This window comes from Pongo abelii, chromosome 9 (genome assembly GCF_028885655.2).
Source record: "Pongo abelii isolate AG06213 chromosome 9, NHGRI_mPonAbe1-v2.0_pri, whole genome shotgun sequence".
Taxonomy (NCBI): Eukaryota; Metazoa; Chordata; class Mammalia; order Primates; family Hominidae; genus Pongo; species Pongo abelii.
In genome coordinates, this window is record NC_071994.2 from 99,866,263 (window position 1) to 100,395,000 (window position 528,738).

Consider the following 528,738-nt stretch of genomic DNA (forward strand, 5'->3'; position numbering starts at 1 on the left):
TATTAATAAAACTGCTGTGAGCCTTCTTGTGCCTGTGTTTTTGTAGGCAGAAAACCTCATTTATATTAATTAAAATTCCTGGGCCCTGGTATAGTCTTTTGGGAAGATTTTTAGCTTTAGCTTCAATTTTTTAAAAAATATATAAAATATGTCTTATTTTTATGTCTTAACTCAATTTTGACAAGTTAAATTTTTATAGAGATGTATAGATTTAGTCAGTATTCAGCTTCACAAAGACCTTGACTTTCTTATCCAGGGTATTATAAGGGGAAAATAAAATATCTTTCTACTTTTGTTTGGGGTGCATAATGTTCTGTTAGCATCTGTTTCACTAGGGTCTTTTATCCAGATTCTATTTTAAATTAGATACCAAGTTTATATTTATTTAAATAAAATAATCAAATGAATCAACCAATCTATAATAACAAAAAATTATCATGTGTTTTTCCTGGTGCTTACAACTTAAAAGAAGTAATTACAGATATTTAAAACTATAAATCTCATTATAAGATAAAAGTTTTGATTTCCAAAAAATATTTTTATTCTTACCTCAGTCAGTTCTCAATTTCTTCCTACACCAGAATTGTTTCCTATATCGGCAATTAAATAGGATCCTGACCATTAGTGTCCTAAAATTTCTTCTGATAGAAAGATTTGGCTGTGTTCTTTCAAAGCAGACATAAATTGTGCTGAACAAAATATCCACAAAGTACATATTAGTGATAGAATTTTTATAGCTATCCAAGTGGCTCAATCTAGTTCCTGCCAAATAGCACATCCAACCCACCTTCAGGAATATCTAGTCGAAGGACAAACCAACTTATTTGTGTATGGAAAGACAGGAGTATGAAAAATCAAAAGGAATTTATTGCATCTTATATTCTTCTTTCTGTATATATCTTTTAGCACAGTGTTTGTCACAAGTACTCAGTAATTCTTGAAACAAAAATAAATTTAAACAGTTGGAAAAAGGCATAGAAGAAAGAGCATTTTCTCTTATTTCAACTTCTCAGTAAGTTTGGCATGAAGAATAGATCTAGCAGAATAATTTAGTTACATATGCCCTTTTTTAATGCTATGAAAGCTTTCTGATGACATAGAAGTTTAGGAAACATCACCATCTTGAGTTGCATCAAATTAACTATGTTTGGGGGATCCCAGGGTACATGTCTTTCAGAAGCAAAATTGTGGTTTGATTTGAAAATATAGTGTTTATGAGACAAAGCCCAAATGTTGGGAGAATTGAACTTAAAACAAAAATTTTATTCTACACATTTGCGTTCCATAATGATTCTTGTGAAAAGAAAGCTGAACTTTGGCATGATTAGATCCAAATGACCATATTGGAAAAAATGTTGTATAGATGTTTAATAACATAACTTCCCAGATAATAAAGTGGCGTTAGAGTTTTAAAGTGCTCAGTAATTAGTCTGTAGTACAATCAGTTAGAAATGACATCTCAATGTTGCCAATTTCCATTTAAACAAAATTCCACTATGTATTTTTTTAAAAAGAACAACAAAAAACTTTACTTGGGAATAGGCAGAGGATAACCATTTTCTTCTTTAAGGATGTGAAAACTTTTAAACACTTTTTATTTAAATGCAGAGATAAAAATTGTTTGGTTAAGAAGGTCCATCTGTCAGATGAACAAGGTGACCTCCTGACATTAAAAGGTACTAAGGCTAAAGCTGTTATATAGATAATTTTGTACAAGCCATGAATGATACAAGGCTTTCATTTTACCCTATGTCATCAAAACAAGGATTTAATTGTCTACAGTGTAGTTCAATTGATTCTAGTAAAAAGTATCATTGATTATAATCTCTACGGAACTGGAAGGGCAACGATTTTTTATTTTACTGGCAGGCAAAATTGTGTTTTCTTCGTCTCAGGTCACTTACCACCCAAATGAGCAATCGTTAATAGAACCAGATCATTAGTTTTTGCTGTACTGATTCTTGTGTCACTGCCTGAGCGCACATTTCAATGGATAGAGGATATTCCAGGATGGCCTCTTGTACATGAGCAAGAAGTCTGGTGAGTTTTGATAAATGGCTCCATTTAGAGCACGAAGAATTACCTAACTGAAAATGCTGACCACTGAATTGGGAAGGCTAATGACCGAGAATAAAAAGTCTGGTTCATATCTATCAAATAAATAGAAGAAAAACTAAATTATTCAAGATAAGACAAATAATAATAATGTTAATGATAAAATAGTAATAATAATCACACAACAAAGAGTTACCAATTGAGAACCTACTCTGTTCTGAGCCATATGTTACATGATTTGCAAACATGAGTGTGATTAACCCTCACAATAACATAATAAAGAAAATGTTATAATTTCAAATTTAATGATGAAGAAACTGAGGCTTTGAGGCAATAATACAGTTAAAAATATTACATGTGGAGAGCACAAAGCCCAAACCCCTTCTGACTGCTCAGGATGCCAAATTGCTGTTGACTAGTAATGCATAGAAATGTTTTCTTCTCTGTTACTATGTATGCATGTGTTTTGTTTGTTTGCTGTTATTGTTCATGGAAGTAATTCTATTCATTACCCATATCTCTTGCTTAGATTGTAAGGTAGTTTAACAATTAATTAGGTTGTAGTAGAGAATCAATTTTGTTTTAAAGAGAATGGCTGAATAAATGAACAAATGTATGACCTATGGTTTTCAGCAAGAATATAAACATTGGTTGACATTACCAAGATCTCAAATAAATCAGGTAGAATCTCACCCCCCCCCCCCTCCAAATATTACATCTTCGGATTTGTTTTCTCTCTTATTACTTCCTGGGTATCCATATATTGTGTTGTTACCTTAAATATACTTTGACTTTTCAGGAAAACATGAAAGTTTAAAGTGTACTTCAAACCCATGTTGTTCAGGGATCAACTGTACTTTGTTATTAGCTTTTGAAACTCAAAGCCTTAAGGTAAATGGCTGCAAATACACTTTCAAGTAGACCAATTTACTTCTAGATCATTTTGTAGAGGTGTAACCATCATAGTGGAGGGTTAAATGCTTCTGCGTGGAAAGGGAAATGGAAAGAATGGAACAAATAATACAGAAAAACCACTCAGTCTTATTATATAAGCAGCTTTTTAAAAAAATTCATAATATACCTGGCCATAGATAGTGCTCCAGCAAAGGTATAATCTCTTCCAAGTACAGAACATAAAATTAAAACGCACATACACACATATACTACAAAACAGAATATATATGTTTTATATACTTAATTAAAAATTAAAAACATATGCTTAATTTGACAAACTGTTCAACACTGTGTTCCTTCAAAGCATTGATTATATGTCTATTTTATTTTAAACTTGCCTCAGGCAAATTCATTATCTCTTGACACCGCCTCTCTCTCTCCGCCTCACTATCTTATGTCCTAGCAAATATTCTACAAAAGGAGCTTTTCTGCCCAAGGCCTTGTGTTCGTTTTTTGATAACACTCTCTCTGCTTCCATCTTCATTCATAGCCAAATAGACATCAAACTGCAGTGCAGGAACAGGCACTAGGGCCCCATGGGCCATCAAAGTGGGTGGCTGAGTGTGAGTAGATCAAAGATGTCATCTCAAATGAATGAATGTAGCATAGGAAGTACAATAACCAGAGAAAAGGTATACTGAATACCACCAGCGGCATGAAAATGAAAAGATCCTTTAGGTAGCTACAGAAAACAATTTGTGCACAAATAGTGTGTGTAATGGAACAGAAACCTTATCAGGAGGAACTATTACAGTTAAGAGGATATCTGCTAGGAGGTATTTTTTGTTGACTCCCCACAGTAGTGAACCAGATGTCCCTGAGGTACACAAGCTTTTGTTCCTATTTTTCAGGAATATGTTGGATGTGGTAGCTGTGGAGTAGTGTCCATTCATTGCTTTAGTAAGTGTTTACTGAATATTTAATGTGGATTCAGTAAAATATGTAAAATGTGGTCTTTGACTTCAAGGTAACCCTCAGGGTAATTGAAAAACGAAGGCATGCACGCACCAAAATAAAACATTCATTTAAGACCATGTGTCATGTAGTTTTCAATTGTTGGCTTTGGAAATGGACCTCAGAGGTTCTCCAGTCCAGTGGTTTTCCTCCTATATTCTCAAGATCTGGAGTTCTGTAGAAGTAGTTCAAGGATTAAACAGTGCTCACAAGGGAAAGGCCAAGCTCATCGAAATGCACTCATCCTTCCATGTAACAGAGAAGTTGAGATGACATTAGTATCCCAAGGACACTTGCTAGTAATCAGCAGATTTGAGATCAGAAATAATTAAGTTCCAATATGTGGTAAAGGTAATATGTGCTGCTTGGTTTTAGAGGGGAGAGGCATTTGATTAATACATACACAGTCTCAAAGCATTTTCTTTTCTTTTCCTTTTTTTTTTTTTTTTTGAGATGGAGTCTCGCTCTGTCGCCCAGGCTGGAGTGCAGTGGCGCGATCTCGGCTCACTGCAAGCTCCGCCTCCCAGGTTCACTCCATTCTCCTGCCTCAGCCTCCTGAGTAGCGGGGACTACAGGAGCCTGCCTCCACGCCCAGCTAATTTTTTGTATGTTTAGTAGAGACAGCGTTTCACCGTGTTAGCCAGGATGGTCTCGATCTCCTGACCTCGTGATCCGCCCGCCTCGGCCTCCCAAAGTACTGGGATTACAGGCATGAGCCACTGTGCCCAGCTGCCTCAAAGCATTTTCTAATCACTCTTGGAGGCTAGGATCTAAATCTCTCAGTTATCTACAAGTAGTATACCCTGTAAAGGATTGTATGCTGAAGATGTTTAATTTTAGAATGAACAATAAGGACTGAATTTGCCTTTCTATTTTTCTATCATGAAGAACATAAAATAAAGTTATTCCAGGGTATAATATTTCAGTATTAGCATAAGTAATATATAGCCTAAGTAATGTGTTATTAGGAAAGTAAACTTGTCATATAAAAGTCATATGATTAACTTAAAAGCTGCAAACAAATGACTTTTGGATGGTGTATTTTTTTCATAGTTTATTTCCATTAGCAAGAATTATTAAATATTAGCCTTTTTTCATTTTCATTGCATGTTCAAAATTACTCTTTATAAAGCTAATTGATTCAAAGTGGATATACAGGCAGAATGACTAAACAGAATTGTATGTCCTAAAACCATCTTTATATGAAGTTTATTAACTTATTTATTTAAAGAGATAGTTGAGAAAATAATTTAATATAGTGGTTTGACTCACAATTAATAAAACAAGTTGCTTAATTCTAATTATTCTTAACTCTTTAGTTACCTTTTATACTATATACATGAAGATATATAAGAATTTTAGATATATGATTATATAGGAATTATATAGTCATTCAAATATATGGTAATATGTATAGGGTTACAGTGGTATTGCTCTTTCAATACTTTATAAGGTTAAACTTACATGTTTAAAGTACTTAGCACAGTTTCAAAGATTTACTTAGTAAACACTGAAGAGATGATAGCACCACTATGCACCACTTACCTGGAAGACACTGTGCTAGGCATTGTAGATGAACTAAAAACTCTCAGAATAATGGAAGAAGATATGTATATTAAATGATTACTCAAGAAATATAAGCATAGGAAAAGTGAGTATACATAAACTTACTTCTACGTAATGGTGGTGGGAACCATAAGGAAAAATTTACTTTGAAATGAAAAGATTCAATATATTTGCCCCAGAATAATGGTTCAATGAAATATTACAATTGCCTGGAAGAAATACCATAGATAGAAAGATGACCCTTTACAATAGTAAAAAATTCAGGCTTTTTATCTATCCCTACGTTAAATTTTTGGAAAGAAGAAAAAGAGAGAAATGATGTAATAAGTAAATACTTATTTTTGTATTTTCTAGTATTTTTCAAATGATTAAATGAAAATGTGATGTTGTAGACCAGGTACCATGAGAACAAGGTAAATAGGTAGGTTGCTGTGTTCTGGAAATCTCAATTTATACAGATCTGGAGAGTGTTTTCTGATTGAGGTTTCCTGTGTGTTCTCTGATTCTCCCTAGAACTTGGATATAGGTCAATTGAAGACTGTGGGAGGACTCTCAGAGTCCCAATGTTGAAAAACATGAAAACCTATTCCTAATATTACTCAGTTTTCTTATGCTAAGTCAGATATAGACTCCTTTTTATTTTCTCATAGGTTGCCTTGGACTTTTTCAATTGTTAGGTATGTCTACATGGAATAATCTCCGAAACTAAGAATTACACACATCTGAATTGCTTTTCATAGCCGCACACAATTGAGTTTAATTTACCATGAGTTTTTTTTTTTGTATGTACAGAATGACCCTTGTTATGTTACAAATTTTCAAAATGAATAGAAGAAAGTGGACAGGAAATTCACAATGAGTTCTCAGTGGGTACCTGTGGACCTGAGGATGATGGTGATTTTTGTTTTCCTCTATTAACTTTTTCTTTTGCATTTTTAAGTTTACAACAATGCAAATATGTATTTGTAAATATCAAAACAACTTAATTTTCTAAAAAGTGGACTAGATGCTGTAGTTATCGGCAGAGCCAAAATCAGAGTGAGGAAGGACATGGTGACCGTGAGCCCTGAATATAAGCTGCCCAATAGCATTGCCAGACCTGCACGTCAACCTGGGGTTTAAAATATGCACCGTGAGCTTTTTAAAAGCAATCACTCTGTCTTGTTCCTAGGTTTACTTCTATTGTTTAGTGGAATGCTTGACAAAGGAAGGTATTAATAAATATCTCTGGAATTAAATTCAGTTGTTTTATTTAACAAATACTTTTTGAGTGTCTGCATGATGGGCACTGTGAAAGTCACTAAAGGTAAAAACAGGGAGATAGTACAATTTCTGCTCTCAAGTAGCTTATAACTGAACATGGAGAAAGACATATATTAATAATATATGTGAGACAGAATGGAATAAATGCTTCAATAATGGTAAATCACAGGAAAAAGTAGAAAATACACATCTATTAGTCTATATTAGAAAGTATTTCCCAAAGAAAAATTGAGATATGGCTTAAAGAATGGATTAAATTTGAGTGTAAAATGTGAAGAGTATGTATTTATCTTTTTCTATTGCTAGGTAACTGATTTGCTTTTTTTTTTTTTTTTTTTTTTGAGACAGAGTCTCCTTCTGGGTTCAAGCAATTCTCCTGCCTCAGCCTCCTGAGTAGCTGGGGCTACAGGAGCACACCGCCATGCCTGGCTATTTTTTTTTTTTTTTTGTATTTTAGTAGAGATGGGGTTTCACCATGTTGCCCAGGCTGGTCTCAAACTCCTAAGCTCAGGCCATCTGCCCACCTGAGACTCCCGAAGTGCTAGGATTACAGGCATGAGCCACCATGCCCAGCCCTGATTTGCATTTTTATAAGTCCAAATACTACTTTATCTTCTGCTTTGTTAATTAAGTTAAAAATATAAGTGAAAATATGAGACTTAGACTAGGTAGATGAGAATTTAAAAGTCTGATTAAGGAATGTCTACTGCCTCAGATATGATTGTACATGAGCATGAAATTCCCTTTGAACTCTAGTTAGCCTCTCTCTTACATAGCATTCTCAAGTTGAACTCTCACCCATTGTATCTCTATCTCCTTGGCATATTGCTATCCTGTGCTGTGAAAAGATAGGCACTTCAAAAGAAAGCACATTTGTTAAGCATCAGTTGCAACTTAACGGGCCAAGGTATTTGAATGATCCTCTGCAATGGCATTATAAATCTTTTCTTTAGACTGTTGGGGGAATATGCTACACCTCACTGAAAATCTCTGATGTGACTTTGATGTTAATAATTCTTTCATAGAGGAATCAATTGAATAGAGAGATATATTTTGAGAACAAATAATCCAGAATGGAAGCAAAAATAGAATAATGTAATGGGCTCAATATTGGAGTAAACATAATCTGTTGTGGAAAAGATATGACTTAGATGGAAAGAGGGAAGGGGAGAAAGAATGAGCATTAATATGAACACATGAATCACAAATGCTGTGTTATTTTTCTGTCTTCTTTATTAGATGCTCACATCATTCCATCTTCAATCAAGTGAATAGCAGGTGGCATTTTTATGTGGCTGAAAGAGAAGACTAAATCACCCAAGTGAGTAATAGCTAGCTGTAAGCCTGGCCAGTTTTACTCAGCTATGAAAAAACTGTGACTGCATAACTGGGTTTAAATATGATGCACTCACCCCATTTTTCTCTCAATTGTGTTATACAAGGTACCAATGTTAGCAAGTGCACCAGGACTGGCAGAAGAGATGATTCAAAAAGGGACAGTGTAAGACTGTAAATTTAAGAGTACAGAAAAGAAGCACTAACATTCATCTATCACCTGATGCCTCTTTATGATGGTACACACTCTTGAAATGCATACGTGACATTAGGCATTTAACAGAAAAGTGTTATGAAAATAGGAATTGAATAACTAAAATTCCTAATGAGATATTAGTGATTAGTAGAAAATGTTTTATAAAATAAGTAATTGCTTATAGGATGCAGAAAGGGAAGATAAAAGAGCTTGGAATGTCTGAAGGAGGCAAAAGTGCTTGACTTTTTTTTTTTTTTTTTACTTCTTTTGATTTGTATTCATTTATTCAACACATTAATTTAGCATCTACTGATTACCAGGCACTAAGCCAGGCACTGGAGATTCAGCAGCAAACAACAGATTAAAATTTTTATACTCAAAGAAATTTACATTCTAGTGAAGTCTTTGGGTGGGGGGAAAGAAAGAGGATTCAAGAAGATATTTTAAAAAGTAATTAAAATATAAAACATGTTAGATGAGTCAAAGCACTATGGAGAAAAACAGTGGAGGGAAAGGAAAGGTAATAATGGAGACAGGCCTGAAATTTAAATTACGGTGTTTGGGGTAGCTTCACTGAAAAGGGGACATTTGAGCAAAGACCAAGAGTAGGCAAGAGAATGAGCCATGTGGACATCTAGGAAAATCGCATTTTAGGCATAGGGAGAAACATATGCAAAGCCCTGAGGCAAAAGTGGGCTTGATGTATTTGAGGAGCAGTAAGGACGGTGTGGCTGGAGCAGTGAACAGTAGGGAGGGGAGTAAGAAATGAGATCAGAGAACCAAGGGGAAGGGATACACTTCCTAGGACTGTGTGGGCTGCTGTAAGGAATTTGCTTTTATTTTGCATGACACAGGAAGTTGTACTTCTGTGTTGAAGACAGATTGTAGGGGACAAGAACAGGAGCAGGGAGATAAGTCAGGAAGTTGTTGATTAATCCAGATGAGAGACAATGGTAGAAGTGGAGACCTGTGGTCAGATCCTGGATGTGTTTGGAACAAGGATGTGGATGAATTAGATATGGTATATAAGAGAAAATTTATACTTTAAAAAAATAACTATTGGAATGATGGTGTTGCCATTTACCTAGAAAGGGAAAAGTATAGTAGAAGAAAGTTTTGATAGGGAGATCAAGACTACAATTTTGAATGTGTGAATTCGAGAAGCCTACTGGACCCACAAATGGGACATCAACATTATTTTTACTTGTACGTCTTTATATATAAATGTGGAGATCAGAAAGAAATCTGACCTGAATATTATCATTAGATGCTATTCAAAACTGTAATATTGGGTAAGATTGACAAGGGAGTAAGTATAGAAAGAGAAGAGAAATCGTACAAGTGCTGAGACCTGAAGCATCTTATATTAAAAGTTGAGGAAAGTGAGAAAGAACAAGCAAGAGTCTTATTGGAAGTAGCCAATAAGGTAGGAAAAATAATCAGGAGAGTGTAGAATTAGGAAGCTGAGAAGAGAAAGTTTTGTCTTATTTTCTGTCCCATGAGAAGGAGTAATCAGTGGTGTACAATGCCACTAATAAGCCAAATGAAATGAAAATAGATTTAACCATTGGAATAAGCAAATCATAAATTATTTTCTACCTTGAACAGGAGTTACAGTGAAGTAGTAGAAAGAAAACGAGTGGGTTGGAGAAAAAACAAGAGGTGCTAAGTTGGAAGAAAATAAGTACACATAAATCTTTCAAAGGATTTTGTTGTATGAAGTCACAAAAATATAGAGTTAGCTAGAGGAGAAATGGAATCGAAAGAGCATTTTTTTTTTAATGAAGAGAAAGAAGCAGAAATTACAATGTGCTGTGTGAAGATGGAACTGATGATGTAGGAGAACGAGGAAAAAGTGTGTGGGCAGTGTCCTTAAATAGGGGAGAAGAGATGGGATGGAACTGAAAAGTGAAAGTAGTGGTCTTACTTGGCATCTGGATCATTTACAAAAGCATGGGGCAAGCTGGCGGGAAGGCAGATTATGTGGGCACGAATGTAAAGAAGGTTGGGTAGATGTGGTGTTAAGACTGGGTAGAAGTGAAATTGAAAATAAAATCATTAGAGTGACTATGAGGAGAAGGTTCTGGAGATATATGAAGAAAGAGTATGAAATATGGTAATTGTCTAGGAACTGGGAGAGTAGCTTAGAGAAATGTAGCACAATTGCTTGACAGCAATATAATGCAGGCATGTGTCACTTAACAGTGGGGATAAGTTCTGAGAAATTTGTCAATAGGCAATTTCATCATTGTACAATCATCACAGAGTGGTCTTACACAAACTTAGATGATATAGCCTCTCACACACCTAGGCTATGTGGCTTAGCCTATTGTTCCTAGGCTACAAACCTGTACAGCATGCTACTGCGATGAATACTGTAGGCAATTGTAAGACAATGATATTTGTATTTGTAAGTATAGAAAAGTTACAGTAAAAACAATATAGGATAAAAGGTTAACAAAGGTACAGCAAAAACCAATACAGTATAAAAGATAAAAAGTGATATACCTTTGTAAGGCACTTACCATGAATGGAGTTTGCATGACTGGAAGTTGCTCTGGGTGAGTCAGTGAGTGAATGAATGGTGAATGAATGTGAAGGCTGAGGACATTACTGTGCACTACTGTAGACTTCATAAATGCTGTAAACTTAAGCTGAACTAAATTTATAAAACAAATTCTTTTATCAGTAATAAATTTACCTTACTGTAGTTTTTTCATTTTATAAACTTTTTAATTTTTTAAAACTTTTTTACTCTTTTGTAATAACAGTTTAAAACACAAATACATTGTGGGGAGGTGGAACAAAATGGCCAAGTAGATGCCTCTAGCTACTTTCCTCCTGGCAGAAACACCAAATTGAACAACTTTCTACACAAAGAGTCACCTTCATAAGAACCAAAAATCAAGTGAATTATCACAGTGCCTGCTTTTAACATCATATCAAGGCAAGAGGCACTGAAGAGAGTAGGAAAGAAGGTCTTGAATCACCTACACTAATCCTCCCTCATCCCTCAGCAGAAACCTGAGTTTTGACAAGACCTTCCATGGCGGGCTAAAGTGTTCTGGGGTTCAAAATAAACTTGACAGGCAGTCTAGGCCACGAGGACTACAATTCCTGGGGAAGTTCTGGTGCTGTGCTAGTCTCAGAACCAGTGGACTTGTGGTGCATACAACCTAGTGGGACACCAGGTGAGGCATCCAAGGGAGTGCTCGCATTACCCCTACCCCAACCACAGCCCTGGGAGACTACTTCTCGCTGCTTGAGGAGAGAAGAGTAAAGAGAATTTTGTCTTGCAACTTGGAGACCAGCTCAGCCACAATAGAACAGGGCACCAGGCAGAGCCCGGAGGCCCCCTTTCTATGCCTTAGCTCCTCCATGAGATTTCTAAGCACATGCTGGGCCAGAATGGAACCCACTTTCTTCAAGGGAAGAACGCAGTCCTGACAGGATTTATCACCTACTGAATAAAGAGCCCTTGGGCTCTGAAAAATCATTATTGGTAGCCAGGCAGTACTTGTTGTGAGCACTGGGTGAAATTCAGAGGCCTTCTGGCTTCAAGTGTGACCCAGCACATTCTCAGCTGTAGTGGCTATGGGGATAAACCCCTTCTGCCTGAGGAAAGGAGAGGAAAGAGTAAAGGGAACTTAGTTTTGTGGCTTGGGCACTAACTCGGCCACAGTCGGGTAGAGCACCAAGCAGGCTCCTAGGGTCACTGATTCTAGGCCTTGGCTCCTAGACAGCATTGCTAGACCTTCCGTGGGCCAGGGGAGTGCCCACTGCCCTGAAGGGAGAGACTCAGGACTGGCAGCATCCACCAGAAGCTCACTGAAGAGCCCTTAGGCCTTGGATGAACACAGGCAGTAGACAGGCAGTGGTCACTGTGGGCTTTAGGTGAGACCCAGTGCTTTACTTGCTTCAGGTCGGACCCAGCACAGTCCCAGTGGCTGTGGCCAAGGGCATGCTTGCATCACCCATCCCCAACACCAGGCAGCTAAGCACAGAGAGAGAGAGACTCTTTCTTTGGAGGAATATAACGAAAGGAGAACAAAGGTCTACCTGGTAATCCAGGGAGTTCTTTCAGAGCTTACTAAGACCACCAAGGTGGTATATCTATGAGTCTGCTAGAGCTGGCAAATTACTGGGCTTGGGATGCCCCCTAAAGCAAATGAAGCTGGAGTGTTCAAAGACTTACATCACAATACCCAAGTTTCTTCAAATATCTAGAGAGCCATCCTAAAAAAAGGATAGGTACAAACAAGCCCAGAGTATGAAGACTAACATAAATACCTGACTCTTTGGGTAAGTCTGTTCTTGCATTGCTATAAAGAAATACCCGAGACTGGGTAATTATTTTTTCAAAAAGAGGTTTAGTTGGCTCATGATTCTTCAGGCTGTACAGGAAGCATGATGCCAGCATCTGCTTGGCCTCTGGAGAGGTGTCAAGAAACTTCCAATCATGGTGTAAGGCAAAAGGGGAGCAGACACATCACATGGCCAGAGAAGGAGCAAAGTAGGGAGAGGTTCTACATACTTTTAAACAACCAGATTTCGTAAGAACTCACTCACTATCTTGAGGAAGGCACCAACAGGATGGCACTAAACCATTCCTGAGAAATCTCTACTATGATTCAATCACCTTCCACCAGGCCCCACCTCCAACACTGGGGATCACAATTTTACATGAGATTTGGGCAGGGACACAGATCTAATTCACATTATTCTGCCCCTGGCCCCTTCTCATGTCCACAGATCCAAACCACATTATTCTGCTGCTGGCTTCCTTCACAGATCCAAACCACATTACTCTGCCCTGGCCCCAAATCTCATGTCCTTCTCACATTTCCAAATGCAATCATGCCTTCCCAACAGTCCCCCCAAAGTCTTAACTCATTCTAGCATTATTTCAAAAGTCCAAAGTCCAAAGTCTCATGTGAAACAAGGCTAGTCCCTTCTGCCTGTGAGCCTGTAAAATAAAAAACAACCTAGTTATTTCCAAGGTACAATGGAGATATAAGCATTGGGTAAATACTCCTGTTCCAAAAGGGATAAATTGGCTGAAAGAAAGGAGCTACAGGCCCCATGCAAGTTAGAAACACAGAAGGTCAGTCATTAAATCTTAAAGCTCCAAAATAATCTCCTTTGACTCCATGTCCCACATACAGGACACATTGGTGTGAGTCACCCCAACTAAAATGGCTTTTGTCCAGAGACAGACAATAGCAAATTATGGTGAGGATGTGAAGAAAAGAGAACACCTGTACACTGTTGGTAGGAATGCAAATTTGTACAACCACTATATAGAACACGTTGGAGATTCTTCAAAATACTAAAAATAGAACTACCATATGATCCAGCAATCCAGCTGCTAGGTATATGTTCCCCCAAAAGGAAAACAGTTTATTGAAAAGATGTCTGCATTCCCATGTTTATTGTAGCACTATTTGCAATAATCAATATTTGTAAGCAATCTAAATATCTACCAACAAACAAATGCATAAAGAAAATGGTATACATACATATAATGGAGCCATAATAAGAATGAGATCCTGTCATTTGCAACATGTATGTTAAGTGAAGTAATCCAAGCACAGAAAGACAAACTTCACATGTTCTCACTCATTTGAGGCAGCTAAAAATATTGAAACAATTGAACTAATGGAGATAGGGAGGAGAATGATAGTTCCCAGAGGCTAGGAGGGGTAGTAGGGTAGGAAGAAATGGGGATAATTAACAGGCACAAAAATATAGTTAGATAGACTGAATAAGATCTAGTATTTGATAACACAACAGTGTCACTACAGTCAACAGTAATTTATTGTACAGTTTAAAATAACTAAAAGAGTATAGTTGGATTGTTTGTAACACAAAGAAAGGATAAATTATTGAGGTGATGGATACTTTATTTACTCTGATGTGATTATTATGTATTATATGCCTGTATCAAAATATATCTTGTACTCCATAAATATATATACCTATGTGTCCACAAAAATTAAACCACAAAAAACATTGTAGAGCTACAAAAATAATTTCTTTATATTTTTATTCTACATAATTTTTCTATGTTTAAAATTTATTATTATTTTACTTTTTAAACTCTGGTACAAACTAGGACCCAAGCCCACACATTAGCGTAGGTCTACACAAAGTTGGAATTATCAGTATTGTTGTCTTCCACCTCTACCTCTTGTTCCATGGAAAGGTATTGAAGGACAATAATGTGCATGGATCTGTCATCTCCTATGATAACAATGTGTTCTTCTGCAACACATCCTGAAGGACCTGCCTGAGGCTGTTTTACAGTTAGCTTTTTTTCACCCACAAGTAAGAATAAGTGCCCTTTAAAATAATCATTAAAAAGTATAATATAATATAGTAAATACATGAGCTATTAACATAGTTATTTATTATTGTTATCGAGTATTAAATACTGTACATAGTTGTATGTGCTGTACTTTTATATGACTGGCAGTGCAGTAGGTTTGTTTACAGTAGTACCACCACAAACATGTGAATAATGCATTGTGCTGTGATGTTATGAAGGCAACAACCGATGTCACTAGGCAATAGGAAATTTTTGACTTCATTACAATCTTATGTGATCATTGTTGTATATCAAGTTTATCGTTGACTGAAATGTTATTTGGCACATGACTGTAGTGGTCTTCAGAATAAGATCAGGATCATGAATGCAAAGAGATATTAGTGTGTGGTTGTGTTTTCTACCAACTATGTTCAGCTGAGGAGGTACAGTTGTGTAGTGTGGATCAATAGATGTATCTGCAGTATGGATTTTTCTCAAGCGACTAAGGAGTAAAAGAAAAGTGAAGAAGTTCATGGTATATATAAGGAAGTAATTTTAACGATGAACAATGAAATTTAAGGGGATTAAAATAAGAAGTGAATGTAGAATGAGGTTTAGGGACAGAAAAAAAATATTGGGATCAATGGATAGCAGATTCTAGAAGGCTGGTATAAGACAAAGTGCCAGTCAATCAGGATCTAGAAGCTTATAGGCACAAGGAGGTGAGAACCTGGGGCTTATAGATGTCAATTGAATAAAGATGAGGTTCATAGATTTGGAAAGGTGAGCTTTATTTCTCATAAAGGCTTATAGCCTGCAGAGTGGCCATTCTGACGGGCTGGAAAGTGTAGCCTCTGTGCAGAAGCCAGAGACAAACATTTGGAGGAATTTATGCTGAGCTGGGTGGCTGAACATACATATTCAGTAAACTATAGGAGGAATCATGAATATTTATTAAAGGTGAAATGTGCACATGCACAATTGGGCTTTACGTTCCTTCATGGCCCTAAGGTACAAAAAAAATGGCAGCATTAGCATGATCCAAGGGTGCAGTTTTCAGCCTTCTAACATCAAACAGTGAAGCAGAGTACATGAAAACCCTTATTGCACATTGTCCATAATCTGGCCAGAACGACTCTACGGTTGGTGGTCTCTTATCAGGGAAAAAAGGAGGTGCAGTTTCAGAAAGTTGGTTGATATTGGTTGTGGACTCTTTTGAAAGGACTTCTTTCTGTTCAGGAAGAAAGACTAGTAGTGGTTAGCAAGGGAGGGACTGTAAGAGGGCGTGTCTGACCTCCTAACCCCTTTCAGGGCTGACCAAGCTTATTCCATGGTCCCTATGGCCAAGAGATGACCCATTCAGCCAGTTGGAGGGCTTAGAATTTTCACTTTTATTTCTCACAGATAAGTATGGTAAAAAGGAGTAAAGCTTGTTATGGCCTTATGGAATAAGATTCAAAGTTTGTGGGATTTTAAGAAGGATAGTTTGAAACTGACAATGAAGATCACGGGACACATCTGTCTCCCATGTAGAGCAGAGGAGTATAGACTTTCCCCACTTGAAAAGACTGACAAGGAAAAAAAGTGCTCTAAGAAAAACTGGTTTCTATAAAAGCCAGAAAATATTCAGAGTAGAGGTTAAAGGTATACAGGATTTTTTCTGATGAATGATAATGGGTTTCATTGGATATAGTGAGGGGATTTTTGGAAGTAGAGAGTGATGGGAGATAAGCTTTAAAAAAAAGTACTATAATAACCTATGATAGGATTAGAATGTGGTCATAAGGTCTGCTTTGGGAGATAAAGGGTTTTTGTTGTTGTTTTTTGGTTTTAAAGTGACTCATGAAACTAAGGACAAAGGCGTGGTATAATTGATGTTAATCATCTCAAAGCAAAGGTATGAATGCCAGGCCAGGGTATTGAAGGGGAGCAGAAAAGAAGATCTCTCCAGGACAACATAGAATTACAGAGCTCATATTTGACTTCTGCTAAAGCAAGATGTGATGCTGTGGGCATGGGGTACTGTCTTACTCTGATTTCACATAGTTCCAGCGGTCCCTCTTGAATATTGTTCTGATATAGATTCATATGCATTTATAACTAGTCCACTACTCAAGCATGTTATTGATAGTTTCCTATCCACTTGTTTGCCTTAATAAATTCTAAATATTAAGACGTAGATACATGATATCTCTACTAAATATTCAGTGGGACAAAATTGTTGATGTTTTCATATATCTGAAATCTAGGGCATAGTTTTAAAAGAATGGGATCAAAATGATCAGTTTTCACCAAATGGTGACATGCAAGGATATATTTGTGTCTGATGTGGCCATTTATGCTAACACAAGAGAAACCTCCACCAGTAATCTGCTACTGGTTACCATACATGAGTAACCAGTCAGAAGAAAGTTATTATTTGGAGATGAAAGACCAATAAGAAGGAGATGCATAGGGCAAAGAAATAGAAAGTAAAAAGAAAGCCACTAAAATAGAGAGGAATTCTCAAATTTTAGCTAACAAGAGGCATGTCTCACAACTTGTATGGCACAGCTGAGACAGAGGGTTTTGAAACACATTGAAGACTGTTTTAACTTTTTAGAGCCTTGTTCACTTTTGGACTTGGAGAATCCCATGGCTTTAAATGTTCATTTTATCTTTAGAGATTAATCAGTAGGGAGGAATAATGCATGCTGGCAGATCATGTCTGTCTGACATGTACTATCAAAACTTTGAACTTGGTAGTTGGCAGCAAAGTAATGTCATAAAATGCCGTCAGGATAAAGAACTCAACTCCCACACTAAATATTGGGGGAATCTAATGACTATCATTTTTACAGTTAGATAGTGAAACTGCTTTTTATAGTAGATGGTAATTTACAGAAAAGCAAATAAATTGGGTCTTTTTCATTATTGTATTCTTAAAGATTAGCACAGAGTCAAACAAAAGAAAAAAAGATAGTGAATATGATATATCTATGCAATTCACAATATAAAGGTAGAGCTGCATGGTGCTATTCACATTGACTTCAATATGAATAATGCCCCCTAAAGTTTTACAAATTGGTTCATCTATGCTTTTCTTTGCTGAATGAATTATATACCCTCTAATATTTATTACGTTCCTATTGTGTGCTAGGCATGTGCTAACTACTTTACATATAAGATCCTACTTAGTCCTTATAAGAAAGACAGTGAAGCAAATAACACTTGTGTGTTTGCCCAGAATTATGTAGCTGGTAAGTGAGAAGCCAAGACTTGCAGATCAGTGTGTTAGCTGGTTTAGGTATCTACAGGTTCCTTTATTACTGTTATCAGAGGTATGATATGACACTGATGCATTCATTCTCAAAGTATTTGTGTTCCAGCTGGGGGACAATTTAAACAATGAAAGAAAGATACAAGCCAAGGTTCCCAAAGATATCAGTGCAAAAAAGAGGAAGACAGCCCTTTTTGGGATAGAGTAATTGGATTTGTAATTTCCAGAGAAAGATAACATGAATTTGGTTCTGGATGATACCTGTGGTTTGGGGAGACAAAAGGGGTCCTAAAGGGTCTCCATGTAGAAGGAACAGCTTAAGCAAAGGCAGAGTGGAGAATAAGAGAGGGCCTTCATCAGATTAGAGAACAGTGTAGAAATTATGTCACAGGACATTTTTCTTAACATTTTGGTGGCTTTTAGGTTATTTTTATTTAGGCAGAGGTAGCAGTCAGCTTCTCCACTTTTCTTGTGGCCTTTGTAACTTTTGAATGGCTATACCACCAGATATTCCCATCTGGTTCTCCTCTCTATCTTAATTGGGAAAATGCAGGATAATCAGTTTTCAAGGGTAATGGGCTTGCAAAAATAAAAATTGTGAAAGCCATAGATAACTGTTTTTTAAAAATTGGAACGTTAATCGAGAAGGCCAAGCTTTCTTTGAAAATGCCTACAGTGTATCTTGTATCTCTTCTTTCCAGGTCCCAGACAAGACATGGCTATATTTTTCACAGAGCTTCTTTCTGTAAGAGTATCAAAGAGAAAACATTACATATTCTTAGTTTCCTTCTGAGGGACTGATCCATCGGGTGTCTAATTGCATCTGGGGGCTATTTTTTTTGTTCCATATGAATAATTGAACATTTCTGAGGCTTGGAATAAGTATGGGTTCTTGTGTCTCTCTTTAAATAGAAAAGTTAAAATAGAAAATATTTAGAAAAATGTTACTTTCCTTCTTCTCACCCCAGTTCCATTCATTGCAGTTCTTTTCTTAGAGTTTTACATTTTCCTTTCAGATGTATAGTGGACGGTTTTAATTTGAACCCCTGAGTTTCTTTAGTGTTATAATTTAAACTAATAATAGCTAACACCTCCCTTTGAGTTTCTATAGAAGCTATTACAATGGTACCTACTGTTATTAATATTTAAGAAGGAACCATTAAAATCTGAGGTATAAGACAAATTGAAAATGTTAGCATTAATTGAACACTATTGTTAATGACACCTTTGCTAATTCATGGTGAAGCCAACTTGTATTGCTTCATTAGAGACAGAAACCTAAAAGTACAGTGGTGGGAATAATTTCAATGGGCAACAGTCTGTCAAGTGCAGCAATGTAACAAATTATATTTCACTCTCAGCTTAAAATCCTGAAAACATTCAGACATATGAATATTGTTTAAATTAAACCCTACAACCTCCAGACATCTGAATATTGTATAAAAATTGCCAGTCTAGTAGTTTAAGAAGCTGAAAGGAAATGCTTAATCTATCAGTATAGCTACTCCTCTAGTAAGCACATCTTTGAACAAGTACATAGAAAGGAAAGGCCTCATATGCATAGATATTCTTTAAAACAATAACATTCAAAATTTTCTGCTTTTTGTAGAAAAATGTGTTACAAGTCTAGTTTGGTATATTTCAAGGTTTTTATAACGTCTTTCTAATATCCTTTGTGTTCATAAAATTTATATGTTTTGCTTCTTCAAGATCGGTTGATACTATTGTTGTTGGCTTGGAAAGACACTCCACGTATATGAAACAAAGGAGTTGGGTTTTACACATTTATAGGAAAGTGGATAAAAGAATATTTGTGGGATTATCAGGGAAAGGCCTATCAAAACCACAAAGAGATATCATGTTACCCCAGTTAGAATGGTTATTTTCAAAAAGACAAAAAGTATCAAATGCTGGTGAGGATGTAGAGAAAATGGAACTCTTATATAGTAAGTCTTGACTTAATGGTGTCCATTAAGTTCTTAGAAACTATGACTTTAAGCAAAATGATGTATAATGAAACATTTTTACCATCTGTGGGGAGAATGTGCAAACTCCACAGGGACAATGGCCCGGCCAGGAATCAACTTGTTTTTATCCCATCAATGTTATAATGAAGCGACCTTGAACAACATAACATTATTTAAGGACCTGGTGTACACCATTGGTGGGAATGTAAATTAGTATAGCCATTATGAAAAACATGGAGGTTTCTCAAAAAAACAAAAAGTGGAACTACCATATGATCCAGCAATCCCACTACTTGGCATTTATCCAAATGAAGAGAAATTAATGTATTGCAGGGGTATCTCCACCCCCCATACCTACTGAAGCACTATTCACAATAGCCAAGATATGGAATCAACCTAGGTATCTAACAACAGATGAATGGATAAAGAAAATGTGATATATATACACCACGGAATACTATTCAGCCGTAAAAAGATGAAATCCTGTAATCTGTGGAAACATGGATACGCCTGGAGCACATTATGTTAAGTGAAATAAGTTAGGCACAGAAAATAAATACTGCAGGTTCTCACTCATATGTGGAAGCTAAAAAATTAGTTCAGCTCATAGAAGTAGGAAACAGGGCTGGGCGTAATGGCTCACATCTGTAATCCCAGCACTTTGGGAGGCTGAGGTGGGTGTATCAGTTGAGGTCAGGAGTTTGAGACCAGCCTGGTCAGCATGGTGAAACCCTATCTCTACTAAAAATACAAAATTAGCAGGGCGTGGTGGCGGATGCCTGTAGTCCCAGCTACCTGGGAGGCTAAGGTAAGAGAATGGCTTGAACCCTGGAGGCAGAGGTTGCAGTGAGCCAAGATCGCACCATTGCACTCCAGCCTGGGTGACAGAGCAAGACTCCATCTAAAAAAAAAAAAAAAAGTAGGGAACAGAATTGTGGTTGTTAAAGATTGGGAAGAGGAAAGGGGAGGGAAGGATGGAGAGAGGTTGGTTAATGAATACAAAATTACAGCTAGATAGAAGAAATAAATTCTAGTATTTTACAGCACTGTAGGGTGAATATAGTTAACAATAATTTGTTGTATATGTTCAAAAACCTAGAAGACTGAATCTTGAATGTTTCCAACACAAAGAAATGATAAATGTTTGAGGTGATGAATATGCTAACTACCCTGATTTGATCATTAAACATTGTATACATGTATTGAAATATCATTCTGCATCCTATAAATATATACAATCATTTTGTCTCAACTAAAAATAAAAGAAAAAAACTCTGACAATAAACAAACAAAAAATAATATTTGTAGGAAAAATGACAGCAAAGAGATTCAGAATTCATTGGGTGGTTATTCTGGTGAACTTGGAATTTCTACAGTCTTCCTGGGAGCACATTTGAGTGTCAGAAAAATTTTACTTTAGACTCCAGCCATCTGCCCATTTCTTCCATTTTATATTGGCCTCCAGTTTTGTCCTCTTTCTGGAGACACAAAGCTGAATTTCTCCAAGTCTATTGGACATCTCCAAATTACCTCTATGCTTAATATGCTCTACACAGAAATCCAACTTTTCCCCAAATCCCTGCTTCTTTCTTTTGCCCTTAACCTTGTTAATCACCATTCTCTCAGCTGATTAGTGTTGAGTATCCTCCTTACTCAATTAAATTCATATCATGAATATTCTCTGAATTCTTACTCAGACTATTGGATTGGAACACTAATCATGATGTGAAGATGAATTTAACAAAAAAGATTTTATTTAAAAAATTAAATGCATTTTATGACAGAACAAAAGAGTGATTATTAAAATTACACAGCACAGCACTTTAAGAATAAATTTTCAACATTGTAGGGAACACTGAAGAACGTCCAGAGAGAAAAAGCAAATGGGCATAAAAAGTTAACCCCAAATTAATTATTTTTGAAAATAACTAAAACTCATAAAAAAGAATTGGATAGCATATGTCTTTAACCATTATATCAAAGGCAGGGGTGTGGTATCTGTATGGGCCACATTTAAAAGTGGAAGAAATGAAGATGATTAAACTTTAAAATTTTTTTGAGAGAGATTTATTCTAAGCAATAGCACTTTATATAAGAATAAGATAAAGTTCTTTGTTTCTAGGAAATATTAGGGAGTGTCTCCTTTCTGCATTAAATTGGCACTGCCCATGTATTAAAGGCATTAAATTTGGATGCAAACAGGTGTCCCTTTGGATGCAACTTTGTCCCTTACTAACTCTGTGACCTTAGGTAATTTACTAACCTTCTCTAATCCTCATTATCTTCATCAGCAAACTAGCAATTATAGTAACACCCACCTTATCAGATTTTTCTGAGGATTACATTAGATAATGTGTATAAAATGTTGAACATAGTAAATGATTAAGAGTAAATACAAAATAAATGTCATCTAGTTTTATTAAACCCAAATTTGGTAAAAAATGTATAATGATAATGTAATACTTGATGAATACTTTATCGCAGGTATCAATTTAAAACATAAACACATTTCTTGATTTTTCTCTAACTTATGTTACTTAATGTCTAGAATTTATTCCGTGAGTGGTAAAACCAACAAAAGCTAAAACCAAAACCAAAAAACAACTCCAGTAATACAGGATCATTCTCTATGTTCTTAGAGGTACATTTACCTTCTGGGGAGATTTATATATGTCATGGTATCTGCCTAGAGGATGGTTGCTTGGTCACCCACTCTACCCAACCCCACCTTTTAAATGTATGGGCTCACAATAAAAGCAGCATTTTTTTTTTGCCTAGATACCTTTGCAATTCTGCACATGGGTAATTTTACGTCTTTTGTTCCATACCAGGAAGTGGGGAAACTGCCCAAATGGATCATACAACCATGTCTATGATCTTCCTGCTTCTCTGGGATTCTGATATGAGGTATGTTTCTCCACTTTTCTCTTTTATGGAAAATTAGACATTTCTATAAAATTTCTATGGAAACTGTATTTTCCATTAAATTAGGAGCCTCAGTCATCCTTTGCCCCACTGAAGCTTTGCAGGAGGGAGCCCCAGTCGTAGGTGGGCCTCAGACTCCTTCCTCAGCCATAGTCACTTCAATGATCTCTTTATTCCCTTCCAGCTCTCCCCCACCCCTCAACAAGAAAATATTTTCTGGTGTTTCGCAGTGGTCCTTGCTTTTTTCCATCTATTTTTCTATATTATTTTACTTGAAAGCCAGAAATTTTGACATATTTTTATTTTCTTTGTTCTGTTTCCTTGTATCAGTAGGCATGCAATTCTATGGTGAACTGAAGAGCAAGGGATAAAATAACCGAAACTGATGCATAAATAATAAAAAATAGGCATTTTCATGGTATAATAAATTTGACTTTTTTACCTATAGAGTTCAGATAAATTTTTAGGCAAATATTGTTACCCATTGTTAATATTTTGAACTCAGTTTTCAAGTATCATGATGGAGTTTACCCATGTTAGAGGAGTTAATCTATTAATTATCAGTGGGACTCTAATTGAGTCCTTTATTTAATTTTTCATCACATCATTGTTAGGAGATGGTTCAGAGTGGAACCTTAAAAAACAGTTGCAATTTTTCAAAATTAGTCCTCTACAAAAGGTTAAAATTATTTGACTTTTGGAGGATAAAGCAAACAGTTTTTGGAACAATCAGCTATTGATATGCTTTTCTAGAGTATTTTGAATGAGAGATACTGGGAAGAAACAAAAGTATTAACTAAAATGTGCCCTGAGGTATCTAGGTTAAACATAAGAGGCATTTTGTTTTATAGATGGGAGATACTGGAAAGTCTCATGTGACATTTTACTTTTCAGGGACTCTCCATGACAAATAAACATTACAAAATATCATTGATCAACAACTTTTAGTCCTGCATAATTTGTTCTTTATCCTCTAACATTTCAACATAGTACTCATACAATCACTCCCAGATTATAAAAGCATGAAATTTCAGGATTCTTTTTATACAGCTCAAGGATCACAGTCTTTAATATTTGTTTGTTCTTGTCTGTGAGTCAGGTCTTAGAATGAATGCATGCTTCCTAAATTGTTGCTGCACTTGGTAATGTATAGATATTGTCTGTCAAAATAGAAATATTTTTCTGTCTGACTCATAAGAACTTCTTTAGAGTTTCACATGAAACTTTTTCATGTGAGAAAGAATTGGGAAATTATTTTAAAGAGTGCATAGTTAATGACAAAATATAAATAGATTAGCTTGAAATTTAGAGCAGTCTCAGGAGTGCTATAGGACTATTTAAATCTGATTTTTTTTTCTGCCTCTCAAACAACATATCTATTGGCTCAAATGAGGTGAAAGAGAAAAAGAGTGAGTAGCAAAGAGGAATAATTTGACACTCCACTAAATAGTGATTTAGTATTGAAGGTAGTGATAGAGACACTAGGAGATACAGCAGACAATAGTTTGGGGTTATAGAAGAGAAACAGTGGAAACATCTCCTCCTCCTCTTGTTTGTTTCTGTTCTGGTTCTTAAAAATTATGGTGGTGGAGAAAGTTTTCTCAGAATATGAAGTTGTGATGTATTTTTACAGGTGTACAACTGATTTAATGTGGTTATCATTAAATCATCATTTGATTTCTTCTCATTGATATGACTGTCTTGTACGTTGAATAATTTAAAAACAGCTAAAGTTCAGATAATGTTTAAAGAAACATTCTAAGACTCTTTTTGAATCTAATAAAAAGCATGGCAATGCAAAGGAGGCAACATGTTGTAGTCAAAAGCTCATTTGATTTTGAAGCAAACAGATTTGGATTTAAAGTTGAGTTTTGATAGTTATTGGTAACATGATTTAGGTTGAATATTATCTTACCTATCTTTGAGTCTTTAATTCCTTGTGTATAAACTTAGGACTTGTATCTTATTGTGGATAACAAAATGATAAAGTGTAAAACATCTGGGAGATTAGTCGGGGCTTAATGGGTAGAAATTGAGAAAAAGCAGAATGGGGTGAAACTAAGAAGTGTCTTCCCATTTCTGTTAAGTGAATAAATATTTTTACAGTGGTTCTTAGTGCTACTTGATAAATAAAAGGTGAAATTTGATTGAAATATATAAATTTGGAGAAAAGGGTTTTTAAAAATTTTAATTTTTTTTAAATATTATGAGTTTAAACATAGTATAATTTTTTAAATGTTTTGGAAAAATTAAAAAACTCAAAATGTTTCTAACAATGCTTCTAATAATGTTTTCAATGTTTTACAGTATGATTTAAGTGTCTCAAAATAGTCCTTTAGTTTATCTGATAAAGAAACTACATACCACAAGCTATAATAATAGGGAAATAATAGAAGAAATCTATCTATATCTATCTATCTATATCTATCTATCTATCTATCTGTCTGTCTGTCTGTCTATCTATCTCCTTAGTCATATTTTTGTGAAGGTTCTTAGAAGCCAGACAGTCGAGTTATGTTTTAATGAAAATAATTGATATTTTAAGCTGTGCTACAAAAAAGCCCATAACTAGCAAAGGATCCCACCTTCCCTTTTTCCCAATAGAAACGCAAATTTACTTTCTTCTTTTACCATTTCTCTCTTACATTTGATGCTGTAACAGCGTACACATTTTTGTAATTTCAGCAAAAACCACACTTTCTTTGTTCAGCCATTTCTCCATGCTTTCCTGAGGTTTGTGCTCTCTTTCCCCATCCCTCTCACTTTCCTCATTCCTATGCCTCATCAGTTCTCTCTTAGACGCAATAACTCTTACTCATTCTGAAAGACCATGCCACAATCTGTACCTCCAGAGAAATCTGCCTTATCCTCTAATATTAAGATGACCACATAATTTATCATGCAAACTTGAACCCTTTTGAGAATAAAAAGGAACACAATGCATAATTACACTGGGAAAACAGGTGTAAACTAGGAAAATCCTGGCAAATACAAATACATGTCATCTTGCCTAAAATAGATTAGGTATTTTTAGAGAGAAAAAATTATTCCTTCCCACTCTAACATCCAAGAGAACTGTAGTAAGTTATTTTGGCCTCTTTCATCTCTCCACTTATTCCACTCCAGGAAGGTGACATATTTTTGCCTGATAATTTTTCTAAGAATGAGCTAGGCATGTGAGGTCCACTTTTCTCTTTCTTCTCTAAGGTCCAGCATGCCAGCTGAGAGTTTGCAATCATCACTGCTCTGGGCCATTTCACAAGTAGAGTATTAAAACCCCCTTCCCTTGGGATGGCCCACAGTTCTTAGGACTGGTTACTTCTGTTTCATCATAGGAGTTGGTAAATCCATTTTGCCCTCCTGTTGAACTATGTACCACATCCCCACAATTTATCAGTATTAGAAGGTATATTTTTCACTTCTAGTTATTTGATTCATTGTCATAATTCAAGAGACAAGTAGAAAAAAGCAGTGCTATTTACCCTTCAAGGCTCCAACATTTACTAGCTCTTTGTGTTTTCAAATTACTCTAATAACTCTATTATTACATCTATTTGATTATTTTTGATGATTTGATAATTATCTGATTATGTATCTGTCTACAGGTTACCAAAAATTATTATGTACAGGATAAATAAGTGTTGGTTTCTTCATATGTGCCTAGGCTCAATATGTCATGGGTTTATGTCATAAAGAACCAAGAATATATATAAGCTTCATATATGGAAAATATCTGGCATAAGGTAGTCTAAATGTAAGGCATTTTTACTATAATCTATCATTTAATTTAAATAATAATACTGCAAAATAGCTCTTACTGTTCTTAGTCTATGAATAAAGAAAGTAGATTTAGAGAGTAACTGAACTACCCTAAAGTTATACAGCTGAGAAGTAGTGGGCATGAATTCAGTTCAGGACTGTCCGCCTTCAAAGCTTGCAGATTTTTTTTTTTTCTATGCCACCCTGCTATGACGATGTCTCTTCTCAGGTACAGGCATAATAATTCCCATTATACTTTTGCATACAAATCAATATGAGATTCCCCATTAATGTTGAAGTGAAACTTTTTCACTATATTGATGGAAAAAGATGTTACATGGGGGGCCCAGGTGCCTTATTATTTCCAGAAGAGCATTCTGAAATGAGGAATACGAGAGCCAAAGATTGCACTGGAGAATTTCTGATATTTAAACACATAGAAAGTGTCATTTCCCGGTTTTCTGGTTTGAAAAAGTGCAATATGAAGAGACGATGCTGGATTATCTCAAGGGAGTAGCAGTGAGCCATCTTGATTAACCTTGAGGAGTCCATAGTATCATGTTTTTATCTGATATGAAACAGTAAAAAAAAGTTGACGCCTGGGTATAGCCACATATGGTTGTTTTTCTATATCATCATTGTGCTATCTCCCATTTCATAAATTCCTAAATATAACTTTGTATAGTTCAATTTAATTTAACCTATTTTTGGCTTTCTTTTTGTATTCATATTACTGTGCTAGGCAACAGAGTATAACGAGATAACTTCTAATAACACTTACAAAGATATTTAAACTCAACAAATAATACTAATGTTGAGTCAAACTAATGCTTAAAAGAGACCTAAGACATTGCTCTAAAGATTTAGAGGAAGAAATGTCACATTTTGAATGGGGAATGGGGAGAGACATCACAGAGGATGTAAAATTTTGAGTTCAGTTAAAGGATGGGTAAAGACTGTTACTGAATGTAGGAAAGGAATCGTGTCATAAAAACGTATGTCGCACTTAGGATTTAAGAATGAACCTGTGTGGCTGGATCAGTATTTTTCTGCAAGCAGTGAGTAGGTGACAAGTCTATAAAAGTGATTTGGAGTCATAATAGAGCCTCGATGTCATGCTAGCTTGATGTCATGAATAGCATGGCAATTTCATGGAAAGCATTCAATAGAACAATCTTTTCCCAGACTAAGGGCTAATGAACTGATCTGCTGAGATTTTAATATCTGCTGAATGAGTTGAACTATGTTATATTAACAAATGTTAAACAATCTCTTTACTATAGAACTTCTCACAACCTTTAATGTTGTTATGTCTGTTGGGAATCTATAAGAGAAGCCTATAATATGCTTTGTTTCCCTATCTTATACTCATATGTGTTGTTTCTCAGTCTTATTAACTATGGGGCATGATACAAGAATAGTATTCCATGGAGCATGTTGGAAAACATTTATTTAAAAAGCAAAGTCAAAGAGTTCATATTTTAGTAAAGCAGTTGAGGACCCCCTTCTTGTTGTTGTCATCTTTATGAGGCCTTTCTTCAATCTACATATATGTATATGCCTGTGCTCACACACTTACATACTAAGTGAGTGACAGGGTATATCTTTAGCAAGATTCCTTTGGGTAGGACCCTTGCAGCCTCTAATCCTATTATGGTGATTTACTCCATTTTATTTCATGACTAGCCCTTGTAATCTAGCTTTTAGGGCTCGACTTTTTTTTTTTTTTTTTTTTTTTTGAGACAGAGTCTCACTCTGTTGCCGAGGCTGGAGTGCAGTGGTGCAGTCTTGGCTCACTACAGCCTCAGTCTCCCGGGTTCAAGTGATTCTCCTGCCTCAGTTTCCTGAGTAGCTGGGATTACAGGTGTGTGCCACCATGTCTGGCTAATTTTTGTATTTTTAGTAGAGATGGGGTTTCACCATGTTGGCCACACTGGTCTCAAACTGCTGGCCTCAAGTGACCTGTCTGCCTCAGCCTCCCAAAGTGCTGGGATTACAGGCATGAGCCACCACACCCTGCAGGGCTCTACTCTCTGTTATGACTTCAGGCCACAGGTTTCTGATTCAGATTAAACCCAAGGTTCGCTATTTTTTTTAATTTTTATTTTATTTATTGATTTTTGTCTCCCAGTGATTTCACTCCCAGACTGAGGCCTATGATAGCTCAGGTGATTTCCTGTTTCTAAACCAGACATATCCCTGTACTTGGGCTCCGTGCTCCAGGTCTGCCAGGTTGACTGATAATGCTTTCCTTGGTGTGCATGCCTCCAGGCACCGCACCTGAATTAGGGCCCTGCTGAAGCACAAACTGTCAGAATCCAGGGGAAATAACGCTGTGCAAAAATCTGTTGAAAAGGATTCATAGGGGTCATTATGACATTGGGCAATATCACAGAATATGACCCTCTTGTAACAACTCTCCCAGGAAAAAAAAGATGGTATAGAGAATCTATGCTTCACTTGTTCAGTATAAAAATTATAGTTGATTCTTAAGGAAAGTTATAGTAATATTTTGTGAAAATGACATTAGTCATACTCCTTCTATGAAATAATGGAAAAACAACTCAAAAGCAAACAATAGCAACAATCATAATAATATTAAAGAAAGAAAAAGCTGTTTATCTGCTTATATTCCTAGGAAGGTGAAGTTATCACCTGTTTGGGTGATTTAACTGTGTTGTCAAGACTCTCTCTCTCTCTTTTCCTTCCTTCCTTCCTTCCTTCCTTCCTTCCTTCCTTCCTTCCTTCCTGTCTTTCTGTCTTTCTATCTTTCTGTCTTTTCCTCTATCTGGTTTCTCTCTGAAAAAGGCTCTGCCTATGTGGTAGGCAAATGACTAGCTGTAGTCTCAGATGCATATTCTGTAAGTAAAGCAATCACTACGTAGTCTTTTCTCAAAGCCCAGAATTTGTGGTGACACTAAGATGACATCTGTACACCCCAAACTATATGCAATAGGTTTCCCACCAAAAAAGATTATGTTAACAGAAAGAATAGGAAAGTGACACTAGAAAATGCTGACAAATAAATATTGTCCCCATGCCCCATCTGCATTCATTTTCTTACAAATTATTTTAAGTGTGTTTCCTCTTAATATAGACATCTGTTCTAATAATCTTCATCATAACTGCAACTCATGTGCTGCATTCAGCTCCAGATCCCAGGATCAATGGGTGGTAAACATTCTAATCAGTCTTGTCTAAATGTGGCTTCACACAGTCCATAGTCTATGCCTAAATGATTAAGTTAAACAAATTCTCAGACCTTCCATAAAGTATGGAATAAAAAAAAGGGCTAACCACAGTAATAATACTTATTTAGAAATGTAAAACAATAAAAGAAAGTGGTAACTTGTGTTCCACTGATCTATTGCTGCTTACAAAACCAACCAAAACATAGTGGCTTAAAACAACCACTTTATTATCTTTCACGGCTCTGTGGGCCTGACTTGTTTTTTCCCTTGTGGTTGCAGTGTGATGGCAGCTGGGGCTGGCCAGCATCATCTGGAGCTACACTGGTATGCTGGGCTCCCTCTATTTCCATGGAGCAGGTCTTCTCTTTATTTGTGTGGTCTCTCCACATAGACTGTCTTGATGTGGTCCCTCCAGTCGGGTAGATAGACATTTTACATGGCGGTTCAGGGGTCTCTAGAAGGTTCTTCTAGGCCTTCTTAAAGTTTAGGCTCTGAGCTATCATAGCTGCACTTCCACTGCATTATCATAGTTAAAGCTAGTCACAAGGAAAAGCCCAAGTTAACTATGGAAGGGACCACACAAGAGGATGGATGTTAGTGGTTCACTATGGGACAGTTGTGAAGCTTGGATAAAACAAAATAGCACCATTCTATAGCATATTTCAAAATTTTTTGGACCAGAATAACAGGGACTAATTTTTCTCCAGTGGAGTTAGCCCCTGGTCTTCCACTGCTTGCTCCAAGTCCTGCCTCCTAGGAGAATATCTGTTTTCATTCATCCTCCATCACCTTACTTTAGTGGGGCTAGATATGTATTTCTTATTTTAGGAATTCTATCCATTAAAAGCCCACTTCATATTAGTAAAAATTATGGGGATCTAGGGATTGACATGTTTTGTGAACAACTAAAGATTCAATGTTTTGCTGGGATTTACCATAATTACTAGTTGGCTAATTCAATTTCTGGTAATAGTTTGGTCTAGAAACCAAGCCAGATATCTTATAGAGGAGGGGTCACTAAAACTGCATCTGCTCTTACAGCTTCTATCTTTTAATGGCAGGCCTCAGAGCTCTACTCATTCCTCAGTCTAAAATGATGAAATAGAACAAATCAGCCCCCACTAACAGGCTACATCCTAGATGATGGAGGAAATTACTTTTTTGGGGCAGTAAAGTATTTGAGAAATGCCTAGCAAGTCAGACTCATTTCTTTCGGGCCTCCTTGATCCAGTTTTCATTCTTGTTTCTTGCCTCCTGGATTTTGTGAGCACTAGCTTTATCATCAGACAAATAATTTTGACTTCGCAGTTCTGCAAAATTTATGATGATCAGGTGATCAGTATTCTTGGATTTCTGGCTGTAGGCAAAAAATGTTTTATTATAGTTCTATTTTTTTCTATGTTAAGTCAGGCAAGCAGTTTGTCTCTTTCTTACAGAACTTATACAATAAGTGGCCAAGCATGTTGAACATGACATATATTTCTAGCAAGTTGTTTTTAAGTTATAGCTTTTCCAGGTACATGTTTTGATGTGGCATATTAACCAGATATTCTCAGTCTCACAATGAAGATTATCAATTACAATTACTTGGCATGTGTAATTATAAGGAATTCATACGAATCTGTACCAACTTGTGAAACATTCAATATGTTATGCTCTTATCATTTGTCATCCACTGAGCAGGATGACATATTAATTATTCAAGACAGATGGACAGTCAGGAAGAATGGAGTCTCTTACCTCTATCAGTAAACTTCCTTTCAAATGTGGAAACCTAAATCCCTCCTGCTGTATTTCAAAGTCCATTCCAGTCCTGTCATGACCTCAGGGAAGGTAGCAGCCTCATTTTAGTCAATTGTTATTCCTCCCTGCCCTATACACATTTGAAAGCCCATTTTGGTCATTTTTTTAGCTCCTTCTTTTCCAGAGAAAATGATCAATCCTGTCTGTGAAAAGAATGGACAAGTAAGATATCCTCTGGAGGCCCAGAGACTAATTTATTTTAGATATCAAATTCTTCTATTTCTTCTTAACAAGCATACTCCAGAGCAGTAAATCTTTACAAGGAGCAGCAATAGCAATAGTAGCTGCATCATGCTGAGAGACTTATTTCAGAACAATTTTTTATGTTTGGGCACATGACATGAGCACTATCAAAACAACAGTTGGCACATCCCAACCATCAACACATCATTGCAGAACATTATCTTCAAAGCCAGGCCACCAATAAAAAAAAAAAAAGATGAACTTCAGAAGGAAAATATGTTTTGGCTTTAGTGCTTTTATTTTTTATTTATTTTTATTTTTATTTTTGGCAGAGGGTGCAGTGTATTGAACATAGTACCTGCCTTCTCTAATAGCAAGGAGAAAGTAAGTTCTTTAATTCTTTATTCACTTTCTCATTTCAAATTTATCTTCTGAGTTTGAGTTAAAATTTTGTGATGTCATTTGTAAATGTCTACTGTAAAAATTTTCTCTGGCCAACAATCTTCATTAAATACTAATGAGAGTTTATGTTTGGGGAGAGTGGTGGCAAAGAAATTGGTTTTTTTTTTTTTTTTTTTTTCATTCACCTCCTTTATTCAAAGCTATCCTGATCTTTTAGATCAGGAACAATGTCTTCTTTGATTTTCAACCTCTTATGCTTAGCACAGTACTAGCACAGAAAGCATAAACTCCTTTAGCCAATTTTTGCTTTTTTAATATAATAAGGGCATACAAAACGAAAATTTAAAGAAAAAATAAGCATTTCATTTTAACTTGTGAATGTATTTTCTAGACATTAAACATAGAAATGTAATGAGAGCTATTTTATATTACATAATTACTAATAGACTAACATTGAAATTCATGAGGTAGAGGCCAGTTGTGCCTACGGTTCCCAGTATTGTAAAGTGGCAAGACACAAAAATCTTCAAGAGGGGAAGCTACAGAAATGGATTTTCATTATTTCCAGATAGTTTTTTTCAGACTAGAAGTTTTATAAATCAATTTGTTATTGTCTCTGTTGAAAAAGAAATCCAAAAGATTGTGATTTATTAAAATAAAAGTAGTCTTCAATCTTGCTTCAATATCTGTTGTATAGGGAAAAGGCATCATTGGTGATCTTAGTAAATTTCTGTAGACATTATCAAGGTAATATGTGCAGATATGAAAATCTGAGGCTGGGAAATGTTTATTAATTTTGCTTATTAACATTGTATAGAAATAACCATACCCTTGTATTGTGAGAATTCACCATCTGACTTCTTTCTTTCATACAGAGTTCTTTACAGTGTAATGCTAAATATCTTGTTGCGGTTACACAGAAGAGCTCTTTTGGTTATGTGTAGGGACCCTGTAGGGTGAGGCAAATGGGCCCATGCTAAGTATATGTTCAATAGGATGTCACATAATCTTATAAAAATCTTGTAAATCAACAAACAAAACTTATAAAATGGCAAATGTTCAAACTCCATGTGATTAAATTGGGTGAATCAAAATAACAGATGCTATTTTCATCTTCTGCAGTGCTGAGAGTTTGTTATTGTTATGGACACAACAGCTGCAAAGATAATTTTTATGTTCATTATATTTACTATGTTACTGGGAGAATTAGAAGCCTCTGAAGTACTTCTTAAAATATTTTATTACTCTATAAAAAACTCTGTCACTTTAAACTCCATTAGTTGAGCTCTTTGGATTAGTAATGACATTCTTAGGAGGAGGCACTGGGAAGTTGGGTTTAGGAGTCTCAGTTTAGCCCTTCACAGGCAAGTGATGTATGTTGGCCCATCCTCAGGGAGAAGGGTTTATATAAAAAAGTCGATGAAGTTGTTGGGTAATAACAGAGTGGGGTTTGTTTTAATTCCTCTTTTCACGCCAATGTAATTCATATTCCCTACTTATGAGTTTCCAACCACTTTATTTTATTTGTTTATTTTAAAACCCATGAAAGAACTGAGTTTACAGCAATTTTAAATATTGATAAAATATCGTTTAAATCAGTAGTGGACCAATCCTTTTACTTCATGTCAACAAACCTATCATATGTTTAAAGCATGGTAAGAGGTCAGGGGAATACCCAAGCACTATACATTTTCTTCATTCGAGGAGCTTAACTACTAGATGGGGAGCAAGAGTACTCATGGAATAGTCAAATATGACAACTTAATACTTTTGATTGAACATAAAAACTATTTCTTATATGAATTCTGTAGGAGCATTTTATAGATATGAATAATATTTACCATCAGTTGACTTTAAATAAAAGATGGACCTCATTTATCTTAGCCTCATACAATAAGTAATACAGTAATAGATATTGCAACTAGTAGTCAATTAAGTAGTCAGAGAAAGTCACATGAAAGTCTTGACCCAGGAGATATGTGGACTGATTTTCTCCATTATATAAAATTGCTTTTTCACTATGTACCCAGTTTACAGAACAGGCAGGATTGGTGTCTATAATACAGATTTCTACTCAAGGGAGTATACTCTTGGACAAACATAGCTTCATCATTATATTGATTGCCTGTTGTGTCTATCACGATACTTGGCATACATTTGATACTGTGACAGTCAGTCCCTATGTGTCAACTTGGTTAGGTTATAATCTCTAGTTTTTCAATCAGACCCCAAAAGTGGCAATGTGAAGGCATTTTATAGATATGACTAATATTTGCAATCAGTCGACTTTAAATAAAAAGTGGGCCTCATTTATATAAGTGAGCCTGATATAATAGGTTGGAAAGTCTTAAAAGCAGAAGTAAGGTTTTCATGAGGAAGATGAAATTTCACTTACCAGCTGCAGCTTCAGCTCCTGCCCAAGAATTTCTAGCTTAGACTTCTTCATGGCCTTTCCTGTGTGTTTCAGACTTGGCTGGCTAGATCCCATAATCAAGTAAACAACTCCATGCAAGAAATCTCTCCTTCCCTCTCTCTCTAACACTAGTCCTGTTTTTGTAGTGAAAACATGACTTATTTGAGCACCAAAAGTGGATTTAGAATCTTGACAATGTGTTTTCTGAATTGGTTTTGGGTTTCCTAGAATAGATTCTCTAATATGGTTACATTTAGTGGCACTAATGACTCTATTTCTAGTGGTAAAGAAGGCACTGGTAGTCCATGGCATGATGTGACAATAGAAATACACAAAATATAACCATTGGATACTCTTAATGAAATAATTATAAAAGTCCAGGTTTTGACTTTTATAATTATTATACATAAATATACATATAATTATTATACTATACATAGGTGACCATGTATTTGATACCACAGAACATTTACGTTAAACTTAGGACTGTTAAGATATTGACTGGTTGCCCCTAAATGTGCTAGAGAAAGGCAGGAAAGAAAATAATGCGATCAAGGTTTCAAATTTCCAATTCAAGCTCTACCTAAATAACCGGTAAGCACCTGTGTCTGACCTGAAAGCAACTTTTATTTCCTATAGCTGCAGGGCTGAGATTTCTAAAAACAAAACCCAGAAAACTCAGAGTTTCATCTAGAGAGTGGTTAAATTATAACATAAATAGAATGACCAATCTTGTATGGTGTCTGCTGTTAAAGTGAGTGACGGCATATACTGAGAAGGAATTGAATCCAGACCATGGGAATGGGGACAAATGAAAAGACCCTGATGAAGCTGAGGATATCAAAACCCTAAATTCTGCTGAGTCTTTTGTGCAAGTAGAAGCAGGCCTCCCACCCCAGTCTGCAAAGGTTAACCCTGAAGAACCTTGCCTGAAGAACATGTAATAGTCTCACTTAATGAAATTGGCTTAATAGCTACTGCTAATACTACTGCCACCTCTCTTTGCTTTTAGACCTAACACTAGACGTAAGTCCCAGTAGTTCCCAAAGGGTAAGGTACCAAGTGTGATCCATGAAGAGGTGTGATACTCACCTAAAGAGTTTTATGAATTTCCAGTTTATACAGAGAAACCTGGGGAATATATGTAAGAGTAAATATTAAGGGTGTAGGATAACAATGAGAGGATATAAAGTTGGATCAAACTGAGTTTATTGATACAGGTCCAGTTAGCAGAGATTCTTCATTCAATCTTATAGCTTGATGTGTGAGAAAGGGCTCTAACAATTTATATGGTTGGATGAAATACAGACCTAAAGACGGCCTACACTATATGCCAGAACTTCTTTGGCATACTGTAGAGGAAGTCATCCAAAGGCTTAGAGAGATTGAAATTTTTGAGTAGATGTAATCATGTCAGATCTACTCACCCAACCTAAGAGGGTTCATAGGACACACTTTTCAACACAACTGTGAGAAGTAGGTTTGTGAGAGGAGTCTAAGCATCATTGAAGAACTCTTTGGTCACTTTTCTCAGTGGATCAGAAACTATAGTGAGAGCTGCTGCCATGGAACTGGCATATCTAAATGCAATGGGGGTAGTTGGGTCTTGAACATTGGTCCTGAACTAGTGCTAAACCTAAAACACTCACAGTGTCACTGTGGTCCAACAGTCAAACCAATCAAGAGTAGAGGCTTATGGAGTATGTGTGATTGTGTTAGGGTTCTCCAGAAAAACAGAACCAATGTGGGTGGGGGAAGGGAGAGATGGATAGATAGATATAGATTTATTTTTTTTAATTAGCACGTGATTGGGGAGGCTGGTAAGTCCAAAATCTGCAGAGTAGGTCAGCCGCTTGAAGCTCGGGGAAGAATTAGTATTGTAGTCAGAAGATAATCTTCAGTAAGAAGACAGTCTGCTGGCTGAATTCCCTTTTTTCAGAAGAGCTCAGTATTTTTTCACTTGAAGCTTTCAACAGATTGGATGAGGACTGCCCATATTATGCAGGATAATTTGCTTTAATCAGAGTCTACCGATTTAAACGTTAATTTTCTCTAAAAAAATGCATTCGTAGAAACATCTAAGTGTTTGGCCAAATATGTGGGTACCATGGCCTAGCCAAGGTGATACACTGAATTAACTATCAAAGTGATCAATGTAACTTTAGGTTCTGGTTCATCTCACAGGGGTCCAGTGGGTTGCAGAATCCTTGTGTTTATTTCCCCAGTTCCAGAGTATGCAATTGGAATAGACATAACCTGTCAACTGACAAAATCCACACATATGCTCCTTGACCTGTGGAGTGAGGCTTATTATGGAAGGAAACGGCCAAGTGGATGTCATTCCTGGAACTAGTAAACTAGAAGCCACTCCTACATTCCTGAAAGGACTGCAGTTAATGTCGTCATCAAGGACTTGAAAGAGTCAGGGACAGCGATTCCCACAATATCTTCATGCAACTTGCCTATTTAGCCTGTGAAAAAAACAGATGGATCAGGGAGAATAACCATGGATTATCAAAAATTTAACAATATTATGACTCCATGTGCAGTTGCTCTTTTAGATGCAATTTTGTTGCTTGAGCAAACTGACACACCCTTTGGTATCTAGTACGCAGCTATTGATCTGGCAAATTCTTTTTTCTCTTTACCTGTTTGTAAAAATCACTAAAAGCAGTTTACTTTCAGCAAGGCCAACAATACACCTTGATTCTCCCACCTCTGGGGTATATCATGTTTCCATTCCATAAAACATTGCACTGGTCTATTATGTTGACGATATTATGTTGATCAGGTATAGTGAGAAAGAAATAGCAACTGCTGTATACATATTGGTAATAATTTTGTGTGATAGAGGGTGGAAAATAAATCCAGCAAAAATTTAGGTGCCTTCTACTTCAGTGAAATTTCTAGGGGTACAGTGGTGTTGAACATGTAAAGATATCCCTTCTAAGATGAAGGATGAGTTGCTACATCTTGGTCTTCCTAACCCCAACATGGACACAGTCCTTAGTGGGCCCCTTTAGATTTTGGAGGCAAAATATTCTGCGTTTGGGTGTGCTATCTAGCCCTTTTACTGAGTAACCCAAGACACTTTTGGTTTTGAGTGGGGCTCAGAATAAGAGAAAACACTGCAATAAGTTTAGGCTTTCCTGCAAGCTGGTTTCCCACTTGGTCTGTATAAGCCAGCAAATCTGATGTTGCTCCAAGTGTCAGTGGTAGATAAGATGCTGTTTATAGCCTTTTACAGCCCTCATTATGTGAATTACAACACAGACCCTTAGCATTTTGGAGCAGAGCACTTTCATCTACTGTGGATAATTACTCTCTTTGAGAAACTGCTGTGGCTTGATGCTTCAGCTTAGAAGAGGCTAAAAAATGCTTAACTGTGGACCAGCAAGTTACCAGAAACTTGAACTGCCCATCATGAACTTGGGGGTTATCTGACCCATCAAGCCATAAAGTTTCAGGAACGCACAGTATAGGGATACATTATCAAATAGTAGTATATACGAGCTTAGATTTGAGCAAGCCCTGAAGGCATAAATAAGCTAAATGAGGAAACTGTATAAATGCCATGGTCCCTACTTCACTATATTACCTACTGTCTCCCAGCCCATACCTATGGCCTTATGAGGAGTTCTCTACAATCAGTTGATTGGGGAAGATAAAACTCGGGCCTAATTTACAAATGGTCTTGCATGATATGCAGGAACCACTTGAAAATGGAATACAGCTGCAGAACTGAGACATCTCTGAAAGGGAGTAGTTTAAAAAATCCAACCAATGGGCAACACTTTTAGCGGTGCACCTGGTTTTCCATTTTGTTTAAAGAGAGAAATGGGCCTGGAGCGGTGGCTCATGCCTGTAATCCCAGCACTTTGGGAGGCCGAGGAGGGCAGATCACACGGTCAGGAGTTCGAGACCATCCTGGCTAACGCGGTGAAAACCCGTATCTACTAAAAATACAAAAAAATTAGCCGGGCGTAGTGGCAGGCGCCTGTAGTCCTAGCTACTCGGGAGGCTGAGGCAGGAGAATGGCGTGAACCTGGGAGGCGGAGCTTGCAGTGAGCCGAGATTGCGCCACTGTACTCCAGCCTGGGCGACAGAGCGAGACTCCATCTGAAAAAAAAAAAAAAAAAAGAAATGGTTAGCGATAATGTGTTTATATCAATAGGCTGTGGTCAAGGGTTTGGCTTGGAGGAAATATAATTGGAAAATTGATGATAAGGAAGTCTGAGTATGTGAGGTAAAGTATGTGGATAGATCTCTCTGCATGGGTTAAGAACTTGAAGTTATTTTTGCCCCATGTCAATGTTCACCAAAAAGTTATTTCAGCAGAGAGGGATGTTAATAATTAAGTGATTAGGACAACTCATTCTGTGGACACCAGTGAGCCTCTTTCCCTAGGCAGTCCTGTCATGCCTGATGGGCTCATGAACAAAAAGTACCTGTGGTGGCAGGGATGGAGGCTATGCATGAAACACAGTGTGGATTTCTGCTTACCAAGGCCAATCTTTCCACTGCTGAGTGCCCTTTCTGCCAATAGTAGAGACCAACACTGATTCCCCAATATGGTATAATTCCTGGGTGTGATAGAGAGCTATTTTGTGGAAGGTTGATTGCATTCAACCACTTCCACCATGGAAGGTGCAGTGCTTTGTTCTAATTGGTATAGCAATTTACTTTGGATATGTATTTGCCTTTGCTGTACAAAATGCTTCTGCCAAAATGACCATCTGTGGACTTAAAGAATAATGTATCCACTGTCATGGCATTCTTCATAGCCTTCTTCTGATCAAGGAAATCATTTCACACCAAATGCAATGTAGCAGTAGGCCTAGCTCATGGAATTCACTGATCTCACCATATGTTCCATCATTCAGAAGCAGCTGGCTGGATAGAATGGTGGAATGGGCATTTGAAGACTCAATCATAGCACTAGCCAGGCAGCAGTACCTTGCAGGGCCGGGGCAATGTCCTCCAAAAGGCTCTATCTTCTCTATGTAAGCATTCAATATATGGTGCTGTTTTATCTCCATAGCCAGGATCCAGAGGTCCAGGAATCAACAGGTGGATGTGGGAGTGATACTGCCCACTATTACCACTAGTGAGGCTTTAGAAATATTTTGCTTCTCATCCCCTTGACATTCTTCTCTTCTTATATAGAGGTCTTACTTCCAAAAGGACAAGTGTTTCTACCAGAAATGATTATTTCCAACTGAAAGTTAAGGGTGTCATCTGGTCACTTTAGGCTCCTCATTCCTCTGAATCAACAGGAAAAGTAGAGAGTTATTGTACTGGCTGGGTGATTATAATCCACTTTACTCTTGGCTTAGCCAGGGTAGTCCCTTAATTATCAAGGGATTGTCACTATGTAATAGAGGTCAGGAAGATTACGTGGACTACAAGAGATCATTCAAGGTATATCTTAGTACTATCATGCCGTATGATGATTAAAGTCCATAGAAAACTACAACTTAATTTAGACAAGAGTGTTAATGGCATAGTCCTTTCAGGAATGACAGTTTGGTTAACTCAGTTGGGCAAAGAACCATGACTGTGTGTCTGTGGAGTTGTCATACCAAAATACTACAGGCTTGGTGGCTTGAACAACAGAAATTTATTTTCTCACACTTCTGGTGGCTGGAAGCTCAAGGTCAAGGTGTTAGCAGGTTTGGTTTCTCCCGAGACCTCTCTCCCTCCTTGCAGATAGCTGCCCTTTTGCTGTGTTCTTATGCAGCCATTCCTCTGTCCATATGCATTCCTGATATATCTTCCTCTTCTTATAAGCTAGACTTATTAGATTAGGGTCTCATCTTCATAATCTCATTTGACGTTATCCCATTAAAGACCTTCTTTTCAAATACAGTCACATTGGAAGTTAGGGCTTCAATATATTAATTTGGTGGGACACAATTCAATCTATAATACCAACTAAAGTGCTTTTTGAGGGTAAAGGCAACATAAAATGGCAATGTAAGAAGGTAGTTATAAATACCAGCTATAACCCCATGGCCAGTTGCAGAATGAGGATTGAAATCATCAAGCATATTTCTCTTATTTTGATATGAGTATGTTTGTATGTGTTTATCAATTTTTTTCTTCCCTCTCTTATTTACTTATTAACTAACAAAAGATGTATTAATCATAATTAACTTTATATCACTATTTAAGTTACAGGATATCAAGTAAAAGACTTAACATCACCCAAATATTTGAATTATCTTCTAGGGAAAGGATTAATGCATTTTTAGTGGTATGCAGAATAGGTACCGTGTTAGGTGGAAGTATGACCTGGCTATTGTCGTCATTTGAAAATTAAATATGGATTAAGGAGATGTATATGAGTACCACGTTGACAAGAGTAAACTATGATGATCAGTTTTGTATATCAGCTTGGCTAGGCTATAGTCTCCAGTTATTCTGTCAAACACTAGGTGTTACTATGAAGGAATTTTGTAGATATGATTGATATTTACAATCAGTTGACTTTGAGGGCATTATTGTCATTAATCTAGGTGGGTCTAATTCAATCAGTTGATAAGCTTTAAGAGAAGGACTGAGATTTTCATAAGGAAGAAGAAATTCTGACTGTGGATTGCAGTTTCAGATCCTCCCCGAGTTTCCAACCTGTTCTTTTGATGGCCTGCCTGCATATTTTAGACTTGCTTAGCTAGTCTCCACAATCACATAAGCCAATTCATTGTAATTAATGTATATTTTTATATATATAAATGAACATATATGTATATATATTCTAATATCTCCAATTACTATTCATAATTCTATTTCTATGGTAGAACCCTGACTGATACTTATACTTTCCAAATATTCAATGAATGGATGTTTACATAGATGAATGAAGGAATGAGTTAAAACATAAATCAATAAATAATTGTTTGTATTATTATTCGTTGATGGTTATGACTATATATAAAAGGGAAAGCTAAAAGGTTTTTAAAATTGATTAGTGAAAGGAGGGGCAAAGAAGCTTAACAACGCAGTAATATGTAAATTCAGCAGAAAATGACTAAAGAATGGTTTAGTAGAGAGCTTGCACAGACTCAAACATCTTACAGAGGAAGCTCTTAGGTTAATGAATTAGCTTCCTCATTTATAATCCAGAATTAAACATTCTCATAATTTTCAATTTAGGAGTTAGGGAAGGACTATGCCTTTATTCAGTTGGTGAGGAAGGTAAGAATACAGTCCTGATTCTGTCATGCAGAGAAACACTTGTCATTAAATTAAATTGTCTGCCTTATGGTCCTGATTCCTTGGTTTGTTTTCTCTCAGGGAGACTAATCACAAATTTATCCGGTACCAGAAGAGTTTTCTTCCTCATTTCATTTCAATTCTACCCACACTAAAATGTATCCAAGTCTAGAATATTAACTGACATGTTAGATTTTTGAAAATAAAAACATTTTTTACATGTTTACCTATACAAATAAGAAAAATAATGATGATTTTGTTTTAAATCTACCAGATATCTAGTAAGACCTCTTCTATGCTACTTTGCATTATCTTAACTTCATGATAATGACTATGTTTGTTTTTCCCCAGGTATGTACATGCCCAAACTTCCCCTCTTCCTAATAGACGCCATAAATCATAATTTTGTACTTCACAAGATACAAAATAAATTATGATCTTGTGCTTTACTTCACATTACAATATATATATTTCAAAAAATAACACTCAAATCCTTTTTGCTAATGATATTACTCCTGTGAAAAGAAACCACTCAGTTTAATAAAAAAGATTATTTTACCATGGTTCAGTGTGTCTGAGTGACTTACAGTCAGTTTTTTCTCCAGTTAGGATACAATATTCATTGAATATTAGACCTGTATGCTTCATCACTCAATGTATGAATCTGTTTTTTAAAGAAAAACTTCTGTCTTTACTAGTTATACATAGAATTCAACATGTTTTTATTTTGAACAGGTTTAGGTCTATAAAGCTCCAGTCCTATTTTACTGAACATCTCAAGTCTTTTTTCTATATTGAATATATTTAAGGTAAGAGAGTATTTGAAGAATTTGCAGAATATTCTGTACTTGGCATATTTCACAATTCTGAAATATAAAAGATAAATAGGAAATTTTGTAGCATGTTTTGGTCTTAAAAACTCCTTGAATGTAGTGTTAGGAAGGAAACTAGAAAAACACACCCAATTCCATGGAAACAGTTGACTGTCATGATTCAGCACTGTAAGCCATCATCATTGATATAGTTTAATACTGGTAGTTTAAACATAATCCTAAATGACATTTCATAGATTGCTTTTTGTAAAAGAGTTTGCTGCCATTGTTAGGAGTAAAAGTTAGCAGAAATGCTTTTCTAGAAGGAAAAAACATAATCTTAGGGAAAATAGGTAGATTTTCTCTGAATTTAGCTAAATAGTTTCTGCATTAAAGAATCCATACCTCTTCCACATTATTTATTCACAAGCAAGTCTTTGGAAGAACCAGGTTACTTCTAAAAGATAAAATAGGAAACTTTAAGGGTATTGCAGTAGGCAGCAATCAAAAATGGCTTCCAATATTCTTGCACCCTGTTGGAGATGCCCTGAATAATCCTCAACCCTTGAGTGTGGACTGTGATTATAGTATAGTACAGAAGATTCTATATTAACATAATTGAGTGTCATTGCTCTATTGCTCTACTTTTTTTTTTTTTTTTTTTTTTTGAGATGGAGTCTTGCTTTGTCACCCAGGCTGGAGTGCAATGATGCAATCTCAGCTCACTGCAACCTCTGCCTCCCAGGCTCAAGCGATTCTCCTGCCTCAGCCTCCCAAGTAGCTGGGATTAGAGTCATGTGCCGTCATGCCCAGCTGACTTTTGTATTTTTAGTAGAGACGGGTTTCACCATGTTGGCCAAGATGGTCTGGATCTCCTGACTTCGTGATCCGCCCACCTTGGACTCCCAAAGTGCTGGGATTGCAGGTGTGAGCCACTGGACCCTGCCCGCTCTGCTGGTTTTGAAGAGGTAAGCTACCATGTTGTAAGAAGTTTGAATGGCAAAATCCTGAGGTAGCCTTTAGGAGCTGAGAATGATCTCTGACAGACAGCCTACAAGAAAATGGGGACCTCAGCCCTGCACTCATAAAATACTGAATCCTGCTAACAAGATGAATGAGCTTTGACGAGGACTCAGAGTCTCATGTGAGATTGCAGCCCTGGGTAGCACCTTCATTTCAGCCCCATGAAACCCAGCTAGCCAGTACTTCACCTTTGGTTCTTGGAAACTGTCAGATAATAAATATATGTTGGCTAAAGCTGTTAAGTTTGTGGCACTATTTTGCACAGCAATAGAAAACCAATATAGGTGGTTTCCATAAAGTTTGCTCACAAATTCTGGGGTTTAAACCATCGCTCAGGTATATTATTTATGGGCTTCAGCCAATAAATAAATGGTTTTCCATCCAACAGTTTCAGAAAACAAATGACTACATGCCAAGTTCTATTCAGGAACAGTGAAAACTGTACAAAGTAGGGCTGATTCCTCCAAATGACAGTCATAGTTTGGGTATCACTGACAATCAACTAATGTTGACCTGTATTATTATTATCATTATTCCTCCCTCCCTCTCCCCTTCTTTCCTTCCTTCCTCTTTCCTTTCTTCCTTCTTCCTTCCTTCCCTCCCTCCTGCCTTTCAAACTTGCTCAAATGTTCACTTTATCACTCTTTCTGTTTTTCTTTTCTCTTTTCTCCTCAATTGTTTGTTGTAATGCTAATGTGTTGGGGGATATTGGCTATTGGCTATTGTATGACTTACATTTCAGGTCATTATCAGCATTAACATCTTTGATGCCTTCAATCATCTATTTGAACTTTGAATGAATGGGACACAGAGTATGATAGGTATGTGTATAGGGAGTAGAGATGTAGAGCAACAGGAATTTCAATAGGAACTGGAGACTTAATGGGATATGAAAGTAAGATGAACTGAATATCAATCCAAGTTATTAAGGCAATGGGATAGATTTAAAAAATAAAACAAGATAAAAAATGTCATATGTTTACTGCTGTGTTTAGGGGTAGCAATAACTTTGTAAGATATTTTTATCTGGTTCTTTACCATATACTCAGTGTCTAGAATCATCCCTGTCATCTATAATATGATATAATACTTATCATATATACTATTTATATCATAAATATTTATATCTGATATATGATATATATCATTTATATCATATATAATATTTGTAACATTTATTGAAAGAAGGAAAGTTATGTTAAAGAAACTTGATGTTTACATAGCATCTGAACTTTTGATTCTAACCTTTATGGAGGGAAGTACACAGATTTTGGAGGTAGAGAGATTTCGCACAATTGTTATATTAACTTAATATTTATCAGACACATTTAAGATAAAGGGACATAAGATAACAATAGTACGTGGATTTAAATTTGTATACGTGTATTTAGAAAGGATTTTAACATTGCCTGGTCCTATGGGATACTAAATTATTATACAACAGGTTAATATTGGGTATTTGTTGGCTAGTACAACCTAAAGGGGACACTTAAGTGGAATGAAAGTTACTAAAGATGGGCTTTTGGTTTGTAATTTGTTTTTGTTTCTGAAAATAAACTTTTGAATTTAATAAAGAAATGCCAATAATTGGTACATACATTAATTCAAAATATTTTCACTAAGTACCACGTAGACTATTTCCCAATTTTTTCACAGAGAACCACATTGAAAGAATGCCTCAAACTTATCGGTTTATCAAGAAATCTAAAGCTGTCAATCAGAGTTCCTAATTACTATGAGATGACGAGTTTTAAAATCTTGAGGTCCAATAGTATGAGCTTTCAAAAGCTTTGTTGAATGTATATATTCCAACTGAGGGAATTTCTTGGCCTCAGACTGGTAGTCACAAGTCCATGTGCCAGATACCATACACATGCAATCAAAACTGAGTAATAAGTATCATGTGTAAAAGATAATATATGGTCCCTGTATATTTAAGGAGAATAATGTCTAATTCCCATGGGTGTAAAATTAGTGAGGGGCAGAGACACAGATCCAAATTACTAACCACAAGGAAGAACCAAGCAATAGAAGAGATAAAAGTCCTGTGCCCTGGGGATGCAGCAGAAAGGGCTCTGGGAGATTTCAGAGACCAGGCGGCATCCAGGTCTGACCAAGAACATGAGTGGACATTAATGCGTGTGGGAAAGGGTTCTCGAGGCTGAAGAAAACAAAACGAGAGAAGACATAGGGGCCCCGGAGTACTAGCTGTTCAGAAGACAGTAAAGCATTTGTTATGGGTAAAGGGATGCGATTTGATAAGAGACATAAAACTCAGGAAAACCCGACCCAACAAGAGGCAAACACAATGCCGGTCTGTATTTCTTAACAGCAATTCAACAGAGAATCCGAAGTGGCCTGAGAAACTAACAAGACAGCAAAATATCTTCCGAAAGGCAGAGGCACCACATGCCCCTGGTGGAGGTCCCTTAGAATCAAATCCACTAGCAATAATTTTCCTTAATGTAAAATGTTTTCCTTCCCCAAATGTAAAACAAAAACAGTGTAAGTGAACAAAATTCCAAACAAAAAGAGACCATCAGTGCAAACTTTAGCCCCTCATAGCCCACCTATGCCCCAACTGTCATGCTACTGGGGACAAGGTCTGCTCCATTAGGTTAAAATGACTCATGACTGTAGAAAGCAACAAAATTTAGCATATCACTGCTTTTATTACATCCCACCCCATCAAAAGTAAATAAACACCACACAAAATATAATTTTACCCCAAATAAAAGTCAGCATCAACCTAAATATCCTACTGTAATATCGCTACACTCACCCAGGATATTTTAATCCTCTTCCAACCTGTTTACAAAAAAAATCCTCATTCTGAGAGCTCTGGAAGCATTGCAAATATTGCTCCATTAGATTCCACTTTTTGAGGAAGTTAGGTCTTGAAACAGAAAATTTACATATTTTTCTACACTACCACTGAAGGTCATTATTATAAAAGGCCTGCAACCAAAATCCTCATCCCCTGATTCTCAGGCTATTTTAATTTTTTTCTTCAGCTCAAACAAACAATGAGAGACACACATAAAAAGACGAAAAGTTATCCAAAAACTTAAAAAAACAAACAACAAAAAACCGCATAAAGTAGAATCTGTGTCATCACATTAACAGTCTAAACTTTGCTAAAGACAAAAAAATATTTTTTTACTTGATTTACCCAAGCTATAGGCATTTTATAATGTGCTCACGAAATTAACAGTTTATAAAAATAATGGAAATATTTTGAGGTGGAGGCATTAAACTAAAATCACTTCATTCTCTGGCAAAGAGTTCTTCCAAAATGTTAAGATCACAAGGGATGTGTGGCAAATCGCCTGCACAGGGCTGCATCACACTAACCCACATTCAGTCTGCCAGCCTTCGCCCTTCTGCTCAAGTCAGCTTCAGAGGTTCAGGGATATTGGCAGACACCTGCTCAAGGTAGGCCAAGGAGCCTGAGGGATGTCGGCTGGCTTTTGTACTACACCTTAATGTCCTGCAGCATCTGCTGCCAATGCCTCAGTTTTGTCAATTACTTCTGGACCAGCACATCTTTTCCTGTAATTCATTCCTTGGTTCTGAGACATCCTCTTTTTGCTCTGGTTTCTGGACAGATAATTGCAATATTTTTTCTGTATGAAAATATATTCCATTCGTGTTACAATACCCAGAAGCTTCTGAATACTCTGATCAATACCAGTTTGAATTCTTCCTGGTTGGTGCCATTGACATAGTCCTAACTCACCAGAGAAGCAAAGCAAGCACTGAAAGATGAGGCTGGGTGCCCCAGCAGGGGTGGTGCTGCCCCAGTGGCTGCCCAGAGAACATACCGCCTAGTGGAGCAGCTATGTCTGGAATCTACTTCTTATTTTATAATTTATTCAGTGGTTGGCCTTATTTATTCCACCACAAGGATGGCCTTAGTATCAGATCATAGGAAAAATGCTATTACAGAAATTATATGATAAACAGTATGCTGATTTGAAGAGGAATGAGGGATATTACATCTGATAAAGTTGCTTAACATATTACCCAAACTAATTAGCTTCAGCTGGAAGCAACCAGCATTTCAAACTGTGTGTTAAATATTAGAAACTGAAAATGACCAGAAGTTAGTTAGTGACTCATGGGCTTATTATAATGACAAAAATGTAGTATCTGGAGGAAAGCTCTGCATTTGCTACTTTGGCTGGCTCATGGTGATCCTGAAGCTGTGGTTTTTGGTTTCCTGGGGAAAGAGGAAAACAGCCTATTACCATGTTATATTAAAATTACCGCTCAAAGTGAGAAGTTAATGAAACACTTTTGTCTTTTTTTGACATTAATATAAATGTATCCATTAAAATAGGTTTCTGATCCTGAATGCAATTCATACACTAAAATGTACCATTTGTGTTGCAACAATACCACCTCAATAGTGCTTGTCTCCATTATGAATCAGTGATAAATATTTGATAAACTTAAGGAAATAAATAGTAAGTATCATGCATCTTATTATGTAAATGGAACATAATGTGTACGTTACTGTACTAGGCACTTTGAATAAAATGATGAGCAAGTTTACATGCTTTTCTGCTGTGGGGGATACTACCTTCTACTGAGAGAGACAGAAAAATAAACAAATGAGCAAAAACAAGGGCAATTGATAAGAGAAATATGTGGAGTTGCACAGAAAGAGTACCCAAGAAAGTTTAAGGGATACTCAAAGAACTCTACCTAGATGAAGGAGTATATAAATCATTGTGAAGGAACTAGTGGGATTTAGCCAGGTTTTGGGGTGGAAGGTTCTAGCATAGTTAGCCAACAAATTTTATGGCACTTTAAATATAATGAACTACATTTGAAAAAATATCAAAATGTTTATTAATGCCAAAAAATAAAATAATCCAAATGCAGCTGAAAAGTCCTAGTGTAATAATAAATATAATTTAAATCTGTTATTTAGTATAAGAATTTAACTTTAGAAATGGCATCCATCATCTTTATTTAATAATTTTGTTTGCAAAAAATGTTACTCTCTTTTTATTAAAATATAAAAATTGACAAAAAATGTAGGAAATTTATTCCCAAAATTAAACATATAGGTCAGCAAAGAAGTCATACAATGGCCCTCTATAGAACTACTTAATAAATTATCTGATCATAATTATGAAAAAATGGATCAATAAAAAGCCATATTAAACTTCATAGTATATTATTTCTGAAGGCACAGAATTAGATGATGCCTTTTCGGTAGTTTTTATTCTAAAAGAAATAGAACAAAATTGTAATGTATAGATGATAGACAAATCAGATCATTAGAAATACTTATATACACCTCATGTTACAGCCTTGTCAGTTTATTACATTTAACTCAATTGACTACTACAAACCCTCTCATAATAGACTTTGCAATTTAGACTGGCCTTGAAGAGTTGAAAGCATTTCTTACAAAGAATGATAAGGACAAGGCATTCCAGAAAACGTATTACCCATTCACCTTTTGTATTCTTAGTGATAAGAAACAGATATATTGAAGCTAAATATGCAGTAATTATGATTTAATTTTAAAAACTCACTTCTATTCAACATTTCATTAAATAGTTTTACAAATCCCACTTCATTTGATACCTAAAACCTTTAGTTATTTCTATTTGTCCTCTTTAACTGGCCTAGATAATGATAGTATTAATATAACTATTATTTATTAAGGACTTACTTATTTTGAGCATTTAAATTTGTAGAACCTTTAATGCTTATAACGACCTATGTAACAGATATTATCATTTTCTTTTCTTTTCTCTTTTTTTTTTTTTTTTTTTGAGATGGAGTCTTGCTCTGTATCCCAGGCTAGAGTGCGTGGTGCAATCTCTGCTCACTGCAAGCTCCACCTCCCAGGTTCACGCCATTCTTCTGCCTCAGCCTCCCGAGTAGCTGAGACTACAGGTGCCCGCCACCACGCCCAGCTAATTTTTTTTTTTTTTTGTATTTTTAGTAGAGACGGGGTTTCACCATGTTAGCCAGGATGGTCTAGATCTCCTGACCTCGTGATCTGCCCACTTTGGCCTCCTAAAGTGCTGAGATTACAGGCATGAGCCACCTGAGCCACCGCACCCGGCTGATATTATCATTTTCTTTTGGCACATTATGAAGATAATATATGACACTCCTAATTTATATGTCAGAATTGAGAATCCATTGAGATGTAGACACTGGAGAGATAGTTGGAGATATAATATTTAACCACTGATAATTTTTAGGCAATGTACCTTAGATGTATTGGTAAAGGTGTGGTTATCACTTGACCCTGGATTAGGCACCCCAGGATTATTCATCCAGCTAGTAACACAGCTTCCTGCCTCCCCAGGAACCATTTTACAGATAGCGCCATGCATACTCTCAGTACCCCACCAGAGTCCTATGGGAATATAGAAGGAGATGAGCCATATGTGCTCATTTATGTCTTTCAAGTTCAGTAAAACTTGAACTCTGGGAGGTCAAAAAGAGACCAAGAAGCTTACTAAATGGAACTTCTTTTTCATGATAACATGATGTTGGGGGTAAACAAAAGGTGTCTGTAGTATCCAAAATATGATCCTCCAAAGATGACCACATTCTAACCCCTGGAGCCTATGAATGTGTTATGTTACATTGAAAGGGGGAATTAAGGTGAAGATGAAATTAAATTTGCTTATCAGCTGACTGTGAAATGGAAAGATTATCCTGGATTATCTGGATAGTCCCAATATAATCACAGGGATCCTTATAAGTAATAGAGGTGGAGAGTTAGCATCAGAGTGACACAAAGTGAGAAAACCTGGAATGACTATTGCTGGCCTTGAGGAAGGAATGGGGACGTAGCCAAGGTCTGCGGCAGCCTCTAGACACTGGAAAAACTAAGAAAGTAATTTTTCCTCTAGGGGCTTAAAAAGGGAGTGCAGCCAGTGGATGACTTAATTTCAGCCCAGTGAGGCCCATTTCAGACTTCTGTCCTCCAGAACTGTAAGATAATAAATGAGTTTTGTTTGAATCTGCTAAATTTGTGGTAATTTGTTCATAGTAGCAATTCAGTACCCATCAAGGTTTAGTACAATAACAGAACCCTGTATTGTTGTGTTTTTAAGCAGGTAGAAATTTAATACAAGATTTAGGTAATTGCAAAAGTGTTGTAAGGATGAAAAGAATGGAATAAGGTGATATAATTGGACTTTGTATTGTCCAGGTTGGTCTCAAACTGCTAGGCTCAAGGGATCTTCCCACCTCAGCTTCCTGAGTAGCTGAGACTGCAGGTACCTGTCACCCTGGATGGATATATATATATATATATATATATTTTTAGAGATGAGGATCTTGCTTTGTTGCCCAGGCTGATCTCAAACTCCTGGCCTCAAGCAATCCTCCTGGCTTAGCTTCCTGAGTAGTCGGGATTACAGGCATGAGCCATCGTGCCAGCTATCCTTGGACTCTGATTTAAAATCACATAATGTCAACTCCCAACATTACCAACATCCCTGCTCTCCAGTACTGAGGAAGCTGGTGAGTAATAGTTGTGTAATATTAAGTCAATCGTTTTTTACTTTGGATGGTTACCTCAACATCCCCAGATCTCTGTCCAACCTTAAGATAGCACCCTGAGTTTTTGTGATGTTCACCTCCCATTCTCCAGCATACACACACACACACACACACACACATCCCTACATGTATGTACACACACACACACATCTATATGTATGTATAGGCATTTACAACATTTCTGCTCACCAAATTCAGTCAACACAATGTTATCAATGCAGTGGACCCGTCTAATATCCTGTAGAATAGTGAGATAATCAAGATTTTTGGGGCCAGTTTATGCAGAGAACAAGAGGTGAACTAGCAAAGGTGTACTTCTGACCTGAAGCTAAACTGGATCTGCTTATTAAGATGGGGGAAGTAAAAGAATTTGCACTTTCAAAACTGCTTACCAGTTTTCAGCAGAATGTTGATTTGCTAGAATAAAGCTATCACAGGAGGAACAGCAGCCCAATTGCATTTAATTCCCTGATCAAGCTTAAAATAATTCACTCTCTTTATCCAAGACCAATCCATCTTCTCTTCACAACAGCAATCTATCTTCTGCTACTTAAATTGAGACATGAGAGAAATCACCACCTGGGCATCCTTCAAGACTTACAGTGGCACTAGTATTTGTGGTTCACCAGGGATGCAAGATCGAATTTGGTTGATCATTTTGGTGGAGTGGGGACATTCAAGGACTTTTACCTAGGCCTTATAAGCAAAATAGTCCCCATTCTATGAGTGAGGGGGGATCAGTGTGGAAATTCATCTAGCTGCCAATTATGTAATTATGTAATCCAATTCCAATTATGCAATCAAAAATGATAGAAATAAACAGAGAGTTGTTTTATAGGCCTGCTGTAAGAGCTGAACTCAAGCTAAACTCTGTATTATTTGCTTTATATACACTCTTATTCTGACTCGTACAGGTCAGTAACATAGGAGAATCCAAGTGTTATTGCTAACTGGGAGCCATTGTATGGTAATCCTTGAAAAACCAAGGTTCCTTTCTTTTCTTTGTGTAAAATGTAGACCCATCTTGGTAAATGGCTGCAAATCCCTTTAGGAAGCCTAGAATAATATATATTTAGTGACCCTACAGTGTGATATAGATGAGAGTGGGTAAATAGGTAATAAAAAATGTACTCCAGAACTCCTATCTCCTTAAGTTGTTGGATTTCTTCCATCATATTATAAAAATAGTTTTTAAAAACTTGATTTAATTTAGGCAACTGATGTATCCAACATTCATTTAAACATCCGACAATTCAAGTCACTTTTAGCTGCCTGTATCTCTTATTTGTTAACACTCTTATAGTACTTAACTATGTTCCAGATACTTCTCTAAACAGATACATATATAAATTAATTTAATCTTTGCAATAGTCTCATGGGGCCAATATAATTATTTTACTCATTTTATAGGTGTGAGAAATTAGGCAAAGAACAATTAATCATCTTGTCCAGGGTCACAAAGTTTGTTAGTGCTGGAGATGGACTTGAATCCAAAATTTTGTGTATGTGCATCTTTAATCATAAATTCACGTTCTCTAATATGTTCATTCTTCCCTTGTCAGAAGCCACAGAATCCATTATTATACATATTCCCTAAGTTTGTGACTGTATAAATCAGGAAAACCTTGCAGCTATTTCTTTCTGATATGTGCACCATCTCCTCTCAAGTCAGATTTTACATTTGTCCTCCTGAGGCTTGTTAGGATGTAAGTCTAGTTATGAGTTTGAAAGCCACAAGGGGTGGCAGCAACAGGGCATGAGGATAATCTACAAGTCCTTTGAAGTAATGGCCTAAGGTAATGTGACAGTTACTAAGGGACTGTCAGCTTCCAACCTACCCTTCTGTACTCATGATCCTGGAGCTGGGTCTCTGCAAATACATTGCTGGTTGGCCACCGGGCTCTGTGCTAGGATCTGCAATAAAGGGGCACTAGAAAGAGACTGCACGTCTAGAGGAAAGAGAAGCTTCTTTCTTCTTCCAGTTTCCTCCACGTGAATTTACTGTTTGCTTCTTCTGGTTCCTGTAAAAGTAACCCCAGCAACGGTTCTCCATCCGGGAAGTGGAAGTTTCTTCCAGTGGAGTCAGCTGTATCCATTGTGTAATTTTTCCAACATTAGTATAACCAACTTTACGATGCACCCACTTTAACTCACCAGCCTTAGCAGGCCGACATCCCCTCTTCAAAGGTCTGGGTCCCAGCGTCTCAGGCTTACTTCCTGTAAGTTTCTAAGTTTTAATAATGCCCACCATTCCCTTTGTTCCCTCAGACTTAGGGACAAAAGCTGTCTTCTGCAGCCCCAGCTTTATAATACCTCATAGTTCTCATTTTATCCTCTCAGTTACCTGGCTACTATTTTTCTACTTAGCAATTTTTTATATTAAATTCTCTGTCTGTTCAAGTAATTGGTATGGTTTCTGTCTTTTTTCTGGACCCTGGCTGATGTAGGTAAGATCATTTCAGTGTCTTCAAGCAAGGCATGATTTTCTTTGACAAAATGGTAAAGAGCAGCTACTTCTATAGGCAAGGAAACATCAATGGGATATGGAGTTTATAAGACTTATTTTTATTATAATTCACCCAAATATTTTCTTATGATTCTGAGAGGCTCAGTCTTTCCCAGTCAGTGCCCTGACTTTCATACAAGAGACCTGGCAAGGTCAGGGATTCAAATTACTGTGTAATTCTGTAACTCCTTGAATTGGTTTGTGTGTCTGATTTATTGTTATCTCAGTCAGTGGCTATGGGAGATAAGAGATTCTTTTAAAAGACTCAAATAAGACTAAACCTATTGGCACAGGTGAGTTTGAGAAGCAGAATAAAGCCAAGTGTTTACAGCCCTGAGCTATAATTTTCTCTCTTCATGCTACCCAGTTCAAGCAGAAGAAGGCCAGCTCACCTCAGTCTCTGTATTTCTCATTGCCAGCATAGTGCTCACTTGCAGCAGCCACTTGAACTCTCAGTCCTACTCACTGATAAGAAACTATGTGCTATGAACAACTACATGTCATGGGTCACCTACAATTCATTTTTCCCTAGTGATGAGGTAATCACTCCCTTCAAACCAGGTCACATAATCCATCCAACATATCCAGCTTTAGGGCCTTTTCCTGGAACTTTTCCAGCTCTCTGTATTTTATTAAAGTTTCGTGTGAGAAACAAAAACTGCTTTAGATATTTCAAGTACAAAGTGACTTAATATCAATATTTTTATTCAAGATCTAGGAATTTATTTATGTCTACACATGGATGTCCTTTACTTAGGGACTCTAAAAAAGCATCAATATTCTATAATTGCTAAATGATTTTTCCTACTGCTATTGGCCCAACATATGCATTATAAATTCCAACAACAGACAATTATTGTATCATGTTATAACTTAAAAACTCTTCATGTTTTCAGTTTTTATGTTTGCGTGGTCTTGTCTTCTTTTTCTGGATATTTGTTTTCCATGGGGGGTATATATATATGGGTGAATCATTTCTTTGCCCTCTTCCATTTGATCATAGAACTTAAGGACATCATTCTGAAGTCAGACATAGATGGATATGAATAACATATATTAGCTGTGTGATACTAGAAAATTATTTACCCTTCTTGAGCACTGAAACTTCTCATTATAATGGCTATAATTGGTATCTATTTACGAGGTTGCTATGAAGATTAAATAAGGCACTTTAGCATATTTTGGCATAAAAATGTGTTATTAAATGAAAAATTATTTTTGTATGTTTTTTCAGATGCATTATCATAGGCTGTTAAGCTTATTGCTTTGAATATACTATCCTTCTGAGAAAAGGTAGGAAAGACAGGAAAAGGGGTTAGGCAAGTCTCACATCAGTGTTCTTGCTTTTCATCCTACCTCACTACCCTCATGAGAAGCCAGCTTTCCATAGGAGAGCTCCTGAGAGGCTGAAATCCTGTATGAGAAGATACTCACTTGTCTCAGAGCCAGTCTGACCATAAGAGAAGAGATTAGATTGATTTGTGAGTGAATATTGGGGAAGAGGCTGGACTGATGAGCCTAAGACAGGGATCCTGGCTCCCCTTAGCCTACTGGAGAATGCAGAGGACCCAAAAGTTTCTTCATGTTCCTGTGGAAAACCAAAGATATGCTAGATTAATATACTTTAGCTGGAGCTGAGAATGAGGAGATTGCAGTGTACAGAGATTTTTATGACCAAAAGGAGAAAAGTTGGGAATTCATCATCAGATACCAGCTTAATGCTAATTAGTACTGGAAGCATCTCAAGATATATTAATTCAGGGACCACAAAAATGATGAGACCTGGCTGCATAAACAATCTGCTTGGGAAGGTAGAGTAAGGACTTACCTGTAAGAACATCAAGTCTTCTTTGGCCTCTCTGCCATCTTCCTTCTTCACCCTCCATAAGGTCTATTACAATTCCCACCCTAGACATGCAGAGGTCATCTTGAGGGGCCATGTGGATAGGAAATTTAAATCTGAAATTCTGAGCATTTATCCGAAATCTTCAATGAATTAAGGGAGTATTTAAAACTAAAAGAAATTAAGAATATTAAATGGAAAGTTTGAGTTTTTAAATCGAAATTTTATTTATTACTATGCAGTAGGTTGTTTATACAGATCATTAGATCAGTTATAGAAAATTAAAGAAGTTATGCTTCTCTGTACAACTGAGTTGTAGTGTACTCATATGTGAATCTGATATAATACCAGATATATTATTTCACTGAAATCAAAGGACTTTTTTTTACTGCCATTTGCATGAACTAAAAGCATGTGTAGGAAGACAATGTTTCTACAGAAGTAGAGAGAATAGGCCCCAAAGTACAGGGATGCACATATATAGTTTAAAGAATATATCACGTATATATTTTTTAAAATAACTACAAATATTCTATATAGGAAATAAAACCAAATAGAACCAATCATGCATTTACTATAATAAATTGACTGAATCATTCCCTAGAGGCATAATATTTTGCAGAGCATTTTTGAAAAATCCAAGTTTTCTAAGAGAAACCAGAATTCTCTTTTATTCAATAACGTCTCATTGTACCCCCTCTACAACCTTCAACTTTATTTTATTCATGTTTGCTCTTTTTTGGGTCTTAAAATAGGCTTTGGTTAAGCCAGCTGTTCATAAAACTGAGAGGAGAGAAAAAAAAGCAAGCTCAGGAAAGCACAGTGTCTGGCTTAGATTTTGCATAGTTGCTATACTAATCAATATCACAGTAATTAAAATCATCCATGATTAATGGGCTGGCATTTTTATAGGGCATTGTTGTATGCAAAAGCATTTCACAATCTATTTTGTCTAACTGCCCAGTAGGAGCGAGCCCCAAATCACCTGGCTACCTTTTGTCCTTTTTTTCCATCTGAACTACTCCTGTCTTTGGAATACCTTGCCGTAGGATGCAATTGTGGATTTCTCCTTTTTCTGTGTGAGAAAATCCTTTTCTCTCACAGGCAAAGACTGCTGCTGGAATTTAAAGATTGCCACTTATTTTGCCAACTATTCATTGAATTTACCTTCTCTGTATACAAAAAAACCCCTGAGATACCAGGACTTTGAGAGGCCAACGTATAATTTTGTGACCCTAAGGCTATACCTATTTGCATTATTTCTCTCTGGAAGACAGAGTAGTCAATACTATAATTCTTCTCTTGTCTAATCGACTCTAGACTGAGACTCTAAATTTTGAGTTCTAATCCTGGCACTGAGATTAATGTAATCACGGAAAATTGACATTTTAACCACACACCAAAAAATAAGCTTAAGCTTTAGGAAGGCAATTCCCTTAAGGAGGTAGTAAGACAAGCCATTGCTTGCAGTTACTTAAATGAACCAAAATGCTTAAAGTAAATATTCCTTGGATACTAGATTGTGTTTGTGATACCCCCTTATCTTGCATTAATTTCAACAAGGATTTTTTGCACTTACAGCTGCTGAGAAAAATAAAAGACTGCACAAAAGCCTTTGAGGGCTTTTGAGGATTGACTTTCTATACTTCATTAGAAAACAGTTCATAAAGAATCTAAATTTGTAATCCTGGATACAGTGCTTTTCATCAAGTATCAATGAGTAGTCAAATTGGTCAATTTAAATTTCATTCTTTGTCTGCAAATGATTTGCACATTTCTTTTCAGACCATACCCACTTCTTTCTTCAGAAATCTTTAAAATATTCTTTAAGAAGACAACAGAAATCATGTGGAAATCATATAGCCTTAAGAGTTTTATTAACATGATTCTTGGTAATTTGCTACATTATTTTTATAGCTTAACTACAGTACTACAAAATGTGATCTATTCAAAATCTGAATGAACCTACAATCCATTCATAAATCATTTCAACAAGTATATGCACAAACTCCAAGTTAGAATCAGAGTAGTTAAACTCTCTCTGGCTGCACAAAAATCCAACAAAACCACCTCTTCAGGCAAAGCTTGTAAGGGAGCTCACTACCTTGACAGAGTCTTAGTAGTGAGAGGTGAAACCAGCTGGACTTCCTGGGTCCAGTGGGGACTTGAGAACTTTTCTAACTAAACGATTGTAAACACACCAATCAGCGATCTGTGTCTAGCTAAAGGTTTGTAAACGCACCGATCAGCACTCTGTAAAAAGGGACCAATCAGCATTCTGTAAAATGGACCAATCAGTGCTCTGTAAAATGGACCAATCAGCAGGATGTGGGCGGGGCCAAATAAGGGAATAAAAGCCAGCCACTTGCGCCAGCAGCGGCAACCTGCTTGGGTCCCCTTCCACGTTCTGGAAGCTTTGCTTTTTTGCTCTTCAAAATAAATCTTGCTGCTGCTCACTTTTTGGGTCCATACTATTTTTATGAGCTGTAACACTCACTGTGAAGGTCTGTGGCTTCACTCCTGAAGTCAGCAAGACCATGAACCTACCGGGAGGAACAAACAACTCTGGAGGCGCCACCTTTAAGAGCTGTAACACTCACTGGGAAGGTCTGTGGCTTCACTCCTGAAGTCAAGCAAGACCATGAACCCACCGCAAGGAAGAAACTCTGGATACATCTGGACATCTGAAGGAACAAACTCCGGACACACCATATTTAAGAACTGTAGCACTCACTGCGAGGGTCCGTGGCTTCATTCTTGAAGTCAGCTAGAACGAGAACCCAACGGAAGGAACCAATTCCAGACGCAGTAGCATCTGTAAGTAGAGAGGGCAGAAGCAGACGAGATTTAAGGTTTTAGAGCCTGGTTTTAGGTGGATCTTTTGAAGCAGGGGCTTCATTAAGATAAGGTCCATGATTTAATAGTTGAGGATTGACGGACACAGTAAGGTAAGAATTTTAACTTGAGAATATAAAAATCTTGAAATCCTAGGTAGCAAACAGTTCTTTGACATTGTCTGTTTAGAAGGTGAATAATTTGATATTCATTAAATGATTTCATGGGAACTTCCTAAAATGAACAACAAAGTTATTTACAGTTTTATTTTCCTGGACAAGAATTCTCTAGAGTAGAAAAAACATGTTAGTGAGATTAGTTAAATTGTTAAATCATATCACTTTGACTGTAAGCTACATGTTTATAGAGGCCAAAAAACAAAAACTAAATTATGCATATACGTAATGTAGAAAACAGAATAAACAATATTAAAAATAAAGAGTAAGAAATAGAACAATTGGATTGTTTAAATAGTGTAAAGGACATTATAGCTTCTATGTAGAAATTTGAAGTGCTTTCAATCAATCTTTACTTGTAACACTTTCTCGATAAAGCTAGAAAAGTAAACATTTAAACTCCATTTAGCCTCATTCTACATTTTGAATTGTGTCTACATTTCCATTCTATTAAAACATATTTTAGGCACCACTTTCAACACAGCTTCTTAGCCTCTGGTTCCCGTGCTGCTTATGAATTTAAAATGTGGGAAATCTGTGGGAAATGTGGCATAAAATATGGGGCCTACTTCAATGCATTTGCCTTCTCTCTGGGATCCTGGAGAAACAGAAATAGTAATCAACTCTCAAAATAGGTTTTTCTGTCTCCTAGTCTCACCAACCTGATCTGCATGAAAGCCAAAGACACTGTCTAATCATTTAGTGCAATATCCCCAGTGCCCAGTATAGTGTCCAGCTTATGGACAGTGGCCATTAAACATTTGTTGAATGAATGAATCCACTATTCTGTCTAACTTCTGCTTTCTAATTCCAGAAATAGGGCCTGGAGTTTCCTTCACTTTTTTCTACTCTTTTTATGTATTTCATGTTACTTGTGATGCAGCAAATCGATTGAGAACAAATCAATGTATTAATTGGGCAACTGTGGCTGGTTCAGGGATAAACATAGAGTCTGATTTGGGCATGTGGCATCCCCAAAATCTTGGTTCTAAGTTGCGCTTTTTTTTTTTTAATCACATGATGAGACTGCAGGATGGTAGGCAGGATCTGCTGCAGTGATCATGCTACCCTGAAAGGAAACACCCTTCTGAAAATGAAGGCAACCCATGGAAGAGCGCAGCTAGCTGATCAATACACCTAAATGCTGTTTTGTTAGACTCTGAATCTAAGCCATGCCTGAAAGACTTTTCAATTATGCAATCCAATATATTCATTGAATGCTTAAGCTAGTTTTGATGGAATATTTATGAGGATAAAATTAAATAATATAACTAAGAATACCTTAACAAGTACATAATAAAAACTATAGGGCACAATAAATATATGTCTTTTAAAAATTTCTTTCTTCATGCCTTCTTTCATTATACTTCTAGAACACTGATATCTCTTTAATATTAACTTAGAGCATTGAAATTATTACACTAGATCACACAACATTTTGTATCTGTAGGGAATTATTTAAGAGCAACTTGAAATCCATTTTCCCCAGATCTCTTACTTACCAATAGAGAAACTGAATATCCGAAAATAACTTGATAATAGACATAAAAATAGTTAAGAATGACCTGGAAATTGCATCTCAGTCTTTTACCTCGTTAATTACAGGCCCTTTTCACTATATCACACCAGTTCTAGTTCTCAGTTTACTATATGTTTTGCATTTCACATGTTTTGGCACATATAGTGATACATTTTGATAAAATGTTATTTGTTTTCCAGAGCCTTTTTAAACAATCATCTCCCAAATCCTCACCATGGACAAAGATTTAAGTATAATCTCATTTTCTAATAGCCTATCACCAATGATTTATTAATCATCTATTGCGAGGCCTGTACTGTGTCAGTCCTGGATGATGAATTTAAAATATTCCACATTAAACTATGGAGGTAATACTTATAGGAAACCTAACACATAACAACAACAGCAACAACAATAATAATAAAAAAAATACATTATGAGGTAAATCTGGGCAGTTGTAATCATAATACTTTTTGCCTCCAAGCCTGTATCCTTTTGAGTTCCCACCTTAAAATGCCTGGTAAACTGATGTGACCGTACTGGTACAAAGTAATCCCAGCTTCTTTATTCACAGTGGATTGAACTGATAGTGTGCAAGCTGGGCCAATCATATTCCCTGTCTTTCAGGAGATCAAGCTCAGAGACACTAAGAGACTGAAGCATTTAAACATAAGGAACTGATCTCCAAAGTCATGTGTTATTGAGGAGGGACAAATTAGATCAGGAGAGTTTGTCGTTCTTATTGCTCACAGCGTTGACATATCCACTTTTCAATGAGACTGTCTTTGGATCTTAGTTGGGCATTCAAACAGCTATAATACCCTTTGATTTAAAATTTGCGACATATGAACTGGACTAATGAGCCTTTTCCTTTGTGATTAACTAAACCAAAAGTTTTGGTTTGTTCACTATTTGATTGATGAGAAAATTATTACACTTTGCTAAATTGAGCACTTGGAAGTATATAGTTTGTACGTAAACAGGTTTGTTGGGGAGCAGGACTTTATATCCCATGGTTAGAAGGTTCAGATTTAGAACCAATACTGTTAATACATTTATTAATATAAAAATGCTTCATACTGTCATATAAAAGTATTGATTTTAGATTATATTGTGTGTTTTTAATGGGCTGAATACACTAATTTTCATCTGGAAAGCAATGAAATGTTGCTTTCATTTTCAGAACACTAAGGGATAAAAATGGACCCACAAGATATGCAGGGAAAATCTTTGTATTAGATGTTGAACCTTTGAGAAGAGGATGCAGAAAACACTGTTTGCCACTTAAAAGTTCCTCTAAGCAAGAAAATAATTCTTTACTTAGTCTAAATCCACTGATTGGTCAAAATTGAGCAAAATATTATCAGTGGTCAATGAGGTTTGCCTGTGCAGTTGAAAAGATGGGAAGTAGGCTCTGGCAGTCGTTATGCCTCAACAAAAGAGATTAAAATATTCCAAAGGTGGCTATCAAGCTAAGGGCTCATGTAAACCAAAGTTATGGGAGAGTAAAGTAGCAATATACAGGCAGAAGTATCAGACCTGAAAAGAGAAGTATGAGTATTCTGACACCAACTGGTGTACTGCAGTTCAGTGCTGGCTCTAACCTACTGGAGTTACTGCAGACACCATGAGTTAAGGGCTCAGTTCTCCACAAGATGACTCTCACTTCAGATACCTGCTGCACTTCAGGTATCCCCAGGCAACCAGTACTTCTGACCAACTGGCTACAAATTTGGAGGTTCCCACTAACAACTGCGTCAAGTTCAATAATTTACTAGAATGACTCACAGGACTCAGAAAAGCACTAAATTTGTGGTGGCATTTTTATTATAAAGGATTCAAGTCAGGACCAGCCAAATGAAGAGACACACAGGGCAAGGTCTGAGAGGGTTCAGAATACAGAGCTTCAGTGTCTTTTCCCCATGGAATAAGGGTTAATTACCCTCCCAGCATATCATGTCTTCCCTAACCAGGAAGCTCTACTGAGCTCAGTGTCTAGAGTTTTTGTTGGGGCTTCATTATGTAGGCATTATTGATTGAATCCTTGACCATGTGATTCAACTCACCCTTTAGCCCTTCTATTCTCCCAGCAGTTGGGAGGTTAGGCTGATACCAAGTAGCTAGAAGCTGTAACCCTCTAATCACATGATTCATCTTTCTGGCCCTATCCTGAGTCATCTCCTCAGCACAGACTCAGGTATGATCTAAGGACTAACCATGAACAACAAAGATACTCGTATTATTTGGTAAATTCCAAGAATTTAGAGGTTATCTCTCAGGAACTAGGGACAAATATCAGACATATGCTTTATTATACAATAAAGAGACTGAATAGATTTTCAAAGATAAGCAGAGAAGATTTCAAAGAAAAACAAGAAAAGGAAGGGGTAGTTTGAATACTTAACCTTGGGTTTGAATCCTTTATAAAGTTTTCTTTATTTTGGGGCATTATACATCCATGAGGTAAAAACAACTACTTTCATTGGTTTCCATTCTGTTAATCAAATCATCTTTCTTATTTAATAGAAGCTCATGAAAACAAACCAAAAAAGCAAGACTGAGCTAATCCTCAAATAATTTACAGGGCTTTGATTGGTACTGAAGAGTCCTAGTAATATTCCACATGGGAAAAAAGCATGAGGAAACATAATAAGTTTCAGCATACATGAAATGTGTAAGTGTCTGTGATTACTTTTATGGTAATAGCATCTCTTCGGAGTTCTGTAGATACTTAAAAATAATAAAAAGAAGAACTAGTCTGGCTCAGGAAATTTAGGAGATTTCTTGAAGCTCTTTTGGATACTATGGGAACTGGAGCTGTTGATGTCTCCATACTAGCTCCGAAGTAAGATAGTAAGACCAAAGTTTAAGCGTTCTTCTAAGGCAAGCTTTCACAATATTTTCCTAAACTTAACTGCATTGTAACATGGTAACATCTTACATTTTCTGATCACAATTATAGAAATCATTATTGGAAAAAATGGGAGAATTAGGCTTATCCTTTAAAATTTTTATCTTTAACTTTCAAACGTTTGTCCTGGAACACCCCGTCCTTTTGAGCACCTGTCTTCTTGTGACATTTAGCTCAACTTCTTGACACTCAAGTAATTTCCTGTCCATACGACAATACAGCATCAATATTTCAGTTGAATATGTAAATTATATTGATCCTCCACAGCAGTGACAAAAAGTAAGGTAAAGATTCTTGACAAATGACATATCTAGTTATTCCGGGTCACTCTATTCAAAAGATAAGAAATAGTAAAATGACATGATAACACTGTAACTTAAGAGCACAATAGTGAACTGATTTGACATTAGATTCCTAAGTAGAGGATCCAGAATATTCCTCCACTATACTTGAAGATGTCTTGTTAGAATTTGGTAACTACATTTAGCACATAGGCTTGAGTAGAACAGTGGGAAGAACTCATTTCAGGGAATATTAAAAAATACAGATGAAAATATTGGATAGAACAAACTGTTAAGGACTTTGAAAGCAAACTAGATGGCTTAAACTTCGTATGATTGATATTTTAAATATTTTTTCCCCTGGAGTAACTAAAGAGAGCAATTTAAGATCAATCTGGAAAGAATATATAGGAAAAATTAGGAGGGAAGACAGGATAGCAAGTTAAATGGTTGTGGGAAGTTGATGAAAATTGTGAAAATATATTCAAAGAAGACACAGGAAATGATGTTCAGAGCATAAGAAAAGGAGGTGATTTTAATGAAGGATATCTTTTTCTCTGAGTAGTAATTATTATTATTAGTAACAGTTATTTCCCCATAAATCTAGCTTTGTCTAGATACTTCAGCCTGCTGAGACTCCTCTGGTTCTTTATTGCTTCTTCTCAAGGAAAAATAATTTATGCAGTAGCTAAAAGCCTTTTTCAGCATGTCCAGGTTATAAGGCAAGTATATGCAGTCTGTGAAGGCAGTTAGGCATGATGAACATATTCCAATACATTTTTCTTCAATCCTCTGCCTAATGAGATGACAATCTTGTTTTCTTTCTGTGCCTCTCCTTTTTGCTCTCCATTTTCTTTTGGGAGAAACTCGGTTGAGTTTGAATTTCAAAGTTGTTTGAATTATATTCTTTAAGATACACATGATAACATAGATGCACCAAAAAGGGAAAGCCAGATTATTATTTACTCGAAGACCCCAAGAGTTTTTATGGACACTTTTCAATGTAGTATGACTGCCCAAATAAGTTTTTGAATTATTATTATAATTGTTAAGAGAAGAACTGATCCAAATGGCTACAATTTTGAGTCCAAGGGAGGTCAACTATTGCAACTCACTTTGCAAATATGGTATAATAAGAAAAGCAGTTCATTCTCTAAATTCATTTTGACCGTTTCCCTCTCTGTTAATTGTTATACTCTCTGCATCTTTGTCCATAATGTTAGAATGTCATTATGTTCTAATTGACACTCTTCTTGGCTGCTATCTGAAATTTTTAGAAATGAATTATATAATTCTAAGTATATATGAAAGTATAATAATCAGACCAGTAAATAGAACTTGAGATTCCATTTTCGATTTACAAAGTAACATGCATCTACTTAGTGATATATAGCATTTTGGTAGCTCTTATGTTATTATACTAGTCCCATACTTTTCCCAACACTCTTCTCCCCTATGTGTACGTGTGTATGTGTTGAATGGGAATATGTGTGTGTGTGTTTGAGTCTTTCGAGGGTGCCCTTGGAATGTAACTGGAAAATGTGGGATATTTAATCATGAAACATAAGCATGTCCCCACTTCATTAACTAAAGATTAATTTGCCTATACTAATAGTTCTTGGTTGGGTTGTATCATAACCAAGAGATATTTTGGAAATTTCAAGGAAGCAGGTTGGAAATTTCTGATGAGAGAATTTTGTGTGTCCTAATGATTGGGAGAGGTTGTTACTGGCATTAGTGTTTGAGTCAGGAGAATCATTAATGTTGACAGAATCACAAAATTAAGAATATTATAAAGTTGCTCATGACTTTCAAATATCCCTCTAGATATTCTAAAGGTGAAAGCCTTGTTTATCATTCAGTGCTAGAACCTGACTCTGGTTTAGTCACAAGCACCTTTTTTTACATAGTTTTAATGTAGACTGAATTTCTGAAAATGTAATTACTGTGGCACTTGAAGAAAGAGTGCCTTTTTTAATTCAGAATTTTCACAAGATTTATTGGTTTTAGAAAAATTATGTTAATGAAAGGAGCAATGGTTATGGGATTTGAACCTCCACATAATCGTCCTGTGTTCCCCTACATTCATAGTAATTCATAATTATGGATGTTGTCACATTCACAGTAATTCTGTGAATGGGTTCGAATGTCTGAATATTTTATTTGTTGATTTATATACTGAATGTATTGTTTAATGAAAAATATTTTCCCACAGTGGATGCTGCACTACTCATCTTCCCCTTAATAGCCTATACCCCTATACCCTCATACCCTAGCTGCTATGGAAGTTGACTGCTAACCATTTAAAAAATCATTTCAGGGGATGGAGCAAAGTGGCCTATCCTGTGCAAAAATACCTTATTTTAACAACTAGTTACACACAGAAAGCATCATCAATAGAACCAAAAATCAGGTGAGCACTCACAGTACCTTGCTTAAACTTCATATTGCTAAAAGAGGCACTGAAAAGGGGTAGAAGAGACAATCTTGAATCACAAAAGTCAACCCTCCCCTATCCCCCAGCAGCAGCCACTGGGCACAGAGAATCTGTGCACATGGGACAGGAAAAGCACAGATACTAGGGGACTTTAACTCAGTGCTGCCCTGTCACAGCAGAAAGCAGAACCGGTTGTACCCAGCTAATGCCCACCCATAGAGGGAGCATTTGAACCTGCCCTAGCCAGAAGAGAATTGCCCATCCCAGCAGTCAGACCCTGAGTTCTGGCAAGTCTTGCAACCACAGGCTAATGTACTCTGAGGCCCTAAGGAACTTGAGTAACAGTCTAGGCCACAAGGAATGCAATTCCTAGGCAAGTGCTAGTGCTGAACTGGGTTCAGAGCCAGTGGACTGGGGGTGGCACATGACCTACTGAGATACCAGATGAGACAGCTAAGGAAGTGCTTATGTCACTTTGTCCCCGTAGCCTAGCAGTGGCCACATGGCATGGAGAAATCTGCTTGGGAGAGGGAGAGCACAGAGATTGTGAGACTTTAAATTGAACTCAATGCTGCCCTGTTAGAGTGGAGAGCAAAGTCATGCTGGGCTTAGCCAGCACTTGCACACAGAGAGAACATTTGCACCAGACCTATCCAGAGGGGAATCACCCATCACACGTCCCAGTGGCTGGAAATTGCGTTGCAATCAGTTGGCAGGCCTCACCAACATAAGCTAAAGTGCTCTAGGGTTCTAGGTAAGCTCAAAAGGCAGTCTAGGACATAAGGACTGCAATTCTTAGTTAACTTCTAGTGGTGGACTGGATTTAGAGATCATGGACTATGGTGGCACATGACCTAAAGAGACATCACCTGGCATGGATAAAGGAGTGTTTGTGCCATCTCTTTTCCAGCCCCAGGCAGTACAGCTTGCAGTAACAAAAATGACTCATTCTTTCTGCTTAAGGAGAGCAGAGTGAAGAGTAAAGAGGACTCCATCTTGTGTTTTGGATACAAGCTCAGCTACAGTATGTTAGGGTACCAGGCAGAGTCATAAATCCTCCCATGCCAGGTCCCAGCTCATGGATGACATTTCTAGACAAACCCTTGTCCAAAGGGGAACTCATTGCCTTAAAGGGAAGGACCCAGTCCTGGCAGGATTCATCACCTGCTGACTAAAGAGCCCTTGGGCTTTGAATAACCAACAACAATACCCAGGTAATATGCCATGGGCCTTGGGCTCTGAGATATACTGGCTTCAGATGTGGCCCAGCATATTCCAAGATGTGGTGGCTATGGTGAAAGACTCCTTCTGTTTGAGAAAAGCAGGGAGAAAAGTAAAGGGGACTCTGTCTTACACCTTACGTACTAGCTGGGACACAGTGAGGTACAGCACCAAGGAGGCTCTTGGGGTCTCTGAGTCCAGGAATAGGCTCTTGATCAGGATTTCTGGACATTCACTGGGACATAGGATAACCCACTTCCTAAAAGGGTGAGTCCCAGGCCTGGCAGCATTCACCACAAGCTGACTGAAGGACCCGTGGACTTTAAGTCAACATTGGTGATGGCCTGGTAGAACCCCTCATAGGCTGGTGGTGGTGATGGCCAAAGGGGTAGCCTCTTCTGCCTGTAGAAAGGAGAGGGAAAAGTGAGAAGGACTTTGTCTTGTGGTTTGATTGCCAGCTTAGCCACAGTAGAATAGAACATTAGGTAAATTTCTAAGGGTTTTGACTGTAATACCTGATTCCTGAACAGCATCTCTGAACCTACCTGAGATCTGAGGTAACTCACCTGGCTGGCTTCCCCACCTACTGATCAGAGAGCCCCAGAGCCTTGAGTGAACATGGGTGGTAGACAGGTACTGGTTACAGTGGGCCTTGGGTGAGACCCAGTGCTCTGCTGGCTTCAGGTGTAACTCAGTGCAGTCCCAGTGGTGGCCACAGGGATGATCATGTCCCCTTACTCCCAGGTCCAGGTAGCACAGCACAGAGAGATTCTGTTTGTTTGGGAGAAAGTAAGAGATAAGAACAAGAGTCTCTGCCTGGCAGTCTAGAAAATTCTTCCAGATCTTATCTAAGACCACCAAGTTAGTACCTCTACAAGTCTGCCAGAATCAAAACATTATTGAGTTTGGGGCCCAATTCCCCTTTAATCCTTGGGAAGCCTTCCCAAGAAGGATGGGCACAAACAAGTCCAGGCTGCAAAAGCTACAATAAAGCCTACCTCTTCAATGGTTAGACATTAATGAACATCGACAAGCATCAGTACTATCCAGGAAAACATGACCTCACCAAATGAACTGAATAAATCTCCAGGGACTAATCCTGGAGAAACAGCAATATGTGACCTTTAAGGCAGATAATTCAAATTATCTGTGCTGAGGAAATTCAAAGAAATTAAAGAGAACACAGATAAATAATTCAGAATTCTATCAGATAAATTTAACAAAGAGATTGAAATTATTGGAAACAAGCAGAAATTCTAGAGTTGAAAAATGCAATTGACATATTAAACAATGTATGAGTCTCTTAATAGCAGAATTGATCAAGCAGAAGAAAGAATTAGTGAGCTTCAAGACACGCTATTTGAAAATACACAGTCACAGGAACCAAAGGAAAAAAGAATAAAAAGAATGAATCATGCATACAAGATTTAGAAAATAGCCTCAAAAGGACAAATCTAGGAGTTATTGGCCTTAAAGAGAAGTAGAGTGAGAAATTGAGGTAGAAAGTTTATTCACAGATATAATATCAGAGAACTTTCCAAACCTAGAGAAAGATATCCATATGCAAGTACAAGTAGGTTACAGAACACCAAGCAGATTTAATCCAAAGAATACTACCTTAGGCATTTAATAATCAAACTCCCAAAAGTCAAAAATAAAGAAAGAATCCTAAAAGCAACAAGGGAAAAAAAAAGCAAATAACATTCAATGGAGCTGCAATGTATCTGGCAGCAGACTTTTCAGTGGAAACATTGCAGACCCAAGAGAGAGTGGCATGACATATTTAAAGTGCTTAAGGAAAAATAAAAAAGCACCTTTTTACAGTAGAATAATATATCTGGCAAAAATATCCTTCAAGTATGAAGGAGAAATAAAGACTTCCCCAGACAAACAAAAGCTGAGGGATTTCAGTAACACCAGACCTCTCCTACAAAAAATGCTAAAGGGAGTCCTTCAATCTTAAAGAAAAGGACGTTAATGAATAATAAGAGATCATCTGAAGGTATACAATTCACTAGTAATGCCACATAGAAAAACACAGACTATTATAACACTGTAACTGTGGTGTATAAACTACTGTTATTTTAAGTAGAAAGAGTAAATGATGATCTAATCAAAAATAATAACTGCAACAACTTTTCAAAATTTTCTTAAAAGAAGGCATTAATCTGAGGGCCTGAGAGCCACTTTGCTACAAACATAAATGTGAGTTTATATGTTTACATTTTTATTTTGATGTATTTTATCTTCAGAGCATATCAATCAGGACATTTTTGATATTCAGTAAATATAAATATTATTACTATATAAATATATAATTGCTAGCAATAGTACTTTGCAATGGTCAGAGTCATTAAATGCAGAATAGCGCTGCTGACCATCATTGAGCAATTGGACCACAGATTAATTCAATAAAAAATCAGGAGTCAGCATTGTTTTAATCTCCCTCCATTAACAAGCTCTGAGAATCAAATTGTGGCAATAGTTTATGTGGCATTTCATATGTATATAACTGAAAAGGGGATTTTTTCATTGTTGGTAATTATACCTATCACAAAACGCCTATGAACAGAAGAGAACAATAAAAGGGCATATAGATACTTTGGAGAAGATTATGAGAAAACATAAAGCTGAGCCATATGGGAAAAAGGTGGAATCACCTCTAACTTGCACCAGAACAGCCCTAGCGTTAGAGGAGATCTGTCTGTTACTTCTTGAATGCATTTATTTATAATCATTTGCTTGTATTCTCACGTATCGTAAGTAAAAAGTACGGGCACAGTAGAGTGAACAAAAGTTTTGAAAACAGTTAATTATCTAAACTTTTTTGAACCTCACCCTTATATTTAAAAGGAGATAATAATAGCTGTTATACTGGGTTGTTGTGTGTAAATTAAATGTGACAGTTTATATTAAATTATATCTACACTGTTATCTAGATAATTCACTAGAAGGATAATGTGAGCAAAGTGAGTACCTGGGCTTTTAGGATAATAGGCTCTACCAACAAGGCTAAAGACTAATCATCTGGCAAAATTTCTGAAGTCTTTGCAAGTTTCTGTAAGTCTCAGAGAGTGGAAGACCTTGAGAAATAAAATAGGTTGACATGGCTTTTAAAAAGAACATAATGGGAAAAGAAAATCTTGCAAGTCAACTTGATCTGCTGACTCCACAAAGTTCTTTGAGGTGCTCAGGAGGGGAATGGCTCTAAGGAAACAGAAGGCTTTGCTCAGAGATGTGCTTGATGAGAGAGTGGTGCAATGATTGACGCTGTATTGAAGTCGATGGTTAGAAGCTGATGAGGGCCATTTGCCTGAAAGTGTTGACTCAGAAACAGTCAATTTATGGAAGCTAATGACCATCACAACTAGTAACCTCCTCCATTTAATAACAAAATTGACACTTAATTGAACTAGTCTGTGATGTGCATGAAAATATAGTACCTCTGAGCTCATCTTAGCTTGCCTATGAGTTATGCCATCACAGTCAAGAAAGCTGCCTGGCTTTTCTATAAGTGTGAATTCAGGAGCAACCATTTGGCCACTGCCAGAAGAGGCTGTGCCAACAGAGCATTTTGTAACTGATGGGTTGCTACATATGTGGTCATGATGTGCAGCCACACAGGCAGGCGAGGCATTCTCAGTCAGCATGGCACATTTGCCACTTGGCTGTTGGAATGCGTTGAGGACGTCAAGGGGCATGTGCAGTTCTAAACTGTGTAAATTCTACAAATAAGAGAAAATGTTCTGGGTTGGGTTTTTATTTACATTTTATTGAAAGTTTCATGGTAAAACACAATTGGATAAAATCTTTTAGCACTCAACATAGAAAAATTTTCACCAATGACTGCTCAGGAAACTCCACTGTTTCCTGTTCTGTTCTTTGACTGTTATTTTTACCCCTAAGTTACAGAGATTGGTAAGAAAATTCCTTTTATGTTGCCAATATTTTCACAGCTGAAAAGTATTTATTTTTAACATAATATTCTGCAGGGTTTTTAGTAAGTAACAATTTTGCATATCTGTCATATTTCTATAGCCAATAAAGAGTGTCATTATTAAATTACTGTAGACTGGAAAGGTCTATATTTGCGTTCGTCTATGTTAGCATTTGTAATTTGTTTCTTTTTTTATGCATTTCCAACTTGTATTTTAAGTTTATGGGTACAAATGCAGGATGTGCAGGTTTGTTACATAGGTAAACATGTGCCATCGTGGTTTGCTGCACAGACCATCCCATCATCTATGTATTAAGCCCAGCATCCATGAGCTCTCCCTCTCCCAGTATCACATCTCACAGGCCCCAGTGTGTGTTGTTCCCTACTGTGTGTCAATGTGTTCTCATCACTTGGCTCCTACTTTTTTTTTTTTTAGATGGAGTTTCACCTTGTTGCCCGGCTGGAGTGCAATGGCACGATCTTGGCTCACGGCAACCTCCATCTCCCAGGTACAAGCAATTCTCCTGCCTCAGCGTCCTGAGTAGCTGGGATTACAGGCACGCGCCACCATGCCCGTCTAATTTTGTATTTTTAGTAGAGACTGGGTTTCTCCATATTGGTCAGGCTGGTCTTGAACTCCTGACCTCAGGCGATCCACCTGCCTCAGCCTCCCAAAGTGCTGGGGATTACAGGCGTAAGCCACTGTGCCCAGCCCTTAGCTCCTACTTTTAAGTAAGAACGTGGCATTTGGTTTTCTGACCCTGCATTAGTTTGCTAAGCATAATGGCCTCCAGCTCCATTTATGTCCCTGCAAAGGACATGATCTTGTTTGTTTGTATGGCTGCATAGTATTCCATGGTGTATATGTACCACATTTTCTTTATCCAGTCTGTCATTGAGGAGCATTTGGGTTGATTTCATGTTTTTGCTATTGTGAATAGTGCTGCAATGAACATACCTGTGCACGTGACTTTATAATAGAATAATTTATATTCCTTTGGATATATGCCCAGTAATGGGATTACTGAGTTGCATGGTATTTCTGCTTCTAGGTCTTTGAGGAATCATCACACTGTCTTCCACAATGATTGAACTAATTTACACTCCCACCCACAGTGTAAAAGTGTTCCTTTTTCTCCACAACCTCGCCAGAATCTGTTGTTTTTCGACTTTTTAGTAATAGCCATTCTGATAATTAGATGTTTTGAAAAGACTGTGTTAAATCCCTTGTATATATTATCTCATTTAATCCTCATGACAGCTCTGCTCTACAAAGAAGTGCAGAGTACTGATTGGGAGCAGTGAGACTGCATGGCTTCAAATTTTTGCAGTTCTTCGTTTGCTTCTCCCAACATCCAAAGGACTTCCTCCCTCCCATCTTTAGATTACCACTCAAACATAAACCAGTGTGGGCTTCCTTGATTACCCTGCACAGAATAGCACCCTTTAGACTCTCCTCGTCTGCTTCATTTTTATCCATAGCATCTGTATATATAGCACCTTAATATACTTTATTTTTTATATGTTTATTTGACCGTAGTCTATCTCCTTCCAATACACTATGCAGTCCATAAGAGCAAAGACTTTGTTTTAATAATTGCTATATCTTTAGTACCTAAAATTTTGCTTGACTCATAGTAGACAAAATAATTTTGAAAATAATAAATGAATAAATTAATTAGTTTTCTCCAGCACTAACCAAATGGAATAACCATATGGAATTATCTCCTTCTGTTACTCTATCATAGTAAATATTTAGAGTGTTGATTCAATTGGATCTATAGGCATACATGATTTAACAAAAATACACCTCTCTATAAAACAATAAAGTTGTTTTCTTGCACTTGAATCAACAGGCATTACATGAAGTGGTGTCATTCTGATTTTTATCTTGTGATCCTTCTCTTATCAGCAGAGACCCACTGATCTTCTTTTGTTCACAGGTGTTTGGGTTAGTGTTTTATTTTTAATCTTGGTTCTCATGTTTTTGTATTTTAGTTGCAAGGAATTTGCAAACATCCATTTGCTAAATAATTATTTTAATGAAAAAGCATCTCTGCTGTATTTGAAAAACATTTCCTGATTCTTCCTGCTACAGTATTGTTCTCTCCAATGCACCGACTGAACTATGTATTTACTTTCTTCCCTTTCAACCTTGAACCTTTATGAACCATATTCTACAGTTCCAGAATCACTTTTTTTCATGTGTTTACAGTTTGGAATTCAGTGTCAGGTACCTCATCTTCAATAAAATAATATTTTTCAGGGCATACTGAAAGTCTCGAACAATATTATAGGAACAATAGGAAAGAAACTTGTACAAGGCACATGGTAAAGTTCGTGTATCTTTTAGAAGTATAAGCACATGAAGAAGTGAAACAACAGCCTGATCTAAAGTGTATTATGGGAAAATATTAGGAGGAATGATTAATTAATTATGCCCACATATAGTAGTGAAAGAAGGTGTCACAACATACAAGATTACAAAACTTGAGAGGTTGTAACGTGATCTTCCTTTAAAGTTTAGATAGTGGCATATGTGCATGAGAGAGCGAGGTGGCAGCAAGAGTAAATAAAGAGTAAAAAAAAGTAAATAAAGTACTTATACTTTGCATGAGCAAAGTATGTTTATTGATTGTAGATAGTGTTTGCAAAGCAGCCAATGCAATGTCTGGCACATAGTAATACTAGAAATGTTATTACTTTTATTATTTTTATGAACATACAGTGTATACGAAGAGCTGGAATTCTAACTCAGAACATGAGTTCAGGATCTGGTCTGACTTTAGAGCCTGTGTTTTTAAATACCATGCAATATTACACCCTTCCGCCAACCATACATATGTTTATTAACATCCTTTTCCTTCTAACATCTTAATGCATTTGTCAAGATCCTAACTGAAACTCGCTTTAATATGTTTGCCTAATAATGTTTAAAGGGGTTAGCTTAGGACTTTATAATGCAAAGGGTTTTTGAGCATGATCGATAATATAATTGACACACAGGTTTGATGATAATATTTTAAAAAGGCATTTCTCTGATATGAGCAATTGTTGCTTGTTCTTTCATTTGGCATGGTGGTGCCTTGAGTGACAGAAAGAACATGTTAATCCCTTCTGTTGGGAAAAATAACTTCCTGTTTGAGGTCTCTGTTAGCGACTGATTCCTTATCTAGAGAATGGCACCTTCTCTATAAGACATTTCATATTTCATTAATGGCTCAGAGGTATTAATTCATGTTTCAAGTTGTGTTCTCACATCTGTGCAAATTTAGGGGAATATCCCAAACTAATACCATTCAGTCCTGCGCAAGTATAAGGTTAACTATTCATGGATCTAATCTTTGTCACAGAGAACTTAATCACCGATAAAGGAGAAAGTTGTTTCCAAGGGAGTAATTTTGTCAGGGTAAAGTAAAGTTTCAGGTCATAGATCGATTTTAGTCTTTCTGGACAAATAAAGCAGTGATGCATTGATTTTCATAGGAAGTATTCACGGACAGAAACAAGAAAGATGGTTAGTAAAAACCTCTTCCAGCTCGCGTGCAGCCCTCACTCGAGTGTCTGAATGGTCTCTAGGTGCTGTGTGGCTCTCTGCAGCTCTCTATTGAGATGCATAGTGTTTACTAACATGGAATTGGACAGTCTAGCAAAGCTGCCTCCACCCCTGTAACCTGACCTTTTCGGGTTTGCATTCCACTGACCTTTCTCTTTTTAAGGCCTGATGTTACCTCTCTTCCTTAGACTGCAGGAACTCCAAAATCAAAATCAGCAATTTTATTAACATAGTTAATATTGCACCATTGAGATAGGTAAGGGAAGGAACAGCAATTTACTTTTTTTTCTAGAAGATATACAAGTCCATAATTCTCTACCTTCTGATTATTTTTTGTGGTCTTCAAACTATAAAAGAACCATATTAGTTTATTCTCCATATAAATACAGATCCAGTTAAAAACATATTTTTCTTATATTACTCAAGTATATTGGTTTTCTCTTTTCTGGCCTGAACAAGTTATGAAGCCAGCTGAAGGGGAGAACTGGGAGACAAATTAAGGGTGATCAGGTAAAAGTAATGGAGCAGTATCTTCCGCAAGCTAGAGATGGTGGGGAAAGAAGAAACTTTAAAAGTGCATTTTCCTTTATTGTCCTTTCAGATATTGTTTATCTACTTGCTTTTACTTTCTTTAATTTTTACCTATATCAAAAGTTCTTCTTCAGTTGCTTTTGCAAAAGTCTCATGTTTCTTTATATCAAGGAGTAAAATATACTGATAATCTTTTACTAATTTCTGCTCAATATATGCGTGCAACTATGGTTTGAAGATGCCTGTAGATAGGAGATTTAATAGCCTAAAAAAGAACAGAAGGCTGAGAAAAAGAAACTTTTTTTAATGCACTTGCTGAGATGCAACTAAAATTTAATTCCAATAAAAATAAAGTAACACATTCTGAAAAACTCCAATAGAAAAAATAAATTCTGCAGCAAGCTACAGAAATCCATTAGCTATATTAGCTTGGAAATCAAGAATTCCAAATAAAGTTGGGAGTTATTATAAAACTGTTCCCCATGGCTTAAAATCTACTACGATTCTTTATTGAAAGAGGCAAGTAAGATTCTAGAGAAATATAGTATAAATCAAAGAGATGGTCTTATTGTATATAAAGTAGTTAGATTTTACCTGAAGTACTATAAAATATAGTTCACAGGATGCCTGAAGACAGGTGTAATTGTCTGTAAAGGTATAAAACAAGGTAGATGGCAGGGTCCTAAAGATCCTCTGTGAGGAACATGGGAGTATTTACAATGGTCAGGGGAGAAAGTGTGCTGATACACAGGACATATTTCAATTTTATTCAGGAATTAATTGAATTGAGTCCAACTAGCCATGTTTCATTCTTGATATGGAAGCTAATTTCTAAAAACTTGAGGAATTTTTTTCCCTTTCCTCATCTTTATATTTTTATGTCAGTAATAAAAAAAAGTTTGATTTGGAACCTCCCACCAAAACTTTTTTTTTCTTCTTCTTCTTTTTTTTAAAGTGCCTACCTTTGTTTGTATCGGCCTTTCAGCCCTTTTGGCTGATTTTTGGTTGTGTCTATCTCCAACTTGTTCTATGAATCATCCTATTATCTTGCATATCCTTCTATAATCTGCCCACTGTAATCAAACTCTAATCCAAAAAGGCCTCATGAGCATACAAAGAAATGTTTTCAGTGAGTTGCAAGGGTGTTCATACTGAACAGCTCTATTAAATAATAAAATAAGTTGATAATGAAATAGAACCCACTGCAATAAATCTGATATTTAAAAGGCAGTAATTTGTCTTGATTTTGTTAAGCCATTTTACCTGATGTAAATACAACAAAGTAATTTACGTGTTGATTCCTCTCCCCGTTACTGGATTCTTTCTTATGGATAACTTCAATTAACTCTGGTCAATAATATTTTGGTGTTACAAATATTTTCAGAAATGGCTAATTCTTTAATATCATTTAATGGCTTTGGGGAATTTTTTGACTGCTTTCATCCTTTTCATTATCCTTCATTTCATAGACTTACAGTTTTTTTTTTTTTTAAAGCTAAGGTAGAGATTGAAAAGGAAACTTTTGACTTCCAACTTGCTGTAGCAGTCTGAGTGGCAGTGGCCATTTTTATCTTGCGTCATGAAGTACTCAGTCTTGTGGAGTGGTGGCATTTATTCTTGTAGATGCTTTTGAAGGCAAGGTTCCACAAAGAATCTTGGGAATCAAGCTTTGAGAGTTAATCAGGATAGCACAAGCAAAGCATGTGCCAAAGCCCTAGGCAGAAACATACTTTATTCTTAATAGGTATAGGGCAATAAAGCAGAGTCCATGGCTTAGCCTCAGCTGGGATTAAAGAGCTTACCATGAAGAACAAGGGAGAACATGCTGAAGCTTCCTGGAACATTTGTTCATACTTCTGTCTCCTAGAGGATGGTACACCAATCTCAATATTGCCTGGAAAGCAGAATTACCTCTTATGGTATGCTGAATAATGCCCAATGTCACCCCAAACATGGTCACATCTTTATTCTTGAAGCCCCATAATTTGTTAATTTACATGGCAAAGGGAAATGTAATGAAGTTTGCATATGAAATTATGATTGCCAATCAGCTGGCCTTAAAATAGGGAGACTACTCTGGATTGTAAATGGGGACCCATGTAATCACAAAGGTCCTTAAAAGTGGAAGAGGGACTTGAAGGGAGGGTCAGTGAGATGGCAGAGTGAGGACTTGGGTCAATGTTGCTGGTTTTGAAGATTGAGTAAGGGGCCATGAGTCAAGGGAAGCAGTGGACCTTTAGAAGCTACAGAAGTCAAGAACATGAATTCTTCTCTAAAGCTCCCAGAAAAGATTGCAGCCCTACTGACAAATTATTGTAGCCGGTTGAGATCCATGTTGGATTTCTGCATACAGAATTGTAAAATAATAAATTTGTATTGTTTTAAGGCAATACATTTGTGATGAATTTTTACAGCAGTGATAGAAAACTAATACACGCCATCCAACCCCCACTTTCTCTTTGGCCACATTATCCCTTTCAACTGAAATTAACATGAATCCACTTGGTATATGAGTCATGCACTTACATTTTAGCTGCAGGGTCTTTTTGGAATTTTCTTTTATTTCTCCAAAACCTAATCTAACAAAAATGTCTCAGCAACATAACCAATTGTTGTAAGGTTAATTACTGATTTTCCTAAATATGTCGAATTCCTAAAATTCTAATTATTACTATTTTGCCAAGATGTCGATAGTTCTTCCTAGCTTCCTTTGTGCAAGATCCTTCTCAAAGTCCTCTAATAGATTAGCTTACATAATTGATTTAAGCTCTCTTTCCTTTCAGCTTTCCTAATTTCATCATCAGAATTAATTATGTATTCTCCTGTTACTTTACTTATTTGCTTGTATTTCTAATAAAATACAATGATGCTGCAAAGAGCCACATTGTTTCAAGGCCTCTGGAGTTAGACTGCTGTTTATTTGAATGTGTAATATGAAGATACCAAAAATGGGGCTTCACTTATACACAGCTTTGAAGTTTGGTTCTTTTTACTTACTTAACTGTCATGGAATTGTGAATGTCCAGAGAGTAAAAAAAAGAATCAAAACTACAATTAGTGAATAATATGAAATAAAAATGACAAAATAAATCCTATTATAGCAATAATTATACGTCGGAAGTTTTTTTAAAAAAGAAAAAGATATTGACTCTCATTATGAATACTTAAGTAGCCAGCAACTTATATGAGATATAGAAAAAGGAAAAATATACAGAAAAATGGAAAATAAAACACGTGAAAAGAAATATCAAGAAAATATGAAGCAAATGTCAATAAAATAAAAAGTTGAAATCACAAAATTCCAAAATAACACAGGCATTATAGAAACAATTAGTTTTCTGGTTTGGGTGGGGAATTAGAAAACAAAAGCAGAGGGTGGAGAATAAATATCTATCTGTGCCCAAAAGGATTAACATGTTAACAACTATTAGAATCCAACATGTTGGGCATACCTCGCTTCTAAATCCCTGGTTATTGAGACTATGTTCTAAACTTGATTTTCAAGAATTATATACATATTTAGATTTATTTATTTCAGTGTTACTTCATATTATACTTGAAGAAAATAGTGGAAAATTGTTATGTTTTAATCATATACAAGAAGGATGAAATGGGGAGATAAGAATTTGAATTTATTATTGGGGTATGGAGGTTTATCTATAATATAGGTGACTAATATCAGAACATTGTGTTATAATATTCAATGTATCCAAATAGTACTTTCTTCAAGGTAATTCTCCATTTTCTGCATTTAGAGGAAGCATGGAAAATAATTTTTTTTAGGGTGTATTACTTGTTTAGAGTATAGCATTCTGAGGAGAATATATGTTTCTTGTGGTTTAAACATTTCTAAATATTTCCTTGCATCTCAAAGAAATGAAATCAGCTCACACTTTCTTTTATCATAAAAATGTTTTATTTTTATATAAAGACTGACTTCTATCAAAGTAATGCAGATACAAAGCAGAAAGACCTTGATGCTTTTCAATTACATTGATTCTCAAATAGCTTTCCGAGAACACTGTTGAACTCAACAAGGATGATCTGAAGTCTATGCTTAGAGTTTACTTTTCTTTCAGGTCTTTGCGGAGGTCTCTTCATGACTGCTTGCTCACAAAGATTTACAAAAATACCAGTGAAATGAAATTTAGAACAAGAAATAGTCTTGGCTTACTCACAGTGGCAATGAAATAAACAATTCATTGTGAGGCATTCGAAGGAAAAGATAATAAATAGAAGACAGACTAGCCGTAGCCCTTTCGTCCTGTCAGAGTCTTTTTATTTTGAGCTGCAAATTTTTCACATGACAGAATTTAAATAAGAGTGTGCAAGAGGTTGTGTGTGTGTGTGTGTGTGTGTGTTACTGAAACAAACAGCAGAAAGCAGCTGGGTTGTATAATTTTAAGAAAAAGAATTTTATAATGTGTGAAGTTAAGAATGCTAACCTATTCTTTTAGTTTTTAATATTTTTCAGTCACTTTCAACCCACTATCTCCCTAAATTCAGTGTCTTCACTTGTGAAAGGGAGGAAACAGAAGACCCTAACTGAAACGGTTATTATTATAATTAATTAAAAGAACACTATTTATGTACTTAGTGTGTTATATAGCAAATACTCAATAATGTTAATTGTTGCTATTTTTTATAACTGAATATAGTTGAAAAGTATTTCAGCCATACAGGAAAAGTTCAGGAATAAGAACAGTACAAAGAACACCATCTTTTTATAGATTAAATTACTGTAAACATTTTACATTATTTTAATAAGTAAACTACAGCCCTTTACTACCAGATAGTTCTGTATATTTCCTAGGAATACTATATTACTTACCATATATAATCATAGAACAGTCAAAAACTGTAACAGTAATTTAATAGTGTTGTGTAATCTACGGACTGTATTTCAGTGTTTTCACTTGAGTAGTCTCCTTTATTGCATTAATTTTGTACCAGTGAAGAATGCAGGTCTTGTATTAAGTTATCTTGTCTGTTTATTTAGTATTTTTAATTTTAAAACATTACCATAGCCTTTTTTTTTTTTTTGGTCTTTATGACATTGTATATATACACCATGGAATACTACATAACCATTAAAAAACCTTAAAAAAAAAAAAAACTATAAAATCGTGTCCTTTGCAGCAACATTGATGCAGCTGGGGGCTGTTATCCTAAGCAAACTAAGGCAGAAGTAGAAAACCAAATATTGCACATTCTCACTTACAAGCAAGAGCTAAATCTTGGGTTCACAAGGACATAAAGTTGGAAACAATAGACACTGGGGACTCCAAAAGGAGGAAGCAAGGGGGAGGGCAAGGGTTGAAAATCTTCCTATTGGGTACTATGTTCACTATCTGAGGGACACAATCAAAAGAAGCCCAAACCTTAGTACCACACAATATATCCTTGTAAGGAAACCTTCACGTGTGCCTCCTGACTCTAAAATTAAAATGGGGAAAATATAACAAAATAAAAATACATTATCTACTGCTTGTATTCTATAAATGATTCCTCAACCTGAGCTTTCTTGATGTTTCCTCATCATTAGATTCACATTATTTATTTCTTGCTGGAATAATACTTAGGTGAAGTCGTGCACTTCTCAGAAAATCACATTTGAGGGCACATGGCATTCATTTGCTTCACTGGTTGTATCAGTTTTCAATACCCCGACAAGGGGATGTCTGATTTCTCTACTGTATAATTTACTACATTTTCCTTTGCAAATAATAAGCAATATGTGAGAAACACTTTTAAGGCATGAAAATATTCTGTGCTCACTGGCTCACTGAAATTTCCCCCAAAGCTTATCATCCATTGATGATTCTTAAATTAATAAAATTTTACTATATGTTTGAAAAATGATAATTTTCCCATTATAGCATGTGCGTCACATTTATTAGCTGGAACTTAACCACCTCCCATTTGTACATTTTTTTATGTATTTGTGTATGTATGTACATACATATTTAACTGTTAATGATTGGTTTGGGTGCATGGATTTCTATTTTTTCAATTGTTTTTAATTATTATACTTAATAATCTTGGTGTTCAGAGTTTTCCAGATCTAAACAGTGGATCCCCTTTAAGCTAGTACTTGTGTCCCTGTTACATGTCCTCATCATTTTTTTTGAGAGCTCCTTAATTATAACATAGTAGCCCTGAAAATGTTTTTCCTTTAAGTGGGGAATATGATTTAAAAAATCAAGATCTCTGAGTTGCTGGATATGTGTATTGTTAATGAATATATCTGTTTATAGACCCCTGCAGTGGTCAGAGATAGGGAATACATGCATACGTGTGTATGACCATATATTTATATATCTATATCTACATCTATACACATATGTATGCATATATATGTATGTGTACATATATACACATATGTACATGTAAATACACACTCAAATACATACATTTGAAACCATGAGCTTACACCAGTATCTCTAAATTTAATTCCTTTCCACAAGGTTCTTTCTTCCCCTATTTTATATTTTTATTTCCCTCCTTCAACCCTTGCTCCCAACATCAATACATTTACTTATTTTCTCAATTCTATAATATATCTGAAATGATTTCAAAATTGCTTTGCTCATATGACTAAAAAATAAAATAGTGGCCCAGGGTTTGTTTGTAGTAGTCCCCTCCCTTCACTAACCCATACTGCCCAAGATTGATAATAATCACCCAGCCAAAGAATGCCCTTATAAATTACTTGAGTTCAGTTTTTTTCCTTTTTTTCTTCAGTGTGTTTATGATACTTCTATGAAAAGAATTCTTTGAATTAGATTAATTTGTAGACTTAACATTTTTAATGTACAATCTTTTCAAAAAGACCCTCATGATCATGCAAAAAAGGTATATTCAGATAAATGTCTTTCCTTTCCATATCCATTCCACTGTTTCTCCTGCACCCTTGAATGTAATAAATTTCATTGTTTTTTGGTTTACCTTTTCTGTATTTCTTTTTGGAAAGATAAGCAAATGTATACATTTTTCTTTTCTTTTTTTTTTTTTTTTTAGACAGAGTCTTGCTTTGTCACCCAGGCTGGAGTGCAGTGGAGCGATCTCAGCTCGCTGTAACCTCTGCCTCCCGAGTTCAAGCGATTCTCCAGACTCAGCCTCCTGAGTGACTAGGATTACAGATGCCCGCCACCACACCTGGCTAATTTTTGTGTTTTTAGTAGAGATGAGGTTTCAGCATGTTGGTCAGGCTGGTCTCAAACTTCTGACCTCAAGCAATCCACCCACCTCGGCATCCCAGAGTACTGGGATTACAGGCATGAGCCACTGTGCGTGGCTCTATATTTTCTTTTCTTTCTCTTTCTCCATCACCCTCCTCTTTTTTCTTTTTTTTTTTTCTTGAGCCAGGGTCTCACCGTGTTGCCCAGGCTGGAGTCCAGTGACGTGATCACAGCTCACTGCAGCCCTGAACTCCCAGGCTCAAGCAGTCCTCCTGCCTCAGCCTCCTGAGTAGCTGGAACTACAAGCACATGCCACCGTGCCTGGTAAGGCTAGTGTATTAATATAAATCACTTCATACTTTACTTTTTAAATTTTACAATGTCTCTTGGAAATCCCTTCATAGTTGTTCATAGAATTGTTCCTCATTTTATTTTTTAAAAGGCTTTATAGTATCACTTTGCTTGTAGGTACCGTAGTTCATGCAGTGGATCTTCTATGCTGGAATATTTAGCTGTTTTCCAGCATTTTGCAATGATCAATTATACAGAATGACTAACTTTGTGCATATGTATTTTTCTATTTTTGGAGGTGTTCCTAGTATATTCTTAGAATTGGGATTTCTGAGTCAAAAGATACATGTGTATGCAGTTTAGTAAAAGATTGCCAAACTCCTCTCCATATGGGTTGTATCAATTTGCAATCCCACCAGCACTGTATGAGAGTTCATGTTTCCCTTTGTTTGCACCAACAGTGTACTATCAAGCTTTTGAATCATTGCCAACTTGGTGAGTTATGATATTATATTTACAGAAAACTTATGAAGTAAGCATTATTATATTTGTAACGCAGATAAGGAATAATATCACATAATGTGCTAACAGATTATGTAATGTTCTAAGGCTCCATAGTAAGTAACTTGTAAAAATTAAATTTAGCCCTTCATCAGTCTTCCAAGCCTTTATTTTATTGAAAGGAAACTAGAGATTTAGTCTTTTTCACAATTTCAAAGAAGTGTTGGTCAACATAGAATTGCATGGTAGTAGTTCATGTCAACTGAAAAATAAAGACACTAGTTTCCAAGAAAAAAAAGGAAGTCATTCTTAATATGTCAAAGATTATAAAAATTGGTAATATGAAAGGGGATGAAGCAGAGGCTTAGTGATGATAATAGAAACATAAAAATAATAAAAGTAGATTGGCCATATAATTAATTGTTCGTCCATGATCGCTTTGAGAGTAAAGGAGGACTAATAGAATCTTTAAAATGATACTCATATAGTTCTAATATTTTGAAATATTTATTGACTAACATATTTATATGTCAATGGACATATAAAATAATTCTATTTAACAAGTACTTTCAAAAATAAAATTATTTCTAAAATATAAGAATAGCATAAATCCAAGCATTTTATAGTGAGTAAAAAGGTTTTCTATTGATTATCTGAACATTAAAAGTAACAGAAGCAGTATAGTTAATTTTTGATGTATATTTACATATTTTATAAGTATATTAACTTAAGAAATGTCTCTAATGCTATGTTACATGTTTTTTTCTAAAGACTGTATTTATCAACCTGATATTTTAATTTTATTTTGTTGGCGCAAAAGTAATTGCTGTTTTTGCCATTACTTTTAGTGGCAAAAACCACAATTACTTTTGCAACAGCCTAATACATTTAACAAAATTGCCTGCATTATTTTTATGCAAAAAGCAGTTAATAAATACATTTGAAATTGTTGATACCGTCAACTGACCACTGTCTGTCTATGTTAATATTTCAAAGTGAGGAAACACAATGTATTCAGTAATCTCAGAACAAATTCTGCCAGATAAAAAAATTCTTAATTGTAATGTTTTAAATTGAAAGGTGTAAATATAGTGGTTCAAACATTTCTAAAATCCTATTGATTAAGGACAGTAAGTAAAAGTACTTTTTAAAATTTATATTCAATTCCTTGATGATCATCAAAATTTTGTAGTTGTTTTGGTATATGTAAAATTTATCAACTATAGCATCTATTTAGTTGGATAGGCTGTCAGAGCTTGTTTGGATGTAACACTGAATTAGGTATATTTTACAAAGACTTCAAAATGTATTTCTGTCACATAGGTTTGTTAATTTAGACAAAACATTGGATTCACCGTGATGCTATATTCCACCAATATTTATATTTGCATTATACTATTTAAAGTATTTTTATCTTCAATATTGATAATTTAAACTTAATTTACAATAGCACTTACTGGCATAAAAACAGAAATATAGACCAATGGAACAGAATAGAGAACCTACTAATAATCCACATATCTATAGACAAATTATTTTGATAAAAGCATCAAGAACATACACTGGAGAAATGACAGTCCCTTCAAAAAATGGTACTTGGAACACTGTATATTCATATGTATAAGAAGGAAACTAGATCCCAACATCTTACCTTTGACAAAACTCAATTGAAAATAGATGAAAGACCTAAATGTAAGACCCAAAACTATAAATCTCCTAGAAGAAAACATAGGGGAAATTCTTTAGGACCTTGATTTGGGAAGAGATTTTATGAATAAGACCTCAAAAGCACAGGCAACAAAAATAAAAATAAACCAATGGGATTATATCAAACACAAAGCTTCTGCAGAGCAAAGGAAACAATAACAGAGTGAAATGAAAACCTACATAATGGAAGAAAACATTCACAAACCATTCACCTGACGGGAGATTAATATCCAGAATATACAGGGAATTCAAATATCTCAACAGCAAAAAATAAGAGAGTCAAATTAAAAAATTGACCAATGATCTGAGCAGACATTTCTCGAAAGAATACATGGAAGTGGCCAGAAATATATGAAAAAATGCTATCATCACTAATCATCAGGAAAACGCAAATCAAAAACAAAATGAGGTGTCATCTTACTCCAGTTAGGATGGCTATTATTTAAAAAAATAACAACTACTGGAGAGGATGTAAAGAAAGGAGAACTCTTATACACTGTTGGTGGAAATGTAAAATACTATAACCATTATGAAGAACTCTATGGAAGTTTCTCAAAAATCTACAAATAGATTTACCATATTATCCAGCAATCCCACTACTGGACATGTATCCAAAGGACAGAAAATCAGTACGTTGAAGAGACATCTGCACACCCATGTTTACTGCAGCACCATTCAAATAGCCAAGGTCCAGAATCAACCTAGGTTTCTAACAACAGATGGATAAAGAAAATTTAATGTATTTATACAATGGAATACTATTCAGCCACACAAAGGAATAAAATCCTGTCATTCATAGCAATTTTAATGGAACTGGAGGACGTTATATTAAGTGCAACAAGGCAGGAACAGAAAGTTAAACATCACATGTTCTCACTTATATGTGAAAGCTAAAAATAGTGTGGCTAGAAGTACAAAGAGGATACTAGAGGGTGGAAATGTTAGCGGGGAGGAGGGATAGAAAGAGATTTGTTAAATGAGATAAAATTGAAGCTACATGGGAGGAGTAAGTTCTACTGTTCTATATAGCACTGTAGTATGACTACAGTTAGCAGTAGTATATTATACATGTTCTAAGAGCTAGAAGGAGGCTATTGAATGTTCCATAACAAAGAAATGATAAATATTTCTGAAATGATGGATATGTTAATTACCTTGAAATGATCACTATACATCACGTATATTGCAACATCACTCTGTAATCCATAAGTATGTACAATTATTAAATGCCAGTTACAAAATTTGTTTAAGCTGAAAGAAAATATATCAGTTTGAATAAGCTTTCAAAAGCCTTATTTTGATTTTTTGATGTGCATGAAAATATTGAACATTTATTGTCATAATTTATACTCTCATTTCAAGCATTTGTTAACACTAAAATACTAACACTGGCATCACCCACCTATCTTGAAAATTCTCCTTCTGCTAAAGGAGCCAGTGCGTTAAGAGCTATCACTTTGTTTTTCAAACATACACAAAAATACTTGGAATAAATAAAATAGTAAAATCAATTTCTATCAAATAAAAAATGCTTCACCAAATAATATATAAATACCTTCTGCACATGCCCATGTGATTTATCTTTTTCACATCCTTCTTATAATACTAACCTTTGAACATAATACTGATACCTTTTCAGCAGAATTATGTCTTCTCATAGCCGTATGTCAGTGATTTTGCTGCAGTCTCCACGGCAGACAGTAAATTTCAATGTTTTTGAATTTTATACCTTTATTGTCAGGTTCCTTGAGAAATTGAAATTTAGTTCATTTCTAAACGGAGTTTTAATTCAAATAAAAATTTAGTTCATTCCTGCCATTAGAGTTGCCTGTAAAATAAAAACAGGTATTTAAAATACTAAGACATATAGTTAAATATTTCAATGAATCCAGGAGGTGGTTTTTTGAAAAGATCAACAAAATTGATAGACCGCTAGCAAGACTAATAAAGAAGAAAAGAGAGAAGAATCAAAGAGACGCAATAAAAAATGATAAAGGGGATATCACCACCGATCCCACAGAAATACAAACTACCATCAGAGAATACTATAAACACCTCTATGCAAATAAACTAGAAAATCTAGAAGAAATGGATAAATTCCTCGACACATACACCCTCCCAAGACTAAACCAGGAAGAAGTTGAATCTCTGAATAGACCAATAACAGGATCTGAAATTGAGGCAATAATTAATGGCTTACCAACGAAAAAAAGTCCAGGACCAGATGGATTCACAGCCGAATTCTACCAGAGGGACAAGGAGGAGCTGGTACCATTCCTTCTGAAACTATTCGCATCAATAGAAAAAGAGGGAATCCTCCCTAACTCATTTTATGAGGCCAGCATCATCCTGATACCAAAGCCTGGCAGAGACACAACAAAAAAACAGAATTTTAGACCAATATCCCTAATGAAAATCAATGCAAAAATCCTCAATAAAATATGGCAAACTGAATCCAGCAGCATATCAAAAAGCTTATCCACCATGATTAAGTGGGCTTCATCCCTGAGATGCAAGGCTGGTTCAACATACGCAAATCAATAAATGTAATCCAGCATATAAACAGAACCAACGACAAAAACCACATGATTATCTCAACAGATGCAGAAAAGGCCTATGACAAAATTCAACAATGCTTCATGCTAAAAACTCTCAATAAATTAGGTATTGATGGGACGTATCTCAAAATAATAAGAGCTATCTATGACAAACCCACAGCCAATATCATACTGAATGGGCAAAAAATGGAAGCATTCCCTTTGAAAATGGCAAAAGACAGGGATGCCCTCTCTCAGCACTCCTATTCAACATAGTGTTGGAAGTTCTGGCCAGGGCAATCAGGCAGGAGAAGGAAATAAAGGGTATTCAATTAGGAAAAAAGGAAGTCAAATTGTCCCTGTTTGCAGATGACATGGTAGTATATCTAGAAAAGCCCATCGTCTCAGCCCAAAATGTCCTTAAGCTGATAGGCAACTTCAGCAAAGTCTCAGGATACAAAATCAGTGTGCAAAAATCACAAGCATGCTTACACCAATAACACACAGTAACACACAAACAGAGCCAAATCATGAGTGAACTCCCATTCACAATTGCTTCAAAGAGAATAAAATACCTAGAAATCCAACTTAAAAGGGATGTGAAGGACCTCTTCAAGGAGAACTACAAACCACTGCTCAATGAAATAAAAGAGGATACAAACAAATGGAAGAACATTTCATGCTCATGGGTAGGAAGTAGCAATATCGTGAAAATGGCCATACTGCCCAAGGTAATTTATAGATTCAATGCCATCCCCATCAAGCTACCAATGACTTTCTTCACAGAATTGGAAAAAACTACTTTAAAGTTCATATGGATCCAAAAAGGAGCCCACATTGCTGAGTTAATCCTAAGCCAAAAGAACAAAGCTGGAGGCATCGTGCTACCTGACTTCAAACTATACTACAAGGCTACAGTAACCAAAACAGCATGGTACTGGTACCAAAACAGACATATGGACCAATGGAACAGAACAGAGCCCTCAGAAATAGTGCCGCATATCTACAACTATCTGATCTTTGACAAACCTAACAAAAACAAGAAATGGGGAAAGGATTTCCTATTTAATAAATGGTGCTGGGAAAACTGGCTAGCAATATGGAGAAAGCTGAAACTGGATCCCTTCCTTACACCTTACACAAAAGTTAATTCAAGATGGATTAAAGACTTAAATGTTAGACCTAAAACCATAAAAACCCTAGAAGAAAACCTAGGCATTACCATTCAGGACATAGGCATGAGCAAGGACTTCATGTTTAAAACAGCAAAAGCAATGGCAACAAAAGCCCAAACTGACAAATGGGATCTAATTAAACTAAAGAGCTTGTGCACAACAAAAGAAACTGCCATCAGGGTGAACAGGCAACCTACAGACTGGGAGAAAATTTTTGCAATCTACTCATCTGACAAAGGGCTAATATCCACAATCTACAAAGAACTCAAACAAATTTACAAGAAAAAAAAAAACAACCCCATCAAAAAGTGGGTGAAGGATATTAACAGACACTTCTCAAAAGAAGACATTTGTGCAGCCAACAGACACATGAAAAAATGCTCAGCATCACTGGCCATCAGAGAAATGCAAATCAAAACCACAATGAGATACCATCTCATACCAGTTAGAATGGCAGTCATTAAAAAGTCAGGAAACAACAGGTGCTGGAGAGGATGTGGAGAAATAGGAACACTTTTACACCATTGGTGGGACTGTAAACTAGTTCAACCATTGTGGAAGTCAGTGTGGTGATTCCTCAAGGATCTAGAACTAGAAATACCATTTGACCCAGCCATCCCATTACTGGGTGTATAGCCAAAGGATTATAAATCATGCTGCTATAAAGACACATGCACACGTATGTTTATTGCAGCACTATTCACAATAGCAAAGACTTGGAACCAACCCAAATGTCCAACAATGATAGACTGGATTAAGAAAATGTGGCACATATACACCATGGAATACTATGCAGCCATAAAAAATGATGAGTTCATGTCCTTTGTAGGGACATGGATGAAGTTGGAAACCATCATTCTCAGCAAACTATCGCAAACAGAAAAAACCAAACACCACATGTTCTCACTCATAGGTGGAAATTGAACAATGGGAACACATGGACACAGGAAGGGGAACATCACACACCGGGGCCTGTTGTGGGGTGGGGACAGGGGGGAGGGATAGCATTAGGAGATATACCTAATGTTAAATGACGAGTTAATGGGTGCAGCACACCAACATGTACTGTGTACATGTACAACATGTATGTGTGTACATATGTAACAAACCTGCACGTTGTGCACATGTACCCTAAAACTTAAAGTATAATAAATAAAAAAATAAAGTAAAATACAATATATGGCAAGAACACATATAGCCAAAATGTTCAGACTATTCTTCCTACACAATCTAAATACTGAATATCTTTTTCCTTCTCATATTTCACTTATAAATAGCTGACAATTTACTACAGTGTTCACTAAAAGAGCCATCTTGTGGCTTTGCGATATTGCACAGAACATGGCACAACTGATTATTAATGAAGTAACTGGCAGGTGCAACAGCATTGAATATTTTTTCCACTACTGCCAGAAACTAGGTGAAGTCAGCTATTCGTAGTTATTCCTGCTTGAGGATATTTTGCTTCACTCCGTAGGACTCTCCATTTGTCCTCCAATTGAAGTATTGGTTATGTTGTATCTGTTACAGTTGTCTAAGGCATCTTTGATGTTTCAAATGTGTTGAAGAGATAATTTTCTTAATTACAGGTTTCTGAAAGTAAAGAGACCAAACAATCCCAATTTATGTTAATGGTTGATAGCAATCATTCACTTAAAGGAAAACTCCAGAACAATTATTGAGTGGCATGAGATGCTGGAACAACTGGTATTAATTGAATCGGTCCCTGGCAAATTAGGATGTATGGTCACTATAAATGTAAACATCAATATAAATACCACCTCTCTCTTGCCTTCTAGTGACTATAAGGAGTATATAAAAAATAAATCCACAAGTACACTATATACAGATTAATATTAATTCATCAATCCATTCATTTATTCAAAATTCACAAGGCATGATGATACAATTATATGGATATTAATGAGATATTATTCTTGTGGTTGTTTTAAAATGTATTCACAAATTATTCATTCATTGCTCTTTTTTTCAATGGGTAGAGTCTAATCTTCCTCCACTTGACTTTGGGCTATACTTAATAACTCATTTCTAACAAAGAACAAATGGCAGAATTGATGATATATGACTTCTGGGGCTTGGTAATAAAAGCATTTTAGCTTCCTTCCTTCTTGCTCTCTCCCTCTTGGGTCACTCATTCTGAGGGAAGCTACCTGTCATATTGAAGAGCACTCAAGCAGCTTAATAAGTAACTGAGCACTATCCCTAACAACCAATGAGGAGCTGGAACCTCCTGTCCATGGCCATGTACATGAGCCAAGTTGAAGACGGATCCTGATGACTGCAGCTGTGGTCAAATTTTGACTAAAACCTTCATAAAAAAAACCAAGTCAAAGCATATAGCTAAGCTACTCCCTAATTCCTGACCAACAGATGTTTATTGCCTTAAGATACTAAATTTTAGGGTAATTTATTATACAGCAATAAATAACTAATAATGTTTTCAACTTAGAGGAACTTAAAAGCTGGTAGGAGCAATTGTATATAAACATAAATGACTAAAATGTAACACAAAGTGTAAACAAAAGGCTACAACTTTAGAGAAAAAAGGGAAATGTATTCTCAATAGCAGATCAGGGAACGCTTTATGGAAAAAGTTTGAGTTGAAGTTGAAAGTTAGGATGTTGAGAGGAAGAAGTATCAGTAGGGATTATTATTGGTGATGCAAAGATCTAAGCAAAGTCAGAGGCAGGAAAGTGTAGGACTAGATTTAGGTAATTATGACTATTTTACTTTGATTGAAATTTAGAATATATGTAGTAAAAGATAACATTATTGATAGAGGTTGAAGTCAGCTTCTATAAAGCTATGACTGTAAAGACATTTGAATATTATTTAATCTTCATTTTATGCATTTCAGGGAATAATCATTACAGATAAAGCAGTTTGTGCAAAATAAGTTCTTGAAATTAGAGTTACTTAACTCCAAATCTCTAATCTCTTAAGTGTTTTCCCAACAGCCTTTATCAGATTAGCACAGTTTAGCAGGCTGTGGCAGCATTAGGAATTATTAATCTTGTGGAGTAACCTCAGATGTGAATCTAGGACTTAGTACATCTGTCCATCTGAGTAGCATATATAAAAAGACATATTTCCCAGGAAAAAATAGCATTACTTGGGTGCTAATCAGGATAACATCTAAGAAAAAATATGCCAAATCATCTTGGCACAAAGAAACACATATTACCAGGGAGGGGAGCAAATAAAAAATAACATTTATATAAAACCTGTTACATACCAGACAATGTCTAGTACCAGGAGATAAAAAAATCTTTAAAATTATTGGGAGTAAGGCATGTAATTAAAAATAACGATTAATGAAATGTATAGATATTCTGAGAAGTACAATATAGATAGAGACTAATCAAATTAATTTAAAAAATAATAATCGAATTAATCATAATTAAGTAGAGAAATAAAAATAGCCAAGAAAAAATGTATCTTTGAAGAGGTCTTTAGAAGATGATGGGTGGACTTGTCAGCTGTGTTATTTTTCCTAGTATTAGTTTTCCATGATAATATTGATTTTGGGGAGAATAATTGAGACTTGTTATTTGCACCTAGCAATTCCTTATGTATTTTATCCCTATTGTAGGTACTATTAAGTCTTGATTAGCTGCTATGAAATCTAAAATTAGAAAAAAAATACCAGTTATTACAGGTTAAAGAGTTTCTATGTTCTAGCTTAATGTTCTATTTTATTACCTCTGAGATAAAATATTTTATAGAAAGTTGTATTGGATGTAATCAGGTAGGACAAAGATATTCTGGGATAAAGTTAAGGCAAAAAAGACTCCCTAACTTCACCCCTCTCAAATTGTATGTAAAAAATACTGATTTAGGAAAAGAAATACCAATTATATGTTCATTTTTTAATAGAATGAAGTAGTTTTGGGTATCTCAACATTCCTGCTGAGATCAATTTAAGGACTCCGAGTTAATGGAAAATCATATAATGGAAGGAATCAGAGAGCTGGAAAATCATTCAAAGTTAGAAAAACTTAGACTTTCAAGAAAGGAGTATCTCATAGTAGATAGCTAATATTCGCAATCAACTTTTTATTTGGAAACATTTTATAATTTGGGGTATGACTAAGAAGCTTAAAATATAGATTTATCATGGGAGAGGCCCACTGCTGGGGGAACATTTCAGCCATACTTTTGTTATTCAATATTAGAGTGACAAAAATTGAAGGCTTGTGTTTCCTCAAACACATAGCTATTTCACTCAAGCCATTTGCTGAATTAGGAATCTATATGTGTGAGGGATGCTAGAAACTAAGGGAAAAACGTGAAGAGCAGAGCATCTTCCAATTCAGATAAATATATGTTGGGGGAAGAGCCCATGGTTAAGAGACAAGATTCTCAGTTAAAAATTCTGAAGTGCTAGCTTTAGGAACAGGGGTAAACCAGAGGTAGATTAATTTTTAATACACTTTGATGTGAGCATCCTAGAATTTCAACTCAGTATTCCTAATTGGATTAAGATGATTAATTTCCTATTGTATAAGCATAGGAAAAAATGTAAATATTCTCTCACAGATGATATCATCATCTCAAGCCTTTGAATGATTTATACAACATTATCTAGAAAATAATTTAAAAATTACAAGACATGTCAATAGAAAAGATCATATGATTGGACAGTAAAAAGAAACATAAAAACAGATCTTAGGAATAGGTACATAAATGATCTGAATAATAGAGATCACTGATGATAGTATTAAATAATTATTATTAGTAATTCCATGAATATAGAGAGACAGAAAATTTGAAAGTAAAGAAAATACTAAAATTCTAACTAAATATAGCTGGTTATTATATTTATTTTATAAACATGTTTATATAACATGTGTCTTATAATTATAATGGTTCTTACACTTATATTTAAATTAATCAATTTTATATAAGTAAAACTTTAGCTTCTCCATTTAATTAGCCACATTTCAAGTTCTCAATAGCCACCTGTGACTATTGGCTACCATATTTGACTGCACAGATATAAAATATTTCAAAAAAGGACAATAAAGAATAGCAGCCTGCTTTGCCAAGATTGGCTGGGAGCCAGGAATTTACTTCCCAAAATGGGGAAAGGGTAAGTGAGAGACTTCCAGTGGCCCACACCACCACTGTGGAATCCAGGCCATGGGAAAGCCCCTTGACCTTCTCAAGCCCTGAACCTATCACAGGGAGTTTCCTAGAGGGAGATCATGTTGGGTCCCATACCTTTTCTGAGACTTTGGTGGCTACAGCAAGGTGCCATTTTTAAACCTAGCTTTTGACAGACTGCACACTGTCATGGGGCCTAGCAGCATTGGGTTTGAGGCATTAGGGATGCTCCGGCTCTCACTGCTAGGACTGTGGTAGAAGCCGGGATTGCTCCCACAGCTGGGGCTGAGAAGCAAGCAAACATATAGCTGCTGGTTCTGGAAAGCAAGCACTGCCAGAACTCAATCTAGTATGTGAGTGGGGTGCAAGCTGCAGTGGGAACTTAGTCACAAACTGAGCAAGGACTTCTACAGCTAGAATTGGAGGTGTGAGCCTCACCAGGACAGGGTGATGAGAGACAGGCATATTCTCTGCCTCTTGGCTCAGTCTGTGGCCACTGAAGCAGGCCCAGCCCTTTCCAGTGGCAAAGCCTCAGTGCAGCTATAACTGCCGCTCACCCAAACACTCTGCCTGTGGCCTGGATTGCCCTGTTCCCACCCACTATAGCTGGTGCCTGCTCTCACCATTGGGAAGGATGACCACAAGACCTCTCTGCCCAACTTTGCCCCTGCCTAAGAGAGAGCACATAGTCTGGGGCACTGGGGGTTTCCCAATTCAATCTACCACACTGGGAACCTGAGCACTCCTCCCAGGAGGCTGAGGTTGAGCCTATGTCTCCAATCCCTACTACCTCAGCTGGCACCAACCTGCAAGAGTTACCTTCAGGCCTGGAGACTGGCTCACCCAGCCCAGTTCATGGTAGCCACAACCAACATCAACGCACACTGCTCGAAATGCAGATAATTGTCTTGCCACTGCTACTGCCATCACCCACAACATGCTGGCTGCCCAGGGGCCTGAAAAACCCATATAGTCACCCAGCCTACTATTGCCACTACCAGTATCTGAGCAAGCCACCTGGAAGTCCAAAAATTGGCCTACCAGTAACTGTCAACACTGCTGCCAGTGTAAATCCCCCTGGGACACAAGAATAGTCACTTGCAGCTCACCACTGTCCCCACTCGAGTCTGAAGACTGGAACACCTGGCACTCTAGTCACCAGTACAATTTCACTACAGCCTCCAATAATAACTGTACCCTAAACCATTGCGAAAAGTCACAGAAGCATTAATGCATTTTACAGCCAAATAAACCATACAGAGAATACACTACTGTATGCATCTGCAATCAAAGCCAAAGTGCCCCACCCAGTGAAAACCATAGATACATCTTCAGAAAAATTCCTTCGCTATGAGAATACATTCAAAAATAGGAAGAAGAGATTGTTTATACAAGACGTGCAGATGTCAACATAAGGAAACAGGAAACATGATAAAATAAGGAAATATAACACCTCCAAAGGAACACAATAATTCTTCAGTAATAGATCTTAACGAAATAGAAATTTTTGAAATCCCAGGTAAATAATTCAAAATACTGATTTTTAAAGAAGCTCAGTGAAATAGAATTCTGAAAACAATACAAACAAATAAGAAAACAATTCAGGATATTAATGAGAAATTTACCAAAAAGATAGATTTTTTTTTAAGAAAGAACTACATAGAAAATATGGGACAGAACAATTTATTAAATGAAATACAAAATATATTTGAGAGCTTCAACAATAGACTAGCAGAAGAAAGAATCTCAAAATTTGAAGCAGAAGAAAGAATCTCGGAATTTGAAGATGGCCTTTTGAAATAATCCAGTCAGACAAAAATGTAGAAAAAATGGCTAAAAGAGAATTAGCAAAGAATTTGTGACATTTAGGACAACATAACATGATCAAATATCCAAGTTATTGGTATTCACAAGGGTGAAGACAAAATAAGAGGATTTGAAAAGTCTGTTTAATGAAATAATAGATGAAAACTCTCCAAGTCTACCACAAAATCTAGGCATTCAGATACAGGAGTCTCAGGGATCCCCAGGCAGATTGTGTTAGTTTATTTCCATTGCTATAAAGGAATGCCTGAGACTGGGCAATTTATAAAGAAAAGATGTTTATTTTGGCTCATGGTTCTGCAGGCTGTACCGAATGCATGGCTCTAGCATCTGCTCTTGATGGTAGCTTCCAATCATGGCAGAAGGCATTGGAGAAGCCAGTGTATCATGTGGTGAGGGGGGACAAAGAAAGATAAAAGGAGCCAGTGCCACACTCTTTGAAACAACCAAATTTTGTGTGAATTCAGAGCAAGAATTACTCACTACTCCATGAGGTCAGCACCAAGCCATTCATGAAGGACATGCCTCTATGATCTGAACATCTCCCACAAGGCTCACAACCAGCATTGGAAGTCACATTTCAACATGAGATTTGGAGGGAATGGAGAGAACATCCAAACCATATCACAAATACAATGCAAAACGAGTTTTTCTGTGGCATGTTATAGTCAGATTACCTAAAGGCAAACTTAAAGAATGAATTCTAAACACAGCAAGAGAAAAGCATCTGCTCACCAATGAAAAAAACTGCATTAGACTAATAGTGGATTTCTCAGCAGAAACCGTACAGGTCAGAAGTGGTATATTCAAAGTGCTAAAATGAAAAAGAAAACTTCTCAGCAAACAGTACTATATCAAACAAAATTATCCTTCATAAATGAAGGAGAAATATAAAGTCTATTCTAGAAAAGCAAATGCTGTCAAAATTTATTACGACTTGACTGGCCCTACAAGAAACTCAACAGGGCCCAAAACTTAAAAGCAAAAGAAGGATATTTACCATTATAAAACACCCAAAAGTATAAAACTCACTGGTAAAGCAGTCATATGAAGAGGAAAAGAAGGGACTCAAATGGTACCACTATAGAAATCCACCAAACCACAATGACAAAAAAAAAAGAGAAAAAGAACAAAGAATATACAAAACCAACAGAAAATAACTAACAATATGACAGAGCAAAGCCCACATATCAATAATAAGTTTGAACATAAACATATTTAATGCCCCATGTAAAAGATATAAATCGACTGAATGGATAAAAAAATCCAATTATATGCTGCTTATAATAAAATTACATTATCAGTAAATATACATATAGACTGAAAGTAAAGGGATAGGAAAAAAATTTTGCATAAAAGCAAACCTAAATCAAGTAGTTGTAGCTAAATTTGCATCAGATAAAACAGACTTTAAGTTAAAAACAGTAAAAAATAAAAAACAAAGAAGGCCATTATATAATTATAAAGAGAAATCCAGATATAGGATTAATCAATTCTAAATATATATGCAACCAACACGGACACACCCAGATTCATAAAAAATATTACTAGATATAAAGAGAGAGTGACAGATTGAATACAATAACAGTGGGGAATCCTGCTCTCAGTATTAGATTAACTAGATAGAAATTCACCAAAGAAACATTGGATTTAAACTGGACTTTAGACCAAATGGACTTAACAGACCTTTACAGAACATTCTATTTCACAACTGTAGACTATACATACTTGGCATAAGCTCTTGGATCATTCTCCAGGATAGACCATATGTTAGGCTACATGCAAATCAGGTGTCATAAAATTTAAAAAATTGAAATATATCAAGTATCTTGTCAGACTAAGGAAATAAAGATAGAAATCAATACTAAGAGGAACATTGAACAATATACAAATACATGAAAATGAAACAGCACGCTTCTCAATGACCATAAGGTCAATGAAGAAATTAAGAAGAAAATCAAAAAGTTTCCTGAAACAAATGAAAATGAAGAGGCAACATACCAAAACCTCTGGGATGGAGCAAAAGCAATGTGAAAAGGAAAGTTTGCTGCATTAAATGTCTACATCAAAAAAGTAGAAAGATCACAAATTAACAACTGAATTTTGCACCTCAAAGAATTAGAAAAACAAGAACAAACCAAACCCCAAGTAAGCAGAAGAAAAGAAATATCACAGATCAGAGCATAGTTAAATGAGAGGCCAAAAAACAATATAAAAGATCAACAAAATAAAAAGTTGGTTATTCAAAAAGACAAATAAAATTAATAATCCACTAGCTAAACTAAGAAGAGAGAAGATCCAATAAATACAATCAGAAATACAAAAGGAGACGTTACAACTAATACTACAGAAATACAAAAGATTAACAGATTATTATGAACAATGATATGCTCACAAACCAGAAAACTGAGAGGAAATGGGGGAATTCCTGGAAAAACACAACCTCCCAAGATTCAATTTGGAAGAGATTGATCTCCTGAACAAACCCATAATGAGTAGCAAGATTGAGTTAGTAATAAAAATCCTTCTAACAAAGAAAATCCCCAGACAGGTTGTATTCCCAGCTGAACTCTAACAAATGTACAAAGAAGAACTAATATCAATTCTCCTGAAACTATTTTTAAAAATCAAAGAGGAGAAAATTTTTCCTAACTCATTCAACAAGGCTAGCATCACCCTGATACCTTGATACCAAAACCAGACAAGGACACAACAAAAAAATCCAGAAAACTGTAGGTCAATATCATGATAAACAGATGCAAAAACCTTTAAGAAAATAATAGCAAACTGAATCCAACTTCACGTCAAAAAGATAGTATACTATCATTAAGTAGGATTTATACAAGGGATATAAGATGGTTCACCATATGTAAATAAATATATGTGATGCATCACATCAACAGAATAAAGGACAAAAGCCATATCTTCTCAACAGATGAAGAAAAAGTGCTTGATAAAATTGCTTTTTTCATAGTAAACTAGGGATAGAAGGAGGCTACCTCAACATAACAAACGTCGTATATGACAAACCCACAGCTAATATCATACTGAATGGGGAAAAGTTGAAAGTCTTTTCTCTCAGAACTATAACAAGACAAATGTGCTCACTTTCACCTCTCCTATTTCAACATAGCACTGGAATTCCTAGCCAGAGAATTAAGTCAAAAGAAAGAAAAAAAAGACTTCCAAACAGGAAAAGAGGAAGTCAAATTGTTCCTCTTTGCTGATGATATGATCTTATATCTAGAAAAATCTAAAGATTCCACCAAGAGAGTCTCAGTTTTGACACATGAATTCAGTAAGTTTGTATGTACAAAATCAATGTACAAAAATTCAGTAGCATTTCTATATATCAATAATGATCTAGCCAAAAAAATTTGCATGCCATTTACGATAGCTACAAAAATAAAATACATAGGAATAAATTTACTCAAGAAGGTGAAAGACTTCTACAGGAAAACTACAAAACATTCATTGAAAAAACTGGAGATGACTCAAATAGAAAAACATTTCATTCTCATGAATTAGAATAATTATTATCATTAAAATGACCATATTGTCCTAAGCAATCTGAAGATTCAGTGCAACTCCTATCAAAATACAAATGTGATTCTTCACACAATTAGAAAAAAAATCCTAAAAATTATGTTAAACCAAATAAAGCCATAGTAACCAAAGAAATCCTGAGCAAAAAGAACAAAACTGAAGGCATCACATTATTTGACTTCAAAACATATTCTAAGGCTATTGCATCTAAAACAGCATTGTATTGTTATAAAAATAGACATACAGACCAATGGAACAGAACAGAGAACCCAGAAATAATGCCACATATTTACAGTCGCCTGATCTCTGACAAAACTAACAAGAAATTATACTGGGTAAAGGACACCCTCTTGCATAAATGGTGGTGGAAAATTGTATAGCCATATGCAGAAGAGTGAAACTGGACCCCTATCTCTCACCATATATAAAAATCAACTTAAAAGGGATTAAATACTTAAATGTAACACCTGAAGATATAAAGGTACTAGAAGAAACTCTAAACAAAACTCCCCCAGATATGATCCAGATAAAGAATTTATGACTAAGACCTCAAAAGCACAGGCGACAAAAGCAAAAATAAACCAATGGGATTTAACTAACCTGAAAAGCTTCTGCACAGCCAGAGAAGTAAACAAAAGACTGAAGAGACAACCTGTTGAATAGGAGAAAATACTTGCAAACTATTCATCCAACAGGGGACAAATATCTAGAATGTACAAGGAACACAAACAATTGAACATGAAATTAACAATTCCATCAAGAAAGTGGGCAAAGGACATGAATAGACATTTCTCAAAAGAAGACATACAAATGGCCAATAGGTATATGAAGAAATGTTTAATATCTTTAATCTGCAGAAAAATTCAAAAGAAAAACACAATAAGATACCATGTAACTTCAATCAGAATGGCTGTTATTAAAACACCAAAAATAACAGGTAGTGATGATGCTGAGGAAAGGGAGCTCTTACACACTCTTGGTGAGAATGTAAAATAGTACATCCACTATGAAGAACAGTATGGAGATTTTACAAAAAACTAAACATGGAATTACCATTCAATATAACAATCCCACTACTAGCTGCCCAAAGGGAAAAAAAAGCAATGTATCAATGAGATATCTGTACTCTCATGTTTATGGCAGCACTGTTCACAATAGCAAAGATATGAAATCTAAGAATCCATCAGTGAATGCATGTATAGTAAGTATGCACAATGGAATGCTATTTGGCTGTAAGAAGAATGAAATCATGTCATTTGCAGCAACATGGATGGAACTGGAGGTCAGTATATTGAGTGAAATAAGTGAGGCACAAAAAGACAAATATGAGAAGTTCTCATACTTATGTATGGTGGCTAAAACACTTGATCACATGGAGGAAGGGAGTAAAAAGATAGTTAAGACTGGGAACGGTGAGTGGGGAGAGAGGGAGGATGGAGTGAAGTGGGTTAAGGGGTACTAACATACAGTTAGAAGGAATCAATTCAATGTGTGATTGCAGAGTACGGTGACTATAGTTGACAAAAATTTATTGTACTCTGATGATGGAACCCTAAATACTGTGACTTGATCACTACGCATTATATACATGTAACAAAATTTCACATGTATCTCATAACTTTGTACAGTTATTAATTTATGAAAAATAAATTATTTCTATCAAATTGCAAAGCTGAAAATATTTAATACACTCTATCTAAGTGACAGATGTAAAACACTAAACCTAACAACAAATTTCAATTTATTTTTAAGTAAACAATGAAACATTTATGAAAACTGACCATCTGCTAAGGCATAAAAATAATACTCAGTGCAATTCAGAGTTTCTTCTCTTAGTGCAATGGAATTAATAAAGGGATCAAGAACATAAAGATAATTAGAAAGTCCCTAAATTCTTTGAAATTAAACAGTATGCTTTGAATTAGCTCCAGGTGGCAGAAGGACTCAAAATGAGAAAACAGTTTCAAATGATAGATAATGAAGATGTGAGATATCAAAACCAGGGAGATGGAACAACATCAGTACTTTATAAAAATGTGGTGTTTTAAATGTATAAAATATAAAAAGAAAAATGTTGAAAATCATTTAAGTTAAATTCCATCTCCCAAAGGTAGAAATACAATAACAAATCAAAGCCAAATTGCTAAAGTGGAAAATAAGAAAATTAGGAACAGAACTAAAAGAAACTGAAAATAAATATAAACAGAATCTAAAAAATCTCAAATTGGTTCATTAAAAAGATTAATAAGATTGATTGATATTTAGCAAAGCTGATGGACAAAAAAAATTAGAACAACACAAAAATTACCAACACCAGGAATTAAAAAAAAAACCTTCAAAAGAAAGTACAGATATTACACAGATGAGAGAATATTATGAATAATTTTAAGCTAATAGTTTTAAAAATTTTGTTGGAATGGAAAAACTTAGTGAAACACAATGTAGCAGCAATGACACAAGGAGTAAGAGAAAATCTGAATATTTTATATTTATTAAAAACCTCATATTTATTTTTAAAACCTTTCCAAATAGAAAATTCAGATAACATCACCTTAAATGGTAAACTTTTCCAAAGATTTAAGGAACATAAAAATTCTCAAGAGAAAAGAAGAATGAAAAACACTTTCATGTTGGTTTTGGAGATTTTCATAACCTTCATATCAAATTTTGACAAGATTATTAATAGAAAATAAAATTGTATACCACTATTTTCATCAATATTTGTGTTAAATTGTTAAACAAAATGTTAGGATATCAAATCCAATAATGTATGAAAATGATAGCACAACATTTTATGCCTTCAGTTCAAGAAAGCAATTGTCATTTAACATTTGAAAACCTGTATTGTAATTCATGGCAATAATATAAAAAGAACAATTATATATAATATTTTGATATACACTAGAAATGCATTTGATAAGATTCAATGGTCATTTAGGCAAAAACAAAAACAAATTAGTAAACTAGGAGTATAACATACTTTCCTCAATCTGGTATAGAGTATATACAAAAAATCCAATATCAAACATCATATTCAATGGTGAGTTATTGAAAGTTTGTACCTTAGATGGTGAAAAGATGCCTGCCATAAATCTTTTCAAGTCAACATTGTACTAGAGTTCCTACAGTGTACAATAAAATAAATAATAAAATAAAGTTACCAAGGCCTTCATACTCTCTTGTCAGCCCATACTAAGCCTCAGAAATTCATCAAGCATTTTAGCTGAATTATTTTTACAAGTGTCTGTTTTTGCCTGCCCGAGGTAAACAAGTGTTCATACCCTGTGGGCACCTTTCCACAGATTTGAGGTTAATTAGTTGCCTGATACTTCAATTATTTGATTCAATTCTTTGGTTCAAGAAAAGTTTTGTACTTGCATTTTGCCTGGCTTTTTTCTTGCTATAAGTTTGAGAGTGATACTCTTTTCAGCTTTTTAGATTCTCACAGAGAAAGAGAACTTAAAATACCTTTATTGAGACATAGTATTCAATTTTCCAGTAAGTATATATAAAGATACTCTACTTCAGAGGCTTTCAAACATAAACATGCATACAGATCAATGGGGAATCTTTTAAGTTTTTATTATTTTTTTTCCTTCAACTTTTATTTTAAGTTCTAGGACACATATGCAGGATGTGCAAGTTTGTTACATAGGTAAACATACGCCATGGGTTTGCTTCACAGATCATCGCATCACCTAAGAATGAAGCCCAGTATCCCTTAGCTATTCTTCCTGCTGATCCCCTACCCCTAACAGGCCCCAGTATGTGTTGTTCCCCCACCCTCCATGTGGCCATGTGTTCTCATTGTTCGGATCCCCCTTATAACTGAGAACATACAGTGTTTGGTTTTCTCTTCCTGTGTTAGTTTGCTGAGGATAACGGCTTCCAGCTCCATTCATGCTCCTGCAAAAGACATGATCTCATTTCTTTTTATGGCTGTACAGTATTTCATGCTGAATTATGTACCACATTTTCTTTATCTAGTCTATCACTGATGGACATTTGGGTTGATTTCATGTCTTTACTATTGTGAATAGTGCTGCAGTGAACATATATGTGCATGTATCTTTACAATGGAATGATTTATATTCCTTTTGGTATGTATCCAGTAATGGGATTGCTGGGCCAAAAGGTATTTATGCCTCTAGATCTTTGAGGAATCGCCACACTGTCTTCCACAATGGTTGAACTAATTTACACTCCCACTCACAGTATAAAAGGATTATTTTTTTCTCTGCAAACTGGCCAGCATCTGTTTCTGGACTTCATAATAATTGCCATTCTGTCTGGCATGAGATGGTATCTCATTGTGGTTTTGATTTTTATTTCTCTAATGATCAGTGATTTGAGCTTCTTTTTATATGTTTGTTGGCTGCATCAGTGTCTTTTTTTGAGAAGTGTTTCTTCATGTCCTTTGCCCGCTTTTTAATGGGGTTGTTTATTTCCTTGTAAATTTGTTTAAGTTCCTTGTAAACTCTGGATATAAGATCTTTGTCAGATGGACAGATTTCAAAAAATTTCTCCCATTCTATAGGTCATCTGTTCACATCTTTTGCTGTGCAGAAACTCTTTAGATTCCATTTATCAATTTTTGCTTTTGTTGCAATTGCTTTTGATGTTTTCATCATGAAATTTTTGCCTGTGCCTATGTCCTAAATGGAATTGCCTAGATTTTCTTCTAGGGTTTTTATAGTTCTGGGTTTTACATGTAAGTCTTTAATCTATCTTCAGTTAATTTTTGTATAAGATTCAAGGAAGGAGTCCAGTTTCAATTTTCTGCATACAGTTAGACAGTTCTTTCAGCACCATTTATTATATAGAAAATCATTTCCCCATTACTTGCTTTTGTCAGGTTTGTTGAAGATTAGATGATTGTAGGTATGTGGTCTTATTTCTTAGTTCTCTATTCTGTTCCATTGGTCTATGTGTCTGTTTCTGTGCCAGTACCAAGCTCTTTTGGTTATTGTAGCTTTTTATAGTAGTATAGTTTCAAGTCAGGTAACTTGATGCCCCCAGCTTTGTTCTTTTTGCTTACAGTTGTCTTGGCTATCTGGGCTCTTTTTGGATTCCATATGAATTTTAAAATAGTTTCTCCTAATTCTGTGAAGAATGTCAATGGTAGTTTAATGAGAATAGCATTGAATCTATAAATTACTTTAGGCAGTATGGCCATTTTCACAATATTGATTCTTTCTATTCATGAGCATGGAATGTTTCTCCATTTCTTTGTGTTCTCTCTGATTTCCTTGAGCAGTGGTTTGTAGTTCTCCTTGAAGAGGTCCTTCGCTTCCCTTTTCAGTTGTATTCCTAGGTATTTTATTATTTTATTGGCAATTGTGAATGAGAGTTCATTTGTCACTTGGTTCATAGCTTGCCTGTTTTTGGTGTATAGGAATGCTTGGGATTTTTGCACATTGATTTTGTAACCTGAGACTTTGTTGAATTTGCTTATCAGCTTAAGAAGCTTTTGGATTATGACAATGGGATTCTCTAGATATAGGATCATTTTATTTCAAACAAAAATAATTTGACTTCCTCTATCCCTATTTGAATACCTTTATTTTTTCTGTTTCCTGATTTCCCTGGCCAGAACTTCTAATACTGTGTTGAACAGGAATGATAAGAGAAGGCATCCTTGTCTTATGTTGGTTTTCAATAAAAATACTTCCAACTTTTGCTCAATCAGTATCATATTGGCTGTGGGTTTGTCATATATGGCTCTTATTATTTTGAGGTATGTTCCTTCAAAACCAAGTTTATTGAGAGTTTTTAACATGAAGGGATGTTGAATTTTATTGAAGGCCTTTTTTGCATCTATTGAGATAATCATGTGGTTATCATCTTTAGTTCTGCTTATGGGATGAATTACATTTATTGATTTGCATGTGTTGAACCAACCTTGCATCCCGGGGATGAAGCTGACTTGATCATGGTGAATAAGCTTTTTGATGTGCTGCTGGATTCAGTTTGCTAGTATTTTATTGAGGATTTTTGCATCAGTGTTCATCAGGGATATTGGGCTGAAGTTCTTTTGTATTGTTCTATCTCTGCCAGGTTTTTTTTATCAGGATGATCATGGCCTCATAAAATGAGATAGGGAGGAGTCTCTTCTTTTTAATTTTTGGGCTAGTTTCAGTAGAAATGGTACCAGCTCTTCTTTGGATGTCTAGTAAAATTCAGCTGTAAATCCATCTGCTTCTGGGATTTTTTTTTTATTGCTAGGCTATTTATTACTGCCTCAATATCAGAACTTGTCATTGTTCTATTCAGGGATTCACTTTCTTCTTGTTTCCATCTTGGGAGAGTGTATGTTTCCAGAAATTTATTTGTTTCTTCTAGATTTTCTAATTTACGTGCAGAGAGGTGTTTATAGTATTCTCTGACGGTTGTTTGTGTTTCTGTGGGGTCAGTGGTAATATCCCCCTTATCATTTCTGATTGTGACTATTTGATTCTTCTCTCTTTTCTTCTTTATTATTCTAGGTAGTCGTCTGTGTATTTTATTAAGTTTTTTCAAAAAACAAGTTCCTGGATTCTTTGAGTTTTTGAAGGGTTTTTCATGTCTCTTTCTCCTTCAGTTCAGCTCTGATCTTGGTTATTTCATGTCTTCTGCTAGTTTTGGGTTTTGTTTGCTCTTTGTTCTCTAGTTCTTTTAGTTGTGTTCTTAAGTCATTAATTTGAGATCTTTCTAGCTTTTTGATGTGGGCATTTATTTCTATAAATTTCCCCCTTATGACTGCTTTAGATGCATCCCAGAGATTCTGGCATGTTGCCTCTTTGTTCTTATTGGTTTCAAAGAACATCTTGATTTCTGCCTTAATTTCATTATTTACCCATGAGTCATTTGGGAGCAGGTTGTTTAATTTCCAGGTAGTCATGTGGTTTTGAGTGAATTTCTTAGTCTTGAGTACTAATTTGATTGCACTATGGTCTGAGAGACTGCAGGTTATGATTTCAGTTTTTTTTTTTTTTTTTGCATTTGCTGTGGAGTATTTTACTTTCAATTATGTGATCAATTTTAAAGTGCTATGTGGTGAGGAGAAGAATGTATATTCTGTTTTTTTGGGGTCACAGAGTCCTATAGATACCTATCAGGTCTGCTTGATCCAGAGCTGAGTTCAGGTCCTGAATATCTTTGTTCATTTTCTGTCTCAATGAGCCATCTAATATTTTCAGTGGGGTGTTAGAGTCTCCCATTATTTTTGTGTATGAATCTCAGTCTCTTTGTAGGTCTCTAAGAACTTGTTCTATGAATCTGGGTACTCCTGTATTGGGTGCATATATATTTAGGATAGTTAATTATTCTTGTTGAATTGAACCCTTTACCATTATGTAATGCCCTTCTTTGTCTTTTCTGGTCTTTGTTGGCTTAAAGTCTGTTTTATCAGAAACTAGGATTGTGACCCCTGTTGTTTTCTGTTTTTCATTTGCTTGGTAAATTTTCCTCAATCTCTTTATTTTGAGCCTATGTGCTTCTTTGCATGTGAGATAGGTCTCTTGAAGACAGCATACCAATGGGTCTTGACTCTATCCAGCTTGCCATTTTGTTTCTTTTAATTGGGGCATTTAGCCCATTTACATTTAAGGTTAAATTGCTATGTGTGAATTTGATACTTTCATCATGATGTTAGCTTTTTTTTTTTTCAGACTTGTTTATGTGGTTGTTTCATGGCGTCACTGGTATGTGTACTTCAGTGTGTTTTTGTAGTGGCTGGTAATGGTTTTCCATTTCCATATTTATTGCTTTTTTCAAGAGCTCTTGCAAGGCAGGCCTGGTAGTGATAAATTCCCTCAGCATTTGCTTGTCTGAAAAGGTTCTTATTTCTTCTTTGCTTATGAAGCTTAGTTTGGCTGGATATGAAATACTGGGTGAAAATATTTTCTATAACAATGTTGAATATTGGTCCCCAATATTGTCTCGCTTCTAGGGTTTCCACTGAGAGATCTGGTGGGTTTCGCTTTGTAGGTGACCTGGCCTTTCTCTCTGGCTGCTCTTAACATTTTTTCTTTCATTTTGACCTTGGAGAATCTGATGATTCTGTGTCTTGGGGTTTGTCTTCTCATAAAGTATCTTCCTAGGGTTCTCTGGATTTCCTGAATTTGAATATTGGCCTGTCTTGCAAGGTGGGAGAAGTTCTTCTGGATGATATCCTGAAATTTGTTTGCCAACTTGGTTCCATTCTCCTGTCTCTTTCAGGTACCCCAATAAGGTTCAGTCTTTTTAGATAGTCCCATATTTCTTGGAAGTTTTTTTTGTTGTTGTTCTTTTTCATTCTTGTTTCTTTAATCTTGTCTGTCTGTCTTATTTTAGAAAGAGTCTTCAAGCTCTGCGATTCCCCACTTGGTCTGTTCTGCTATTGATACTTGTTATTGCATTATAATTTTCTCATGTTTTGTTTTTCAGCTCCATCAGGTCAGTTACACTCCTCTCTAAACTGGCTATTCTGGTTATCAGCTCCTGTATTGTTTTATGATGATCCTTAGCTTCTTTGCATTGGGTTACAAAATGCTCCTTTAGCTCAGCAAAGTTCATTATTACCCACTTTCTGAAGGCTACTTCTGTCAATCCAGCCAAGTCAGCCTCAGGCTACTTCTGTGCTCTTGCTGGAGAGGTATTGCAGTTATTTGGAGGAAAAGAAGCACTCTGGCTTTTTGAGTTTTCAGTGGTTTTGTGTTCATTCTTTCTCGCCTTTGTGGGCTCATCTATCTTCAATTTTTGCGGTTGCTGACCTTTGAATAGGTTTTATGTGAGATCTTTTTTTTTTGTTAATGTTGTTAATGTTGCCTTCTGTTTGTTTGTTTTAACATCCTTGCCCAGTGAAGAGGGATGGATTGGGGTCCCACTTAAAGAAGCAGTCTGGCCATGATTTGGCATAGCAGCTGGGTTGTTTTGTGGGGGACTCCTCATTATCAGGACTGCCTAGACTCCCCAGAGCTGGCAGGCTAGAATGGTTGAGTCAACCTAACCACAGAAGTCGTGGCCACCCCGCTGCTTATGAACTCATCCGTCTCAGGCAGTCTCCAGCCTGTTGTGCTGACAAGCTGGAATTCTAAGCCAGTGGGTCTTATATTGTGAGGTGCCATGGAAGTGGGACCCAGAAGGATGGTGCTTGGTTCTTGTGGATTCAGCCCCCTTCCTAGGGAATGTGCTGAGGGAACTCTCACCTTGTTGGGATTCCTGGGGCTGGAGACTGTAAAACTCCCAGGTCTTTGTGTGAGCCTGAGTGACCACTCTGTTGAGATTCCAAACAGCTCTGTGTATTAGACCCAAGGTGCTGGCAGGATGGGCTCACGAGGGGATCTCCTGATCTGCAGATTGCAAAGATCTGTGGGAGAAGCATATTCCCTGGGTGGGGTCACACAATCACTCACTGCTTCCCTTGGCTGCGGGTGAGGGTTCCTTTGGTTCCATGCCACTCCGGGGTGGGCTATCACCCCACACTGCTTTTCTTTGTTCTCTGTGGGTCAAGTTAATTGCCTAGTGAGTCCCAATGCAAGAACCTGGATATTTCAGTTGAAGATGCTGAGTTTACTCACCGTTTTCCTTCCTCTCCGTGACAGCCAAGGACCACAGATGCTTCTAGTTGGCCATCTTGGCCCCTGCCCCAGGGATCTTTTTAAGGTGCATATTCTGGTTTAGTAAATTTGAGGTGGGGCCTGAGATTCTGCATTTGTAACAAGCTCTCAGGTGACGTAGATGCTGTTACTTAATAGGCCATACTTTGATTAGTGAGGCTCTAAATCATTAGTCATCAAGGAAATGCAAATTAATGCCACAAAGTGATTCCACTCCAAACACAATGGTTAACAATATAAGATGTGATAGTACTACATATATTGGCAAGGATGTGGAGTATCCACATCTTATCCACTGTTGGCAGGAAAAAAAATCACCTTGGAACATGCTTTGCCAATATCCACTAAAGCTAAATATATATATATATATATAAAAATTATCAGCAATTCCTGCCTTAGGTATATACTCCAAAGTAAAAAAGCATAAGAAAGTCCACATGTTTACTAAAAAACAGAATAGACAAGAATAGACAATAATTTTATTAACAGTGCTATTTGAATTATCTCTAACCTGGAACAATACAAATGTCTTTCAGTAGTAGAAAGCATACCTAAATTATGATATACTCACATGATAGACTACTATAATAATGAAACTGGACTATGTACAATTAACCAGAACACAAAAAAAGTCAGATTGAAGATTATATACATATGGTTACAGGTATATACAGTTTAAAAATGGCAAAACTAATTTATGGTGTTAGAAATCAGGATAATGGTGAAAGAGATTGTGCCCACCTTTCCAGATGGTACAAGTTGGACTTATGGGTTACTAAGATGCTTCTAATTGGCTGTCTTGGTCCCTCCCCCAGGGATCTTTTTTAAGTGCATATTCTGATTTAGTAAATTCTCGGCTCACTGCAACCTCTGCCTCCCAGGCTTAAGTGATTCTTCCACCTCAGAGCCCCCAGTAGCTGGGACCACAGGCATGTACCACCATGCTGGGCTAATTTTTGTATTTTTAGTACAGAGATGAGGTTTCACCATGTTGGCCAGGCTGGTCTCAAATTCCTGACCTCAAGTAATCTGCCCACCATGGTCTCCCAAAGTGCCAGGATTACAGTTGTGAGCCACCATGCCTGGCCCTGGTTTTTGTTTTTCAATGTATTAGTAAAGATGCACAAATTTGCTATAGTACAAAATATATTATAATCTGGTAACTGTAGTTCAATATAATTGATTTCTTATGTATTTTATTTTATGAGTTTGAAAACCTTATTCTGAGAGGTTTATAAATTTCACTAGATTGCCAAAAGTGTCCATGGCTCAGAAGAGTACAGTCTGTTTCAGTTTTCCACTGCTGTGCAACAAGCCACCCCAAAATTTCACAGTGTGATGTAGTTTCTCTTTCCTGACAGAGAAACTGCTGGCAGTAGTTTTATGTTTCTTAATCTTGGAGTTGGCTACATGGTTTTTGTTTGTTTTCTTGTTTGCTTTTACTTTATGACAATTTATCTAACTGAAACATTAAGAATTTTGTCTTTCTGTGTAATTAAGTATAATTACATAAACTTTTTACTTAAAATTGTCTAATTAATGCTAGCTTTGACAACTGTTGTAAACTACTCTAAAGAAAAGAGAATGAAGTCCTGAAGAGTAATGTCTTCCCTTCCAGTTTTACTTTAAGTGACTGCATAAAGCAGGATTGGAATAGCTATTTTTCAGTTTTTCTCTCTCCTTTGGAAATGCAGTTTTTCAAAATAGGTAACTTCTTTGATTTACTGCTACATTGTCTCCTGAATTCATAAATTATTTTATTCATGAAATATTTTGATAGCATTATATTAAATTTCTATAGCATTTCATATAACTTGAAGCTTATTCTTGCATATCTTCCTATTTTTATATTTAAACTTTATAACAAATCTGCAGGATTAAAGGGGCACTTATATCAGTTTTACTGGTTTGATATTGTCCTTCCTTCCCCTTGCAGATTAAGATTTTTTATCCAAAGGGGAGAGAGGAGAAGAGGCTGGGCAGAATTCCACACCCTCACTCCTGAAGCTGCTGCTCCCTTCCTGCAGGCCTGAACAGTAAGGGAAACTTACTCAAAGCTCTCTCCTGTTTTCCCTTTGAGAGTGAATTTTGCTTTCATTGTTCTCTAAATTTTGGATCTTATAGCCTCCCAGAAGAGCTCAGAAAAGACTGGAAAACTAGCAAGTAATCATTGCCACTAATAACTTCTATATTTTTATATATTATCTGAATATTATCTTAGAATAATATTTATGAACTTTAAATACACCTACAGAGTTTATGAAGTGCTAAGGGAGTATGGCCCTATATATCCAAGGATAGTCTATATCTGTTTCAGAAAGATAAATATTCTCTCTGTCTCTGAATATACACAGAGGTATTCCTTTCAAAGGCCCGAGGCACACAATCTCTGGGCCACAGCAACCTTTTTAGAAAAGTTTTCTCCTATCTCAAACATCCTTGCTCCTCTCTTTTCCTAGCTAAGTTGTATCCATTCTGTCTTCTCAGTAAACTCCATGGGCAGAGACTTTCCTATCTACCCTCACACAGTATTTCTGGATCCAGCAGTGTCTCATTGCATGGTAAATGTCCAATTAACTTTTTTTGAATGAATGAAAGTAATGACTCATTTTTTAATGAGTTTTCAAGTTTCTATAATATTCTTTTGTTGCAATTTGAATAATTTCCCACAACTCAAATAGACAGAAAATAATATGTCATTAGAAAGTCAAACTTGCCATGGAACTAAAAAAACATTTAAATCATTAACTAGTAAAGGGAGTTTTAGGATGAAAGAAAAGAAGTAAAATCTCTTCAGTGAGGGAAGATAAACTTCAAACTTGATATCTGCTTATGGATTTTGGAGAATAGCATGTCTATCCTGAACACTTAAAAATTATGATATAAAAGTCAAGAACTTAGAAAATGGCTTCATTTATCTTCTTTGTCTGAAATTTTTATAGTCACATTAAGAGGGGTAAAGCGGATTGCGCACGTTTAGCTTAGTTGGTGTCATACAGTACCTGGTAATTTTGTAAGGGATTATTTTCTGTCAGGAAAGAGAATTATTGAAATAAAAATGGGGAGCTCCCCAGTGGGGAGACAATTACTAGCTTCAGCTAACAACTAATATAATTGGCATGCTTACATGTTTTGTTTATTTGGGAATATAATTTTATTAATTAAATATAAGCCATAAAGGTGGCTACCTGGTGCTTTGTAAATGTAAACACCTTGCTGAATAGCAATTTGAAGGCTATTAACTTCTAAGACTGCCAGGCAGAAGTTTCATAATGAGTTTGCAAGATACACTCAAAATGGAAACATCAGCTCATTAATGAAAGAGTTTGAGAGGAGTTGGCTTCACTGTGTTGAAGGTCATACAGAAAGGGTGGAGAGCCCAGCAGTGTTATCCACAAACCACTTTAGTTCACTGTTAAGAGGAAGTGATCAGTGTCAATTAATCTTGCACAGCCAGGAAAAAATGCTCATACACAGCTATCAAAAGAAATGGTCTTAAATCCAAGACATCTTGCCACACATGTTCCAAGTGGGAAGTGTCACTGCTTTAAGGATGTGGATAACTTGCACGAAACATTTCCATTACCAGCATGATTTTATTTTAAAAGATGCTGAAGTTGCTTTTAGAGTATGAATTCATGAATATTAAATTCCTTAAGTTTTTTTTTTATTACTTTTAGAATTTATAAAGCAAAGTCATCATTTTCTCTTCCTTACTCAGTATCATTCCTGCTGCTGAGATTTCAAACTGATGCCCTCTTATACACATTGCCAGAGAGAAAAGTCTTTAAGTGGAACAGCAAAGTTACTGGTGATAAAAGCAATAATATTGGTAACTATTATTTAGTGAGCACTTAAACTGTGTCATGCATTCTTCAAAGCCTTATTTATTATAATATTTAAATCTCTAAACATTCCTATACATGCCATTTCCCAGTCATCCATAAAGCTAGGTGTGGCCTTGTGATAGCTTCTAGCCAATGGAATGTGAGAGGAAGAGATACATGCTATTTCTGGGCCAAAGCCCTTAAAAAGCTGATAGGCATTCTCCTCAATTGCTTTTGCCCTTAGCAGGCTGATATATCAAGAATAAGTCCCTGGGGGGATGACAAATCTACATGTGGGAAGAAACACATTTTCTGATTCACCCTAAGAACTGTGGTTCATAATCGGCATTACTGCTCTGGGTTACTATGTGAGTAAGAAATGAACTTTTATTGTCATTGAACTCTTACACATTGGGTCTATTTTATATGGTATTTTAGACTACTCTAATGAGTACTAAACAACATTATTATTATCCTCATTTTACAGTTGAGGAAAGCGAGGCACAGAGTTTTTAAAGTAAATTCCTAAATTGCTAATTAGTCAAATGAGCTTTTGAATCCCTGCTGTCTGATCCCGGAGACTGTTTTACAACTACATGTCTATGCTTGCTACCACAAATCTGAATGGTATCTGGCTAAATGATAATGCAATGTGCCTGATCCAGAGAGAGTAGCTGGAAGTAGCACAGTTACTACATCACATAGAAACTAGAGGACTGACCTATTGCAACGGCTTGTTGAAGCTACCCCTGTTGACATAGAGAAGTTGTTGATGGATAAAAAGTAGGAATCCTTAGACAATGAGATTGCTCATTAAGGGAAATGTTTCAATATAAATCTGACAAGCAGAACCTTTTTTTTTCTACTTGCCTTTCCTACTTGCCCAATGCATTAGAGGAACTAGCTACTAAGGAGGGTGGGGCAGGTGATGGAGATATTTGCAGGAAGAAGAAGATCTCCAATTCTCCTGAATTTCTGGAGCCACATATAGCTCTACCTAAATTGAGGAATGGAGAATAATTTTGGATTAAGTTTCAGATTAAATATTTTTTAAAGTATTTTTATGGTAATACATTGGCTGACATTTAGAAATTGAACTTAGCCCATTCCATTAACCAAAATGTGAAAGCAAAGCTAATGATGTATTATTAACAGAAAATTTAATATACTATAGATTAATTGAAACGATGTTTAAGAAAATAGCATCCATGACAAACACATTTTTGTTCTTATTCTATTTGGAGTGACCAATTGTCTCAGTTTTCCTGGTACTCTCCCTATTTTAACATTGATGTCCTGTGTCCTGGAAACCCTGAAGTTCCAGATCAACCAGGACAGGTGTTTACTCTGATTCCAGTGGTTAATATTCCTTACCAAACTATTTACATGTTTTTCACCTTCAAAGTTACTGTCATCTTTCTCCAGTTTGCCTTCTCTCCCTACTTGTTCCTTCATGTTTTCCCACTCAGCACTTATGATCCACCAAACTGAAGCCACACATTTACTAAGCATGCTGCTCGTCCATGACCTTATGCCCTTGCACATTTATTTTGGTGCCTCTTTTATCTAGGGGGCACCTAGATAAACATGCTGATGGTCTGTAAATACTCTCGTCTTTCAAAGCTTAGCTTAAAAATCAACTTCTCTATGAACTCTTTCTTGATCGCCCCAACTCTCAATAGAATTGACAGCTCTTTTTTCTATGCTGTATGGACTTTTATTTCAGTAGGTATGACCGATTATTGCCCTTTTAGTTTTGACATGTCTAGATCTCCTTCATAACGTGTATCTCAAATTAGGATCTGTGGTGTAACTCCTGACATCTGCAAATATACTTTAAGTTTTTCTTTGCAAGAAAAAATGTAAATAAGTACTTTTCTGACCTATTAAGAACAAACCTCTCTTTTGCTGTGATAATTTGTAATTGAAATATATTTTCACAGAATAAAATTTTAATTTCTGTATTAGGTTTTTGTAAATTTCAGCTGATGACTTTTTAAATGGTCCTTTGGATTTTTTTTTTTGCTTTAGAAAGAATCTGTATGTCATTATATACACGTAAATTCCAGTGTAATTATCATGGCAATTGTTATGTACTTTCTACTTTTTTTATAGGTTTCATGAAGCTGACATTTTCTGAATTTCTCAAGAATTTGCCTGTTAATAGCAAAATTGATAGTGAATTTTCCCTCAATTTTTGCCATCAAATAGCAGAGATAATCCTGAAATAGTCTATTTGTGAATTGGGCAAATCATTTAAACTCAAGAGAGTCAGCTTCATTACCTTTCATTGAAGGTGCTAGGACAGATGGGCTTTAAAGTTCAATGGAGCTCTAAATAGGTTGCTACAAACAGTGAACCCACAGCCTTTGCTGAATGATATCAAGACTTTGGCCCTGGATCCTGAGGTTGCTGGGGTGAAGATCCCATATATGCTTAACCCCAAGGAAAAGCTTTCATAGATAAAATTATGGTAACATTTAAAACTCTAGAGGGCAGAGGTTGGATTAGTAAAACGAGAGTAAAGAATGTAATTCCAAATAAACTAGCTATGTAATCACTTATGAAGGCTGTAATAATTACTTACAAATATTTGAATAGCATAAATGATATAGGTGATGAGCAATCTATGGGAATACATGCACACAAATATGCACACGTATATAAATTAGATTCAGGGAACATAACAGCTTCTTTATATTCAGAATCACCTTTATAAGAAAGAAGGTAATAGTTTAATGTCATAGGAGATAGATCTTTCAGGGAAAGCCTCATTACTTTCTATCAAAAACAAAAATCACATCTCTTAAATATGTTGAAGAAATTGTATATGGATTTGAAAATTATAATTGTCTTTTGAATTATAAATATGCCTACCATTTGCCTAAAGTTAAATTGGAAGCTTCCTATTTAGTTTGCTTTTTTTTTTTTTTAATTTGTAAAGCTTCTTTAATGAATTGAACAGGATGTAGAAAATAAAGTGGAAAAGAAATATTTTCTACTATATGCAAATACTGTGTGAATAGTCCTGAGCAATGATTACTTTCTAGTGAGTTATTAATTATAATATTTAGCAGTAAGACTATAACATCAGAAGTCAGTACAAAATAAATACTTTCCCTAGACTAGTGACTTGTTTTTTAAAATGACCTTAGCTTCCTTTGTCCGTGAAAGTTTACTCCTCATTATGACCATTCTGTTTTTATAAGGCAACAATTAAGAAGTGTGAAGGGCCTGAGAGTTTACCCTACTTAATAGCTAAGAAATTAGCTTGCCACAAAAATTTTATGGATTCTGGCAGAAGACAAGAAAATTTTTGGATCAAAGAAAAAGGACTCCATTACTTACGGCACAGGATCAACATGGGATTCATATTCATTTCAGATCCTGTTGACTCCCAATTCCCTCATTGGGCCAAAGTAGAGAGGCCCAAGTAGATGCTGCAACATAGCTGAGGAATGTCAAGCTTAGAGAACCAAATCTTTTATTATAATGGGCTGCAAGCAAATTTGTTGAACTTTGTTCTTCAGAGAATTGTCTTTATTATACAGAATAGCTAACAGCAACAGCAAAAACAAAACAAAATGAAACAAACTAGACTATATAATCTGGAACAAAGGCCATTATTGCCAATTCTTTCAAATTGTTCAGAAACGTGGAAAACCATGGGGAGTTGTTTTCCAAAAGCAAAATAAAAGGATAGCTCTACTAATAAAGGTATAATTATTCATTTAGAATTTTTTTTTTTGAAGAAAAAGCTATTTAAAACCACACAAGGCTGGGCACAGTGGCTCACGCCTGTAGTCCCAGCACTTTGGGAGGCTGAGGCAGGCGGACCACGAGGTCAGGAGATTGAGACCATCCTGGCTAACACGGTGAAACTCTGTCTCTACTAAGAATACAAAAAATTAGCTGGGCGTGGTGGCGGGCACCTGTAGTCCCAGCTACTTGGGAGGCTGAGGCAGGAGAATGGCGTGAACCCAGGAGGCAGTGCTTACAGTGAGCCGAGATTGCGCCACTGCATTCCAGCCTGGGCAACAGAGCGAGACTCCGTCTCAAACACACACACACACACACACACACACACAATTCCATTTTATTGCTTTCCAAGATCTAGTGAGGTATTATCTCTTCAAGAGAGAAATACTTCCAGAAAAGACTCTTTTATTTTTTCTTATGCTATAAGAAATACTAGAACTTTGATGCTGGTGACGTTAAACTTGTTATGATAAAATCTGTAGCCCGTGAAATAGAAAGCAATATTGTATACTATAGAGGTATTTCTTTAGCATTCTCCTTTAAAATCTAAAATGTAGATTACCAAAATTGATGGGTATATATTATCACACCCAGATTATGCAATATGGTCATTAAAAGACAAGTTTCCCAATGATATTTAATATTAATATAGGAAAAATGATCATAGAGTATTATTAAAGTAGAATACAAAGCTCAATGTGCTGTATGTACCAATTTTGTACATATAGCCCATACAATTTTATACATGCAAAACATACATACATATAGTACATACATTTTGGAGTACAAATCTGTTCATATTAATATCTGTATGCGCACACGTGCACACACACACACAGTTAGATGGATACACACCAATAATTTAAAAGTGGGTAATTCTAAGATGTTTTGATGAGTAACATTTATTTTATTTTCTATAAGTTAGTTTGTAAATTTTCTACAATTTGTGGATAGATTAATTTCGTAAACATAACACAATAAAATTATTGTAAAATCCAGTTGAAATGGCCCAGAGAGTCTATTTAATTCATTTCTCCTATTTTGTAATTGAGTGAAGTAGTGTGTAGTGGCTTGGTCAAGGTGGCACAGTACATCTAGGCCAGAGATAAACTGATTGTAATTCTCTCGGCTCCAGACCAAGGGATTTTTCAATTAGTACTCTCTCATATCCTTGTACTGTTCTCTGTTTTATTTTATCTATATCTGAGGGACTTTTCATGTCTCTCTTGAGAGTTAACTTTTAGTCATGGCTTGGAAACTCTTTGAAATTTGAGCATTTATAAGTTTGATGGTACACTTGTGGGAGTAAAAGGATGCCTGATGCTGGATTTTGCACAGAATGGCCAAGACGTTTCTGATAGGTAGAGATCAGTCCAGAATGTCTGAATGGAGCTTCCAATGCACCTGAGGAAGCAAGACAGAGAAGAGAAAAAGACAGAATAAAAAACTGCCTTTACAATAGTTAGCAGATGGGACTTTTAAAGGGTGCTGATTCAAGTTGGAAAATTGATAGACTAGAAATAATGGATTTAATTTGAAGTAACATAAAAATCAGTTTAAATAGCAGCAGGGGGGAAACTTTTTAAGAAGTGCTGACTTTAAGAACCACCAAAAAACAGGAATAACTGAGAGCTGTAGAAATAAACAAAAATATTTCAACTCTTGACCAAACCAAAAATTAACAAATAAGATTTAAAATTTAGAGGCACATGAACCATTAAAAACCTGTTGAAAAAATGAAAAAAATAAGCAAACCAATATATATGGTGGAACCACAAGCTAGCCTAAGTCATTTTTATGTATTCTTAAACTACATAGGAGCTAAGTTATTTCCATAAAAACATTACTTTTATTCTTTTAATATATTAACATTTTATATTTAATATATAACATATTATATTTAATATTTAATATATAACATTTAATATATAATATTTAACATATAATATTTAATATATAACATATTATATTTAATATTTTTCAAACATAAAGAGAAAATTAAAGAATAGCACAGTGAACATGTATATTTGCCAAATAGATTTAAGAATTAAATATTAAAAATTATAAATTTTAGATTTAAAATTCTAGATTTAAGAATATAAATGTTCATTCTGTATTTAAAATATAAATATTTCAGCATATTTGTTTTCCTTTTTTTATTCCTGTTTGCAACAACTCTCAGATATCTTGACACTTCACCTACTCTATCATTCATCTGAAGAATATGCAGCTAAGAAATTAAATAATAATATCACTAACCAAATTCATCCTTTCTACTTCTCAGATTTTCTTTTAGTTTTTGTGAATCGAAGCACATTCTGCATTTAGTTAGTCCACAATTAATAAAACCACTTGGTTATAACTACGTTAGAGGAAAGCATGCTACAGTTTCTTCATTCTGCAATAGGTACTTCAGTTCACCTCAGATTATAAATTCTGCCAATAACTTATTCACAGGAATATCAAAGAACCTCTATGTCTGAGAAGCATGTAAGTTCATAACGATGTAATGATCTGCCATGGCCACTGAATGCAACTTTACTGTGAGTTTTATGGGTGTATGACTCTTGTCTTTTTCGTCTTGTGCACATGAAAATAACAGGCCTCTGCAGTCACTCTGGACAATGATGTAGCTTTGCAAGCTTTTATTATAATGAGAACTTACTTCACATCATCATGATTTTTTTCTGGCTACTAAGAGTAGTTTATATACATCTTTGCTTTTTGTATTTTGTCAGTCTCTTAGCTGGTGTCCCAGTTGTTGGACTTCTTAACCACCTTTTCTAGTTAGAAAGCTGTCTGTTAGCTCCTTGCTAGGACATGTACTCAAACAAACTACCACAGAATAGCTTGAAGTTGAACCATAGAGGTTCAACTTATCTGATGGGCCTTGGAAGCTGCAGTTGAGGAGAAGGGAAAGGTACCTGGTCTCCCTGTCTCCTTCCCTGCCCTTCCCTCTTGTCTCCTACCCTCTCCTCTTTTCTTCCTTTTCTCCCTCCCTCTTTCCTTCCCTCTGTCCCTACTTCTCTTCCTTCCTTCCTCTTTCTCTTAGTTTTTATTTAAAAAATCAAAACTAGAAGAAAGCTGAAATAATACTGTAATGAACAACCACATAGCTTCAACAAGGTTCTCAAATATTTACCATTTGCCACATTTGATTTTCTTTGAAACCTATGCACATATGTGTGGATGTGTACTTTTCTTTAAAAGTTTGCTTCGGGCATGCTGAAACTTCATGAATTGGACACTTAATGACCCTTTGTGGCTTCATTATGATTGTATTTACCATATTTGGTTACATATTTCAAAGAAAAACTGCAGAGAAATAATTTTGATGTAACTTTTTTATTTCATGAAGGGCAATCTGTCTTGAATTTCTCAAAAGACAAATTTTTGTCTATATTTATTTAATTATATAATAACAAAAATACTTAATGTACAAAGTCACCAGTGTAACACATCTCAGTGCAGAAGTATAACATGCTCTAAGGCATAAGACAGAACATACAGTTGACAAAATGTCATTTGTAATATTTCCAAATTTACTTGATGATAATGCATTATCTGGTCTTTCCCTTGAGCCAGCACATTACTACCAGGTTAGCTCTCAGGCTCTGACTTGTAGACCATTAATGGCTTCAGAATATTCACTGACCTTACCTCTGACTCATTTTGCTCATTGATCCTATAATGGAGGTTCTGTCTTTCTAGGATAAGACGTCTTCTGAAACTAGACTACCACATCATTTTTCCCTTAGTCTTTGTTTTATGATTGCATGTGAAAGTTTAGTCACTTTCCAAGTCTGCTAGTTGTCTTTAAGGGGAACAAAACTAAAAAGAGTGCTGCTAGAAAATATCAAGGGTGACCTCACTCTTGTGCTTATAAACGAGGAAAGAGGTTTTAGGGAAAGGCAAAATGAGGAATAGAAGAACTAGAAAACAGTAAGAGTTGATCTTGAGTATCCACTTGAGAAATGCTACAGAATCAATTTAAAATAAATAAAACAGTTTAGAACTTAAGGAATAAAGGGCAAAGAGATAAGGAGGAACAGATAACAATAGATGTTTTCCAGAGGACAGGAGCTGATAGGCTGTGTACCCATGAACATTAGACAGTAAAGTGATTCATTGGAAGGAAGAGAGGTAAGAAAGTTTGATTTATATTTGGCATCCAGATCATTACTCTAAAATACAAAATGTTCATGTATACCTTACGTCTGTTAAAACTTGATGTGAGCAGGTTATAATAATAAAAATAATGTCTATCAAATTTTGTAATGTCTCTACATATGAAATAGGGGTGAGATAGGGATGAGAATCTATTCTGTAGACTTGATTAGCTTTCTCAAGCGTTTTATGTCTTCCGTTGCCTCTTGGGTTCCACTATATATGTATGTTGGAAAGATGTTGAAATAAGTGAGAACTGGACATTACAGAAGACAAACTCAATTTATTTGCTTTTGTTTCTGATTTGGCATTTATCTGTAAACTACCTTTCCTTGGGCCTAACTTTTCATTCTCATAAGTCTTGTTTTTTTCAGGATATTAAGCTCCTTTAGTGCAATAATTAAATACTGCACATATTCATTTACCTTTGCATTATACCAATAGTAATTCCTCAATAAGTGTTTTCTGAAAGAATGAGTTACAATATAAAATTAAGAGAAAAAATATTTCCCAAATCCACATAGAGCTAAAAACAAAAACAAAAACAAACAACAACAACAAACAAACAAACAAACGAAAAACCTTGGAACATGGAAATCTGGGGGCATTCCTTTTTGCCTACACAATGCATTTTAAACTTCTTAGTATGACTCTTCACAATCATGCATTATGTCCTAGTACTGTCCACTTCAGCATTCACTCTGTACTTTCAAACACTAAACTATTTGCCATCCTATAATATACTGTGGACTTTCTTGCTTCCCTGATATGTCTTCTGTTTAGGATATTTCAGCACTATAATTTTTCTGCCACCCAAAAGTCTACTTCTCTTTTCACGCCCTCTCAAATGTTCGCCCCTTTGTAAGTCCTTCCTGACCACCACCAGCAAATTCATTTTTCCCTAATCTGTGAAACCATATATATATGGATATTATTGTACATAACATGCAGATATAAATTCATTGTGTAATATATGATTAACCAGGTGGATAACTGATACCGTTTAATGTCCATGTTTTATATGTAATTTTATCTCGTGTATATTTTCATGCTGGACACATAATAGAAATGTCAGTCAAAACCATTAACTCCACTTTTGTCTCACTTTCCTCCAGTGCAACCATATCTTGCACTTGTCCTAGAAAAAAGTAGGAGAAGGCTGCTTCAAAAGGAGAACAGGACTGGATTCTTTCAAATTATTCCCTTGATGGCTTTGATATTGCAGGGGCAATGGAATACAGTTGCAAACTCACCATTTGTTATTTTCAACAAGAGTTCTATGCTCTAATTGAATGTTTTACAACTACATGTGAACTGAAGAGCTAATCTATCACACTTCAAGATCAGCTTAGTTTAAATACCAAATTTAAGGAATGGCACAAAAAGCTTGACCTCCTATACCAGTGACAATTGTGGAAGCCCTAATTGATCTTGAAATCATTATCTAGCTTCATAGACATGGATCTTAATTTTATAACTGTAGTATTAGTTTAGTTATTCTTATTTCAGCCCCCAGTTTTATTGGGGTATACTTGACAAATAAAAATTTTATATACTTAATGTGTACAATGTGATGATTTGATATATGCATACACTGTGAAATTATTACTATCAACTTAATTAACATATTAATTAACATATTTATCACCTCACATAGTTCACATCATTTTGTGTGTGATGAGAACATTTAAGATCTCCCTTAGCAAATTTCAAGTATGCAATACAGTACTATTAACTACAGTCACCATGCTATGATTTGATGCCCAGAACTTGTCCATCTGGTGATTTTGTAACTATATTCCATTGCCCCTGCAATATCAAAGCCATCGAGGGAATAATTTGAAAGAATCCAGTCCTGTTCTCCTTTTGAAGCAGCCTTCTCCTACTTTTTTCTAGGACAAGTGCAAGATATGGTTGCACTGGAGGAAAGTGAAGGTTTGTAACCTTTGGCCATCATTTTCCTATTTCTCACACATACCCAGCCCCTGTACTGTTCTACTCTCTGCCTCTATTAGTTATTTTTATTGATATTTTCTCTTCGACTATGTTAAATCCTATTTGCATATATTTGCATAAAATAAATGCAAATTAATACAGTGTATTTTGAGAAATGTAAGTGGTAAGCATTTTGGAATACTCAGGTGCCCTTTCGACACATACTTTTGCCATTTACACTGCCATTGTGAAAAAACAAATTAAGATTGGAAGGTTTCTTTGTAATTTAACTTAGATCAGACAGATTTTGTACTGTTTCATCAACATTTGGATATCCCAGTGAATTATTTATTATTTTAAGAATATTTTATAATATTTTATTGGATTTCTTTAACCTCTGATTGTCCAACGCTTGGGCTTAGTGGTGAGGATATTAATGCTAAATAAATTAATCATAATAATTGGGCTTCAGACATAATGGCACCAAAAGGTTAATCAAACAGTCTCCATCATGGTGACAAGATAGATTAATGATTTACTTGTTCCTAGGACCCTGATTTTGATTGATTTTTTTCAAACACATACCTTATTTCTATGTTAAAGAGGTAAAGCTTTGCTATTTGTTGCTGTTAGAAAGAAAGATCTGATAATGTTAATAATAGCATTTCTCTATGGAAATGGAAGCGAAGAAGACTTGTCTATGGAAGAAGTTAGCATATTAACAACAATTTGATTTCTTTATTTAGTTGAACTATTTTTTAGGAGTGTATATAGACCAAAAACAAGAACAAACAAAAATTTCAACAACAAATCCAAACAAAAACATGGATTCAACACTATATACTCACCCCTGTATTTTGTGTACTTCCATTCCCTTCACAGCACTATATTTTCCCTTTTGTTTGTCTTACAATGTTGTAGGTTGTATAGGATAAAGCAGGACTCTGAAATTCCATTTTCAATGAACACATGGGAGCTTTTGAATTAGATTTTCTATTGTCTTGTGTCTTGTCACACCCAGTGGGAATTCTCCTGGGTTGTAAATGAGAGAGGGTAATTAGACAATTCTTAATAAAACCTTGTTATAGAGTACATAGAGGTGTGAAAACGTCAAATCCATAAAGGCTATTGGGTAGGGATGATCCTGGAAGGAAAAGCTTCTGAGATGGAAAACACCAGTTTAAATGATTTTGTATCACTTTCATCATTGAATATACACTCCCTCAATCACCACCACCTTAGTCTGGCAGGGGTGTTTAATTATTGTTTTCTCCTCTGTCTCATTTTACTAATGAAGAACTAAGGCCCAGAAAAGTAAACTGACTTTTCAAAAATCATAAGCAGTATGATAAATCTAGGAATAGACTTCTATTACCCTGCTACCTGGATGAGTATTTTTAAAACATCAGTCTATTTCAGAGTTTGCTTCTTGGAGGGTATAGCCTAGGTGCTATTTCTCTGATCATGTTCTTCTGTTTACATCTAAAGTATCTAGGGATGGAAAGGCAGTACATATAATTTAATAACATGGACTCCTTCCAGATTGCCTGGGTTTGAATATTGGCTCTTAGAAAAGTACTTTACATTTATGTTATTAGTTCTCTCTCTATAAAAGAGATAGTAAGAATTTTAACTACCTCATATTTTCATTAGAATTAATTAATGTAAAACATTTGAAATTGAGCTTAGCATCTATTAAATGCTTTATAGGTATTACTTGTTAACATTAGGAAGGCATGGACTTATTTTGACGTTAGTTTGTGCCATCATTATGGACTGAATTCCCTCAAATTCATATGTTGAAGCCTTCATCTCCAATGTAACTCTATTTAGAGATAGGACCTATGAGAAGGTAATACAAGTTCAAAGAGATCAAAAGAGTGGGGCCTTAATCCAATAGGACTGGTGATCTTATAGTAACAGGAAGAGACACCAAAGATTTCTCCCTTGTCTGAGTGTGCACAGAGGAAAAGCCATGTAAGGACACAGTAGAGATGTCAGTCTTCTACAAGCCAAAAGGAGAGCCCTTACTGACAATCAAACTGGCTGGCACCTTGATCTTGAACTTCTAACCTCCCGAACTGTGAGAAAATTAATTTCTGTTGTTTAAACCACCCAATTTGTGTAATTATGTCAGCCATCATAGGGGATTATTTCACATGGGAAGTTCTGAATCTCTGTCTAATCGACCTAGACCAGGGTCTAGTTGCTACAGTAAATTTTTGCATGCTTCCTTCAGAAACGTGCTTTTCTTTTTAGTTTTCCCTTCATATATGAACTTTCTAAGGTAATCTTTTTCAAGATTGTGATCATGTGGAGAAACACGTTTTGTTCTCAAATTTCTAGGGCTTGGTTTAGGTAGAAATGTCCTCTAGTCCTAATTGTTTTGAGATTCTCAAATTTGGGCGTGGGTTGAATAGTTTCAACATTTCAGCACATTTCTAGAAATTTAGCCCAAAAGCAAATCAGTGAAAAACATTTCTTTTTCTACTGTGTTGTTACAATTAGGAAAACTGCAAATTCCTGTATTACTGGCAGATGGCAGCCCTGTGCTGCTAGTAAGAAAGAATAACATCTGAGTTACAGACCACAGCCTCCTTGATTCTGTACACTGATCAGTGAACAGGTTACTCTAGCAAAAAGTCAAATATGTGACATTTTAGATAGCTTAACAAAATTTATTGTTGAAATAATTACTTATAAAAAGAGGAGACAGTCTACACTAATGTCTAGTTTTCACAAGAAATAGTCCCCAAATGGTAAAGATACAGAGTAAGAAGACATAAGCTTATTACCTGTGTGTTCCATCTAGTAGCTGCAAGTTCTTGAAAGGAGTCACTCTAAGTTAAAACTGACATAATCTGTAAAATGAAGAAAATAAGGAGGTTTTCCACAAGATTATTCATAGAAGCAACTTAGTGATTGCTGGAAAGTATTGCCTTTAATTTTTTCACCACGGGTCCTTATTTTGAAAAGAGGATTAATTCTGATGTGTTAGGCTAGAAAAGTAGCCCAAATAGACAGTACAAAAGTAAAATGCCAATGAAGTCTTCCTGTGTGGTTTTGAAAACAAATTCCTTCTACTCCATAGTGTAACCACAGTTGTGTAAATGTAAAATTAAAGGTTTAGGTGACTTATTAAAAAAACTGCTAGACTTATGTAGTAACATATGAAGTCCTAATACTGTATCTTGTACATAATAGGCATTCAGTAATTAATAGCTCTTTTATTACTATGTATATGCCATAGCCAGGAACTTTACAAGGCTAATGTTTCATCTTCACAATACCCAGTTAAGTTTGTATCATATCTGCAATTTACATTTAAGAAAACAACCCTTGCGATGAGTGATGATAAAAAGCTTGCCCAAGGTCACATAAACTGTAAATGGAGGAGCCAGAATTTGAATTCAAATCTTACTTTCTGTGGCACAAATGAATTGTGATTTAAAGAAAATTGCTTAATGTCTCTGAGCCTGGGGTGATTAATATGTCACTTGGTTGGATTACTTTCCCTGGCTGACTACAAAATGATGCTGCATGTAGAAATTTAGGTAACTAAGACTCACTACGGCCATATAATTACTGTCGAATGATATTGAATAAAAGTTTTCTATTGACTGATGTCCCAAAGCATATAAAAAAAGACAGTAAGTGCCCCCATAATCTGGACAGAGCTAGTAGATTCTTCTTTGTTAGGAGGTGGCCACACTGTTCTTTTTAGCTTCACCAGCAATACCCTTTCAGCCTCCATAAGCAGAGACTACAAATGGGGAAGTTCTAGAAGAGTGGTGCAAAAGCCTAGAAAGTTCTTAGGATTTTTATCCCTCTTTCTCAGACAAATGAGATCATTTGTAGAGATAAGGGGTGCTCATGCAAAAGTAAGACTAAAATCACATTGTCTGAGTAGATGCTTGCAGAGGTACAGGAGCTCACTGGAGTTCAATGAGAGCTCTGAAGAGCTTCAATATGTTGAAAGCACACAGGAACATACGACGTAGGACATACCTAAACACAAAGACTGGTGTCTGTTTATTGCCTGAGGGGTTTTGAAAGTGGAAGCTAGCTGGAATAGTTGGAGCAGACCACGTAGGTCACCATATTTTGAAGTAAAGATTTTTATTGCATTCAGGGAAGATAAAGAGATATTGATGTTTCTGTTTTGTTTTGCTTTTCAGAGAGACATGGGATGATTTAGCTTGAGATCACGGTGGCTACTGCATGAAGATGAGGCTATCAGGTGAAGTAGAAGCAGTGATACCTTCAGAAGATTATTGCAATGAATGGTGAGGTTTGATCTAGAGTTGTAGCAGTTCAGATCTACATTTCTCTCTCTTCCCGCATTTTAATATTTCTTGGAAATTAGATGAAAATAATTAGACATTTTGGATGACAATTATTACTAAAATATGAATAATCAACAGATTTAATGAGCTTGGGATGGGAAAAAGGACTATGTGCTTTTGTTCCTAATGGGTGAGGAGCTTTTGATTTGAGGGACCTTGATAATGCACTTAATTTCCTCATTCTGCCAGTAAAAGGGTAGGCACTTGTCATATTGTTAGCATTCTGTTCTTTCTAGAGGGACAAAAGAAACCTATGGATGTCTTTAGTAGGCTAGTAAATTGCCCCAGCCTGCCCTCCAACTTCAAATACGTAATCATCAAATATTTATTTAACATTTACTAAATGAAAATGTAAGAACAGCGTGAGGAATGGAGGATGAAGAAGATGGCTTTAGTGATAGCACTTAACCTCCTCTCCACCATTTAGGAAAACCAAAGTTGTAGCATTTCAGAATAGTTTTCTTTTCCTTTCTTTTTCTTTTTTTTTTTTGGATAGAGTCTCACTCTGTCACCCAGGATGGAGTGCTCCCTGCAACCTCTACCTCCCAGGTTCAAGCAATTCTCCTGCCTCAGCCTCCTGAGTAGCTGAGACTACAGGCATGTGCCACCACACCCAGTTAGTTTTTGTATTTTTAGTCGAGACAGGGTTTCACCATGTTAGCCAGGCTGGTCTTGAACTCCTGACCTCAAGTGATCCACCTGCCTCGACCTCCCAAACTGCTGGGATTACAGACATGAGCCACCATGCCTGGCCTCAGAATACTTTTAGTAGAAGGAAGAGTAGCCAATACCAATTGTTTTGCAAGCAGGTCACTAATCGGCCTCATCTCCTACCTCAGTTTCCTACTGAAATATGCTTTTGAGACATACGTTTTACTCTGTTCTTACAAATCCTTTTCTGTAATTTGAGAGTACTGGTAATATTTTCAGGATTCTTTTAAGTCAGTGTTCAGAGAACCTGTCTGGTTGTCTTGCTGTTTAATCTGGTTCTTCTAATAGTGTGCTAGTTTTTAGCGATTTGCTTAATACTTTTGTGTTCAAGAAGGATGAACTTCACACCATTTGACTAACTGGTACATATAGACCATGGTGATCAAAAATTTTAATGAGATTGTGGCCATCAGGGAGTCAGCACTTGCAGCATTTTCAAAGGCTGTGCAAAAAATAAAACAGGTCTGAGTTATATTTCATTTTAGCACATTGAGGAATTTCCCAAATGGAACCAAGGTTTCAAGCAGATACTTCATAAAATCCAACATAAAATCAGGAAGAGTAGTATGAAGACAGTAGTTTTGAATGAAGATATCATGTTATTTGATGTTGAGTATGTATTTTATATACAGGATAGTAGGCACATGATATTCAGATAGAAAAATTAGACAATGGGAAACATTTTCCAATTGACCCCTTCCTACACACACACCATTCTCATTTTACACCTGCTGCTAATTTCAAAATCATACAGGTATTAAGGATGCTAAGGAGGGTCTTGCAAATTAGCCTCTATTATATGATCAGAAGAAAAGAGCTGAAGAAAGTAGAGAGATTATTAATCTTAGAATTTGTCTTGAGGTCACCTTTGCTGGAAGTGGGAAGTTTCAGAAACCTCACATTTAGATGTATTAATGCAGAAACTGATGGAACAGGAAATTTTTTCATCATCCATCACTGACTATCTCTATAGTACTGAATTTTATGGTGAAGAAACCTATATTGTACCTTCAACATACCGGGCTTTTAACGACAAAAAAATGTATGTAGCCTTACCCTCTTTTACTCTCTGGCTAAAACAATTCACAGTGCATTTCTAGAAAGAGAGAAATGGAGTAGTGACCAGTACGAGTTTGGAGTCTTTGAATTTGGCAGTGTCCCTGACTTCCTTATTTATTGCTTTGAAAAGTTCTTAACTTTTTCCTCTCCACAGAATTAGGATAATAATACATAATCACATTATTGTTTGGAGGATTAAGTGAGATAATATTTATAAATTGTTCAGCACATTGAGTAATGCTAGCTGTTAGAATCATTAATCAATCAGCCATGAGGTCAAAATTCTGTTTCTCTCTTTTCTAGTTAAGACCAATTGAATATTGTTGTTGTTGTTTTTCCAAAAGGGCAGATTAAAGGCCTTTAGTGTGTCTCAGCCACTTGGAAATAGAAAGATGGTTCATAAAGATTAACTCTGTGAACTGTAATTTAAGAAGGAAAATGAGAATCCACCAGAATCTTGAAGGACACACCTGATCCTGGAGAGGAGAACACTGGCAAACAGCCACTGTAATGGCGTCTGGCTGATAAAAGTGAGTGAAGCCCAGTACATGAGAGAGGCAGTCTTTCTCTGTAATTCACCTTTGCACTGGAGATCCAAGTGACCCATGCCGAGGGAGAGCAGTTTGCTTCTCCCAAGCCCTGAAGTCAACTTGGGGAGAGGCTTGGGGATACTGTGAAAGAAAGATATTAGGAAGAACTGCAAACATTTTCCAAGACCCAGGACTGACAGCAGAATGCCATTTTCAATCTGAGTGCATACAAAGTCAGCCATTCTTTGGCAACCTGACAGCATGGCTGCACACGCATTTTAATCTCAGGCTAGAGATTGGAGCTCCTGCTCTGGTGCACGGTAAGGGTTTCTATGGTCAGAACTGTGGAAAGTGTCTCAGCAGTAGCTGCTGGAATTGTGCTCTCTCCTATTACAAGCCTGGGATGGGAGGAGAGCTTCTACAGCTACAGGTTTTCCCAGGTGGCAAGACTTGCAGCCAGGGCCAGCTTGGCAACTGAGAACTGATCTGCATGAGACATTGCTGTGTGCCCAGATCTGCTCTGCTGAGATTGTGTTTTACTGCCTGGATAAAACAATACATAGTATGTTTCTAGAGAGAAATGCAGTTTGGCCGTCACTACTTCACTCTTAGAGAGAAATCCAGGCATTTGGAACACCTGCTTGCCTAGACCAGCAGCCTGAGCTTCCTAACCTGTTACGAACATTGATTATGGTGCATCAGGACCTCTCCACTCCACACCCAGGCAAATCTCCAGGCATTCAGAGCACCTGCTTACCTGGGTCAGCAGTCTGACCCACCCCACCCTTCCTGTGCAGAGATCCTGGTGCAGGGAGTCCCTCTCAGCTTCATGCCCAGGCAGATCCCCAGACATTTGGAACACCCATTATTCTGGTTTAGTAGCCTGAGCTGCCCTACCCTACCTGGACATAAGTCACGGTGCAGTGCACTTTGCTCTGCACCCAAGCAGAATGTCCAGATATTTAGAGCACCAGCTTGCCTGGATCAGCAGCCTGAGTCACCCCAAAACTCCTGTGCAGAGATCCTGTTGCAGGGGTCCTCTATTCACACCATGCCCACATAGATCTCTGGGCATCTGGAGCACCCACACGCCTAGATTAGGAGTTTAGGCCACCCCCAATCCCTATGCACAGAACTCGGGGCTGAGGAGGTTTCTTAGCTCCACACTTAGGCACACCTCTAGGTGCTTGGCAGCTACCCACTGGTTTCTCCTTGGCACTAGTGTGTCTGCCTGCCATTGAGGGACCTGTAGGTGGAATTGCCCAATCCGGCCCCACACTTTGTGGCCCCCACTGACCTCCTGGGGCTGAGCAGGGAGTTCAGACCACTATGTATTCCACAATGAGACATTTGAGACATTGCTTGAGACAAAAGAGAGCTTCTGCCAGTAAACAAGGATCAAGTATATACACAGCCATATTGGCTGCACCTGGCTCTTACCCACAAACACTGTCTACTGACTTTTAGGAAAAACTGCATAGCCCATTATAAAACCTACAGAAAGAAGTGCATAGGGCTGTGGAAGCAAAGCCAAAAGACCCACTATGGAGGAGTGGAAGTGAAAGGGAAATAATAATAATATAGGGGAAGAAAGAAAAATAAAAAATCCCACTTGCAAGAAAATTATTACAAAAATTATAAGTGCCAGAGTCTTCAGATAAGAAGGAACCAATGCAAGAATTCTTGCACCATAAAAAAAATCTGAATGTAGTGACATCACCAAAGGATTTTACTAACTCTCCAACAATGTTCCCTAACAAAAATGAAAATTAAGAAATGACAGATAAAGCATTCAAAATAAGGATTGCAAGGAAGCTCAATGAGATCCAAGACGAGGTTGAAAATCAACACAAATGTACTTCTGAAGCAACCTAGGAAATGAAGAGATGAACGTCTTAAAAAGGTATCAGTCAGAGCTTCTGGCATTGAAAACTATCTTAAGGAAATTCAAAATACAATTGAAAGCTTTATTAATAAACGGGACCAAGCAAAAGAAAGGATTTCAGAGCTTGAAAACCAGTCTTTTAAACAAATCCAGTCAGACAGAAGTAAATAAATAAGAATTTAAAAAATGAATGAAGTCTTCAAGAAATATAAAATTATGTAAAGTGACCAAACCTACAGATTACTGGCATTCCTGAGAGAAAAGGAGAAAAAGTAAACAACTTGGAAATTATATTTGATGGAATAATTCAAGAAAACTTCACTATTCTTGCCAGAGAGGTAGTCATCCATAGAAAAGCAATCCAAGGAACACCTGTCAGATACCATGCAAAATGAACATTATCAGTGCATATAGTCATCACACTGTCCAAGGTTATGCTAAATTAAAAATATTAAAGGCAGCTGGAGAGAAAGGTCAGCTCACATATAAATGGAATCTTAGGCTAGCAGAGGACTTCTCAGCAGAAACCTGACAAGCCAGGGGAGATTGGGGGCTTATTTTTATCATTCTTAGAGAAGACATATTTCAACCAAGAATTTTATATTTCACCAAGCTAAGCTTTATAAGCGAAGGAGAAATAAAATCATTTTCAGACAGGTAAGTACTAAGGGAATTCCTTACCACTAGACCAGCCATAAAAGAGATCCTTAGGGAGTTCTAAATATGGAAACAAAAGATCAATACCTACAACCACAAAAACATGTAAGTACATAGCCTGGAGACACTATAAAACAACCACACAATAGAAACTACAAAGAAACCAGCTAACAACTTCATGATAAGACCCAAATCGCACATATCAATATTATCCTTGAATGTAAATGGTCTAAATGCCTCACTTAAAAGGCACAGAGTGAAAATTTGCATAGAAATGCAAAACCCAGGCATCTATTGCCTTCGAGAGACCCATGTCACATGTTATTACAACCATAGGCTCAAAATCAAGGATTAGGGAAGACCTATCATACAAATAGAAAACAAACCAAAAAAGCAGGAGTCACCATTCTTATATCAGACAAAAAAGACTTTAAACCAACAACAGTAAAAAAGGACCAAGAAGGGCATTACATAATGATAAAGGGTTCAATTAAACACGAAAGTTTAATGATCTTAAATATATATGCACCCAACATTGGAGTACGCAGATTTATATAACAAGTACTTCTAGACCTACAAAAAGACTTAGACTACCACATAATAATAGTGGAGGATGTCAACATCCCACTGACAGCATTAGACAGATCACCAAGGCAGAAAACTAACAAAGAAATTCCAGACTTTAACTCAACACTTGACCAATTGGACCTAATAGATAGCTATAGAATTCTCTATTCATCAACCATAGAATATACATTCCTCTCATATTTACACATAACATATTTCAAGATGGACCAAATGCTCGGCCAAAAAGCAAGTCTTTTTTTTTTTTTTTTTTTTTTTTTTTTTTGAGACAGAGTCTCGCTCTGTCTCTCAGGCTGGATGGAGTGCAGTGGTGGGATCTTGGCTCACTGAAAGCTCCGCCTCCTGGGTTCATGCCATTCTCCTGCCTCAGCCTCCAGAATAGCTGGGACCACAGGCGCCCACCACTGTGCCTGGCTAATTTTTTTTTTTTTTGTATTTTTAGTAGAGACAGGTTTCACCATATTAGCCAGGACGGCCTTGATCTCTTGAACTCGTGATCTGCCTGCCTCGGCCTCCCAAAGTGCTGGGATTACAGGCATGAGCCACTGCACCCGGCTGAAAGCAAGTCATAATATATCCATATAGGTCAAAATTATAGCAACCATACTCTCAGACCACAGTGGAATAAAAACAGAAATCAATGCCAAGAAAATCTCTAAAACACACACAATTCCATGGAAATTGAACAACCTGTTTTTGAATGACTTTTGGGTAAACAATGAAATAAAGGCAGACATCAAAAAATTCTTTAAAGTAAATGAAAGCAGAGATATAACATACCAAAATCTTGGATGCATCAGAAACAATGTTACAAGGGAAGTTATGAGTGCTAAACACCTACTTCAAAAATGTAGAAACATCTCAAATTAACTATCTCACCTCGCACCTAGAGGAATTAGAAAAACAAGAACAAACTAACCACAGAAGAAAATAAATAATTAAAATAAAAGTGGAACTGAAAAAATTGAGTCCCAAATATCCATACAATCAATGAAACCAAAAGTTAGTTCTTTAAATGCTAAACAAGATCTATAGACCACTAGCTAGATTAACAAAGATAAAAAGAGAGAAGATCCAAATAAGCACCATCAGCAGTGACAAAGGTAACATTACAACTGATCCCACAGAGACTACTTGAATACCTCTATGCACACAAATTTGAGGAAATGATAAATTCCTGGAAACACACAATCTACCCAGATTGAATCAGGAAGAAACTGAAACCCTGAACAGACAGACCAATATCAAATTCCAAAATTGAATCAGTAATAAAAAGAACCTACCAACCAAAAAAAAAACAGACTAGCTGGACTAGATTCACAGCTCAATTGTACCAGATGTACAAAGAGGAACTGATACCAATCCATTAAATCCACTATTCCAAATAATCAAGGAGGAAGACTCATCCCTAACTCTACGAAGCCAGTATCAACCTGATACCAAAACCTGGCAAAGACACTATGAAAAAAGAAAACTACAGGCTAATGTCCCTGATGACCATAGATGCAAAAATCCTCAACAAAATACTAGCAAACCAAATTCAATAGTGAATCAAAAAGTAATTCACCATAATCATATCAGCTTCATTCCTGGAATAGAAGTTTGGTTCAACATATACAAATCAATAAATGTGATTCACCAAATAAATAGAACTAAAAATAAAAACAATACGATCATCTGAATACACATGGAAAAAGCTTTTGATAAATTCCAACATCCCTTTATGATAAAAACCCTTAATAACTAAGCATTGAAAGAACATACCTCTTTTTTTTATTATACTTTATGTTTTAGGGTACATGTGCACAACGTGCAGGTTTGTTACATATGTATACATGTGCCATGTTGGTGTGCTGCACCCATTAACTCGTCATTTAACATTAGGTGTATCTCCTAATGCTATCCCTCCCCACTCCCCCCACCCCATGACAGGCCCCTGTGTGATGTTCCTCTTCCTGTGTCCCTGTGTTCTCATTGTTCAATTCCCACCTATGAGTGAGAACATGCGGTGTTTGGTTTTTTGTCCTTGCAATAGTTTGCTGAGAAGGATGGTTTCCAGCTTCATCCATGTCCCTACAAAGGACATGAACTCATCTTTTTCATGGCTGCATAGTATTCCATGGTGTATATGTACCACATTTTCTTAATCCAGTCTATCATTGTTGGACATTTGGCTTTGTCCCAAGTCTTTGCTATTGTGAATAGTGCCGCAATAAGCATATGTGTGCATGTGTCTTTTTAGCAGCATGACTTATAATCCTTTGGGTATATACTCAGTAATGGGATTGCTGGGTCGAATGGTATTTCTAGTTCTAGATCGCTGAGGAATTGCCACACTGACTTCCACAAGGGTTGAACTAGTTTACAGTCCCACCAACAGTGTAAAAGTGTTCCTGTTTCTCCACATCCTCTCCAGCACCTCTTGTTTCCTGACTTTTTAATGATCGCCATTCTAATTGGTGTGAGATGGTATCTCATTGTGGTTTTGATTTGCATTTCTCTGATGGCCAGTGATGATGAGCATTTTTCATGTGTCTTGTGGCTGCATAAATGTCTTCTTTTGAGAAGTGTCTGTTCTTATCCTTTGCCCACTTTTTGATGGGGTTGTTTGTTTTTTTCTTGTAAATTTGTTGGAGTTCATTGTAGATTCTGGATATTAGTCCTTTGTCAGATGAGTAGATTGCAAAAACTTTCTCCCATTCTGTTGGTTGCCTGTTCACTCTGATGATAGTTTGTTATAATTTCTGTTCTTTTACATTTGCTGAGGAGTGCTTTACTTCCAACTATGTGGTCAATTTTGGAATAAGTATGGTGTGATGCTGAGAAGAAAGTATATTCTGTTGATTTGGGGTGGAGAGTTATGTAGATGTCTATTAGGTCTGCTTGGTGCAGAGCTGAGTTCAATTCCTGGATATCCTTGTTAACTTTCTGTCTCGTGGATCTATCTATTGTTGATTGTGGGGTGTTAAAGTTTCCCATTATTATTGTGTGGGAGTCTAAGTCTCTTTGTAGGTCTCTTAGGACTGGCTTTATAAATCTGGGTGCTCCTGTATTGGGTGCATATGTATTTAGGATAATTAGCTCTTCTTGTTGAATTGATCCCATTACCATTATGTAATGGCCTTCTTTGTCTCTTTTGATCTTTGTTGGTTTAAAGTCTGTTTTACCAGAGACTAGGACTGCAAACCCTGCCTTTTTTGTGTTCCATTTACTATGGCAATGTTGTGGAATGAAATGTGTTTCTCCAAAATTCACATGTTGAAGGCCAACCCCTATATCTCAGAATTTGACTGCAGTTGTTGATAGTGCTTTTAAACAAGTGATTAAGTTAAAATAAGACCTTTTGGGTAGGCCCTAATCCACACTAACTGGTGTCCTTCTATGAGAAGCCATTTGGACACACAAAGAGATATCAGGGGTGCACATGCAGATACAGAATGACGAGATAGAAAACAGTGAGAAGGCAAGCCAACAAGAGAGCCCTCAGAAGAAGCCAAACCTCCTGACACATTGATCTTGGACTTTTGGCCTCCAGAACTGCAAGAAAATAATTTTATTTTAAAAAAAGAACACTTGGAATGATAAAATTCAAGAAGAGAAACTACGTATCCTGGATGTGCCATTTTTTCTTGCATCTTTGCATTATTCAGTCCATCCTTCCAATGCAGTGTTTATCAACCCCTGGTAAACAGTAAAATCATTTGGAGAGATCTTAGAAAATATTGATGTTTGGCCCTATGAAAGTCATAAGAAGTTTGGGAATAATGGAGGTTAATGTAAGTGATATTAAAAGTTAACATATAAAAATTAGATAAATGGGTGAATGACAGAATGAATAGCTTCATGTTTCTGTTGGGGACTTTAGAGTAGATGTTGTTTACCATTAATGACAACAAAGAACTCCAAATTAGGAACTGGATTGAGGAAAATTTGAAGAATTAACTGGGAGGTATCTGAGGAGCAATAACAAGTAAGCTATCATTAGATATTGTTTTTTGTGTTTTGCAAAAGATACGTGATCCAAGTAACTGATATAAATTTCTTATGATTATCCCTCTTCATTAGATATAAAAATACTAAATGGGAATATTCACAGACTGTACTAACCAGACAGTGTCCTCTATTCTATCTGCAGACCCTTTAGTCAAATCATGCTAAGAATTTTCTTTAGATACAAGACTCTAAAGCATGCGTGGCAAATATTTAACATGTAGGCTGTACATGTATATGGAGAATTTCAGTGTAATCTTAAATTATATACATCAATTTGCTAATTACTAACGAGCAAAGATAAGGGCCATTATTCCAGCTTCACATGGTAGTCTTAGCCATGCCACCTCTCCTTTATTGTTAGCTTTGCAGTATTCCTAAAAAAAGGTTAAATTTCTTTCCCCTCCAAAAACTATCCTGGCTTTATCTTTGTCTAGATAGTTCCTTCTTTTGCTTAAGGTTCTATCTCATTATCAGCATAAATTCTATGTTTTGCATTGTTGGAATAAGAAAAAGCCTCATTGAGAGTCATACCAGGACACTGTGATTTCTTATTGGCCTAGCTGATGATGTGATACTCTTGTTTTTCACCTATTCTGGGTAGCAATTTGGAATGAAAAAATAATATTACCGTGGTATAAGTCCCAACAGAAGTATTAAATCTGGCTAGCACTACTTGTTATGACAGACTAAAAGAAATACACTTACATTTCACCTTGGTTACTTTTCTGTAAGAGTAATTTTATAAGTAGAGTTACTCTGCCTTGACAAATACTGAACTGTTGGGTAAAAAATGTATATGCTAACATGAATCATGCATATGAGTGTGCTTAGGTAACAATATATGGTAGAAATAGTGATATTGACTTCATATGGATTTTACATATTGATTATACTGTATCACTGTATATATATTACATTGATTATATATTATCAATGTTATAATAGTTGGAGAAATAATACATACATATCATATATTACATATTATACACATTATCTATCCCGCTAAAAAGTTCTCTTTGAGTGAGAGAGATGTAATTTACAATAATATGACAGCAACTTTCTATATATTTTTTCTATACATTCAAAATTATATTTTTGCTGATGAGTAAAAAAGTTGAGCAACATGGACAATGCTTATAGATTAATTGCATATCTTCTTTAGCTCAGTAGTGGGATTATCGGGATTTAATTAAAAATTCACTCAAAATTCTTTAGAGATGAAAAGCTTTTTTGATGAAAAAATATAAATTTCAGAAGTTTCACTGAGATCAATGATACTTCAGAGTCTTTTTCTTGAAATTTTAGTAAAAAACATTCTTGTCAAATAAATACAGTGTTCTGTAGTCAAGAATAAGCCACCTGTGAATAGCATTGGTACATAATAAGTTTAGTATTTTTATTTTTCCATTGTTTTTAGAGATTCCGTGTTCATATATGAAGCACAGAGCAAAACAGGGGCTGTTTGAAAAAAGCCTCATGCCAGTCCAGAAAGCACCCCATCCAGGAATATTGATATTGCTAAATTAACCATGAATCATGATCTGGTCCTCAGAAACTTGATTTTACTGGTGTACTGTCAATGATTGAGAGTGATTGTGTGACTATGAACATTAACTAAGGAGGACTGAGGAATTTTCACCTTCTTTAACTTATCTTCTTAACCAGGGTACCATAAATGAAATTTAGGGGACCTAATAACCTGTCTAAAACAGTGCATATTTCTGAAGAGATGGTCAAATTCTCAAAGGATTCTGTGAAAAAATAAATTGGTCAGGTTAGAAATAGACAAGCCAAAGAAAAGTCAATATTTCTAAGCAAGACTCTCCCCTTATCCCCCTAGGAAAATGTTTGCTTTTCTCTCTCTCATTTTTATTCTCTATCTCTGTCAGTCTGTCTCTCACATTTTTTCTCAATCTGTTTTTGAAAGTAAAATTCTTATTATCATCTTTTACCTAACAGCATACAATACAAGCAAATTATCACTAAACTGTCACACTCCAGTTATCCAACAGTGATATTATTTTCAAATTACCTTGATGGTTATATTGAGTATCAATGTTATATATATAAAAATGAATTAAAATATACAATATGTATCAATATATCAACTTTCTATTTTGAATGTAAGGATATCCTTGTTTCTTAGTAGTCTTGAAACTGTCATTTGAGGTAAAATTTAATTTTTCCACACAGATGATTTTTCTCCATTTTAACATAAAATGAATTATGATATTATAACAAAATTTATAGCATTTGTACTAACTACAAAGATTAATGTTTTTATACAAAATTACATTTTGGTTTGCCTCTAGATGGGGATGTCATGATTGATTTCTTTATGTTAAACATAAAATCAGGAGAAATGTAAGGAATTACAAAGTATGTCATCTGTAATCTAATTGGGAACTTTTTATTGAGAATTTACAGATGCTGTTTTGAGAACCAGCCATGTTCATGCATTCTGGTTTGATTTATCTTAGGTGGGATAAACCATGTTTGTAATTTATTAATTTTTGATAATTTTCCATCAGTTTTGGAAGCTATACAACCTATTCTGGCAGCACATTTCTATGGCTGAGAACCAGAAGTCAGGTAGAAAAATATGGACAAAATATTCTTATAAAAATTCATGTGAACGTTGATATTTTATAGTTGCAGAGATGAACTAGCAAAATTTCTGGAATGAATATATCAGAGGTAGTTGCAGTTTTAATATTATATTGATCAACAGCAAACCTAGATGGGAATGGGGAAAATCTTTTACCTTATTCTCCCTGAGAATATTATCAGAACATATTGTTTGTACTTACAACATTTATAGCTGTCATCCCCTGTATTTATGTTTTATCTGCCCTTTCTACTAGATCCTGAACTCCTAGATGGCCATGGCAGTGTTTCTGTATCTTCACAGCACTGCACAAAGTGATATTATACAGTTGCTATTCCTTAAATGTGTGTTGAATGTTGTAAAATTGATCACTATATTCATATAGAACTATCCTTTTCAATGCTATAAACAATAGGTGACATTAATAAACTACCTTCAGTTAGAATTTCAGTTTTCTACATTTTGGAGAGAAATATAGAGAAATAGTTAAGAAGCAAGAAACCTAATAAAACACTGCCTCTGACAATCTCATATGACATTGAAAAAATTAGGTAAGCTACCAGAGTTTTCATATCTCTGAAATGGGGATGTTTTAAAATGGGTCACAGCTCATAGGCTGTGACCTTATCTCACTTCCCCTTTGAGATTTTCACCAGCTCAGCATGCTTCAGATGTCCTCAAAGATTCTCTGTCTTACCATCTCGCATAGCTGTTTACTAAGGAGAACTGCAGTCACTTGATGTCACTCATAATTTTCCTCTGAAGTGGGTCAAGAAGATTGCTATAATTTTAAGTAAATGTCACTAATTGACAGACATTTCACAAGGGTTTACAAAGTAAAGTTTGCATTTTAAAGTTTACATATGAAATTCCAGTTCTGTCTTCCCAAGGGAAAAGTCCAGGCAGAAGATCTGTATGAGTCTAATAATGACACAGATCTTTGTCCTTTTAATCAGATCATGGGGAAAATGCATCCTGCAGGTATGTAGCATCTGAACATGTTATCATTTACAACTTATGAAATCTGTGTACATAATCATAAAGATGCATGCGACTTTCACTTTCCCTTTGTTCAAATGTGGTAGTTAATACCTCAGAAGCCTATTTTTAAAATTAAATGAGATATGTGTAAGCCATTCCAACACTCACTGGTACACAGTAAGTGACTGACAATGGTAGCTAATGTGGTTACAGTTCAGAAGATACATAGTAGTAAGAAATATTTCTTGGTGAGAAATTTCACATACCTTTCGCTTGGAATAAACTTAAAAATAGTAGTTAAGATTAGGGCCCTAATTATATGCTATAGGTAGTAAAGAACACTGCATAAGCATTACCACATTTTACAGTTGAACAATTAGAGGCACAGAAAGGTTAAGTACCTTATTCACAATCCCACAGATGATAAGTAGCAGAACCAGAATTTGAATCAAGAAAAGCTGACCTAAGAGCCCACACTGTGTTTCTGCAAAGGGCCAAACAGTAAATACTTTAGGTCTGTGGGCCATATGCTCTCTATTATGACTACTCAACTCTATTACTAGAGCGTGAAAGCAGCTATGAACAATATGTAAACAAATGGGCTTGAATGTGTACCAGTAAAATTTTATTTACAAAACAGGTAGCAGCCCTGATTTGACTCATGGATCATAGTTTGCTGATATGTACCCTAAATCAGCAGCTCTCAAGGTTTTGAAATATCATTAAACATCTTCCACAGAATAAGAGGGAGTCAATTATTTAAAGAATTCCAGACTCTCCTAAAGACTTGTACTCCTTTACTACCTGACATATACCAATTGGCCCAACTCCTTTTTGGTTCTGGGAATGCCAGAACATGAATTGAAAAGACCATCAAGAAGATTGGAAACAGCTAATAAGTAAAATTTACCTTGGCCCAGCATGTAACAATAGTGTTCTTGGTGGCCATCCCTCAAACTTTCTTGCCACAGTTGAATGAACATTGATTCAACTGTATGAATATCAAAAAGATGGATCACTTTCAGAATTTAGGAATTATCTAACTATTAGAGTCATGTGTCAGACCTGAAACTTTCACACCAAGTACTCTGTTTCACATATTTGTAGCTGGGTTAAAACAGAAGTAGCTTTGTTGGAAAACAAAAGAGAAAATATAATAGTAAATCACTACCCTTCAGGAACTACAGCTCTTAGCTGAGCTTTTATAAGAGATTCTATAATAAAAAAGAGATGCTATCCAGAGCAGACCCTTGACAATTTAAAGGCCTAAGAGATAATTCCCATTGCCAGGGACATTAGGTATTGAAAACTAATGAGTACTAAAAAAAATGAAATGAAATAACTGCCCAGCTCTGGCCAGCGGAAAGAACAACCAACATTAAGTGATGTTCATTGGCCTTTGTCCAATGCTACTCTTCAAATATCAACTTATTTTGTAAATATAAAGGCTACCACATCAAATACACTTTCCATGAATTTCCTATTATATCTTCATCTGAGTAAAAATATGTTTCCATGGTGGATATTTTTAAACCTTTCAAGATCTACCTGCCTCCCAACCCTTAACTATCTCACTGCAGATCTTGACATGCTATGTTCTCAGTAATTCAGTACCTAGAATCTGTTAAGGACATATTTACTGTGAAAATGGAATCCTATAACTGGATGTAGTTTTGATGGCCTATGGTTTAGATTTTCTAGAGAAAGCAAACTTAGTTACCTTCTCCTTATTTTTATTTCAATCCCGTTGGCAGAATGTTTCACCACGTTCAAGGTAAAACTTGGGGATCCATAAAAGCCCGTGGGCTCAAAGCTGTGACAGATATTTGATCTGTAGCTCTGGGTAAACTACCTCTATACCATATCCATAGGGAAATAAAATGTGTTCCTTTTCTAGTTTTGCATAAAACATTACCAGAAAGTTAATAGTTTAAACAACACTCATTTATTATCTCATATTTTGCAAGTCAAAAGTTTAGATATTTTCAGCAGGGCCTCTGTTTAGGGCTAACAAGTTCGTAATTATGGTGTTGGATAAGCTGGACACTCATGGAGGTTATGGGAAATAATCTCCTCCCCAAAACATTTGCTTTGTTGGCTGAATTCAGTTACTTGCAATTTTAGGGCAGAGATCCCTGTTTACTTGCTGGTTGTCAGCTGGGATCTGCTTTCAGGGCTTAGAGATTTCTTGAAGTTCCTGGTCACAGGCTTTCTTCATCTCAGCAATGGAAAACTGCCTTGGGTTGAATCCTTCTCATGCTTCGAATCTCTTTGACTTTCTCTCCTACTCCTAACTAGAGAGAACTCTTTAATTTTAAAGAACTCATGTGTTTGAATTGGCAAATCCAAGTAATCATCCCTTTTGCCATATAATTTGAAATAATGACAGGAATGACATTTCATCATATTGTATAAGGTTCTGCCTATTTCAAAGGAGTGGGGATTACACAAGGGTGAGAGTGATTGGGTGCTATTCTTAGAATCCTGCTTGGAGCACCCACAAAGTCCTTCATTCTAAAACAGGAAGAAAGCTATGGACTGTGGGCCAAATCCAGTCAGATGCCTGTTCCTGTAAATAAAGTTTTACTGGAATAGAGCTATACCCATTTCTTTGGATACTGTCATGTCTGCTTTCGTACTATAACAGCAGAGTTGATTAATTGCAACAGACTATGCTCCACAAAGCCTAAAACATTTACTATCTTGCCTTTTATTTAAAAAAAAAAAGTGTTTGCCAACCTGTGGCCTAGAGTGTTATGTCTAATTTAGTGGGGTTAATTATCCATGTCATATGTTTTGCTTGCTAACAATAATAGTTAATAGCCAAGGATATTGCCTAGTTCACTATCGCTAGGAAATTAACTGAATTGTCAACCCTCATTTTCTTATCATTTCATATCCCCATACTGATATTTTCCCCTTTCACATGAAGCTATTTATTTTGCTGTGGTTGACTTAAGCTCAGACTTCTTCGGAAACTCTGTTTACCGTGATAGCCAATATAAGTTTTAACTCAAATGAGAGAATCAGTAGTTACGTCCAAAGACTTCACTTAAACTCTCTCATATTTCCCACAAATATTAAACTAATATCTAAAGAATAAGTCCTGGGCATTTAACCATTACCTGGTATGTTGATGTTTTACTCTTGTATCCAGTTGCTGAAACTAGTCCCTGGGATGGCTCCCTGTTTATACATTAGAAAGCACGTCAGGGCATTAGTAATTGTTAGCAGGCTTATGACATAGCAAGAAAGATATATGCCCCACATATAGATAATACTCTATTTATATTTGACACATTAAAATTCTAGAAGAACCAAATAATGAATCTGAAATTAGTTTAGACAAACTGACCATTCAAAAACACTGTGGGACTGAAACCTTTTGCCCCAGTGCACTCATAATGACTGATTTTAAAGAGGTTTGATTTGTTAGTCAAGTACTCCACACTATTGTTAAAAGAATATCAACCAGACGGATGGTGTCACAGAGATTGTAAATATATACTTTAAGAAGTAGTCAAAAAGACGTCAAGTTATAGTACATAAAAGGAGCAGTAGGCCAGGTGCAGTGGCTCACACTTGTAATCACAGCAGTTTGGGAGGCTGAGTCAGGTGGATCACCTGAGGTCAGGAGTTTGAAACCAGCCTGGCCAACATTGTGAAACCCCATCTCTACTAAAAATACAAAATTACCCGGGTGTGGTGGCACGTGCCTGTAATCCCAGCTACTCAGGAGGCTGAAACAGGAGAATCACTTGAACCCAGGAGGTGGAGGTTGCAGTGAGTCCAGATTGCTCCATTTAACTCCAACCTGGGCAACAAGAGTGAAACTCTGTCTCAAAAAAAAAAAAAAAGAAAAAAACCGCAGTAGATACTATTTAAGCCTACAGATATGGCACCTGTGCAGTCCTCAGCATTTCTGTTCTAGAAATTTGTCCTGGATTTTTAACATCACCAAATGATCTGGAAAACTAGTGAAAAATTTAGAAAATTTTAATGCTACTTGAAAAACTTACCTTAGAAAGGAAGTTAAAAACCTTCTGTCAGGAGTTGGGATCATTCCTCGTGACTAAATCTTAGAATTATCAGAATATGGTTAAGGGAAATTGTACAAGGACTATGAATAATTATTTGTTTGTTTGTCTCCTCATTCCTGTCATCGGTGCCCAGAGTCTTAAATACTGTTTGTATGCTCACTTGACAGACCACTTAGCAAATAATTCTGCCACCTACAGTGTCCAAAACAACACTGCCATAACCCAGTCAGAGACTACAGACACCATGATTTGTAAAAGATTTTGAATAAGGTAGGCCTGGGCATGGAAATAATATAAGAAAGATTTCCTTTTGCCAAATAGGAAGGAGTGCAAAAGGTTTTTGATTTTTTCAATACCTAAGTGCCTTGGGGTTGCTTTTTGCAATCTTTGCATGTAAAAGAATTACAAGTCTTGAGCCCAAACTCCCCATCTTTCTTCCTAAATATTAAAAGCAGAATATGCTTTCTCAGACTTGCTTACCCTTAGGCCATATTATTCTGAAAACTGAGAATGCTTACTTAATTTTAGCAGAACATCTGCCTTATATCTCTCATCACATTCCTATTTTTATACCCTTTTATTGCAACCAACATATAAAATCTCTGCCAACTGCCACAAGCACAGCAGCCTCACTTTCATATTGACCTTCCTGTTACAGAAGCAGAAAACAAAAAAAAAAATGTTTTATTCTCTTACCTCTTTGTTTGGTGGTTGTATTTAGGATTCTAGGAACTTCTCATGGACCCTTTCTCTTTTTAGCAAATGCCTGCAGATTCTTGAAGTGACTGCCCTAAAACTAGCCCCTCTGTGCAGTATTTTCTCAAACTTGTATGAAGTTTGAAACTTCATCCTCATACTTACTGTAGTATTACACACTGCTTCTATATTTTCTCGCTAGATTATAGGCTCAACAAGTAAAGGGAGAGTATCTTATTAATTTTTATTTTTCTGTTACCTACTACAGTGCCTGGCATAAAGTTGACTTTTAATAAACATAGTATGACAATAGTAGGTGAAGGAATGGGGTTTTGAGTCAGTCTGACCTGGGTCCCAGTCCTGGCTTCAAATATATAAGATGTAAAATCATGACCAAGTTTCTTAATCCCTTTAAGCCTCAGTTTTATCAACTGTAAAATGGAGAAAATAGTTGCACCAACCTCAGTAATGGCATTGTTAATAAATGAATTGGTGCACAGAGGGGAATTAGCACCGTGCCTTACATGTGTTAAATACTCAATACATGTTAACTATTAATAACATTTAATAAAAGTAAAAAAATGAATTACAGTTTAGCAAATTATCTACAGTCTATTTCCAAATCAGTTTATGTTCAAACTGTAACACTTTTGTCTTGTCGGGATTAATCATATGTGGAGGCATAAAAAGTTGTCATCCCATATGGCTTGAATACTTCTTTATGATGCATAAGTGGTAGTACCAATATTTCTGAATTTTAATGATATGCAGTAAAACTGTAAAACCATAATACTGCAGAAGCACAGTGATCAAAGCTTTCAGTGGAGTTTAATTTTGTTCTATGCATACGTACTTTCTATTTTAATTCCTTAAAGTCATATTTTTTTTCAATCCATTTTTTTGATCCGGTCTTCCAAAATAGTAAGTTCTCTCAATCTCTGTCCAACTTCTCCCTCCCTCTCTTTCCCCTCCACCTCATTTTTTCCAATGATATATTATGTTGTTGTATTCAATTTAATTTGTACATTGATGAGTATAATCATGTTTATAATGTAAAACTGCATAAGAGAAACTTTGCATATATTATGAAAAGTAGAAGAAGATTAATCTCCTGGTGCTTTCTGACCTCTCCCTGCCAAGGAAGAGTGTCTGGATATATGAGCAGAGAAACTCAGAGGTAACTCAATGCATTGCACACAAAAGGTGAACATCAGGATCCATTTCCAAAGGCTGCAGATTCTACAGCTTGCCTCTCCTCCAGTGGTTAAAGGTGAACAGTCACCTGGTGTCATTATTATTATATGTGTATTTGATGATTCCTTTGGCCATTTCAATTCTCTTGGAGTGTGAAGAGCAATTGTTATTGAATTTTAAGCCCCATGGCAATAGATTTTAGTTTCAGCCATGCATGGAAATATGTGTTAAGCATATTACAGGCTCATAGATGTATATCCTAGATTATATGAAGACAAGGTGAAATATAAGCCTTGCCACTGTGGTCCCAAGACTGTCTTAAGTGCTTATAATATGAGGGCAGAAGATTTATTACAGTTTGAGGTAATAATCTGTTATGGATCATTGTTGATCGTTACAATTCTGAAGTGAAAAATGTATATTGCAATTTAAATGATTTGTTTCCTCTTATATCTCATTTGTAACTCTCCTATTTGTGTTATAGAATTTCAATATATATTTATGATATATGCTGCTACAGATACGCTGCAACACTGAAATGGCACTTTTGGATAAAGTTTTCTTGTTTCCTCTTTAATGAGAGTTTTAAAATATTTATGAGGAGCAATGCATGTAATATACTATTTTAAGGGTGCACCACAGCTGTTCTTCACACTGGGTGCTTATAAATACATACATATTTTTAGTCCATATTCAAACACATTATTATGCCTGTTAAAAATTAAGAAGATAATATGGAAAGTTGCTTTAGAACAGAAAGTGGTATACTGGGTGTGGTCTTGTGTTTAATATGTAACATTTAGTGTTCCCAAATATTTACTCTTATGGTATTCTATGTTAAATAAGCAAGAGTTGCAAATGTTAAGATTACTTCTTGTTTGATGGCTATGTTGCCTACTCATACTTTATATATAATATTATAGACGTTTATGTTTGCAAAATGTTTTCACAGACCTCATATAATCCCCATGATGACCTGAGAAGTAGTCGGTCAGGTATACCTGTAGCAAGTGGCTGAATCAATACTAACGATTTCTGCTCTACCTCTCCCCACAAAATCTTCAAGTCTTTTAATTCCTATTCTAGGATTTCTTGAATTGCAGTAAGCTATACTTAGTGCTATGTATTACCCTAAAAACCTTAACATTATATATTTAATATAGATACAAATTGTATATAATTATATAAATATATAAAGGTTTTCCATAAATACAAAAATGTAAACATAAATAGAAAGTCCCATACATTTATATTTACAAACAAGATAAATTCATAAATTAAGGTAACTTTTAACCGGAGAAGTTACACCTAAATCTTATAAATTATGTATAGGATCTGAGTTCAGGAAACTACAAATCACTGATGAAAGAAATCAAAGATCTATATACAGAGAGAGTTACTCCATAGATGAACATGAGGAATGTTCATGGGTTGGAACACTAAATATTGTAAAGAGGTCAATTCTTTTACATCTGATCTAAAAATTCAATGCAATCCCAACCGAAATTCAAGAAAGCTGTATATAGCTTTCTATATAACAGTAGATTTTGGCAAACAGGTATGAGATAAGACATTGCAAATAAAAATTTTTAAAAAATGAGTGGTTAGTGCTTACTTGGGCAGTATATTTTGTCATAACTCATTCATCCACTTAAACACTTCTTAAATGTCTTTCTATGCCAGGCACTCTACTATGCACTAGGAAATAGTCACAATAAAGCAGAGACACATGCCTTGCTTATATGGAGCACACTTCTAAAAATATTTTTAAATGTTTTATTTTTTTTTTAAGGTGGAGTACTGCTCTATCACCTAGGCTGGAGTGAGGTGGCACTATCTCAGCTCACAGCAACCTCTACCTCCCAGTTCAAGTGATTCTCCTGCCTCAGCCTCCCATGTAACTGGGATTACAGGTGCCCACCGCCACACCCGGCTAATTTTTGTATTTTTAGTAGAGATGGGGTTTCACCAAGTTGGCCAGGCTGGTCTCGAACTCCTGACCTCAGGTGATCTGCCCATTTTGGCCTCCCAAAGTATTGGGATTACAGGCGTAAGCCACAGAGCCCCGCCTACGGAGCATACATTTTTGGTGGCAGAGTGGAACAAATAATAATTAAGTAAATAAGCAAATAATTTTAGAAAATGATAAATGCTTTAGAGAACAACAAAGCAGAGATGGGTGATAAGAAGTTGGGAATTTCTGTTTTATTTATTTTTTAATTTTTAAATTTTCAATTTTTGTGGGTACATAGTAGGTGTATGTATTTATGGAGCATATAAGATATTTTGGTACAGCATGCAATGCAAAATAATTACATCATGGAAAATTGGGTATTCATCTCCTCAAGGATTTATTCTTTATGTTACCAACAATCCAATTATAGTCTTTTAGTTATTGTAAAATGTACAATTAAATAGTTATTGTCTATAGTAGGGGTTTCAATTTTAAAGAGGATAATCAGGGAAGGCCTCACTGACAAGGTAGAATTTGTATAAAGACATCAATGGGGTAAGGAAATGAGCCCTGTGGATATCAGGAGGCAAATAAGTCAAGCAGAGGAAAGAGAAGGTGCAAAGTCTTTGAGGCTGGAGGGTGGATGGTGTGTTTGAGAAATAATGTGGCTGAAGTGGAGAAATGAATTGGGATAGAGCATTAGATGACATCAGAAAGATGACAGTGGTAATAATATGAGAGGGGCAAATCACATAGGGCTTGTGAACTATTGCAAAAAGTTTTGGTTTTACTATTTGTAGGATAAAAAGGGCTATAAGCAGACAAGTAGAAGGGAATGAATTGAAGCAAAAAGACCAGTGGCAAAGCGATTGTAATAACCTAAGCAAGAGACGAGGTGTCTTAAATGAGGATGTGACAGTGGAGGTACTGGAAGTGGTCAGATATAGTGTACATTTTGACTGCAGAGTCAATATGATTTTCTGATGAATTGGACGTGGTGTGTGAGAGAAAGGATGATTTTCAAATTATGGGACTCTGTACCTGAAAGAGTGGAGTTCTCATTAGTTAAGGTTTAGAAGCCTGTAGGTAGAACAGATGGGGGTGGGTTGGAGGTAGATCAGGAGTTGAGTTTTGGACATGCTAAGTTGATGGTGTCTCTTATATACCCAGGTGGAGATTTTTAATAGACAGATGTGTGAATCTGCATTCGAGCAAGTAGACTGAGCTGGAAATAAAGCTTTAGGAATTTTTAGCTTCAGATGAAATTTAAAGTCAGAAGACTGAATGAGATCCTCTCAAGAGCAAGTGCAGATAGATAGGAAAAGAGGTGTAAGAACTAACTCCAGCTTCAAGAGGTGAGGAATGTGATGAGACAATACAAGAAAGACTAACTGAATGAATAAGTAGGTGAAGTATGGAAACCAAACCAGTGTTTCAAAGTGGAGGGAGTAGCCAGCTGTATCAAGTGTAAGGTCAATCAAGAGAAAAATCTAAATTTAACATTAACAATAGTGAAAGTCTTTATGATACCTTCTTTTGTGGTTGTACTGTCAAAGCAATAACAGAGCTGGATAGTAGTTAAAATGGTACAAACAGATTTTATTTAGGACTATTGCAGTAGAGAAAAGGGACCTCAGCATAGAACTGGACTCAATTCTGATACAGGATGAGCAAGTGACAATCTACAGCCAAGGAACAGAGTGGGTATCAGTGCATGGAAAATTACTAAGAGGAAACATTGGGATTCTGGCTAATCCTGACCTAGCAGGATTGTTACTGAAAACAGGACAGGATGATCAGACGTTACTTGGGAGATTGTGGAGAATAAGGAACCTGATCAGATATCCAGGGTGGGGAATTCTTGCTAAACTAACTCAGCAGGATTCTCTGTGAAACAGGGTTTTTATAAGGAAGTACACAGATGGTCCTAGGAGAAGATTCAGGAGCCTGACTGAAGTTTGATCAAGCAAAGATTTATTTGTTAGTACATTACATTACAGTTCATTACAATAGTGTTCTTCTCACTTTCAGCACCCTGGGCTGTTCAAGCCTTGAGGTAGTTATAACTGCTCATATATCCATCACAGATTTTATGTGTGCACCAGTTCATTACAGTACATTACAGTTCACAAATCATTTTAAAACAACTTTTCCCTATTTTATTTTCACAGCAATCCTACACAAAAGATATTCTGAACTTTGTATGCTTTAGCTGAAGAAACTGACAGGAAAGTAAAATTATTTTTCAAACATTTTTCTGCTCTCAAATGGCATAGTCTAGGCTTAAACAATTTTACATGGTTTTAAATCTAGTGAGATAACATCTTTTCTGAGATATTTTATGCCACTTGGTTTGTACTCAATAAATTATTCTTTTTTTCTATTTCTCTTTTTCTTTTAAAGATTATCCTTCTAGCAATATCTATACCAAATGGTGTGAAAACATAAATTATTTAAGTAATATACTCATTTTGTATTAGTCAACTTTTATATGATAATAATTAGGCTTGGTAAAAGGAAAACAAAACTGAGTAAGATATAATCCAACCCTTTGAAGAGATCACACTGTAGTAAGTGAGACAGATATTCATAATATACTGTGCTAAGGATTCTAATGGGGTAGCTGAAAGGGACTAAGGGAATGCCAAGAATAACTAATTCAGCTTGAGTGGTTAGACTAAAGTGATACTTTGTAGGAGAAAGTCAAGATGATTGAAAGCAGAAGGATAAAACATACAGTTCTCACTTGGAGCACACTGGGTTGTTCAAGCCTTGAGGTAGTTATAACTGCTCACATATCCATCAAAGGTTTTATCTGCACACCAGACACACACCAAGGTCAGGACAACAAGAAAACATCACACATCCATGCAAGCATTAACTTTGATGGATGACTTCATTATCTTGGTTCCCTGATGAATAAATAGTGTAACCATTCCCAGAAGATATTTTGTAGTCTCCTAGTTGACAATGACTTAGTTAAGTGGGACATTAAAACCATGATCTGATAAGATAAAAACATTTCAAAAACTACAGAGCTTTTGTGGTTTGCCCTTAGCTAGCTATACTGTGGACTTGACAATGTACTAGTGACATAACAAGATACCCAGCTTATGAATGGATGCCACTGGTATCTGTTTTGGTGTGCTTTGAAAGAAAGACATATTTGTCATCTGCTACAGCACATGTTTTGTTAGACAAGTTCAGCAGAGAGGACTAAATAATTGAATGCTTCCTTTAAAATATACACACATAAATACACACATCATATGCAAACACACATGATTGTAATTAATAGGCAGAGGAAAGTAAAGAAAAACTTCTGTCAGACTGGTTTATCTAAAAATATTCAAAATAGAGAAATGCCAGTAACTTTTCAACAACAGAGCAAATATATTATATAGAGATTCATAAATGCTTCTGCAGTGACTCAGGGAAGAATATGTATTTGGTATCTCTAGGAAATATTTTCATATTCAATTTAAATCACAACTTGTGAGATATTTCCACAGCTGCAATAACTAGCCCTGGATTTTCTTTACTTTTTGTATGGAGCATAAATGGAGATAGAGCTGTGAAATTTCCAAACAAGTATATTTATTTCCAAGAACAGGCTTAGAAAGAATTATTCTGTTGTGAACCTAGAGCTTATAATGAATATTCAGAATTGGTAGGGTCAACAAATTTAGAAAAGCTCATTTTCAAAATATACTTAACTCCAAATAGTCTCCCTCAAGTTCACTCTAACCTTTCATGAATTTGGGAAGCCTCACTTCAACTGAGCCCTGGCCATCAGCCCGAATGTCAGTACCTGAATTGAACTCACTAATGTAGCTTCATATTGTCTCCCCTGATCACATGTAAATTTTGGCTTTACTATAAATCCTAATCCCATTTTACCTTCACTTGCTTTTCTTTTTCTTAGCCTTTCTCTTTTCTTTGTAAGCATCCTAATCCTGTAGACAAATTGGCCAAGTTCAAATCTTTGCTAAGGAACCTATTAGCTCTAATTTTTAATACCCTGTTTAAATCCTGGGGCCTCAGTTTTCTCATCTGAAAAATGGGTTTAATAATAGTGTCTCTCTTACAAACTTCTTGAAAATACTAAGTAAGACAAAATAATAATTAATCCATGTAAACTATTTAGCAAAGTAAGTTGTACATAACCACCAATAGTTATTTTTAGTAGAGTTTATCTTTACTCCCAGTACTATTGTCTTCATGAAGTTTTTTTTCTCTCCTCTGATATATTCTGCCATATACTATACAGTGGTCTCTAGGCTCATGCTTTAAGAAATTAGACATGATTTCAAGAAATATTCATTTCAAAGTACAGATTTGCAAAAAGTAGTAAGAAATAACATAGCCGAAATTTCATTATCCAGAGATAATCACAATTAAAAAGACTGGTATGTTTTTGCAGATTTTTCCCAATGCAATTTTATAAATAAAAGTACAAATAAAATATAAAATACATATATTAATAATAATGAAGCATAAAAACCATATGACTCTCTCAATAGATGCAGGAAAAGCATTTGACAAAATTCAAATTGTTGACAAAATTTTTATCTATTTATGATAAAACTTTTCAACAAATTAGATATACAAGAAATTTTTTGCAATAAAGGCCTGTATTTCAAGCCTGCAGCTAACATCACACTCAATAATAAAAAATTGAAAGCTTTTCCTTTAGAATGAGACACAACAGAAGGATACCTATTCTTGTCACTTCTATTTAACATAGTACTGGAAGTCCTAGACAGAGCAGTAGCAAGAAAAAGAAAAGAAAGGCATAGAAATTGGAAGAAAAGGGAAGCTAGATGGTCTCTATTTCTATTTTATGTATATTTATTTTTCATTCTCTCTCTCTCTGTGTGTGTGTGTGTGTGTGTGTGTGTGTGTGTGTGTGTGTGTAAGGCACTTTGCTTGCCTGACACTACAAGGCATATAAAGACATTTGCAACATAATTCCTGCTTCTTCAAGGCACTTGCATTCTAGCATAAGGATGAAACAAGCATACCAATAACTAAACTCAGAGTAAAAATATAATATGTGTCTTAGAAGTATACAAATTGGCCGGGCGTGGTGGCTCATGCCTGTAATCCCAGCACTTTGGGAGGCCGAGGTGGGCGGATCACGAGGTCAGAAGATCAAGACTATCTTGGCTAACACGGTGAAACCCCATCTCTACTAAAAATACAAAAAATTAGCCGGGCGTGGTGGTGGGCACCTGTAGTCCCAGCACTTTGGGAGGCCAAGGCAGGAGTATCACGAGATCAGGAGACTGAGACCATCCTGGCTCACACGGTGAAACCCCGTCTCTACTAAAAATACAAAAAAAGTAGCCAGGCATGGTGGCGGGCGCCTGTAGTCCCAGCTGCTCAGGAGGCTGAGGCAGGAGAGTGGCGTCAATGCGGGAGGCGGAGCTTGCAGTGAACCGAGATCGCGCCACTGCACTCCAGCCTGGGGGACAGAGCAAGAGTCTGTCTCAAAAAAAAAAAAAAGTATAAAAATCATGTGGTAATTTAAAGGAGGAAAAATTCACCTATGTTTGGAAGGAAGTTAGACAGGGAGGGTTTGAAGAAGGTGACATTTGAGATGGTTTTTAAGAGGTCAAGACTGGAAATGGCAGTAGCTTCTAGGAAAAGGGAATACCAGTGAAACCTCAGGGATCTAGAACTAGAAATACCATTTGACCCAGCCATCCCGTTACTGGGTATATACCCAAAGGACTATAAATCATGCTGCTATAAAGACACATGCACACGTATGTTTATTGTGGCACTATTCACAATAGCAAAGACTTGGAACCAACCCAAATATCCAACAATGATAGACTGGATTAAGAAAATGTGGCACATATACACCATGGAATACTGTGCAGCCATAAAAAATGATGAGTTCATGTCCTTTGTAGGGACATGGATGACATTGGAAATCACCATTCTCAGTAAACTATCGCAAGGACAAAAAACCAAACACCGCATGTTCTCACTCATAGATGGGAATTGAACAATGAGAAAACATGGACACAAGAAGGGAAACATCACACTCCCGGGACTGTTGTGGGGTGGGGGGAGGAGGGAGGGATAGCATTAGGAGATATACCTAATGCTAAATGGCGAGTTAATGGGTGCAGCACACCAGCATGGCACATGTATACATATGTAACTAACCTGCACATTGTGCACATGTACCCTAAAACTTAAAGTATAATAATAAAAAAAAGCAAAAAATAAATAAGTAAATAAATAAATAAATAAAAGAAAATCCTTTTCAAAGGTGAGATGAATGTTCTACAACAGTGAGTAGTTCAATTTGATCAGAATGTAAACATCCTGTAGGGAAGGGAGAAAACAGGAAAATTGAAAGGGAACCTGGGACCAGGTGCCTTAGGGCCTGGGCTGAAGAGTTTGCAGGTAGTACAGAATCATTAACAGTGTTCCTGGAAATAATAATTGGCTCTTATGAACAGTGCTTCAGTGGACATTCTCTTCTGCACCACTGTACTTTTGCCTAATTAAACCTTTAGGTTAACCTTCTAAATGATGAATTCCTGAAAGTTTGTGAGGCCTTTGATACATGTTGCCAAGCTGCATGAAAATGCCTATTTTTCAAGGGGCTCACCAGCAGTAGATGTTATTCTTTTAATCTTTGTCTGTCTTATGAAGGGTAACCAATATGTTACTTTGTTTTTATTTTCATTCCCTTAAATACTAGTGAAATTTAATAAATTAGCTCAGATTTAATCTCTTTTCTTTCTGAAATTCCTAATCATGTTCTTAACCCCTGTATTATTTTCTTTTGCTGCTATAACCAATTACCATGGACTTAGTGGTTTAAACATTAAAATTTGTTTTATAATTCAGTATGTCAAAAGACCCACACAGGTCTCAATGGGCTGATATCAAGATGTTAGCAAGGCTTCCTTCCTTTCTGAAAGCTTCAAGGGAGAATCCATTTTACCATTTCAAGCTTCTATTGGCTGACAGCATTCCTTAACTTGTGTCTTTCTCCCTCTTCAAAACCAGCAGCAGTGGGTCAGTCAAGTCCTAATGTCATATCTCTCTGAAGACCCACTCTTCTGCCTTCCTCGTTCAGTTTTAAGGGCTCATATCTGGGATTATCTAGGTTCATACCCTTAATTGCATCTGCAAAGTCCTTTTTGGCATGTAAAGATATTGTGCCATGAGCATAGCCACAGATTCTGGGGTTATGGCATGGACATCTTTGGGGGGCCCACTATTCTGCCTATCACAACCCATTTTTGTTTTAATGGGAGTTTCGTTTTTCTAAATATACATGCAGTAACTCTCTATATTGTTTTTTCTATGAGCAAATCTCTTTGTTTCTTCTCTGCCACTGACCAAAAATCACTGTTTTATTAGCTGAGGAACATCATGGCATGGAGTCTAAGCATGATGATCATATAGCCAGGTATCCTAAACTCAACTCCCAGCTCCAAGTCTCATGAACTGTGATGCATTGGATGACTGTCACAGTTCACAAAACTGAAATTTTCTCAATTTTAAAATGAGGATATTAATTATAGTACCTACACCATATGATTTTTAACAATCCATGCCAAATACTTGGCATGTTCTAAGTAGTCAATAATATTTGATACCATTAAGAATATTTATTCAATGTATAGAAATATATTTGTGTGGCCATGAAGTGTCATGGATCATTCACAGTAACTAAGATACACCATTGAACAAAATACAGAAAAGTACTATTTCTATTTCTAAGCTTACATTCTAGTTATTGGTGTGGGAGAGACAATAATTAATAAACATTTTAAAAATGAGTTATACAATATTATGGGCTGAATTGTGTCTTCCCCAAAACCCACATGTTGAAGTACTAACCCCTAGACCCTCATGATGTAACCACATTTGGATACAGGGTCTTTAAAGAGGTAATCAAATTAGAATGATGTTATCAGGGTGAAACCTAATACAATATGATCGATGTCTTTCTAAGAAAAGAACATTTGGACACAGACACACACATACAAAGGCAAGATGAAGTGAAAGCATGTGGTAAAGACAATCATTTACAAGTCAAAGAGAGGCCTGGAACAGAAAAAAGCCCTCAGGGGAAAAAAGCAAATCTGTGGACACTTTGATATCGGGATTTTAGCCACTGGAACTGTGAGAAAATAGGTTTCTGTTATTGAAGCCATCCAGGCTGCAGTACTTTGTTACAGCAGCTGTAGTATATGATACATGTGGTAAGTTAGAAATTGATAAATGCTGTGGAAAAAATAAAACTACGTAAGGAGGTTGTAATGCCACTACAGAGGACTTTTAACAGCACATCACTAGTGGGCGTGGCCAATAACTGTTATTATTCCCTACTATTTTCCTTACCTAATTAGTAGTACGTATTTATTATACACACAGTTTCTAACTCATGATGTCTGTTTTTAAACACTTGTTTGTAAGGGCACAGTTTGGAAGACAGAATCAATGGACACTTTATATTTCAATGACTTAACATTCCCTCAACAATCAACAGCATGATTGACCAAATTTGTTTTCCTAATTTCATATCAACCCCTGCGGAGCTCCTAATGGCTAGTTTATTAATAATAAACACCACCCTGTGGTTAAGATAAAACATCTGGCTCTTTATCCCATATTTATCAATAATTTTTGTCAGTGTTGTGATGAATACAAATGATCCTGAGTTCCAGTTTTCTTCTATGGTAATTTATATCAGGTGTCCATGACAAGCATTGTTCCAATATTTCCTAATTTACAAATGCCTGTTTTACTTTTTGTTTGCTTATAAGGTGACTGTTTGAAATAAAAAAAATAGATTTTCACTTGGAAACAAAATTCTATATATTAGATTTTCAGGATAGTTTGAGAAAATATTTACTCATTTGAAGCCTGATTTTTTTTTTTTTTTTTTTTGAGAAAGGGTCCTGCTTTGTCACGTAAGCTGGAGTGCAATGGTGTGATCGTGGTTCACTGCAGCCTTGAACTCCTGGGCTCAAGCTATCCTCTTGCCTCAGCTTCGCAAGTAGCTAGGACTGCAGGCATGTACCACCATACCTGGCTAAATTTTTATTTTTTGTAGAGACAGGGTCTTGTTACATTGCCCAGGCTGGTGTTGAACCCCTGGCCAAGTGATCCTCCCATCTTGGCCTTCCAAAGTGCTGGGATTATAGGCATGAACCAAGGAGCCCAACCTCTAATTTTTACTGATAATATTAACTATAAAAACACTTCTTCTGAATCTTTTTGAGGATTAATTGGAACCTGTTTCTGAACAAACTTTGTAAAAAGAAATATGCATTTGATTATCGTAAATTCTATCTGCAAGACATCTGGTCTATGCACTATAGAAGACAATGTTTTCCTAACTTTTCCTTTTTGGGTAGCTCAAAATGAAGGAAAGAAAGTCTTAGAATCTTTGGGTGGGATGGGATCAATTACCACAAAAACATTTTAATTCTCTTCCTAACAGTTTCTATGAGTGTTCATCTGTGATGACCAATTTCTGAAGAATCCTAATACATCTTCCAACCCCTTATTTAGAAAATTTAATAACAAGAAGGAACACTGTTTAATGTAAGGTAGCTCATTCCATTTATAGACAGCTCTTTTTTTTTCCTTGTGAAGTTTTTTATTGTTTGTTTTTCTATTCAACTTAAATTTTTAGAAAAGTTTTAGATTTACGGAAAAGTTGAGATAATACATAGGGTTCTCATAAATCCTTGGCAAAGACTCTCTCTTTGACCAAACTTTAGTTAGATCTATCTAAGCCCTCTTCTTGACCAAACCTTGACCTTCAGCCTCTGTGCTCATCTTTGCTGAGTCCAGTTTTGCTGAAAATTTATATAAACCTTTGTTTTAATACATTTGTTTATATCAGCATGGACTAATGAATGTTTTTTTTTTTCTATTTTGGGTTATGATCCGGTAATACTTCATTAGATTGTTCACATTGCTTCCAGCTTTTACTCCTGGGAGCTCTTTCATCAATGTTCTTTCTTTGTTTCCTTCCTCCCTCCCTTCCTTCCTTCTCTCCCTGCTTTCTTCCCCTCCCCTCTCCTCTCGTTTCCTTTCTTTTCACACTCCCTTGCTTTCTGGCACTACGAGGTTCTCCAAGCTCATCTTGTGTATAAGCTTTCTCAGTATGAGAATCAACCATTTCTCCAGAATGCACTGGTTCCTTTGATTAGAGAATGGCATTACAAAGCAGAATTTTAGTACTATTTTTCTTATTGCTACTGATATGTCATTTATTTGAGATTATCTTAGCTAACAGAGCCCAGAAATATATGTGTATACTAAACACTTGTACATACATACACATACAAATATTCTATATGTAACAATTTACCTTTATTAAACTAAACAGCATTAAACTGATTAGTATTAAACTAATCAGTATTTATATATTGATTCCTGCAACTCCAATCCCCCACTACTTAGATCTCCTTGCTTATCTGTAAATTCCCACTCTAACAGTGAGAAAACTGGCCTCCATCATACAAAACCATTTACTTAATTGTTCAATTCCAGTATACATGCAAAGTAGTATCCAAATTGTTTACTTGCAACCCTAGGAAACAACTTTATCAAATAGATTACAGTGCTTATGTGCAGCTGCTTTTGTCTTTAGTCTTATAGACTCCACTCATTTCCAAACTTACTTAGGTCAGTACTTTTTCCCTGCTCCACCTTCAGTAAAATTGTTTCAGAAATATGCAATAAAAGTAGATTATTTCATCACATTCTGCATTACGTATCTGTATACCCTTAACCTTCTAAATAATTTCTTTTAAAAATTTCATGAAGTCTTCTCTTTGTGCTGTAAAGTTCTGTGGGTTTTGACAAATGTATGATATTATGTACTTACTAGTATATAGGTTTATTGCACTAAAAATTTTCTGTGCTTTACCTATTCCTCTTTCCTACAGTTGACCCCTAGCAATCATTGATCATTTTATAGTCTCTGTAGTTTGCCTTTCTAGAAAGTCAAATAATTGGAATAATAGAGAATGTAGCCTTTTCAGACTGGCTTCTTTTACTTAGCAATATTAATTTAATATTTATTCATATTTTTGCCTGGCTTGATGGCTCATTCATTTTATTGTTGAATAGTATTTTATTGTATGAATGAACTTCACTTTATCCATTAATCTATTAAAGTCTAATGACAATAATCTCCAGTTTTTGGCTACTATGAATAAGGTTTCAGTAAAAATCTGTGTATAGGTTTTTGTGTGGACAGAAGTTTACAAACCATTTGATATATACCTAGAAGCACAGTTGGTAGATAATAAGACTATTTTTGTAAGAAACTGCCAAACCATCTTCAAAGTGGCTGTACCATTTTGTACTCCTAACAAGAAAAAGAGGAATTCTTTTTCCTCTGTATTCTCAACATCATTTGTCAGCTATTTGGAAATTAGCCATTTTAATAGATGTGTGAAGTTATTTCAATTTTGACTAAATTTACAATTCTCTCATGATCAAAGATGTTGACCAAGCATCTTTACATATACTTATTGACATCTGTTTATATTTTTTGGTGAGACATCTGTTCAAATCTTTTGACTATTTCTTAAGTGGATTTTCGTTTCCTTATTTTTCAGTGTTCTTTGTATATTTTGAGTGCAAGTCTTTTATTAGATGTGTAGCTTGTAAATATTTTCTCCAGCATATAGCTTTTCTTTTGATTTTCTCATGTCTCTACTACAGTAGAATTTTTAAAATTTAATAGTCTAATTTATCAATTTTTTTCTTTCATAGGTTGTGATTTTGCTGTTGTATGTAGTCAATAAATATATAATCAATTAAATTTTCTCCTACATTTTCTTCTAGAAATTTTACACTATTGCCTTTATATTTAGGTCATTGATGAATTTTGATATAATTTTTGTGAAAGGTATAAGGTCTGTTTAGAAATTCATTTTTTGGTACATGTACAACTAAATTTTCTAGCACTATTTAGACTGATTTAACGAATTTTTGATCATAGACTTGTTCATATTATGTCTATATTATTTTCTTAATGTTGATGGTATCAGTAGCATTGACACATCTTTCCTTTCTGCTATTGATGATTTCTGTCTTCTATTTATATGAAGTTGGGAAGTTAGAGGTTTATAACTTTTATTAAACTTTTTAAAGAACCAGCTCTTGGTTTTGTGAGCCTTCTCTATTGCTTTTCTGTTTTCAATTTCACTTCTTTCTGCTTTAATTTTTATTTTTTTAAAATTTTATTTGTTTTAATTTAAAATTTTTCTGTTTAGATTATTGATTTTAGATCTTTCTTCTCTTTCAATATGTGCACTTAATGCTATGAAATTCCTTGTAGGCACTGTTTTCACTGCATCTCACAAATTTTAAGTTGCATTTTCATTTAGTTGAAATATATACATATATATATATATATTTATATATGAACCTATTGAGATGTCTTTGACTCACAGAATTTTTAGAAATGTGTTGTTTAATTCCTCAGGTATTTGTAGATTTCCCAGCTCTCTGTACTGTGTTTCCAGATTAATTGTATTACGACAAATTCTATTATGATCTGTTATGATCATACATACTTTGCATGAATTCTATTCTTTTAAATGTGATCATATGTGTGTTATGACCTACAGTGGTCTATCTTGGTAAATGTTCCATGAGAGTGTGAGAATAATTTTTATTATGCTGTTGCTGAATGAAATATGTTTATAAATGTCAAGTAGATCAGGCTGACTGATGGTGCTATTTAGTTAGTTGTTTCCTTACTGATTTTCTGCCTGTGTGAACTATCAATGGCTGATAAAGGGTGGTAAAGTTTCCAACTATATTTGTCTTCTTCTCTCTGTCTGTTCCTCTATCAGTTTTATCCTCACATTTTCTATTTTGTTTTTAATTGACACAGAATAATCATACACATTTATAGGGCATGGGGTAACATTTTGATACACATATGCATTGGGTAAAAACAAAAGCAGAGTATTTAGTATATCCATCAGCTCATATATTTATCATTTCTTTATGGTGAGAATATTAAAAACCCTCTCCTCTAGCTATTTTGAAATATACAATATAATATTGTTAACCATAGTCATCCTACTGTGCAATAGAATACCAGAACTTATTTCATCTATCCAACTGTAACTGTGTACCCACTGATAAATGTCTCCCAATAACCCACTTCCTGCACCCCTCCCCAGCCTCTGCTAACCACTATTATGCTTTCTAAATCTATGAGATCAATTTATTTAGATTCTACATATAATTTAGATTATGTGGTATTTGCTTTCTGTGCCTGGCTTATTTTACTTAAACAATGTCCTCCAGGTTCATCCATGTTGCTGCACATGGCAGGATTTTATTCTTTCGTATGGCTGAATAGTATTGTTAGGTATATATACCACATTTTCTTTATCCTTTCATCTGTTGATGGATGCTTAGGTTGATTTCATATCTTGGCCATTGTAAATACTGCTGCAGTAAATGTGGGTGTGCAGATATCTCTTTGATATACTGATTTCCTATATTTTGGATATATATACGTAACAGTAGGACTGCTGGATCATAGGTAGTTCTGTTTTTAGTTTTTTGCAGAACCTTTATAGTGATTATTTACATTCCCACAAGTTATGTATAAGTGTTCTCCTTTCTTTATATCTACATCAATATTTGTTATTTTTGTCTTTTTGATAATAATCATTCTAAATTGGGGTTAGGTAATATCTCATTGAAGTTTTGATTTGCATTTCCCTGATAATTAGTGATATTGAACATTTTTTCATATACTTGAACATTCGTATTCTTCTTTTGAGAAATGCCCTACTCACATCTTTTGCCCATTTTTAAACTAAATTATTTATTTATTTTGCAATTGTTTGACTTCCTTATATATTCTGGATATTAAACCCTCATCAGTTGCATAGTTTAAAATATATTTTCCCATTTATAGGTTGTCTTTTAATTTTACTGATTGTTTCCTGTACTGTGCAGGAGATTTTTAGTTTGATGTAGTCTCATTTGTCTATTTTTGCTTTTGTTTCCTGTGCTTTGGGGATCTTATGCAAAAGCTCCTTGTCCAGACCTATGTCATGAGCATTTCCCCTGTTTTTTTTTTTTTCCCCTAGTAATTTTAGCATTTCAGGTCTTACATTTAAGTGTTTTGCTTATTTTGAGTTGATTTTTGTATATTCTGAGAGATAGAGATCTAGTTTCATTTTTCTGTATGTGGATATCAGTTTTCTTAGCATCATTTATTGAAGAGACTGTCCTTTTTGTATTTTTAGTAGTGACGGGGTTTCACTGTGTTAGCCAGGATGGTCTCGATCTCCTGACCTTGTGATCCGCCCTAAAGTTGGATTTAAAGCACTTGGCCTCCTAAAGTGCTGGGATTACAGGCGTGAGCCACCATGCCCAGCTCATTTATATGTCTTCTTTTGAGAAACATTTATTCAGATCTTTTGGCTATTTAAAAATCAGATTATTAGATTTTTCCTATTGAGTTATTTGAACTACTTATATATTCTGAATATTAATCCCTTGTCAAATTGATGGTTTGCAAAATTGTCTCCCATTCTGTAGTTTATCTCTTCGCTTTGTTGATTGTTTCCTTTGCTGTGAAGAAGGTTTTCAACTTGATGAAATCCTATTTGTCCATTTTTTGCTTTGGTTGCCTGTGCTTATAGGGTATTACTCAGGAAATCTTTCCCCAGTCCAATGTCCTGGAGAGTTTCCCCAATGTTTCTTTTAATACTTTCAGAGTTTCAGGACTTAGATCTGTCTTTAATCTATTTTGATTCAATGTCTTATATGGTGATAGATAGGTATCCAGTTTCTTCTGCATATAGATATCCAATTTTCGTAGCTGTATTTATTGAAGAAATTGCCCTTCCCCAATGTATGTTATTGGCAACTTTGTTGAAAATGAGTTCACTCTAGATGTATGGATGTATTTCTGGGTTCTATATTCCGTTCCATTGGTCTATCTGTCTATTTTGTTGCCAGTATCATGCCGTTTTTTTTTTTTTTACTATAGCTCTGTAGTATAATTTGAAGTCAGGTAGTATGATTCCTCCAGTTTTGTTCTTCCTTCTCATGATAGCTTTGTTTATTCTAAGTCTATTGTGGTTCCATACACATTTTAGGATTATTTCTTCTATTTCTGGGAAGAAGGTCATTGGTATATTGATAGGGATTGCATTAAATCTGTAGATTGCTTTGAGTAGTATAGACATTTTATCAATATTGATTCTTCCAATTTATAAACATAAAATATCTTTCCTTTTTTTCTTCCCTCTTCAATTTCTTTCATCAATTTTTTATAGTTTTCATTGTAGAGATCTTTCACTTCTCTGGGTAAGTTTATGCCTAGGTGTTTTGTTTTATTTATAGCTACTGGAAATGCTATTACTTTCTTAATTTTTTTCAGATTATTTTGCTGCTGACATATAGAAAGGCTGCTGATGTTTGCACATTGATTTGGCATCCTACAACTTTGCTGAAGTTGTTTATTTGTTCTAGTAGTTTTGGGGTGGAGTCATTAGGTTTTTCTAAGTATAAGGTCGTATGATCTACAAAGAAGGATAACTTGATTTTCTGTTTATATTTGGATAATTTTTATTTCTTTCTTTAGTCTAATTGCTGTAGCTAGACTTTCAGTACTATGTAGATAAACGTTGATGAGAGTGGACATCCTTGTCTTGTTCCAAATCTTAGAGAAAAGGCCTTCAGTTTTTCCTCATTCGGTATATTGCTAGCTGTGGGCCTGTCATATATGGCTATTATCGTATAGAGGTGTTCTATACCCAGTTTTTAAGGCTTTTTTTAAATCATGGAGGGTTATTTAATTTTATGGAATGCTTTTTCTGCATTAATTAAAATAATCATATGATTTTTGTCATTCATTCTGTTGATATGATTTATCACATTGTTTTGTGTATGTTGAATCATCCTTGCATCCCTGGAATAAATCCCATTTGGCCATGGTGAAATATCTTTTTAATGTGTTGTCCAATTCACTGTGCTAGTATTTTGTTGAGGATCTCTGCGTAATGTCATCAGGTATATTAGCCTGTAGTTTTGTTTTTTTGATGTGTCTTTGTCTGGTTTTTGTATCAGGGTAATACTGGCCTTGTAGAATGAATTTGAAACCATTCCCTCCTCCTCACTTCTTAAAATAATTTGAGTAGGATTAGTGTTATTTCTTCATGTAATGTTTGGTAAAATTCTGCAATGAAGCCATAGGGTCCTGGACTTTGCTTTGATTGAAAATGCTTTATTATGGCTTTGATCGTGTTACTTGTTATTGGTCTATTTAGGTTTTGGATTTTTTGGCAGGTTGTATGTATCTAGAAATTTATTCACGTGTCTGTGTGTGCTAATTTATTGGTATATATTTGCTCATGGTAGTCTCTAATAATCATTTAATTTCTATAATTCAATTGTAATACTTCCTTTTTCATTTCTGATTTTAACTAACAGTCTTCTCTATTTTTTTTCTTTGTCTAAAAGTTCATTAATTTTGTTATTTCTGCTCTGATCTTTATCATCTCCTTTCTTCTACTAATTCAGGGTTTGGTTTGCTCTTGCTTTTCTAGTATTGGTATTTTGATAGGGATTGCATTGAACCTGTATATTGCTTTAAGTAGTGTGGACATTTTAACAATATTGATTCTTCCAATCTATAAACATAAAATATCTTTCCTTTTTTTCTGCCCTCTTCAATTTCTTTCATCAATTTTTTACAGTTTTCATTGTAGAGATCTTTCACTTCTCTGGGTAAGTTTATGCCTAGGTGTTTTGTTTTATTTGTAGCTATTGGAAATGCTCTTACTTTCTTAATTTTTTTCAGATTTTTTTTTGCTGCCGACGTATAGAAATGCTGCTGATTTTTGTACATTGATTTGGCATCCCACAACTTTGTTAAAGTTGTTTATTTGTTCTAGTAGCTTTTGGGTGGAGGCATTAGGTTTTTCTAAATATAAGATCATATCATCTACATATCATTTCTTAATATAATATCATATCATCTACAAAGAAGGATATTTTAAACTTAAGATTATTTTAAACTTATGACAACTTAACTCTGATTGCTAGTTCTTTAAGATGCATCATTAGGTTGATTATTTTATTTTTTTCTACTTTTTCATATAGGCACATATTGCTATAAACGTTTTGTATTGCTTTTGTTACGTCCCATAAGTTTTAGTATGTTGTGTTTCTATTTTTTTGTTTCAATACATTTTTTTACATTTTCTTCTTAATTTATTCATTGACCCACTAGTAATTCAGAAGCATATTGTTTAATTTCCATGTGTCTGTATAGTTTTCAAAATTCCCCTTGTTATAGATTTCTAGTTTTATTCCATTGTGGTCAGAGAAGATACTTGATATTCTTTCAAATATTTTGAATGTTTTAAGACTTGTTTTGTGTACTAACGTATGGTGTCTCCTTGAGAATGACCCATCTGCTGTGGAGAAGAATGTATGTTTTGCAGCTCTTGGATGAAATGTTTCGTAAATATCTATTAGGTCTATTTGGTTTGTAGAGAAGAGTAAGTCCAAAATTTCTTTGTTGATATTCTGTCTGGATCTCTATCTAATGCTGAAAGTGGGATGTTGGTTGTATATATATTTATAATGTTGTTGGGTGTATGCATATTTATAATTGTTAAAGTGTTGGGTGTATATATATTATAATTATCATATCATCTTGCTGATTTGACCACTTTATCATATAATGATCTTCTTTGTCTCTTTTTATAATTTCTTTCTTAAAAATATTTTATCTGATGAAAGAATGGCTACTGCTGGTAATTTTGGGTTTTCATTTGCATCGCATATTCTTTTCTATCCCTTTGTTTTCAGTCTACATATGTCTGAATAGTTGAAATATGTTACTTGGCAGTAGACAGTTAAGTCATTTTTAAAAATCTATTCATCTACTCTATGTCTTTTATTTGAAGAGTTTAGTCCATTTACATTCAATGTTATCATTGATAAGCAAGGCCTTACTCCTGCCATTTGGTTATGTGTTTTCTGGTTGTTTTATGGTCTTATCCTTCTACCTTCCTTCTTGTATTCCTTGCATAAAAGTGACTTTCTCTGGCAATATATTTTAATTTCTTGCTTCTTATTTTTTCTGTATCTGTTGTAGAATTTTTTGACTTGAGGTCAAAAAGACTTGCAAATAATATCTTGTAGCCCATTATTTTAAACTTATGACAACTTAACTCTGATTGCAAAAACAAACAAGCAAAGAGAAAACTCATAAAAACTCTACACACATCTACAACCATCTGATCTTTGACAAACCTGACAAAAACAAGCAATGAGGAAAGGTTTCCCTATTTAATAAATGGTATTGGGAAAACTGGCTAGCCATATGCAGAAAACTGAAACTGGACCCCTTCATTACACCTTATACAAAAAATAACTCAAGATGGATTAAAGACTTAAATATAAGACCTAAAACCATAGGCAATACCATTCAGGACACAGGCATGGGCAAAGACTTCATGACTAAAACACCAAAAGCAATGGCAACAAAAGCCAAATTGACAAATGGTATCTAATTAAACTAAAGAGCTTCTGCACAGCAAAAGAAACTATCATCAGTGTGAACAGGCATCGTACAGAATGGGAGAAAATATTTGCAACCTATCCATCTAACAAAGGGTTAATAACCAGAATCTACAAAGAACATAAACAAATTTACCAGAAAAAAACAAACAACCCCATCAAAAAGCGGGAAAAGGATATGAACAGACAGTTCTCAAAAGAAGACATTATGCAGCCAACAAACATATGAAAAAAAGCTCATCACCACTGGTCATTAGAGAAATGCAAATCAAAACCAAAACTACAATAAGACACCATCTCATACCAGTTAGAATGGCGATCATTAAAAAGTCAGGAAATGACAGATACTGGAGAGGATGTGGAGAAATAGGAACGCTTTTACATTGTTGGTGGGAGTGTAAATTATTTCGACCGTTGTGGAAGACAGTGTGGTGATTCCTCAAGGATCTAGAACCAGAAATACCATTTGACCTAGCAAACCCATGACTGGGTATATACCCAAAGGATTATAAATCATTCTACTATAAAGACACATGCACATGTATGTTTGTTGCAGAACTGTTTACAACAGCAAAGACTTGGAACCAACCCAAATGCCCATCAATGATAGACTGGATAAAGAAAATGTGGCACATATACACCATGGAATACTATGCAGCCACAAAAAAGGATGAGTCCACATCCTTTGCAGGGACATGGATCAAGCTGGAAACCATCATTCTCAGCAAACTAACACAGAAACACAAAACCAAACACTGCATGTTCTCACTCATAAGTGGGAGTTGAACAATGAGAACACATGGACACAAGGAGGTGAACATCACACACCGGGGCCTCTCAGGTGTTGGGGGCTAGGGGAAGGATAGCGTAGGAGAATTACCTAATGTCAGTGATGGGTTGATGGGTGCAGCAAACCACTATGACGCATGTATACCTATGTAACAAACCTGCACTTTCTGCACATGTATCCCAGAACTTAAAGTATAATAATAAAATAAATAAATAAAACTCTACACTTTGACTTCATACCCTCTGCTTTTTAACTTTTTTTGTTGTTTCTATTGATGTCTTATACTGTCTGTCTTATAAAATTGCACTTATTTTTTGATAGGTTTACCCTTTAGTCTTTCTACTCAAGTTATGGGTGGTTTACACACAATAATTACAGTGTTAGGATATTCTGTATTTGTCCATGTACTTACTGTTACTAGTGAGTTTTGTACCTTCATATAATTTTTTATTACAAAATCTCTTCAGCATTTCTTGTAGGACAGCTCCCTCAGCTTATGTTTGTCTGGGAAAATCTTTAGTTATCATTGATTTTTGAATGATATTTTTGCTGGATATACTATTCTAAAATAAAAGGTTCTTTCCTTCAAAACATTGAATACATCATGCTACTCTCTCCTGGGCCTGTAAGGTTTCAGCTGAGAAGTGTGCTGCCAGACATATTAGTTCTTCTTTAAATGTAGTTTCCTTTCTCTCATTGCTTTTGGGGTCTTTTCCTTATTTTTGACCTTTGGAAGTCTGATTATTAATTGTCTTGAAGTAGTCTTATTTGGGTTAAATATGCTTGGTGTTCTACAACCTTCTTGTGCTTGACTTTTTGTATCTTTTCCTAGGGTTTGAAAGTTCTCTGTTATTATCACATCAAATAAATATTCCACCCCAATCTCTGCACCTCCTTGTTAAAGCCAGTAACTTTTAGATTTGCCCTTTTGAAGCTATTTTATAGATCTTATAGGCATGCTTTATTCTTTTTTCTTTTGTCTCCTCTGACTGTGTATTTCTTTTGCTTGATCAGTTCTGCTGTTGAGAGACTCTGATGCATTCTTCTGTAGGTCAATTGAATTTTTCAGCTCCAGAATTCCTGCTTGAATCTTTTTAGTTACTTCCGTCTCTTTGGTAAATTTATCTAATAGGAGTTTGAATTATCTGTCTGAAAGATCACATATCTCTGTAACTCTGGGATTGGTCACTGGTGTCTTATTTAGTTTGTTTGGTGAGGTCACATTTTCCTGGATGGTCCTGATGCTTGTGGATATTCACTGATATCTGGGGATTAAAGAGTTAGTTGTCTGTTCTAATCTTCACAGTCTGACCTTGCTTATAGCCATCTTTCTCCAAAAGGCTTTGCAGGTATTCAAAGGAAATTGAGTATTGTAATCTAAGTCTCCATCACTGCTGCCTTATCTGCTCTAGGGGCATCCCAAATCTAGTAATGCTGTGACTCTTGCAGACTCATAGAGGTACAACCTTGGTATTCCATGGTAACTTCTGGGAGAATTCCCTGGTCTACCAGGCAGAATCTCTTGTTCTCTTACCTTACTTTCCTCTATACAAACAAAGTATCTCTTCAGGCTGAACTGCCTGGATTTGGGTGAAGAGTGATGCAAGCACCCCTCATTCACCAGCACTGGGACTGTGCTGGGTCACAGCTGAAGCCAGCACAGTACTCACCTAAGGCTCCTGGTGACTATTGCCTGGCTACTACTTATGTTAATTCAAGACCCAAGGGCTCTCTAGTCAGCAGATGATGAATCCTGCCAGGCCTGGATCTTTCCCTTCAGGACAACATTTTCCCTTCTGGCCCAGTGTGGGTTTAAAAATGCCATCCAGAAGCTAGGGCCTGGACTTGGGAACTTTAGGGGTCTGCTTGGTGCTTTACTTTACAGTGGCTGAGTTGGTACCCATGTTGCAAGAGGAGGTCCTCTTTACTTTTCTCTATTCTTTTCTCAAGTGGAGGGAGTCTCTCCCGTTGGCTTCTACCACCCCAGGCTTGTGGCACCAATTGCCTGATTACCACTGATGTTTATTTAAGGCCCAAGGGCTCTATAGTCAGCAGGTGGTAAATACTTCATGTCTTTTTGTTCAGGGAAGTGGGTTTCCTTATGGCCTAATGTGGGTCTAGAAATGCCATCCAGAAGCTAGAGCTTAGAGTCAGGGGCTTTAGGAGTCTCCTTGGTGCTTTATTTTACTGAGGCTGAACTGGTACTCAAGTTGCAAGATAAAGTTCTTTTTACTCTTCCCTCTCCTTTCTTCAAACAGAAGCAGTCTCTCTCCATGGCCATCACAGCTGCGAAAGTGCTGGGTCACAACTGAAGGCAGCATGGTACTGGGTCTCACCCAAGGCCTGTTTGTGACTATTGCCTGGCTACAGCCAATATTTATTACTGAAGGTTCAAAGCTCTTTAGTCAGTAGGTAGTAAATTCTGCCAGAGCTGGGTCCTTCCCTTCATGGCAGTGGGTTCTCTTCTCACCCAGAGTGAATCTAGAAATGTCATCATGGAGGCAGGGCCTACAATGGGAGCTTTAAGACTATAATTGATGCTTTATTTCACTGTAGCTGAGCTGATATTCAATTTGCAAGATGAAATATTCTTTACTTCTCTCTCCCCTTTCTGCAAGCAGAAGGAGCCACTGTGAGCTGTACTGCATGCAGTTGGGGAGGGGTGACACCAGCACTCCCTTGGCCAGCACTAGCTGTTGTCTCACTTGGTTGCATGCACCCCAAGCCCACTGGCTCCAAGGCCAATGTAGTACCAGGACCTGCCCAGAAACTCCAGTATTTGTAGCCAAACTGCCTTTCAAATGTATTCAAGACCACAGGGCACTCTAGTTTGTGGTTGTGGTGCTAGCTGGAATTTAAGTTTCTACTGCCGAGGCAGAGGATTCCACTCTGGCTAGGGCTGGATTGAATGCTCCCTCCATGGGTAGTGGCTGAGTTCTGTCCTGTATTGTGTTTTGCTGTGACAGCACAGCACTGAGTACTAATGTAAAGTACTACAATCACTTTAGTCTCCCTCTTCCAAGCACACAGATTATTTCTCTGCAAAATTTGGTGCAGCCAGGAAATGAGAACAGTGTGGTACAGGCAATGCAATACTGACTTTCCTACCCTTTTCAGTGTCTCTTTCCTTGATATGATGTTAAAACCAGATACTGTGATCACTCGCCTGATTTTTGTTTCTTACAGAGGTTCTTTCTTATGTGGACTGTTGTTCAATTTGGTGTTCCTATGGAGGGGACAATTGCAGGAGGTGTATATTTGTCCTTGCTCCATTTTTTCTTCTTATAGGAGAATTTTTATTACTGACTTAGTGTTGTTACTCATATTTAGTCTGTTTATATTTTCTAAGTTTTTATAATTCAATCACTGTAAGTTGTATGTGTCCAGAAATCCATTTTTTCTAGGTGATAAAATTTGTCACTGTATAATTGTTCATAATTCTCTTATGAATCCTTTATATTTCTGTTGTATCTATTGTAATGTCTCTTTTTCCATCTTCATTTTATTTATTTGGGTCTTCTTTCTTATTTCTTAGTTTGGCTAAAGATTTTTTAAATTTCATTTATCTTTTTTTAAAAAGAAAATTAACTATTTCATTTACTTTTTGTAATTTTTCTTATCTGAATTTTATTTATCTCTGATCATTATTATTTCTTTCCTTGTATTAATTTTTGGTTTAGTTTGTCTTTGTTTTTCTAGTACCATGACATGCAATGTGAGGTTGTTCAGTTGAGATTATTCTTCCTTTTTGATGTATGCATTTATTGCTAAAAATGTCACCTTATAACTGCTTTTTGTTTTTTGCTGTGCCCCATAGGATTTAGAATGTTGTGTTTCCATTTTTGTTTGTCTCAAGAAATTTCTAAATTTCTCTTTTCTTCATTTACTTATTGGTTGTTCAGAAGAATGTTGTTTAATTGTTATGTGTTTATAATTTTTTCAAAGTTCCTCCTATTATTGATTTCTAGTTTTATACAATTGTGTTAAGAAAATATGCTTGATATGACTTAAATCTATTTTTATTTAACTTTTATTTTAGGTTTGGGGGTACATGGGAAGGTGTGTTATATAAGTAAAGTTGTATCACAGAGGTTTGTCGTACAGATTATTTCATCAACAAGGTATTAAGCCTAGTACCCAATGGTTATCTTTTCTGTTCCTTTCCCTTGTTCCACTGTCTACTCTAAAGTGGACCCCAGTGTCTGTTGTTTCCATTTTAAAGTTCATAAGTTCTCATTGTTGAACTGCCACTTATGAGTGAAAACATACGGCATTTGGTTTCTTGTTTCTGCATTCGTTTGCTAAGGATAACAGCCTCCAGCTCTATCCATGTCCCTGCTAAGGACATGATCTTGTTCCTTTTTATGGCGGTATAGTATACCACAGTTTATATATACTACATTTTCTTTATCCAGTCTATCATTGATGAACATTTAAGTTGATTCTGTGCTTTGATATTATGAATAGTGCTGAAATGAATATTCACATGCCTGTGACTTTATGGCAGAATGATTTAAACTCCTCTGGGTATATACGCAATAATGAGATTGCTAGGTCAAATGATAGTTCTGCTTTTAGCTCTTTCAGGAATTGCCATACTGCTTTCCACAATGGTTGACTAATTTACACTCCTGCCAATAGTAGAAAAGCGTTCCAATGTTGGATACATACACATTTCTAATTGTTATATTCTCATGCTGAATTGACCCTTATACCAGTGTGAAATGACCATCTTTGTTTCTTTTTCAGTTTTTAATATAAAGTCTATTTTTGTTACATAAGTTTTGCTATTCCTGCACTCTTTTAGTTTCTATTTGCATGGAATGCATTTTTTTTTTATTTTTTCCCTCAGTGTGTGTTATTTCTGGTAGTCTCTTGAAGGCAGCATATAATTGGGTCTTTTTCTGATATATATTCATTTACTATGTGTCTTTTAATTGGAGATTTTAATTCTATTTACAATTAAGGTGATTGTAGAAAGGTGATTAAGGACTTATTGCTGCTACTTTGTTAATTGTTTTCTAGTTGTTTTAAAAATATTTTCTTCCTTTCTTCATCTGTTACTGTTCTGTGTGGTTTAGTTGCTTTGTCTAGTAGTATGTTTGAATTCCTTGCTTCTTATTTTTAGTGTATCTATTATAAGGTTTTGTTTTACTATAAGGCTTATAAAAACATCTTATAACAGTTTATTTTAAGGTGACAACAACTTTAATTTGATTACAATAAAAAGGATGATATATTTTAACTCCACACCCACCATTTTAAATTATTTTAAATTTTTATGTCACAATTTACATCTTTTTATATTGCATATTACTCAAGAAATTAGTATAATTACTGTTATTTTTAATAGTTTTGTATATTAACCTTCAATACTAAATATGAAACTTTGGTGGTTTTTTTTTCTTCCACACTTTGAAGATAACATTCCATTCCTTCCTGGCTTGTTTGATTTTGGTTAAGAAATTTGCTGATAGATGTGCTGGCATTCCTTTGAATGAGATGCATTTCTTATTTCTTGCTGCTTTCCGATTTTTTCCTTTGATATTTGATGGTTTTATTGCATGTCTTGGGGTACTTCTCTTTGGATTGAATTTCACTGGAGAGCTGTTTGCTTTCTGTATGTGTGTTGTCATCTGCCCCAAGATTTGGAATGTTTTCAGTCACTTATTTCATTAAATATGCCTCTGGCCCCTTTTCTCTTTCTTCTTCTGCAAAATATATTATGCAAAAGTTTGGTCTCATGATCATGTCCCATAATTCTCATACTCTTTCTTCATTCTTTTTAATTCTTTTGTCTTTTTGCTTTTCTGAGTGAATAATTTCAAATATTCTGTTACAGCGCATTAATTTTTATTCTGCTTAACCTATTCTGCTGTTGAAACTTTATTTTGAATTTTTCAGTTATTGTATTATTCGTCTCTAAGGTTTCTGTTTTTTTATTCCTCCAAATTTTTTTCTTCTTGCTTTTTTGTGTGTTATTTTCCAAATTTTATTAAATTTTTTATCTGTATATTCTTATGGTCCACTGAAGTTCTCAGTAAGGATTATTGTGAATTATTTGTCATTTTATACATTTCCATTTATTTGCAGTTCATTATTAGAGTTTATTACTTTCTTTTGAAAGTGCCATGATTCCCTGAGTCTTCATAATCCTAATGTCCTTATGTGTTTTTGTTTTGTTTTGTTTGTTTTGTTTCTGTGCATTTGAGGAGACAGCTCCCTCTTCTGGCTTTTACAGGTATTCTTTGGCAGTGATAGAGCTTCATTATTTAGTTTATCCTGTGATTCCGAAAGGGCTAGCTGGTGATGACCCAGGTGGTATGAGTGCCATACCTCCTGTAAACTGGTATAATGCTATTTGAAAGTGGTCTTGAATTAATTGTAAATATATGGTTGTGCGTCTTCTAGTTGGCTGTGCTACCATTTTTTTTTCTTTCTGACGTCAAATGATGCTACTCTGCTCACCTTTGAGACCACTGGCTGGGCTCTGCTCTCAGGTGAAGCTGCTGGCTGAGTACTACAATGACTTCTGGTCAGAAAGTCACATGATTTATTCCCTGACTGGGCAATTCTGCTATTTGGGATCTGAAGTTGGGGAGCATTGCAGGCAGGGATCCAAGGTTAGATGGAGTTGTTGCTTTGGTGGAACTCGAGGATATACTTCCCAGAAATGTGTGATTGTGGATTGCCTACCTGTCTAGGTGGAGCTATAGATTGGGTCTATTGTGAATTGATTGGCTGTTTGACCTCCTGGATCAAGCACTATCCTCTGTGTTTCTCCAAAATACACAGAAGTGGGAGTCTCTTTGCCTGGTTGGATCACTGGGCGGCCATTTTGGCTGTGTGGAGCTGCTGCTTATCTTTCTGGGTCAAGCTAGTGTAGGTCTTTCTCTTCTCTGACATGTGAAGGTAGGACTCTCCCTGCCTTGATAGGGTCACTGGGCAAGCTTTGGGTCTGCAAGGAGCTGTTTCTTGCCTTCTTGGGTCAATCCAGTGTAGCCATGTTGCTGCATTAGGTTCCACAGAGGTGGGAGTCTTCTTGCCTCATTGCCTCTTATATTGTAATAGAATAATGCTGATTGCATATATAATCAAGTTTTTTTTTCTGCGTGGAGAATTGCTCTTTTATCATTATATTATGTCCCCTTTAGCCCTAATAATTTTCCATGTTCTAAAGTGATATTTGTCTGATTAATATAGCCAGTTTGACTTTCTTTTTATTAGTTTCAGCATGGCCTATCAATTTCTATCTCTTTAGTTTTAGCCTATCAAATGAATTATTTCCATTGTGGCTATTTTTAATTTCCAGTATTTTCTTTTGATTATTTCTTAGGGTATCATCTCTATGTTTATATTACCCACTTATTCTTTTATGTTGTCTACTATTTTCATTGGAGCCTTTTTTTTTTATTATACTTTAAGTTTTAGGGTACATGGGCACAACCTGCAGGTTTGTTACATATGTATACATGTGCCATGTTGGTGTGCTGCACCCATTAACTCGTCATTTAACATTAGGTATATCTCCTAATGCTATCCCTCCCCCCTCCCCCCTCCCCCCACCCCAAAACAGGCCTGGGTGTGTGATGTTCCCCTTCCTGTGTCCATGTGTTCTCATTGTTCAGTTCCCACCTATGAGTGAGAACATGCAGTGTTTGGTTTTTTGTCCTTGTGATAGTTTGCTGAGAATGATGGTTTCCAGCTTCATCCATGTCCCTACAAAGGACATGAACTCATCATTTTTTATGGCTGCATAGTATTCCATGGTGTATATGTGCCACATTTTCTTAATCCAGTCTATCATTGTTGGACATTTGGGTTGGTCCCAAGTCTTTGCTATTGTGAATAGTGCCACAATAAACATATGTGTGCATGTGTCTTTATAGCAGCATGATTTATAATCCTTTGGGTATATACCCAGTAATGGGATGGCTGGATCAAATGGCATTTCTAGTTCTAGATCCCTGAGGAATCACCACACTGACTTCCACAATGGTTGAACTAGTTTACAGTCCCACCAACAGTGTAAAAGTGTTCCTATTTCTCCACATCCTCTCTAGCACCTGTTGTTTCCTGACTTTTTAATGATCGCCATTCTAACTGGTGTGAGATGGTATCTCATTGTGGTTTTGATTTGCATTTCTCTGGTGGCTAGTGATGATGAGCATTTTTTCATGTGTCTTTTGGCTGCATAAATGTCTTCTTTGGAGAAGTGTCTGTTCATATCCTTTGCCCACTTGCAAAATTGATAGACTGTTAGCAAGACTAATGGAGCCCTTAACATAGTAACAGTCGTTATTTTTCATTTCCTGTCTGGTAATTCAAAAAAAAAACTGTGCTATATCTGAGTCTGGTTCGGATACTTGCTTTGTCTCTTTTTACTGTGTTTTTTCTTGCCTTTCGACATGTCTTATAATTTCTTGTTGGATGTAGTATGTAATATGGTGAGTAATAGGAACTGAGGTAAATAGGTTTTCAGCATATGGTTGTATACTCTGACAAGTAGATGGTCTATGCTTAATGTTTGCTGTAGTTGTAGATACCAAAGTGTCTTTTTGTTTCTCATGATGTCTTTGAGTTTTCCTAAAATCTTTTCCTTACATAAAGTCTGCCCTCTCTAGACCTTTCAGCTGTAATCCAGTGTTATATAACTGCAGATTTTTTGACATTATGGTAAGAGGCAGTGCAATGAGAAGCATTCTAAATCTTATGATTTACACTTAATCTTTTAGTGACCCATCTCCCTAGGATGTGACCTTTACAAGGGTTTCTCCACTTCCTTTTTTCCCCCTTAGGTGATACAGGAAGATGAGGGAGTGATAGTTGAGCACTTCCCCCTTCTTTCAGGTCACATAAGGCTCTGGTAAAGTCTTCCTCTGTGCTGAGCAGGTTTTAGGAATGGAGAGAATATTCTAGCCATATGCCCTCCAAATATGGATATTATGGCCATATTTCAAAATGTTTACTATCCATCTACTCCTGCCAGAAACAGGAGAAGTTTTTCTTAGCTTTTTACCCTGAAAACTCGGTGAGATTCCTTGATATAAAACCCATGAAATGGTGCTTTGCCTCCACCCAAGGACTGCATTCTCCAAAAGTTTCTCACTTTTGTGTTAGTCCACATTTCACTTCTAGCAATTAATCAAAGCTACCATTTGTATTCCTGCTAATATATTGCTCTAGCATCTTTTGCTCCAGGTAAGCTGATCTCAACTGTAATTCTCTATATTTCCCTGTCTCTTCAGGTTCTGAGGTGATGGTTTGGCCTGTGACCTAAATTTTCTGATAAGTCTAAAAAAACTCATGGAGTTTTAGGTTTTTTCAGCTTTTGTCCTACAGTATGGAGTCACAGCTTCCATGTTCTGTATATGTTATAGCTGAAATCAGAAGCTGCTCTTTTTTTATACTGAGCCAAAATCCATCCAGTAGCTTCTAGATATTGGCCTAACATTGACTTTTAGATCTTCATAAAACAACACCTAACATATTTTTGTTCATAAATTTTAATTGAAGCCTAAAAGAAAAATAATTCAGCGTTGCAATGTACTTAGTAGATCCCCAATACTCTGTTAGAAATTATGTTATTTCTTCATGTCAACTTTTCAAGGTAAATAACTTTTATAGATACGGAAACAGATATTTGAAGAAGTTGAATAACTTACTCAACATAACAGCTAGAAAGTGGCAGAAATAGAATTAGACCCTTGGCCATGTTCTTCCCAAACCCTAGATTCTTCTTATTGCAACATGCTGCCCTCACCTCCAGCAGTTACCTCAATGTTGGGAGGGGAAGAGGCAGAAGATATGACGTAGGATGGCTTACCTGCTATTTCTAAGAGATATGAGAAAGGCACCTTGTTTTAAATGTATCTAGGATTTCACTTTTATTCAGGAATGGCAGGCAAACAGATTAGGAGGCTACTGCCATTGAAAAGATAATTTGTTACTCACAGTTCCCAAGAGAAGAGGGTATACCATGTGATGCCATGCAGAGCCACCTGGGAAACCACCAGAGTTGGTCATGAGGTAAGAGGAGTGAGAGGATGGGCCAGAGCTTTTATTGTATTTTTTTTGTGGGAAGAAGTAGGTGAGGCAGGGTAGGTATGCTGAGCCAGCTTAGAAGGAGATACTTTAATTATTATAGATGATTCTGGGCTTTGGAGGTAGTCCTTAGATGTCTGGTACCTGATCCTGTGGTGATGTAGGAAAGGGGCATACTGTCCCTGACTGCAAAAGCCTGATAAAGGGAGATATAAAGGGAGTATGGACTCACGATTGGTCAGTTTGCATACCAAAAAGATGCTCATGGACACCATGTTTGCCATCTCTAGGAATTGGCTAATTCTAGGAGGGGCAGTCCCTGCCTGGATCTGCAAGACCTCAAGATGTCAAAGTATCATAAAACATTAAAAAAAATAAAGAAGAACCATGATTGATGCATTCCTCCAGCTAGCTCCATGAAAACAAATATATTTCAAATTTTTACTATTATTCTGATTTTGATTTAAATGGTTTATGCTTTATTTCCTGTGATTTAGTCTTCCTAATTCAGCTACATTTGACTCATGGGATTCACCTAATTGCTTATCTTACCTTTTCCTAGACTGGGAGCCGATACAGGCATACCTTCTTTTCCTGTGCTTCACTTTATGTAGATATTGCTTTTAAAAAATTGTTGAATCTGAGGATGCAGTAAGGAGGGCCAACTATACAGTATTTGAATTTGGCTTGATGGAAGCTTGGGTTTGGCTATAGAAAAATATGAAAATAAGAAAAGAGCAGAGTAAGCAAGGCAAGAAATGATAATTATAGAGAAATATACATACTTTTGTGTGTTTAGAGAAATATCTATATAAAATTGGAAAATTGTCATAAAGTCAGGATGTGAAGGGTACTCTGTATTTGTAGCTATTTATATACATGGCTTATGCCCAGTGCTTTGGATATAAGCATTCCTAGCCCATTCATCTCTGTAAACCAAAGCACCTAGAAGTGACTGACATGTCCTAGACAGACACATAGAGCTGGAAGTCTTTTAAAATTTGGAAAACATTGTGACATTGTATAAAGTAATATAATTCTCACATCAGAGGAACTCATAGCATTCTAATTATTTTACTTGCTCATGTATAAAACCAGTATAGTAAGTCCCCCAAGTTTTAGAATTATTTTGGAATTTAAATGGATTAGCTGAGTCACTATTGGTACCTATTTCTATTTGTGGGGGATATCAAAATTGAAATAGAGAGAAGTGAGACTAGTAAAACTAAACTTGTACCTACTATTTACTATTGTCCTCTTTCATCATCTTTATTTTTTTCGAGACAGAGTCTCACTCTGTCACCAGGCTGGAGTGTAGTGGCGTGATCTCGGCTCACTGCAACCTCGGCCTCCCAGGTTCAAGCGATTCTCCTTCCTCAGCCTCCCCAGTAGCTGGGACTACAGGTGCACACCACCACACCCAGCTAATTTTTGCATTTTTAGTAGAGACAGGGTTTCACCATGTTGGCCAGGATGCTCTTGATCTCTTGACCTTGTGATCCACCCACCTCGGCCTCCCAAAGTTCTGGAATTACAAGCATGAGCCACCTCACCTGGCCTTGTCTTCATATCTTTTATTCCCGTTTATGGAATTTTAAAATCTGTGTTTTATTATAGCTGCCTATATTTACTTAATACCTGCCTTGAGTTTGAGACTGTGGAGTGAGGAGTAGTGTTAATGTCACGAGTATGAGATTAAGCTCTTTGCCACTTTATAGCTGTTTAAAATTAGGAAAACGAATTAAAATCTCTATAAAAAAAACTCTGGACCTTCGTTTCCTTGTCTGTTAGTATGGGGACTGCCTAGATAATTGTTTTGCAAATCTGATATATGCTGCCATGCCAAGCATAATTTTTTGGTACATGGTAGGTTCTTATTAAATTTTTCTGTATTAAGCAACACACATGTATTCATGTTCACAATGTTTAAAGCAGCATAAACTGGCTAAAGGAAATCTGGTAGGCAAGTAAGCCTTTCAGTGCCCCTTAAGTGACACCAAAGTAGCTTCCACTAAGTCCTCTGGAGAGTAGGGTGGGCACTATTGCTCTTCCACATGTTGCTGCTCACAGTTCTCTTCCAGACTGGAGAATAGTATAAGGACATGCAAGAGAAGCAAGAGATAGTGAATTACCCTGTGCGTGATTGCTTTTGTCCTTTTGTAATTTTAGTTGCTATCACTCTATAATGAAAAGGCAAACAAAAAACGACTTTTTTCTTTGAAGTACTAATGGCAAAAAGTGGATCACCCAATACCTTTGATAGGGTTTATTATCTCATTATTTGATGCTTGTTAAAAATGTATAAAATGTTGTGTTTGTATTAAAAAATTAATACAGCAAATATATGTGATCATAATAGATTAGGTACCAGGAAAGACTGGAGAACTGAAATAAGTTAACTTTATATATCTCATATAAGGGAAAATTTTTTTATAAAGTAGAGAAGTTTGCAATGGATTTCATTATTTTGATTTTCAAAGGGATGTGTAGAAAAATACTTAAAATTTTCAATACCATGTGTGATCTATAGACTCACTAACTGTTAATGACAGCTGTAAACACTAAAGTTGTGATTGGACAGTATACATCACTGTATATACAGAAAAATGACATAAGCCAGCTGTCAGACCAGATTTGGACCCCTGCACGGTGACATTCGAAGTGTCTTAATAAATCCCAGTTTTTGTAAACTGTTCTATTCAAAGTACATTTCTTTGAAATAAAGTCTTTCTCCTCGCCTTGTTAATATCTCATTTATCCTTCAAAATTTTGTTCTTACCTCCTGAAATACTAGTAAAATGACAGCAAAGATACAAACCTATAATGATCAAAGTAAACTGCAGAGTGGACAAAAGATTTCTAGGAAGATTTGGAGTGCTGATGTGGAAGGAAAAATTGTTAATTCACTTAGGAAAGTCGAAGAAGTTACAACCTATAGTGTCCATGGCCAAAGAATGAAAGCTGGATGGAAAGAAAGATGATTCACCCGAAGATATATGAAAAGTTCACTCCTTGGAGGCACCAGTTGCTATAAAAGATGAGTATGAGGCATGGTGTTTCCAAGAGGGAAGTCCTCAGAAAGTACATTTAAAATAGACAATTAAAAAGAAGATAGCATAGAAGCATTAATACTGATCAACCAATATCCTACCATTAGTAGTTATAGAATAAGGCAATAAAAAAGAAGAAAAAATCATCGACATTCTTGCATTATCAAACAATGTAAGAATGTTTCTCAGACTGAAGGGTAAGACTTTCAGAATTATTCAGGGAACTATGTGGGCCCATTCAATCTGGAGAAAATACACATAATCAAACATATCGATGTGTATGCACATACACATGTGGATACACATACACACACACCCCACACATATGACACTGAGATCCCTAATTATAAAATTTCTTAACATGGAAGATAAATTGATAAAGAGAGGGCCATAAAAACCCAAGAAAGAACAAAACATCTTGTAAAAAATAAGATTGAAAATGTTACAGACTTCCCAGCAGCAAAAGAAAAATAGTTTGAAATTCTGAGAGACAATTATTAACATACCAGTGTTCTTTGCCTACTGAAACTACCCATAGAGTTTGAAGAAAGTATAAAAATGTTTTTCAGCATTTGAAGACTCAAAATAGATCAACCTTTCACCCTGTCCTACAAAGCTATTGGAGATGGACTCCATGAAAAAGAAATACACCAGGAAGAAAGAAAGAAGAGAATCTGGTAGACCCTGTAAGGCCACGTGTGGAGAAGCTGTTGGTTAATTCCCGTGCTGGTCAGGTTATCTCCCTAGCCTCTTGTTACTATAATATCACCCAATTCTGATTTATTAATAGCAAGTTGTAACGCCCCAGGTTTATCATGTAAGCAAGTTGTTAGACTTTATTTTTCAGAATTAATATCTACCTCTTGAAGTGGTTATGTTATCAATCAGTAGTCAATAAACACCTTTTGAATACATGATTCTCACCTATAATTTATCACATGTATTTTATAGGCTGGTGCAAAGTAGTAAATTTTTTGATAGATAATGTTGTTACAGCAACATTAAAGTAGGTGGTAGATCAAAGAGACGATGCACAACATAAATAAATGCCTTTCTGGGACTTTCTAGCTTTGAGATTGTCTAAATAATTAAATAGACTCAAACGCATTCCTAAGAAGGTGAATGAATCCTGTTTTTTATCATAATAAAAAACCACTGATGTGTTCAAGAACATACATGACATATCATTTTGTAAGAATTTCTTCTTATGAGTAATATTATGAGTTCTTATGAATAATATTAATGATGACAACATGCTTTTCAGGTCAAGTGCTTTATGTATTTTTTAAATTTTACTTCCTTCCTACAAAGAAGCATAAATTAATTTTTACAATAATACATTTTCTGATCATGATATAAAGACATCCTTTTCCATTGGATCTCCTTTTTGTTTCTTCCTACATTTAATATTATCACTTTTCTTCTTCCTTAATTGCTTTTCATTCTGTATCTTTGATGTGATTGAAATTACAACTCAGGATTTCTTTTAGCCTCTCCCTAAGTCTCTCTCTCTTTCTCTCTCTCTCTCTCTCTCACACACACACACACACTCCTGATATCTTTGCTTTGCATTCAACATCCTCCCCACATTATGAAGACTGCTACATTAGCAATTTTTATTCATAATAAATTTATATCATGTTGGCATTTATTTTCATTAATATGACAAAAACCTCATTAGCAGAGACTCTTATTAGCATTTTGTCATGGAAAATAGTTTCTTCATTTTATATTAGTGTCGTAATATGGGATAACAAATGACTACTTAAAATCTTTTCAACACTTCCACTTGAGCAGTGGAACATCTCCAGCACAGTGAGTAGGAGGATGCTGGGGATGTTTTCTGCCCTTGTTCCAAGAGATTTGGTAAGTGACAGCAGCAACAGTTACAGCAACAGCAATTAAACAGTACATTTGAGTGCTTGATATTGTATTATATTTTTCCACCATTTTGAAAAGGACTATATTGGACCCTAATAGTTTGTTCCTAGATGTGATAAGGGCAAAACAAAAAAAAATTCATATCTAGACTTGGAAGCTAATTAGATCTTTAGAAATGTTGCATCTGTTCCTGCTGGCACCATTGACAAAAAGGGATAGTGAATGTATTGCAAACAGTCAGTATTGTCTAGACCAGTGTTTTTAGGGAGAAGATCAAAGAAAAAAGAGTTCTGTGTTTAAGAAATAAATATCAATTTCATAAATAAAATTCACCCATTGACTTAAAAAAAGGAACATCTATATGAATTATTTTAATAGTTATCCCATATCTTTAAAAGGCACAACTATATTTATAACTTAAATAAAAACTAAATACGAAGTTCAATTTGAAAACAGAAAAGGTTATAAAAAAGGCATAAATCTAGACAAAGGGAATAAAATATTAAAAGCTTTAGAGGGACTGGCACGATGGCTCACGCCTGTAATCCCAGCACTTTGGGAGGCCAAGGCAGGTGTATCACTGGAGGTCAGGAGTTCAAGACCAGCCTGGCCAATATGGTGAAACGCCATCTGTACTAAAAATACAAAAATTAGCTGGGCATGGTGGCAGGTGTCTTAATCCCAGCTTCTGGGGAGGCTGAGGCAGGAGAATTGCTTAAACTCGGGAGGCAGAGGTTGCAGTAAGCCAAGATTGTGCCATTGCACTCCAGCCTGGGTGTTGCAGCAAGACTCTGTCTAAAACAAGAAAAAAAAAGCTTTAAGGACATATATGACTAGATTCATTTTCTATATTGGCCACTTACCTGCAGCATTGCTGTAGGTCAGTGTATCTTTCTTCATCTAGGAGCAGATAGAATTAACTTTGTTATTGATAGAGTTAAGTGAAATTGTAACACCATGCAAACATTACCTGGTATATAATAAGTTCTAAATAAACAATTTTTTTTAAATCTTTGCAATTGCTAGATCAAAATATTCTAGGGCTGAGGTGGTTCCTAGAGATCATGTAGTCTATCTTCCAGTCTCATTAGACACTTTGTTCCCTTGGTAATTTACTTAGTAGCAGAGTCTACTGGGGAAGACACATTATTTTGATGATTTTTAATGAGTAATTTAGGTTTACACTCATACTACTACTGTATTTAGAAGTACTGCTGTAAAAATGTTTTTCCACAAAATTCTTTGTTTACATAGACACATAAATATAAGGATATATCTTTCCCAAATGCTACTGTTCTTTTCTTTAAAAACATTAAATTCAGGAGCACATGTGCTGGTTGTTATATAGGTAAATTGCATGTCATGGGGTTTGGTGTACAGATTATTTTGTCACCCAGGTGATAAGCATAGTATCTGATAGGTACTTTTTTGATCCTCACCCTCCTCCCTCCCTCCACCATCAAATAGGCCCTGGTGTCTGTTGTTCCCTACTTTGTGTCTATATGTACTCAATGTTTAGCTCCCACTTGTAAGTGGGAGCATGTGGTATTAGGTTTTCTGTTCTAGTGGTAGTTTGCTTAGGATAATGGCCTCCTGCTCCATCCATGTTGCTGCAAAGGACATGACCTTGTTCTTTTTTATGGCTGAGTAGTATTTCATGTTGTGTATGTACCACATTTTCTTTATCCAGTCTACTGCAGATGGTCATTTAGGTTGATTTTATATCTTTACTATCGTGAAAAGTGATGCAGTGAACATATGCGTGCATATATCTTCACTGTTCTTAATTGTACCTCATATTCAAGAAAAATGACATTTTTTTTCTTTCCTTCTTTTTTTGAGATGGAGTCTCACTCTGTCACCAGGCTAGAGTGCAGTGGTGCGATCTTGGCTCACTGCAACCTCCGACTCCCTGGTTCAAGTGATTCTTCTGCCTCAGCCTCCCGAGTAGCTGGGATTACAGGCATGTGCCACCACACCCAGCTAATTTTTGTATTTTTAGTAGAGATGCGGTTTCATCATGTTGGCCAGGATGGTCTCAATCTCCTGACCTCATGATCTGCCCATCTCAGCCTCCCAAAGTGCTGGAATTACAGGAGTGAGTCGCTGTGCCCAGCCAACAATTTTTTAAAATACCATATATAAAAAGAAAGGTGAAGAGTTAGAGGCTGAAGTCATCTCTAGTCAAATAACTTCATACATAAAATCAGCCAACATAGAAACAGATACTCTTTAAAGACATTATGATCAAGACTATAAAATGTTCATTATTTTAAAAAATATTAGACAAAAAAGGACAAAAATATGATCTATTTAGTAGAATAAGGGAAGTGCTTTTTCATATCTTGATAAAATGGTGTTTATATAGAAGTATACATTTATCCAAGCACATCAAATTTTGCAATTAATACCTATAAATTTTACTGCAGAATTTTAGCCCTTTTTTAAAAAAATTAAAGGACCTAAGTTAATGCACGCTTTGTGCCTTGAATAAAAGTCAGATATCTGGCTTAAGCTAGTATTCAAAAGAAAAATAGTAACTAATCTTTATATAGGATAAGCAGGGTTAAAAGTGGATAACTAAAGATAAAGTGTATAGGGGAGGGAAGAATAAAACTGAAAATGCTTTGTTTTAGAGTTACAGAAATTATTCACGCATTGCATCTTGGTCTCTTCAAGAAGAAAACAATGCCTTCTTCAATGTCCATTTTAACCTCTGTTTTTTCAGAATCTCTTTTGGTAGTTGTGGAAAATTATTAAACACACTCTTGCTTATGGTTTCAAAAACTCTAGAATGTTTATACTACAGAAAATTCTGTAATGTCGACAATCCCTTAGAATTCATTTGGGTGGTTAGATGCTATAGTGTATATTCTTTGCCATTTCACCATCTTCTATTTTCATGCTTATCTAAGGGGAAATATTAAATCTGGACTTGACAAGAAGACTCTAAATTTTGTTCTTCACCTCTATTTTATATTGTTATTCTGTGATCTCTTTTCTAGAGATTTATGTAAGATTCCAACTAATGACTTGGCCTAGGGATGGACTGACAGCTAGGAATAACTGAGGCCTGGACTGATGAAGAATGCTATATTGGAGTAAAAGCAAGAATTAGTGAATTGAAAAACTAGGAGAAAAAAAAACTTACTTGTTCAATATAAAGGCTGAGGGCAAATCCTGGGATCAGAAAGGATTTGGTTCATACGGAGGACATAAAATGAAACTGTGAATTCAATACAAGAGCCAAAATAAAATTATGAATTGGATGACTTCTGGATATTAGTTTTGGGAATGAGGTCCTATTCTATTAAAATGTATTAAAGGTTAGAGAAACATGTTGCTTCAGAAAAGTGGATGTGATTTCTCAAAGTGTATTTGGACTATGTCAGAGAGTAAGGCTTATTCTCTTTGGCTAGCTAATACTGATTATGTTTGATTCCTGTGAGGTCCATTTCCCTTCTTACTAGGGATGTACTCTGTGCATAGCACCCAAGTTCATGATTGAGGGGAAGGAAACGGTAATTTCCCTTTTTCATAAATGCAAGAATCTAGAGAAGGACACTTACACTCCTAATCAAGGATAGATGGCAGATGTGAGAATATAAACAAAATGAATTTGAGCTCAGAATTATCTTCATGCAGATCGTCACATACCATCTAAATTAAATATCAGAGCAGTTGGGATAAATCTAAGTGGCGCTTTTAGCTAAATAAGGTATCATTTTAAAGTTATCTAAACACCAGGCTTTGCATCCATTGTGTCTTTTCAAAATATGTTCATTTAAATTACAAAATTCTGCCCAGAATTTGATAATTGTGTTACACAAAACATTTTATAATATTATATGCAAATATAAATGTCATATCGACTCATTAGCCATGTGTGAATCTTTATTACAATAAAACTCAAATTTAATTTGGAGTTTTTACATAATATATTTTAATTCGTGGATGAAAGATCTGCATTGTAATTACAAAACCTAATTTAATTAAGTCATCCATCTGATAAGAACATTTATGCAGATTTAAACATATCCAACTAACATCAAAACTGATGAGACTTTTAAGCTAAATTGTATCCCAGTTTTCAATATTTGAGCTCTTAAAATGTAATTTTGATTTTTAATAGTGGAGATCAATACTGATGCTCTGGTACATGCATTACATAGTTGAGAAAATTCTTCAATCTTTTCTGTTTCTCAAAGTTGTTTAATTTCCCATGTTTCCTGACTTCCTCGGCTGCATTTTAACTCTCCAGTGGAAGACGTGTTTGTCTCGTTAATACCATAAGGAAGTTTCAGATACATGTACTCAATTTAAAAGTGAGGAACTTCCAAAACTGACACTGATATCTCCTGAAAGCACTTAACCGCTATGTTGAGAAGCTAGAATCAAATTGTAGTCTGCACCGATCTTTTTCCTTAAATGCCCAGAGCATGTTCTGTACCACCTACTTTGATTTTTGATGAGACGTTGCCTTAGATTTTCTACAATAATATCCTAACAGCTAAATCACATATACTTCATAGCACAAAAAAGAAATACTGGAAAAATCACCTCTCCATTATCTATTACACTTTGACTCAAATTTAATTGACTATTTACTATCTATGATAAAAAAATTGTAAGCCTTTTACGTACATTTTTACATAAAATCTTTGTAACAGTGTGAAACAGAAACTATATTTTTATCTTGTTTTCCTTCAAATAAAAAAACAAAGACACAAAGAAATTAAGAAAATTTCCTAAGGTTATATAGGCGGTAGAGTCAGGATTCAAGTTACATGATGTGGGGTTGGAATCTGGGATTTAACCACTATAGTAGTGGTGCCTCCATGTAGACTCATTTGCTCAATTTAGGAATTTTTAAAAGAGGGCAAAGTTTAAAATCCACCTAGATTTACCTGTGATATTCAGTATAGTTGAGGGAAAATAAAAATAGGACTTGTAACTTGAAGAGTTTACTAAACATCACAGTGCTTGGTTTCCATGTTGATTTCATAATAACGTGCTTCCTTTCCCATATTGCAGCTTTTGAATAGAATATGCTGTTTTAAAAGTGTTGTTTGTTGATTAAAATGATTTAATAAGAGCAGTGCAAACATATGAATTGTTTCCATCCCAAATCTGAACCTATATAATAGGCTAAAAATAAATTGACAGCAAAAACTGTACTTGACAGTTAATCTGTGTTCTCATTTTTGAGAACAGTATGGAGGTGGGAATTCAATAGAAATAACTGGACAGAATTCCACAAAAGCACTCCGTTATATATCAGAGGCATGAAAGTCAGAGATAAGTGTTTCAAATTTCAAGCCAATTGCTCCAAACCTTGAAAAACGTCAATGTGTGAAAGCAGGTCATTTGCACTGAACCGCTGCCAACATATCAGAGTAAAACATATTTCTTGCTAAAATGTAAATGATTGGACCCTGAACTCTTTCATTATATCTTTGGCACTGAAGGGGCTTTGAGGTTACTGTTTGACCTATGCTAAAAATAAAAACCATGGACACTGGTTGACCTCAGTTTATTGCCTGAAAACCACACTTCTGTGGGAAAGAAAAGGCCTTAGATTTGGAGTCTGAATTTCTAGTTCTAGTCTGCATAGAGTAGAACTAGCCTTGTAAATGTTAAACTGAACATATATATATATATATATATATATACACACACACAATATATATACTATAGTATATATATACACATATATTTACAATAAATATGTATTTAATACATATATTTAGAATAAATATGTATTTAATACATATATTTAGAATAAATATGTATTTAATACATATATTTAGAATAAATATGTATTTAATACACATATTTAGAATAAATATGTATTTAATACACATATTTAGAATAAATATGTATTTAATACATATATTTAGAATAAATATGTATTGAATACACATCTCCATGACAAGGGTATTTTATATAGAAAAGGAAATTTTGTAATATAGATGCAGTTTGCATCAGATCACATATTTTATATTGAATCTGTGCAGATAAATCACTCTAGGTGAATGTTAATTATTTCTACTAAGACCTAGATATTGAAGATTAGGAATATGATTTATATCTTCAAGAAATAAACACATACTTGCAGACATTTAGAAGGGGTTAGTTCTTTCTCTTCCTTCTAAATGTCCTCAACTCCACTTCCATAATTTCCACGAAGAAGTCTGTTCTGATTGGTTTGAGTCTATATGCGGACTTGCTCATATAAACTATTGCACAGTTACTGCATGCTAATATAGTATACATATATACTCTCCTTTCTTTCATACAGTCAGGGTCAAGCGTTTGGTCTGTATAGTAAGAGACACTGTCGTCTTTTTGTTTCCATCTTACTAAGGAATAAAACTGTATGGCTTCTGCAGAAAAGGTAAGCTGATTTGACCATCCTTCCAGTGTTCTATTCCCTCTTTCCATTAAGCCAGTCAGAGAGTAGTAAAATCTCTAAATTCAAGTTTAGAAATAAGGGTAAAAAGAAATCTCATAGGCATATGTAACTTCTCCAATCTTAAAAACCAAATAAAAAGTTGGAATATAAACCTAGATAACATAATGAATTTTTTCTCCTTTGATGATATCTTATGTATTTATTTCTTAATGAAACAAAAGGAACAAGGGTAGCTGGGTCAAGATAGGGCTTGCAGATTTTGAAGCTTGATATTATCTAAAAACTTTACTCCCCCGATTGTTTATAATCTTGTCTACTATCTTGTCTGCTATTAATAGCACACTGCTGAACACTGTGGGAGACGGAAATGTACTCAATTCAGTAGTTTCTGAACTTCATTTTACCTCACTTATGCTCATGTGTGTGACAATGCAATGGTGAGGACCAGATTTCGATATCTGGCTTAGCTTTCTGCAGGGTATATTAACTACAATTTACTGATTCTTACAAGTAAAGACAACCAACTGTTGTGGGACTTTGCAGTAGAAAACTGGTGGATTACAAGACTGGCTCTGACAAGAATAGAACATCTGATCAGGAAAAGCAGTCCAACCAAAACTAGAATCGTTTTATTCATGTAGATAATAATAAAATATTGACATGAACCAACTCTGCAATAAGTAGCCATTTGAACTGTCATCAACCACTTAACCTTTCCAGAGGTTAGTTTATTCATCTGTGTTACCATATTTTTTAGATTAAAAGGTAAGTAGCAGTCTTTGTAGCCCTAATATATGAAAAGCCTAATTTTAAACTCCTTAAGCTGAATAATTTTCATTTCTTCTTCTGAATTATGGTTATCCTAGAATAAGAAGTTAGTGGAAACTCAGAGAAGAGGTAATGAATAATAATAAAAAATGACTCCAAAGAATCTTGGGATCATGGCTGGATAAGAATTCATCTACCTTGCAGGGCATGGTGGCTCACGCCTGTAATCCCAGCACTTTGGGAGGCCAAGGCAGGGGGATCATGAGGTCAGGAGATTGAGACCATCCTGGCTAACACAGTGAAGCCCCATCTCTACTAAAAATACAAAAAAATTAGCCAGGCGTGGTGGCGGGCACCTGTAGTTCCAGTTACTTGGAGGCTGAGGCAGGAGAATGGCGTGAACCCGGGGGTCAGAGCTTGCAGTGAGCTGAGATGGTGCCACTGCACTCCAGCCTGGGTGACAAAGCAAGACTCTGTCTCAAAAAAATAAAATAAAATGAAAAGTTCATCCACCTCAAGTGTTTGGCAAAACCTGGCGTGGGATGCAGTTAAAGAATTAACAGAGCAAAGAATCTCTAGGTAGAACCAAAAAAAAAAAAAAAAATGTGCAAAAAAGATACCTGGAAACACCAAGTTACTATTGTGCATTTCTGCACTATTTCTTTTAATAGCTAAGGCCAGTCTATGCCCTGAATATTACATTAGAAGGTCTTAGCCTTAAGAAACTCAAAGTCTTAGTCTTACTGTGTCTATTCTGTCTTACTTTCTTCCAGGGCATAAGTGAAAAATAAAAAAATGTTTCTTTACCAAAACTCCTTTAAGATGCTAATTGGTACATTTAACATGCTTGAAATTCTACCGAGGTAGTTGATTCCTTTAGCTTGAGATGTTGATTTCTGTAAAGTTGTAATCTCTGGTGGGAGAAGTATGGCTTCAGTTTGAGAATTTTTGATAAAAGGTCTTCGTATGGTGTCACCATGAAGATCAGGAGCCCTCTTAAAAAAGAAATTAAGGCCGGGCGCGGTGGCTCACGCTTGTAATCCCGGCACTTTGGGAGGCCGAGGCGGACGGATCACGAGGTCAGGAGATCGAGACCACGGTGAAACCCCGTCTGTACTAAAAATACAAAAAAAAAAATTAGCCGGGCGTGGTGGCGAGCGCCTGTAGTCCCAGCTACTCGGAGAGGCTGAGGCAGGAGAATGGCGTGAACCCGGGAGGCGGAGCTTGCAGTGAGCCGAGATGGCGCCATTGCACTCCAGCCTGGGTGACAGAGCCAGACTCCGTCTCAAAAAAAAAAATAAATTAAAAGAATAAACAAAGGAGAGCTGTGGGTGAGACTTCCCTGTCAGAAGTCTCTTGTCAGTTACCCATTAAACAAGGGAGGCTGCTGTATGTAAGCATCAGTTTTCCTTATCAAATTCCCTAAAAAGCTTTTAATTTGCTTTACCCCAAAGAAAAAATATAAGCACAGTGTCAGGTCAATAAATGGTATGCATAGCTATAAAGCCATCTTATATGACAAGAATAAATCTTTCAAGCAAAACCTGTTTCCATTCAGGATAGAGTTACAGCTGAAATAACATTTATAGGATTTAAGAGTTGAACTGTGGAAGAAAAAGACTTCTCAAGAGATGCATTTTGGCTCTATATTAGCCCAACCTAAATATATAAAACTCAGTGAGGATTGTGACTTTACCTGTTCATTGCAGTAAGGTTCAAAGAGAGTAAAATGGGACAAGTGGGTTTGAGTTATTAATGTGAAAACCTGTGTGGTAGGTGTTAAGGGGGAAATTACTAAAATCTAAACTATTTAACAAATATATTTTAGGCATAGCACATCCTCCAGTGTATTTATTAGGATCACCCAATGTCAATAGCACAGTTTTTCCCAGCCTTAATTCTGCTATAATCAGATTATGTACTGCCTTAAAGAAAAGACCTATGTTCTATGCAAAATTGAGCATGAACAATGTGTATCTTGACCTCATATGACAAAGTTTCAATACTGTGTGTGGAGAAGCAGTGGTTGAGTACAACTCTCATGGCATACAGTAGAGACTTAATGAATATTTACTGTATCAAAGAATAGATGTATGTCAAGCTTGATACAAGCTGTATCAAAATATCAATAATCTTGTCATTAATTTGGTTAATATAGTTGCTGCCTTGGCATCCATTTCTAGGCCAGACAGGTTTTTAGAAATCTAGTTGTATCCCGTTACCTTTGGCCTAGTTAAAACTTCTCCCTGTGTTATTGTTTGTGATAGGGCTCACTTGTTTCTCATGCCACCCATAGGAAACCCAACACACCCTACAGCTGCTGATGGTGATAAAATGGTCAACACCTGAGTCCTATAAATAAGTTCCCCCATTCACATGTGTTTCCTTTAGACTAGTCAATCCACAACCCCTGTGGAAAAGACTAAGGGATAAAAGCTCATGAACCTTAAGAGAGGCACAATCCAACAGATTCGCTCTCCCACTACCTACTCACCGGCTGAGCTTCCTGTTGCCTACAGCCTTCCTGTCAGCTGCCCATTTGCACGACACCCCTACCTTCTTTGGGCTTTGTAAGTATTAAATTTGCTTTGTTTTATGCATTTTGGTTTCATCTCCTCATTGTGTCTCATGTGACCCACACATGGAATCTAATTTCTTCCCCCAGTCACCACCCCCTCCCTCTGCTGCCCGCCCCAACTCTGAATCAGGGCTTTTGTAAAGAGTGGCTATCTAGGCTTATGGCCACCCTACAGAAAGACTTCAAGACCAAAGAAACAGCAAAAACATAACAATAAAAACGTAACAACAGCTCTCAATGTGTATGCCTTTGTGAGGCAAGCTGATGCAAAAGGAATAATAAAGAAGAGGTTTTCAGTGTAGCTGTGTACGTCAAGGAAGAAAGACTCCTATATGTTTGGACCCTCTGTGCTCAAGGTTGTTTTAATTCATTCTTTCAAAAAAATACCTAAAATAAACTACAACATATACTAGGCATCTGCGGTACAAACATGAATATGGCCTAGCGCTGTCATTAAAAGTTCTCATTGTCTTGGGAGTAATTGTCATGTAAACAAAGAGTTGTTTAGCACATCAGCTCCTTTTCTTTAAAGACATAAGAAAGACTATAGCAGAGTAAACTTAAAATTAGAATATCAGCTCTCTATTATTTAATAACCCCTAAATGAATAGGGACACTGTTACTTCTAAGTTTCTTCCTAGTGCTGTAATCCTATAATCCATTTTAAATATGTGCCAAAGACAAATTGATTTTGAGAATTAAATGCATGTATAAGTTTAATTGTGATTACATGCAAAGATTTTTGAAAATGTTTTACTTCACAATTCTTTGAAAACAACAAAATACAATATAATTTTTACCACAGAATATGCTGCATTCCTTATTCTTTGACAGGTATTTGAAAAAGTGCTGCTGAGAACCAGCTTTCGTGCCCTCACTCAGTAGATGATGTGCTTTTCTGAACTCTAAGTGGCACAACTGTTTTTTTCTCTTGTGTGGGACCCAAGATGAATTTTTGAATGTCAGTGTGGCATTTAACATTTGAAAACCATATCTGATGAGTCTATTAGACCTTTGCAATCCTGTAGGCCTTTCTCAAAGAAAAGCCATATATATTTTGCACTAGGCAAGGGAGAAGCATGATTTCTTGAAAAAGAGGGAGTGGTTAAATTAAAAGCATTAAATTGGATGGGATAAGAAAAGTAATACAGTGAAAATGGCTTATCATGTTAGTAACCTTGTGCAAAGAAGGGCAAGCTCTGTTGGAGTTCATGGTAGAAGCTCCATACAAATCACCAAAATGGAAGAAATCAATACATGTGAGAGATTGGATCTGAAAGCTCATTTTTTTATTGTGCTTCTTCACACACAATTTCCCAAAGTAAGGGGTTAGAAAAGGGAACACAGTATTCCTTCAGTGTGTCTTTTAAGCACCTTTATAGTATGAGTGTTTATTTACAGATAAATAACAAAAGCCTCTGCAAATTCCATTCTTCCTAAATAACCACATTTTCCCTACCATTATTTAAAAAATAGTGAATAGAGTTTTTTCTTAAAAGACTCCTTTATTCCTTCCCATAGAAACCGTCACTTACACCTGTCACATGTGGAGACTCAGAAGATATAAATAAAACAAATAAGGAGGGACTAGAACCTGAATAAGATGCATCCAAGAGGTGGAAAATATGTGGGTGCTGACCTAGCTACAGGTGTGGAGAGTGGTATTTTAGTCTACTTGACAAGCACCATGCTCCAGGATTATTGTATTCTCTGGATATTGTCCAGACAAAATGCTATCAACTTGGAGTTCAGAATGAAATTCTGCTTTATTCTATAGAGATTGGGAACCCAGGGTGCATAATATTAAATGTTGAAGAAGACGGCAGGGGTGGTCTAAGTGATAATAGGGCTCTAGCTATAGTCTGTATCTAGAGACGATGTTCAGGGACAGATTTCAACATCTGCAACCAGAATTGTCAAACTCAGGGTAGAGTCTATGCTTAAGGAGTAGAAATTCAAACTGGTAAACAGAATAGGAAATCAGAAGCAGGGACAAAGACCCTCTTAAAGCAGCAATAGATACACATAAAATGTTTTAAATAATAACAAGGCCCCTAAAAAATTCAAGAGATGTCAGAGCAAAAACATATGGCTAATATCTAAAAGAGGTACATAGATACTGGCTGTAATTGTCTAGGGATCCAGAGAAGTTTGTTTTTACCCACTGTTATAGATGAAGCTATTTGAACTCTAATTTCCCTTTAATCTTTAATTGTAACATAATAGTAGGTGGTATTGTAGAAGCCCAAAGAGGGTCTGTGAAAGGGTAGAGGAATTGTCCAACTCTGTCTGAAATTCAGAGGAGGTAATATCTGTATCTTGAAAAAGAAGAGGTTTATAAAATAAGGAGATATATTCAGGACAAGAAGATAAAGTGTTTAGATACACATTTGTGAATGGGAAGAGGTGTTTGTTTGTAGCTGTATCTACAGTTGACTTCGGTAGGATGGAGCTGTATCTACAGTTGACTTTGGTAGGATGGAAAGGAAGAAGTAAATGGAACAGTTAAAGGCTATATTAAAGAGCATAGCCGGGATTGTGTAAGTACCAGAAACCTAGAAAGATCTTTCAACTGGTAGCAGTCATGATCAGATCACATTAGAAGAACATATTTTTAGTCACAGAGTTTGAGAGCTCCAAAGAAGATGAGTATGCTACTGGAAAAGGTTTATTGAATTAAAAGATATGAAATGTAGAAATGTTTTTAGATCATTGATAAATGAAGGTGGGGACAATGGATGAGAACAGCTTGTTAAGTAGGGCAGATCATGTTATAGAAGAGTGGGCAATAAGGAAAATGCTGTGAGAGTCAAAGTGAAAATGAATGAAATTTCTTTTTAACTTCTATTTATTTCCTTCATGCCAAGCACTATGTTGTGCTCTCTGAGTTTGCTCTCTCATATCATTCACACAGCTACCTGGTTAGGTAAAAAGTATCTCCAATCTTAAAATGAGGAGGCCAATTGAAAGAACACAGGTAAGTCTGAAGTAGTAATCAGTCAAAATATATGTTTGATTTTCCAATTCAGTGTTAGTAATGACTAAATTATTATTACACTCATAGGAGTATACTCTTGTTGCAGGGGTACTATACCTTTTTCTTCTGAGAACATTCTAAGTGAAAGGACAAATGACTCAGGTTATTAAGTACTTTTTCTTTGTTTAGACAGAAGCAATGACAGCTATTATGTTCGAGCCAATTATAAAGTTGTGGAATAGATAAATTTAAGGGAAAGAAAAAGTGGTGGAAACTTGCCCCACTGTTAAGATCATGTGATCAAACTCATCCTCAGATTTATGGGGATGAGATGCAAGTTTGTGAGGTTAGTAAAAAATGGTGAGTAAAAGGAGTGTTTTTCTGGACAATGTTTCTGAACAGCATATTAAATGGGGATGAGGGTAGGAGTAGGCTGGGAGTGGTCCTTCTGCAATCCAGTTTTCTATTTGAGGCTTATATCTATAGAGAATTAGTCATGTGTCCTCAACCTGGTAGGTTCTTGACAAACAGTTGCCTAAATTTTCTGAAATATGTAACTTTAAATGGCACCACCTCAAGCCAGAAATCCAGGAGTCAATCTCAGTATCTATTGAAAATATTCCTAAAGACTACTTAATGAGCAACCACTTTTCCTCTTATCTGTATCATCATAGTATTATCTTTAAGGCAGTAAAGTATAGTGGTTCAGAATACAGGTTTAGCAGCCGAAATGCCTAGGTTTATATCCTACCCTACTGTGGTACTTAACCTTGCTACCTCAGTTTTCTTTTCCATAACATGGGGATTACAATATTAATGACAACTATTTTAGGCTTACATTATTGAATAAAGGAGTTGTTTTAACACATGCAAAATAGTACTAAAAAATATTCTTACTTGTTTGCCCCTTGGCACCTATCATTTGGATCTTTGTGATACTGTCCTCTCTGGTTTCTCTAAGCTTTGAATCTCGATATCTTCTAACGTATTTCCCATATTTATCATAGAAATTATCAGTTTGAAAATCTGACCTTGTAATCTAATTCAATTCTCAGACTTCTATTGTTTAAATGAATTATAAGAACTCTAAATATATTAGAAGATAGGTTAGTCCCTTAAGTCCTTCCTTCCTTGTGCAGCATTGCTTTCCGATGCTACTTATAATTCATCCTCTCCCACTCACTGAAAGTTTCCCAGATAAAACAAGACTTTTGATGCCACCAATGTATTTTGTGCATCATGTTCTTTCTAAAAGTTAGAATCTTTTTTCCTTTCCTTCATTCACTTCTTTTCATATTTCTCTGCCTTAGTTCCTTTTCTTCTGCCAACCTTTTCTCCCTTTCTTCAATTTTTCTGCTTGCTTGTCAAAGCAATAATCTCCATTCATACTGAAACACTTTACTCAGCACCCCGCTTTTTTCCTATAGGTCCCTTTAACTTGCGAGGCTTATAGCCATCATCTTACCATATTAAATGATTTTGTTTGTATGTCTGTGTTTGCAGCAGGTTCTAAACTCCAGTATCATCTCACGGCTAGCCCATTGTCAGACACAAAACAGCCATTAAATAAACGTTTGTTGACTGAATTATTCTGCTCAATATTGATCAATGTGTGAATAAGGACACTGAAGTGCAGAGATTATGTAACAGTTATGTAGTGTAGATATTGGGGCTTTTACTGCAACCTCCAGTTGTAGAATATCTTGTTATCTGTTGTTGTCAAGACCTCACAAATAATAGAGCAATTCTCTAATGCTGTGAAGCCATCCATGACATCTGTACTTTTTTTTTTTTTTTTTCACTGCCTGCACTGGTTTAAAGTCTTAAGGCTTAACATAAATACCACATTATATGTTCAGACTATTTATTATGAAAGTTTAAAGTAGCACAGTGTAACCAGTGACTTAGTAATTAAGATGCATCAAATAGCAATGTTTACATTAACCAAATCATTAAGAATCATGTCAATTCTATGAAATTCCTTTCCTCAACAGTGCCAGAGAGCTGGATTTATTTTGCTGTGTTTTATTTTAATATCCTAGGAGATCTTGGACAAACATTGAACAACTGAGTTCACATTTACATATCGTCAGCATTTGGAAAATTTTCTTATGTTTCAGTGGGGAAAACATCTGAAATTATTTCTACATTTGTATCTGGAAATCCACTTAATAAGATGAAACACCCTGGTCCCTAACCTATATGGCCAGAATTCAGCAGTCACTGCATCAGCGGAGCTAACATTTACAGAATGCTTTCTATTCTCCAGGCTCTCTGTTAAGTGCTTTATATGTACAGATTCCATACTTCTCAGCACTCAGCCAGTCGCCACTCCCAAATCATCACATCTGTAACATATATTCTTCTGACAACCATATGTTCACTTACCTCTAAATAATAATCTTTGCTGCTATAAAAAATGGATTCAGGGAGAAAATAAATACCTTAAATAAAAATACTTGAATAAGTGGATTCACATAAATAAAACTAGAAATACAAAAATATTTATGTTGTAAAGGTAATGTAGAAAAAAATTTTTTAAAGAATAGTGGATACTAAGGAGCCTAAAGCTTAATACTTGGCTATTTATTAAATTTGGAGCAAAATTTTAAATATATCTACAGATATTTAAACATTGAGCTTTACCCCAGATAGATGTTTTTGTCATCAACCAGCCATAGCTTTGTTGCAGAGAGATGAAAGTAATATAGAAGACAAATTAGATTTCCACAGGTACAGAAAAACTAAATTTATAGCTAAAGCTTATATATATATAGGAATATACATTTTCTAATGTAACTTGAATCTCATACTTCCATGATGTAAACTCAAATTATCAGAAAAATATTTTACCATTTGGAATCTCTGCTAGATTATAATTTTAGAAATTATATAACCATTAAAAGCCACTCCAAACATTTTTTTCAAGCAAGACGTCAATATATCCTGAATACTCATTCTAGAAATTGACACTGGTAACATTCAAATTAAGCATCAAGTATTCTCATTTACAAGGCATGAAATCTGTGAGGAGGGATGCAACATCAAAAGTAAAAATGCCGGTAAGAGCTACTAAGCCTCATCTGTTCTGTATTTTTTTTTCTTTCATTGCTGACGATGGCTGCATTTTTTTAAGTGAAATAAATGTAGTAATTCAAATTCTAGATATATCCTATTTTCCTGATACTTGGAATCCTATGTAAAGTCACATGATGTGTGACCATATGAGGTAGAGGAACTAAATTCTTAGTAACTCATCTAACTGGGGAATTTATGGAGCACAAATACTTATAAAGGAAATCAGGATGAGATTCCAATTTTATCCCAAAGGACATGATATACATTTATTCTTTTCTCCTTCTCACAGCCTTACGAGCAAAAACCTGTCTATTATGACCCGTATTACGCTAACTCCTTACCTAAACACTATTCCTTTAATCCATTTTGAAAATAATATTCTCTAATTCCTTATTTAACATCATTCCTTTAATCCATAAAATTTTTTTTCTCCTGATATTAAGGATCATCTGAAAGAACTACTACATGAAGACTGTTTTTTGTCTGTCCTTTTTTTTCCTTAAATTTTCTGTAGACATGCTATTCAAATTAGCAACTTCTTTTACCAGGTGAAAGTCTGAATTCTGTGATACAACACAAAACAAATCAGAATACCATCCTTGTTTTCATTGAGCTTACATTCTAGTAATAATGACAATGATTCTAATAACAAACAACAATCAAGAAGTAAAATATATTGTAAGTCAAATGGTGATAACCATTATAGAAGGAAGGGCTGCCTTGGAAGATTTGTTTTTGATAGTGTGGTCAGCAATGGCTTCACTAAAAAGAAATATCTGAGTAAAGACTAGAGAAAGGTGAGAGAACAAAACACGAATATTTGGAAGAAAATTTCAGGCAGCAGAAAACAAGCACAGAGATCCTGGGCAGACATGGCTGGAGTCCGTGAAACAATGTAGCTGGAGTGGAGTAAGGGATGAGGAGTAGGAGATGAGGTCAAGGAAACAGCAGAAGCCAAGTTCTATAGAGACAGACAGATTACTGTAAGGCTATTGGCTTTTAAGTAAAATGAGAAGTCTTCAGAGATCTGAGCAGTAAGAATAACATGATATTTACTTCCCTTTAGCACAATTATTGTGATTACCGTATTGAGAATAATATGTCGGAGGGCAGCCATGTCCAGTTAGAAGGATGCTAAAACATATTAGATGAGAAATGCCAGGGACTGGCATGGTGGTAACAATACAGGTGGTAGTTGTTAGATTTTGGTTATAGTTTAAAAATAAAGACAATGAGATAAACTGACAAATTCTGTGTGGAATGTGAAAAAAATCGATTTTTTTTTTTTGTCTAAACAACTAGAAGATTAGAATTAGCTTTTAGCAAGATGGGAATAACTGAGGGGAAGAACAGATTTGAAGCAATAATGGGAGTTGGGGCTCAGGGGAGATCAAGTGTTTGGTTTGTATAAATGTTCAGTTTGAGATAGATGCTTGTTAAAATCTAAGTAAAGGTCTTGACGGTGCAGTTGGATATAGGTTCCGGAGTTCAGGGGAGTAGAACAGATTGCGGGGAAAGATCACAAGGAAACTTTGGGAGGGGATGGCTGTGTCTATTACTTTGATTGTGGTGAGGGTATCATGAGTGTTTGTGTATGTCCACACTCATTAAATTGTGCACATAAAATGTGTGCAGTTCCTTGTGTATTATACCTCAATAAAGTTGTTAAAACAGAAATAGACCTTTGAGAATGGATGTTTTTGTAAGCCTCCACTGTCTTCTATACAGCTTAGTCTTTTTTTATCTCTCCTCAGATGTTAGAAATCTTTTATACCTTTTTTGAAAAATGTTAGATGTTTTCATAATGCTCATTTTCAGATTATCTTCATTTTGTTCTTCTAATTTTAATTGAAGAAACAGAATCAAGTCTAATTTAGACAGGCCTAGGACAAGATGTACACAATAATTTAGGAAAAAACATTTTGGGACTTAGAACTGCAGGCCATGTTAAGAAATCTATGTCCAGCCAGGTGCGGTGGCTCACGCCTGTAATCCCAGCATTTTGGGAGGCCAAGGTGGGGGTATCATGAGGTCAGGAGATCTAGACCATCCTTGCCAACACGGTGAAACCCCGTCTCTACTAAAAATACAAAAAATTAGCTGGGTGTGGTGGCACGAGCCTGTAGTCCCAGCTACTCATGAGGATGAGGCAGGAGAATTGCTTGAACCTGGGAGGTGGAGGTTGCAGTGAGCTGAGATCATGCAATTGCATTCCAGCCTGGCCAACACAGTGAAACTCGGACTCAAAAAAATAAAAATAAAAAGAAATCTGAAATCTATGTCCATCTATGAAAAGGGTGATGCCTGACTTAATTTTTCTTCAATCAATGCCATTGTCCTCAGATGTTTGCAAATATAAACAAGGATAAAAGCTGACCAATCTTTCACTTGACTTTCAAATTTTATTTTGTTTTACTTATTTTTGAGACAGTCTCTCTCTCTCATCCAGGCTGGAGTGCAGTGGCGTGATCTCAGCTCACTGCAACCTTTGCCTCACAAGTTCAAGCGATTCTCCTGTCTCAGCCTCCCGAATAGCTGAGACTACAGGCATGCACCATCATGCCCGGCTATTTTTTGTATTTTTCTTAGTAGAGACAGGGTTTTGCCATCTTGGCCAGGCTGGTCTCAAACTTGTGACCTTAGGTGATTAACCCTCCTTGGCCTCCCAAAGTGCTGGGATTACAGGCATGAGCCACCGTGCCCAGCTGACTTTTTTTTCAAGTAAATATTTAATAACTTGCCAGTTTCCAAAAGTGAACATTCCAAAAGGTATTTGGCAGCACACATTGCTGCCTCTAGTTTGTGGGTCTCCAGAAAGATGCATGTATTGCAGGCTCTGTTATATCACTGTTTCTACCAAACTGTTACTTTGTATATTCAGCTTTAAATAAAATTATTTTTTTCCTGCTCAATTTATTAGATTCTTAGAATTTTATACACACCCATATAGCAGTGTGCATGCAGTAGACACTCATGCATATATTTTAGGAAGACTGTCTTCTATGACCAGGAAAATCATCAAGATTCCAATGGAAACATGAACTGCTCTACAAATCTACCACGTCCTTCAAGTAGCACTTTCAGGAAAAGGTGAAGAGAAACTTAACTTTGGAGGTAGGGGTTAGACTGTTACCAAAGATGCTTCAGCTACTGATAGAAAATAACTTTCTAAAAAGTGATAGTCCCATCTAAATGAAAGATAAGTGAATAAAAAGAAGTACGTTTTTTGTGAATAGGCAAACAAAAAGACCATGGTGTGGGAACCAAAGGGGAAAATACAACTTGAGATGATGAGGTGATTTTTTTTTAAGTTAGATAAAGCAGGTGTTTGGAGATGACGTGGAGATGACAGCAAAAAATATATATTAATAAAAGCAGCTAACATTTGCATAGTGTCTTGCGCTTTGCACAAAAGTCACGTAACTTAATTCATTTAATCCTATTATATAATTCTATGAAATGCACATAATTAGGATCTTTTTATGAGGCTGGGAAGCTGCTGTCTAGAGTGGATGATTAGATGACCCAATATGCTACCATCAACAAGAAGTATAGTAAGACTGATATATAAACCTGAGGCAGTATATACATTGCTACTATTGCCTTTGGTTTTTGCACTGAATTGTTTTCTATAAGCACTTTCTGTTATTGGCTATTTCTAACAGCTCACATGTTTACATAATTTCTTCAGCTAGTTTTCACTTGACAAAATCTCAATCAAAACAAGAAAAAGCTTTGTAAAACAGTATCACTTTAGCAAAAGGATTTAGTGAAAAACTAATTTGATTGCTTATTATTCAATGAATTATCCTTAAAATCATTTCCAGAAATTTTTTTAAATTAAAATCTGAGTCTATGCAAGACTGAGGGAAGAGATGTGTGATGCTAACTCTTATTGGAATACTATTAATTTACTGGAACTGGTACTTATTTAAAGGATTACCCTAAACAGCTAAATAATCAGTTTGACAGACCAGAGGCGAGGTTCCAAGCCAGATATCTGGTTCAAAGCTCAGAAAATCCTGTACTTGAATTACTTCTAAAATATCTCCAAGGTCATTTTATCTTTTATGGATAAGATAATGCTTCTTAGAAAACAAAAAGGTTAGATAAAGCTGAGCATATCTTGAGGCACACATTGATGCTGTGACTCTAACATGCTTTTGAGAAACTTAAAACTACTTAGAAGACGTCTTCTCTCTTAAAGTACCAGTAATAATCAATGTCTAGCTTTCATACCCATGATAAATGTACAATTATATAATTTTAGGCTTGTGATTCTTGTGATAGACTTGGGTATATTTACAAAGAAAAGCTATACACATGGATTGGATGGCATTTAATGATCTAATCAATTGTGCACATTCCTCTAAGGTGAGGGAGTCGAGTAAGCTCATTGCATAAATTCTGATGTAAAGGTAAAAGAATGTTGAAGTGCTGATTTAATGAAGTTTTCTGCTTAATGCATAACCATGACTAGCCACAGCATGGGGAAGCTTTCTGTTAATGAGGCAAACTTTCCTTGATACAAGTGAGCAACTAATAATGTCTACCTTTAGGGCAGATGAATCTATTATTTTAGTCCTGGTGAACAAAAAACAGGAGGGCTAGAATAGGAAATGTAATATAATTGTCTCTCTTAAAGGAAAATTCACTCTACTTTGAGATATAGAATTTCTTCTCTGGATTCACAGCAATGCCTTTTTTTTTTTTTTCTTAAATGCAGCTTAAAGCCAGGTGTGCCATAAAGTAAAATCAGCTTGTTCTTTTTAGGTTATATTAACTGAATTATAAGCCAAGTGAGTCCTCTAACGACATCTCATTCTTAATACTAATTATTTCAATTTATAAAAAACCATGCTCATTACCTGGAGTTCCCTTTGTGTGTGTGTGTGTGTGTGATATAATCTGAATACAACAAGGACATAAAATTCTGTTTTCACTGAATTTGGAAAAACAAAAAGATGTAACAAAGTGATGGTTCAATGAGTGGGGTGGTGGAATATTTGGAAGAGATACTCACCCTAAAATATAAGGCACTGTGGGGCAGTGGAAATGAGGGGGTCATAAAGTAGAAAGACCTAGGTTTGAACTCAGCACTCCGCTACTTAATATGTAAATGATGTTAGTTTAGTTTTTTAACCTCCGTGAGCCTAATTTCCCGTTTTTATAAGGAGATAATAATACCTTAGAGCGTTGTTTTAAAGATGAATAGATAATTTCTCTAATGAGCTCCCTTTCCCAGTTCCAGTTCTCCACTCTCCACTTTTACTTCATTGTGTGTGCCTGGCAGTTCTCATCTTGTGTCCTTGGGAAGATAATGCAATCTCACATTTTTAAAGTTGTTCTCCCCACTAATATTGTTGAGCCCTGTAACAGCCTGCCATTGCTGTGCAAAGCATTTGTAAGCACAAGAGAAAATTAACCCAATTTTTAAGCTATTTAAATTTCTATGAACTTATTTATATTCACTTGAGCTAAGGGAAAGCCAAGATTCACCTAAATCCTGGTACCAGCACCCTCTGCTTGTTAATTACTATTTTAGCCTTTGCATATGTCTAGCACTCAATTTGTTACAAGAGCAAATGGAAATTGGGTAGTGTCTGATCTCCACTTAATCCTTGTTCCCACTGAGTAGGACCCTATGATGAGTCTTTACTTAGCTGACCTGATTCCAATATGGAATAGTACCATGTTGGTTTTATTTGGTTATTTTCTCATACTAAATTTTAATTAAAAATAAATGAAACATTAATAGATATAGGAAGGCTCAGCTGCTACAGTCAAAGCCCAATGTAATTCAAATTATAAAGTATAGCAATTTAAAATAACTTGAAAATATTATGAATATTAATGGGCCATAAAACAAGTTAGAAGGGATAAGACTAGAAGTGTATGATAACTACTTCTATGTTAAATCTTGGTAATCTCAGACTTAGGTTCCAAACATGGTAGACCAAACATTTTGGCCTCTTTATTAAGTCATTATACTCAAAAAGTGATCAATGTATCAGCCTTAGGTTATTAATTGATAAGAACTGTGACATGAATTAGTTCAAGATGCAGAATGAAATTTCACTAATGACTGCTTCAAATTTTAACTGGTGGCAACCCTGGTACCATTTAGGCTTCAAGGCAAGGAAACTTCGAATCTGGATCTTGTGCTATATGGTTGTGTTGCATTATGGACTTAGATATAGTACTTCCAGCTGATGGTGCCAGAATAAAGTATAACAAAACCTTAAGGTGTAAGTCCCATAATTGGCTATAAGAAATTACTGTTTTACTGAGTCTCTTCTTTAGGTCTCTAGGAATCCATTAGAGGAGTCTTTGTTTATTTTATAAATGCATTCTGGTTACTTGCTACCTCAGCTAACTGTCCAATAGTGCTCTAGACCATTGATTTCCCTGTTCTTTCTGTGGCCTCCTCCTGCTAACCATACTCTAGGTGAGTCCTCCTTATGCCTTGTTACTTTACAACTTGCAAGGTGTAGAATTTTTCTATATTTTTCCCAGAGCGATGGCTGGTATCAGGCTTGGCCATTTAACAAAGTTTACTTGAAGACTTGAACAAACTGCAGACAATGGAAACGGCAAACGTTAAATTGTTGATAATTAGTCCAGCCCAAGGTGTTTCAGAGGGCTTTGCTCCTGGCCTTTCTTCCTTCTTCCATCCTGTTGCTAAGTTGCAGGAGCCAGTCTATAACCTTATTGCCTCAAGGGAATGGGCCTAAGCTTTCTTTTCCTCCCATAGAATCTAAGCCTCAATTTCTGGTCAGTGGTGGTCATAGGAAGGAAAAAGGGGATTTAGATAATTTTTTCCACAAAAAAAGGAATAGGTGTATATGTGCCATATTTTCTTAATCCATGTACCCTAAAACTTAAAGTATAATAATAATAACAATAAAAAAAAAAAGATAGAATAAGAAAAAAAAGTAATAGGAAAAGCCACTCTACCTATAATGATGTCAAATTTCATTGCTATGCCAAGTTTGGCTCTTTATTGGCTTAAAACTCCATTTCAGAATATAATTTTTTTATCAGTATATAACAAAATCTTATGTAAACAAAAGGCAGATTGCATTTACAGAGACTGAAAAATTTTGGACAAAATTAAGTAGTTTCCTTCCCTTTCTAAACATCAAGACTTGACAAAAATAACTGCTCTAGCATCATCTTGCTCACCCAATCATTTACTGGAAAATTATTCCACATTTGTTTTCATAATATCCACTTGGCATTTCCATGATATTGTCTTTCCTTATCTCTAATAATCAATGTAGTGCCTGGCAAACCTTCAATATTTTGCTGTTATATGGATGAACTAATCGACTTTAAAAAAATATTTAAACAGTTTACAGAATCAGCTTCCTCTTCTGTAAAGTAGAAATAATACCTGTTCTTTCTAATGTGTTGGTTGACTATTTAATCCTAATACCCTCTTAATCCATTTGTGTTGGTGTGGAGTCTTCTAGGTTTGACTTAGGAAGCCCTGGGTTTGATCTGTGGTGCCATTGTTTTAACTTGTATTTCTTCTCTGCATCTCACCTCTCCACACATGCCCCACCACTACCACTCCCATCTCCTGTGGAACTGGCAGATTAAGACTGTATCAGTCTGTTCTCACACTGCTAGTAAAGACCTACTGGAGACTGGATAATTTATAAAGGAAAGAGGTTTAATTGACAAACAGTTCCACATGGCTAGGGAGGCCTCACAATCATGGCAGAAGGCAAATGAACAAAATCACGTCTTACATGGTGGCAGGCAAGAGAGCTTGTGCAGGGGAACTCCTATTTATAAAACCATGGGATCTCATGAGACTTATTCATTACTATGAGAACAGCATGAAAGAAACTGCTCCCATGATTCAATTATCTCCACCTGGCCCCACCCTTGACATGTGTGGATTATTACAATTCAAAGTGAGATTTGGGTAAGGACAGAGCCAAACCATATCAAAGACTATCTGAAATGTCTTTAAACCATAATTTAGTCCATGCTTCACTTAAAGATTCTTCCATTTATCTAAGTGATAATATGATGAGGTCATACTTCTTTATAAAAGTAAAATAATAATCATAGAAATGAGATAGGATTTAAAATTGGATGTGAAAGCCACTGCCAGTTATATTTAGTCAACAGGTTTCAGAGTAAAATAAAAATAATTTTGTTGGCATTTGTTATTTATAAATCTGTAATGTTCTCTTTTGTTAAGTTTGAAAAGGGAAGAAAGTAAAAAAGGTGAATGTTCACAAATGGCATATTTGCATATATATGTATAGCATATGTAATACATAAATATACAAAGTACAAAAAACTCACCAAAAGTAAATCTGATGGACTGTTTATGGTGCAGTAATATAATTCACATTGATAATGATTCTGTTTACAGTAGTTTAACAGTTACATTGATTACATTTGGAATAATAAATTGCTTATGTTAGTAGTAATTGGAATTTGCTTCTTTAAACACCTATCATTACTAATTTCAGTTACGTGATAATGGGAAGTTAAGACTGCACAATTAAACAGATTTTATCAAGCTTTCTTTGGGGAAAAACACACATTTATTTCTGATATAAAAACTATTTTAATGCTGACTTTGTTTTAAGCTAGCAGGTTTATTTTAAATTAAAAGACAGAGTTGTGATTATGAAAAAATGCTTTTAAAGCAGATGTGCCTAGTTCAAGTATGGACCCAGTATTATAGGGACTATTTGCATTTCTCCCCCTAGTAGTTTATGCTTTTTCTAAACTGCTTTGCTTTTATAAACTATTTGTCACAATTATATATGAGATGAGTAAAATATTTCCTATCTCACAGATGAATATATAAGATTATTAATAAGGCAGTTCTTCAAAGTAATAAATGCACACATGCATGATAGCTTTCTATAAACAGGTTAGCACAGTATTTAGTACAGAGAAGGTGACCTCAGAAGATCTTTATAGTGAATACATTTTTGAGATAATGAAATTTGAAGTTGAAGGCTAGTCTTCTAGCATTTCAATGACTAATATTGGTCCTTGTACATCATTGATTTGCATTATGATAAAATCTGTATACTGGCCTAAGCCACTGGTCCTCACATGACTGTACCAGGGACCATATACAGGTCTGTTAAATTGATCTGTGTGATTAGAATATTGTTCTAGCCCTCAGTTTCTTCATCTATAAGATGCAAACTAATAACTTCTCTTGCAGAGTTGTGAGAATTAAATAATGATTAATATAAAATACCTAGTACATTGTCTAGTGTACCTGGAATGCACTCAACAAGTTAGAAGTACTATTAGTCTCAGATTAAACACATGATTTGTAGAGATGAATATTTTTTCACATCTAAAAATCAAACACTAGTTACGATTCTATAGTTATATATTTTATCATTTTTGTCACACTATTTTAAGGCCATGTTTATATACATTTTCTGCTCTTTCCCCTCCATGTCTACATTGTAAGAGATCTGCTTCTAACTATTCTTAAAAATTCCACTACTCTGTAGTTCTCTAACCTATAAATCCAATAATTTATTGTGAACCCAGTATATGTAAAACATCTTGTTATTTTGGGAAAAATATTTCACACAAATATGAAGGCTGATTTCAAGAAACATTAATATCTAGAGGAAACATTAAATAGATAATTATGATGCAAGACAGAATTTGATATACATAAAAGTGGTTACATAAGTGCTATGGGATTTCAGAGACATACTCTATCTATTAGGAAATTTGGCCAGGTAAAGAACATTGTGAAATATGCACAGAATTTCAGAAATCGGCCAACAGCATTTTACAAATTTAGGAATGTTTAATTTTTATTGTTTAAAATGTCCCCCCCGCCACCCAGCTGCTTTGATTAGTCAAGTTTGGAAACCACTGCTCTTAGAATTCCTGGCTTCCTGTCCCTGGGCGGAGGAATTCCAAGGTGCTAGATGAACTAAACAGAAGAAGAAGAGAAGAAAAAAGGTAGAGAGAGGAGTCTTCCAAAAGGGAGAAAAGTAGGTACAGATGTTGCTCAAGAAAAGGTAGTTTGTTACAGTGGAGTCTAATGAGTGCAGCTTATTTATGTGAACTGTCCCTCCAGACACAGTATCCCACATACATATAGTATTAATCTAGGTTCTTCAGATAATTCAGATTCATTGGCTCATGAAGTTATGGAGGCTAAGTTAGCAGTTAGCAAGCTGGAAGACCCAATAAGAGATGATGGCATAGTTCCAGTGTAAGTCTGAATCTAAAAGCAGGAAAAGACTTGAATCCAGTTCAGTCAGGCAGAGAAAGCAAATCCTGTTACTCAGTGTTTGTTGCTATTGTTGCTGCTCAATTTAGGCCTTCAAAAAATTGAATGAGGCCCACCTACATTGGAGAGGGGAATTTAGTCGACTCATTTTACTGAGTCAAATGTGAATCTCAATCAGAAAAATAATTCAAGATGGACTAAAGAATTAAATGTAAAACCCTGAACTATAAAAACCCTGGAAGACAACCTGGGCAATACCATTCTGGATGCAAGAACTGGCAACGATTTCATTATAAGATGCCAAAAGTAATTGCAACAGGAACAAAAATTGAAAAATGGGATCTAAACTAAAGATCATCGCACAGGAAAAGAAACTATCAACAGAGTGAACAGACAACCTAAAGAACAGGAGAAAATATTTGCAAACCGTGCATCTGACAAAAGTCTAATATCTAGCATATATAAGGAACTTACAAGAAAAAAACACGTCCATTAAAAGCTGGGCAAAGGACATGAACAGACACGTCTAAAAGAAGACATATTTGAAGCCAACAACCATATGAAAAAAAGCTTGACATCACTGATTATTAGAGAAATGCAAACACAATCCCAGTGTTGGTGGGAGTGTAAATTAGTTCAACCATTGTGGAAAGCAGTGTGGTGATTCCTTAAAGAGCTAAAAACAGTGCTACCATTTGACACAGCAATCCCATTACTGGGTATACTTGAAGGAATATAATTCTACCATAAAGATACATGCACACGTATGTTCATTGCAGCACTATTTGCAATAGCAAAGACATAGAATCAACCTAAATGCCCATAAATGGTAGACTAGATAAAGAAAATGTGGTACATATACCCCATGGAATACTATGCAGCCGTAAAAAGAATGAGATCATGTCCTTTGAGGCGACATTGATGGAGCTGAAGGCCGTCATCCTTAGCAAACTAACACAGGAACAGAAAACCAAGTGCTGCATGTTTTCACTTAGTGGGAGCTAAGTGATGAGAACGCATGGACACAAAGAAGGGAACAGACACTGGGGCCTACTTGATGGTGGGAGGAGAGAAGAGAAGGGGTTTGAAAAAATAACAATTGGGTACTATACTTAGTACCTGGGTATCTGTACAACAAACCCCTGTGACATGAGGTTACCTATATAACAAACCTGCATGTGTACCCTGAACCTAAAATAATATAAAAATACACCAAGAATGTTTAACCAAATATATGGGCACCTCATTGATCATAAAATTAACTATCACATTTCTCTTCTAAATATATTTTTCAACTTCTATCAAATATGGAATAGTTATCAAACTGTAGGTAATATGAGAGTAAGATACAAAGAATAATATGAAAATGAATATCACTTACCTATTGCATTTGTTTGCTAGGGCTGTCATAATTGTTTAAGCCATATTGTTTGGATGGCTTAAACAATAAAAATTTATCATCTCAGTTTTGGAGGCAAGAAGTATGAGATTAAGGTGTTGGTAGGGTGGGCTTTTTTTTCTGAGGGCTGTGAAGTAAGAATGTGTTCTAGGCCTTTCTCTTTGGATTAGAAATGGCCATCTTCTTTCTGTGTTCACCTTGTTTTCCCTGTGTGTATGTCACCATGACCAAATTTCCTCTTTTTCTAAAGAGGTCAGTCATCTTGGATTAGGGCAGATCCTAATGGCCTCACTTTAACCTGGTCATGTTGGTAAAGACTATCTCCAAATAAGGTTGCATTCTGAAGTACAGGGGGTTAGGACTTCAACATATGAATTTAGCAGGGGTTACAATTCAAATTATAACATCTATCTTTTAGTCTTTCCCAGTTTCTATTTCAGTCTTTCTCTCCAGAGGTAACGATAATACTGAATTTAGTGATCGTCATTATACTTATTTTTCTTACCATTTTACTGACTATGTAGATGCAGCCAAAAAAGGTATTGTTTACATTTTAAAGACAATTAACTTTTTATAAATTGAATCACTAAATAAATTGAATCACTAAATAAATCACTAAATAAATATCAATGTTTCCTAGGATTTTACCATGTTGATTTGGCAGCTATGTTAATTTTCTTCGTTGAAAGCTATGTCATTATTTGTTTTATATTTGATAGGTATTTGGGTTGAATTCAGTCTTATTACAAGTGTGCTGCAATGGAATTCCAAAATGCAAATAGATCCTTTGTGTTTCCTGGTTAACAGGGACAGGAAATACTCCTAAATAGACACTTTGAATTTACAAAATAAAATATATGTATATGTGAGTTTGTATTCAATCAGTATATCAGAACTATATAATGGAATGTATAATTTATCATAGGAATTAATTGTAAAATACAGGAAGTGCTGGAGAAAGAAAACCTAGAAAACATTCAGAGAAATTACTGACTACTCCTAATGTGGCTGAAAAAGTTGAAGCTTGCAGGAAGCTAGGCAAATCCAGCTTCTGGAGGGGAATCACATAGGGGTTTGGCATAAAAATCTATTGAAGTGTCAGAGACAGACGAAAAAGGTATTTTTTTTTGGTTTTTTTTTTCCTCCCTCACAAGATTACTCAACGCAATTCTGTGTGTGTGTGTGTGTGTGTGTGTGTGTGTGTGTGTGTGTGTGTATGTGTATTTCTGCCAAATACCAAGCAACTGGCTTTCATAGACATCAGCTGGTGCCCTACAATTTTAACTTAATTCTGACACTGTCTACTTGGAGATAACAAAGCATTACATCCCACGGGATAAGAGCTATATTGGTCCATTTTCACATGGCTATAAAGGACTACCTGAGACTGGGTAATTTATGAAGAAAAAGTTTAATTGACTCATAGTTCCACATGGCTGGGGAGGCAGCAGGAAACTTACAATCATGGCAGAAGGCAAAGGGGAAGCAACAACCTTCTTCACATGGCAGGAAGAGAAAGCAAGGGAGGAACTACCACTTTTAAACCATCAGATCTTGTGAGAACTCTCTCACTTACATGGGAATAGCATGGGGGAAACTGCCCCCATGATCCTGTCACCTCCCACCAGGTCTCTCAATGTGTCAGGATTACAATTTGAGATGATATTTGGGTGGGGACACAGAGCCAAACCATATCAAAAGCTAGCCCCCCAAGACTGCTCCTGACTTCAGATGTCAATTATAGGTACCAGATTGTGATCTGTGCTTCTGACAAGCTGGCTATACATTGGGGTTCCCATCACGCTCACCTCAGATTTGATTTGCTAGAGCAGCTCACAGATTTCAGGGTAATATTGATGTTTACGTACTTACTATAAAGGATACCACAAAGGACCCAGATGGAAGATATGCATAGAACAAGGCATGCTGGAAGGGGCACCAGGCTTCTGTGCCTCCTCTGCATGCACCACCCTTCAGGAACTTCCACATGTTCAGGAATCTGGAAGCTCTCCTGATTCATTTTTTTGTTTTTTTATGTGGGCTTCATTAAGTAGACATGCTCGATTAAATTATTGGCCATTGGTGACTAACTTAACTTTCTGTCACTCTCACCTCCCAGAAGGTCAGGGGATGGGACTGAGAGTTATAAACTTCTAATCACATGGTTGTTTCCCCTGGCAGCTAGCCCCCATCCCATGGCTAGCCAAAGAGCCGTTAGCCATCAATCATTTCATATTAAAAAACAGTTATTACTTTGGAGATTCCAAGGATTTTGTGTGCCAGGAACCAAGGGCAGAGACCAAATATGTTTATTCTCATCATTGTGATATTCCATTTCACAGGAAGTTGGTTGAGTTTTCATGAACATTGTCTCTGTAGGGTTGCAGAAAAACATTCACCATGGGTAACAGAGCTGGGGTAGATGAAGAGTGAAGTAAAAAGAGAAAATTGGAACCCACTGGCACTATTGATTTTGCTCTTCAAGGACTCTAACCAAATGACATGTAAATTTCTCAAGTTGCAAACTGGAACATGAAACCAGATAAATAAGTGAATTTGGAGATTCACATTTCCACATTGCTTATAATGAAACAGTATAATACATCAATTTAACTAGAAAATTCACATAGTTTTCCAAAGTTGCATCAATATACCTCCTATCAGCAGTATATACATTGATCTTGTTCTGCATTCTTAATAGCACTTGATCTGTCAGGCTTTTCTTTTGCGTATCCAGTATGTGTAAAATAGCATTTCATTTAATAATTTGTATATCCCTCCTCATTGCAGGGGTTGAGCATCTTTCAAATATTTTATACTCAGATTTTCTGCAAAATGTCTTTTAATGGCATTTTCCCATTTTTTTCCTGTTTAGCTGATTCTCTTTCCCTGTAAACTTATGGTAGTTCTTTTTATATTCAGTTATGTTTTACAAAGATTTCTTATTTTAAAAATAGTAATAGTCATATTTATTTCTTTTCTGATTTGTGCTTTTTATGCCTCTCTAAAATTTTTTCAGTTATTCTGATACTTAAAAGACTTAGTCACTTCAAATCACAAAATAGTCTTGCCTTTAGAAATTAATTTTTTTCTCAAGCAACAGTAAAAACTTAAAATTTATTCTCCCACTTTGAGCTTGCTTTATGCTTGAGAAGACTATCATTGGAAAAGGGATTGGCTGGCTTTTCTTCTTTTTGTATTTCTTTACCTGCTGTGAGCCATGGTTTCTGACTGCTCCATTATTTGAGTGTACTGAAGTTGGAGCTAAATAAGGATACTTAAGAACAGTAATTACTTGTCAGATTTTGTCCTGATTTAATATCAGGACTTTCTGGGGTTTGTAGATATTCAATGCTCATTCTCTAGTGTTTTTGTGGCCTTGGACTGTCCTTCCTAAGATGCAGATGATGTTCTTGTTTTTGCTTTTTTCCATCTGGTCATTTATATTTCTTCTCTCTGTCCTTGGGCATCGGGCAGTCTGTCTTCTCTGTCAAGGTCACATCACCTTTACATCACTGCCTTAAGCAGAACTTGAGGGCTTCAGCCTATTCTACAGAATGCCCACTCTGACCCATGAGTAATATTCATGCATTTTTGTCCCCACTATTGGTAGAAATAGGGCTCACTCATACTGTCGTCCTCTCTCCCTTCCTTTCATGCTTTGGGTTGTGATGGGGTTTGGCTGTGTCCCCACACAAATCTCATCTTGAATTGTAGCTCCCATAATTCCCACATGTTGTAGGAGGGAACAGGTGGGACATAATTGAATCATGGGGGCGGTTTCCCCCATACTGTTCTCGTGGTGAATAAGTCTTCATGAGATCTGATGGTTTAATTAGAGGTTTCCCCTTTTACTTGGCTCTCACTCCTCTCTCTATGGTGATGTAAGATGTGGCTTTCACCTTCGGCCATGATTGTGAGGCCTCCCCAGCCACTTGGAACTGTGAATCCATTAAACCTCTTTTTCTTTATAAATTACCCAGTCTCAAGTATGTCTTTATCAGCAGTGTGAGGACAGACTAATACAGGCTGATAGACCCATCCTTTCAACCTTAAATCTCTTAAGACACATCTGTTGATTAACATCATTAGCAGATCCCCCTTTCCCCAAATGCCAAGAAATTTACAGAAAATTCTCAGTAGAGCTCCCTTAAAACGCCTCTAACCTAGATTGTGGTGAGAGGAAAGCCCATTCTGCAAAGGATAGGTAAATTTACAACGCTTTTAAAAGGTAGTCTGTCTCAAATTCCTCAAACTCAACTCATTTATACTCCTGGTTAGGAACTAGAATAAGGGTCTAAAAGCAAAATTTAAGACACTTAAAAAAAATCTCATAAATCTTCCATTTGCAACTTGAGAGGACATGTCACAGATTAGTTTCTTAATGGCATTTTGTATCTTCAATCAAATCTGAGACAAAGTCCAATATTAACCTCCCAATATATATTGCAAATAAAAGTGCCTGTTATCTCATAGACTTTCAGTGAATGAAATACTTTAATTTGTGGTTATAATTACATAGAAAAAATATATTTTGGAGCCAGATTATTCAAGTACATCCACTCAAGTTTAAAAAGATCTGTAGACATTAATTATAACTTCTACCGTTTGGATGATTCAAAAAGCCTTGTCAAGGAGGTAACTTGTAAAAGACTGAGTTTTTCTGTTGATCTCTGACCAACTTTTAGAAGTAGAACAGCAATCGTTTCTTCTATCACCGGATTTTACTGAAACTTTTCTTAACTGCCCCTCTCCATTTTAAAAAGTCAAAAATCAAAAAGCTGAGTTTCTAAGCCTAACATGTATTTTCCCTTTGCAAACCTATCCAGCAGCTAAACTTCCAACTAAATTACTTTTCGTCTCTGAATCTTAGCTTTATTTAAATTGGATCAAAAGTTTTTTCTTATGAAATTGGTGGCTGCATATATAATAGAACTATATTTTCCTAGTTAGGCATTAAAGAGGTAGATCAGTGTAGGAGAGAAACTTTCATTTGTATTTGTATCAGCTTTGAGTCCTAGCTGGATCAAGTATAGAAAAATTCTGGGCAAGTCATAGAGCTTGTCAATTATGTGGTTACCTTGTTTAATCACTGTCACACCCCCCTTCATTGCATTCTCTGCCACTCTTTGCCTTGCTCTAAATCTACTGCATATTGCATCCTCTGGACTCCTTGCAGGCTGGCTTTTGTTTACACCTAACCAGTGGTGCACTGTAGCCAACTCACTAACTTGCAACAGTCAATTTTGTGCATCTCTTCTCAAATCTCATTCCATGCTAAGACATTGGTAGGTTGAAATTAGCCATAGTGAGAGTATTACCCCACAGATACTGACAAACTCTAAAATCAAGCTTTTGTTCTTGTTTTTGTTTTAAAATTTATTTTTTAAAACATTTTGTTTATAAGCCTAGTCCTAGTTTGGCCAACGGGAGATACAGGCAGGAGATCACAGTGCAGGAAAAAAAAAAAGCTTGAGATTCTTCTTCCCTGTTCCCTCCTCGTTTCAGTGCCCCATATATTTGAAAGTACTCCTCAGTTCTTCTCTATAACTCCTATGAAGCCCATCATCTTCCTAGATTCACCTCTCACAGAAGACATGCCAGTGCTATTTCTTCACTCCTTTTTTATCCCTAGAGTTTTCTCTGTTGCTTGTCACTGGTTGCCTTTATACCCTTTAGAGATTCCCCGGGCCTCTCTTGGACCTCGGAGGTAGAGGCTGCAGTGGGCTGAGGTGAGATTGCACTATTGCACTCCAGCCTGGGCAACAGACTGAGAGAGTCACACACAAAAAAAATCCCTTAATAATGCCCATGCCTCTCTAAGTAGTACCTTCATTAAATCTCATTTGAACCATCTGGAATAAATTCTGTTGCCTTCCAGAACACAAACAATAGATGCATCAATTATGACTTTTTTTTTTCCTGAAATGACCCAGATTCAGCATCAGAATTTTGTTAAATATAAAGCCCCTGGCAGCTTCTACAATTGTATGAAATTTGGTGTGCAGGATAAATTGCCTTTAGAATCCATACTCTGGAGTATGGGACGGTGGCCGTTACACTCATCACTAAGCATAAAGGCCTTTTTAAAAGTTATACATTTTCTTTTTCACACTGACTAACTGAAAGTTAAAAAGCCAAATATTTAGCTTTGGGCTACTGGTGATCTTCTTAGGCCAGGTACATGTAACATTGTCTTTTTTTTTTTTTTTCTTCAAATTACAATGTTTTTCACTTTACTTGAGAAACTTTGTAGTTAATACTCTGCTTAATGTGCTGCTAAATAGCTCACCTCCTGACATTTCATTAAGGGCAGGAAAAAGGGGGGGTTATTTTATTTTTAGAAAAATCCAGCTCTAATAAGAAACATAACGAACATTACTGCTGGCTCTCCATTCTACACCAAATTAGTCATTAAAAGCACTTTAGGCAAATAAAATGCAAGATGCAATTCAATTCTCCCCTTTCAGTTTTTAACAGGGCAAAGTTTTAAACAGTAGAAATGTCATCCTTTAGTGTCAGCCTTTTTAAAGGCTGGTTAACTTGGCAGATGTTTAACCATACATAATTTATTTCTGAGATTTAAGAAAATACTTTTTTTTAAACCCGAAGACCATATGTCAAGGGAAATATTTTATATACTGATTTTCTTAGGAAACTCATTTTCTTTCCATTTTTACTGCCAATTTTGATTCTCAGGTCAACATTCATCTATCTGACATGCTAGCCTTTAAAATAGCTCTATGTCTATTATCTTTACGATTAAATACTATGTGAAATCATGGTAATTACTTAACTTCTGGATATGCAGATGTAAAAGGTCCCATTTTTTTACCCCAGGGACTCTGATCACGTACGTAACATCTACCTAGTTCCCACTACTTCATGCTTAGCTGCATGAAGAGAGAGAAATAGAAAATGGGTCTCAGAAATTTAAAGAGCCCAAGTCAAGACTGTACTGTACCTCTGACTTCAGTGTACTACATTGCAAATATATATTCTACCGGTTGTCTTGCTCTGCAGAACCCTAATACTTATCAAACTGAATAGCCTCTATGCTATGAAGCTAAATTACTTTTCAGAAGTAATGGATAGAATGTGCAGTAGAGATACAGCTGCTGCCCTTAAATTTCGAAGGTGGAGATTTTTAGTAACTATAAATAATGTAGAGTTTTGTTTTATAATAACCCCTAACACTGACAATAGGCAGCCTTCTTATGACCATTGATATGCATTTACAAAGTGTTTCTCTAAACAGAAAAGTTAAGTAATTAAGTATTAAATCTTAATATTGTCATAAGAGTAGCTATTTCTGTAAACCTACTTATAAAAGGTAAAACCCACAATTTCAGTAACATTTTTCTCATCAAAAACATCTTTATCACTCTGTTAAAATGATCATAGACACAAGGCTTTTGGAAATACCTTTATGTGATGGTTAATATTAGGTGTCAACTTGATTGGATTGAGGATGCCTAGAAAGCTGGTGAAGTATTGTTTCTGGGTGTGTCTGTGAGGGTGTAGCCAGAGGAGATTAACATGTGAGTCAGTGGACTGGAAGAGGCAGACTCACCCTCAATGTGGGTGGCACCATCCAATCGACTGCCAGCAGGGCTAGAACAAAGCAGGCCAAAGAAACTGGGGTAACTTAGCGAGTCTTTTGGCTTTCATCTTTCTCCCTTGCTGGATGCTTCCTTCAGTTCCTTCCACCCTTGGACATCAGACTCCAGGATCTTCAGCCTTTGGACTCCTGGACCCCAGTGGTTTGCCCAGACCTGTTGGGCCTTCAGTCACAGTCTGAAGGCTGCACCTTAGGCTTCCCTGCTTTTGAGGCTTCTGGACTCAAACTGAGCCAGTACTGGCTTCTTTCTTCCCCAGCTTGCAGATGGCCTATCACGGGACTTTGCTTTGTGATTGTGTGAGTCAGTTCTCATTAATAAACACCCTTTTATATCTACATATATCCCATTAGTTCTGTCCCTCTTGAGAACCCTAATAAACTGTACCTGTAAATTCAAGGTATTAAACCTATGATGATAAAGCAAGAAAACTCAATATCCTGACCGAGTTCGTAAGGTGGCAACTCAGAAATATTTCAGATGAAACAAACATAAACTTTGTAAATTAAAATTGTTTTGTAGGCAATACATTTTTTCTGAAACTAAAAAAAAAATTACTTCCATATTAACAGGAAATTTTATGCTTAGGTATTATAACTAATGGCACCCAGGTAGGATGAAGCAAATTGAAGTAGGTCATGCTTTACAGAAACAAAGTAGAACAGAAAATTAGAATAAAAGCATCAAAGAGGTAAGAAGCAGAAAAGATTGAACTAAAATTTGAGAGGAAGGAAACCTTTCAGAGGTGAACTGAGAATTGGCACACATTTTCTTTTGGAGCCATTTTTAAAAATATTTTTTAGGCTGATTAAGGACTATTAATCAGTGTTGGAAATAGAGGTCTACAACTGGGGAAAAGAATCCAGCAAAGCTTTGAACAGTTGTACATGGTTCAGTGACTTTCAGATATAACCAGTCTCCTAAGACATTGGCTGAATTTTGAGCTATGAGGCTGAATAAAGAGGTTGTCAGAAGTTTCTAGAATTGGGCAAATTTGGCTTTCCCATACAGTAACCACTAGCCACATGTAACCTGTCAGCACTTAAAAATGTGGCTACTCTAGGCCGGGTGTGGTGGCTCACACCTGTAATCCCAGCACTTTTGGAGGCTGAGGTGGGTGGATCACCTCAGATGTGGTGGTACGCATCTGTAATCCCAGTTACTTGGGTGGCTGAGACAGGAGAATTGCTTGAACCTGGGAGGCAGAGGTTGCAGTGAGCTGAGATTGCACCACTGCACTCCAACCTAGGCAACAGAGCAAGACTTCGTCTCAAAAAAAAAAAAAAAAAAGTGGCTACTTTAAACTGAGATGTGCTATAAACAAAATAGACACTAGATTTTTCAAAATTTAGTACAAAGATAAAATCATATGAAATGTTTTAATAACTTATAATAAATGCTGATATGGTAGTATTTTTCATTTAATGGAGTAGATAAAATACATTAAAATTTATATTTCTTAACTTTTCAAAATGTGTTATAAGAAAATTCCAAATTTTATATACAGCTAGCATTATATTTCTATTATTCAGTACTTATCTAGAAGGCAGACTGAAATCTCCAACCATCTCATGATGTTTAGGAAGCAAAGATCCAAAAGGATAAAGAACAAAAAACAACATATAAAAGTTGAAATCATTAGTGGAAGATACAAATAGAATTGCCAGTATACAGGCACATATGTTGGGGGTTATTTACTGATGATTCTAGGTATACCTAGAGGTAGAGGAGCTAGAATTGGAGCTGGTAAGCTAGAAGACACTGGTGGAGGATAAAAACCACCAGATCATTTTCACCAGGGGAGGCTGGGGTCCTAAAAATAAATAAACTTGAACGGCCTCAAACACATAGCAATTTCCCCTTCAGTAGATTTTTAAGTTTTGAACTTGTGTGGGATAAGAGGCTGAAGAGGTAAGCTAAAAACATCTCTAAAAAGCAGAACTCAACCTTTTCTGGTCTCTTAGGGCTGAGGAGGCAGTGACCCACAGCGCTCTCAGTGAAAGCCACGAAGGACCATATCTTAGGAAAGGTACAAATAAGAGGTAGACTAAATATTAACTGAAACTGTAATTCAGGTCTAAACCAACTCAGTCCTTTAGGAGATCGATATAACCAGCAATTTACACTATCCACCTAATGGAGAGGTGAACTCTCCATGGTGGAAACTAAAAAACATTTGTCAATGATTCTTTTGATAAAAGGTTGCGTGACCATTATCCAAAACAAACAACTGAAGTATACTCACATATTATCCAAAGACAGGAATAAACAGATAAGGGTTAAAAATAACTGAGATTATTCAATAAAATGGATGATAAAATGAGAAAAAAAAGCAGATGAAGAAATGGGAATTGGAAAAGAAAATTCATAAAAATAATGAAATGGCAAAAAGTATAGAAAGCTATAGTATCTAAAATTAAGAACTTGGTAGATGGTATTAACAGCAAACTGGACAAAATAAGAATTAGTCATCTAAAAAGTGTAGGCATCACCTCTGGCATTTATCACTTCTTTCTGTTAGAAACATTCCAATTCTACCCTTTTGGTTATTTTGAAATATACAATAAATTACTATTAACTCACAGTAATGGATATCCCAACTTGCCTGATTTGATCATTACACATTGTGTGTGTGTTTGAATCAAAATATCACATGTACCCCATAAATATTTACAACTATTATGTATTCATAATAAAAAAAAAACTTTAAACATAATATCGAGACAGTAGCATAGGAAGATAACAAGCTTACAAAAAATAAGCTTAATAGATCAATAAGCCCTAATGCATTAAAATATGTAATTGTAGTCCAGGAGAGAAGAAGTAATAAGATAGTATGAATGGCAAAAAACAAAAACTGGTTTTCTGCAACAATCAACACAGAAGACTTCTGTGACCAAAAGTGTGGAGCTCTCCCCCCACACACTGAGCAAGAAATCAATTCTGCAGTAGATAGCAGCTAGTTCTCCTTTACTTAATTCTGACACTATTTGCCTGGAGATAGCATCAGATCCTTCCAGTTAAGGGCTCAGTCTTACAAGATTGCCTTCCCTTTACACACCAGTCACAAGTCTGGGTCTCCGAAACTTCTAGCCTACTGGCTTCAAGTTAGGGATCCCATGGTCCCCTCTTTGGGTTAAATTAATTTGCTGAAGTGGCTGACAGAACTAAGGGAAGCACTTGCATTTACTGTTTTATTATAAACAATATTAAAGATACAAATGAAGAGATGTATAGGGCAAGGTATCAGGGAAGGGGTATACAACTTCCATGGCCCCTCAGGCATGACACTCTGCAGAAGTCTACATGTGTTGAGCTATCCCAGAATTCCATCTTCTTGAGCCTTTTCTGGAGATGTCATTGATAGGCATGATTGACAACCATGTAGAAATGTGATTAGACAAAATGGGTATGGTCCAATAATGGTAGACCGAGTTCAGAAACCCAGCAAGGCCTGTCTGTTCAGATTCTTCTTGTCCTCCAAGTAGCATTTCTCTCTCCAGGAATGGGACAGAACCCCTTCTGAAATGGGGATCTTTATGACCTACAATCAAAGTAGATGACAGAAATTTTTCATAGAAAGGTGGGGGAAGATTAGAATTCTGCTTTGGGAAGAAAAAGGAGAGAAGGAGAAGATCAGAAATTTTATTTTCTGAGGTCTGCTTCTGAGGCCTAAAATGCCCCCAACATTATAACAGAAAGACCATAACAAGGGTTATAGGAGTTTTGAGCTAGGAAGCATGGATGAAAACAACATATACATGCATATATACATACATACCATATCACAAGAACAACACTCAAAGGTGTAATGTGTGAGACTTTTCTAAATGTGATTAAAGCAATATTAGTTCATGGTATCTAGCAAGAGACAAAGAGGAAAAGACTATTTGGGTAAAACTGTTGAGATCCAAAGGCAAGTATATACATTTATAAAAGCAGCAAGAGAAAAAGCAAATTTCATTGAAGCAACAACTAGACTTATAGTTGACTTCTCAATAAAGATACTGTAAGCCAGATGATAACAAAACTACATTTAAACTCTAGAAGACACTACTGACAACCTAAATTTTTATACCCAGTGAAAATATCTTGGTTGTTTCTAAGTTTTAACAACTATGAATAAAGCAGCTATAAACATCCATGTTCAAGTGTTTATGTGGACATAAGTTTTTAACTTATGTTATGATTTTTGGGGTCATGTGGTAAGGGTATGTTTGGTTTTCTAAGCCACTGTCAACTGTCTTCCAAAACCGCTGTACCATTTTGCCTTTTCACCAGCAATGCCTGAGAGTTACTGTTGCTCCACATCATCACCAGTATTTGGTGGTGTCAGTATTCTGGATTTTGGACATTCTAATAGGTGTGTAGTTGTATTCCTAGTTTTAATGTGCTTTTCCCTAATGACGTGATGTGGAACATCTATTCATATGTTTGCCTTTTGTATATATTTACTGGTTAGGCATCTGTTCAAGTCTTTTGCCCATTTTTCAATTGGATTGTTCATTTTTTTGAGTTTTAAGAGTTATTCATATATTTTGGAAAACAGTTTATCAAATTTGTCTTTTGCAATTATTTTCTCCCAGTCTGTGGTTTGTCTTCTTCTCTTGATAGTATCTTTCACAGATAAACTAATTTTAAATATCATTTGGAAGGGTTACTTTTTTCAGCTCTCCAGGTATTTAGTGATCTCTTTGAATATTATAAATTGCAAAAAGTTTTTTGAAAATCAATTGTTGGTTACTTTTGTAATATCTCCTAGGTCAATGGGAGAAATCTCACAGTGATCTAGATGCAAAGTTGTTTAGAGTTGTCCTACAATCTTAAACCATTATTTACCCTATTAGTATTTTGCAAAAGGATGTATTGAATGCTGTCTGTGACAACAGTGTTGATTACTAGAAATGCATCATCACTTATTCCTCCCATTCAACTTTGAGTGATTTACTATTATCATGCCTATTTTTCAGAAAACTGACACGTGGGTTAGGAACTTTGCCCAAGGTCCTAGAACTACTAAGTAGCAGAAGCAGGGTGTTGTGACTAAGGCAGTCTGACAACAGAGCTCACTATGTCTATTATCTCATATTTCAATGTCAAGCAGTATCAATCATGCTCAAAAAGGAAAACCCTTATTTACTACAATATTATATGTGTAATATGTTGCTAGAAATGCTTGTCTTTAAAAAATTACTTTTATTAAAATATACACGCAGTTGTTTAGGGAAAATATAAGCACAGATAGACCCATAAAGGGAGTGCAAAGCCATTCAACCCTTAGTTGTACAAAACATAGTGATATTTTTCTTAGTAGAACCAAATGCATTTTGGCAGATTTATCTGTTTTCTGCTAAAATAAATTTATTCCAGTCTAGCCAATTTTTAGATCCCATAAAGTCACCAAATGCAATATTAGTACATAATAATTCCATGGCTTCCTTCGGAAATGGTTTCATGGAATTAAAGTGCAGTACTAGAGCACTGGGTTTTATAGATGGCAAAAAAGGAAAACTGTTTCTGAATGGAAATCAATGGAAGGAATGAGGCTGAAAGGAACTCCAGATTCTGGATTTAAATATTCAATTGCCTATTTGACAACTCTATTTGAATTTTGAATCTGTGTCTCAAATTTACTATGTCCAAAACTGAACTCTTGTTCTCCCTTCCCTACTAAACCTGTCTTCTCTCAATAAATGGCAATTCCAATCCCTCTGTAATTCAAACCAAAACCCCAGCGTTTTTTGAGTCCTTTTTTTGTTGTACCCCATAAAGTCAGCAAATTTGTCATTCAATCTGAACTGAGCAAAATAGAAATATAATTGCTTTTTCTTCAACCATTGCCTTTAAGTATGCTCTGTTGACTATCCCTTTCTAGTCTTTAATGGTATTTTGGGCAGATTTATCTGTTTTCTGCTAAAATAAATTTATTCCAGTCTAGCCAATTTTTAGACCCCAGTCTTATAAGCATGTACATACTTTTCCTGTTCTGTAGCTTATGCTAGGATTGGGACCTGGGAACCTATACTGAGATAGAGGGTAGGTGTGGTCTTTTGCTCTACTTACACCAATTCTTTTCTGCAGCTTACAGATCCCTGTTTCACTTAAGAATGGTATGAACTGAGATAAGTCATGGAAAAAAATTGGAAAGTCTTCTACTTGCTATTTCTACCACATTTTCCCTTATTCATTTGAAGCTGTCTATATGTCTGAGCATCTACATGTTGGCTTTCCCATGGGGGTACTTAGGCCAATTTTTCAAGAAATCTTCCAACAGCCCAGCTCCCTGAGTTAAGAGGTATATTGATTGACTTCCCCTAAACCTCCTCTTTTGTTAAGTTTACTCTTCCCAACTTCTGTGCTAATTTGGCCTGACGATAAGCCCTCTTGGGTAGGATATTGAAAAAGCAGGGCAAATAATCAGGTTGCCTTTCCATTTGCCCTAAGAAGCTAAAGCATCCTTGCTAAATTAAAGAAGTGAAAATACCTCATTGCTGCTCCTCTTCTTCCTTCCGTCTCCAGAATTCCTTTTCTTGTTCGGATAGCCTTGCATATATCACTGCCCTCCAGCCAAAGACCATCAGGAACGTATGGGTAATTGAACAAGTTGTGTTTGTTGCTCATAGCAGCAAAAGAGAATGTACACCACAGGGAACTGTGTGAGTCTAGGTAAGAATGTGTTAGGACTTACAGGATTTGGGCCTGTATTAGGTAATTTTTGTGGAGGGTTATAGAAGCAGAGCTCTTCTCTGTATTATATGCTGTCAGCAAGTAGGAGTAATTCTAAGGTTAGATATCATTATACATTTTATCTAGAAAAAGAGAAAACTAGGACAAGGCTAAAGGTATATTTGGTAAAGAATAAACCATCTCTCATATTAGCTAAGCTGGGAGGATATTTGATCATTATTGTGGCTTGGACAGTGTTCTTCATTTGTCTGTATTCAGAAATGATTATGAAATGGTCTTGTTGCTGTCTTGATCCATCATCACAGAATGGCCTTCTGTGATACTGATGTTCTGTGATATAATTTAGGCTCAACAGAACACCAAGTCTTAGCTGTGGGTGTCAGGCCATCTCCTAGCAACATTAAAACTTCACTGATACTCAAGCCCGGATCCTCTGTGTCCCCAACTGCCTGCTGCTTTTCTCTTTTTCAGAGGACAGATCAGCAAATTCCAAGCTAAAAGCAAATTTCAACCTGACAGTTATTCTTACTGACAGGGTTATGTGCTCTCTATAAGTAAATGTCTTAAAGCTCTTTTAACTTAGCTCATTTTAGGCTATGGTGATTTTCAAATTTCTAACTTTTTATTTACACAGACAAGTAAAAGTGATGTGATGGTAGAGACCACATTCTGCAGCCTTAAAACAAAAACTGCAGGACTGTGTATGGTGACTTTGTTTGGCTGCTCTCTTTGAAAAGGTCAGTTAAATAACATTAACTCTGCTAGCTTTGAGATGATTCTTAAAATTGACATGGTACTAAGGTAATGGAAAAGATCCATTTAACTTCCTATTACATGTAGACGCATACTCAAATATGTATCTTATCAAAACATATCATGTGAAAATATGTATAATCTGTTTTCAATGTAAATACATTGTGCACATCTTTCCTTAAACAAATAAAACATTATCTTCACATATTTGAGGAGTAAATTTCTTAATTTCAGTTGTAAGAGGATAGTCATTTAAATTCACACTATTTTACTACTAGTGCTACCTTATATTTTATCTCACAATAAAATTGTTAGAAAGTGTTCTCAAACACTTGACATGAATTGATCCTGCCAGAATTGTAATTTTTCTGTGTTTTTAGTCAATTGTGTTACCAAATGCAATATTAGCATAAAATAATGTCATCACTTCCTTCAGAAATGGTTTCATGGAATTAAAGTGCAGTACTAGAGCATTGATTTTTATATATGGCAAAGAGGGAAAACTGTTTCTGAATGGAAATTAGTAGAAGGAATGAGGCTGAATGGAATTCCAGATTCTGGATTTAAGTATTCAATTGCCTATTTGACAATGCTATTTGAATTTCAAATCTATGTCTCAAATTTACTGTGTCCAAAACTGAACTCTTGTTCTCCCTTCCCCACTAAACCTATCTTCTCTATGTCAATAAATGGCAATTCCAGTCCCTCTATAATTCAACCCAAAACTCCAGCGTTTTTTGTTTTGTTTTGACTCCTTTTTTATTCTTGTACCCCATAAAGTCAGCAAATCTTCTTGATATTTCTTTAAAACTCTGTTTAGGTTCAGTTCACTACTTGCCATCTCTACTGCTACCATCCTACTCTACTCCACTCTCTATTAACTAGAGTATTCCAAGAGACTTCTAACTGGTTGGTCTTACTATTTTCCTGCCATTTTCAAATCAGCAGCCAGAATGGTCATGTTAAAATATAGATCAGATCTCATTCATCTTTTGTTGAAAACTTTCCAATTGCTCCTATTCTTAGACCAAAAGAATGAACCTGTACAATATCCTTCAATGCTATCCCTTCACTCCCTGGAGGCAGCCATCCCATTCTGCCTCTGAGCACTCAACTCAGCCACACTGGCTTCATTGCTGCTCAACCAACATGCTAGGCATGATCCCACCTCAGCGACTTTGTACTAGTTTCCGGTGCTTTACAGCTTTCTTTTCACATGTCTGCATGACTTGCTGTCTAACAACTATTTACCATTGTGTCAGTGGCCAGTCTATTAAAAATTGTGTCATTCTTCTCTCCACCATCAATAATTTCCTTTTTCTTTTGGGCTTCTGTCACCATCTAAAATGTCTTATATTTTATTTATTTGTAGTGCCATTTTCTGTACATTCAAAAAATATATACATTCTATAAGGGCAGGGAGTATTGCTTGTTTTGTGATTCATGCATTTCTCAGTCTAGCAAAATGCCTGGCATATTGCAGATTGTCCATGATTATTTGTTGAATGAATGAATGAATAAATGAAAGATTCTCCATCAATCTGTAACTTCATTTCTGAAGTTCTTCCCATCTGTTTAAATAGAAATTGTGTTTCTTTTCCTACTTCTAAACAAATAACCAGAATTTCAATTTTGAATGTATTAATTTAGTCTCATGCTTCCTTTGTCAGATTTTTAAAAAGCAAAACAGATTTGAGATTCTGTCTGTGAAATCTGTAAGATACAGATTTTTTATGTTAATTCTATAATAGAATTTACGTAATTCCATTTTATTTTACATTGACTTTATATAGAGAATTAAATAGAATAATTAATGACCAGTTCTTTTTTTTATTTTGAAAGCTTTAGGAGTACAGGTGATTGTTGGTCACATGGATGAATTGTGTAGAAGTGAAGTCTGAGATTTTAGTGCACTCATCACCAGAGTAGTATACATTGTACCCGATATGTAATTTTTTATATCTCACCCACCTCCCACCCACCCTTTTCAGAGTCTACAATGTTTGTTATAACATTCCGTATGCCTTTGCATACCCATAACTTAGCTCCCAATTATAAGTGAGAACAGATGGTATTTGCTTTTCCAATCCTGTGTTACTTCACTTAGAATAGTGGCCTCCAGCTCCATCCAAGTTGCTGCAAAAGACATTATCTTTTTTCTTTTTTATGGCTGAGTAGTATTTCATGGTGTGTGTATATACACACTTTCTTTATCTACTCATCACGTGATAGGCAATAAGGTTGGTTCCATATCTTTGCAATTGTGAATTTTGCTGTAATAAACATACATGTGCAGATGTCTTTTTGATATAACGACTTATTTTCTTTTGGGTAGATACCCAGTAGTGACATTGCTGGATCAAATAGTAGATCTATTTTTAGTTCTTTGAGAAATCTTCACACTATTTTCCACAGAGATTGTACTAATTTTCATTCCCACCAACAGTGTATAAGCATTCCATTTTCATCACATCCATACCAACATATTTTTTAAATTACTTTATTATTTTTAAATTCCAGGGTACATGCGCAGGAGGTGCAGGTTTGTTACATAGGTAAACATGTGCCATGGTGGTTTGCTGTATCTAATAACCGATCACCTAGGTATTAAGCTCAGCATACATCAGCTTTTTCCCTAATGCTCTGCCCTCTCCTGCCCTCCCTGACAGGCCCCAATAAGTGTTATTCCCCTCCATGCATCCACGTGTTCTCATTGTTCAGCTCCCACTTATAAGTAACAACATGTGGTGTTTGATTTTCTGTTTCTGCATTAGTTTGCTGAGGATAATGACTTCCAGCTTCATCCATGTCCCTGCAAAGGACATGATCTCATTCCTTTTTATGGGTGCATAGTATTCCACAGTGTATATGTACCACCTTTTCTTTATCTAGTCTGTCACTGATGGGCATTTGGGTTGGTTCCAAGTCTTTACTATTGTGAATAGTGCTGCAATGAACATACACGTACATGTATCTTTAATACAATGATTTATATTCCTTTGAGTATATACCCAGTAATGGAATTGCTGGGTCAAATAGTATTTCCTGTTCTAAGTCTTTGAGGAATCACCAGACTATCTTCCACAATGGTTGAACTAATTTACATTCCCACCAACAGTGTAAAAGCATTCCTATTTCTCCATAACCTTGCCAGCATCTGTTGTTTCTTGACTTTTTAATAATTGCCATTCTGAGTGGTATGAGATGGTATCTCATTGTGGTTTTGATTTGTATTTCTCTAATAATCATAGATGTTGAGCTTTTTTCATATGTTTGTTAGCAGCATGTATGTCTTTTTTTGAGAAGTGTCTGTTCGTATACTTTGCCCATTTTTTAATGGGGTTATTTTTTTTTCTTGTAAATTTGTTTAAGTTCCTTGTAGATTCTGGATATTAGACCTTTGTCAGATGGATAGATTGCAAAAATTTTCTCCCATTCTATAGCTCATCTGTTCACCCTGATATTTTGTTTCTTTTGCAGAAGGTCTTTAGTTTAATTAGATCCCATTTGTCAATTTTTGCTTTTGTTGCAATTGCTTTTTTGTGGCAATTGTTTTTTGTGATTTCATGACAAAATATTCACCCATGCCTATGTCCTGAATGATATTGCCTAGATTTTCTTCTAGGGTGTTTAAATTTGTGGGTTTTATATTTAAGTTGTTGCCATTGCTTTTGGTGTTTTAGTCATGAAGTCCTTGTCCATGCCTATGTCCTGAATGGTATTGCCTAGGTTTTCTTCTAGGGTTTTTATGGTGTTAGGTCTTACATTTAAGCCTTTAATCCATCTCGAGTTAATTTTTGTATACCGTGTAAGGAAGGGGTCTGGTTTCAGCTTTCTGCATATGGCTAGCCCATTCTCCCAGCACCATTTATTAAATAGGGAGTCCTTTCCCCATTGCTTGTTTTTGTCAGGTTTGCCAAAGATCAGATGGTTGCAGATTTGTGGGGGTATTTCTGAGGCCTCTGTTCTGTTCCATTGGTCTATATATCTGTTTCAGTACCAGTACCATGCTGTTTTGTTTACTCTAGCCTTGTAGAATAGTTTGAAGTCAGGTAGCATGATGCCTCCAGCTTTGTTCTTTTTGCTTAGGATTGTGTTGGCAATGCAGGCTCTTTTTTGGTTCCATATTAAATTTAAAGTAGCTTTTTCCAATTCTGTGAAGAAAGTCATTGGTAGCTTGATGGGGATAGCATTGAATCTATAAGTTACCTTGGGCAGTATGGCCATTTTCACATTGATTCTTCCTATCCATGAGCATGGAATGTTATTTCATTTGTTTGTGTCCTCTTTTATTTCGCTGAGCAGAAGTTTGTAGTTCTCCTTGAAGAGGTCTTTCACATCCCTTCTAAGTTGGATTCCTAAGTATTTTATTCTCTTTGTGAATAGGAGTTCACTTGTGATTTGGCTATTATTGGTGTATAGGAATGCTTGTGATTTTTGCACAATGGCTTTCTATCCTGAGCCTTTGCTGAAGTTACTTAGCATATTAAGGGGATTTTGGACTTTGATGGGGTTTTCTAAATATACAACCATATCATCTGCAAACAGAGACAATTTGACTTCCTCTCTTCCTAATTGAATGCCCTTTATTCCTTTTTCTTGCCTGATTGCCCTAGCCAGAACTTCCAACACTATGTTGAATAAGAGTGATGAGAGAGGGCATCTTTGCCTTGTGTTGGTTTTCAAAGGGAATGCTTCCAGTTTTTGCCCATTCAGTATGATATTGGCTGTGAGTTAGTTATAAATAGCTCTTATTATTTTGAGATACATTCCATCAATACCTAGGATATTGAGAGTTTTTAGCATGACGGGCTGTTGAATTTTGTCAAAGGCCTTTTCTGCATCTATTGAGATAATCATGTGATCTTTTGTCATTGGTTCTGTTTATGTGATGGATTACGTTTATTGATTTGCATATGTTGAAACAGCCTTGCCTCCCAGGGATGAAGCCTACTTGATCATGGTGGATAAGCTTTTTGATGTGCTGCTGGATTCAGTTTGCCAGTATTTTATTGAGGATTTTTGCATCGATGTTCATCAGGGATATTGGCTTAAAATTCTCTTTTTTTGTGTGTCTCTACCAGGCTTTGGTATCAGGATGAAGCTAGCCTCATAAAATGAGTTAGGGAGGATTCCCTTTTTTTCTATTGATTGAAAAAGTTTCAGAAGGAATGGTACCAGCTCCTCTTTGTATCTCTGGTGGAATTCGTCTGTGAATTCCTCCAGTCCTGGACTTTTTTGGTTGGTAGGCTATTAATTATTGCCTCAATTTCAGAACCTGTTATTGGTCTATTCAGAGATTCAACTTCTTCCTGGGTTAGTGTTGGGAGGGTGCATGCGTCCAGGTATTTATCCATTTCTTCTAGATTTTCTAGTGTATTTGCATAGAGGTGTTTATAGTATTCTCTAATGCTGGTTTGTATTTCTGTGGGATCGGTGGTGATATCACCTTTATCAATTTTTATTGCGTCTATTTGATTCTTCTCACTTTTCTTTTTTATTAGTCATGCTAGAGGTTTATCTATTTTGTTGATTTTTCAAAAACCGGCTCCTGGATTCATTGATTTTTTTTTTTTTGAAGGGTTTTTTTGTGTCTCTATCTCCTTCAGTTCTGCTCTGATCTTAGTTATTTCTTGCCTTCTGCTAGCTTTTGAATGTGTTTGCTTTTGCTTCTCTAGTTCTTTTAATGTGATGTTAGGATGTTGAATTTAGATATCTCCTGCTTTCTCTTGTGGGCATTTAGTACTATAAATTTCCCTCTATACACTGCTTTAAATGTTTCCCGGAGATTCTGGTCCACTGTGTCTTTGTTCTCATTGGTTTCAAAGAACATCTTTATTTCTTCCCTCATTTTGTTATTTGCCCAGTAGTCCTTCAGGAGCAGGTTGTTTAGTTTCCATGTAGTTGTGCAGTTTTGAGTGAGTTTCCTACCCCTGAGTTCTAATTTGATTGCATTGTGGTCTGAGAGACAGTTTGTTGTGATTTTTCTTCTTTTATATCTGAGGAGTGTTTTACTACCAATTTTGTGGTCAATTTTAGAATAAATGCGATATGGTGCTGAGAAGAATGTATATTCTCTTGATTTGGGGTGGAGAGTTCTGTAGATGTCTATTATGTCTGCTTGGTCCAGAGCTGAGTTCAAGTCCTGGGTATCCTTGTTAACTTTGTCTCGTTGAGCTGTCTAATATTGACAGTGGGGTGTTAAAGTCTCCCATTATTATTGTGTGGGAGTCTAAGTTTCTTTGTAGGTCTCTAAGGACTTGCTTTATGAATCTGGATGCTCCTGTATTGGGTGCATATATATTTAGGATAGTTAGCTCTTCTTGTTGAATTGAATCCTTTACCATTATGTAATGGCCTCTTTGTCTCTTTTGATCTTTGTTGCTTTAAAGTCTGTTTTATCAGAGACTAGTATTACAACTCCTGCTTTTTTTTGCTTTCCATTTGCTTGGTAAATCTTCCTCCATCCCCTTATTTTGAGCCTATGTGCGTCTTTGCACATGAGATGGATCTCCTGAATACAGCACACTGATGGGTCTTGACTCTTTATCCAATTTGGCAGTCTGTGTATTTTAATTGGGGCATTTAGCCCATTTACATTTAAGGTTAATATTGTTATGTGTGAATTTAATCCTGTCATTGTGTTAGCTGGTTATTTTGCCCGTTAATTGATGCAGTTTCTTCCTATCATCGATGGTCTTTACAATTTGGCGTGTTTTTGCAGTGGCTGGTACTGGTTGTTCCTTTCCATGTTTAGTGCTTCGTATGAGCTCTTGTAAGGCAGGCCTGGTGGTGACAAAATCTCTCAGTGTTTGCTTGTCTATAAGGGATTTTATTTCTCCTTATGAAGTTTAGTTTGGCTGGATATGAGATTCTGGGTTGAAAATTCTTTAAGAATGTTGAATATTGGCCCCCGCTCTCTTCTGACTTATAGAGTTTCTGCAGAGAAATCCGCTGTTAGTCTGATGGGCTTCCCTTTGTGGGTAACCCAACCTTTCTCTCTGGCTGCCCTTAACACTTTTTCCTTCATTTCAACCTTGGTGAATCTGACAATTATGTGTCTTGGGGTTGTTCTTGAGGAGTATCTTTGAAGTGTTCTCTGTATTTCCTGAATTTAAATGTTGGCCTGCCTTGGTAGGTTGCAGAAGTTCTCCTGGATAATATCCTGAAGAGTGTTTTCTAAGTTGGCTCCATTCTCCCCATCACTTTCCAGTATACCAATCAAATGTATATTTGGTCTTTTCACATAGTCCCATATTTTTTGAAGGCTTTGTTCATTTCTTTCTTTTTTCTCTAATCTTGATTTCTCACTTTATTTCATTAATTTGATCTTCAATCACTGATATCCTTTCTTCCACTTGATTGAATTGGCTATTGAAGCTTGTGCATGCGTCATGAAGTTCTCGTGCTGTGGTTTTCAGCTCCATCAGGTCATTTAAGGTCTTCTCTACACTGTTTATTCTAGTTAGCTATTCTTCTAACCTTTTTTCAAGGTTTTTAGCTTCCTTGCCATGGGTCAGAACATGCTCCTTTAGCTTGGAGAAGTTTGTTATTACCGACATTCTGAAGCCTACTTCTGTCAACTCATCAAACTCATTCTCCATCCAGTTTTGTTCCCTTGCTGGTGAGGAGCTGTGGTCCTTTGGAGGAGAAGAGGCGCTCTGTTTTTTGGAATTTTCAGCTTTTCTGCTCCGGTTTCTCCCCAACTTTGTGGTTTTATCTACCTTTGGTCTTTGATGTTGGTGACCTACAGATGGGGTTTTGGTATGGATGTCCTTTTTGTTGATGTTGATGCTATTCCTTTCTGTTTTAGTTTTCCTTCTAACAGACCCCTCAGTGCAGGTCTGTTGGAGTCTGCTGGAGGTCCATTCCAGATCCCGTTTGCCTGAGTATCACCAGTGGAGGCTGCAGAACAGCAAATTTTGCTGCCTGATCCTTCCTCTGGAAGCTTCTTCCCAGAGGGGCACCAGCCTGTTTGAGGTATCTGTCAGCCCCTACTGGGAGGTATTTCCCAGTCAGGCTACACAGGGGTCAGAAACCTGCTCGAGGACGCAGTCTGTCTGTTGTCGAAGCTCGAACGCCATGATGAGAGAACCACTGCTCTCTTCAAAGCTGTCAGACAGGGACGTTTAATTCTGCAGAAGCTGTCTGCTGCCTTTTCAGCTATGCCCTGCCCCCAGAGGTGGAATCTATAGAGGCAGTAGGCTTTGCTGAACTGTGGTGGGCTCTGCCCAGTTCATGCTTCCTGGCCTCTTTGTTTACACTGTGAGCTACTCAAGCCTCATCAATGGCAGACGACCCTCCCACCGCCAAGCTCCAGCATCCCAGGTTGATCTCAGACTGCTGCATTAGCAGTGAGCAAGGCTCAGTGGGCATGGGACCCACTGAGCCAGGCATGGGAGGGTATCTCCTGGTCTGCTGGTTGCTAAGACTGTGGGAAAAGTGAAGTATTTGGTCAGGAGCATACCGTTTCTCCAGGTACAGTCTGTCATGGCTTCCCTTGGCTACTTGGCTAGGAAAGGGAAATCCCCCAACCCCTTGTGCTTCCCGGGTAAGGTGATGCCCCACCCTACTTCATCTCACCCTCCATGGGCTGCACCTACTGTCCAACCAGTCCCAGTGAGATGAACCAGGTATCTGAGTTGGAAATGCAGAAATCACCCGTCTTCCGCGTCGATCTTGCTGGGAGCTGCTGACCAAAGCTGTTCCTATTCGGCCATCTTGGAAGCGACCCCATATCCCAGAGGTTTTGATAACTTGTTTCACTCTTAACATTCATTTCAAAGAAGTTTTAAACTTCCATCATGATTTCATTGTTACCCAAAAGTCATTCAGGAGCAGATTGTTTAATTTTCATGTATTTGTGTATTTTTGGGGTTCCTTTAGGACTTGATGCCTAGTTTTATTCCACTGTGATCTGAGAAGATAATTGATAGGATTTCAGTTTTTAAAAATTTATTGAGACTTTTTCTGGCCCATTATATGGTCTATCTTGGAGAATGTTCTATGTGCTGATGAGAAGAATGTATATTCTGCAGTTCTCTAAGAATGTTCTGTAAATATTTGTTAGGTCCATTTCTTTTAGAGTGTAGTTTAATTTCATTTTCTCTTTGTTGACTGTCTTAATCTGTCTAGTGCAGTTAGTAGAGTTTTGAAGTCCTCCACTATTATGGGTTTGCTGTCTATCTCTTTTCTTAGGTCTAGCAGTAATTGTTTAATGAATCCAGAGTTACTTGCATATATATTTAGGATTGTAATATCTTCTTGCTGGATTGATCATTTTATCATTATATAATGACCTTATTTGTCTTCACTGCTGTTGCTTTAAAGTCTGTTTTATCTGATACAAGAAAAGCTACTTTTGCTTGTTTTGGTTTTCCTTATTTTCTACTTCTTAACTTTGAGTCTATAAGGACCCTTATATGTTAGGTGTGTCTCTTGAAGATGCAGATATTTGATCTGTGATTTTTAAAAAATTCATTCTGTCAATCTGTGTCTTATAAGTGGAGCCTTTAGACCAATTACATTTAAAATTAATATTGAGACATGAGGTACTGTTTCAGTCATGATGTTGATTGCTAACTATTTTGTTTAACTCACTATGTTACTGTTTTATAGAACCAGTGAGTTTTATACTTCCAAGTGGTTCTACTCTGGTGCATATTGATTGTTCGTTTCAAGATTTAGAACTCCTTTAAGCATTTCATCTAGGACTGGTCTGGTACTGGCAAATTCCCTCAGCATTTGCTTGTCTGAAAAATAATTTACTTCTCCTTCATTTATGAAACAGTTTTGCCAGATACAAAATTCTTGGCTGACATTTTTTTTTCTGTTTAAGGATGCTAAAGATAAAGATAGGACCCCAGTCCTTTCTGGATTGTAAGGCTTCTGATGAGAAATCTGCTGCTAGTCTGAAACATTTTCCTTTATAGGTTATCTGGTGCTTTTGTCTCACTTGTCTTAGAATTCTTTCCTTCATGTTAACTTTGGATGCAATGAATACATGCCATGGTGATATCCTTTTTGCAATGAATCTCTCAGGAGTTCTTTGAGCTTCTTGTATTTGAATATCTAGATTTCTAGCAAGGCCAAGGAAGCTTTCCTCAGATAAATTTTCCAAACATTTGCTGTTTCTTTTCACTCAGTTATAGCAATTATTCTTAGGTTTGGCCATTTTACCCAATTGCATATTTTTGGAGACTTTATGTATTTTTTAATTCTTTTTTAAAATTTTTGTTTGGGTTAATTTGAATGCCTTGTCTTTGAGCTCTGAAAGTATTTATTCTATTTGGCCTAATCTATTTTTAAAACTTTCTACTGCATCTAGTAATTACCCAAATGTGTCTTTCATTTCTAGAAGTTCTGATTTTTTTTAATATCTAGCTCTTTGGAAAATTTTTCATTCATATACTGAATTGTTTTGTTAATTTCTTTGTTGGTTTTCACTTGTGAGTAACTTAAAAATCAACCTTTTGAATTCTTTATCTGGTACTTCAAAGATTTCCTCTTGGTTTGGATTCCTTGCTGGAGAGCTAGGGTGATATTTTGGGGGGTGTTACAGAATGTTGTTTCTTTCATATTTCCAGAAATATTTTTCTGATTTCTTCTCATTTGGGTGGACTATTCTAATTATTTTTAATTTTATATTTGGTTCAACTGTACTTTTAAATTTAATTCCTTTTGATGATATGACTTTAATGTTTATAGTTAATTGTAACCTAATTCAGCACTGGGTGCTTTCGGGGTGAAGACTGTGTATGTGTTTTATGGTTATAGAGAGTCTCCTTATAATGACTTTCTTAGATGCTGTTTATTGTTGCAATGTGCTTGGTGTGTATGCAGTTTCAACTGTGTGTCCTGTGGGGTTGGAATGGCAAAGGTCTCATTAAGGTTATCTCTTTCTCCAATGATGTGCACTTTTTTCTTTATTTTTCCTTCAGTATTTTATTCACTAGGTTTAACAGTTTAGACTTCAGTCCAGTAGGAGTGTCCACGGGTAAAAGCCAGCTGTCGCTAAAGCAGGTTGGTAAATGTAATATCCATCAGTGGGTAGATGTCCCAGCCTTGACAGAGGCAGCTGGAGGAATATCAGTGGAAGAGAGGGAGCCACCTCAGCTCACCCTGCCAGATCAGCAGGAAAGCAATTTGCCTCCCAGTCACACTCCTGACTTAGTGTTCTAGCTATTTAGATCAGACAGAAACCTTTTTTCATCTGGAGGAATGCTATTATTTCATTATTAGAGGGATTGTGACTCTACCCTTCATGCAAGCCAGAATTTTGAGAGCACTCCTTCTGTGGGAATGTAGTCACCCTGAAGTGTTCCAGAAAGGCTGTCTACAGGTGCACCTACGCCAAGCTCCCATGGAAGAAGCCCCAGCTTTTTCTGCAGTGGCGGTTGAGGGGAAGAAGTCCCCTTCTCCAAGGCCCTTCACAGAGTGAGGCTGCCTGATAATTGTTGTAAAGCCACATACTTTCCCCACTGAGCTCAGCACTGCACCTGTGCTTCTCAAATTTCCTACGACTGGAACATTCTGGGACTCAAGGCTTGCCATCTGGATTATTTTGTTTCACAGGATGTTTCCTTGATGTGATGTACTCTCCCATCCCCTAGGAGTAGGAGTACCTGAGGGCCGGACTACTGATATTCATGTGCTTTTCTGGGTCTAGCTGCCCAGTAAGGCTGCCACACTCCAGGCTGGTGATGGGAGAATGTCTGTAAGGGATCCAGTGATGTGACCTGTCTTCAAGTTTCCCAGCAGAGGATACCAAGCTTGATAAACCAAGAGGATATCAGAGCTCTGAGCTCTGATAGGGGTGACAGGGAAGTGACACAGACTCTGATATTTACTTTGTTATAAATAGCCTTATTGTGTTGGCTTTCTCAAATGTCATTTGTAGTAGTAATAAACTGGTATAACATGGACAAACTTAGGACCTCCTGTTTAGTCTGGGTGATGCAGACAACGGTAATAGCTGAGGTCATGCACAAGTTTTCTCCTTTCTGGGTGTTGTGTTATTCTGTCTACAGATACTGTAAAGGACTGTATAACTTGGCCTTCAGGCATGAGGTGGTACTTGAAAAAGTTCACCAGCTGCAGTAGTGGCAGTGGGATGTGTGTTTGCCTTATGTTACCCAGGGGAGGTACTCTGGTGTCTTGCACAATGGGCAGGGCCATAGAGCTCCCAAAAGTTTCTGTCCTTTCTGTTAAGCTACTAGTTCAGGTTGGGGGGCAAAGCCAGGTTGGGACTGGGTCAGGCAAGTCTGCGTTCTGGCTCTCCAAATGAGGGGCAAGCAGCAGCCCCAGTGCTAATCAACGGCGGGTTCTTTGGTCACTGGGGTAATGTTCCAGGGAGGAGCACAACGGCTTCTCTTGTACAAAAGAGTCCACAGAGGGCATGGGGAGTAGCAGGTGGCAGCAAGCCCCACTCAGCTGCCACACACTTAGCAAGTCAGATCTCACATCTGCAGTGTTCTACTAGCAGCAGCTAGCTAGGTTCCAGGCAGTCTGCACTCAGAACTTGAAACTGCCCCAGCCCATAAGCCTTTCCTGCTGAGACGGAAACTGCAGCTTTCAGGACACACGCCTCCCTGTCCTAGTGGGAAGTGGACTATAGGGGTTTCCTGTGAGTGTGGCTATAGTGCATTTCTCATTCACCCCTCAGTTGTGACCGAGGGGGTTCATCCCCACTCAAGATTATGTGACGAATCTCAGTTGGGAGCTTGTCTCAACCAGTGACCTCCTGTTTTAGCTGGCAAACTCCCGTAAGGTCACTTGTGAACTAGATTCAAGAATGGCTTCTTGCTATCCCTGCTGTAGTCTGGAAGTGCACACAAAGCATGACTCAATGCTGTTCCTTCTCATATACTCCCCACTGCTCACCAAATTGGCTTCAGTGCTGGGTATGGATAAGGCCTTCCCCCAAGGTTTAGGTCACCAGGTTCCCCAGTGAGAGTGTATATCCCAGAGGCAGTTGCCCTACCCCCACAGTCTGGGAGTTAGTTTTCCACCTTGCTCACAGTGTAGGCTGCAGCCCACTGCTTCTATCAGAGGGTCTGTGGTTTCTTTCGGTTTTCCTGTTAAGTTCCTGGGGTGTTTCTGGAAAAACTTTGACAGCATGAGTGTCTACACACTATTTTGGTTTTTCAAGTGCGAGAGGTATGTTAAAAATGCCCTCAATCTATCATGTTGGTTTAAAAAAAAAAAAAAAATCTGATAATCAGTTCTTCATTTGTTCTTGAAATGAATGTTTGTGTTTTCTGAATAATAGCTCTTAAATTCCTGGCTCCTTAAAAATATTTTTTCTGAAATTATTTAAATGTGAATTATAAATATAACCATCTGCACATGCCCTGAAAATACTTTATCTAAATATTTCCCAGAAACTAACTAGTAATGATTTTACTTGATCACATCAGGCATGTTTAGACAACTATGGTTTAAATCTTCTATTTTATTAATTTTTTTGCTGGAATGAAGTTAACTAAGTTTTAAGAATTATCACAAATGAAAAATAGGATGGTTCTTAAAATGTCTTCCAGATATTTCAAAATCAGATCCTTATTTCTCCAATGGATTCTGTGCAATAGTCATTCTTCCAACATAAAACTCTTCTGTAACACTTGAAAATTTAGCACAGAAATGTCAATATCAAAACAAAAAAGTAGGAGCTTCTGCTGTAACTTCCATTAAATAAATTTAAATGATTTTTTCACAGACTGGTAGCATATGAATCATTGAGGCAGCTGTTGAAGATCCTCCCAGATCCCTTTTTTCGCCCCTAGCCACAGATGTTGGCTGCTAACTTTTTATACGTGCACCATCTTCTCAGACTTGATGGGGCTGATAAGGGCCACCTTGCCTGGAAAGACATAGGGGATATAATGGCTCTGTCCTCTTGCTTGTAAGAGATACAACCTCTGTGGCACAATGCATACACCTAAGCTCTACCCAGTATCAGATGGACACTAGACTTCTCCTAATGGCACGTCTTTGCCTGGCTTTTCCCACAGCCTAAGTCGCTTTCCTTATTTCCTCAACAAATAGCTTATAAAATTATCCCATCTCAGGCTCTGCTTTCAGGGGGTCAGACATAAGACAAAATATAACATGCTGAGATACTATTGTTAACTCCATGTTTCAAACACAGACTCATTGTTTTTATTCTTGTTTTATCATTTTTCCTATGTCTGATAGTTTAAACACATTTGTGATAAAGCAGGATACTTTTTGCACCCAAAGAGTATTTAAAATGAAGTTTATGATTATTTTCTGATCCTATTTCATGCTACTAGATCTATCTGAGGCATTCTTAATCTGAACTGGAAATATATCTCGTAGAGCCAAAAGACTAATTATATCTAGATTCTTTTACATCCCAAAGTGTTTCTGGTTATCTGTAGCATGTTACCTATCCTGTTTAAATCTGTAGTTCTTGAACTATAAAGTGAGACTGTCAGTGCCATTTCTATGTAATTTTTCATAGTTGTTACAAAGATTATATGAAATAATGAATATAAAAACTCTTTCAAATATGGAGTTAAATTATATAAAGAATATTGCCTATTGTCAGTATAAAAGATAGTATATTTGGCAGAGAGGAGCCAAGATGGCCGAATAGGAACAGCTCCGGTCTACAGCTCCCAGCGCGAGCGACGCAGAAGACGGGTGATTTCTGCATTTCCATCTGAGGTACCGTGTTCATCTCACTAGGGAGTGCCAGACAGTGGGCGCAGGTCAGTGGGTGAGCGCACCGTGCGCCAGCCGAAGCAGGGGCGAGGCATTGCCTCACTCGGGAAGCGCAAGGGGTCAGGGAGTTCCCCTTCCAGGGGTGACAGACGGCACCTGGAAAATCGGGCCACTCCCACCCGAATACTGTGCTTTTCCGACGGGCTTAGGAAACGGTGCCCCAGGAGAGTATAGCCCGCACCTGGCTCAGAGGGTCCTACGCCCACGGAGTCTCGCTGATTGCTAGCACAGCAGTCTGAGATCAAACAGCAAGTCGGCAGCGAGGCTGGGGGAGGGGCGCCCGCCATTGCCCAGGCTCGCTTAGGTAAACAAAGCAGCCTGGAAGCTTGAACTGGGTGGAGCCCACCACAGCTCAAGGAGGCCTGCCTGACTCTGTAGGCTCCACCTCTGAGGGCAGGGCACAGACAAACAAAAAGACAGCAGTAACCTCTGCAGACTTAAATGTCCCTGTCTGACAGCTGTGAGGAGAGCAGTGGTTCTCCCAGCACGCAGCTGGAGATCTGAGAACCTGCTGACTGCCTCCTCAAGTGGGTTCCTGACCCCTGACCCCCGAGCAGCCTAACTGGGAGGCATCCCCCAGCAGGGGCAGACTGACACCTCACACGGCCGGCCAGGTACTCCAACAGACCTGCAGCTGAGGGTTCTGTCTGTTAGAAGGAAAACTAACAGAAAGGACATCCACACCAAAAACCCATCGTACATCACCATCATCAAAGACCAAAAGTAGATAAAACCACAAAGATGGGGAAAAAACAGAGCAGAAAAACTGGAAACTCTAAAAACCAGAGTACCTCTCCTCCTCCAAAGGAACGCAGTTCCTCACCAGCAACGGAACAAAGCTGGACGGAGAATGACTTTGACGAGCTGAGAGAAGAAGGCTTCAGACGATCAAATTACTCCGAGCTACGGGAGGATATTCAAACCAAAGGCAAAGAAGTTGAAAACTTTGAAAAAAATTTAGAAGAATGTATAACTAGAATAACCAATACAGAGAAGTGCTTAAAGGAGCTGATGGAGCTGAAAACCAAGGCTCGAGAACTACGTGAAGAATGCAGAAGCCTCAGGAGCCGATGCGACCAAATGGAAGAAAGGGTATCAGCCCTGGAAGATGAAATGAATGAAATGAAGCGAGAAGAGAAGTTTAGAGAAAAAAGAATAAAAAGAAATGAGCAAAGCCTCCAAGAAATGTGGGACTATGTGAAAAGACCAAATCTACGTCTGATTGGTGTACCTGAAAGTGACGGGGAGAATGGAAACAAGTTGGAAAACACTCTGCAGGATATTATCCAGGAGAACTTCCCCAATCTAGCAAGGCAGGCCAACATTCAGATTCAGGAAATACAGAGAACGCCACAAAGATACTCCTCGAGAAGAGCAACTCCAAGACACATAATTGTCAGATTCACCAAAGTTGAAATGAAGGAAAAAATGTTAAGGGCAGCCAGAGAGAAAGGTCGGGTTACCATCAAAGGGAAGCCCATCAGACTAACAGCGGATCTCTCGGCAGAAACCCTACAAGCCAGAAGAGAGTGGGGGCCAATATTCAACATTCTTAAAGAAAAGAATTTTCAACCCAGAATTTCATATCCTGCCAAACTAAGCTTCATAAGTGAAGGAGAAATAAAATACTTTACAGACAAGCAAATGCTGAGAGATTTTGTCACCACCAGGCCTGCCCTAAAAGAGCTCCTGAAGGAAGCGCTAAACATGGAAAGGCACAACCGGTACCAGCCACTGCAAAATCATACCAAAATGTAAAGACCATCGAGACTAGGAAGAGACTGCATCAACTAACGAGAAAAATATCCAGCTAACATCATAATGACAGGATCAAATTCACACATAACAATATTAACTTTAAATGTAAATGGACTAAATGCTCCAATTAAAAGACACAGACTGGCAAATTGGATAAAGACTCAAGACCCATCAGTGTGCTGTATTCAGGAAACCCATCTCACGTGCAGAGACACACATAGGCTCAAAATAAAAGGATGGAGGAAGATCTACCAAGCAAATGGAAAACAAAAAAAGGCAGAGGTTGCAATCCTAGTCTCTGATAAAACAGACTTTAAACCAACAAAGATCAAAAGAGACAAAGAAGGCCATTACATAATGGTAAAGGGATTAATTCAACAAGAAGAGCTAACTATCCTAAATATATATGCACCCAATACAGGAGCACCCAGATTCATAAAGCAAGTCCTGAGTGACCTACAAAGAGACTTAGACTCCCACACATTAATAATGGGAGACTTTAACACCCCACTGTCAACATTAGACAGATCAACGAGACAGAAAGTCAACAAGGATACCCAGGAATTGAACTCAGCTCTGCACCAAGCAGACCTAATAGACATCTACAGAACTCTCCACCCCAAATCAACAGAATATACATTTTTTTCAGCACCACACCACACCTATTCCAAAATTGACCATATACTTGGAAGTAAAGATCTCCTCAATAAATGTAAAAGAACAGAAATTGTAACAAACTGTCTCTCAGATCACAGTGCAATCAAGCTAGAACTCAGGATTAAGAATCTCACTCAAAACCGCTCAACTACGTGGAAACTGAACAACCTGCTCCTGAATGACTACTGGGTACATAACGAAATGAAGGCAGAAATAAAGATGTTCTTTGAAACCAACGAGAACAAAGACACAACATACCAGAATCTCTGGGATGCATTCAAAGCAGTGTGTAGAGGGAAATTTATAGCACTAAATGCCCACAAGAGAAAGCAGGAAAGATCCAAAATTGACACCCTAACATCACAATTAAAAGAACTAGAAAAGCAAGAGCAAACACATTCAAAAGCTAGCAGAAGGCAAGAAATAACTAAAATCAGAGCAGAACTGAAGGAAATAGAGACACAAAAAACCCTTCAAAAAATAAATGAATCCAGGAGCTGGTTTTTTGAAAGGATCAACAAAATTGATAGACCGCTAGCAAGATTAATAAAGAAAAAAAGAGAGAAGAATCAAATAGATGCAATAAAAAATGATAAAGGGGATATCACCACCGATCCCACAGAAATACAAACTACCATCAGAGAATATTACAAACACCTCTATGCAAATAAACTAGAAAATCTAGAAGAAATGGATAAATTCCTCAACACATACACCCTCCCAAGACTAAACCAGGAAGAAGTTGAATCTCTGAATAGACCAATAACAGGAGCTGAAATTGTGGCAATAATCAATAGCTTACCAACCAAAAAAAGTCCAGGACCAGATGGGTTCACAGCCGAATTCTACCAGAGGTACAAGGAGGAGCTGGTACCATTCCTTCTGAAACTATTCCAATCAATAGAAAAAGAGGGAATCCTCCCTAACTCATTTTATGAGGCCAGCATCATCCTGATACCAAAGCCTGGCAGAGACACAACAAAAAAAGAGAATTTTAGACCAATATCCTTGATGAACATTGATGCAAAAATCCTCAATAAGATACTGGCAAACAGAATCCAGCAGCACATCAAAAAGCTTATCCACCATGATCAAGCGGGCTTCATCCCTGGGATGCAAGGCTGGTTCAATATACGCAAATCAATAAATGTAATCCAGCATATAAACAGAACCAAAGACAAAAACCACATGATTATCTCAATAGATGCAGAAAAGGCCTTTGACAAAATTCAACAACCCTTCATGCTAAAAACTCTCAATAAATTAGGAATTGATGGGACGTATCTCAAAATAATAAGAGCTATTTATGACAAACCCACAGCCAATATCGTACTGAATGGGCAAAAACTGGAAGCATTCCCTTTGAAAACTGGCACAAGACAGGGATGCCCTCTCTCGCCACTTCTATTCAACATAGTGTTGGAAGTTCTGGCCAGGGCAATTAGGCAGGAGAAGGAAATCAAGGGTATTCAATTAGGAAAAGAGGAAGTCAAATTGTCCTTGTTTGCAGATGACATGATAGTATATCTAGAAAACCCCATTGTCTCAGCCCAAAATCTCCTTAAGCTGATAAGCAACTTCAGCAAAGTCTCAGGATACAAAATCAATGTGCAAAAATCACAAGCATTCTTATACATCAATAACAGACAAACAGAGAGCCAAATCATGAGTGAACTCCCATTCACAATTGCTTCAAAGAGAATAAAATACCTAGGAATCCAACTTACAAGGGATGTGAAAGACCTCTTCAAGGAGAACTACAAACCACTGCTCAAGGAAATAAAAGAGGATACAAACAAATGGAAGAACATTCCATGCTCATGGGTAGGAAGAATCAATATCATGAAAATGGCCATCCTTCCCAAGGTAATTTACAGATTCAATGCCATCCCCATCAAGCTACCAATGACTTTCTTCACAGAATTGGAAAAAACTACTTTAAAGTTCATATGGAACCAAAAAAGAGCCCGCATCGCCAAGTCAATCCTAAGCCAAAAGAACAAAGCTGGAGGCATCACACTACCTGACTTCAAACTATACTACAAGGCTACAGTAACCAAAACAGCATGGTACTGGTACCAAAACAGAGATATAGATCAATGGAACAGAACAGAGCCGTCAGAAATAACGCCACATATCTACAAGTATCTGATCTTTGACAAACCTGACAAAAACAAGAAATGGGGAAAGGATTCCCTATTTAATAAATGGTGCTGGGAAAACTGGCTAGCCATATGTAGAAAGCTGAAACTGGATCCCTTCCTTACACCTTATACAAAAATCAATTCAAGATGGATTAAAGACTTAAATGTTAGACCTAAAACCATAAAAACCCTAGAAGAAAACCTAGGCATTACCATTCAGGACATAGGCATGGGCAAGGACTTCATGTCTAAAACACCAAAAGCAATGGCAACAAAAGCCAAAATTGACAAATGGGATCTAATTAAACTAAAGAGCTTCTGCACAGCAAAGGAAACTACCATCAGAGTGAACAGGCAACCTACAAAATGGGAGAAAATTTTCGCAACCTACTCATCTGACAAAGGGCTAATATCCAGAATCTACAATGAACTCCAACAAATTTACAAGAAAAAAACAAACAACCCCATCAACAAGTGGGCGAAGGACATGAACAGACACTTCTCAAAAGAAGACATTTATGCAGCCAAAAAACACATGAAAAAATGCTCACCATCACTGGCCATCAGAGAAATGCAAATCAAAACCACAATGAGATACCATCTCACACCAGTTAGAATGGCAATCATGAAAAAGTCAGGAAACAACAGGTGCTGGAGAGGATGTGGAGAAATAGGAACACTTTTACACTGTTGGTGGGACTGTAAACTAGTTCAACCCTTGTGGAAGTCAGTGTGGCGATTCCTCAGGGATCTAGAACTAGAAATTCCATTCGACCCAGCCATCCCATTACTGGGTATATACCCAAAGGACTATAAATCATGCTGCTATAAAGACACATGCACACGTATGTTTATTGCCGCATTATTCACAATAGCAAAGACTTGGAACCAACCCAAATGTGCAACAATGATAGACTGGATTAAGAAAATGTGGCACATATACACCATGGAATACTATGCAGCCATAAAAAATGATGAGTTCACGTCCTTTGTAGGGACATGGATGAAACTGGAAATCATCATTCTCAGTAAACTATCGCAAGAACAAAAAACCAAACACCGCATATTCTCACTCATAGGTGGGAATTGAACAATGAGAACACATGGACACAGGAAGGGGAACATCACACTTTGGGGACTGTTGTGGGGTGGGGGGAGGGGGGAGGGATAGCATTGGGAGATATACCTAATGCTAGATGACAAGTTGGTGGGTGCAGCGCACCAGCATGGCACATGTATACATATGTAACTTACCTGCACATTGCGCACATGTACCATAAAACCTAAAGTATAATAATGATAATAATAATAATAATAATAAAAGAAAAAAAAAAAAAAAAAAAAAGATAGTATATTTATATGAATAATTCGATTCAAATTAAAATATAAAATATCAGTATTAGCAACATCATCTCTACCAATTCCAAAGCTTTAAGGAAGTAGCACAGCTTGGTGTTGTAGAAACAAGTAGGTCTCTAGTATTTAATTAGCTGCTATTCTGTGCAAGATTGTTAGATGCTTTGTGGAGCTGTAAGTCAATAAACGGTGAATCCCATTGGCTTAATTGCTGAAACTGATTCCCTTCAAAGTGTGACTCCCAGATATAATTTCAAGAGTATCCTATCTAATTACTTTAAGGCATTTAGGAACTGACCCTCATATTGGTGCAAAATTTTTCTCACATTGTTTGGTTGTGGTGATGGTTGTCGCTAACCTACTGTGAGACCACTGAGGCATAAACTGCTTCTACCAGCAACCAATCTGGGCTCAGGAAGGTTACTGGATATTACCCAACATCCAAGCATGAATTCCAGACCTTACAACACATGTTTAATGAAAAGCCAAACCTAGAACTGACAGAAAAGGAGTGACAGCGTACGGTCATGCAATGTAGGACAAATGATTTCTATGGGGTATTATACCTGAAAAAATTTGGCCAAAGAGCATTTCAAACTCTAGCCAATTGTATCAACACACTCTTCTTTCTAGAGTAAAATAAAAGGGAAGGGGTGGAGGGATTAAGGACTTTCTTTCCTTGGAGGCCAAGCAACCCCCATTACTTCTGGTAAAAACTTTTCTGCACCAATAATCAGACTGTGTTATCTAAGTTTTCTACATCAGCAGTAGTATGTTTATCAAATGTTTCATTCAGAGGAAAAATCAGTAAATATTTCTTTGCTATATACTAAACATTATTTTTTGAATTAAGAAAAATCAAACTGGAATTGACTTCGAAAAGGGTCTCATGTCCAGATATACATAAGGAGTAACTAAATATAAATTCAGTGTCACCTCAATGCAAATGGAAACTTGGAGCTCGAAATCCTAGCCAAAACAATTGACCAGTAATCACTGATGAGTAATACTGTGGTTCACCCCTTATCCTCAGTTTAATGTTCAAAAGTTTCAGTTACCCACGGTCAACTGCAGTCCAAAAGTATTAAATGGAAAATTCCACAAATATTTCCTAAGTTTTACGTTGCTTGCTGTTCTGAGTAGCATGATAAAATCTTGTGCCATTCTGCCTCATTCTGCCCAGGGCACGAATCACTCTCTTTGTCCAGTGGTGTTTCCATGCTGTCTAGTCTTACCACCCTTTAATCACTTAGTAGCCGTGTGGGTTATCAGATTGACAAGGTCCAAGCCCGTGGCCTGGGAAATTTGTCCCCACAACAGGAGACCCAGCTGGTCTTCAATGTGCTTCTTCAAGTGAAAAAAAAATGAATGGATCCATTGTCTGCCTGACAAAGCCCCAGCCCGGGTGAGCAAACACGGGAGCCACGTGCCTCCTCCGTCCATTCCCTCCGGGGCTCGCTCCCCACGTGCACTGCCCAAGTCCCATGCTCCACCTGCCAAGTCCTCTCTAGAGTCCTTCTGGTGCCCCCAGCCTTGCCACATGCAGCTGGCTGACCTCACAGGCCTTCAGGGTCTCCCTGCCCCTCCTCTTCCTAGCCACCCCCCCAGGGCCACCAGAAGGCACCACCTATAGCAAGCATCAGCCACACCCCACCCCTGCAGAGAGATAAAACAGCAGTAACAGGAACCTGCCTGTGGCGGCCCACTGCCCAGAACCCCCACACCCAGGGGGTGCCTTGCCCAGCCCCTGGCCATCTCACCCGGGCTCACATCAGGCTTCCCGATGTCCTACCTTTATATTTGCTGCAGTGGCATTCATGTTGATATCAATCTCACATGTATTCTTGGCTGTTCCCAGTCAATGACTAGGAGTAGAACCATTAGCTGTTTTCACCCATTGCAGGACCACCCTAACACGCAACATTTGCTTAGGTGTCCTCTCAAAATGGCAGTCAAGGTTATTTCTACCAAATCCTTGCTTCACTTTCTTTTTTCACAGGTGTTAAGACCTGTGTTATGGCCTGAAACTTCTCACCACATAACCCGCCCTTTACCTTTTAGGTGTTTCTTCTCATCTCCCACACATATCCCATCTTGATGTTTGCTTCTCAGGTAATTCAGGTATTTATTTCCTTTGGTAAAAACCTAGGAGTGGAAGTACTTAATCATACGATGTTATGAGTTGAATTATCTGCAATAACGTTTTTGGTATAAAGTTCTTAATCTCTTTTTATCAGACACAGCTTGTAGCTGGATGGGTTATACACTAACCTAACACTAGTTATAGGGTTATACAGGCAGCCAGGAGAAGAGGCTGGGGCAGATTCTGAAGTGTTTGCATTTGCCTTTTGGGTGAAATAATTAGATATTCTCATCATAGACAGCATGCTAATGTAAATAGGCAAGAACAGGCCACTTTTGAAGGTCTAGAAGCTGGAGTAAGTCTGGGGAGTAAATATTTTGAGGTCTTGTATTCAGATATTCCCATCCTCTGTGTCAGCATCCCTGGTTTTCCAAATGAGGGCTCTAACTTTGGAATAACACTTCTACCTTGGCTGAGCAAAGAAGTAATAGGAGGGCCTAGCCGTTTCTGCACAGCCTGAGATTCCTTAATTGAGGATCGTTGATATGGAGCTCCCTGTTGGGCTGGCAGAAATCTTTTCAGATCTGTATTTCTGTCTGTCCCAAACTTGAATGCAGTGCTTGCATTCAAGTAACACTTAATTTACTTAATGATGGCCCCAAAGCACAAGAATAGTGATGCTGCAAATTCGGATATGTCAAAGAGAACCCATAAAATGCTTTCTTTACATGAAAAGGTAAAAGTTCTTGACTTAATCAGGAAAGTAAAAACACCATATGTTGAGGTTGTTAAGATTTATAGTAAGAATGAATCTACTATGTGTAAAATTATGAAGAAAAGAAATTTGTGCTAGTTTTGCTGTCATACCTCAAACTGCAAAAATTATTACCATACTGTACTGCATGATAAATGCTTAGCTGAGATGGAACAGTCACTACATGTAAAGTTGGAAGACATGAACAGAAATGTGTTTCAATTGATGGACATCAGGCTCAGTAGTATTTGTAGTTTCAGACATCCACTGGGTCTCTTAAGAGGGGACAACTGTATAGGTTTGGCCCTCTAATGATATAGTAACTGAAAAATAAAAAATAAAAATAAAGCAGGATTTGTACATCAAAGAAGAAAGGAATGTCAACATTTGGAAACACTTGTTAAAGGTTAACTGTACTGAAATAGAAGTTTTTTTTTTTTTTCTTTTTATTCATGGGCTACAATACCTATAGTGTTACTTACTTGCCTTTTCACCGTAACTAAGAACTAATACACATTATCTTGGTTTATATAAATCACTTGATTCCTATTTACCCTGAAATCCATTTTTAAATTGCGTTCTTGATTTTTTTTTAAATTCCAAGTGTATTGATCTGTATTTTCCTCCTTATTATCATTTATCTTTTGGGTGCTTGCCTTCTTGACGTGTGTATACAAAGGCCCCATTTCTTATGTCCTCAAGACCATTTTAATACTCGATTGTCTTCTTAAATCTATGGCCTTAACTATCTTCAAATCTGCCCTGAAAGCTCATTTTATTTCTATTAAGTTTGTAACTCTCTTTAGTGTATTAAAGAATCCTGTAAATAGCAGATGAAACAGCATTTTAGAAGAGCTGTATTCTGAATTTATTAATGAACAACTTTAAAGGAAAATAGTTTCATCAATTTAGGGTAGGGTATTAATATAATTGAGTAGTATGTCACTTAAATCACAGGGGTGATAATCAAAATGCTAAGTATTTCAGGATATTAGCAGATTTAATTTTCTTTTTTGAACCATACTGAAGACCCGTATGTCAACTGATGTTTGGAAGGATTTTCTGGCTTCCTATTATGCTATCAAAATATGAGACAATAGAGCTGAATGTAAGAGCTTTGAGTTTGCTTTATATTGACTTGGCTCTACCCCACAGGAATTGTGTGATTTCATGTGAGATAACTTATATTGCTTAGTCTCCAATGCTTCACTTATAGAATAATGACATATACTTCAAAAGTTTTATTTTTGTTTGAAGGGTTGGCATGTGGGAACTGTCATCTAGTATCACCCCCATACTTACTGAATTGAATTTGGTTAGTTGAAATAGAAAAATAAGTTGTGTTCCTAATATAGAACTGTTGAAGTAGCCACTTTAAAAAATATACTTTATAGAGATGTAATTTACATACAATAAGACATAATCATTTTTAGAGCTTGATAAATTTACCTAATGTATACATCCATATAATCATGGTATCAGTCATGATTTTGAACATTTCACCACTCCCAAAGGTTCTCTTCTGACCCATTGTAATGAATTCCCCTGCAGTTCCTGCCATGAGCAATTACTGATCAAACATCTACTGCTATAGATCAGTTTTGTATATTCTACAACTTCATGTAAATGGAATTATATAATGCAATTTCTTGTTTCTCTGGCTATATTCATGCAGTGTAAGTGTTGATATTCATCCATATTCTTGCACAGTAGTTTGTCCCAATTTATTTATGGGTAATATTTCGTTGTAAGGATATGCCCTAATGTGTTTAACTATTCACCTGCTGATAAACACTTGAATTGCTTGCTGCTTTGCGTTATGAATAAAACGTCCATGAACATTCGGGTACAATTCTCTGGGTAGTTACACTATTTTTATGGCCATGCAGTTGTATAGCTCAGCTCTCCTTTCAGGACAGAATGCCCCAGGGAGCACAGCTGACTGACAGCTTCCCGATGTCCTACCTTTATATTTGCTGCAGTGGCATTCATGTTGATATCAATCTCACATGTATTCTTGGCTGTTCCCAGTCAATGACTAGGAGTAGAACCATTGGCTGTTTTCACCCATTGCAGGACTACCCTAACACACAACATTTGCTTAGGTGTCCTCTCAAAATGGCAGTCAAGGTTATTTCTACCAAATCTTTGCTTCACTTTCTTTTTTCACAGGTGTAAGATCTATGTTACGGCCTGAAACTTCTCACCACATAACCCGCCCTTTACCTTTTAGGTGTTTCTTCTCATCTCCCACACATATCCCATCTTGATGTTTGCTTCTCAGGTAATTCAGGTATTTATTTTCTTTGGTAAAAACCTAGGAGTGGAAGTACTTAATCATACGATGTTATGAGTTGAATTATCTGCAATAACATTTTTGGTATAAAGTGCTTAATATCTTTTTATCAGACACAGCTTGTAGCTGGATGGGTTATACACTAACCTAACACTAGTTATAGGGTTATACAGGCAGCCAGGAGAGGAGGCGGGGGCAGATTCTGAAGTGTTTGCATTTGCCTTTTGGGTGAAATAATTAGATATTTTCATCATAGACAGCATGCTAATGTAAATGGGCAGAAATGGGCCACTTTTGAAGGTCTAGAAGCTGGAGTAAGTCTGGGGAGTAAATATTTTGAGGTCTTGTATTCAGATATTCCCATCCTCTGTGTCAGCATCCCTGGTTTTCCAAATGAGGGCTCTAACTTTGGAATAACACTTCTACCTTGGCTGAGCAAAGAAGTAATAGGAGGGCCTAGCCGTTTCTGCACAGCCTGAGATTCCTTAATTGAGGATCGTTGATATGGAGCTTCCTGTTGGGCTGGCAGAAATCTTTTTCACATCTGTATTTCTGTCTGTCTTCCCCTACAATCAATTGTCTTGCCCTTCAGTTTTTTTATGCTCAGCCACTACAAGAAATGAAGGCTGGTTTGTAAGCTACAAAAGGAACTATCTGACTCTCATATTCGGTTAACAATTGCTTGTTAATTGTCTTCAGTTTTTATTTATTTGCCTATAAGGCATTAAGGCAACTTGGGAATAATTATCCAGTTCCATTTCCCTTATATTTATCATCACATTCACCAGGGCATGCTCTTTCATCACCATCATCCCAGCTCACAATAGGTGAAAGTTAACAACTGAACTATTATCTTCTGCGAGGAGCTCTCTTTACACCATCTGCCACGAGGAATGGAGTCTTCATTCCCAGCTAGTTGATGGTTAACCTAGCCCCCACTGGGATAGGTTAGGTTTTCCAGGACTCACACACTGGGGAGGTGTTAGGAGTACAAAGTTTTATTGGGGAGTAACACCTACAAAAATGAATAAATGAAGCAGGATTGGGTAGGGGAATATATCCGACAGGAATATAAACCTGAAAGGATCCCTGCCACCCCAATAGAGAGCTCTAGATCAAAACTCCTCAATTAAAGGGCTCCTATTACATCTTTCTTCAGTCTTTGGTTAGGTTCCACACTGAGAAGAGCATGACCTCATCTTGAAAGTTAAGGCAGATTGTTACAGAGCTACAGCTAGAAAATGTCAACTAAACACACTCCTTGCAACTGGGTAATGTGCCTTTTCTTGAAGGGAAATCTCAGATACACATCTCTGTCTGCTACATATAATGTGTATCATTAATTCTATAAGAAATTGCCAAACTTTTTTCCAAAGTGGTTGTAACATTTTGTAATCCCAACAGCAAAGCATGAGAACTACACTTGCTATATACACTTGCCAAAACTCGGTGTGGTCAGTCTTCTAATATTAGCTGTTTTAATGGGAACTAGAGGAATCTCATTTTAGTTTTACTTTAATTTTTTATGATGAATATCATTTTATGTGTTTACTGGACATTTATATATCGTTTGTAGTGTCAGTTCAAATCCTTTATTTCCTTTTGAATTGAGTCACTTATCTTGTTATTCAATCATAAGAATTATTTACATATTCTAGATGCAAATCATTTGCCAGATTGCAAATATTTGTACCCAGTCTGAGGCTTGCATTTCTTTTGTTTAATGGTGACTTTGAAGAGTGGGAAAATTAAGTTTGATAAATTCAACTTGTCATTTTTTTCTCTTATAGTTACTGCTTTTTATGTCCTTTCCAAGTAATCTTTTTTATAGCCTGTTTACAATTGTTTTGTTTTCTTTTAGTTTTATAATTTTAGGTTTATATTTAGGTACATAATCAATTTCTATAATCTTTTGTGTATGATAGGAGAGATTAAGAGTCATTTTTATTTTGATCACATATCCAGCATTTGTTGTTTATAAAGAAAATCTAGTACCATTTGTTGAAGGTTGAATATCTAGAATCATTTGTTGAAAAACCTACCTATTCCCATTGAGTTACTTTTACACTTTGTTGAAGATTCAATTGACCATACATATGTGGGTCTCCTTCTGGATTCTCTGTTCTTTTACACTAATTAATGTGTTGTTTTTACAGCAATACCATACTGTCTTGATTATCATAGCTTTATAATAAGTCTTGAAAATAGTGTCAATCCTCTAACCATTTTCTTTTTCAAAGTTATTTTGCCTTTCCTTTGTTTTTTGCTTGCCTCTACAAATTTACTAATAGCTTATCAATTTTTACAATTGGCTTTCAGTAGAATTTATATGAACTTCTGTGATCTAACTTAGAACTGTCTTCTTAGTAATATTAAGTCTCCCAATCTTTGACCATAGTACATTTCTTCATTTATTTTGGTTGTCTTTAATTTATCTCAGGCATCTTTTGTAGATTTTAGTGTAAAGATCTTACACATATGAAATTCATGCCTAAGTCATGATTTTTAATGCTGCTAATGCATTTTTAACTTAATTCCAATTATTGGTTGTGAGTATATTCAAATACAATTTATATTTTATATTGACCTTGTATCCTGTGATCACGCTAAATTCACTTCTTAATTTTAGCAGGCTTTTTATTATTTTTAAAAATCCATATGAATTACTATTATACTTTAACATTGATACTGGCAAAGAGATTTTACTTTTTCCTTTTCGGTCTGTATTTAAGATTACACTGCTTAGTAAAGTGACATCGTTTGTCTGGGGTAATACCCGAGGTTCATTTTCCCATGGCCACAGAAAACTAGAACGTGACAAACAAGAGTAAGGTTCAGAGTGGAAGTTTAATAGGTGAAAGAAAGAGAAAAGCTCTCTTGCTACAGAGAGGGGTCCTGTAGAAAATGGGTTGCCACTTCTATAGTGAAAGGTAAAAGGTTTTATAGATGAGCTTGAGGAGGCAGTGTCTGATTTACATAGGGCACGAAAGATTCGTCAGACCAGGTGTGTCATTTGCATAATGCTTGAAGAAGCTCACCTCCCCATCCCAGTCTTTTATTGTGCAGATGGGTTGTCTACCTGGCTGGTGCCATGTTGCCTGGTGCTTTACTGCACACACAGTGGCAAAGAAAAGGGAAAATGGAGCCTCTATATTGAACATGCCTCACCCTTAGGTAGCCTTTTTCTATTGCCACAGATGCCGGCATTCACCTGTGCAAGCTTCAAGCTTGCTTATTTATGCTTGGAGCTCGATTTTTCAGGCTGCTCTTTGTTATAAAAGAAATGATTTGGGGGCTGCTTTTTGTTGAAAGGGAAGCCTTGCTGAGGACTTCTTTTACCCTCACTATCTGCCTGAGTATTTTCTTTCTATCTCCTATATCACTAGGACATTATTGCAGTATTGACTTGAACTAACAGTAAATATCCATGAGTAAACCAGATCCTATGGGGAAAGTGCTTAGTCTTATAAATATGATACTGTATGTATGAAAACTTATTGTGAGATTACTGTGTTCTACTTGGATTCTGTCTTTGTATTTAGAGTGGAAAGTGCTTCCAGGTATAAAACTTCTAGGTTAAAGGGCTTACTTTGCTATTTTTTATTTTCTCAGCTCACACTTGAGCACCTCTTGTTGCCCATTGTCTTAAAGCTGTTGTTCCTCCATCACGTCTGTGTTCTTTTTGTTTACAGTGGGATGGCAGGTATAGTACTAGCTATTTATTCATGCCCAAGTGCAGAAAGCATTATTTACTTTTAGCACGAATTATAGAGAGAGAGGTGTACAGGAGATGATCTGGAGGAAAAAAAATTCACTCTGGATATTATTAATGGAGGGTTTGGCAGCAAACCCTTTTGTGAAATACCTAGCAACTGAGAAGTTTTGCCTAAAAGTAGTCAGATTTTACTGTTTTGAACTAATGCAGAATGAAATGATTGCTTCTTCCCCCAACTTAGTCCCACATCATTGTCCTGATCCTTGATATTTTGCCTTCTCAGTGGTGAGAAGCAGCAAGTGAGGATAAACCTGATGGAATGGGAGTGGAATAGAGGGGGGAAACAGCGTTTCTTCTAAAGTCTTGAGCAGAATAGTTGCAACTCAACATTAGGCCATTCTGTGGTAGAAGGATAAAGAATAGGCCGCTTCAGGTATATTTTATTCTTCCAGCAGCATGAAGGTAATTGATTGCAAAGAGTTAACTGACCAGAGACAAGAAAAGAGACATTATGTAATAGGGAATTTAATCTTTTAACCTTTTTGCTCATCACAGCAGAAGTTTTACTTGCTGGACCATGGCCTTAAATCACCCTGTCCTCTGAACTTAGTAACTTGTCATTCCTTTAGGGAAAAAGGAGAGGAAAACTCTGAAATGTTGTAAGAAAACAGACTTTTTATTTATATTTTTATTATTATGGTTCCTTCTTATACTTGTTTAAACTCTATTTACCAAGACCCATGAATTATAAATCCAAAATATTTTCAAATGCATTCTCCTCTCCCCATCCTTACCATCACTATTCTAGTTCAGACCACACTCATTCTTCACCTGGATTACTTCCACAGCCTTGATTCTGTTTCCTGGGATCGTGTATCAGAATGCTCAATATATCCAGTTGCTTTCAAAATTTAAAGTGCCTACAGATTACCTACAAATCCCTTTAGTTGAAGGCTCTGCAACGGTAGGTTTGGGGTGGTCCTATATTGTGCTAATGCTGGTGCTACTGGCCCACAGGCCACCACAGTCTGAGAAGCTGCCCCTTTCAGTAGGCAGCAACAATCTTCAGTTTCTATCAGCACTACTAGAACTCAGCAGTTTTACTGTTTTCTGTTCTGTAGAAATATTGTCTCTATGTGAAGTGAAGGATATGTTAATTAGATTTATTGTGGGTATCATTACAGGAGGTATACATATATCAAAATACTACATTATATACCTTAAATATGTAATTTTTGATTTTTCAATCATAATTCAATAAAGCTTGGGGGGAAATCCTAAAACACAAAAACCCAAGGTAGACAATGGGCCTGTATATTGTTGCTAGAATCTTGGGATTACCTATTTAAATAATAACACACCAAATGAAATAAATCATTTAGAAATTGGTAGTAATAATATTTCTTTGCGACATGGTATTGATTAGATAGTTCACATTGGTATATTTAAAAGTGCCTTAAAAGTGTAGCATGATGTATAAATACAAAATATTAATATTAAAAATAAGTATTGCCAAGCAGTTTAAATGGTGCTACTGAAACACATGAGAATATATGAAGGGAAAAAGAAAAAGCACTCTCATATAATGCTAATGGAAGTGTAAATTAGTATAAGCTTTCTGGAAATCAACTTGACAACATGTATCAAGAGATACCACTTCTAAGAACCTAAACTACAGAAGTAATTCCAAATCAGACACATATTTATGTACCAAAGATATTTCAACATTAGAACAATTAAGTAAATCATGGTATACATATCCTGCAAACAGTTTTAATAATTTATGAAAAAATTTATTGTAAAGTTGTGCTTACAAATGTAGTCTTGGCCTTCTAAATGAGATACCTGGAAGGACGAGATGGAGATACATTTGGGTATTTGTGAAGCTTGACATTTGGTGGTAGAACTGTGAGAAAATTTTTCTCCAAGGTTTAAAATATTTTACTGAACTTTTGAGATAATTACAATAATTAAGTATTGGTTTGATAAATTGAGAAAAATAATAAAGCAATGTTAAACGTTAAAAGTTTGTGTTAAGATATACGTATTTTCAGATTCTCAAGGAAAGCACATCTTTGTTTTAATTATTGGCCAGGTAACCGTGAGACAATGACAACTAAAAATTTTTTTGCAGCAAGTCTCATGTTTAGTGAATTTGCCCATGGGTGTGGATGAGGCAATGTCACTTTTTTTTTTTTTTTAAGAAAACAACATATTCTTACCATGTGATCCAGCAGTTATGCTCCTTGTTATTTACCCAAAATAACTGAAAACAAAACACACAAAACTTGAACATGTCACACAAAAACCTGAACATGGTTGTTTATAGAATGGTTGTTATACTCATTTTTGACACAACTTGGAAGCAACCAAAATGTTGTTGAGTAGGTGAATGGATAAATTGTGGTTCATGCAGACAATGGAGCAGTATTCAGTGCTAAAGCGAAATGAACCATCAAGCCATGAAAAACATGGAGGAATCTTAAATTCAAATTAGTAAGTGAAAGACCAGTCCTGAAAAGCTACATACTATATAATTCCAGCTATATGACATTCTGGGAAAAGGTATAACTATGGTAAAAAAGTAAAAAAGATTAGTAGTTGCCAAGAGTTGGGGGTAGGGAGGAATAGAGCACAGAGGGGTGTTTTTTTGCTTTGTTTTGTTTTTGTTTTTGTTTTTTTCGTTGTTGTTGTTTTTTTTGGATGGAGTCTTGCTCTGTGGCCCAGGCTGGAGTGCAGTGGTGAGATCTCAGCTCACTGCAAGCTCTGCCTCCCGGGTTCATGCCATTCTCCTGCCTCAGCCTCCCGAGTAGCTGGGACTACAGGCACCTGCCACCACGCCCGGCTAATTTTTCGTATTTTCAGTAGAGACGGGGTTTCACCGTGTTAGCCAGGATGGTCTCGATCTCCTGACCTCCTGATCTGCCCACCTCGGCCTCCCAAAGTGCTGGGATTACAGGCCTGAGCCACCTCTCCCAGCCTCACAGATGGTTTTAGAGCAATTGAAATACCCTGTATAATACTATAATAGTGGACACAAGGATACATGTCATTACAGAATACCAAGAGTGAGCCCTAATGTAAACTATGGGGCTCTGGGTGGTAATGATGTGTTAATGTAGGTTCATCAATTGTAGCATGTACCACTGTGGTGAGGGATGTTGATAATGGGAGGCTATGCATAAGTGGGAGTAGAGCATATATGGGAACTCTGTGCTTTCTGCTGAATTGTTCTGTGAACCTAAAACTGCTTTAAAAAATTTTGAAAAGTGTATCTATTTGTACTAAGTGATTTAACACATTTTTAATGTAATATTAATTAGGATTTATTAGGCATTTTACTTATATATTCTATTTATTGTAATCTCTCTTGATTCCCTTTTTATTTCATCAATAATACTTTCTTTGGCTGATTCAGGAATTGGTAATTTTGTTTTTATTTCTTAGGTTGTTGCTGTTAAAAACCTATATTCGTGTTTATTTTTTGCAATTACCTTCTTAAATACATCATTTTCTATATACTTCCCCAACAAGACAAGTACTTTGGTCCTTCCTTATGTCCCCTATTTCACCCCTCCATTTCCAGTCACCGAAAGTTATTTGTATTTAATTTTATTTTGTGTATATATTATCATTTCTGTTTCTTTGATTTTACCTTTATGATGAACAATAATAAATTTTATCAAAACACTTGAATACCCTAAATTCTCACTCCAGCATTTCCTCCTAGAAGTGTTTCATTTTATGGAGCAAATTATTTGTGACTTTCTGTGTGTACAGATATTTTTATTGCAATCCACACTTGATTGAAAATTTGGTTCAAAGTTATTTTTCTTCAGTACAAAAGAGTTTCATTTTTTTTCTTATCAAGGGTCACTAATGAAAGCTTTGATGTCACTCTGATTTTTTTAAACATTTTATTGTGGTATAATGTACGTAAACAGCTACATGTATTTAATGTATACAACTTAATGAGTTTGGGAATAAGTGTACCACCAAGGAATTATCACCACTAAGGCCACAGGCATTTCCATTACCTTTGAAAGTTTCTTCCTTTCCCCCATTATTTTTATTATTACTAGTCTCCTTTCACATTCATTCTTGTTCTATTAGAAGTAACCTGCTTTTTCTCTTTGTATTTATAATTTTCTCATTTTCTTTATTCTTAAAATGTTCCATAATCTAAATTTGAACTTTTCTTTTTTTTCTCCTTAACAGTTCAATCTCGAGGTGTTTTTATTTTAATACTGGCTTTATTTCCATGCTTTAGCTCTTTTCTCATATTTTTAAAATTTTCTCTCCTTTTATTATGCCTACGTAGCATATATACTAACGGTTTCAATTCTACCACATATTAGTTGTCATTATATATATCCGTATCTCTATCTATCTGTATAGATAGAAATAGATTTTTCCCTTCATTCTTTTTTCTGATGTCTTCTAGGATAGAGATTCAATCTAGTCTTTTAATTCACTGTTCCCTGCCCCCTTCAAGCTGGATTTCTGTGCATACTTACCAATGTATTCCTTATTTCAATTAATATATTTTATGGCCAATTTATAGTTTGATTTGTTTTTCTTGCATCATGCCAATATCCTATCTTTTTTGATATTTATTATAAATATTCTAAATGATTCCTCTGTTACATTAGTTCTGTTTTAAATAGTATATGTTATCTAGTTTCCTTTTGAAGTAAGCTAGTCTTCAAATGTATAGGGTGGTGTTATTTAAGCTTCCAAATTCGTGTTTCTCTAGTATATCAGCTGCTCTGTTAGGTTATGTGCGTTGAGGAAGGAGCTATGTAAGGCCAGGTCTAGCTCTGTGTCAATCCTGGTGAATTAAGGTTAAGGCAGAAGACTCATACAAAATCTATTTTGATCACTTCCATTTGCTGTGCTTCGTACAAAAATAATCTGAGAAGGTATTAAAAATTCAAGCTTTGGGCAACAGCTTCATATGAGGAGGCAGCTTGCATAGTTTATAAGAGGATGGGAGAATATGGAGAAATCAGCGCTCAAGGCCAGCTGGTGACCCCATACCTACTTTCACTAGCTCCTCATCCCTACCTGCTTTCATTCTGTCCTTATTCCGAGAACATCTGTGCTGGAAGATTTAGTCTGGCACAGCTGATTCCTGCAATGAAGGGACAAAGACTGTCTCAAGGTAACATGGGATGGCAAGGTAGAATGGGGGATAAGAAAAATGTAAAAGCTTTTCTCCAACCAGTCCTCTTATTGTTACCTTATCCACTCTCTGCCCGTCCTGCTTCCACTTTCCCCTTATTCCCCCTTGACATCCACAATACTTAAACAGCGCCTTTGGACTCCTCAAGACTTGTCAGGGGTTTCTGTTTTTATTTATATTCTTCAACTTATTTCCTGAAATCCATTTTTTCCTCTAATTTCTATAGTTCTTCCACAGTTAATTTTGGAGGGGGTAGCTTGTGGCCTTGCTAGTTCACCATCTTGGTGGTAACCAAGGTGTCTTAAAACATTTCAGGCTGTTTCTGTGTTGATGTCACTGAATACCTGCTAGTTTTTGCTCCTGGGTGTGGCTATTGGCATCTATACCCTGTCCCAACTCCCCAACTCGACCTGTTCCTGACATCAGCTCACATCAATATCACAAGGTCTCCAAGGATAATATTTACAAAATACAATACATCTTAGAGTTTACATAAAAGAAACTGGAGTAGAACTGAGCTATGGTGTGTCATAACCCTCCTCCTATTCATTTGTTAATTCTCCCTTGAGGGAAGAGGAGGGGGAGTGAGAGAAATAATACCAACATTTGTTTCTCATCCACAGTCCATTTCACACTTTTTGTTTGTTCACCATGTGACTATCATGCTGTGTGTTGGGGTCTAGGGTGGGAAGCTTGACGGTCTGTGTTCCAGTTTCTTTCTTTTTACTGTGGACTCAGAAAATAGTTGAACAACTAGCAAAGTCATGGAGAATACTGGCACACAGAAATATTAAGAAGGATCTGGTATCTTTTTCCTGTGGGGATTTGTGGATAGGGAGAATAGTTTGCTTGAGTGTTGGACTGTTAAATCCAAATCAGTTCCTGTGTGCACACAAAAAAGAGTAACAATTGGCAAATGTCTAGCACAGCTGCATTATTGCCTATAAAAAATGGGAATGAAACAAACTCATATCTAGGGTAAATGAGATAGTGAAGCCCTTATACTGCTGCCTCCAAAAATGATTTTTACTCATCAGTAATGAGAAAAACGTCTAAATGGCTGTAAGGGACATTTGAAATTTGTGTGGTTTGACACTTAAAAATTTTAGAAACATCTAAAGCAGCATAAAAATAACCAAACTGTGAGGTTAAAATATACTACACTCCAGCCTATAAATCCATGTCAGGAGTTATTTATTTTTGAGCAACATCTCAAATACAGTGCTAAACTCTATAGTCATTCTTTTTTAAAAAAGAGAAACAAAACAGTAAAAATACCAAGGAAAGAAACAATTGGCACCCTCAAAGTTGAAAATTTACTCAGGAATACATCAGAATCTGCTGTTGGGTATTTGAGTGTGTTAGTTCCTAACCACAAACATGTTTGCATATGGCAACAGGATTTATCTCGAGTGTTACTTTTAATTATGGTTATGTGTTTATAACTTTGTGATAATAACAGTATCTCCTTGTGATTCAATTTCAAGATGAGCTCCCTTTTTTTGTAAGTATTTTACCATCTGTTGCCCAATTTAATAGTGCACCTATAGGTATATGGAATTGTTTTTAAAATGACAGTTCTGAATCAGTTGACAATTACATTGAAATAGTTCTAAATGTGCCAATAATAAAAAAAACTTGCAAAAAATAACTAGTCTTTGTTTATATCTTGTCAGGAATTTCTAACACTTGAAGGCATTTAATTTTATATTACTGAAAACCTAGATAAAAGGATGGCGTGTTTTTTTTCAAAACACATACTTAGAAAAGCAAGGGAAAAAATGTATAAATGAGTTTTGATTTTCCAGAAAACAGTCTTCCAGTTCCACACTGTTTACTAACTGCTGTATTATAACTGGCTTGCCCTTAATTAATTGATATATTGAGCCTGTTTCTTTAAAATTTGAGACATTGTTTAGACATCTTTTCAGCTAGAAATAGACTCTTTACTTGTATTCTAACAACTGTCATAACCAATTTCTCTTCTGCTCAGTAGAGATGCATATTTTAAGGAACATGCAACTTAAGCCCTGCTTTCTTCACCCTCAGAGTTGTGATGAAAGCTACTATAGGGAAAGGGTCGTGTGTATGTGTATTGGGGGTATGGGGGTTGGATATCTGTAGGCTTCTGTTTTTGTAAACATATTGCAAGCACAAGTTCAGAGACTCACGTTTAAAGGCAAGCCCTCCAAAAATGATGCTGGCATTTTGTCTGAGTAAAAGCCAATGTAAATAGAATTATGATTAACTCACTTATTCATTTAACACCTATTTATAGAATACTATTCTATCAATACCTACTGTAAAGATCATGGTCCCTACCTTCAAGGAGTTCCTGGTAAAGTATAAAGCAGATGAAGCAACAGAAGATTGGTAGTCAGGTATCAGTAGAAAATCACTGAGATGTTGGCATTGACTCTCTGTTTGGTTTCTTGAGGATAATATAACAAAGTGTTAAAATTCAAATATTACTCCAGTGAAATAAAGTCTTCTGATATTTTCAGCACTTACTAATTGAATGGCCACAGCATACCCACATATTAAAATGGACTCTTGGCCTGGCACTGTGGCTCATGCCTGTAATCCCAGCACTTTGGGAGGCCAAGGCAGGCAGATCATGAGGGCAAGAGATCAACAGCATCCAGGCCAACGTGGTGAAACCCTGTCTCTACTAAAAATACAAAAAATTAGCTGGGCGTGGTGGCACGTACCTGTAGTCCCAGCTACTTGGGAGGCTGAGGCAGGAGGATCGCTTGAACCAGGGAGGTGGAGGTTTCAGTCAGCTGAGATAATGCTGCTGCACTCCAGCCTGGTGACAGAGCGAGACTCTGTCTCAACAAAACAAAGCAAAACAAAAGGCCAAGTGCCTTGGTTCATACCTATAATCCCAGCACTTTGGGAGGCCAAGGCGGGTGGATCACGAGGTCAGGAGATCAAGAACAACCTGGCTAACAAGGTGAAATCCTGTCTCTACAATAAATACAAAAAATTAGCCAGGCATGGTGGCACGCACCTATAGTCCCAGCTACTCAGGAGGCTGAGGCAGGAGAATGGCATGAACCCGGGAGGACGAGGTTGCAGTAAGCAGGTATTGCACCACTGCACTCCAGCCTGGTGACACAGCGAGACTCTATCTCAAAAAAAAGAACAACAACAACAACAAACAAACAGAAACCTCTTATTTGCAAACCCAACCTTTAACCCCTCTGCATGTTTAATGGATTCATTACTAATATCAACTCCTTACATCTGCTAGTCGTTTAAACTCACTTTTACCCACATATTCTTATTTGATTTCTATAACAGACTTGTATAGGCAACAGGAAGTATAGAAGTTAGTAGAGACACTTACTCTGAAGATAAACTAGTTAAAAATCCCACCTCTACCTTTTGTTATGCAGTTTAACTTGGGTGACGATAATAAGATCTGTGTTTTTTTTTTTAATTGAGGATAGGTAGATGGTAATCATAGTACCTAACATATAAGTTTGCTGTGAGTAGTAAACAAGTTAACATATAAAAGAGTAGTCTCAGTGATGTTCCAGCTATCTAAGACAGTAACACTTACGTGTTCTCTATGTTCCACAGCCAGTTTTGGCTACATTGTAACTATATCATGGCTTTAATCTCTGAGTAATGGTTTACATAGGTCTCAGATTTCACATTAACCCTGCATACCCATTTCTTTTGTAACTGAATGATACTGCTTATCCAGATACCTGTGATCTCTTGACCTATAATGTGTATGCCAGCATTTCATATTCTAACTGGAGATGTCAAATCAATTTTCACCCATATGCTAACTCTTAGCAATTGGTAATGGCTGCCTGGAACTGAGCATCGAGAGGAATTTTGAGACTCAGGAAAAAAAGGTTTACATATATGCTACTGATATCTACTTCAGCCACGGGAGAATGAGTAAGAGCACATTTTCCATCCCTGATGTACTGAATTCACGTCCTTTCTATTTTACACAATATAAATTATTACAGCTTTAAGACTTCCACAAGTAAACATATACAAATGATTACTAAATGCTTTGCTAGAAAAAATAGGCAATGCAGGAGATGGTATGTGCAGGAAGCAGAGTGTTTGGAGTGTGATAACTAGTGTTCATATCTGCCTCAGTTTAGAAAGGTCTTGTAACACAAACTGGCAAACTATAAGTTCTGTGTCCTTATTAGAGGTTTTTTTAAGCAAATCATTAATTTAATATTCAAGAGAAAATAGAGTCAACCTAGAACTATCTTGTTAATTTGTCAAGTTCTACAATGTTAACATCCCCAAGGAGTGCAGTGATTATTAAATAACCAGTAAGTTGAAAATAAAAAATGTCATTGTAGTCTCATTTGCTTGATTTATGATCAAAATAGTAAAGTTTTATTATTTAAATCTGCATTAAGCTTTGAAGTAATTAAGATATGCTATATAAAATTTTATTGTGTGAAATGCTATATAATTGTTAGGGTTTGGAAAGTAAAAGTATGTACCCTGAAAGCATAGTGAGTGTACATAAGTAGGGATGTTACTTTTGTTGTCTTTTGTTTCTTTACCCATAGCTTTATAGTCTACATCTGTTAAATTGTAAATAATAAAACATTTTTATATTTGTAACTTATTGTATATTGTGGCCTCTTAGAAATGATATATTTTAAAAAGTCTCTTTAAGGTTTCTATAGCCATGATGTTCTGAGCTCTGACTTTGTAGTAATCATATTGCGGTTTCTTTATTGATCCTCATTTTGCGCCTTCTTTCCCTTTTCAGATTTTATTGGATTCTTTTTATTTCCTGATTTCTTGTTTACCTTTTACTCATTTGAATTTTGCTTGTTTCTTCAGTGGCATCATATATACCTCTTCATTTTTATTTTTAATATTCCTAATCATCTATTTCCAGATATGTTTCTAATAAGTATCAATCATTCTTATTTGTGATACTTCTTTCTTTTAATTTTTTCCTTATACCAATCTCTATTTCTGGTATCAACCAGACAGTAGCTAGTTTAGTTTTTCAAGAGTCCTGTGGTTTTCTTCCATATTATCACAATGGATTAATTTTAGTAAAGTTGTTTTAAATCCAGTATGTGTTATTTCTTCAGGCTTTATTTGCTAGCAGGATTATATTGACTATAAAGAATGGGCATTGCCTTTTAGGGATAAGCCTTGAATCTTTATTACTGCAAATGGATGCCTTGATACAGAATGTAAAACTTATGGGGTTATCTCAAAAGAAATACAACAGTCTCCTTAAATTGTAGTTTATTCAAATCTCTACTAAACAAAAGTATTCTTTTGAGGATTTTGATTATTGCATGTCACTCGAGACATTATTTGTTATTTATATGTAATTTTTGGCAATACATTTATTTACAAATAAAAACATGGACTTATATCTGTTTCATTCTTTTTTTTCAACTATTCACTCAGAGGTTAATGAAATCCTCTGAAAATATTTACATAAGTACATGCTTAGTTGATAGACCACTTGTGAAAATCATTGGTATTCCATTTTGTAAATGATAATATCCTTTAAAAGTATCATGAAAGACCAGAGAAAAGGCTTTTAATACATTTCATGCAGGGCAAGATGATATGAAGGTTCTTTATGGAGGTCATACCTAAGGAAAATCACAGAGAATAATGGGAATTAGCCAGCTAAATAATGAGTAGGGAGAGGGAAGCATTTCAGAAAGACACATAAGCAAAGGTACTTGGTGGTGCCTATGGGTGTGGTGGTGGTGGTGGTGGTGATGGTTTGGTGATGAGGACTATGAGTGGATAAGTAACTTACAAATGCTGGATTGATTGAATTTGGTGTATTTGTGTGTATTGAGAGGTGGGGAGAGGAGGAGAACACGTATCTGTATTAAGGTTTTTAGAAGAAGATAAATGAAAAGTTTAGTTCTAACATTACGCTTTCCATTAGTGTGTATTATTTAACAATAATCAATATTTATCATGTATGTTACTATTTGCTATTACTATTTATCATGTATGTTACTCATGAAAGTGATCCCACTTTCATGAACCTATTTACTACTGAGGAGAGTCCTATGAGGCTGGGTCTAATATAGTTCACATTTTGCCAGGAGGACATTTATCAAGATCAGTTAACTGAAGTCACAGAATTTGTAGGAAAGAAAAGAGGGATTCATAAGGAGGAAATCTACTTCAAAGCCATCTCTGCCTCTGCCTACGTCAACAGCTGAACCTATATCAATGTCTATACTTATATTCTTAGAATTTATACTAAAATAATGCTTCTTACACTGAGCAAGTGTATTCCTTCCATAATGTAATCTATAAGAGAAAATTGAAACTGCTTTTTTGAGTATGCTAGTTACTTGAGAGTGATCTTGAGCCCTTGGGTGGGAATAGCCAAGACAGGGAATTGATGGAATCATGCAGTTCTAAACATATCGATTGGTGATGGAAACCAAATGCACATTTCCTACTGGATCAGTGGCCATATCTTTTATTCAAGCAGCACATTAATAAGATGAAGGATTGGAGAGAGAGTCAGTACTTGCTGATTATGTCCCTGAAAAACATAACATCCTCAAGAATGGTTCAGTAAGCTGGACTGGAAATGCCCTGTTCAGAGTATTTTTAAAAATAATTTTGTAATATATGCATCTTCCTCTGTATTTGTACACAGTTTTAAAGTCCATCCACTCATATTGAATTATACTTTGAAGCCAGGTGATTTACTCCTGAAGCCAGTTGCCATGTAAAGAATAACTAATTTTAAAAAATAAACTCAGTAAAGTCCCTAACTGCACATGTATAGTTTGTAAATTCTACATGTAAAATTCTAGATATTAATACCACCTATACTCCACTAGTCAGAGGAATACTGTATGAGTGTATTTATTCTTTCCTTGTTTCTTTAAATCTTTTCGTTTTATTTAAAATCACTTGTCCGACAAGTCTCCACTGTTGATTCAGAGAAGACAGCATCAGGGTTTGTTTTGCCTAGAGCTTTGCTTATTCAAGATTATAAACATTCACAAGACAGTATCTTGAATTTCAAACAACAAGAGAAGCAGAAGATTATGTATAAATTATACATATAAACTGCTTGGTTTCTATCTCTGGAATACTAACCTATATAAATATGCAGCAATGAGTGATGCTAGAAATGTACCTGTCATGAAGTGGGAGACAAATGCTTTCACATCTGTCATGGAAAGAGACATTTTATCAAGTATCTCAATAACAATCTGGAGGAGCACCAGAAAGTGATTTTGGCAGGGCTGAAATCCTATATCAACAGAGGCAGCCAGTGACATGAAACAGAAGTTCAAGCAAGACAGAAAAGTGGAACATACCTTGGGAGGCTTTTTTTGAAGTAATGTTGATAGTTAGACAAATTAGGGGTAATGATGGAAAGCTCTTCCCATGCCTGAAGGATAACTAAATTAAAGAGTCATAGATGTTAGATGGAAAAGAGCTCCATTAAGGTCATCTCATTCATTGCCTGCCAGTAGAGGAGTGTTCCCTATAGCATATTCTATAGTACAATGGAATAATGTTTGAAAAAAAGAGACTAAAAAGTTTTGTTTTAGCTTAGGTAATCACTGCAAATCAGAAGCCCTCAAACCACTCATCCTGTACTCTACCGTAGTTAGCAAATTAAAGTGATTAATAGATCTGGAGACTGTAGGTGTAGATAACAAGACACTGTCTTTATCAAAGTCATAGGGAAAAGGCATTGATTTAATGAAAAGGTCTCAACAGGAATGGCATGAATAACAGAAAAGTTACACACAAAGCAGCCCTTTCCCCAGGTGGAGCCGAGGGTTCAGACACCTGTAAGAGCTTACCCTTAGTATTATTTAAGCCACAGTTTGCAGGTCTCTGAAGTTTTGAAACCTTTAGCACAGCATTTTAGATAGAAGAAATTCTTTATTCTCTTGCTTAGATACTGTGAGCCTATAATGAAAAGATCTCCTAAAGGTATCCAGAGCATTAAGACTTGAATAACTGAATGTGGGTCTCATAAAGGGTAATTGCTATGTCCTGATTGAATGCAGAGTATCCTGAGATCAGTGGTTAGGACTGAAATGAAAAGGGCAAAGTACAATGAAATGGGCCAGGGAGTGACATTCAGGAGTACAAGACCTGGCTCTAGCCTCGGTTTGCTTCTCCCAGGCTTTGTTTCCATATTTTCTCATTTTCATAATCTTTCCTTCATAGCTATTAGCATTGTAAGCCACAGAATCTCGAAAGCCAGATTCTTTCTCTAATAAAAAGGCACATGATAAGAGGAGGGAGCAGTGGAAAGTCTTTTCTTACAGAGATTTTTCAAGTCTCCCTAGTTATGAATGTGTTTTGTACTTCAGGCTGTGTGTGAGAATGTGAGCCAGCACAATGTACATTAACTAGGTAATTTCACATCTCTCATCCTCAGTGAGCCAACTGGTTCTCAGGTTGTTAGAAAAGAGCAAAAGAGGGCATGATACGGAATGTTTCAGGATGTGACCTGGTAAATCTCTGTTCCAAAGGATCAGTTTATGGTAGACAGTTTGGTGTGGGGCATAGTTCTGCCTAGGCCCTTGCAGAGCATGAACTGACTGTAGGGAAATGATGAGTGCATGCCCCTTAGTGAGAGATAGTAATCTCCACACATATTATGGTATTGCTGTTACGCTTCTCTTTGCATCAAATGACCAGATCTCACGTCCCAGACTGTCACTGACTCACTGAGGGAAGTCATTCTCGGCTTTAGTTTCCCCTCCAGAAATGGAAATAATTACTAAAATGGCTGTGTATTTCCTCACTGTTTATAAATTTTATAAGCCATAAAATGTTATATTTAAACATATTTTATTTGGAATTATTGTAAATTATGTGCCCCAGCTCATTTCCAATAATTTTGCTAGCAAAAGAGCTACTTTTTCTGTTTGTCAATCTGTTAATCTGGTCATGAATCAACTGTACTTCATTTACCCTGTGTTTATGTTGTGCTCAAAATAGTGCTAAGCGTGGTATGTTGAACTTCAGTTTAAAACGCCCCTTACTTTTATATTCTCCATAAAAACAGTGGACTACATATTTTCCTTTTGTAGGAATGTTTTATTTTTTATTTTAAGTTCTGGGATACATGTGCAGAGCGTGCAGGTTTGTTACATAGGTATACATGTGCCATAGTGGTTTGGTGCACCTATCAACTCGTCATCTAGGTTTGAAGCCCCACATGCATTAGGTATTTGTCCAAATGCTCTCCCTGTCCTTGTCCCTCACCCCCTGACAGGCCCCAGTGTGTGATGTCCCCCTCCCTGTGTCCATATGTTCTCATTGTTCCTTCATCTCTATATTTTGTGGAATTGAGCTAATTTTTGTTTGTTTATTATAGTTTCAGGGGTACATATTCAGGTTTGATACATAAGTACACTGAGTAATGGTAGGGTTTGGGCTTCTAGTAAACACATTGCCCAAATAGTGAACTTAGTACCCAATACACAGTCTTTCAATCCTTGGTCCTCTCCCTGCTTCCCTCCCTCCACCTTTTTGAGTCTGCATTGTCTATTGTTTCTATCTTTATATCCGTGGGTACTCATTGTTGAGCTCCCACTTGGAAGTGAGAATATGCAGTGCTTGATTTTCTGTTTGTGTTATTTCACTTAAGATAATGATCTCTAGCTGCATTCATTAGGTTTTAAATAATGTGATTTTGTTTCTTTTAATGGTTGCATACTATTCCATTAATGTGTGTGTGGATGTGTATAGACAAACCACATTTTCTTTAATCCACCGTTGGAGGCTTAGGTTGTTTCCATGATTTTGGTATTATAAATAGCACTGTGATAAACATCATAGGTGCAGATGACTTTTTGAAAGAATGCTTTTTTTTTTTTTCCTTTGGGTGGATACCCAGTAGTAGGATTGCTGTGTCGAATGGTAGTTACATTTTTAGTTTTGTGAGAAATCTCTGTGCTGTTTTCCATAGGGGTTGAACTAATTTACATTCCCTCCAACAGTGTATAAGCATTCCCTTTTCTCATTTTTGCCATCTGTTGGTATTTTCCTTTTTTTTTTTTGTTAAATAGCCATTCTGAAAGGTGTGAAATATGATTGTGATTTCAATTTGTATTTATTTGATTAATGATATTAAGCATTGTTTGTTAGCTGCTTGAATGTCATCTTTTTTTAATTTTACCTCTTCTTTTTTTTTATTATACTTGTAAGTTCTAGGATATATGTGCACAACGTGCAGGTTTGTTACATGTGTATACATGCACCATGTTGGTGTGCTGCACCCAGTAACTCGTCATTTACGTTAGGTATATCTCCTAATGCTATCCCTCCCCGCTCCCCCCACCCCATGACAGGCCCCGGTGTGTGATGTTCCCCTTCGTCTTTTGAGAAGTATCCATTCATATCTGTTGGCCACTTTTTAATTGTCCATTGACCACTTTGTTTTATTCTTGTTGAATTAAGTTCCTGATAGATTCTGGGTATTAGACCTTTGTCAGATGAAAAGTTTGCAATTATATTCTCCCATTCTGCGTGATTGCCTGTTTACTCTGTTTCTTTCACTATGCACAAGCTCTGTAGTTTAGTTAACTCTCATTTGTCTAATTGTGTTTCTGTTGCATTTGCTTTTGAAGTTTTAATAATAAATTTTTGTTCTAGGCCAATGTCCAGAAGAGTTTTTCCTAGGTTTTCTTCTATGATTTGTAAAGTTTCAGGTCTTACGTTGAAGTCTTGAATCTATCTTGAGTTAATTTTTGTATAAGGTGAGAGGTAGGAGTCCAGTTTCATTTTTCTTCTTATGGCTATCTAGTTTTCTCAATACCACTTATTAAATATGATGTCCTTTCCCCATTGTTTATTTTTGTTGAGAATTGTACTACATCTGAAAAATGTAATGAACCTTCTCTTTGAAGTCTTGTGATGCATATCTTTGGACTCTCCCTTCTCCTTTAAGAAGACACTCATTTTGCTCCTTAATTTTAGAAGGACATTTGACTATCTCTATGTGTCATAATTCTATTAATCTAAGTTAAAATTATCTCATGAAGCTTTATTAGATGAATTTGCAATAAGAACTTAGAATATAAAGTCAGAAGACATAAGTTTGAATATCAAGCTGGGTCTCATTGACAGTACAAATTTGGGCAAGCTGCTTCGACTTTCAAAACCTTTCTCTTAGGAAAATGAGAGTGACAGTAGTAACTACATCATGGACAACATGAGATAATGTATGTTAAAATATTGTGCAATGAGTTGGTTGCCAAATGAGTGCCCAATAATATTATAGTTGTATGAATGTGTTTTCCTCTATAAAGTCAGGGTTTCATATCCATGGGTTCCACATCTGTGGATTCAACCAACAATACATCGAAAATATTCAGAAAAAAATTCCACAAAGTTCCAAAAAGCAAAACTTGAATTTGCTGCACGTGGAGCAATATGTCAAATCCACATGAATAAAGTTATGTACAGGCATTGCATTAGATTTTGTAAGTAATCTAGAGATGATTTAGAGGATACAGGAGGATTACCTAGGTTATGTGCAACTACTATTGACTTTGAATATAGTACTTGACTATAAGACTTGAGCCTCTGCAATTTGGGTATCTGCAGGGGCTGAGGGATAGGAAGGAGGGACCTGAATCCCATCCCTCACAGATATGAGGAATAACTATACTGTATTTCACCACTATTTAATTGTAGCATATATATATATACACATATACATATATGCCTTCTGTCTTATAAATTGAAAAGATGTAAGTATCAACACAGTATTAAAGTCCGGGGAATTATAATATTATCCTGCATTTGCCATATGCTGAACTATGATCTTGGCAATGAATATACTTTATTTTAATGCTTAAGGTTGCCTGATGTGAAATTTCAGCTATGCTAACCATGTCATAGGTACAGAAATTAAAGACAGAGAGATAGACTTTTTATATAAGAAAGTTCTTAAAGATTTGTGCACGTTGAATATGTCCAAACCAAGTAGTAACAATTCCATTTGTAATAATGATCTTTTGAAGCCAGTCTAACATGGAGACAGACAATATTTACCACTTTGATCTATGATGCATGTGTTATTAGTCTTTTGAGATTCACATTAAATGACTATTTTCAGTGGATTGATGATATTTAGCTCTGTAATTGTATAAAAGTGAAGGAGAGAATGAGAAAATAAAAGCCAGATATTAGAAAAATATTCTGCTTTCAGTTGAGCTTGGAAACAGAGAGCTAATGAGATGGAGAATAATAAGAAAGACTATTCCAGACAACAGGAGTTCAGGGGAGACATTCAATTTACCAATATCAGAGTAATTAGTGGAGGGCTGGGATTGAATGAGAGGCAATTATAGATTACAGATTGCATCAGGAAAACAAGAAGTCCCTCTCAAGTTTAAAAACAAGAAAACATATGTTAGGAACAAATGCTTTAGTGAAGAGATAGTGAATAGAATTACCAGAGGAAGAGGGAATGGCTGTTGTGTGTACAGGTGTGGGCGTGCTAGCCTCTGAGATCAGCTTCACGTGGTACATCATGGAATGTGAAAATATGAACCCTGAGAAGCTATTACAAAAGTGAACTGAGTAGTTCAATTGAGCAGCAATAAAGGTATGGATAAGAAGTTAAGCAGAGATGCAACTGCGACACAGTGGTATATATGGACAGATTTGCAGAAGGGGTTTTAATGTGTTTTTAATGTGTTTGTAAAAGCTGTGAAAATCTTGGCATGTTGCCCCAAATCATCAAGGATCCATGAAAGTAGGTCGGAGGGAAGGCTTAAGACAGACAGTTAGATGAACAGCATGGAGCATGCCATCAGCAGCTGAAGGGAAAATAAAGTTTATTAATTAGGGGAATTAATTGGATAGCTGTGATTTTTGCCTTATGTGGTCAAAATAGATTGAGAAAACAGACTGTAAAGTGTATACAATTTAGTAGCTGAGCTTAAAATAGAATCTTGTAACTGAACCAAGGTAATGAGATGGAAAATGGTAAAAACCAGGAGGTATGGATCTCATTCTACACTATCTGTAACTGTCACATTTATAAGGTATTATTAAGAATTCTTGTTTCTTAGAGACTTTAGTTCAAATCAATCCATTAAAAGGATTGGCCAGTTGCTTGGTGGCTGATGTAAATTAAATGCTATTTCAATGTAAAATGGCAGCTCTTAAACAGATCTTATTAAATGTATCTATGATAATGAATTTCTTCTGACCAAATTTAGCAGCCTTTTCTCTCTTAAACTTTTAAAACCTCAGAGTAGTCTCGACAAATATGTTTTTTTTTTTTTAACTGTGATTTACTTCTTGAGTTTTCCTAAGAGTTCTCTGAATCTTTATTTTTTCTAGTGTAAGTTTCTGAAACAAAATCACTTTGAGATCTCTATTTTTGTTTTTCTATCTACTTTCATTTTAAGAGTTTATTATTTTACTTAATTTCTAACTTAGGATGTCCATTCAATTTCTGTTGTACAATCAATAAAGCATCAATTCAAATAATCTTTTCATTAGATTTGAAGTTAAATTGATAATAACTAAAATACCCTGTTATTTTACAGTTAACAAAGCACTTTCTCGTATGTTACATAATACTATAAATCTGTACACTAGATGTAATTCTCACAGATTTGGACTGGGTATGTGACTTGTCTGTCTTAAGATTACTTGGGGAACTTAAGCTTTTGCATTTTGACTGTCAATTCCATATTTTTTCCAAATTCAACATATTAAAGTATTTAAGCTCTTATTCCATGCCAGAAACTATGCTAGCAGCTGAACTATGAAATATTTTGGTCCCAAACTCATTTGAATTTGTGGTCTAATGGGAAGGAATAACAGTTTTGAGTCTGTATGACAAGAGTTTTGCTAGAGTTAAATAGGGAAGCAATGGAATTAAGACAGAGGAGCAACTACAGTCAAGATAAGAATAATGGGAGAGTTTCTATAGGGAGACTTATTCTGCCTGTGTTAGAGAGTGTGAATAAAAGATTAAATTATTTATAGTCATAAGTCATAAGCATATGCAGTGTTGTGGAAGTGTGGAGGGCATATGTGATGGTTAATATATAGTATCAACTTACTTGGATTGAAGGATGCAAAGTATTGTTCCTGGGTGTCTATAAGGGTATTGCCAAAGGAGATTAATATTTGAGTCGGTGGACTGGGAGAGGAAGACCCACCCTCAATCTCGGTGGGCACCAACTAATCAGCTACCACCTGACTAATACGGTACAGAAAGAGGAAATTTAACATGGCTCAGATAAAAACAGGCAGAGGAATGTGGAAGGACTAGACTGGTTGAGTCTTCCAGCCTTCCTCTTTCTTTCATGCTGGATACTTCCTGCACTTGAATATTGGACTCCAAGTACTTCAGCTTTTGGACTCTTGGACTTAAAGCAGTGGTTTCCCAGGGGCTCTCAGGCCTTCGGCCACAGACTGGAGGCTGCAATGTAAACTTCCCTGTGTTTGAGGTTTTGGTATTCGGACTGGCTTCCTTGCTCCTCAGCTTACAGATGGCCTATTGTGGGACTTCACCTTGTGCTTGTGACTCCTTAATAAATGCCCCTTCATATACACATCTATCCTATGAGTCCTATCCCTCTAGAGAACCCTGACCAATACAGTATATAAAGAGGAAATTTTACATATTACAGCATGAATGAAAGCAGATTGCAAGAGAGAAGGAGCAAGACATAAACATGGGAATATATCATGTGTTTAGAGCTTTCAGCCATTGATTTTATGTTAGTATTTGTGTTTTTGCCATTTCCCTTCCGTTGCACAATGTCCTCCTGTGACTTGTTTGCTAATTTGAAAATTTTCATAGCATATACAGGACTTTTTTGCATACTGGGTACTTGGGAATAGTTATCAACTGACAAAGTCAGGTTTTGACTCCTAATCCTTGGACTCAGCTTCTCTGTATATGTAATATGTAGCCATTTGGGTGCAACATTTAAAGAATATCGTAAGTACTTTAATAGCTGCCAATACTAGCTATTAATAATAGGCTAGATTTGCATTTCTTCTTTCTATCCTCTCCTTCTTCAAGTATAGATCTGCTAATCAAGTACAAAACATATTATCTGAGAGAAAATGACTATAAAAGCAGCATTCTGTCCACCTATTATTGGGTGGTGAAAATTCAGAGAGTGGGTCTATGGGCGAATAAGTAACATAAAGCAAATTAACACAATCTCTGCTCTAGAAAAGGAAGGATTTTCATTTTTGGTGAAAAACTATGACAGTGAGTCAAATCTAGATGAATTTAAGGCCACAATTTATTCTAGAGAAATAACATACCTTTTGATTTATCTGAGCCTGCAGAAACTTTTTATAAGGACGTTGATGAAAAATATCATTACCTTGCCAACTTCTCCTCTCAATTTTCCAAATACTAATACTGAGTTAGAAATAAAACTTGTGAATCTCATATATATTTCATTAATATTGAGCCTCTTGGCAAAGATCAGTTTTATACAAAAAGGGTATAGATTAAAAACAGTTTAGGGTCATTTCAAATTCATTTTCATTTAGTAAGTTAGCTTGTATCAAGAGTAATTTTCTGACCCACCAGAAATTTTAATCACTAGTTTTAGACAGGGTCTGGCTGTGTTGCTCAGGCTGGAGTGCAGTGGTGCAATCTCAGCTCATGGCAATCTCCGCCTCCCGGGCTCAAGCCATCCTCCCACATCAGCCACCATGCCCTGATAATTTTTATACTTTTTGTAGAGACAGGGTTTCACCATGTTTCCCAGGCTGGTCTCAAACTCCTGGTTTCAAGCGATTCGCCTGCCTTGGCCTCCCAAAGTGCTTGGATTAGAGATGTGAGCCGCTGCACATGGCAGCACTTTTTTGGGTTATGTTGTAAAGTTCAAATTCCTCAGCTTTATATTCAAGGCTCATGATGTTCTTTCCAAACAGAATTATTGAGAATTAGTCTACTCATAATACTTTATGCATATATATGATCAACCTTCATCTAAAAATGAAGATATTAATACATACTTTCCATATGCCAAATGCTAGTCATACACTGTAACCTCTAAAGAGAGCTCTAGTTATGCCATCCCCCACCCCAATTTCAACCTCCTAACTGAAGAAAAATGAATCACTCAAGTACACCCATTTTTCTACCATTGTACAAAGTGAATATTTAATTAGCAGAAATAAATGACATAAGCGGAATCAAACTAGGGCAAGTGATTCTATTGATTTATCTTTTCTCTGTTTCTATATCACTTGAGAGTTCTCCCAGCCATTAGAAGGACAAGTAAAACCAGAGTGCAGCCCAGAGGAAAGAAAATATTGAGCGGATAAATCAGTGCAGGTCTATAATAGTTAAGAACACTGGCTGTAGGGTTGGATACATCTGGTTGTAAATGGCATTTCTGCTTTTAGTAGTTTTTTGGCTGCGAGCAAGCCTGTCTAAGTTTCTAACCTCTCCAAGCATCAGTTTTACATTTTAAAATAATTTAAAAACTTTGACCAGTATTATGGAAGAAAAGTTATGTGTTTATGTTGGCTGTGTGCCAGGAACTGTAATATGGACTTAATAGTATCCACTTCAATGCTTGCAACAACCCACGGATGTGGGCATCAGAATTGTGTTTGTTTAACATGCATCACAAACTAGCGGGATGAGCCAGTGATGTCCACTCATATGAAATATCAAAATATTCTCCTTTTTGAGGGAAGTAGATACCAGTCATAATGAGATTTTACTTCAAAAAAGTTTAGTAACATACAAGAACAGAAATAGAAACCTAAATGTTTAGAGAATTTTTATTCATTTACTATTTATTCATTTAAATACTCATATGAAACCATAATATTAAAGGAAAAATGAATTGTAGAACCTTGATCCTGTGTAATTATTAATTATAATTTCTCTCACCTGTAAAAGGCTTTACCTAAGTATCTTTATACCCAGTTTTATGGGTAAACACTCTAGTTGAAATAGAAAATATGACTATTTTGGTATATTACTTAGGAATTAGGAAAGACACAGGTATACTCATATATGGTGAAAAGAACAGGATATAAAAGAGAAAGAAGAGTGAGGTTTATGAAAGTAGGTGCAGGAGAATAAGGTCAAGAGGGGAAAAAAGCAGAAAAGTGGAATTAGCATTAGTTAAAAAGGTCTGGAGTCCAGCAAGTAGTATGAGGAGTTAAGCAGCAGTGAAAAAGTGTTTAATTTCAGAGAAAGAACAGAGTGAAAGGGAAATGGCAGAATGAGGGCAAGAGAAAGTAAAGACTCTTATCAAGACACTGATGAGAATTCCTAAAATAAAAAATGTGACCTAGAATCAATTGGTATTTTTAGTTTAATGGTTACCTGAGAAAAATGCTACTGACAATTGTTGAATAAAGGTCACTCAATATTTAATTTGGGAATCCCTTTTAAAATTTATTTTGAATCTGGAATTTTTGAGAAATCTAATATTGATTAAAGCATGACTTGTAATTAGCATCAAGTATTTTGTGAGTTTTAAGTATGCCAATTGATGGTACACATTTAGCATGCTACTCTCAACTTCTCTTAAGTCACTCCTTATTTGAAAACATGCCCATTCACAAAAAAAAATCACAATGCCTTGTTTCCTGGATATTTAAAATTCTAATAATTTTAGAGATCATGTAAAGTAGTCATGGGTAAAAATGAAGCTACAGTAACTATAAAAATGCAAATCCCACTGGTTATTTCCCTATGTGGCTCTTGTAGAATGTCAAATATTTATGAAGGCCTTGGAGGGTGTCTTCCATGTACATGGAAGCATCTTATGTCCTGCAGGTTGCAGCTGCTGCTTCCCTATCTTCCTCTGCAGACCCACTGGAAATCTCCATGTCCTCCTGTCACCTTTTCTCTTGCTACACCATAGGCCATGAAACTTTCAAAATGTTAAAGTTGTACTGTGTTCCAGTATGAGGTAGGCAAAAATTCCTTTCTCATAATTTCTTCCACTTCAGTTAGAGAGCTAATCAATAAGTACTGCTTGTTCCACAATAAATATTGAAGTTTTGGAAAACTTTAGTTTGATTTTTATTTTCACTTCATTTCTGCTTCTGTATTCCTACTTTTCTGCATTTTGTCAGATAAATCTCTTAAGAATCATCAGGCTGTTTTTAGCTTCACCTGGAGGATAGACCTTTATTCCTTGGTCAAACTTACTGAGACTTTATTTTCTCTGATTGATTTTATTCTCAGAAAACTCACTGATATTGCATGAAAATAAACTTCTGGCCAGTTCATTCAGCCAGCTTGCCAGCCCAGCCCAGCAGAGGTTCAAGTTGAGATTTCTGCTATAGTTTAAAGAAAAGTGATGATGGTAATGATGACAAATTTTAACCGAGAGCTTTACCTGTGTCAACAGTGTTTCAAAGATACATATGAGTGCAAAAATTTTAGAGGCAGAAACAATATTTTTTTGATTTTTATGTTTTAAGCAGAAAATAATCTTTATTTTTTCTTGTCTCAAGCCTTTTACTTTTGGCTAGTTTATCCATACACTATGTAAAGGCCAAGTATACAACAACTGTTTAGAAAATTGCCCTGGACCGTTCTCTGTTTTCACCCAATGCATTTCAATGATTCCGACCTCCCTTCCTTTCAAATTTTGGATTCAATTCTTGCTTCGAAATCTGCTTTAAATTTTAACAACAATTTCACTCTTCTACATCTGACTTAATAGTTTTTACCTTCCTACCTGGATTTTGGCTTGCTCTGCTGATTTTGTTATTCCTACATTTTTATGGAAGAAAAAACAAATATTAATAACTCTTTCCTCTTCCATCCTTAGTTCCTCAACTTCACTGCCAGTGGCCTGGAGAAAAAGGGTGAGATAGTAGTTTGCAAAATAAACTGCCTAAATTAGTAGGTAATAAAGTCAGATTCTAGGATGTTTATAGGATTTTTCCAGAGTGTTTAGATGCCAAACTCCATGAAGGTAAAAACTATTGTCACCAATTTTTTGTATCTTCTAATGAGTCAACAGTTTACTCACAGATAAGGTAACCTTATTCAATTTGAAACTGACAGAAATTATTAGTGGTAAAACCAAGACATGAGATTTGGGTGGGGACACATCCAAACTATTATCGGTGAGTAAGGAAAATTTAGGGTTAACTGGCCTCATTTGAGCATGAATCAGTTAAAAATTTTGATAGAGCAGGGACAAGCATATCTGACATCCCATGGCATGTAGGAATGAAATATCTAATTGAGCTGTCACCTCTACTCAGCTGGAATAAAATGCCTGATGAAGGTATCACTTTCAGGGTTTACGTTACTTTTGACATTAGAACAGAATGAAGGCATGAAGAGTACAAAAATTATGCAGTAGAATCCTGTTTTTAATGGCATTAAACAAGTTAGATAAAATCACAAATACAAGAGCCTAAATTCTCAATTTATAGCAGAGACTAAAACCAAAGGATTTTCTATGACTGTACAAGAAAAATATAAGGAAAAAAAGCTCTTACCTGGTTATTACATTGAAAATACACTTTCTGTAAAATTTTAAATTTTAATGTCTGATTCATAAACTCACAGATATTTAAAGTGAAAATATGACACTGACCATAAATGGGTAGATCATTGATAATTATGACAGAAATAAAGATTTCAAAGACTTTCATTTCCCTTTCTAACCAGTATGACCATACGTTATTGGATAAAGCAGTACCTTCTCTCCTATCACATCAGATTCTTACCTCCTTTCTGGCAGATGCTATAATTTCTTTATTTTAGCAAGTTTCTTACAAAAGAGAGTAGATTTTTTCTCATGTTACAGACCTCAAGTCCTCATTTCTCCTAAATTACTTGGGACTCAACATGCTTTATATTTCCATTTACAAAGTCAAACTCTTGCAGAGAATTCTTTTTTTTGGGTGTGTGTGTGTGTGTGTGTGTGTGTGTGTGTTTTAATTAATTAATTAATTATTATTATACTTGAGGTTTTAGGGTACATGTGCGCAATGTGCAGGTTAGTTACATATGTATACATGTGCCATGCTGGTGCGCTGCACCCATTAACTCGTCATCTAGCATTAGGTGTATCTCCCAATGCTGTCCCTCCCCCCTCCCCCCACCCCACAACAGTCCCCAGAGTGTGATGTCCCCTTCCTGTGTCCATGTGTTCTCATTGTTCAATTCCCACCTATGAGTGAGAATATGCGGTGTTTGGTTTTTTGTTCTTGCGATAGTTTACTGAGAATGATGATTTCCAATGTCATCCATGTCCCTACAAAGGACATGAACTCATCATTTTTTATGGCTGCATAGTATTCCATGGTGTATATGTGCCACATTTTCTTAATCCAGTCTATCATTGTTGGACATTTGGGTTGGTTCCAAGTCTTTGCTATTGTGAATAATGCCGCAATAAACATACGTGTGCATGTGTCTTTATAGCAGCATGATTTATAGACCTTTGGGTATATACCCAGTAATGGGATGGCTGGGTCAAATGGTACTTCTAGTTCTAGATCCCTGAGGAATTGCCACACTGACTTCTACAATGGTTGAACTAGTTTACATTCCCACCAACAGTGTAAAAGTGTTCCTATTTCTCCACATCCTCTCCAGCACCTGTTGTTTCCTGACTTTTTAATGATTGCCATTCTAACTGGTGTGAGATGGTATCTCATTGTGGTTTTGATTTGCATTTCTCTGATGGCCAGTGATGGTGAGCATTTTTTCATGTGTTTTTTGGCTGCATAAATGTCTTCTTTTGAGAAGTGTCTGTTCATGTCCTTTGCCCACTTTTTGATGGGGTTGTTTGTTTTTTTCCTGTAAATTTGTTTGAGTTCATTGTAGATTCTGGATATTAACCCTTTGTCAGATGAGTAGGTTGCAAAAATTTTCTCCCATTTTGTAGGTTGCCTGTTCACTCTGATGGTAGTTTCTTTTGCTGTGCGGAAGCTCTTTAGTTTAATTAGATCCCATTTGTCAATTTTGGCTTTTGTTGCCATTGCTTTTGGTGTTTTAGACATGAAGTCCTTGCCCATGCCTATGTCCTGAATGGTAATGCCTAGGTTTTCTTCTAGGGTTTTTATGGTTTTAGGTCTAACGTTTAAGTCTTTAATCCATCTCGAATTGATTTTTGTATAAGGTGTAAGGAAGGGATCCAGTTTCAGCTTTCTCCATATGGATAGCCAGTTTTCCCAGCACCATTTATTAAATAGGGAATCTTTTCCCCATTGCTTGTTTTTCTCAGGTTTGTCAAAGATCAGATAGTTGTAGATATGCAGCATTATTTCTGAGGGCTCTGTTCTGTTCCATTGATCTATATCTCTGTTTTGGTACCAGTACCATGCTGTTTTGGTTACTGTAGCCTTGTAGTACAGTTTGAAGTCAGGTAGTGTGATGCCTCCAGCTTTGTTCTTTTGGCTTAGGATTGACTTGGCGATGCGGGCTCTTTTTTGGTTCCATATGAACTTGAAAGTAGTTTTTTCCAATTCTGTGAAGAAAGTTATTGGTAGCTTGATGGGGATGGCATTGAATCTGTAAATTACCTTGGGCAGTATGGCCATTTTCATGATATTGATTCTTCCTACCCATGAGGATGGAGTGTTCTTCCATTTGTTTGTATCCTCTTTTATTTCCTTGAGCAGTGGTTTGTAGTTCTCCTTGAAAAGGTCCTTCACGTCCCTTGTAAGTTGGATTCCTAGGTATTTTATTCTCTTTGAAGCAATTGTGAATGGGAGTTCAGTCGTGATTTGGCTCTCTGTTTGTCTGTTGTTGGTGTATAAGAATGCTTGGGATTTTTGTACATTGATTTTGTATCCTGAGACTTTCCTGAAGTTGCTTATCAGCTTAAGGAGATTTTGGGCTGAGACAGTGGGGTTTTCTAGATATACAATCATGTCTGCAAACAGGGACAATTTGACTTCCTCTTTTCCTAATTGAATACCCTTTATTTCCTTCTTCTGCCTAATTGCCCTGGCCAGAACTTCCAACACTATGTTGAATAGAAGTGGTGACAGAAGGCATCCCTGTCTTGTGCCAGTTTTCAAAGGTAATGCTTCCAGTTTTTGCCCATTCAGTATGATATTGGCTGTGGGTTTGTCATAGATAGCTCTTATTATTTTGAGATACGTCCCATCAATACCTAATTTATTGAGAGTTTTTAGCATGAAGGGTTGTTGAATTTTTCAAAGGCCTTTTCTGCATCTATTGAGATAATCATGTGGTTTTTGTCTTTGGTTCTGTTTATATTACATTTATTGATTTGCGTATATTGAACCAGCCTTGCATCCCAGGGATGAAGCCCACTTGATCATGGTGGATAAGCTTTTTGATGTGCTGCTGGATTCAGTTTGCCAGTATTTTACTGAGGATTTTTGCATCAATGTTCATCAAGGATATTGGTCTAAAATTCTGTTTTTTGGTTGTGTCTCTGCCCAGCTTTGGTATCAGGATGATGCTGGCCTCATAAAATGAGTTAGGGAGAATTCCCTCTTTTTCTATTGGAATAGTTTCAGAAGGAATGGTACCAGTTCCTCCTTGTACCTCTGGTAGAATTCGGCTGTGAATCCATCTGGTCCTGGACTCTTTTTGGTTGGTAAGCTATTGATTATTGCCACAATTTCAGCTCCTGTTATTGGTCTATTCAGAGATTCAACTTCTTCCTGGTTTAGTCTTGGGAGAGTGTATGTGTCGAGGAATTTATCCATTTCTTCTAGATTTTCTAGTTTATTTGCATAGAGGTGTTTGTAGTATTCTCTGATGGTAGTTTGTATTTCTGTGGGATCGGTGGTGACATCCCCTTTATCATTTTTTATTGCGTCTATTTGATTCTTCTCTCTTTTTTTTCTTTCTTAGTCTTGCTAGCGGTCTATCAGTTTTGGTGATCCTTTCGAAAAACCAGCTCCTGGATTCATTAATGTTTTGAAGGGTTTTTTGTGTCTCTATTTCCTTCAGTTCTGCTCTGATTTTAGTTATTTCTTGCCTTCTGCTAGCTTTTGAATGTGTTTGCTCTTGCTTTTCTAGTTCTTTTAATTGTGATGTTAGGGTGTCAATTTTGGATCTTTCCTGCTTTCTCTTGTGGGCATTTAGTGCTATAAATTTCCCTGTACACAGTGCTTTGAATGCGTCCCAGAGATTCTGGTATGTTGTGTCTTGGTTTTTGTTGGTTTCAAAGAATATCTTTATTTCTGCCTTCATTTCGTTATGTACCCAGTAGTCATGCAGGAGCAGGTTGTTCAGTTTCCATGTAGTTGAGCAGTTTTGAGTGAGTTTCTTAATCCTGAGTTCTAGTTTGATTGCACTGTGGTCTGAGAGACAGTTTGTTATAATTTCTGTTCTTTTACATTTGCTGAGGACAGCTTTACTTCCAAGTATGTGGTCAATTTTGGAATAGGTGTGGTGTGGTGCTGAAAAAAATGTAGATTCTGTTGATTTGGGGTGGAGAGTTCTGTAGATGTCTATTAGGTCTGGTTGGTGCAGAGCTGAGTACAATTCCTGGGTATCCTTGTTAACTTTCCGTCTCATTGATCTGTCTAATGTTGACAGTAGGGTGTTAAAGTCTCCCATTATTATTGTGTGGGAGTCTAAGTCTCTTTGTAGGTCACTCAGGACTTGCTTTATGAATCTGGGTGCTCCTGTATTGGTTGCATGTATATTTAGGATAGTTAGCTCTTCTTGTTGAATTGATCCCTTTACCATTATGTAATAGCCTTTTTGTCTCTTTTGATCTATGTTGGTTTAAAGTCTGTTTTATCAGAGACTAGGATTACAACCCCTGCATTTTTCTGCTTTCCATTTGCTTGGTAGATCTTCCTCCATCCTTTTATTTTGAGCCTATGTGTGTCTCTGCACGTGAGATGGGTTTCCTGAATACAGCACACTGATGGGTCTTGACTCTATCCAATTTGCCAGTCTGTGTCTTTTAATTGGAGCATTTAGTCCATTTACATTTAAAGTTAATATTGTTATGTGTGAATTTGATCCTGTCATTATGATGTTACCTGGTTATTTTGCTCGTTAGTTGATGCAGTCTCTTCCTAGTCTCGATGGTCTTTACATTTTGGCATGATTTTGCAGCGGCTGGTACCGGTTGTTCCTTTCCATGTTTAGCGCTTCCTTCAGGAGCTCTTTTAGGGCAGGCCTGGTGGTGACAAAATCTCTCAGCATTTGCTTGTCTGTAAAGTATTTTATTTCTCCTTCGCTTATGAAGGTTAGTTTGGCAGGATATGAAATTCTGGGTTGAAAATTCTTTTCTTTAAGAATGTTGAATATTGGCCCCCACTCTCTTTTGGCTTGTAGAGTTTCTGCCGAGAGATCTGCTGTTAGTCTGATGGGCTTCCCTTTGAGGGTAACCTAGCCTTTCTCTCTGGCTGCCCTTAACATTTTTTCCTTCATTTCAACTTTGGTGAATCTGACAATTATGTGTCTTGGAGTTGCTCTTCTCGAGGAGTATCTTTATGGTGTTCTCTGTATTTCCTGAATCTGAATGTTGGCCTGCCTTGCTAGATTGGGGAAGTTCTCCTGGATAATATCCTGCAGAGTGTTCTCCAACTTGGTTGCATTCTCCCTGTCACTTTCAGGTACACCACTCAGACGTAGATTTGGTCTCACATAGTCCCATATTTCTTGGAGGCTTTGCTCGTTTCTTTTTATTCTTTTTTCTCTAAACTTCCCTTCTTGCTTCATTTCATTCATTTCGTCTTCCAGGGCTGATACCCTTTCTTCCATTTGATCGCATCGGCTCCTGAGGCTTCTGCATTCTTCACGTAGTTCTGGAGCCTTGGTTTTCAGCTCCATCAGCTCCTTTAAGCACTTCTCTGTATTGGTTATTCTAGTTATACATTCTTCTAAATTTTTTTCAAAGTTTTCAACTTCTTTGCCTTTGGTTTGAATATCCTCCTGTAGCTCCGAGTAATTTGATCATCTGAAGCCTTCTTCTCTCAGCTCGTCAAAGTCATTCTCCGTCCAGCTTTGTTCTGTTGCTGGTGAGGAACTGCATTCCTTTGGAGGAGGAGACGTGCTCTGCTTTTTAGAGTTTCCAGTTTTTCTGCTCTGTTTTTACCCCATCTTTGTGGTTTTATCTACTTTTGGTCTTTGATGATGGTGATGTACAGATGGGTTTTTGGTGTGGATGTCCTTTCTGTTTGTTAGTTTTCCTTCTAACAGACAGGACCCTCAGCTGCAGGTCTGTTGGAGTACCCGGCCGTGTGAGGTGTCAGTCTGCCCCTGCTTGGGGGTGCCTCCCAGTTAGGCTGCTCGGGGGTCAGGGGTCAGGGACCCACTTGAGGAGGCAGTCTGCCCGTTCTCAGATCTCCAGCTGCATGCTGGGAGAACCACTGCTCTCTGCAAAGCTGTCAGACAGGGACATTTAAGTCTGCAGAGGTTACTGCTGTCTTTTTGTTTGTCTGTGCCCTGCCCCCAGAGGTGGAGCCTACAGAGGCAGGCAGGCCTCTTTGAGCTGTGGTGGGCTCCACCCAGTTCAAGCTTGCAGGCTGCTTTGTTTACCTAAGCAAGCCTGGGCAATGGCGGGTGCCCCTTCCCCAGCCTCGCTGCCGCCTTGCAGTTTGATCTCAGACTGCTGTGCTAGCAATCAGCGAGACTCCGTGGGCGTAGGACCCTCTGAGCTAGGTGCGGGATATAATCTCCTAGTGCACCGTTTTTTAAGCCCGTTGGAAAAGCGCAGTATTCGGGTGGGAGTGACCCAATTTTCCAGGTGCTGTCTGTCACCCCTTTCTTTGACTAGGAAAGGAAACTTCCTGACCCCTTGCGCTTCCTGAGTGAGGCAATGCCTCGCCCTTCTTCGGCTCGGGCACAGTGCGCGCACCCACTGACCTGCGCCCACTGTCTGGCACTCCCTAGTGAGATGAACCCGATACCTCAGATGGAAATGCAGAAATCACCCGTCTTCTGCGTCGCTCACGCTAGGAGCTGTAGACCGGAGCTGTTCCTATTCGGCCATCTTGGCTCCTCCTTCGAACTTTCAGAGAATTCTTATACATTAAAATAATTGCCGGACCTTTCCAATTTATATCAGCAGATATCAGAGAAATATCTAGAAATCGATACTGACTTATTTTTCTTGCAAAATAAGAATTTAATTTTAGATTAAGATAATTTGCTATTATGTTCAAGGAGTAATTCTAACTATTCGTTTAATTGGATTGTAGTTTAGATGTAAAGAGACTGTGCTAACTAACGATAAATGACAGAAATATTTCAGTAAAATTAGCAGTGATTTCACAAATTTTAGTGTTCTTCAGAATATCTTTGTTGATAGATATTCTCAGAATCTATTATGGAAAATCTAATTTATTAAGAACAGACTGAGGTTTAGAAATAGGCATTTTAGTGAGCATTTCATAAAATTATGTGGTTAGAGGATCAAACTTTGAAATCAATCAAATGTTTGGTAATAGGAATGTTTACAGAATGTGTTTTACAGGTGATCAACCTTATATATCCCATATTTTTTTCCCTGGGAGTAGCTAGAAGATTTTTTTTTTGAGAAATACAGTGGTGAAAGAGTCTTGAGACGCTTTGAAAATGTCTTGGTCACTTTTCTCTGTATGCTGTAAATTCTGGTTAGAGATGCTTCAGATCTGATTTCATTAGCAATGGGAGGATTCTGTTGTTTCAGACATAAGGGAAGTCCATTCAGTTAGCAAATGTAAAGTGGCATGATTATCTGCATGTATGGCAGGTCCCACACAGACACCAGAATAGTTTCGTCCACAGTGAACATTTCAAGGACCATAGTAGTTAAGAAGTTGACTGAAATTTTACCTCATTTGTATGACACCTGTCCCCTAAACAAAATTGGACTGCTTTGACTCACCATAATAAAAAGTTGCATTGCACCAAAATCCCATATTCTGATTCTCTACAAAAAGGAATATTGAATATTATAGAACCATTAATAACATCATAAATACATTCAGTGAGTCTTCCTCACAGCTCACTTCAGAGAGCGTTATCACTATTTACCAAGGTAAATGTGCTCTAAAGTAGGCTCATTTTAGGAATTTTTCTAATTTATTTTCTCCATCTTGGAACCCAGAATGCTACTGCAGAATTTTAGTATTATGGATGTCTATGGAGTCAGCCAAAACAATAGTGTTTCCAAATATTTGTATGGTTTTTGAAGTGTGTGCTCAAATCAGCACCATGTTAATTATCCCAATATCTGGGTATATGTTTGGAATTGATATCTCAACATCATGCAGAATCTCCATTGTTCCCCCTCCACTACCTACGGGGTAATACCTGTTGTAGTAGGAAGAGCCAAGAGGAAGCCCCTGGAGCTCTCTATACCTAGAAAAACAATAAAGAACACCACACTATACTGGTTGAGTGGCAGATACTAATGTTACCACAAATTGAAAGTTGTAGGCAGATGATGCTTATTCTATTTAAATTTCTGGTTTGACCTGTGTAGACAGCAGGTAGTCACAAGATATGGACTGGGGAAGCTTGAATGCTATAGGAAACATTACTGTTGAAATGGAGAACAGCAGCCAGATCTATTTTTCTAGCATACGTAATGGTGTTCCCTATTACCGTGCACAGCCGCTTTACTCTAGACTTCCTAATAGCCACTTTGTATATCTCTTGGGTGATTATTATCATTGCTGTGTTTTTCTGAGGTAAGATTGTCTTGGAGAATCCTCAATCCAGGGCTGGGTATTTCATGTACCATTCATTGAGGAAAGGTGTAGGGCCTCAGACAAAATCCTGAAACTGAGAAGGAACTGAGAAGAAATTCTTGTCTTTCACTGTAATTTAGGCTTGGTTGTTGAAGAATAAAGTGGTATAGGAAGTACTGGAAATCAGGGGAAAGAAGGACTTGTTCACAGGAGAGGACAAATTGGTAACTTGGAAGGGTGTCTGCCTTACAGAGGACCACATGTTCTAGATGAATAAACTAGATGAATGAACTATACCTGTACACTAGAGGACATGGTATATTCAGTTTCTTTCTGCAAGCTTTTTCATTGTTATTTCTGATTCTTTCAAAGCTGTTTTCATTTTCCATCTGAGGTCTCCCTGACTTCCCACCCATGAGGATAATGCAGTAGCTACCAAATTGTCTACCTAAAAATATCTGGAGGATAACTTAATAATCTAGTAGGAGTGGAAAACAACTCTAGAAATTGATACCCTCAAAATGTGGAGGAAGGGGAGTTAGGGCAGATATTATCAGAATCTAGGATTGCATCTTAGTTTAGTAACTTTTAAAGTAATTTTTATATTCTTTCCACCATCCCCATGTCCCAGAAACTTGCCTCACTGGAGTGGTACAGAAAAGGGAGGCTAATGCTTTCCTACACAAGTCAGAGTGTTAAGCGGCTTGCAAACTTTCTCCTTAAACCAGCAGGATAGTAGCTGATACTTACAAAGTATCCTTATGTCAGCTAGGGTTCAACCACTGAAACAGAACCAGTAAAAAATATACATGTTAAGAGATTTATTACAAAAAAACTGGCTTACATTTGTGAAGGCTGGCAAGGCAACTTGTATTTATTTGTAGACCAACTGAAATTGTAGAGAAGACTGTTAGGGCAGGCTGGAACTCTAAAGCAAGGGCTTGACATACTAGCTATCCTCAAAATCTAATCCTCATAAAAGCCTTGCTTCTGCTCTTAGAGTATTTCAATTGATTGAATTAGGCCTACCAAGATTATTTAGTATAATATTCTTAGAGTAAATTAACTATGGATTTGAATCATATCCACAAATACCTTTACATCAACACCTAGATTAGTGTTTGCTTGAATAACGGGCCTACAGCTTAGACAAATTGACACATAAGGCTGACCCTCACAATCCCTAAATTGAACCTTGGCAACAAGTATTATTCCACATTTCCTTATGTGGAGATTTTCATTGCCAACATTAGCTGAAGAGTTTTGATTGATGAAGATTTAGAGTAAGGGTTTTCTCCCCCCCATACTATATTTTGCTTGTAGGAAAGTATCTATAGTTTGTAACATTTGATTTAGTGCACTTAATTATATTTTGAAGGAAAAGGAAATCTGGCATAAGTGGTCCAGAAGATTTAAATAACAGACCCAGAGCAATTTCCCAGGTAGATGAACCAGATCATTTAATAGCACTGGTTTATATAACTTCCTATAATTTAGTGTATTAAAAAATGCCCACTATAGAAATTCATTAGGGTTGTTTGAACATATAAAGTGGTTGATTCAACGTTTCAGAGTTTTGCTTCCCTGTTTTTCTCAGCATAAAGGGGATCAAGTACTTAAAAAATTCATGGCTTTCTGTGTTATAGGTTTTATGTTGCGTGACTCTGCCATATAATGATATTCTATTAATGTCTAAAAATCTCTTAGCACTAATTTCTTTATAAATTAAGTCATAATCATTTAAATTGAAACTATCTTCTTATACTCTTTCCTTACCTAACTCTTAAAGATGTGACACCGGACTATGGCAATACTAAGGTGTTCAATTTACACCATGCTAATGAAGCTTAGAGGTTTTGTTAGAAAGTTGATGTTCTCAGTGCCGCCAGCCATAGTTCCAAGAACAGGGAAGTGATTCCTGGGCTATGTTCTGTTAAAGGTATAATAATTATTACCTTGTGAACATTAATGTCTAAATATTCTATCTGTAGAAAGTTGATGATCGTAGGGCAGGGTGAAAGAAACCTTAAAAATATTTTTGGAATCCATCCACTTTACTCTGTCTCCACAGCCTTCACCCTTATCAAATCCACATTCATCTCTCAGCTGAACTACTGCCTTCTCCCTCTTCCCTTTGCATCCACTAAAATTTAAATACGATCATGCCAATACTTTCCAGGGTTGTTAGAATAAAGGCCAATATCTTCAACATAAATTTAAAACACTTGCTTGATTTGGCTCCCTTCTCCTTCTGAAGTTTTACCTTGCCAATGCCCATTTAAGATAAGTTGGCCTCTTCTTAGCGATGTACTTTTCTTTATAGTAGAAGTTTGCATACAAAAACTACTAGATCATAAATACCTCAAGGAAAATCATCCAAAATTACAAACAAATATCACATGTATGTTACATTCAGATACATCCTATTGAGTATGTTATTTTCAATTTCATCCTGTGTGGAGGACTGTGCAAAGATTGAATTAATCATACCCTTCAGTTTATGACATACATCTTCATTACTTCTTAAATGTCTTATTTTTCTTGTTTAGTTCTCTCTTCCATTTTTTTGCCCCAATAGAAGACTATTCAATGTGTTGTTATGCATTTTTTCATCTGTCAGTCAATCTATCTAGATCTATCTAGTATCATTGAATCTATAGTAATATGTAGGGCTTTTTTCATGTCTGTATTTTTAAATTTTATAATGATATGATTTAATACTCTTTTGCCTTTTAAGATTTTTCTATTTTTTAATTTTTTAAATCTGCCTATATTTAGGGGGTACAAGTGCAGATTTTTCATAAGCATGTAAATGGGTAGTGGTAGACTTTTAGTGTACTCATCACCCAAATAGTGAACATTGTACTGAACAGGTAATTTTTCGATCCTTATCCCTCTCCTCCAATCCCACCTTTTATGGTCTCAAATGTATATTATTCTATTCTGTATGTTCATGTGTACCCATTACCATCTCCAACTTATAAGTAAGAACACACGGTATTTGACTTCGTTATTTCACTTATGATAATGGCCTCCAGTTTCATCATGTTGCTACAAAAATACATTATTTTATGTTTTATGGCAGAGTAGTATTCCATGGTGTGTGTGTTGGAGGTATGTGTGTATATATGAGAAAATGTGATATATCCAATCATCTATCCAGTGGACATTTAGGTTGATTCTATATCTTTGCTATTGTGAATAGTGGTGTGATAAACATGTCAGTGCAGGTATCTTCTCGATATAATGATTTTTTTTCCCCTTTGGGTATATACCCAGTAGTGGGATTGCTGGGTCAAATTATCGTTCTATTTTAAGTTTTTTGGGAAATCTTCATATTGTTTTTCATAAAGTTGTACTAATTTACATTGCTACCCACACTATATAATCCTTCCCTTTTCTCTTCAACCTCACCAACTCTTATTTTCTGACTTTTAATATAATAGCTATTCTGACTTGTGTGAGACAGTTTATCTTTGTAGTCTTAATTTGCATTTCTTCAATAATTAGTGATGTTGAGTATTTCTTCATGTTGGCCACTTTTATGTCTGAAGTGGTGGACAGTGCCTACTTTTTACTGGGGTTATTTGTTTTTTTGCTTGTTGAGTTCCTTGTAGAATCTAGTTATTAGACCTTTTATGGATATATAATTTGCAAGTATTTTTTCCAATTCTGTGAGTTGTCTGTTTACTCTGTTGATTCTTTTTTACTGTGTTTAATCTCTTTAAGCTCCATTCATCTATTTTTGTTTTTGTTACATTTGCATTTGAGGATTTGGTAATACTCTTTGCCTAGGCCAATGTCCAGGAGATTTTCCTAGATTTTCTTCTAGAAATTTTATAGTTTCAAGTCTTACATTTAGGTTCTTTGGTGTTAATTTTTGCATATAATGAGAAGTATGGGTCTAGTTTTATCGTTCTACATATAGCATATGACTTCGCAATTTTTACAGCACCATTTGTTGAACAAGGTATCCTTTTCCCAGTGCATATTTTTTATGACTTTGTCAAAGGTCACTTGGTTGTAGGTATGTGAATTTTGTTTCTGGGATCTCTGTTCTGTTTCATTGATCTATGTATGTTTCTTGTACAAGTGCCATATGTTTTAATTACTGTAGCCTTGTAATATAATTTGAAGTCAAGTAATGTAAAGACGCCAGCTTTGTTCTTTTTGCTTAGGATTTCTTTTGCTATTCAGGAGCAAGAAATCATATTTGGTTCCATATAAATTTTAGGATTATTTTTTTCTAATTCTGTGAAATGCAACATTAGCAATTTTATAGGGATTGCATTGAATCTGTAGATTGCATTGGGCAATGTGGTCATTTTGCCAATATTGATTCTTCCGATCTATGATCATGGGATATTTTTCCATTTGTTTGTGCCATCTGTGGTTTTCTTCATTGGTGATTTATCGTTCTCCTTATAGGGATCTTTCACTTCCTTGGTTAAACTTATTCCTAGGTATTTTGCCTTTTTGTAGCTATTGTAAATGGGACTGCCTTCTTGATTTGGTCTTCACCTGGATCATTATTTGTGTGTATACATGTTACTGATTTCTGTTCCTTAATTTTTTTTAATCTTTAAACTTTACTGAACTTTACTGAAGTGGTTTTTCTAGATATAAGATCATATAGTCAGTGAACAGGGGTAATTCGACTCCTTCTTTTCCAATTTGGATGCATTTTATTTTCTTCTCTTGCCCAATTGCTCTGGCAAGGTCTTCCAGTAATAAGAGTAGTGAAAGTCAACATACTTGTCTTGTTCCAGTTCTCATTTAACTTTTTTCCAATAGGTATGATGTTTGCTGACAGTTGGTCATATATTGGTCCTCTACTATGTTAAAGTATGTTCCTTCTATACCTAGTTTGTTGAGGATTTTTATCAGGAGGGATGCCAAATTTTATAGAATACTTTTTCTGCATCTATTTAGATGATTATATGATTTTTATCTTTATGTGATATATCACATTTATTCACATATATCAAAGCATGCTTGCATCCCTGGGATAATTCCCACCTGACCATGATGTATTATTTTATGTGCTGATGGATTTGATTTATTAACATTTTGTTGAGAATTTTTGCATCTATGTTTATCAGGGTTATTGGTCTATAGTTTTTTTGTTTTGTTTTGTTTGTTTTTTCTCTTTCTTTGTGGGGGTGTGTCCTTCTCTGGTTTTCGTATCAGGGTAATACTGGCCTCAGATTCAGTTGGGAGAATTCCTTCTTCCTTGATTTAAAAAATACAGTTTTGAGAATATTAGTGTTAGTTCTTTGTATGGCTGGTGGAATTAAGCTGTGAATTCATCTGGTCCTGGATTTGTGTGTGTGTGTTGGGAGATTCTTTTATTACTAATTCAATCTTGCTAATCATTATTGGTCTCTTCAGGAGTTCTATTTCTTTCTGGTTTATTCGCAGGAGTTTGTATGTTTGCAGAATTTATCCATTTCTTCTAGGTTTCCTTGTTTGTGAGCATGTAGTTGTTCATAATCATCGATCTTTTGTATTTCTGTAATATCTATTGTAATGTCTCCTTTTACATTGCTGATTGTATCTAGTGGTTTATCAATTTTGCTTCTTTTTGAAGAACCAACTTTTGGTTTCATTGATCTTTTGTATTATCTTTTTTTTTGGTCTGTATTTCATTTAGTGCTGTTCTGATTTTTGTTATTTCTTTTCTTCTGCTAACTTTAGGTTTGGTTTTTTCTTGTTTTTTCAATTCCTTGAGTCATCACTTTAGGTTAATTTGTGATCTTTAAGATGTTTTGATGTAGGCATCTAATGCTGTAGACTTTTCTGTTAACACTGCTCTTGTATCTCACAGGTTTTCATATGTTGTTTTCATTTATATTTAATTTTTTTAAATTTCCATATTAACCTACTGAGTGATAGTTCAGGAGCATGCTGTTTAATTTCCAAGTATTTGTATAATTGTGAAAATTTCCCTTGGTATTGATTTCTACTTTTATTCCACTGTAGTCCGATAAAATACTTGATATAATTTTGATTTTTTAAAAATTTTATTAAGACTTTTTTTGTGGCTTAACATGTGGTCTATCTTGGAGAATGTTCCACGTGCTGATAAAAAGACTGTGTATTGGCCAGGCGCGGTAGTTCACGCTTGTAATCCCAGCACTTTGGGAGGGCTGAGGCGGGCAGATCACAAGGTTAGGAGATCCAGACCATCCTGACAACATGGTGAAACCCCGTCTCTACTAAAAATAAAAAATTAGCTGGGTATGGTGGTGCACACCTGTAGTCCCAGCTACTTGGGAGGCTGAGGCAGGAGAATTGCTTGAACCTGGGAGATGGAAGTTTCACTGAGCCGAGATCGTGCCACTGCACTCCAGCCTGGCGACAGAGCGAGACTCTGTCTCTCTTTAGGTCTAGTAATATTTGTTTTGTGAACTTGTGTGCTCCAGCGTTGGGTGTACATATATTTAGGACTATTATATCTTTTGCTGAATTGATCCTCTTATCATTAAATAATTACCTTTTTATATTATATTAATGTATTTGATTTAAAGTCTGTTTTATGTGGTATAACTACTATCCTGCTTGATTTTGCTTACCATTTGCATGGAATATCTTTTTTACCCTTTAATTTCAGTCTATGTCTTTACACGTAAGGTGATTTTCTCATATGCAGCATATAGTTGGATGATTTTTTTGATCTATTCTGCCAATCTGTATCTTTTAATGGAACACTTAATCAGTTTACATTCATAATTAATATTGATATCGTTTTCCAGTTTTATAAATTATTAGTTTTAAAGTTGTTTTACATTGTTGCTTTCCAGTTGTTTTATAACCTTTTTCCTTTATTTCCCTCTTTTTGTCTTGATGGATGGATGAAATTCTGACGTATTGCCATTTGATTATTTTCTCTTCCTTTGTGCAGTTGTTTTATACATACTGGGAGTTGTATATTTCTGTGCATTTTTCTGATAATGAATATTGACCTTTTGTTTCCTTAAGACCTCTGACCATTTTCTTTACTGTAATGGTGACAAATTATTTAAGTGTTTGCCTGTGTGGAAAAGATTTCTCCTTTATTTATGACAGTTATTCTTGCAGGATATAAAATTTTTGACTGACAGTTTTTTTCTTTCAGCACTTTGAAAATTTCATTTCATTCTCTTCCGGGGTGTAAGAGTTCTGCTGAAAGGTCTGCTTAGTATGATGGGGTATACTTTATAGATGACTAGTTGCTTTCTCTTGCTAATTTCATTATTTTTTATACTTTGACTTTAGCCATTATGATATAATATGCCATGATGAAGTCCTTTCTGTGATATATTTACCTGGGGATTACGAGCATTCTGTATCTTCATATCTGACACTCTTGATAGATTTGGGATGCTTTCATTGATTATTTCCTTAAATATGTTTTCTACACATTTTGATTGCTCTTTCTTCCTGGAAATATCAATAACGCATAAGTTCTGAGGTTTTATGTAGCCCTATGTGTCTCAAAACCTTTGTTCATTCATTTTTATTCCATTTAAAAAAATATTTTTCTGACTAGATTATTTCAAAATACTTCAAGTTTCGAGATTTTTTCTTCTGCGTGGTCTAGTTTATTACAGAAGCTTCCAAATGTATTTTGTAGGGCTTTCAGATAATTTTTTAGTTTCAGAATTTCTGCTTTTTAAAAAATTTGTAATATATCTGTGTCCTGGGTAAATTTCTCATTCATATTCTGAACTGATTTTCTAATTTCTTTACATTGGTTTTGAAATTTCTCTTGCATCTCATTTCAAGAGTAATTTGAAAACCAATGCAAAGCTTCTTTGAAATCAGTATTTTAAATTCCTTATCTGGCATTTTGAGGAATTCTTTTTGATTGGGATCTGTTGCTGGGCAATTGTTGTGGTCCTTTGGTGGTGTCATATTTCTCTGTTTTTTCTTCAATATCAATGTGTTCTTTCATTGATATATGCTTATCTAGTGTAGCAGTTGCTTTTTCCAATTTTTAAAACTGCTTTTATAAGGGATAATTTTTTTCTGAAAATGTATGTATGCTGTCAGTTGAGTAGGATACTTTGGCTTTGATTTTGGCTTCCTTTGGTAGTGTGATCTTTGTATGATGTCTTTAGCAGTACACAGCAGTACACATTGCAAAAAGGGTCAGTGGTATCTGTGATTTCCCCCATGGCTCAGAATATAGTTATTACTCGAGGTTGCATTGAAGTTTTGTTCAGCAGTTGGACACAAACTGAGCCGGTCTTTAGGCCCCAGTGGTAGCAGCAGTGGGACAAATGTGCCTGATTTTAGGCCTCAGAGCAGTTTACATTGCTCTGATGTTAGTGAGTCCTGGAAGGTTGATGCTTGAACCTCCAGGCAACCTGCTTCAAATACAGCAGTGGGAGTTGGGGGGCAGGTGTTCGGTCAGGTTCTCAGTATCTGGACAGCTAGTATGATGTGGGTGACGGCAGTAGTGGTGGCGGAGCAGCCCATTGGGACTCAAGTGGTTCATGTTCATGTTCCTGGGAGGTGAAATGGATTGGGCAGGCTAGTCCCCATCCCACAGCTACCTGTAGAAGAACAGTGGGTATTGTCCTAAGTGTTCTCAGCTCCCCTGTACCTCCCCTATATGGATGGTACCTGTAGTCACACTACTTAGTACTTGGCTCAAGAGTAAGCACATACCAGAATTAAACTCTCAAAACAGTAACAGCTGTAAGCTTGTCACCAGAGAGGGCCGAGCCTGCCTCAGATGAGCAGCATGGGCAAGCATGTGGGGAATGTGCCTCACTCAAGTCTTGGTCTCACAGTAGCCAGTGGCAGAGCAGTGGATTTTGTCCTACATATGCATAGGAAAGCACGGTTTTGTGTCCCTCTTTGGCCTGGCAGTGGATGCAGCCATATCAACTCGAACTTGACCCAAGGACAGGGTGCAGCTCAGCATTAAAGTCTCAAAATGGTGCCTTGGTCTTATGACCAGGGAGTCTAGGGCCCTTCCCAGGCAGGCAATGTGAGCAGGAAGCTGTGGGGAGTGAAGTCTGTCTCACAGAAGCCCATTGCAGGGAAATGGGTATTGTTCTAAATGTGTATAGGACAGCCTGGTTTCCCGTCTCTCCTTGGGGAGGTGATGTGGCTGCAGCTGCATCATTCTGAACTCAGCCTGAGGGCAGGCGGCAATGCAGCCACAAACTCTCAAAATGGTGCCTTGAGACTGGGACCACAGAGGGCAGGGTCCCTCCCATTTGGCAAGCAGCATGGGCAAGAAGCTGTGTGAATAGTGTGATGCATTCAGGTCTCAGTCTTAACAGCAGGCTGTAGCAGGGTGGTAGGGACCCTCCTGGGGGTGTGTGGGAGCACCCAGTCTCCTTTCTCCTTCCTTGGAGCAGTTTAGCAGCAACAGCCATGTCTGTAGATCTCTGGTATTTAAGCTCCCAAAATGGCATCCCGTTGAGGCTGCTCTAGGCTTGGATGCCTGTGGGCTTCCTTGTGGGTTCCCTTTCTGCAGCAGCATCTCTGTGCAATCTTTAGGCAGTTCTGTATGTCAGGAACAAGGCCTTAGTGAGTGGAGGGTTTCTCTTGTAGCCAAGATTGTAGAAGCCCGTTTTGGATTGTGGAGCCCTGGGGATTTCTCTCTCACTATTTGCCTGTATTCAGAAATCTCTCCTGGCCCTCAGTCAGTCCCTGGACCAGGCAAGCTGCCTCAAGCCCTTTCCTTACTTCTGGTGCTTCCTGTCTTTTCTCTGGTGATCCTGTTGTTCTCTCCTCTCAAGTTTACTTTGTGTACAGGGAAGGGTTGAAGAGGGCAGCTTGAAATTAACTCCAGCTCTTTGGATTACAAGAAACCTAATTCATTTTAACTGCTGAAATCTACATCTGCCAACACTGGGCAAATACAAGAGCTACTTACTCCAGGCTTCAGTTTTAACTTCCCGTTACCATCTAAAATATGTTTTGGTATGTATAAATTTATTCATTTTAAACTAAACTTTTATTTGATAACCTGAAACTTGTATGAGTCTGATCATTGATATATAACTTCCAGAATCCTCCATTACATCTGCTTTCCTTAAGATTGTCACAGTCTTCTATCTGCCTGGAATTTTGGAACAAATCTTCCAGCCCCATAGAACTTTCTTCCCTCCCACATTTCTAAACTTGATTTAATATCTTATGTATCTCTCAGCCTTTAACTCAAAAATCTGCTGCCTAGGAAGTCTTTGGTGCCTCTCAGATCAAATAATGTCTCCCTTATATGTGTTATCACTGATCTACTTTTCCTTGGTCTTTATTTTCACACCATAATTAAGTATTTATGTACGTTTATCTTCAACCTACAATGTAAGCTTCACTGGGGCAAGGTGCACATATTGTTCTTCTTACCCTTAAGGCCTAGTTGTTTTTTTGAGCTCTTAGTATGTGCTTAATAAATAAATGTTGAATGAATTAATGAGAAAGGCACAATTTTATAGAACACAAGAATCACTGTTCAGTTATTTTAAGAAAATGCTTGCCTGAAGGTAGGAAAGTAGACATACCACTAGGGCAGTATTTTCTTCTGAAGTCCTCAATTATGTAAAGTGATGAAAAATAGAAATTTGAAAGGATTGGTGTAATACTTTCCAGAGATGTATATACAAGCAGAGTTAGTCTTAAATTGATTTTCATGTATATAAAGTTTGCTGGGAGTTGTCTAATCACCTCTGTGATCATGGTAATTAGGTGATAGATGGAGTCTTGGTCTATATAAATCTCAGGATAAGCCCAGTGGATCCATGGACCTATCCTATGGTTATTTTCTATGCCCCAGAATGTAGAGTAGGAATAGATACTAAATTACAGAATCTCCAGTTGATTTCTTAATGTATCAGTGGGGTACCATGGTAGGAAGGATCTCTGGAATTGTCACCTGCCATGCCTTAACTGTCATCTTAGCCATATTAAAACCAAAGGCAATAATGCATCCCTGGGGGAATTTCAGAGAATATTCTTACACCAGCAGTGTCAAAACTGCATGGGTAGTGAGATTTTGGCAACTATTATTATTGTTTCAGTTATTTACTTTATTTCATTTTGCTTCTTTTTATTACTTCTCTTTTGCTCCTTTTTTGTTTTTAATAATTTCAACTTTTATTTTAGATATGGGGGTACATGTGCAAATTTGTTACATGGGTATATGGAATGATGCTGAGGTTTGGGGTACAGATCACATCACCCAGGTAATGAGTACAGTATCTAACAGGTAGTTTAGAACCCATGTCCCCCTCTCTCCTTCAGCCGTCTAGTAGTCCATAGTGCATTGCCCCAGTGAAACTTGCAATATCTATTGTTCCCTTCTGGGGCTTATGAGAAAGTCAAATAACTCTTGGAAAATGACTAGGTAATTTTAAATTCATTCAATCAGTTATACTAGTCATAGCTACTATTCCATACTGATATCCACAAAATACTGGTATGTAGCTATTGATCTAAGAAATGATTTATACTCTGTGCAATCAGTAAAGACATCAGAAACAGTTTGCTTTTATCTCTTCAAGAATAACAGTACACTAATACTGTCTTAGCTCAGGGTTATATCAACTGTCATTCTTTCTGTCATGACTTAGTCTGAAGAAGTTTGATCATCTTGTTATCCTTCAGAATGTCCTTTGTCTAATATATTGATGCTTTTATGCAAACTGAACCTGGCGAGTAGGAAACTGAAAACATCCTTGATGCCCTAGAAAACAGAGTACTAGTATTTGTGAGAAATGTCAGGGGCATGCCATATATTTGGAGATTCTAGGGGTCCAGTTTTCTGGGCACATCATAAGATCTCCTTTAAAGTGAAAGACAAGTTGCTGTTTTTTGAGCCACCCATTAGGTTGAAAAGAGAAATGTTAAGATTTTAGAGGGAAAAGGGGTATAATCCTCTAATTCATTTACCAGATAGTCCATAATACTGCCAGTTTCAGCAGCGCCAGAGCAAAAAAAGGATTTGTATCACATCCAGGCTGTGATGCAAGCACCTATACTGCTTGGGTCATGTGTTCCAGCAGCCTAGATTGTGCCTCAGCAGTCTCTACCATAACGAGATATAGTCTGAAGCCTTCAGCAACTCCCAATAGAAGAATCACAGTGAAGACCCATAAATGTGGAAATAAGGTCATGGTATATTCTATATTCTGCTGACAAAAATTTTACATTTAGCAAAATAGTTTCTATCTTGCAATTGGATCAAGATAGAGCCATAGTGCCTGATCATAGAAAATTAAATGAATGTGAAACCCAAGATGCCCAATATTAAATGTGAATTTGATCCACTCAATCAGAAAGTTGGACATAGAAAGATAAACTTTCTATTAAATGAAAGTTGTATATTAGGAATGTACCCAAGGAAGTCTTGAAGGCACAAGAAAGTTGGATACAAATATTGCTCATATTCATATGTTACCTGCTCCCTGCTCTAAACACTTCACTGCTTCTGTTTATACCTAAATATATGGCCTCATGTGGAGTTTCCTATGTTGAGTTAACAGGGGGCCTAGTTAACCATGTCTAGGCTTGGCATATAAATAAGTCTGCATGGCATTTAGCACTGCTGGAAGTATATAGTGCTGCACTACAACCTCACTTACAGGTAACCCTAATAAACAGTATGAAAAGGAAACTTGCCAGTGAGAAGAACTTTGGGCAAAGTATCTGGGTTTCCACCATCTAGAATGAGAGATGGCTTGGAGTGTAGGGATCCTCACAGACTCATGAAAAGTGATTAATGGGTTGCCCAATTTCCCAAGGACTTGGAAAGGACAGCCTGAAGTCTGGTTACAAGGGAGTTTTCCAGACAGGTATTTAGAGAATAGGTAGACTATGACTATATCTGTATTCATGTAAATTCCCACTGAAGATTTTCCAGGGCAGAGAAGCTTATCAACAATCAGGTTAAAAAGCTGACCCGTTCTCTACACGTAAGGAAGCCTCTTTTGGCAGTCTGCAATGGGCTTTCACGGATGACATTCACAGGTTGTTTCCTGGGCTCCATTACTCAAAAGCATATGGATTGTTAGAACTATAGAAAGGTTTGTTGGTATCAATTACAGAGCAAGCTGCAGAGTAACAACTAATTATATTGGCGTGCCTTCTCAAAGGGTATAATGTATGCCTTAAAGCCAGTTTAAGGTGTGACCTTTTGCAAATTTCACAGGGTCCAGAAACATGAAGGTTAAGGTGTGGTGGCTCTTCTCATAATTATACTCAACAATCTACTAAAATTACTTTTCTTCCTATTCCCACAGTCTTGGACTTGGTGTGTTTGGACATAAAAGTGCTCCAGAAAAGCTAATTCCTCTAGAAACATAGTTTGATTATTATCAGTTAGAAGCTGAGAGTGCACCCTGACAATTTTATTCTACTATATTGGCATGCTTCTGAATCATTATACTGGGCAAGATGCTTGATACCCATAATGCAGAGTAAATTAGATTATGGCTGCATGATATAGCATGTAGGACTATGTCTGGAACCTGGAGAATCACTTGGGTGTAGCTCAGTGTTCCCGTTTCAATAATAGTAATTAATAAAAAAAACAGAAGTAGTCTCATGAAGAAAGGTCCTATGGGGACTTAGAAGTTGTAATGATAGACGTTTGAGTTATTCCTCCAGGAAAGAAAAACACAAACAAAAACTTCACAACGGCCAGGCACGGTGGCTCACGCCTGTAATTCCAGCACTTTGGGAGTCCGAGGTGGGTGGATCACGAGGTCAGGAGATCGAGACCATCCTGGCTAACACAGTGAAACCCCGTCTCTACCAAAATACAAAAACATTAGCCAGGCATGGTGGCGGGCGCCTGTAGTCCCAGCTACTCGGGAGGCTGAGGCAGGAGAATGGCTTGAACCCAGGAGGCGGAGCTTGCAGTGAGCCGAGATGGTGCCACTGCACTCCAGCCTGGGTGACAGAGCGAGACTCCGTCTCAAAAAAAAAAAAAAAAAAAATTAAAAAAAAACTTCACAACTATTGGCAGTGGTGGTAGAAGGCAGGAGAAGATAGAATACATAGTATATAAAGCTATGATTACTCATTTGCGGCTTACTACCAGCTACAAAGTGGGGACTGTAGCAGCTCTGTTCAGTGTTCACTACTTTTTTTGCTTTTTATTCTAAAAATGTATAAATAAGTACCAGTTGTAGCTAATTGCTACTGATAAAATCATGCCCTGCTAGTATATGTTGGCTGATTAGACATAACATTTTCCTCCCTGGGGAAATGGGAATTTGTTAACATGAATAAATTACAGGAATGTTGATAGTGATGAATGTTGAGTGGCAAAAGTAGTGGTGTACCCATAAGTTTTATACTGTTATTTTTAGCTTTGTGCCTAGAAAGATTAATCCCTGCAGATTGCAACATGTAAATGCTATAGTCCCTTGATTTCTGGAAAAAGACAAACAGAAGTTGAAAATATGTAAAAGTAAAGAAAGATCAAGGTATGACTCTTCCTTGCTATTTCATGCCTGTCTGTGGTTGGCCACAGTTTGGGCAACTGCTATATTTACTCTACAGTTATGACTCATGTGGGTCAGTCTCTCTTCCTTGGCTCTTACCATTGACAATTCTTCTTTAGTGCCTTGTTCCATAAGGTCAGTGATGATAATGGTAATAATGGCTTCCCATTGTTGATAGTCCTTTGGTACTTCACCATTTATTGTAGATTTCAAACTCTATGAAGTGCCCCTTTATTAAATTCTGCTCATGGAGATCTTTAAGTGTGCCATTGATTTATGTCATTACTGTGACTGATATAACAGGATTTGTAATTTCTTCCAATTCTTATATTTTAAGTTTCTATAGGTCAGAGATAATTCTCATACAGTGTAGATATAAAATATAATGAGATTTTAGAAATTTATGTGGCACAATTTAATTCAATGCCCTACACTATTGATTTTAAAATGCCATTCTTTATAATGCTGCAGATATTTAGCTGCTGTACACATATATAGTATTTAGATTTATTTTATGCTGAGAAATGCAAAGCAATAACCTTATAAAAAGAAAGACTTTTTTTTTTTTTTTGAGATGGAGTCTCACTCTGTCACCAGGCTGGAGTGCAGCAGTGATGTGATCTCGGCTCACTGTAACCTCCGCCTCTGGGATTCAAGCAATTCTCCTGCCTCAGCCTCCCGAGTAGCTGGGACTACAGGTGCATGCCACCATACCCAGCTAATTTTTGTATTTTTAGTAGAGACAGGGTTTCACATTGTTGGCCAGGATGGTCTCGATCTCTTGACCTCATGATCCGCCTGCCTCAGCCTTCCAAAATGCTGTGATATAGGCATGAACCACCGTGCCCAGCCAAGAAATACATTTTTAAAGGAGGAATAATTATAGGAAAATGTTGCCAAGTTGCTGAGGAGAATTTATCATTAGTTAAAAAATAATACCCCAAAGCCTCTAGAAAGTACAAATATGACTTTCATATGCATGAAGTCATGAACACATTATTCTTTTTCCTTTTTATAGTAGCACATCACAGAATCTTATTCAGTCTCCCTTGTGACCTTGCGAAGGAGAGCAAACATGTCCCTTTGTCACCTAAAACATTTTATTAATTTCAAAATGGCCATGACTCTGTGGCTATTTTAAGCTTCCCATTGTTTGTCTAAAATAGATTGTTCTGGCAGAGTGTATGTTCTGAAAATCATTTGCTTGGTGTGCTCGTTACTTCATGTCAACTTTCAGAATGGCAATTTCTAACAATTTCTAAACATTCTTTTCCCAAACAGGTCAAGCGAATGATGCTATTTAAGTGTGTGGTTTGTGGACTATGAACTGTGAGGGAGTAAGGCATTAGCATGGGTAAGGGGTAGGTCTGCCTACTCACAAACCATACCAGTGTCGTAGGATAAACCGAGTTTTATAGAAGTGTAGAGAATGGCAATCAGGTGTAAGGCCAACCAGTTTGCAGTTCTTGCTAAGGTCAGGGCAAATCTGAAATACAAATTATAGGGGGTTAATTGATAGACTGTAAAACAGACTCAGTAGGTCAAAGGACTGGTTTCTGTTTTCCAACTCTTTCCTCACTCTACTTCATCTCTCATTTTTACAGTAGAAATAATATGCTATAGAGAGAATTGAATTATGCTACTAAGTTGCTTAATAGCATCAGTTTTAAATATGCCTTTTTCAGGGCTGCTTATTGCCAGTGCTATCAAACTCAAGCCTCATTTCATCTCCCTCATCTTGCTTTCCAGTAGTCCTTTCCACATAGCTTCTAGATCTGTGGCTTTTCCATCACTACTCTGATAAATTGTAAATATTTCATCATTTTGACAAGCATTAAAATTTTTGTTTCAAACTGCAGGTTGAGCTGAATTGTTTATGCAACATGTACAAATCAGCATTTGGTTTCTAGCATGAAAAATTTAAGTCAAGGAGCCAAAATAAGATCAGAATTTACTGGATTATGTGAGAGTTTGACTGAAAAAGTTATAAACCCCTGCTCTAACCACAGTGAACATACTTTGTGAACAGCACTGCACATGCCTTCACAACGTTTTTACTTCTTCCTCCATTACCTTTGCCTGAAATATGAGTCTAATGCCTACTCCTTACTGTCCATACGAACTCCTTTCACACCATTATAGAGAAGTCTGATTCTCCAGGTAAAGTGTAATTACCTTGTCTGATCTCTGAATTATTTTTTCATGAGCCATTAGCTCAGTTATCTGATTGTTTTAATTCATCTGTTTAAGCTCTAGTAAGTGAACTTCTTCAAAATAGGACTACAATTAGTATCTGTATTCTTAGTCCCTTAAAAAAAATGGCTTACCTCCTTGTGGGGACTCAAAAATATTTAAAAGGTCATTTCAAGCTGGAATCAGGAATCTAAATAGATGTGCACTTTCAGACAAAAGGAACAACTTGCAAATAAACTCAAAATAAAAACCTTTCATTCCAGGTTAGAACCTGGAATAAGACATCTACATACTGATGTCTTTCATAGGTTCTGCCTTGAATTCAGATGTTTCTATAGGAGACAATTTTAATCATAGAGAAGATCAGAGGTTTTGAAGAATGCGTTATTTCTGAAATGAATGAAGAGGGGAAGCTGGAAAGTTAAGGTTTGACTGGAAAGCTAAGGTTTGCATTCCACTTCTGCCATTATCTAACTTGGTGACCATGAAAAGAACAATTGAAAGAGCAACAACAAACTTCCAGTAACAATAATTGAATTCACATTATTAATAATAATTTTAACAGATGGAATGGAATGTGTACCACATGCCTCAAACTGTGTCAAGCACCTAAAGTTATTCAGCTATAAAATGTTAAAATTATATTTATTAAACATCATAAGCAGAATACCCTCAGTTTTTATATGCTTTATCCAAAATCTCTGAGTATAAGGAATTCTTTAAAAGTTATAGACACCTAAAGGAAAAGTTGAAGAGATACAATGGCATTAAAATTTGGGGAAATTAACAGTAGTGGCTACCCAGCGTAGTAGACAAAGCTAAAATCCATCAGTTGGATGAGGCAGAAGACAGTGATAAGTAACCTTATTTATGCTGCAAAACCAGTCTCACGAAGAGGAGACACCAGTTCACTTTAAAGTGGGGATAAGAAATGGGAATTAAAGCAGGGAAGAGTATTTTGAACTGTTTCAAAAGCACTTAGGTTGTTCTTTGGCCAACATACCCACGTTAACCCACACAGCAAGATGACTATCCCTCTTCTAGCTTATCAGGAAAAGAATCTACTCTGAAAAATTAAAGGTAATAAGCTCTAGATTTGTACACATTGAGCAAAATTTAGGGGCCTTGAGGGTCGATGAATATATTAAAACAGGAGGATTAGGTAAATGTCTTCTCACTAAATGCTGAGACATCCTCCTGCTTCTCTCACTCAGCTTCTAGAATCCTGAAAGCCAGGCTTATATTAGCAACTAGGAGGGACATTATGAACCAAAAAATGTATAAATGCTGATATTAATAAAACAGTTTAGTGGCCACCAAACAAGCCAAAGCCATTCATATTTTGGGACTTCTCAAGTACAGATATTCTGATTACCTGTAAAATGAGTCAATCTTACATAGGAATGGCTAGCTTACACATTTGAGGAAATTTATAAAATTTAAAGACAGATGCCAAGCCGTGTGTGTGTGTGTGTGTGTGTGTGTGTGTAAAACAAAACAAAAAGCACTCTGAGGAAATATGGAAAATTTAAAGGGAAGAAAACTTCAAAAACAACAAATACAACATTAACAGCAACTATATTATCAAAACAAGATATGGCATCATAATATAAGAATAAATGCTATTTTGGCCAGATGTGGTGGCTCACACCTGTAATCCTAGCACTTTGGGAGGCAGAGGCGGGCAGATCACTTGAGGGCAGGAGTTGGAGAGCAGCCTGGCCAACATGGTGAAACCCTGTCTGTACTAAAAATACAAAAATTAGCTGGGCATGGTGGCGCATGCCTGTAATCCCAGCTACTTGGGAGGCTGAAGCAGAAGAATCACTTGAACCCAGGAGGGGGAAGTTGCAGTGAGCTGAGGTCATGCCACTGCACTCCAGCCTGGGCGATAGAGCAAGACTCCAACAAACAAACGAAAAGAATAAATGCTAAAACAGAACATTTAAGGAATTAAATAGGTATTGAAAATTTGAAAAAGTACATTTTAGTAGAAACATTTTTTGAAGGCTTATTGGAGAAAGTTGAGGATCTGACTCAAAAGTATAGGAAAAATATAGAAAGAAGAAACGAGGAGTAAAGCCATGTAAATCAGGTTTAAACTGAGAATTTCAAAATATGAGAAAAGGCAAAATAGACTGGAAGATACTATCAAGTATATTATCAAAAATTTAAAATAAACTTTCCCTGAGAAAAAGTGACATGTGATTCCAGATTGACGGAACCAGTCATTGAAGAGTCTGAAATTAATAAGTCACGTGAACCAAGTCAAATTACTATGCAATTTTAGTGCTCTTAAAGAACTTAAACATTCTTAGGGGGACAATATCTATTATAGATCTCTACATGCAGGTAGGTATATATGTATGTGTCCATCCATCTGAGAAAGACGAACAAAATTTCATCAAAGGATTAGGAATCAGAATAATAGTCTTTCTCAGCTTAAAAGTCCACACTCAAACTATTCCAGTGCAGTATAAAACGAAGATAGCTTTAGATGGGTAAAACATGCAAGTTTTTCATATCATGCACATTAATACAGTTTATTGATATATGTTCCTTCCACAAAATCGAGAGTAAATTAAGATAAAGTTATGTAATTCAACAAATGGACTAATACTCATGGGGCTTGAAGGAAAAAATCAGGATAATACTGTGCAGTAGTCTAGGCAGTCCCTGGATCTCTACTTGATATTTCTCTATTTGATAATATCTTCCAGCAAACAGGTAGAAAATTTTAAGAGAGTTACAGTCAAAGGAGAAAAAAAAATACTATAACTGCTTGATCACCTGACCATGTTAAGAGGAAATTTTCAACTCTTTCCAAAGGTTTGGAAAAAGAATAAATGCTAAGTAAACTAAGCATTGACAGTATAAAGCATTTCTGGAGTGCTAAATTGTGCCAGGTAACTGCCCTGAGTTTTTAAATATATTTTATATATAACCTTAGCAACTTTAGAACCTTGGTAATCTGTTATCCTCATTTTATATATGAACAAATTCTAGGAAAAACAAACATAAAAATGCAAACTAAAATATTTAACCAAAAATGTGAAATTGCTAGGCTAGAGGTAGGGCCCAAAGGTGGCAAAATATAAGATTATTTCTAATCTTCTATAGCAGGAACTCAATAGATAATGTCTAAAATTATGAAATCAAGAAACAGCATCACTTTGTTGTTAAACAGAACCTCCCCTAGGGTAGTTGGGACTCAGGATAATACCTTGGTGGGGCATCTGTTTCATAAACAATTTGAATTAAAATTTGTAACAAAATTCATGGGCCCATGTCAAATATAGGGAAGTGTTTTATTGAAGATGTAGAGAAAAGAGACACTCGTATGTTTAGAAGCATCCTACCTTACCTTGAATTCTTCAGACTGTAATCTCTGAATTCCCAGGACATAATCTCATTTGGTGTTGACCACATCTCTGCCTTCTATCCGCCACCACCAGCAGGAAGATCAGTGAGAGGAGATGAGTGAAAAAAGAAGAGTGGGTCCATTCAAGGAAGGATTGTTTGTCTTTTGTCTAGTGCACATGAAGACTGTCCCTGGAACATGATGTTTTTGCATTCCTCGCAGGTGATAAAGAACACTGATTAGAAGGGCTCATTGTCCTGTAGAACAACAGTCTTCAGAACCTTGGAGGAAATGGCACAGCCACTCCTGGAGACTGCCTGACAAGTGGCATGGAGCTACTGAATGGTACTAGTGGCAGGCAGGGTAAAGAATGCCTGCTATCAGCACCACCACACCCTACTGTTGTGTGCTGTAGGCATGCAGTGGTGGGGTAATCAGAACACAGATGGGTAAAATCCATTTCATAGGCCTAGATATGTGGCTTTAGGCCAAGGGTCAGCCGTGGTCCATGGATAGCGCAGGGTCTGAACTCATCCTGGATCTGACACTAATAAGAGAGAATCACTGCAAATCAGCAAGATGGCATCATTTCAACACTTTAATCTTATACAATCTAAAGAGAAATACTTGCATCATCCAGCAGGAGGCAACTTGTAATGAAGCCACTATATTGGAACTAGATTCTTGCTTACCTGGTCTAAGAGTGGTTTTATATCTGAAATCTGGAAGCAAATATAAAAACAGCTAAAATGTTGAAATGTTGTGCTAATTTATTCCAGTAGCAGGGCTAGGGAGGAGGAAGGATAGAGTTGCGGAATTATTGTTTTTCATAATAAGCCTTGTAATAGTGTATTACTTTTTAAGTCCTGTAGATATATTACTTCCAACAATTAAAGAAATAAATATATGAAAGCAGTTTATTTTTAAGTTCTTTTCCCAGCTTCAAGCTGTTAGGGGTATGTGTGTGTGCATATGTATATATACACACACATATATACACATATATATACACACACATATATATATACATATATACACACACGTATATACATATATACATGTATATATGTATATATATGTGTATGAAATGGATTTTAGCCATCTGTGTTCTGATTACCCCACCACTGCATGCCTACAGCACACAACGTTAGGGTGTGGTGGTGCTGATAGCAGGCATTCTTTACCCTGCCTGCCACTAGTACCATTCACTAGTACCATTCACATATACACGCGTGTATATACGAGTGTGTATATATATGTATATTTCTGTATACGCACATGCATACAAGTATATACACACACACGTATATATACGAGTATATACACACACACGTATATATGTGTGTATTGTACAGACATATATATGTATATGTGTATACACATGTGTATATACATGTCTATATACATACATGTATATATGTGTCTACATACATGTATACGTGTCTACATACATGTATATGTGTCTACATGCATGTATAAATGTGTCTACATGTATATATCTATGTCTACATGCATACATGTATATATCTATGTCTACATGCATACATGTATATATCTATGTCTACATGCATAATGTATATATCTATGTCTGCAAGCATACATGTATATATCTCTGTCTGCAAGCATACATGTATACATATCTATGTCTGCATATGTGTATATATCTACGTCTACATACACACATGTGTATCTATGTCTATGTCTACATACCTATACACACAGTTATAGCTTACAGGGAGCTCAATAGACTGTAAAATATTAGAAAAGTTATTTTCCACTTATTTTTAAATTGGTACATTTAAATATATCACAGTTGGTCTCACAGAAACTTCAAGGTCAATGACCAACAAAATGGAACTTTTAACCTAAACCAGTCAAAGGAGATAACAGGAGAAAGCTTAGTATTATTAGAAGTATAGAGTTAGTTGAGGCCAGTGTTGGGCCAAAACTGTGAATCCAAGGTTGCTCATCTGTGGTACCCTGACTTCCAGCCCCCATCTTCCCTCTGGCACCTCTGCTAGCTGTCAATTAAACACCACTAATGAGGACACTGATAACAGCTTAAGAAATGCTTCTGTCCCTTGAGTATTTCATTCCAATAAGGAGTGTCTTATTAGACCAAACTATTTTAAACCCCAAAGAGATAGCCTGAAAAAGAACTAATTTTAGTCAGTGTCATTTGCAATAATGGTGAGATTTTGAGGCCTTATAAACTCTCCAGTATTCTCAAGTTTTGATTTGTAGTTGGCTGCATATTGTGAAGCTGACCCAGGTTATACATAACTATGAAAACAGGACCCGTGTTTTAAGGTAAAAAAAAAAAAAAACATGCCCTGTGGAGTAAAACAAGATCTTTTTATTTGTATTTACTTCTACATAGGCTATAGTGCAAGTATAGATGTGAGAAGTATTTTTATTACACATATATTATCGTTTATTTCAAGAAAGCATACAGGCCCCCGCTGTTTGCATACACACTTGATAATAAACCTCACTGAACAAATCTGGAAGAATTGAGCGTAATTTCTTGTCTGTGTCTAAGTAAACTTAACTGTATAAATGTAGGCATGCACTTTCACGAGATACAAACAGTAACATCTCACTGTCTTTGTAGTGTTAGATAAAGGATCATTCTTTGTATGTGAATTTCAAGAAAATTAAAATTTACCTCATCAGAAATAATTAAAATGTTCTTAAAAACTGCAATCCAAACTTCATCACCATTCTTTTATCTTCTAAAACACTAAATTGAACTTTTGAAATATTTGAATGACACATAATTATTAAAGTACATAAATTGACATAATGTGTTATAGTTCCTGCCTTCTGGTTTTGTTGATTTGGAAATATCCAAACATTTCCCAGAGAACTCTGCTACTTATTTTTGTTTGTTTGTGTTTGTAACTTTCTAGGTTTTTCTTACTGGTAGGCTATCCCATCTCACTCTTCACTTCTGTTAGTATGTTCTTCTAGCTGCTTTTTTAAAAAATTTATTTTTGCATCATTGAGTACATAATAAGTGCTCAATAACTGCTTTGTTGAATTAAACTACATAGTTCTCTGCTCTTTGACAATGTTATTGTAAAGAAGTAATGAACTGTTTTTACTGATCAGAAACCATGCATTCTTCCTCTACTTTTATCATACCAGCTATTTAACATTACCTGATATATTTTCAAAGTAACTCAAGCACTGAAGGTTAAAATACTGGTGATAAAAATTCAGTTAGTTTCTGGTCAGTGTGAGAGTCCAACTAATTATTGATATTTGGCTCTTCTTTCTGTGAATAGGTAAGCATTGTGCAAAGGGCTGAATATTGAGGAGGCTGACAGTATTTCTAAGAGGATTTGAAGCTATCTCTTCATAATCCACAGGATGAGCTCCTACTTTATAATTGCTGTAATCCAAAGAACTTCTGGCTCATAAGGAGCATATGTCTGAAGCCATATGAGTTGGTAGTTAACACTGATCTTTTCAGTTTCTTCTGTCATCACAGCCCCTCCCTGCAAAGTAAATTTTCTTTTGAATGTCTATTTTAATGCTTATTTCCCATCCCCTCGAGGTGGTCATTTAGAAATTAGAAAACTGGAAGGCAGAAGACCATTTTAAAGATTGTTTATTTCATGGTCTCATATTTTAAAGGGCCCTGAAAGTCTCATCTCCAAGCAATCAAGGCAGTCAAGTTTGACTTTATGGTTACTCTAGACATAGCTCTTTGATGGATTAAAAAGTGCTTTTAGCAAATTGACATCTGCTGCTTCAGTGATACAATGTGGACACTTTAGGCTTGCATTTAAAATGGAAATTGGACTTCACTACATTGAAAACAAGGTTCAGGAACATTAATGGCCACATTAATTACTTTGAATAATTTCTAGTTATAGTTCTTGAGTAACAGCACTGGAAATATTTGCTATGAAAACAAATTATTGATTTACCAGTAGGAATGATGGCATTGACCTTAACGCGAATGAATATTTTGAAAGGCTGGTGATATAGAAGGCTTTATGGAAGGGTGAGTTTCATGTGGAAGATCATGTTTCCACATGACTACACACGTCAACCAGGGGAATTCTACATACACATTTACAATGGATATTTCTTTGTCTTAAACTCTTGACTAGAGAGACTGTATTCATATTTTGTCTCCAGAATCCAAGTGGTCCCTGATGATACTGCCCTTTAGTATTTGTTTAACGGAACAGTCGTGTTCTTTTGAATGCTAGGATATTAGTAAAGAAAAATCCAAGTGATTTACTGGACGTACTATTTTAATGTGTCTGTCTGTTCTGCTATAAAAAATTACCTGAGACTAGGTAGTTTAAAAACAAGATAATTTTCTCATAGTTCCGGTGAACAGGAAGTCCAAGATGGTGCCAGCATTTTCAGTTGTTTAATGAGGACTGCACACTCCAGAGGGAAGAAAAGCTGTGTTCTCACATGGCAAAAGGTGGAAGGGCAAGCTGGCTGAACAATGTTCAAAGCCTCTTCATTAGTGCCTTACTTCCGTTCCTGCAAGAGGAGCCTTCATGGCCTAATTACTTCTTAAAGGCCCCACCTCTTAGCATTATCACAATTGGTAACACCTGAATTTTGGAGGGAACACATTCAAACCATAGCAATGAGTTTTTTTCAACTTGTTTTCTTCTGAGTTTTCATTCAATTGACACATGCTTTGTTACATGATTATGCTCTAAATATATCTGGTTCATGAGAGTCAGAGTTTTATGCAGACTCATAAAAATCACATATCAAGCATTACACCAGCAAAAAATGCTGTTGATGAAACTGAAATTCAATCAGAATATTTTCTGTCTGAAATTTGAAAACTAGGTCCAAAGAATGAGGAATAATTAATTTCAATAAGAAGCAAAAAGATACACATGGAAAATAAACAAGAATGCTGTGTCCTCAGGTGAATGTTATCATCGAAAGCATAAGCTAACCTGTATTCTCAGGCTACTTAGTATTCTGAACAAACTTTCAAAAGGCTGAAAGCACTTATAAGTCTCTGGTAAGCTTTTAAAACTTGGAGAGGTCAATTTTGTTACTGTTTCTGGGTCCCCTATGAGATATAGTGTTTGGCTTACCCAATTTCTGATGAGGACAGGAAAAATGACCAAATTTCTGCTTATATTTATATCAAACTTCCTGTAATTCAGAGTACACCAAGAGATTTTATTCCTTGGTTCCAGAAGAATCAAACATGATGCCTGAAGGAAATAATTCACATTTTTTTAGTAATAATTTCATTGGGATGTAATTTATATACAATTAAATTCATATTTAAAATGTACAGTTCTATGGTTTTTAGTCTATTGAAAGTTGTGCAACCATTACCACAATTTTACAACATTTTCATCATCCCCCCAAATCCCACCATTTTACCCTTTAACAATTACATACTATTATCCTCATTCCCTCTATCTCTAGTCAACCACTAATTAACTTTCTCTATTGATTTTCACATCCTGGACATTCCATATAAATTGCATTATATAATATATGATCCTATTTACTGGCTTCTTTTACTTAGAAAAAATGTTTTCAAGGATCATCTATGGTATGGCTTGCCTCAGCACTTTATTTATTGGCAAATAATTTCCCTTATGTGGATATACCACATCTTGTTTATCCATTCATCAATCAGTAGACATTTAGGTTGTTTTCACTTTTTGACTTTTCTGAATGAGGCTGTTATAAATATTCATGAACAAATTTTTGTGTGGATATATGGTTTCATTTATCTTGGGAGTAAGGGTAGCAACTCTACGTTCAAACTTGTGAGGAACTGGCAGACTGTCAATGTGTATGCCTCACTTTACATTCTCACTAGTAGTGTATAAGGGTTTCAGTTTTTCCACATCCTTGTTGCTATTTGTCATTACCTGCATCTTAATGATAGTCAACTTAGTGACTATCACTATATCTAGCGATATAATTATATCGCTAATTATATAAGTCACTATAATTCTGAGTGTGAAGTTGTTCCTCATTGTGACATTTATTTTCATTTTCCTAACAGCTAATATTGTTTAGCATTTTCTCATATGTTTATTGGCCATTTAAACCTTTGTAAAAACATGTATTAATTTAATTGATGACTTTTTGGTTGGATAATTTGTGATATTATTGGGTTGTAAATGTTATTTATGTTGTCTAGTTACAAGTTATGAAAGATATGAGATTTGTAAATATTTTCTTTCACTCTATAGGTTCTTGATAGTGTCCTTTGAAGCATACAAGTTTTGAATTTTGATGAAGTATAATTTACATACTTTTTCTTTGTTGCTTGTGATTTTGATGTCATAACATATTATGACCAGGCAGTCATAATAAATGATTGCCTGGTCCAAGGTGGTGATGATTTACATTTTATTCTAAGACTTTTCTTTCTTTACCACTTGTATTTAGGGCTTTTGATTCACTGAGGTAATTTTTGTAAATTATGTAAAATAGGGGTCCAATTTAATCCTTTGCGTGTAGATATCCAGTGGGACCAGCACCATTTGTTGAAAAGATTTTAGTTGTCACCTTTCTCAAAAATAGACTATAAATGTAAAGGTTTATTTTTAAACTCCCATTTCTATTACATTCATATATATGTGTCTGTGTGTTTCTTTGTGAGTAGTTTAGTATGTGTATGTGTATTTGTGTATGTGTCTGTCTGAGTTTGTTTTACATTAATGTACAGGAATAACTGACACTAGGTAATTTATGAAGAAATAAGTCTATTTGGCTCATGATTCTGCTATGGAAAGTTCAAGATTGGGCTTCCGCATCTGGTGAGGGCTTCAGGGGGTTTCCACTTATGGCAGAAGGTGAAGGGTAGCCAGCATGTGCAGAGATCACATGGCAGGAGAGGAAGCACATGAGAGAGAAGGGAGAGGTGCCAAGTGCTTTTTACCAACTACCTTTTGTGGGAACTAATAGAGTTAGAACTCACTTATCCTCAACAAAGGACATTATTCGTGAGGGATCCACCTCCATGACCCAAATACCTCCCATTAGGCTCCACCTCCAACATAGGGAATCAAATTTCAACATGAGGTTTGGAGGGGGACAAACATCCAAACCATAGCATATGTATACATGTATAGCCTTTAGCCAATACCACACTGTCATGGTTTCTGTAACTTCGTAGTGAGTTTTGAGTTTGGGAAGTGTGCATAATAAAGTCTTGTACTTTATCAAGATTGTTTTGGCAATCTGGATATTTTGAATGTCCATATGAGTGTTTGGGTCAACTTATTAATATCTACAAGTACACAGCTGGAATTTTGACAGAGAATGCACTGAATCTGTAGATTTATATAGGCTTATTACTATCTTAGTGTTAATTGTTAATTAAGTTATCTGATATGGAGTATTAGTTTTGACTTTTTTGTTAACTTTCTAAGCAATTTTTGCTGCTATTATAAATTGTTTTCTTTATTACATGTTTGGATTTTTCCTTGCAAGTGTATAGAAATACAACAGATATTGATATAGCAATCTTATACGCTGCAACCTTGCAGAATTTGTTTTGTGGTGAATGTCTTAGAAGAGTTTTACATGCAAAATCATGCCATCTACAAAGACACATAGTTTTACTTCTTTTTCAACCTAGTGTCTTTTATTTCACTTTCTTGCTATTTTACCCTTATTAGAAACTTCAGTATAATATTGAATAGAAGTGGTAAGAGAAAACATTATTGCCTTGTTCCTGATTTTATGAAGAAAATACAGTTTTTCCACTAAGCATGCAGCTGTCCATTGATTTTTGGTAGATTCCCTAAATCAAATTGAAGAAGTTTGCCTATATTTATAGTTTGTTGAGTATTTTCATAATGGAGAGGTGTTGGATTTTGTTAAATGCTACTTGTGGTTCTATTGCAATAATTTTATTTGTCCTTTATTGCATTAACATATTGCATACATTAATAGATTTTTACATGTTAAATCAGTATTGCATTTGTGGGATAAATTTTACTTTGTTATGATGTCTAATCTCTTATATATGGATGGATCTAGTGAGCTAACTTTTTGTTAAGAAATTTTGCCTCTCTCTAGATAGATAGATAGATAGATAGATAGAGAGATAGAGAGATACAGATACAGTTCTGCAATTTTCTTTTCCTGTTATTTCTTTTTTGGTTTTGTATCAGGGTAATACTGGACTCAGAGAATTGGGAGTATACATTTCTCCTGCTCCATTTTTTTGTAAGAGTCTGTAAAAAGATGGTATTAATTCTTTAAATGTTAAAATTCACCATTGAAGTAATCGGGCCTGAGCTTTTGTATTTTCTCTGTGTGTAGTCTTTTTTTTCTCTAAATATCAATTTGATTACTTTAAACATTGTTAAGTCTATATGAAGCTTCTATTTCCTTATGAGTCAGTGTTGGCAATTTGTTTTTCTAGGATTTTGTTCTTTCATCTAAATTTTCTAATTTATTAGCACATAATTTTCATAGTATTCCCTGGCAGTACTTTATTATTTAAGTCTAGTAGTGTTCTCTTTCATTCCTGATTTTAGTAATTTGAGCACTCTCGCTTCTTTCAGTCTAGCTAAATATAATTATTTTTAAGCTATTCAATAAAACAACTTTTTGATTTGTTTATTCGTTATTGTTTTTATAGTCTGTATTTTATTAATTTCAAAACTATTTGCTTTTTTATCTTTCTTTGCATAGAATTTGATCTTTTTTTCCTAGTGTCTTAAAGTGAAATGTTACATTATTGATTTCAGATCTTTCCCTTTTTAAAATATAGGCACTTACAACTACAGATTTCTAAGTACTTGGTTTAACTGCATCTGATTAGATTTGGTATGTTTTGTCTTCATTTAATTTATGTCAAAGCACTTTCTAATTTCCCTTGTGATTTCTTTTTTGATTATTTGGTTATTTAGGAGTATGTTGTTTAATTTTCATGTATTTGTGAATTTCCCAAATTTCTTTGTGTTATTGACTTCTAATTTTATTCAATTGTGGCTGCAGAATATGCTTTGTAGAATTTCAATTACTTTAATTTATTGAGGCTTATTTTATGGCCTAACACATACTCTACCCTGGAGAATGTTTCATGTGTACTATGCTGTTGTTGGGTGCAGTGTCCTACAGATGTCTGTTACATCTGGTTGGTATATAAGCTTGTCCACATCTTTTATTTCCTTATTGATTCTTCTGAGTCGCAGTAGTTGTTTTCTGTTTAGTGACTGTCTGGAATATTTTAGTGAATTCTATTTGCCCCGAGATATGAAGTTCCTGAAGTCGCTCCTCAGAGGTTATAGCTCTGGACATGTTCACAGTCACCCAGGGATGACAGTAGTTTCAGCAGAGCTATCTTTAACTGTTTCTTACACTGATCACATCAAGTTGCTGATAAGGTACTCTGTTTTCAAAAATTCCATGGGGCATATATTGTTCTATAGACTGTTCCAATTAAATTGAGGACCCTTTGCCCAGATAGTATTTGGGGCCACTAGATGAGGTTTTTATGACTCCAGGATTGCTTTTCTTAGCTGTCTCATTCCCCTCTTGTCTCTCCTAAAGCGGCTTGAGTATGACTGATCTTATTCTTCTCATGAAGTTATTTCCATGTAATTGCTTTTTTAGCACCTTCAATGTTTTGGAAAGCACTGTTAGGTTTGAATTTGCCAGACTCTACTTAAGTGAAGTCAGTTCTTTTCAGTAAAGCTTCAGAGTTCTCTGTTAAGACTTGCCTCTGCCCCTGGACAAAATTTCTGAACCAACTTCCTAGAGCTGTAGTCCAGGACTTTGGACCACTTTTCGCTGAGTTACCCTGCTGGAAAGGCATGTACACCCCTAGTTTTCTAGGCATGCTTCTTTTCTACAGATAAGGTGGGGAAACTCTTCCTTATAAATGAGTTGGTATGAAAGCCATTGGAGCCTGGTATTCTCAGCATGCTGTCCGTAAGCTAAGGCCCCCACCCATGAGTGGGGCTCAGTGGATAAAGCGAGCCACTGACCTCTTGAGTGAACTTGCCTGGAATTTAGCCTCTGCAAAGTAGCTGAAAGGAGTATTAAAAAAAAAAAAAAAATTCCACTGGCTTGCTCCTCCTCAGAAGATATCATACCCTTCCACTAGGGGAATAGTTGTGTTCTTAGCTACATTTGCCTGAGGGAAGTTTCCATCACATGATGCTGAGAGTGCAGAGAGAGAGGTCATGGTTCAAATGCCAGTCTCATTGTACTTACTGAGTTTTAGTAGGTTTTCTTAAATAAATGTGTCTTCTTTTGCTGTATGCCTTTAGAATAATTCCAGAGACATTACTTTTAATTATTATTACCAGTTATGCTCATTTTACTGAGTGGCCCATTCAGCTTCTCATAATACCATTCCAGAAATAGAATTTCCTTATATTTGTTTGATATTCATAAGATATCTGTAAACATGTAATATATTATTTGACCAGGCTAATTTGGAGGATAGTATACATTATGGTATAATAGCCTACTTGCTATCTGAGTTAATGCAAATGTTTTGTTTCTTGGTATATTGTGCAGAAAAATTATGATATCTTGACTGCAGAATTTCAAAGAAAAAGGTAAATTTTTTTTGCAAATTTTGAATGTCTGAGACAGTTGTAGTATGCAAAGTGTAATACACACACTTACAATATTAGACATATACATACATCTATAATCTACCTTTATACAGCATACCCACACACACTCATACACACACACACAAATACACATACATAGTCTTTGAGTTAATATCATTCAACTAAGCACTTTAGGTCAGACCTGTATTGATTCTTTAAGTGGCTAGGTTCTAAAAGATGATACCTTCTTTAGTTTCTGCTTCAACTAACTGAAGTCAGGTTTAATTACTTGGAACCACAGAGTCCTGACTGATTAATATGAGTATGAGTATCAAATGTTCACAAATTATCTAGACTGCAAATATCATTTCCTTGTGATTTACAGATATTAGAAGCCTGAACTCTAACTTCTAATGAATATACTTAAAAAGCTTGTTTATATTTGACCACTTTTTGTTTCTTAATGAATGTTTATGCTTCAAAAATCTATCCTCATTTTCATCTATCACAATGGCCAATACCATCGTTCCAGAGCCTTGCAAAGCATGTCTATGGTCTGGTAGATTCATTTGTCTAATCTACTGCTGCTGATACATTAACATTTCCCCCAACTATGGATAAGTCCTATTCCTTGATTCGTCAAATATATCCAACACCAATATGTAATAAGCCAAATTCTTCTAAAGCCTTGGAGAAACAGAAATAAATTTTCATGAAGCAAGAAAAAGAAAAACCCTGAGAACTCTGTTAATATATTTTATAATTCATAAGCTGCAAAATAAGTAAAACAAATAAAAATATATGGACTATACCTTGAGCATTGCTAGAATTCAGAGAAATACTGCTACCTTCAAATTACCTATAAAGTAGAGAAATAAATACACCTAATTACAACAAAGTGGCCACAACCATTTCAAGCCAATGTGTCTAGAGAGTATAAGAAGGAATATAAGAGTCTAATAAAAAGAGGAGGGGGACATGGAACAATAAGATAAAACCCTTAATGCTTGAAATAAAAATCTAATAGTATAAACCTAATGAGCACACTTTTTATAATTAGTAGGAAATGGTTCAAAATTGAGGGGGAATAGAAGTATTGTTTTTAAGGAGGCGTGAGTTCTGTATATAATCTTGTAAATAGAGTAAGCATGATTAAACTTGGGGACATAGCATTGTAGGGAAATAAGGAAATAAAATAAAAATCAGAATTCTAAAGAGATAAAAGGACAAACTAAAAAGAAAACATACCTAATTCTATCTCCACCAAATATCTTTCATTAAAGAAAATGGTTCCTTTAAGCAAGGGAAGAAGGCACATGTAAGTTAGAAATTCTTTTCACAAATGCTTAAATATAGGAGATACAAATTAAATTAACATTTTACAAAGCTATTGTAAAAATAAAATTTAAAAAATATGAATAGAAATATTACAGCTGGTAATTTTTCTTTAAAAATCAACTATTAGAAAGAGTAACATTTCAAATGAAATTGTATCATGTGATAGAAGCCATTTTAGGTATGAAAAGAAATCTTGAATTAGAAATTCACAAATTAAAATTGTATGGGTAAAAAATATGAAGAAATGTAATAGTTGTTAAACTCAGGAAGAAAATGTTTTCAGCAGAGCAAAATCATATGAGAAGTGAAGATTAAAGTCCAGGATGTCCAAGCAAGTATACATTTGCATGAACATTTAATAAGGAATACAGAAAAGAAGGAAAGTAAACATAAGAATGAAAATAATTCGGCCGGGCGTGGTGGCTCACATCTGTAATCCTAGCACTTTGGGAGGATTACCTTGAGGTCAGGAGTTCGAGACCAGCCTGGCCAACATAGTGAAACCCCATCTCTACTAAAAATACAAAAATTAGGTGGGTGTTGTGGCACATGCCTGTATCCAGCTACTCAGGAGGCTGAGGCAGGAGAATTGCTTTGAGCCCTGGAGGCAAAGGTTGCAGTGAGCCGAGATCGCGCCACTGCACTCCAGCCTGGCCAACAGAGTGAGACTCTGTCTCAAAAATAATAATAATAATAATAATTCAAGAAAGGATTAAAGGGAGTAAGTTGAAATAACAGACATATGAAGGAGATCCAGCATATAAATATTGGAGTGCCTGAATGGAAGAACAAACTAAACAACAATGGGGGAAAAAAAACTGTCCAAAGTGTAATCCAAGGAAGCTTCCTGGAAATAGAAGAAGACAGAAGCTATGCATTGATGGGGCTTGTGGGTACCTCATAATATTGACAAGAGCAATAAATTCTGAGATATACTCCATTAAAACCTAAAATTGGAAGATGGAAAAAAATCCTTAGGGCTTCCAGACAAAAAGATTAAATAACGAATAAGGGAAAAATAATTATTTTTCTCAAATGCACGAAGTAAGGCAATGGTGAAGCAATGTTTTTAAGACGTTTAAAGGAACAAAATAGGAGCCAGGAATTTTAGATCAAGCCAAGCTGTCTTTCAGGTATTAAGAACATAGAAAATCAGTTTGCAATATTCAAGAACACCAGAGTTCACTGTGTTCAAGTGCTATTTCTGAGAATTCTACTGAAGGATGGGTGCCATCTAACCATAAATGCCTAGGGAAACTTTGAAAACATAGGCTACTGGATCATTTATTATTTTCAGTCATAGAACCAACATACAACCAAGACTGGTGACATTAAAAAATATGTAAACATATGATTTGACAAGTAGAAAACATTGCTACTAAAATTGTCAGAAGAGCAAGAGAAAGGGGAAAGACTCAAATTATTCACTACTGGGCAGGTAATTTGTGGGAGTCAAAGAATACCATTTAACATTGATGGATAAAATAATGAAAGATTGAAAAGTGGGAATAAATACAAAAATAACCATGAATACCAATATATGAACTCATGTAAATTGAAAAGAAGTTAAATGTATATCAAATAAAACACACAATTAAAAACTTCAACTTTTTCTTAGGAATTTGTCCTTAAACTGTTTTGTGTTATAGATTGAAAAAAATGAGTAAATGGATTGACAATTTTGGGAGCTGCAGTTTTACAAGCTACATGATATATTATGAAACTCATTACAGTTTGAGAATATCTTTTGAACATAATATAGTTGAAAACACATTTTAAAAATTTTTTTTTAGAAAAGTCATCAAGATGACTGACTAGAAGTACATGGCACTTACGTTCTCCACAAAGAAGAAACAAAACAGCCAGTAGATAATCAAAAATAGAGTAGAGTTTCTAAGGAAGAACACAGGAATTCAGCAGGGAAGTGACAGGAACTCTCTGAGGCATGAAAACTTGAGATGGCAGCATAGAGAGGGACGTGAAGCAGCCAGTGAGGACAGGCTCAGAGCCAGAGAGGACTGTATGGTTATAGGAGAAATGGCAGGTGAGACATTGTCAATAGTCCACCTTTCCACCACATATGTCTGCAATCCTAGTAACAACGGAGCTCCTAAGTCCTTAGAGGCCCTGAGCTTAGTGTAGAAAACTACCTGGAGTCCATGCAACTACATTGTTTCAGAGAGGATATTTCCATTGGGTCTCATCCACACACTGGGACCCAGGATGCTGCAGCACAGTGGCATTTGGAGAGCAGAGGCAACACCATATTACATCCTTCCCTGGAGCCCAATTAACCCTGTATTTTCACATTCTTGGGGCCCAACTGACATTACCTCATGTTCACTCAGTTGACTGCAGCGTTATGACACCAGCTAGACCCAGTGGTGCCATCATGTCTCTGGTACCCAAGTCCATATAGTATCCTATATCCCAGGGAACAGATAATTGAGCATATCCAGGAGGCTGCACCCAGGAAATAGGGAGCCGAAGCATGTGCTCCCTGGATTCTGAGAGCTGCTTGACTGGGGACACAGATATCAATACAATCTTACCCCTCCAGAGCTCAGGCTGCTGTGCATCCATATGTACTACCTGGAGACTGAAAAGCTGGCCTGCTACTGCCACCAGAGTTACCTGTGCATAATGTCCAGGGTCTAAGGACTGGCCTGGCTGGACTGCCACCACTACTGCCTGTGACCACACAACCTGCCACGGGAGCCTGAGGCTATATCCAACCGCCAACATCACTTCTGTCTGTATGAGCCATCAGGGGAACTGAGTACTAGTTTACCCATGGCCCACTACCACCACAACTGGTACCCAAGTATGCCACCCTGGAGCCTAGGGAGAAATCCACCCAGTGCCCTAGTCTCCCGCAAAGCCTTACTACAGCCTCCACACACAACCACAGCCTGAGCCAGTGAGGAACTTACAGATACCACTGATATTTATTAAAGCTGAAGAAATCATATGGAGACTACACTAAGGTACCCACCCAACACCAAAGCTAATATGGTTTATTCAATTGATTGACACTATAGATACATCTGCAGGAAGAAAGTACTCCCAGACAAAAGCTACTCCATAATATGGGAAGAAGTAGGTTTTATTCAAGATGTGTAGATATCAATGTACTGACACAAGAAACATGAAAAAGTAGGGGAACATAAAAGTAGGGAAACGTGACATCTCCAAAGAAATACTGTAACTCCCTAGTAAAAGACTGTGAAGAAAAGAATATCTATGTAATGTCTGAAAAGGAATTCAAAAATAATGATCTTCAGGAAATAAAGGAGAACACACATACATAATACATACAAAAATATCAGGAAAACAATTTACGATCAAATGAATGCGACATTAAATAAGGTGCATAACATAAAAACAAACCAGACAGAAACCTTAGAACTGAAGAATTCAATGGATGAAATAAAAATACAATAGAAAGTAAAGTAAAAATAGAGTACGAAGAAAGTGTATGTAACATGGAACGTCATCAAATAAACAAATATTTGAGTTTTGAGAGTTTCAGAAGAGATAAGGAAAAACCATGAAAAACCAATTTAATAATAGCTTAAAAAATTCTCAAATCTTGGAAGAGAGATACATATACAGGAAGCCAAAAGTTTCCCAAATACGTTCATCCAAAGAGTTTCTCTTCAGGCACATTATACTCAAATTTTCAAAAGACAACAACAAAAAGAATTCTAAGAACAGCAAGAGGAAAGTGCCAAGTCATTCATAAGGAAATTCCTATCAAACTATTAACAGCAGATTTCTTAGGAAAACCCTTACAGGCAAGGAAAAAAATAGAATAATATATGCAAAGTGTATAAAAATGATTACTGTCAGCTAGGAATAATACACACAATGGGAAAGACATTTACTTAAAAGTTGACATAGAAAACCTTACCTTTGTTTAAAGCCCTTTTCCTGACCATCTTACCTTAACCGGGCTTTTACCCATACCATTCTTTGTCTTGGTAAATAATGATGTTTATATCTAAGTTTTGTGCCTTTGAGATATAAATTTTCTTCTTGTTTCACCTAAGAGTTATCCTTTTGGAAGTGTGAATTTAGAGTTGCCTAGTTAACAATTGCTTGGGGCAATGAAACATGTAATTAGAAGTGTAATGATCTGAATGGGGAAAAACAAAAACTAACTAGAAGCTGGCAAATGCAGAAACTTAATGAAAGCTTTAAGATCTGCTTCTGTTTGTATATCTATATGTATATGTGATATTTCATGTGATCTGAAATAATCTTAGGTAAATAAAGCTAGTTTTAAGATTGTTGGTAAAAAAAAAAAAAAAAAATACACACAGTAAAGGTATCCTTCTGAAATGAAGGAGAAATAGTCTTTCCAAGGCAAAGAAAAAATGGAGAGAATTCACCACCCTACACGAAGTGTTTAAAGGAATCATTGATCTGAAAGTGAAAAAATAATATCTACCATCATGAGGGCACACAAAATTATAAAACTCACTGTGAAAGCACATACACAAATAAAAAAAAGGAATCAAGTTATCACCATAGAAAACTACCAAATCACAAAGATAAACAGTAAGAGACCAAGATAAGAAAAAAATAACATATAAGGTAATCAGAAGCCAATTAACAAAATGACTGATGTCCTCACTTATCAATAACAACCTTGAGTGTCAAAGTTTTAAATCCCCCAATGAAGATACAGACAAGCTAAATAGATGTTTTTAAAAGACCCCACTGTATTCTGCCTAAAAAACACTCTAGTCACCTGTAAAGATTCACATAACTGAAAGTGAAGGTTTGAAAACAGATATTCCATATAAATCACTGGCATTCATATACACCAACAACAGTCAATACAAGGACCAAAGCAACAATAAACTCATTAGAATTGCCAAAAAAAGAATAAAATACCTATAGATACAACTAACTATAGAGACGAAAGATCTCTACCAAGAGAACTACAAACCACTGCTCAAAGAAATCAGAGATGACAGAAATGGAAAAACACGCCATGCTCATGGACAGGAAGAATCAATATTGTTAAAATGTCCATACTGCCCAATGCGATTTGTACATCTAATGCTATTTATTACTATTCAACTACCATTGACATTCTTCACAGAACTAGAGAAAAATTCCTTCAAAATTCATATGAAACCAATAAAGAACCTAAATAGCCAAGGCAGTCCTAAGCAAAAACAAAGCTGGAGGCATCACGTTCCCTGAATTCAAACTATACTACAGGGATCCAGTAAGCAAAACAGTAGGTCCTGGTGCAAAAACAGACACATAGATCAATGGGACAAAATAGTGAACCCAGAAATATGACTGTACACCTACAACTCTCTGATCTTCAACAAACCTGACAAAAGCAATGGAGAAAGGATTCCCTGTTCAATCAATGGTGCTGGAAAACTGCTAGCCATATGCAGAAGAATGAAACTGGATTCCTTCCTTACACTATGTACAAAAATTAATTCAAGATGGATTAAAGACTTGAATGTAAAACCCAAAACTGTAAAAATCCTAACAACATAGGCAATACCATTTAGGGCACAGGCAAAGATTTTACAAAGAAGACGCAAAAAGCAATTGCAACAAAAGCAAAAATTGACAAATGGGATATAATGAAACTAAAGACCTTCTGCACAGCAAAAGAAGCTATCCACACAGTAAACAGACAGCCTACAGAATAGGAGAAAATTTTACAAACTGTGCATTTGACAAAGGTCTAATATCCAGCATCTATAAGAAACAAATTTACAATAAAAAACACACACACACAACCCCATAAAAAAGTGGGCAAAGGACATGAACAGACACATTTAAAAAGAAGACATGCATGTAGCCAACAAGTATATAAACAAAAGCTCAACATTACTGATTAGAGAAATGCAAATCAAAACCACAATGAGATACCATCTCAAACCAGTCAGAATGGCTATTATTAAAAAGTCAAAAAATAACAGATTCTGGCAAGGCTGTGGAGAGAAAGCATACACTGCTGGTGGGAGTGGAAATTAGCCCATCCATTGTGGAAGACAGTGTGGCAATTCCTCAAAGACCTAAAACCAGAAATACCATTTGACCCGGCAATCCCATTACAGGGTATGTACTCAAAGAATTATAAATCATTCTATTATAAAGACATATGCACACATATGTTAACTGCAGTACTATTTACAATAGCAAAGACATGCAATCAACCTAAATGTCCATCAATGATAGACTGGATAAAGAAAATGTGGTACATATACACCATGGAATACTATGCAGCCACGAAAAAGAACAATATGCCCTTTGCAGGAACATGGATCGAACTAGAAGCCATTATCCTTACTAAACTAACACAAGAACAGAAAACCAAATACAGTATGTTCTTATAAGTGGAAGCTAAATGATAACATATGGACACATAGAGGGGAACAACATATACTGGGGCCTTTTGGAGGATGGAGGGTGAGAGGAGGGAAAGGATCAGGAAAAACAGTGGGTACTAGGCTTAATACCTGGGTGATGAAATCTGTACAATAAACCCCCATGACATAAGTTTATCTGCGTAACAAACCTGCACTTGTACCCTGAAATTAAAACAAAAGTTAAGTTATACAAACAAAAGCCCCAAATAACTAAAGTCATAAAAAGGAGATAATACAACTGATACCACAGAAATACAAAGGATCACTGGAGATAACTATGAACAGGTATATGCCAACAAATAGAAAACCTATAGGAAATGAATGAATGAAATAGGCATATATTAGGAAGAAATGAAAAAGTTCACCGCACTAATAATAAATAACAAGTTTGAGTCAGTAATAAAAAGTCTCCCAATAAAGCCCAGGACAGGATTGCTTTACTGCTGAATTCTGCCAATCTTTCAAAAAAGAGCAAACACCGATTCTTCTCAAACTGTTCCAGAAATATAGAAGAGAATTCTTCCTAATATATTCTATGAGGCCAGCATTACACTGTTTGAAAACCAAACAAGGATACAACGAAAAAGAAAGCTATAAGCCAATATGTCTAATTAGCATAGATGCAGAAATCATCAATAAAATGGTAGCAAACTGAATCCAAGAGCACATCAAAAAGATAATATACAATTATTTATCCCAGTATGCATGTATGACCTACCCCAGCAATGCAGAGATGTGATTCATCACATCAATCAAATGATGGACAAAAAACATATGCTCATTTTAATAGATGTAGACAGAGCATTTGATAAAGTGCAACTTTTCTGCATGATAAAAAACTTGCAACAAGTTAGGAATAGAAGAAATATACCTAAACATAATAAAGGCCATATATGACAGTCCCACACCTAACACAATAGTGAATGCAGAAAAGGTTATCTCTAAGAACTGGAACAAAATGAAGATGCTGACTTTCACACTCTTCTTCAATATAGTACTGGAGAAATTAGGCAAGAGGAAGAAATAAAGGCCATCCAAATTGGAAAAGTGGAAGCAAAATTGTCCTCCATTGTAGGCAATATGTTATGTAGAGAAATTCCTAAAAACTCCATCAAAATACTCTTAGAACTAATAAATGTAGTAGTTAGAGAATAAAAATTCCATAGTATTTCTAGACACAAGTAATGAACAAGATGAAAATGAAATTAATCACATTTAAAAAGACTACAAAAAAATCGAGGAATTAATTGAGTAAGTAAAAGATTTCTACACTGAAAACCACAAACCACTGAGAAAAATTGAAAAGGATACAAATGGAGGGGCTTTCCGTGTTCGTGAATTAAAAGAATCAATATTGTTAAAATGACCATATTGCACACAGCAATCTACAGGTTTGATACTATCCCTGTTAAAACACCAATGACACTTTTCACAAAAATAGGAAAAAAAAGTAAAGATTTGTATGGAACCACAAAAGATCCCAAAGAGCCAAAGCAATTCTGAACAAAAAGCACAAAACAGGAGGCATCACACTGCCTGAATTCAACATACACTCCAAGGGGTGGAACAAGATGGTGGAATAGAAGCCTACACTGTTCATCCCCCACACTAGAACGCCAAATTTTAACAACTGTCTTCACACAGAAAAACACTGTCGCAAGAATCCAAAATCAGGTGAGCATATTATGTTCATATTGTTGAAAGGAACATTGAGAAGGGTTTGAGAGAGTCTTGAATCTCTGACACCTCCCCTCCCCCATGTCCCTCAGCAGCAGCCCTGCTGTTTGGACTAATAATCTTTGCACTTTGGGGAGGGATAGTGCAGGGATTGGAGGACTTCACATAGAATTTGCACTGGTTTGTCACAGCAGAGAATAAAGCTGAGCTGGGCTCAGCTAGCATCTGCACATGGAAAGAGCATTTGGACCAGCCCTAGCCAGACAGTCACCCATCACAGCAGTTGAAACTTTCTTGGCAAGCCTCACCACTGCAGACTGAAGTGCCCCAAGGTCCTAGGTAAACTTGAATGGTAGTCTAGAACACAAGGTCTGCAATTCCTAGGCAACTCCCAGTGCTAGGCTGGGCTTAGAGCCAGTGGACTAGGGTGGCACATGACCTAGCGAGATACCAGCTGGCATGGCAAAGGGAGGACATGTACCCTCCCTCCCACAGCCCCAGGCAGTATAGCTCCTAGCAACAAATCACCTTCTTCCTTATGCTTAGGAGAGGACAGCAACAAGTAACGAGGACTTCGTCTTGCATCTCGAATATTAGCTCTGCCACAGAAGGATAAGGCACCGGGCAGAGTCATGAAGCCCCCATTCCAAGCCCTAGCTCCTGGATGGCATTCCTAGATACATCCTATGCCAAAAAGGAACATGCTGTGTTGAAGGTAAGGACGCAATCCTGGCAGGACTCATCACCTGCTAACTAAGGAGCCCTTGGGCTCTGGATAACTACCAGTGATACCCAGGGAGTACACTATGGACCTTGGGCTCTGAGATCTGCTGGCTTCAGGGGAGACTCAGCACATTCTCAGCTGTGGTGGCTACAGCGAAAGACTCCTTCTGTTTGAGAAAATCAGAGGGAAAAGCAAAAGGGACATTTTCTTGCACCCTAGGTATCAGCTCGGCCACAGTGGGGTGGAGCAAAAAGCAGGCTTTCTGGGTCCTTGACTCCAGGTGTAGGCTCTTAGATGGCATTTCTTGACCTTCCCTGGGCCACAGGCAAGCCCACTGTCCTGTAGGGTGAGTTTCAGATCTGACAGCCTTCACCAAAAACTGATGGAAGAGCCCTTGGGCTTGAAGCAAACGTTGTCAGTAGCCTCACAGAAGTCCCCATAGACCAGTGGTGGTGCTGGCTAGAGGGAAGGTTCTTCTGCCTCTGTAAAGGGAAGGAAAGATGGGGAAGAACTTTGTACTGAGGTTTAAGTGCCAGCTTAGTCACAGTAGAATAGAACATCAGGAAAATTGCTAAGATGTTTTATTCTAATCCTTGTTTTCCAGACAAGATCACTGGATATGCCCGGGGCCTGGGGTAAATGACCACCCTGAAGGCAAGGGCCTTGGGCAGGGCCTAGTACTACCCAGTTTTCAGTTCTGACCTAGCACTGTCTCATAGTGGTGGCCACAGGGATGCTTGCATCACCAACCTTCTAGTTTCAGGTGTCTCAGTACAGAGAGAGAGAGAGAGAGACTCTGTATGTTTGGGAGAAAATAAGGGATAAGGACAGGAGACTCTGACTGGTAATCCAGAAAATTCTTCTAAATCTTATCCAAGATGACCAAAGAGGTAACTCTGTGAGTCTTCAAAATCCACAATGTTAGTGGGCTTGGGGCCAAGTCCCTTCAAAAACCTAGAAAAACCTTCTCAAGAAAGCCAGGCACAAGCCAGCCCAGGCTGTGAAGACTACAATGAATACCTAACTCTTCAATGCCTAAACATCTAAGAACATCTATAAGTATTAGCACCATCCAGGAAAACGTGACCTCACCAGATGAACTAAATAAGGCCCCAGGGACTATCCTGGAGAAACAGATATGTGACCTTTCAGATAGAGAATACAAAATAGCTGTCTGGAAGAAGCTGAAAGAAATTCAGTATAACACAGAGCAGGAATTCTGAATTTAATCAGATAAAAAGAGATTGAAATAATTAAAAGGAATCAAAGGGAAAATATAGAGTTGAAAAATGCAATTGACATGCCAAAGAATGCATCAGAGTCTGAATAGCAGAATTGATCAAGCAGTAGAAAGAATCAGAGCTTAAAGACAGCCTATTTGAAAATACAGAGAGGAGACAAAAGAAAAACAATTTTAAAAAACCATACCTACAAGATCTAGAAAATAGCATCAAAAGGACAAATCTAAGTTGTTGGCCTTAATAAAGAGGTAGAGAAATAGACAGGGATTGATAGTTGATTCAAAGGGTTAATAACAGAGAACTTCCCAAAACTAGAGAAAAATACCAACCTCCAAATACAAGAAGATTATAGAACACCAAGCATATTTAACCCAAAGAAGACTACCTCAAGGCATATAATAAATTTCCAAAGTCAAGCATTAAAAAAGGGTCTTAAAAGCAGCAAGAGAAAAGAAACAAATAACCTACAATGAAGCTCCAGTATGTCTGGTAGCAGACTTTTCAGTAGAAACCTTACAGGCCAAAAGAGAGTGGCATGATATATTTGAAGTGCTGAAATAAGAAAAAATCTTTTAACCTAGAATAGTATAGCAAAAATATTCTTTAAGCATGAAAGTGAAGTAAAGAACTTCACAGATAAATAAAATCTGTGGGAACTCATCACCAGATCTGTCCTACATGAATTGGTAAAGGGAGATTTTAAATCTGAAATCAACAGAAGGTACAAAACTCACTGGTAATCTTTCAATAAGCAAGAAGAAATCAACTGAAGGTACAAAACTCACTGGTAATAGGAAGCACAGGAAAATATAGAATAGTAAAATGCTATAATTTTAGTGCATAAACTTCTCAATTTAAGTAGAAAGACTAAATGACGAACCAATCAAAAATAACTACAACTTTGCAAGACACAGTACAAAACATAAAAAGGAACAACAAAATGTTAAAAAGTGGAGGACAAAGTTAAAATGTAGAGTTTTGTTTTTCTTTTGTGTGTTTGTTAATATAATCCGTGCTAAGTTGTCATCAATTTAAAATAATGGGTTATGGGATAGTATTTGCAAGCCGCACAGTAACCTCAAACCAAAAAAAAAAAAAAAATATGACAGATATGCAAAAAATAAAAAGCAAGAAATGCAAGCATACTAGCAGAGAGTGTCACCTTCACTAAAGGGAAGACAGAAAGGAAGGGGAAAAGATAAGAACACACAACAACCAGAAAACAAATAACAAAATGGCAGGAGTAAGTTCCTACTTATTAATAATAACATTGAATGTAGGTGTACTAAACTCTCCAATCTGAAGACACAGAGTGGCTGAATGGATGAAAAAACAAGGCCCAGTGATCTTTTGCCTACAAGGTACAAGGAGCATGCTTCACCTATAAAGGTACATAGACTGAAAATAAAAGGATGGAAAAAAATATTCCATGACAATGGAAACCAAAAACAGCAGGAGTAGTTATATCAGAGAAAAGAGATTTTGAGACCAACACTATAAGAAGAGACAGAGAAGGCCATTATATAATGATAAAAAGGTCAATTCAGCAAAAGGGTATAATAGCTATAAATATATATCCACACAACCATGGAACACCAAGGTATATAAAGCAAACATTATTAAAGGTAAAAAGAGAGATAGCTCCCAATACAATAATAGCTGGAGATTTCAGTACCCTACTTTAAACATTGGACAGGTATTCCAGGCAGAAGATCAAGAAATATTGGAAATAATCTGCACTACAGAACCAATGGACCTAATAGATATTCACAGAACATTTCATAAAATGGCTGCAGAATATACATTTTGTTCATTCGCAAAGACTGTATGTTATATTGTAAAACAAGTCATAAAACATTCAAAAAATTGAAATAATATCAAGCATCTTCTCTGATTACAATTGAATAAAGCTACAAATCAATAACAAAGAATTCTGGAAACTATACAAACACATGGAAATTAAACAACATGACCCTGAATGACCAGTGGATTAATGAGGAAATTGAAAAATTTCTTGGAAAAAAATGATAATGGAAACACAACATATTAAAACCTATGGAATACAATGAAAGCAGTCCTAAGAAGAAAATTTATAGCTATAAATGCCTACATCTAAAAAGAATAAAAACTTCAATAACCTAATGATGCATCTTAAAGAACTGGAAAAGTAACACCAAACTGAACAGAAGTTAGTAGAAAAAAGAAATAAGATCAGAGCAGAAACAAATGAAATGAAAACAACACAAAAAGATCAATAAGGCAAAAGTTGTTTTCTGAAAAGATAAACAAAATTACAAACTTGTATCCAGACTGACAAGAAAAAAAAGACCCAAAGAAATAAAACCAGAGGTAAAAAAGGAAACATTAATACTGATGCTGCAGAGATTCAAAGGATCATTAGTGGCTACCATAAGTAAGTATATGCTAATAAATAGGATAATCTAGAAGAAATGGGTCATTCCAATACACTTACAACCTACTAAGATTGAACCAGGAAAATATCCAAAACCGTTCAGACCAAGAACAAGTAAGGAGATCAAAGTCATAATAAAAAGTCTCCCAGCAAAGAAAAGCCCAGGACCCAATAACTTCTCTTCAGAATTCTACCAAACATTTAAAGAAGGCCTAATACCAATCCCATTCAAACTGCCCCCAAAACTAGTGGAAGTGGGAATACTTGCAAACTCATTCTATCTGGCCAGTATTATCCTGATGCCAAAACCAGAGACACATCAAAAAAAAAAAAAGAAAGAAAGAAGAAAAAAGAAAAAAAAAACTAGAGGCCAATATCTCTGATGAATATTGATGCAAAAATACTCAACAAAATAGCAAACCAAATTCAACAATATGTTAGAAAGATTATTCATCACGACCAAGTGAGATTTATCCCAGGGATGCAAGGGTCATTCAACATGCAAATCAGTCAATGTAAAACATATCAACAGAATAAAGGGCAAGAACCATATGATCATTTCAACAGATGCTGAAAAATCACTTGATAAATTTCAACATCCCTTCATGATAAAAACCCTCAGAAACTGGATGTAGAAGGAACATACCTCAAAACTATAAAAGCCACATACGACAGACCAACAGTTAGTATTGTACTGAATAGGGAAAAACTGAAAGTCATTTCTCTCAGAACTGCAGCATGTCAAAGCATTTCTATATGCCAGTAACAAAATCAAAAAGGTAATCCCATTTGCAGCAGCTACAAATAAAATTAAATACCTAAGAATTAACTGAAGAAGTGAAAGATCTCTATAATAAAAACTATAAAACACTGATGAAATAAAGAGGACACCAAAAATTGATAGATTCCATGTTCATAGACTAGAAAAATCAATATTGTTTAAATGTCCATACTACCCAATGCAATATACAGAGTTAATGTAATGTCTATCAAATTACCAATAACATTCTTCACATAAATAGAAAAGTGAATTCCAAAATTTATATGAAACAACAAAAGACCCAGAGTAGATCAAGCTATCGTAAGGAAAAAAAATATGGAGGAATCAATTTACATGACTTCCAATTGTTCTACAGAGTTATAATAACCCAAACAGCATGGTACTGACATAGAAACAGATGAATAGACCAATAAAAGAGAATAGAGAACCCAGAAATAAATCCACACACCTATAGTGAACTCATTTTTGACAAAGGTGCCAAGAACATACCTTGAGGAAAAGACAGTCTCTTAATTGTGCTGGGGATACTGGATTTTTATATGCAGAAGAATGAACTTGATCCCTGTCTCTTGCCTTATACAAAAAAATGAAATCAAAATGGATTAAAGACTTAAATCTAAGACTTCAAAGATATCTGCACTCCTATGTTTTGTTGCAGCACTGTTTACAATAGCCAAGATTGAAAGCAACCTATGGGAAGCAGAATTGTCTTATTCTCAGTATGATTCATTTTGTCTATAGTAATGAAAGTAAGAAAAACTCTAGAAGACTATACAAATCAAATGAAAGAGAGATGGAGGCTGTGGGAATGGTAGTTCTGCCCACCTGGGCACGTGCCTTTAGTGTTAAAGTTTTAGAGTTCCTAATAACTGTTTGAATTAGAGAGTTGACTCGTTGGCTATTGGTAAGGATACATCAGTATTGATAAGTATTTAACCCAAGATAATTTTATTCACAATTAACTTGTTTCTTAAGTTACCTGATCTGTGAAGGATGCTGCACCATGCAGAAATTTTATTTGCACAAGTATTAAAAATTTTAGGCCTTTCTGTGAAGTGTATTTAGTGCAAAGCTTTAGGTTTATTGACTACCTATGACATCTTTTACATAAGGAGCCAAGAGTAAAGCTTTATGAAGTTTATAACCCTAGTGATATTTTAATTGTTTTGAATGATAGTTCATGCTATTGTTTCTAGTACATGTTCTTTTTAACACTGCTTATTTAGTAACTGTTATTATATTTTACAGGTATTGAGCACTCAAATGTGATCACTTTACAGAATAGAATACTTCAGATGATCCTTTATTATTTCATTAAAAATAAACCCTTTAAGAGTAGGTCACCAGCACTCTATTTTTACATCCAGAGTCCTTTAATTACGTAAGAATTTTAGTAACTTTAATTTTTCTGTGATAACTTTTAGTAAAAACATAGAGATCCAAAATTAAGAAGATAAATATGGTTTGAAAATACAGATAGCATTAAGAAATCAATTTTTTTAAAAAAGGTTGTATAGTGTAGAATAATAGATTACATATTTGTAGTCAAATGGTCAGTGTTGGAATATTGACTTTTTATGAGATTGGCCAAACTTATTCTCTAAGTGCCATGCTTTTCACATAATGCTTCTGATTTGTTAAGAGAAACACATGAAGTTCTGTGAAAGAAATTTTGCAAGTGCTAAATAATTATAAAATGTTATTAAGATTACCATATTACTCAGGATCTAAAATGTCTTTGTCATAAGGTGTGAATATAGTTAAGGGTTCTAGAGTTTTTAAAAACATAGATAAGACAACAAGTTGTGTAGGGAGACAGAGTAAAAGGAAACTGAACCAAACAATGCCAATAACACATAAAATACATAAAAAGTCTTCTTGTTAAAAAAAAAAACACACTCAATGTGTTCTAGAATGTTGAATATATCATAAATTTCAAATTTCATTGTAGTGACCAAATTGATAGTTTTCAAAATTAAATATATCACATTTAACATCCTGTAGAATGCTATTCAGGTATATCTTTCAAGTTGGGCCACTTTTCTCCAGACCTTCTGGCCATTTATTCAGCACCTCAGCCTTGCTTCAACTGTTATTGTTAAAGTCACCTTTTTGATCATTATCAGTATTTCTCTCCAAGTTACTATCTTTAAATAAAAATATAAGACTAGCCCTTTTCTTTTTTTCTTCTTTTTTCTTAGTAAACCCTTTCTTTATTGATGGTATCAAAGCACAATGAACAAAAATTCTGAATCATTAATATTTTTGAGTAACACTGGATGATCATGTATCTAGATTAGTTTTTATAATTAAATGAAGCTTAAGAGTTTTTCTGAAACACTGAAGACGATACTGACCTTTACAAATATTTGGCCCCTTTCTTGAAGTTGGTAGTTAAAAATAAGAAAACATATAGAAATTATTTATTAGCCATTTTGGAACAAGGAAAAAAGTTAAACTACACTCAAAAAATTATCCTTTGGATTTCAGGCCCTCTAGGAAAACAAGGTAAGCAAGGCCGAAGAGGAGAATCTGGTAATTCTCTCTTTCAGCTACTCTATGTCACTCATGTTCTGGTGAAGTTCTGGCTTCTGTTCTTCCTAGTTGATGATATTGTCTTGTTGGAGGTTGTGTGTGTGTGTGTGTGTGTTTAAATCTTCTCTGCTAGACCTACTTTTTTTTTTTAATCTTCTTATTTCTATCAAACTGTAAAAGGGAGAAGTTTGCAAAGTAATGTTAATTGCAGTTTAGTAAAAATTGGTACCCATTTTTGGCTTATTTACTGGGTCAAGTTAAGTCTGTCCTTTCTGTATACAACGGAGGGTTTCTCAGCTTCACACAGTGTGATAGCATCACCCTCATTTCCATCTATGTAGGTGGTCAGTAAATGTAGGTCGTTTGCAAAAACACCTGCCTTGGGACACTAGGGTACATGTCTTAGAAAGCTGTATTATTATTTTATCCAATTGGCACAATTTTGTCATGCTTTTACTCTCATTCTTTTCAAAATATGGGAATGTTTTATCGTTTTTGTACAACCATGAAATTTTAGTGATGACAGGAGCCTTAGTAGTCAATCCAGAATTTTTATTTTGTAGTTGAGGAAATTGAGTCCCAGAACAGTCAGGTGATTTGGCCAAGGCAGAACTTGAAACAGAACTGATTGTCCTGATTCCTACTTCAGTACATTTTTGCTTTCAGGCCAAATCCTTATATGTAAAGCAAATCACCAGTGTGAAACAGAAAAGTCAAGTAAAATTTCTTTTGAAACTAAGGTGATCTTTATAAATGAGTTCACTTAACTGTTTTACTTTTTTTGGAAATGACACATGAAGTCTTATCAGGCCATTAATTCTTCCATGCAAGATAAAAGTAATTTGAGTTTTGACTGTAGCATGCTGTAAATTGTTATTTTTTAGTATTGTCTATAAGTACTTATCGATATTAAAAATAATCTATTACTAAGTGCTGAAACAGTAGAAGCATTAACCTATCAAGAAGAGCTGACAGCAGATTGATGTGGGGTTTATTTCCATCTCATTTCCTCTTCCATTTTAAGAAAGGTGTAAATGTAAAAAGGGTTTATGAAAAATTATTAATTTGAATAGTGTAGTTGCTTTTTTTTATTTTACTTTAAGTTTTGGGAACATGTGCAGAATGTGCAGGTTTTTTACCTAGGTATACATGTGCCATGGTGGTTTGCTGCCCCTATCAACCTATTATCTAGGTTTTAAGCCCCGCATACATTAGGTATTTGTCCTAATGTTCTCCCTCCCCTTGCTACCCAGCCCCTGACAGGCCCCTGTGTGTGGTGGTCCCCTCCCTGTGTCCATGTGTTCTCATTGTTCAGCTCAAAAGTGGATTAAAGACTTAAACGTAAGACCTAAAACCATAAAAACCCCAGAAGAAAACCTAGGCAATACCATTCAGGACATAGGCATGGGCAAAGACTTTATGACTAAAACACCAAAAGCAATTGCAACAAAAGCCAAAATTGACAAATGGGATCTAATTAAACTAAAGAGCACAGCAAAAGAAACTATCATCAGAGTGAACAGGCAACCTACAGAATGGGAGAAAATTTTGCAATCTACTCATCTGACAAAGGTTTAATATCCAGAATCTACAAGTAACTTAAATTTACAAGAAAAAACAACCCCATCATAAAGTGGGCAAAGGATATGAACAGATACTTCTCAAAAGAAGACATTTGTGCAACCAACAGACATATGAAAAAAGCTCAACATCACTGGTCATTAGAGAAATGCAAATCAAAACCACAATGAGATACCATCTCATGCCAGTTACAATGGCGATTATTAAGTCAGGAAACAGCAGATGCTGGCAAGGCTGTGGAGAAATAGGAACACTTTTACACTGTTGGTGGGAGTGTAAATTAGTTCAATCATTGTGGAATACAGTGTGGCGATTCCTCAAGGATCTAGAACCAGAAATACCATTTGACCCAGTAATCCTATCACTGGGTATATACCCAAAGGATTATAAATCATTCTACTGTAAAGACACATGCACAGGTATGTTTCTTGCAGCACATTTTACGATAGCAAAGACTTGGAACCAACCCATACATCCATCAATGATAGACTGGATAAAGAAAATGTGGCACATATAATACCATGGAATACTATGCAGCCATAAAAAAGGATGAGTTCATGTCCTTTGTAGGGGCATGGATGAAGCTGGAAGCCATAATTCTCAGCAAACTAACACAGGAACAGAAAACCAAACACCGCATGTTCTCATTCGTAAGTGGGAGCTGAACAAGACTAACCTTTTTCTTATTTAAAAAGCTCTCTATAATTACATGTTGCCTATGTTTAAAAAAATTTAAAATATTTATAGCACGGAAAATCCACGCATAAACTCTCTCTCATCAGTGCCTTCTATGCATCTAACTTTTTGCTTAACTTTTACTTTTACATAGCAACATCAGTGTTGTTGTTTTTAATTTGCAACTTTCAGCCCTTTTATATGCTATTATGATTACCTAAAATGTCTTCACTTCTCTTTTTCTCCTGGCAAACTCTTTCTCAGTCTTTAAGACCCAGCTCAAACAGCCCATCCACAGAGAGGCCCCCTCCCACTTCACAACACTTGTTCTGTTTATGTTATTAAATGTGATAGCATTTCCTGAGTTGTGGTGTATCTTTTTTTGAGGGTTTTATTTATCACATTTTATTTTATTTCTCAAATTGTGAGCCTCTTTGTTTAGAGGTAGTGCTTGGCTTGTAATTTATGTTTAATATTTAAATCCTTGTTAATGGGTGGACAAGTGGATGGATGTGTGGATAGAAGAAGAGGAAGATGAAAGCTTAGGACCCCAAAATTAGTCTAATTTTCAGTTCAGGTTTCTGATTTCTTCATCTCCTGTATACCTCCTACCAATATATTCTTTGTCCTGTTCTTCACTGATTAAGGCAACTATCCCTTGTTTAGCTACCATGCAGTAGGAGTAGCTCAATTCATTTATTTTCCATTTTCCTTCAGACAGTACCTAAGTAAGTCTAGGAGCTCTTACAGCAAATGTGTGAGAGTAAACCATGTCGTGTTAGTCATGAACTATTTAAACAGAGATATTATTAGTTGATATTGGAATTAGCTTTTTTCCTCATTTATATCTGATTTTAAAAATCAAGTTCTTATTCACAATTTATGTGTTCTCATTCTTTATTGTCAGCTTAGAAAAAAAATTATCTAGAGTGATTGAAACTTACCTGAATGATTACTAAGCTTCCTATATTACAGCATGGGTGTGCCTACAAATTATACCCCTTGAATCATACTTGCTACCTACAAACCTCTCCTAAAAAGCACTTAATACTTTTAAATTAATAAGAAATAAGTTATATTTGTAAAATTTTTAATGCTCGTTCTGGTTTCTTTTAGTTCCTGGACTTAGGGTCAATTCTTAATTCTGCATATATTTCAGCCTCCTGCAAACAGGACAAATATAGCAACAGAAAAAAGTTTTCTGCCTGCAAGCCAAGCAGTCAAAATGTTAACAAGGATCCCTGATTCCATAAATAAGAGTTTCCTTACCGGCGGTAAAATTTCTAGAAACTCCTGCTGTGTAAGCTAGAAGGCTTCAAGCTGAGCTCTTTTTTTAGTGGCAAGTTGCCCTTAGATAAATTACACTGATGACTAAGTAAAATCAAGGTAATGTGAGACCAGAGTATAGCTAACATTCTTCACGTCATGCACCATTATCAGACTCAATGAAGCAAACCTTTGGAGATCAAAGAATAAACCTTGTCCTCACTGCTTTTTGCTGTGCTGAAAATTTTAACTGCTGGTTAGTCTATTTTTAACTTATTTAAATGGAGCCAACTGCTTACTGGCTCAGAGGGTGCTTAGCTAAGAAACTACTGCCTGGCTTATATGGTCCTATCATCTAAGAACTTGATGCCCTAGATTTCCCAAGGCAGACCCTGTTTTAGGACTTACAGGTTTAAGACCTGATTTGTACTCCCTGGCTCCAGTGAAAAATAACCTGAGACCAACCTAGTTGGAGAGATAATTCATATTAGGTTATACTAGATTGAAAGATTTAAATAACAATTGGAATTTAGACCTTGTTGGGAACAAGCCCCCCAAAAATCTGGCCATAAACTGGCCCCAAAACTGTCCATAAACAAAATCTCTGCAGCACTATGACATGTTCTTGATGGCCATAAAGCCCACGCTGGAAGATTATGGGTTTACAGGAATGAGGGCAAGGAACACCTGGCCCACCCAGGGCAGAAAACCACTTAAAGGCATTCTTAAGCCACAAACAATAGCATAAGCGATCTGTGCCTTTAAGGACATGCTCCTGCTGCAGTTAACTAGACCAACCTATTCCTTTAATTCGGCCCATCCCTTCATTTCCCATAAGGGATACTTTTAGTTAATTTAATATCTATACAAACAATGCTAATGACTGGCTTGCTGTTAATAAATATGTGGGTAAATCTCTGTTTGGGGCTGTCAGCTCTGAAGGCTGTGAGACCCCTGATTTCCCACTTCACAACTCTATATTTCTGTGTGTGTGTCTTTAATTCCTCTAGTGCCACTGGCTTAGGGTCTCCCTGACCGAGCTGGTCTCAGTAAGACCTAATGTGATAGACCATAAACAGCTATAGTAGATTCTTGACTTGAAAGAAACAATAAACAAATTTTTAACAATAGTTAAAAAAAATGATATTGTATATTATCAATTAATTGTGGAGTTATGTTGGAATTAAGATCTTATGTGGCCAAAAGACTGGTTTTCTGCTTTGGCTATTTACACTTCCTTAGAGGGCCTAGACCCTGTGTGTTGGGAAAACTCTCTGTGCTAACCAAGAACTGCTCTTCATAAGCTCAGGCCAAAGAAGGAGGCAGACCATTCAAGGTTGGTAAGTAGTCAAATATTTATTCAGAGGGAATTTATAAGGCAGTCTTGGGTGTCAGTAAGACAGGGCACATCTCTGTGTGTGTAATGGATACCTGTCTAGCCTTTTCCCTATCCTCTTTCTTTTCATGGTATAAAAGAGAAAAAGAGTTGCAAATGTGTTAAGCCATCTGTTTGCATTCTTAATCTATGTACTCTCTACTTAAAGATATTATTTGGATTTCCTGTAATCTGTCCAACATTCCTAAGGTGGGGGAATGTTCTGGGCAGCAGCAATTATCTTGGTGCTTGTGTGTTTCTTCCAGTTGCTGCAACCTACCTCCACTTCGTGGTCACATATGCAGAAAACATTTTCACAACACTGTCTTCCTCATGATCACCCTCCAGTTTTAAATACCTCCTCCCCATGAGAGTCCTTGGGTGTCACTATGGGTTCTATAGTGAGGGTGATAGCCTTATTGGCAACTTGATGCCACATTGCAGGATGATTTCACAGCAACAATAGAGACACATAAGGAAAAAAGGCAAAGCAATGAAGTAAGCAAATAATGATTAGCAACCGTTTTATCAATTTACTAAGATTTTAAAATCAATTTGACAACTACTGATGGGGCAACATCACTTACAGCATTTATCTACGATGCCATGTGTTGCACTAGAGTGGTGATGTTTTATTTGTAACATATAGATAGCATTCTGTTATGATAATGGCACAGATGCTGCCTTGTGCCATAGTCTTTACATGAAAGCTGTTTCTGTGTTGAATTCTAGAATGTCCTGTCTGCTGTCCTTTAGTGCTTGTCTAGTGAGATTAGTTAATATCTTTATATGAGCTATTATATTTCTTATGCTTATTTGAGGACTAAAGAGGGCAGCTATATGACCATATCAGTAGAAGGCAGATGACCCTCCCATCCAGCTCTGAGGTATGGGTGATTGGCAGCAGCAGTCAGTTTATTCCATAACTGTTTCATTGCCCAGCAGAGCTGTAGGGTACAACATCCCATCCATCTGGGGGCAGCCAGGCCTACAGGTTGGAACCACATAGCAACCGTGTTTCATTAGGGGCCACCCCGTGTTTGCCTGGTCATTTTACCCTATCAGTGGCATGCCAATCAGGGTTTAGCAGGGTAACCATGATATTATGGGCGGAAGGAGGCACTACTCCATGTATGGAGTGGTCTTTGGAATCGTGTTTTTGCTGCGATTTTCTTTCAGCAGAGGGACACCTTGACTCAACTTTTCATAGCCTGGGGTTATTTATATAAATTTATTTCAGACCTGTGTACATTTTTTGTTAATACTTACTACTGATTTTTGGGCTATTGGAGACTCTAAAAAAGTTTTATTTTTGTGGCATTACATGAGAATGGGAAGGGGTGTCCCTTGTTTGATAAAGTATCGTTAATGGGCCATTGGATGGGCTCTTAATTAGTAATATCTGCAGTATTTCAAGTACTCACATTTTTCCCCCAAAATGTATGATTGTAATGCAACCCAGAAAGTTTCTGTAAAGAGTTTAGCCTCCATGTCTGAACAGAGATTCCTAACAGCAGCACCTGTCCATAAGCCTAAGAAGCTGATGTATTTATCATTTGGGCACAGGACACAGCCCAATATAAGAACACATTTTTTTAGACTATGTCTTGTAATGTTTACATTCCATATTAGCAACATAAAGCTAGAGGCAGCAAAACAAAATTCTAATACACATTTGTGAAGGCAGATCATCTCCTTCAACAAGGATTATACTGGTGCATTGTACTTGAGTGGTCAAAACGGTAGCTGCTGGGGTGGCTTCCCAAGAGAAACATACCATATGTGCTGTCCAGGGAAAGTAGGAGTGCCTCTCATGAGGATTCTGACTGCAGAGGGGCTTATATGCCAGACCAGGAACCTGATGACTTCTCCCCTCTGCAAAGTGCAAGTGCCTCTCCACTGGTACATTATTACCTCAAGCCCAGTGTCTAGCAGTATGATGAGAGTCCGAGTCAGTAAGGTGTGGTTCTCTGGGCCCTATAAGACGAAGTATCCCACTGAATCTGGTAGGGGATCCCATGCTAATTTTCACTGCACCAGACCATCTCTTGGCTGGATGTTTCAAGGGGTGTGCTTTACCATAATGTACTTAGTAGGGGCCAGCTGAGGCAAGAACGTATCTTGCTGTTTCCCATTCTCTTAAACTTAGTGAGGGCCCATCCAGCTTTCTTTGCCTGGCAAATGGGGTAACAGGGTAGCTTGTGGCAATACTTTCGTCTACCTGGCCAGGTTAGGAGTACCTATAAGTGCTTTTATCTGCTGTTTGAATACCCTGGTTTTTTGCTCCATCAGCCCTGTTGCATGTGGGTTATAAGGTAGATGGAATCTCTACAGGACTTTATTTTGTCATGCCCATTTTTGTATATCATGTCCTTTGAAGTGGATTTTAATCACTACTTTATGGGGCATGTCATTCGTTAACACTTAATTTTTTTTTTAAGTCTCAAATTGTGGCTTGCTGGTTAGCCCTATGACAGGGGAAAGCCAATGTCAGGCCAGTGGCTGTGTCCACACCCACTAGTGTATACTTTGTCCCCTCACTTATGGGTAATGGATCAGTATACTCTATCTGCTGTTACTTGACAGATGTCAACCCTCTATACGTCTTTTCAGATAGCTTAGTCAGGGGCATCTCAAGGAGCAGGCTAGACACTGTTTTATTGTATGTGGTATATTATTGCATTTTACATGCAAATCTTTGTCCTCGGCAGCTTTTTATTTTACCTTTGTTTCTTTATGTCCCTTTGTCTTTGTATCTATAGTGCTACGTCCTCTGCCTGGAAGATTATAGCACACACTTTGTTGAGGGCATTTGCTTCCTGATTGCCCGGTGGTGACCCAAGGGTGTGTGTTGGTACATAGGACACTTGAAAATCAGCATGGAAGTTTTGCAGCCTGTCCCATATGTCTTGCCACATTTCCTGTCCCCAGAAGGGCTTTCCCATGATTGTCCACTCTTCCTTCACTCATTGCCCAATCCAAGAAGTTAAGTTTTTCATGATGGCCCCGTTACTCAGTGCAGAATACTAAAGGCCGAAGTTCATTCTCAAGGACCATCCATGCAGTCTACAACTCTGCCCACTGGTTACTTCAGTTTTTCTCAAATTTAACTTCCCGAATTGTATTTGTCTTGGGATGAAACACTACTGTTGTCCATGAGGAAGAATTGCCTTTGCTGGACTTAACTGTATAGCATGCCTCTACAGGGACAGGCCCATGTTTTTTCCTTACTGTTGGTGGTACTGCCTGAGGAACCCTAGGGTACCATAGATTCCAGGTCTTTCTAGACCACAGACTCCAGTAACATCCACATTTCCTCTGCCCATGTGCTTATAGATAGTGAGCTGTGCTGCTGAAGGTACTCATGCTGCTTTGTAAGCATGGGGGTCTGAGAAGTGGCAAAGCATGGTTTTTCAAACATACTATGCACCCGCCCCTTGATGGAGTAAGTGGTCCTGGGAGTGACTGGGTTGTCTTTGGTTAGGCGATCAGTTTAGATAAGGGCAGTGTATACTGCAAATAGCTGCAGTTTTATTTTAAAGTACTGTTAAGCTCCTCTCCATAACTGTGACCAAAATCCTAAAGAAACTGATCTCTTACCTTGTTATTGCCATAGTATACATCCCATTTTATCTTTGGCAATAGACACACTTAGTCTACAGGGCAACAACATCCTGGCTACCTCTAAAGCCTTAACCTGTTGTACCAGAACTTTTGCCTTTTTAAAAGCCTGTTGTTCTCGTGTCTGATCCCAGACTGTTCCCTTTTAAATTAGCTCATGTAAGGGCCTGAGACACTGGGTAAGGTATGATGTAAGGTTCTCTAAGTACCCTAACAGTCTCACAGAAGCTTGTACTTCCTTCACTGTCGTGAGAACAGGGTAGGCTTGAATCTTGTCTATTACCCGTTTAGGCGCTACCTGGCTTACCAGACCAGAAGACTTTTAAGAGCTTTATGATGGTGCCTGGTTCCTGCATCTTGTTGGGGTTCACTACTCATCCTTGTGAATAGAGATATTTCATCACTGAGGTCAGGGTGATCTATAAGAGGGAAAAATCCTTACAAGTTAATGTGTCATCAATGTAAAATGACCATACAATGCCGGATGGTGATGGGGGGCAGAAAACAGAGTCAAGTCCCAGCCAGAATCCTATGGCAGATTTGTATGGTTGTGAATGTGTCCTTGCAGTAGCACCTGAAAGGCCTATTGCCATCCTTTCCAATAAAAGCAAATTGGTCTTGTGAGTTCATAGTCAGGAAAATACTAAAAAGGCATTAGCCAAATCCAGTATTGCATGGGTAATTTCTTTGGGAAGACACTAAGTGTTCTAGGAAAGAAGTATTATTCAGTACAACAGCATGTATTGGCGACACCATTTTGTTCAATTTTTTTGTAATCCACTGTCATTTATCATGACCCAATTGACTTTCCTACTGTCCATAAAGGGCTACTAAAGGTGCTTTGTGCTGGTCTTACTGTCCCTGGCCTTTGTAACTCCAGAACTCCCACCTTCCCAACCAGCAATGTGCAATGCTTAGTGGTCACTGTCCTCCCTCCAGGATGCAGGAAGGGCGACTGGCTCCTAGCCTACAAGTCCACCTAAGATCAGTTTCATTATCTGTACCCATAGGCAAAATTTTCCCAGGGTGTCCTTTTAAGATGTCAATACCTAACATGTTTCTGGGTTAGGCAAGATATAAAGCAGATACTGTTTGGTGGGACTCCATCCACTTTGCAAAGCAAGAGCTACTTGTTTTACTAAACAGTGCTTCCTTCTATAGCCATTTATAGCACAGATAGGACCCATAAAGCAGCTAAGATTTCAATGTATGAGAGTACATTCTGTCCTGGAATATATTAAAGCCAAGTTTTTTTGCTTATTTAAAGATGACTAATGTGTTGTTACCACAACATGTTGCCTCCAATTGCCTCCCATCATGAGTACTTCAGGGTGACCTTGGCTCTACCCCAGACCCTAGGGGTTAGAAGAACCCAACCGGCATAGGTTTATATTCTGGAAGCCTCCTTGGTTAGGGCAGAGGGATTGACAAAAATCAGGGACACTAAGCAGTCTGAAGAGCTGTTCCAGACTCAAGGCCATTCATAGCCCCAAGAACACAGGTTGGGTTGTGTGTCTATCTTTTCCACTGAGCTCCCAACCTTTACCAAATTTACTCACATTTGCTTTTGTGTCACCCTATGTGGTCCCTGTGTGTGTCCTTTCACTGGAGTAACACCCTTTTTTAGGGGTAGCTACTCTTCTTTGGTAATGTATTTACTTTTTCCTGGAGTCAGTTTTTCCCAGATCAATAACAGTCTGTCCCACTTCATAGAATTTCTGGCCTAGCACAGGGCTAAGCATAGTGATCAGTGTTCCTACAAAGCAAATGGAGCAGATTGCAAATGTTAGGTTGGTGCAAAAGTAACTGCAGTCTTTGCCATTTAAAAGTAATGACAAAAACCGCAGTTACTTTTGCACCAACCTAATACAATGTCTAATTCCTGCAGTAAAAGTAGCCTTGTTTGGGCTCTCAGAGCCTCATATACCATCTGGTGCATTTCAAATTCCTTAGGATTTGCTATAGATTTCCAGTTGAATATGCCGCCCAGCAAGTCCTCCTCATTGTGCCTGCTATGTGACCAGAGCTAATAACCCAATTTAAGAGTAAGTAGGTGCCCAAGATGCTTCTCTCCCCATGGGATGGGTGATTATATCACTCATATTTTCTGGTAGGGTTTTGTTTTGTTTGGTTTTGTTTTTGCCATTGAGAGAGGTGTCATCTCCACCCTTATCCTACAACCTCACTAGCCACACAGAAATGCTCTCTCTAGGTTTCTATTGAAACCGAACTGTAATCTCTGTTCATCTGGGTGTGTACTCCTGCAAACTGCCTGTTACTTGCGTAGGTGGTCTGCCTCCAACCTGTACCTACATCTGATCAGTCTCTAGCTTATGCTTAATAGGAGTTTGGGCCTTGTATGTTTTTTAAAATTATTTGTATTACTACTTTAGTTTTATTGTTTTTATTTTTTAATGGGTTCCATGTCTTTGCATCTCCATCTGCCTATAAGGGCATGGACTTTCACCTTGGGGAATTTTCTTCCCTGTAACTTAGCATACCTACATGCCAGTTTTAAATTTTTTATCCTGATTCTCAACCTTATTGGCTAGTCCTGTGGCCAGCAGGGTAGTAGACATTTGCGTATTCTTTCGTAATTTTAGTTTCTTTCTCAGTTTTCTTACTCTTACTCTTTTTTAGACAGAAATAAAACTTTATTGTCAATGTTCTTATGTAACTAAGATATATGACACGTTACCTAGAGACACTCAATGGACATTATTTCAGATTTCAGATGACATTCCCATACCAGTTCCACCAGCTAGTTAGAAGTGGCCATCACAACAACCTCTGCAGGTGTTACTGACATTTTAGAACTCTTATATTCATACTGAAAGGGACAGAGAGAGATGTCAAAGACCTGGACACATTCTTCTCAAAACCACCCTTTTATATTGTAGAAAATAGATAATATTCATTACCATAGAAAATTAATCTACAGAGTTTTATTGAGTATAATTTTATAATACTGTCTTACAAATTTGTATAACAAGTTCTAATTGTTCACCTTCACACTTAAACATTTTATATTTTTTTAATTGACAAATACAAATTGTATGTATTTATTATGTATGTGTTGAAATATGCATACATTGTGGAATAATTAAATTGAGCAAATTAACATACATTATCTTACATATAATTTTTCAACTTTTAGATTCAGGGGGTACATGTGCAGGCTTGTTATCTGAATATATTGTGTGATGCTGAGGTCTGGGTCTTTCTTTTGTTTCTACTGCTAACTGCCTTTTGGCTTGTGCACTGCGCACAATAGAGGCAGCCCTACTGTGGCCACCACCATCTTCCTTTCTTTTTTACCCCCATGCCCAATTTTTACCTGCTCAAACAGAACTTGGGACATTTTCAGGAAGTCACAATACGCCCAGGGAAACCTACATGTATTAAGTATATGGGCCACTGATCCCTACAAGGAAGCTGCCAGCTAACCTGGGATTTTCCCTTTGGATGCCTCAATCCCCAAGCCCATTTTTTTGGTGGGCTTTTGTCTGGATTGCTGTTTGTTGGGGAAAATCTCTGTGGGAAGCAAGAACTACCATCCATAAGCAAAGACAAGCTCAGACCAAAGAGGCAGACACTCCAGGTTGGTAGGTAGTCAAAACTTTATTCAAGGGGAACTGACCTATGATGAAGTCTTGGGTGGCAGCAAGACAAGGTAGAACCGTGTATTTGTAATGCACTGCCTTTGGAGCCTTTTATGCCAGGAAAAGAAAAAGCAAGGGAAAAAGAGGAAAAAAGTCATGGATAGTGTATTAAGCCATCGTGTTGCATTCTTAATCCAGTTGATCTCCATTTAAAAGGATTGTTTCGATTCCCTACAATGTGAACAACATTCCTACGGGGGAAAAAGGGAGCAAGATGTTCTGAGCAGCAGCATTTATCTCAGGCTGTGTGTTTCCTCTGGCTACTGCATCCTATGCCTCACTTTGTGGTCATGTACCCAAAATATATTTCCTCAAATTGTGTAAGCCATAAGAATTTGGTGGTGATTCAAGACCACAGATTATTTCATTACTTATAATCTCTGTTAAGCATGTTAGATCAGTAGCAGTCTGATGTGTAGTCTCAATAAATATTTGGGAAATGAATTAAAAATGAATGCTTATTTCATGAAGACTAGATCAGGAAGGCAAGATATTAATACAAAACCATCACTAGAGTGCATAGAATACATACGATTGCTCTCAAAACACACCTTAAGTTGGGGAGAGAATCACATATTTATTAAATGGGAATAATTTAATTCAGGATAGTGATGATGGGAGTGCTTGACATTAATTCTCAATTACTCAGTAGTGGTTGAAAATTGTATCTACTGTCTATTATCCCCATGTTACTGTCTTACAATTGCTTAGATGAAATCTCCACTTCTGCCAGATGAACTTACTCATTCCTATAGAATCCTCTGTATCCTTTGCCTTCATCATTGCTCATACTGATCCCTCTACTTGGAATGCCCTTTCACCACCCAGCCATTTTAACCTTATATTCTCTTTAAGAATCAGCCTAACAGTAATCTTGCCCATGAATCATTTTTCTGTCACTTCCAGATCTCACAGGTATTCTGAATTTCAGTATTATTGATCTTAATATTCACGTGGCCCTTCACATGTGTGTGTGTGTGTGTGTACAATCACTGTTTTTGATAGTTCATGCTGCAATAACTTGGACCATATTTGTGTGTATGTTTATTTCATTCCTCCAACAAATATTAATAAGCAGATACTTTCCTAGGCACCGGGACACAAGATTGAACAAAACAGATAAAAACTCCGACCTCATGGAACTTATATTCTGTTTTATTTGTTTATATTGTTGTATTTTAAAATGTTATTCCTCAAGATACTTAATATGATAGCAACATTAAAATACCTATAATGTAATAGATACACATTCCATTGTAGTTTCTACAGACAGCAATCTCTTCAAAAGAGTTTGTGTGGAAAAGGTTAGATTCAGCATTCTGACAGCATTCTAACTGGGATGTGCTCAGGTATAAAATAGGCTCTTAAGGGAATTTAGGGAGCTACTTTTTGAAGGTTATTTTTTCCCCCCAGATGTTTCAGACTCAAATGGCCTCTCAAAAGTTCACCATTCTCCAGTCATATATGTATATAATCTGAATGTTATTTTGTAAATAGGTTCTTTGCAGTTGTGATTAAGTTAAAGATTTGGAGATGGGCAGATTGTCCTGTGTTATCCATGTGGGCCCTCAATACTGTCACAAATGTCCTTATAAAAGAGAGGCAAACTGAGACTTGACAGAGGCCTAAGAAGAGAATGCAGTGTGACCAAGGAGGCAGAGATGGGAGTGATGCAGTCACAAGGCAAAGAAAACCAGTGGCCATGATAAGCTGAAAGAGCTAAGAAACATTGTTCCCTAGAGCACCTGGAGAGAGCATAACCCTGTTGACTTTGTATTTTTAGCCCAGTAATAAACATCGCAAACTTATGGCCTCCAGAACTGCGAGAAAATAAATGTCTACTGTTTTAAGCCACCTAGTTTGTCAGAATTTCTTACAGCAGTCATAGTAAATGAATACATTTCTTAATTCTTATTCCTTCTTCCTATTTAAGATATTGGTGCAACTTCTAATTATATGCCCTTTATAAGGTTAAGACCATAGGGCCTATTGTTAGTATGCTAAGAGTTTTTATAATAAATGGGTGATAAATTAAAATTTTCTGCATTAATGATCCTCTATTAATAACACAAATTATACATACACACATTCACACATGCATTCTTCTAAGAATAATTTTTTTCCTAAGATAAACTCAACTAGAACATGATGCGTTATCTTTTACTAGATGTAGTTTGCCAATAATTAGTTAGAACATTTGTATCTATATTTACTAGTGGGATTGACTCATAATATTCCTTTTTTGTACTGTATCTATTTTGGTTTGGGTATACAAGACATGCTAGCTTCAGACAATTAGTTGAGCATTGCTTTCTTTTTTTCTACCCGTTGGAAGTGTTTGTACACCAATGAATGACCACATCCCAGGCAAGGTTTTTTTTAAATTTATTTTATTTTTTATTGTTTATTTTATTTTTTATTTTATTTACGTAAGGAAGGTGACCTCAATGCCCGAAACACAATTTTGATAGCACTAAATCTAATTGTTTGTGTGTGTTTTGATGATGGTACTAATGGGTAGGTCATACCTTTATTACATTTAACAAAGTAGAGCTAAATGTGAATGTAGCTCCATTACCAAGCTTCAAGGAAAGTTAGATGATTGTGCCTTATCTCCTTGTAACATGATAACTAGACCTCTGAAAAACAGACTATTAATACTTGCTATGGCATCTGAACATAAAAAATTAATGATACTTGTTTGAAGTGTTGTTTTTATAAACTACTATAGTCAACCACAGTTGTGTCTTGGTTAACTTAAGAGTACCGACTTCAAAGTCTGCCTTCCTGGGTTCAGATCTTAGATCTTGATATTTCTGTTTGATGTCGGGCAAATTACTTAGCCTCTCTATAACTTAGTTGCCCCCATCTGGGAAAAGACAGATAATACCTCATATGTTTGTTATGGGGCTTAAGTGAGTGAACATTTGTTGACGCATACAGAATATTTTTTTGTATCTAGGAAGGGTTTTATATGCATTAACTAGTATTTTTATCATGTTCTATACCTTTTATCTTCTAAACATATTAGAACACTTCATATCCATTATCTGGCCCAGCATCAGAACCTTTGTGTATGTGGCAAGAAATTCCCCATTTAATATTTGGAATAGTTGAATGTTGGAGGTTTGTGACTAGATTATAGATAAACCAGCCTGAGAGGGGCAAAGTGCTGACTATAAGCTAGATCCAAGGTGTGTTTTTTATTATTTTACACTTACTTCACTAATTGTATTAAATAAAAGAGTAAGAAAATTTCATTTAATGTGTGATCTGCCTTTTGATCCATATGTTTTCTCAGATTCTGTCTGGCAGTTAATGTACTTGATGAAATCACTGATTAGTACTGTGCTGAATTATTTATCTTTTAGTTTTAAAGGTTTAAGGAGAATAAATTGTAGGTAGCAAAAAATTGAGATTGGATATTATGGATTTCTTATTAGGAAAGTCTTCTCATTTCAGTTCCTTATCTTTGTTTGCTTGTTAAATAAACTCTTATATCAATATGGCCTGGATCTAAGACTGACTTCTATTACTATTGTCAGATAATTTTCTATGAATGTAAATGTGTCTTAACATATAGATAAAATTCCCCATGCTCTATAACTATATATTCAATTTGTCAATTATAGGCAATAATTTTATAACTCTACCCTTCCATGTTGAATAACAATAAGTAGCGACCATTGAAGTATGGGTAAGTATTCCAACAGTTTGAACACAGTCTATCACATTTTCTCCAAATGAAATGTTACTTTTTTGGTCAATCAGGGCACATCTGGCAAAATATTTTTAAGCATGTAAATATCTGTCTCCTCTCATATTAAACTGGCTGATGCTCAACATCTAAAATTGGATATGTACAAACTAACTTGCCAAGCAAGTAGGGAATTTTTTGGAGGTTTTCAAATTATATTTCAAATTATAATTTTTCAAATTATATTTGAAAAATAATAATGTAAATTTTAATGGGATTTTTGTTACATAATTAGTTTAAAAATTAAACAGTGTGCAAATATAATTATGCCAAATAGAATAGAAAAACGTGGCTCAACTGTGATTAAAAATGATCCTGATATAGTGTATATAGTTTTTAGAACTTACTCCAGTAAGTTATTTTGTGAGTAATGAGATGGTGTGAGTTTCTCCCCAAAAGCAAGAAAGAAGAAAAGGAAGAGAAGTATGCAACAAGGGAAAAAATAAAGAAAAAAAAGAGTGACTTTCTATGGCGTTCATTACAGCCAAAATTAAGAAAAAAATACATAAAAGTAGGTAAATCTGTAGTATATTTTGGCTTTCTGTTATACAAATAGAAAATATATACTCAACTGGGCTATATATATATATATTTAACTGGAGTAATAGATATTGGTGTTCATATATAATATATACATTTGTGTCTATATACATTATAGATAATATTAATACATATAATACCGAATGCACCATTTTATAATTATGCCATATATAATATATATAATACCTAATTTCATATTTAGAAATGTGATGTCGGGCAAGTTACTTAGCCTCCCTATGACTTAGTTGCCCCCATCTGGAAAAGAGAGATGATACCTCATATGTTTGTTATGGGGCTTATGTGATTGAGCATTAAGCATCCCTTATTACAAGGATGTCTAGGAGAAATTTTTGTTTATTGTTCCAAGAATGATATATATTTTGAATAATTCTATTTTTATATTTATATATGGCATAGTTATAAAATGGTGCATTAAATAAGATTAGCAAACTAATAGTTATTGAAATATTAAATGAGATAATGTATATAAAGTTCTTAGTATAGTGCTGACACTTTGCAAGTATTAAATGCAGGTGTTATTAATGCTCTATTCTTACTATACTGGTAGTACTAGCAGTAGAAGTAGGGTCTTGAAAGCTTTTATAAAAATGTTTGAAACACCAAAGGCATAATAGTTGGAGGAAGGTTTCCCTAGTGATATGCTGGTTTTTGAGGAAATGCATACCTTTCCTAATCAATCAAAATAACGTTATTAATATTTATCTCTGTAAAGGCTTACAATATATGTTCAAAAACAGATACAGTTATACAGACATGCATAGAAATATTTTAATGAGAAAAAAGTACTGAAAGAATGAAATTCAGAAGACAATAATTGCTACTTCAACTTTTCAGGACTTAAGATAGTATATACTAATTACAATTTTTAAAAAATAGATTAATAACACCTGGAAGAAAAAAAGTTGCCAAAGAAATTAGATTTAGGCTGAATCATGATGGATGACTGGAGTTGATGCTGAAGAAAGGCCATTGTAAATGCAGTTACCAAACTCAACTAAAAATGTTACTGGAAATTAAATATATCAAGTAGATGGGCAGTAATAGATACTTCTGTAACACCACCGGAGGAGGTTAAGGAATAAACAACAAAGGTATGAGTACCAAGTGTAATTAGATGAACAGAAAGCTGGTAATTGGAATGCATCCCGTTGGGCCCCCAAAGAGCTACATATTCTAAACTACACTTTGGTGCAATATTATTAGTCTGATATATTGATCTTTATTTAAATTATCAACTCTAGGTAACTCATTGCTATTTTTTAAGAACAATGTTCAGGGACATTTTTCTTACGTCATACCTAATGCTAGATGACGAGTTGGTGGGTGCAGCGCACCAGCATGGCACATGTATACATATGTAACTTACCTGCACATTGCGCACATGTACCATAAAACCTAAAGTATAATGATAATAATAATAATAATAATAAAAGAAAAAAAATAAAGTAAAAAAAAATAAAAAAATAAAATAAAAAAAAGAAGGATGTCTAGGATAAATTCTTATTATTCCAAGAATGATTCATATTTTGAATATGTATTTCAAATTTTTTATATTTTTATTTTTATATCATAAATTGAATAATTAACGATATCCATGTTGAACATTAGAACTGCATAGCCCAATATAGCTCAGATAAAAATTGCCAGTATATAGTGAAACAGAGGCACAGGTAGTGGAGATGGAGACGGAGTATGTTCTTACAGTGTCTCTGGAATTTTTCAGCCAATGACACAGCAGTGAGACAGAGAGGCATCTCATTATAACAGTCTCCCACACAGTAATAATGGGAGACTTTAATACCCCACTGTCAACATTAGACAAATCAACAAGACAGAAAGTTAAAACGGATATCCAGGAATTGAACTCACCTCTGCACCAAGCAGACCTAATAGATATCTACAGAACTCTCCACCCCAAATCAACAGAATATACATTCTTCTCAGCACCACATTGCATTTATTCCAAAATTGACCACATAGTTGGAAGTAAAGCACTCCTCAGCAAATGTAAAAGAACAGAAATTATAACAAACTGTCTCTCAGACCACAGTGCAATCAAACTAGAACTCAGGATTAAGAAACTCACTAAAAACTGCCCAACTACATGGAAACTGAACAATCTGCTCCTGAATGACTACCGGGTACATAACAAAATGAAGGCAGAAATAAAGATGTTATTTGAAACCAGTGAGAACAAAGACACAACATACCATAATCTCTGGGACACAGGTAAAGCAGTGTGCAGAGGGAAATTTATAGCATTAAATGCCCACAAGAGAAAGCAGGAAAGATCTAAAGTCAACACCCTAACATCACAATTAAAAGAACTAGATAAGCTCTAGATCCCTGAGGAATTGCCACACTGTCTTCCACAATGGTTGTACTAGTTTACAGTCCCACCAACAGTGTAAAAGCCACACTGTCTTCCACAATCGTTGTACTAGTTTACAGTCCCACTAAACAGTGTAAAAGTCCCACCAGCAGTATAAGAGTTCCTATTTCTCCACATCCTCTCCAGCACCTGTTTCCTGACTTTTTTTTTCCTTTTTGTTTTCTTTTTTCTTTCTTTTTTTAATTATACTTTAAGTTTTAGGGTATTTGTGCACAAATCAATAGATGCAGAAAAGGCCTTTGACAAAATTCAACAAGCTTCAAGCTAAAAACTCAATAAATTAGGTATTGATGGGACGTATCTCAAAATAATAAGAGCTATTTCTGACAAACCCACAGCCAATATCATACTGAATGGGCAAAAACTGGAAGCATTCCCTTTGAAAACTGGCACAAGACAGGGGGATGCCCTCTCTCAACACTCCTATTCAACATAGTGTTGGGAGTTCTGGCCAGGGCAATCAGGCAGGAGAAAGAAATGAAGGGTATTCAACTAGGAAAAGAGGAAGTCAAATTGTCTCTGTTTGCAGATGACATGATTGTATATTTAGAAAACCCCATCGTCTCAGCCCAAAATCTCCTTAAGCTGATAGGCAACTTCAGCAAAGTCTCAGGATACAAAAATCAATGTGCAAAAATCACAAGCATTCCTCTATACCAATAACAGACAAACAGAGAGCCAAATCATGAGTGAACTCCCATTCACAATTGCTTCAAAGAGAATAAAATACCTAGGAATCCAACTTACAAGGGCTGTGAAGGACCGCTTCAAGGAGAACTACAAACCACTGCTCAACAAAATAAAAGAGGACACAAACAAATGAAAGAACACTACATGATCATGGATATGAAGAATCAATGTTGTGAAAATGGCCATACTACCCAAGGTAATTTATAGATTCAATGCCATCCCCATGAAGCTACCAATGACTTTCTTCACACAATTGGAAAAAACTACTTTAAAGTTCATATGGAACCAAAAAGTAGCCTGCCTTGCCAAGACAATCCTAAGCCAAAAGAACAGAGCTGGAGGCATCATGCTACCTGACTTCAAACTATACTACAAGGCTACAGTAACCAAAACTGCATGGTACTGGTACCAAAACAGAGATATAGACCAATGGAACAGAACAGAGCCCTCAGAAATAATACCACACATCTACAACCATCTGATCTTTGACAAACCTGACAAAAACAAGAAATGGGGAAAGGATTCCCTATTTCATAAATGATTCTGGGAAAACTGGCTAGCCATATATAGAAAGCTGAAACTGGATCCCTTCCTTACACCTTATACAAAAATTAATTCGAGATGGATTAAAGACTTAAACGTTAGACCTAAAACCATAAAAACCCTAGAAGAAAACCTAGGCAGTACCATTCAGGACATAGGCATGGGCAAGGACTTCATGTCTAAAACACCAAAAGCAATGGCAACAAAAGCCAAAATTGACAAATGGGATCTAACTAAACTAAAGAGCTTCTGCACAGCAAAAGAAACTACCATCAGAGTGAACAGGCAACCTACACAATGGGAGAAAATTTTTGCAATCTACTCATCTGACAAAGGGCTAATATCCAGAATCTACAATGAACTCAAACAAATTTACAAGAAAAAAAAATCCCCATCAAAAAGTGGGTGAAGGATATGAACAGACGAACAGACACTTCTCAAAAGAAGACATTTATGCAGCCAACAGACACATGAAAAAATGCTCATCATCACTGGCCATCAGAGAAATGCAAACCAAAACCACAATGAGATACCATCTCACACCAGTTAGAATGGCAATCATTAAAAAGTCAGGAAACAACAGGTGCTGGAGAGGATGTGGAGAAATAGGAACACTTTTACACTGTTGGTGGGACTGTAAACTAGTTCAACCATTGTGGAAGACAGTGTGGCGATTCCTCAAGGATCTAGAACTAGAAATGCCATTTGACCCAGCCATCCCATTACTGGGTATATACCCAAAGGAATATAAATCATGCTGCTATAAAGACACATGCACACGTATGTTTATTGCGGCATTATTCACAATAGCAAAAACTTGGAACCAACCCAAATGTCCATCAATGATAGACTGGATTAAGAAAATGTGGCACATATACACTATGGAATACTATGCAGCCATAAAAAAGGATGAGTTCATGTCCTTTGTAGGGACATGGATGAAGCTGGAAACCATCATTCTCAGCAAACTATCGCAAGAACAAAAAACCAAACACTGCATGTTCTCACTCATAGGTGGGAATTGAACAATAAGAACACTTGGACACAGGAAGGGGAACATCACACACCAGGGCCTGTCGTAGGGTGGGGGGAGGGGGAAGGGATAGCATTAGGAGATATACCTAATGTAAATGACAAGTTAATGGGTGCAGCACACCAACATGGCACATGTATACATATGTAACAAACCTGCACATTGTGTACATGCACCCTAGAACTTAAAGTATAATAATAACAAAAAAGAATAGTCTCAAGAGATCAAGTAGGAATGAGAATAAAGAGAAAGATTATAGTCATGAAATAATGTAGCGATTATCAGCTCCTTCTGCCCACCTCCCATCTCCTTGGAATATACACACACACATGCACTCACACAATAGAGCCATATGAAATAATTTACTGTGTATGTGGCACAAAATAAGTATTTTATTAATTATTTCCCTGCTTGACTATTTTTCAAGGCTAGTTAGATAGTGATTATGAAAATAAAATAGAGATATGCACAAAATTGAAGAAAGGGGAAAGGGCAGGGAACAAGTGGGGAGAGTAAAAGTTTCATTGGTTCAAGTACAAAGTTAATTTAGAGTAGAATTAAACATTGAGACTAGATAGAATGTTTGCTAGCAGATGTAGAAGTTAGGAACAGATGTAAGGCTCTGACTATAACACAAGAGTTTAATTTTATTCTCTAACTTAATAGAAAACTGTTTTAGACATTTGTGTAGGGCACTAATGTTATAATGTATTATAGGAAGATTAATTTGGTAATGTAACCTCAGTCTAGTCTCCCAATTATTTATAAAGTACCTACCATTTTTAAGATGATATGCTAAGTGCTTTAGGTGGTATAATTTGACTTTATGTTTAAAATTTTGACCAAGATGGGTTTAATAGTTACTGTGTAACAGAGATAGTGCTAGGTGCTCAGAGTCAAACAGGTGGGAATGGGAGAATAAGGAAGACAAGAACACAAATAATAATAAAACATGTTTCATTTAGTTAGGTTCATATAAATAGTGCATAATCAAATGCTATGGAAATTTAAAAGAGGCAGAAATTGCGTTCAATTGGTTATAGAGGACAGCAGCCACTTCATTTTTCAACATAGTTGGTTCTCCCTGTATCAGCACCTTATCTCTTGGTAAACAAAGAAACCTCCTAGCCCTCCTGAAGAATATTGTCAGCTTCTGATATCTTCATCTTTCATAATAAATCCATTTTAGCATACCCACTTCTCTGAGCCTTTATTCTCATCCTTTGAGGTTTACCATGAGAATTTTAGCATCTAATCTAATGAGAGTACTAGCCATTTTCCAAGCTTCCATCAGTCATCTGAAAAGGGCATTAGAACTATCTCCCAGAGTCCTTAAAATGATGTTAAATCTTGTGGCAAGGGAGAGTTCTCCCACACTAAAAAATCTCCCTTCTGCAGCACCCTCAGGATCTATTTGTAGGCACACTCCCATTTTTTCCCCAGTAGTTGTTAACCATAACCTGGCATGACTTGTGGAATATAATTATTCTCCTCCCTTAGCAACTTTGGTGCTTCTTTCTTGGGACTTGCTTGGATTTGACTCAATTTATTTATTTGGTGGCTACAGGACAGTTTTCCAGGTGGCTTAATACTTGGACTGACACAGTTCTCTTCTGTTTCTTGCTCGTAGTTTTCAAGAATAACTAGACTATGCTGGGAATACCACATCCTGAGATTGGGGAGGGACTAGACAGAAGAGCCCAGGGCTGTTTTCCGCTCTCTTAGAAACAGCATGTCCTTCAGTGCATTCACCCAGCATGTCTTGTTTCCCCTGAGGTAAATAACCCGGGTGGGATGCATTTTGGAATTCCTCAGTAGTGTTGCAAGTAGAGTATACAGAGTAGGGACACCCTGGGCAGTTTACCTGAGCCTGGGGGACCAGCTCACAAGAATCTTATGCTTCCATTGTTTCTTGTTGCCTATCTATAAATAATAAATCCAGTTTATATAACTTATTGCATAAATAGATGTTCTGTGTCACTGATATCAGATAAGTTAGTAACCAGTGCACTGTTAGCCAGTTTGATAGTGGCCAATAGAAGAGAGAGATGTCGATTATAAGGGAGAAAAGCATTGCCTGTAAGGTACCTGTCTAGTCTTCAATCAAAACAGGGGCTACTATCATCTAACAAAGAGAGCAGGAAACTTCTGAAAACCCAGGAAATTTAGTGTAATCAGAGCTTTCAGTGTTCTTGAGACTACTCATTTAAATCAATTTTAATATCAGGGCAAACACTGGCTGAAAACCTAGCCTCCTGTTAATTCAGCCATTCTTGCAATTAATTATGCACCCCAAATTCAGCTCATCCTGCCATCTGGTTCCAGGAAATAAGAATCTCTTCAAATGTTATCAAAGAATATTATATAGGACAACAGTTCATCTGAGTCAGGTAGTTTCTCTATGGAAAGCATTTATGATGCTCAGCAGTAGGCACAGCCTTTAACCTCCTCTGCTTCTCAAGTGCCTGAGCTATAGCATCAAACTGTGCATCCCCTTCCAGTTCACTAAATGTGAACATTTTAGCAACTGTACTTTGTCATGCCAAGGATCATCAGAATTTTACCTTTCACCAGTAATGGGGTCCTCATTTTTATATGGCCAGAGAGTGAGTCAACTCTAGGATCCTGTTCTTAGAGTTTGTTTCTTAGGATCCTTTGTGTTACTGTTTTAGTTCAGAGCCCGAATAAGCAGAGCCTGAGATGAGAATATCATGCGATAGATTTCTGGAATGTTTGCTCTTAATGCAGAATATGTAAAGGAATGAGAGTATGTCAAAGAAGGAAGCTAGGCAAAGATGTGTGTTTAGCTTAAGTCTAGCCTTAGCCTGACTCCATAAGGAACTCCATGGTACCATAAAATTGTCTCACTTGGAAGAAATGAGGCTGGACTTCTGAACCCCATTTCATTCAGTCATTGGTGAGGGGACAGTCCAAGAATAGAGCATAGCCTTCCAGGCATTTCTGGGCAAAACAACTTTTAACAAGAATGAAACATTAAAAAATGAATTCAGTCTCTTCATTACGTATACCAACAGCAACTACTAGAGAAGGCCACTCTAACTTTTACCTCTTAATTTAAAAACCTATGAATCCTGGCTATTGAGAACATAGTACCACACATTAGCTGGTATTTCAGCATATTTAACATGCCTTGAAGAATAAAACCCTAACTCTGAAACATTGCTGTCTTCAAGCTGACACCCTAAATGAACTTTAACAGACCATTGTGGCATATCATTAGTCCTGTTTCTTAAATATAAAGTATACGATCAAATACTTGGGCCTATTGAAATATTTTCTTTGCTGTGAAATTGTCCTTTGGGCTGAGGCAGCATTGCATGGGATAACATATCAACAGATGAATTATTATAAAAAGCCACATGTTAGTGCTGCTAATGGAAGGAAAACTCATTTTGCAGTAAGTAGCACTTCTGAGTGAGAGTGAATTGCTACACCCTCCATGTTGGAAGGGATCTGATGAGTCACATCTTCAAGTAGTTAACAAGTCTTCTCAAATTGTGCCACGTCTAGGGCTCAATCTTTGTTTCAAATGCTGGCAGCAACAATAGCTAGGTCAGCCTTGATAAGATGGAACTCAGGCTGTTAAACTAATGTGTAGATTCCCCTCTGCTACAATGACATATATGTTCATTGCCCTATTGAGCCAACACTTGTATGGCCAAGAAGAGAGGCTAACTGGCATCCACAGAACCAATGATTCTATCTATCTAGCTTTGGGGAATTCCCTCTGAAGTGGGTGCTCTCTGAGGACATTAATGCTAGACAAGACTATTTGTATGATTTCTGTTCAATTTCATTATTCCAGCCACGTAATTCTTACCCACATGTTCTTGTCTTTTATCCTCTAGATCGGTCTAGCTCCTCACCAACCAGACAAGGTGGTTTTCGCTGCTCAGAAGTCCATGCACATTTGTACATGAGGTATTTCTCTCTATATATGAATTGAATGGGTATATTGCTTCATGCTCTGCTTACCATATTTCTTTACACTAATGTCATTTTTGCCCAGGTACTAATACAATGGAATGGTACAGTAATGAATGCAGTCTTCTTATAGATAGCACCATCACATTTGTGAACTGAGTTCAAATTATTTCTTATTCATTAAGACTGTTGAACAGGTCATTACATGAGACCACAGGTATGAGTTGAGGAAGAGGTTTTGGTGAGACATATAGTAACATGGCTATTTGGGTCACCTTTTAATTCATGCTGTTTGAACCTGCTCTGTTGGTAATTTAAATGTGCCATTCAAATAAAATGGTTTTAGTTGTGCCTGATTTCCTGTTTGGGGGAACTGATTGTAGCCACCTCACGATGGGCAGCTTCAGTCACAGTGTAATTTGTTGTCAGAGTTTCAAACATTGAATAGTGTTCTGTTGCAGAACAGGTGACATTATTCCAGAACCAAGGGGTACTTATAGTTGGTCCTTCTTATAATGTTGCATCTTACTTCACAGGTCATGAAACCTAAATAAGGATTTTCCAAGTTACCAAGTATATCTGCACATTATACATCTGGAGAGCAGACAACTCACTGCAGGCTGGGTCTATGAATCCACTGGAAACACTTTGTTATACATTTTGGCCAAAAAAAATCATTTATCATCTGACCTCTATTAGCCCCATTCTAATCAGAAATGATGGAATATTGCATTCCATAGTATTAATCTTGGTTGAGACCTTATATGTCCTGTCTTTTTTTTTCCTTTATTATTATTATTATTATTATTATTATTATTATTATACTTCAGGTTTTATGGTACATGTGCCCAATGTGCAGGTAAGTTACATATGTATACATGTGCCATGCTGGTGCGCTGCACCCACCAACTCGTCATCTAGCATTAGGTATATCTCCCAATGCTATCCCTCCCCCCTCCCCCCAACCCACAACAGTCCCCGAAGTGTGATGTTCCCCTTCCTGTGTCCATGTATGTCCTGTCTTGAAAAGTCAAAATATTTTCCATTCTCTAGGGCATAGGTGCCATTGAAATTGGCTCAGGTCCCTTTAAGGAAAATTGTAGGCATTTTTTTTAACATGTTACATTAGCAGGACAGTTCCCTTCTCAAGGAATTCTGGGTCAGTGAATAGAGTTAGGTATTGAAACTCAGTGAAGGAGAACAATTTTTATTGTAGCTTTTGATGATAGTTTTCTGCTTGCCAAAAATTGATTTTTTTGCAAGATTAGCAACATCTTACATGTCTGTCTTCCTGAAGAACATTAATAGGTCTTCAACATATGCCTGTGTGTTGAGGCATCTTTATTATCACTACAAACTTGCTGCCTTTTATGTTGATCACATCTACCCTGCATATATGGATTAAGTGTTGACATCTAGCTTCTGGCATTCTGGGATCTCCTCATCTCCGGTTTATATTAAGGAGCCTGGTTGCACAGAAGCATCTCCTACTGTAAACCTTGTCCTGCAAAGGATAGCTACCACCAAACTTCTCAAAGATTCTGTTGTCTTCTTCATCAGTTAATTTCTTATTGACCTAGTGAAAGGTCTTGCTGAGCAACATGTTCAGGTGGTGCATTCTTAGTGCTTACAAAAAAAAAATCCATCTCAATAGTCCCACTTTTCTGAGTTTTCTGATCCCTTCTTCAGTACTATATCAAAAACTTTGAATTTCTTTTGCTGTAAGTAATTTTTATTTTCAGATTTCTAGTAGTGATCCCAGTTGACTTTTAGGTTTGGCTGCAAGTGTTATTGCATATATATTTAATCCTATGTAACACATGAGTGCTCCATATGATTAAAATCTCCCCACACCAGCCCTGTATGTCTCAGCCGTTCCTTCAGCTCAGTCCAGCATATCAACATCCACTTTGGCACATGCTTTCTAATTTCCTGCAAATACATATTAATCAGGTTCTGCATCTTGGGCAAAATATATGGGGGTGTGTGTGTGTGTATATATGTTTATGTACTTATATATACACAAATATATAAAATACACATAATTTTTTCTCTGAGAAGTGGTTGATAAAACCTTAATGATTTTGAAACTCAATAAGCACATTTATGCCTAATACTTTTGGTCTATCCAGAATATCTAAATAATTCTTAAAACTCAAGCATAAGACAAACAGCCGATTAAAAAATTGAGCAAAATACTTGAGCAGACAGCTAACAAAATAAGATAGACAAGTGGCCAGAGAAATATGAAAAGATGTTTAGCATTATTAGACATCAGAGAAATCCAAATTATAAACACAATGAGGTACTACTACAGAGCCATGAGAATAGCTAGAATTATAGGAATTGTCATCGTAAGTGTTGAATGCAATGTGTTTCAAACTTGATCTCTCATATAATTTGTCAGCTTCTTATAAAGACATATCATGTATGCCATTTATTCCATGTATTACTTCTCAGCTCTGAATGCACCCTTCAATGTATGCTCTATGATAAACAACTGGATGCTGTTAAATGGTTTTCCTTTGAAGTGTGTACAGTGTCAAGTTTTCTCAGTAGAGAGTGCTGGTAAAACACTGTAAGAACCTAGGTTTCTTGAAATTTCCCACTTGTACCTGAGTAGAAGGTAAGGGTCTGTCTATAGATCACAGGTTGCTTGGGGGCAAAAATGAGGGTAGAACTGACTGCAAAGTTGTGAAAGAAACTATGGGGTAATAAAAACATTCTATATATTGAATCAGGGTGATTACATGGGTGTACAAAATTGTCAAAGCTCACAAAATTGTTTACCTAAGTTGTGTGCATTTCATTTTGTGTAATGGTACCTTGAAACAATTTATTTAAAAATAAACATAGTGTGGACAAATGAATGGAACTTTAGAGTGTGTTTCAGAAGACCTAGATTTGATTCAGACTTTACTCTCTAACATTGAAAAAATCATCTGACATAGATACTTTCTGCTTTCCCCCAACACAAGCAAAGCACACTCTATCCAGCTCTGAGGAAAAGAGATTGTGAAAAAGCTTCCATGATGTTCTGTTTCTAGAAGAAAAAAGAAAGTGCAAGGTTGAGGGGGAAAATGAATTTGTCAGTTGCACTAGATTTAAACTAAAATTTGGCTGCAAAACTAAGATTTAATCAAAACACAAAACAAGAAAGATGGATAAATTTATGAGTTATAAAAAAAAAGAAACTAGAAGGAAACAAGTCATTTGTGCACTAATTCAACAGGCGTCTGAGTAGATACCTTGTACCAAGACTTGTGCTAACATCAGGAGAAACAAAGTTCTCTTTAGTTAAGAAGAGTCCAATAGACAGGCAAGTAAAGCCACATATTTATAATTGGACAATATATTTTACTGATGGAGGTAATCCCAGTGTGCTTGCCAACGTGTACCACTGTAGGAGTAAGACCTGAATACGATAAGGGGTGTACGAGATCGATCAAGTAGAAGAGGTGGTAGAGAAAGAGATGCCAAAATTATTTCATAATGTTGAGCAAAAAAGAAATTGCAAAATTAGTGGAAAATAATGAATTTTGCTTTGCATAGGTCAAAGGTTGGTGATTATAATGCTGCCCTGTAAGATTTGATAGTGTAAGATATGGACGTATATGAAATCTCCAAGAAGAGGATTAGAGAAAGTACAACAGAAATTCAAGTATTAAAAGTCAGAATTAAGGTGTCATTTTTAATGAAGGGTCAATATGAGGAAGAAGTAACTGCGGTAACTATTACGCTACCAGCATTTCATTGAGGGTGTTCAGATATGACCCTGAATCAGAGCTATTTGCCAAGTCGGTTTTGGCAGCAGCCTTTAAGATACACTGCATTAATATGAAAAGTAATGGCAAGTAATAGTAAAGTTTAGAATGATGCAATAAAAGATGCTTCACATCTCAATAGTTTTATGACTGTAAAAACAAATTTTAAATATCAGATTTCATTGAATTTTTGCAATCTTTTAAGGTGGACAGGAAAGATATATTTATTATTTTCTGTTCAAGGAAATGAAAACTCTATCAAGTTTAATGATTTGCCAGAGATCTTACAGCTAATAAATAAAAGAAATGGGACAAACACCTGAGTCATATTCCTAACCCAGTGCAGCTTCCACTATATACTGCTTAATAGAAGATAATATTTTTCTACTTTGTGCACTTAACTAATGGGAATTATGACAATTACCTCTTTCACTCTGCAAGATGAAGCACATTAAGAGTGGACTAGGGTAATGCGAGTGAAAATAGGGAAGACTGTGCATTTGAACATATGCAGAGTTTTTTGTTAATATTCCAACATGACTCTCTCCTGATGATGAATTTCAGATAATAATGATTATCACTGTTGGAATTAATTTTCTGTATGACTATGTTGTAACCGTTTAATCTAACTGATTTGCTTTTACTGGCAATTATAGACTCTCACTATTAACTTAATGCATGTTTTTCTATTATCCATATATTTATGTGATATTTAGAAGTTTGGCACATAAAAACTATAAAAGAAAGCTACATAAACCATGTTAAATTATGCTTCCAATAATCCTGAGAGCTTCAATAATACTAATGCCAACCTCTATATCTAAACAAAATGCTGCTACTTGCAGTACTCAGGATATATGCTTCTTTGAGTAAAAGTGATGGATTGGTCCCGGTCCCTGTACTTTCTGTCCCTGGATTTAACTTGTGGCATGATGATGAATATTTACAAGAGGGATGCCTAAGTAAGCAGTATTATTTTTGGCCCTGGTGAGTCTAAGATAAATCTGTGATGTGAGCAGCCTCTGTCTATCTTAAGGGAACATCAGAAAATATTATGTGAAAGTGATTTAATCTGTTGGGGGAAAGAAAAGTGCTTTTAGACCCACGTAACAATGTAATTATGTTGTATAGTGTTTGACACATCTTGCCTTACTATAGGGAATAAGATTAATCTATATCATGGCTAAATATAAATAAATTGGCATGCCTTGTGTATGTTTAAGGTCATGAGCAATCTAATTTTCCTGGAGCTAATAGTAATTAATATATTATCCATGAGACTGTCCTTGGAAAGAAGTAGAGAGTAAACATAACCCTTAATTTAGACACCAATTCTACAGTAACTCAGACAGGAGTTCAATGTTAATTTTTTGAACAATTTTTATGATTAAAGTTTTTTCAACAAATTATTCTGAACCTAAAAAGTTTCCTCACATTTTTGCTTCTATTATGGTTCTTACCACAGTCTTCCCTGTATTGTCGTCACTTTGTCATTTTCTTAACTTGCTACTTGAGAATAATCTTTCAAAATTCAAACTGAGCCTTATTCTTTGTTGCATTTCTCATGATACCTGTCAGAGGAAACTGACAACAATGAATATTGAATAAACACTTTTTGAATGAAAAATGTATGAAAGAACATATATCTATTACTGAAAGATGTAGAAACTTGATCTATAAGAAGACATAATGCTTCATCTTATTCTCAGTATATTTGTGATTGGAAGGCTATACAGAGAAAATGTATTCATTTAAATATGAGCAATATTACTTATCAAGCCCCTACTATGTGCCAGACACTGTTCTTGACATTGAATAAATAGCAGGAAATTGAACAGATAAATCTAAAGCCTAATGAAGGTTACATTCTAGTGGATAGCAGTAGACAAGAAGCAAACACACACATAAACTATAAAAAATGTGTGATGGGGATAACAGCTATCAAGGAAAATAAAGTAGAAAAAGTAGATTAGATAGGAAGTGACAGGTTGAGAACATTATGATTTATACTGTGAAGGTAAGGAAGGGCCTCATTGAAAGAGCGGGTATTTGGAAAAAGACTTAATGGAGGTCAAGGAGTAAGTCCCATAGATGCTTGACAGAAGGGCAATCTCAGCAGAGTGTTCTTTTCTAGCACCATTTCTCCAGAAAGAATGGAAAAGCAAGAGGGCTCCTTTTCCTGTAATTAATAAAAGCAAATATGAAAGTAGAAGAAGATGACATCTGAGAAACAATGGGGAGGTAGATACATAGGTGTGTGTACATCATCATGTCGGTATGGGCCTTTATAGAAAGCAAGAGAAAGCCATTTGGAGGCTTGTTTTAGTAATCACTCTGGCAACAATATTGAAATTAAACTACAGATTAAAAAGGGATTGCCATGAAGATCAGTGTAGAAGACTTTTGCAAAAATCCAGGAAATCTGATAATAGGGGAAAAATTGTTTCAATGTTGGTTGAGAACAGTGTGATTTTAGAAATATTTTGAGGGTAGAGCCAACAGGATTTATTGACAGGTTGCATGTGGGATGTGAGAAAAGGAAAAGTTCATAGATGACTACAAATTTTTTGCATCAAGGAACTAAAAGAATAAAGATACCATTAATGGACACGGGGAAGACTGTGTATGGCAGGAGGTTAAACATTTTTAAAAGTGGTGATTTTTATGATGAGCATTACACCCAGGTGGAGATATTAATTTCAAGAGCAGGAGTGGCATTCTGCCAGAAAATAGGGATTTAGAAGTCATTAACATTTAGATACTTCCCACAGCCATGCTCCTGAAAGAGATCATCGAGAGAGTGAATGAAAATGAAGAAGAGGAGGGAAGGGAATGGGAGGATAGAAGAGAGGAGAGAAAAGGGAAGAGAAGGGAAGAAAAATTAAGAATAGATTATTGAAACGTTCCAATATTAAGAAAAGAGGGACCAGAAAAGGAGGCTATATCTGTATTATTTTCTATTGTGCTGTAACAAAATACTACAAACTTAGTGGCTTAATATAGCACAGTCTTTCTTAGAATTCTGAAAGCCAGAAATTGAAAATGGCCTTCACTGGACTAAAACCAACAGGATTGCGCTTCTGGAGCATCTATACGGAATGTATTTCCTTGCCTTTTCCAGCTTCTAGAGGCCACCTGCATTTTTTGGTATGTGGCCCCTTTCTCCTATTTTTTTTTTATCTTTTATTTTAAGTTCAGGGTTACATGTGCAGGTTTGTTACATAGATAAACTTGTGTCATGGAGGATTGTCGTATAGATTATTTCATCACCCAGGTATTAAGCCTAGTACCTGTTAGTTATTTTTCCTGATCCCTCTCTTCTCACCCTTCTACCCTCCACCATCCAATAGGCCCCAGTATATGTTGTTCCCCTCTGTGTATCCATGTGTTCTTATTATTTAGCTCCCACTTATAAGTGAAAACACATATTTAGTTTTCTGTTCCTGCATTAGTTTGCTAAGGATAATAGCCTCCATCTCCATCCATTTCCCTACAAAGGGCATGATCCTGTTCTTTTTTATGGTTGCAAATATTCCATGATGTATATGTACCACATTTTCTTTATCCAGTTTATTATTGATGAGCATTTAGGTTGATTCCATGTCTTTGCTATTGTGAACAGTGCTGCAATGAACATATGTGTGCATGTGTCCTTATAACAGAATGATTTTTACACCTTTGGGTATATACCCAGGAATGGGATTGCTGGGTCAAATAGTATTTCTGTCTTTAGCTCTTTGAGGAATTGCCATACTGTCTTCCACAATGAGTGAACTAATTTACACTCCAAACAACAGTGTATAAGTGATCCTTTCTCTCTACAACCTGGCCAGCGTTGTTTTTTTGTTGTTGTTGTTAACTTTTTAATAGTAGCCATTCTGACTGGTGTGAGAAGGTATCCCATTGTGGTTTTGATTTGCATTTCTCTAATATTCAGTGATATTGAGCTTTTTTCATGTGATTGATGTCTCCATCAATTTTCCCCATTGGAAACTGTTCATGTCCATTGCCCACTTTTTAATTGGGTTTTTTTTTTTTTTTCGTCAGAAACTTAAGTTCCTTATAGATGCTGGATATTAGATGTTTGTCAGATGTATAGTTTGCAAAAATTTTCTCCCATTTAGTAGTTTGTCTGTTTACTCCATTTATAGTTTTTCTTTTCTTGCTGTGTGCAAAAGCTCTTTAGTTTAATTAGATCCCATTTGTCATTTCTTACTTTTGTTGCAATTCCTTTTGGTGTCTTCATCATGAAATCTTTGCCTGAGCCTATGTCCTGAATGGTACTACGTAGATTGTCTTCCAGGATTTTTATAGTTTTGGTTTTACATTTGAGTCTTTAATTCATCTTGATTTGATCTTTGTTTCTGGTGTAAAGAAGGGGTAAAATTTCAGTTTTGTACATATGGCGAGTCAGTTATTGCAATATCATTGATTGAAAAGGGAATTGTTTCCCCGTTGCTTGTTTTGGTCAGGTTTGTCAAAGATCAGTGTGTAGTCTTATTTCTGGGTTCCTCGTTCTGTTTCATTGGTCTAATGTGTCTGCGTTTGTACAAGTACCATATTGTTTTGGTTACTGTAGCCCTGTAATATAGTTTGAAGGTGGGTAGCATGATGCCTCCAGCTTTGTTATTTTTCCTTAGTATTGCCTTGGGTATTTGGGCTCTTTTTTGGTTACATATGAATTTTAAAATAGTATCTTCTAGTTCTGTGAAGAATTTCAATGGAAGTTTAAGAGTAATAGCATTAATCTGTAAACTGTTCTGGGCAGTTGGCCATTTTAACAATATTGATTATATGAGCATGGAATGTTTTTCTATTTGTTTGTGTCATCTTTGATTTCTTTGACCAGTAGCTTGTAGCTCTCCTTGTAGAAATCTTTCACCTTCCTAGTTAGCTCTAATCCTAGGTTTTTATTTATGTGGCAATTGTGAATGGGAGTTCATTTCTGATGTGGCTCTTGGCTGGACTTTTACTGGTGTATAGCAATGTAAGTGATTTTGGCAAATTGATTTTGTATCCTGAGACTTTTCTGAAGGTGCTAATCAGCTTAAAAAGCTTTTGGGCTGAGACTATGGGGTTTTGTAGATATAGGATCATGTTGTCTGCAAAAAGTGGTAGTTTTACCTCTATTCATACTATTTGGATGTGCTTTATTTCTTTCTCATGACTGATTGTCCTGGCCAGGACTTCCAATACTATGTTGACTAGGAGTAGGGAGAGAGGACATCCTTGTGTTGTGCCAGTTTTCAATGGAAATGCTTCCAGCTTTTGCCCATTCAGTATGATGTTGGCTGTGGATTTGTCATATATGGCTCTTATCATTTAGAGGTGTGTTTCTTCAATACCTAGCTTATTGAGAGTTTTTAACATGAATGTTGAATTTTATCAAAAGATGTTTCTGCATCTATTGAGATAATCATGTGGTATTTGTCTTTATTTCTGTTTATATAATGAGTCACATTTATTGATTTGCATGTGTTGAACCAAACTTGCATGACAGGGAATAAGCCTATTTAATTGTAGTGGGTACGTTTTTTGTTGCGCTGTTGGATTCAGTTTGCCAGTATTGTGTTGAGGATTTTTGCATGGATTTTCATGAAGGATATTGGCCTGAAGTTTTCTTCTTTGTTGTCTCTCTGTCAGTTTTCGGTATCAGGATTATGCTTGCCTCATAGAATGAGTTAGTAAGAAGTCTCTCCTTTTCAATTTTTTTGGAATAGTTTCAGTAGAAATGCTACCAGCTCTTCTTCATACATTGGGTAGAATTCAGCTGTGATTCCATGTGGTACTGGTCTTTTTTTAATTGGTAGGCTACTTAATACTGCCTTAATTTCAGAGCTCATTATTGGTCTGTTTAGGGATTCAATTTCTTCCTGGTTCAGTCTTGGGAAGGTGTATGTGCCAAGGAATGTATCCATTTCTTCTAGATTTTCCAATGTATTTGCATAGAAGTGTTTATAGTATTCTCTGATGGTTTGTATTTCTGTGGGGTCAGTGGTAATATCACCCTTGTCATTTCTGACAGCGTTTATTTGAATCTTCTTTCTTTTCTTATTAGTATAGCTAGTGGTTTATTTATTTTATTAATTTTTTCAAAAACCAGATCCTGGATTTGTTGATCTGTTGAATGGTTTTTCATGTCTGTATCTCCTTCAGTTTGGCTCTAATTTTTGGTTAATTCTTATTATGATGGTTAATACTGAGTGTCAACTTGGATTGAAAGATACAAAGTATTGATCCTGGATGTGTCTATGAGGATGCTGCCAAAAGAGATTAACGTTTGAGTCAGTGGGCTGGGGAAGGCAGATCCACTCTTAATATGGTGGACACAATCTAATCAGCTACCAGCAAATATAAAGCAGGCAGAAAAACGTGAGAAAGAGAGACTGGCCTAGCCTCCCAGACTACATCTTTCCCCAATGCTGGATGCTTCCTGCCCTCCAACACCAGACTCCAAGTTCTTCAGTTTTGGTACTCAGAATGGCTCTCCTTGATGCTTGATCCTCAGCTTGCAGACAGCCTATTGTGGGACCTTGTGATCATGTAAGTTAAAATTTATATATATATATATATATATATGAAATTATATATATATAATTTATATATATAATTTATATATATATAAAATATATATATAAATATATATATAATTTATATATATATAAATTATATATATAATTTATCCTTAATATTCTTAATATTCTGTCCCTCTAGAACCACTCCTGGTACCAAAATCTGTATTAGACAGGGTTCTCTAAAGGAACAGAATAGGAGAGAGAGAGAGATATATATATAATTTATATATATATAATTTATATATATATAATTTATATATGTATAATTTATAGATATAATTTATGTATATATATTTTATATATTTTATATATAAAATATATATATAATTTATATATTTTATATATTATATATATATAATTTATATATTTTATATATAAAATATATATATAATTTATATATTTTATATATAAAATATATATTATATATAATATATAAAATATAAATATATATAATACATATTATATATTATATAATATATAATACGTATTATATATTATATATAATACGTATTATATAATATATAATACGTATTATATATATTTATATTTATATTATATATATAAATTATATATTTATATTATGTATATAATATATATATTATATATATATATCTCCTATTCTGTTCCTTTAGAGAACCCTGACTAATACAGATTTTGGTACCAGGAGTGGTTCTAGAGGTACAGAATATTAAGGATGGAGTTCTTTCATTGGTTTTGGGGTTTCTGGAGTTGACCGCTTAATATGATTAGACCCAAAAATGCTAAGGACTGTACTTCTGATAATATGGAGTACACAGATAGTACTTGGCATGAGCTGTTTAGAGAGTTCTGCAAAATAAATGCATTTGACACTCTTGATTCACCCCTTGTAGGAGGCAAGGAGCTGAGTGACTATACATAATACCTTTGATCATATGTGGAGAACCAAGGAACATAATGAACCTGGTTGGTTGCTTCTAAGTTCAGTGGACGAAGTGATGAGAGAAAACGATGAAGTCAGCAATTCTGTCTCTAGCTTCAGAAGCAGATACTGAGCCTCAAATCTGCAAAGATTGTCCTGAGACTCTTATCTCCTATAGAGAAAGAGCAGTATGATACATTCGAAAAGAACTGAGTTCTCTAATTTATATGAACACCAATCTGGAGAACAGGCATAGGAATGGATATTAAGGGTATGGGATAATGGTGGAAGGAACATAGAGTTAGATCAGGCTGAATTTATTGATTTGGGCCCACTAAGTAGGGACTCTGCATTTAATGTTGCAGATCAAGGAGTAAAAAAAGGTTCTTGTAGTTTATTTGCTTGGTTAGCTGAAATATGGATTAAAAGATGGCCCACTGTGAGTGAGCTGGAAATGCCTGGTCTCTCTTGGTTTAATGTAGAGGAAGGGATCCAAGGGCTTAGGGAGATTGGGATGGTGGACTGGATTTGTCACTTTAGATCAGCTGGGAGGGTACAGAAGATATACCCTTGACCAATGCCTTGTGAAACAGATTTGTGAGGGCAGCACCTGCATCTTTGAAGAGCCCTGTAATTGCTCTTCTCTGTATGTCAGACCTAATGGTGGGAACAGCAGTTACTCAACTAGGAAATTTAAATACAACGGGAATAATTGGATTCTGAGGTGGCAGGGGCCAAGTGGCAGCACTCAACCACCAAAGGCAAGGTGGGTGTAGTTACATGATGGACAGCAGAGGCAAAGTGGAAATCAGAATAGTCTGACTCATGTAGAGCTCTGGCATTGGCTAATCACGGTGTTTCTAGAAATAAAATTGAAAGGAAGCCTACTTCATTCCTACTTAATTTATACAAGCAGAAAACTTCTAGGCCGAATGGACAAAAGACAAATTTGAATTATAAAAACAGAGAATCACGGCTCCTCAACAGATTTCCAGACTTGAGCCAGTTTACAGACCCAGAACCACTTGAATGAAGGGGAGTCTGGGTCCCCTTGACAAAGGACGCCACTACATTACTGACAATTTATGCAGTGAATCTTTCTCTCATCCTTCCTCAAGGAGACCATCAGCCTTTTACCAGGGTAACTGCAATGGGGAAAGGGAAATGATCAGACATTTCAGGGACTAATGGACACTGGCTCTGAGCTGACGTTGATTCCAGCAGGCCCAAAACCTCATTGTGGTCCTCCAGTTAAAGTAGGGACTTATGGAGGTCTGGTAATTAATGGAGTTTTAGCTGATGTCCCACTTACAGTGGGTCCACTGGGTCTCTGGACTCCTCCTGTGGTCATTTCCCCAGTGCCAGAATGCAGGGGGGATGATTTCCTCTACATCTCCGTTCAACTCTCCGATTTGGCCTGTGCAGGAGACAGACAGATTATGGAGTATGACAGTGGATTATAATAGGCTTAACCAAATGGTGACTCTTATTGCAGCTGCTGTACCAGGTGTGGTTTCATTGCTTGAGCAAATTAACACATCTCCTGATACCTGGTATGCAGTCATTGACTTGGCAAATGCTTTTTTTTCCATTCCTATCGATAAGGTCCACCAGAAGAAATTGGCCTTCAGCTGGCAAGACCCAGCAATATACCTTTACTGTCCTACCTCAGGGGTATATCAACTCTCCAGCTTTGTGTCATAATCTTATTCAAAGATACCTTAATTGCTTTTCACTTCTGTAAGATATCACACTCATCCATTACATTGATTGCATTATCCTGATTGGATCCAGTGAGCAAGAAGTAGCAAACACACTGGACTTATTGGGGAGACATTTCTGTGTCAGAGGATGAGAAATAAATCTGACTAAAATTTAGGGACCTCATTAAAATTTCTAAGGGTCCAGTGCTGTGGGGCCTGTCGAGATATTCCTTCTAAGGTAAAGGATAAGTTGCTGCATTTCGCCCCTCCTACAACCAACAAAGAGGCACAACACATATTGGGCCTATTTGAATTTTGGAGGCAACACATTTCTCATTTGGGTGTGTTACTCTGGCTTATTTACTGAGTGACCTGAAAGGCTTCCAGTTTTTAGTAGGGTCCAGAACAGAAGGCTCTATATCAGGTCCAGGCCACTGTGCAAGCTGATCGGCCACTTGGACCATATAACCCAGAATATCCAATGGTGCTTGAGGTGTCAGTGGCAGATATGGAAGCTGTTTGGAGTCTTTTGCAGGCCCCCATAGGTAAATCACAGTGGAGGCCTCTCTGGGATTTTGGAGTAAGGCTCTGCCATCTTCTGCAGATAACTACTCTCCTTTTGAGAGACAGCTCTTGGCCTGTTACTGGGCTTTGGTGGAAACTGAACATGTGAATCTGGGTCATCAAGTCACCATGTTACTTGAACTGCCTATGATGAACTGGGTGCTTTCTGACCCATCTAACCTAAAGTGGGTTATGCACAGCAGCATTCCATCATCAAATGGAAGTAGTATATGTGATCAGGCTTGAGCAGGTCCTAAAAGCACAAATAAGTGACATGAGGAAGTGGCTCAAGTGCCCATAGTCTCCACTGCTGCCACCCTGCCTTCTCTCCCCCAGCCTGCACTGATGGCCTCATGAGGAGTTTCCTATGATTAGTTGATAGAGGAAGAGAAGACTAGGGCCTGGTTCACAGATGGTTTGGCATGATATGCAGGCACCACCCAAAAGTGGACAGCTGCAGCACTACAGTCCCTTTCTAGGACATCCCTAAAAGACAGTGGTGAAGGAAAATCTTTCCAGTGGGCAGAACTTCGAGCAGTGCACCTGGTTGTGCACTTTGCATGGAAGGAGACGTGGTCAGATGCGTGATTATATACTGATTCATGGGCTGTAGCCAATGGTTTAGCTGGATGGTCAGGGACTTGGAAGAAACATAATTGGAAAATTGGTGATAAATTTAGGGAAGAGGTATGTGGATGAGCCTCTCTGAGTGGTCAAAAACCGTGAAGATATTTGTATGCCATGTGAGTGCTCACTAATGGGTGACCTCAGCAGATGAGGATATTAATGATCAAGTGGATAGGATGGCCGGTTTTGTGAACACCACTCAGCCTCTTTTCCCAGCCACCCTGTCATCATCCAATATGCCCTTGAACAAAATGGCCATGTTGGCCAGGATGGAAGTTACACATGGGCTCAGCAACATGGACTTCCACTCACCAAGGCTCATCTGGCTACAGCCACTGCTGAGTGCCCAATTTGCCAGCAGCAGAGACCAACACTAAGCCCTCAATATGGCACCATTCCTCAGGGTGATCAGCCAGTTGCCTGGTGGCAGGTTGATTATATTGGACCTCTTCCATCATGGAAAGGGCAGAGATTTGTCTTCACTGAAATAAACATTTACTCTGGATATGGGTTTGCCTATCCTGCATGCAATGCTTTTGCCAAGACTACCATCCATGGACTCATGGAATGCCTTATCCACCATCATGGTATTTCACACAGCATTGCCTCTGACCAAGGCACTCACTTTACAGCTAAAGAAGTGTGGCAGTAGGCTTGTGCTCATGGAATTCACTAGTCTTACCATGTTCCCCATCATCCTGAAGTAGCTGTATGATAGAACGGTGGAATGGCCTTTTGAGGCCACAATTACAATGCCAACTAGGTGACAATACTTTGCAGGGCTGGGCAAAGTTCTCCAGAAGGCTGTGTATGCTCTGAATCAGCATCCAATATATGTTACTGTTTCTTCTATAGCCAGGATTCATGGGTCCAGGAATCAAGGGGTGGAAGTGGAAGTAGTACCACTCACCATCACCCCTAGTGATGTACAAGCAAAATTTGTGCTTCCTATTCCCATGACATTATGTTCTGCTGGCCTACAGTTCCTAGTTCCAGAGGGAGGAACGCTGCCACCAGGAGACACAACAATGATTTTATTAAACTGGAAGTTACAATTGCCACCTGGGCACTTTGGGTTCCTCCTACGTTTAAGCCAACAGGCCAAGAAGGGAGTGTTGGCTGGGATGATTGACCTGGACTATCAAGATGAATTCAGTCCACAACTCCACAACGGAGGTAAGGAAGAATATGTATGGAATATAGGAGATCCATTAGGGCTTCTCTTAGTATTACCATGCTCTGTGATTAAGCTCAATGGGAAACTACAACGGTCCAATCCAGGCGGGAGTACAAATGGCCAAGACCCCTCAGAAATGAAGATTTGGGTCACTCCTCCAGGAAAATGCCATGACCTACTGAGGTGCTTGCTGCAGGCAAAGGAAATACAGAATGGGTAGTAAAAGAAGGTAGTCATCAATACCAGCACAACCACATGACCAGCTGCAGAAATGGGGACTGTAATTGTCATGAGTATTTCCTCCTCCTTTTGCTAAAAACATGTTTGTGCCTGTATACACTTGTACACACACAAAAAAACCCTTTATTTCCTCTTCCTTCACTATGTGACATAAGATTTATTGACTTCATATCAGCATTTAAGTATTGTTAACTTTATGTGATAGTATTTGGGTTTAGGATTGGTGCATTTCCAGTTGTAGGAGGGATAGATGTATTATCTTAGGAGTAATTATGACCTTATTATTGTCTTTATTTGAAGATTATGTATGATCTCAGGAGATGTGTATGGGTTCAAGCTGATGAGGGGTGGACTTGTGATGGTTAATACTGAGTGTCAACTTGATAGGATTGAAAGATACAAAGTATTGATCCTAGATATGTCTATAAGGGTGTTGCCAAAAGAGATTAACATTTGAGTTGGTGGGCTGGGGAAGGCAGATCCACCGTTAATATGGTGGACACAATCTAATCAGTTGCCAGCGAATATAAAGCAGGCGGAAAAACGTGAGAAAGAGACACTGGCCTAGCCTCCCAGCCTACATCTTTCTTCCATGCTGGAAGCTTCCTGCCCTCCAACACTGGACTCCAAGTTCTTCAGTTTTGGTACTCGGAATGGCTCTCTTTGATCCTCAGCTTGCAGACAGCCTATTGTGGGACCTTGTGATTGTGTAACTTAATACTAAATAATCTCACATATATGTATATATGTATATATATGAGATACATATATGTATATATGTGTGTATATATATGTGTATATATATCTCCTATTAGCTCCTTTTCTCTAGAGAACCCTGACTAATAAATACACTTCTAGATTTGGGATTTTTATGCTCTTGGTTTTCTAGTTGTTTCAGTTGTAATGGTAGGTTGTTAATTTGATCTTTCTAACTTTTTGATATGAGCATTTAGTGCTATAAATTTCCCTTTTAACACTGCCTTAGCTGTGTCCCAGAGATTCTGGTATGTTGTATCTTTGTTCTCATTAGTTTCAAAAAACTTATCGATTTCTTCCTCAATTTCATTATTCACCCAAAAGTCATTCGGGAGCAGGTTATTCAATTTCCATGTAATTGTATGGTCTTGAGTGAATTTCTTGGTCTTGATTACCAATTTTATTGCACTGTGGTGCAAGAGGTTTTTTTTTTTATGATTTCAGTTCTTTTGCATTTGTGAAGGACTGTTTTATTTCTGATTATGTGATCAATTTTAGATGTGATCTAAAATTAAGAATGAGAAGGATGTATATTCTCTTTTTGTGTGTGTGTGTATGTATGGAAAGTTCTGTATCAGGTTCATTTGATCCAGTGCTGAGTTCAGGTCCTGACTATCTTTGTTACTTTTCTGTCCCACTGATCTGTCTAATATTGTCAGTGGAGTGATGAAGTCTCCCATTGTGATTGTGTGGGAGCCTAGGTCTCTTTGAGAGTCTAAAAATTTGCTTTATGAATCTGGGTGCTCATGTGTTGTGTACGTATATATTTAGGATAGTTAGATCTTCTTGTTGATTTGAACCCTTTACCATTATGTAATACCCTTCTTTGTATTTTTTAATATTTCTTGCTTTAAATCTGTTTCGTCAGACACTAGAATTACAACCCCTGCTTTTTTCTGTTTTCCGTTTGTTTGGTAGATTTTTCTCCATTCCTTTATTTTGAGCCTCTGTTTGTCATTGCATGTGAAATGGGTCTCTTGAAGACAACACACCAATGGGTCTTGATTCTTTATCCATCTTGCTGCTCTGTGTCTTTTAATTGGGACATGTAGCCCATTTACATTCAAGGTTAGTATTGATAAATAGGGATTTGTTCCTGTCATCATGATGTTAGCTGGTTATTTTGCAGACTTGGTTATGTGGTTACTTTATAGTGTCACTGGTCTGTGTACTTCAGTGTGCTTTTGTAGTGGCTGGTAATGGTCTTTCCTTTCCACATTTAGTGTTTCTTTCAGGAACTCTTGTAAGGTAGATCTGGTGGTAACAAATTCTCTCAGAATTTGCCTGTATGATCTTATTTCTCCTTCACTTATGAAGCTTAGTTTGGCTGGATATAAATTCTGGGTTGGAATTTATTTTCTTCAAGGATGTTGAATATTGACCCCCAATCTCCTCTGATTTTTAGGGTTTCAGCTGAGAGGTCCACTGTTAGTCTGATGGGCTTTCCTTTTAGGTGACCTGGCCTTTCTCTGTAGCTGCCCTTAACATTTCTTTTTTTTCATTTTGACCTTAGAGAATTTGATGATTATGTTTTTGGGGGATGATCTTCTTGTGGAGTATCTTGCCGGGGTTTTCATTTCTTGAATTTGAATGTTGGCCTCCCTAGCTAGGTTGGGGATGTTCTCATGGATGATATCCTGAACTATGTTTTCCAAGTTGGTTCCATTCTCCCCATCTCTTTCAGATACACCAATCAGTCATAGATTTGGTTTCTTTATATAACCCCATATGTCTGAGAGGGCTTGTTCATTACTTTTCATTCTTTTTTCTCTATTCTTGTCTACCTGTCTTATTTCAGAAGGCCAGTCTTCAAGTTCCAAGATTTTTTCCTTTGCTTGGTCTGTTCTGCTACTCATACTTTTGATTGCACTATGAAATTCTTGCAGTGTGTTGTTATTCAGCTGTGTCAGGGTGGTTACATTCTTCTCTGTACTGGTTATTTTGTCTGTCATCTCCCGCAATGTTTTATAATGATTTTTAGCTTCCTTGCATTGAGTTATAATGTACTCCTATAGCTCAATGAACTTTGCTCTTATTCATATTCTGAATTCTACTTCTTTTATTTCAGCCATCTCTGCCTTGGCCTGGAGATGTGATGCAGTAATTTGGAGGAAAGAAGGCATTCTGGGTTTCTGAGTTTTCAACATTCTTGCACTGATTCTTTCTCATCTCTGTGAACCCATCTATCTTCAATCTTTGAGGCTGTTGACATTTGGATGGGTTCTTTTTTCTTTTATCCTATTTGATGACCTTGAGGGTTTGATTATGGTATAACATAGATTCAGCTGACTGGCTTTGTTTCTGGGAGATTTTAGAGGACCAACAATCAGCTCCCAACTTGTGGACTTGTGCTCTAACTCTGAAGGATTTGTATTGGACCCCAAATTTGTTCTCTGGCTCCTCAAGGCTTGGAGTACACTGTGCTGGTGGGGAATAATGTACAGCAGCTGCAGCAGAGTGCTAGTGGATGCAAGGGTGCCTGATTGCCTGGGGGCATTTATTACAGTGGCAGAGGCAAAGTAGCCAATGGGGTACAGGGACAGGGGAAAAAATGCGGGCCCCTGCTGGAGACTGTGTATACTGTTGCACTGGAGTAGGTGTTGACTTGGAGCAGAATGCTGGCTGGTGCTGGTCTCAGTGCCTTCTCTGTGTCTCACAAGCAGGAGTGATTGCTCAGGTTGCGTGAGGATCCCCTGTTCTCTGTGCATAGTTAGTGCAAGCTAGGGTACTGATAGATATGGGGCTTTCTAGCTCTGTGCTCGCCAGCCCCATCTGATGTGAGAGACTGCCCTGCAAAGTTCGGTCTGACAGTTCCCCTAGGGCTAGTCTCTTATAGGAGCAAGTGAAACCTGAAGGAATGGCCATTCCTGGCCATGTTCTGATACAGACCCTCCCATACCAAACCTTCTGGGCTCCACCCATTCAAAATCGGTGGTGGTTTGCTGCCCCACTACTTTGCTTGTCTCCTGGGGACTCCACCCCAGAGAGATGTGGGTCATCAATCATTCAGTGTAATCAGCCCAGGATGAAGGACATGTGCTGTGCCCAAGTCAGGGTCTTCCTGTCTGGTGAACAGCAGTTGGAGTTGTGTGGGACCTCTGAGAGGTGGACTGGCCACAGCTTCTTGGGTCAACTGCAGCTTGTTGGAGGTGTGGATGAGGCACTTGGGATCTTTGCTCCTTTGTTACCAGTGACAGTTACAGTGTAGAGGCAGTAGCAGAAAGGTTTTCAGTTGCCCCTGGAGGCTCTGTCCAGGGAGTTGCCAAGTTGCTACTGGCATCATAGCCCTGGCAGTGGGTGGCTAGAGGCCCAGGCCTAGAGGACCTGCCTGTGAGGCCTAGGCCTGTGAGGAGATATTGGAACAGGCACCCAAATAACATTCTGGCTGCTTTTCCATCGGGCTGCTGTGGTATGCTTGGGGTATGCTCCAGTTCTAGTTGCCTTGGATTCTAGTACCTGGAGGTATCACCAGTGAAGCCTGCAAAATAGCAAAGATGGCAGCCTGCCCCTTCCTCTGGGAGCTCCATCCCAGGGAGGTTTGAAAGTTCTGTTGGCGGGAGAACAGTGGCAGGGATGGCTGGAGACCCTGGTTGGAATATCCTACCCATGGAGGAGGAATGAGATCAGAGACCCACTTAAAGAAGCAGTCTGGCCATGTTTTCATAGAGTAGCTGCGCTGTGCTAGGTGATCCCTTTCACCCTTGGTTGGCTTGGACTCTCCAAAACCCGAAGGCTGGAACAGCTAAGTCGCTGAAACAACAAATATGGTGGCCCACCCCTCCCCCTGGGAGCTCTGTCTCAGGGAGGTATAATGATGCTACTGGTGGCTGGCTAGAATTCAGAGCCAGTGGGTCTTATCCTGTGAGGTACTGTGGAAGTGGAGGCTGCAGGCTATTGCTGCTCAACCCCCTGGATTCAGCCTCTTTACTAGGGGGTGTGTACAGGGGGTCTAACTTCCTCCCGCTTTGCTATAGTTGCAGTTGTTTTTTCCGGGAAGCCTAGAAAGCCTGAGTGGCTGCTCTGCTGAGACTTCACTGTGTGTAAGACTGAAGGCCCTTGGGTGGAATGGGTTTATGAGGCGATCTCCTGACCTGAGGGTTACAAAGATTCATGGGAGAAGCATGGGTTCCTAGGGTTACACATTCACTCATTGCTTTCCTAGGTGGGGGGGGGGTTCCCCTGGCTCTGTGTTTCTCCTGGGTGGGCCATTGTCCTGCCCTGGTTTTCTTCATTTCCCATGGGTTGAGTTGTTTCCTTGGTTACTCCCAGTGCATGTACCTGGATGTTGTAGTTGAAAGTGTTGTACTTACCTGCTCCTTCCGTTCCTCTCCATGAAAGCCACACACATACTAGCTGCTTCTAGTTGGCCATCTTGGTCACTCCCCAACCCCTTCTTCCTTATTGAAAGCCAGAAATCCCATCCCTCTGACCACTGTTTTTGCCATGACATCTTCTTCTCTGATTCTGACTCTCATCTTCCTCTGATAAAGAAACTTGTGATTTCACTGGGCCTACATGACTAATATAGGATAATATCCCCATCCCAAGATCCTTAACTTAATCACATCTGCAAAGTCCTTTTGCCCTGCAAGGCAAATATTTTCACAAGTTCTAGGAATTAGACCATGTGCAACTTTAGGGGATAATTATTCTGCTTATCATGATGATAAATCAACTGGAGGGTTTAGAATTAATACCAAGACACTGTGTGGTCCTGAAAGCCAAATTAAGAACATGCTTTAAAAAGGAGAAATGTAGAGCCTTTCCAAATGCCTACTGATAGGTTAAGCAAGATGCAAGCTGAAAAATGAGATAACTATTAGAATTCATTGAACAATTGGAATAGAAGTTTGAGGACAAAAGTTTAGAAGCTGGATTTAAGTATAGAGGAAGATATTTAAAGTAGAACATAAAAATGAGTAACAGATAAAAGAATGGCAGTCATATTTAACTATTAATAGGAGAAATAACAAGTATAAACTACATGTATATACATCAGTATAACAATATATGGTGATATTAAGGATTTAGATAAGCTTGCATGAAGCAGAAGAGGGAGTGTAATAAACTGCTGCAGTCAAAGTTATTGAGTGGACAAATGGCAATAAGATTTAGCACCGAGTAGAAAGACCTTGCATATGAACAAAGCATGCCAGTAATAATGAGAGGAGAAAAAAGGTAGGTAGATATGTAAATGTGGGGTAGACATTTTTAATGTTTGCATTATTCTCAATGAGATGAGAAGTAATGTTAGAATGAAAATGAACCAGAAGGCATTAGGATTTACAGGAAAAATGAGAAGGTATGAAATAATTAGCCAGGAGACTGAGCAACTGGCCTGGTAAAAAGATTGCATGATTCTGTGCAGCTCTACAGGCACAGTTGATGTTTGATGTCATAAATTTTTCATGATACAATGCATGGAATGTGTGTACGTTTCCAGCCCTATTCAGTTACACAAGTACAAATCAGAATAGCCAAGAGGTTAAATTTTAAAAGTTCCAAGTTAAAGACATTAAATGAAAATGGGAAAAAGAAACTTAAGATGAAAGAGATTTCTTTGATTAGATGATGAGACTTATCTAGGTTAAGGAGAAAAGAGAAGACATTATGGGATTGAGAGTTAATGAAAATTTGATCATATACATGGATTGCTGACACTGCTGGTGTTCTAGAGGGCATGACATGGATATATAAGACGCATTAGAGAGTGGGATTCTTGAAACTGAGATTATGATGAGGTTGCAGTTGTTGGTAATAAGTGGATCTAGGGTATGTGTTGGGAATGATTGTCTCAGTAAAGTCCACATAAATGGGGGTGAAGATATCAAGAATTTGAGAAGTCAACCATAGTTCTATGATCTACACAAATAGCGAAGTAACCCAAAAATATGACAGGAGTGTTGGAGATAGTAATAAAAAAAATCAGGAACTAATTTTTAAAAGATAAAGGGGTGATGTAGGTTTTATAGATGATTTCAACAAGTAAGAGTCATAGAAAATCTCTACAATGGTACAGCTTTTCAAGAGTAAGAAAATGAAAGTGATTGGAAGAGTCAACAGTCAGAAGGGCACCCATTCTGTTTTCAGGGTATATGATAGAGAAAACATTCACTATTTGAGTAGGCTGCAGAAGTAGTATCTTCAAAGAAAGATTAAATTTCTGTTAGAGCAAGAAGAAGGGAAAATTTTGAGGAGGTGTTGGGACTCTCGGTGGTTATGCTGATTTGTGCCTGTGAGTTCTACAGGTACAGAAGAAAGTTTTAGGAGAAGGGGATAATTGGGAGATGGGGTAAAAATTGGGATGTATAGGCCGGGCGCGGTGGCTCACACCCGTAATCCCAGCACTTTGGGAGGCCAAGGTGGGCGGATCACAAGGTCATGAGATCGAGACCATCCTGGCTAACACTATGAAACCCTGTCTCTACTAAAAAATACAAAAAATTAGCTGGGCGTGGTGGTGGGTGCCTGTAGGAGGCACCTACTCAGGAGGCTGAGGCAGGAGAATGGCGTGAACCTGGGAGGCAGAGCTTGCAGTGAGCTGAGATCGCGCCACTGCACTGCAGCCTGGGTGACAGAACGAGACTCTGTCTCAAAAAAAAAAAAAAAAAAAAAAACTTGGGATGTATATTTTCTTGATATAGGAAATATTGATTCTTGTAGTGTGAGGTGAAAAGACGCATGAAGAGTAGAAGTGCCCCCTGTGTGTGTGGAGAAGAAATATGGCTAGATTTCCTGTCAGGAGAATGTAGAATTCTGAGACGACTTCTTCATCACTACTGCCAGTGTGAAAGCTGGGGAAAGAGCGCTCATATCCCTGGCTTACAGGTGTTTGCCCCAGCCTGCTCCCCTTCTTTTTGTGGCTAAGTCTTAAATTTTGTCAGTGTAGGGCTAGAGAAGAAGCAGTATGAGTAGCTCATGGGCTTTCTCTTAGCTCTTTTGTTGTGGACTTGTTCTTTTCTGATTTTGTTAAGAACTTTTAAACTGGATTATTGTTTGTTGCTACTCCTGTTGTTGCTACTATTCCCTAATGTAAAAAATTTTAAAAAGATGCTGCTTCAACTTTGTTTCCAGTTGTTTCCTTAGCAAGAATCAGCCTGCAATAGTGAAAATTCAGCCTGGTGTGGGGCACAAGCTTGTCATCCCAGGACTCAGCTATTTAAGAGACTGAGGTGAGAGGATCCCCTGAGTCCTGGAGTTTGTGACCAGCCTGGGCAAAATATCAAGACTCCATCTATATGAAAAATAAAACCAAAAATAAAATAAACTGAGATCAAGAAAAGTGCAAGGTTTGACTGTGGTCACACCATTATGGGCTGTACATGAGCAGTTAATAAAAGTCCCTTTTTGCTTCTTGATATTTATTTCAACTCTCTACATTTCAGCTTCTTGATTTGTAAATGGAGATAATAGTGTCAAATTAATACAGCTATTGTGGGAATTAAGTGAGAGATGCTTAGCACAGTATTCTGGTTAGACAAAGCACTCAAATATAGACATGATTACTATTAACATGAACATCAAATAGCACCCTAGTGAAAGAGTAATTGCTTAATCTCAGCTAGCAAGTAATAGGTCATGAGTGTTTGAAAAGTGTGTCTCCAGAAAGCATACACATCTTGGCTATAATATTTTGTTGTCCTTAATCATTGTGTCTATTATTCCCAAAATAATATATAACTCTGGCTTCCATAGGAAACTATCTATAGATGGGTTTCCTAATTGGTTATGTACAATTTAAAATAATTTAAGAATTGCACCTGAATTCACAGTGTGTTTTAGTAATGACTTTTACGAAAAGATTTAAGATCATAACACTGATCCAGCTTTCCATTGCATTTTACCCATTATCTCTGTAAAAATTGCCTTCCTGAAGATTTAATTGGCACCCTAAGACATGGCAGATGATAATCAGATTTACTCCATTCAGGCTAACTTAATTTCGTATCTGTATAAACCTCAGAGTGATATAAAGGGGAAAAAGTTCTACTTAAAATGAAAACATTAATATTGTAAATATTCACTGTAATAGACATGTTGAATATTTTCATGGCATCCATTCTCCTTCTCATTCTAATAACATTCTATTGCTTTAGGAAGCCATTACTTCTTAGAAGTGTTACAGATATGAGTTGTGTATTATATACCCCATGTCCAGCTTCAGACTGAGCCCTGATAGATATAAGCAAATAAATATCCACTTTTGCAGAAACTGGGGCTGATGATACAGTACTGAGCCAATAAAACCATGGAATTCCATATAGGTATTTGTTTCGTGTTTGTACAAATAGTGCAACCTTAAGGACTTTTGATTGGTGACGCTGACAGAAGTGTTTAGGAGTATAAACAAAGAAACATTAATGTAGCTGCCACTGACCACTAAGTTGCAATAATGACCAAAAACAGGCTTCAGAGGCAAATTTCAGATGGAATGGAACTGCGACCCCAATATTGCTTAACCTGGCACCCTTAATACCCCTCCACTTCTATATTTTCAGTTACAAAAATCTTTGATTATTTGCCATTTTGAGTTCAGTTTTCTGTTACAATTGAAAGCATCCTGAATAATACACTTCTTTTAACTTGTCTACTCTTTGAAATGTAGGCTATTACTTTAGCTTCATGATGAGATGTTTAATAAAATTATAGTGGCCTTGGATATAATAGAATCCAGAGGTTTATCCTATATTTTAATGTCACATATATCATTGCTAGCAACTGAAGCATACCATTTTAGTGTCTAGCCAGAAGAACAAAACACACAAGGTAACTAAACAGAAGAAATTTAATACAGAAAATAAATTATGAAACTGTTAGGGTTGTAAGAGCGATCAGGAGGTATGCAGTAACTCAGATTACCAAAGCAAGAAACTATTCTCAATCCTAGGGCTGGAGTGGCCAAGAGGAGGAGGCTGTGCTACCATTGTCTAGGAGCCAGGGCTATGTAGAAGAAACTGCAGCCATAGTAAATCCTATTTGCAGGAGCTCAACAATTAAAGTAGCCTCTGCTAGATATTTGCTAAAAGTAGAGATTGAGAGAGGGCAAGAAATATTTGCACTTCTCTCTTCTTCTCACACTTTAATCTCCTGCCAGTAGCTTCGGTTGGTGAAAACGCTGGCATAGTTACCCGTGGGGGTGGGGAAAAGCCAAGTAAACCTTTTCAAGAGTTAGCCATCTGCCAGAAAGAGCAAAGCATGAATCTGTAATACACAAGTCCCAAATTTGAGTGGTTTGACAAACATGAAGTTTATTTATCACTCGGTGAAGGCTAATCATGGCCTTCAATTCAGTAGAGGCACGGGGTTGCTGCTTCTCATAACACCACCTTCTAAATCTTTATAGTATTATTTGGTTAAGTGTCAGAAAGAAGGAAAAAAAAAGTTGGAAGGTCATTCATGGGAAGTTTTATGTGTCAGACCTGGGTATTTTGTGTATTACTTTCCCAAGTGGCACTGGAGTGACTGGGACCTGCATGCACCTACCTTTAATGAATGGGAAACACAATGTTGTTTGTTGTTGTGTGCCCATCAGAAAGGTGAGTAGGATCGGTGAGCACCTACTTGTCTCCGGCACAGATATCTCATACTGGGCTTAAGATATCACAGAGCAAACCTTTCCATTTTGGCAGGCAATAATGATTATAAAGTTCTTTCTATGGAGGCAAAATGTACTCTTTAATTTTTATGAAATGGTGTTAGTCCTGGCGATTTCAACTTTTCTTCGTAATATGCTTTCAAGTCACCTGAGTGTCCTAGTCAGCATTCTCCATATGATCTGTGTTTTGTCAATATTCATATGCAGAAAACATTCATGGTATGAAGCTATTAGGTACACATGAGCGAGAATCACGGTTTTGACGCTTAATGTGTGAGCTTGGAAAAGTCACTGTCTTTTAACAAAAATATATTGATCATCGGAGTGGGGTTTTTAACTCCCAAGCTAGTCTAGACTAAGCTCCAGCAACTTGTCAATTACAGTTGACGTATTCCTATTTCTTGTCTCCTTTTTTCTCTAACCAAGATGTAATTCCAGCCACAGATTTCTCCTCCTAAGCATCAATTAATTTGTGATTCTCGGTATCTACCTCACTCTTGTCTTAAGGACTGTGGCTTAGCCCTGTGACCTCAATTCTCTGACAGATAAAAGAAGAGATGTTTCTTGCATGTGACTGACTACTTCCGAGACAGGAAGCCAGAAGTTGTTTGTACTTGTAAAAGGCAAAGAACCCAAGACACATGCTTCTCTACTAAATAATAATTTTTTTCTGAAATTGTTGTTTGTTTAGTCATTACTTATATTTATTTGACATCTCCCCAGAATTTGGCTATGATTCTGACTTTCAGGTTCTGAGACATATCTCTGAAAGAGAAAGGGGTTCATCTTCCCATTTCAAAATGTTTTACCTGGCTCCATTACTGCTTGATGCGTAGTACTTCATTAGTCTTTTCATAGTGTTATCACTTAGAATAACATCTGTAAAATAAGAACAATTGAGAACACAGTGTACCTTAGCATAAAATAATCTCTTTGTTTCTATTCTAAGATTAAAGGATGCTCTCTCTTTAGCAAAATGCAGGATTGCTGTCCTATAGAAGAAGCTTAAGTAGGAGTGATATCATCAATTACATCCTCAGGAGCCTGTCAGGTGATGTGAAGTAGTTCAGGATATGAATCTTTATGAAACATAAGAACATGGGTTCTTATTAATGGAATCTTACAATTATGGCCTCCGAATCATTAGTTCACACTTTATATTACACATTGGGAAACTGAGATGCAGAAGATTTTAAATAAACTGCTTGAGGTCGCAGAGAATGTTGGTAGCAAAGCCACAATAAAAACCCAGGTCTTGGCATTTCCAGTGAAGTGTTTTGTTTTTCCTGTTTTCTTTTTCTTTTCTTCTTCTTTCTTCTACCTACTAAGACCTGCTTTCTTTGATCTGCTCAGTTCTATTCTTTTCTATTTAGCTGTAGAAAGAAACACCTAATACATGGTGAGCAATCATGTGTTAATTAGTGATAATAATGGCAACTGTGTTGGTGTGATGGAGTTGTATGACAAGATATTTCTCTGGCTCACCATTTAATTTATTCTGCCATCGGACTTAGAAGAGATTGATTTTATGGCTTTACATTTTGGAACTTAGTGAGCATTTCTATTATAACCCTAGAGTCACATCACAACATCAGCCTCCATGCAGTTACACTTCATAAGGAGGCTAATAGAAGTTCATCCTGAGAGTGGGCTGGGGCCTAGAGGGCCAGTACTGCTTCTTTCTGATACCTTTCTAGAACTGTGTGTGTTTGTGTTTTAAGTTACAGATGTTGAAGAAGAGCTTTAGAATTGTCCACTTTGAATACCTTGGGACGGAAATCTTGATTTCTATTTTCAGCCATACCTCTGAATTACAAATGAACTCTGAACCAGTCACTCTCTTTCCCTACTCATTTTGCTGTCTTCATAATGAGGATAAGGAAGAAAACCTGCCCTCCAACTTACCTTACAGAAATACCCTGAGGACTAATGAGATCACATGCATAAAATGACTTGGAGCACAAAGTATAACATCAATTATTCCTTCCTATTAATCTCATGAGATGTAATTCACCACTTTATAATGTGGCACTACACTGCAGTTTCAGGTATTCAGTGACAGCTTATAAAAAGCTTTCTCTACTTTGTAGTTCTTCATTTCTCATATGGAGAATAATAGTATGGGGAAGATGAAGAGGCTCTCTCCAAACTCTGCAATAGCTAAGTCTAGAAAACTCATAATAACATTGGATGTTAAGAGCTAAAGGGCCCTAGACCAGACTCTTGTGATGCAACTATCCCAGCTACAACATCTTTGGCAGGTAGTTAATTAACCACTGATTGAGTATTTCTAGGGATGGAGACTTCACTGCCATCTAACACTGTCGTTGTTGGGAAACACTCATAGCTACAAACTTCAGTCTTTGGAACTGGAATTGTGCCTGTAATCTGTGGTAAAGATGTTCTGCACCCCCACCAGCCATTCCCCCAATCCTCGTCATCGTTTCTTTATTATAGAACACTATTTCTTAATTCTTTGATTATCCTGATTAAACATTGTATTAGGCCATTCTTGCATTGCTATAAATACCTGAGACTAGGTAATTTATAAAGAAAAGAAGTGTAATTGGCTCATGATTCTGCAGGCTTTACAGGATATATGGTGCTGGCATCTGCTCCTTGGAGGCCTCAGGAAGTTTATAATCATGGTAGAAGGTGAAGGGAAAACAGGCGTTTCATATGGCAGGGGTCTGAGTAAGAGAGAGAATGGAGGGGAGGTCACACACACTTTTAAGTAACCAGATCTCCTATGAACCCAGAGTGAGAGCTCGCTTATCACCAAAGGGGTTGCCCAAGCCACTCATGAGAGATGTGCCCCACCTCCAAGATTAGGGATTACATTTCAACATGAGATTTGGGTGGGGACAAATATCCAACTATATCAAACATCCTTTGTTTCTTCATACTTTTTAAATTTTTTGATTCCTGATATATGTAGTCACTCTCATTTGCTTATACTTTGTATAAAATGTAGCGCTCACAACTTGATCCAGTACCACAGAACATTGCAGGCATGTATGACAGCCATGGAAGTGTGCCACTTGACTCCTCTTTGAAGAGAGAAACTGCCAATCAGCTGCAAGGAGTACATCTAATTGACAAGTTCCAGCTGCAGCAGCTTTGGGACCCACAGCAGCATGTGAGCTGAGGCCAGGCTCTTCCTCAACAGCTCTAGTTAATGACTGAACGTGGTAGAGTCCTAGGGACTGGTCATTTCTGCCCAATGGAGACCCCTCCCCAACCCATAGGCAATATTTGCCCCTGAGCTCCCTGTTGAAGCGGAGAGGACTTTCTGAGAGTCATACCACGCAGTGAGTCACTTTCGATTCAAGCCTGCTTCCAGAACCCCTTTCTGTTCACATATGTTAGACCAGCATTGCAGTCTGCAGGTTTACCCTGCCTACTCCTTTTCCCATTCTTTATATTTTAAAGGCATTATTATAGATATCCCTTGTCTTTGTAACTCCATGCTGGTATCTGCTTTCTGGGGTTGCCACTGAACCTAATATGCTACCTGCTTAGCCTTGATTTGAATTTTCCCAGCATCCATAAAATAATGAGTGACAATAGTTAATGTCCTATATTAAGATTATAGTGTGTGGAATACCTTAGACTTCCTCAATGACTCCAAAGTTTGATATATTTATTACTAGGTGAATTGGCTGGAAGTATCACTATCACTCGGGGCATACTGGATATCAAATAAAATTTTCCAAGCATCTCTTCACTCATCCCTGGGAAGCTTTAGTACAGGGCTCAAGAGAGATTTTGTAACTGGCATCAGGTCCAGCATAATTTCTATAAGCTTTATAAATGCTACCACACTAGTCATGCCTTAGGCACTCATGTATTCATTCCTGAACTTTTGACTGAGACAACCTTACTTACCTACATGACATTTAATCTCATTGTTTATCTTCCCATTTGTGACTTCTCCCCACTGTTATCCTCTACACTTAATATCACTTGTCTAGTTTTAAACTTAAAACTCTTTCTTGAGTACAATTATAACTTTCTAGCTAAAATGTGTATTTTCTAAAATGTTTCTTTCTAAGCTGATCCCTATAATATATATTATGTGTATTTCTTGACTTTATGACTAATGATCTTGCTTTTCTATATAAACTATTATTTCTCCTAAGTAAGACATAATAGTAGCATTTTAAAGACATTTGATTTCAGGTGATAAAATTCTTCATTACAAGGGTTCAAGATTGAAGTTTGGTAGTAGACAAGTGAAACAATCAACTTCACCTGAAATGAGTGGTGGGCAATGGGTTCCAACATGGGCGCAATGAAGCAAATTCATTCCCTTAGTGTATGAACTTCTATTTAACCATATACAAATTTCAGACTGTAGCCCAAGCCAATCAGTATATTTGTTTCCCCATAGAAATTAATTAAATATGGCTGGGCACGGTGGCTCATGCCTGTAATCCCAGCACTTTGGGAGGCTGAGGCAGGCAGATCACCTGAGGTCAGGAGTTCGAGACAAGCCTGACCAGTATGATGAAATCCCATCTCTACTAAAAATACAAAAATTAACCAGGCATGGTGGCATGTGCCTGTAATCCCAGCTACTTGGGAGGTTGAGACAGGAGCATCACTTGAACATGGGAGGCTGAGGTTGCAGTGAGCTGAGATCACACCATTGCACTCCAGCCTGGGCAACAAGAGCGAAACTCCATCTCAAAAAAAAAAAAAAAAAATCAATTAAATATGGCTTCCTGAATTTCAAACAAGACTAGTATTTATTTAAGAAAGGATCTCACAGGAGGGTAGCTTGAGGCCAGGAGGCAGAGGTTGCAGTGCAGTGATCAGGCCAGAGCACTGCAGCCTGGGTGAAAGAGTAAGACCCTGTCTTAAAAAAAAAAAAAAAAAACTTCAAACATCAAGAAATGAAGAGAATTGACCGTGTTGTAAAAACATAAGTTGAGTTTTCATGATGGTAAGGTTTTTACTTCACAAAATATTTAAAGAAACCTATGAGTAATAATGAGATGACCATTACAGAATTGAAACATAGCACATTTTAGTAGTCAGGGTTCTCAATTAACTTTCACACACATTTTCAGTAAGTATTTTCTATAGCAGTGATTTTTAAGTAAACAGAAAATAAACTGGTTTCAACTTCAAAAATAAAATTCCAAAACCAAGGGAAATGAATTATTTAAAAAAGCAACTGAAGGAAAAAAAAAAAAAAGAATAACAGCAACATAAAATATGCCGCTAGGACGTGAAGAAAAGTTTAAAAATGTAAGAGATTGAGGAAAATAGGAAAGCTAATTCAAGCATGCCATTTACTTCTTTTGCAGGATCTCTATTTGTGACTCATAGATAATTTATAGATCTATTCAATTAGCAAGTTAGACATGAGTGTGCCTACATCTGCCCATGCAGCTGAAAGCAATAATCTCTGTACTGTGGTGTTATTGTTGATAAAAACCTTCTGTAGCGAGTGCAAGAGAATTTAGTTTTCTGCAGAGCGGTTGAGAGAAAAATGAATCACAGAGAGGAATCTTAAGAGATTCAAACATGGCAAATAAATCTGTGTTCTGGAATGGAAAGCCTTAGGCACACAGATGCCACACTCCGAGGCAAAAAGTGAAATATTCAGCTGCAGTCTTCCCATTTTGGTTTAAATCTTTGGATATTTACAGAAAACATGTATCAAGCATACGGTTTCTCTTCTCTGCTTGTTACCCTGTACCACTTCAACCAAGGTTGTTTCCCACTTTCTTCATGCCCCACTTTTCATTAATGTGTCCATATCATTTACCAATCTAGCAGGATAAACTAGAGATTTAATGAAGAGGTGGTCTAAGTAAATTTGTGAGAGGTATTTGAACTTTATATTAGAATTTCTTTTAGTTTGAAATCAGATGGTATTTGATTTGAAGATATGGTATCACCTCTTTTCACTGATTCTCTATCAAGTAATTCAACATACTGGATAATGCTATGTCATGGAAATCTTGGATATAGGACAAATGCTTTTTATTAGAGGCTCTTGAACTGAAGAAAATGTAAGTCCTTTTAAAATTCCAGCCCTTATCTATAACATCTCTTGCAGATAGACAGCTGTGAGGGAGATAGGCAAATGAAGAGTAGTTCAAGCATAGCCTATCCATTTTCTTGGCATTATAGCTTTTCTATTAATTCATACAGATATTAAATATTCAATGCCTGCCTTATAAATTAGTAAATAGAGGATATATGAATATGTATTTCATTTTACGCTCCCTGGGATAGCCATATGAGACCAACTACTTTATTAGTAATGCAAGAGGACAGTAGTTATGTGTTCATATTTCAACACATAAGAAGACTTCCACATTGTGCTTGGAAATTATTAAACTATCTCTTGGTATATTGTAGAAAAGTAAGTTTCAAGTTGAAATTAAATCTGTTAATTTCTGTAAATCAGGAAAAGGCACAAAAGCATTTCCCTCTCCTGCAAAAATCTTTGAAATGTTTCCTAAAGGAAAAATTATATATTTACCCTCTGTCTGATTTGTTTTTTTGCATGTGTGTGTGTTGCCACCTCTGAATCTCTATAGATTGTGTGTATATCCTTATTAATCTAATTTGTTTTACTAATGTCTTTATGGAGGATAAAAAACACAATAAAACCTAACTTTTTACTTCTTGTTTCCATATAATTCACACTATCTCCCGAGATGTCAGACTTTTATTTAGCCACCTTAAAACTCATGTCTACCATCTGTAAAAATGGTGATAATTCCTCAATGGGTTGTTGAATTAAATGAGATATGTTTTATTTTCAACACCTATAATGATTCTTGAACATTTCAAGAATGAAAACTGTGAATATACTGAGAACATTTCATAAATTCATTAGTAAATTTTAACATATAGCATTTTTTCTCTGTAACTGAGAAGTCATACAATGCAACAAGATTCACAATTGGAATGTTCAGTAGAGTAGGTCAAGCAGATCAATGTGAAGCATGCCTAAAAGTAAGCTTACCCCCAAATAATACTAGATGTTAGCTCAAATAAGTGAGACATTTACCTTGCAATTATTTAAAAAGTACCATCTGGGCAGTAAATAACAACCTGAACATAGCAACATATAACTGAAGAGGACCCAGTGAGTCCTGTGACAGCTGTGAATATGTTTAGAGACATTATGAAAAGTTTCTATGATGTAGCAGTAAGACTGGAATTGCACCTGACTTGCTTAATATAATTTTGAGTTTGTAAATTTTCCAGAGCATACTGTTAAATATTCCAGTTTTTTTTGTTTTTTTTTTTTTTTTTGATACAGAGTCTAGCTCTCTCACGCAGGCTGGAGTGCAGTGGCACGATCTCGGCTCACTGCAGGCTCTGCCTCCCAGGTTCATGCCATTCTCCTGCCTCAGCCTCCCAAGTAGCCGGGACTACAGGCACCCGCCACCATACCCGGCTAATTTTTTGTATTTTTAGTGGAGACAGGGTTTCACCATGTTAGCCAAGATGGTCTCGATCTCCTGACCTGGTGACCCTCCCGCCTCGGCCTCCCAAAGTGCAGGGATTACAGGCATGAGCCACAGCTCCCAGCCATATTCTAGTATTTTTACAGTGTTTAAAATCATTCCATAAGTGCATATTTTTAGGGCAACCAGAATGTATGTACACATTAGATAGTAATTTCATTTTTCCTTCATTTCTCACTCTCTTTCTCTTTTCCACACTGCTAGCTATTTCTTTATTTCTACTTTGGCCTTTGACTATTTTATACAATTTTTATTCTACTTCTAAATCAAAACTAAGTAAAAATATAATAGCTAGCCTGACCTTTATAAAGGTGTTGGTGATTCTTTCTTAAGAGACGCTAATATACTTTGTCTGCCAGTACCCTCCCCTCGTTTGACTTTCTTAAACCTTTCATGTAATGAAGATGAAAATGGAAAGCAAGAAAATATAGTGATTTTGATTGGATGAATTTCTTTTGGGTACTTTTATTTAACCAAGAAGTGCATGAATGTCAACTTTGGTTCTTTCAAAGCACTGCCTTGCTAAGAATAACTTTGCTTTTGAGAAGTTCAACAGTCATCCCTTCTAGAAGTTACAAGTGGAAGTACACTTAGGACAGAGTAAAGAGTAATTGGTCAAAGCGATAAATTTATAAATTGTGTATAATTATATGTCAGTTGGATACTTCATGAGATTATCTCATGTCATAGTTGAAGATTTCCCTGAGCAACAGCAGCAGATACTTCATATAATCCCTTCTTTTTTTTTCTGTGTATGTAGGCATGATCCACAGAGCAATGTTAATATAGAATTGTGAGATAGTTAGAAGAACAAGCCTTTCTTATTTATTATATTAAATAGCTGTCGAGCAAACCAATAATAGATGTTTTAGTATTCAAATCCACCATAAATAAGAAAACAGTGATAGACATGAAAAAAACTGTTTCTGATACCTTAGCACTGTTAAAATAGTATATCCTTAATTTCATAGAATATTCAATATTCAATCTCTCCTTTGTTAGTGCTTTCACAAATGGGGATAACACATTTACTAATAGTTGTGGTGGACATTGTGCTAAGGTAATTGAAAATCTTAATTTACTCTCTCACAAGTTAATAATGAAAGTCACACTGGGTTTGATTGGCTTCAGATATATAAAATACTGTAGCACTTATTACCCTGAAGTGATGAGGTGGAATGTAGGTCAGAATTTAGCATAAAGATATGAATGTAATTCCTGAAATAATTGGGTTCAAATTCTAATTTTTTAACGTATTGGCTTTTCAACCTTAAGCCTGTTGTATAACTTCTGTGTGCCCCAGGAAATTGAGACTAAAAATTACAAATCTTTCATACGATTATTTTGAGGATTAAATGGGTCAATATATATAAACTTGGTTAAAACAGTGCCTGTTGCACCAAAAGCACCCCCAACAGTATTAACAAAAACTAGTAAGTGGGGCATGTAGGAAATATCTTTTCACATAGGGTGCTCCAAGGAGGTCCTTTAGGTATTGTCTTTCTGAGGATCTTTAAGAATCTGAGGATAAATATCTGGGATTTAAAAAATGTTTTATATGTTTTTCATGTTGGGAACATTGTAATAGGGACTTCTGATTTCGTAAATTTATATTAACTGACATTTAGAATTGTATCTGGCTTGCCTTTCAGAGATAGAATACCTCACACTTTTTAAAGATACCCAGAAATATAAAAATATGCATTATTATAAAGATTATGATTTTATTTTATTAGAGATGGGTTCTCGCTACGTTGACCAGGCTGTCCTTGAACTCCTGGGTTCAAGCAATCTTCCCACTTCAGCCTTCCAAGTTGCTGAGACCACAGATGAGTGTCACTGAGCTCAGTCTAAGATTACAATTTTATGAAGGTCTCGCATATTCATATCTTTTTGGCCTTTTAACAACACTGTGATATAAGTAATATGATTATTTTCCCCATTTTATCAATGACAAAACTGAAGGTCAATGAGACTAAGAAGTAAGTGAGACTAAGTGATTTACTAAATGTCTTACTACTTAGTAGAGAAAGAACTTTAAAGCAACAGGTTATGATTCCTAAGCCTTTGCACCTTCAAAGGTGAGATACAAATAATAAAAGCTACCTTTGGCCAATGGAAAAAGAGAAAAAATATTCTTTTTCCTTATCTGTATATATCCGAAAGCGAATTCATGATATGTAGTCTCCTCCACCTCTATGGCTGTTCTCTGGTCTTATCGCAATAAAGGATACCATACATCATTACATTTAGCAGGTAAAAACATACGTGGAATCCTTAAGGCCTCTCTTTTGATTCACTCTGTCTAACCCATCACAAATCTTGTCCATTAAATCCATGATATTTTCTTGTAAATATCTCAGCTCTGTCTGCTTCACATCTTCTCTGACGCTAAGTCAAAGCTACCAACATTTCTCCCATTTACTGTTATGATAACTACCCAATTAACATGTTTACATCCATGTGCCTCCTCCATTCTGCTGTCTACATTATGACTGAGGTTGTCTCTTACAACAGAAATGCTGTCTTTACATTTCCAACTGATAACGCCTTCACCAGCTTGCCTCATCTCTTGGGAGAAAGGTGAAAACAAAGTCCTTAACCTGCCTATGCGGCTCTGCAGTTATCTATTCCCTGCCCGCGTTGCCTATTCATCTTGAGGTTTTCCTCTCCCTCACGCAGGTTAGACTGCACCACGCTTCCCCGTTTTGCTTTCTGTGCTCTTTTCAATCTGACTTGCCTGGAACTCACTATTCTGCCTCTCCTGCCGCTGTGGCTCCCCACTTCTGGTGAAAATGTACCTTTTATACCCATCCTTCAGATGGAGCTTGAGCAGCGCTCTCTCAGGATAAGCCTTTCTAAGCCTCAAGACAAGGTCAGATCTCGCTGTGATAGTCTTTTAGTACATTATACTTAATTCTCATTGAATTGTCGCAGTTTAAACGTATTTATTTCACTAGTGACTTGATTCATATGTAACTCTCCTGCTAGAATTCTTAATATCAGTGTTGCTTTCTACTGTTTCTACGTGATCTAGCAATAATAACAGGTAATTGTATACCTACAAGTGTTGATTGAAAGAATGGGTTAAAAAAAAGGTAGATGAGACTTTTATATTGCTCCATTTGATCCAATTATTCACTGCTTGATATTTATTATACTGAATCAATTCTAGAAATGCTTCTGTGCATTAATGAGAAAAAATAACAAAATAACAATATCAATAATTTTTTGGATAAACAAATTATTGTAGGAAGACAAGATATATCTGATAACACCCCTACTTTTGTGTACCAATAATGACTTTATTCAAATATGTGTGATAGTAAATTATTTCACTAACTATACAATTATACATAGCATACGTTTATAAATATACATGTTTTAAAATTCTATGTAATACACACACATATATATCATATATATAGCTGTATAAAATAAAGATGAACAGATATTCACACCTTTTGTTACACATGAGAGTTCAAGTATGCAAAAACTGGATAGTGCTTTTTAGCACTTGTACTTGGTGTAGTTATAAGAGGAGCACTGAAATGAAAAAATAAGCATACTTGGGTCCTAGTTCTGGTTTTTATCTGAATTGACTCTGGGATATTAAGAAAATCACATTGTTAGGAATCAATTTTCTCATTTGTGATTTAGGGGACTGAGCTGCTAGGTCTGTCAGGTCCCTTTAGCTTCATAGTGCTGTGATCTCTGTTGAATTGCACTAACATTTCTAGGAATGGCATTTTCAAACCCAGAAGCACTTGAGGAAATGACAAGTGAAATGCTCAGGGGTGAAATTTTGCACAAGCGTTACAACAGGGTTGGAAAAACACCATGTATTAATATGGCTACAATGTTGCTAGCTGAGAACTTCATGTTATTGTCAGTATTTTGTGTAACTTATTTTAATTATTTGAACAAATTATTCAAACCTATTTAAAATAGCATTAGAACTTTCTTAAATATGCAAAACATAGTTTAGGTTTTCTGGATTTTCATGTCATATTATGTTTTGATTAAAAAATACCTTCAATTGATAAAATAGATAAAAATATGAATGAATGTTCAGTAGTTGGTTGGACCTAATTGCCATATGATTTTCAACAACTTGGAATATTAAATGTTAAAATGAGGTGACTAAAAATCAAATAAAAATTACTTTAAAAGAGGATTAGGTGTTACTAGATGTCTGAAATAAGAGCTATTGTAGTTGAACACAGAATCAAACTTTGACTTTTTTTTTTTTTTTTTAGCGAAAATGACCAGACCAAAAACCTGCCATTTTATGTTTATATGGCTGTCATTACCTTTACCAAACTTAAAAAATAAATCTCCAAGAACATATGTGAATCTGACACTTACTTTAGGCATGTTTTTATATTTTTAAAGGATTCAAAATCCTTTCATAATTTTAGTTCTTCATGCTCATTGGAGATAGAAAAATTTTATTCTAGACAAATTCATGACAATTTCTGCAGTATATCTGTTAGTAGGTTATAAGAAAACCTTATCACTGACCTTAGAGTTTTCACATGACATTCTTCTCTGCTATTTATGAATGTAACAAAATTTAGAAAGAAATTAAGTTTGTGACCACTATTCAGAATCTCTTAAGTCTTTTCTCAAGAACTATTCCAGTGACAGCCTTAATATGTTTCTTAGTAGAAATGTCAATGCCTGGGATTATGTCCAGGTTTTTGACAGCTGTATATATCATGTAAAGGTTGAAAGGTAGGAGACAGCTTCCAGAAATAATGAGTACCTAGATATCCGATAGTCATCTTAAAACAATTTAGTTAGAGAGAGTTGGGAGGCAGCCAGGAACTGAAATTGAAGATGCAAATATTAATGGAATAAGATAAGGGTTGTAAATCACGAAAATTTGCATGCCATTGATCTTACTTAGCAAGAAGATTGAACAGTGATTGACAAGATATAGGTATTAATTTAGGGGAGATAGAGATATGAAAATAATAGGATATGATCAGCAAATTAAATGTATATAATTCAAATATTAAAACAGATTTAAAGCAAAGAAAGAGCAAAAAAAATGTTATCTTCATGCAGTATCTTGGGTTTTAACATCCTATGTGGATAATCACCACAGACTATATTCAAAAAACACATGTGTGAAAAATAAGAATTTATTTTTTAAATCTCAAAGCATGGTAGATATAGATCTTTTCACCATCAGTCTGAGACATCTGTATATGTTTATTAGATAAATCCACACACCTATGATATCATTTTTATGATTACTGTCATATTTACTGATTGATGGATAAATTTTCTATTATCCCTTATGAAGCCAAATTCAATAAAATACGAAAAAGAAAAAGTGATTTTTTCCACATATTTAAATCCCACATGTTATGTACATATTCTGTACAAGAGTTTATTCCAGTTATCGAATTAATAGGAAACAATGTTATACTTTGTGCCACATGTATTGACTACATGCTGTTATTTGTGTGCTGTCCCTTCTCAGTATCAAACAGGCTCAGTCTCAATATATTTTTCTTTCTTCCTGAGAAGAATGTAGGAGAAGTTGAATAAACGGAAGAAAAATGCTATATATTGGTTCACTTCTCCAACTTGGTGTTTATTGTTTCACTCTTCTTGAAATGATAGATTCATGATGTTTGATAAATGACTGGAAATGTTGTTTTAGTTTGCTGTGCTTCCAAAGCACATAAAGTTTTGCTTAATGGATGGCATGCTCAGTGAACCAAAGGTTGTGTTTCTAGGCTTCCCACAATACCGATGCATTTGCTTTTGTTTTAAGGTACAGCAGCAGTTTGGGACAATAGCTTCTTTTACATTGTGATACAAACAGTACAGGTAGAATGATGATCTTATAACAAGGTGCATCTGTTCTGATTTTTTCTGTTTGTCTGTGAAAATTTTCTACATTTCAGTCTAGGAGAGATTATTCCAAAATCAAAATAAAGCAAAAGGAAGATAAAAAGTTGAGCGGTAAGTATGCAATACAGCAGTGCCCATGCATTCAAACACAGTAGGATTCCTAATTATACTGCAAGATATGGAACTAAATATAATGAACATATTTTAAACAATAGATGTAGGAAAGAGCTCAAAGAACCCAAATAGCCAAAACAATCCTGAGCAAAGAGGACAAAGCTGGAGGTATCATACTACCAGACCTCAAAATATACTACAAAGCTATAGTGACCAAAACGGTGTGATACTGGCACAAAAACAGATACACAAACCAATGGAACAGATTGGAGAACCCAGAAATTAGTCCACATAGATTCAGATAACTGATTTTTTGACAAAGGTGTCAAGGACACATCTTGGGGAAGGAAAAATCTCTTTAATAACTGGTGATGAAAAAATTGGATATCCATTTACAGAAGCATGAAACTAGATGCCCTACCTCTCACCCTATACAAAAATAAGCTCAAAATGGATAAAAGACCTAAATGTGAGACCCAAAAGGATAAAACTACTAGAAGAAAACATATGGGAGGTGCTTCAGGACATTGGTCTATGAAAAGATTTTATGAATAAGACCTCAAAAACAGGCAACAAAAATAAACCAATGGAATTACATCAAATTATTTATTTTGCTGTGCAGAATCTTTTTAATCAACAGAGTGAAAACACCAAGTATAGAATGGAAGAAAATATCTGCAAATGACTCATTTGGCAGGAGATTAATATCCAGAATACATAAGGAACTAAAATATCTCAACAGCAAAAAAGAACCAACCTGATTAATAATGGGCAAATGATCAGAACAGACATTTCTCAAAAGAAGACATACAAATCACCAACAAATATATGAGAAAATGTTCAACATCACTAATCATCAGAGGAATGCAAATCAAAGCCATAGTGAGGTATCATCTCACTACAGTTAGGATGGCTATTATCAAGAATACAAAACACAGTGCTGGGGCGGTTGCAGAGAATAGGGAACTTTTATACTCTGTTGGTGGGAATGTAAATTAGCCAAGCCACTATGGAGAAAAGTATGGAGTTTCCTCAAACTACAAATAAAACCACCATATGATCCAGCAATCCCACAAGTGGGAAAATAAATCATTACATGAAAGAGGCATATGTATCCTGATATCTATCGCAGCAGTATCCACAATAGCCAAGATATGGAATCAATCTAGGTGTCTGAAAACAGATGAATGAATAAAAAATTGGTACACATACACCAGGGAATTATATTCAGCCATAAAAAGAGTGAAATCCTGTCATTGGCAGTAACATGGAAAAAACTGCAAGACATTCTTAAGCGAAATAAATGAGGAATATAAAATTAAACATCTCATGTTCTCATATGTGGAAACTAAAGTCGATTTCATAGGAGTAAGAAGAACAGATACTGGAGGCTGGGAAGGGCAGAGAGAAGGGAAGGATAAGAAGAGATTTGTTAAGGGATTCGCAATAACATCTAAATAGGAGGAGTAAGTTCCAGTGTTCTATATATTGCACTGTAGGATGACTATAGTTAATGATAACATATAGTTTCAGATAGCTGGAAGGAGGATCCTGAACATTCCCAACGAAAAGAAATGATAAATATTTGGGATGACAGATATGCTAATTTCCCCAATCAAATCACTGGTGTGTGTGTACATATAAATATACACACACATATATATGCACCAAAACATCACTGTGTAACCCCAAAAATACATACAATTATTTTGTCAATTAAAAAATCAATCAGTTGCAGTACAAATGTATATGCATCTTTTTGTAAACTAAAATTTTGCAATGCTTGATTGGAAAAGCTATTCATTTTACGTATAAAACAATAAAGAACTTTCAAATAGGTAAATAGAGACCGTCATTTCATATAACAGAGTGTGTTAGCTAGCTCATGTTATAACATAATTTTATTTTTGAGTCAACATGTATATAAATTAAAATACAAACATAGGTAGACTGTAGAGTTGCACTGTCTACTACAATAGCCACTAGCTACATGAGGCTGTTGAAAACTTGAAACATGGCTAGTCTGCAATGAGATGAGATGTAATTTTAAAATTCTTGCTGGATTTTAAAGACTTACTATGGAAAAAGAAAGTAAAATATCCCAGTAATAATGTTTCTATGACTACAAACCGAAACAATTTTTTGGATATGTTGGGTTAAATGTCTTGCTAAAATTTATAAAATGAATAATCTATTCTAATCACCTTAAATCATGTGTATACACAAAGGTAGTATGCACACAAAAAGGAACTCACAGGAATGAAATTAAAGTGAAGCAGAGCTGCATTCTTTCAGGACTCATCAACTATTAAGGGCTCATGCAGTTATATCTAAAATAAGAGACCCCTTGCTAAAAGCGAATGGTTATTGCATCCATGAAACAGAACTGCCATGGCAATTTCCCCACAGGCTTAGCCACCATTACTCCCATTGGAAAACTTCTGGAAGAAACTATTGGCTGAGGGAAGAAAAGCATAATGAACTCTGTAGGGCTACATACACTCTTCCCTTGGATTTCAGTTTAAGGTCCTTACTGAGAAAGCCTGATGCTGGCGTCTGTAAACATAGTTTCAACTCTGCTGCTACTTTCATCAGGTGTGGAAATCCAGATGATTGTTCCTCAAATCAAGGAAGTGATAACAATGCAGAAAACAAAAAGGGGCAAATCAATTCCTTTTTTTGTTCTTTTCTTACTTACATCTGAGAAACTCATACCTATTTGTTAAACAAGGAAGAAAAGAAAAGGAAATACATTGTTATCCTGTGAATAGTATGGGGTAAAGAAAGGTAATTTTTCTTTTCATCTGGTCAATTTTCACTAGTTAAGCCACAAACTAGAACACTTCTGATCCCAATTCTAATATTATTGCCACGAAACTATAGTGTTTCAATACAAGAAACATTTAAACTCTGCAGTGTAACAGAGCTATAAAAAAGTGATAGATGTCACCAACAAAGAGAGCTTCAGTCACTTGGAAATTATGTGATATCTCCCTTATTTATTTTGTAGAAAAAAAAATCTCAAGGTGGTTTGAAGAGGGTTCTTTCAAATAAGACTTTAAGTTCCATACCATTTGCTAGAACAATAAGTTGTTGAATAATTTGACGTTTCATTATGTTCTTTACCCTAACTATGGGAGAAAGCAAATACAAAAAACCTTCAACCATCCGGATGGCCAGATGAGCCCTGAAGAAAGAAGAAGCATGATTCAGGCTTTCTTTTTTAAAATTTGAGTGTTTTTGCTGCATGCCAAATATGCATTTCTGCATTTAGAGAAGAATGTTCCCAAGCATAAGGAGTGGAGTTCCATTCATAGCTCATCAACGCTTATCTAGAATTCTCCTGTAGTCAAATTATGTATTTTAAATGTCCATAGAATATCTTGCCAATTTTTAAATAAAGAACAATAATATCTTAAGTTCCTTACAGAAGCTGAATATGTTAGACCTTTCCAAGATGCATAGTTTAAAAAATTTTCTTCCATTCTGTAGGTTGTCTGCTGACTCTGATCATTGTTTCTTTGGCAATGCAGAAGCTCTTTAGTTGAATTAGATACCATTTGTCAATTTTTATGTTTGTTCCATTGCTTTTGGTGTCTTCATCAAGAAATTTTTGCCTGTGCCTGTGTCCTGAATGGTATTGCTTAGGTTGTCTTGTAGGTTTTTAATAGATTTGGGTTTTACATTTAAGTCTTTAATCCATTTGATTTAATTTTGTATATGGCATAAGGAAGGGATCTGGTTTCAGTCTTCTGCATATAGCTAGATAGTTATTTTAGCACCATTTGTTGATAGGGACTGCTTTCCCCATTGCTTGTTTTTGTCAGGTGTTTCAAAGATCAGATAGTTGTAGGTGTGCGGTCTTATTTCTGGGTTCTTTATTCTGTTCTGTTGGTCTATGTGTCTGTTTTTGTATCAGAACCATGGTATTTTGGTTACTGTATCACTATAGTATAGTTTGAAGTAGGGTAGTGTGATGCCTCCAGCTTTCTTCTTTTTGCTTAGGATTGCCTTGCCTCTTTGGGCTCTTATTTAGTTCCATATAAATTTAATTTTTTTCCAGTTTTGTGAAGAATCTCAATGTTAGTTTAATAGGAATAGCATTGAAAAGCACTTTCACTAACCACTTTTAAAATTCACTTTTCAAAAATAATACATACATTTGGCCAACAATCATATGTAAAAAAAGCTCAACATCACCAATCATTAGAGAAATATGAATCAAAACCACAATGTGATACCATCTCATACCAGTTAGAATGGCTATCATTAGAAAGTCATAAAATAACAGATGCTGGCAAGGTTGTGGAGAAAAAGGGACGTTTGCACACTGTTAATGGGAGTGTAAATTAGTTCAACCATTATGAAAGGCAGTCTGGCGATTCCTCAAAGACCTAAGAAGACAAATACCATTTGCCCCAACAATTCTATTACTGGGTATATACCTAGTGGAATATAAATTGTTCTGTTATAAAGACACATGCACTCATGTGTTCATTGCAGCACTATTCACAATAGCAAAGATATGCAATCAATCTAAATGTCCATCAGTCATAGACTAGATAAAGAAAATGTAGTACATAGACACCATGAAATACTATGCAGCCATAAAGAAGAATGAGATCACATCCTTTGCAGGGACATGGATAGAGCTGGAGGCCATTATCTCTAGAAAACTAAAACAGGAACAGAAAACTAAATGCCACATGTTCTCACTTATAATATGTATGTGGGAACTAAGTGATGAGAACATACAGGCATATAGGGGAACAACACACACTGGGGCTTATTGGAGGCTGGAAGGTGGGAGGAGGGAGAAATGAGAAAAAATAACTAATGGGTACTAGCTTTTGTACCTGGGTGATGAAATAATCTGTACAACAAATCCCCATGACATAGGTTACCTATGTAACAAACCTGCACACGTACCTCTCAACTTAAAAGTAAAAAAAAAAAATTCATAATTTGGTGAAGTGTGTTTTATTTTTTTACTTGAAAGTTTATGGGGAATAATTCAGACCTCTTCGTGTTCCAAGTTACAGTACGTTTCTTTGTAGAATAGAAAAAGTAGTATCTTTCCTTACCCATTGCTATTCTATGGCTGTGATAGCTATAACAAAAGACAGGTTAACAAGAGAAAAGCCTACAAATTTAATGTATGTGACATGGGAGCCTTCAGAAATGAAGATTCAAATAAACAGGAAAAATTGTGTACATTTTATGCTAAGTCAGAAGAAGAAGTGGACAGTTGAGGAGAAACATGATTGGACAAAAGGGGGTATGATCTAGAAATCCCAGGTGGGAGGGGAGGCTTAGCAAGGTCTTTCCATATTCTTCAGGTTCTTCTTGGTATCTCTGTGTTTCACTGCTTTTCCGTAGGTATAGGGCAGGGCCTATGACCTATTTTTAGGGGAAGGTTACCTAGGTTTTATGGCCTGCATTAGCGGAGAAGTGTGGGGAATTTTTTCTCGATTTGAGGGCTTGCTTCTGTTGTTTCCTCAAATGCCACTGTGTTATATTTTGTGGTAGGCTGTCCTGAACCCCATCATCTTTGTGCCCATCAAAAATAAAATCAACGTTATTGTCTATGTTAAATAGGTTTTCCCATCATGTACAGGAATAGTATTTGAAAGGGGGGAAAAAAAGTCAAGCATCAGTCAGGTTAACAAATCTTACTCATGCTTTCAAATTCTATTGCACAACTTTTGCAATATAGGACTAATGAAATTGTCCCAATAGTTGTTGCCAAAGAAAACGTTTAGCCAAGTAGGTGGAGATGAGTAGTAGCATTCGCATTTTCAAGGGGGAAAAGGAATTTGTTAAATGCGTGTTCACACATAGGACTCAAGGGAACTTATTTTGAGAAAAATTTGAAGAAGGTGATTTCACGAGGCACTTAAAATTCAATGCTTTGATGTATCATACAGTATGTTGTTTTTAAGTTATTTTGGTTTCACTCATGTGCTTTGTTATTATCTCCCTTTGTGTAAGAACCTGATGTTTTTGCTCATATTTCTTGTATGGTTTAACATGGGAATGTTGTGAAACATTTTTATTTGTTGCATGAAAAATACCATCTATTCCCCAGTTTATACATTAATGCTTAACAAAATATAGACGTACAATATGAACCTAATGTGTACACTAGTTATCAAACTTTACTAATACGTATCAAAACATTCTATTTCTACTAATACACAAATCTGGCACACAAATCTAGATTAAGTACGTATTTTCAGCTATAGACATTTGTATTGAAGGCCAAAACATAATTTCTTCATAATTTTTTCATGTAGCTGTCTGGACAGGCTAGGTTATGCTAATGGTAACAAAGTTAAAATTTCAGTTGCCTAAAACAGAAGAGGTTATTTCTTGTTCACAAAGTGTGTGTGTATCATGGGTTGGCTGGTGGCTCTTTTGTGCGTGGCTGTTTTCCTCACATTGGAGCGTAGGTTGAAACAGCAGCCATGAACATTGCTGCCAATCTGGGTAGACAGACAGAAAATAGAGTGTGGCAAATTGTGCACTCATTAACTTTTTACCTAGAATAAGAAATAGCTGGAAGAATTTTGAACGGTCCAAACTACTAATAAAATATGCAGACAAAACCCTAGTAACCCTAACTGATCTAAATATTTGTCTCTGATATCAAATACTTAAAATTCCCTGTGGAGTATGTGGGGTTGGGGAAGAGGAGAGAGATCTCACATTTGATAATTACCAAGTGAAGATAAAAACTTCCTGCCACCCACCGCAGAATTCTGAAGACAATAGGTTCAGAGAACACATCTGCCATATGTAGCAAATAAATACTCTATTATTGTTTGTGCTTTAGCTCCAAATTTCATGTCTTGGAGAGTTGAGTTTGAACTAGTCAAACTCCTTTACCATAACCGAGTAAAATCAGCCTTCCCTATCTCTCCCTCCTCCTACTCATCTCATTCCTATGCCCTTGGTTTCCCAACATAGGACATATCCCATAATGGAAAGCTCAGGTCCTTCGGGTTGCACTCAGCAGAGTTCTTAAAAAGAAAATAGAGAAGAAGAATCCAAAAGATTAAAAAAAAAAAAAAAGGCTCAAAACAGAGATTCCAAAATAGAGAACAGGCCAATAAACCAGAAATGTGAATGATCAAGAAAACTGGCCGTTTCCATGTATCTTTCGCAAATCAACAACTAAAATCATAATCTAAATTTGTCCAGGATATTTTTATTTTATATATTTTTTTCACATGCTTTTTTTTTTTTTAACAAAGGGCAGAACTCCATGTTTAAAATCCCTTGCATTTGGTTTGAGTGTAGCCAGATAGAAGCATAAAAAAAGCATATCTGGCTTGTGTTACCTGTTAACACAAAGGGCACACCTAGCCACCCAGTGGATCTGAAAGCTGCCAGCTAAAAGGAATACAATTAACCAGGTGTGATAGGGCACTGAGGGGGAAAAGAGGAGACAGAGGCAAAGAGAGAGATCATTGGCATCACGAAAAGACTTGTACATAAATGCCATTTTCCTGGGGAGGGTTAATTTTTGTCTTTTCATAATTAATTTTTGTGCTAGCACTCAGATAGTTTATCTGTCTGCTAGTCCATAAACAAATAGTGAATAATTTCTGGATGAATAATATTGGATATTGCAGATTCTCCTTTCCTGCAGTTCTCAATCTAGTCCCTTTGACCTCTATTACAGAAAGTTATTTTTGCTGATAATCTATGGTTTTAAGCCTACTGACAGGCCACTCCATGTGGTACGTTCCTGCTAAGTAACTTAATTGAGATCAGATTAGTCTGAGACAATTACCTAGATTAACATATTTATGAAACCATCCTTGGCATTGCCTGAAACATGAAAGCAATGAGAATGAATCTAGAAAAAAGAAACAAGAACTTCCCCTCCTCACCCTCAGAAAAACAGTAGTTCAGAGAGAATATCATAATTTTTCCTATAATTTACAGATATTTTTTCATGTATTAGTATTAGAATTGTTACAGTGCCTAGTGTTTTTAAATTATAACTATAATCAGCATACTTTAAGCTGTGGGTGGTGATGCAATAGAGAAATCAAATAAAGTTTTAAAAATCCAGTTTTAATAGCAACAGCAGTTCACACAATTAAGCTAGCAATTCAGTGAACTGCATCTTTTACAAATTCCAAGCTTTGCCGCATCATGGGGTGACTTTATAGCCTACTGTTTTCACATCCTTGTTGATATCTTGAATTAGTCAAGCATCTGTTATTCCAACGAAATCAGATATCTACTTCAATACTTTTGTTTTCAGCATTGCAGTTATGATCTCATTGCTTTTGTATATGTTCATAAATGAAAAACATGTTTCTAATACTTATATTTATTTTTTTCACATGCTTGTTAACAAAGGGCAGATATGAAGGGTTGTTTTTTTAAATTGATCTATATAAAGGCACATTCTCTCAATGTTTCCATTTACTTTTTTTGTTGATGTGAGAAAACTAAGTGAAAGAGGATTTATTTTGAAACTTAAGTTGGCAGGTAGTCATTAACTGTGCTTTCATAATCTCATAAACCACTGAGTTATGTATCATTTTACTTCCATCATAATGTGTAGACAAAATATGAAGGGGTTAACCTAAGGAGTCTAGATAATTTTTATTTAAAATACTTCTAAAATACCTTGATATCAAGTATATTAAATATATTAGGCATATAAAGAAAAAAAAGCATACAACCACAGTTTTAAATCTTATACTTTGTTAATAAAATGACTCTAGTCAATATACTTTTCACTAAGTTGTGATTTTTTAATAGCATAAGAATGAAACAAAGATTTTCAACCAAAATACATTTTCTAAGTTCCAAGCATTAGAGAGAAAGTCTTGAGATATATTCCTTTTTATATTAAGTTCAACTGCTCATTGTTGAAATGCTTTAGATTCAAAATGTTAAGCTGACAGAAGAGTGACTGGTATGAAAAGGTAATATATATCCTTCTTTAAATTTTATTCGCATGTCATATGATTGTCTGGAAGACTATCATTTAATGCTAAATCTTTTTATTTCTCCCTGTTATTGTTGATACCCTTTCATCATGGGTGGGAAAAACAGATTACACTCTCCAATTAAAAAAAAAATAAAAATATACAGCTATAGGTGGTTTGGAGTTATGAAACTATTTTCTATCCAGAAAATAAACATTGAAATTATATTAAGAATGTATTGATTGTATGAATGGCAAACAACTTTCAAATAACAGCAAATATTATCCATAGCTTATAAATTCTGAAAAGAAAATAACCAAGGTGTTTCAATCAATCAGTAATAGCGATCTTAAATAGCTTAAAAAAAGGGTGATGTTTGACATATTTTACCAAGACAACAGAAGATTCTAAACATAGCTCATTCTTCATAGTTTAGTATCTGTGGATCAGAAAGAATCAGTTACTTTATTTTTGTCTCCAAGGATTTATCGAAGGGCTAGGAGGGCAGAGAACTGGAAAAAGTAACTGTCAGAGCAGTTAAAAAGTGTTTTAATTTATATATATTAAATCTTATAAAATCCTGTCTAGGAAGACATTATTAATTATAGAGGAAAAAGCTAAGGCTTGCCTGTGAGCACACAGTCAAACACAGGGAGAGATTTTACCTGAATCTGGGATTTCTGCACCCAGAATCTTATGTGTGTATTTATTCACCATGAATTTACTCAAAAACAAAACTGTAAAGAAGAAACAAGTGAAGGAAAAGGGTGGATATTATTAAGAAGGCTTTTCTTTCCTATCAAATTAAGGTGTAACTAAGTCAAGGTAGTAGGAGGAATGGATAGAAAAACATGCGCTGTGTTTAGGATTCAAAATAAATTGGCCCTTGAGGAAGTAAAAGGGAGGATAAAGTGAGGAGAATGCAGAGGCTGCAACTGAGGACCCTAGGGATTCATTAAATGTGGTTTAATCAGTCATACATGGCATGTTCACCGTCTGTATTTAATGGGCGTTGGAGGAGGAGCTCAATAATCTTCCCAGTAGTTTTATTTCTTTCAGGCTCGTTGTGTCAGTTACTTGGATGGTACTTGATTTTTGCGTAAGGCAGTCAGGAAGGGCCAAGGGCACCTTTGTGAAAAACACGTGAACAGAACAAATGTTAAATAAACCCAGCCCATATTTAATATTTCTTTCATTTGGCCTGACTGGCTAAGACTTGGTTGGTACAAACTTTTGAGGAGACAATTTGAGAACACACATCAAAAAAATTTTAAATGTTTATTTTCTTTATCAATTCTAAAATACCATACAAAAAAGATTGCAGAAGTACACAAAGATGTACAGAGAGATAACTGACATTCATGCTCACAAAAATGTTAAAAATGACTGAAATATCAAAAAAGAAGTATGTTTAAATACATTACTCTGTGTCTATAAGATGAGTTAGTATGCAGTAATTGATCATTATGATTAAGAAATGTAGGATAATATATTGCTGAGGGAAAAAGCAGATTTCAGACACTATGGTCTGGTTTAAAATTATACATGTTTACATAGATTGAGAGATATAAAGTTTCAAACATAGATATGAATGTTTAACTTCTATGGTGCAAGACTATATTGATTATTTTAATACTTCTTTTTCTTTGAATTTTTAAAGTTTTCTTCAATGTATATTGATCACTTTTGTAAGTTTAAAAATGCTAAAAAGTAAAAATATGAAAAAATCTTCCCATTAGGCTTGAGTAACAATACCAAATTTGACATATAAAACTCAATACTTAGATATTTATAAGAAATTGTGGCTTGCAATTCATTAGTCAAAGGGGCATTTGCAGAATACAGTAACTTTTTCAAGGCATCTGGATGCCATGTCCTGAAAAAACTCCTTATTCTGAAACAAAGATTTTTAAAGTACCATTTTTTGTATTATAATCCTTTTGGTTTGTATGCTCAAACTAAGTCTACATTATCTAATTTAAGTCATGTGTAGAATAAGCATAAATATTTGCCTAAAAAGTTTGGATTATTATTCTTAATGCTGACAATATTTCGGAATAAAAAATTCTATCATCCCAACATCACACCTAGCAAACTGTAACTGACAGATTGTATGATTTTTTTCAGCTCATTTTGATGGTTTTGCAAAAGAAATACACACATTTTCATCTATTGCAGGTCAAATAGTTCCAGAAATCCTTGTGAACATTACAACATTGATAAGATGAATCTTATAAGCTTTAATTAACTTTAAAGTATTCTGAGATACCTGATATTTGTATATCAGCTCCTTCTTTTCAACTTGAGTTATGACAGGACAAGGTTAATGTGCATAGCCCTTCTGACATTGTATCTGGTCCTCCATTCTTCGGATTGTTCAGCCCCTGAATTAGCCCATAGACTCTCATTTTGGGTGTGTCTACTCTGTGGGTGATCTGGTTGTCTTTTTTTGATACCTCTTTGGGACAGTGTATTCTAGTTTGTGTGTTGAATGCTAATTTTTAAAAAATGTTCCAAAAACTGTGCGGTCTACCATGTTCTGCTTTGTAAATACTATGACATTTAAAATGAATGCAAAGTGGACAAAATGTACTCTTTATCAAAGTAAGTTAACAATATAGCATTTAAGTTTCTTCTTTGGTGATGCTTGGCCAATTTGCTTAATGTTATAGTGTGAAAAAAAAACAAAAAACACATGACCAAATAATTCTGTCTAAAGAATTGGGAAATTTGGGCTTGAAGATGTAATTTAAGGTAGAGGAATTCAGCTTATTCATTTAGAGTTCTTGCCATATCCTCCTGTATTGACTGCAGGTATGTGGGTCAAGGGTAATTTTTGCCCGAAGATGGAAAGAATACCTCTTACTTGCTGACGTATAAATGGATGATAAAAATAGGATGAAAAAGGGATTTGTAGAATGTAGAGCTAAATATATTTAGATGTGGTTTCTATTTCAGTTATTTCTAGGCATGTATCTTTGAGCAGATTACTCATCCTCTTTGACTTTTGTCTCCCCGTATAGCAAATGCAGAAAATAATGTGAAACTTATAGTGTTGTAGAAATTAAATATGCTTTTTATATAAGGAAACAAATATAATTGCTGGCATTTGCCAGTGCCTTTTTCCCTAAATATCTAAAATGCTATGGGTGAAAATGCTTGTTGAAAATAAATCTTGCACAAATTGCCAGTGTCAAACCTTGTTGTATTTACCAAGGAATGTACAACCTTTTGCTTGTCTGGTGTTATCTTAAATCTAGCTATGGAAACTTAAACCTGCTCATCCACAGTGTTCTTGGATACTTCTATTTTTACAATTCGGCTCTTTTGCTTCCATCACCTCTGCTTCCTCATCTTGTGCTTAGGTCCGAGTCATTTGAACGTTTTAAGTCTGATTCTTCCTATCTACAATATGGGAATAATAACACATTACTTAATGGAAATTATGAAATTTAAGTGAGATAATCTACATCTGCGGCTTCAAAAAGTATAAAATACTATGCAATTATACTGCCATGTTGTTGCTATTATTATATGTAGATGCTTAAATCTTCTAAAAGGACTGATCAGAATTGAGAATATTAGCATGTGTCCAGTTGTACAATTTGCAAATTCAAGCCTAAATTAAAGAAGTAGATTGGACTGTCAAAATGGCATGCTTGTGAATAATTGAGCACAACAGCTTGGTGCAGTCCTACTATTCACATAATTTAAGAATAAGGAGCACTGAGGGCCACTGGGCACAAGCAGTTGTATGCTGATGCCAATTCATGCTGGCGCCAGTTTGTACTGGCTCTTGATAGCTGATTGTGCCCATCTTTTTCCAACTCCAAATTCAATGACCTCACACTGGTACCTTAAAATTGGCTAGAATCAGTATTTCACCAAGGAAATCAGGGTACTACAAATTAGGACTTGTTTTGTTTCGAGACGCAGCTGTCAAACATTTACCAGCTTACTACTGGGCACAAGCCCTCACTATGCCCATTAAGGGCATATCATGGTTAATAAAATTCCACTGGATGCATTTGTATACAATAAGGACATTTGAAAAAGTAATCTTTTCTCTTTGAAATGATGTGTCATTTCTGACAAGGTGAATTCTTTCTTTTACCTTATATTATGAAATAGAGAATACAGCCAAACAGAGCAATGATACCCCGTAGCAGAAAGATTTCTTGCTTTCAATCTATGATTTCTGAGATAGCTAATTGGCATCTGAAAGCATTAAAGAGTCACTGTTAACAACAGTATTTGGTATTTGCTACTTATATTTTATTTGACAATCTTTTTTACTTTGTGTATCTAGCAATTTCTTCAGACTCTGAGGTATTCTACTTTGTGTATCTAGCAATTTCTTCAGACTCTGAGGTATAATTTAGACTGCCTGTTACCTCAATGAAAGTGCAATTTGTTTCTAATTCATCAGGCCTTCTGAATTTTTGTTTGAATTTATAATTAGAATATGCTTCCTTTGAAAGAAATACAGGAGCCAAATTTATATATGCATTTTTATTATATTCCAATATACTGCCACTATACAACTACATTTTTCTTAAGAACACCAACAGCACTTAATAAAATAGAGGTTCTTTCACAAGAATTTCTAAAATAATTTTTAAGATATCAATCAGGACTAAAATTTATTTCAACTTAAATGGAGGTTATTTTAAATCAGTTATGTATATTTCATAATGGCATAATAATAATTGATAGGAACAAACACAAAACTCATTCCTATATGCTGAGTCTTATTTTCCTAGTACCTAAGTTACTCTTTAGTCTTAAGTCAGACATTATAGAATTACAGGTTCCAGGGCCATGACCAGCAATTTAATAATCAAAGTGGTTGTTAGGTATGTCAGATATTTAATGGAGTGAATTTAAAATTAACATTCAGTCAGAAAATATATGTACTAATTGACTATTACATGCACAGTTCTACATGGATGCCCTCTATTTGAGAGTCCATAGTGTATGCTTTGTAAATATTTGAAGCAGGATGGAAGAATGGGTCCTGAAGAATACACAAAAATGTAACACTCAATTCTAGTTAAAGAGTTGTAGTCAGGGTTCTTCAGAGAAAAAGGATAGGGTGTGTATATGTGTACGCATACATATACCCAGATTTATTTCAGGAATTGGCTCATGTAATTGTAGAGGCTCGCTAGCATAACATCTGTAAGGTAGGCTGAAATGCTGGAGACCCAGGAAAAAGTTGCCAATGCAGTCTGCTTTCAGAATTTCATTTTTTTTCTGGTGAACTCAGTCTTTTTATCCGTTAATACCTTTAAGTGATTGGTTGAGGCCCATTGACATTATGGAGGAAAATCTGCTTTACTCAAGGTCTGCTGATTTAAATGTTAATCTCATGTAATAATACCATCATGGAAACATGTAGCATATTGTTACTCCAAATATCTAGGTACTGTGGCCTCACCAAGTTGAAAAATAAAAATCACCCCAGGAGGCAAGACTGTGATGCACAAATATTTAAAGAAAATATTAAGTAATTAACTAAAATTGCGATTACAATGTAATACTAAAGGTTATGAACACAGACAGAAAAGAAATAGTACTTAGAATTGATTAGAAATACATATACAGAGAAACATACTCTAAATTGGACCTTGGGACACAGGTGGGATTGTAACATAAAAGCTAAGTATATTCCCTGTGTAATAGGGTGTTAGCAATGTGAAACTGATGGATTACCTAATCTGGGCTAGGTACTACCTGGGACTTCAAAAAGGGTAACATCTGATTAAACCAGAGAATCAGTGGTATGTTTCAGAAAGGGTCTATGAGTTATATATGATTGAGGTGAAACATTAACCATGGACTGAACGATCAGATTCACTATCTTATTAGCTTCCTGCAAAATAGATTGGGTGCTTATTATTTCATTTAATAGAGGAGAGCTCATTGTGTGATAGATCTGCATCTACTAGCAGTATGAACAGTTAACAGTAACTTTCTTTATAGCAAAAGACTCCATTAACTCATCTATAAACTAGGAATACTTGCTTCATGGCTATTATAAAACTAAATTTTAAATCATGTTATTTTGTTCATAATATTGATGGAGGGCATATTATGTTCTAGGCAGTATACTATTTGTTCGACATAAAAGAACAAACAAAAGACAGTCATTCCTTTATTTAAAATGTTATATGTGTGTGTGTATATATATATATGCTGCAGCAGTAGAGTGCCTATAATAGAAAATTAATAGCAGACAACTATGATTAATGCAGATTGTCTTAATGTTTTCCTCATTCTGTATACAGACACATAATATGTTTATATGTACTTACACACATACAAGTGCAATCTGAAATGCTTCCATTCTTGACCGCCTTTAGGTGTTACAAAGTTACTCTTCAAAGTACAAAAATATTTTCAAGCTAAATAGTTCTATCACAGAACCAAACCTGATGAAAAATCACAGAGCCTGACATTGATTTAATACCCAATCTTGCCCTTGGGTGTATGAATCACATTGCAATGTGTTTTAGAAAAATAAGTAGTACATTTATGAGTCAGACTTTGGAGAGAGGTTGTCTTAGACAAGGAAATGTGATTCCTCTAATGCAAAATTTAGAAATGACTGCGTAGAGAACATGTCCTAAAGACTTTCCATTCAGATGGGTTGTATTCCCTTGGAACACAGCATGTGGGAAACTTCAACCCAGCAGTGTGTGAACAGTATACTTCTCCTTTTCAGGTATAGCTGTCATTGCTCTCCTATGGTTTGACTACACAAGGGACACAGGGGACACAGAACACTGACCTTAAACATTTGTTGATAAACCTGAGTTTCCTTTGACACTTATTGTGGGGTCCCTGTGATTATGATATAATCAGATGAGAATTTAACACACATACTGCCGGCATTTGTCAAGCCTACTTCTATTAGGACCATAATTACCAATTATATTACATGGCTGAGAAAGCAATGTTCTGATTGGTTACTTATGTGTAAAATATACCAGTGCCTTTCCCACCTAAAGGTTTTTTTCTCTGGCATATATTTTTATTGGAGATAGCTGTTGCCACAATCTACCTGTAGCTACTTACCTTTATGGGTTTAACTCACGGCTTTAACCCTCAGAAGCTCTGAAATATCTGCCAAGTTGTTGAATGTACTGATACCATCTATATAATGGGAGTAATTATCCCAGGGTTGCTGGGAAAATTATACATAAGATTTTAAAATTGTGTCTGGCACAAAGTAACTGCTCACAAAATAGTAGATAATAATTTATTAGTTTGGGGGAGTTGGGGTAGGACAGTAATATTTAAATGGTAGACATCTGAGATTTAGATAAAATTGTATAGTTCGTATAGGCAAAGTGCACAATTTTGAGGATTTCAGGTGATGCTAAATGAAAAACCTTTGCATCCTTGAGTAGCTATGGTAAGGATGCAAATTGTTGAAAAATTTTGACATTTCATTGTATTATTTAAGTAAAACCCATATTACTGAGGATATTCATGTAACTATGAAAGTGACGTCATGATCAAAATCACATATAAAATTTTTTTTCTACTTTATTTGTGTACTTAGGAATACACTGCAGGAAAAGTGCTTTTGGAAAGAAGACCTCTGAAAATCTTTTTCTTCATATGGAACTGGGGCAACTACCCCAAGATTTGCAACAATCTGAAGCATTTTACTCAAGAAAATGGCTGAATCTTGGTAAGAACAGTGAGCTTTGTGGCATTTTAACTTACCCTCTACCCATGTCCTCTCCCCAGCTCTGCAGTAACATTGACAACCGACAGGCATACCACCCTGGTAGCTATGAACATCAGCCTTCTAACAGTCACTAGAGGGATTAGAATACGTTTCATAAAATACACCAATGCTCTTTCTACTTAAAGTTTTTAATCCTGGGGATGACTGTTGCTGCAGGCTCCAGAGCACAATCTACCTCTAAGTACTTACCTTTATGGGTTTAATTCACACCTTAGGGCTTGATCTCTTAGAGGACTGTCACCATTTGTCCTGACAGTTACTCTGGAAAAGTCCATTCTCTGTGATAGTCTTTATCTAACCCCAGGGCATAGTTAGAAAACAATTAGTGGCAAATGTTTACAACTGCATCTGCCTAAGTTGAGGACCACCAGACTATAAATGAAAAACTAGCAAATTAGGTGTTAATGGGGCTTTGAAAACTTCCCATATATTTCTGGTAATACAGAAGGCCCCTTGCATGTTCAGGGCATTTAAGGAGATCTCTGACCAATCACTAGTTTATCGCTAAGCTAATGAGCGACTCCTATGGCTAAATATGAAGGAGAATAGCCCAGGAAAATCATTAAACAAACCTTGGGGTAGCTGGTTTGATTAGGAGAAAGAAACACACATGAGAGAACCAGGAAATTATGGCACTTACACAAAAACAAAAAAGCAATCAGAAGAAACTGATCCCAAGGAAGGCAAATATTAAAATTACTAGTCATTTACTTAAAATTGGCTAATATAAATATATGCAAAGAACTAAATGAACCATTCTTAATAACTATGGAAGGATTGAGATGATGTCTATCAAAATAGAACACATCAATAAAGATTATTTAAAAACAGAATAGAAATTCTGGAGTTAAACTAGAATAAGGAGCCTAAGAATATTTGAAGAGAAAATGACCACAAACTTCCAAAACCTGGAAAAATTAACACATCAAAGCTCAGACAACTCTAACTTGAATAAACTCCAAGAGATGCAAACTTAGACAAATCATAGTCGAATTTTGAAAAACAAAACAGAAATAGACTCTTGAAATCAGGAAGAGAGAGGTGAGTCATCACATAAAAATGGCTTAAAATATATTAATATAGCCAACTTTGAGAAAAACTATGGAACCCAGAACACAGTGGAATGACATATTCAAAGTGCTAACAGAAAAAGGCTCAAAACAAGGCAAAATAAATACTTCCAATATAAAAGAAAAACAAAACAAGAAAAACGTGAGAGAATTCGGCAATACCGGTCTTTACAAGAAGTACTGAAGTTTATCAGGATGAAGTAAAAGGAAGGTAAAATAATTGCCATGAGTATGAAGCAATGCTAGAAATAACTACAATGAAAGATGGTATTTTTGTAGAAATTTTTTTTTACCTGATTTTAAAAAACAATTGCATAAAACAACAGACAATAAAATTTGGGATTGGGAATAGATATTGCAAGATGGCAAAGTAAGACTTTATAGACTTTATACCTTGAATACCCCTACAGTAGTAGCAACTTGAATCACTGCCTGCATGTAAAATATACTTTCATAAGAGCTAAATGAACCAGATGAGAGATCACAGCATCTAGATGTAGAACATAAATAAGAAAAAAAAATGCATTGAATACGGGAGAAAGAAGAGTTTTTACATTGTCCCTCTTACCCCTTCCCTGACCAGCAGCACAATTTAAAAACAGACACCCTTCATTCCCCAAGGAGAGAGAAATGAGCACAAGACTTTTCCTTGGACTCATACACCAGAACTGCCCCAGACCCTAAGCTGTTACCCACAGATGGAGCCTCCAGGATGGCCCCAGCAAGAGGCCATATCCAATGACAGTTTTCACAGAAAAAAAGTCACATGGAACCATAAAGTCCCCGAATTCTCACAACAATTTTCAGTAAAAGAACAAACCGGAGGCATTACAAACATTATTTGACTTCAAGTATACCACAAAGCTATAGTAATCAAAACATCATGGTGATGGTATAGAAACAGGCACCAGTAGAATAGAGAACCTGGAAATAAAACTACATATTTACAGTCATGTGATGATGCCAAGAACAGACATTGGGATAAGACAGCCTCTTCAGTGAATTGCGTGGAGACAAATGGATATCCATGTGCTGAAAAATGCAGTTGCACCCTCTCTCACACCATATTAAAAAATCAACTCAAAAGGAATTTAAAGATGAAATTTTTATATGTACTTAATATGCATTATCTTGTTTGTTTTATATGTACTTAAAATATATGTACATATTAAGTACACATAAAACATTTATAAACAAAGGAATTTAAAGATGAAACAAAAAGCTAAAATTATTGGAATAAAACATAGAGAAACAGCTTCTTGACACTCGTTTGGACAATAATTTTTTAGATATGGCCCCCCACCTCACAAGCAACAAAAACAAACATAGACAAATGGGATTAAATCAACTAGAAAGCTTCTGCACAAGCAAGGAAACAATCAACAGAGTGAAGAGACATGGGGTTAATATCTAAAATATAAGAACTCAACAGAAAGAAAACAAATAGTTAAAAATCAACCAAGAACTTGAAGAGACAACAAATGAGCAAGACCTAGGTACTACTACATCGAGGGCCTTGGTGAGCCTTGAGACTTTCTGGCTTCAGGTAAGACTCAGCATATGACCAGCATGGTGGCTATGGGGTAAAACTCCCGTGCTTAAGAAAAGCGTGGACAGAAAGTAAAGGGGACCTTGTCTTGCACCTTAGGTATGAACACTACTACAGAAGGGCAGAGCACCAAGCAGGCTCTTGGGGTTCCCGATTTCAGAACTTGACTCTTGGATGACCTTTCTGGATCTTCCCTGGGCCAGATGGGACCCCACTGCCCTGAAGTGTGAGTTCCAGGCCAAAAAGTATACACAAGCTGCCTTAAAAGACCTTGGGCATTAGGTAAACATTGGTGGTAGTCTTGTAGTACTCTTCATGGCCAGGGATGTTGGTGGCTACCGGGTAAGGCTCATTTGCCTTGGATCAAAAAAAAAAAAAAAAAAAAAAAGAAAGGTGGAGATCAAACTCAGCTGACACCTGCACACAGTGCAATACTGCACACAGTGCAATAGAATACCAGGTAGAGTTCTAAAATGTTTGACTTCAGTTGCTGACTCCCAGATGGCCCTTCTAGACACACCTGAAGCTGAAGGGAACCTCACTGCTCCAAAGTGAAGGACACAGGTGGGTGTGCCTTTGCCACCTGCTGACTATAGAACCCCAGGGCCTTCACTGAACATAGGTGTTGGCCAGGGAGTAGTTAAAGCACACCTTGGGTGAGACCCAGTGAAGTCATAGTAGGGGGGTGGTCTCAGGTGTGGTTCTGTCACTCCATCCCAACTTGAGGTGGCTCAGAACAGACAGGCTCTATGTTTGGGAGTAAGGGAAGAAAAGTCTCTGTTTGGTCATCGTGAGAATTCTCCCAGATATTGTCCAAGACCATCAAGGTGGTACCTCTATGAGTCTGCAAGAACCACAGCATTACTGAGCTTGGGGTGCTCTCTGAAGCATCTCAAGTCTAGATCATGACACTAAAGTCTAGACAAATAGCCAGAAAGCTTTCCCAATAATGATGGCTACAAATAAACCCAGACAGTGAAGACTACAATAAATACCTAACTCTTCAATGCCCAGACACCAAAAGAATATCTACTAGCATCAACACCATTCAGGAAAACATGACTTCAACAAATGAGCTACATAAGGCACCAAGGTCAAATCCTGGAGTAACAATGATATGTAGCCTTTCAACAGAAAATTCAAAATAGCTGCATTGAAGAAACACAAAGAAATTCAAGGTAACACAAAGATGGAATTCATAATTTGATCAGATAAATTTAATGGAGATTGAAATAAAAGAAGCAGAAATTCTGGAGCTGAAAAATGCAATTGGTGTACTGAAGAATGCATCAGAGTTCTTTAATAGCAGAATTGATCAAACAGAAAAAATCAGTTTGAAGATAGGCTATTTGAAAAAAGAAAAAACAGTGAAACATTAAGGGACAAGATGACTCACTAGACACAATCAAGTGGAACAGCTCCCACACAGGGACTGAGACAACAGGCATATCTCTAACATGACTACTAAGCAGAGTAGACAGAAGGAAGACACAGAAGCTGGGCTGAATGTGGAGAAAGCTGGGAACCCTGCATGGGGCTACCACACATGAGGACTTGTTCCTGGCTCCAGGAGAACGAGTGAGTTGAACTGTGAAGGAGCAGCTGACTCTCACCACAGGCCTCTGGAACCTTCACAGAAAGAGGCCCCTTGATCACCCACAGACACTCAAGTTGGCAGGGAGAGATGCTTAGAGAAGTGGTAGGGGCAGCAAGCCAGCTGATGTAAAGCCCAGAGCATTTGGTACAGGAATGTCTACAGTCAAGCTCAGCCAGAACTGGCCATCACCCTATGCTTGACTTGCTCCCATAGGAGACTTTTGCCCTATGGGAACTGTCAGACCTGATTTCTACAGGGCAGTTGTGCCCATGAGATGGGGCTGGTTGGACCTGCGAACGCTTCACTCTGCTGGCTTCTCCCGGAGCCCCAGCATAGCCATGCCTGGTTGCTGGACAGTCTTGCTTTCCCTTGGGCGGTGGGGCTGCACCATAGTTTCTGCACTGGTAGACCATGCCCAACTGACAGAGCTTCAGCGGGACAGCTCCCCATATTGCTTTGCTGGTGTTTGTCTGCATGGGTAGGTTTTGCTTTCCTTGCCCTATCTACCCCTACAGATGAAGCCTTGGCAGGCACAGAGCCAGCCATCTAGCCCCGTACCCACCAGCACCCCATCACTGTGCTAACAATGCACAGAGAACAGTAGATCCTCCCCAATTCTGAGAGATCACTCCTGTTTGTGAGGCACAAAAAAGGTACCCAGACGTGCACCTGCCAGCACATTGCCCCCAAGCCAACACCACCTCCAGCGTGTCCACACACACAGTTTCCAGCAGGGGACCTCTATCTTGCCCCCAGCTGTCTTGCTTCCACCACTGGGGTGAACACCCTCAGAAAGGCAGGCACCTCAGCACCCACTAGCACTCTTCTGCAGCTGCCACACCTCATCCCCTCAGCACAGTGGATTCCTAATCTCAAGGATCCAGAGAACAATGTTGGGGACTAATACAAGTGTCCCAGAGTTAGGGCACACAGTCCAGAAGTTGGGAGCCGAGCGTCAACCCCATAAAATCTTCCCAAAACAAAGCCAGTCGGTTGAATCCACCTTATACCACAATCAAATTCTCAAGGTTATCAAATAGGATAACCTTTGAGGTCAGCAACCTCAAAGATTAAAGGTAAACTCACAAAGATGAGAATCCACACAAGAACCCTGAAAAGTCCAAAAGCAACCAAATGACTGCATCACTTCTCCAGCAAGAGGTCTGAACCAGCCTAACATGGCTGAAATGACACAAATAGAATTCAGAATATGGATATGAATTAAGATCATTGAGCTACAGGAGTACGTTGAAATATAATACAAGGAAGATAAAGATTATGATAAAAAATGAAGAAACTGACAAAATGAAATAGCCAGTATAGAAAAGAATGTAACTAACCTGAGAGAGCCGAAAAACACACAATAACTTATAATGCAACCAACTACGAGTATTAATAACAGAATAGACAAAGCAGAGGAAATAATCTGAGCTTAAAGACTGGCTTTGTGAAATAACACAGACAATAACAGAGAAGGAATGAAATGGAATTAAGAAACCTCTAAGAAATATAAGATTATGTAAAGAGACCAACTCTATGACTGATTGGTGTCCCTGTAAGAGATAAGGAGAAGGGGAAAATAATCGGAAACCGTATTTCAGGATATCATTCCTGAGAACTTCCTCAACCTAGCTAGAGAGGCCAGCATTCAAATGGAGGAAATGCAGAGAATCCCAGTAAGATACTCCACAAGAAGATCATCTTCAAGACGCATAATCATCAAATTATGTAAAGTTTAAAAAATGTTAAAGGCTGCTAGAGAGAAAAGCCAGGTCACCTTCAATGGGAAGCCCATCAGACTTACAGTGGAACTCTCAGCTGAAACCCTAAAAAGCAGAGGAGATTGGGGACCAATATTCAACATCCTTGAAGAAAAGAAATTCCAATCCAGAATTTTACATCTGGCCAAACTAAGCTTCATACGTGAAGGAGAAATAAGATCCCTTTCATACAAGCAAATGCTGAGGGAATTCATTACCACTAGACCTGCCTTACAAGAGGTCATGAAGCAAGCACTAAATATGGGAAGGAAAGACCATTACCAGCCCGTACAAAAGCACATTGAAGTACACAGACCAGTGTCACTATAAAGCAACACATAAGTGTGCAAAATAACCAGCTAACATCATGATGCCAGGATCAAATATACACACATCAATACGAACCTTACATGTAAATAGGCTAAATGTCCCAATTCAAAGACAGAGTGGTGAGCTGGATAAAGGATCAAGACCCATTGGTATACTGTCTTCAACAGACCCATCTCACATACAATGACACACATAAGCTCAAAATAAAGAGGTGGAGAAAATGAATAAATTCCTGGACAACTACACCCTCCCAAGAATGAACCAGGAAGAAATTGAAACCCTGAAGAGACCAATAATGGGCTCTGAAATTGAGCCAGTAATAAATAGCCTAACCACAAAAAAGCCCGGGAGCTTATGGATTCACAGCTGAATTCTACCACACACAGAAAGAAGTGCAGGTACCATTCCTGCTAAAACTATTTTTAAAAAAATGAGGAGGAGACTCCTCCCTAATTCTTTCCATCAGGTAACCATCATCCTCATAGTGAAACCTAGCAGCGACACAACAAAGAAAGACAAGTTAAGGCCAGTATCCTTTATGAACACTGATGCAAAAATCCTCAATCCAATATTAGCAGAATAAATCTAACAGCACTTCAAATAACTTATGTATCACAATCAAATAGGCTTTATCTCTGGGATGCAAGGTTGGTTCAACATACACAAATCAATAAGTTTGATTCATCACATTAACAGAACTAAAGACAAAAACCACATGATTACTTTAACAGATGCAGAAAAGACTTGATAAAATTAAATACTTCTTTATGTTTAAAACTATCAATAAACTAGGTATTGAAGAAACATACCTCAAAATACCAGCCATTTATGACAAACACAGCCATCATCATACAGAATAGGCAAAAGCTGGGAGCATTCCCCTTGAAAACTGACACAACACAAGGATGCCCTCTCTCACCACTCCTATTTAATACAGTATTGGTGGTCCTGGCCAGGGCAATCAGGAAACTGAAAGAAATAAAGGCCATCCAAATGGGAAGAGAGGAATCATACTATCTGTTTGGAGATGACATAGTCTTATATCTAGGAGACTCCGTGGTTTGGCGCAAAAGCTCCCGAAGCCAATAAACAACTTTAGCAGAGTCTCAGGATACAAAGTTAATGTGCCAAAATTACTAACATTGCAATACACAAACAACAGTTAAGCCAAGAGCCAAATCAGAAATGCAATCCCATTCACAATTGCCACAAAAAACAAGAAAATTCCTAGGAATACAGGTAACTATGGAGGTAAAAGAGCTCTATAATGAGAACTAAACAACACTGCTCAAAGTAGTCAGAGATGACACAAACACATGAAAAAACATTCCATGCTTATGGATAGGAAGAATCTGTATCATTAAAATGGCTATACTGCCCAAAGAAATGTACAGATTCAATGCTTTTCCTGTTAACCTACCACTGAGATACTTCAGAACTAGAAAAAAACTAGAACATAATTAGAAAAAAAAAAACTATTTTAAAATTCACATGGAACCAAAAGAATCCCAAATAGCAAAGGCAAGCTTAAGCAAAAAGAACAAAGCTGGAGGCATTGTGCTACCTGACTTCAAACTACACTGCAGGGGCATAGTAACCAAAACAGTATGGTACTGGCACAAAAACAGATATATAGACCAATGGAACAGAATAGAGATCTCAGAAGTAAGGCTGCACACATACAACTATCTGTTCTTCGACAAATCTGACAAAAACAAACAATGGAGGAAGAATTTCCTATTTAATAAGTGGTGCTGAGGTAACTGGCCAGAAGATTGAAACTGGACCCCATCCTTACACCATATACAAAAATAAACTCAAGATGGATTAAAAACTTAAATGTAAAGCCCAAAGTTATAAAAACCCTGGGAGATAACCATTCTGGACATATAAATTGGGCAAAGATTTCATGACAAAGACACCAAAAGCAATTGCAACAAAAGCAAAAATCTAATTAAAGAGCTTCTGCACAGCAAAAGAAACTATTAACAGAGTTAACAGACAACCTACAGAATGGGAGAAAACTGTTGCAAACTATGCATATGACAAAGATCTAATATCCAGCATTGGTGTGGAACTTAATCAAATTTACAAGAAAAATACAATCCCATTAAAAAGCGGGCAAAGAACATGGACATTTTTCAAAAGAAGGCATACATGCAGCCAACAAGCATATGGAAAAAAGCTCAACATGGTCAAATCTTAGAGAAATGCAAATGAAAACTACAAAGAAATATCATCTCACATCAGTCAGAAAGGCTATTATTAAAAAGTCAAAAAATAACATGCTGGCATGGTTGCAGAGAAGAAGGAATGCTTATTCACTGCTGGTGGGAGTTTAAATTAGTTCAACCATTGTGGAAGAGAGTGTGGCTATTCCTCAAAGAATTAAAAACAGAAATACCATTCGACCCACCCATGCCATGACTAGGTATATACCCCCCCCCCAAAAAAAAAAAACATAAATTTTTCTATTTATAAAGACACATGCATGCATATGTTCATTGCAGCACTATTCACAACAGGAAAGACATAGAATCAACCTAAATGCCCATTAATGGTAGAACTGGTAAAGAAAATGTTGTACATATACACCATGTAATATTATGCAACTATGAAATAGAATGCAATCATGTCTTTTGCAGGGACATGGATGGAACTGGAGACCATTATCCTTAGTAAACTAACACAGAAACAGAAAATCAAATACTGTATGTTCTCACTTATCAGTAGAAGCTAAATGATGGGAACCCTTGGACACATAGAGGGAACAACACACACTGGCATTGACCAAGAAGTGGAGGGAGATAATCAAAACAATAATTAATGGATACTAGGCTTAATACCTGAGTGACAAAACAGTCTGTACAATTAACCCCTATGACGCAAGTTTACCCATATAACAAAGTTTTCTATGTACCCCTAAATTTAAAATTAAAAATTTCAATACCAGCACTTACACAAACACATGTAAAAGAGGAAAAGCAATGAAGCACCCCTACAGGATCTAGAAAATAGCATTACTAAAAGATCAAGAAAATAGCCTCAAAAACGCACATCTAAGAGTTACTGGCCTTAAGGGGGAGGTAAAGAAAGAGGAAGGGTAGAAAGTTTATTCTAAGGATAAAAACAGGTAACTTTCAAAACGTAGAGAAGGAGATCAATAAGTACAAGAAGGTTATAGACCACCAAGCAGATTTAACCCAAAGACGACTACCTCTAAGCATTCAGTAATCACACTCCAAAAGGTCAAAAATGAAGAAAGAATACTAAAACCTGCAAAAGAAAAGAAACAAATAATATACAGTGTAGCAGCAGACTTTTCAGTGGAAACTTTACAAGGCAAGGAAAGAGTGTCATGACATACTTAAAGTGTTGAAGGAATAAAAAAACAATATTTTACCCTAGAATAGTATATCTGGCAAAAATATGGTTCAAACATGAAATAAAGACTTTGCCAGACAAACAAAAGCTGAGGGTTTATCTATACTTGACCTGTTCCACAATAAATGCTAAGCAGAGTATTTCAATCAGAAAAGGAAACTCATGAGCAATAATCATCTGAAAGTACAAAACTTACAGATAATAGTAAGTACACAGAAAGTCACAGAAAATTATAACACTGTACCTGTGGTGTGTAAACTAGACTTATCCTAAGTAGAAGGACTAAACAGATCAAAAATAATGACTGGGACTACTTTTCAAGACATAGTACAATAAAATAGAAAAAACACAAAGTTTAAAGACAGGTGGACAAAATTAAGGCAAGTTTTTATTAGTTTTTATTATGCAAATAGTATTAACAGGTTAAAATAGGTTATAAGATAGTATTTACAAGCCTCAATACCACAAAACATGCAATACATGATATACAAAAATCACTGGCATTGCTATACATTAAAAGCAAATAATCTAAGATTAAAATTTTAAAAATCCATTTAAAATAGCATCAAAAAATTAAAATTATTTAAAAAATAAAGTTGTGCCACACTGTACAATAAAAGCTACAAAATATTATTGACATTTTTTAAAACTTACATAAAAAGACCTCCCATGCTCATGGAGTGAAAGATTTAATATTGTTAACATGTCAGTCTCCCCAAATCAATCTATAGATTCAATAGTTTTATCAAAACCACTGCTGTCTTTTTTTAGTTGATGAAATCAATCCCAAAATTCATTTAAAAATGCAAGAGAACCAGAATAACCAAAACAATCCTGAAAAGAACCAAGTTAGAGAACCAAAACTTGTTCATTTCAGAACTTACTACAAAGCCACAGTAATCAAAATTGTGTGGTACTGGCATAAAGATAGATACATAGATCAATGAAATATAATTGGGAGTCCAGAAATAAAGCCTTATGTATATGGTCAGTCGACTCTCCAAAATTCTTTTCAACCGATAGTGCCGCAACAATTTAATACACACATGCAAAAGAATGAAGTTGAACTTCTACTTATACCATATACAAAGATTATCTGACAATAATTCAAATACTTAAAAAAGCTAAAACTTGTAAAAATCTTAGAAGAAAATGAGGCATAAATATTTGTGGCCTAAGATTAGGCAATAATTTCTTAGATGTAACACCAAGAACATAAGCTACATAGGATACATAAATTGGGCTTCATCAAAATTAAACACTTTATGCTTCAAAAGACACTATTAGCAAAGTGAATAGGAAATCCACAAAATGGAAGAAACTATTTTTAAATCATATATCTGATAAAGGACTAGATTCAACAATATGTAAAAAACCCTTGCAACTCAACAATAAAGAAATAACCCAATTTTTCAAATGGACAAACTATTTGAAAGCATACTTTTCCAAAGAAAATGGCCAATAAGCACATGAAAAAATGCTCAGTACCATTAATCATTAGTGAAACACAAAACCTCAATGAGCTATCACTGCACATATACTAGGATGGTTATAATTTTAAAAAAAGGTGGGTAACAAAAGTTGGTGAGCATGTGGGAAAATTGAAACTCTCATACACTGCTAGTGGGAATTCTTATAAAATGGCACAGCTACTCTGATAAATGGTGTGGCACTTCCTCACGATGTTAAACATAGTTACTGTATGACAGTGATTCTAGTTCTAGAAATATCCCTGAGATAATTAAAAACACATTTCCAAAAAAAAAATTCATTCATGAATGTTTATAGCAGCATTATTCATAATAGTCAGAAAGTAGAACTAACCCAAGTATCCACAAACTGATGAATGGAAGAGTAAAATGTGGTATATTCATACAAGGGAAAATCATTCTGCAATAAAAAAAAAATGAAATACTGATTTATGCTATGACACGGATGGACGTTGAAAACATATTAAGTATAAAAAGGTAGTCACAAAAGATCACAGATTATATGATTCTATATATATCAAATATCCAGGGTAGCCAAATCTATGGACAGAAAGTATTATAGAATAGTGGTGGCCTACGGCTGGGGCTATAGGTTTGGGGTTAATACTGGCAGTCATTGCTAAAGAGAATGGGATTTCTTTTGGAAGAAATGTTTTAAAATTTATGGTGTTGATGTTTTCATAATTCTGTGAATAGACTAAAAACCATTGAATTGTACATTTTAAATGGATGGATTCATGGTATGTAAATTATGTCATATTATGGGTGTTAATTACATCTCAATAAATTTGTTATAAAATAAAAGCCCTTCAGAAACAGTGGAAAAATTAAGAGATCCATTTTTTGTTTATGATATATATATGTGTGTGTGTATTTACTGTAAAAAAGATAGAATGAATAATTAAAAACACCTCAAGTGTGAAAAGAATTTTAGGTTGGTAATGTTAGAAAAACACACATATTTAGTAATATAGAGAGCAAGAGACAAATGTCCATTTTGGGTTGTGAAAGTCAATCTACTTTTTGTTATCATCTATGTAAGGGGAGAGGAAATCTTGTCTCAAACACTGTGACAATGCAGTGGAACATTCTGCCTTTTTAAAATAAGTTCCAAACCAGTAATCAGAAAGTTTGTTCTGTATTCCAGATGTCATGATGTTTCTTGTTAAAATAGTATATAAAGGAAATATTTCGTATAAAAAAGTTAAAATACAATAATAAAAATATTCTTAAAAAATACTTTAAATTGACAAATTTAATCATTGCAGAGAAGAATAATGAGCTGTACAGCAACATTATTATGGAATAGCATTGGGAACTGTGAGTCTTTGTGTTCCTACTGGGCAGACTTTGGAATATTCTAAGATGGGCATGATGATTGATACTAAGACTATGTGAGCTAAGGGAGCAGACCCTAAGTGAACCAACACATGTTAAGCAGTAAAAAAATCTCAGAAAATATAATCACAGGTGACTCCTTACCTGAAAAAAGAATGGAAACCCATAAAGCTAAGTCCCTGACCCTGTGATGTGCTAGAGACCGTGGATGCCAGCTTATAATAGCTCTTAAATATTTAGAAATTCTCAAGCTATTTGTTATAAATAGCCATTATTTAAAATTAAGTCATATCAAAAACAAGGGTAATATGTACTTAAAACATATCACTTCATATTTATTTTACTGTTAACGTTGCTCTTGAGGTTATTTATGTCTATTTCATTTCTGATAAAAATACTGCGTGAATCTGTTACTGTGCATCTTTTCCTTACTCTGTTCAGTGCTTTGTTAAAATTAAATATAGTTGAAATATTTACACCATAGAATTTGCTATCTTCTACTAGGGCTCTATTTATTGCTTTGTTGACTTTGTAAGTTTAAGAAAATATTAATAATTCAAATTAAACCTATCTGTTGCAACATCATTGGGAATAGCACAAAAATGAGGACTGTTTGTAAACTATCAGTAGTTCTCATTTAATTTATAGACCACTATGAAGTTTTTTTAAATTTAACTTTTATTTTAAATTCAGAGGTACATGTGCAGGTTTTGTTATATAGGGAAACTTGTATCATGGGGCTTTGTTGTACAGACTTTATCACCCAGATATTAAGCCTAGCACCCATTAGTGATTTTTCCTGATCCTCTCCCTCGTCCCCCCTTCCAGCCTCCAATAGGCCCCAGTATGTGTTGTTCTTCTCTACATGGCAGTGTGTTCTCATTTAGCTCCCACATGTAAATGAGAACATGCAGTATTTGGTTTTCTGTTCCTGCATTAATTTGCTAAGGATAATGGCCTCCACTTCCATCCACGTCCCTGCAAAAGACATGATTGCATTGTTTTATGGCTGCATAATATTCCATGGTGTATATGTACCACATTTTCTTTATCCAGTCTACTATTGAGGGGCATTTAGGTTGATTCCATGTCCTTGTTATTGTGAATAATACTGCAATGAACATATGTGTGATATATCTTTATAATAGAATGATATATATTACTTTGGGTATATACCCAGTAATGGGAATCCTGTATAGAATGGTATTTCTGTTTTTAGGTCTTTGAGAAATTGGTCTTCCACCATGATTGAACTAATTTACACTCCTACCAACAGTGTATAAGCATTCTTTTTTTCTCTACAATCTTGCCAGCATCTGTTATTTTGACTTTTTAATAATCGCCATTCTGACTGGTGTGAGATGGTATCCAACTGGAATTTTGATTTGCATTTCTCTAATGGTCAGTGATCATGAGCCTATTTTCTTCCTTCCTTTCCTTCCTTCCTTTCTTCCTTTCTTGACAGTCTCACTCTGTCACCCAGGCTGGTGTGCAGTCGCACGATCTCAGCTCATTGCAACCTCCAACTCCCACGTTCAAGCAATTCTCCTGCCTCAGCCTCCCATGTAGCTGGGACTACAGGCTCACACCAGCAAGCCCAGATAATTTTTTGTATTGTTAGTAGAGACGCCGTTTCACCATGTTAGCCAGGCTGGTCTTGCACTCCTGACCTCAGATGATCCACCTGCCTCGGCCTCCCAAATTGCTGGGATTATAGGCGTCAGCCACCGTGCCCAGCCAGATGAACTTATTCTCAATATGCTTGTTGGCTGCATGTATGTCTTCTTTTGTAAAGTATCTGTTCATATCCTTTGCCCAATTCTAATGGGGTTGTTTTTTCTTGTAAATTTAAGTTCCTCATAGATGCTGGATGTAAGACTTTTGTCAGATGCATAGTCTGCAAAACATTTCTCCCATTCTGTAGGTAGTCTGTTCACACTGATGATGGTTTCTTTGGCTGTGCAGAAGCTCTTTCATTTAATTAGATCCCATTTGTCAATTTTTGCTTTTGTTGCAATCGCTTTCGGTGTCTTTGTCATGAAATTTTTGCCAGTTCCTATGTCCAGAATGGTAGTGCCTAGTTTGTCTTCCAGGTTATTTTAATTTTGGGTTTTACATTTAAGTCTTTAATCCATCATGAGCTAATTGTTTTATATGGTATAAGGATATAATCCAGTTTTAATCTTCTGTATATGGCTAGCCAGTTGTCCCAGCACCATTTATTGATTATGGAATCCTTTTCCCATTGCTTGTTTTTTGTCAGGTTTGTCAAAGATTAGATAGCTGTAGGTGTGCCACTTTATTTCTGTGTCCTCTATTCTGTTCCACTGGTCTCTGCCTCTGTTTTTGTACCAGTACCATGCTGTTTTGGTTACTGTAGCCCTGTAGTATAGTTTGAAGGTAGATAGTGTGATGCTTCCAGCTTTGTTCTTTTTTTGCTTATTACCAGTGATCTCACAGAAAAACAACCATCAGATAATATTATAAAGACCTCTATACATATAAAGTAGAAAATCTAGAAGAACTGAATAATTTCTGAACACATGCACCCTCCCAAGAGTGAAACAGGAAGAAACTGAATCCTTGAACAGACAATGACGTCTGACATTGAGTCAGTAATAAAAAGCCTAACAACGCCCCCCAACAACAACAAAAAAAAAACCCCAGGACCAGACAGAGTCATAGCTGAATTCTACTAGACATACAAAAAGCTGGTACCATTCCTGCTGAAACTATTCTAAAAATACTGAGGTGGAGAGACTCCTCCCTAACTCATTCTATGATGCCAGCATCATCCTGATGCCAAAACCTGTCAGAGATACAACAGCAGCAAAAACTTAAGGCCAATATCTTTGATGACCCATCAATGCAGAAATCCTCAAAAACATATTGGCATACCAAATCCAGCAGCACATCAACAAGCTTGTCCACCATAATCAAGTAGGCTTTATCCCTGGGATGCAAGGTTTCTTCAACATATTCAAATCAATAAATGTGATTAACCACACTAACAGAATTCAAGTAAAAAATTATCATCTCAATAGATGCAGAAAAGGCCTTCATAAAATTCAACACTCCCTTATGTTAAAAACTGTCAATAAAGTAGGTATTGAAGGAACATATCTCAAAATAAAACTAGCTGTCTATAACAAATCCACAGCCAACATCATTCAGAACAGGTGAAAGCTGAAGCTTTCTCTTTGAAAATCGGCATGAGACAGGGATGCCCTCTCTCACCACTCCTATTCAGTATAGCATAGGAAGAGAGGAAATCAAACTATCTCTGTTTGGAGACGACATGATCCTAGAAAACCCTATAGTCTTGGCCCAAAAGCTCCTGAAGCTGATAAACAAATTCAGCAAAGTCTAAAGGTACACAACCAATGTGCCAAAATTAGTACCATTCCTATACAGAAACAACAGTCAAGCCGAGAGCCAAATCAGAAATGCTATCCCATTCACAATTGCCACAAAAAGAATAAAAAACCTACGAATACAGGTAACTATGGGGGTGAAAGATCTCTACAATGAGAACTAAAAAACACTGCTCAAATCAGAGATGACACAAACAAATGGAAAAACATCTCATGCTCATGGATAGGAAGAATCTGTATCGTAAAAATGGCCATACTGTCCAAAGCAATTAATAAATTTAATGCTATTCCTATAAAACTACCATTGAGATTCTTCACAGGAGTAGTAAAAACCATTTTAAAATTCATATGAAAACAAACAAGAGCCCAAATAGCCAAGGCAACACTATAAGTATTACAGATAAGGACACTGACACCTGTGGCAATTAAGTAACATGTTTATTGTCACATGGGCTATGAGTAAATGTAGTCAGGATTTGAATTCCAATCCCTATTCTTCTTAAGCCACATTGAATTTCTTCGTACCTTTTCATAATTTTTGTTTGTTCGTTTTTTTGGAGACAGAGTTTTCACTCTTGTTGCCCAGGCTGGAGTGCAGTGATGTGATCTCGGGTCACTGCAGCCTCCACCTCCCGGGTTCAAGCGATTCTCCTGAGTAGGGCGCGTGCCACTATGCCTGGCTAATTTTTGTATTTTTAGTAGCGACAGGGTTTCACCACATTGGCCAGGCTGGTCTCGAACTCCTGACCTCAGATGATCTGCCTGCCTCGCCCTCCCAAAGTGCTGGGATTACAGGTGTGAGCCATCACGCCCTGCCCTTCATAATGTTTTATAGCACCACCAAGGAAGCATGGATTGTGATTGAAAGGAAGAATAGAGCATAACATGCATGAACCAAAAAGGATCACCTCAGTGACTGATGAAAACCTGATTTTAAAAAGTCAGACTAATGAAAATCTGATTCAGAATACAAGTCACTTAAGTCATTGATGAATGGATGAAATTCCAAAATATACATTTATTATTTCACAGTTATCTTACTAATTAATGTAAACGAAAATACTGATCAACATTCCTGTTGTAAGTGCACCTGATCAGCATTTGCAGCCATGGGTTGTCAATGGATGATATATGGTTTAGCAAAAATCAATAAAAGCAATCTGTGATAATTAATAGGATTTATTCAATGTCCAATAAAAGATCTTATGTACTTTATTATATAAAAGTTTTATACTATACATTTATATTTGCCTAATTTATAATAAACTTATGCATACATATATGTACAAATACTGTCTTTTGGAGATCCAGTTGACAAACTTTTACAAACACACACTGCCCTCACCCCACTAAACACTTTTATAAATACAGCAAAGTTGTTTCCTTCAATTGTCCACTTCTTTCTCTTCCCCAGTCCCTTCCTCCTATATATCCCTATATCTATAGCCCTAATTGATAGCTGCTGCTGCTTCTCACTACTTGGCTTTTACTTTCTTATTGATATTGGACAGCCCTGCATAGTCTTTCTGCAAATTCCAGACCTACTGCCACAGCGTAGTAACTGTTACTTTTGCTTCACCTCATTGCCCAAAAGTTCCATTCTGCACAGGAGCTAGACTGTGTCTTTATAATTATAAATAAATTCTCCTTACTTCCTGTTTAAAGTTTTCCATTGTCTTCTTATCAAACTTAGAATAATATCCAGAATCTTCCCATGGCTTACAGGACCCAGTATAATCTGGCTTCTCTCTCTCCAACCATATTTTTTTCCCTTCTCTTCTTTATCATTTTCAGTATTGGTTCTACATAGGGACCTATGCCCAGAAGGGTCCCATGTTTGGTTTAACCTTCTGCTGTTACTTTTATTAACATAGGGTCTCTCTATGCTGCCCAGGCTAGATTCAAATCCCTGGCCTCAAGCAATTCTCCCTCCTAAGCCTCCCCAGTATCTGGGACTACTGGTGTGTACTACCACACCCAGGCACTGTTGCTGCCTTGAAATCCTGTGTGATTTTTAAACAAGTTTTCACTTGATATTAGTACCTACTAATTATGTAACTGGCCATCCTCAATAATGAGGATGGCTTTGGCTTATGAGCCTTAACTTCTTTTCCTCAAATTTCACAAAGTGTTTTTCATCTCAGGACTACTGCCAATGATATTATCTTTTTCTGGAAAGATTTTTCCCTCGGCCATTCTCCAAACTGGTTTCGCTGTTATTATTCAAGTTCAGCTCTATTTTAATGGAATAAGAATAAAATTTTTATCTATGACATTTAACACTGTATTCCCAGCAGCTAGAATAGTATCTAGCATATAGCATTAAACAAATATTTGCTAAATAAATGAATAAATCCATTTCTTTCTATTATCTGCCATGACACAACTCTAGTTGCCTCATCTGAAAACCCTCCTGTAAGTAACGTCATTGGTCCCCTCTTGTATCAGTCACTGAACTGATCCCTCATCATTTGTTAAAGTTTAAGTTTCTTATATGCAATTCTTATACATTTTTCTTCCAATAATCTCTGCTTTTTGGGTTATGTTACATAAGACATCATAAGATGGCTGAAGTTTCCCACAGTCTAAGGGATTGAAAAATGGTGTTCCAATCCTAGTTATACTACAATAGTTTTTAATAATGGGAAGTGTGTTAGTCCATTTTTATGCTGCTGCTGAAGATAACCTGGGACTGGGCAAATTACAAAAGAAAGAGGTTTAATTGCACTTACAGTTTCACATGGCTGGAGAAACCTCATGATTATGGAGGAAAACAAGGAGGAGCAAGTCACATCTTACATGGATGGTGGCAGGCAAAGAGAGAGAACTTGTACAAGGAAATTCCACCTTATAAAGCCATCAGACCTCATGAGACTTATTCTGTATCACGAGAACAGCACAGGAAAGACCTGTCTTCATGATTCAGTTACCTCCCACTGGGTCCCTCCCACAACATGTGAGAATTCAAGATGAGATTTGGGTTGGGACACAGCCAAATCATTTTAAGAAGTTTATTTAACTGTTCCAGGTTTCAGTTTCCTTCTCTATAAGATTAAATGAGGAAATGCATGAAAACAATTTAAGAAAGAATAAGTGTATACAAACACCTCAAAATATATTGGCATTGACTCTTATTAAACGTCTCTTCAGTTATTGTAATCACAGCTCCTGATGTTAGGTGGGCATCTTTACTGACACAAAATTGACACCTAATATGACATTATACTAAATTGTGTGTTTGGTTAATCACAAAGGATGAAATTATATGGGTGTATGTGTGTGTATAAATATATGCACATAGAACACTTAAAAACAAGATATAAATAGTTCAGTATTAACAAAGCTGTGGGTGTGTTAACAACCTTGTTAATATTGAACTATTTATATCTTGTTTTCAAGTGTTCTATGGGCATATATATAAATAATGTTTAAATTCTAAGAAGTTGAATATCATTTTGCACCAATATTTCCTGTAATTATACTTGCTGGCTTTCTACTTTTGTCATGAAATTCTATGTCACCCTGAAGGTTCAATATTTCTTATAACCGCAATTATATTCTTATACCACACAGATATTTCTCTAAGAAAAAATAATATTCTGTAAGGACATTTCTGGATCTTTTATTCTTTTGAGACAGATACACTTTTTCATCACTAAGGAGAAATCAAAAACATAAAAACAAAAACATCAACTTGGTTTTTTAGCAATGCCTGCTGACAAAGATGCCGTAACATTTTAAAAAGGAACTATGGTCCTATAATCTCTTTATTGAAAGGAGAAGTAATTATCTTTTAAAATAGTCTGTGAAGAACACATTTTAGTATGGATCCATTATGAATGCAGTCTAGTTTTGATGTAGAAAGGGATCGAATCTAGTTTTCTAAGTGGAAAGGGATTTAAATCAGAAAGTTACAGGCTTGTAAAACTTTTGGAAGGACAGAGGGGTTGAAGATAAAAGAGTAAGAAAGGTAAAGCAAGTAACATCTAGCATTCAGGAATTTAGAAATGGTGGAAACTACTTCTGATGAACTCAGCTGTCTGTAGCACCAAAGCAGATGATTTGCCAGAGGATGCTCAAAGCTACTTGCAAAAAAAATTCTTTCATGATGTCTGCTGAAGCCTTCACATGCTTGCCAATGCCACATCAGGCTTGTTTTGTATCTTTCAAATCTTGTAAGGAATGGCTTTCCCTGGCAATTTTCAATTTGAAATTCTGCTAGCAGGGTTTGTAAAGTGTGTAGTTTCCTAACATCCCAGCCCTGTGATAGGAGAACACTGGCAAAGACAATCTGGCCTGCTACCTCATTCACTATCAAGCATCCATCCCCAGTTTCTTGTCAATATTCAATTTAAAAGAACAATGTCAACTGGAGTGGTGTTCTTTATAAGCAGGTGAAATTATGCCTTATGCAAACTAAGATATATTCTCTGAAAAAGGAGAGACCGTAACATAATCAATCACTGTTTTCACCCGAGTATGTTGTTTATTTTGCCCCCTTTTCAGTCAGAATCCTCCTTTGATTTACTAGAAGATATTATTTGTAAGTACCACTAACACACCTTATAGAAAATAGCAGGGGGAAGAAAAAAATTGATATTATAGAAATGTATGCCTAAAAACATAGAAGAAAATATGCTCAGTTACTACAGACCTTGTTTGAAGTTGTTAATGCAGCCATGATTGTTACTAAAATTGCTTTTCTCGGCCAGGAACAGTGGCTCATACCTGTAATCCCAGCACTTTGGGAGGCTGAGGTGGGTGGATCACTTGAGGTCAGGAGTTTGAGACCAGCCTGGCCAACATGGTAAAACCCCTTCTCCACTAAAAATACAGAAATTAGCTGGGCGTGGTGGTGCATGCCTGTAATCCCAGCTACTTGGGAAGGAGTCAGGAGAATTGTTTGAACCTGGGAGGCAGAGGCTGCAGTGAGCAGAGATTCTGCCACTGCACTCCAGCCTGGGTGATTGAGTAAGACTCCATCTCAAAAAAAAAAAAAAAAATTGCTTTTGTCTACAGTCCTCAGCTAATTTGTTATTTTAAAAAACGACCACAAACCTAATGTTTCAAGGGTCTGATTTATTAAGGCCTGGATTCCTAATATTCTTTCATTAATTACTACCTCCATTACTTCCATTACTACTGACTATGAGAAAAGGAAAAGGTGCTCTCCCTGGATTCCAGACATTTTCCTTGTCCTCATTATGAAGCACTGCCCCTACTTTAATACTCCAAAGCAAAGCAGTAGTCCCCAACCTTTTGGGTACCAGGGATCGGTTTCATGGAAGACAATTTTTCCACAGAGAGCGTTGCAGGGGGATGGGTTGGGGATGTTTTCAGGATGAAACTGATCCACTTCAGATCATCAGGCATTAGAATTAGATTCTCATAAAAGTGTGCAAACTAGATTTCTTGCATGCGCAGTTCACACTAGGGTTCCCACTCCTATAAGAATGTAATGCCACCGCTGATGTGACAGGAGGCAGAGCCCAGGTAGTAATGCTCACTAGCGGCTGCTCACTTCCTGCTGTATGACCTGGTTCTAACAGGCCATAGACTGATACCGGCCCATGGCCAGGGGGTTGGGGATCCCTGCCCCAAAGGACACAGTGTCTTGCCAATTGTTTCAGTGTCCCAGAGAGACCAAATCAACTAGTTATCAGTCTCAAATTCCAATTCAGTAGAAATAGAATGATTCTATTTTGCAGAATGATAAAAGCAATCCTCTGCTGGCAACAGGAATGCACAAATCAACAGTCAAGGACGGGAGGAAAAATGTTTGCAGTTGTGTTATTGGGCAGTAATGTAAGCGACTAGTCAAACTTCACTAATTCCTGGACCTGTACAATGTATTGATTACTGTTCAAAATGATGCACATCTTAAAGCATAGCATTGCAAACTTTCAAGTTGTCTCCCTGCTGGTCTGTCAGCCAGACTTCAGTATTCCACCATTCTCACCATTTCTCAGTGATTTGAAATGTAGTAATATCTGTGAACTTTATTGGTGTATGCATATTGTCTCAATATTTAGTGGTAAAATACATTCTTAATCACAATCAAAGATATAATTTAAACCATGATAGTGAGTAAGGCACTTTGTAAGATTAGATTTTGGTGTTTAGCAAAACTGTATCTGACAGTCAAGAAAACCAAATTCATATCCAGGATAATTGCCAGTTCTAGTGACAAAACTGTTGTCATCATCATCACAGAAAGGGAAAAATGTAATTGACTTGCCACTGGGAGACTTAAAAAAAAATCCTACTGAATGTTGCCATATTGGATTAAGCATTGGTCTCTGATACTGCCATGTTGGAACTCAGCAGTAGCAATAACCAGACCTGCCTAATGAAAAGAAGTCCATGTTGACAAGTCAATGCTCATTATTTCTGCAACTGTGATCACTTTTTTCTTAAGTCTATTGAATAAGATCTGTTTAACCAGAAAAAGAATGGAAGGATATCCATATGCTAGGATATCTTGTTCATCTTATTAATGAGGATCTTCTATATTTGTGCCCTTTCCCAGTGGTCAAGCCATACTCTTTACTCCTGAATGGGACTATAATGTTATACCAGTACCCTTCCATTTGCTGCCAGTGTGTGTGAACTCAGCTTTTGTTATTCAAAAAGCTAGTCACAGAAATAGTTTCATGAAACTATATGAGTGGATTCACAGAAAAATGAGTGAATATAGCGGGAATAGACACCATTTTGTCTAAAACACCTGCTCATATAAATTACTGTCACTTCTGGGACATTTTGAATCTCTCATATATAAAACTTCCAATTATGGATGGAGCACTGCAAAACAACTTTATGGTTTGGTGGGTTAGATAATACTATTTCATTTTGGTAACTCAAGTTACATGGTCACTTGCATTTTATGGTCAACTTTCATTCCCTGTTATGTCCTAGTAGCAAAGCAGGACGTGTTTCACAAATAGAAAATTGAAGAAGTCATCAGTGTCTGAACTTGTGCTATTTAGTCTCCAATTTTGTCAACATAGAGAATGAAGCCATTCAGGGATGAACTTAACCTTGTCCAGGCTCATAATGTATAAAAGTGGTATATAAATCCAGAATGCTGATATATTATTTATGTGATTTCAGCAAGTGACCATGGTTAATATGTTATTTCTTATAGTCTAATCCTTTGAAAATTTAGTCTATATAGACTTGCATCGCAACTCCATTTTAACTAAAATGTTTACTCAGAATATTCTGTTCTTTAAGCTATTTTAGATAACACATTTTAAAACTGTATATAGATAATATAGTTCTACTAAGTGACATTCTTTCATTAATTGCTTAAGTTCTTTAGAAATGTAACTTATGAGATTTTTAAAAAGATCTTAAACGTGAATAAAAAGGTAGGACAACAACTTGGAGCCTTTTCTCTTACAAGGTCAAGGCTCTAGAAACAACCTTTCTAATCCTAGAATAGTCTTTGGTATGCACATGTTTACAAATGCAAATAAAAGCAGAGAGCACAGTTAATTCTGTACTCCTTACATAGCATAAGCTTATATTTGTATAGGCCATTTCTTACGTAGTAAACGTATTTCCTTCTGCAGATTCTACTTTCATGTTTTTTCAGTCCAATCCTAGTGTGAAGATGGTTGAATAAAACTATCATTTATCTACACACACAAAAATACTTATTTTTAGAAGAAGGCATGGCTTTGCTTCACACTGGGCAAAGAGCAAGCGTTGTGAATCTGACAGGGGCTTGCCTAAAAGTCCCTAGAGCATCTGATATGCCCCAAATATTTAGGACACTATTTAATCAGCTGGGTCATAAATACCAAGTGGCAAAACAGCTTGCGCCTACAAACTAGAACAGCTGTAGATCTTTATCTGGCTCGTGGCATCATTTAAAACTTGCAACCCTACTATTTAATCAATCAAAGCAGCACATACATAGGAATTATATGTTCCCTCTATAATCTAGAATCTTACTAAAAATGTGCCCATTTCTTAGTAGTAGGTAGTGTAATATTTTAAGTACCTATTATTTTATTTTATTGTGGTTTTATATGTATACACATTAAAAATTACCATTTTAACCATTTTTAGTGTACAAGTCTGTAGCATCAGTTATACTCACAATATTTTGCAACCATCACCTCTATCTCTTATTAAATATTTTTCAACACCCCAAACACTTTACTAATTAAACAATAACTCCCCACTCTTCTTCCCCTAGCTGCTGATAAACTCTAATCTACTCTTTGTATGAATTTGTCTATTCTAGATATTTCACAAAAGTATTATCATACAATATTTATTCTTTTGTGTGGGCCTTACTTTATGCAGCATGTTTTCAAGATGCATCCATGTTATAGCATGCATCAGAATTTCATTTATTTTTATGATTGAATATTATTCCATTGTGTGTATTATAACTCGTTTTGTTTATCCATTCATCTGTTGATGGACACAAGTTGCTTCCACCTTTGGCCTATTATGAGTAATGCTGCAGTGAACACCAGCACACAGGTAAATGTTTGAATCTCTGCTTTCTATTATTTTGATTATATACATAGGCTAGGATTTGAATTGTTGGGTCATATTTATAGCATATTATCTTTCCTAGGGAATGTTCCATGTGCCCTGAGGAGAAAGTGTATTCTGCTGTTGTTGACTAGAGTGTTTTATGTCCGTTAGGCTTACTTGATTTATAGTATTGTTTAAGTCCTCTATTTCCTTACTAATTTTCTGTCCAGATGATCTGTCCATTGTGGAAAGTATTGAAGTCTCTATTATTATAAAGCTGACTTTTCTCTCTTCAATTCTGTCAGTGTTTGCGTCATGTATTTTGTGGCTATGTTTGGTGTATGTATGACCATAATTGTTACAGCTTCTTGATTTGATCCCTTTATCAATATGAAATGTCCTTTGTCTCTTATGACACTTTTTGACTTAAAATCTATGTTTGTGGTACTAGTAAAGCCACTCTACCTCTCTTGGTTACTATTTGCATGGGTTATCTTTTTCTGTACTTTTGCTTTTAACCAATATTTGTCTTTTGATCTAAGGTGAGTCTCTTACAGTATACCACTGGATGATGTTCTCTGTTCTCAGCTTTGCCTTTTGATTGAAGAGTTTAATCCACTGTTACTTCAAGTGATTACTAATGAGGAAAGAATTACTTCTGCCATTTTGCTATTTGTTTTATCTATATTTTATACCTTTTTGGCCATTTTCCCCATTACTGCTTTCCTTTGTATTTAGTGTATTTTTTTGTAATGACCCATTTTGGTTCTCTTCTCATTTTCTTATATGTATATTTTTATTACAGTGTAGATTGGTATCAAATTTGATTACATAGCATATAAAACTTGATCCAGTAAAGCCACATCTTCCCTTTTATATTGTTTTTGTCACAAATTACCTCTTTTTATATTGTTTGCTCAATAAACTTAGAATTATAATTTTATGCATTTTTGTTTAAATCTGTGTAGGAAATTAAAAAGTAGAGCTACAAATAGAAAATAGAAAACACTGGATTTTATATTTTCCCATGTAGTTATCTTTACTGAACATATTAGTTCTTTATACAGCTTTGGGTTGCTATCTAGTGTCCTTTCATTTTAAACAATGTAATATGTTGCTGATAATGTATATATCCATATGTATCCATGTCCTAGGGTGATAATCTCCAGGTATCAGCTCAGTGAATTTTTTAATATAATCACTTGAGCTAAAAAAAAAAAAAAAAAAAGAACTTTACTAACTTTACTTATCCATCATGTTTTTTTGTATTTTTTTTTTAACTTTTAGGGTACATGTGCACAATGTGCAGGTTAGTTACATACGTATGCATGTGCCATACTGGTGTGCTGCACCCATTAACTCGTCATTTAGCATTAGGTATATCTCCTAATGCTATCCCTCCCCCCTCCCCCCACCCGACAACAGTCCCCAGAGTGTGATGTTCCCCTTCCTGTGTGCATGTGTTCTCACTGTTCAATTCCCATCTATGAGTGAGAACATGTGGTGTTTGGTTTTTTGTCCTTGCAATAGTTTACTGAGAATGATGATTTACAATTTCATCCATGTCCCTACAGAGGACATGAACTCATCATTTTTTATGGCTGCATAGTATTCCATGGTGTATATGTGCCACATTTTCTTAATCCAGTCTATCATTGTTGGACATTTGGGTTGGTTCCAAGTCTTTGCTATTGTGAATAGTGCCACAGTAAACATACGTGTGCATGTGTCTTTATAGCAGCATGATTTATAGTCCTTTGGGTATATACCCAGTAATGGGATGGCTGGGTCAAATGGTATTTCTAGTTCTAGATCCCTGAGGAATCGCCACACTGACTTCCACAATGGTTGAACTAATTTACAGTCCCACCAACAGTGTAAAAGTGTTCCTATTTCTCCACATCCTCTCTAGCACCTGTTGTTTCCTGACTTTTTAATGATTGCCATTCTAACTGGTGTGAGATGGTATTTCATTGTGGTTTTGATTTGCATTTCTCTGATGGCCAGTGATGATGAGCATTTTTCCATGTGTTTTTTGGCTGCATAAATGTCTTCTTTTGAGAAGTGTCTGTTCATATCCTTTGCCCACTTTTTGATGGGGTTGTTTGTTTTTTTCTTGTAAATTTGTTGGAGTTCATTGTAGATTCTGGATATTAGCCCTTTGTCAGATGAGTAGGTTGCGAAAATTTTCTCCCATTTTGTAGGTTGCCTGTTCACTCTGATGGTAGTTTCTTTTGCTGTGCAGAAGCTCTTTAGTTTAATGAGATCCCATTTGTCAATTTTGGCTTTTGTTGCCATTGCTTTTGGTGTTTTAGACATGAAGTCCTTGCCCAGGCCTATGTCCTGAATGGAAATGCCTAAGTTTTCTTCTAGGGTTTTTATGGTGTTAGGGCTAATGTTTAAGTCTTTAATCCATCTTGAATTAATTTTTGTATAAGGTGTAAGGAAGGGATACAGTTTCAGCTTTCTACATATGTCTAGCCAGTTTTCCCAGCACCATTTATTAAATAGGGAATGCTTTCCCCATTTCTTGTTTTTCTCAGGTTTGTCAAAGATCAGATAGTTGTAGATACGTGGTGTTATTTCTGAGGGCTGTGTTCTGTTCCACTGATCTATATCTCTGTTTTGGTACCAGTACCATGCTGTTTTGGTTACTGTAGCCTTGTAGTATCGTTTGAAGTCAGGTAGCGTGATGCCTCCAGCTTTGTTCTTTTGGTTTAGGATTGACTTGGCGATGCAGGCTCTTTTTTCATTCCATATGAACTTTAAAGTAGTTTTTTCCAATTCTGTGAAGAAAGTCATTGGTAGCTTGATGGGGATGGCATTGAATCTATAAATTACCTTGGGCAGTATGGCCATTTTCATGATATTGATTCTTCCTACCCATGAGGATGGAGTGTTCTTCCATTTGTTTGTATCCTCTTTTATTTCATTGAGCAGTGGTTTGTAGTTCTCCTTGAAGAGGTCCTTCACGTCCCTTGTAAGTTGGATTCCTAAGTATTTTATTCTCTTTGAAGCAATTGTGAATGGGAGTTCACTCATGATTTGGCTCTCTGTTTGTCTGTTATTGGTGTATAAGAATGCTTGTGATTTTTGTACACTGATTTTGTATCCTGAGACTTTGCTGAAGTTGCTTATCAGCTTAAGGAGATTTTGGGCTTAGACAATGGGGTTTTCTAGATATACAATCATGTCATCTGCAAACAGGGACAATTTGACTTCCTCTTTTCCTAATTGAATACCCTTTATTTCCTTCTCCTGCCTAATTGCCCTGGCCAGAACTTCCAACACTATGTTGAATAGGAGTGGTGAGAGAGGGCATCCCTGTCTTGTGCCAGTTTTCAAAGGTAATGCTTCCAGTTTTTGCCCATTCAGTATGATATTGGCTGTGGGTTTGTCATAGATAGCTCTTATTATTTTGACATACGTCCCATCAATACCTAATTTATTGAGAGTTTTTAGCATGAAGCGTTGTTGAATTTTGTCAAAGGCCTTTTCTTCATCTATTGAGATAATCATGTGGTTTTTGTCTTTGGTTCTGTTTATATGCTGGATTACATTTATTGATTTGCATATATTGAACCAGCCTCGTATCCCAGGGATGAAGCCCACTTGATCATGGTGGATAAGCTTTTTGATGTGCTGCTGGATTAGGTTTGCCAGTATTTTATTGAGGATTTTTGCATCGATGTTCATCAAGGATATTGGTCTAAAATTCTCTTTTTTGGTTGTGTCTCTGCCCAGCTTTGGTATCAGGATGATGCTGGCCTCATAAAATGAGTTAGGGAGGATTCCCTCTCTTTCTATTCAGTGGAATAGTTTCAGAAGGAATGGTACCAGTTCCTCCTTGTACCTCTGGTAGAATCTGGCTGTGAATCCATCTGGTCCGGGACTCTTTTTGGTTGGTAAGCTATTGATTATTGCCACAATTTCAGCTCCTGTTATTGGTCTATTCAGAGATTCAACTTCTTCCTGGTTTAGTCTTGAGAGAGTGTATGTGTCGAAGAATTTATCCATTTCTTCTAGGTTTTCTAGTTTATTTGAGTAGAGGTGTTTGTAGTATTCTCTGATGGTAGTTTGTATTTCTGTGGGATCGGTGGTGATATCCCCTTTATCATTTTTTATTGCATCTATTTGATTCTTCTCTCTTTTTTTCTTTATTAGTCTTGCTAGCGGTCTATCAATTTTGACAATCCTTTCAAAAAACCAGCTCCTGGATTCATTAATTTTTTGAAGGGTTTTTTTGTCTCTGTTTCCTTCAGTTCTGCTCTGATTTTAGTTATTTCTTGCCTTCTGCTAGCTTTTGAATGTGTTTGCTCTTGCTTCTCTAGTTATTTTAATTGTGATGTTAGGGTGTCAATTTTGGATCTTTCCTGCTTTCTCTTGTGGGCATTCAGTGCTATAAATTTCCCTCTACACACTGCTTTGAATGTGTCCCAGAGATTCTGGTACGTTGTGTCTTTGTTCTTGTTGGTTTCAAAGAACATCTCTATTTCTGCCTTCATTTCATTATGTACCCAGTAGTCATTCAGGAGCAGGTTGTTCAGTTTCCATGTAGTTGAGAAGTTTTGAGTGAGTTTCTTAATCCAGAGTTCTAGTTTGATTGCACTGTGGTCTGAGAGACAGTTTGTTATAATTTCTGTTCTTTTACATTTGCTGAGGAGAGCTTACCTGGAAGTAAATCTGTTGATTTGGGGTGGAGAGTTCTGTAGATGTCTATTAGATCTGCTTGGTGCAGAGCTGAGTTCAATTTCTGGGTATCCTTGTTGACTTTCTGTCTCATTGATCTGTCTAATGTTGACAGTGGGGTGTTAAAGTCTCCCATTATTATTGTGTGGGAGTCTAAGTCTCTTCATAGGTCACTCAGGACTTTATGAATCTGGGTGCTCCTGTATTGGATGCATATATATTTAGGATAGTTAGCTCTTCTTGTTGAATTGACCCCTTTACCATTACATAATGGCCTTCTTTGTCTCTTTTGAACTTTGTTGGTTTAAAGTCTGTTTTATCAGAGACCAGGATTGCAACCCCTGCCTTTTTTTGTTTTCCATTTGCTTGGTAGATCTTCCTCCATCCTTTTATTTTGAGCCTATGTGTGTCTCTGCACGTGAGATGGGTTTCCTGAATACAGCACACTGATGGGTCTTGACTCTTTATCTAATTTGCCAGTCTGTGTGTTTTAATTGAAGCATTGAGTCCATTTACATTTAAAGTTATTATTGTTGTGTGTGAATTTGATCCTGTCCTTATGATGTTAGCTGGTTATTTTGCTCGTTAGTTGATGCAGTTTCTTCCTAGTCTCGATGGTCTTTACATTTTCGCATGATTTTGCAGCGCTGATACCGGTTGTGCCTTTCCATGTTTAGTGCTTCCTTCAGGAACTCTTGTAGGGCAAGCCTGGTGGTGACAAAAATCTCTCAGCATTTGCTTGTCTGTAAAGTATTTTATTTCTCCTTCACTTATGAAGCTTAGTTTGGCTGGATATGAAATTCTGGGTTAAAAATTCTTTTCTTTAAGAATGTTGAATATTGGCCCCCACTCTCTTCTGGCTTGTAGAGTTTCTGCCGAGAGATCTGCTGTTAGTCTGATGGGCTTCCCTTTGTGGGTAACCCGACCTTTCTCTCTGGCTGCCCTTAACATTTTTTCCTTCATTTCAACTTTGGTGAATTTGACAATTATGTGTCTTGGAGTTGCTCTTGTCAAGGAATATCTTTGTCGTGTTCTCTGTATTTCCTGAATCTGAATGTTGGCCTGCCTTGCTAGATTGGGGAAGTTCTCCTGGATAATATCCTGCAGAGTGTTTTCCAACTTTGTTTCATTCTCCCCGTCACTTTCAGGTACACCAATCAGACATAGATTTGGTCTTTTCACATAGTCCCATATTTCTTGGAGGCTTTGTTCGTTTCTTTTTATTCTTTTTTCTCTAAACTTCCCTTCTCGCTTCATTTCATTCATTTCATCTTTCATCACTGATACCCTTTCTTCCAGTTGATTGCATTGGCTCCTGAGGCTTCTGCATTCTTCACGTAGTTCTCGAGCCTTGGCTTTCAGCTCCATCAGCAACTTTAAGCACTTCTCTGTATTGGTTATTCTAGTTATACATTCATCTAAAGTTTTTTCAAAGTTTTCAACTTCTTTGCCTTTGGTTTGAATTTCCTCCTGTAGCTCGGAGTAGTTTGATCGTCTGAAGCCTTCTTCTCTCAACTCGTCAAAGTCATTCTTCGTCCAGCTTTGTTCCATTGCTGGTGAGGAACTACGTTCCTTTGGAGGAGGAGAGGCGCTCTGCTTTTTAGAGTTTCCAGTTTTTCTGCTCTGTTTTTTCCCCATCTTTGTGGTTTTATCTACTTTTGATCTTTGATGATGGTGTTGTACAGATGGGTTTTTGGTGTGGATGTCCTTTCTGTTTGTTAGTTTTCCTTCTAACAGAGAGGACCCTCAGCTGCAGGTCTATTGGAGTTTGCTAGAGGTCCACTCCAGACCCTGTTTACCTGGGTATCAGCAGTGGTGTCTGCAGAACCACGGATTTTCATGATCTGCGAATGCTGCCCTCTCATCGTTCCTCTGGATGTTTTGTCTCAGCAGTACCCGGCTGTGTGAGGTGTCAGTCTGCCCCTACTGGGGGGGTGCCTCCCAGTTAGGCTGCTTGGGGTTCAGGGGTCAGGGACCCACCTGAGGAGGCAGTCTGCCCGTTCTCAGATCTCCAGCTGCATGCTGGGAGAACCACTGCTCTCCTCAAAGCTGTCAGACAGGGACATTTAAGTCTGCAGAGGTTACTGCTGTCTTTTTGTTTGTCTGTGCCCTGCCCACAGAGGTGGAGCCTACAGAGGCAGGCAGGCCTCCTTGAGCTGTGGTGGGCTCCACCCAGTTCGAGCTTCCCAGCTGCTTTGTTTACCTAAGCGAGCCTGGGCAATGGCGGGCACCCCTCCCCCAGCCTTGCTGCCACCTTGCAGTTTGATCTCAGACTGCTGTGCTAGCAATCAGCGAGACTACGTGGGTGTAGCACCCTCTGAGCCAGATACGGGCTATAATCTCCTGGTGCGCCCTTTCCTAAGCCCGTGGGAAAAGCGCAGTATTCGGGTGGGAGTGGCCCGATTTTCCAGGTGCCCTCTGTCACCCCTTTCCTTGACCAGGAAAGGGAACTCCCTGACCCCTTGCGCTTCCCGAGTGAGGCAATGCCTCACCCTGCTTCGGCTGGTGCAGGGTGCACTGCACCTACTGTCCTGCGCCCACTGTCTGGCACTCCCTAGTGAGATGAACCCAGTACCTCCGATGGAAATGCAGAAATCACCTGTCTTCTGCATCGCTCAGGCTGGGAGCTGTAGACCGGAGCTGTTCCTATTCGGCCATCTTGGTTCCTCTCTATCCATCATGTTTGTAAGCCCCCATGCTGACTAATCACAATTTTGATCTATGAGAATTTGCAATGCATTTCTTTCTCTTGATGCACAATAATCCAACTAGTAGCTACAGATCACTGTTTAAAAACCTAGGAGAGGCCAGGCGCGGTGGCTCAAGCCTGCAATCCCAGCACTTTGGGAGGCCAAGGCGGGCAGATCACGATATCAGGAGATTGAGATCATCCTGGCTCACATGGTGAAACCCCGTCTCTACTAAAAATACAAAAAAAAATTAGCCGGGGGTGGTGGTGGGCGCCTGTAGTCCCAGCTACTCAGGAGGCTGAAGCAGGAGAATGGCGTGAACCTGGGAGGTGGAGTTTGCAGTGAGCCGAGATTGCGCCACCGCACTCCAGCCTGGGCGACAGAGCGAGACTCCGTCTAAAAAAAAACCAAAACACCTAGGAGAATATTTATTGTAAGTATTTATTAAAGTCTTTTAAAGATCTCCCTTTAGGGATACAAGTATCCTCCTTATTAAGGAGCTTTAAATCTGCTCACTGTTTTAGTTCTAGTAATTGGATTGATACTATGCTCTATTTTGGGGTAGATGAATTATCTTTTCTAAGAGGTAGAGAAATTATTTTTTTAAGCTCAATCACAGATCAAGGAAGTATTTAGATGACTATTTATTTCAGCAATAGGAACACTATGGCTTATTTAGCCTCACCAAACACTACTCCAGATCTACTATCCAATGTAGTACTATCTACTATCCAATGTAGTATCCAATGTACTACTCCAGATCTACTATCCAATGTAATTTATTTCCAGATCTACCATCCAATGTAATTTATTTCAGCAATAGGAACACTATGGCTTATTTAGCCTCACCAAACACTACTCCAGATCTACTATCCAATGTAATTATCATCTGTACCATGTCTCTGATATTTAACAGCTATGATTTAACTGCTGCCACTCTGGATCACCATTTTTATAAATTAAATTCAGGATTTTGCCAAAGTTTCTACTCTGATTGCTGAACTGCAGCAGACAGCCACTACAAAGCATTTTAATGATGCTAGAGATCTCAATAGTAAGTATTATAATATCTGGATGAAAAAAATGTCCTCTACATATTTCTCCCAGCAATGATGTATGACAAAATTCACAGAGTATTGTCAATTAAAAATACTCACCTGAGCATTGGTTGCCAGTACTGTGGACATTGTTGATCGCCACAAAGCTGACTTGTCTTCATCCCTTCCAGATGTTAAACTGATAAAAAATAAAAAATAAAAAATTTTAATTTAATTTGGTACATAGTAGTTGTATACATTTATAGAGTACACAAGATGTTTTGACACAGGCATGCAATGCATAATATTCAGCTCATAGAGAATGGGGTATTCATCCCCTTAAGTATTCATTCTCTGTGTTACAAACAATTCTATTATATTCTTAGTTATTTTACAATGTACAATTAAGTTATTATTGACTATAGCCACCCTGTTGTGCTATCAAATAGTAGCTCCTATTCATTCTATGTCTTTCTTGTACCCATTGACCATCCATCCACACGCCCACCTCAACCCTCCCACTATACTTTCCAGACCTAGTAACCATTGTTCGACTCTCTATCTCTATGAGTTCAATTGTTTTGATTTTTAGATCCCCAACGTAAGTGAGAAGATGAGATGTTTGTCTTTCTATGCCTGGTTTATTTCACTTAAAAAAATGACCTCCACCTCTATTCATGTTGTTGCAAATGAAAGGATCTCATTCTTTTTTATGGCTGAATAGTAATTCATTGTGCATAAGTAACAAGTTTTCCTTGTCCATTCATCTATTGATGGACATTTAGGTTGCTTCCAAATCTTGGCTATTGTGAACAAAGCTGCAACAAACGTGAGAATGCAGCCATCTCCTTGACATACTGATTTTCTTTCTTTGGGTACATATCCAGCAGTGGGATTGCTGGATTATATGATAGCTCTATTTTTAGTATTTTGAGGAACCTCCACACTGTTCTCCGTAGTGGTTGTACCAATTTACATTCTCATCAACACAGTAAGAAGGTTTCCTTTTCTCCACAGCCTTGCCAGCATTTTTATTGCCTGTCTTTTAGATATAAGCCATTTTAACTGGAGTGAGATATTTCATTACAGCTTTGATTTGCATTTCAGTGATGTTGAGCACCTGTTCATATATCTGTTTGCCATTTGTATGTTTTCTTTTGAGAAATGTCTATTCAAATATTTAGCCCATTTTTTGATCGGATTACTAGATTTTTTTCCTATAGAGTTCTTCGAGCTCCTTATATATTTTGGTTATTATATATTCCTTGTCAGATGGGTAGTTTCCAAATATTTTCTTCCATTTTGTGGGTTGTCTCTTGGCTTTCTTTGTAGTTTCCTTCACTGTGCAAAAGCTTTTTAATTTGATGGGATCATATTTGTCCATTTTGGTTAGGTTGCCTGAGCTTGTGAGGTATTACTCAAGAAATTATTGCCCAGACTATTATCTTGGAGATCTTCCCCAATGTTTCCTTGTAGTAGTTTCACAGTTTAAGGTCTCAGATTTAAGTCTTTTAATCTATTTTATTTTGATTTTTGTATATGGTGAGATGTAGGGGCCTACTTTCTTTCTTTTTACATATGAATATACAGTTTTCCCAGCACCATTTATTGAAGAGACTGAGTTTTCCCCACTGTATGTTCTGGGTTCCTTTGTCAAAAATGAGTTCACTGTAGGTGTATGGATTTATTTCTGGATTTTCTATTCTGTTCCATTGGTCTGTGTGTCTTTTTTTAATGCCAGTACCATGCCATTTGGATTACTATAGCTCTGTAGTATAATTTGAAGTGAGGTAATGTGATTCCTCCAGTTTTGTTCTTTTTGCTTAGGATAGCTTTGGCTAGTCTGGGTCTTTTTTGGTTCCTTATAAATTATAGTGGTTTTTTTTTTCTGTTTCTGTGAAGAATGTTGTTGGTATTTTGACAGGGATTGCATTGAATCTGTAGATTGCCTCAGGTAGTATGAATATTTGAAGAATATAGATTCTTCTAATGCATGAACATGTATATTTGACCTTTTTGGGTATCCTCTTCAACGTCTTTTGTCAAGGTTTTATGGTTGCCATCATAGAGATTTTTCTCTTTGGTTAATTCCTAGGTAGTTATTTTATGTGTCATTATTGTATGTGGCATAACTTTTTAAAATTTTTTAGACTGTTTGCTGTAGGCATATAGAAATGCTACTGATTTTTTTAATGTTGATTTTGTATCTTGCAACTTTACTAAATTCTACCAGTTTTCCTGGGAAATCTATAGGTTTTCCAAATATAAGATCATATCATCTGCAAACAAGGACAATTTGATTTCTTCTTTTCCAATGTGGATGCCTTTTATATATTTGTCTCTTGTCTGATTGCTGTAGCTATGACTTCTAGTATTATGCTGAATAACAGTAGTGACAGTGAGTGTCCTTGTCTTGTTCCAGATCTTAGAGGAAAGGCTTTCATTTTCTTCCCATTCATTATGATACTAGCTGTGTGTCTGTAATATATAGCTTTTATTATGTTGAAGTATGTTTGTTCTATATCCAGCTTTTTTAGGGGTTTTGATCATGAAGAGAAGTTGGATGTCATCAAATGCTTTTCCAGCATCAGTTGAAACAATAAGGTTTTTGTCCTATATTATTTTGATATGATGTATTACATTGATTAATTTGCATATGTTAAAGCAACTTTCCATTCCAGAAATAAACCCCATGTGGTCATGACGAATGTTGTTTGTTTTTTATTTTTTATTTTATTTTTTTCTTTTTGAGACAGAGTGTCACTCTGTTGCCCAGGCTGGAGTTCAGTGGCATGATCTTGGCTCACTGCAACCTCCGCCTCCCAAGTTCAAGTGATTCTCCTGCCTCAGCCTCTTGAGTAGCTGGGGTTACAGGCCTGTGCCACCATCCCCAGCTGATTTTTGTATTTTTACTAGAGATGGGGTTTCACCACAGTGGTCAGGCTGGTATCGAACTCCTGACCTCGTGATCCACCCACCTTGACCTCCCGAAGTGCTGGGATTATAGGCGTGAGCCACAGTGGCTGGCCAATAGATGTTATTTTTAATGTATTGTGAAATTCAGTTTGCTAGTATTTTGTTGAGGATTTTTTTTTTGTCAGTATTCATCATAGATATTGGCCTGTAGTTTGCTTTTTTGATTTGCCTTTAGTTTTGGTATCAGGGTAAGACTGGCCTTTAGGAATGAGTTTGGAGGTATTTGCTCCTTCTCTATTTTTTAGAATACTTTGACTAGGTTTGGTATTAGTTCTTCTTTAAATCTTTGGTAGAATTCATCAGTGAAGCCATAGGGTTCCAGGCTTTTCTTTACTGGGAGACTTTTAAGGCTTCAATCCCATTACTTGTTATTAGTTTCTTCAGGTTTTGGATTTCTTCCTGGTTCAATTTTAATAGGTTGTATGTGTCTAGGAATTTGTCCATTTCATCTAGGATTCCGGTTTATTGTCATGTAGTTGCTCATACTAGCCACTAATGACCCTTTGAAATTCTGAGGTATCAGTTATAATGTCTCCTTTTTCATCTCTGATTTTATTTGGGTCCTCTCTCCCTCTCTTTTTAGTCTAACTAATTAAAGGCTTGTCAGTTTTGTTTCACTTGTCAAAAAAACAACTTTTTGTTATGTTGATCTTTTGTATTTTCTTCATTTTATTTTCATTTATTTCTGTGCTGATCATTATTATTTCTTTTCTTCTACTAATAGTGGGTTATGTTGTTCTTGATTTTCTGGTTATTTAAGATGTATCATTAAGTTGTTTATTTGAAGTTTTTCTTTTTTTGATGTAGGTACTTATGCTATAAAATTCCCTCTTAGTACTGCTTTTGCTGGATTCTATAGGTTTTGGTATGTTGTGTTTTCACTATCATTTATTTCAAAAATGTTTTGATTTTCTTAATTCTTTACTCAGGAGCATATAGTTTAATGTGCATGTATTTGTATAGTTCCCCAAATTCCTCATTAATGATTTCTAGTTTTATTCCATTGTAGCAGGAGATGCTTGATATTATTTAAATTTATTTTGAATATTTTAAGATTTGTTTTGTGACCTAACATGTGGTCTATCCTTGAGAATGATCTATGTGCTGAGGAAAAGAATGTGTATTCTCAGCTTTTGGATGAAATGTTTTGTAAATATTAGATCCATTTGATGTATAGTGCAGATTAAGCTTGATGTTTTATTGTGGATTTTCTGGATTATCACGCCAGTGGTGATAGTGGGGTGAAGTCTCCATCTATTATTGTGTTGAGGCCTAACTCTCTCTTTAGCTCTAATAATATTTGCTTTATACATCTGGATGCTCCAGTGATGGGTGCATATATATTTAAAATTGTTATATTCTCCTATGAAACTGACCCCTTTATCATTATATGGTGACCTTCTTTGTTTTTTCTTATAGTTTTTGACTTGAAATCTATTTTTTCTAATACAAGTATGGTGACTCCTGCTCCTTTTTGGTTTCCATTGGCATAGAATATGTTTTTCCATCCCTCTATTTTCAGTCTACATGTATCTTCATAGCTGAAGTGTGTTTCTTGTAGGACACAGATAAATGAGTTTTCTTTTCATTCATTCAGCCACTCTATGTTTTTGATTGGAAAGTTTAGTCGATTTACATTCAATGTTATTATTGATAAATAAAGATTTACTCCTCCCGTTTTGTTATTTGTTTTCTGGTTGATTTGTATTCTTCTCTTCTTTCCTTTTTCCTTCCTGTTTTCCTTTAGTGAAGGTGATTTTCTCAGGTGATATGATTTAGTTTCTTGCTTTTTATTTTTTGTGAATCTGTTGTATGTTTTTTTTGGTTTGAGATTGGCAGGAAGCTTGCAAATACTGTCTTATAAATCATTATTTTAAACTGATAACAAGTTAATGTTGTTCGAATAAACAAAAAGAAAACTAATGAAGACTCTATGCCTTAACTTCATCCTCCTGCTTTGTAACATTTTGTTGTTTTTGTTTCTATTTTATTGTACTATGTCTTGAAAAGTTGTAGTTATTTTTGATTGGTTCTCCATCTAGTTTTTCTACCGAGGTAGGATAAGAGTAGTTTACACACCACGGTTAGAGTGTAATAATATTCAGTGTTTTTCTGTTTCTTTACTATTACTAGTGAATTTGGTATCTTTAGGTGATTACTTATGGCTCACTAAACTCCTTTTCTTTCTGATTGAAATACTGCCTTTATCACTTCTTGCAGGAGAGGAATGGTGTTAAATTCATCTAATAGAATTCTGCATTTCTTCTGTTTTATCTTGAATTATTTTGATTTTCCGCAAAATACCTATTTTGAATTCTCTGTCAGAAAGGTCATGCATTGCTGTTTCTCCAAGATTGGTCCCTGGTGCCTTATTTAGTTCATTTGATGAGAACTTATTTTCTTGGATTGTCTTGATACTTGTAAGTTTGCGTAGGTTTGGCCATTGAAAAATTGGGCATTTATTATAATCTTTGCAGTCTGGCCTTGTTTGTACTCGTCCTTCTTGGGAAAGATTTCCTGACATTTAAAAGGACGTGGGTGTTGTGATGTAAGTTGTTATCTCCATTCAGAAGCACCCCAATCCCAGTAACACTGAGGTTCTTGCACATTCGTAGAGATACCACCTTTATAGTCTTGGACAAGATCCAGGAGAATTCTCTGCATTAACAGGCAGAGGCTCTTGTTCTCTTCTCTTACTTTCTCCCAAACAAAGAGAATTTCTCTTTCTGAGTCACCTGAAGCTGGGGGTAGAGTAACACAAACACCCCTGTGACCGCCACCGCTATGGCCGTGCTGTGGCCAACCTGAAGCCAGCACAGTACTGAGTCTCACCCAGGGCCTGCATTACCACTCCCTAGCTGCTGTCTATGTTCACTGAAGGCCCAGGGGCTCTGTAATCATCAGCTGGCCATGCCAGCCAGGCCTGCGTCTTTCCCTGCGTGTGGCAATTTCCCCAGGACTAGGGTGGGTCTACAGGTGCCATCTGGAAGGCAGAATCTAGAGTTAAAAACGTTAGAATTCTACCTGGTGTTCTATTGTCCTGTGGTTAAGCTGGCATTCAAACCACAATACTCAATCCTTGTGACTCTTCCCTCCCTCTTTTCAAAGGCAGCCTCACCTCATGGCTGCCACCACAACAGGCCCACTGGGAATACTGCCAAACTATTGCCAATGTTCTATTAAGACCTAAGGTCTTTTAAGTCAGCTTATGGTGAATGCTGCCTGGCCTGCGACTCACCCATCAGGGAAATGGGCTCCTCTCAGGCACAGAGCAGGTACAGAAATGCCTCCAAGAGCTAAGTGCTGTAATCAGGGGCCCCAAGAGTTTGCTTGGTGTTCTGCCCCCAGTGGCCAAGCTGGTACCTACAGTGCAAGACAAAGTCCCCTTTACTTTTCCCTCTGCTTTTCTCAAGAAGCAGTGGTCTTGACACTACAGCTGGAAATGTGCTGAGTCTCACCTGAAGCCTACAAGTCTCAGGGTTTTACCCACTGCCCTTGACATAGTACCTGACTATGGCTGCTGGTTATTCATGGCTCTAAGTTTCTTCAGTTAGCAGCTGATGAATGCTGCCAGGAAGGGGTCCTTTCCTTCAGGATAGTGAGTTCCCTTTGGGTGCAGGATGCATCTAAATATGTCATCCAGGAGCTAGGGCCTGGAAAGGCCTTATGACGCTGACCCATACCCTATGCCACTGTGGCTCAGCTCGTATCCAAGATGCAAGACAAATTCTCCCCACTCTTTTCTCTCATCTCCTCAAGCAGAAGGACGGAGTCTCTTTTGGAGCTGTGAGCTATGCAGCCTGTGATTAGGAGAGGGGTGATACCAGCACTCTCTTAGTTGAGTGGGCTGGTGTCTCAGTAGGTCATGTGCCCCCTTAGTCCACTGTCTCTGGGTCAAGTTCAGCATTAGGACTCTTCTAGGAGTTGCAGTCCTTGTGGCCTAGATTGCTTTTCAAGTTTATTTAGAGCCCCAGGAGCTCTTTGGCCCATGATGGCGAGGCTTGCAGGAACTCATGTTCCAACCCCTGGGATTGGTGATTCTCCTTTTGGTTCAAATGCTCCTTCCATAGGTGGGTGTCAGCCAGGATTGATCCGGTTTTCCTTTTCTGCTATAGCAGGACAGCAGTGAGTTCAATGCCTCACAATTACTCTGCTCTCCTTTTCCCAGTGCACAGAAATGTTGTCAGTACCAGAATACCTCTGCTTGGGGATAGGGGAGGCATGGCACCAGCAATTCAAGACTGTTTTTTCTGCCTCTTTCTGCAATACAAAGTTAAAACCAAGTACTACAAGTGCTAACCTAATTTTTGTTTCTTACAAAGGTGCTTTTTTGTGCCATTGGTGTCCTTGTCAGGGGAACAAGCAGTAGAGTCTTCTTCTATTCTTCCATCTTGCTCCATCTCCTCTCTTGCACTCTCAAGCTGATACACTCTTATCTGGAAGGACAAGGCAAAATCTCTAGGCAAGGCGAATACTTCACTAGAACAAACAAGTGACAGTGCTAATCAAGGACAATAATACAATCCAGAATGTGTGTAATATTTATAATTTCTAATATTTAATCAAATTATCAAATCATGTAAGAAACAACATTACATTTAGCAGAAAAAGCTTTAAAGCAACTACTATTTATATATTTAAAAAATTAACAAATATCAAATTAAATGTAATATAATTTTATCATATAGATTGGGGATTTCAGCATAACAATGAAACAAATGAAATTCAAAATGGAATTGCAGAACAGAAAATTAAAATAACAATTTAAGGGGTTCAACAGCAGATGGGAAATGGTAAAAGTCAGGAAATTTGAAGACAGTTTAAAACAAAATATCCAATCTGAAAAAAAGAAAAAAAATAGGGAACATAAATATAGCCTCAGAGATCTTTGCAACATTTTAAAAAGTGTCTGATATACTTAATTATGCTATGAAGTGAAACTAACCCAGTGGTCGTGGTAAATGAAAGAAAGTTGGTCCCGCCCACTTTGTTCTTGGAGCAGGATGCTCCAGATAAATATCCCCTTTGCACCTCTGAGCTAAGATGGTTTCTGTAACTAAAGTGGAGCTGAGACTCTCTGGCTAGAAAATTCCTTCTACCATCTGCTTCAAAGGGACATCCAATAGAGACTTACGGTTTGAGATTTGGAAACTACCCAATTGGGACTCAGCTGTTTTAAGCTAAATGGACTGAGTTAGTTTGAATTATTTATTTGCATATACAGACCTCCCTGAGGACTGATGTGGGAACTTTCCCTATTTAAGCCAGACCCCCTATTTGTTCTCCAGAACACACTTTTGTTTACACCAGGGGTTGTATCCGCCTAATCCACAAATTGATTTTTGTTGTTGTTTTCAGAAAATAAAGCTCTATTTTTTTTTTCCCTCTGGAAGACCTAATGATCTTTATTTAACAATAAGAATCCCAGAATGAGACGAAAAAAGAAAGAAAGAGGAGGAGGAGGAGGCAGAGGAAGAGAAGGAAGGAAAACGGAGGAAGAAAAATGCAGGGAGGGAGGGAGGGAGTTGTTTCTTTTTAATCAAAAACTTTTAACTTTTGATTAAAATTTCAAATTACAGATGAAAGAACTGCAGTCAACCCTTATCTGAATAAATACAATGAGAGTTAAACCTAGGCATGTCATAGTACAATTTCTAAATAGTAAAGTTAAAGAAAAATTTCAGAAAGACCCAGAGTTAAAAGACATATTATGAACAGGAGACATAGGGGATATGAATTATACTGATTTATCATCAAAAACAATGACAGCACAAAATAAATGATATCTTTATTGTGTTAAATTAAAAAAAAATCCTGATTTCTATTTCCGGTGAATGTATCCTTCAAAAATCAGGCTAAAGGATAGATATTTTCAGAAGTATAAATCTGAGAGCTTTTGTTGTCAGAAGGTGTATGCTACAGAACATAATAAAAGGCATTTTATACCAAATGGAAACTCCAATATACTGGCAGGAATGAAAACAACAGAATGAATAAATGTTGGCAAATATAAAAATTCTTAGTGGTTAGTAATTTCAAATTCAAAGCACTTCAACCCTACATGAAAACTTCTGACCTATAATAATTTTAAAGCAAATGTATACATTTGTATGTTACTTTTAACATATTACATCATTTTAAATACTACACCTGCAAAGATTATAAAGTTGGAATCAGAAAGAATGTATCATGTTCAGTTTGGCGATCAAACACTAAAGATGGAACTTCATATGGTGCTATACCCAAAACAGATTTAAGCATGGTTTTTATAACATGATATATTGTACTCATAAAAATGTTTTTTTGTTTTGTTTTGTTTTGAGACAGGGTCTGGTTCTGTTGCCCAGGCTGGAGTGCAGTGGTGTAATCTCACCTCACTGCAACCTCTGCCTCCTGGGCTCGAGTGATCCTCCCACCTCAGCTTCCTGAGTAGCTGGGACCACAGGGCATGTCACCATGCCCAGCTAATTTTGCTATTTTTTTGTAGAGACAGGATTTTGCCATGATGCCCTGGCTGGTCTCAAACTCTTAAGCTCAAGTGATCCATCCACCTCGGCCTCCCAAAGTGCTGGGATTACAGTTGTGAGCCACCGTGCCTGGCCTGGTTAGTTTTTATAATTTTCATGCTTTACTTTCAGTTAATAAGAGAAAAAGTTTCCATTTGCTATTTGTATTTCTTACAAAGTGTGGATGAAAATATAACTTATTCTCAGTAAATCAAAAGTCTAACTTGCAGTAATTACTATATTTTCTACTTAATATTGAATTTTAAAGTGCTAGAGACATCTTCATGTTCTACATAAAATTTTTGATTAGGTAAATGTAATTATCAGAGCTGGCAAAACTGATCTTGGTGAATTATCTTCATGTTCATATGCCTATTCATGTGTTTTCTTTTATTATCAGTGGTCATCATGTTTCCTGTGAGAATATATGGTGAAAATATAACTCAAATTAAAATTACATATTGGTTCAAAAACTCACTATAGCACAGTTTTGGGGAGGACAATTCTTAGAGACTATTTGACGTGCGGCAGCAAGAGAAGAGAGGATACGCACAAAGACTGCTTTATACACCAATGGGGGGGCAGTGTACAACTGATCCAGGCAATAGTCCCCCGTAAATGATATTAGTTCAAACACCTCTCCTTATTTAATTGACCCATAATGAAATGTTACTTTCATTTTTATCTCAGCCATAAAGAGATAATATATCCAAAAATTCTCAAGGAAAAGGAAGAGATCAAATGTTAAGATGAGAACTTCATGTTTTAGAGGTAAGTTAGAAGTTTGGAATGGATGTCTGTGCCTTCAGACAGAGTTCCTGGAAATTGGAAAGACGGAGAAGACACACAGAAAAAAATCTGCTCCAGCAAACACATCTTTGCTATTCAGTATGATCACCATCACCTGTTTTCATTATTGTTTAAACAGAATGGAAATCATCAGATAATTATGGAAGTAAAGGTGGGCATATTTTATACTGTTCATTGTCATTATTGTATCAACACCATAACCATTATTTTCATCAATCTTTACTTTAAAAATATGTACAATTGATAGTCTTTTTTTTTTTCCATTTTTGAGACATGGTCTTGCTCTGTGCCCAGGCTGGAGTGCAGTAGCATGCTCACTGCAGCCTCAACCTTTGGGGCTCAAGCAATCCTCACACCTCAGCCTCTGGAGTAACAGGGACTACAGACGCACACAACCATGTCTATTTTTTGTAGAGATGGGGTTTTGCCATGTTGCCCAGGCTGGTCTCAAACTCCTAGGCTCAGTGATGTACCCACCCCCTCTCAAAGCATTGAGATTACAGGCATGAGCCACTGCACCAGTCCTTATAGCATTTTAAAATATATTAAACTACTTCATATGTTGATATTTGATTTAATAAAGCAATAGTTAATAATTTATCTTGTAGATGAATATAGTTAATTGATATTATGAAACTGTGTTCTATAATGATTGCCAAATAATGTGGGTCTACGATGGCTAATGAATATGGAAAAATATTTATTAATTACAATGATACAAAACTTCAAAAATACATTTTTAAAAACAGGCGGTTTTCTATATTTTCAATGTCTCACCTATTTTTACCTTTCTACTAATTTTAATCTTCATTTTTTTTTGTTTTTATTTAAATTTTTTTGAGATAGAATCTTGCTCTGTTGCCCAGACTAGAGTGCAGTGGTGGAATTTTGACTAACTGCAACCTCCGCCTCCCAGGTAAAAGCAATTCTCCTGCCTCAGCCTCCTGAGTAGCTGAGACTACAGGCACATGCTACCACACCTGGCTAATTTTTGTATTTTTAGTAGAGATGGGGTTTCACTGTGTTGCCCAGGCTGGTCTCAAACTCCTGGCCTCAAGTGATCCTCCCACCTTGGCCTCACAAAATGCTGGGATTACAGGCATGAGCCACCATGTCCGGCCTTCATCTTCATCTTAATTTACCCAGACATCACCCTTTGCATTTGGGCATTTTTGTCAGAACCTCTCTGTGATCCACATGCTATTCATAGATGAAACCTCTCATCCATCATGCTGAAAAATGTCTTTATCCTAAAAGCAGACAGGAACGTGATACTTTGCCTCTCCAGCTGGATTATTAATATTTGGACTCAAACTTAACTCTATTTTTGTTGTTTTCTTTTAGTTCCAGGGGTACATATGCAAGTTTGTTATATAGGTAACTTGCAAGTCGAGGGGATTTTGTGTACGGATTATTTTATCACCCAGGTAATAAGCATAGTACCTGATTGGTAGCTTTTTCAATCCTCACCCTCTTCCCACCCTGCTCCAGGCCCAGTATCTATTGTTCCCTTCTGTGTGTCTATATGTACTCAATGGTTAACCCACACTTACATGTGAGAACGTGAGGTATTTGGTGTTCTGTTCCTGCATTAATTTGCTTAGGATAATAACCTCCAGCTCCATGTTGCTGCCAAGGACATGATCTCATGCTTTTTTATGGATGTATACTATTCCATTGTGTATATGCAGCACATTTGCTTTATTCATTCCACCATTGATGGGCATTTAGGTTGATTTCATGTCTTTGTTATTGTGAATAGTGCTGTGGTGAACATACAAGTCCACGTATCATTATGGTAGAATGATTTATATTCCTTTGGGTATATACCCAATAATGAGATTGGGTTGAATGGTAGTTCTAAGTTATTTGAGAAATCTCCAAACTACTTTTCGCAGTGATTAACTAATTTACATTCCCACCAGAAGTGTACAAGCATTTTCCTTTCTCTGCAACCTCACCAGCATCTGTTATTTTTTGACTTTATAATAAAATAGCTATTCTGACTCATGTGAGTTGGTATTTCACTGTTTTCAATTTGTGTTTCTCTAATGATTACTGATGTTGAACATTTCTTTTTCGTATACTTGTTGGCTGCATGTATATCTTCTTTAGCGAAGTGTTTGTTCCTGTCCTTGTCCACTTTTTAGTGGGAATGATTTTTGCTTGTTAAGTTCCTTATAGACTGTGGATATCAGACCTTTGTCAAATGCATAGTTTGCAATTTTTTTTCCATTCTGTGGGTTGTCTCCCAAAACCAACTCTTAATAATACTCACGCTAATCTTTCCTTTTCATTTATTTGTTTTTGTAAGCAGGGGCTCTCATGAAGCCTGTTACTAAACATGAGGTGGTTTATTTTTTCAATTTAATTTTTTTTGAAATTTCCATCTGTTATACTTTCATGTTCTTTTTCTCACTTTTTTCTTGTGTGCCTATGTCTAATTTTCCATTCATTGGATGTATATTAATTTCTTTTTGAAATAGTTGTGCTTGTACTTTTATTACTCTGTTTTGTTCTCTCTCATTTTTTTTCTCACTGATCCCCCCACTCAGTGGAGTTGCAGAGCAACTGATGACATTTTTAATGATCAGAGCTGCTTTTTCCTCTTGTTTGTCAAAGAATAGGTATTGGCTAAAGACATCGAAAATGACCTTAGGTAATAATGATTGTCCCTAGTATTTATTGACAGCTTATTATATACCTGATTTATGCTAATAATTTTATAGCAATTTCTTACTAAATTCTTGCAAAATATGATGAAGTATTACCATAGATCTTTAAAGATGAGGAAACAGTCTCACAGTATATTGTAGAGACAATACTATTTTTTATCTGTTTTTTTTTATTTCTAATACAGAAAAAAAAAAACTGTATTACCCAAAATTTCTTTGTAGGCATATGACTGGGTTCTGTCAACAAGGCTCCCCCAGGGATGACAGATGCCATTTTTAAGTCAGACCATTAGTTCTTGAGGGTAGTGATATTTTGTATTTTTCTTCTTCTCCTTCCACAGTGATCTCAAAGGTCACATTATTGTCCTGTCAATGCTATTATGTGAAAAAAGCCTGGATTCTTAGGCTATCATTTTTAAAAAGTGCTGCCTGATCAACATGAAAGAGAAATAAAAGCTAATAATGTTAAGCTGTGGAACTTTTGAGAATATGTATAATACCTGTTATGACTGTGAGTGAGGGGTCCAGCTCCAGGCAAAATCTTTTGTAAAATATTTGACTGACTATAGGCAGTTGCAAAGGCTTTGCCTTCCAAGCCTCATGAGGGAAAGCTACCCTTCCCACAGCACACGTGGTGGTGCCTTACAGTTTTCTCAAAAGAGTTATACTCAGGACTCAGTCCCTCTTAGCCTTCTCAAAAGAGTTATACTCAGGACTCAGTCCCTCTTAGCCATCCATAGTCATAGGCATGTTTGCATTACTAGCTCAGGCCCTTCAGTTTAGAGATTTCTTATCGGGGAAGGCATGCTTCAGCTCAAGCACTTTTCAGGTGCCTCTGTGAAGACTGCCTTATCTAAACACTTTTCTCCATTCTTACTCAGTACTTCTCCACCTTTCCCTACCCTCAAACCAAGGAAGCAGTGTCTCTTTCAGAGAAATGGAACTCGAGGGAAGTGACATCATATTTTGTCCCTTGCTTACATGGCCACGGTAAGAACAAGCTTGATGATTATGTTCAGTTTGATTCATTATATTGTTTGACTACCTGGACACCTGGCAGCTTGACAGAGAGATGTTAAAAAAACTACAAACACTCAGTTCTTAAGGGCCACAATTTTGATACTAACCCTCCAGTCCTGATTCAAAAACAGTTTTCTTAGCAACTTACTACTCTTTACTCTCTACAAGATGAAGGGTTAAATTAGTGTAAGTCTAAGCTTTACCCAGACATCTGGTCCCTGTTATAGTTATCAGAGTAGATATCTATAGATGTAGGCGCTGAGAACTCCTAGCAAAGTGAATGTATGTAGCCATTAAAAATGTTCTTGTCACTTTCCTAATAAAGTTCGTTTCTAACAGTCGTTGAATACATGGATCTGGGTGACAGGAGAGTGAACAAGCATTCATTTTAAAACAAGACTGTTTAATGATGTTTCTTTTCCTCAAAATGGAGATATTTTGTCTCTCATTAGAAGATGTAAATGTATGAGTCTCTGGACCTATAAACATTTTTAAGTGTTTTCTCAAAAGAGAAAAATTTGAATGTTCATGAAAATGTTTTCATCCTTTCAAATACAAAGCCATTAGATATGTATTACTTTCTGTTTTAATTATTATTGTGTTGTCCTCTGTGGGTGGTGTCATCCACTGTTACATCTGTTGTGTGGTAGAATAAAATTTTTAATAACGTGCCCTTACATTTCTTCTAAGATTAAAAAAACACACAAACAAACCTAATTGTGGAAAATGAGCAAAAATAATTTGCTTTCAACCCACACAAGTTATTGTCTTATGAAGACTAGTAAATTATGGAAATATTCTGCTTAAAATGACAGAACTAGTTAGACTAGAGCTTGAGTGTTCACAAATAAAACTTTTAATTTGTAAACCGCATCTAACTGATATAGCATGACCCCTGTCTGAAAAATATTCTCCCTCTTATGACCTTCCTTGTGCAATGCGAGCAGCACAATTGCAACTATAATCATAAGACAAGCCAGAGAGAAAAATAAAATAGTGTACCAAACTAAAATCATCTTCATAAGTAGTCTTCTGTGGCTTATTAGACCTATATTTTTCATAAAACATCTTCAGCTTTTTCCAAATTATGTAGCATTTACTAGTTTCAGGTATTATAACCTGATACATGTGTGGGGTATTGTTCAGCCCAACACACAATTCTTTATTCTTCTGCCTCAATCAGTACTGTGTACTATAGGTGTATACTGTCCTGGCGAGTGTTCAACCTTGAATATGAAGCTTTTTGTAATGGAGGCTATCTCTAAAAGGGACTGACATTTTGACATTGCCTATGGACAATACTAGCATCTGGGGGAAAAAAAAGTCCTTTTTTGAAACAGGCTGAAGACAATGGCATCTCTTCGTGCAGTTCAATCACTTTATAGAAAAGGAAGTGCATCACTAGTCAAACTATGATATAATCCACTACTCCTATCCTATATGACAGCCTTAGAGTCTTCTGGTCTCCTAATAATGAAATGGAATTTCGAATATGCAGCTAGAGCAGCAGCTCTACAATGAAAGTATCATTCTCAAGGATTTATTATACCCTAAAGTCAATAACCATTATGTAGTTTTTTGTCATAAATAACATACATGGGATCAGAAGTAGAAGTGTGAAATATGAGTGTTCCATTTATCATCCTTCAAGTGAAGCACATGGGGAATTTGTACCCCTCTTCCTGAAACTATAGCCTCTGCATATATAGACATCCTGCTCTTCAGAAGGGAACCATTCCACTAGCAACACAGTCTCATTTAAATTTTAGGTAGGTGTAACATTGCAGCCCCTTTGTTTCAACTTGCAAGAACACTAAAGAGTCATCTTAGTTTTGAAATTCTCCGTAACATTGACCAATGCCTCTGTGGCACTGTTGCAGATTTGGAGAGAGAAGAAAATGAAACCAACAAGTAAACTGATTGTCATACTTTAGGACCTTATAGGTTGTAATACAGAACTTGGCTTTTACTTTGAGTGAGATGGGAAGTCATTTCGGGGTTTGAATCACTCTTGCTACTTCATAGGAAATAAACCTTGGGTTGCAGCAAGGAGATGACGATGGAACAAGAAAAGGGTGGAGTCTGAACAAGAGTCATTGAAATGGGTAGAAATGATAGTTTTACATTACCCCTTATATTAGTCCGTTTTCATGCTGCTCATAAAGACATACCCAAAAATGGGTAATTAATTTAAAAAAAAATAGGTTTAATGGACTCATAGTTCCATGTGGCTGGGGAGGTCTCACAATTATTGCAAAGGTGAAAGGCACTTCTTACAGGGCAGTGGCAAGAGAGAATGAGAGATCCAAGCAAAAGGGATTTCTCCTTATAAGACCACCAGTTCTCATGAGAGGTATTTACTACCATGAGAATATTATGGAGGAAACCACCCCAGTGATTCAGTTATCTCCCACCGGGTCCTTCCCACAACATGTGGGAATTATGAGACCTACAATTCAAGATGAGGTTTGGGTGGGGACACAGCCAAACCCTATCACCTGTGTTACCCCTCCCCCAGCCCCAGGCAGCACAGCAAGGAGGGAGATAACCACCACTTGGGAGTGGAGAGCAAATTGGAGCACCAGACTTTGCTTGGGCCCCAATACTAGGCCTGTCCCAGTAAAATCTAATATCAGCAGACTGAGCCTCCAGGCCTACTCCAGTACCAGGTCAGCCCCCAGGTCAGGCTAGTCCTGGTGGTCCTAGTTTCTAGACCATCCCCAGCACCGGGCTGGCCCACAGAGCCCGAGGCTTCAGGCCCGTCCCAATAACATGCTGGCCCTTTCAACTATAGTGATCCGACTGGCACCTGTGGATCCAGCTTCCAAGCTAACCCTTATAAATAGAGCTTCCAGGCCCACCCAACACCAGCACAGTTCCTGAGGCCTCAGGGCCACCCCTGGTTCCAGACCAGCCCAGAACAAGGTCAGTCCACAGAGCCCCAGGCTTCAAACCTGCCCCAGTACAAGATCAGAAACCCTTGCCTCAGACACCAGGCTGGCATCTGCAGACACAGGTTTCAGGCCTACCCAATGCCACACCAGCCCCTGTGGTCTCAAGCTCCGGCAGACTCATGGTCCAGATCCATGCCAGTAGACCTCAGTGGTGGGGGAGCCCCCCCCAGACCTAGGCCCCAGAACCACCCATGAATACCTAGGTCCCAGGCCAGCCCCCATGTAACTTCCAGGCCAGTACCTGTACATGCAGCCTCTAGGACACAGATTACAGGCTGATCTCCACAGACCTAGTCTTCAGGCACCAGACTAGCTCCTACAATCCTAGGCTGTAGATTGAACTCTGTGCACCCAGGCTCCATGACTACCCTAGCACTAGGTTGGTCCCCATGAAACAAGCCTTCAGTAGTACCAGGTCCAGGCCTCCTTCAGCAGACCCAGGATTTAGCCCCAACCTAGAAGACCTAGCACCAAACCGGCCCCTGCACTGAGGTTCTAGGACTATCCCCTGCAGACCCAGACTCCAGGACAGCCACTGTAAACTTAGACTCTAAGTCTATCCCAGTGGACCCAGAAACCAAGCCTATCCCAGCACATGGCCAACTCCTGCAGGATGAGGGTCAAGTTCCATCCCAGTGCCAGGTCAGCCCCTATGGACCCAGGCTTAAAGCCAGATCCAACAAATACATTCTCCAGGCACATCCTTGGGGACTTAGGCTCCAGGACCACACCTGTGGATACAATGAAAAGTATCTACTCTGGTAAATCCAGGTATTTGGTTCAACCCTGATGACCCAGGTGCCAGGCTTACCCACCCACTAAATGAGGTACTAGGACTCCTTTCTGAGTACTCCAGCCACAAGCCTGGCAATGAATCACATCAGATGACCTGCCCAGTATCTCTAGAAGGGCTGACTGGTGATGGGTTTTTTCAGAAAAAGTCATTCTGAAACAACTAGAATAAGTCTCTATTTGTGATCAATAACAATGAGAAAAACATGATACTACCAAAGGGACTAATTACAGCACCAGAAACTGACACTGAAAAGAAATGAAAGTTTATAAACTTCCTGACAAAGATTGCAAAATAATTTTTTAAAGAAGCTCAGTGAACTTCAATAAAATACAGAAAAACAATTTAATGATATCAAGAAAATACATAAAACTAGAAATTTAATGATATTAAAATTATACAAAAACATTCAGAAGCTGAAAAATACAATGAATGATATAAAAATGCAAAAGAAAATATCAACAGGACTGATCAAATGGATGAGAGAACATATGAAGTCAAAGACAAGTTACTAAAAAATATACATTCAGAGGAGAAAAAAGAATGAAGAAATCTTATGAGATTTATAAAACAACATTAAAGAGAAAACTCTGGAGTTATAGCAGTTTAAGAAAGATAGAGACAACACAGTAGAAAGCTTGCTTAAAGAAATGATAGCAAAGGACTTTCAAAATCTGGGAAAATATATAAATATCCAGGTACAGCCATGCCAAAGGTCTCCAATTATATTTAATCTAAACAAGACTACACCAAGACACAATAAAACTGTCAAAATTCAAAGACAAAAGAAGATACTGAAAGTAGAAAGAGAAAAGAAGCAAATCACATACAAGGAAGAGTCAATCAGGCTACGAGCAAGTTTCTTAGCAGAAACATTATAGGCAAGGGAAGAATAAGATGATATACTCAAAGTGCTAAAGCTGAAACACTTCCAACCAAGGACACTGTAGTCATCACAGTTGTTCTTTATAAATGAAGGAACACTAAAGGCTCCCAGACAAGTGAATGCTAAGGGACTTCATTACCAACAGACCTATTTTACAAGAAATGCTAAAGGGAGTTCTTCAAGCTGAGCAAAAAGGATGCTAAAGAGTAAAACAAAAATATAATAAAGTATAAAACTCACTGGTGAGAGTAAGTACACAGTGAAATTTAAAGTACTCTAATAATGTAATGGTGGTGTATAAATCAGCTATATCTTTAGAAAGTCAAAAGACAAAACTATTAAAATAATAGCTACAATAATTTGTCAAGGAATATACAATATACAAAGATGTAAATTGTGACATCAAAAAACAAAATATGTGTGTGGGATAAGTAGAAGCCTAGTTATTTTAGGTGATCAAAGTTAAGTTATAAGTTTGAACTATCCTGTTGCAACTATGAGATGTTTTATGTATGTCTTATGGTTACCACAAAGCAAAATTCAATATTAGATATCCAAAAGATAAAAAGGAATCAAAAGACAACACTGTAGAAAATCATCCAACCACAAAGGAAGACAGAAAGAGAGTAAAACAAGAATGAAGGACCTATAACACAGTCAAATAGCAATTAACAAAATGGTAGTAATAAGTCCTTACATATCAATAATTACTCTGAATATAAATAGGTTAAATGTTCCAATCAAAAGAAATAGAGTAGTTGAATGGATAAAACAAAAACAAAAAAGACTCAACTATATACTACTACAAGAAACTCACTTCATGTTTAAGGACACACACAATTTGAAAGTAAAGGGATAAAAAAAATATATATCATGCAAATGAAAACCAAAAGAAACCGGGCTAGCTACACCTATATCAGATAAAATAGACTTTAAGTCATAACCATAAAAAGACAGAAAGAATGTCTCTTTAAATTATTATAATAATAAAAGGGTCAAATAATCAAGAAGATGTAACAATTGTAAATATATATGTACCCAAAATTTGAGCAGCTAAATGTGTAAAGCCAATATTAATAGAGCAGAAAGAATATATAGACTATAACATAATAGTAAGAAACTTCAGTACTCCACCTTCAGCAATGTACAGATCAATCTGACAGAAAGTCATTAATAAAACACTGTAAACTACATTTTAGACAAATGGACCTAAAAGCCATGTACAGAACACTTCATGCAACAGAAGCAGAATACACATTTTTCTCAAGTACACATAGAAGATTCCCTAGGATAGATCTGTTGGGCCACTAAACAACTTTTAGTAAATTTATGAAGATTGGAATCACGTAAAGTATCTTTTCCAAATACAATAGTATCAAGCTAGAAATCAAATTTTTAAAAATTCACAAATACACAGTAATTAAAAAACATGCTCCTGAACTAGTGTGTCAATGAAATTAAAAATAAAATTTAATGTATCTTGAGAAAAATAAAAATTGAAACATGACATACCAAAACATAGAGGATGCAGCAAAAGCAATTATAAGAGGGACGTTTATAGCAATAAACATCTGTATCAAAAAAGAAGAATGATCTCAAAGAAACAACGTAATTTTACACTTCAAGGGACTAGAAAAAAGAACAAACTAAGCCCAAAGTTAGTAAAAGGAAGAAGATAATAAATATCCGACCAGAAATACATAAAATGAACAGAAAAAAAATTTAAATAAAAGTTAATGTTGGCTTTTTAATAGATGAGCAAAAGTGACAAAATGTTACTTCATGAAAAGAAAAAGACTCCAATAACTGAAAACAAGAATGAGATGTTATAACTGACATCTTAGAAATGTAAAGTCTCATAGAAGACTAATATGAACAATTATACACCAACTAATTGAATAATCTAGAATTTATGAAAGCACAATCAACAAAGAGTGAATCATTAAGAAATAGAATATATGAACAGATCAATAATGAGTAAAAAGTTGAATCGGTAATAATATATCTCCCATCAAAAAAAGCCCAGCCCTTTATGACTTTACTACTGAATCTCCAAGTCATCTAAAGAACTAATACCAATGCTACTCAAACTTTGTCCCAAAAATATTTAAAAATCGAGGGGATACTTCCAAACTTATTTTACAAGACCAGTACTATGCTAATATTAAAGCCAGATAAGGACACTACAAGAAAGTAAATTACAGATCAATATTCTTTGTGAACATAGATGCAAAATCTTCTACTAAATACTAGCAAACCAAATTCAATAGCACATTCAAAGAATCATTTATCAAGGGGATGCAAGGACAGCTCAACTTACACAAATCTATAAATATAATACACCACATGAACAGAATAAAGGACAAAAACATATGAGCATCTCAATAAATAAGAAAAAGCATTTGGCAGTATTTAACTTCTTTCATAATCAACACTCTTAACACATTAAATATAGAAGTATCCCACATTCTTAATTTTGTATGTGTGTTTTCAGCAGAGGCACCATAACGCAAGTAGAAAAATTGTATCCGACATTATGAACACAGGACTTTTCATTCATCTGGGAAAAAATCATGATAATTAAAAAGAAGCAGAAACCTATTTAATTTCTTCTCAAGTCCAGTATAGTTAAATGATTGGTACTTCATCCATTTGACATAGTGGAAAAGAAAAAACTAGATTAGAGTTTGGTAGACACAGTATGGCATCTGGCTTTGATCAATTTTGTTGCATGATTTGAAATGAGTCACCTCTTTCTAAATCTCATCTCATTTGAATAAGTAATTTTAAACTATTTGCAGCAAAACATTCAGTAACTTATTTCACTATTTCTGATGCAGTGAATGCAAATAAACAAAAGGCATTGCTTTTCTTGACACATCCTCTTCACACAATTAAGAAATGGTTACAACCTGAGAAAACTGCAAACTATATTGCTATTAATTCAGAACAACATAGGAGAAGGGGGAGTTTATGATGGAGGAATAACATTACACTGGGAAAAAAAGTACCTCATAAATGAAAAAAAGAGTCAGATTTCATACAAAATCCTCTCAGTAGTTCCACATCACATTCTTTAATAACAAAACTGAAAGAATCATAATTTTTATGATAAATTCAAAGGCCAGTTGCCATATAATTTATTTTCCAAAAAGAAGACATTATAAATACAAGGATCTACTGTAACTAAATTTCAATAGAGTCTCACTATCTACTGCAAATGTATCCTGTGTAAATTATTACATGATAAATAAAATACCCTAAATCACCACAAAATTTTAAGCAAGGAGTGTCGAGTTTTTCTCAGTCCCTAGATGTACGCTACCCAATACATGATTATATGAAAACTAAATACATTTAAAACTTCGGTTCTACAATCAAATTATCCACATTTTTTCCCTCTTTTAAAATTTTTATTTTAGGTTCAGGGGTTACATGTGCACATTTGCTTCATGGGAAAATTGCATGTCTCTGGGATTTGGTGTACAAATGATTTTGTCGCCCAGGTAGCAAGCATAATACCTGACAGGTAGTTTTTTGACCCTCACTATCCTCTGCCCTCTGCCCTCAAGTAGGCCCCTGTGTCTAGAGTTCCTCTTTTTGTGTCCACGTGTACTCAACGTTGAGACCCCACTTATAAGTGAGAAAATTTATTTGGCTTTATGTCCCTGCATTAATGCACTTAGGACAATGGTATCCAGCTGCATCCATGGTGCTGCAAAGGACATGATTTCATTTTTTTAATGGCCGCATAGTATTCCATGGTGTATATGTAACACGTTTTTAATCCATTCCACCATTCATGGGCATCTAGCTTGATTTCCCATGTTTATTATTGTGAATAGTGCTGCAATAAAAATATAAGTGCATGTCACTTTTTGTAGAACACTTTATATTCTTTTGGGTGTATAACTAGTGATGGGATTGCTGGGTTGAATGGTAGTTCTGTTGTAAGTTCTTTGAGAAATCTCCAAATTACTTTCCACAGAGGCTGAACTAATTTACATTCCCACCAGCAGTGTACAAGTGTTGTCTTTTCTCTGCAAACTTCTCAACATCTGTTATTTTCTGACATTTTCCATAATAGCCATTCTGACTGTGTAAGATGGCATGTCATTGTGGTTTTGATTTGCATTTCTCTAATGATTAGTAATGTTGAGCATTTTTATATGCTTGTTGGCTGGGTGAATGTCTTTTGCAAAATGTTTGTGTCCTTTGCCCATTTTTTAAAATATGTTTGTTTGGTTTTTGTTTATGAAGTTCTTTATAGATCTAGATAATTGATGCATCAATTGCAAATATTTTCTCCCATGCAGTAGGTTGTCTGTTTACTCTGTTGGTAGTTTCTTTTGCGGTGCAGAAGCTATGTGGGTCTCACTTGTGTATTTTTGTTTTTGTTGCAATTGCCTTCAGAAACTTTATCATGAAATATTTGCCCATTACTATGTCTACAATGGCATTTCTTATGTTTTCTTCCTGAGTTTTTACAGCTTTAGGTCTTACATGTAAGCCTTTAATTCATCTTGAGTTGATTTTTGTATATGGCGAAAAGAAGGGGTTCAGTTTCAATCTTTTGCATCTGAATAGCCAGTTATTCCAGCACCATTTATTAAACAGGAATTTCTTTCCCCATGGCTTGTTTTTGTTAACTGTGTTACAGATCAGATGATCCTAGGTGCATGGCTTTATTTCTGGATTCTTTATTCTGTTTCATTGATCTGTATGTCTGTTTTTGTATCAGTACCATGCTCTTTTGGTTACTGTCATCTTGTAGTATAGTTTAAAGTCATCAAGTAGTATGATGCCTTTGGCTTTGTCCTTTTCGTTTAGGGTTGCTTTGGCGATTTGGGGTCCTTTTTAGTTTCGTATACATTTTAGAATTTTTTTTCCATTCTATAAAAATGAAATTAGTACTTTGATAGGAATAACACTGAATCTCTACATTGCTTTGGGGAGTATAGCCATTTTAACAATATTGATTCACCCTATTCATGAGCATGGAATATTTTTCCACTTGTTTATTTCATCTGTTTTCTGTGAGCAGTGTTTTGTAATTCTCATTGTAGAGATTTTTCCCCTTTCTGGTTAGCTGTATTCCTCGTTATTTTTTGTGTGTGTGTGGCTATTGTGAAAAAAATTGCATTCTTGATTTGGCTCAAGTTGGATGTGATGTGTTGATTAATAGAAATGCTACAGATTTTTTACATTGATTTTTGTATCCTGAAACTTTACTGAAGTTCCAGGAACCTTTGGGCAAATGCTGTGAGTTTTTTCAGGCATAGAATTCCATTGCCTACAAAAAGTGATCGTTTGGTGTCCTCTCTTCCTAATTGGATGCCTTTTATTTCCATCTCTTGCCTGATTGCCCTGGCTAGGACTTCCAAAACTATGTTGAACACGAATGGACAGAGTGGGTATCTTTGTCTTGCTCCAGTTTTCAGAGCAATGTTTCCAGTTTGTGCCCATTATGATGCTGGCTATGTGTCTGTCATAAATGCCTATTATTTTGAGGTATATGCCTTTGATGTCTAATTTTATGGAGAGTTTTTATATGTTAAGAGATGCTGAATTTTATCAAAAGCCTTTTCTTGCATCTAGTGAGGTAATTATGTCATTTTTAAATTTCGTTCTATTTATGCAAATTAGCCACATTCCAATTGCTTAATACATATGTCTGGCTAGCTTGTATACCATATAGGATATTACTGCTATTGAACATTTCTATCATGGCCAAAAATTCTATTGGACAGCATTGCCCCTAGATTATTGAAAGTAGTGATTCTTCTATTCTAACCCATTTTTCCTCAGATGAATTCAATGTGAACAGGCTCATTTACAACATTTTCAATCTATGTTTATCGGAATTATAAGATTTTAAAAATAGAATAAATTTTGAACTGAATTACAATACAGAGTTCTTTGACATTCTTAGCACATATGTCTTACCACAACAAGAAAACAGTCTTAAAAAGTTAAATTGTCATACAATATAAATTTTAATAAGACATTTGAAATGATTGCAATGTTTTAAACTTTTCAGTTCTTAGAAATATCAAATATATTCTAATCAAAAATATACTAAAATTATCTGTTTTGAGAGAGAATAAGTTAATCCTATTACAATCTTTGGTAGAAGATCTCTAAGAATTCAAGAGAATAAAAGACTCCATAAGTGCTCAGGTAGTGAGTCATATGAAGAGGATACATAAACTGTGAGCTCAGGAAAATGCAGCATAAGGTTGGGCCAGTGCCCCTGATTGGCAATCCCCAGTCAGGGGCACTGGCCCAACCTTATGCCATATTTTCTAGCTGCAAAGTCCTTTCAGCATCACTTTATTTGCTCTAAGACTATTTTGTGATTTTTTTTCCAGAGACACTGTGTCTGTCAAATTAAATTGTAGCACAAGAGGTGTTGTAAAAATAGATGTCATAAAACCAGCGTGTTATGTGACATAGTGACACAGTAAAACAGAGCTGGGTATGAACGTGTTCTTTAGCTTTCCTTTCTCATTTTACTAATCAGTGCACAGATCTTGAATTTGATGAAATGGAATGGGTTAGAACGTGAGCACTGAATATATCATGACAATATTAAGCTAACAGAAGCTGCACCTTCATGTCCCACAAGGCAAGGAGGGGTTGTAAACTTGGAAAACAAGTTACCAATTTTATTTTATATATGCCAATTTTTATATATATATATATATACACACACACACATATATATACATATATATACATATATACATATATACATATATACACATATATACATATATACATATATACATATATATACATATATACATATATACATATATACATATATATACATATATACATATATACATATATACATATATACATATATACATATATATACATATATACATATATATACATATATACATATATACATATATACATATATACATATATATACATATATACATATATATACATATATACATATATATACATATATACATATATACATATATACACATATATATATATATAACACACGTATTTGTAGGGCTTGCCTCATATTACATATGTATATATGTATATATAGTAGGGCACATATATATATATGTAGGGCACACATATATGTATGTATGTAGGGCACATATATATATATATATGTAGGGTGCATATATATATATATATATACATATGAGCCTGGGTTATTCTCAGTGTTTAGTTTCTCCTCCATGAGTAGGCTGGGGACAAATAATGACTAAAATGTTTTTATAGAGAATAAGTTAGTCCTTCATTGAATGTTTTACCCAATTCAGATTTCTAGGCTAATGGACATTGCCTAGGAATGGTTAAAGTTAGCTAAAAGCAGAATGATTCAATGAAACTCATCATCTGGGGAAACCGCTATTAATTAGTATATAAAATTTTCTAAGGAGACCTTGGATCTTGAATGTGCTAAGCATCATCTCTCAGTAGATGACATAAAGTACAATTCTGGTTAAGTATCATGTCCTTCAAACTAAGCAATCCATCTCTCATATATCTATGTTTTACACCTAGTTATCTTTCAAGCAGGTTGGAACAAGTTGAGTGCTAGGACACATTTCAATGGACAATTTAGAAACAAGTGCAATATTCAACATAGAACCTAGAAGAGAAGGGTGAACCATGTTAGCTTATCTTTGAACTGAGAGAAAATCTGTGCATAATAGCTCACCATATTTAGGTATCTGGAAAGACTGCCCAGTGAAGAGAGACATAAGTACAAAATTAAGAGTGTTAAAAATCATGTGACACTAAATGTAAATTGAAAATATGGCATAAATTTATAATTTCTCATTGAAACTGTGTATTCCTATTTATGTCCACTGGAAAAGTCTAAAAGTGATTGACAACTCACCACTGATAAGCCTCTCTATTGCCCAGATTGTAGTATGTAAGCATAATTTCCCAGTATAAGAAATCAGGATTGCTTCAGGAAAAAAATGGTTATTTCAAAGCTTTGGACCAAAAAGCTGCAAGATATGCCTGGGAAATCTTGTGTAAGAAATCAAGGATGTAACACTGAGTTAAAAAAATAGAAGTCACCTTGAAAGTAGTTTAACAGTGTAAGATGGGGCAATGTGCACACTGAAGAGAAAAATAATTTCAGTTTATTGAAACATATTAAATGTATAAAACTCCATAAGTTTATGTCACCACTTTAAAAAAATCCTCACAGTTCATCAATAAATAAGGTACTAACTCATTTAAAATTGGGGAAGGAAAGTAAATCAAACATTTACCTTCTCTTTACCATAATATAGTTTAAGGAAATAATTTATGAGGAAAAAATTTTAAACATAATTGTAGTTAATTAAGACAGAAGGAAAGATAACATTTGAAAACTATTCTATGGAATTCTGAGCTTAAAATAAAAGTTAGAAAAATAAATAAAAAATATCAAGTTTGAATTTTGGATTATATAGCAGTATTGTATTAAAATAAAATTTCTTCAGGTTGAAAATCATACTGTGATTTTATAACAAAATGTTCTCATTAAGAAGTATACACCAAGATATTTAAGTGTAAGAAAGCAGGATGTCTCCACAAATCCATAGACAGATGTACACACACATACACACACACACACACACACACACACACACACAGATGGATCAGTAATAGACAGATAGAATTTTTTTTTTTTAAATAGTACAAACTGTAATGAATAAGTGGTTAGTCTGTTTAAAGGATATATTGGGGTTTCTTGTACTATTTTAAAACTTTTCTATAAGTGCTCTCTAAATTTTCTATTACATCAAAATAAAAAGTTTACAAAAGAAAAAAAAAGGACACCTCAGAGACAAAACAACAGAATGTAATATAAAAGCCTTTAGAGATCCTTATTTCTACAAACCAGAAAGTGGGGAAAAAAAATTAATGAAGCAATCAAGAAAATTATATTAGACTAAGTAATAGATTATATTAAGAAATTAAAATTTTGTTAGATGTAAAAATAGCATTTAAATTATATAATAAAATTATTGTGTTTTAGTGATACATACCAAAACATGTATGAATAGAGTATCAGGATGTTTGGGATTTGTTTTAAAATGCTTCAGGTAAGAAAAAAATATATTAAACATCCTAGATGAGACAAAATCCTGACAATTATTAAATCTGGGTGATTGATATAATTTTTTTGTAGTTTTTTAATTAAAAAATTGTTTCTAACAAATATTTTATAAAGAAGTTCTAAACTTTTTTATAGAAGAAGAAAACAATAAAAGAAAAACAATCTAAGTAGTTTGTCTCTTACTAAGTGGGTAAGACAGCAATTTTCAATTAAAGCAAAGTAAGCATTTTTTTCTGGGAGTTAAATGTTCTTCTGTAAAGTACTGTTATTCTTTTTCCAACAAAAACAGGATGAAAGTCATGTTAATATAAAGAATTTACTCACAAGTTAACAGCCTTTTGTTTGTGTATAATTTTACTTATCAAAGTAAAGTTCTCTTCATTTTTGAGTCTAGAGGAAAACATCCTCTATATGTTTCAAAAATACAATGACTAGACATGTATCCACAGCTTTCCTTGTTCTCAAATGACCCAATCTCATTTAGAAGTTAACAAAAAGAAAAAACAAATCCAAACCCTAAGCCTTTATTTATATAGACCCTAACTGGAAAAACTAGAATTTCAAAGACAATGAGAGATTAACAAACCATCATAAACTTTTTGTTTGTTTATTTTTTGAAAGGAAAGAAGTAAGGTTTCTCTAGGTGGGCAGTTGAAATTAAAGGGGGTCTGTTGGAAAGAAAATGAAAGAAAAATAGACAGGTTAAAAGAATGAGCATCCACATGAAAAACCCTTTATGGACATCAGACTTCTGTGTTTAAAACAAAAAAAAAAAAAGAGAAGAAGAGAGAAGAGTGAAGACAGAAGAGAGAAGAGAAAAGAGAAAAGAAAAGAATCCTTCAAAGCCTAAAATTGTGAGATGTTTCTTTTTACTAACCGTGGTAAGTCACAAGGAAAACAAATTAGATGAAACTACCATTCATAGTCCTTCTGATCAGATTAAACTACCATTCTTGTTCCTTCTGATCAGTTCTCCTCAACTTTCACCAGATATCCAAAAAGAAGAAAGCTGTTTATTAATGCATTATTACTAATAGGCTTTTTTTTTAAGAGAAATTTTAGGTTCACCATAGATGGAAGATATAATGAATTCTCACATACTATCCACTCCTCCACAACAGCTTACCCCACCATCATCATCCCACACCAGTGTGGTAGATTTATTAACAATTGATGACCCCATGATTATTGACCAAAGTCCATAGTTTACATTAGGGTATACTCTGTGTAGTACACTCTATGGGTTCTGACAAACGGGATGCATCCATTGTTACAGCATTATACAAATTTTGCTGCCCCTCTAGAACTCTTGAGTTCTACTTATTCATCCCTCCCTCCAAACCCATGGCAAGCAGTTATCTTTTTACTACTTTTTCCCCAAAATTTTGCCTTTTCCAGAATGTCATGTAGTTGGAATCACACAGCATATAGCCTTTTCGAATGACATATTTCATTTAGTAATATGCATTTAGGATTCCTCCATGTCTTTTTGCTGGCTCGATAGCTCATTTCTTTTTAGTGCTGAATACTCTTTTGCATGATGTATCATATTTTATTTATCCATTTACCCACTGAAGGGCATCTTGATGACTCCCAAGTTTTAACAATTATGAATAAAACTACAAGTAACATTTGTGTGCAGGTTTTTGTGAGAATGTACATCTTCAACTCACTTGGGTAAATACCAAGGATTGTGATTGCTGGTTTGTACAGTAAGAGTATGTTTAGTTTTGTAAGAAAATATCAAACTGCCTTTCAAAGCAGTTGTACCATTTTGCATTCCCATTAGCAATTAATGAAAGCTTCCATCGTTCCACATCCTTGATAGCATTTGATACTATCAGTGTTTTGGATTTTAGTCCTTCAAATATGTATGTAGTGATATATTGTTGTCTTAATTTGCAATTTCCTAGTGACATATGATGTTGAGCACCTTTTCATATATTTATTTGACATTTGTATAGATTCATTAGTGAGATGTCTGTTCTAATCTTTTGCTCATTTTTTACTCAACTGTTCACCTTCTTGAGTTTTAAGAGTTCTTTTCATACTTTGGATTACAGTCCTTTATCAGATATGCCTTTTTCAAACATTTTCTCTCAGCAAAAAATTTTAGTTTCAATAAAATTCATCTGGTCAATTATTTCTTTCATGAATTGTGTTTTTAGTGTTCTATCAAAAAAGGTACAAGCAATGTGTAAATGATTCCCTATTTAATAAATGGTACTGGGAGAACTAGCTAGCCATAAGGAGAAAATTAAAACTGGGCCTGTTTCTTTTACAAAAATTAACTCAAGATGGATTAAATACTTAAATGTAAAACCCAAAATTATACAAACCCTCAAAGAAAATCTAGGTAATACCATTCAAGACATAGGTATGGGCAAAGATTTCGAGATGAAAACACTAAAAGCAATTTCAACAAAAGCAAAAATTGACAAACAGGATCTAATTAAACTAAAGAGCTTCTGCACAGCAAGAGAAGCTATCATCAGATTGAACAGACAATCTACAGAATGGGAGAAAATTTTTGCAATTTGTCCAGCTGACAAAAGTCTAATATCTAGAGTCTACAAGGAACTTAAACAAATTTACAAAAAAAAAAAATTACATTAAAAAGTGGGCAAAGGACACGAACAGTCACTTCCTAAAAGACATTTATGCTACCAACAAACATATGAAAAAATCTCAATATCACTGATCATTAGAGAAATGCAAATCAAAACCACAATGAGATACCATCTCACACCAGTCAGGCAATTATTAAAAAGTCAGGAAACAACAGATACTGGTTAAGTTGTGGAGAAAAAGCAATGATTTTACAGTTAGTGGGAATGTAAATTAATTCAACCATTGTGGAAGACAGTGTGGCAGTTCCTCAAAGATCTAGATCTGTTCAATGAGAACACATGGACAAATGGCAGGGAACAACACACACTGGGGCCTGTTGTTGAGTGTGGTACAGGGGTAGGGAGAGCATCAGGAAGAATAGATAATGGTTTCTGGGCTTAACCTAGGTGACGGGTTGATATGTGCAACAAACCACCATGGCACACGTTTACCTATGTAACAAACCTACGCCTCCTACACATGTACCCCTGAACTTAAAATCTGAAGAAAAAAAAGATAATAAACAGCTAATTAAAAAAGACTGAGTTATGAGAGAATTCACTCTCTCTCTCTGTTTGACTTTAAGCTGGGACATCGGTCTTCTCATTGACTTGGGACTAGTACTCAGACTAAAACCTACATCAGCGATTCTCCTGGTTGTCAAGCCTTTATACTAGGATTGGACCTGTACCAGTGTATCTCCTGCCTCTCCAGCTTGCCAACTTTCAATCATGGGACTTAGCCTCCATAACAATGTGACCCAAGGGAACCAATTCCGTATAACAAATCACTTTATTTAGAGAAAGATACATAATATATATTAATATGTATATATATATGTATATGTTTATATAGCTCTATAAAATCCTGTTTTTTCTGTTTTACCAGAGAACAGAGACTAATTCTTTCTATTAATCTGTCAGTCTGTCTATCCATCCAGGCAAACTGAAGTGTGCAAAGGGCAGAATTTAAAAACACATTAAAATCTCAAGGAGATCACAGCTGGATAGAGGAGGCAGTCACTAACAGATAACTTCAAACAGTAAGGTAAGAGCAGTCCTTGTGCTGCTTCTGAAGAACTGTTGTAGGCTTTACAATAGGAATGGTGCTTTCAAAAAGTCTTTATAATAGGAATGGTGCCTGAGTTGGCTCTAGAAAGAACAGGAGTTTCTCAAGCCAAATGTTCAGCATGGTTATAAACAATGAGGTGAACAGCAGCATGACACAAATAGGAAACTACAAGTTGTGCATTGGCTTATTCAGAAATGCGCTGACAGTGGAAACCTGCAGAGAAGGTAAGTTACAGATCTCAGGGGCCATTTTGTGCCATGTTAGAGTATTTGGACACCTTTCTGCTGGGTGATGAGTAGCCACTGATTTGGTTTTAATCAGCAGAGTGACAAAATCCATTTGTTCCCCGGAACAATTGCTCTGTCAGAAGAAGAATAAATAGCATATAGTGACAAGGGGGAAGCATTCACACTTTTTTTCTTACTTCAAATCGATTTATTTTCTTGCTTTCCCAAAGGCTTTTGAACAACAACAAAAAAATGAGTAAGTAGAGCCTATAAAATATTTTCAAAATAAAAATAAAATTGCTTATAATGTTAATTTCAATAACATTATCTTAAGAAATATGCATAGATATGTTCTGGACTATCATTGTTTTAACTAAGAACTAGTATATGTTTAACATCTTCAAGTATGACAGAAAAGACATACCAAATCGGAATCCAACTCAATGAGCTGACCAAAACATTTGGGAAATCTCAGATTAATAGTGCAACATTTAGGCCAGGTACAGTGGCTCACACCTGTAATCCCAGAACTTTGGGAGGCTGAGGCAGGAGGACTGCTTAAGGCCAGGAGTTTGAAACCAGCCTGGGAAACATGGCAAAACCAGTCTCTACTAAAAATTCAAAAATTAGGCATGGTGGCATGCACCTGTAGTCCCAGCTACGCACGAGGCTGAGGTGGGAGGATTGCTTAAACCCAGGAGGTTGAGGCTGCAATGAGCCACGTATGTGCCACTGTACTCAGGGTGACAAAGGAGACCCTGTTTCAACAACAACAACAACAACAAAAGTGCAACATGCCAGGCGCGGTGGCTCACGCCTGTAATCCCAGCACTTTGGAAGACCGAGGCAGGTGGATCACCTGAGGTTAGGAGTTCGAGACCAGCCTGGCCAACATGGCGAAACCCTATCTCTATTAAAATACAAAAAGCTGGGTATGGTGGCATGCACCTGTAATACCAGCTACTCGGGAGGCTGATACAGGAGAATTGCCTGAACCCAGGAGGCAGAGGTTGCAGTGAGCCAAGATTACACCATTGTACTCCAGCCTGGGCAACAAGAGTGAAACTCTGTCTCAAAAAAAAAAAAAAAAAGGAAAAAGTGCAACATTTATAGAGATTGTTTGTACATATGTGTGTCTGTGGGGCTCCCATTGGGGATTATAATTTCTATTGAACAGAAATCTAGATCTTCAACTCCAAAAACAATTTAATAAATATGAAACATTGGTGGGGAAATTGAGATCAAGAGATTATTTTTAACCAGTCTTTTTTTTTTTTTAAGCACAATTTACACACAGTGGTGCATTACTTTGAAACTTAGGAAGGCATTCATATGAGAATAAGTGAGTAAAGAACAACAAAATTCATATGAGATAAAAGTCTGAGATGCTTCTAAACAGTATTTAAAGTTTCCTGCTATGTTGTTTTCAAAAGGGCAACTGAGAAATGGCCAATCTTCCATCTAGACCAGGGTCCAAGTTTATGTGGGGAATCCAACAGTTTGGTGACTGCTCTTGAAATTTGCACCAAAAATACATCTCTTGTTTATGATCAAACATGCCTTTTCTTCTGGCTCTGTGACTAGTCTTCTGAAGTCTAACAGAGCATTGGGGTGGTACGTGAGGTATGAAGAGAAAACTTGCTACACTCTCCATTGAACTAAAACATTTTTATTCTCTTTTTGGTATTACACGTTTTACTACAACCTTTATACATGCTCTAAAGTCAGCCTTGAATCTTGTTGAATACAAATTAGTTAGCCCCTGGAGGTTGAAATTAGAGTTCAGTGCAGAGAATACACAGTTTATTTCTCTAAGTAAACTATCAATGGGTAAAACACAATGTTTTTTTTTTAACAGTTAACTATGGATCCTCCAAGAAAATATCTATTCTGTGAAACACCATCTTCACACCTTTAATCATAGTATTCTTACAAAGAAAAAATATGTTTTGTATTTTGTAAATGTTTTGCATTTTGTAAAAATCATGCAAGACATTTAATAATGCTGAGTTTATCTAATTCAACTTTTGTTTGCCACAGATTGTGTGAGTGTCTCTGTGTGTATCAGTTAATAAGTTGTTCAATAGACCATAGGAAAACAAAAACTACACAGTAATGAGCACAAAACAGATATCTGTTTTTATGTAAGCTGCAGAAAATCCCATTGTTTCTAGTTCCTGATCCTTCCCCTGCTTGTCAAATCCTTCATATTTATGTATATTCCATATATTTTCAATAATGTCAGTTTACAGCAAAGAGACAAGAGGAGATGAGGCAATGCAAAAAGTTTTTTCTCACGGAGACACTTGGTTGGTCTTTATTGCAATTTTTCCAAGGTTGGAGTATACATCAGTTCTCTTGAAAATGTAGCTCGGTGTCATCATCAATTTGGAATATAACCTGAGCTGTGAACTGCCTTCTGCTAGCTTACTTAGCACAGTGGCCCTCAGCCATTTTTATTTCTGTACTTCATTTACATGTGCAGCAGTATTTCATCAGTAATATTTTGTGCTTTGTGCTGCCCTCCAGGTTACAGAGTTTGCAGTAGCAAAATGTGTATTAGAATTCAGACATCCTGATTTCCCAGCTAGTAATTTATTCCATAACACACTATTTCCTAGCATTAACTGTCACTGCAGAAAGGGCTTGGTAAAGGAAAACTTCCTGGATCATGGCTGGCTGCACTATGCTTAAAATACACAAAGCTTTCATTCTCTAAAGTAATGGTTTTCAAACAACTGTTGTTCAATGTTTCAGTTACATGGAGGGAAGTTGCCAAATTGGTTAATAAATTATAATAGTAATATTAAGAGCTATTACCACCCACCAGTGAATATTTGAACAAGAGTTATTAGTACCAATGATCCTTTCTGACAAATGAGAGTAAGAAGAAATAAAACATTTAGAAGGGAGATTAAGAAGAAGTAAAACATTTACAATTGTCTAAACAAGGTCATGATGGGAAAACATGTTGCTGTATCCTTGCAATGGGAACGATAACGATATTTTTTTCCTGAGACCAACAAACATGGGTCTATCTATTAATCCTAACTTCTAGTTATTGAAAACATAATTGATGATGGGCACAAGTGGCTTTCAGGCTTGGTTTTATAACTGCAAACTAGCATTCTTCTAATTCCATCTCGAAGTTGGTTAGATGGATCAGAAGGGAATGAAAATGTATTGTTAATTTCCTAGAACACTACTTTTAGCTCATTTTAATTAAAAAATTAAGAGCATTTTTAGAAAAATTGAATGGTATTACAAAATAGAAAGAAAATTGAACATATATGATTTATCTAAACAGTGACATGTCAAAAATTTAAAAAATATCTAGGTTAATATTTTAACTATGAATTATTTCTATAATCTTCCTATTAATTTCCATTTCTCTTTTACATGCTTTTTTCCAATGATGTACTTGGCTACCTTTATTGTATAGTGTGTATTGAGAGAGTAATATGGACCAGATAGTGGACCATGCACTTTATATTCTGTGGCAGGGATGGTTAAACAGCACAGATTCTCATTTCCATTCCATAAGGACCTCTTAGGCACTACATTCCTCAGCCTCCTTGCATCATCTTGGCAGTCATGTGACAACTTTTGGCAATGGAATGTGAACAGAATCTACATATAGCAGTTCTGGGCCTGAGTGTTTATATACCTGGTGTTCATTCTCTTATCTTCTTTCATAGGAAACCTGACTGTGATATAATGAAAATGGCTACATCTCAAGATAAAAGCAACCTAGATTCCTGAATTACTGCTTGGGAAAGAACCTTTAAATCAGGAATGTCCACATTGGACTTTATGTGAATAAGCAATAAATTTACATCTTGCTAAGCTATTCAGATTTGCTTTAACCCTGATTTTGTTGTTGTTTTATTTTCTTAAAGGAATTCACTCACTCTAATACATATGTGTAATCCTTAAAATAACCCAACTCAGGTACAATTATATTTTATGAATAAACTTGACTCCCAAAAATAAACATTTGCACAAGTTAGTAAATGGCAGGGGCTATACTCCAGTAAGGATTGAATAAATATGTAGGTCATGTGCTTAAAAAATAGACATTTAAATAAGAATTTCTTTACCTCATAGCAGAATTTATTATTCAAAGACATTCCAGACATAAAAGAAACATAGACATAAAAGAAGGCTGTATATTTGGGAGCTGATTAGATTGTAATCTTTCTCACAGCCTCCCCTCGTTCTTGTTATGCATCAACATAAATAGAGAATATTCCCTGAGCCATTGACTTTGGGTTTGGCCATGTAACTTGCTTTGGCAGAAGCATGAGTAGGCAAGTGATGGTGGGCCTGTTAGTGGAAAGAGCTTTAAAAGACATCATATGTTTTTACATTTCTTCTTGAGTTTCATGCCTGCACATGAGAAAAATCACAGATAGTGGTTGTTCTGTGACTAAGATCAGAGAATAAAAAGATACATTGAGAAGATTTAAATCTGGTCCAGCCAAGCCCAAGTGACATTCAGCTCAGCTACATTCAGCTGAGCCATAAATAACCCACACTGGTATGAATAAGAAATTAGTGTTTCATGTTGCAAAACACTGAGATTCTCAGTCATTTATTTGGTAATGTATTTGGTATACATGGAACCGAGGTATATTTTGTAGTGTAGAAGTCTAATAAGAAGATATGACTAAAGTGGTAAGTTGAGGCTAGGTTGTGGTTGGCCTTACATGCCATACCAAGCAGTTTAAATTATCTATTGCAATAAATAGAGAGATATTGGAATGTCATGAGTGAGTACTCCACTTTGATCTACTTGTATAGTTTATCCTCTGATGATAGTAAAATTAAAAATAGAAAGCTTTTTGAAGGAGGCAGTTTTGTCATCAGAAAGGTAGTAAGCCAGCCATGATGCCAACAAGTTTGATGTCAGATGTGTCAGATTTTGTACATCATCCCAGATTGGCCCACTTATCTTGATTTCTGACCACAATAGCCCTTGTACTAGCTTGTCTTATCATTGCTTTCATGGGCCTAGCTTGCTACTGCTAAAGCCCTGGTTGCTATAGCGCAAGAAACACCATGAGGAGTGTTAACTGGTCAAGGGAGACTGCTTTTTCTGATCACTAGCCAGACAGTATTCACAGTTGCTCTGGTCTTTCATTTAGCTGCCTAGGGATGCAAGGCAAGCTGAAAGTTCAGGAAAATAAATGGCCCATAAGACATGTGGATGAAAGAGCAATGGGAGTGAGAGATGAGAGAGGGGAGGCAGAAAAAATATTTCTCCTTGTTCTGAGATGTAGCAGAACATATTGTCTCTCAGAAGACATACCATGAGACACTGCAGTAGTATGCTGTGGCCAGGCAAGAAAATACTTATTCCTATTTGTTATATCTCCTACTAGATTATTTCTAAACAAATTTTTGTGTGTGTACAGACTTTTGTTCTTTTTTTTTTTTTTGTCCCTAAGGAGTCCAGACAAATACAGTGAGCTAACAAAAACAGTATTGATTTCTGACCTTCAAGTCAGAGAACAGTGCTTACTAATAGAAATATTATCTTGACATAAAGAGACCTGAGTTTGAGTCCAAGCTCATGCAGTTATTATTTCACTGATCTTGGGTAATGCTCTTAAACTGTCTATGTTGAAACCTCCCTTTCTGTTCAAAGGATTGATCCTTGCTCACAGTTGTTTGTTCAATGAGTTTTAATCTGTTCAGAATTATTATTAAACAGCACTGCCTAAATCCTAAAAGTGTCAAAATCCTCCTTGCAAGGTGATATTGGTACAGCAGAGAAAGGTTGACAAATGACAAAATGAACATATGATTCTGAAGTATTAGTATGTAAATTCCAGACATCTGCTTGGAGAAAAATCAATTAGTGCTCATTAAGCATTTAAAGTATCACAGGTCTTTCACAAAGTCCCTGACATACACTAACATATCTAAAACAGAATAACCTTTCAAGGGAGGAGACACGGAAACTGAGGAACAGGGATGCTTAGCACATATCTACAGGTTATCAACTAGATAGGATTAGATCCAGGATTCAAATCCAACTTGTTGTTTGTAATCATTAGGATAAGCTGCCAGAAATATTGAGAAAAGTTTGAGGTCTTTAAATAGTGACAACACTTAGCTGAAGTGGCTATATAGAAAAGGCTGTCTTCACACTGTATGTTTGAAGTATTATTGATCATTATTTAAGACTTCATTTTATTACATATATCAATGTCACCAGTAATTGCATCTTTATTTTTGGATAAAACTGTTTAGGAGAAGACAAGAATTTCCTTCTGACAGATCCCTGCAAAAAAAATTCTTACAAACAGAGAAAGTAAAAGTTACAACATATTTTATTAGTTGATATTTATTGCTGGAATGAATAGTCACTGAAGACCATGGACATTTTTAATCAGTACTTAGTTAAATGTAATTTGTACCTATATGCTTATAATTTTAAAATGTTATTGAATCTTACCAATAATTATATAGGAAACAGTTCCTAATTTTTAAACTCTTAACTACCATGGCTATATTTTAAAATGAGTTCTAAAGTTTAATTTCATATAATACAATTCACCAATTATAAACATATAATTTGAGGATTTTTGGAAAATATACAGAGTTGTGTATAACATGATACATATTTCCATTACCTACAAATTTTCCTTTGCAGTAAAGGGGAAGAGAAACCATACACTGGGAAAAAAGGGCGTAATAGACTTGTATCCAAAACATAGAAAAGGTGGAAGCATTTTAATAAGAGCAAGCAACCCAACTAAAAATAACCAAAAGAGTAGAAAAAGAGTTGAACATATACTTCCCCAATGTATATGTTATTCTTTTTCTAAGAGAAGAGGAATCTGGGGCTTAGAGAGAATTAATGAGTAGTCCAGGTGTATGTTTGGTAAGCAGTACAGTTTAAACTCCAACTGATGACAGTTTAAGACTCAAATCTGAGTTCTTTACGTGAAAAAGAGGTAAGGAGGAGAGAAAGGGAGGTAAGGAGAGAGGGAAAATAACCTAGTAACAATGGTCATAATTTGAGAGATTTGTCTTACCCCAAGCCTGACAGTTGATCCCACACTGTGTTGTCCCAAAAAATGACTCACTAAATCAGTAATGGCAGCATTTAACTACATTTTTATATCACTAGTGCTTCTTATAGAAACCAGAGAGAAAGTTTCTATTTCAATTTTTACCAAGCCAAAAGGAGTATCATCTTTTCATTTTTATTTGTATACGGATTTTAAAGCTAATTTTATCACATAATATGGAGGAAATATTTCTGATGGTTATGAATCGGGTTGAGAGATTGGAAGAATAGATAACAAGCAAACAAAATAAAATTATGTTAATGTTCAGCTAGCCTTCCTTCTTTCCTAAGATTATCAGGTAGAAAATTTTAAAAAAAAATTAAAAACAAAAATATAAAAAACTTGTAATGTGATTTATGAGATGTATGCCAATAAAATGTAAAGAGATGAAGCTATTAATGTGTTTGTGAGATGTGTGGTACAGCTTTTTTTTTTGGCGGGGGGAAGGTACTGGTGTTTATTTTTGTTGAAAGGTGTTAAAGGAACGTAAGTAAATACTAAAACAGCTGCAAAACATCTTACATGTCATAGCAATTCTTCATCTGTGTGTATGTGAACAGAAAGGTCCTGTGACTGCAACAACAGGAGGAAGGTAGATCTGTCGTCTTATCTGACCTCTTAATTAGTTGCTGTTTTAATTTGAGAAGTCTGAGCTGTGAATCTCTCAGACTTAATGAATCAAATTCTTTAAAGAGAAAGGCCCTGAGATAAAACTGTCAGTTAAGAACAAAGTGCCAATAGCTTCAAATCACCATAACTGTTTACAGCATAGTTACTGGGTCTAAAAAAAAAAGCTAATATTTTAGTTTTCTTTGCCTTCTAATCATAATATTAATCAAAATTATAATAAAAAATTCTGCCTTATGGATATAGTGATGCAGAGTTTATTTACTGCTTTCTCATGCTATTTCAAGCAAGTCTCTAAGAAAAGTAGCATTTCTATTCCTATTTCATAGATTTAAAGACGCTTGTTCCTCAGAATATGTGAACTTGCCCTTTCTTCCTTTTGGAAACTCTTCCTTCAGATATATCAATGGCTAGCTTTCTTACTTCTGCTAGATGTTCATGAACATGTCATCTTCTCATTGAGACCATCTCAGCCCATCCTGTGTGAAATTTCAGTACCTAACTTTTCAGCATTCCTTATCCTCTTTCCCTGCTATATATTCCTCCCTATCACAGCATTTATTGTTGTGTAACAAAATTTATCTTTTTAAATCTACCCTTTCTGTTGCTACCCCCACCTCTCCACAGTGTAAACTCTGAGTCTATGTCTATGAAGACCGATTTGATAAACACTATGCACTCTAATTGACATTTTATGATTGAATCTTTAATAGAATCAAAAGTAATGGGTTTTTAAGATAGAACGAAAACAGACTGATTACCTGCTCAATTTTGGTTTTTGAATATGATTCACAGAATGTTTACATGAAGGAGGTTTCATGCAGAGTTGGAATGATTCAAATATTGATAACATTAATCAAATACTTTACTTTTAAAGTGAATAAAATAAGCATTCTAACACATTCTGGCTCGGAAAGAGGAAGTTTCTTAAATAGTATTAAAATTTTGAATTTTTAAAATATTTATTCTTGTCAATTTGTTTTCACTCCTTTACATGATAAAACTTACTGTCTGGTGGGAGGTGTCCATATAGAAAACAGGGATGTGGGTTCTATTTATGGCCCTGCTAACTATAGTTACCAGGAAGTTGTCTATCTTCTCTATACTTCAGTTTTTTCATCAAGATAAGAGGAGGAGGGTGGGGTTATTTCAAGTCCCCTTGCTGGTTTATATCAAAGATTTTCATCAATGTATAATTGTGTAATTATATGAACTATAAACAGTACTATAATAGAAAAGATTTTCAAGTTCTAATCATGTATTTGTTTCTAGAAGTCCCGAAATGCACGTTCTATCTAAACATATTTTAGTTGATAATCAATCCTTTACAATGTTTATAAGCAAAGTGTAAATCAAATAAGCTCTGTGAAGCTTGTAATTTTCTGCCATTTTGACAGCTATTTAGATATTTTTTGCATGAAATAAAAACTCAATTCCATTTTCTAATCCTTGTAATTTGACTGAAGGCTGCATTTTTGCTTGCTTCTATATAAGAAAGCTCAGATGACAGAGGAAACAAGCAAGTTATTGTTAAATCAAAATTTATAGCATTGGATAATGGAATTTTACTAACTAGTTAGGAGAGGAAAAAAACCCTGTAATACTGTAAAATGCTTATGATAAACAATCCTGAAGAACATCAATACACCTGACTCGGCACTTTAAGTAAAGGCCTAGAGGAACCCTAATTCCAAAATATGTCTTATACTTTTTATCTATAGCTTTGCATTGCTCAGTGAGTTTCTAGTTTCTTGAGAAATGTTCACTTGTGATTTAGTACTACAGAACTACTTCAGGCAAATTGAATAAGAGAGCTTAAAGAGTATTTAATATAATGAAAGCAAATTTTTAAAAAGCCCTTATTATTTAGAAGAAATCTTTTTAATGCTCTTTGGTCAGACTGACTGTCTACAATGATTGGCTTTGATGAAAGGAGAAAAAAAAAAAAAAGAGACCTGGCTAATATCTATAGTAGAGAAGGAAACCTAGCAATTACATTATCCTTTGTTTAGACCTCAAACAAACAAGCTAATAGCTTCTTACTTAGCTGTTTGTGCTCTGATTACAGGCCATTAGTGGGCATTATACAATGAAAAAGTTTGCTTATACTCTTCCCATGGATGTTTCAATTTTGTACTAATAAGCCGAGTTCAGTTCATCTTTTCATATGTTAGAACCCTGAGGAAGCACTATGGGTTAACTTAAGCTGAATAACAAACGGTTGTCCAAACTCTATAAGGAATTTTATATTCTCTCAGTAAAGACCTTTCCTTTTAAGATAGAGCAAAAGTTCAAACTAGGAATCTGAATCTCAGGAACAACAGTTACTAACAGAAAAACACATTTGAACTATCTCAGGGATTTAGTTTGTCAATTTATATTCCCTGAGAGTAGTCATGTAAATTCTCAGTTCCGTATTTAAATTTATTAGTACTTCATTGTCATTTTTAAAGACAAGCAGAAAGAACTTGACTGTGATTGAGATTTTGGTAAGGATTAACACTAGAATGGATAATAAGCAGCAGATTCTTGGAGGACTCTAGCCTGGTGAACAGGCTATACGTGGCTGGAGGAAATTCCTGTGGGTAATCACTGAAGGGGAGAAATATTTCTTCCAGTTGAAAGCTGAGTAGCAGTACAGACTCTTTGAAGGCAGCTGCTTCATCAGGGAGAAATTTTTACGTTGAGGAACTTAGGAGCAGATATTCTACCTCCTGCTTTTCTGATATTTTTCCCCAATGAGAAACATTTTTACTGACTTATTCAGCCTGTTCTACTTTCAAAGAGTAAAATCCAGCTGTGGAGTGTGGTTTGACAGACATAACAAATTATAGATCTCCATCTCTGGAGTCTTCCTTTCTTCTCTGTTACAATATTCTGAATAGCGTGTCTTTACTGAACAAAAATAATTAAAATTATAAAATCAAAGTCATGCTTCAATCACACTATCATTCATATATCATCACTACAACATACAAGGTGGTAATATGTGTATTTTTTCTTACAAAAAATTAAGAGCATATATTCATATAACTGTCATTTTACATATACAGAATTTGTGTCTCAGAGATTATTGAATTATTTGCCAAATATTATAGAGCTTTGATCACCCAACTAGAGTGTGGAAACTAAATCATCTGGCACTTGGTTTGTACCCCTTCTTAAGCACATTGCTAAATAAGGCACCTTCTAAGCAATGTACCTTTGAATAATCTCCAGTATTAAGTTATTTGGAGGATATTATGGAAGTGAAGAAGAAAAATGATGAATTTTACAGACTGCTAATAAGTAAAAAGGGTTATAAAGAAATCTTAGATGACATAAGCAATGAATATTCTGTTGATGGAGTTTTAAAGAGAGAAGTAAGAGAATACAGAAATGTTCAAACTGACATGGGGATTAAGGTAAAAGTGATCAGAAAATCCTTCATGAAGATGATAGTACTCTTTCTTGAAAGGTGATTAGGATTTGGCATGGACTGATGAAGAAGTTAGGACATTCAGACTAGAAAGAAGGGCATGGACAAGCCTAAAACTTATAAAGCACAACAAATAAAATGCTGTTACAACTAGGATCCAAATTTATGAGACAATGAGAGGCATGTAAAAGTATTGTAAGATAAATAAATAGACAGAAACTAGTATTAAAACAACATGAAACTACCTAAACAAAACATTAAGGAGTAGACCTACTTTAGAAGGCAGTAAGAAATTCAATCAATTTCTGATCTGAGTTTGATCTGGCTTTACCAAATTTTGAACTGAGGCAGGTATGCCTAACTGAAAGGAGTTTTACAATCATTAGGCATGAGAAAGAAAAGAGATTTGATTAGTTTCCATGTTGAGATTGAAAGAGTCCAGATCTGAGGTAAATTACACATGATAGTTAGATTGCAATGATAATAGTTAGGATATTGTGCATGTTGTGTTCAGGATTATTTGGTATATATATTTCACAGAGATTGGATGTAGGACTCAGATTTATGTTCAGGTTCAGGGCCTATTATATGTAGGTATATATTCAAGGTATTTCAAGGTAGTTTCTTTTCCACTTATATAAAATGAGGGCATATTATCGATATTTAATATTTATCTCTGCAATAGATGTGCTTGGTGAATAATTCTGAGGCCCCTTTAAAACCCAAATATGTGGCTTGAAGCTGCCAGAGTACAAATGTAGTCAATCACAATTATGGCAGTGCTTCTTAAACAGTTTTCTTGTATTGCTTCAAAAGCATTTAGAGTATTAAAAGATAAAGCCAGATCTATTAGTTTTATTTGACAAATTCATACTCCATAGTTTGACAAATAAAACTAATAATATACTGTTTTCCTTTTGCATTTTGGCAATTTGATTCATTTTAATTATATTAGGTAAAATATTCTATGTTAAGTAAAATAACATAGAATATACAACTGTTCATTTTGACCAGAACTGTTCTGGTTTTGGCATTCAGAGTTTTACATCCTGGGAAACCCATTGTCTCAGGCAAATCAGGATGGTTGATCACCCTAATATTTCACTACAACTAGAAGTAACTGGATGTTTATATCTACCATGGAATTGGTAATTTTGATTTTTATTATTAAATAGCTTATATATACTCTGGGATTCTCAGATTAATCAAATGAGAAACCTTAAGATCAAGCATTTACTGTGCTTTTGAATGATCAGTTTAGTTTCTTCCTGTGATAGCCAATATCTAGGGTGTGTTTAAAATCTATCAGTGATATACAATAAATCCTCATTTAACGTCATCAATAGGTTCTTGGCAACTGCTACTTTCAGCAAAATGACATATAAGGAAACTTTTTCTCTCATCAGCATTCTATGAAAACAACACTGAACAAAACAACTTTATTTGAGGACCTGCTGTGCATCATTTAGCTTAAAGTTGGTTTCTAAGACTTTATGATGTCAACAGGGGACTTACTGTATATAGTTTTGCTATTTTAACATGCATGTATACTATTCAGTCTCTATTTTATATATATATATATATATGTACATCCAATGTAAACTTTGCTTTTTGTTTTGTTTTGTTTTATAACATACAACAGTGTCTAGCAAACAATTCTACCCATGATCCTCAATTCTGGGGAAGACAGACTTCTCTTTTGAGTTTTTGGGAAACAATGCGAAGTCATCAATGTTTAAAAAGATAAAATAAATCCAAGATTTGGGGAAAAATGGTCTTTTTCCTGCAATAATGTGCTTTTACCTACATCTTAATGTGAAAACAAACTGAAATCGTTATCATTAAAGTGGTGCTACATCTAAAAAGCAACATGTTGGTCCAAAGAAATCAATAGCATATACACCTATACACCCCAAACACATCAGCAACACCTCGAAAACTCAAAAGGGAGACAGTAGGTACACACATACACACACACACACACACACACACACACCTCTTTTGTGGAAGCCCAGGAAGTTGGAGGTAAGATGTTTTGAAATAGGTGCATGGTGTAGTAAGCCTCTCTCCCTAACATTTCTTCCCCATGTCTAATGAAAACCAACGCAGTTTTTAAATAATTCTGTTTGGAGATTTATTGAAGAGTAAGGAGGACCAACTCCCTTTACCAAGTGATATGATGAGTAAGTGATGAGTGATCCTTGACTGGACACCTAGCCAGATTACTGTAGGTAGTTTGCATCTTAGCTGGCATTCTGTCTCTATTACTTTCTAAATCATTTACAGTAGAATATAACCTTAATAGGTGCATAAAAATGCACTCTTTCTTTTAATCAATGATCTGAGGAATATGCACAATGAATTTTTAATGTTTATGATTTATAAGTAATTCTCATTGTTACATCAAAGTGAGAATAAAATGGGGAGTTAAAGAACTATTTTTCTTGCAAGGCATATGAGACAAGCAAAAAGAAGTTGATAGCCAAAGCAGTTATTAAATCAATTTTTGAGTGAAAAGAAACTTTGGTCCTCTACTATAACTGCCAAATTTCTGAGTCATATCATTTTATTAACATAAAAATATGGCTTTTACTTAGCTATTTATCTATAGGGAAACCTCATAAAAGACCAGGAAAGCATAGAAACTGGTAAATGTTTCTGCGTAACATGAATAATACCCATATGAAAATTGCTCTATGTCATGGTCTTACTTCTGTCATGAATTAATTGTATGACCTTGAGGTATGTCACTTAAATTCTGTGCACACGTGTATCTTGGAAAATAAAATGAATGTGTTTTAAGGCCTTTTCAACATAAAAATTATAGAATTTATTTCTAATGTTTTGGTCACTTTTAATTATGCCTTTTTGATTAGCAAAAAGGAAAATGAACATCTCAGGACATAATCTCTTATGGGCACCCAGCAACCTCTGTTGTGTGATCACTCCAGGGTGATTTGCTCACTGAGCTCTAACCCTTCCTTAAACTACAGACACATCGGCCTAAGCCATACAACTGTTCTTGATTTCCTTATTTTTTCTTTAGTCTCATATGGATCTAGAGTACTTTTCTTATGAGCAACCTGACTGACTGAGTTCCAGAGATTCTGGCCCTCTGTTTCCCTTATTCTCATCTGTAGCAGTTATCTAAATTCACAGTCCTCTCAAGTATTTAACCTTGAGCAATGCCACTGCTCATCTTAAGGGATTTTAAGACCGATATTCAAAGAGGTTCATTTTACATAGGAGGCCCCTATAGATAGCAATATATCTACAGAGATTTTCAAGTACACACAAAAATTTATAAAGTACTGACATGTATACCCCGGCTGACATGAAATGGGCATATGGGCACGTGTGTCAAGTCTATGCTTTCCAAGGCTCCTGGACACTGACCTTTGGGGAAAAGACTATTGAGAAGTAAATTCTTTTTTGCTTTATCTCAAACATCTTCTACCTTTTTCCTCTTCCCTACAAGTTAGCCTATGACTGAGTTCCCAGCACATCCTGTGTGAGAACACATTGATATTTATATCAGATGCCCTTTATAAAATCACAGTTAGGCTTATTGCTTTAATGTTTTGCTACACTTTGTTTTAAAACAGCCTCCTTCAAAAAGAAATCAATTAATCTGTTTTTTTTTAAATTAACAAAATAGATAGACCCCCTAGCTAGACTAATAAAAGAGACAAGGATCAAATAGACAATAAAAAATGATAAAGGGAATATCAACACTGATCCTACAGAAATACAAACTACCATCAGAAAATAATATAAACACCTCTATACAAATAAACTAGAAAATCTAGAAGAAATGGATAAACTCCTGGACACATACACCCTCCCAAGACTAAACCAGGAAGAAGTTGAATCCCTGAATAGACCAATAGCAAGTTCTGAAATTGAGGCAGTAATAGCCTACCAACCACAAAAATGCCCATGAACAGATGGATTCACAGCTGAACTCTACCAGAGGTACAAAGAGGAGCTGATACGATACTTTCTGAAACTATTCCAAACAACAGAAAAAGAAGGCCTCCTCCTTAACTCATTTTGAGGCCAGCATCATCCTGACACCAAAACCTGGCAGAGATCTAACAAAAAAAAAAAAGAAAATTTCAGGCCAATATCCCTGATGAACATCAATGCAAAAATGTTCAATAAAATACTGACAAACCGAATCCAGCAGCACATTAAAAAGCTTGTCCACCACAATCAAGTCAGCTTCATGCCTGGGATGGAGGGCTGGTTCAACATACACAAATCAATAAACGTAATCCACCACATAAACAAAACCAATAACAAAAACCACATGATTATCTCATTAGATGCAGAAAAGGCCTTTGATAAAATTCAACATCCCTTCATGCTAAAAATTCTCAATAAACTAGGAATTCATAGAACACATCTCAAAATAATAAGAGCTATATATGACAAACCCATAGCCAATATCATACTGAATGGGTAAAAACTGGAAGCATTTCCTTTGAAAACTGGCACAAGACAAGGTTGCCCTCTCTCACCACTCCTATTCAACATAGTACTGGAAGTTCTGGCCAAGGCAATCAGGAAACAGAAAGAAATAAAGCATATTCAAATAGGAAGAGAGGAAGTCAAATTATCTCTTTGCAGATAACATGATTATATATTTAGAAAAACCCATCATCTCAGCCCAAAAACTCCTTAATCTGATAAGCAACTTGAGCAAAGTCTCAGGATACAAAATCAGTGTGCAAAAATCACAAGATTCCTATACACCAACAATAGACAAGCAGAGAACCAAATCATGAGTGAACTCACATTCACAATTGTGACAAAAAGAATAAAATACCTAGGAATACAACTTACAAGAGATGTGAAGGGCCTCTTTAAGAAGAACTACAAACCACTACTCAAGGAAATAAGAGAGGACATAAACAAATGGAAAAACATTCCATGTTCATGGATAAGAAGAATCAGTATCATGAAAATGGCCATATAGCCCAAAGAAATTTATAGATTCAATGCTACTCCCATCAAGCTACCATTGACTTTATTTGCAGAATTGGAAAAAACTACTTTAAATTTCATATGGAGCCAAAAAAGAGCCTGTATAGCCAAGACAATCCTAAGCAAAAAAGAACAATGCTGAAAGCATCATGCTACCTGATTTCAAACTATACTACAAGGCTACAGTAACCAAAAGAGCATGGTACTGGTACCAAAACAGATATATAGACCAATGGAACAGAACAGAGACCTCAGAAATAACACCACACATCTACAACCATCTGATCTTTGATAGCGTGACAAAAACTAGCAATGGGGAAAAGATTCCCTATTTAATAAATGGTGCTGGGAAAACTGGCTAGCCATATGAGGAAAACTGAAACTGGACCCCTTCCTTACACCTTATACAAAAATTAACTCGAGATGGATTAAATACTTAAATGTAAAACCCAAAACCATAAGATTCCTAGAAGAAAACCTAGGCAATACCATTCAGGACATAGGAATGGACAAAGGCTTCATGTGTAAAACACCAAAAACAATGGCAACAAAAGCCAAAGTTGACAAATGGGATCTAATTAAACTAAACAGCTTCTGCACAGCAAAAGAAACTATCATCAGATTGAATAGGCAACATATAGAATGGGAGAAAATTTTTGCAATCTACCCATCTGACAAAGGTCTAATATCCAGAACGTACAAAGAACTTAAATAAATTTACAAGAAAAAAAAATAAACGACCTCAACAAAAAGTGGGTGATATGAACAGACACTTCTCAAAAGAAGACATTTATGCAGCCAACGAACATATGAAAAAAAGCTCATCATTAGTCAGTAGAGAAATGCAAACCAAAACCACAATGAGATACCATCTCATGCCAGTTACAATAATGACTATTAAAAAGTCAGGAAACAACAGATGCTGGTGAGGCTGCAGAGAAATAGGAACACTTTTACGCTGTTGGTGGGAGTGTAAATTAGTTCAGCCATTGCGGAAGACAGTGTGGCGATTCCTCAAGGATCTAGAACCAGAAATACCATTTGACCCAATAATCCCATTATCCTCTGGGTACCAATGATGGACTGGATAAAGAAAATGTGGCATATATACACCATGGAATACTATGCAGCCATAAAAAAGAATGAGTTTATGTCCTCTGCAGAGACACGGATGTAGCTGGAAACCATCATTCTCAGAAAAATAACACACAACAGAAAACCAAACACCGCATGTTCTCACTCATAAGTGGGAGTTGATGAGAGCATATGAACACAGGCAGGGGTACATCACACACCGGGGCCTGTTGGCAAGGGTTGGGGGTAGGATTGGGCAGCAAGAGGAAGGAGAGCATTAGGACAAATATCTAATGCATGCAAGGCTTAAAACCTAGATGACAGGTTGATAGGTACAGCAAACCACCATGGCATATGTATACCTATGTAACAAATTTGCACATTCTGCACATGTATCCCAGAACTTAAAGTAAAATAAAAAGAAAAAAATAAAAGAAATAAAAGCCTCCCTGATTTGCTACCAGAGTTCAGTTTTTTAGCCCTTTTGCTACCATTTATTTCTGAATAAAATAAAGTGTAAGAATGTTTTAATATTTTTCTGTGCCCTTACACACACATGCACACACACTTACAAACACATACATATATATGTATATAAATTTTAAGTGGAAAAGTTACATAAGTACAGGATTTTTTTGGTTGTTACTTTTCTTTCAACCTGAGTATGACTAATTTTGACTTCCTCCATCTGCTTTAGGTTACCCATGTCAGCAATCCAAGATAGATTATTAAAATCATATATTCAGCTGTGTCTAAGCTTCTGATTAATATGTATTGAAATTTAGATCTCAATTTATATTTTTGAATGTCTATCTTAGTTCTTTTCAAATCTGCCTGTTAATTTTTTATAGTATCTTGTCCTTTAGCCATATGTTTTATTAACTTATTTTACCACTAAACATACTAAAATACGTATTTAATAGTCTCTATCACAGCAAATACCCTTAATCAGGTTGTTTTGATAGATTGCTAACTTTATTTGTGACACAGAACTATAGAGAATTTCCCTTAATTTATGGTGTAAATAGAGCATATATGATCTCTCTCTATATAAGCATGCATATATATAAACATCTCTATAGGTATACACATGTACACACACATATACATATATATAAAATATCATACAGCATTTTTTGTACTTTTTTTGGAGGTTAATTTCAGAATATACATTTGGTAATACTGAGAGAAATGAGAGTCCAAATTTTATTTTTCAACAGTTTCTTCCTCTTCTCCATAATTCACCAACTAATGCCATCATACAGAAATTTGTATACTGTTTCATTTATTAATATAAAACAAATAGACAAGCAAACGACCATGGAGTAAGCACCAGGCCCTATTGGAGACTGAGTAGACACAGTCTATTATACAACTTTATGACATGTCAAATACAGGCCCACGTGAGTGGAGTAGGCAGTACCTAATTTCTAAAATCTTAAAAGACAGGCTACTGTCTTTATGGGACATACAGACACTAACATAATATTTAAAATAAGAAAGATATCTGATATAATTCAAATGAAACTATTTGTATTCATCCATGGCTGACCTGATACTTTCCAGAACAAATAATGTTATAGTGTCCTTGATATGGTGGGTCTTTATAAAATAGTAGTATATAATACAGCACTTGTTTTATGGTATTATAATAATTTGGTTAATACTAATTATATGCTCTAAATTTAATCTGCTTAGAATTATATTTCTGAAAATAAGATCTTGTTACATTTTCTGCTTTTTCAAACTTATAATAGTTTCCTATGTAGTAGGAATCAATGATCATTAAAAAGTTTTATACTAATTATATTATGTGGGTTTGATGTGATATCACACATAACATGTAGCTAGAACAGATATCTCTGTAGTAGTTTTATATATTCCTTTCAGTTAAATGTAGTCTCAAGCAGAAATAAAAAGTAGAAAAATTTAAATAACACTCTTTGAACAATCCAAAACAACAACAACAATTGTCTCTAATCTTTGGTTTTAATGACTTGAATGACTTTTAGGCTTACAAATAAGTCAGTCAAGACTTCATTTCATTTTCAATTCTCGTCAGCTAAGAACTGAAATAATTCTAGTTATTAAATAATGGAATTTATTTTAAATAATTTTTATTTTCCAATCAAATTCATACAAGTTTATGCCACCAGTAAATCTCAGTATCCCTAGAAAAGCCTTCATCATCTGAGTAGAAAATCTTTTCTTTAATGAGCTTAATTGAGCACACAGTTCTGCCCAATTAAAAATTCTTATAAGTGACTAATTTCTACATAAAATGGGTGTTTATTTTTTTTCCCAGTGCCAAGCACAGTTTGTGGAGGCATAAGACACTCAATGAATATTTGTTTAATGAAAATATAAAAAGAAACATTCAAACGTTGTCCACTCATACCTTCAAACACTCTCCTTATAGTTTTCATAATATCATAGTTTTTTTCCTCTTCCCTCACTGGCTCTTTCAATCCCACTTGAAATACTATGCAATTTTAGCTATTCAAGCACACTATATTTATGTACGTTAGCGTAATTGAGTCAATGATATAAATCAGTATTTTTAAAACTGTATTCTACATAACAGTAAGATTTCTCACAAGTGCATTTGGGGGTTCCAAGGAACTGAGACAGAAAACTCTGGACTCTACAACTCTAATATCTCTTAATTTGACTTACTTTATTTGTGATTGTGATGTCCTATTTTAGGGTATAATGCATGTATAACTCAAGCCCTCTTTCTAGGTTTAGAACTCACATATGATGTGTCCAGATCAGCAGAAGGTCTCTCTGTCTCTTAGGTTGTATATACTTCCCCAGAACAAAAGCATGCTATCAGAAAGACTGCTGCTCAGCACACCCCAGTGTCTGCCACTTCACTAGCACAGGTTAGTTAAACTCAGTTCTGAATTCAGGACTTGGCTTTTCTTTCCCTCCTTCTTTGTATTGCTAGTATGAGGAATGATGCCTAGGAAAAGGACTGTCCTTCCCTGTCGTCTCCATTCGCGCTGTGCCAATTCATCCCAATGAGTTCCAAAAACCAGTTCAGAGAAAAGAACCTTGTAGTCATAATACCTTTACACTCCAGTTAGTTATGCAAATTTGTCTACCCCCTCAGGCACACATCTCAAGTTTGAAATACCAAAGTTCCCAAAAAGTGAGGGAAGAAAAGAGAAAGAGTGGGAGAATGGGAAAACATAGAGGAAAGGAGGAATTGCAGGTCCGCAATATTAGATGTTTGTGTGTTTAGCCATTATGCTACATATTGCTTTATTAGAACAAAGTGTTTTTCACTGAAAACTTTGAAAATGAATACTCCAAATTCACTACCATCAAATCTGGTGAGTTTATTCTCACATAATAACAATATCCACTTTAGAGTTATGCCTATTTAACTGTACTCAAACTGTTTCATCATTTTTGTATATTCAACTTAAAAAATTATATATCCTCCCTGTAAAACATAGAAAAATATAGATGCATATATAAAAAGGAAAGAAAAATGTGTGTATACCTACCACCAAAGTAAAGAGTAATTTTATAATAGATTATTTCACCATAAAATTAGGATGAAACTTTTTCACTTATTTCTTATTTCCCTGTTATAAAAAGATTCTTAAATAAAATTAAAAAGTTTTGTATTTTATTCCATGTGTAACCAGAGTTTAGTCTGTCTTTCAAATTTCTGATAATCATTCATACTCTCAAATGTATTTGTTTATATGTGATGATTACCTAAAGACTTAACCCTTGAAGAGGAATTGATAGACAAAATAGTATACCATACATATAATCTAAGGTTCTTGCTACTGTAAGAGAAAAAATTTTCTGAAGCCCTCATAAGAGAGTTAAATAAACCTTGGACTTAAAGTATCAGTTTTCTTCATAAACGCAAGAACACAGAATGTACTTTTTTGGGACTTAACGTAAAATACCAATTTTCTTCATAACTCAAAATTTATAAAAGGTAAACTTTTGAACTTTGCTCACTCATTATTTATGTTTGTAAAGACTAAAAACTGAATCTCTGCCTTGTGCATACCACTTTGGTAAATTTATTTCTAGAATTTCAATTGGTATATAATTTGGGCTAAATTTGCCCAAATTTGCCTTTGTAAAAAATGCGTTCTTTCCCTTTAATGATCTGCTACGACACTCTTGCTCCCCCAAATCCAAAAACAATTTCAGAAAAAAAAAACTTTCTGGAGAAAATGCTTAGGACAGAAATTTTATACAATTTTTACTTAGGAACCAAAAATATGAGGAATGCAGACTTTCTAACTTATGGCAGAATGGAAAGTTTGGAATTCAGATTACTGTACCTCCACATTGAATAAGAAAGAGGGACATCCATCTTGAGAGCTGTCAGTCTAAGTACTTTCCAAAACATGACATTCACTTTTTTAAATGAACAAAAGTGTTGAAATAGCTCCATCGAGTAATATGCATATGAGTTTCTGCATTATAACTCACTGAAATAGAGGTTTTGATTAATTGCTTTCTATGTTAGCAGCTCTCTTTGCTATCAGACACTGTTTGGTTTCCTGAGTCACAGTGAACAGGTTAAAATAATATCTACCAGACTAAAGATCTAAGTTCCCAAACAAGAATAAAATATATAATAGATGAACAAATCATACAGTAACTCAGGCTGCAAATTCAAGAAGCTCGATTTGGCATACTGGAGTTATTTAGTTTTCATAGTGATTTTCAGCTCAGTTTTAAACTCTCAAGGTGCTCTGAAGGAAAACTACTGCAATTCTTGGAATATCTTTAGCTTAGCTTTCTGAATGCAGAACAAAAATTTCCTTTCTGAAAAATTATTTTTATCAGATAGTGAATATGCTATAATTTCCACAGTCTTAACAAAAACCCTCTTCCTCTATACCACTTCCCTATTCCAATGGCTGTTCATTTTTTTCTGCTCCCCTTCATAACAAAATTCCTTGAAGTTGCTGTCCGTACAGTTTATCTCTGTGTTCTCTCCACCCAGCCTCTTGAAGCATTACAAAGAGGCTTTCACCCGCATTGCTCTATTGAAACTTATCTTGCTAAGGTTGCCAAAGGCTTCAACATTACAAAACCCTAGAGTCAACTCTTAATTGTCATCTTACCTCTCTGTTGGCAGCATTTAGTTGATCTGCATTCCTTCTTGGCTTCCCTCGACATCTGAGTTGTCTGCCTATTGAAATCACTCTTTCTCTTTTCCTTTGCTCATTATTCCTTATCGTCCAACCTAAAAGTGTTGGAGGACTCAGGATATACCTTTTGGAACTCCTCTCCCTTGGTGACTTCATTCAGTCTTATGGTCATCTAAATAATTAAAACTCTCAAAGATATATACAGTCTGGAATGTTCCCCTGAACCTCAAATTCATGTAATCAACTGCCTAGTCAACAGCCTCTTACATTAGAGGTCTGCAGACATTCCAAAATTGATATTGCCAAGGAGAACTTCTAATCTTCCTCACCATTGCCCAAACCTATTCCTCTCCATATTATAAAATGGCATGTTGTCCCAGTTACTTAGATAAGTATATATATATATAAAAAAGAAAAAAACCTGAGAAACATACAAAAAATTCCCTAAAACATTCTTAGTACCATCCATTCTTTGATACCCTACATCCCACCCATCAGCAAATGCCAATTGGTCCAAACAACTATCATCTTTGGTGTGGAGAAACAGCTTCCTACCCAGTCTTTTGCTTTCACTTTTGTCCCCAGAGAATAGCCAAAGTGATCTTTTAAAAAGCTTGTCTAAAAAAAAAAAAAAAAAAACTCCACCAATGCTTCTCATCTCAAAAAAAAAAAAAAAAAAATCCTAAGTTCAGTACAAATTTCTTCAAGAACTTAGCCTTCCTCTTTTCTATGTTGGTTCTCTGATTTCACCTCTGCCAGTGGCCTCCTGTCTCACTTCACTGGAACAAAACAGATCTTTTTACTACCTGAAAAAGTTCAGAAATGTTTGTCTGTTTTTGTTGTTGTTTGCTACCATATGCCTAGCTGTCAGAATAATGACTGTGATATAGTTGATAGCAAATATTTACTGAGTTAAGAATGAAAAAAAAATCTGTTTGAATGAATAGAAAAATAAATCCAATTTCATAGTAAATCTCTGCTTTAGTAATGGCAAGTGTCAGGCCTCTGAGCCCAAGCTAAGTCATCATAACCCCTGTGACCTGCAGGTATACATCCAGAGGGCCTGGAGCAACTGAAGAACCACAGAAGATGACATTCCACCATTGTGATTTGTTCCTACCCCACCCCAACTAATCAATTGACCTTGTGACATTCCCCCCGCCACTAACGAGTCTCATGATCTCCCCACCCTACGCCTTGTGACCCCCGCCCCTGCCCACAAGACATAACCACCTTTAACTGTAATTTTCTGCTACCTGCCCAAATCCTATAAAACTGCCCCACCCCTATCTCCCTTTGCTGACTCTCTTTTCGGACTCAGCCCACTTGCACCCAAGTGAAATAAACCTCCTTGTTGCTCACACAAAGCCTGTTGGTGGACTCTCTTCACACGGACGTGCCGGACAGCAAGTTTTTTTCAGATACAGATAACATAAATTTCCTAAAAAAAGTTATGTCTTTAAATCTAAACAGAGGAAAATGCCAACATCATTTACATAACAATTTAAAAGCTAGATTTTGTCTTATTAACCTAAATAGCTATGGCTATCTGTATAATTCTAAGAAAATGATTGTTCTAGTTGTCTGTACATTTCAAACAATATGCTGAAAAAAAAGGTAACATTTAGACACTTGTTTAAATTACCTGCCTTGTATGTACAGACTACCAAAGACTATTTTGGCTAAAATATCCTAATTTGCATGTTCTATCAATCCAAGTATAACAGCTAAACTAGGGGAATTGTGCTCCATTGGATTTAAGTTGCTTAGGTCAAACTCATTGTGGTCCACAAAATGCAATGAGAGTTTGAGGCTAAAATGAGGCTAATTTTTGCATTACAAAAAGTTAAAATGTATAATTTCAGTGAACACTTATTACGTTTATTTTCAATTTAAATGGCTTTTGTTTATATCTTCTCACCTTCTGATATATTTCCACTTATTTAAACGAAACATTCAACTATTTATCATACCATTTCTTTCCATTGCCGCAAACAACAAAATTCTCATATCATAGTAGTTTATTCCTTCACCAGGAAGCCTTGTAGGTAAACACAACTTTCTATGGGAATAAAGGAAAAGCATTCTCATATTTTCTCACATAAACAATAGAATGGTGTGGTAGATAAGAGAAAGTTTGTATTTAGGCTTAACCACATTTCTGTGTTGATTATGCCAAGTCAAGTCAAATAGTGAGTGAAGCTAACCCAAGGGTAGTCCAACACTTAGTTTTTTTTCTGGTAGCCCCAAGAAGCCAAAAGCGCCTAGATAATATATTCCAGTATAGAGCCCTCTCTTAGGTCTAGTTTTCCTATCCCAGTGTTTTATGACCTAGAAAATAATGACTGTAATATTCCCTAAGGCCCTTTACAAAGTAAACATTGTTTACCCACTTAGCTCTTAAGATTCTGCCCTCCCTAACTCACCTACCATCTCTGATCACCTTCAGAAGCTATTTTCAGTTAGCCTTTAACCTGTTTGGCCAGTACCAAAAATTACCATAGACAGTTATGGCTTAGTATCTTCATTATATGATCAATTATAGAGATCACACATTTCAAAATGAGGCAGAATTGATTGTTGCTGGCAAGTTTTTTCTGTAAATGTGTGTGTGTATCAGTCTCAAGATTTTACCTTTTTTTAATATCAAATGAAGTTTGGTGGCTTATGGTAAACTGATTAACAGGGTTGTAAGTAAAAACATTGAATAATTTATTCAGTTATGACCAGGATTATGTTTTTTAACTTTTATTTATAAAAAGGCAGTAATAATACCTACTTTATAAGGTTGTTATCATTAAAACCAGCCCAATTGCCTCACAGAACTGATGTTTCTGAGTTTTTTTTTTAATAAAAATAGCAGTTGACCCTCCCAATCTTAAAACTTGAGAAAGTTACATTTTGCCTAATCTGAGTTTCTTTCTCAGGAAGCCATCCATTAGGCTTCCCAGATAGTGTCAAGGAACTGAAACTTACCAGACCATGGCATCTGGACAAAGAGAGGTCAGAGTCCTCACCTGTCATGATTGCCTCTGCCAGCACCTGCTTCTTGTTGACCAACTCCTCTTCCTTACTTCTCCTAATTCCTGTTTTCCCACACAATCACATGTCTTGTTGCTATATAAACCTCTAACTTTAGTCAGTAGAGAAGATGGATTTGAGGCTGATCTGCCATCTTTTCAGCTGTAGCACCTGAAAGACCTAAAGTCTTTTTCTCTGGCAATACTCATTGCCTCAGTGACTGGCTTTCTAGATGTTACCCCTGGCATTTTGGTAATATAATGTTCAAAAGGTTATACATATTTACATACATTCACAATACCTGGTACACTGTAGAAACTAAAAAGTCATCATCTTTTAGGTGTAGTAACCATGAGTGAGCAGATCACAATTTCAATTATAAGAGCAGCTACAATTAAAGAATAGTTGTCCACTCACTGCATACCCAAATAAGCAGGCCCAATATAAACATAATTGGTACCCTTCTACGACACACAAATATACTAAAATAACTGCAGTCAATGTATGGAAACTTTCCACTAATTAGGGTAGACTGTTCATCATAACTAATGAGTGCCTCGTTTTGTCAAATATATTAGGTAGTAAATGTTTCCACATATGTTTATCATGGTTTTAGATATTGAGATTTTGCTACACAGTATAAAACATTTTAAGTTAAAAGTCTGGTAAGTATGTTATTATTCAGAAGGAAACGATGGCTGATTATGTTCAGGAAATTCTCAGGGACATTAACCATCAATCAGGGCATAAAGCTAATGCTTGATATTAGAGGCTGATCTCAACAAATTAGCCGATGATCCAGACTATCTTTAGCAATAATTAATACAGGATTTAATAAGATGTATGACTCAGAAAATAAGCAAATTGGAATGTTAACACCACGGAAACTGCAATCTTATTCAAAACACGTTCATAATGTAAACAAGCAATGTATGTTTCACCCTCTTATGGCATATTGCTAGCTTCTGTGTAAGTATAACTACAATTTATTTCAGACTGAGACATACATTCTCACTTTTCCCTAGCTTTTTGTCCTTTTCTTCTTCTTTTTTAAGTGTACATATTCCCTCCTCATGTGGCACAAATCAGAACTGACATCATTGATCTCCTGATAACAGCCTTCCCTGGGCCTGAATTATTTCTTCTAACTTTACTTAACAGAAGAAAGGAGAAGAGAATGCCTCACAATCCCAATTTTTGCTTCATTGCGGCTAGGCTCACTTTCTGTCTTCTGGATTCTGTTCATTTGCATTCTCCCAGCAGTTCCTTGAGATGTCAGGGATTGCTTGAAATGCACAGAACAGAGACTTTGCTTCTGGCCACTCTTGCACATCCAAAACAAAGTATAAACACTATCCATTCTAAACATAGAGGAAAGAACTAAGCTTTTCCAACGCCTTGGAGTCATAAAGAAAAGAAAATAAGTGTTCCCTCCTGAGATTCTTACTCTGTAGATGTCTTACTTCATTTTTAAAGGAGATAAACCTGGATTGAATCAGCAGTAACATTTAGATGTCCTTTAGTTGGTTCACCCTTAACCATAAAGAATTGGCGCACCAGCCTTGGTTAGTGTTTTTTCATCACTGACCATTTTCAGCATATTGTACTAAGTTGTAAAACGTGAAAGTACATATCTGGAAAAAAAATGTTTCTAGCATGATTGTTTTCTTAGAGTTGCATGCTGTATGTATGGAAATAACATGTAAGGAAAACATTATATTCAATTTAGTGTTCATGACTAGATATCCATTTTAGCTGAGACCAAATTTTAAAAATGATTAACATTACGAGGACATTCTACTATATTTTATGTTGAATTGAGAACAAAGATGCATTTTGTCTTGACAGACCAGTCTTAGAGATCAAGGAAATAGTTTTAACTTTCCTTTTCATCCCATTCAATTAGTGTCACATTATACAGCAGTCCCTCCTTATCCACGAGGGATAGGTCCCAAGATCCTCAGTGGATGCCTGAAACCTCAGATATTACCAAACCCTATAAATGCTATGTATTTTTCTATATATGTATGGCAGAATTTAATTTATAAATTAGGTACTGAAAGAGATTAATAACCAATAATAAAACAGAATAATTATAACAATATACAATAAGAAAAATTATGTGACTGTGCCTCCCTTTCTTAAAATATTGTACTCAACTATTTTTGGACCATATTTGACAGTAGGTAATTAAAATCAATAAAAGCAAAACTGCAGATAAGGGGGACTACCATATAGGATAATGCTCAAAGCAAGTTCTTATTGAATGAATTAATAAATATATGAATAGCAAGCAAATCGTATCAAATAAGCTATGTCACTTGCAATTAATAAGTCATTAGCAATAGTAGTATTGTTAATTACAAGCATTATGTCACAAGTCATGTTTAATTATTTTCCACTTCACATATGGTATATGTCTGAGGTGTCATTGTTCTGCAGTAATGAAGAAACATACCGTTAAATAAATTGTCTAGGATAATTTGACATTAATATAAGAAAACAGAAAATTGTATTCTCACCTTATTCCATACACAAAAATAAATTTCCAATCCATTTAAAACATTCATGAAAACTCCAAAACTATAAAGATTTTAAATATGTTATGCCTGAGTGTGGTGGCTCATGCTTGTAACCCCAGCACTTTGGGAAGCCAAGGCAAGAGTATTGCTTGAGCCCAGGAGTTCCAGACCAGCATGGACAACATAGTTAGACCCCCACCTCTACAAAATACAAAAAGATTAGCCAGGCGTGGTGGCGCATGCCCATAATCTCAGCTACTTAAAGAGGCTAAGGTGAGAGGATTACTTGAGCCCAGAAGGGCAAGGCTGCAGTGAGCCATGGCTGTTTCACTGTACTCCAGCCTGGGGGACAGAGTGAGAGCTCATCATTTATTCATTCATTTCTTTAAGTAAAGGAAGTTTTCTCAAAACACAGAAAATGCTAACTCCATTTAAAATCTCTATTAATTTAAAGGCATTTTAAAGAAAGAAAAGAATCAACACAAGAATGAAAGATACTAGTACACATTATTGACAAAGAAATAAACTTCAGAATATGTTAAAAATTTCTACATATCAGAAAAACCAAAAAAAAATAGGCAAGATATGTTTATAGATACTTTATGACTAGAACATATATAAAACAATCATAAATAACCAGGTAATGACAGTAAAAATCACAAATACATATATGACATTAGAAAAAATAGAAAATTGTAACATTAAATGTAACTGATGTTGCAGAACTCTTTTGCACTCCTGGAAAGGGTATAAATTGGAAGAGTTTAGCTTCATCTAACAAAGTTGAAGTTGTACATCTCTTACAACCTACAGAAACTCATGTACATGTACCCCAAAAATTATATCCAACAGTATGTGCGGTGGAATTTTTTTATAATAGTTAAAAATAGAATATCCCAATTGGTGATTTAAAATAGCATGGCTGAATACATTGCTGTATGTTTTTCCAATGAATTTTCAAAAAGAAATAGAAATAATACATTAAAAAGTGGATGAATCTTCAATATAATTTGAATTAAACATATTAAAAAGGTAGGCACACAGTATGATTCCAATTATATATAGATTACAATAGACAAAATTATATTATTTAGGGTTGTATTAAGAATTAATGAAATTTATTATGAAAGCAAGGAAATGTTTATCACAAAATCAGAATTGTAACTGGAATTAAATAATCAGCAATGGCAAGAAAGGAAAGGAAAATAGGCTTAGAGGGAAGCTGAAGATTAGGTTGCCTCTGTTTAGGTATTTATTTCAACAACACAGGACATTTCAATCAAATATTTAAAATAGTTATTTGCTCAAAATAGGAGCTAGATACCTAATATGAATAGATAAAGAACATGAAAACTAATAAAGATAGAGAATCAAAGAACAAGTAAAAGAGTCTTTCAAGATAAATTTTTATAAGAACTACAGAGAATTATGTGTTTAAGGGAGGAAATCATTAGCATTACTAGAAGGAAATTTACCAACCCACTTTATTCAGTCATATATAAATATATTCAACAAACAGAAAAATGACAAATCACCTACTCTGAGGATTTGGATTAGGAAGCCAGAGAGAAGATGGGTTTGAAACATTTTGGATGTAGAAATAATGGGGATTTGGTGATGATTTGATACATAGCAGGAAAGAAGGTGGTGGCAAGGATGATGCTTGGACTCTTTCTCTGGACCTCCCAGTGATTGCAGGCCACTAACAGAGACAGAAATATCAGGGAAGAGCAGACTTGGATAAAGAATGAGGGAGGAGGGAGAGTTATAAAAGTCATACAAAGGTTTATGTGGAATGCCTGCAAAATTTGAAAAATATACACATCATTGATGCTGCTGTATATTTGTGTCTGGAGTTTTGTGGGGGGTGGGGGGTTGTGTTTGTTTGTTTGTTTTTTTGAGACAGAGTCTCATTCTGTCACCCAGGCTGGAGTGCAGTGGCACAATCTTGGATCACTGCAACCTCCGCCTCCCGGGTTCAAGCGATTATCCTGCCTCAGCCTCCTGAGTAGTTGGGACTACAGGTGTGCAGCACCATGCTCAGCTATTTTTTGAATTTTTTTAGTAGAGACGGGGTTTCACCATGTTGGTCAGGCTGGTCTCAAACTCCTGACCTCGTGGCCCACCCACCTCAGCCTCCCAAAGTGCCAGAGTTCTTAACAGAATAGTCTGGCAATATGCATTGGGGAATTATCAATGTAGAAATGATATTCAAAATCATAAGAATAGATAAGCTAATTGAGGGAAAGAGTTTACAGTTTGTCATGAGAAGCCCCAAAGGCCAAGATCTGATGAAATTCTGTATTTAGAAATGAGATTAAGGAGGAAGTTTTTTCAATGGAGACAAAGAGATGGAAACAAGAAAAGTGATTTCAGTGAACAAAAAGAATGTTTCAGGAAGGAGAGAATAAGGGTAGTCGCCTGAAGACTTCTTTAAAGATTTGATATCTAAATTGTTACCAAAATGACAAGTGGGATTTGGAATGGCAGGTGTGATAGTGAATGGCATCCTCTGCTAAGGAAATCCTGAGAAGAGAGAGAAGCGAAAAAGCATGCAACCTGCCTCATAGATATTTGCTTGGATTTTATATGGATGTTAGCTGAGCTACAGGGAGGCATGTTACATGTTTGAGGTGAGAAAAATGGTAAAAAGATTTATATTTTGCATATTTAACTACTTTATGCTTTTTCTTCTACCTTTGTAACTACATGACTAGGAGAGAAGAGAGTCATAAATGTGAGTATAGAAGAAAGGAAGTTGTCATAAGAGATAGTGAATTCTGGATGATACTGTACTGTAATCCCTATGCATTCAAGATGAAGCTTAATGGATCTTAGGACCCAGACATTGTAAGGACAAATTACTTCCAAGTGCAAAGTAAATACCGATTGAGTGACTGATCAATCTCTATCTTTCTGACTTATTAGAGGCTGGCTCAGTTATGCTCGGATTTTCTCTAAGAGTTTCACAATCTATTTGAATAGACACAGGAACAGGGAAGTCTCTACTGATAATATTTTCAGTAGTAATTTCTTATTTGAAACAAATTTTCCACTTGGCTATAAATAAAAATGTTCATAATATTTTAGGCTATACCTAAAATCCTCAAATCATGTTGGTCAACTCCAGATCCAAATTGCTCCCCAAAATATTCATATTAAAATACATTTGTGGTTTATCTTTATCTTCCAGATATTTTTTAGGGTTTAAAAGATTTCCAACACTCAGAAATAGTGACAAGAAAAGCGTTTAGGAGTCACAGTACTGTGTAAAACATTTCACTTGTTTTTATGAAAATGTATTGGGAAAATTTCTCATTTATTATTCTCTGTACATTTATACAAGGCACACATAGTGTGGTTTGAGGATTAAATATTTGCCAGCTAGCTAGCAAATGATCGATAATGTTCCTGTCATTTTGAAAATTACTCAAGAATTATTACATTTATTGACAGAATTATTACATTATTACATGTAAGAATTATTACATTTATTGCTCTATGAATTTGCCAAACTCTTTTCCTCAGTGCTTTGTACCGTAACTCTACATAGTTTTAAAGATTCTAAGTCTTGGCTCGATTTTTGTGACAGGATACTAGAGAATACCCTTTAGATAATGCACCAGTTTTTTCTTTAATTTGGTTAAATATAAATAAAGTTCTAATATGAGAGGTATTTCCTTCTGTAAGCAAAATTCTATGTGCATTAAACCTTCCCTTGATTCATATTTCGTCTGTTTACTCTAAAGTCAGAAAAGCTAAAAGCAGTAGCTGTTTCTAGTACCCAGTAGGTGGTGCTTTCAACCAGAGTTTGACAGTCCTGGCTCTGCTTCCACTCTGTATCCTCATCTTAATAACTGTCCAAAGATGCATTGGAAACCAATTTGAATTGAAAAAACTGACTTGCCTTTTCATGTTAAATCTTCAAGTACATCAATGAAGAGTAAATACAACTAGCTTAAAAAATGATAATGTCTTACTATACACTTTTAAAAATAAGTAAAATGCAAAACATGACTACAATCATAAAAATAGCATTCCTCTTTCCTTGTTTCTGTATTTTAACTTTTATTTCCTTTGCAGAACCAACAAAGCTACCAATCAGGAAGATAGGTTCTTTCTCATGGTGTCTACCGGTTCCTGATGCATTTGTCAAATTTTTCTTCACTAAAGTAGCTTTTTGGTTATATGAAAAAAAAAAAAAAAAAGCTTAGAAATCTCCATCTACGTCCCCCTCTTAGTGGGAAATATGTTTCACTTTGCAAAGTTTTGTGAACCTCTGATAATGAGGAAAAGTCAAGTGGCACTTTTGATGTGAACTCACCTAATGTATGCTTTTGATCTGTGGGTAAACTGTACTTGCTGGGAGCCAAAGGCTCGCCTCTGCTCGTGAGTCAAATCTCCCACTCTAATCACTTTTCCTTATGTTATTGTAGTATATACGATTGATTATGTGTTTAAAACCCCATTGTGTGGGAGAGAGGACAGGAAGGAGTTGGTTGGGTTCAAATAATTTTGTATTGTGAGATCCACATATAGTTTAAATCAGAAAAACTAGGATGAAACAATGAGTAGCTTGGATTCACATTTGCTCTCTAGCCTCCTCTATCTCTGATCACTATTGGGGAAGACAATTATGGTTTTAACTCTTACTTGTTTATTTCATTCTGATAATATTGATACTTAAAATTTTCCTGTAAATTTGAAGCTTACTGATTATGCATATATTCATAAGCCAGCCAGTAATTCTCAAACTTAGCTCTGCCTGAAAAAGACCTGTGCTTTCTTCCCAACACCTGTAAATCCAATTTTACAATCCAGAATTGAAAAATTCTGAAGCTGCAACCTCAGAATTCTTATTCAGTAGATCTGATACAGAGCCAGATTCACAGGTAACTTTGAGAACAGTATATGACACTTCCATCAGTGCCATTTTTCACAAATATTTTCAGATAATAGATTTATAAAATATGAATAAAACAACATAGTCCTCTCAAATATTTCTGGGAAGCATCTGAAACGTAGGATCTCACTATACTTATTCACTTGTTCAAGTACAGGGAATTCCAGCATACTGCTCCCCAAGTTATCAAAGTTTAAAAATGTTAAACATATTATATTCTTGTCTTTAAATGAATACTGTCTATACTATTTGTACATTATTCACTAGAAACATGGTTGTTAGATGAAGAATGAGAGGGGTTTCATAGACCTAGTGAAAACTTTTGCCTTGCAAACTTGTATGTCTAAGTCACAGGATATACATATGCTATATCTCTTTATTTCTGCCTTGTCCTTTTGTCATCCTTGCCACAACCTTCTTTCTGGCTACATATCAAATCATCACCAAATCCCCATTATTTCTACATCCAAAATGTATCAAACTTGTCTTCAAGCTTAGTCTTTTTATCTTTGAAGCTCAATGAAGGGTTTTCTTGTGTTCTTGCATGTATGAGCATAGTGATATCAACCACATTTCATTACAAAATAAAATATTAAGAAGTTGAATTAACATGAATTACTACATAGCATACACATACTGAATAATAATTTTTTATGTTGTTTACTTGATTTTAAAACTTCCTTGGCTTATTCAATATTAAACATTTCACATTATGACTATATAGGAAAAGATAAAGACTAAAATAAAATGAGACAAGCAAAACAAAATACAAGGTGAATATTCATTTCTGCAGCTTTATCTCTATGTTTCCAGATAATTTCTAAAAACTATTTCCTCTGAGTTTTTGGAGAGTTTTGTGGGGCCCCAACCAATGGCACCTTTTTTTTGCCCGAAAATGGCTAACCTGATTTATAAGATAAACAAGAAAGGATAAAAGTATGAAGGCACAAATGTTAACTTTAAAAATTATGATTCAATCTCTGGACAGGCAGTCTTATAATACAAGACACCAGAATTAGTCACAATTATCTACCCGGTAATAAGCAGGACTGGAAAAGTGTAGGGTTTCCTGAGTGGGAAGCCTGCCCTTGTCATGAAGGCACAGACCAGAACATATGCGTACTGTGGGCAGAAGAGGGATAAATGTACCAGACTACGGATTTCAAATTTCTCTCTCTAATCTTACTAGTCAGGATAAGTCACTCCTCTACCCCGGGGGAGGAATGAGTAGAAGGCAGAGGGGGTCCCCCTTATAGTGCATTAGATAATTGTTCTTGTCATTTGTGTATAACAATATTTTAGTCAATCAGTCTAAGGAGACAAGCAGTTTATCAGAATACATTTTGGAAGCTTTGCATAACATTTTGTTTTCTTCATTATAGAATATTAAATAAGTCAGGAGAAAAACTTGATTAAATCACTCTGCACCCAAGGTTGATAACTTATATTCTATTTTCAGTCAAAAATTATAACCAGTTACATCATTCTAGAGAGCGTAAGAAATTCTGCAATAAGATTACATTTTGACAAGATGCTTCCATAATAAAGTGTCAAAATAGAGATGCTCAAAATTTGAATGTAATTCCCTCTTCCATTACCAAATTCTCAGGTAAAATTAAAATTCGAATATTATATCTTCTCACAAATTAAATTTCTAAGACATTTAATTCCAAAGAAATTAAATCCAAAATCAAAATATCTTGACCATGTGAGTAAAATCTCAAAATTATTTCCCCATTGTTTTGTTATTCTTTTCAATCTCTGTTAGAAGTATCGCCAGTGACTGAATTTAGTTGGTATGCATTCAACAGTTCCAGTGTCTTTTATTTTATGGTGGACTGAGTATACATTTTTAAGGTTCTAAAATTATATTATTTTAGTACCAAGCCTTGACTTCACTTTTAAGGATTTTTTTCCCCTTTGTACTTTAAATCTGTATTTCTTTGACAATCCACTTCTAACAGATAACAGCATCATCTACACAAATATATAAAGAAAATATATCTGGCTTTTTTCTTTATTTACCTCCACAACCATTCATTAACCAATACCTGCAACTGTACTAACACCTCACGCCTGATCAAGGACAGATTATTTTGCCTCTTTCACTCTTTATATCCAATCAGTATCTTAACTTCAACTATTCCTCAAATCTCCAGGGCTAAATCTCTTAGTTCATACTATAATTATCCCTCATTTGGATTATTGTGAGAGTAACTCTTCCTTTCAGAACAGATAAAATGCTCTATGGCTGTCCAAGCCATCATTCTTTACCTTGGGTTATAAAACATCCAGTCTCTTACTCAAGCACTTTGAAATACATGGAAATGTATCTATTTATTTTCCAACTTCTTCTGCACAGGGAAACACAACAGAAAATGGGAATATGTAGACAAATTTAATTAGCTGTATTCCTTATCTATGCTTTCTTTGCTATTTGCCCACTACAGTATAAATAACATGCCCATTTTCTTCTGTGTTATAATATTCACAGCAGAAAATACAGTATCTTGAGTGTAATTTTCTTAATAACAATTAAAATAAATCATGATTTTTGCTCAGAGTAAAATACTGTACTCAACATTTGTTAAGTTGCAGAGATTAGCAATTTGAAAATCATGTTTTATCTGTTCTAGCAGAATGGTCACAAATACGATGAGGCAGCCAGAAGCCAACAGTTCTCATTGGCTATCTGAGCAGGTCTCTTAAGTGTGGTCTGGTTCCAGTTAACTAAATCTGGATATCAGGATGACATTGCAGAAGTGATGGAGAGAAAAACTTAATTATCTTTACTTGTAGCAGCATGTTGCTATGGATGTTTCTTAGCTGTTAGAGAATCATTTCCAGGACCCAATGGAACTGCTTTGTCTTGGTAATTCTCCTGGAGTCTTTTTGCTTAGTCATTACAATCTTTGAATTTCTTGAAAATGCAGTCCAGTGTTTAAGGAAATGTTAGGACAACTTATAAGCATTTAGGTACAAATTTGTACCCAAAAGAATCCTGAAAAGATCAGATTAATTATTAGAAGATTCAGCCCACATTGACTAAAGCAGAGGGAAAAAAATCAATTAACCAAAAAGTTATATAGGTGTAGTTCTTGTGTGAGGCATTATTGTATAGATAATAAATATTTTCAAGACACTTCCCCTTCCAGCTCTCATTTCTCCTTTCTACTCTGTTAGGTCCATGTTCAGACACATTTTCCCCCATGTAGGCCCTCTCATCAATTGACAGCACTAATAGAAGGAAATGGTTTATTTTACATTAGTTGTAAAAGAATTTGAGAATTAAATCTTATTATTTTTCCTGGATCTTATTCCACTCTTTGAATCATGTACCGTGGTCCCAGAATGGAAGAATGGTACACTCTTATTGGTGATCCCTGAGACACATAAGCTGCCTCCACATGTCAGGAGGTATGAAGTGGAATCAACCCTGTCTAATTACAATGGATTCCTTTTCTAATTTGGAGAAGTTATTTCTCAATGGAATTGAATTTTATTTATGAGAGTGAAAGAAAATAGATACAGAGCAGCTAAACAAGAAACTAATGTATTTTCCACATAGAACTGATGGCAGCAGTGTCCCCTCTGGAGAGGCTGCTGCAAAGATGCCAGCTGCAGCAGGGGAGGTATGGCCAAGGTTGCCTACCCCACGGAACTGGCGGAAGCTGGGAACAGGTGGAAGCCCCACCCTCTTCTGAGTTGGAAGGGTGGGAGCCCCGCCCTCCTGGGCGCAGCTGCAGCCACCCAGCTGCGGCTGTGGATCTGGGGATTCCTCTGTTTTGAGGGGCCCGGGATGCATCCCCTCTCCTCACAGCTTTGGAAATAAATGTCTGCCTCCACTACCCAGCATCTCCCCACTCCTTGCACCTGTTCGGATTTCTAAGTAAAGTTGAGGCTGAGCTTAGGTGCTATCATGACCTGGCCAGGAGTGTGCAAACTCGGGGCAGCGCTGACATGCCAACCTCCTGCCACCTCGGCCCCCTCCGGACTTTGGGCACTGATGAGCACGGAAGGGAGGCCAGAGGCTGAAGTGGGGCTGAGGGCAGCTTGGTGCAGGCCTGCAGGCACCCCTTGGCATGAAAAGCCTGGGCATCGTGGACAACCAGTTGATGGTTCCTGAGCAGAAAGGGGCGGGTCCCCAGTGAAGCCCTACCTTCAGGCCTGGGACAGCCTGAAGCCTAGAAGCCCAGGATGCCAGTTCCGTGGAGAGGAATGAGAACTTATTTCCCAGGCGCCATGGCCTCCCATGGACCAATCAGCACTGACTCTGCCCCTCACTTGCTACGTTTAGAGCAAGAGAGAGAAAAGAGATGGAGAGAAAAGAGATGGAGAGAAGAGAGATGGAGAGAAGAGTTGCGGCCCCTCAGTGAGAACAGACCTAGGAGCTCCCTGAGCCAGGGCTGTGACACCCTCTTTGGAGCTCTTCAGTTCCTGTTGTCTCCAAGCTTCCAGGAGCCACTGCATTCCCCAGTGCCAGCAGAGGAAGTCGATTGTAGTACACCTGTTCCAGCAGCAGCAGCCTCTCAGGGAGCCAGCACCTAGAGTGGCCTGCCCCACCACAGCCAGTGTGTCTGCGGAAACTGAAAGGCCAGACACTGCGCTCACTCAGTCATGCACCTTTGCGTCTCTGCACCTCGCTCAGCCTTGGCAGACATGGGATCCAGGCCAGTAACATGAGCTGAGCGCAGTCTGCCAGGCAGAGTGGACGGAACAAGCCCTGCAGGTCCAGGCAAAACTGGGGCAAAGGCGCCACCAGCAAAAGAGGTTTCTAGCTGGTGAAGCAACACTCCAAGGGTCCTGTGACAGAACAATTTTATGCTTATGATTTCATACTCTAAGGGAAAAATAAAAAATTACTAGGAGGGCAGTTTTTACTCCCTAACTCCTAAGGGAGTTCCTACCTCCCTTTTTGCGTGCTGAACTCAGTGTCTTCTGTGTGGTTCTCCAGATGTGTTTTCTCTCCTTCTCTACAATTCTTCCACCTTTGGAGGCCTGTGAGAATAGCATGAATGGGCTGCCTCACCTGCCGGCTTCAGTGAGCTTCTGCCATTGGGAATTGTCAGAAATGAGGGAAGAAATCGAGGGTAAAATGTTATGTCCCTAAGTTCCTCCCTGTTGAGCTGCTTTATGCTCTGAAGATCTCAGTTTTTCACAAAATGGCTTTATGTTCCACTAACTTCTCCCTCCCATTATCATTAAAACTTAGAAGATGATGTCACTTCAGTCTTCCAAGAAGTATGTGCCAAAATGGAATTAGACATGTGATATGGTTTGGCTGTGTCCCCATCCAAATCTCATCTTGAATTATAGTTCCCATAAACCAGATGTGTCATGGGAGGGACCCAGTGGGAGGTAACTGAATCATGGGCATGGTTACCACCATGCTGTTTTTGTGATAGTGAGTGAGTTCTCATGAGATCTGATAGTTTTATAAGGGCTTTGCCCGGCTTTCATCTGCGCTTCTCCTTGCTGCCACCATGTGATGAAGGACATGTTTGCTTCCCCTTCCACCATGACTGTAAGTTTCCAGAGGCCTCCCCAGCCATGCTGAATTGTGAGTGAATCAAACCTCTTTCCTTTATAAATTACCCAGTCTCAGACTGTTCTTTATTAGCAGCATGAGAACAGACTAATATGCTAAAATTGGTACCAGGGAGTGAGGCAGTGCTGTAAAGATACCAAAAAGTATGGAAGTCACTTTGGAACTGGGAAACAAGCAAAGGTTGGAACAGTTTGGAGGGCTCAGAAGAAGACAGGAAAACGTGGGAAACTTCTGAACTTCCTAGAAACTTGGAGAGCTAATAATAAATATAAATATGGGAATGTTTGGTACTTAGTAGAGACTTGTTGAATGGCTTTGACCAAAATGCTGATAGTGATATGGACAATGAAGTCCAGGTTGAGGTGGTCTCAGAAGGAGATGAGAAACTTGTTGGGAACTGGAGTAAAGGTGATTCTTGCTTTAGCAAAGAGACTGGCAGCCTTTTGCACCTGCCCTAGAGATCTATGGAACTTTGAACTTGAGAGAGATGATTTAAGGTATCTGGCAGAAGAAATTTTGAAGTGGCAAAGCATTCAAGAAGAAATCAAGCATAAAAGTTTAGAAAATTTTCAGGCTGATCATGTGGTAGGAAATAAGACCTCATTTTCTGGGGTGAAATTCAAGCCAGCTGCAGAAATTTGCATAAGTAATCAGAAGCAGAATGTTAATTACCAAGATACTGGCGAATGTGTCTTCAGGAGATGTCAGAGACCTTTACTGCAGCCCCTCCCATCACAGGCCCAGAGGCCTAAGAGGGAAAAACGGTTTCCTGGGCCAGATTCAGAACCCCCTTGCTGTGTGTAGCCTCAGGACTGTGTCCCAGCCACTCCAGCCGTGGCTAAAAAGGGCCAAGGTACAGCTTGGGCTATGGCTTCAAAGAGTGCAAGCCCAAGCCTTGGCAGCTCCACATGGTATTGGTCCTTCAGGTGTGCAGAAGACAAGAATTGAGGCTGCAGATTTCAGAGGACATATGAAAACACCTGGATGTCCAAGCAGAAATTTGCTACAGGGGTGGAGCCCTCATGGAGAACCTCTGCTAGGGCAGTGCAAAAGGAAAATGTGGGGTTGGGGTCTCCACACAGTCTTCAGTGGAGCACTGCCTAGTGGAGCCATGAGAAGAGGGCCACTGTCCTCCAGACCTCAGAAAGGTAGACCCACTGACAGCTTGCACTGGATGCCTGGAAAAGCTGTAGACACTCAATGCCAGCCCATGAAATCAGCCCAGTGTGGGATTTCCTGGGCTCCTGCAGAGCCACAGGAGTGGAGCTGCTGAAGGCCATGGGAGCCCCCACCTCTTGCATCAGTATTACCTGGATATGAGACATGGAGTCAAAGGAGATCATTTTGGAACTTTAAGGTTTAATGACTGCCCTATTGGATTTCAGACATGTCTGGGGCCTGTGGCCCCTCTTTTTTGGCCAATTTCCCCCATTTGGAGTGTGTGTGTTTACCCCATTCCTGTACCTCCATTTTATCTAGGAAGTAATGAAGTTGCTTTTGATTTTCCAGGCTCATAGGCAGAATGGACTTGCCTTGTCTCAGATAAGACTTTGAACTTGGACTTTTGAGCTAATGCTGGAATTAGTTAAGACTTTGGGGGACTGTTGGGAAGATGTAATTGTGTTTTGAAATGTGAGGACATGAGATTTGGGAGGGGTCAGGAGTGGAATAATATGGTTTAGCTCTATGACCCCACCCAAATCTCATCTTGAATTGTTGTTCCCATAATCCCCACATGTCATGGAAGGGATTCAGCAGGAGGTAGTTGAATCATAAGGGTGGTTACCTCCATTCTGTTCTTGTGATAGTGAGTTCTTGAAGTTCTGATGGTTTTATAAGGAGCTTTACCCCCAACTTTGCTATGTACCTCTCCTGGCTGCTGCCATGTGAAGAAGAATGTGTTTTTTTCCCTTTCTGCCATGATTGTAAGTTTCTTGAGGCCTCCTGAGTCAGGCTGACCTGTGAGTCAATTAAATCTCTTTTCTTTATAAATTATCCAGTCTTGGATAGTTCTAGATTAGCAGCATGAGAGTGAACTAACATAACATGCAAGAGATTTAAAGGGGGTGATCTCTATAAAGGATAAGTCAATCAGGGGAACTCAGGATATGATGTAGGTCTGATACCTGTGCAAGGACAAGGGAAAGAAAGGAGGATGGGTAGGACGAGTTTCAAATTAAAGCACAATTCTTAGAAAAATTTAGCCACACTGGTAGAGAGTCTCCTAACCAAAATTTCCCATTAGAGGAGTCCCACACTTCATAACAATTGGTCAACACTTTTGCAGCTACCATGCTCAGACATTGGCTAGGGGCAGCCAAAGGGAAGTGTGGCCTTGGTACAAAAAAAATGTGGTGTTGGATACGATAATATGGAAGCTGGGCCTGTCATTTCTTATGCTTCCTACAGTAGTTTCTCTTAAATGAGATCCAAAAGGTGCATTTCCATGGCAGCTAAAATACAGTAACATCCTCGGTGATTATACTCTACTATCTTTTGGGGTTTCACTAGAGCATGTGCACATATTTGTGTAAATATAATAGTTACCCTAACTTGAGAATATCATTTCTTTTTAGTAGAGAACTTGTGTATTACACAACCATCTGTATTCTTTATTTTTTCTAAAAAGAACTCTAGAGTTGAATGGCTGCTTCAACTTAAAAATGTTGGTAAAATAAACAGTAATGATTTCAGAAATCATAACTTAGCAATTCAGTGAAAACATTTTAAAGCTTTATTCAACTTTGATAAAAGCACAAAAACATATAAGCATGATGCAGCACTAAAAAAAGAATACTGTTGTTCTAAATGTGATCTCAAAACAGTGTACTGTTAAAAAATTATTAGATCATTTTAAATGATTATATTGCATTAATGGATTTTATGCAAAAATAAAGAACCCTGTTATTAATGCAATGCAATGCCCTGATGAAAACTACTGAAATATTTATAAACTTAAAATGAAAGTTGGGAACAGAAGAATGAGATCTGGATACATGACAAAACTAAAATAAAAATAAAGGTGCACAAGTAAATATTGGGTTTCAATTTGTTGGGAGGGTATTGTATGATAATATTGTATGATAATAATTCAAGTATTCAACAAATTTGTACTGGGTATCTACCATGTGCTATAAAATATCTAGAAACTGTGCTGGCAGCTGTACACACACATACACACACACAATCCTTAATGTCAAGAAGCTTACATTCTCATGAACATTGTCAGAATGTAAATAACCATTTCATCCAAATACATAGAATTATTTCTAAGTTGTCTAATATCCTAGAAATCTATTTATCCAATTCAACAAGACATTGTATAGGTGAACAAAATAAAATGCAATCTCTTAAAGAGAGAAAAAAACACAGAACTGACATTTCCCAAACCCGAGCTTAAGAGAGAATACACAAACCAAACTAGAAGATTCTGTTTTTTTTTTTTTTTTCCAGTTTTCTAGCCTTTAACCTTAACTTCCCAACATTATTCTCCAAGGATTAGTGATGAGGCAACACAAGCAAATGTGAATTTATGACATCCTGGTCTCTATTTCAAGTTGTTCTAAAGATTATCATACATTTTCTCTTTCTTTTGTTCTTTGAGGAAGAAATAGCATTCCTTTAAGGGTACTTACTCCTTTTAAGAACTTGGAGCCTACCCCTTCATATGTGTTCCTTAAAACTTTTCACATAATTCTCCACTATTCTCTCATTATCTTTGTCTCCCTGATCCCCACCCCTGCCTCAGAGTCAACACTGCTATGGTAAACTGTTACACGTTTTTCTAAAACTCTCACCAATATTTGAATAAATTAAGTAGACATGATTTAGTAGAGTCTATAAGGATTCTCAAACACAAGATAAATGATTAGGACCCTGCAATTTTTCAGTATCAGAAGAAGGGCAATGCTCTGTTAGCTCATCACTTTATAAATTCTCTTTCACTGAGCTGCCTTTTATCATAACCTTAGCTTTTATTGAGAACCATTAACAAAAACAGCCATATGAAAATTTATTCTGCATTTGCTCTATAAAGGTGATAAGATCCATTATCTACTTTCTATTCCAATGTTGCTTATTAGATCCCTTGTAAAAAATGAGTTAAAGTACTAGTCGCTTTCTTTCCATTGAGAAAATGGTGTGTTTTCTACTTTCTGAAAAAAGCCATACAATTTCTGGTGACATATTTTGCATTTTGGCTGCTCAGATTCTAATCTGATATTCCGTTGTAGCAACAATGTTAATCACATTGTTTAATATTTTGACTATACTTCTTTTTAGCTTTGTAAATATTAAGTTCTATGTATGTGAGACCTGTGGTTGGAAGTGAAAGTGGCCCTGGGCCTTTAGAATAAATCCTTAACCTAAGATTATATACTGATCAATCAATCAATAAATAGGAATGTGGCACTCTTTGGCGGTACTGAAGACTCAGGGCTTTTCCATGAATAACATTTCAGATTAGCCCTCAAAGCGTTGATCTTTAGGGGAAAAGCACCAAGAATATTCCAAAAAAATTAGAGGCCGTCTTAGGGCTGTGTGTGAGACCAGACTGCCAAAAGGACCCAAGTTCTCTTGCTAACAAACCATTCCATGAAGAGGAACAAATCTAACAACCCCACTGATGATTAAGAGGACTTTGTAAAGAGCTGCTTTTGTAGATGATGGGTAAAGCTGCATTCCAGAAACAAGCACTGCAAGATAACATTTCTCAGACCTAGCAGTCTTTGTGGGAAGTTCACATACCATTAGCCTGGGCCTCTTGAGTATACGTGGAAACTTCCCCGGACTTCTGTCCCTGAATGGAAGTTCCACTTCTTACTGACTCATTTTGCTGGCCCGCTTTGGGGACACCGTATTTCATCTACCTGTGGGTAGAATTCTCAACTGAAGTCAGCTCAGCCCCTGGACTTTGATATGGGTGCCCTTTGGCTGTTCGTCTAACTGAAACTTTCTCTTCCAACTGCCTCAGGTCCTTCAGTTTGTTCAAAAGTACCTCCTTGGGTAGGAGGCCAATGATTCTAACATATTGGTTTTATATTAGAGAAATTCACATTCCCCGTATTAACCACTTCAGCGTTAATCAGGTTCAACTCTAGTCAAACGCTAACAATAAGATGTAATTCTTTTTGTGAGTGTACCATCTTAGGCTTGTATCAAAGATTTCTGCAGAATATCTTTTTACATGAAGATATGCAAGAGCTGCTCTCTGAGTTCAGTGCTTACTATTTTAAAACCCAGATCCATGCCTTGTATATACTTCCTTAGTTCCAGAGCCTCAGTCCCAGGCCTCTGTAAGCTCTTCTACCTCTCTATTCCAGTATGCCATTCTTATCTGGACCCTGATTAATCCCCCTGTAAACCTCTCCAACAATTAGGGTCCCATGGAATCTAGTGTGCACTTACTGGTAGTCTTGCTTGGAAATTTTAATGTTTCTTTTTTAAAAGTGCTTATGCACCACAGGTACACTGTGTTGAACAGTGTATACTCCTTGATTCATAATACACATGTAACTGATTTTTTTCAAAGCTCTGTTTTGTGCTATAAATCTTCATACCAAATTCTTACTTCAACAATCTCCCTAAAAATCTACCTAACTCTTGCTTTAATCACCCATGCTGTTGTACTAGACAGATACCCTTAATTGGTCATATATTTTTAAAGATTATCTTGGGATTTCTACATATATATTTTAAATTTATATACATTATGATGTAATATAAATCTTACTCCATAACTATTTTTTTCACTTAGTAGAATACTAAGATTTCACTCAATAGAATACTAAGATTTCTCTGTAACTATGAATATTTTCAATTTCATTGGCATACATTTATTTGGAATATTGTATTATATATTAAATATTGGCTTTATCTGCTTTTATTTCCTAACATTGTGTCATTATGTTTTTCACTCATTAAAAATTCTAACTAGTTTTATGCACTTTATTTTTCCCAATAATGTAATTTTAACTTGTTGATCCTTTGCCATATTTATTTGATATTTGATTAATTTCTATCATTATCTTCTTTTACTTTACCTTGAACTTATTTTGAAGGGTATAATTTCTTAAATAGTACATTTTTTCATTAACTTTTCTACTTTTTTTGGTACGTAAACATTTAATATTATCAATTTCTCATTAAGTATACTAATTTAGATGTATCCTACAGTTACGATATATAGTATTTTTATTTCATATTTTCTAAACAATTACTGTTTGAGATACGAATCATATTACCTTAACATTTGTTATTCAATTATAGTAAAAACTGTTTTCAGCACACCTAAATTACCATCACTGTTTTGTATCTCCTACTGCCAAATTGCACAAGTAAAACACTATTGAAGTTACAATAGACTACCGATTAACATTTTTAAAAAGTATTTATACTAAAGGATATAAATAATGCAGAAATCATTTGTAAGCTTCATATAAAAATAATTACAAAATGCTCTAAGTGTTATTCCATTCTGCTTCAATTTAAGCAAATTGATAATCTTTTATGAGTCATCAATTTGTTAAACTGATAAGAGATAAAATTCCTATTGAGGAAAGCCTATAAAAACTCAAATTTTTTGGTGAGGTTTCAAGAGACTAGTTGATTTGAAAGTTGAATTAACTGAGAAGGAAATTCTGTTTTCAGGATGTGTTGGTATGGAAAGCTTATTCCATGGAGCTCCCTAAACATAAACTGGTAGCCTGGTAGCATGGAATGGAGGGGAAACAAAAGCCCTATTGTTAGATTAATATATCCCCCAATATTTTTTATTAAAGATCTTAAAGAGGATTATTCTTGGCTAGATGTTCTGTTTAGAAAAACTACTTGTAATATGTCATCATATTATAAGTCATAACAGTCAACATCTAGTGATGAGATCATTCTCATAATCTTAGCCATCAACTTTCCTTGTTCAGTGTATCTGTACTTCTCTTCATTCAATTATTGCTCTTGGGAAGTTATTCTCTCTTTAGGAGATGACTTGGTCTTCTTCAGGTTTTTATATTTTGGCTCCAAATTCCTTTTTTCTTATGACTTTTTCTCAAGTCTAGTATTTTCTAAAGATGACCCCGATTCTGCCAAATGCTTTCATAAGAAATAGGCTTACAAAGGGTTTTATTTTTTTCCTGAATCATTTTAGCAATAGTTTGAACTAGTTTTTTTTTCCTCCTTGTATAAAATCTCAACAAAAATAAGAAACTCTTTAAAAAGCTGAAGACAGAAGAACATACTACTGACACTAACATAAAGCCATAATTGTAAGAACTAAGTTCAGATCATTCAATGGTATGGTGATCTTCTTGTGTAGTTACCCACAGATCTAGATGAAACCAAGATCCACCATAGCTTGCAGCCTCTCCATAGTGACACAGCCCATAACAAAGTTTGTTAAAACAACCTATGGCTTCATAGGCAACAACAACCTACATATCCTAGCATTCAACCTGGAATCCAACCTCAATTCAGGAAACAATTTAGAATACAAATGAAGATGGTAAAGGGAATGATGGATGCCATAAGCAATGAACATGCTCCACTGTCCAGCACTCCCTCGCCAATCTGTATCTTCCCCTCTCTGCCCCCAGAAAACAATATGACTATACATTTTTCAATATAAGAAACAGGACAATGAACACCCATACATCTACTACCCAAAATTAATAATTTAACATTTTGCCATATTTTCTTCATCTTTTTCTCTCATTATACTTTCTCTTTTCTTGAAACCTTTCAAAGTAAATTATACCTATTTTGACACTTTGTCACACATCACTAAAAATAAAGACATTAGTTTTCATTGTCTTATACCGCTATCACACTTAAAAATTCTAGTGAGTGACTTCAGCAAGATGGCAGAATAAGACTTTCAGCACTCATTTCCTAGCAGAAATATCAATTTGAATCACTGTTCACATGCTAGAATAGCTTCACAAGAGCTAAGAAATCCACTTGAGAGATTATAGCACCAGGCTAAAACACAAAAATAAAGAACTGTGCATTGAAGAAGTAGGAAGGACAATTTTAGATTACCAAAGTCACCCCTCCATCAAACGTGTGCAACACAGTTTGAGACAGATATGTTTCCCACGAGGGAAGGAGAACAAAGTGAGCACTGGTTTTTGCGATGAAACCCACACCAAGGCCACAGCAATAAAACCTGGCTTGAAGATGTCATCTGTGTACTGAGGTTCCATGCTTGTACCCATATTAAGCCATCCCCTTAAACTCCAAATTGATGCCCCAGCCTCAGTCTTCAAGCCTACACAAAAGCCTGTCCAGATCTAGTGGCTCCAGGCCCACTCAAGGAAGTGCCAGAGCCCCAGGATCCAAGCCAACTTCTGAGGACTCAGGCTCCAGGCTCAACCAAGGCTCCAGACTGACCCCTGCAACAAGGCAGCCTCTTTGGCCCCAGCCTTTAGGCCTCTCCCAGTGCCAAACTGATGTCTATAGCCCTAGATTTTAAGCTGGCACCCACAGACCAGTCAGCCTCTAGACCTACCTTAGTCCAGGCTGGTTGGTATATATGGACCCAAGCTCAAGGTTAGCCCCTGCAAGCTTCATGCCTGCTTAGTGCCAGGTAGCATATCTTATCCCAGGCCCCAGCAGATCCTGGGTCTAGGCCCATTCCAATAGAGCCAAGCACAAGGCCAGCCACCATGGACCCAAGCTTCAGGCCAGTCTGGGTACTAGATCTGATGCAGTGTCTGAAGGCTTTAGGTTAGCCCCAGCATGCCTAGACTGTAGGCAGGTCCACAAGGACTCAACCTTGACAAAGCCCCTACCCTAGGCACCAGGCCAGCACCTGCAGATTAAATATCCAGGCTGGTCCTTGTGGTCCCAGGCTCCTGTGAGCCCAAAGTACAGGACCAGCTCTGTGAACCCAGGTGTCAGATTCACCTACCTGATGACTCAGACACCGTGACAGCATGTCCAAGGACGTCAGCAGCAAGCTTACTCACAGATCATACTAGATGTTCTGAGCACAATCTCTGGATGGGAACTCAAACTGTTCTCTACATTTTTTGCAGTTATTCAATTTACAGTTACATTAGGACTTCTGCAACAGTGTTTTTTAAGAAAAATATGCCGTTGAATGTCAAATAATTATCTGAAAAGGGTGCTTGAAAAGCCTTATGTCAGAATCAAGACCCAATTAAGCCATGAAATGCCCTGATGGAAAGCTGTGACCTCAACGTGAAGAAAGCTGACAAGCATCTGAGAGGATCTAAGCAGGCAACATGAGGACATCCAGACATTCATAGGGTAGCATCAACAAAGTATAATGGTGGCAGACAACAGTCTAGGCAGATGGTAGAAGACACAACAAGAAGGTGTAAGAAGTAGAACTGGCTGAAATTAAGGAAATAAACATTAAGCGATAGGATTTATTAAGAGAGGAATGTGTCAGTGTGTCAGGTATAGAAAAACAAGAACCAGGGAACAGTAAGTAAAACTTGTTTAGAAGTTGAAGGGTAGTCATAAGAAACAAAGTGAAATACTCCAACAAAGACTCAAGAATCCAGTGAAAAATAAATGGTGACAGTAATAGGGAAAAGTATTATATGGCTATACATATAACTTGAGAACTCACCTCAAAATTGACCTGGACTTATGTTCAAAAGATAGAACATCATAAAACCAATTATTATAAACAGTAGTCTATGTAAGAAAAGTGCCTAAATATAGATCCCAAAATTCATTTCATTAACAAACACACATACATGTTTATTCATATTTTAGCACCCATACTGAGGATTCAATAATTTGTTAAATATAAATTTACTTCTACTTTATTGATGTTATAGCTAATGGAGGGTTAAATATAATATAGTATATAGAGGTCACTGTGAAACACAGAAAGCAAAGTCAATACTAATGATCACAAAGGGCTTCCTGGAAGCAGAAAGATTTAAGTGAATCGTAAAGATAGTTTTAAGCAAAAGGTTGATATATATCACTAATTGGTAACATAAGAAAATCTAATGCCAGTAACAGAACAAAGTATCTAAATAACATAATTTATAGGCTTGAGCTAATGGATGGAGAAAAACCACCCAACAATTGCAGAATACATATTAATTTCAATCGATTTAAATGTCAATAAATCTCAAAGGATTAAATTAAAAATGTGTCATTTTACTACAATCCAATAAAGCAAGACATTCACAACCAAAAGTGCTTGATGAATGTCAACTTTAATCTATGATCCATACAGTTCTTATCAAACTAGAAAAAGAAAATGTTATTCAGATAAAGTATATCTATACAGAATCAACAGTAATCATAATAATTAGTGTGAAGTATCAAAGCTTTCTTTTTAGATTAAGAACAAATCAGAAATACTTTTCTTCACTGATTCTATTCAACATTGTGCTGGAGATCCTAATCAGTAAGAGGAGAAAAGAAACAAAATCTTAAGAGCTGGACAGGAGAAAAAATAACTGTCAATTTTATTTTCTTAAATCACAGATATGATTGTCATAGAAAACGTAAAATTACTGATAAAGTACTTCAATCAATATGAGAGTTACCAGTGTTATTGGATATCAAGTCATTTGATACAAAAAAGTAAATTTTTATATATCAAAAAAAGGAAGAGAAAAATTTTACTATTTTATAACAACATCAAACTATTAAACAGTGCATAAAGAAATAGTT

At 36.3% G+C, this 528,738-nt stretch overlaps 1 long non-coding RNA gene across 1 annotated transcript; it reads left to right on the forward strand.

The window, feature by feature from the left end:
• Positions 1-126,216: 126,216 nt before the first annotated feature.
• LOC134762124 (uncharacterized) lies at positions 126,217-483,603 on the forward strand. Its single transcript, XR_010141788.1, has 6 exons — positions 126,217-126,324; positions 359,142-359,214; positions 415,128-415,259; positions 458,299-458,379; positions 479,380-479,503; positions 483,453-483,603. It is a non-coding gene; the product is annotated as an uncharacterized LOC134762124 (long non-coding RNA).
• The last annotated feature ends 45,135 nt before the right edge of the window (positions 483,604-528,738 follow it).